The sequence below is a fragment of the Bufo gargarizans genome, chromosome 10, assembly GCF_014858855.1.
Source record: "Bufo gargarizans isolate SCDJY-AF-19 chromosome 10, ASM1485885v1, whole genome shotgun sequence".
NCBI lineage: Eukaryota > Metazoa > Chordata > Amphibia > Anura > Bufonidae > Bufo > Bufo gargarizans.
This window is the reverse complement of record NC_058089.1, coordinates 91,192,850-91,769,565: the sequence shown is the minus strand read 5'-3', so window position 1 is coordinate 91,769,565 and position 576,716 is coordinate 91,192,850. Positions and strand designations below refer to the sequence as shown.

The following is a 576,716-nucleotide window of genomic DNA, read 5'->3' as shown; positions in this document are numbered from 1 at the left end:
CGCGATGACGTCATCGCGCTGCCTGCACCGCCCTCTGATAGGCTGCTGGCCTAGTGCTGGCAGCCTATCAGAGGAACAGGGAGGGGACACACCTCTCCCTGCCCTGCCGCATTACAGACATTTGTATCGCCGTCCCAAGGACGGCGATACAGATGAGATGACTTTGGAGATGAGTGAGCGCTTCCACAATGGAAGCGCAGCGCTCATCTCCTGCTGTGCCCTGCTGGCGCCCCCCTTCTGACAGCGCCCCGGGCGGCTGCCCGGCCCGCCCGCCCCAAGAAACGGCCCTGTGGGTGAGATATACACTCTCTCCACTTCTTTCCCGTACACATTATCACAGTATGTTCACACATGGCAGATTTTTTGCAGAAATGTCTACAACTTTCCTATTACTCTTAGGGCTCATGCACACAACCGTATGTATTTTGCGGTCCGCAAAAAAAACGGATCCGCAAAAAATACGGTTGACGTCTGTGTGCATTCCGTATTTTGCGGAACTGAACAGCCGGCCTCTAATAGAACAGTCTTATCCTTGTCCTTATCCTTGTCCGTTGTTGCAAAATGAAAATACGGACATACGGAAACTGAAACCAAATCACTAAAGTGTGAACTAGGCCTTAATGGGACACCTATACACACGCAGCGTATCAGCCCCATTCAGATGCTTGAAATTTCCAGTCAGAAACATTTCTGTAATAAATCTTTTGCATGTTTCGTATTTGCTTTCTTTGTTTTTCTTTGCAGCAAATTTCAACAAACTTGTCAATTGTCACAAAAATTCCAACAAATCTGGTACTAAGAACAATAAAACATGACAATGAGCTTTAACCCTTTCCTTGGGGATGCAGGAATAGATTTTAGTTCAGGGAATTAGAGGTAGGGACCCCAAAGTGGGAAATTATATTTAGATAGTGTTAGATAAAGTTAAATCGCAGAGTCGAGAGACTTGAGGGGCGACCTGCTATACCGCCCTGACAAGTTCAATTCGAATACATATCGAAACACGCAACGCAATATACAATAAAAAGAAGATAGATCCCGAACCCTGATCTCCATGAGGAATTTTAAGTTAGTTCCCAAGATTCATATGTTTTTTAAGAAGTGAATAATAAAGATATAAGTTTTAAAACTACTAGTCAGAGAGGCTGCAAAAGACACGCTAAGGTCTTAGGACCATTATACTTGATAGTATATTAACCGTTTCCTGACACTGCGATTTTGCGTTTTCGTTTTTTCACTCCCAGCCTTCCCAGAGCCATAACAGGAGCTCCGTACAGTATTAGAATGTATTGGCTCCGATGAGCTGAAGATATTGCTTGGAACCGAACCCGAGTTCGGGAAAAGTTTTTTTACAGTAAATATTAATTTATGAAGTTATTGCGCAAAGTTTCGCGAGACTTCGCGAAGCAATAACTTCGGCTCATCGGAGCCAATACATTCTAATACTGTACTGAGCTCCTGCTCCGTTCAGTATTACAACGACGTTTTATGCAAATCATGCGCTCATTCCTAAACGGAACACCATACAACGCCTAAGTACAGACGACATAAACAACAAAGAGGCCACAGCACTTGCCCAGGTATCACAGCCTTTTTGAAACAGTTGAGGTGCCAAACATTGGACCCCCCCAACCAATCTGATAGCCTATATTTATTAGTTAACTGATTCTACTTCACTCACATACAGAATATACCATAGTTTTCCTAAGGAAGTTTCCATTTACATCAATATTCTTGGAAAACGGCTTTTACGCTTTTAAGAAATTCAATAGCTAAAACCAACTGTACGACAATAAATTGTGATATATCGCCATCTAGTGGTCACACTAAATATTGTCAAGAGGAACATTTTGTTCTGAAAATATGAATCTGGCAAGTACATTAAATCTAATATTACTTATTATGCCATTTCCAGATTACAGACTTACATAATTGACTTGCTTATTTTTCCAAAGCAAATAGGAAATAGACACCAGCAATGTGATTGCTTGCTATGGGCATTTACAGAAGTTTTTATACAGCTGTTTTATAAAGCTTCCTTATTTTACATTCATCCTTGCTTGCAAGGGCCACTTTTTACTTTGTACTACTTTGTCCAGGCTCGGACTGGCCCACAGGGGTACAGGGGAATCCCCCGGTGGGCCCCTGACCAAGGTGGGCCCCTAGTCTCCCCCCTCTGCACAAGTGGCACATAACACATTAGATTTACTGTACTACATATATATATTCAATGTACAGCACCTCAACCAGCCTATGTTCATATAAAAAAACTTGTTAAATTATTTATTATATTTGACTGGACTGTACTGTACGGTGGGACCTCAAAATAAATTTTACTGGTGGGCCCTAGGTTCCCCAGTCCGACACTGACTTTGTCTATGACCTTAATATTGATGGACTATATGGGACATCAATATCTGATTGGTGTAGTGTCCTCTTGCCAGCCTGTCCATTGTTTGCCAGATACTGTTCCATACATTTTGAATAGGTTTTAATTTCATTAATTCTATTTAAAGGGATTGGCTTTTTTCACACATTAATGGCATATCACTAGGATGTCAGATAGGTGCAAGTCTCACCTCAGGGACCCACTGTTATCTACAGAATGGGGCACTCAAAGTGAAGGAGTGTGTCGAGCATGTGCAGCATGCTCTGCATTAATCTCTATGGAAGATCCGAACAGGCTTTGTGATAAACCTAAAATGTGCAATAATTCTTTGGGCGGCTATGGGCAGCTACCTGAACTGTCTACTTAGCGCCTCTGTCAGTGTAGTGCCCTGGAGCAGGAATACATTGAGGTCTGAACATTTGTGGACATTTGCCCTACACAAGGTCATCAACTGCTTACTTGCATTGACTTATACTGTTTAGTGCTGTGTTACTGCATTACATATATATATATATATATATATATATATATCCTACTCATTTGCACTGCATTTGCACAGCACTGTGGAAAGGGTGGATGAACACTGAGAGACTTTTGGGACTTTCTGGCTAATGATAAGAAGCTGGTAATTTTCCACAGCTGAGGTTTAAAAAAGGGCATCTTTTGAAGGGGAGAAGCTAGACTTGTTTGCTACCAAAACCATACAGACTGACCTTTTGAATGCTATGTTACTATGTCTGAAAAACAGTTTTTTTCTCTGCAAGAGCTGATGTGTCATTGCCATTGAGTATCATTGAAGCTCTAATGCTCTATGAGAGACGGAAAGTTTAACATTGTATTTGTTTGTGCTGAGTTTCTCAATTCCACCCCTCCCACTAGAAGGTTCTAGTTCAGCTAGAAACGGTATATAAGGAGAGCAGTCAGAACCCTTAGTGTTCTGCAGTTAGGGAACAGTGCTTAGATGAGGAGACTCTGCCAGACTGCTTGAGTGACCAGAAGAAGACGCTGAGATGGGGATCCTCTGCCACAGACACTGGGCTACCATGCTTTAGCCAGGGTACCAGCCTTCTGAGAGAGGTGCAGCTAGCTCAGGCTTTTCCTCAGCATTAAACCCTTCTGCCAGGGAGGAGACTGGAGAAGCCAGCCCTAAGCCTCGTCTGTATTGTTTTGCATCTGAATTCCTTCAGTAAAGAAGCACCCTGGTTACTGCAGACCCTAACTCTATGGGCTTATTTCCCATTGGGCTAATCCACATCTTACCATTCCTTCCAGAGAGCAGCAACACATGGTGACACCTCAATAGTGTCTGGGGGACCCAGCATAGCATTGGGGTCACCCCAAACCTGGCCACTGTTTCAGAAAGCCACTGATGCAGCCACCCACTCTGCACACTTACAACATGATGAGAAACCTGGCTGAGATGGTATTCAGCTGGGCAGCAACTCTACCCCAGATCCTAGCTGTGCCCAGGGCAAAGCCCCAGTTTACCCCTGGCAAACAGGGCCAGCCTAATGTTGTATGTTTGCTTGTGCGGTACCATAAAGGGGTATTCCCATCTCAGACATTAATGGTATATCACTAGAACTGCCACCAATGGTACTACAATAGAGGGAGGGAGGGGGGGGGGCGGGGGGGGGGCGCACACTGCCACCAATGCTACTACAATAGAGGGAGGGAGGGGGGGAGGGGGGGTCGCACACTGCCACCAATGCTATTACAATAGAGGGAGGGAGGGGGGGCGGGGGGTCACACACTGCCACCAATGCTATTACAATAGAGGGAGGGAGGGGGCCACTGGCCACCAATGAGTTAAAAACAGGGGGGGTCTGCCCCCTGCTGCCTGGCAGCACCTGCCAGGCAGCAGGGGGCAGTCATGTACACAGTTTTTTAGTATATTCTAACCTGAAGCGTCCCCATCACCATGGGAACGCCTCTGTGTTAGAATATACTGTCGGATCTGAGTTTCACGATGTAGCTCATATCCGACAGTATATTCTAACATAGAGGCGTTCCCATGGTGATGGGGACGCTTCAAGTAATGTTCGGGTGTCCACTTGTGAGCTCCGTTTGAAGGGGCTCACAAGCGGCCCCGAACGCTTCCGTCCAGCCCTAATGCAATCTGAGTGGACGCGGATCCGCTCAGACTGCATCAGTCTGGCACCGTTTGTCCTCCGCTCCGCTCAGCAGGCGGACACCTGAACGCTGCTTGCAGCGTTCGGGTGTCCGCCTGGCCGTGCGGAGGCAAGCGGATCCGTCCAGACTTACAATGTAAGTCAATGGGGACGGATCCGTTTGAAGATGACACACTGTGGCTCAATTTTCAAACGGATCCGTCCCCCATTGACTTTCAATGTAAAGTCTGGACGGATCCGTCTGAGGCTACTTTCACACTTAGAAATGTTTTAACAATATAATGCAGACGGATCTGTACTGAACGGAGCCACCGTCTGCATTATATGAACGCAAGTGTGAAAGTAAAGGGACTCCTGACTTTACATTGAAAGTCAATGGGGGACGGATCCGTTTGCAATTGCACCATATTGTGTCAACGTCAAACGGATCCGTCCCCATTGACTTGCATTGTAATTCAGGACGGATCCGTTTGGCTCCGCACGGCCAGGCGGAACACCAAAACGACTTTTTTTTCATGTCCGTGGATCCTCCAAAAATCAAGGAAGACCCACGGACGAAAAAACGGTCACGGATCACGGACCTACGGACCCCGTTTTTGCGGACCGTGAAAAAATACTGTCGTGTGCATGAGGCCTAAGTCTGAGATGGAAATACCCCTTTAAGTTACATTGTTTTGTCATTTTTTAATGAAGATTTAAATAAAATAGTCTTTTTTATGGGCATTTCCAGTGCCTTGGATTGTCTGCATGCTGATTGTATTTTGCAGTTGGTGGACGGCCGTCCCAAACACAGAGCAGTAAGGGTGATGCAGGAGACTCCAGCTGCGTATCCCATATGGTGTACTGTCATGTAGTGTACAGACACTCATACTATATGCAGCAGGCCACAGGGGAGAGCGGGGAGGATAAGAGTGGTGGTATGTATAATAGGCATAGTAGTTATAGTAGCAATAATAGGGGTAGCAGTTATGGTAGCAGTTTGTTCCCTTATGCACCATTTGTTCCCTTCAGGACACTCCCTGGCCTTGGGGTTCTCCTGCCCGGTGTTAGGTGGGGTGCCCTTAGCAGAGACGAGTTTTGAGGTGCAAGGCAGGGTTCCCTGAATTGTGAGGCAATTATGAGGCTGATTTAACAGGAAATAAGTGTTTTTACTAGCAATGAGAATTCCAATACAGTATTCGCAGCAGTTGTTCAGTTTTTATCACGCGGGTGCAATGCTATTTAATGCGTTTTGCACGCGCGTGATAAAAAACTGAAGGTTTACAAGCAACATCTCTTAGCAACCATCCGTGAAAAACTTGCTTGCGGATGCTATGCGATTTTCACGCAGCCCCATTCACTTCTATGGGTCCAGCATTGCATGAAAAATGCAGAATATAGAACATGCTGCGATTTTCACGCAACAAACAAGTGATACGTTAAAAACAACACTCATGCACACAGACCCATTGAAATGAATGGGTCCGGATTCAGTGCGGGCACAATGCGTTGGCATTATGCATTGCACCCGCGCGGAATACTTGCTCGTCTGCAAGGGGCCTAAATGTAGTTAAGGGTTCATGCACACAAACGTAATTTCTTTCCGTTTCCATTCCGTTTTTTTACAGGTCCGTATGCGGAACCATTCACTTCAATGGGTCCACAAAAAAACGTACATGACACTGTGTGCATTCCGTGTTCGTATGTCCACATGTCCGCATATCAGTTCCGCAAAAAAATTGTTCTATTCTTGATTGTTTTGCGGACAAGGACAGGCATTGTTACAACGGATCCGCAAAAAAAAATGGATGCAATACGTATGTCACTCGGATTTCATCCTTTTTTTGTGGATCCGTGTTTTGCAGACGGCAAAATGAATACAGTCATGCAGGGCTCCAGATGGCGACCAAAATGGTCGCCAATGCGACTTAGAATTTACAAATGGCGACAAGACTTTTTAGTCTTGTCGCCATTTGCGACTAGACCCGCCGCCGCAGCTCTGCAGTTGAATACAGCGGCGGGGCACAGGAGCTGATAGTTCTCTGCCCCGCCGCCAATGTTCTTCTTAGCAGCGCAGTGGAGGAGTCTCTCCCTCCCCCCTGTGCTGCTGCCGCCGCCAATGAGAAGAGAGGGAGAAGGAGGAGGGGAGGGGCTGTGGCCACTGCGCCACCAATGAAGATAACTGACCTGTTAATACAAATACATGAGGCGGGTGCCGGAATCAAATAGCCGGCACCCGACCTCTATGACAGGGAGCTGCGATCAGCGGCAGTTAACCCTTTAGGTAGGTGCGGTATCTGAGGGGTTAACTGCAGTGGATCGCAGCTCCCTGTCATAGGGAGCTGTATTTGTATTAACAGGTCAGTTATCTTCATTAGTGGTGCAGTGTGCCCCCCCAGTATAATAAACATTGGTGGCGCAGTGCGCCCCCCAATCACCCCAGTATAATAAACATTGGTGGCGCAGTGTGCCCCACAATATAATAAACATTGGTGGCGCAGTGCCAATAAGGGTTAAAAAAATAAATAATCATTAACTCACCTCCTCCAATTGATCGCGTAGCTGCCGGTCTCCGGTTCTTTCTTCAGGACCTGTCAAAGGACCTGTGGTGACATCACTGAGCTCATCACATGGTCCATTACCATGGTGATGGATCATGTGATGTACCATGTGATGTACCATGTGATGAGCTCACTCCGGTCATCACATGGGCCATCACATGATCCATCACCAAAGTAAAAGATCATGTGACGGACCATGTGATGACCGGAGTGACATCACCACAGGTCCTTTTCCTGCACACAGCAAAAAAGAAGACAGAAGAGAAGCTGGGCTGCGCGATCAAGTGGATTAAGGTGAGTTTAATTATTTTTATTTTTTTTAACCCCTCCAGTGCTATTTTACTATGCATTCTGTATTCAGAATTCTATTATTTTCCCTTATAACCATGTTATAAGGGAAAATAATATAGATCGTGTCCCCATCCCGTTCATCTCCTAGCAACCGTGCGTGAAAATCGCACCGTATCCGCACTTGCTTGGGGATGCTTGCGATTTTCACGCAAACCCATTCACTTCTATGGGGCCTGCGTTGCGTGAAAAATGCAGAATATAGAACATGCTGCGATTTTCACGCAACGCACAAGTAATGCGTGAAAATCAACGCTCATGTGCACAGCCTCATAGAAATGAATGGGTCAGGATTCAGTGCGGGTGCAATGCGTTCAACTCACGCATCGCATCCGCGCAGAATACTCGCCCGTGTGAAAGGGGCCTAAGGGTTTGATTTGCTTAGGACAAGATGTATTTTTAATGGCATCATTTTGGGGTACAACTAATGTATTATATATAGGGATGAGCGGGTTTGAATTCGGTGTTTGGGTGGTGAAGGAATTCCGTTATGGATTCCGTTACAATGGAATATAACGGAATTCGAAGATGGACTTCAAAACGGAAGCCTTTAAGAGGCATTCTGTTTTCATCCATCATAATAGAAGTCTATGGCTATGTATAACTGATTTGTCTGGTTTTCGTTATGCAGGATTTTCTTTTCTGTCCTGCATAATGGAAACCAAATGGATCCGTTATGATTCCCATAGACTTCTATAATGACGGATCAAAACGGAAGGCCTCTTAAAGGCTTCCGTTTTGCAGTCAGTCTACGAATTCCGTTATAATAGAATCTATAACGGAATTCCTACATCACCCAAACATTGAACCTGTAAAGTTCGGGTTCGCTAATCCCTAAATATATAACTTATATAATACATTTTTAGGAGTGACATGACTTTATTCTATGGGTCAGTATGATTATGCCAATACTAAATTTATATCATTTTTGTGTTTTTCTACTTTTGCACAATATATTTAAAAAAAAAAAAAAAAAATATATATATATATATATATATATATATATATTGCGTCACTGTACTCAAAGACCTATAAGTTTGTGAAGGTTCTTATCCATCCAAGCAATGGTATAACAGTAGTAATAAGTCAAAGGGACTGGACGTGTATTTTTTTAATGTTTTGCTAGTCATCAGACTGGCTTTCTCAATTAGACTAACTTGTACAACAAATCTCTGGCAACAAATACTTCATGCTTCAGTCAGCCTAATCTGCTTATCATAATTAACACAAGGGTATAGACTTCATGAAGGTAAGATGTTTATTTAATTTGCATGAGTAAAGCTATAATGTCTGATTTAACTGCCTTTAGAATGGTATTGTAAGTGACAATACCTGTTGCACCCCTCCGCCTGTATGCAAAGGGGATACAACATTTAGTGTCCGCCACTTCCAATGGCTTTATACAAACACCAGAGTTTAAAACTGCAGAATGAAACAAGCATATAACTACCTTTGGTCATGGCTGGTTCCTATCTCATGATTGGTAGAAGACTCTTGATTCTGCTGACAGTTCCTCCAAGGTGTAGCGGGTCGTTGGAGTGTAACGTTGCGGGCTAGATCCAGCGAAACACACCATTGTATAGTCTTAATCACTGTGTTAGTAGGTGGTAAGTCCAAGGAATGTAACAGAGCACACTCAGGCCAGTAGCATGAACCTTGTTTATAACAAAAAGTATATCATCTCCAAGTCTTCCAGTCTTCTCGGCCTTTTGGCTAAGATTAATTGTTCTGGTGTCCTGGTGGTTCAGAGCCACCTCCATGATATAGAACAGAGAACCACATGGTCGTCCCTAAGGTGTACCGCTTGGGACCAATGAACACAATGCTAGGTGACCAAGGGACAGCCAGATCAAAGCCAGGGGCCGAGATGTGTTTGGAAGCCTGAGGTGCAGAAGTACCCCAGGAGTAGTGACTGGGAATGGGATCCCACTGAGTTATGTCAAATTTGCACACACTTTACACATTTCTAATGCACACAACACTATTCTTTGCCCGGCTTTCCGGCCTGGCGTAAAGAAGAGCAATTTTTATCATTTCGGCCAAATTTCCGGGCTGTAATCAGCACACATTCACTATTAATTTTTTTTGTTTCACTGTGTGTTCACTCTACACGTTTGTTTTGTCACTAAGATCGTCAGGTTGCGGGGCCCTTATGGGTTACCCTTTCCTGTGGTCTAGGGGGGAAAGTGTGGCCATATATGTTGATTGATAACTAGTTTATGGGGTATTACTATCTGTCTTGAAAGTAGAGAAATTCAAACTTAGAAAATTGGGAATGTTTCCAAATATTCTGTACATTTTGAATTTTTTTTATAAATAAAGTAAAGAATTATTGACCCAAATTTACCGCTAACATGAAGTACAATGTGTCACCAGAAAACCTTCGCAGAATCGGTTAGGTAAGTGAAACCATTCCAAAGTTATTACCACATAAAGTGATACATGTCAGATTTGCAAAAAAAGGCCTGGGCAAAAAGGTGAAAACTGGCCTGGGGTAGAAGAGGTTAACTGAAGATCTCAGGAATGTAGACAACATTAACACCAGAGACCTTGTTCTCACTTTGTAAGTGGGCGCATACTGTATGTATTTCCCTATCCTTAATTAATTAGACCCATTTTATTATAACCCAATGAGGCAAACTGCAAGATTATTCCCCTTGTAATGTTAACTGTATTTCTTTTTTTCCATCTTGCTATGTAAATAATGAGCAGCTTTAACTTTTACTAACCTGCATAACATCAGGGCGTAGCGTCACGTTCACCTCTATTTCACCTCGCCTTCTAGTAATTTATAATCATTTAAAAAGAGAGGTAACAGGAATCATTAGGATAACATTGAGTCAGCACGTAGGCACCGGACTGTTTTCCAGCCATTACAACGTCTAATTGGCCTCTCCAGAACCTTAGCACAATCCTTTGTTTGTATTAATAAGCCATAGGGGCCAACAAAAAACATATTCAGAACATTTCTTTCTTTTTTATAATTTTTTGGAAAGGCTTGTATAAATTTTACTTGAAGGAAATTCAACAAGCAAAAGAAATATATCGTAACAAAGGATTAAAGTGGGCTGATATAGGTTTTGTAATGCAGACAGTCTGTACCCTACACCATCTCCATCTCCTCAGTGAGTACGGCCACTGGAACACTCACCTGTCCCACTGCTCTAGTCCCATGGTGGTCCACCATCCCTCTGCTTTCTTCTGGTGGGCTCATCCACTGAGTAACGCCGCACTGTCCACTCCATGCAGGCTGAGACCTGCCTTTTGCCTGCCTCAATCTCTCTCTGGCTGTAGGTGGTGGCACTCTCGTTATCTCTGGCTCTAAAAGGGCCAGTGTGCACACACCTAAATCTTCTCTAGCCTATGGCTGGCCATCACAAGGTGGTTAAGGCACCTTCCCTTGTAGGGGTTGCCTGAGCAATAGGTTCTGGTTCTCTAGTTTCCTGCAAAGGTGTGATACTTGTCTTGTTTCGCTCACCAGTGTAATGACTTTTGTCTGACTCCAGATTTGACCCTTCATTCCCTGACCTGACCTTTGCTTGATCTCCATACTGACCCTGAGATGTCTGCCCTGACCATTGGACTGACTATGGATTGAATGAACTCTGCCTTCCCTGATTTTGGCTTGTCCCTGACTATGGTTTTGCCTGACCCATCAGTGTATTACACTGATGTCTCTTCACCCCCATGGGTTAGCAATGTGCGGGACAGAGACATCTCCAAGAGGTAGCAGTATAGTAGTTCCCCTGCAGCAGAGTCCAGATCTCCGTGTAGGGTTTAAAGGTTGGGCCACTTAGATAATGCCTTTAGAAACTGCCCAAAGCCAAATAATTTTAGTAAACACATAGGATCCACATCCACTTCATAGCAGTAATCCTGTTATTATTGATGTCAACATGGAAATACAAGGTGGAATTTTTTGTAATATTCATATTCATAGAAACCATTTTTTTAGCTGTTTTTAATTTCGGCAGTACTCTGCCATTGAAAATTTAATACTAAATAGATTCATTCTGTTGAAGTAAACACAACTGATAAGATCCCCTAAATATACATAGAGGCCATTGTCAGTTTACTGCTGCTGTGAGGAGAAGATGAGGTCTGCAAGATAATCCTCATTATTAATAGTAGATTCAAAATTTGGATAACAGTATGACAGCTCAGTATTGTTCTCTTGATAGGCCTATATAAAGATGGGCCACAGAAGAGCACTGCACTTATCAGTGTAATGTGTGATGCTCTAATTGAATCACTCATCCCCTTCCCTCTCTGGTCAGAGTGAATGGTCTAATTGAAAAAGTCAAGCGAGGCTGTCTGGAAAAAAAGGAGAAAGTTAAAGAGCCAGGACAGGAAAAAGAATACATTAAGTGACTTTAAAAAATGATATCTAGAAAACCATCCACCCTTTTTTGCTAAATAAATACATAGAATATTCACACACAGTGTTAATAAATGATAACATTTTTGATGATGGTGTCTCCCAGCGCGATCATGTGGTGATGTCATCACTGATGACATCACCAGATGATCATGCTGGGAGCGTGGTGACATTATCACGCTCAGTGCAGGTCCTTCGGCTTGGATTTCCTTTTAAAAAAAATTCCGTTCTTTATAAGACAACTCCAACCACCATTTAAGGAAAAATTATTTGTTCACACGAAGCGCAAGGAAATTCTGCTTTGTTTAGAATCAAATGTTTTCCTGAAATTCTGACCAAATTCCACATTGGATTCTTCGCTTCTCTCAACACTAATGACTATATCTTCATTTTGCTCTGTCATTTTGTGACAAATTAAAAAAATAATAATCTGGAAGAAGGAATCATATTAATATTAGTAATATGTCTATAGATAATATACTGATATAAACAAATGTGTGGCCTATACTGTAAAATGATAACTGTAACGACAGTACAATGACAGACACGATTATTTTTCATGTGTCCTTTTTCTCATAGGTTATATATAGAGATGAGCGAATCGAATGAGACGAAGTGGAATTCGATCCGAATTTTCGTAAAAATTCGATTAGCAACGAATGCGAATTTCCTCGCGCTTCGTGGTAACGAATCACAATTGTTCCTAAAATGGAGGCTACAATGGCGGCTACACGGGTGAGGACATGGGGCAAGGAACTCTGGGAAGGCGGGCTGACCCATAATGACATGCATGCAGCCAATTAGCAGCCAGCCAGCCATGTGATGTCACAACCCTATAAATACGGCGGCCCTCTTAGAGTCAGACATTTTCAAGCGTTCTGAGTGCAGGGACAGATGTGAAAAGCAACTGGAAAAACCTCATTGTGAAAAAAAATATGATTTTTTTTTTATAAGTGCAGGGAAAGGATAGAGAGGAATCATTTCTCAGGGAGAGACGTCAGAAAGTGCTAGGAACAGTGCCAGAAAAGCGATTTACAAGTGCAGAGAAAGATTTCTTGGGGTGCAAGTGCTATGTTGAAAAGCCTTTAGTGGCTTATATCTTTTCAAACAAGAAAAATATATACGCAGTTCACTTCTGTAGTTATGTGTTGAAAGCGTACAGAAAGAAAATAATATACACACTTCACTGGTGCACTTATTTGTGGCAAAAGCGTTTAGGGGACTATTTCATTATAAAAAGAAAAAAAATATACGCACTTCACTGGTGCAGTTATTTGTGGCAAAAGCGTTTAGTACCCTATTTCAGTACAGAAAGAAAAAAAAAAGATGCACTTCACTGGTGCACTTATTTGTGGCAAAAGCGTTCAGTGGCCTATTTCAGTACAGAAAGAAAAATATATACGCACTTCACTGGTGCATTTATTTGTACTGAAAGCGTTTACTGGCCTATTTCAGTACAAAAAGAAAAATATATTCTCAGTTCACTTCTGCAGTTATATGTCTTGAAAGCGTACAGAAAGAAAAAAATATACACACTTCACTGTTGCACTTATTTGTGGCAAAAGCGTTTAGCGGCCTATTTCAGTACAAAAACTAAAATATATATGCACTTCACTCGTGCATTTATTTCAGCTAAAAGGGTTTACTGGCCTATTTCAGTATAAAAAGAGAAATATATTCTCAGTTCACGTCGGCAGCTGTTATATGTCTTGAAAGCATTTAGTGGCCTATTTCAGTACAAATCCAGCACCCCAGGAATACCACTACCCACCCTACAGATAATATGACCACTGATGAAGGACCATCGTGACCGAAACGTCTGGTCAGAAATATTCTGTCATTTATTTATATATACCACGGGCAAATGGATGATGCAGAAAATATAAAATAAAACCATATTTGAATTGCAAAAACTTTCAACCTGAGTGCCTCAATATTTCATTACTATTTCAGTACAAAAAGAAAAATATATACACATCTGACTTCTGCAGTTAAATGTGGTGAAAGCGTTCAGTGTCCTATTTCAGTACAAAAAGGAAAAAAATGTACGCACTTCACTGGTGCATTTATTTCTGCTAAAAGCGTTTACTGGCCTATTTTACTGGCCTACAAAAAGAAAAATATATACTCATTTTACTTATGCAGTTATTATTATTTCAGTACAAAAACAAAATATATTCAGCGTTCACTTTTGCAGTTATATGTGGTAAAACCTTTAGTGACGTATTTTGGTCGAAAAACAAAATATATTCAGCGTTCAGCGCTGCAGTAACATTTGTGGTAAAATCATTATTGAGCTATTTTGGTTGAAAAACTAATTTTATTCAGCGTTCAGCGCTGCAGTTATATGTAGTAAAATCTTTATTGGCGTATTTCGGTCGAAAAACTAAATTTATTCAGCGGTCAGAACTCCGGTTATATGTGGCAAAATCTTTATTGACGTATCTTGATGAGTTTCGCGACTCCTCCGGCCTCAAAGCTATCTTGATGCTTTGTCTTCTCATTGTCTGTAGCTACTAGAGGCCCGTTCCTGCCAGGCAGGTTCTCCCAGAAGAATCTGGGTCAATGAGCAGCAGATACCGCACTTGCATCAATCTTGACAGGATTCGTCTCCAGGTGGAGAGAAATTGTTTTTCAAATGCTTTCTCCATTGTAACCACGTTGTTGAATAAACTGAAGACTGGCGGATTCTCTCCTGTCTTAGGCAACACTTAATCTTTATTATTAAAGTTATTAACTATTGAATATTAAATTGAACCAAAACTTGATTAAAATTATAAGAAAGTAAACTCGCCAATATATTATCCAAATCTTCAAGGGAAATTCACGGACGATCAATTTGCCAACCCTTTCGTGCCGGAGAACGTGTATTATTAAATCGTGTTTTAAGCAACACTTTATAAAGTTGAGAAATTTTAACCTTCTATTCTGTCCCATATTCCCTATAAATGAATAGACGAAGCGACCACTCTGTGGCCTCCTAATGCTGCTGCCACCTCCACACTATGTCACCTTGCCACTCTGTGGCCTCCTGATGCTGCCACCACACTCGGTCATTGTGCCACCCTGTGGCCTCCTCCTGATGCTGCTACCGCCGCCACCTCTACGATATGTCATTGTGCCACCCTGTGGCCTCCTCCCGATGCTGCTGCCGCCGCCACCTCCTCGCTATGTCATTGTGCCACCCAGTGGCATCCTCCTGATGCTGTTGCCGCAGCCACCTCCACACTCTGTCTTTGTGCCACTCGGTGGCCTTCTCCTGATACTGCTGCTGCCGCCACCTCCAGACTCTGTCATTGTGCCACTTGGTGGCCTCCTCATGCTGCTGCCACCTCCACACTGTCATTGTGCCACTCTGTGGTCTCCTCATGCTGCCACCACCTCCAGACTCTGTCATTGTGCCACTATGTGGCCACCTGTTGCTGCTGCAACCTCTAGACCCTATCTTTGGGCCACTCTGTAGTCTCCTCATGCTGTTCCCACCCTCCCCACTTCATGACTGGGCATTATTTTGCCTTTCGGCCTGGCTGACATCATCATTTGTTTGACCCTTCTTCTGATCTGTCAGAAGGAAGAAAAAATGAGATGCGCAACAGATCCTGAGTAGTAGCTGTAAGGCCTGTATGGTCCCATCAGAATTGGCTTATGATTTGGTAGCCAAAAGCAGGAGTGGGTACAAAATACAGGACATGCAAATATTTCATTCACGTGTCATCTGTTTTAGATCCACTCCTGTTTTTTTGGGCATTAGCAATACTGATGGATTATTGAGCAAATTCTGACTGCTCCACATACAGAATCCGTTTTTTGTGGGTTATTGTTCTGACGGATCAGAGGAAGGGCAAATTAATCTGTGACGTCAACACAAACTTACTGCAGACTAGTGTTGGGTGCGAATATTCGAATCGCGAATATTGGCACTTTGAGAATTCGCAAATATTTAGTATATAGTGATATATATTTGTAATTTCGAATATTCTAGATTTTTTTTCATCAGTAACCTCCTTTCTTGCTTGTGGGCCAAAGAGAAGGTTGTAATGTCTTTGTCTGAGCTTAGCAACATCCCTAGCAACCAATAGGAAAGTTGCCCCTTACTATATAAGAACCTCCCCAGCAGCCCTTTGTCACGGAATGTGTACAGGTAACAAGGCAAAACAACATGCATAAATGACTCGCTGGATCCAAAAGCTAAGGAACGAAAGGGAGACCCCTGTAGAAGACCTGGCACTTTCCCTGGCTGCTCAGCCTATGCATAGATCCGAATGGTGGAGGTATGCATATCCACGAACCTTGACTATAAAGCCCTGAGCACCCTACAATAGTGAGGGGACACGACCACCGGCTCCCTACACCAGACACGGAGGGAGTCAGGGTCACCTGGGATCCAGCAAACAGCAAATAACAGATAACAGTTTAACACTTAACTTTGTGGAGGAGAGGAGAACCAGATGGGCATGCACACATACTCCAGGAAGAAATATAAGCCGCCCAGAAAAGCCTTCTGGGGAAGAATTTAAAGGGAAGCAATTAGTCCAACACATGACAGCTGAGAGAGACTAACGAGAGGAGGAGCTGAATACCACAACACAGAAACTCAAGGGGGAGGTTCTGAAAGGCCTCTGTCAGAGCTTCTCAGCTGTCTGGTTGTGACAGTACCCCTCCCTCTACGAGTGGACTCCGGACACTCAGAACCCACCTTCTCAGGATGGGACCTATGGAAAGCCCTGATGAGACGAGAGGCTTTAATGTCCGTCACTGGGACCCACATCCTCTCCTCAGGACCATACCCCTCCCAGTGAACAAGGTACTGAAGAGAACCGCGGACAAGACGAGAATCCACAATCCCAGAGACCTGAAATTCAAGATTCCCATCAACCATAATCGGAGGAGGAGGCAAAGGCGAGGGTACAATGGGTTGAACATAAGGTTTCAATAAGGACTTATGAAAAACATTATGGATCTTCCAAGTCTGAGGAAGATCAAGACGGTATGCAACAGGATTGATGACAGACAGGATTTTGTAAGGCCCAATAAACCTAGGACCCAACTTCCAGGAGGGAACCTTCAATTTGATATTCTTGGTAGACAACCACACCAGATCACCAACATTCAGGTCCGGACCAAGCACACGTCTCTTATCAGCCACACGCTTATATCTCTCACTCATGCTCTTTAGATTATCTTGAATCTTTTGCCAAATAGATGACAAAGACGAGGAGAATCTGTCCTCATCAGGTAAACCAGAAGACCCCTCTCCCGAGAAAGTCCCAAACTGTGGATGAAACCCATATGCACCAAAAAATGGTGACTTATCAGAGGACTCCTGACGACGGTTATTTAAAGCAAACTCAGCAAGGGACAAAAAAGAACACCAATCCTCTTGATTCTCCGCCACAAAACAACGCAGATATGTCTCCAGATTCTGATTGACGCGCTCTGTCTGGCCATTCGACTGCGGGTGGAAAGCAGAAGAGAATGACAACCGAACCCCCAAGCGAGAACAGAAAGCCTTCCAGAATCTGGAAACAAACTGCGTGCCCCTATCAGAGACTATGTCTGAAGGAATACCGTGCAATTTGACAATGTGATCAACAAATGCCTGCGCCAGCGTCTTAGCATTGGGCAAACCAGGAAAAGGGATGAAATGCACCATTTTGCTAAAACGGTCCACCACCACCAGAATCACAGTCTTCCCCGAGGAACGAGGCAGGTCCGTTATGAAGTCCATGGACAGATGTGTCCAAGGACGGGAAGGAATGGGTAAGGGAAGGAGAGGACCTGATGGCCGTGAATGAGGGACTTTGGCACGAGCGCAAGTCTCGCAGGCTGCCACAAAACCCTCAACCGACTTACGAAGCGCAGGCCACCAGAATCTCCGAGCGATGAGATCCAGTGTGGCTCTTACCCCCGGGTGCCCAGCAAGGACCGTATCGTGGTGTTCTTTAAAAATCTTGTGTCTTAAAGCGAGAGGCACAAACAACCTCCCAGGAGGACAAAGATCAGGAGCCTCTGACTGGGCTGCCTGCACCTCTGCCTCCAATTCAGGAAAAAGAGCAGAGACCACCACACCTTCAGCCAAAATGGGACCCGGGTCTTCAAAATTCCCGCCTCCCGGAAAACAACGTGACAGGGCATCTGCCTTCACATTCTTAACTCCAGGGCGGAACGTGACAACAAAATTAAACCTAGAAAAGAACAACGACCATCTGGCCTGTCTCGGGTTCAGACGCTTGGCTGACTCCAAGTAGGCCAGATTTTTATGGTCAGTAAATACGGTAATAGGGTGTCTGGCTCCCTCTAGCCAATGGCGCCATTCCTCAAAAGCCAACTTGATGGCCAACAATTCCCTATCTCCCACATCGTAATTTCTCTCTGCGGAGGAGAGTTTTCTTGAGAAAAAGGCACACGGTCGCCAATTGGCAGGAGAGGAACCCTGAGACAAGACCGCCCCCACACCCACCTCAGAAGCATCAACCTCAACTATGAAGGGTAACGAAACATCAGGTTGCACCAAGATGGGAGCGGAAGCAAAACTCTCCTTGATATCAGAAAAAGCCTTACGCGCCTCTACTGACCAAGAAGAAAAATCTACCCCCTTTCTGGTCATATCAGTGAGTGGTTTAACAATAGAAGAATAATTCAAAATGAACTTCCTGTAATAATTGGCAAAGCCCAAAAAACGCATCAGCGCCTTTTGATTCTCAGGAAGCTCCCACTCAAGCACAGCGCGGACCTTCTCGGGGTCCATGCGAAAACCAGAAGCGGAGAGAAGAAACCCCAGAAATTGAATTTCTGGAACCGCAAACACACATTTTTCCAGTTTCGCATATAATTTATTCTCCCGCAGAATGAGCAAGACCTGACGTAAATGTTCCTTATGAGTTTTGAAATCGGGAGAAAAAATCAAAATGTCATCCAAATACACCAATACAAATTTTCCCATCAAATGATAAAAAATGCTGTTCACGAAATGCTGAAAAACGGCTGGGGCATTCATCAAACCAAAAGGCATAACCAAGTTTTCAAAATGGCCCTCAGGGGTATTGAAGGCCGTCTTCCATTCGTCCCCTTCTCTGACCCTGACCAGGTTGTATGCCCCTCTTAAATCTAATTTGGAAAAGACTTTAGCCCCAACAACCTGGTTAAATAAGTCCGGGATCAGAGGAAGCGGATAAGGGTCACGAATAGTGATACTGTTCAGCTCCCTGAAATCCAGACAAGGTCTTAAAGAACCATCTTTTTTCTTAACAAAGAAAAAACCAGCGGCAACAGGTGACTTCGAGGGTCGTATGTGTCCCTTTCTCAGACTCTCAGAGATATAAGCACGCATAGCGATCCTCTCAGGTTGGGAAAGATTGTATAAACGAGATTTAGGCAGCTTGGCGTCTGGGATGAGATTAATAGGGCAATCGTACTCCCTGTGCGGGGGCAAATCCTGAACTCCACTCTCAGAGAAGACATCCGAAAATTCAGAGAGAAAAGATGGTATAGTCTTAGTAGCAACCTCAGAAACAGATGTCGTGAGGCAATTCTCTCTGCAAAAGTCACTCCAACCATTTATTTGCTTCGCTTGCCAATCAATGGTGGGGTTATGCTTAGTGAGCCAGGGCAGCCCCAACACCAGAGGGGTGGGCAAACCGCTAAGGACGAAACATGACACATCCTCAACATGAGCATCACTCACAATTAAACGGATATTGTGAACTATGCCCTTTAATGATTTCTGAGAAAGTGGAGCGGAATCGATAGCAAAAACCGGAATATCCTTTCTCAAAGCGCACACCTGGAAACCATGAGTTATCGCAAATTGATTATCAATGAGATTGACCGCTGCTCCACTATCCACAAAAATCTCACAAAAAATGTTCTTGCTCTCTAGCGCCACCCTAGCCGGCAGGACAAAACGGGAACTACAAGCAAACGGAAAACCTTCAATTTCCGCCTCAACCCTGCCAATAGTAACAGACGGAACATTTTTCAAAGATTTTTTCCTCTTTGTTTCTTTATTATACCCAGAGAACTGCCTGAATCTCCTAGAGGGACAAATATTTGCCAAATGATTAATACCTCCACAACAAAAACAAACCGTCCCATGCGGGCTGAATCTTCTATTGTCAGAAGCAATCAACCCCAGCTGCATGGGCTCCTGCTCAGAAGGGGCTGACAGCGACTGAGACCCCTGCGCACAGAATGGGACCGCTGCACAGTCCTGGGACCGAGTATGACAGGAAGGAGAGATCTCTCCTCTCTCTCTAAGACGCCTGTCAATACGAACGGCCTGAGACATAGCAGAGTCCAAAGAAATAGGCCTTTCATGAAAGGCAAATGCATCTTTCAATCCCTCTGAAAGACCATGGCAAAATTGACTTCGGAGTGCAGCATCATTCCAACCAGTATCAGCTGCCCATCTCCGAAATTCTGAGCAGTATATTTCTGCGGATTGTTTACCCTGGCATAAGAGACGTAGTCTAGACTCCGCCAGAGCAATACGATCCGGATCATCATATATCTGACCCAGGGCTAAAAAGAATTCATCCACTGAACGGAGAGGCCGTGCCCCCTCCGGCAGCGAAAAGGCCCAGGACTGAGCGTTACCTCTGAGCAGCGATATAATGATCCCCACCCTCCGTTCCTCATCTCCAGAGGAAAGGGGAAGAAGGCGAAAATGGAGTTTGCAAGCCTCTCTAAAACGCACAAAATTCTCACTACCCCCGGAGAACGTATCCGGGAGCGAGATCTTAGGCTCAGAACAAGCTCCATGAACGCAAGCTGAACCGGTCACTTGAAGCTGAGAAAAAGTCTTACGGAGGTCAGCTACCTCCAATGAAAGACCCTGGAAGCGTTCAGCCAAAAGTGAAACCGGATCCATGCTTAAGACGGTTTTGGCGGCTTATAATGTCACGGAATGTGTACAGGTAACAAGGCAAAACAACATGCATAAATGACTCGCTGGATCCAAAAGCTAAGGAACGAAAGGGAGACCCCTGTAGAAGACCTGGCACTTTCCCTGGCTGCTCAGCCTATGCATAGATCCGAATGGTGGAGGTATGCATATCCACGTAACCTTGACTATAAAGCCCTGAGCACCCTACAATAGTGAGGGGACACGACCACCGGCTCCCTACACCAGACACGGAGGGAGTCAGGGTCACCTGGGATCCAGCAAACAGCAAATAACAGATAACAGTTTAACACTTAACTTTGTGGAGGAGAGGAGAACCAGATGGGCATGCACACATACTCCAGGAAGAAATATAAGCCGCCCAGAAAAGCCTTCTGGGGAAGAATTTAAAGGGAAGCAATTAGTCCAACACATGACAGCTGAGAGAGACTAACGAGAGGAGGAGCTGAATACCACAACACAGAAACTCAAGGGGGAGGTTCTGAAAGGCCTCTGTCAGAGCTTCTCAGCTGTCTGGTTGTGACACCCTTGTATGCAGTATTTTGCAGATCTGAGAGAGACAGCAGTGTTATTGCTGCGCTTTCTGCTTTCTTGTGTCATTACATTAGTTAGATACTTAGCTTATATATATAATACAGATAGTTAGTGGGAGATAGTCAGTGTAGGTTAGATAGTGATATAGTGTAGCTGATAGGTTCTGCTGTCCATACATACATACAGAGTGCTGTGATGTCACAAGTTCACAACAATACTTAGTGCACCAATCACTAATAATTAGTCTGACCTGTTAAAGTGACCTGTGAAGTTGCATGTTTTGCGCCAAAATATTTGCATCATTAGTACCGATTTCGCAATCGCGAATATATTGGAGAACTCTATCTGCATATAAAGCTATTGTAATGTTCTGCCGTGCCAACCATTTTCTCCAGTCTCAGGAAACTTCGAGCAGCTTGAAAAATGTAGCTATAGTGACCCACGCCTGTATTTTGTGCGCATTACGCGAATATTACATTGCCGATTTTTTGTGATCAAGAAAATAATCTTGAATTCGCGAATATATGAAGAATATTCTACCAAATATTCGTAAAATATCACAAATTCGAATATTGCCCCTGCCGCTCATCACCACTGCTTACACCCTCTCCCCTCTGTCAGGGGGGCTCTACTTGTATACGGGTTTAATAGAATAGGTTCTGTAGACATCCATGTAGAATCAGCTGGCCACGGTGTAAAAGGAGTGCACTTCTTCTTGGCGCTAACATTGGCTCTCAGCAGCCAGGAAATAGACTTTTTTTTATGTAATTCGCTGCAAATATATTCAGATCTAACCAAATTTTTCCAGAAAAATTGGGCGAACCGGCAAATCGAATTTTTGAAAAATTCGCTCATCTCTAGTTATATACAGTAACATACATATAATGAGGTGTGTGCCTACACGCTGACAGTGTCAACGTTGAATTGTCTATTTATTCTATACATTTCCAGGAGAGATAACAGAACAGCAGAGAATACACTCTGTGGAGAATACACGTATTCCCTAAAACGGACATATCAGGAGTCATCTTTAAAGCTAATTTTGAAAAAAAAGGACCTCCCTATCCAACTATTTGCATAGACACATATACGTGGTTCACCTGATTAAAACGCTGTTTTTGTTTAGTTGATCCGAGGCTACTTCATGAGTTAAGACACTTTTTCTTAATATGCAAATTAGACCTTTGGTGCAATGAGGGCATTACAATTGCTCTTGTTGCATCCAAATTCCACTCCTTTTTGTGTCCTTCCCCTCCATGGCTGCTTTGATTGACAGGGCCAGGCAGTGAGAGTGTTGCTGGCCACAGAAAAAAGTGGAGATTGTGTGCAAGAGGTACAATGGTGATGCCCTCATTGCACCAAAGACCTAATTTACATATTAAGAAAAAGTGTCATAACTCAGGACTGGAGCCTCGGATCAACAAAATTAAAACAGGTGAACCACAGCTACCGTATGTGTCTATGCAAACAGTTTGCCAGGAGGTCGCTGGAGACAGATTCCGGGAGTGAAAATGATTATTTTCCTACTAAACTACCAGTTACTTGGATTTGCTATCTTTTATTAATCTGAAATTCAAGAGTTGATAAGCTAAATGCAATAAGGTAACACAGGGAGTTGTTCTTTACCTCTTAATAATCTACTTTATTGCCATCGAATTCAGTCGGAGCCAAATGCATTCTGCTTCAAAAATAACTCCTAATCACTTTGCTAAATATTTGCAGTAACAAAAAAGAGATGAAATCCTTTAGTCTGGATTAGATCCCAGGGTTGGAAGTGGAGTTTGCCAGTACACCTGCCGTGCCGGGGACCTAATTAAGAAGGTACAGTAAACAAATTCAAAATGTCTTGAAAGCAGATGCAGACTTCTATTTACCAGACTATTTCTTGTGAGATAGTGTGCCTGAATCTGTAATTGGAAAGGATGGTTTACTCCCCAACTCAAAATAAGCATCAGTGTTTGCAAATGATTTAGAAGGGACTTAAAGCGTCAGCTGGCTTCATATGATGCTTCCCGAGCGAATGAAACTCTAATTATATTCAGAGGGAATAATGGAATTAAAATGCTACACATACTGATGATTCACATTCCAGGTTATGTCACAAATGGTTCATTACGCTAAGCATGTGTCTGCCGTAGCCTTTGATATCGGTTAGCACACAGCCCATTATAATGACATTCTATAAAGCTTTATTTCGTTTTATGCTTCTATTTCTTTAAGGAGCGTAGAACGGATTTCATGCATAAACAGGCTTTTCTTCACACATGGCAAATATTCCATTTGCTGTCCTAGCCCTGTATCTGAATACCTAAAGGCCTCATGCACACAAACGTATTTTTATTCCGTGTGCGCTCCGTTTTTTTTTACGGACCGAATACGGAACCATTCATTTCAATGGGTCCGCAAAAAAAAAACACATTTCCGTATGTCCGTATTTCCGTTCGGCCAAAAAATAGAACATGTCCTATTATTGTCCGCATTACGGACAAGGATAGGACTGTTCTATTAGGGGCCAGCTGTTCCGTACCGCTAAATACGGAATGCACACGGATGTCATCCGTATTTTTTGCGGATCTGTTTTTTGCGGACCGCAAAATACAATGGGTCGTGTGCAAGAGGCCTAAGAAAGAGCGGCTTGTTGGTGTGTAGCACATGAACTGCCCTTTGCTATTTCCCTACACATATGATTTCCTGATTTTTTTTGTCTGCTAGTTTCAAATAACTCCCATTTTTTCAAGACAGACCCCTTTCAGTATGCCGATTACCACAGATCAGATGCAGAAACTACCAATCAGCTGACATGCAAGTGCCGGAAACCATACATTTCTACCAGGCAACCATGTATTGGGTCAAATGGAAAGTCAGAGACAGAGAAATTCCTGTCCCTTCACCTGCTATACCGCTTTTGGCAACTTTCTGCATTATATTATTTTACATCGGGTGGTTTTATGGGTTAATAATAGTATTCCTATCATACTCCTGGTGGTCTAGAGTGATTTAGCAGTTAAAGGGGTTGTCCCACGAAAAATATTCAACAGTTTTCAAACCAGCACTTGGATCTGAATACTTTTGTAATTGCCTGTAATTTAAAACTTAACAAAGCCACTGAGTTATTCAAAAAAATGCATCTGTATAGCGCCACCTGCTGTTTTTTTTCTTATTTCTTTGTCCTGCTTACGTCTGATTTTAATTTTTTACATAAGTCATGGGATAACCCCTTTAATACTTCATATCTAAAGGTCCCTTTACACTGATAGATTTAGCAGCTGATTGTTGAGAAGTAAGCGTTCCTTCCTGACAATTGCCTGCCTGTCATTGAAGGAGACTACTCCATTTAGGCCCCTTTCACACGGGCGAGTATTCCGTGCAGATACTATGCATGAGTTGAACGCATTGCACCTGCACTGAATCCCGACCCATTCTTTTCTATGGGGCTGTTCACTTGAGCGGTGATTTTCTCATCTGTCAGTCTTCCGTGCTGTGTGCAGGAACAGGACCTGTGGTGACGTCACTCCGGTCATCACATGATCTTTTACCATGGTGATGTGATGATCTTTTACCATGGTCATGTGATGACCGGAGTGACGTCACCACAGGTCCTGTTCCTGCACACAGCAAAGAAAGAAGCCAGAAGAAATGCCGGCTGCGCGATCAAGTGGATTAAGGTGAGTTAAATATTTTTTTTATATTTTTTTAACCCCTCCAGCGCTATTGTACTATGCACTCTGTATTCAGAATGCTATTATTTTCCCTTATAAACCATGTTATAAGGGAAAATAATACAATCTACAGAACACCGATCCCAAGCCCGAACTTCTGTGAAGAAGTTCGGGTTTGGGTACCAAACATGCCGATTTTTCTAACGCGAGTGCAAAACGCATTACAATTTTTTCCCGCAACGCCAATCTGAAAGAGGCCTTACCCAACCATAGTGTTGGGAGCAGTGATCACTAATGCCATCGCTCGTCCCCATACAGAATAATTGTTTGCCGGCAGCAGAGAGCTGTTTAGATGGCTCAGTCTGCTGCCGGCAAACAATGATTTAGGTCAGTGGTCCCCAACCTTTTTTGCACCAAGGACCAGTTTCATGCAAGACAATTTTCCCAGGGACCAGGTGTGGGGGGGGGGGTCTGGGGCGGGGCTTAGGGGTGTGTGGCTGACTGATTCACGCGCATAACAAAACACAAGGTGCATATTAAAATATATAACACTATATAACGACTATATAAACTGACTAGGGTCTCTGCTGCACTGGTCTCTGCTGCACTGTACCGTATTTTTCGCCCTATAAGATGCACCTAGGTTTTAGAGGAGAACAACAAGAAAAAATATTTTTCATTACACCTCAGGTCAGACCAGCGATCAGACCCCCAATGTTAATCAGACCACCAATGGCTCAGATCAACCCCCAAACCTTTAGTTATCCATCAGCCCCCCATGTCAGCCATCAGGCCCCCATGTCAGCCATCAGCCCCCCATGTCAGCCATATGTCAGCCCTCGCCCTTATGTCAGCCATCAGCCCTCCCATGTCAGCCATCAGCCCCCCATGTCAGCCATCAGCCCCCCATATCAGCCATATGTCAGCCCTTATGTCAGCCCTCAGCCCTTATATCAGTCATCAGCCTCTTATGTCAACCATAAGCCCCTTATGTCAGCCATAAGCCCCTTATGTCAGCCATCAGCCCCTGATGTCAGCCATAAGCCCCTCATGTCAGCCCTACGCCCTTATGTCAGCCATAAGCCCCTTATGTCAGCCATAAGCCCCCCATGTCAGCCATAGGCCCCCCATGTCAGCCCCAGGCCAGCCATCAGCCCCCAGTGCAAATAAAAAAAAACAAAAAAAACACTTACCTCTCCTGCTCCTGGTCACAATCGCGATCCTCTTCATTCTGCTGTCGGCTGTGTATCACGGCGCACAGTGTGAGGTTACAGAGTGACCTCATGCTGTGCGCAGCCCTGCACAGCCGATAGCCAAGCCGAGGACCAGGAAGCAGTGAAAACAGATCCTTTACTGCTTCCTGGTCCTTCTGTACTAATGAAGCGCTTCCATAATGGAAGCACTTTATTAGTACCACGTTAAAGACTGCCCTGATCGCCGCGGCCCGGCAAACCATGTTCCAGGGCCCGGTCCTGGCCCTCGGACCAGTGGTTGGGGACCGCTGATTTAGGTGACTGCTCAAACGATCATATTACCCGATGAATAAGTGTTTCGCTCGTTCATCGGTTAATCAGTGCCACCTTTACACCAGCAGATAATTGCTAACGAGTGTTTGTACAAACGGTTATTAGCGATTATCTGGTCAATGCTTTGGCATTGTAAAGGGGCCTTAAGGTGATGAAGGGGTTCATATCAATTTCCATTATACAATACGCTCTACTGTGGCTATGTGCTAATGTCTTATACATCTGAAGGGGGAAAGTGGTTTAGGGGTTAACACTGAATATTAATACAATGATATCATTTAAGTATGGTTGTTATATATAGAGTGGTGATCTAGGACAGGAATGCATATCTATAATTCATTTTATATAGTCTATCAGGCCAGAATCATTTATATCCAGTTCACACTACTATCCAGTTAAAGGGAATCTGCCATCAGCAGTTTAACGCAAACCATAGTCTTGGAAGCATTGGTCAAAAGACACTGGTTTAAGATACTGTATGTACGTTTTATATAGTCTTAGCTCCAGAAGTCAGGCAAAGAGGTAGGGAAGGGTGTAGCCTGAAAGGTTTATTTGTTTTTGAGAAGCAGAAGGAAGCTTGGCTTGATAACCAGTCAATGAGATTGGTGATCTATTTAAATCCTGCTCTGGACTGCATTTTGCCAGTTATTGCACATGCTACTTGGTTTCTAAGTGTCTGTTAGCTCTCTCTGCTTGTAGTCAATATTCTTGTGTGTCTGACTTAGCTTGTTTACCTGACTTCTCTTTGTCTTCTGCTTGTCTGCTACTATGTTTGTCCTCGGTCTGTTTTTAGGGACAATTCTCCCTTCTTGAGTTTTTTGTACCTTTTGTTTCTCTTGCTATTGACATGGCTTGTTTCTGACATTGCTATTGGATAGTAGTTTAGCTTTGATGTTTGACCGCTGTGTTTCTGACCCTAGCTACGCACTACTGCAGTGGCTGGGTTTGGGGTTTGTCCCTCGAACACCATTGAGGTGTTACCACATGTTGCTGCTCTCCAGAAGGGATGGTAAGGCGTGGTGCTCCCCAAGTCCAGACAGTCGGGGTATGCAGTAACCAGTGCGCTTCTTTACTGGAGGAATTCAGGTGCAAAACAATACAGGCAAGCTTCTCCAGTCTTCTCCCTGGCAAACAAAGAGTTTGATGCTGAGAAAAGGTATGAGCTAGTTGTGAAAGTATAGAACCGAAAAAAGAAGAGAAAGGCCTCCCTATAATACCGTAAATAAGGGCAAACGGAGAACCAATCATATAAACCTATAAATGCTGCTATAAAAACAACCATAGAATGCCCAGTAGAAATATAAATACTTTATTAGATCATCAATTGATCACAAAAATTCATAAAATATTTTACACAGAATTGCTATGGAGAATAATCAGCAAAACAGTCTGGATACAGTAGTCCCCCCCCCCGTCGGTGCCTCAAACACCCGCCAAACAGATGGAATACATGTCAGTGTAAAATGCAGTGAGGTGATTCACCAGTAGAAAGTATCAATGAATTGCCGCTACAAGTGTCTGTGATGTTCAACTCACTGCACAACCCAGCGGAAGATTAATGTATGAGAAAATGCAGCCCAAAAATAGTAATACAATGGAGCGCAGAGTCACATAACATCCACCAAAAACATCCAGATGGAATATGCCCATATACAATAAATCAAAAATAACAGGCTGCAAGATCAAACTGCTACACAGAAATGTCCACTGGGGACGTGAACATACCCACAGACATTATGAAGGGTTAAGGCACCGAACACAGGGCAGGAAAGAACCCCGACGCGCGTTTCGCCTCAGCTTCGTCAGGAGGTTAATGTGAGTGTGGCCATGGCTCCCCCTTTATACCCCTCATGCAGCTACACCTATAGTTAATATAATTCAGCTGATACCTATTAATCGAGCGCTTGTGCCCGATGATGCACGCCGAGGACATCATGAAGACGCCGCATTCATCAGGAGGAGGGGTGGAACGCAAACGTGCGTTTCAGCCCGCCTCCCAAGGAAACGTAGCGGCGTCCCCACGTGACCTGGCGCGCAGCGCATCCTGGCCAAGCGCTATATCAGCCTATACGGCAAACCTGCCAAACAGCTCCGAAAGAACCAGAGCCCATCCAAATATATGGCGAATAATCCTAGCCCTTAATGGGATTTGCATGAGGTATATAAAGTCCGGAAAAACCACAAGACCGCTGAATACACATGGCTCATGATAGGGATAAAAAAGGGGGAGAGAATAAAGGTGGGGAAAGAATAAAGGAGAAGAAAAACAGGAATAAATCAACAGAAGATAAACAAAAAATCTGCACTGTACGGTAGTATAAACATGATTCCACAATTTCATAATTTCATACAGATATTCATGAATTTCACACCATAAATTAGTACATAGGGGATAGCATGATTTTATATAGATTGAAACCCATGATATTATAAAAGCGGGTACACAAGAATTTAACAAATTTATACTCCGGAAATAACATGATTTCATATGAATTAAATCCCATAGTTTTTAACAATAAATTTACATATCCATGACACCATGATTCCATATATAATTACAACAATTTATAATAACCAAATTTTATGTGCATGATTATGTAATGTAATATTTAATATATATTTCCTCTAAGACATAGTATATGTATATCAATTATGCATATGTACAGAAAAGAACAATATTTTTCATATTTCTATGATGCAAATAAAAAAGAGGATATCAACATAAAGAAACATCATGATCTTTTTATTTATTTTTGTGTGGTTGGTGCCATGATTATCTGATAAGGAATCTGCTATGATATATGGGCTATATTATTGGATAATGGATCTGTATGGATTATAATCAAAACATAATATTGTTTTAGGACCTTATGTATATCATTGGGTGATGTTGTGCCCGATTAGGCTGGTATAACCATGATTGATGGTACCCAGCTGGTTTTGGACACACCCTCACCCTTTAGTATGAATTATCAACTCTATGTATATTTATGATTATGAATTTTGGAATTTTTATTTATTTAGTCAATATTCTTTACACAGGTTAGGTCACTGGCGGGTGTAATATAGTCCGTACTGGAAGATGTTATTGACCAGTACGGTCTTCCTGTATAAGTTCACAATTTTGGTCTTAGGATAACTGATTATGTATATGTTGAGTGCTGCTGGGGTGTGACGATGGGCCTGACTGCACTGGACCCACTAGGCTTAGGTGGGCCCAGTGGCACTCGGGTCCATCGATCATCCCCCGCAGTACCTCACATTAATTATGAATTTTTTTCCCCTTCCTAATGGTTGTGGGATCTTTTTATGATATGGGATGAATTGAATGGGTCACTGTCTCCTACTTTGAAAATATTTAAGCGGGAGTATAATTTCACAGGGTCTATGCAGATTTCTTTTGAATGGGCTAGATAGGATGGGACCTCTATTGGTTAGGGCCTATACTTATATAATTATCGTTGCACGGGTTACTTGCATTTATTCTTGATAATATTGGCAAGAACATAATACCACTATTTGTTTTTTGAAAAATATTGTTCTTTTCTGTACATATACATAATTGATATACATATACTATGTCTTAGAGGAAATATATATTAAATATTACATTACATAATCATGCACATAAAATTTGGTTATTATAAATTGTTGTAATTATATATGGAATCATGGTGTCATGGATATGTAAATTTATTGTTAAAAACTATGGGATTTAATTCATATAAAATCATGTTATTTCCGGCGTATAAATTTGTTAAATTCTTGTGTACCCGCTTTTATAATATCATGGGTTTCAATCTATATAAAATCATGCTATCCCCTATGTACTAATTTATGGTGTGAAATTCATGAATATCTGTATGAAATTATGAAATTGTGGAATCATGTTTATACTACCGTACAGTGCAGATTTTTTGTTTATCTTCTGTTGATTTATTCCTGTTTTTCTTCTCCTTTATTCTTTCCCCACCTTTATTCTCTCCCCCTTTTTTATCCCTATCATGAGCCATGTGTATTCAGCGGTCTTGTGGTTTTTCCGGACTTTATATACCTCATGCAAATCCCATTAAGGGCTAGGATTATTCGCCATATATTTGGATGGGCTCTGGTACTTTCGGAGCCGTTTGGCAGGTTTGCCGTATAGGCTGATATAGCGCTTGGCCAGGATGCGCTGCGTGCCGGGTCACGTGGGGACGCCGCTACGTTTCCTTGGGAGGCGGGCTGGAACGCACGTTTGCGTTCCACCCCTCCTCCTGATGAATGCGGCGTCTTCATGATGTCCTCGGCGTGCATCATCTGGCACAAGCGCTCGATTAATAGGTATCAGCTGAATTATATTAACTATAGGTGTAGCTGCATGAGGGGTATAAAGGGGGAGCCATGGCCACACTCACATTAACCTCCTGATGAAGCTGAGGCGAAACGCGCGTCGGGGTTCTTTCCTGCCCTGTGTTCGGTGCCTTAACCCTTCATCATGTTAACCTACAACAAGGCAGCTCTGTCAATTAAGACAGCTATAATGACCACTTGCACCAATTCAGAGTAAACTAAAAACCAAACAAGTGGAGTATTGTATCAAAAAATATCATTTATTTATAAAATATAAAAGATGGAGAACAACGGGATGTTGTGATACAGTACACGGAGAAAGCACAGGGTAAGCACATTCAAAAAGAACACCATGGACCTGCACAATTTAATGTGCAGTAAGGTACGGTCAAAAAGATGGGATAAAAGCTGCGGCTCTGGGGACCCCAAAAGAAGTATCTGGTATGATGGTCACCCCAATAAGGGTATGGTACACGCGGCACCACAGATACTATTGGAACCCAGAGTCTCAGCTAGTATACCCTAGTAATGTGGGCATCACTGTCAGTCCAATAATATAATAAACAAGTAACAAAAGATACAATAAGTGGACGTCTGAGCGTATGGGACCTGGTGAGAACACATACAGAGGACCCCACAAAATCTAGCACATGCTAATGCGGACCGTACCTGAGGACATGGCGGCAGTTGAAGTGACAGACCCTGGGCGCGGGACCTCGACGCGCGTTTCACCTCACGGCTTCGTCAGGAGGTACTGTGCATAGTGTGAACAGGGTATATATAGGGGACATAATGGGGGTAGGACAATGGATGGAAATTACCTTGATTCGGCACATCTGTGGACCACACGAACGGGCGCGGGAGGCTCCATGATAGGCAGCGCCATCTTTCAGCGCGTCCACGTCTGCGCACCGCGCATGCGCGGCGACAAAAGCAGACGAGCCGGAGCGCATCGAGATGGCGTCACCCAGCGCATGCGCACCCCGCGACCCCCGTGGAACGCAGGTGAGCCGCAGTCCGTGTCTCAGCCAGAGACAGGAGAATAGGGCGTGATCACACAACTGCCGTGATACTACAGGTACACACTATCGTGACCTCACCAGGCCCCACACCCACAGTAGTTGTCATGTAAAAGGAAGACATCAGTAAGCCTGTGACATTAGAACAATATGTGATATTAGAATAATACGCAATAACCAAAACATAATCATAAGAATAACCATATGTGACGTGGCTGCCTGATGTGCACCGTAGTGACACATCATACAGCATCGTGCGCCCCCTCTTACGCCAACCTGTTCCTGGGGCTGTGGGAGAGAGAAATTGTCCAGGATACTCCGGGATACGATGCCGCACTCCTATGGTCTAGGTATATAGACGATGTATTTTTCCTCTGGCAAGATACCATTCCGGCCTTAGAGGAATTCTTGGCTCGTCTCAATCAGAATACACGGAATATCCGACTTACTTGGAAATACAGCCTTAGTAATGTCGAATTTCTGGACATAATGATCATTAAGGGATCTGACGGCTATTTATCCACCGATCTTTTCAGAAAGTCTACGGCCGTCAATGCCCTTCTCCACGCCTCCTCTGCTCACCACCCCAACACGATCCGGGCAATACCTACAGGGCAGTTCTTAAGAACTCGTAGGATCTGCTCCAACGAGAAACAGTTCGAACAACAAGCCGGCGTGCTGACACAACGATTCCTCGAAAGAGGGTATCAGTACAATACCATACAGCGGGGTTACGAACGAGCTAAAAAAACATCCAGAGACTCCCTGTTGGTGAGTAAAGTTCAGAAAAGGGATAATCGGGACACATGTGTGAGATTTATCACCCCTTTCAATACGAAATGGAGGTTTATTCAGAACATTCTGAAGAGACATTGGTCGGTCCTTCATACAGATGGTGACCTGGCAGTATGTCTTCCTACATATCCCCAGATCACGTGGAGGCGATCGCGTAATCTGCGCGATATCCTCACTAAGAGTCATTATGTTCCCTCACCTAGGGGGGGTATCTTTGGTAGTAAGGGTCCTAAGTGGGGATCTTTTTCTTGTGGATCGTGTGCCGCCTGTAGGTTTATGACTCGTTCTACCGCCTTCAGTGACTCCTCAGGCCGAAAAGACTTTAAGATCGTACACTACATAAATTGCAACAGTGTGGCTGTAATATATCTCATCACATGCCCATGCAATCTCTCTTATGTCGGCATGACTAAGAGAGCTTTGAAGACACGAGTTTTGGAACATGTCTGCAGGATTCGAGCAGCGGTGGGCACTCCAGAGAAGGACTGGGAGTCACTGCAGGCGGTTCCACGACATTTTCGCAGGTGTCACGGATCCGATCCAGGGGGGCTGACGGTGAGGGGTATCGACAGAATCCATCTTGGGTCCAGAGGCGGTAATATTAAAGTGGCTCTACTCCGCAGAGAGACCAGGTGGATTGTCAACCTCGATACCGTCACCCCATACGGCCTCAATGAATCCAACAGCTTTTCTTCCTTTCTATGAAATATGCGCGAATTTTATTACAGGGTATATAATATTATTTTTTAGGTTTTATTTTATTATACTGTATTTCTTATAATACTGTAATTTTTTTCTTTTTCTTTTTTGAGATCATTATTCATCTCTGTGTGTTATTGGTGACGATGGATGGAGTTACCCATCAGGACGATATAACCTCCATAGGAGAAGATGCTTGTGATATCTTCAAGCAATATATACACAGGATACTTACCATCTTCAATGGCGGGGGACCAATCGGGCTCCGCCAATATTATCTTTGTCGTGATGTCGTCCTCTGTAACTTCTTGTGGGGTCGCGGGGGCTCGGATTGGCCCTACTTATGGCTTCTTCGGCGCCTGTGGTGTCGGTCTGCCTGCCCCGGTTCCTCCACCACCATTGCCCACATTGCTCCTGGTGTTGTCCCCTGCCTTGGCGGCGGGAGGTGTCTCGGTTGACCCTGCCGGCAGCCTTTGCTGCCAGTGGTGCCACCCCGGTCACCCCTGTCCTGGTTTATGATCATTTGTGCCCCCTTGCGGTGTTCCTGCTGGGTGGTTGGTTGGGGGCGCCTTGGGTGACCCCCCTGGCTGCTTGCTGTTGCCCGGGGTGTCGCCCCACACGCCACCATCGCCTCTGCAGTGGGCCCACAGGATTTAGTCTTTTTATACAATTACTTTTCTGAGGAACATCAGTGGAGGCTTGTTTCTATTCGCATTGCCGCCTTACTGCACCCATCGTTGAGATCCACATACCCTTTATGCTTTTGTCTCCTGTTACTCGAGAGATTATACTGCTATGCATATCCGATGGGTACATTATGGTTTTATGGGTAATGTTGATTCATATGACTGGATTAGATCCACTTTGGATCCTGTATACTAATGATTTTATAAATACGACTGAGAGCATTATTTTATGCACGCAATGTTTTCATTGACATAATCTTCTTCCCCTTTTTTTCTTCTCTTTTTTTGATGCACAATATTATTATTTAATGTATGAGCACGGCACTATTATAATGTGATTCTACTGCTATGAATCTTCAGCACATTATATGTTTACTATTATTGTTATTATGTATCAATTATAGGGTCTCATCATAGTAGTCACTATTGTGACTCTACTTGTACGGACCCCTTATATGTCACCTCTTTTATTACTTTTGCTGTATGATGTGTCACTACGGTGCACATCAGGCAGCCACGTCACATATGGTTATTCTTATGATTATGTTTTGGTTATTGCGTATTATTCTAATATCACGTATTGTTCTAATGTCACAGGCTTACTGATGTCTTCCTTTTACATGACAACTACTGTGGGTGTGGGGCCTGGTGAGGTCACGATAGTGTGTACCTGTAGTATCACGGCAGTTGTGTGATCACGCCCTATTCTCCTGTCTCTGGCTGAGACACGGACTGCGGCTCACCTGCGTTCCACGGGGGTCGCGGGGTGCGCATGCGCTGGGTGACGCCATCTCGATGCGCTCCGGCTCGTCTGCTTTTGTCGCCGCGCATGCGCGGTGCGCAGACGTGGACGCGCTGAAAGATGGCGCTGCCTATCATGGAGCCTCCCGCGCCCGTTCGTGTGGTCCACAGATGTGCCGAATCAAGGTAATTTCCATCCATTGTCCTACCCCCATTATGTCCCCTATATATACCCTGTTCACACTATGCACAGTACCTCCTGACGAAGCCGTGAGGTGAAACGCGCGTCGAGGTCCCGCGCCCAGGGTCTGTCACTTCAACTGCCGCCATGTCCTCAGGTACGGTCCGCATTAGCATGTGCTAGATTTTGTGGGGTCCTCTGTATGTGTTCTCACCAGGTCCCATACGCTCAGACGTCCACTTATTGTATCTTTTGTTACTTGTTTATTATATTATTGGACTGACAGTGATGCCCACATTACTAGGGTATACTAGCTGAGACTCTGGGTTCCAATAGTATCTGTGGTGCCGCGTGTACCATACCCTTATTGGGGTGACCATCATACCAGATACTTCTTTTGGGGTCCCCAGAGCCGCAGCTTTTATCCCATCTTTTTGACCGTACCTTACTGCACATTAAATTGTGCAGGTCCATGGTGTTCTTTTTGAATGTGCTTACCCTGTGCTTTCTCCGTGTACTGTATCACAACATCCCGTTGTTCTCCATCTTTTATATTTTATAAATAAATGATATTTTTTGATACAATACTCCACTTGTTTGGTTTTTAGTTAACCCTTCATCATGTCTGTGGGTATGTTCACGTCCCCAGTGGACATTTCTGTGTAGCAGTTTGATCTTGCAGCCTGTTATTTTTGATTTATTGTATATGGGCATATTCCATCTGGATGTTTTTGGTGGATGTTATGTGACTCTGCGCTCCATTGTATTACTATTTTTGGGCTGCATTTTCTCATACATTAATCTTCCGCTGGGTTGTGCAGTGAGTTGAACATCACAGACACTTGTAGCGGCAATTCATTGATACTTTCTACTGGTGAATCACCTCACTGCATTTTACACTGACATGTATTCCATCTGTTTGGCGGGTGTTTGAGGCACCGACGGGGGGGGACTACTGTATCCAGACTGTTTTGCTGATTATTCTCCATAGCAATTCTGTGTAAAATATTTTATGAATTTTTGTGATCAATTGATGATCTAATAAAGTATTTATATTTCTACTGGGCATTCTATGGATGTTTTTATAGCAGCATTTATAGGTTTATATGATTGGTTCTCCGTTTGCCCTTATTTACGGTATTATAGGGAGGCCTTTTTCTTCTTTTTTCGGTTCTATGTTAATATATTGTCTGTTTTTACAGATAGTTCCTCCAAATATATGGACTTCAGAAAACGAGATAAGACCTGGGCAACACAACTCGGGTCCATCTTTGGAGAATCAGCGGCAGCTGGGGCAGAGTCCAGTAATATAAAGGATTTGAAACTCAAAATTAAAGATCTGTTAAAAAAACGGATCAAAGTCTGGTGGAATAAGGCCTCACTTGAGCAGTACCTCCAAAGAGAAATTATCCCGCGGGGTTTAAGATTACAGCTATTTCCTGCCTTTGAGGTGGAGGATCCATCTTTCGTAGGGAAGTGGGAGGACACATTAACTCGGTGTTCCCGCACCCTGATTGAGCTCCTGATTGGGGCAGATAGAAAAACATTGGAAGTGGTGGAGAAAGAAATTGATAGTTTACGGGAACAGATACAACGGGCGGTACCAGCTGAAGCCTGTGCATCATTTGATGGTGAATTGGAGGAAGATCTGGTGAGATGGGAAAAAGAAATCCAGGCCCTTAAAGTGAAAAAATTCCAGAGAGATCTGGTTGATTTTCAGAATAATAAGGTATATCGGTGGCACATGACAAGAAGCCGCACACGAAATTCATCACTCTCTTTATCCACAACTTCCACAAATAGTCAAGGATGTGGAGAGCATTTTTTAGAGGAGTGCCGGGGATCCAGCGAGGGAGGCGGCAAGGAAAATTGGACCTCCCGTCTAAGAACCCCATCTACAAAGCGAAAGACAAGGCAGAATTATGCCCTGGGGAAACGAGCAAAGAGATAGTAAAGGTAATAAATCTGTCAGATATTGTTCTCACACAGCCCCAGCTATCTGTCTTGCGGAGGGGTCTGACTTTTTCACCGACGGGAAAATTTGATTTTTTCCTGTCGGTGAAGGACTTGGAACTCTTCGCAAGAAAATTGTGTTTTAAAAAATACTTTAATAGGGGTGGGGATCATTCCGATCTCTCCCCTATTGAAATACAAACTTTAAATGATTTACAATCATTATTGGAGGAACAGGAATCTGATGTGTCCAAATTCCCCGTGCACCTGCACCGCCGATCGCAACATTGGCCCCCTACAGCCTCATGTCCAGCAGTTGATATATTTGTTAAATTAGTTAAACAAGATCTTGAAAAATTATGCGACAATAGATCGCATGATAATCTTAATAGAGAGTTACGGCTGGCTTTAAAGGAACTTAAAAATATGAAAAATATTATCATAAAACCTGCGGATAAGGGGGGAAATGTTGTGGTCTGGCCGGTGCAGATGTACGAGAAAGAGGCTTTTCGACAACTGGGGGATACATCTTGTTACCAGAAACTGGAATCTAATGCTATGACACAATATAAGAGTGAGCTGGATGGCATCTTGAGACATGCATATGAGATGGGCATTATAAGTATGAAAATGTGGGAAGGTTTGACCACCGATTTTCAGGTACTTCCCACATTTTATTTATTGCCAAAAGTACATAAGGACCCCAAAACACCTCCGGGCAGACCGATAGTGTCTGGGATTGGGAGCCTGTGTGAGACTGTCTGCCGCTTTGTGGATTTTTATTTACAAAAATGTGTAGAGACCCTACCCTCTTTCGTACGTGACACCACTGATGTCCTTCATAGACTCAGTGGTGTACATTTAGACAAAAATATGTTTCTGGTCACGTGCGACGTCGAGTCCCTGTATACTTCCATCTGTCACGACCACGGGCTGCGAGCGTCACGATTCTTTCTTAATACAACTAAACTAGACAGTGATCTGGTTGATTTAATCATGACGCTGTTGGAGTTTGCATTGAAACATAATGCCTTAACGTTTAGGGATCGCTATTTCCTACAGCTCCGGGGAACGGCGATGGGGGCGACTTGTGCGCCCTCATACGCAAATCTTTTCCTGGGGCTGTGGGAGAGGGAGATTGTCTTGAATTTGGAAGGTCATGATGCCGTAGTCTCGTGGTCAAGGTACATTGATGATGTGCTGTCCATTTGGCAGGGCTCGACGTCGCACTTGAGAAAGTTTATGGATGATCTTAACTCCAATGATCAGAACATAAAGTTAACGTGGGTTTATAGTGGCGAGCGTGTCGATTTTTTGGATCTTGCGATTACTGTGGAGAATGATGGCCTTTTGGGCTTTGATATACATCGGAAGCCCACGGCCACAAATTCATTATTGTTCTCCTCCTCCTCGCATCATCCACAAGTCGCTCGCGCTATACCCATTGGACAATTTTGTCGAGCCAGGAGAATTTGTTCTAGCGAAGTAAGCTTCGAGCGAGAGGCAGCGGATCTCTCTAGGAGACTTCGAGAGAGAGGGTATAGCCACAAAGTAATCAAAAAAGGCTATGATAGGGCCAAAAACTCCTCGCGGGATAGTTTACTCAAACAATCCTCACGCAAAAAAGAAAAAGAAAAAGATTTTGGCTTTCCTAGGTTTATTACCAACTTCAATGCCCAATGGAGACAAATGCAAGATATTCTCCATAAACACTGGCAGGTTCTTCGCACAGATAGAGACCTGAAAAAGGTCATCTCAGATAGGCCACTGGTTACTTGGAAGAGAGCTAAAAACTTGAGAGATATTGTGACCAGGAGCCACTATGTGGCCCCTACAAAGGGAGGGATATTTGGAGATAAGGGCCCACAGTGGGGTTTCTTCCCCTGCGGTGATTGTACAGCGTGTAAATATATGATTCGGTCAGACAAATTTAATAACACCATCAGGGAGAAGGAGTATAAAATTGTGCACCACATCTCCTGTAAAACGGAGGCGGTGATCTATCGTGCTGAGTGCCCCTGTGGCCTGGTCTATATAGGCATGACCACGAGGGCACTCAGGACGAGAGTCCTGGAACACATTCGTGACATCAAGGCTGCTGCCGAGATCATGGAGTGCGAGAAACTTAGAAAGTTGAAACCAGTGGCAAAACATTTTAGGGAGGTGCATGGCTGCAACCCCAGGGGTATTCTGTTTAAAGGGATAGACCGGGTACGTTTGGGGATTAGAGGGGGCAACATAAAACGCTGCCTCCTCCAAAAAGAGACTAAATGGATGGTTCTGCTCAACACAGTGACTCCTCATGGATTAAATGAGGCTTTGAGTTTCAAATCCTTTATTTAGGGTAGCGTTGTTACTGAATTTTTCAGTGATTTTAACTGTTTTTTATTCTATTTAGTTTTCGTGTGGTCATGGTACGAGGAGTGGAGGTGTTCGAGTAGAGGAGCAGTTCTCGCATGTGCCGGAAATTCTATGATGCAAATAAAAAAGAGGATATCAACATAAAGAAACATCATGATCTTTTTATTTATTTTTGTGTGGTTGGTGCCATGATTATCTGATAAGGAATCTGCTATGATATATGGGCTATATTATTGGATAATGGATCTGTATGGATTATAATCAAAACATAATATTGTTTTAGGACCTTATGTATATCATTGGGTGATGTTGTGCCCGATTAGGCTGGTATAACCATGATTGATGGTACCCAGCTGGTTTTGGACACACCCTCACCCTTTAGTATGAATTATCAACTCTATGTATATTTATGATTATGAATTTTGGAATTTTTATTTATTTAGTCAATATTCTTTACACAGGTTAGGTCACTGGCGGGTGTAATATAGTCCGTACTGGAAGATGTTATTGACCAGTACGGTCTTCCTGTATAAGTTCACAATTTTGGTCTTAGGATAACTGATTATGTATATGTTGAGTGCTGCTGGGGTGTGACGATGGGCCTGACTGCACTGGACCCACTAGGCTTAGGTGGGCCCAGTGGCACTCGGGTCCATCGATCATCCCCCGCAGTACCTCACATTAATTATGAATTTTTTTCCCCTTCCTAATGGTTGTGGGATCTTTTTATGATATGGGATGAATTGAATGGGTCACTGTCTCCTACTTTGAAAATATTTAAGCGGGAGTATAATTTCACAGGGTCTATGCAGATTTCTTTTGAATGGGCTAGATAGGATGGGACCTCTATTGGTTAGGGCCTATACTTATATAATTATCGTTGCACGGGTTACTTGCATTTATTCTTGATAATATTGGCAAGAACATAATACCACTATTTGTTTTTTGAAAAATATTGTTCTTTTCTGTACATATACATAATTGATATACATATACTATGTCTTAGAGGAAATATATATTAAATATTACATTACATAATCATGCACATAAAATTTGGTTATTATAAATTGTTGTAATTATATATGGAATCATGGTGTCATGGATATGTAAATTTATTGTTAAAAACTATGGGATTTAATTCATATAAAATCATGTTATTTCCGGCGTATAAATTTGTTAAATTCTTGTGTACCCGCTTTTATAATATCATGGGTTTCAATCTATATAAAATCATGCTATCCCCTATGTACTAATTTATGGTGTGAAATTCATGAATATCTGTATGAAATTATGAAATTGTGGAATCATGTTTATACTACCGTACAGTGCAGATTTTTTGTTTATCTTTTGTTGATTTATTCCTATTTTTCTTCTCCTTTATTCTTTCCCCACCTTTATTCTCTCCCCCTTTTTTATCCCTATCATGAGCCATGTGTATTCAGCGGTCTTGTGGTTTTTCCGGACTTTATATACCTCATGCAAATCCCATTAAGGGCTAGGATTATTCGCCATATATTTGGATGGGCTCTGGTACTTTCGGAGCCGTTTGGCAGGTTTGCCGTATAGGCTGATATAGCGCTTGGCCAGGATGCGCTGCGCGCCGGGTCACGTGGGGACGCTGCTACGTTTCCTTGGGAGGCGGGCTGGAACACACGTTTGCGTTCCACCCCTCCTCCTGATGAATGAGGCGTCTTCATGATGTCCTCGGCGTGCATCATCTGGCACAAGCGCTCGATTAATAGGTATCAGCTGAATTATATTAACTATAGGTGTAGCTGCATGAGGGGTATAAAGGGGGAGCCATGGCCACACTCACATTAACCTCCTGACGAAGCTGAGGCGAAACGCGCGTCGGGGTTCTTTCCTGCCCTGTGTTCGGTGCCTTAACCCTTCATCATGTCTGTGGGTATGTTCACGTCCCCAGTGGACATTTCTGTGTAGGAGTTTGATCTTGCAGCCTGTTATTTTTGATTTATTGTATATGGGCATATTCCATCTGGATGTTTTTGGTGGATGTTATGTGACTCTGCGCTCCATTGTATTACTATTTTTGGGCTGCATTTTCTCATACATTAATCTTCCGCTGGGTTGTGCAGTGAGTTGAACATCACAGACACTTGTAGCGGCAATTCATTGATACTTTCTACTGGTGAATCACCTCACTGCATTTTACACTGACATGTATTCCATCTGTTTGGCGGGTGTTTGAGGCACTGACGGGGGGGACTACTGTATCCAGACTGTTTTGCTGATTATTCTCCATAGCAATTCTGTGTAAAATATTTTATGAATTTTTGTGATCAATTGATGATCTAATAAAGTATTTATATTTCTACAGGGCATTCTATGGTTGTTTTTATAGCAGCATTTATAGGTTTATATAGTTGTGAAAGTAGCAGTGGAAAATTACCAGCTTCTCATTCAAAGTCCCAAAAGTTTCTCAGGATTCATTAACCCTTTCCACAGAGCCTCGAAAATACAGTGCAAAAGAACAGGATATATATCACAACACACAGTACATAGTATTAAACAGTGCAAGCTAACCCTGTCAAGTGAAATAAAGTAAGAAGTTTATAACTTTGCATAGGGGAGATAGGCAAATGTCCAGACTTCACAGTACCCCTGCTTCAGGGGCACTACACTACTACTTAACTTTTCTGCATTACCTGCCAGCAGCTAAATTGTGAATGCAATATAGGTTCACTCAGGGTGAAGAAGGCAATGATCTTACATCCTACAACTGGGAAGACTGCACTCTGCCTAGATGCCAGCTCTTCCGATGGGGTAGCCTGTGGGGAATCAGGCTCTGGACAAGAGGATAGGGGAGGGCAGAGGCCGACTGCGCTCTGCCCAGATGCCAGCTCTTTTGCTGGGATGGGGTCAGGCAATCCTACCCCCAGGACCTGGTTGTGGATCGGCTGTGGAGAGGAAGGATCGCTTACTTCCTCCTCCTGGCATTCCTGCGGAGTTGGTTGGGGGATCTGTACTGTCCATCCAGCATCCCTGTAGGTCTGGTGCAGAGACCGCAGTCCCATCTGCACCATTAGATTTAGGGGTGCTGTCCCCCTGTGGTTGGGGAGAGAGACCGGTTGTCTCCTCTCCCTGCAAGGTACACTGCCGCTGGGGAATGGAGACGCTGCTCTCCTCTCCCTGCAAAACATACTGCCGCTGAGGATCAGGACCGACTGTCCCTACTCCCTGAAACTCTGGCTGCCGTTGAGGAGTCAGACCGACTGTCTGGACTCCGGTTAATGCTGGCTGTAGTTGGGGATCTGGGCCGGCTGCCCAGCATCCCTGTAGTGCCGGTGGAGAGACTTCCCAGAACCAGTCGATAAAGTTCCTACTTTGGGAGCTGGTAGGGAAGCAGGGGGTATCGCCGCCCAGTCTTCCCAGTTGTAGAATGGCAGATATGGCTTTGCTTGTCGGGTAGGTTAGAGCTGAACGGAGCTGAGCAGGTGTTGGTAGGTCTGCTCCAGCTCCCTGTCATGGAAGGTGTACAGGAAACTAGAAGACACAAAATAAATATCCGACTGACTGGATCCAAAACTAAGGAACAAAAGGGAGAGCCCTGCATCAGACCTGGCACTCTCCCTGACTGCTCAGTCTATGCAAAAATCCCAATGGTAGATGATCGCATATCCTCGTACCTCGACTGTATAACACCTGAACACCCTATAATAGTGAGGGGACACGACCACCGGCTCCCTACACTTGATACGGAGGGAGTCAGGGTCACCTGGGATCCAGCAAGCAGAAAAACACAAATGAATGAACAAAACTTATCTGTAGAAGACTCAGAAGTAGGATCAGCATGCACACACTCCAGGAAGGAATATAAACCGCAAAGTGAAGCAGTCTGGGAAGGGATTTAAAGGGATGCAATCAGTGCAACTACATGACAGCTGAGAGAGGCTAACGAGATGAGAAAATGAAAGCAAAACACAAGGAAGCTCAAGGAGGAGGTTCTGAAAGGCATCTGTCAGAGCTTCTCAGATGTCACCTTGTTACCAGGTGCATCATGTCTTTGCTCACCTCCCATCCGTCATCATAAATATGCATGCCCATCCGGTAGTCGTAGATGTCCCAAAACCTGGACTCCTCCATGCTGCTGAGATCAATGTCCTCCTCCAAGGCCTCCCATAGTAATCCAGATCCATCATAATCCTTCCCTTCGGGTAAGTCGTGCTTGATCGTCCAGGGGGTATGTTGAATGACATGCCACCTTAGGGCCCGGTAAGCGTCCTCTAGCCAAAGCTCCTTACATACCAGGCTCTGGAGCTCTGTTACCCACTCATCCAGGGGCTGCTATCCCAAGAGACCCATCCGCATCACCATACGCTTCTGTAGCCGCTGCTCATAACTGGGGAGACTCTCACCTTGCCGCCGCTGGGCATTTTCCAGGGCATCATACCAGACTTCCTTTCTGTCTGCATCCCTGTAGTCCGCGGCTGCTTCCTCATCATCATCATGGAACGCTGTCCGAAGACTAGCCGATTCCATCCTGCTGTATCCAGGGGCGCTGTACGGGGACAAGCGTTGCCCTAAATTTAGTAAATCCACAAACGGTGTCTCCGAGATGCTTCTCCTCTCACTAGGATGCCATCCCACTGCTGCCACCACTGTAACAGATCTCCTGGCACCCGACTGGGTACCTCCATTGATGGATGCTCCTAGTGCTTCCCAAGGACTCCAAGCACTCTGCTCTACACCGTAACCACCACAGGAACAAGGAACAGGAACAGCTCTTACAAGAGCTAGGGGTTATTGCCAGGGGAGTATACAGCGTATAGCAATCCCCACACACTAGACGAGGCTCTATGTTGAATGTAAAACAGGAACTCACTTTATTGAAGAACAACTCAGTATATATACAGTTCAAGAAGTCCAACAACATAAATCAATCAACCATCAACAACATGCAAACAGACATCTTCACCCCCTCCATAATGAATGAATAGGGAGAGAGGAGACACCTGTGATGGGATTATCTCCTGAGTGTATCCTAGAGTGATCTACTCATCTAGGAGTCGGCTGATCCTAGAGTCAGCTATCTTAATACCATCACTAACACAATCAGTGGGAGTCTCAGTGCAGAATTAACCCTTTTTGTGTTGCTGAATTCACACCCTGCACTTTAAATGGGCAATAGGAAATATGTGGCATATAAATTTCATACATAAATCAGGGTTCATAGTTCCTTGTAACCCCAAAAGGTCTGAGGTGGTCTCCATAGTTCTGGGTCCATAGTCCGTAGGCCTTCAGGCTTCTCCAGCAGCCCCAGTGACGGTTCAGTCCGTCACACGTAACTTCCGTCAATGACGGACCCCTGCGCCTTCCTACAAAGCCTAGAAAAAACCTACATCTCTATATAGTGATGCTATAGCTTAGTGATGTAGTGGTTTACTATGAATGTAGTGATCTTAGTTTCAAATCCCAGAAGAGATATACATTTTATTTCAGTTATTTTTTCTGTTATGGCAATTAATGATGCGCATATTTTGGCGCAATCCGTGCAACTTCACATTTTAGCAGGTCTGACTACATATTACTGATTGGTGCACTAAGTAATGTTGTGAACTTGTGACATCACAGCACTATGTATGTATGTATGTATGGACAGCAGAATCTATCACACTACCTAACACCCTGCACTGAAACCTATCAGCTACACCATATCACGATCTAACCTACACTGACTATCTCCCACTAACTATCTGTATTATATATATAAGCTAACTATCTAATGTAATGACACAGGAAAGCACAGAGCACAGCAATGACACTGCGGACTCTCTCAGAACTGCAAAATACTGCAGAAAGTGGCTGCTGGGGAGGTTCTTATATCGTAAGGGGTAGGCAACTTTCCAATTGGTTGCTAGGGATGTTGCTAAGCTCAAACAAAGACATTGCAGCCTTCTCATTGGCCCACAAGCAAGAAGCAGGGAGGGATCATGGGTTAAAAATCTAGAATATTCACGCATACGAATATATAGCTCTATATTCTAAATGTTCGCAAATTCTCGAAATGGAGATATTCGCAATTAAAATGTGTGATTCAAATATTTTTGCCCAACACTGCTGACGAGGAGATCTAAGGGATAGGTACGAGACACCCAATAAACGCTACCTCCCCTGCCTGGATTGCTTGTAGGGTAATATATTTCAGACATCGTGGTCAGATCAGTTAAAGCAAACAAGGATAAATGCAATAAAATCAAGTAGAATAAAATTACTCACTTTACTGAGGAGGAGGTCTATGGGATAAACCCAAGACACCCAAATAGACACTACCTCCCCCGCCAAGATCGCTCGTAGTGTGACAGTAAAGAACACGGCAGTATCCAAGATGTACTTCAGGTGGTTTCCTTTAATAAAATCTCAGGTGGGCTCAACACGTTTTGGGGGCTTCAATATACCCTCTTCTTCTGGAGAAGTCAAGTATTTAATAGCAGAACAAAATGCTATAATACATTCACTTACCAATAGGCCTTATATATTTTGTTGCATGTGGTCACCTAAAACATGTGGTAGGGATAGAGGGAGGGGGATGGACATCATTTCCTGTGTAAACTGGAAGTTGTGCATTCCAGTGTGAAACGCATATCTAAACACTAGTTTTATTCAAATGAACATTGGTGGGATAGTTAAATACCATTGGTGGTGTTAGTGGATGCCTGGAGTGTACCTCAAACCCTGGAGGAGGGTGAGTGTTACAAAACTGTTAGTTACACTGTTACAAAACTGTTAATTACACTGTGTGCGGTCGGTCAGGACTTCAGGGACCCGTAACTCCCGAACCCTTGGACCGACGGAGCCGGATTTTGGATATGTTGTTCCCCTACACCAGGACTGTCTGAGGATACCGAATGTAAAGATGTACCCCCTGGTTTTGGGGTACATCCAGAACTTGGGTAACATTGTGTGTGGGTTGATTATGTTAAAGGCTTATCTGAGGGGAGGAGACGTGGGGGCTGTCCCAGACATGTAATTGTGTATTGTGGTAATCATGTAAATGTAGCCTTCCCAGGGCAGGATTGCATAAAAGAAGGCCCCGGGTCAATAAACATCAGTCTTGCTTAACCTTCAAATCGCAGCCTCGACTCGTTTGTGGAGGGGGGAAGGATTATCCTAGCTGAAAGATCGTTACCGGGATTACTCTACATTTACAGGATCCTTCTGGATACCGAGACGAAGCGGCTCCTCTCTCTCTCCCTAAGCAGAGATCCAGACTATCCAAGCGGTCCAGCTCCCAGCTAGCCGGGGAGTAACCGTAACATTTGGATGGCAGCGGTGGGATTGTCCTGGATTTCCTAGGAGAGGTACTGAACGGATGGAGAGCGCTTACGAAAAATTGAAACGTGCGACCCTGAAGGATTTACTCGAAAGCAGAGGGGGGAACGCCAGCAACCGTCCGAGAAGGGAACTGATCGCAGAACTAACCGAACTGGATCAGGGCTTCACGATGGCAGAAACCCCAACCACGAGTAGTGACGAAAAGACCAGGATTGTTCGGGAGAGGCTCTCTCTATACGGGCCGAACCCACCTATGGAACTGGTACAGCAGTTGATGGCAGAAGCGGACGAGGATATACGGAAGGCTCGAGCCCACGAACTCAGCCTAGTGACCGCACACCGCAATGCCGAAGCACCGCAGGTAATCGTTCCTGTCGGAAACGCAGGGAGGCCAAAGATACCCTATGCGGCTTTTAGACCCTTCCTAGAGAGCGAGACAGGAATCAATGAATATTTGGCGGACTTCGAGAGGCAATGTGCCCTGCACCAGATTCCCAACAGAGAGTGGCCCACGATATTGTCTGGAAAACTATCCGGGCGAGCTCTGGAAGCATTTCGGACTCTGGGCGCTGAGGAAGTGACACAGTATGCGCTGGTCAAAGAGACACTGTTGCGGCGGTACGCTGTAACTCCTGACACGTATCGCCGACAATTTCGTAGCACGAGAAAGAAGCCTAACGACACACATATGGAATGGGCGCACCGAATGCGGAGAGCGGCAAATCACTGGATGAGCGGAAGTAAAGCTGTGACTGGTGAGGAAATTTTACAATTATTTCTCTTAGAACATTTTTATAACGGCATGGAGCAGCAGGGGAAGGAATGGCTGCGAGACAGACGACCCTCTACCTTAGAAGAAGCAGCCAAATTGGCCGATGAACATTACGACTCCCGTCTACACGAACCCACGAACTACCGAGCCCCAGCACGGGTTGAACACAAAGATGTTTACCGCACGCCACCACGTACTGAATTCCGAGCCTCGGTGCCCGCGGGCCCCACACGGTACTCAGGACCACCGAGTAACAACTCTGATCACCCCAGACTGACCTGCTACCGATGCAAGCAACCAGGGCACCTCATGGCTAGCTGCCCCCTTAATGCACACCAGACCCCTCGGAATTATAATTACCCCCCTGGGTCATCTCGTCCTGCCCGGGTGCTCTGTGTTAACCAAGAAGCCCCTATGGAGGAATATTTGGGACCACTTCACGAAGCAGATCCGGTATATGCTGCTTCGGATAACCGCCAGCACCATCGGCAGAAGGTATGGCTCGAGGGCCGATCTACCGAGGGGTTAAGAGACACGGGGGCTACCATTACACTAGTCCAGAGCCATTTGGTGCCGGAGCACAAGCGATCAGGGCAGACTGTGGCCGTTAGAGTGGCGGGGGGGATGTGTACAAAATTCCGACCGCTAAAGTACATCTTGATTGGGGAGTGGGAAAGGGGTCCGTAAACGTGGGCATAATGGATAATTTACCTGCCGAAGTACTACTGGGCAACGATTTGGGCCCCATGACTTCTGCCTATGCTCCAGTGGACAACAACGAGGCAAACCCAGTGACTACCAGAGCCCAAGCCCGAACGGAGCAAGAACTATCACCGGTGCGGGAGACACAGGTAAGACCTACCCCGACCTCGACTGACCCGTTAGGTCCCATACCCTGGGACACCCCAGATGCTTTCGAGACAGAGTCTAAGACTGACCCGACATTACAAAAGTACCGGGAACGAGCAGAGACCGGAGGGAGCGGGTCAGATAACGAAACCTTTTTATGGGAAAAGGGAAAGCTGTATCGCTTGACGGAGAAAAGGGAGCAGCAGAGGCGACAGCTGGTAGTGCCCCACAAATACCGTCGAGAAATACTCAAGATAGGACATGACATTCCCTTGGCAGGCCACCTAGCTGTAACCCGCACACTACACCGTATTACTCACACATTCTTTTGGCCAGGGGTACACGCTGATGTTAGGACTTATTGTAAGACCTGCGATGTGTGCCAACGAGTAGGGAGGAGAGGCGATCACCCTAAAGCTCATTTAGTAAATATGCCCATTGTGGAGGAACCCTTCAGCAGGGTTGCTATTGACCTAGTGGGACCGCTGGCTACCCCTAGTCCCTCCGGTAAGCGCTACATTCTTACCGTAGTGGACTACGCTACCAGGTACCCGGAAGCTGTCGCCCTATCCAACATCCAAGCTGATACGGTAGCGAATGCGCTGGTGCAGGTGTTTTCCCGGGTAGGATTTCCGAAAGAAATCCTGTCCGACCGAGGCACCCAATTTACGGCCGAATTGACTCAGCAACTCTGGCAGGTTTGCAAAATTAAGTCCCTCCTGAGCTCTCCATACCACCCCCAGACAAACGGACTTTGTGAGAGGTTCAACGGGACCCTCAAACAAATGCTCAAAACATTTACTCAGGAATACCGAGACTGGGAGCGTTTTCTGCCACACCTCCTATTTGCTTATCGGGAGGTGCCCCAGGAAACAACCGGGTTTTCGCCCTTCGAGTTGCTCTACGGAAGAAAAGTACGGGGACCCCTAAACCTGATCCGGGAGCACTGGGAGGGAGAGATGGAGACTGACGGTGTCCCCATTGTGCCGTACGTGCTGGAACTCAGGGACCGAATGGAGCAATTAGCTAAATCAGTGCAGGCTAACCTCCAGTCGGCCCAGAGAAGACAGAAGGTGTGGTACGATCGGGGGGCCCGAAAGAGAATCTTTACCCTAGGACAAAAGGTGTTAGTGCTTAAGCCAGTTAAGACAGACAAATTACAGGCGTCCTGGCAGGGCCCCTATCAGATAGTGGAGAAAAGGGGAGACACCACCTACGTAATAGCTAGCTGCCATGACAGCAATCTTAGAAAGACATTCCATGTGAACATGCTCAAGGAATATCTTGAGCGGCCGGAGAACGTGACGGCCATATGCTGTCCCCCTCAGGAAGACCCCGACAGTCTACCCATTCCAGATCTGTTAGAAAAAAGTCCCCACGCAGATATAGTAGCTCAGGTCAAGATAGGGGACCGACTTAGCCCCACTGAAAGGGAGCAGCTTAACCAACTCCTGCAGTCCAAAAGCCCCACTTTCTCCCAGAAGCCAGGGTACACTACCTTAACCACCCACCAGGTAGATACCCCGGGACAAGCTCCTTTACGCCAGGCTTCTTACCGAATCCCCGAGGCAGTTAGGGCAGAGATGAAGAAGGAGATCGATGAGATGCTCCAACTCAAGGTAATTGAGCCCTCCGATAGTCCCTGGGCTTCTCCAGTGGTCCTGGTGCCCAAGAAAGATGGTACAACCCGGTTTTGCGTAGACTATCGGAGGCTCAATGAAAAGACAGTGACGGACGCTTACCCTATGCCCAGGGTAGACGAGCTACTCGATCGTATAGCCAGGGGAAATTATCTGACCACCATCGACCTCTGCAAGGGTTACTGGCAGATTCCCCTGGCCCAGGAGGCTGTCCCCAAGTCAGCATTCGTCACCCCGTTCGGCTTATATCATTTTAAGGTAATGCCGTTTGGGATGAAGAATGCCCCAGCTACATTCCAGCGCTTGGTTGATAGGCTCCTGGATGGCTTCCAGAGTTTTGCTTGCGCATACCTGGACGACATAGCGATCCACAGTGAGTCCTGGGGGGACCACTTAGCTCACGTAGGAATGGTTCTGGATCAGATCCGGACTGCGGGCCTGACTCTGAAGCCAGAAAAATGCCACTTTGGGATGGCCGAGGTACAGTACCTGGGTCACCGGGTGGGGTGTGGGAAACAGCGACCAGAGCCGGCCAAGATAGAAGCTGTTGCCAATTGGCCCACCCCCACCACTAAGACTCAGGTCCTAGCATTCCTGGGCACAGCAGGGTACTACAGACGGTTTGTACCAGACTACAGCACACTTGCCAAACCCCTGACTGACCTGACCAAGAAAAACTTACCTCGACAGGTCCTGTGGTCTCCCCACTGTGAAACGGCTTTCCAAGCTCTCAAACTTGCTCTTGTCAACGCTCCCGTCTTGGCGGCCCCAGCCCTTAACAAACGTTTTATCGTCCATACAGACGCTTCCATGTTCGGGCTGGGAGCTGTCCTCAGCCAAGTAGGCGAAGACGGAGGGGAGCACCCAGTTGTCTACATCAGCCGTAAGCTCCTGCCACGCGAAGTCAGCTATGCAGCGGTAGAAAAAGAGTGTTTGGCTTTGGTGTGGGCACTAAAGAAATTGACTCCCTATTTGTATGGACAAGAGTTCACTCTGGTTACTGACCATAACCCGTTGGTGTGGCTAAACCGGGTCTCGGGGGATAACGGCAGACTTTTACGTTGGAGTCTGTCATTACAACCCTTCAACTTCACCATTACCTACAGACCTGGGAAACAGAATGGCAACGCTGACGGGTTGTCCAGACAAACAGACCTCAGCCCAGCATAACCCGCGGTCTGGACAGCCTTAGTCTGCCCCGAAAAGGGGTCAGACAGTGTCTGCCAGAGTGTTCCACAAAAAGGGAGCACTGTTACAAAACTGTTAGTTACACTGTTACAAAACTGTTAATTACACTGTGTGCGGTCGGTCAGGACTTCAGGGACCCGTAACTCCCGAACCCTTGGACCGACGGAGCCGGATTTTGGATATGTTGTTCCCCTACACCAGGACTGTCTGAGGATACCGAATGTAAAGATGTACCCCCTGGTTTTGGGGTACATCCAGAACTTGGGTAACATTGTGTGTGGGTTGATTATGTTAAAGGCTTATCTGAGGGGAGGAGACGTGGGGGCTGTCCCAGACATGTAATTGTGTATTGTGGTAATCATGTAAATGTAGCCCTTCCCAGGGCAGGATTGCATAAAAGAAGGCCCCGGGTCAATAAACATCAGTCTTGCTTAACCTTCAAATCGCAGCCTCGACTCGTTTGTGGAGGGGGAAAGATTATCCTAGCTGAAAGATCGTTACCGGGATTACTCTACATTTACAGGATCCTTCTGGATACCGAGACGAAGCGGCTCCTCTCTCTCTCCCTAAGCAGAGATCCAGACTATCCAAGCGGTCCAGCTCCCAGCTAGCCGGGGAGTAACCGTAACAGTGAGGTTGAACGTGAATTGGCATGCGAGCGGGACGGACGGGTACTTCCAGTCCTGCCCGCAGTGGAACGCATCGGTGGAACGCAAGTCACTTCAGGTGTGGTGGAATGCAGGGAAGGAGACTGCGCTTCAAGCTCTGACCTTGTCCACTAGAAAGCATATATAGATTGTTTGCTTGTTGTATAAATAGAGGCACGTTCTTATCAAGGGAGATATAGGCAATGTGTATATATATATATATATATATATATATGTATATACACAGTACAGACCAAAAGTTTGGACACACCTTCTCATTCAAAGAGTTTTCTTTATTTTCATGACTATGAAAATTGTAGATTCACACTGAAGGCATCAAAACTATGAATTAACACATGTGGAATTATATACATAACAAAAAAGTGTGAAACAACTGAAAATATGTCATATTCTAGGTTCTTCAAAGTAGCCACCTTTTGCTTTGATTACTGCTTTGCACACTCTTGGCATTCTCTTGATGAGCTTCAAGAGGTAATCACCTGAAATGGTCTTCCAACAGTCTTGAAGGAGTTCCCAGAGATGCTTAGCACTTGTTGGCCCTTTTGCCTTCACTCTGCGGTCCAGCTCACCCCAAACCATCTCGATTGGGTTCAGGTCCGGTGACTGTGAAGGCCAGGTCATCTGGCGCAGCACCCCATCACTCTCCTTCATGGTCAAATAGCCCTTACACAGCCTGGAGGTGTGTTTGGGGTCATTGTCCTGCTGAAAAAAAAATGATGGTCCAACTAAACGCAAAAACCGGATAGAATAGCATGCTGCGGTAGCATGCTGGTTCAGTATGCCTTCAATTTTGAATAAATCCCCAACAGTGTCACCAGCAAAGCACCCCCACACCATCACACCTCCTCCTCCATACTTCACGGTGGGAACCAGGCATGTAGAGTCCATTCATTTACCTTTTCTGCGTCGCACAAAGACACGTGGTTAGAACCAAAGATCTCAAATTTGGACTCATCAGACTAAAGCACAGATTTCCACTGGTCTAATGTCCATTCCTTGTGTTCTTTAGCCCAAACAAGTCTCTTCTGCTTGTTGCCTGTCCTTAGCAGTGGTTTCCTAGCAGATATTCTACCATGAAGACCTGATTCACACAGTCTCCTCTTAACAGTTGTTCTAGAGATGTGTCTGCTGCTAGAACTCTGTGTGGCATTGACCTGGTCTCTAATCTGAGCTGCTTTTAACCTGCGATTTCTGAGGCTGGTGACTTGGATGAACTTATCCTCCGTAGCAGAGGTGACTCTTGGTCTTCCTTTCCTGGGGCGGTCCGCATGTGAGCCAGTTTCTTTGTAGCGCTTGATGGTTTTTGTGACTGCACTTGGGGACACTTTCAAAGTTTTCCCAATTTTTCGGACTGACTGACCTTCATTTCTTAAAGTAATGATGGCCACTCGTTTTTCTTTACTTAGCTGCTTTTTTCTTGCCATAATACAAATTATAACAGTCTATTCAGTAGGACTATCAGCTGTGTATACACCTGACTTCTCCACAACGCAACTGATGGTCCCAACCCCATTTATAAGGCAAGAAATCCAACTTATTAAACCTGACAGGGCACACCTGTGAAGTGAAAACCGTTTTAGGTGACTACCTATTGAAGCTCATCAAGAGAATGCCAAGAGTGTGCAAAGCAGTAATCAAAGCAAAAGGTGGCTACTTTGAAGAACCTCGAATATGACATATTTTCAGTTGTTTTACACTTTTTTGTTATGTATATAATTCCACATGTGTTAATTCATAGTTTTGATGCCTTCAGTGTTAATCTACAATTTTCATAGTCATGAAAATAAAGAAAACTCTTTGAATGAGAAGGTGTGTCCAAACTTTTGGTCTGTACTGTATATATGGCGTATTGGTGTACGTTGTTTATCAGTATACATTACCATTGACAGTCAGTCCATGGATAGACAGTGATAGGAAACAAATACAAAATAAGGGTCCATTCACATGTCCGTGTGTGTTTTGCGAATCCACGGATCCGCAAAACACGGACATTGGCGATGCGTGTTCCGCATTTTGCGGACCGCACATCGCCGGCACTTAATAGAAAATGCCTAATCTTGTCTGCAAATGCGGACAAGAATAGGATATGTTCTATATTTTTCAGGATCGGAATTGCGGACCCGGAAGTGCGGGTCCGCAATTCCGGATCCGGGCAGCACATCGTGCTGCCCCATAGAAATGAATGGGTCCGCAATTCTGTTCCGCAAAATGCGGAACGAAATTGCGGACGTGTGAATGGACCCTAAAATGCACTATTAGTATGGATGGATAATTAAATAAATAAATGGATGGAAGATGAAACAGTAAATACATAAATTAATGAATACGGCAATTTCAATAGATAAATACAATAAATGGATGTATTACTTAATAAAATAAAAAAATTAAAAATTAAATAAAAAATAGAAATACACTTAGGTGAATAGTTGGATGGGTGACCTTATTAAGGAGTGGATAGTGGATATATAAATATTATAATATATTATAAATATTGTAAAGAAGGCTGCTTGATATATACAGATGTACATAAACTGTATATTACATATAAAAAATATACATTATTGTTGTATAGTATATTAAAAATATACCATGATGTAATATATTAGAAGTACTGTATATTAGCATGATATATATTAAGAAATATACCGCTATTGTAAATATAAAGATAAATAATTCTATCTGAGAAATAAATAAATGTGATAGGGTAAACACAACTTTATTTATAAAATAGCCTAAAATGGCTTAAAAAATGGAGTGGTTGAATCTTTAAAAGTGCATTTGTGGGAATAAATAGATCAAATACTAGTGAAAAACTTAATAAAGATCCTTTGGATGAGCGTTAGTGGGGTCTATCCAGTAACTAATTTGATCATCTAGAATTATTAGGGGTCTGCGGGTTTAGTAGTTGGTATACTCTAGGGATTCGTTTAACCCAAAGAGGAGTAAAGTGTTTAAACGGAAGATCCAGTACATCTCTTTCCGGCATAGAAATTGGTACAATTGGGGGATCCACTCTAGCAGAGAAACTCGGAGAAGAGAAGGATTGCTATCATGATGGGTCGAAAAGTTTCATTTGATCTTAGACCTGTGCTCATTCATCCTCTCACGAAGAGTTTGGATGGTTCTCCCTAAATATAACAGATTGCATGGACATTGTAGAAGGTAGATTATGTTATTAGTCCCGCAATTTATATCGTGTTTCAGATAAAATGTTTCGTTGGATGATGGAATATTAATTTATTTTCTATTGTGAGTGATTATGTCGCAGCATTTGAACTTTTTGTTGTTGCATCTGTGCGCGCCTTTAATGACTGGATCTTTGAGTAATGGGTGTATGTCCCCTTTTTTGTCTTTTTCTTCGGAAGGGAAGGGGCTATCATATTTTTGAGGGTTTGCGCTCTTCTGTATGTAATGATTAGGAAGGGTGGTACATCTTTTTTCAGAATAGGGTCTTTTTTGAGGATCGCCCAATGTCTGTTTAATATCTAGAAAAACTTAGTCCAGCTCACCTTCCTGGTTGGATATATAATCCCGACTCCGGAGGCCCTAGGGGTGTGTCCCCGTAGCAGGCTGCAATAACTTTAGAAAGGAAGGTCTCGGAGGCAATAGAGATCCTCTAAAAGCTCTTCTTTATTATTCATAAATGAATAGCGGACGCAGCCACTTCGTACACAGCATAAACGTTGACGCGTTTCGGGTTGGTACCCTTAGTCGTAACGACTAAGGGTACCAACCCGAAACGCGTCAACGTTTATGCTGTGTACGAAGTGGCTGCGTCCGCTATTCATTTATGAATAATAAAGAAGAGCTTTTAGAGGATCTCTATTGCCTCCGAGACCTTCCTTTCTAAAGTTATTGCAGCCTGTTTAATATCTGTCAGATCAGTGTGTGTTTGGAATTGTATCTGGTTATTAGACTGTATTGGGAATTAGTGGAGGAATTTTGCTGTGGCTTTTTGTGATCTATGTCTTTGAGTTTAAGGGGCTCTTTCTGGTTGACTTTTTTAATTCTCTTGGTTGAATCGCTAATGAGATTTTTGGGGTAGCCCTTCTCCTCAAATCTGTGCCTCAGGGTCTCCAGCTGTTGTCTCATAGTATCATCATCTGAACAGTTCCTTCTTATTCGCTTAATCTGGCTATAGGTAATGTTTCTTTTCCATTTTAGGGGGTGACAACTTTTATAGTCCAGATAGCTATTCGCATCCACTTTTTTTAAATGGGTTTTAGTGGTAATTTTGTACGAAATTGTGGTGAGGTGGAAGTCCAGCAAAATGGCCTCTGTATGACTGTATTCGAGGGTGAACGATAGGCCCCAGTTATTGGAATTTTACTCTTTAATGAAAAGTCCAAGCTCCTCTACACTATCCTTCCAAATAAAAATGATATCATCGATGTATCTTCGATAGATTAAAATGTTGGGATGCAAGATAAGACCAAAAACATCTTCAAAAAGTCCCATAAAAATATTTGCATAAGATGGTGCAAATTTAGACCCCCATAGCAGTCCCTTTGGTTTGGATATAAAAAGACTTGTTAAAAGTAAAGTAATTATGATTTAAAATAAACTCTATGGCTTTAAGAATAAAATCTTTTTGGGATATCGGGCATATTTGGGTCGAGTTTAAGAAATTTCTTTATTGCCAAAAGACCCACATCGTGTCTGATGTTGCTGTAAAGGGATGCTACATCAAGAGTGACCCATATGTACCCTTCTTTCCAACTTATAGAGTCAAGGGTATTGATAGGATGGGTTGTGTCCTTAAGGTACGAAGGAGGCTTGACTACATATTTCTGGAGATAATAATCTACATAAACTGGAAGATTGGATGTTAGAGAGTTGATTCCTGATATTATTGGTCTACCCGGGGGGTTTTCTAGCGATTTGTGAATTTTTGGAAGAAAGTAAAAACGTGCTGTGGATGGATTGGATGTCATGAGAAATCTTTTTTCTTTTTTATCAATAATCCCTAGTTTGGAGCCGGACTCGATCAGTTCAGATAGTGATTTTTTTAAACTTGACATAGGGTCGTCTTTGAGGGTCCTATAGTATTCTTTATCTGCAAGAATTCTATGTGATTCTTCGATGTAATAATCATAGTCCATTATAACAATCCCTCCCCCTTTATCTGCATTTTTGATAACTATGTCACGATTATTTTTCAGGCTCTTTAGGGCTTTAATTTCACTGGAGCTCAGGTTGCTTGGAAGAGAGGGTAGGGGGGCTGTATGGTTAGCATTGGGTAGTGCGTTTTTTTGGTTGGCAACAGCCAAGGTTTTCAGGTCGTCCAACACCATATTGTAGAAACTTTGTAGGTGAGGCCCCTTGCTTTCTAATGGATAAAATTGTATTTATTTTTAAGATTGGAAGGTATTGGATCGGTGATTTGTAGTGGAGCTTTTAGAGATGTATCGGTAGGGGTTGGGGGTGGGTTTGGTTCTGGAATAGTGATATAACTTGCTTCTGTCAACTTAGGTTGTAAATGTTCTTTGATAGAAAAATGGCATCTTAGAGTGAGCTTGCAGATGTATTTATTAAGGTCAATAAATCAAACAGGTCTAGTTCACTTGTTGGGCAGAAGAATAGACCTCTACTTAATAGTTTTAACTCATTTGGTTTTAACTTGTGTTTAGAAAGGTTAAAACCTTGTCAAACAGTCCTTTTTTAGAGAGGTTGTCACCAACGGTGACACCGAATCATACACCACCTATCAGAAAAAACATTTCCACCATCCAGCTATTGAGTCCATTCCTCACTCCAGTGGGCTCTGGATATTTCTACTCCAGACTCAGTCCACTGCTTCCGCAGGTCCCCCAAGGTCTGGAATCGGTCCTTCTCCACAATCTTCCTCAGGGTCCGGTCACCTCTTCTCGTTGTGCAGCGTTTTCTGCCACACTTTTTCCTTCCCACAGACTTCCCACTGAGGTGCCTTGATACAGCACTCTGGGAACAGCCTATTTGTTCAGAAATTTCTTTCTGTGTCTTACCCTCTTGCTTGAGGGTGTCAATGATGGCCTTCTGGACAGCAGTCAGGTCGGCAGTCTTACCCATGATTGCGGTTTTGAGTAATGAACCAGGCTGGGAGTTTTTAAAAGCCTCAGGAATCTTTTGCAGGTGTTTAGAGTTATTTAGTTGATTCAGATGATTAGGTTAATAGCTCGTTTAGAGAACCTTTTCATGATATGCAAATTTTTTTAGATAGGAATTTTGGGTTTTCATGAGCTGTATGCCAAAATCATCAATATTAAAACAATAAAAGGCTTGAACTACTTCAGTTGTGTGTAATGAATCTAAAATATATGAAAGTCTAATGTTTATCAGTACATTACAGAAAATAATGAACTTTATCACAATATGCAAATTTTTTCAGAAGGACCTGTATATATATATTTTTATATATATATATATAATTTTTATATATATATATATATATATATATATATACAGTACAGACCACAGGTTTGGACACACCTCATTCAAAGAGTTCTCTTTATTTTCATGACTATGAAAATTGTAGATTCACACTGAAGGCATCAAAACTATGAATTAACACATGTGGAATTATATACATAACAAAAAAGTGTGAAACAACTGAAAATATGTCATATTCTAGGTTCTTCAAAGTAGCCACCTTTGCTTTGATTACTGCTTTGCACACTCTTGGCATTCTCTTGATGAGCTTCAAGAGGTAGTCACCTGAAATGGTTTTCACTTCACAGGTGTGCCCTGTCAGGTTTAATAAGTGGGATTTCTTGCCTTATAAATGGGGTTGGGACCATCAGTTGCGTTGTGGAGAAGTCAGGTAGATACACAGCTGATAGTCCTACGGAATAGAATTTGTATTATGGCAAGAAAAAAGCAGCTAATTAAAGAAAAACGAGTGGCCATCATTACTTTAAGAAATTAAGGTCAGTCAGTCCAAAAAATTGCGAAAACTTTGAAAGTGTCCCCAAGTGCAGTCACAAAAACCATCAAGCGCTACAAAGAAACTGGCTCACATGCGGACCGCCCCAGGAAAGGAAGACCAAGAGTCACCTCTGCTGCGGAGGATAAGTTCATCCGAGTCACCAGCCTCAGAAATCGCAGGTTAACAGCAGCTCAGATTAGAGACCAGGTCAATGCCGCACAGAGTATGGGCAGCAGACACATCTCTAGAACAACTGTTAAGAGGAGACTGTGTGAATCAGGCCTTCATGGTAGAATATCTGCTAGGAAACCACTGCTAAGGACAGGCAACAAGCAGAAGAGACTTGTTTGGGCTAAAGAACACAAGGAATGGACATTAGACCAGTGGAAATCTGTGCTTTGGTTTGATGAGTCCAAATTTGAGATCTTTGGTTCCAACCACCGCGTCTTTGTGCAACACAGAAAAGGTGAACGGATGGACTCTACATGCCTGGTTCCCACCGTGAAGCATGGAGGAGGAGGTGTGATGGTGTGGGGGTGCTTTGCTGGTGACACTGTTGGGGATTTTTTTTAAAATTGAAGGCATACTGAACCAGCATGGCTACCACAGCATCTTGCAGCGGCATGCTATTCTATCCGGTTTTTGCGTTTAGTTGGACCATCATTTATTTTTCAACAGGACAATGACCCCAAACACATCTCCAGTCTGTGTAAGGGCTATTTGACCATGAAGGAGAGTGATGGGGTGCTGCGCCAGATGACCTGGCCTCCACAGTCACCGGACCTGAACCCAATCGAGATGGTTTGGGGTGAGCTGGACCGCCGAGTGAAGACAAAAGGGCCAACAAGTGCTAAGCATCTCTGGGAACTCCTTCAAGACTGTTGGAAGACCATTTCAGGTGACTACCTCTTGAAGCTCATCAAGAGAATGCCAAGAGTGTGCAAAGCAGTAATCAAAGCAAAAGGTGGCTACTTTGAAGAACCTAGAATATGACATATTTTCAGTTGTTTCACACTTTTTTGTTATGTATATAGGTCCACATATGTTAATTCACAGTTTTGATGCCTTCAGTGTGAATCTACAATTTTCATAGTCATGAAAATAAAGAAAACTCTTTGAATGAGAAGGTGTGTCCAAACTTTTGGTCTGTACTGTATATTTATACAAAATGTAATAAATGGCAGCACCAACCTTAGAATATTGGAAATAGGGTACAAGCTCCAATGAGAATAGGATAATATCAGTAAAAAACAGAGCAGCACTCCAGTATGGTGAAAAAAAGAAAGCTGTTTATTCACCCAGTGGTGACGCGACGTTTCGGCTCCAACATGAAGCCTTTCTCAAGCTGCGGCTGCACCAATGATCGCGCTGCCGAGCAGCCGCGGCGTACCAGCAATTCAGTTGGGGCAGGTTCTTTACAAGGCAGTGGTCACCACATACTATACATATAAATAATACCACCATATACTATAAGATAAAAGACATCCTGAACAATCGGTCATATGTCAGGAGGGCAGCAAACCGCTGCTGAAGGCTGTAACTCGGGCTCCATGTAGGAGACAGGAGGTCCTGTACATTATAAGGACATGTAATACCGCACAGTACTGCGGAGTGGCGCCATTTAGTACATGCGCAGCAGTAATACAGGTGTCTTGTCAGTGACATGCCCATGCTGGTGGGTTGGATTGTCCATACTGTTGCGTATGCCACAGAACCATACGGCTCCTCGAACAGCACGTGGCAGGGCTCCCCCGGGAGACTGCTACTTGGTGTTTATGGTATTGCAAAAAAAAAAAAAATCGTTTTGTCAGGCCGTGCGCCGGACCGCAGCCAGGGGGCCATGCTTCTCCGCCATTCTACTGGGTGTATATGTATATTCAGGGGTTCGGCTTTCCTGCCTCTCACGCACCTCCATTGTTTACTTCACTGGTTTAGTTTCTCACGTCCGGTTCATGTATGTCTTCCACTAGTTTTTCTTGTCATGTCAGGCCACGGTATCCGCCAGGTACGTTCTGGCGCCTGCCCACCAACACGTTAACGTATTGTCTTACCTGTCATGTACATCCTCACGTCTCCTCTCTCCACGTCCAGGGTCCGATGCGTTCGGGCCTCGTTCTAGCACATTATATGCTCAGGCTGCATGTCTGCTTAACTAATTCTTCTCGTTATGTCATGCCACTGTACCCGCCAGGTACGCCCTGGCACCCGTCAACCAATCTGTAAATGGGCTTTTCACCCGTGTATCTCCATTACCAGCCTAGCTTGTCTGCTGTCATGTTTCATTCCTGTCTTCCCGTTAACGTTTCTTTGTTTGGTCTGATACGCTCGGGCCACGTTTGTTGTTTCGCCTGATATGCTCAGGGTGCATGTCTATTTCATCTAACTTGTTCTCGTACATCATGTGCTCTCTAGTCTTCTCCATCTTTATGTCCTTCTGTCCATCTTAGCCTGTCATATCACAGGTCTGTCTGGGCCTGGCGAAAAATTCACTCTGGTCTTTCTGATGTGTTTTTGGTTGCCTTGTTCTCTTGGGTCTTAGATCGCTTCCAACTCACCTTCATGTTTCGGGTTGGTTTCCGGGTCCTGCGGTACCCCAACTCGATTGGTATGCCCAGGCTCAATCCTAGCACGTGTCATCGTATTGTCCCCGCCAGGCACACCCTGGCTGGGATCCTACGTACCCAAAGCATGGTTTTTCTCGTCCAGGCATCCCCTCCTATCAATAGTTCATGTCGCTCGTTGTTCACTTCGTCTCTTTATGCTAGTCAGCCAACAATTACAGTCACTATGCTTGGTTCTGCATTAGCCCAGTTAGTGTTCTACATCCCAGCCAGGACCTGTTATAATGCTGTCCTTTCATTCCATAGCTAGAGGTCTACGGTCTTGTTTTATAGGTGTGAAAATTCCAAGAGTTGTTTTCGAAAAATTTAATTGCCATCCTTCTGGTAAGTACAGGTTCCTTCAGCGAAATACCTGACGCTCGGTTATCCATTTGCGGCAATATTTGCCATTTATTTCAGGTGATACTCCTTTTAGGCTCGATCAGTGTCGCTCTTCTAACTCCAGCCAACATGTCTCATGGCTCCGATATCGAGGACGCAGTTTTGACCATTAAATCTGTGGTATCCGGTAGAGCCAGCAACGCCTCCTACCGAAACTGGACAATCCCAAAGTTAATTTCAGAACTTAACAAACGGAGGATACGTCATTCAGCTTCAGCACGCAAGGCCGAATTATATCACCTACTGTTCCCCGAGCCATCCAGAGCACCACCAGAACAAGTGTTCATGTCCACCATTCAGTTATCCTTGACCCAACTCCATGCCACCATCAATAGACTGTCAAGTTCCATTTCTGACATTAATGCAAGGTTACAGGCGGTGGAAAGTAAGGATGCCTCACCCACCTCACCAGTAGCGTCTGGGTCTGCCCAGCTTCCTCCCAACCACCCTCCCCAGGTAGGGTTCCTGGGGCACCACAAATTGCGCCGTCCTTCTTCCTCCCTGAGAACATAAGGAAGGACATCTTAGCAGGCAAAGACGTCAATCTGGCGACTATTCTCATCTCCACTCACGATACGGTGGAAAATAGGACCATCGCATGCGGTGACGTACCGGTGGTTCTGAAATCCAGAGATACATGTCTAAACAAAAAACTCACTGTTCCAGAGTTCGTGCTAGCTTTTACCCTTTACAGGGACATAATCTGTTCAGCACAACCCAGTAGGAGGGAGGAGCTAGACATTTATTTATATAGAGTCACCAGAATTGGGGTACAAATACGGAGGATTACCATCGATCTTTTTCGGCAAAAGCTGCTGCTACACTCGCCCAGTTCCAGCACACCACAAACTGGGCGTCTCTCGATATGGAGCTATTCTGCAGGCACTTTTCTGGGCTTAAAGCCCCGAATTGCACTAACTGCCAGTCGGTACTGCACTCCTCCGATTGGTGCCCCAATTCAAGCACATCTTCCCAAGCAAAGCCGCAGCCTGGCCCCTCCAGCCTCCAAAAACCCGGCCCGCTGCTAGACAAATTGGGACGGCCTATCATATTGTTGGCTAAAAATCTGATTTGTAATAATTATAATCTCTCCTTTTGCAACTACAACAAATGCAAGGCGCTTCACATTTGTTCCGTCTGTTTCCATGCCAACCCAAAATCCACCTGTTCCCAACGCTCCGCAAAGAGTTGACTAGCCGACATCAACATTGATTTCCTAGTTGCTTGCCTTCAAGATTTCCACAATCCAGCATTCGTGCAGTTTCTCCAAACAGGCTTCAGCGAAGGTTTCCACACCGACCTGATCACTCTGCCCCAAGTTTCCTGGGAGGCCCCTAATTTAGTTTCAGCCATAGAAGAACCGGAATCAGTAGATTCTCTCCTGCAGACCGACTTTTTGGGACTTTGTACGAGCCACCTTTCAGCATTTATAGGGTCAGCCCCATCGGTCTGGTCTGTAAAAAAGCATCAAATAAAAAAATAATGATCTACGATTTATCGGCTCCTCATGCCTTGTATATCCCTAGTCCCCGACTCCCTGATCCCATCAGAAGAATATTCCATGCAGTATTCTTCTCTTGATAAGGCCATTCAATTGATTCTGCAATTAGGAGCAGGAGCATGGTTATCAAAAGCCGATATCTTGGACGCCTTCAAGTTGCTGCCAATCCACCCGCATCTTTGGAGATTTTAGGGCATCAAATGGAGGGACCTGTACTACTTTGCCACTCGCTTAACATTCGGGTCCAAAAGCAGCCCGTGGCTTTTCAACCAGTTCGCCCAGGCCCTCCATTGGATCCTCGTAAATGTTGGTAATTGTCCCAGGGTAATTCACTACCTGGAGGATTTTCTGTTAATAGAACAACCCAATCTCATACCAGACAGGCTTGAAAAGCTGCTCAACATTTTTGCGGAGCTGCACGTCCCAGTTGCCCCTGCTAAGTTCGAGGGTCCTTCCCCAACCCTCACCTTCTTGGGTATCTCCCTCGATACCACAAGAATGGAAGCCAGGCTTCCTGAGGATAAATTTATTAGGCTGAAGGAAGTCATTGCCAGTTACGTAGGGTCCCGGACAATTTCCAAGGTTCAATTACAGTCGCTACTGGGGACCCTCAATTTTGCCACTAGGATCATGCCACAGGGTCGTTCCTTCATGTCACGGCTACTTCAGTTGTTGCCCGCTGCCCCTGACCAGGATTCTCTCATCCATTTGGACCGAGAGGTCCTAGCTGATCTTGCCATGTTGAACGTCTTCCTGTCCAATTGGACGGCATCTCGCTATTTATTCCACAATGGAAAGAGACCTTCCCAACAATATAATCCGACGTGGCTGCATCCACCGGGTTTGGGGCCACATTTGGCAAACAATGGCTGGCGGGTCATTGGCCCCCCCAGATACGTTCAGATCCTCAAGCTGTTAGGTCCTCGCCCTTGCTAGAGATCTACCCCATTGTGGCTGCTGCCCAGGTCTGGGGCAGGCAATGGTCTAATCTGCCAGTCTGTTTCATCACCGACAATCAAGCTGTAGTAGATATTCTGGTCAAAGGCAGGTCAGGCTCACTCAGGGTCATGAGTTTTGTCCGCAAACTCACATGGCTAACCTTGCAGTATAATTTCCATATCTCCTGCACATACATTCAGGGTAGTAAAAACGTGGCGGCCGATGCACTGTCCCGACTAAAATACACCTTTTTCTTTCAGGTCATGCCAGGAGCCAAAAGAATCGGCATTGCCCCTCCAATCTTCCAATCTCTCACTCTGGATTAGACACATATACTTCGGCAGCCCAATCACTTATCCAAAAGTGACTATCGGCCAATTCAGTTAGAAATTATCAAGCGGGTTGGAAGGCATTCAAGGGATTCTCCCAGCTCCATTCTAGAGGGGGTACGGACAGGGTCACCTTCATCATGGCTTTTTTGGCCTATTGCCACAAGGACCTGCACTTAGCGTACAACACTATCAGGTTGTATCTGGTGGGGGTGCAGCATTTTTTCATGATAAAACACCCTAGCAGCAGCTCTGTTTTCTCTTTTCAGACTATTAAGGCAACCTTGCAGGGTATTCAAAAAAACTCTACAAAATCTGAGCCCACCAGGCAGCCCTTATACGGGGAATTGTTTAGGTTATTATGCTCCTCCCTAGACAGGAATTGTGACCAGTCACGACGTCACAATTCATCAAACATATCCGCAGCCTGGCGTTCGGGTCAGGCTACAACCTCAAACTGATCTCCGGCCACTCCTTCAGGAACGGGGCAGCATCCGCCGCCTCCAAGCAAGGGGTCCCGGCTCACATCATACGCAAGATGGGACGTTGGCGATCATCATGTTTTTCACAATACATTCCGCATCCCAAAGATGAAATTGCTAGAGCCTTTACTAGTTTGGTACTGTAAATAATTTCCCAATAAATGAGTTCCTACACGTTACTTCTGCCTCCTTTTTTTGGCACACCACTAGCCAACTTAGTTAGATCAGGTAGTTAGTGCTTGTAGGTTTCAGGTCCACGCCACCGGAGCCAGGACCACAAATCTAGCAGGCTGATTTCAGCCTGCATTTTTGGGAGGGGCGCAGGGCTTCTTAAACCCCTGCTGCCTCGTCCCAGGGTCCGCACGAACTTCCTGTGCCCCACCCCCCCTTCCCTCTTTCATACACAGCATCTCCAGGGTATGCCCCCTCTATTTGCCTACCCACGCTCATGGCTAAAGGCACACCACTAGCCAACTTAGTTAGGTCAGGTAGTTAGTGCTTGTACAGTTGTGGCCAAAAGTTTTGAGAATTAAATAAATATTGGAAATTGGAAAAGTTGCTGCTTAATTTTTTATAATAGCAATTTGAATGCATAGTCCTTCTTTGCCATGAAAATTAACTTAATCCCAAAAAAAAACTGCACTTCATTGCTGTCATTAAAGGACCTGCTGAGATATTTTCAGTAATCGGCTTGTTAACTCAGGTGAGAATGTTGACGAGCACAAGGCTGGAGATCATTATGCCAGGCTGATTGGGTTAAAATGGCAGACTTGACCTGTTAAAAGGAGGGTGATGCTTGAAATCATTGTTCTTCCATTGTTAACCATGGTGACCTGGAAAGAAACGTGTGCAGCCATCATTGCGTTGCATAAAAATGGCTTCACAGGCAAGGATATTGTGGCTACTAAGATTGCACCTCAATCAACAATTTATAGGATCATCAAGAACTTCAAGGAAAGAGGTTCAATTCTTGTTAATAAGGCTTCAGGGCGTCCAAGAAAGTCCAGCAAGCGCCAGGATCATCTCCTAAAGAGGATTCAGCTGCGGGATCGGAGTGCCACCAGTGCAGAGCTTGCTCAGGAATGGCAGCAAGCAGGTGTGAGCGCATCTGACGCACAGTGAGGCGAAGACTTTTGGAAGATGGCCTGGTGTCAAGAAGGACAGCAAAGAAGCCACTTCTCTCCAAAAAAAACCATCAGGGACAGATTATCTTCTGCAGAAAATATGGTGAATGGACTGCTGAGGACTGGGGCAAAGTCATATTCTCCGATGAAGCCTCTTTCCGATTGTTTAGGGCATCAATAAAAAGGCTTGTCCGGAGAAGAAAAGGTGAGCGCTACCATCAGTCCTGTGTCATGCCAACAGTAAAGCATCCTGAGACCATTCATGTGTGGGGTTGCTTCTCATCCAAGGGAGTGGGCTCACTCACAATTTTGCCCAAAAACACAGCCATGAATAAAGAATGGTACCAAAACACCCTACAACAGCAACTTCTTCCAACAATCCAACAACAGTTTGGTGAAGAACAATGCATCTTCCAGCTCGATGGAGCACCGTGCCATAAGGCAAAAGTGATAACTAAGTGGCTCGGGGACCAAAACGTTGACATTTTGGGTCCATGGCCTGGAAACTCCTCAGATCTTAATCCCATTGAGAACTTGTGGTCAATCCTCAAGAGGCAGGTGGACAAACAAAAACCCACTAATTCTGACAAACTCCAAGAAGTGATTATGAAAGAATGGGTTGCTATCAGTCAGGAATTGGCCCAGAAGTTGATTGAGAGCATGCCCAGTCGAATTGCAGAGGTTCTGAAAAAGAAGGGCCAACACTGCAAAATACTGACTCTTTGCATAAATGTCATGTAATTGTCGATAAAAGCCTTTGAAACGTATGAAGTGCGTGTAATTATATTTCACTACATCACAGAAACAACTGAGACAAAGATCTAAAAGCAGTTTAGCAGCAAACTTTGTGAAAAACTTTTGGACACGACTGTAGGTTTCAGGTCCACGCCACCGGAGCCAGGACCACAAATCTAATATACGTGCAGAGAGCCAGGTCTAGTGCATACAGTTATCCATCTTCAAAATTTAGTAGAACCAATGTCTGAAATGTCATCAAAAAATATTTTTTTTTTTCCTTTTAGATTTGCTATAATAAAGAAGGAAACATTATAAGCCATCAATTCAACTGTCTCTGAATAACTGACCATATCATTTTCCCTTGATATTGTTAATTACCTAATAGTAATCATTTTCAATAGGGTTCCATCATTCATCCTTTGATAGGAAATTCTATGATGGAATTGAACAACATTGAGCCATAAGAAAAAATTTGCCAGAATTGTTATTACATGGGGAATGCATGAAGCTATTAAAACAGGCATTTCAGGAGTGCTGACAGGTCCTCTTTAAACCTAATACTTTTGTCTAGAAAAGCTACTCCAGTTTACCTACTCCAGCCTCCTACTGGAGTGAGATAGCGACTTTGTTTGCAACTTTTAAGAAAAGTCTCAATGACAAAATTGGAGTGAAACTCATTAACACAGCTAACCACACCCACTTTCCCACCCTGGGACGATAAATCAAGGCCATAGCATTCTTGTGCCCAAAGGAAAACATGAAATTAAACAGATATACGAAAGAATACAGGGTCAACGTCCCAGTACACCACCAGCAAACTTGAAATCTGCTACCTATCTTCCTTCACCACTCTGGTGAGTAGATCTATGACTACCCCTAGGTGTTCACCAGAGCCAGCACCAAAGCTGATTGGATTTGGCTGCTAGGGACCTATAATATGTCTATAGAAAATGACAGCATAAAACAGGTGCAAACTCATAGGTAGCAGACTTATCAGATGCTAGCAGCAGAGTAAAGAGATGTCAAAACAGCTGACAAGGTGTTAAATTAGAAACAAGTTGAGAAGTCAAAGCCAGTGGAACAAGCCTGATCGGTAGACAAGAGTTAATCCAGAGACAAGCCAAAGTCAACACACAGGAAGGTCTAACTGAAATAAAGCAGGGTACACACAGAACTAACAGGATCCAGGACTAAAATCATAGGCAAAACAAAAAGGCACAATACTTACATTTCCAGCCTGGTTTCTGGGATTGGACACTGAGTCAGAAACTTGAGTCCAGGCCCAGGATAAGTTGATCAGCCATGGCTTCGCTGGTCAGCATAGTAACCCTCCTAGAACAGACATGACTGGATAAACTCCTGACACCCTCCTTTTACAAATTAGAAAGGATTTTATCCAATAGATGGAGGATGTCTTCACTCTTCAACTAAATGACCATAAGAGTGTGGTGATAGTGAAGATCAGCTTATCCAAGAAGCAGCCACCTTTGGCCTTGTTCATTCTCCTGGATGTTCACACCTAAAATGGCACAATACCCAAATATTTTTACTCCAGCTTTGGCTAATGTTTACTTTGATAACTTGCTCCCCTTGATAACATTGGACTTTTAAAAAACAGTCCAGCTATTTCTGTTCAAGTAACAATCCCTACCAATAATGGACAATTTTAATGGCAGTAATCTGAGAAGTTCAGTGCAGAATACCATACATCTAGGTAGCTTGTGTGATCTTGATAAGGAATATCAGTCATAACCATATGCATCTTAAAGGGGCTTTCAGGGCCCCGCCAAAATTTGACAAAAGGATGAAAAGCTACATCTGTGGTAGTTGGGCGCATCATTCTCTGACATCTCAGTGATTAGCAGCAGAAATCAATTGAGGTAGTCAGTGACGGTGCAGCACTGGAAACAAAGTCCGCTGGGGTGGCAGCATGGGAACGGTGAGGGAATGAGCAAGTGAGTAAGGCTAATTTTATATTGCAGAGCATCTCCAGCATTCTGCAAAATTGTTGGCAGTCACAAAATCCCCTTTAACGTAAATTTATCACCTTCCCCAAGTGCTATTAGACTGTCAAATGGGCATACATAACGGAAAGAACTGCAGTCCTCTCAATGTATTCCAGGTAATGTTTGTAGGCACACATTGGGGAACAGGGGCAGGTATGGGCATACAAATTACTGATGTGGAATCAGTGGGAGCAGTACTTTTTATGTAGTACTGCATAAAGGCTGTGCTTATTTGTACAATCATAACTGGGAAGGAACAGTTATGTTTCAGCTTCCCTAAATTCTCTTTCAGCCATATTATTCCCTGTTTCAGTTGCACAGCTAGATGTATTTCACTCAGAAGCAGGGGGTATCTCCTTTCTGCCAGTACTACATGCAGTGACATCACTTCCCTTACTTCCCACTATATTTGTTTTCTTCTAGGGAGCTCAGAAAGCTGATAAGGAGGAATAAATCACACTTACAGAAAGCCAGGCGTCTCCTGTGAATTCAAAAGGAGTGTAGGAGCAGTTGTTTTATGAGGCTCACTATCTCAGCTAGCTCTCATTCGCCCCCATCTCCTCTCAGCCATTTTCTGAGTCTCTGTTACCAGGGACGGATGTTGCCTGATAACAGGCAGAGGACTGCAACTTAGGTGGAAGTGAGCCCCCTAGTGGCCATGACTTTACAGCTTTGTTCAGGTGGATGCAGGCCGATTTTTTAAATGAAGTGATTTAGAAATTTGCTAGTTACACAATTCTCTATTAAATGAAATGGAATTGTGTGAAAGTACAGTGGCTCTTTAAGACTAAAATATAACCAGTAACCTCCCTATCCCACTTGCATAGACACATAGCTGTGTTTCACCAGATTAAAATGTTGCTTTTGTTTTGTTGAGTTGGAGCTCCGTTCCTGATTTCTGATACTTTTTCTTAATATGCAAATAGGCCTTTAGTGCAATGAGGGCATCACCATTGCTCCACTCCTTTCTGTGACTACCCCCTCAGCAGCGAAGGAACGGCTGGCCACAGAAAGGAGTGGAGCTTGGATGCAATAAGAGGAATGGTGACACCTTCATTGAACTAAAGTCCTAATTTGCATCATAACTCGGGAAAAGCAAGTGAACCACAGCTATGTGTCCATGCAAACAGTTTGATAAGGGATCGCTGGAGACAGATTACTTTTCACTCCTTCCCAAACTAAATTTACGTCGGCGGTCAGGAATTTAAAAATAACCTTGTGTTTCTGCTGTTTTAAACAGCAGGTAACCAGTACTAATGTATGTGATCAACGACAACGTCTATCGCATACATTTAACTCTTTAGATGCCGCAGTCAAACGTGACCGCGGCATCTGGGAGGTTAAAAACCGGGAGCACACGCTTTCGGCTGTGCATCAGCTCCCCCTAGAGAGGATCAGGGGTGCCAGAGTGTGCAGCAGCATCTGTCCTCCTGAGTGACAAGAGGCTGCTGCACATTAGTTCCTATGAAGAGCATAAAAAGTGTAAAAAAAAGAAGAGAAGTACAGATCGCCCCACAAAAAATAAGCCCTCAGACAGCTCCATACACATAAAAATAAAAAAGTTTATGGGGGGGTCAGAATATGGTGATGAGAATATGTTATTTTTTTCCAACGTTTTTTTTTTTTCAGTATTAAAACGCAAGAAAAACTATACATATGTGGTATCACTGTAATCTTACTAACCCAGAGAACGAAAGTAACAGGTCCGTTTACAGCATAGGAAACATTGGAAAAAAAAATAACATAAAACTGTAGCGGAATTGTTTTTTTTTTTTTTTTTTTTCATTTTCAATAATTTATTCATTATTTTTATTCATTATATTTATTTCATCATTTCAATAATTTCACCTCATTCTCAATGTTATTCCCCCTACATTGTATGCAACCGTAAGTGGTGCCATTAGAACTTGTCCCTCAAAAAAACAAGCTCTTCTATGGCTGTGAATGGAAAAATAAAAAAGTTATGGCTTCGGGAAGGCTTGGAGTAAAATATGAAAATGAAAAAAATAAATAAATGAAAATCGCCTGGTCATGTAGGGGTTAAACTAATGTTATAAGGATATATATACTGAACTGAGTATGCCTTATTGTATTTAAGTAACTTAAGATATAACGTATATCTTGACTTAAATACAATAAGGCATACTCAGTTCAGTATATATATAATTAGAGACCATTGAGATAATCCATTAGTAGGTCCATCAACTCTAGAGCTTTACTAAAAACGTATGGTATAATGTTATAAGGAGTGGAAATTTTCAGAAGACCCTTTGGGGGGCCCCCCCCCTTTCCCCCCTTTGCATTCCACAATGATATAGAGGTGGCAGCAATATAGCACGCCCGTGCAAGCAGCGCAGCACAAATATTCATTATAACCTAGGGCTAGTCTCCAGCCCGGCTGTGATATACATGGGAAATATGAAGACGTTGATTAGCCGAATTACTAATACTTCCACAGACTAGAAGAAAATGAGCCCTTCGTGTGCCCATACAATCCTGTAATTAAAGCCCTTTTAATTATTCCATATCACAAGCCTTAGCCCTATTTGGAAAGCTTCCTTTTATACCTCCCCTCCTTCGGTGCCTTGGTTGGAATAGGCATAAAACAAGTGTCTGATAAGCTGACAGGCTCCCACCCGGTCGTTAATCCAGCCAAGCAATATTCATAAATTCAATTTGGAAACAGGCGGAATTCTTTTCTTTTATTGGTTTCTATGTTATTAAATGAGACTGTTCCCCACTAATACACTTCGACTCCTAAACTGCCACTCCGAGCTGTTCCTCAAATCAAATAACATGCCCCTTTAACTGATGCCTGGGACCAATAACTGCCACCCCGTGATACATCTCCTCTCTACTGTCACAAATATTAAAGCCAGCAATAATGCTGATAATGTGTCATAACTAAGTTGATTTCTAAATAACTCAGATCCGTCATCCTCGATGTGGAAGAAGAAATTCAGGTTTAACGCCTGAAGCAATTGTGTTAACTCAGCTCTACGTTATTATTGGCAAGCGACAGAGTGAGCTGGAATTTCAGGTTATTGTCTGGCGAAATGACTATCCAAAAAAGACTTTATACGGAAGAATGTGTTAGTGTTATTAATTATTGTCTGTAACGGTAACACTGTTATAATAATGACACATCCATTGTTCTGTGCCCGCACACCCAGCACCATTTGTATTCTGTCTTGGATTATTCCCACTCCTTCCATTACGAAGACTTTCCCATTTCTACATTAGAATTTTTACCATATGGTTAATATTGTTTATGTGGCATTTATATCCACATTTAAAGGGGCGGTGTAAGAGTCAGGAAAAGGGAAGGAGTCGTCTGCAATTACCGTGTGTTCACTTAATGGTCTCTATTCTAGTCTGTATTTCTATTTAATTAACCCTTTAATGGGCAGTTGTCTGTTATTCCCTTTCTTTGCTGTTTTCGTAAATTTGCAAACCATGACTTCATACCCACTGAAGGTTGTATAGAGGCTCCTAGGGTGCCAGAAGAGCTCAATTTAGCACCATATTAGGCACCGTATGTCAAACATATCATCATCCCCTAGGAGCGGATATGCTTCCATCTATGCATTAGACCAGGCATCCTCAAACTGCGGCCCTCCAGCTGTTGCAAAACTACAACTCCCAGTAAGCCCGAACAGCCTACAGGTATTAGCCTACCTACCGCAAGGCATTATGAAAGTTATAGTTTTACAACAGCTGGAGGGCCACAGTTTGAGGATGCCTGTATTAGACAGTAAAATGGAAAGAGAAATTACCTGCTTTCCGACACCGGCTTCCCATTCCTTCTCCAGGCCTGGGATGCTCCAGTTTGACATCGCTGCAGCCAATCACTGGCCACAGCAGAGACCGAATCCCCTTGCGTCCATTTTTCATGATGCAGTCGGCCACCACCGTGACCGGTAATTGGCAGCGATGATGTCAAACTGGATGTTGGGACCCCCAGACGAAGCAGTTGGTGAAACGCGCATTGAGTGTGTTGGGTGAGCCTTGCCGTTGTACTGTGATTTAGGGGTCTTCAACTTTTGTACTGCTTGAGACACCTGGGCACTAGTACTATAGCCAGCGATTGGCAGTGATGATGTCAAACCGGATGTTGGCGAAACGAGTGTTGAGTGTGGTGGATGAGTCTTGCTGTAGTACTGTGATGTAGGGGTCTTCAACTTTTGTACTTATTGAGACTCCTAAACCCGGACTATACTTCTACTGGTTATTTTATTTTTATGTCTTGTATTATGCATGCAGGCTCACCCCTTGTTTTTTTTATCTGTATTTAACGTGTCTTTTCTACCTTTTAAGATAAAATCTCAAAAAAGATGGTTGTTTTACTGTGGTATTTTGAGTTGAGCGCCTTGTTCTTTTTGTGGATATCAAAGGAGCACAGTGGAGCATTACAGAGGAGAAGGAGCGGGGAGCCGGGAAACAGGCAAGTAATCTTTCCTTTACAGATCCGGCCAAGTAGGGGTCACAACCCATTTAAAAGTGTTCTCTGGACTACAGATATTGATTACCTATCCTCAAAATGACACCCAGCACCCCATCAATCAGTTGTTGCGGGCTGCTGCAGTACCAGATGCTGACGGTGTAGGGAGCAGAAGCAGAAGGCTCCTTACATTGTATAGTTTCCAGCACCAGCGTACTGAAAATCAGCTCCCATTCATGTGAATGGAAGCTGAGCTGCAGTACCCTAACACGGCCACTACACAGTGTTTGGCGCTGTCTGCCTCCAGTTAAAGGGCTTCTGTCACCCCACAAAAGTCTTTTTTTTTTTTTTTTGGATAGTTACATTCCTTATAGCGCGATATAGGAGAATATAATGTTGTCATTTACTTTCATGCGGCCGTTTCTTTAAAAAACGAAGTTTTATAATATGTAAATCCGGTCTCTACCAGCAAGTAGGGCGTCTACTTGCTGGTAGCCGCAGCAGAAAACCGCCCCCTCGCCGTGTTGATTGACAGGGCCAGCCGTGATCTCCTCCTCCGGCCGGCCCTGTCAGTATTTCAAAAATCGCGCGCCTCTGTTCATTCGGCGCAGGCGCTCTGAGATGAGGAGGCTCGTCTCCTCAGAACTCCCTCAGTGCGCCTGCGCCGATGACGTCTTCTCTTTCGGTGATGTCATCGGCGCAAGCGCACTGAGGGAGTTCTGAGGAGACGAGCCTCCTCATCTCAGAGCGCCTGCGCCGAATGAACAGAGGCGCGCGATTTTTGAAATACTGACAGGGCCGGCCGGAGGAGGAGATCACGGCTGGCCCTGTCAATCAACACGGCGAGGGGGCGGTTTTCTGCTGCGGCTACCAGCAAGTAGACGCCCTACTTGCTGGTAGAGACCGGATTTACATATTATAAAACTTCGTTTTTTAAAGAAACGGCCGCATGAAAGTAAATGACAACATTATATTCTCCTATATCGCGCTATAAGGAATGTAACTATCCAAAAAAAAAAAAAAGACTTTTGTGGGGTGACAGAAGCCCTTTAAGTACACTGTTTGGTTTCTGGGGACCAGGCAGCCTGAAACAGCTAACCGGTGGGGGTGCCAGCAGGTAGACCTTGACTGATCGGATATTGATGACCTATTCTGAAGATTGGTTCCCAATATGTGTAGCCCAGAGAACCCCTTTAAGAAATTTAAGGCATATAAAGGAACATTAGTACCTACTGGAACCCTATTTTTGCTGCAAAAAATGATGTGTATATAAGGCCTAATATAGTGACTAATAATTGCAAATGACCCATTTTGCGGACGTGTGAATGGACCTTAAGGGTTAGTCTTAGGAATTGGGTTGTTGGGAGCAGTGCCCCCTCCTATGATAACGATCTCCGGATGTCATATGGATTTCTTAGTGACAGTGATGAATGGGCTGATCTATCCACACTCTTCTAAGTAATTAGTTTAGCTTTGAATGCCATTCCGTAAGTCACGCTCAACGTAAACTTTTCTCCATCTGTAAGCTGACTTTTTATAAGCGCGTGTGCTTTTCTACATTGAAAACTTCAATTACCATTTTAACATGTTGATACGTTGTAACATATAACAGAAACACGGGAAGTCCAAGAGTTTTGCAGTCAATCTATTCAACGTTGAACCATTTTTCTATGTACATCCTGATTATTCTCAACTAACAAAATAATGAAACTTATGGAGTATGCCAGAAAAGGTAAGAGAAAACGATTTTCAGAATGCCATTGCTATAGTTGAACAGCAGGTGGCGCCAAGAACTCATGAAAAACATATTCTTAAAGCCTTCCATTGTTTGACTAATTTTACTGGGTTAACATCCCTTTAAATTCTCCAAGTAAGATCTTGCTGTTTAGTGCAGATCACATATCTTTCATTCAATTACTTTTGCTCTGACCTGACTTCAAAGCTTATAAAATCCGCCATTATTACAGAGCAAGTAGCGCTACTTAGACGGGGACGTGTATCTATATAGCTCTATATGTCAGACTATTCATCATGATGATCACTCGTGTCAGTTACATGAGACAAGGGATGACTGAGAACACAAAGACCCAAAATCAGCTTTCCTAAAGTGCAATATATGTAAAAGTTTTGTACCAGAATGAACATGTGGAATTTTCAGCCAAAGGGATGTAGAGTGGGTGGACACTGTGGATATTTTTAAGAAATGTCTTGATTTTTTTTTTTCAACCGGAAAAGAGCCAAAATGACAACCACAGCATCTAAATATAGGGCTAGTTTGACCAGAGGGAAACCAACCTTATTTACAGAGCAATCCAGAGTTTACTTTTACCCATTTACAAGAGTGTGGTGGGCGCATTTGTCGGCTTATGCTTGTAATTTATGTAACGGTGGAAAAGTACCAACAATTGTAACACTGTCGTACGTGTTAAAGGGATATGCCAAAATAGATGTTCTGAGTTTTCCTTCGAAAACTGAAAACAAATAAAAATAAATTTGAACCTATTAGATGCCACAGTCAATAGCAACCACAGTATCTAAGGGGTTTCAGAGGGAAGGGGTTCCCCTCTGTCAGGCATCGGTGCCCTGCGAATGAGATTGTGGTGTGCCAATGTCTGTACACGGGATCCAGGGTTCCAATAAATGTCCCCCAGGTCTGCTCTGTGCATATTGCCTGTCCGTATTATGCTGACAGCATAATACACTGTACTACATGAGTAGTACAGTGTATTACGGAAGCAACCAAAGGATCACAAGTCAAAATTTCCTTGTGTGACGAACACATGGTTAAATAAAAGAAATAAAGCTTTATTTTTTTTTTTAAATCTCCAAGTTAAAAAAAAACACACCTTTTTTTGGTTGAAAAAATGCTTTTCAATGGAAAAAATCAAATAAGATCCCATCTACATATTTTGTAATGCCCCATCCACAGCAACCTGAACTGTGCAATTAAGGTTACTTTTGCATCTGCAAGGTTTATTTCTGTTCCTCTGCTCCGTTATACAGTAGGAGCAGAAGAGCGAAAATAACGGGAAACCGATTTCCGTGCATAACTTGAAGGGGTTGTCCCACAAAAAATATTCTACAGTTTTCAAACCAGCTCCTGGATCTGAATACTTTTGCAATTCCATGTAATTAAAAATTTTGTATTCAATAAAATGTATCTGTATAGCGCCATCTGCTGTTTGTTTTTTATCTTATTTTTTTGTCCTGCTTACGGAGATGGACAATTAAAATGAACACAGTCGTCTGGCAAAAATAAAGCCCTCACACAGCTCTGTAAAAATAAAAAAAGTTATGGGTCCCGGGATGCAGTGATGCAAAAACATTTAAAAAAAAAACAACTAGATTTTTATTGTACAAAGGTAGTAAGGCTTAACCCCTTAGTGACCAAGCCTGTTTGGTCCTTTATGACCAAACGTTTTCTTCCTTTTTTCATGGTCTCGTTCCAAGAGCTATAACTTTTTTATTTTTTCGTCTATATAGCTTTATGAGGGCTTGTTTTTTACGGGACAAGTTGTAGTTTTTAATGGCACCATTTTGGAGTACACATAACTTTCTGATTAACTTTTATTAACTCTTTCTGGGAGGGAGATGGGGAAAAATAGCAATACTGCCACTGCGTTTTTACATTATAAATTTGACGGCGTTCATTTTTCGGTACAAATTAACATAATATTTTTATTCTCTGGGTCAGTACGATTACAGTGATACTAAATACTTATAATTTTTTTAAGTTTTACTACTTTTTTTTCCAATAAAACCCCTTTTATTAACCAAAAAAATGATTTTGCATTGCCACTTCACAAGACCTATAACTTTTTTTTTTTCTATTTCTATGGAGTTGTGAGGGCTTAATTTTTGAGGGACAACTTGTATTTTTCATTGGTATAATTTTGAAGTAAATGCCGCTTTTTGATCGCTTGTTATTATGTTTTTTTCAGTGGAAACTAAGAATAAATTAGAAATTCTGTCTTTTTTTTTTTTTTTACGGCGTTCACCATAGGGGATAATTTATGTAATATTTATGTAGTCCGGGTCGTTACGGACACGGCAATACTAAACATATAGGGGGTATTTTCTTTTTGCAATTTTTTTCATTGAAAAGCGTATTTTCAGTGGAAAAAAAAGCATATTTTTTATTTTATGGAATTTTTTTATTTAATAAAAGTGTATTTTTTTCTATTTTTTTTACTACTTAAAAGTCCCACAAGGGTACTATAATATACAGTATTTTGATTGCTTTTAAAATGTAATGCATTATCTCTATAATGCATTACATTTCAATAGCAATGCTATTCAAAGATTGACCAGCAGGCTGCGCCAGAGAGGCTCGGGGCCCTGATCTGAAGCGAGGTAAGCTTCACAACACATCAGCACCCCGCAATCGCATTTTCGGGGTGCTGATGGGAGACAGAGGGAGTCCGCTCCCTCTGTCACCACTTTACATGCAGCAGGCGCCATTGCGCCTGGCATGTAAAGGGTTAAACAGCCCGGATAGGCACTTCTGCCGGTTCGGGCTGTTAGAGCAGGGCCCCGGCTCTCATGTGAGAGCCGAGTCCGCGCTCCCAGCTGCACGGGGGAGTCGTGCAGCGCTTAGACTGGGCCGCCGTAAAAACGCGGCTGCCCAGCCTAAGGCCCCTTAGTGACCGCCGTAAAAACACGTATGGGTGGTCACTAAGGGGTTAAAAAACAGCTATATGTATTTGGTATCACTGTAATTGTGCTGACCCAGTAAAATTGTCATGTTACTTATGAAGCAAAGTGAACATCTAAAAATGTACTATGTAAAAAGTCCATAGTGGTATTGATGGGGTTGTTTTCCATCCCTCCCCAGAAAGCGTTAATAAGAGTTAAAGCATATGTGACGGCATGATTCAATAGTGGAAACACTGGTAGTAGTGCTGCCTGTAAGGGCATACCCTAGACAACTTGTCTGTGCACTTTAAATGCACATGTATAATATAGTGGCATATACAGGCATGCCAATGCATTATAGTTAAAAATAAAAAGGTCAAAATGTAGTGGCACAAAAAATAAATGAAATAACCACAAGACAGAAAATAAACAAAGTGTTTGGTGGCACACTTACAGTCATGTGAAAAAATTAGGACACCCTTTGAAAGCATGTGGTTTTTTGTAACATTTTTAATAAAAGGTTATTTCATCTCCGTTTCAACAATACAGAGAGATTAAAGTAATCCGACTAAACAAAGAAAACTGAAGAAAAGTCTTTTCAAGATCTTCTGTAAATGTCATTCTACAAAAATGCCTATTCTAACTGAGGAAAAAGATAGGACACCCTTGCCCCTAATAGCGAGTGTTACCTCCTTTGGCTGAAATAACTGCAGTGAGACGGTTCTTGTAGCCATCTACCAGTCTTCGACATCGGTCTGAGGAAATTTTACCCCACTCCTCAATGCAGAACTTTTTCAGCTGTGAGATGTTTGAGGGGTTTCTTGCACGTACAGCCCTTTTCAAGTCACCCCACAGCATCTCAATGGGATTCAAATCTGGACTTTGACTTGGCCATTCCAGGACTCTCCATTTCTTCTTTTTCAGCCAATCTTTGGTTGATTTACTAGTATGTTTTGGGTCATTGTCATGTTGCATGGTCCAGTTCCGCTTCAGCTTTAATTTTCTAACTGATGGTCTCACATGTTCTTCAAGCACCTTCTGATACACAGTAGAATTCATCGTGGATTCTATGATGGTGAGCTGACCAGGTCCTGCTGCAGCAAAGCAGCCCCAAACCATGACACTTCCACCTCCATGCTTCACAGTTGGTATGAGGTTCTTTTCTTGGAATGCTGTGTTTGGTTTACGCCAAACATGTCCTCTGCTGTTGTGTCCAAATAATTCAATTTTGGACTCATCTGTCCAAAGAACATTATTCCAGAAGTCCTGGTCTTTGTCAACTTTATCTCTGGCAAATGTCAGTCTGGCCTCGATGTTTCTCTTGGAAAGCAAAGGTTTCCTCCTTGCACACCTCCCATGCAAGTTAAACTTGTACAGTCTCTTTCTGATTGTAGAGGCATGTACTTCTACATCAACAGTAGCCAGAGCCTGCTGTAGTTCTCGAGATGACACTTTAGGGTTTTTGGAGACCTCTTTTAGCATCTTGCGGTCTGCTCTTGGGGTGAACTTGCTGGGGCGACCAGTCCTGGGCATGTTGGCAGTTGTTTTGAAAGCCCTCCACTTGTAGACTATCTTCCGGACAGTGGAATGGCTGATTTCAAAATCTTTTGAGATCTTTTTAAATCCCTTCCCAGACTCATAGGCTGCTACAATCTTTTTTCTGAAGTCCTCTGACAGCTCTTTTGCTCTCACCATGGTGCTCACTCTCACTTCAACAGTCAGGAGCACACCAAACTAAATGTCTGAGGTTTAAATAGGGCAAGCCTTATTCAACATGCAGAGTAACGATCTACTAATTATGTGCACCTGGTGTGATATACCTGTGTGAGATCTGAGCCAATTTAAGAGGGAATACATGTGAGGGTGTCCTATCTTTTTCCTCAGTTAGAATAGGCATTTTTGTAGAATGACATTTACAGAAGATCTTGAAAAGACTTTTCTTCAGTTTTCTTTGTTTAGTTGGATTACTTTAATCTCTCTGTATTGTTGAAACGGAGATGAAATAACCTTTTATTAAAAATGTTACAAAAAACCACATGCTTTCAAAGGGTGTCCTAATTTTTTCACATGACTGTATCTGGCACTTACTAAATCTAAGTAATCATCTGATTCTTACCATTGTTTCCGCTCTGGTGCAACATAAGCCCTGGGCTGTTACCTAAACTTGCTCCTCCATCTTTCTCCCACTGCCGTCCTTTGTCTACAAACATCACCACCTTTTTGTGCTGTAACTGACAACTGGGTGTTACCATTCCCCTTGTCAAAAATAATTGCCCCTACACACTGACAGTGTCCAATCATCGCTGACAGACTATACAGAGACTCTTCTTTTTGACAAGGGGAAGGGTAATACCCAGTTGTCAATTAGGCAAAGGCCACATGGAGACTTTTTCTATACTTTTTGTAGAATACATGTATTTACTAAAACGGACATGCAAGAAGATCTGACAGGTCCTCTATAAATTCAGTGACTCAGAAGTAACGTCTTTTCTTATTGTAGATGTTTTCTATTTCCCCTTCTTCTTCATCAGGCCCAGACCACCATGACAACAAATAAACACTACTTTTCACCACCACCTTTCTCAGCATATTACCTTAAACTCCTTGGTGCCCACACAATTTAGGCTTTACCCTCAGTGGATGACCAGTCTGGATGCCTAGAGTGTTTGGACTCCCAGGTGGCTAATCACTTTGTCACCAAACATGGTGGTGATTTATCTCTTTTGAGATTCCTAGGCATTGATGTTGTCCCATCACCCGTAAGAGGGGATGATAGCAAAAAATTGATCGGAAGGAAAGAATCACAATGGATCTTCAGGTTACATACCCTCAAGCCCAATAGTCACATTTCTTTCTGTTGTTTTATTGACTACAGGGTACACATTCCATTGCTTCTATGTAGGCTTCATATGAGCTCTTAGGGGCACCTCCTGGTCGTCGTTCTGATGTCCCCTACCCCCTTTCTTGTTCCATTCTGGGCGTCTGGCTACCTATATTTTTCATTTATTATTTTTGATCTCTGTGATGCACAGAAATGTATATCCTGAATAACCTCTTTGTGGGTATTGTTCGTATACAGAGATCAGTCTCTGCTCATGGTCATTATCTACTTGTATTTTGATATGTTTTTGGAGGGACATTTGTTGCCAATGACCTGAACAAGCGGCATTGGGGGAATTTAAGTAATCTAGCAAAATCCAATGCACCCCTGATGGCATAGGGAGACACTACACTGGTCGTGCTGTTTAATAGTGGTGGCTGATAGGAATTGTCCTTAGTGTCGCCTTGGATGCCAGCTGACATCGGTGGCAAGGCTTCCTTAGATTCTATACAGCCACTTATTTGGAATCTGTTAGGGGAACCACTTATCCTGCCCGATCTGCAGAAAAAGTGGTTCCCCTAACAGATTCCAAATAAGTGGCTGTATAGAATCTAAGGAAGCCTTGCCACCGATACGAGCTGGCATCCAAGGCGACACTAAGGACAATTACTTCATCACAAAGTGCATTTCTTTGTAAGTAGTGGGTACAATGACAGGGAGCGACAATTGCGCTCCCTGTCATTGTACCCCTCAGATTCCACGTTCATCGCTGGTCGCGGCATCTGATGGCAATAATACAGTGTAAAATAAAAAATTAATAAAATCATACTTACCACATCCATTTGATGGCAAAGAGCCGGCTGTTGCCATCTTGATTGAGGATCTAGCGCAAAATCTTGTGCGGGCTATGATGATGTGATACGTCACCGCGCAGGTGATTTTGTGCAAGATCTTAATCAAGATGGAGGCGGTCAACTCTTCGGGCTCAAATGAATGAGGTAAGTATGATTTTATTTTATTTTTATTTACCGCCATTTAGGCAAAATCGATTCCCTACCACAATGCATGAGGAAAGTTGGCTTCGCGGTGAATAGAATATTCCCTGAAATTCATTAATCTCTGCAAAGGCTAGAGTGGCAGTGGATACTTTTGGATACAGTTTTATTGTCTTAGGGATGCTGCTAAAGAAATATGATACATATGCAGCTCCCTATTGGTACTGTATCTATTTAGTGATCCCCTCCCTGCTGGTGGACCAGTGTATTTTATTAATCTAGAATTTCATTTTCACAATTTGGGCTTTTAATGCATAGCAATGAAGTATTGAGTTTTTATCCATACTCACCTCCACCTTTCAGTGAATAGTGTATTTTCCTCAGGTGGAGTAACTGAATTGGGATCAGTGAATTTTTTTTTCTCCCAGGTGGTTTAGGTTGTATGAGGTGGTCACTCAACGAGAAAAATGGTGGTGAAAGTGGCATTTGTCTGGACTCTAGGAGTTGTCTTTTTAAAGGGGTTATATGGTGTATTCTGTGTGTTAGAGTAAGGTTTAGGGTGAAGGTTGTTGTAGGGGTGGTGGCAATGGCAATTTTGTGTACTCTTATTTTTAGACTTTTAGCATAATAACAAACTTTTTAATGGGAGAAGGAATGTTTTTGTATGTTCTCTTTTTTATATATTTTAACTTTTGCTTAACTTTTTCCCATTTTTTTTGTCTCACTAGAGAACGTAGCCATGTAATAGCTTGACACTGATATAAAACACTAATATGTCTGTCAGGGCCAAATAGGACTGGACAGATGGCAGACCTGTTGCCTTTTATTAAGCTTCCAGCTGCCATGGAAAGCTAAACCCATCAGCACCCTGTGGGGGCACCAGTGGGGTGACAGAGGGAGCCCTTTCTCTCTGTTCAACTGCTAAAGGCCATGACATCTAAGGTGTTAAGTGGCTTTACCCATCACCGCGCCATACATGTACAGTAGTTTGCATTAACAACATCCTGCCCATTCCATATATATATATATATATATACGCTCAGGATGAGAAGGTTTTGACAGTATGCATTAAGCTCCCTCTAGTGGTTGCTGCTGGCAGCCTAAATATTTTCATTCATCTTTATGTCTATGGAGGGCATTTGGAGTTCTGTTTCAAAAAATCTTAAAACTATATATTAAAAAAGCTATATAGCTCAAACTTTGCTCTTATTATACAAATGCTGCTTCAATATTTATGATGGGGTTAGGGGAGATGGCAGCTGAATGATTGGCCAACAGTTATCTCATGTACAATCAATAATCATATTAAAGGAGTTTCCCAAGACTTTTATACTGATGACGAATCCTCTGAATAGGACATCAGTATCTGATCGTAGGGGGTCTGACTCCTGGTGGGGGTCTGACACCCCTGCCGATTAGCTGTTCGAGAAAGCACCGTCGCTCGCAGTAGCGCCACGGCCTTCTGGCAGCTTAGACTAGGTCATGTGACGTCACGTTCAATGGTCACATGGCCTAGGTGCAACTACGTCCCTTTAAGGTGAATGCAATACCAAGCAAAGCCACTATACAATGTACAGCGCTGCGAATGATGAGATAAGGCGATGGCGCTACGGCAAGTGCCAGTGCCTCCTCAAATAGTAGATTAGCGGGGGTCTCAGGTGTCGGACCCCCACCTATCAGATACTGATGACCTATCCTTTAATAGTAATAATTATAATTATTATTACTATTAGTAGTAGTTGTACATTCAGTCCTAAAAGAAGTGAGAAGACCTGGTTCAATATGACTGTTCTGATCTGATTCTCGCAATTTTCCATGATGCAGTCATTATCATAGCAAATCAGTTCCTTCTGTTAGTGATGACTTGTGTATAGGGTGGCCTGTTTACACAGTACTAGTAAACTATACTTATCACACATGGCTGTGGCAAACCATTAATCATGGCGCTGAAGTTGTTGGTTCAGATTAAGTTAGGTCAGATCCTGCACTCAGTCAGAGCCCAATATAATATTAGCAGCGACAGAGGCCAAGAAGATGCTCCCAGAGCTGTCCTTATTGGCTACAAGCGCATATCTCTGAGCTCGTGGCGACACGACGTCTGCACATGTTTGTGGTTTCGTCTTGTTTCCAGAAGGGCAAACTCTCTGGGAGGGCCATGATTTCCAAACATATGTGAGTACAGCTGCTTGTCAATGTGTCCCATTGTTGGATGAAGATCTAATAAGATAGCAAAAGCTGCAATAAATAGTGTGCACCACTAATATTCTCATAATCCTTTATGCTATATAGCACTGGTCAGCTGGAAATTATCTACGGTCCATGGTTTTACAGTCTGAACTTCCAAAAAATGTTCACCCTTGGGCCATTGGTGTTATTAGGAAGTGCACCCGTTTCTAGCAGGGACCTACATACTGTAGATATCATAGGGCCCAACAGAAAAATTTGTATTGGCTCGCATGTGAGATTTCTGACAAATATTTTCATTTTTTTTAAAATAAAAACCCCAAAAATATATATATTCATTTTTGTGGAAGAAGCTTTTAATAATAAAAAAAAGTCCCACTTTCACCCACTTTCCATGACGTCTGTCAGAAAAATTGAGAAAGGAGCTTAAGATGGCGTTCCTTTGGAGCACCATATCCTCAATGTAGTTACATCAGACTAGTGGCCTAATTAAATTGCTAACTCTCCCCCCATACTGCTCCTTTCTGCTAAACAGAATGCGATAACACTAGGCGGAGCTCAGTGTATGGGAACTGATACAGTTACCATTGACCTGAATGGAAACTGTAAAAAAAAAAAATTGCACTGAGCTCCTCCTACAGGGGGCTACAGAAAAATGTTGTGCATTCATGTTGGGGAGCAGAGAAAGGAGTTCACACCCCCTCACCGTGGGGCTCATAGCAGTGGTATGGTCTACCTTCATGGTAAGTATGCCACTGAGTTTTGGGTATTATAGATATGTTCTTGAAGACATCTCTAGGCATAATATCCGTTCACATGAATTCGTACCAAACATTCATTAAACTGGATTATGTGACATGATGTCAGCTAATTCCATGACATTTGGTATAATGCCTCTTGGGATTGACCTATCAATCTGTCTTTGGAAAACCCATGTTGCACTTTCATGCAGAGGCCAGGGCCACAAGGAGACTTTTTGTGGCAGTGCTGCTTGATTTTAACTATTGGGTGACTGCTGTAGACCACAAGATTGCATACAACTTATTGGACAGAGTTATTGCTTAAGTTAAAAGTTTGTGTGTAGCCTAAGCCTCATAGCCTTGATGGTATCTAGAAGTAAAAAAACATAGGAGCAAAACAGAGGCTTAACTGATTATAATAGTAACCATCACCAATCCGTGATATTTATGATAGCAGTGAATGTGCTGCTCACCTTCATAATTTCCAGTCAATAGATTCGCAGTCTCACTTGTTGTAGAATAAATGCTTCTTTTTATTGTCACATAAGTACAAGTTGTGACACGTTTCGATTCAAGAATGAACCTTCCTTAGACTTCTGAGGAAGGTCCATTCTTGAACGGAAATGCATCACAAATTGTACAATAAAAAGAAGCATTTATTCTACAATGAGTGCAGGTCCTCGATAATTTCCAGTGATCCTTTAAAGGGCAATGTGTCTACATACATGAAAGAAAAAAGGGGGGCACCTTGTAAAAAATAAAATCATACAACAGTATGCAAAAGATATGACTATGCCAATTACCATAGTCACTGTATGTTAGCTATAGTATTACCACATTATCTTTTAATACTTCGAGAGAACTGGAAAATTTCCCAAATCTGGTTGAATATTAAATATTAGTCTTCCATAATAAGTGGAGTCCCCATCCCCATGCCAATGAGCAGAATAAAGGGGAGCGACACAGCCATTTCACTGCAGTGACATCCCTATGAGATTGGTAGTGTTCGGTACTGCAGCTCAACCACGCTTATCCCCCCATTCATTGGAACAAAGCATGGGCACACTCTTATGGACTTCCCTGTGATGGTTCTGCAGTGAAGGAGCCAAAACACTCTCTTACTCTATCACTTTGCTAATTGGTAGGGTCCCTGGGGGTGATACCTTCTTCACGGTGACTCATGAAGTCTACAAATGTCATGGGTCTGAAGAAGGAGCATTCAAAGGAGAAAAACAATGGTTTTCAAAATGCAGGAACAATATCTGATACTATAAAGCATAAAGGCCCCTATACACATTGATTTATCGTTGGCCGAACCCTCCAAGAATGGCCAGTTCAGCCGACAGAATAATGTGTGTATGGAGCTCCCAACTCAGCAGATGATGTTTTAGAGAGAAAAATCGGACGAAGTGAATATTTTCACCTGATCTATTTGTTCTCCCGGGTGATAAGCCACCACCAGAAGTGTCTGTCAGTGAGAGTAATATTTGGTTATTATACTCGTCTAACTTTACCGCAGAGCACTTATTGTTGTATCGAATTCTCCGATATGCCGTGCCTCTTGATGTTGACAACATGAAGTTATGTAAGACCCTTAATTCAGTGCAAGATGTCTTCCCTCCGCGTGGAGTGTTCTCCAAGCTGTGTGTCCTATAAGGTTTGTGGTAAATTAAGCTGAATGTAAACAAATGTAATAGTTCTATATTTGAGTTACAGAAATAACAACATCAGTTATTAATTAAATAGTACTGTACAGAGTGAACGCTTGATGAATGAAGACGTGGGAGAACCACAGAATGTCCAACAAAAAGCAATGCCAAACCAAAGCTAGCAAAAACTTTATGATTTATGATGAATGTTAAAGAAATTTGTGATTTAATTATAGGTTTAATTCTTCAGTGGATAGAAAAAGTCTACACATCATTATCGAAATTGCAGGTGTTTGTGATTTAGAGCCCGACAACATGATAAATCATGTCAGACTCGCTTCTGCCTGACCTTCTAGCTTTACAGAAAAAAATATACATATCATTTTTGGAAAAAAATCATAGAAATAAAAATCTAGTTGGTACAGATCTGCTAAACGATTAACTAATATTATCGCTACTTTCTGGATCAGCAATGTCAAAAAACACAAAGCATAGGCCCATATATAAAGCTTTTGGTGGCCTCACTGACACTTTTTTCAATTTCTATTCCTTCCTCGCACTTTTGGTGCCATCTTTTCTTCATCTATTCTTCTTATATATCTTTCTCTTGATTGGTGCGTACAGTAATAACATCTTGTAGATGTCTTGTAAGCGGTTTGACAACAGAGTGAGATGCAACCGAGAATCCTTGAAGTAGATTCTGAAGAAGCATATGATGAGTATTTGCAAATCAAGCAAACTCCCAGTAACGATAACAAAAAACCACCAGAACATGTGCCGTAAGTTACACAATATCTTAAAAGTGCGTTTAGTTGATAAAAAATAATCAACCTACATGGCACGTGTGTTCTCTCGAATATGAGTGACCTATTGATTTCTGCAGACTTTTTATCTTCACTACAGCCCTTCCAGGATCTTTCACACAGTGATTTCAGAGTTTGAATGTTGATTGTCTCATTGAGGTGTAGCAATTCAAAGTAAATCATATTGTGAATGGCAGAAGAAAGGGGGCATAGCCAAGCCTGTCCCAGGACACTGAGGGTCCAAGCCGCACCAAGATTTTTAATACAATACATTTTTCTGCTTCTGAATTAACAGCTATGAACAGGAAAATGTAACCAGGTAACAACACATGAGGATTCAGGAGTCTGGTAAGTTTCCAATTTTATAGAGGCATTTTGTATATATATGAAAAGGGACTATTTCAAACCATAAAGGGATACTTCTGTGAGAAAGGGGTATTTTTATTTTTTTTTAAGAGAAAAAAAATATATAAATTTGGCTCTTTTTCTTTTCGGCAATTAAAAATTAAATACAAATATTGTTCTTCTGTACCAGTTAGTACAAAGTGATAAAATGTCTATATAGATTGCGATCCCATTGTTATTTTACTGCTGCTGCAAGAGAAGGATGCTATCTGCTGGTATAATAGTAGATGTAGAATTAGTTTAACAGTATCTAATGATAGACTGCATCCACAGAGGTAGATGTCACCATTTTGCTAGTGATTTTTGATGTTCTTGGTTGGTGTATTGTGACTATAAAATAGTAGTCCCAGTATCACAGAGTGTTTGCCTTCAAGATGCTTGATCGTTTGTCTCGCTTTACGCCTCTTCTATCCGTCCTTCCATAAAAAAGACCATTTTTCTCATTAACCATAGTTGTCATTACTAATAAAAAATAACTGCTACTTCATTTAGAATTTTGAAGCCTCATGGCTACAACTTAGCATCAGACACATGCATTTGTAATCCTTCTCAAAGAAAAACAGGATGCAGATTTGGAGTTGTCTTGTTTATATTTGTGACATTGAAGAACAGGAAAAAAACAGCACTGAGATCCACTGGCATAAGTAGCCGCAGCTTGTTAACCACAGTGCACATGTGGGCCAGCCAGCAAGGGAAATGATACGTCTCTTTTTCACTATTTAAATGCTAAACATAAAAATAATTTGTATGAAATCTAAATTAAAGACTTTGAGTGTAAAAAAGGAAAAGTATTTCCAGTTTTACTTTGGATTCTAACAATGGATTTGACTTTTCAAAGTCTTTTGAATTCCTTAACGTCATTTCTATTTTTAAACTAGGTTACAACACATTTCTAACTGTTTTCAGTGCACTAAATGTTTTATCTTTCTAGAAACGTAACAGCCACCTCAATGATTTACCCAAAACTTTCCAAAATGATTTACTATATATGAAATGGGTTGACCGTTTTTATACTATTTATTTCTGGAAACATAACAGTTTTTTTTTATACAAACCGGATTCCAAAAAAGTTGGGACACTATACAAATCGTGAATAAAAACTGAATGCAATGATGTGGAGGTGCCAACTTCTAATATTTTATTCAGAATAGAACATAAATCACGGAACAAAAGTTTAAACTGAGAAAATGTACCATTTTAAGGGCAAAATATGTTGAATCAGAATTTCATGGTGTCAACAAATCCCCAAAAAGTTGGGACAAGGCCATTTTCACCACTGTGTGGCATCCTTCTTCTTACAACACTCAACAGACGTCTGGGGACCGAGGAGACCAGTTTCTCAAGTTTAGAAATAGGAATGCTCTCCCATTCTTGTCTAATACAGGCCTCTAACTGTTCAATCGTCTTGGGCCTTCTTTGTTGCACCTTCCTCTTTATGATGCGCCAAATGTTCTCTATAGGTGAAAGATCTGGACTGCAGACTGGCCATTTCAGTACCCGGATCCTTCTCCTACGCAGCCATGATGTTGTGATTGATGCAGAATGTGGTCTGGCATTATCTTGTTGAAAAATGCAGGGTCTTCCCTGAAAGAGATGACGTCTGGATGGGAGCATATCTTGTTCTAGAACCTGAATATATTTTTCTGCATTGATGGTGCCTTTCCAGACATGCAAGCTGCCCATGCCACACCCACTCATGCAACCCCATACCATCAGAGATGCAGGCTTCTGAACTGAGCGTTGATAACAACTTTAGTTGTCCTTGTCCTCTTTGGTCCGGATGACATGGCGTCCCAGATTTCCAAAAAGAACTTCCAATCGTGACTCGTCTGACCACAGAACAGTCTTCCATTTTGCCACACTCCATTTTAAATGATCCCTGGCCCAGTGAAAACGCCTGAGCTTGTGGATCTTGCTTAGAAATGGCTTCTTCTTTGCACTGTAGAGTTTCAGCTGGCAACGGCGGATGGCACGGTGGATTGTGTTCACTGACAATGGTTTCTGGAAGCATTCCTGAGCCCATTCTGTGATTTCCTTTACAGTAGCATTCCTGTTTGTGGTGCAGTGTCGTTTAAGGGCCCGGAGATCACGGGCATCCAGTATGGTTTTACGGCCTTGACCCTTACGCACAGAGATTGTTCCAGATTCTCTGAATCTTCGGATGATGTTATGCACAGTTGATGATGATAGATGCAAAGTCTTTGCAATTTTTCGCTGGGTAACACCTTTCTGATATTGCTCCACTATCTTTCTGCGCAACATTGTGGGAATTGGTGATCCTCTACCCATCTTGGCTTCTGAGAGACACTGCCACTCTGAGAAGCTCTTTTTATCAGTTGCCAATTGACCTAATTAGTGTTAATTGGTCTTCCAGCTCTTCGTTATGCTCAAATTTACTTTTTCCAGGCTCTTATTGCTACTTGTCCCAACTTTTTTGGGATTTGTTGACACGGTGAAAATTTGAATCAATGTATTTTTCCTTTAAAATGATACATTTACTCGGATTAAACGTTTGATCTGTCATCTACGTTCTATTACAAATAAAATATTGACATTTGCCATCTCCACATCATTGCATTCAGTTTTTATTCACAATTTGTTTAGTGTCCCAACTTTTTTGGAATCCGGTTTGTATATATACAGATGCATCTCAATAAATAAAAAAAATAACATTGAAAAGTTACTTTATTTCAGTAATTCAACTTAAAAAGTGAAACTCATATTATCTGCATTACTCACAAAAAGTTAGCGATATTTGGTTTGTGGGTGAAATTTCAGGTGGAACCTAAAATGCACTCTAACCTCTACAGGTGAACTTAATGTGACCTTCTCTAAACTTTTGAATGCACATGTCCAACTTTTCAATGTTCCAGTACTTTTTGCACAACTTGCTGTTCTCTAACACGGAACTTAACAGCAAAATTCACAACAGGTGTTTGATCCATGAATCGCCCAATATATTTCCTGGTTCAATTAGAATTGGTATTAAAACATTCCTCCTCATCATGCTGTTCATATTTTGACACCATGACGACAACTAACAATTGATCAACCCTACCTCGCCATTGCAAGGCTTCAAGCAGGATGTTCTCAGACTTTGGTTTGTCCAAAGAGCTTAGAGTGTCACAAATGTCATCAACAGGTTGCAACAGAGATACAGAGAGACTGGAAGAGTCACAGAAAGGCATACAAGTGGACATCCTTTGTCCACATCCCACACTGATGACCGCTTCATTGTGAACTATGCCCTGTAGAACCAGATGATGAATGCCACACAACTACAGGCACATTTAAGGGAGGTGAGAGGCATCTAAGTGTCACGTCAGATCAATCGAAACTGTTTACATCTGCATGGTCTGCATGCTAGATTAGTGTTCCTCAACTCCAGTCCTCAGGGCCCACCCGCCGGTCACGATTTGAGAATATCCCACAGAATAAATACCTATAGTAAATCCTGATGCACTGACATTAATTATATCACCTGCTCAATACTAAGGAAATCCTGAAAACATGACCGGCAGGTGGGCCCTGAGGACTGGAGTTGAGGAACACTGTGCTAGATGACCTGCAAGAGTACCTGACCACAGGCGTCATCGTCTTGCATGGGCCAGAGAGCATCCATGCTGGATGAGGGACCAGTCAGCCTCAGTGCCATGATGAAAGTCCATTCCTGAGCAGAAATAATGGCCACCAACAATGTTGGAGACAACAAGGAGAACGCTATGCATCAGTCACTGTTGTCACCAGATGAGCCTTTGGTGGTGATGGTGCTATGGTGTGGGTAGGTGTGTCTAGTAAACACAGAACTGCCCTACACTTTGTGAATGGTATGCATCATTAGGGAATGGCTGCTGGAGACTGGAGTACCTCAAATGGAGTGTCCTGCACTTTTTCCTGACCTGAAACCCATTAGTAACCTATTGGATCAGCTGAGTCGCCATGTAGAGGCTTGTAACTCTGTACCCAGAAGTGGCTTACCTGGGCTAAGGAGAAAAAGGACTGGACTATTGCTCAGTAGTCCAAAGTTCTCTTTTTAGATGAAGTAAATTTTGCATTTGGAAATCAAGGTCCCAGAGTCTGGAGGAAGAGTGGAGACACAATCCAAGTTGCTTGAAGTCCAGGTTGAAGTTTCCACAGTCAGTGATGGTTTGGGGAGCCAAGTCCAAAGTCAGCGCAGCAGTCTACCAGGAAAATTTAAAGTACTTCATGCTTTCCTCTGCTGTCAAGCTTTATGGAGATGCTGAATTCATTTTCCAGCTGGACTTGGTATCTGCCACACTGTCAAAAGTACCAGTAACTGGTTTAATAACCATGATATCATAAGAACGCCCATTAGTGATTATCTGGCGATGCAAAGGTGCCGCCGATTACCCGATGACCGGGCGAAAAGCTAATTCGCTGGGTAATTAGATAGTTTGTGCAGGCACCTAAATTGTTTTTTGCCGGCAACAGATCGTGCTGTCTTTACAGCCTATGCTGCTAGGAAACTAGTCTGTATGGGAACAAGGGATGGCATTAGCGATCCCTCCTCCCTTTACTGTGGAGAAGATCGGTGCATGGAAATGCACCGGTCTCCTCCACTGACGAGCAAGAGATTACTGGGAAGGTAATTTTCCTTTCTGACATTCACCTGCTAAATTGTCCCACCTAAAGGGACCTTGACCTGATGAACTAATGAATGAGCTGAGGCATATTCATTAGGTGAAAGCATTGTGGATTCAGGTACCAAAATGATTGTTTCTCAGCAGCATTTTGTACTATGGAAACAGTGAACTGCTGCCCAGAAACAATGAATCTGTATGGAAACGATCAATCACAGTATTACTTGTCCCTATACAGAGGACATGATTGCGATGGAGATGATACAGAGGAGATGATTGCTGCATGTAAATCTAGCTTTCACTTGCTCTGAAGAGCAGGCAATAGCTTTACAAATCTGATGTAACAGATTAAAAGAAATGAGTCATCAGAAAATGACCTATTGTTAAAATCATGTTTTTATGTTAAATATATATATATTTTAATTTTTGTTGATTTTTTCCATTTTTTCCATATCAGTATATTTTTTAAAAGTGTATGTAGTCCTACAATGTTCACACTGGCCACTAGGCCTAATAATAGGTCATGATTTCTTGTCCTGTACAGGTAACTTTTCAGTAGTCATTATCATCACAGGCAAAATTACAATGACAAGTATCACTTCTGTATAGAGAACACAGGATCCACCAATCATAATAGGTGATTTCACAGCGTATCTACTCCCTCCTGACCTCTGCAAAGGCAGAGCGTGCTTCCAAAATTTTCCCACAGAAGTCAATGGGTTCCCTCCAGTCTATTGTCTCTATAGCCCATGTGGAACAGGAGATACAACTAGACAGCTGATTGGCAAGGGCGCTGGGGCTTGGACTCCCAAAGATCAGATATTAATGACCTAACCTTAAAGGGGTTATCCAACCTCTATAATTTCCCCCCTAATGCCCGGTCCCCTCATATAGGTTATACTTACCCCGCTACCTGGGGCCTCCATCGCTTCTGATGCCCACACGGCTGCCGCTGAATCGTGGGTGACGCTAGGGAGGCTCGTCCCTGTCGCAGCCTGCAATTGGCTGCCCCCCTTCCCCCGTATGTTTTCATCCGCACAATGGGGATGTGCAGCGGCAGCCGTGCGGGGATGAGGAGCGACGCAGGTGCCATAGAGGGGGGTAAGAATAACCTATATGAGGGGCCCAGGCATTAGGGGGGACTTAAGAGATAGATAACCCCTTTAAGTCCCTAACAATACCCTTAAGAGATGAGAATCCTAGACAGAAGAATGCCTTCTATTAATCCGTCACTTTCATTAGAAAAAAAACCTTCAGTGTACAGAGTGCTTTAAAATATGCCGCTGCGAAGTATAATTTTCCTTCAAAGCAGATTTCTCCGTTATTTCATGGGTGAGCCAATGTTAATGTCATAATGGTAAACGTGCCCCGTAATTAAAACATGTCTAATCTCTGCAATGTATTCTATGTGTAGTGGATGCTCCTCATTGGCATATGTATCTGAGCAATCTATCAGCATATCAAAACTGTTAATCAAGTGCCCGATTCGTTTTACCGGGGTTGACTTAATTTGTGATAAGCGCCATATAAGAGCATTTAGGCTGATGGCAGCATGGCCTTTTTTTCCACTGTGTGAATAACTGAAATTCATACACGCTATTCATCCTTAAAGCAACTTGCTGTCACTACTGAACTGTAATGAATTCCATCTTTATGCCATTAGTCGGCTTTGGATGTTCACAAACACGAGCAAAGAACTCATTTTCCACTGCTTAAATCGCACAATGAGGCAAGCTACTAATTCTCTAAATGAAATGGTTTGTGGCCACTCAAGCAGAGATTTAATATATCATGGCAAATTAGGTTGATTTTAATAAATGACTTATCTCCCTGAATACTTTACATATGCTTATGAGTGAATACAAATGCATGAAAAACCTGCTTCGTTTTCAGGAGAGATTATAACAGGAACGGGAAAAAAAAATAGGGGAAATTGAAAAATGTGTAAAGAAATCGCTGTGGATGTAACAAGGGTGTAGAATGAAAAATGTTTTGTGCCATACTCTGTTCACATTCTTAAAGGGGTTTTCTGATCATTTTTAACTGATGACCTATCCTTTGGATAGGGCATCAGTAGGGTTGGGCGAATCAAAGTATCCGAAGTGGACTTCGATCCGACGTTCAGGGAAAATTCGATTCGCCAAGAAGCCGAATTTTCTCATGCTTCGTGGTAACTAATCAATTTTCCCTGAAATGGCATAACATATTCACCTCATCAATTTCAGCACGAAGAGGCCACCACGGCCATCTTGACGAAATCTCGCACGCGGTTATGTATGACATGGCCATGCCAGCCAGCGTGATGATGTCATCAAGCACCTTGCGAGGATCTTCAATCAAGATGGCCACCGCGGCCTCTTCACGCTCAAATGGATGAGGTGAGCATTATTTTTTTAAAACTGATTAACCCCTGCAAGTCCTCATTTTTAACTTCGATGAACGTGGCATCTGCGGGAGTTCAATGGTGGGGACGGCGCAATCCCTGTTCCCCTTCATTGCACTTGCCATTTATAAAGTAGCTTCGTGACAAAGTCATCAGTCATCACTAGTCATCAGAATCTAATCTGTGAGGATCCGAAAACCGGGACCCCCAACGATCAGCTGTTTGAGAAGGCAGCGGTAATCCTTCTCACGGCTTAGCCTAGGCCATGTGACGTCACGTCCAATGGTCACGTGGCCTAGGGGCAGCTCAGTTCTATTGAAGTAAATGGAGTTGAGCTGCGATACCAAGCACAGCCACTATACAATACATTCTGCGCCATTTTTTCTATATTTCATATGGTGTTCCCCCCTTGTTTCGTAATGTTTTTCATGCCGTCCACACAGAGGTCCTGTCTATAGAATGGCCGCTGATGGAGGTTCATATGACCAGGCAAAAATAACTCCAGATGCATGACTCAGTCTCCTCCATTCACTGCACTTGTTGGGAGTTTAGCGCCAGTGTAGTGTGTTTGGAGGAGGCTGAGTGATGTATCTGGTCACATGACCCTCCATGAGCAGCCATCTTATGGACAGGACCTCTATATGGACAGATTTGCCTAACAAGGGGTCATACCTTATAAAAAATAGCAAACAGCACAGAATATCAACAAAGGCTATATTGGTAGGTGCCATATAGCCACCTTACATACACATTGGTCAACAGTAGCCACAAAGTGCCCAAACCCTTTAAGCTTAATAAAGTACAAATACAATCCAAAACACATTACGACTTGGAGTGCCAATCCTTAGATTAAGCCTGTTATAAAGCACCCAACGTATATCTAAAATAGGGAAGTAGCAAAAGATCTCATACATTTTCCTTTTCTAAACAGACATGACTATGCAGATTAATTTTATTACATATTGGAGCTATTTTTTTCAATTACAGCTTGAAAACCACTAAACACTTCTAGGGGCAGATTGGCTAAGACTGGTGTTTCATATAAAAAGAGTACGGTTAATGGCTCACTCAGCCGACCCACGTATGGACCAGCACAACCCCTCAGCACTCCCAATGCTGATGAAGGAATTGGAATAGGTAAAAATGAATCGATGGGGGGCACTCGTTATTTGGCAATCATATGGGCTGTTATATATAAAAAAAAATATTTATTATTGGATATAAAAACAATTAGTTACTAAATATATATACATAAAAACATAAAAAACGTAAAGGAGCGTATATTATAGGGATTGGCTTACAGCTGCATACACCTCTATATATTTAGATGTTTCTTGATGTATCGGTAGATATGAAAGTGAATACAGACGAGGTTGTCTGAACATGCACCCAGTCTTGGTAACTGGATCCTTAATGTCCCATATATAGGAAACTGAGAGAAAAAAACCCTCTAAACCATATAGATGGGTGTGTTGATTTCCTGTGTATTAAGCCCATAAGAATACATATAAAATGAAAAAAAAACGCACATGCGGTAGCGGTCGGTTTTTTCAATGCTTTTTTGTTAAAAAACTTTAAATATGTCAAAAATTGGATTGGCAATCTAGAGAAACCGTAATGTGTTTTTGTTGAAAAAACTAGAAAGAATTCCCAAGTCATACATCTCCATCTATCGATATACTTTCAAGTCAAGTCAGTTCCCTGCATTCCCTCAAAATTCACTATATTACTTAAAACATCGAACAGAAAAGTGAGTAAACTAGAATACGAGTCAGAATTGAAAAAAAAAATACATTATAGTATTTAGCCCATAAGGATACATAAAAAAAAAACAAAAAAAAAAAAAAACGCACATGCGGCAGCTGTGCGTTTTCAATGCGTTTTTGTTAAAAAACTTAAAATATGTCAAAAATTGGATTGGCAATCTGGAGAAACCGTATCAGACTTAAAAAAATAATAAAAATCATATCAGACTTCAAAAGAGAGTTTAATGGGATATATATATATGTATAATTGTTTGGTTTCTCGATACTCATGTTGACTATTGCACAAAAAAAAAAACAGGGAGATCTATAGTATCAGGGATCAATTCTATTTCCTCAAATTTATCTCGGTATATCGACAAATTATTGCAACCGGTCGTGAGAACCATACCTTCATACATTAAGGACACTACTGATATAATCAGTATATTAGAACAAATAAACTACAAGGAAGAGTGGATTTTACCAGTCTTAGGGCTCATGCACACAACCGTATGTATTTTGCAATCCACAAAAAAAAAAAACAGATCCGCAAAAAATATGGATGACATCTGTGTACATTCGGTATTTTGCGGAACAGTACTATCCTTGTCTGTAATGCGGACAATAATAGAACATGTTCTATTTTTTTGTGGAAAGGAAATACGGAAATGTAATGCACACGGAGTACTTTCCGTATTTTTTTTATGGACCTATTGAAATGAATGGTTCCGCTTACGGTCTGCAAAAAAAATTGAATGGACACGGAAAGAAAATACGTTCGTGTGCATGAGCATGAGTCAAATTTATTTAAAGGGGTTGTCCCGGGGAGAATGTATTGCATTTTCCAAATCAGCATCTAAATACCTTCGTAATTGAATGTAAACTAAAAATATATTAAGAGACAGATTAGTCCAATGAAATAGTTCATGCTTCTATGGAGCATACTGATTATGGACTTATAAAGTGCCCAGTAGGCTCCTCAGCTCTCTAGTGGTGGTTGCAGGAAACAGATCCAAAAACAGTCCTGACCTCTCATGAAATTTCAAAAAGTGAGCTAAATGTCATAACATTATCAAGAATAAACTAACTAGGCATTGAAGGATTTTTTTTCAAACTAAACAGACCCCAATATATCATGTTACTGAGTCACTACATATGACTGCTATGGCCAGTGGTTGTTTCCCATAGTAACCGGGCACTATGACATCTCTGCTGTGCAATTTCCAGAGCCAGAGCTAGGCTTTCTTTCACATGGGGAAAAGGATTAGTTCACTGTCTTCACCCTTTATCTAACTACCCTGGCCCAGGCATAATGGCTTGTTGGCAGACTTGCTGCATAGAAATGTCTGAATAAATTATGGATGCAAATGTAAACATCTAATATATAGTATAAACAGTATACCGAAAGCTTCCTAGCTCCCCCTAGTGGTGACAAACCTTTGATTTAAATCTTTTGGCATCTTCTTAACCTGGGTATCTCCTGGTATGTTTTAAAATATGTCATTTGCAATATCTGTAAAGAATAAATCAAGGCAACTGGACGTACTGTAGATTTCTTGAAAACGTTTCACTCGTTCTTCCAACGAGCTTTCTCAATTCTGAGTGACTGTACAAGAATTCTCTGGGAATAAATATATAACTGAATCAACATCTGGTAATTATACCCAGCATTGGGTCAAAGGTGTTGATACCATTATCCTAATTGGAGTCAGTAGGTGATAAAGACTTCCCAGAAAAAGGTGTCAAGACAGCATTGTATGTGGCAGACAATAGATGTCTAACCCCCCCGCCTCTATTCAGGCTTGGCTTCTCCATTTTTACGTAGATGGCCTCCTTCATGCCTCGTTTGTACCAATCGACCTCCTTATCCAAAACACGTACTTGACTGTCTTCAAAGGTGTGACCTGTTCCTTTTAGATGTAAGTACACGGCTGAAGAGACAGAGGGGATATGATAGAAACTTTTAAATACATAAAGGGAATCAACTCGGTAACGGAGGAGAGCATATTTAAAAGAAGAAAAACTACCACAAGAGGACATAGTTTTAAATTAGAGGGGCAAAGGTTTAAAAGTAATATCGGGAAGTATTACTTTACTGAGAGAGTAGTGGATGCATGGAATAGCCTTCCTGCAGAAGTGGTAGCTGCAAATACAGTGAAGGAGTTTAAGCATGCATGGGATAGGCATAAGGCTATCCTTCATATAAGATAGGGCCAGGGACTATTCATAGGATTCAGATATATTGGGCAGACTAGATGGGCCAAATGGTTCTTATCTGCCGACACATTCTATGTTTCTATGAATCTTGAAAGGTTTTGGCTCTTCTATGCTGAGCCATACACTGATGTAGTTGTTGTTTTGTTTCACCGATACACAGTTCGGAGCATTCCTCATTGCCTGGACTGCGTACACAATGTTGTCCATCTTGTGTTTAGGCGTTGGGTCTTTGGGGTGAACCAGTTGTTGCCTCAGTGTGTTGCTGGGTTTAAAGCAAACAGGAATGTGATGTTTATTAAAAATCCTTTTGAGTTTCTCAGACACCCCAGCTACATATGGGATAACCATATTCTTGCGTCTGTCATGCTTCTCGCTCTCACTGGTATTTGCCAGTGCTTATTATATTTGCAATGCTTATTATAATATTGATAGTGCTTATTTTTTGTATCTACTTGAACATCAGAATCTGGTCTACTATTGGGACAATTTGCTTCCTTCCTAGTCTCATAGCTCCTACTAGATAGATAACTAATAGCTCTGAGATTAGCCACTGACAAAGCTCACAGGATAGCCCTCGTCCTCATGTTAATTTGCATTAAGCCTGAGGCAAAATGCTACGAAGCACTAGAAGCAAGACTCCATTTGTAAATTACTTTCATATACATACAAATTATGTTAATAACTAATTAGGCTTTTACACTGACTAGCCTATTCATGTTTGTGTGTTCAGCTCTGCATGTCACATATTAAGTACAACTAAGCATCATAAACAGCTTAGTGTATCTTTGCCATATTTCCAGTGCTGTATTATTCCCACGACGTAAGATCTCATTCACACACACTTTTTCATCCAGCATGTAAAAATACATTCAGAGAGTTTTACATATTTATTTATTTTTTACAATTTTTTGGTTATGTTTTTAACTACTTTGACATTTAGTACAAGTTTTTTTTTTTGAAATGCTATAGCAGCAACCTCCGACACACCAACTGTTGTGAGAATACATCTCCATTCACTTCTATGGGAGTTCTGAGAACAGCTGAGAAAGTGTGCATGCTGGGAGTTGTAGTTTCACAGCTGGAGTGCATAAGGTTGCTGACCTCTGTCCTATAAAAAAAAAATCTATGGAAAAAGACCCATACCCAGAATATGCCTTTTGGAAGAAAAAAAATCCCAAAATGCAGTGAAAACACAAAATCAAAATGATGTGTATGTAGACCTTTTTATTTATTTATTTATAGATAATTTCATAAAAAGGCTTATAAGAAAACAATAATTGAAAATAATTGAATAATAAAATGTGTAAACTATTGGGGTCATTTATACTAGTGGAATTGGAAAAGTGGATAAGCCGAGTACAGATATTTCTTCCTTCATTTCCCAAGAGCCTTCTGAAAAATTTGAACTGGAATCTGAATGGTTGCCATAAGCACTAACACTCTGCACTAGTTTGGATACACAAGCAGCAAGCAAAAAGGTGCCAAATTTACATTGTGAACAAGGTTGAAAGTTCCCTGTACAAAATAGAGTATTGTTGCCTGAGCCCACCATTTTTGGCAGGGTAAGCCAACAAACTATTGCATATGGGGAGCTTCCATCCCTTTCCTGGCTTGCTTCACATTCCCTAGTTCCACAATCTCTGCCAAGCATGAATGTGTATGAGGGGCTTGGGAGAGATAGCTGTCGGTTGAACGAGGTGAGACCAACAGCTATTGAACATGCATGGGCACCTTAACCACCTCCGGACCGCCTAACGGCATCACTGCGCAGAGTCACGCATATACGCGTCATCTCGCGAGACGCGAGATGACGCGCTATGCCGGCCTGCGCATGCGCAGTTCGGGACGGCATTTCGTCAGGGAGTAAATCGTCATCAGCTTGCCAGCCAATGATCGCGGCTGGCAAGCTGATGATTTTTTAAAAATCCAATCAGAGAGCCGAATAACAGATCATATTTGTAAATATGATCTGTTATATGGCTGCCTGCTCCTCTGCTGGTTCTTTTCGTCGGTTGGATCCAGCAGAGGAGCAGGCTTCACAGTGAGTACACCAAACACTACACTATAGCCCCTGATCACCCCCCTGAACCCCAATTAACCCTTTGATCACCCCTTTGATCGCCCCTGTCAATCACTAGTGAAAGGAAAAAAGTGATCAGTGCAAACTGTCACTTTTTTTTTCCACTGGTATTGACCGTTAGGTTTTAGGTATAGTTTAGGCCCCTTGGTTAGGTAGTTTAGGGATCGGTTAGCGCCCAGCCCACCGCACCGCAGTCCGTTATTCGCTGATTAGCGTATCGCTAATCAGCATTTGTACTTTTATAGTATCTGGAAGTGATCAAAACTGATCACGGTCAGATCTATAATTGTATTAGTGTCACTTTAGTTCTCCCTCCACCCAAAACGCAGTGTTTGCCCGATCAGGCCTGATCGTTCGCCCACACGTGCGTTCGCCCACACCCGCCCCACCGCAGTGACAAAAAAAAATTTTTTTTTGATCGCTGCACATTCACTTTACACGCACTGCGGCGATAAAAAAATCAGTTTTGATATTTTTTATCAACCGCAGCGGCCTCCGGTACTTCGCTAGCCTCCCCTTTGTAAGACAGGCTTGCTTTTTTTCTTGGGTAGTCTCAGGGAATACCCCTAAATTTAGTTGCCCACATGTCAAACAGGGGGTATTCTTCTGAAGAGGCCTACAGGCTTCTGACCCAGTCGGATGAGGAGTGGGAACCCTCATCTGATGAATCCAGCGGGTCAGAATACGAACCTGTAGAAAGCAGTGGCTCTCTGACCCAAAGTTCAGACGAGGAGGCTGAGGTCCCTGATAGCACCAGGCGTACCCGGCCCCGTGTCGCTACACCACAGGTTGCGCAGGATCCGCTTCAAGAGCAGCAGAGTGGGGCTGGTGCTGTCGGATTACGTGGTGAGGCATACACCAGCAGCCCAGCCCTTCCTGGACCTAGTACCAGCACTGCCGTACAACCTGGTGAAGTAGCGAGCACCAGAAGGGCAGTTGAAGCTGGTACGGTGGCACGAGCAGTAGTGACCCCGTCGCAGCCACCGCAAAGACGTGCCCGTAGAGTCCCTAGAATCCCAGAGGTGCTGGCAAACCCTGATTGGCAGTCCCCAACTTCAGCCGCACCTGTAGTTTTCCCTTTCACCGCCCAGTCTGGAGTTCGGGTTGAGACAGCTCAGATCGGTTCGGCCCTGGGATTTTTTGAGCTGTTCTTGACTGCGGAGCTCTTAGACATAGTTGTGGCCGAAACAAACCGGTATGCCACACAATTTATAACCGCTAACCCGGGAAGCTTTTATGCCCAGCCTTTCCGGTGGAAACCAGTCCAAGTTTCCGAAATTAAAACTTTTCTGGGCCTCCTCCTCAACATGGGTCTAACTAAAAAGCATGAATTGCGGTCATATTGGTCCACGAACCCGATTCATCACATGCCCATGTTCTCTGCTGCTATGTTCAGGACACGATTTGAGACCATCCTGCGTTTCCTGCACTTTAGTGATAACAGCACCTCCCGTCCCAGAGGCCACCCTGCTTTTGACCGGCTCCACAAAATTCGGCCCCTCATAGACCATTTCAACCTGAAATTTGCAGATTTGTATACCCCAGAGCAAAACATCTGCGTAGACGAGTCCCTGATACATTTTACCGGGCGCCTTGGCTTCAAACAATACATCCCAAGCAAGCGCGCCCGGTATGGGGTCAAATTGTATAAGCTCTGTGAAAGGGCCACAGGCTATACCCACAAATTTCGGATCTATGAGGGAAAAGATCAGACCCTGGAGCCGGTCGGTTGCCCTGACTACCTGGGGAGCAGTGGGAAGACAGTTTGGGACTTGGTGTCACCCTTATTCGGCAAGGGGTACCATCTTTATGTGGACAATTTTTACACAAGTGTGGCCCTCTTTAGGCATTTGTTTCTAGAATGGATTGGCGCCTGTGGTACTGCGCGAACTAGTCGCGCGGGCTTCCCCCAACGGCTCGTTACCACCCGTCTTCCAAGGGGGCAGAGGGCCGCACTGTGTAACGAAGAACTGCTCGCGGTGAAATGGAGAGACAAGCGTGACGTTTACATGCTCTCCTCCATTCACACAGACACGACAATACAAATTGAGCGAGCAACCCGTGTTATTGAAAAGCCCCTCTCAGTCCACGACTATAACCTTCACATGGGAGGGGTGGACTTCAATGACCAGATGTTGTCTCCGTATTTAGTTTCCCGCAGAACCAGACGCTGGTATAAGAAGGTGTCTGTATATTTAATTCAATTGGCTCTGTATAATAGTTTTGTTCTCTACAGTAAGGCTGGGAGAACTGGATCCTTCCTCAAATTTCAGGAAGAGATCATCGAGAACCTCCTGTACCCAGGAGGTTCCGTGGCCCCATCCACCAGTGTAGTTAGCCGTCTACACGAGCGACATTTCCCCAATGTCGTTCCTGGTACCTCAACCCAACAGTCACCCCGAAAAAGATGTTGTGTCTGTAGCAGGAGTGGAATAAGGCGTGACACCCGCTATTTCTGTCCTGACTACCCTGCCCTATGCTTTGGAGAGTGTTTCCTGGAGTACCACTCACAGGTACACTATTAGCATAGGGATCATCTCACCAGGACAGGCACACAGGGCTATTAGGGCCCATTCACTCACAGCTGCTGCAAACGTCTCCTTTCACATGGGACAAAGTGCATAACGCACTTCGCCACATCTTTGGGCGATTTGCGCTTTGCACATTGACCCATGGGGAAGGAGAGGTTTGTTCTATAAAGGTAAAAAAAAAACAAAAAAAAAAAAAAAACACCAGTAAGCAAAAAGGTTAATGTTCAGTTAAAAAAGTTAAAGTTTACATGTTCTGTTGCAAAGTTAATAAAATTATTGCGTTGCGGCCTGGTTTTTTCTTTTTTTTTCTTTTTTTACCTTCCAGGTGGACCAACCGATCGATTAGCTGCAGCACTGATGTGCATTCTGACAGAAGCATTGCGCTGCTGTCAGATTACACGCAAGTCAGTGTATGCGGCGCTGCAAGACGAGATTTCTACTCTGCAGTAACAGATACGTTTGCCAAGGCATACGAGCTGAGGAGGAGGCGGCGTTCCTATGCTTTGGCAAACACTTTGTATATATACAAATAAAATAAAAAATCCCGGCAATGATTTATTCATCCACATCGATTGATGTGAATGGAGAAATCTGGTTTGCCAGGGCATACGAGCTAAGTGGGTATGGATGTAGGGCGGAGCTCATATGTCCTGGCAGACGCCTTTCCCCTCCTTTTTTTTTTTTGGCAGAGATTTTTTCATCCACATTGATCGATGCGAATGAAGAAATCTGTGCCGTTCATTTTTTTCTTTCAGCCCAGAGGCTGAACGGAAAAAAAAATCTCATTACCTGTATGCTCAATATAAGGAGAATAGCAGAAACTCCTAATGCTGGCCATACATGTAATGATTGTGGAGACCCTCAAATGCCAAGGCAGTACAAACACCCCACAAAAGACCCCATTTTGGAAAGAAGACACCCCAAGGTATTCGCTGAGGGGCATATTGAGTCCATGAAAGATTTAAATTTTTGTCCTAAGGTAGCGGAAAGTGAGACTTTGTGAGAAAAAACAAAAAAAAAAAAAACAATTTCCGCTAACTTATGCGAAAAAAAAAAATTTCTATGAACTTGCCAGGCCCCTCATTGGATACCTTGGGGTGTCTTCTTTCCAAAGTGGGGTCACATGTGGGGTATTTATACTGCCCTGGCTTTTTAGGGGCCCTAAAGCGTGAGAAGAAGTCTGGGATCCAAATGTCAAAAAATGCCCTCCTAAAAGGAATTTGGGCCCCTTTGCGCATCTAGGCTGCAAAAAAGTGTCACACATCTGGTATCGCCGTACTCAGGAGAAGTTGGGGAATGTGTTTTGGGGTGTCATTTTACATATACTTATGCTGGGTGAGATAAACATCTTGATCAAATGCCAACTTTGTATAAAAAAATTGGAAAAGTTGTCTTTTGCCAGGATATTTCTCTCACCCAGCATGGGTATATGTAAAATGACACCCCAAAACACATTCCCCAACTTCTACTGAGTACGGCGATACCAGATGTGTCACACTTTTTTGCAGCCAAGGTGGGCAAAGGGGCACATATTCCAAAGTGCACCTTTCGGATTTCGCAGGCCATTTTTTACACATTTTGATTGCAAAGTACTTCTCACACATTTGGGCCCCTAAATTGCCAGGGCAGTATAACTACGTCACAAGTGACCCCATTTTGGAAAGAAGACACCCCAAGGTATTCCGTGAGGGGCATGGCGAGTTCCTAGAATTTTTTATTTTTTGTCGCAAGTTAGTGGAATATGAGACTTTGTAAGGAAAAAAGAGAAAGAAAAATAAAAAAATCATCATTTTCCGCTAACTTGTGACAAAAATAAATAAAATTCTAGGAACTCGCAGTGCCCCTCACGGAATACCTTGGGGTGTCTTCTTTCCAAAATAGGGTCACTTGTGGCGTAGTTATACTGCCCTGGCAATTTAGGGGCCCAAATGTGTGAGAAGTACCTTGCAATCAAAATGTGTAAAAAATGGCCTGCGAAATCCGAAAGGTGCACTTTGGAATATGTGCCCCTTTGCCCACCTTGGCAGCAAAAAAGTGTGACACATCTGGTATCGCCGTACTCAGGAGAAGTTGGGGAATGTGTTTTGGGGTGTCATTTTACATATACCCATGCTGGGTGAAAAAAATATCTTGGTCAAATGCCAACTTTGTATAAAAAAAAATGGGAAAAGTTGTCTTTTGCCAAGATATTTCTCTCACCCAGCATGGGTATATGTAAAATGACACCCCAAAACACATTCCCCAACTTCTCCTGAGTACGGCGATACCAGATGTGTGACACTTTTTTGATGCCAAGGTGGGCAAAGGGGCACATATTCCAAAGTGCACCTTTCGGATTTCGCAGGCCATTTTTTACACATTTTGATTGCAAAGTACTTCTCACACATTTGGGCCCCTAAATTGCCAGGGCAGTATAACTACGCCACAAGTGACCCCATTTTGGAAAGAAGACACCCCAAGGTATTCCGTGAGGGGCATGGCGAGTTCCTAGAATTTTTTATTTTTTGTCGCAAGTTAGTGGAATATGAGACTTTGTAAGGAAAAAAGAGAAAAAAAAATAAAAAATCATCATTTTCCGCTAACTTGTGACAAAAAATAAAAAGTTCTATGAACTCACTATGCCCATCAGCGAATACCTTCGGGTGTCTACTTTCCGAAATGGGGTCATTTGTGGGGTTTTTCTACTGTTTGGGCATTGTAGAACCTCAGGAATCATGACAGGTGCTCAGAAAGTCAGAGCTGCTTCAAAAAGCGGAAATTCACATTTTTGTACCATAGTTTGTAAACGCTATAACTTTTACCCAAACCATTTTTTTTTTGCCCAAACATTTTTTTTTTATCAAAGACATGTAGAACAATAAATTCGGCCAAAAATTTAGATATGGATGTCGTTTTTTTTGCAAAATTTTACAGCTGAAAGTGAAAAACATGAACAGTGCAGAAATGTTAAAGGTAAGGATGAACGAACTGGCTCTACCGGTTCTGAATTCGGTCCGAACTTTCAAAAAGTTCAGATTCAGTCTAACCCAAATTTTTGGTGATGCGTTTCGAACGAATGAACAAGAAGTGCGAGCACCTAGTACATAAATGTGTGTTTCTCAACAATATATATGTCGTCTAAGTGGTACTCTTTCTCATTATGCGTTGAGCGTTGTCTAGACTACAATAGTTGTCACGTGCATCAACTGTCTCCATAATAGAAATAGTACCCACCCAGAGGTTCCCCCTAAGGCCTTGCAACTAGAATTTTTTTTTCTCATCTGCTTTTCTGTGATTAAGGGCCATTGTCCTGAAAGAACTAGTTGCAGATGAGAGGCTGACTTAGTTATTTTTCTAGCTTTGCTACATAAGCCTGTTTAAAGGGCAGGAAAGCAGCTCTGTCAATCCGATGTGTGAAAATAATGCAGAGATCATAGCTGCTGTGTTCTCCTGTTTACCTACTTGCTGTGAAGCACCAAGTAAGTATAATTTTAGCTGCTGGTGTCTCACTTCAATGGGATGGCTCCGCTCCTTCCTACTCACCTGAGAATACATAATCCGTATAACATTCTTCAGCAGCATTTCAGTATTTTGGATCAACTTCAGACAAAGACATCTCCAAAGTAAACTTCAACTGAAAGTGATATAGCAACATCCTTCAGCAGCATTTCACTATTTTGGATCAACTTCAGACAAAGACATCTCCAAAGTAACCTTCAACTGAAAGGGAGTACAAAGCTTACACCTCTCTCAATAAAACATGCAAGCTAGTTCTCTTTCTAGAAGGACAAGAGAATCAGAATGTCTCAAGAGAGACTTGTCCTACTTGGTTGACTTGCCTTGTGGGGGTACTCTTTAGGGTTCTCTTTATCATTAGGAAGACAAAAAAATATGCATGAGTATTGTATGCCAGACAACACTACTCGGTGTCTGTATCCTATTATTTAGCTATATTTCTGTTATTTTTTAAAAGACACCTTTCTATTCATTTTTTTTTCATGTATTTAGAGCATGCTGGGCGATTTACTTCTTTATCTTCCACTATGCATTTTATCTTTTAATATTTGCAATTATTGTCTTGTGTTGCAGCCTGTGACTGCACTGACTTATTTTTGTGGGTTACTGGTTATAAGTGTTGTGCCTATCATAGCACTGATTTTTGTGTGTGGTTTACACAGTTTGTGTTTATAAATATTTTTAATTGTCTGCTTGATTATAGATTTTGTATTATAAAGTGTATTATTTTGATACCTATTAAGGAGTGCTTTTGTTTTATACCTGCACCCATCTCCCTTGTTTTTTCATTCTACTCAGGGACTTCGTTTGGGGAGGTGGGAAGCACCCTAAGTGATACTAGTTGTGCTGGTCCATTGTCTTGCTTATATCACTAGGATATGCCATCAAAGTCAGATAGGTGCATGTCCCAGAGATGGGATCTGCACTTATCAGCAAGACGGGCATTCCAAAGTGAAAGAGAGTGCACTGCACATACACGGCCACCTGCTATGGGACTACCGGAAATAGTCAAGCCAGCATTCCACTATTTTCTGAACTCCTACAGCGGTGAATGTAGGTTGGACGCACTTGTGAAGTGCATTCTCTTTCACTTCGGCATGCCTGTTCTGGATGTAGGTGTGTGTCCCAAAGGTTATATCTGTACCTATCTGACTTTGATGGCATATCCTAGTGTTATGTCATCAAGGTCCGAGATGGAAATACTCCTTCAAGTATGAAATGGGAGTAAACAAGTCCAAAGCTCAAAATGTTTGGTATCTCTACCCAAGGGGTACATCCTATGTCTCCAGGGGATATTTCCATGGCCACCTACTGTGCAGCACAGTGTATGACTTTGATGTAATTTATCTGATTAGGGGCAATTGGCCTAGAAAGATCAAGAAACACTGCTAAAAGCATAATCCTATACTTCCATATATCCCATACAAAAAATTTAACATTGCAAAAAGTTGCAGTTGACAGAGCTGGAAAAAGAGCTGATGCAGTATCATTCCAAAGGTATTGTCTGGTCCTTTTTGCTCATATATCCTTAAAGGGGTTATTTCACTTCAGCAAATGGCATTTATCATGTAGAGAAAGTTAATACAAGGCACTTACTAATGTATTGTGATTGTCCATATTGCTTCCTTTGATGGCTTGATTCATTTTACATCACATTATACACTGCTTGTTTCCATTGTTATGACCACTCTGCAATCCAGCAGCGGTGGACGTGCTTTGCAACAAATCTGCCATGTGAATATACCCTTACATACAGTCCCGTGGTGACAACCAACTTGTAAACCAGGAGGCCAAGCGCCATTTACCATGTGCAATGTTCACATCTGAGTTTAGACATGATAGCGAGCAGACTAAACAATGACACATTATATGGGCCAATTCACGTCTGATTTTTCATCCGTCTGTGCAGAGAGGTTCGCATCACTACTTTGGCCAAATTCTTGAGCTAGACTTGCGTATTCAAAAATAACAAAAAAACTGTCCTAAATGTAACTGAAAAATCCTAACATTACTCATATTAATACACCTTGTGAAAGTAAAAAACTATGCAACTTTATAAGTATAAACATTACATAAAATCACAAGAAATGTAATATTTGACACACCCATGTAAACACTAGAGGGCGCCATCATCGGTAAGTATGTGTAAAATAACAGCTAGGAGCCGGAGCACATCTAACAATAAAGCGAGCCTGAATACAATTCAAATAACTGATGTATACACACCGGACTACAGTAGGAAATACATACACATATATGCAAAATTGCACATACAGATCAAGTTAGGAACACCCACCTCCCAATGCCATTTCGCCCAGAGGCTTCTTCCAGGGGTATTATACAGAGGTAATTCAGGGAAGAAGCCTCTGGGCCCTCTAGTGCTTATGTGAGTGTGTGTACAATATTACATTTTTTATGATTTTATCTAATATTTATACTAATAAAGATGCATTTTTTTATACTTTCACAAGGTGTATTGATATGTGTTATCTTAGGACTTTTCACTTGCCCATTCAAGACAACAGGTCTGTGAAAAAAAGGACCACACACAGATGCCAAAACATGGTATAAACCTAACGTAATAAAGGGAAAGGTGAAGTGCCGTATTGATGGTTCGGATCCAACATCCATATTGCAGCATAGCTAACTTGTAGACATGTACAGTGGATATAAAAAGTCTACACATCTCTGTTAAAATGTCAGGTTTCTGTGATGTAAAAAAATGAGACAAAGATAAATCATTTTAGAACTTTTTCCACCTTTAATGTGACCTATAAACTGTACCACTCAATAGAAAAACAAACTGAAATCCTTTAGGTAGAGGGAAGAAAACAAAAAATAAATAATGTGGTTGCTTAAGTGTGCAATAACTGGGGATGTAGCTGTGTTCAGAATTAAGCAATCACATTCAAAATCATGTTAAATAGGAGTCAGCATACACCTGCCATCATTTAAGTGCCTCTGATTAACCCCAAATAAAGTTCAGCTGCTCTAGTTGGTCTTTCCTGAAATTTTCTTAGTCGCATCCCACAGCAAAAGCCATGGTCCACAGAGAGCTTCCAAAACAAAACATCAGAGGGATCTCATTGTTATAAGCCTATAAGGTATCAGTCAGGAGAAGGGTACAAAAGAAATTCCAATGCATTAGATATACCATGGAACACAGTGAAGGCAGTCATCATCAAGTGGAGAAAATATGGCACAACAGTGACATTACCAAGAACTGGACGTCCCTCCAAAATTGATTAAAAGATGAGAAGAAAACTGGTCTGGGAGGCGACCAAGAGGCCTACAGCAACATTAAAGGAGCTGCAGGAATATCTGGCAAGTACTGGCTGTGTGGTACATGTGACAACAATCTCCCGTACAGTGATGGACAGTTCGCAGTGTTCGCCGACGAACACATGCGACCTGCCATCTTTATTCCCAAGCCCGGCGATGCAGAGGTAAGTTCTTACCTGTGCCTGCACCGCTCTGAAACACATGCGGTCACCGGAAGCAGGCAGTTCCGAGAACAGCCTTCCTCGGGCTGTTCTCGGAACTGCCTGCTCCTGGTGACCGCATGTGTTTCAGAGCGGCTCGCGGCGCAGGCACAGGTAAGGACTTACCTCTGCATCGCCGGGCTTGGGAATAAAGATGGCAGATCGCATGTGTTCGTCGGCGAACACTGCGAACTGGCCATCACTGCTCCTGTATGTCTGGGCTATAGGGTAGAGTGGCAAGAAGAAAGCCTTTTCTTAAGACCCCAAAAAAAACATCCAAGCTAGGCTACATTTTGTAAAAACACATCTAAGGTCTCCCAAAAGCATGTGGGAAAAGGTGTTATGGTCTGATGAAACCAAGGTTGAACTTTTTGGCCATAATTCCAAAAGATATGTTTGGCCCAAAAACAACACTGCACATCACCAAAAGAACACCATACCCACAGTGAAGCATGGTGGTGGCAGCATCATGCCAAGGGGCTGTTTGTCTTCAGCTGGAACTGGGGCCTTAGTTAAGCTAAAGGGAATTATGAACAGTTCCAAATACCAGGCAATATTGGCACAAGACCTTCAGGCTTCTGCTAGAAAGCTGAACATGAAGAGGAACTTCATCTTTCAGCATGACAACGACCCCAAGCATACATCCAAATCAACAAAGCAATGGCTTCACCAGAAGAAGATTAAAGTTTTGGAATGGCCCAGCCAGAGCCCAGACCTGAATCCGATTGAAAATCTGTGGGGTGATCTGAAGAGGGCTGTGCACAGGAGATGCCCTCGCAATCTGACAGATTTGGAGTGTTTTTGCAAAGAAGAGTGGGCAAATCTTGCCAAGTCAAAATGTGCCATGCTGATAGACTCATACCCCAAAAAGACTGAGCGCTGTAATAAAATCAAAAGGTGCTTCAACAAAGTATTAGTTTAAGGGTCCATTGACACGTCTGTGTGTGTTTTGCGGATCCACAAAAGACAGACATCGCCGGCATTCTCATAGAAAATGCCCTTTCTTGTCCGCAATTGCGGATAAGAATAGGACATGTTCTATTTTTTTCGGGATCGGAATTGCGGACCCGGAAGTGTGGATCCGCAATTCCGGATCCGGGCAGCACATCGTGCCGCCCCATAAAAAATGAATGGGTCCACAATTCCGTTCCGCAAAATGCGGAATGAAAATTGCGGTAGTGTAAATGGACCCTAAGGGTGTGCACTTATGCAACCATATTATTTTATTTTTTCTTCCCGCTACCTAAAAGATTTCAGTTTGTTTTTCAATTGAGTTGTACAGTTTATAGGTCACATTAAAGGTGGAAAAAGTTCTGAAATGATTTATCTTTGTCTCATTTTTTTGCATCACAGAAACCTGACATTTTAACAGAGATGTGTAGACTTTTTATATCCACTGTACATGTCTACAAGTTAGCTATGCTGCAATATGGATGTTGGATACGAACCATCAATAAGGCACTTCACCTTTCCCTTTATTACGTTAGGTTTATACCATGTTTTGGCATCTGTGTGTGGTCCTTTTTTTCACAGACCAGTTGTCTTGAATGGTAGACAGGATTAGCGGAAGCAGTACAGAGGCAACAAGTTCTTTGGATCAAACAGTGTTTTATTCACACTTTAGGCAAGTGACAAAACAAGCAGTCATATTTTAAAAAAAGTCACCTTGCGGTGTTGGTGGTAATTCACACTATGCGGCAATTCTGCCTCAAAGAGTCCTTGCTGATAGCAGCACCAACCTGTTTTTACGCCAAACAGGTAGCAAGCCTTTATCCAGACACAAGGCTCCCAGATCCTAACACAGAGACTCGACTTCTGAGCCCAGCTGCCTATTTAAGGACAGCCAGGTGCTGCCAAAACCCGGATCGGCATTTAAAATCCAGTCCGGTATTTGACCTCACCTGGCTGTAAATCAGCCCAGCAGCAAATGCTGGGAGGAAAATACCTGTTTTTGAACACCAAACCTCTCACTGTGTTACACCATATAAACGAGCAATAATGAGGTTAGGTAAAGTTGGAAACCTGCATGAATCTAAATCATGCTACAATTCATAAAATACATTAAAAAAAAACACTCAGCATTTATTTAGTAGAAAATTTAGATATTTTAATCATAAATATGCAAATTAAGGGAACTGGTATATACTGTATATAAAATCTGTACATACATCATAATATAATGATATCAAAGGGAAACCATAAACCAATGCAAATAAAAAAAATTCCCTTGATTTTTTTTTTTCCCTTTTGCAGACAGTTCAAACCTATATTGTTCTGCCAGGTAAAATAGCGTGAAAATGTATAGTTTTCGACATAACACCAAATGTTAGCATTTTCGCACACATTCTTGCAATAAAAACATTTGCCAAGTATTTCATGCAGAGAACCTCTTTTAGCAACTGTTAAATATTTATGTGACTTTGCGCTTGATTGAAAACAACAAGAATGTGATTATTAAAGTGAAAAACGTGGGTTTGGGTAAGCGATATGCGGCCTGGGTTTCTCTATTAAATTCACTTTATCATCAACATATTAAAAGCCGTTTTTTAGGATCAAAACTGGAACAAATCTGGAGGAAGCAACCAAGTTCTGCAATCCCTTTTTCCATACATAGCTGTCTTTTTAATCCCGAATCAATGAGCGAAGCGCCTCTGCGGCTTCCACCGTCACGGTCATCTTACCAATTATCTTCTCTCCAGACACTGAATCATAAACTGGATCAGGAAAAGAAAAAAAAAACATATATATTTAGTTAACAAAACCACAATCTCACTGGAGGCTCTTAAGGCACATGAGGCTAGTTATCCATAATGGACCATCATACGAAAACCACTGTGTCATCCAAACATGCATTATCGATGATTACGCCGATTATCAATAATAAAAAAGTGACTTGTATAATGTACCCCTCATAGCTAGGCATGTTCTCCTCTACCTGCTGTTATGGATTACATCATGGAACACTTTCCAAATAAGCGGTGTGATGTCCGCTTGTTTATTGTGTAGATATGAAAGACAGATGGGTTGGGAGAGCATGAAAAGTGCTTTGTGCCTTTACTATATATACACAAGGAGATTCATTTGAAAGAGGCCCTGAATATTCTGTTGTACCTCCCGTTAGGATAAAGCAATCTGAACCAAAAAATAATAATATGCTACATACCTTGACATGCAATGCTGGAAGTGATCCATCAGACTCATTTTGACGCAGAACTCCATGTTCCTGAACATATTGGCATATTGGAATTGCATCAATATCACGTCTGATTGCTTTCCTTCAAATCTTCCATTTTCCTTCGAGCATACCTCACTAGAAGTCTGGTGGGGTCAGATCCGGCAACTGTGATGGCCAAAGCGCCTTTAAATTACCCTGTTGCCTTAAAAAGGTCAATTTCTGCCATGCTTCCTGCCTACAGTATGTGTGACAAGTCTCAAGTGGAGGTTAAGCATGGCGACTGCTGTCCGGCGCCTACCTCATCGCCCGACTTGTTCAAAGCTCCATATACCGAGGAGCACATTGGACATTATTTCGTTCAGATTGATTCACCTTAGCGAGAGTTATTACAAAATATTCAGGGCCTCTTTCGAGTAAATCTCTGTAGTATATGTATCTACACATATCATATACTATAACAAGTGACCTATGCGCCCTAAGCATTTTACTTAGGCCTCCTTTGCACTTTAGTTCAAGCCATGAATTTCAAGAATTTTTGGTGACTTTTGCTTCTGGTGTTTCTCGAGTTCAATCGAGACACCCATGGGAAAATAAGGCAGAAAATAAAGCCAAACACGAAGCATGGTGGGGTTTGGGGGGGGGGGGGAATTCAAAAATAGACACCAAAATTCCTCAATAGCCATATTTTGAAATAAACATTCATAGGTGATCTTGGTGAATGCTCCATGTCAGGCAGTTTAGAAGCAAGCAGGCATTAACCTACAGAAATAAGCATTTGCTTGTTAAGTCTGTTTAACCCGCTGAACTACAGTGCTGCTATACAGCTCCATAATCAGTCGGGAAAGGAATCCGCTGAAACTGAGCACAGGGGTTGTCAAACTCAATTTCAGAAGCCAGCAGAAGATTAAACTTAAACTGATGAGAAAGTTGGGAAGAGAAGCTTAGGCAAACATTAAAGCATTTTTATCTTCAAGTGGAAAGCAAATTACTTCCACATGTCCTAAGCTCTGGTTACTATTGCACCACAGCTAGTCAGCTTCGCTTGGATGTTGCCTACATTAAAATCTGATTGCTTTTTTTTTGTATATTATTAAGATTTTAACCTGGGATGGTCAGGTGGAGATATGCAGAAGACACCTACTTTCAAGGTCTCTGTTGAGGACATCTTGACCAGTCTGTAATATATCCCTCAGGCTGACACTACTAAAGCCTATGTCGTCACACTCCAGGTCCTGCTCATCTTCAGGCGGGTCACTAACCACCGTGAATTTAATGCTGAAAGACAGAGAGCAAGAATCATAGATACAGACAATAAAGCAGATTATGTAAAAAATGTACCTTGGCAAATGGAAGGTTGTTTTACATCCAACGAATCAAGTACATATTTGGACGTAGGCCACTTTAACGTAGTGAAAAATGTTCACCATTATAGGTCATTTCAGATGCACACAGGAACAGAAGCCCAGAAGAGTTTGGCAGGTTTTGATGCCATGTTCCGAGATATTGAGTAATCGGGGTGTATTTTTTTTGCCAAATCTCTTTTGTGGACCTCCAAGGGTAACAGAAGAAAGACAGTGAAAACTGCAGGCAGGCATACACAAGTACGGAAAATCTCCCAAAGAACATTGATATGAGAGCTCTGTGCGTCATGGATTTTTTGAAACCTCTCTGTTGGTGGACAAGGTTGGTGATCGCCCCAATATCTTCTACCCATTTTATGCTTGAAACAACTATTTTAGTTTTTAGAATATTTTCTGAACTTTAACTTTTTCCTTTACTATTACTATATTTTCAACTATTTATTGACACAAAGTATATACTGTAGGCCTCCAAAAACACTCAGAAGACAAAAAGGAAGCTTTGAATGGAGGTCTCAGTGGAGGTATTGCTACTAAGTCTTTGCGATGCCCTACGAAAACCAAGCCTGTGACTGCTCCCTTCTGAACTCAGGTTTGGGATGCTGCCAAAAAAATGTTTCTCGTTTTGTACTCCCGACTCCTAAGCGGGACCACATGGCATTTTTGTATGTAATGTCGCATCCAAGCAGAATACTCAATTACTATACATCGTGTATGTTCTACTGGCACTATGAATGGGCACTTAGCAGGTGATCAAATAAAGAGATAATCGACCTACAGCACTCATTAAAAATTCCAAAAACACATTCTAAAAAACTTTAGCACCCTCTGCAGTTGATGTTTACGAACATACTATGATTAAAGATAATACCTCTACTGTCGGAAACGCATAAGCATCCACTGCAAATACCTGTTGCCTATTCAGGAACCCTCTTTGTACCTCCATAAGGATACTGAAGTCCTGGAACCTTTGCAGTTAATTGACCTCCATTTTTCTTTTTGCACACCTGGACTTTGGAGGTGATGACAAACTCTCAAGTTCCATCTTGAAGTCGACTGTAGGCAAATTATCCACACAAACTATTTGATGCTCTGTACCGACTGCTGTAAAGATATGTTAACCCCTTAAAGACCAGGCCTATTTTCATTTTTAAATAAATAAACAAGACGTCTGATGGCTGCTGGACCCCGGTTGCAGGGGAGACTAAGTCTGGAGACATGCCCCGTAGCGCCGATAATTCGTGCCGGCAGCCAAGTACTCACGCATGCGCAGTACGAGACCTGACTTGGTGAGCGCTGTGAACAAAGTTCTTTGACAGGCGCAGTGGGACGAATCGAGCCTTAGGACGGACGTCTAGTAACTAAGTATTGGCACACGCTCAGACGCAGCATCTGGAAGCGGAGGCGCCGGAGACCAAGTCAGATAACATGAGCAGTGAGACGGATCAAGGGCAAGCAAGTTCTACGTTTACCAGACATGCGCAGCGCAGCATGATGACATAGTGCAGCGCACACCAATTAAAAGGTAAAGTTGGAGTGGGCGTTGACATTAGCCGGAACGCAGCCTATCAACCGTCGGGAGGCGGATGAAAGTAATCGCATAGGCCGGCCTACAATCAATGACATCACAAACAGAAGTGATATAATCCAGCCGAGTTAGAACACGCTCACACTCTGCCCTAACCCCTGAAGACGCCGGAGCACGGCGAAACATGTCGGGGGGCAGCGTGAATCTTAAGTTTTAACTCAGTAGAGTCACTCAGCCAACACATATAGGAATGATCATAACGTTGTGCTTGTATCAATACTGGCAGCGCGCAGCCAGTCAAGCAACAATGGTTTACTCCAGATAGGCCATTTGAGGCAGGAGCCTATATATGGTAATACAGATACAGGAGGCGGGTGCTGGCGGCAGAAACACATAGCCGGCACCCGGCCTCTATGACAGGGAGCTGCGATCAGTGGAAGTTAACCCCTCAGGTGCCAGCTATGACAGGTGCTTGTATCTGTATTACACATTAATTATCATTGGTGGCACAGTGGCCACAGCCCCTCCCCTCCTCCGCCCCTCTATCCTCTCATTGGTGGCAGCAGCGGCACAGGGGGGAGGGAGGGACTGCTTCCTTCTCCCCTGTGCTGCTGAGGGAACATGGGGCGCGATGAGAGCAGCTCGCTCCATGTTCTCTGATACTAGGCTGTGCAGACCGGTACAAAAGTATTGATTGGGTATCGATATTTCGATACCCGGTGCAACCCTACTCAACAGCGCTCATTTTTAGGCCTAAAGAAAATTACACAATGATGAAAGGTGGAAAATTATGGCAACAGCATGCTGCTATTGCTGCTACCAGACTCTGGAAATTGAAGAGTGATGTGAAAGTGCTGTTTTATTACCAGGGGTGGAATTGGTGTGCATATTTATCTAAGAAAATTTGATTTTTTGTGCTTGCCTGCAAAATCCTTTTCTCACTGAGTTCACTGGGAGACACAGAAAACCATGGGATATAGCTGGTGCCACTAGGAGGCGACATTAAGCTGAAGAGTGTTAGCTCCTCCTCTCAGCTATATCCCTCCTGCAGACACTAAGCTAATCAGTTTGTACGAAAGCAGTAGGAACAGCCAGGAGAAGCCAACAGAAACCAATAGTAAGAAACAGAGCAGGAGATGGGTCAGAACCAAGAACAGGTGGGACCCATAAGGAAGAGCCAGCAATGTACTTACTGGGTCGGTGCTGTGTCCCCCAATAAACTCAGCGAGAAAAGGATTTTACAGGTAAGCACAAAAAATCCTATTCTCTTGCTCGTATCACTAGGAAGACCATGGGACGTTCTGAAGCTATACCATGGGGGAGGGCAAAAGACCAGACAATTCTAAAGCTGGCCATGAGGTCCCGCAAGGAAATGCGGGAGAAGGATGCACAGGAAACCCTGAATTGGACAGGAAGAGCATGTACCAGGAAGGCCAGCCAGAGAGCGTAGAAGACACAGTGTCCTAGGCTGGGCAGAAAGAGGAAAGCCCAGATAAAGGTTTTTCGTATTTGCCATTTCGTTTCACTCCCTGCCATTCCGGGGCGATAACTTTTCTATTTTTCTGTTCACATTGCCAAATGAGTGCTGTTTTTTTTACAAGTTGCACTAATTCCACCATTTAATATTGCATACGATATAGTAGGGAGGTGGATTTTATTTTCCAAATATGGTGAAATTGGAAAAAAAAACGCAATTATGCAACAGTTTTATGAGTTTTGCTTTTATGACATTCCCTATATTGTAAAACTGACCTGTTACTTTTATTCTCCGGGTCAGTACGATTACAACCAAACCACATATGTATAGTTTTTCTTGCGTATTAGGCTACTTTCACACTAGCGTTTGATCGGATCCGTTCTGAACGGATCCGATCATAATAATGCAGACGGAGGCTCCGTTCAGGACGGATCCGTCTGCATTATTTTAGCATATTAACAGCTAAGTGTGAAAATAGCCTCGTACGGATCCGTCCAGACTTTCAATGTAAAGTCAATGGGGGACGGATCCGCCTGAAGATTGAGCCATAGTGTGTCATCTTCAAACGGATCCGTCCCCATTGACTTACATTGTAAGTCTGGGCGGATCCGCACGGATCCGCACGCCTCCGCACGGCCAGGCGGACACCCGAACGCTGCAAGCAGCGTTCAGCTGTCCGCCTGTCCGTGCGGAGGCGAGCGGAGCGGAGGCTGAACGCCGCCAGACTGATGCAGTCTGAGCGGATCCGCTCCATTCAGACTGCATCAGGGCTGGACGGCTGCGTTCGGGTCCGCTCGTGAGCTCCTTCAAACGGAGCTCACGAGCGGACAGCCGAACGCTAGTGTGAAAGTAGCCTAAATACTGAAAAAAAATGTTAACCTTGAAAAAAAAATTTTTTTTTCTTTTCATCCCCATATTCTGAACCCTATAACTTTTTTATAGCTACAGCGAGGAACAGAAGTATTTGAACACCCTGCGATTTTGCAAGTTCTCCCACTGAAATTCACATTGTAGGTGCATTCCCACTCTGAGAGACAGAATAAAAATAAAAAATTCAGGAAATCACATTGTATGATTTTTAAAGAATGTATTTTTCTTGCACTGCTGAACATAAGTATATGAGCACATAATAACACCTGAGAAACAGCAAGAATTCTGGCTCTAAAAGACCTCTTACTGTGCCTTTAAAAAGTCCACCTCTACTCCACTCATTAATGTTACTTAGGCTACTTTCACACTAGCGTTGTTTAAATCCGGCGTTCAATTCCGACACCGGAACTGCCCGCCGGACCTGGAAAAACGGATTACATTTGAATCCTAATCAGGATTTTGATCACAATGAAAAAAAATGCATTGGAAAAAACGGATCCGCCATTTATGGACTTTAACTTTTTTTTCAAATTTTTCGGGTTTAACATGCAAAAGCCGGGTCCGGTTTGACGGAACACACGGCGCCGGATCCGGCGTTAATGCAAGTCAATGAGAAAAAGGCCAGATCCGGCCTTCAGTCAAAGTGTTCAGGATTTTTGGCCGGAGGTGAAAATACAACATGCTACGGTTTTCTGAAAAGCCTGATCAGTCAAAAAGACTGAACTGAAGACATCCCGATGCATCCTGAACGGATTACTCTCCATTCAGAATGCATGGGGATAAAACGGATTAGTTATTTTCCGGATTTGAGCCCCTAGGACGGAACTCAGCGGCGGAAAAGAAAAACGCTAGTGTGAAAGTACCCTAAGTAGCACCTGTCTGAGCTCTTTAAAGACCCCTGTCCACCCCACAGTCAGTCAGATGCCAACTACTACCATGGGCAAGACCGAAGAGCTGTCAAAAGACATCAGAGACAAAATTGTGGACCTCCACAAGGCTGGATAGGGCTACGGGGCAACTGCCAAGCAGCTTGGTGAAAATAGATCAACTGTTGGAGCAATTGTTAGAAAAGGAAAGAGGCTAAAGACGACTGTCAGTCTCCCTGGGACTCCATGCAAGATCTCACCTCGTGGTGTATCACTGATGATAAGAAAGGTGAGGAATCAGCCCAGAACTACAAAGGAGGAGCTGGTCAATGAAATGAAGAGAGCTGGTACCACAATTTCAAAGGTCACTGTCGGTAGAACACTATGCAGTCATTGCAAATCATGCATTGCACGGAAGGTTCCCCTGCTCAAGTCATCACATGTTCAGGCCCGTCTGAAGTTTGCCAATGACCATCTGGATGATCCAGAAGAGGCATAGGAGAACGTCATGTAGTCAGATGAGACCAAAGTAGAACTTTTTGGTCGAAACTTCACTCGTCGTGTTTGGAGAAGAAAGAAGGATGAGTTGCATCCCAATAACACCATCCCTACTGTGAAGCATGGGGGTGGTAACATCATGCTTTGGGGGTGCTTTTCTACGAAGGGGACAGGACGACTGCACTGTATTAAGGAGAGGATGAATGGGGCCATTTATTGTGAGATTTTAAGAAACAACCTCCTTCCCTCAGTCAGAGCATTGAAGATGGGTCGTCGCTGGGTCTTCCAACATGACAACGACCTGAAGCACACAGCCAGGATAACCAAGGAGTGGCTCCGTAAGAAGCATATCAAGGTTCTGGAGTGGCCTAGGCAGTCTCCAGACCTAAATCCAGTAGAACATCTTTGGAGGGAGCTGAAACTCTGTGTTGCTCAGCAACAGCCCCGAAACCTGACAGATTTAAAGGAGATCTGTGTGTAGGAGTGGGCCAAAATCCCTGATAGTGTGTGCAAACCTGGTCAAGAACTACAGGAAACGTTTGACCTCTGTAATTGCAAACAAAGGCTTCTGTACCAAATATTAACACTGATTTTCTCAGGTGTTTAAATACTTATGTTCAGCAGTGCAAGACAAATACATTCTTTAAAAATCATACAATGTGATTTCCTGATAATGTTTTATTTTATTCTGTCTCTCAGAGTTGGAATGCACCTACAGTGTGAATTTCAGACCCCTCCATGATTTCTAAGTGGGAGAACTTGCAAAATCGCAGGGTGTTCAAATACTTCTGTTCCTTACTGTATTTGTACGGAGCTGTGTGAGGGCCCATTTTTTGAGGGGCAATCTGTACTTTTCATCAATACCATTTTGGGGTGTGTGCGACTTTTTGTGGAAAGTGAAGCTTTTGTGGAAGTGAAGCTACCAAAAAACGGCGAATCTGCAATTTTTTTTCGATTCGCTGTTTGCCATATGGGATAAATATTTTTATATTTTAATAGTACGGACGTTTTTGCACCCAGCAATGCCCATTATCTGTATTTTTTTTTTTATTGTTAATGGATTTAATATTTTTATTTTGAGGAAAGGGGGAGGAATTTTTTTGTTTTTAAATACTTTTTTTTTTCCCACTTCCAAAAGGGAACTATAACAAGTAATCATTAGATTGCTTTTCTTATGCACTCCAATGCACTAGCTCCATAGGGACTAATGTGCGTCAGATTCTGTTCATTCAGGAGGACAGAAGCTGCCGCACACTGCATCCAGCTCCCCCAGCGTGTGCTTCAAGGTTTTTGCTTACTGACCATGGCATCTGAAGAATTAAAAGTCCACAGTCGGTGTTATTGCCAGTCGTGGACATTAGTCCCTGTTTAAAACAGCAGGCACCCGCATGGCTATGGCGCTCGCTCCTCTCACGAGTGGCAGCCATCTTTAAAGTCCTGGCTAGCGCAAAACAGAATAAAATTCTGACATTGATGACCTATCCTCAGACATCCTCCGACACCTGGGATCCCCATGGATCAGTTGTTTGGGGAGGCTGTGGAACTCTGGTGAGCGTCACAGCCTCCTTGTAGCTTACCAAGCACAGTACCATCCATTGGATAGTGGCTGTGCTTGGTATCGCAGCTCAGCCCTATTCACTTGAATTTTGCACCTAGGCCACATGACCGAAGAACTTGACATCATTGGCCTAGGAAGAGGCTGCGGGTCTCACCAGAGCATCACGGTCTCTTCTACCCCCATTGATCAATATCAAAAAAAGCCCCTTTAATGTTGCCGCCATTTTACTTCAAGTTGGAGAGACCTATCCGATCCTCTTTTTTTTTTATATTTCTTTTCCTGAAAAACTTTGCACCTTTTTTTTTGAAACAATGTAACTGCTATAATTAGGCGCATTCCAAAAACCTATAAAAACCATACAAATGTTTCACGCAGTTGAAAAGCATTCTACATAGTTCCCTAACAGTAAACTATTTTACTCAATGAAGGGGTTATTACCGTCCCAAAATCATAAAAGAAAGTGTTATTTATTTATTTATTTGATAAAGTGATTAATAGAGAATCTGTCCCACAAACCCTTCCGTGACCTGACTCTGGATCAAAACTAACCACAGTAAAACGCTGCTTCCTCTGTAAAATGTGGAAAACACACACCCTTGGTAGCTTATGAAATTTAAGAAGGGCTTTTAAGACTGAGAAAGATGTATGTGTTCTTTAAGCTGTATTTAAACATCCAGACTTCATGGCCAAGCTTTATTCCTCCGTTAAAATGCTTAATTGCAGGGCAATGCACAAAATGCTTTGAGTCTGTGGTTTGTGTAACAGTCAAACTCCATTTTGGGCTGGCTCTGGGATCAGAATGCAAGACATGGTGGATTTTTGATGTTACTTGGCAGCACCGATCAAACTATAATCTGCTTGTAAAGATAACTGGTTTAAGGTTCTGGATAAACCTCATTTGATTATATTAAAAGTGGATCTTGGCTTCTTCTGAGTGCAGCAACATAAAAGATCTACTCCGAGAAAATGCTCTAACTTCTGTTGCATTTGGATAAATCCTGACACGGTTTTCTGCGACTCTGATCTTTGGCGGTGTGTCACAGCCATAGTGTAGCACTGCATGCACCCAGGGGTGGACTAGCCATAGACCCTACAGGGACATTTCCCGGTGGCCCCTCTCAGGTATATAATGATCTGATGCTCTCAACAATAATTAATGTAGAAGAATCAGGTTCTTATGCACTTGGCTGGCGGCCAAAGTTCCTTCCGAAATTCAACTGCATCGCCATCCTTAGGACAGTTAAACACTGCGACGAGGGTGGTGGCATTTTGTGCTGCAGTGTGGTATTTGGTTCTGCAGGGGTGTTTTTTTATGCTGCACTACAGTATTCCTGGCCCTGCTTACTTGTTCTGTCAATATGGACTTGCCTACAACATGGGGCCACTTTTAGGTTTCCACGGCCATTTTAAGTTGCATCACAACTAATAAAAGTGACTGGGGTTGCATCACGAACCGCAAATTGGTATTACTGTCGTATCAACCTGAGGGTCACAACATGCGAAAAACAATATTACTACATGCATGTTCACTTTCAAACAGCCATGGATCAACTGTTATCAGTGGTGGCTAGGGATGAGCGAATTGACTTCGGATGAAATATTCGAAGTCGATTCGCATAAAACTTCGTTCTAATACCGTACGGATCAGGAGCTTCGTACAGTATTAGAATGTATTGGCTACGATGGGCCGAAGTTATTGCTTCTTGAAGTCTCGCGAGACTTCACGCAATAACTTCATAAATTAATTTGTACTGTAAAAAAACATTTCCCGAACTCAGGTTCGGTTCCAAACGGTACCTTGGAACTGAACCCAAGTTCCGGAAATGTTTTTTTATAGTACAAATTAATTTATGAAGTTAAAGCGCAAAGTCTCGCGAGACTTCGCGAAGCAATAACTTCGGCTCATCAGAGCCAATACATTCTAATACTGTACAGAGCTCCTGCTATGTACAGTAATAGAACGCAGTTTTATGTGAATGGTGTGCACGACCAAGAAAGGGAAGCCATGCTTTCACTCTACAGGGGACCAGTAGTAGTGGGGATGGGACCCTCAGTGCTGGAACAGAGCACCATTGAACAGGTGAGTGGCTTCCTATTTTTATTTTAGACTAGGCTTAATTGATTTTAGCTTGGGGGGTTGGAGAACACCTTTAAAGGGCTTCTGTCAACCCCCCCCCCCCCCCCCCAAAACTCATTTTTCATTTTTGAGCATATTAAAATCCTTATTCGACGACTATTCCCTATATAGGGCTCTTACCTTGTTTTGTGGCTTCGTTTCAATAAAAATCGAGCATTTAAAATTTGCAAATGACTTCACTACCAGCAAGTAGGGCGTCTACTTGCTGGTAGCCGCCGCATCCTCCTTTTAAAAAAACGCCTCCCTCAGCAGGTTGATTGACAGGGCCAGCGAGCGCTCTCCTCCTTCGGCTGATCCTGTCAGCATTTCAAATCCCGCGCCTGCGCCTTACGTGTCTTCATTCGGCGCAGGCGCTCTGAGAGAAGGGCGCTCGCTTCCTCAGCACTCCCTCAGTGCGCCTGCGCCGATAATGTCACCTCTAAACCCGAAAGAGAAGACGTCATCGGCGCAGGCGCACTGAGGAAGTGCTAAGGAAGCGAGCGCCCTTCTCTCAGAGCGCCTGCGCCGAATGAAGACACATAAGGCGCAGGCGCGGGATTTGAATTGCAGACAGGGCCAGCCGGAGGAGGAGAGCGCTCGCTGGCCCTGTCAATCAACTGGAGGAAGGGGTGTTTTTTTTAAAGGAGGATGCGGCAGCTACCAGCAAGTAGACGCCCTACTTGCTGGTAGTGAAGTCATTTGCAAATTTTAAAAGCTCGATTTTTAATGAAACAAAGCCACAGAACAAGGTAAGAGCCCTATATAGGGAATAGTCGTCCAATAAGGATTTTATTATGCCCAAAAATGAAAAATGAGTTTTGGGGGGTGACAGAAGCCCTTTAAATGGGCATAGGCTTCAGTAGAGAGCAGCCCATGTTCAAGAGTGGCGACAATTCTGAGGAGAAAAAATCTCCTGGTGGGAGAGTAAGCAGGTAGAGGGGACAGCTATGTACTGTGGCCTCAGACATAGAACAGTTCCCTCTCCCACATTCAGGGGGAGTTGAATTACTAGAGGTGCAATTTAAGTAACTTTACAGTATGTAGCAATATAATAGGCTGATACCTTGCACTGCTGGAATTAGGATCCTGTAGTACAGATTTTATTGAGTCCCGATTTTCTTTATTACTTGACTTATCCAGATGAATCACTGTAGGATTATAAAACAAAAACGTTTAACACACAGACTTATACGAGACACCTTAAAAGTCAGAGCTTCAGTTTAAACTATGGGTAATAAAGATACTTTATATGGATTATTTTAAAAAGAAAAAAAATATTCAAGCTTTCACTATCCACTAAAATAGACAATAGGTGGATGTTTCTGTTTTCTGTAACCCACTTGTCAGCTTTACCTTATAGACTGGGGCAAGATGAGCAGAGTCATCTCATTTTCATTAGTGGGCAAATTATTAACTGGTTTATTTTTGCTGGAAGTCTAGATAAGGAAGATAAGGAAACGGTCTATACACACAAGATAATGCTCTGTATGTATCTCCCCTGTCATCTTCTGGTCTCAAGGGAAGGGGGATTCTGCTATGCCACTTTCTGTAGAGCAGAATATACATTTATTTCCACTGCCACAAAACATACAGACACCCATAAGAAAATATGTTAAAGAAGTATGTGTCTCCAATATGGCAGCTGGCAGGAAAGTTAAAAATGCAAACACATTATTTCTCTCCTATAGACTTAAATCTAATTAATGAAACAAGCACTAAATACATGAGACATTCCCATTAAAATACACACAACATTCTACTAAGTTCAAATGCCTTGCATTATGCTTACCAAGTATATACTGCTTCTAAGTATGGCAGCATGGCAGTTCCTATTATAAACCAGGGGCGGATTGGCCATAGACCCTACCAAAGAAGGCCAGCTTTTGGGGCAGTATATTGTGCTACACTATATTATTTGGTTCTCCTGGGATACTATTTTGCACTATGATATTGTTGACCCCACATACTTGTGTTGCCCCGCCTTCTGTTAATTTGGACCTGCCACTTTCATTTTTTTTTTTTCCAGGGCCACTTTAAGTTCCCAGTCCGCCCATAGCACAGGCAACACACGTCACACACTGCTTTCACAATACATTACCGCTGGAGTAATTGTAGTGGATCTTCTTCCCATTCGTGGGTTTTGGGAGGGAAACCGGGGTCTCTTCAGCTGGCAGATTGCACACTTTATATTCCACAAACAATCTCTTTATGGTTTCATTCTGTGCAGCTTCTGAATTGACATCCAAACCCAAGGATATGATCTCAATGTGGATTCTCTCTGACAACTATTAAGAGAAAAAAGAAGAAAAAAAGAAAAATGTCAAATCTCCACCTATATTTTATGTCTGAATATGCAAGAGTAAAGAATTTAATTTACTAAAATGATAACTGCTTTTATCTGTGGTCTATGTTCCATTACCTTCAGGTACAGTAGTTGAATACGTAGCTAAACCTCTATACCTGGATACTGGATCTGTCCAGAAACTCTGCACTCACCGAAAAAAACATGTCAACTATGAGGCATGAAAGTTGTGAAGAGCTGCAGAGAGAGTCTCCTGCTGAATGTATCTTCTAGTAAGTATACTTGTGTTTGTACTGCCCGTTACATAGTTGATACGGTTGAAAAAAGACATAAGTCCATCAAGTCCTTTCTATGGACTGGTGCCCAGAACTGAACTGTATATTCCAGATGAGGCCGCACCAACGCTTTGTAAAGTGGTAGTATTACATCCCTACCCCGCGAGTCCAAGCCTCGTTTAATGCATGATAATATCCTGGTGGCCTTAGAATCAGCTGATTGACATTGTATTCTGTAATTTAATCTACCATCCACAAGGACACCCAAATCCTTCTCTATAAGTGACTCTCCCAGTGTTACATCACCTAGGACATATGAAGCACAGAGATTATTACTGCCAAGATACAGAACTTTACATTTGTCCACATTGAACCTCATTTGCCAAGTCGATGCCCAATCACTCAGAGTGTTCAAGTCAGCTTGTAGTATATGGACATCTTCCAAAGACTGTATAGTTCTACATAGCTTAGTGTCATCTGCAAAACTAGAAATGGTGCTATTAATCCCGTCCTCGATATCATTAATAAATAAATTAAATAATAGAGGGCCCAGCACTGAACCTTGGGGTGCACCACTTATAACCCGGGACCATTCTGAATAGGAATCATTGACCACAACTCTCTGGACACGGTCCTTCAGCCAGTTTTCAATCCAATTACAAACTATACTTTCCAAGCCTATAGGTCTATAGTTACCTGTTAAGAACCTTGATTCTTTTTTGAATATGGGCACCACATTTTCCTTGTGTCAATCACTGGGAACTGTACCAGTACCTAGAGAATCTTTAAAAATTATAAACAGGAGCACAGCAATGACTCAACTGAGCTCTTTGAGAACTCTTGGGTGTAATCCATCTGTACCCGGAGCCTTGTTTACATTTACCCTATTTAACTTATCCTGAACCATATCTACAGTTTGCCAATTGAGTATATTACTGGATGCACTAACAGCCCCAGCACCACAGATATCGGCTCCTTTCTCTTCTTTTGTATATACAGAGCTAAAAAAAACATTTAGTAACTCTGCCTTTTCCTTATCTTCAGTGACTACCCCCCCTTTACCATTATTTAGGGGACCTACCTGCTCGGACTTGTTTATATATTTAAAGAATTTATGGGAATTTGTTTTGCTCTCTTTTGCCACCTGCTGTTCGTTTTCTATTTTTGCTAATTTTATCTCCTTTTTACAGATTTTATTAAACCCTTTGTAATCTTTAAACGTTACAGCTGACCCCTCAGATTTGTATTTTTAAATGCCCTTTTTTTTGTCTTTTATTGCCCTTTTTACAGTAGCTATAGGCCATGGGCAATTACTCAATGTAGATTTAAAGCTCTCCCATTTATCCTCAGTATTATTATGTGACAGTAGCTGCTCCCAGTCTATTCCCTGAAACGCTGCCCTCAACCTAGGGAAATTAGCCTTTTTAAAATTCAGAGTTTGATTAGAGAGTGAGAGTTTTAATGGTTGAAATAATGTAATTTTTTCCCTTAATTTTGATCTCTTGAGATCACTTGTCTTTCCTCCTGTCCTGTCTGCTAATGACTAGCTGATGCCTGTTTGTTGCACGAAATGATAACTTTTTGGTCATCATAAAAAATTCTTGCTGATTGGTGTTGAGTGAAGCTAAGCATTCGAAGCAGAGTTAGGACCGAAGTTTTGGAAAACTTTGACTTGCAACGAAGCCGAATTTCCTCGCACTTTGTAGTTACGTATCAGGTTTTCCCAAAGTGAAAGTAAGAAGCCTGGGAACGCAAGATCACCCATAATCCGGTGCAGCCAGCTAATCCTCAGCCATCCACTGTGACGTCACAGTCCTATAAAAGCCTCGTTCCGCATGGTCTCCTCCATTGTCCTGTGAGCTGAGCATAGGAAGAGGCAAAGGCTAATGCGCTAGGAAAAGTGTTGCTGCAATAATCCAGTGGCCATGTTTGATCCATCCACCATGTTCTTCCATCCTGTCTTAACCTTTATCATTTTAAAAGCAAAATAGAACTAGGTTCATAGTAGGGAGGGATCCTGGACCTTATGGAGGGATTCACATGAGATTATGGTCATCCCTGTTGTGGATCCCTAATTTGTATTGCTCTGAGGAAGGTTTTCCCGCCTCACTGCTGTGTGCCACGTCTGGTACCATCACATAGGAGGATAGGAGCTGCTGCATACACGCTCCGACGGGGAAGGGGGGTTGGGGGGTGTAGCACACCTGGATGACCCAGGCATCTCAAGGGTTAAAAGTCTGCAACCGGTATTACGGCAGGTCGCAGACATTAGTGCTGGGTGTCTGCTCTTTCCAAGTGGGAAGAATATGATTCGGCAGAGTGGCCTGGGTATATCTGATTTATAGCGATTCGTGATGAATTAAATCATAACAAATTGAATTTCTTGGCGAACTTTGGTGAAGCTGCCAAATTAAATTTTTCAAAACTTCGCTCATCTCTATTGCCGATCGTGCAGTTGCTGCATGTTTACATTGCCCAATCACTGGCTGCATTTGCAAGGGATGACAATTTTTTAATGCGATAATCTTCCCCATGTAAAAGGTCCTTTAGAGAAGACCTTTATTTGTCACTGTAAATTCACACAACAAAATTAGGTTTTTTTAGCCCACAGAGATAGCCAAAGACAATCCCCATATACAAAATCCATATGCATATGAGCCTGTAGGAGCAATGGAGGTGTTGCTGTTACACCTAGAGGTTCAGCAGTCCCGCCAACTGCCATACCCCCTACACTTTGATTGACTTTAGGACCAGGTGTGATCACGTTTACACTGCCTGGCCCTGTCAATCAAATTGCAGAGGGTGCGGCAGTTGCAGAGAGAGCAGAGCCTCTAGGTGTAATGGCAACACCACCATTGCTCCTAGAGGCTCATTTGCATATATTAAAACATAATTATTCTCAGCAATATGGGCCCAAATGAACACAGATGCCTTCAGCTGCCAAGCGCACATGTAACAGGTCAGCCAGTGTCATAGGTACAAATCTGCTGACAGATGCCCTTTAAATGCAGTAATAACATCAATGACACCACAATACTATAGGCATAAATCATGTGCAATATAACAGCACATCCACATCACTGCTTAAGTGCATCTGTGCACTAATCATATACATGTCACAATTCAATAGACAAGCCAAGACTGCAAGCCAGTACTCCCGCCGATGGAAAAAAAATATTTCTCAATCTATTGGCATGTGTTTTAGGAACCCTATAGGGGAGATTTATTAAAAGTGCTGTAACGGAAAACTGGATTAGTTGCCCATAGCAACCAATCAGATCCCACCTTTCATTTTTCAGAGCTCCTTTGGAAAATGAAAGTTGCTGTGGGCAACTAAACCAGTTTTCCTTTACACCCGTTTTGATGAATCTCCCTCTATATCTTTTTCCTGATGGTTAGGCCTCATGCACACGGCCGTTTTGGCGGCTCGGATGCGGACCCATTCACTTCAATGGGGCTGCAAAAGATGCGGACAGCACTCAGTGTGCTGTCCGCATCCGTTGCTCCGTTCCGCAGCCCCGCTAAAAAAAATATAACATGTCCTATTCTTGTCCACGCTTTGCGGACAAGAATAGGCATTTATATCGAAGGCTGTCCGTGCCGTTCCGCAAATTGCGGAACGCGCACGGACACCACCCGTGTTTTGCGGACCGCAAAACACACCACGGTCGTGTGCATGCGGCCTAAAAATTTGAAAAAGTTGTGACCTGGATGAGTTAAATCCCTAAACATGTATTCCCTATCCACAGCAAAGGAGATAAGTGACTGATTGGCGGGAGTCCACCACCGGAGCCCCCCTGATCAAGAGTGTTATTCAAGCATGCTGCCAGAAACAGCAGTGCACGTGACCACCGCTCCAGTGAAAAGGGGGAAGGCAGGACCCCCATTATCGTGATCTCATGGGCTGTATCGGTCAGACCCCTACCGATCAGTCACTTATATACCATACTGTGGATATGGGATGTGTTTCTCATAGGACAACCCCTTTAAAACTCACATCAGTGCTTAAAGGAGCTGTCCCCTGAAGGACATTAACTACTTCAGGATAGGTGCTAATGTCGTGATCATGGGGGGCCCCAATACTCGGACCTTCATGACCTCACACTCCAAAGTCTATGGGGCTGATGCCTGGCAGTCTCCGTTGGCCAAACAGACCATGAATGGACAGGGTGCATAGGAGACCACCGCTGCATTCAAACTCCTGCTCACTAAGGTTGTGTAGTGAGGAGAAACTTGGCATCCTTGTCCTGGTGAATGGTGGACTTGCTGGCCACATAGGAGATAACTGTCTTTTGTGAGGAAATCCCTTTAACTGGAAGTGGCACTGTGCAGGCGATCTTGGATTTGTAGATATTTTACAGCACAATACCTACATTTTTTTTATGCTGATTGTTCTAGACAGATGCACAAAATCTGGCAAGCAAGACCTCATGAAATGGAACAGATCTGATTTATGGCAGCTCATGTGGAAGCAGATGATTTCTTCCCGACATCCAAACTGGGTTAATTGATTATCCAATACATTTGTGTATGAATAATCTTCTCCTTAACTATTTGTCACTTTTAAAGCGGAGGCAAACCTTGAGTCTTATGAATATTGTCTTCCAAAGTATCTAATATATAGAATTTCAAGCGAATTTCATGAATGTTTTAGTAGAATTATGTTCAGCTCAGGCATAAAATGTGGATGAAAGTTGCAGCGCCTTCCTCACTGCTGTCCTCAGCCCGAGGTAATATACAGAGATGGTATGGCTGGATCTGAGCGTAGGATCATTTATTTGCAGGGAATATCAGGTTACACAAGAAGCTCGAAAAATTACAGAGCAAATGGATATGCTGTCAAGGGTACTTTTTTGTGGGTTTATAGTTTTAAACACAGAAGCCTTTCCTGGTGTGTAATGAGCAGAGGGCTGCCAAGGACCTTTCAAAGATCCACACTAAAAATGTAAATAACAGAGGACCTTGAGCACCGAGTGAAATACTATTCAAATAAATTCTCCAATTGAGAAAATATATAAATGAAGCTGAGGTACGTGGAATACCACAAACTTTGGGGGGAAAAAAATAATAAGAAGAAGAATGCATGGACCCCCTTCTATGATCCACAGCACTGGTCCTGATCTGATGGACCCAGCCTGTCCATAGGATGACCATTCATTTGAACCATAGGTTATCTCATTTCCAACTGCTGCAAGGTAAATGTATAGCTGGCCAGTAATAACCACTGATGACTGGTCGTTTCAGAAGCCGGCTTAAATTTTCTGGAGGGGCTGTCAAGATGGTTTTTGTAGGTCTTGCTGGGATGTATCCCATTGAGAACGTGCTCCCACCCACAGAGTTTTGGAGAACTGCTTCCTAATCTACTGTTTAGTGTTGAGCGGACTTGTCAAGTTCGGCGTACAAGGTTCGGGTTATCTAAGAATTCTGTTATAGATTCCGCTACCACGGACCATCTGTGGTAGGGGAATCCATAACGGAATTCTTAGATAACCCGAACCTGAACCTTGTACGCCGAACTTGAAAACACTTGAAAGTTCGCTCATCCCTACTCCTGTTTACTATGTGTAAGAATCTGTGACACAAAATTATGTATTATGGATCTGTGCAACACACCATAAGAATGTTATTTGCAATATATAGCAATTTTTAACTAGTTTTTTTGCTTAAGGTTTTTTTTCCGGGTGTTTAATATTGATGACCTATTCTCAGGATCGGCTGTCCTTGGTATTGAAGCTCGGACCCATTCACTTGAATGGGGCTGAGCTGTGCCTAGGTCATGTGACCAATGAACTTGAAATCACATGGCCTAGGAAGAGGCTGTGGCCTCTTCAAACAGCTCATCAACAGGGGTGCCTGGGGTTGGACCCCCCCACCACCAATCTGATATGGATGACCTATCCTGAGGATAGGCCATCAATATTAAACTCCCGGACAACCCCTTTAAAAAGTCTTTGCTTCTTTTAGTCCTTGAGTATAGATCCCGGAGGATCAGGCAAGAAACACACCAAACTCAATCAGAGAGAGAAAATGCACACACCATAGACTGCACGATCCTGGGAAAGTGAAGAAACCCTTCCACTACCCTACAGCAACCGGGAGTCAGGCATTAACCCTTCCACTACCCTAGCACCAGTACCTGGTTCTTATAGCCCATCATATCTAGCCGCCCATATCCATAATTAACAGAAGCCCATCTTTTCTTAGCATGCACCCCACCCAAGAACATCATAAAAGGTGGCAGTAGGATTTACGGTCTTTTAAAGTAAAATGGACTCGCGTTACTGCTTTGTAAACATTCCTAACCGGCGCTGATATTTTACAGCAGAAGAAAAACATCCGCGCAGGAAATTTAATTAAAAGTGAGCTGATATTTAATAAAAATGAACGGCTCCGAATCAAACTTGTTTGCCTCGTATACAAACCTGCTGGTGACAGTTTGCAGATTTGGACTATTACAATAGAAGGCGGCTTTGAGATGATTTATTTGGAAATGTTTTTATTATATGGACTAAGACGGAGGAGCCATTTAAAACGACAATTTTCACAGCTGTCAGGCTGACTGAATATTTGATGTGTGCAGGCTTCTCCTCTCCTATAAATGAGACATTTCCTTTCATCTTGTACCCTAACACGCGTTACCTAAACCCCCCAAATCTGAATATTTCAATAAGGTTCTTTCATTATTCACTAGGTTCATGGAAATTTTACTAGGGCAACCACATTTTTCTGTCGTTATGCATACAGGTACAAGCCTTCAGCTGGCAATATTACCGCGATTAGCATAGTTTGATGAAATATTTAAAAGGTTTTCTTTTTTTATTTATTATTTTATTACTCTAAAACCTAATAAATCAAATGACTGCCAAATGCCATTAAGGTGACACTCTGACTGCAATGTGCTTTTCATATTCAAATTTGAAAACAGGGCTGATGAAAGAGCGTGCGGATCTCCCCGGCTGCTGCCTGCGCACAAACATTATATGTATATATGAGAGGGGGGGAGGGGGTGTTCCTATTAAATATAGGCTAACGCAAATGAGGAGCAAGCATGTGCATTGGTGTGTGTTCATACAATGTTTGTGTTAATATCATAATTGCAAATATTTCTGATTAAATCACTGCTTTTTTCATCAAAATATTTGTATTATAATAATTAGAGATGAGCGAATTTCAGGTTATGAAATTCATTCACGCTTCGTTTAGTGGTAAAAGCAGAATTGCGTTATGGATTCCGTTACCACAGACCATAACACAATTCTCTGATGGAATACATAACGGAAACGGGACGGATCAGTTTTGCAGCCCATAGACTTCTATTATGATGGAATGAATAACGGAATGCCTCTAAAGGCATCATAGAATTGTGTTATGGTCCGTGGTAACTGAATCAATAACGCAATTCACCTTTTACCACCAAACAAAGTGTTAACGAATTTCATAACCTGAAATACGCTCATCTCTAATAATAATAACAAATGTAATATTAACTAATGCACAGCGGCGGTTTACGAACAAGGAGGGTCCCCTCCTGATCTCATTCAATCAACCAGTTTACCCTTTTTCTCGAGTCTTCATTCCAACCGTATGCCAGTTCTAACCACGCGCCTCTTTGGAGGTTTTGGACTACTCACATCATTAGGAAGCCAATTTTTACCAGACTTCCGTTATGGCAGTGCTCTAAACAGCAGCAACACCCAATTATACCCCTTCTTCTAAAGAGCCTTGTACAATAAGGGTTAAAGAGGACGTGTCCCCTCTCCTGAACTGTCAGTTTAAGAAACTACTTGCATTTCTCATGTAATAATAATTCTGGATCATCTGCTCATAGGACTATGTTGTGCAATTTGCAATGAAAGCCAGAAGAGTGTTATCAATTAGGGTGCGTCCCTGCACAGTCTGATAGTATCCAAACAAAGCCAGACCCCCCCAACTGGTAACATCCATCTGGACCTTCATCTCAGGGAGTAGATTATTTACCACATATAAGTACAGTATATACTATAAATCAGCTACTCCCTGTCTCTTCTCAATAGCTAGTGCTGACTGCATGGTCGACCCGGCATTTGATTAGTTATTCAGTGTGCCGGGGTACAGGAATTAATCACCGTCAGCGCTGACCATGCTGATCAGTGTCAATATAGCAGGAGGGCTGAGCAAATACATTTTTATATATATATATATCACAGATGTTAATTTCTAGAAATATATAGGAGGCAGCAGGGAGGGAAAAAGAATTAACCCTAGCCATCTTCACAGTGAGATGCCTTAATAACTCTCATTTAGACAGCACTGCTAAGGGACATTTCAGGGCAAGTTATTAAAAAACATACATGTTTTCTAAATAAAGTGCATTAGAAAAATGTTCCCTATTACTGTCCCACATCAAAAGAAAAAATAAATGGCAGTTATGCTTTAAGTGCAATACTATCTTTTTAAAGATTTTAGCTTTATTTGACTGAGCAGGAATTTTACTTTTTATTTACTCAACAAATTCCATAGTGGTGTATGGAGACTGCCATCAGTTCCCACCTGAAACACACACACACACTGGGGCCAGTTTTGCAGGTCATTTATGCCATTTATCAGTATGTTTTTGGATGCTGGGAGGAAGTTGGGAAACCTAGAGGAAAACCCACACAGACGGAGGGAAACATACCGATTCCAACCCAAGGGATCAGCGCTAACCAAAGAGCCACCGTGCTAGCACCATTTCTCTTATGCCTTATAAAAAGGTTAGATACAGAAAACCATCCACCCATTTTTATTTATAAAAAATTACATTGAATACTTACATATAGGCTGTTAATATGTGATAAAATGAGGTGTTTCTTTAAATCTATCAGTACTAAATCAGTAACACTGTGAAAATAGATAGAATTCAAGGGCGAAAATGAAATAAATAAAAAGGCCACTTTACTGCCGCGGTTCAACCGCTATTACAGGTATCAGCCCTGTAGCCCTAGTCTAATGTTACCATTTTAAGAAGTTTTCCAGTAAAAAGTTGTTGTTTTTTTAACAAGTTCTTGCAGCATGGCCCCTGAAACAGGAGATTCATACTTACCTGCTCCACGCTGCCTCCGATCTCTCCATCTTCCGGTCCACGCACTGCTTACATACGGTTTGCTGTGGGCATGCTCACACTGGCTTCAGCGGTAATGTGGCCACTGAAGCCTGTCGATGGCTTGAGCGGTACATGTGACCATGCCCATAGCCAGCTGGATGTAAACGGTGGTGGGATTGGAAGAGTGGAGAGGAGGCAGCACGGAGGACTGGGGCAGACTGGAACATTTTTTATGGGAAAACTCCTTTAAAATCTTGTCTCTACTATTGGTTAAAGGGGTTATCCAAGAAATGTTAATAATAACCTATCCTTAGGTCTTCTAGCAACTGATCAGCAGGGATCCTGGGCGTTGGACCCCCCGGCGATCTGATAATGATGGACTATCCTGAGGATAGGCCATCAATATTATTTCCATGGTAACCCCTTTAAGTATATACTTTTCAGTATTAATCTTACATAATGTCCCTCTGTAGCTGGTCACCGCATTATAACATAGTAGACTGCACATTGTCCATGTATATTCTAAATTCATTAACTCATTGGTTTAGGGCTCATGCACATGGCTGTTGTTGCCCGGTGCCCGTATTGCAGCCCGCAAGCAGCGGGTCCGCAATATACAGGAACCGGCTGTTTTGTGTACCACATCATGAATGCGGACTCATTCAAGTGAATCCGGAACGGGAGTACGGGACCCCAAGGAAGCACTACGGTGCAGACAGATCACGGGTCTATCATGTGTCTGCACCGTAGTGCTTCCTTGGGGTTCCGTGCCTCCGTCCGTCTGCGCCAGCCTAATGGATGGTCCCCAATGCATGGAACGAACGGCACACGTTTCGTGTGCATGAGCCCTTACCCTGTATGTATTAAGTCGTATTGTTTAAATTACCTTTAGAATTAGACAGATCAGTAGATTTAGAGTCACATGTCGCATATTAAATATAATACACTAACATTTGCATGCCTAAAAAATCTCACCGGTATATAGTTTCCATCGGTGCTTCAAGGTAATTCTAATTCTTGCTACATGCAGAGCAAATGAAATACACTCACATATCCAATGAACTGCAGTGAGGAGTACAATGCATTCCCCCCAAACTCCCAAGCGTCAGATAAATGTCATTATTCTGAGAGTTACATATATCTGGTATAATTAGAGTGAAAAACGCTGCTTTATCTTGATGAATTTTTCCTCTCCAGTATTTTAAAAGACTCATAAATATTTAAAACAGTTCAAGTATTTCAAAATTTAATGATGCTGAGAAGGCTTGTTATGGCAAGGCAGAATTATAGGAGTATTTTATGAACAAAATGGTTTTAAATCAACCTGACAAACTCAACTGGGACCCTGATGTCCCTTTCGAAATGAATTTGTCAAGTGTTTAAAGAAGCGAGGATCTGAATGGAATTTCCTACTTTAGAAGCCTCCACTCAAGATAGATTAGAAGTGATCATGGATATAATACAATTAGAGGAGCCTCTTTTATATAAAACGTGGCGCACAAATTCCTGCCCTGTGGATCTCTGCACATTTCTCTCCAGTGTCTAAAATCGAACACGTGTTGGAGTCCCCAGCTCCAGAACCCCTCTGTGTAAATGCATTAAATGGACAGCCATTTTCCCTGTGGTCGCTGTAGTGGAAACGTGTGACTAACCGCCGCTCGCCTCGCCGATAACAGCTGATCACCAGGGGGTAGAGGAGCCAAACCAGATTCTTTTTAGAAATAGGCTGTCTTCAGGATAATAATGCCCGACTGACCAGTATTACAATACCTTGCTTCCTTAACCAACTCACTACCGCTGTACAACTATATACGTCAGCGGTAGGGTGTTTAAATATGACGCCGATCAAAGACATTTAAGCCATTGGATGCTGTGGTCAAATGCGACCACGGCATCTGAGAGCTAAAAAACCTGCGTTACGGACAAGGATAGGACAGTTCTATTACGTTCCGTTCTGCAAACAGTATGCTTCATTACTGGTTTTGGTTCACAATAACTGATGGAAATAACTGAAGTGTGAACTCGGCCTTACTGTTGTCTCTTCAATCACATATGCTGGAAGTTTGCTGAAAGGATCTACCACTGTTTCACCAAACGAATATTATTTTTAATTGCTTTCGATCTTCCGGTAAGGCAGCGCGGTTACTAGTACCTATGCAAAGTTATCCCTCTCACGTTGGTGCTGTTCTCAGTGGATGGTTGTTTTCTCTGCTGTTTGCACTCAGAGCTTCTCACCTCTTAGATGGTCAGAGCTTGCTTATGGCAATTGAGATGAAAAGAGATAGCAGGGCGCTATGTAGTGTGAGGACCATCAACAATCAAATCACCCAAAGATCAGCGGGGCTTACCGAATAGGTTTGTGCATAAACCGGCACAACGCTGCTGACAGCATGCAAGTCTGAGTAGGTCCAGACGCCACCCAGGTGCACCTCCACTCCGCGGAAAAGGAAGTTCCGGTGTAAAGGTAAGTAAAAAAAATATATAAAAAAAAAGGAGATTCCAGAGCGCATCTAAAAGCTGACTAATTTATTTAAAATACATAAAACAAAGAACCAAGAACAGTGCCACGCAGCTTCCTCTTCTCTTCCTCAGGGTGCCTTTGGGTGCTAGGCGACTTTTCTCCCCGCTGTGACGATCTCCGACACACAGTCTCCTGTCGCAGCGTGATCTTGTGAGAACTGGGGCCTCTCCCGAAACCGCTCTGTACTGTAGCCTCCGACAGGGGCAGCGTCTTATTCAGACTGGAGTGATATGCCGCTGCAGAGAAGAGCCCAACCTCTGCAGAGAGGAGCCCAACCAGAGAGGTGTCTTCTCCAGAGAGGTGTCTTCTCTGTGGCGGTGTCTCACTCCGGTCTGAATCGGACGCTGCCCCAGTCAGATGCTATCGTACTGTATCAGCAGGCTGTGTGATGGAGAACATTCCCTAGCAAACAAGAAGAGAAGTGACTAGCCATATCTGTGTGGCTAGTCACTTCAGATTGACATGTGTGGTGCCAGAAATCTTGGAGGACGTTACTGCAGAATGGAGGCGAAGGGGTCGTATTCTTAAGTACAAATATGCCAAGCTCAGGGAAGCATGGCCAACTAGAATATATCAATACCGTATCTAACTTTTTGGGATTGGTGACAGGTCCTCTTTCACATGCATTAACACCTCTTTGGACTGCATCTTGAGAGTTGCCATGAACAGCTACCAAATCCAACACTTTTAAGCAACTCCAAACCTTTTATCTCCTTAATTTGGCATAAAATAATGGGAGAACAGGCCAGACCATGACACTGCTAATTAGTCAAACGTCCAATTACTTTTGAATGAGCGAAAGTGAAAGAGGTATGTCAAAAAATGGCCTCCCCAGCTGATTACTGCAGCGCTGGTCCCAGTTGAAGTGAATAGGAGCAGTGCCGGAGTAACCAGCATCAACCACTACACAGAGCTGTGTAATTCCGGTTCCGGAGCTACTCCCGAACAGATGATCGGAAGGGGTGCTGGTCTGATATTGATGACCTAATGTAGGAATAGTTCACTGTTAAATCTGGAGGAACCTATTTAAGTAAAAAAAAGTTGCAATTTCCAGCTCACCATAGACGAGGATGCACGGAACAAGACCGGACCAGTCTTCTATGTAACATACGGAAGAAATGAGTCCCAGCATTCAGAGCTTCAAAAGGTTACTTCATAAAAAGGAATATGATTAAGAATTGACCAGTTCGAAACATGTTAACCAACTACGGTGAGGTGTATACTGGATGTATTCCTTTTTATGAATCCGAATAAAGACGAAGGAACCTATTTAAGGTCTACATTTCAATCACATATCGATGCCCTTGCGTCAAATCCAATGTGGTGGTGTACAGAGGCTAAATTATAAACATTGGGATACTGACCAAACACTTTGAGACCCACTTGAATATATGTAAGACATAATAGGTATCGTAATTAGCATATGGCCCTTTAAAATGTCCAGAGCAATGGATTTGTATATGTCCTAGGAGTAGAAGCTCCTTACTCAAAAGGGACACAAGCTTCATAATTAAATTAACTTTCCTGTGACAGATTCTTTTGAGATATTATTGCTCTATATGTAAATTTTTTTATTTTTTTCCTGGAATCCTTTAGAAAGACGGCATTGTATTTCAGCACGTATGGCGAATACTGTAGGGCAGAAGAGATCAATACAAAGTTTACAAACCAGCAGATTACATGATTACATTTAGCGTCGCTAGAGAAGGGAATTACAATGTTTTAGAGTCTGGAAATACAATTATTGCCAGTTGGGAATATTCTTCTAATCAGGACATTATGCATTCATTCTTTAGTATTCAAATGTATGAAAAATTCATAAACCATTGTCTAACACAGAGCACTCAGCAGCTACCCCCCTGTTCTTGCCTGTAATTAACATGCCTCCGAGGTTTTTGCGGATGTGGGAGTAAAGGGTAGAGGAGTCATTATCCTGGGAACTCTTTACATGCTCAGTATACTTCTCAAAATGATTTTGTGATGGAGGGTATTGTAATTGCCGTGCCATTCACTTGTACAGGTTCTGTTCCACTAAACATTAAATCACCGGCAGAAAGATGCCCTACTTCATAAGTGTCACAGCAGGAAATAAAAGCACACATGACAGTGAAATCAGGGTTAATCTGAGGTTATTTATACATGTTCTGCTGCATCTTGTTTGCATATGGCCTGAAGTAATCGAGGAACTTCCAAGATTTCTTTTGTTATTTGGTTATTATGGAAGCTCCTCAAGAAGATTGTCCTTCCTGTGCTCAGGCTTCACCTTCTCCTCTGAACATCATTTTACTAGTGAAGGCTATGCTCTCCCTGCATTTTCTTAACGCCTCTTGAAAATTACATTTATAGCACATGAGAAGAGAAAAAGAAACTTTGCAATATATCTTATTAGAACAAAATGCCTCCTTTTCCACTTATCAGACTCCTCCCGCCGCTTCCTCAACTGTTTACATAATCTAAATTCAATGACCAACCCTGTCCCATACAGAAGGCAGATTATAAGCTCAATGAGATCTCAGGTTACATGCTGGCCATTGAAATCTATGCAGAGGACATTCACCAGCCAGCCCTGGGTAGATTTTGGGGCACAAATCCTGTTTAAAATGTAGACAGGGTAAATTTAGGCAGACAGTCTACAGATGCGCCAAATTTATTACAGTAGGAATAAATCAGGATACACTTTAGGCTACTTTCACACTTGCGTTCGGGGCTCCGCTTGTGAGTTCCGTTTGAAGGCTCTCACAAGCGGCCCCGAACGGATCCGTCCAGCCCTAATGCATTCTGAGTGGATACGGATCCGCTCAGAATGCATCAGTATGGCTCCGTCTGTCCTCCGCTCCGCTCAGCAGGCGGACACCCGAACGCTGCTTGCAGCGTTCGGGTGTCCGCCTGGCCGTGCGGAGGCAAACGGATCCGTCCAGACTTACAATGTAAGTCAATGGGGACGGATCCGTTTGAAGTTGACACAATATGGCTCAATTTTCAAACTGATCCGTCCCCCATTGACTTTCAATGTAAAGTCAAAACGGATCCGTTTGCACTATCATGAACAAAAAAAAAAAAAAAAACATTTTTTTTTTTTTTTTTTTTGTTCATGGTAATGCAAACGGATCCGTTCTGAACGGATCTAAGCGTTTGCATTATAGGAGCGGATCCGTCTGTGCAGACACCAGACGGATCCGTTCCGAACGCAAGTGTGAAAGTAGCCTAAGGCGCAAAATACACCAGCCAGGACACTCGCATGAAGAGTAGAAATCCTCTTCTTTATTCAGTTTTTTCTTTTTATGTCAATAAAATAACAAAACAACGCCTTTCGGGGGTACTAAAGCCCCCTTCATCAGGTTAAAAAGACTCAATGCTCTTTTAACCTGATGAAGGGGGCTTTTATTGAGATAAAAAGAAAAAACTCAATAATGAAGAAGATTTTTACTCTTCTCGCGAGTGTCCTGGCTGGTGTATTTTGCGCCTTAAGTGTATCCTGATTTATTCCTACTAGATTGGGCATCCTCTCCGGAACCTTTAGATACCACGGCAGCACTAACCGACAAGTGGACGCACGTGTTCGCACGAATTTACTAAACCCACAGTAGAGTTGTGCCTATTGTAAGGTGAGCCTCCATTTTTAAGTTCTATCAACCAGTCATACTTAACTGGAACATACTGCCCTATGGTGCGCTTTCTTTATGTTTTTCTAGCCAAATGTATTACAGTGGCTCATGTTATATTACAACATCCGGTGCATGGCTAGACACTTTTGTCTAACTTTACACCAACTACTGGTTAGCTTAGTTTGCTCCAAAATTTTGTGCCACACTTTTCGTGGTGCACGTTGTTGCTTTTTTGCCACAATCTCTTTCCACTAAGCCATGCCCCCTTCTAAAGCTAGAAAAGTGCCACAGGCAAGCGCGACCCAGTGAGTTGTTGCTTTTGGTGCATTTGCTTCATAGAAAGCTCTAAAAGTTGACCATAAGAGCTGTATACCCAATATGCTAGGATATTTAGCAAAGCTGCTTCATTTGACTTGGATTTTCGTAGCATCCATGCTTGGTAACATTCTGAAACCCCCACCATTTTTTTCGGACACATTCCTAGGTGTCTTAAAAAACAACGCAGAAGCTTTAAGAATATGCCATTGGTCCAAATAAAAGTTGATTAGTTGGCTGTGCAGAGGACAGAAGATATAAATTAAAGACTCTACTTCTGAGCAGGTTCCTCTGCTTAACGCATGGGAGGATCTTAGTTACTTGATCTCCATTTTGTCATTTAGGTAAAGCCCATTACATAAATGTAAATGCATATCAATAAGGATAACTTTTTATGTGAAATTTGTAGTATGCTGGCAATCTTTAAACTGCACTTAAAGGTACTTACAGTGGCATGCAAAAGTTTGGGCACCCCTAGACAAAATTACATTGAAAAACTGTGGATACACCTCAAAAGAGCAGTGCGTGCAAGACGGCCCAGGAATCTCACAGAACTGGAAGACTTTTGCAAGGAAGCATGGAGAAAAATCCCTCAAACAAGAACTGGCAGACTCTTGGCTGGCTACAAAAACCGCTTACAAGCTGTGATACTTGCCAAAGGGGATCTACTAAGTGCTAACCATGCAGGGTGCCCAAACTTTTGCTTTGGCCCTTTTCCTTTTTTTGTAAATTTGAAAATGTAAAAGATGAAAAAAAAAAAATAGTTTTTACTTAAAATACAAAGGGAATATGTCATCTTTAACCTTATGGCTTTTGGAGACCATTTCATCTTCAACTTGCCTAATTGTTCACAGTAACAGTAGTTTTGATCAGGGGTGCCCAAACTTTTGCATACTACTATATTACTCAGAATAGTCCAAACAGTAATTCTCGTATTCTACTAACATACTCCATACTTATTACTTAAAGTTCTTAACATGATGTTCCTGTTCATCTCTTGACTTCTATATCTCTTGGTCTATAAAGATTTATTTAAGTTTACACAGTAAACAAGAAAAAAACTGACTAATTTCAGACTTCACGGGTGGTCTAGGGTACTGAAGAGGTCTACACCTCCTTATATAATGGTCTAGAGCATGGATGTCAAACTCATGGCCCTCCAGATGTTGCAAAACTACAACTCCCATCATTCCCTGATAGCTGTAGTATGCCCAGGCATGATGGGAGTTGTAGTTTTGCAACAGCTGGAGGGCCACGAGTTTGACATCCCTGGTCTAGAGTAATGGATAGGTCATTTCAGTTTTATTGGTAGTCTAGGGTAGTGGAGAGGTTCACGCCCTTTTACGTAATGGTCGAGAGTAACAAAGGGGTATCTCTAGCTTTCCTGGTGGTCTAGGCTAGTGGAGGGACTAATATCAGAAGTCTAGTGATTTACTCACCTCTTGAGGTTGTAGCAGCTGTGCTCTACCCTGCTTCTCTGACATGAAGTTTCATGTGACTTGTACATCTTATTCAGCTTCCTCTTCCGGACTCACAGAGAGCATTATGTGACTGTTAGGGCTGTTTCACACGAGCGGAAGCCGTGCATGGCATCCGCTCCGTGAAAGAGTGCCAAGACCCGATGCAGACTGCAGAGGCACGGAGCATTAACATGACTGATAATGCTCCGTGCCTCTCTGTGACCTCTTTACTACGAAATCATGGTGACAACTTTATCTCACCATGATTTCGTAGTAACGAAATCACAGAGAGGCACGGAGCATCATCAGTCATGTTAATGCTCCGTGCCTCTGCAGTCTGCATCGGGTCTTGGCACTCTTTCACGGAGCGGATGCCACGCACGGCATCCGCTCGTGTGAAACAGCCCTTTTAGTTAACTGCCACTTAATTCTCTCTATGATTGGGCAGAGCACGTAACACTCTGTCCAATCATTAAGGAAACACAAACGCCTTTCTGAGAAAAGGTGCATCTTACAGTTAATCGGAATTGATTATTAGCTACAAATTGAGCTTTCTACAGGACTGCAAATCACCAATTTACCTTAATCACCTACACGGGTATTCTTACATTTTTATTAGGCTTGTTTCACATTTGCGATATACATTTCTGGCAGGGGAGCAGCCTGCCAGAGATGTCTGGATCCGGCACTGCCGGATGTTAACTGAAATCCGCCGGCCCCATTCACTATAATGAGGACCAGCTGGATGAGAACCGCTGCCCGCAGCATTATTTGTCTGGCCACTTCTCGGCATATTTGCCGGGTTGAGGCTGGATTGTCGTCGGTCCTCATTATAGTAAATGGGGCTGGACAGCGATGCGTTTGCTTTCGGCAATGCTGGGATGCAGACAGATCAGGCTGTTCTTATTGCTGCACAGCACGCTGTCTCACATGGTGCCCTAGACCTGTATCCTGCTCCCAGGTTATCCATGTAACTGTAGCATCAAATACACGTGAACTGGCCACACATTTTACCGTATCAATTTTCTTATCATCCAAAAAGGCTGAAAAGGACATACTTCTAACAACCGCTGCGCCCATTCATCTTCAATTGCAAGTAAAACTTTTTCTCCTAACTGGACCTGGATTTCCATCCACTCAGCATTGGACTGTGAAGACGCTCTACCCAAATAATATTTGAAGACACAAAACCAAACTTACTGGTTTCACTTCCTGCGCTACTGGGATGATGCAGTCATCACTGTCACTTTCTGTAGATTCGTTTCCATCTGTTGTTTGTCGTCCATCATGATCTTTAAATGGAAATATATTGAAAAAATATAGACTAAAACAACAGCAAAATAGAAAAAAAAAAGCTTCTAATTTAAATGTTACATTGTATTTAAGCATAACATAACAATTATCATATTCAGGTGTCCACATACTTTTGGCCATGTAGAGCAGGTCATATACGTAAACCTGGATGAAGCTTACCACTTTAGGCTACTTTCACACTCGCGTTTTGGCTTTCCGTTTGTGAGTTCCGTTGAGGGCTCTCACAAGCGGTCCAAAACGGATCAGTTTTGCCTTAATGCATTCTGAATGGAAAAGGATCCGCACAGAATGCATCAGTTTGCCTCTGATCAGTCACCATTCTGCTCTGGAGGCGGACACCAAAACGCTCTGTTTTCTATGACACAATAGATAGAAAACGGATCCGTCCCCCATTGACTTTCAATGGTGTTCAAGACGGATCCGACATGGCTATAGAAGACATAATACAACCGGATCCGTTTATGACGGATGCATGCGGTTGCATTATTGTAACGGAAGCGTTTTTGCAGATCCATGACGGATCCGTAAAAAACGCTAGTGTGAAAGTAGCCTTACAAAAACTGAATTTAATTACTGCTCATAGTTAGAGATATCTGGAAATGAGCACCATAGTACAAAGGAACTATGGGGGTCATTTACTAATATGAAAGACACCTAAATTAGGCGTATTTCAGGCAACGATGGCGGTGCAACGGTTATTTGCGCCACTATCTGTGACTTTTACCCGATCACGCCGGGTGTAAAATTGTGGGCGAAGAAGTGGACGGGCCTGTCTCATTCATCATTTTCTACGCCTGTTCTTAGGCGTAGAAAATGATCTAAATGTAAAACAGCTCGGAAGCTGTCTTACATTTAGAATTGGCGCCGGCGCCTCTTCATAGCTTGGGCGGATCCACCGCCAGCTATGGGCCTTTATTAAAACGCTGGTCTTAATAAATGTTAGGGATCGACCGATTATCGGATTTACCGATATTATCGGCCGATATTCAGGATTTTGACCGCTATCGGCATTTATTTTGCCGATATTCCGATAGCGTATGGGGAACACAGATCGCGCTGCTGACAGCGCTCTCCGTGTTCCCTCAGCAGCAGCACAGGGGAGAAGGAGCAGTGTCTCCTCCCCCTGTGCTGCTGCTGCCAATGAGAGGGCAGGGGACAAGAGGAGGGGAGGAGCTATGGCCACTGCGCCACCAATGAAGCTTAATCTCACATTTATTCATATACAGGAGGCGGGAGCTGCAGGATCACACAGCCGGCTCCCGACCTCTATGAGCGTTAGCTGCGATCTGCGGTAGTTAACTCCTCAGGTGCCGCGGATCGCAGCTACTGCTCATAGAGGTCGGGAGCCGGCTATGTGATCCTGCAGCCAGCTCCCGCCTCCTGTATATGAATGAATTAGAGATTAAGCTTCATTGGTGGCGCAGTGCGCCCCCCCAAGGCCCCCAGTATCAGACATTGGTGGCGCAGTGCGCCCCCCCTCCCCCCCCCAGTATTAAGCATTGGTGGCGCAGTGCTCCTCCCCCCCAAGCCCCCCCAGTATTAAGCATTGGTGGCGCAGTGCGCCCCCCCTCCCACCAGTATTAACCAGTGGTGGCGCATAGGGCCCCCCCACCCCAGTCGCAGTGCGCCCCCCCCCCCCCCCACAGGATACCCTCTCCCCTGCTCCTCCGATCGGAGCCCCAGCAGTGTAATGCTGGGGCTCCGATCGGTTACCATGGCAGCCAGGACGCTATTGAAGCCCTGGCTGCCATAGTAAGCTCCATGCTGCTGTGTGCACAAAGCACAGAGCAGCAGGGACAGTGTGAGCTCCTATTCATCCTGATAGATCTCTATCAGGGTGAATAGGACAAGGGTTCTAGTCCCTAAGGGGGCTAAAAGTTAGTTTAAAAAAAAAAGTTACAAAAATAAAAAACACCAAAATATTAAATATAAATGAAAAAGAAAGATTTACAAAAAAAAATACACATTAACAATAAACATTAATTTTCAGCAGATTTGTGGGAATTTTTTTTTTTTTTCATATATGAAAATTCCCAGAATATCGGTATAAATTATCGGCTATCGGCCTGAAAGTTCACAAATTATCGGTATCGGCCCTAAAAAATCAATATCGGTCGATCCCTAATAAATGTGCCCCTATATACATTTATTACATACCTTCTGCCTCTAAATCTGTTACTTCATCTTCTGACGTGTCAAAACGTTCAGCTTCGTACTTGTCGTCTGAAGATGGAGACCTCTTTTCCTTCTCATCCACAGTTTTGTTCAGCCGCTCTCCACTAAACCCTTTGTCAGCAAATGTGTCGTGTTTTGTCTATGGACATACAGTATAACGTAATGTTTAAGCGGCACCTTTTTTTCCAGTTCACAAAAATAACATTAAAGTAGGTACACTACAAGGAAAATCTTAGCTTCTATAAGACGTGTTACCTCTCCAGATCTGTTTTAGAAACTACTTGCATTTGTGCCCTTTCTTTATTATTCCTGCTAGAAATGATTAATGAATTACTAGAAGTTTGCAATGAAGGTCCAGCTGGGTGTTACCAATTGGGAGTTTGTCTCTGCTTAGTCTAACATTGGCAGCACTGGTTGGATAGTGTCAGATAATGCAGAGACACCCCCTTTCCCCTACCCAAATGGTTACACCCATCTGGATATTCATTGCAAACTACTAGCAATTCATTTGAAACTTCTAGAAGGAATAATAACGTTATGGCACAACATTGAGTCATAAAAAGAGATGCTCCAGCATTGCTATGACATGAGGAATCCAAGTAGTTACTAAAATAGACATGTCGAGGGGTTACGGGTCCTCTTCAATGTGTATCTGTTGTTAGTGATTCACTAAAAGGGCATCTGTCAGCAGATCTGTACCTATGACACTGACTGACCTGTTACATGTGCGCTTGGCAGCTGAAGACATCTGTGTTGGTCCCATGTTCATAAGTGCCCGCATTGCTGAGAAAAATGATGTTTTAATATATGCAAATGAGCCTCTTGGAGCAACGGGGGTGTGGCCATTACACCTAGAGGCTCAGCTCTCTCTGCAACTGCCGCACCCTCTGCACTTTGATTGACAGCATCATGCCTGGCCCTGTCACTCAGTGGAGAGGACACAGCTGTTGCAGAGAGAGCAGATCCTCTAGGTGTAATGGTAACGCCCCCGTTGCTCCTAGAGGCTCGTTTGCATACACTGAAATATCATTTTTCTCAGCAATGTGGGCACATATGAAAATGGGACCAACACAGATGTCTTCAGCTGCCAAGTGCACATGTAACAGGTCAGCCGGTGTCATAGGTACAAATCTGCTGACAAATGCCCTTTAACAGGAGACGCCTTGATATTTCGCGGCCCTGCACTTCATCAGCGCTCTACTATGTATGAAATGTTTAACACAACAATACATAAAGCTGTTGTAAGTTTTTATGCTATTAATAATCAATCTGCTAGTTAGACACTTGAATTACACAGTGAGAACCAACAGAAATAAAGAAACCGAGTGAAAAGTAAACTGCCTCTGGAAGGTTCACCGACAGGTTGTCCCAAGATGAACGGACTAGTCATATTCTTGACAAGTGGAAAAGAAAGAGCGCATGAAGCCGAGCAGCATTACTGCTGTTTGACAATCGTCACGCTGAAGAAAACTAATGGGTACATTTCCCTGTAAAGAGTAATGGCTGAAGGGTTAGGACACAGATGTAGTTTATCAGGTGGTAGCTTTTTCAACAAAGCGACATTATGAACTATTTCTTCACTAAGTTTCCAAAAAATGGATTTTCATGTACAAAAACAATGCAATCAATGACTTGGTTCACCGACATAAAATGAGAATACAAAGGACACGCATTAATACAAAGAACAAACCAGGAACTAATAAAAAACATCATCATGTATAAATGTGGCTTTACGCGTTTCAATAATGCATACAAGTCAACTAATGAAAGTTGTCTCAAGGTGTAAGGCGTGATTGCATTTTCTACCATCTAAAGCAGGGATGCCCAGCCTGCGGCCCTTCAGCTGTTGCGAAACTACAACTCCCAGCATGCCTGGACAGCCTACAGCTATTAGGGGATGTTTGGAGTTGTAGTTTTGTAACGGCCAGAGGGCCCTGATCTAAAGGAATCAAGTACTTACACGTTGAGGTGATTGTCATTAGTCAAATCGTATGCAGAACTTTAGGTATGCTAAAAATATGGTCACTGGTCCGGCAATTATAGGGGTTTTCTGACTCTAACCGATGATCTGTCGTCTCGATAGTATCTGATTGGTGAGGGTCCAACACTCGGGATTGAGAAGACACCAGAGCTCTTGTAAGCATCGTTGCCTTTTTGCAGCTACCAAGCAAAGCGCCGTACATTGTATAGCGGCTGTGCTTGGTATCGCAACTAAGCTCCATTCACTTGAGTAGAAATAATTTGCGACTAGGCCATGTGACCGATGAACGTGACGTCACTGGCCTAGGGAAAGCCTGTCGGTGCCTTCTCAAGCAGCTGATCGGCAGGGGTCCCGCATGTCCCCACCAGAAGATAAGTAATCAGTTAAAAAGTGTTGGAAAATCCCTTAAAACTACCCATCCACATATTGGTGCCCGGCCTATGTAGCACATGACTACTATTACAAACTCATCACAATTGCGAAGAATCACCAAATGTAAGCACATAATTAAATTCTTTCAAGACCAGTAGGGATAGTTGAGGGAGAAATAAATCGCCAAATCGTATGCATTATCAAAGCGTGTAAAAAAGGCAACTTAAAGCTCCCTTCACACGTCCGTATAATGGGTCCGCATCCGTTCCGCAGAACGGGTGCGGACCCATTCATTCTCTAAGGGGACGGAATGGATGCGGACAGCACACTATGTGCTCTCCGCATTTCCAGAGCGCGCCCCCGATCTTCCGGGCCGCGGCTCCGGAAAAAAATAGAACATGTCCTATTCTTGTCCTCAGTTGCAGACAAGAATAGGCAGTTCTATGGGGGTGCCGGCCGGGTGGATCCGCAATACACCACGGACATGTGAATGGACCCTAAGTTGGGATAGAAGAACAACTAAGATATAGGAAGCTTAGTAAAAGGAAAATAGCCTCATCAGGGCAGACTCCATTAAAGGGTTTTTCCGGGAGCTCCATATCAGTGGCCTATCCTCAGGACAGGTTATCAATATCCGATCCGTAGGGGTCAGACACCCAACACCTGTACCAGTCATCTGTTTGAAGAGGCTGCGCCTAGGTCGGCACCATCACATTCAGTGGTCACTAGACATATTTGCTGCTCAGTCTCAATCAAGTGAATGTGGCGGGATAGCAATACCAAACACAGCCACTGCACAATGTATGCAGCTGTAATTGGCGTGCACCAAAGCCTCTTTAATCAGTTGATCTGCGGGGATGCTGGGAGTTGGACTCCTCCCACCAATCAGACATTGATGACCTATCCTGAGGAAAAACCCTTTACTATAGGACATCGTAAAGACTTTCTGAGAAAAAACAAGCCAGCAGGGTCCCCAAAATTTCTATTGGGGCGATGCAAGAATAGTATAAATGACGAGTTTGCCTTTTTACTACAAGCACCGGCTGCACAATTCCTCTTAAATGGACACTTCCATCAGAAAGGGCTATTTTTTTTCAAAACTCAATATTCATAGCCAAATATTCTTTATAAATTGTTTTCCGTTTTTCTTTTCCACTGCGGCAAGGGCCGTTCCGCTGGGTCCTCCATCCCTGTATGTCTTCACTGCCTGGCCCAGTCAGTCAAAGTGGTGAGGACAAGGCAGGGAATGGAAAGGAGAGGAGACTCAGCAGTGCCATCTTGGCACCCAGGGGCTAATTAGCATAAAATAAAAACTATGATTTCTACACAAATGGGGCCACATAATGAAATAGGATCAAGACCATCACAAAGTACTAATGAGCGTGCATCCATCATGATGTATCAGGTGACAGATTCCCATTAAATACAAACTAAAACAGGCACAGAAAATGATGGCTTGTCTGCCCGGCCACTTCCCTGCCCACGCCAAGTCCACTTTTTCAAGCCTGGCGTGAGCGGGGGAAAAGTGGCAGATTCTGCCGCACCATGCAATGCGACAGAATCTGCGGCAGATATACACCACAAAAGTGGCGTATATGTGGTTATAAATGCCCCCCATACTTTTTTTTTTTTTTAAAACAGGGTAGTTCAAGCAGCATGAAGCTCCTCGCAGGTTTCTGGTGACAGACTCTCATCATGGTAACTGAGATATAACAAATCTGTCTGCCTACTTACCGGGGGAGTTTGTGTAATGGTGACGTGACTGTCTATGTGATATCCATATGGCACTTTATGGCGAATTACACTGAAATGCTTTCATACACTGCTTTGTATTGCTTAATAAAGCCAGAGGGGACATGAGTTAGTTTCCATGAGATTGTGAGGCTGAGGTCTGCTAGGGTAATGCGTCCAGTTTCCTCTAGGAACCTACAAAAGACTGGTCTGGAAATCGCCTGCACATCCACTTTTATAAAATCCTCTACATGAATCAGAAACACCATGTGATATTCAATAAGATCTGGTCACCCGGACTGTACAACTCGTCACGTACCTGGCTTCATGGTCCATTAAAATTCAGATGTTGACACTTCTGACCCTTTGTACTTACAGACTATTCTTCTGATAACACACTCTGCTTCTGCACATACATGTATATTCTCCAGGCAACGGTTTATAATAGATTGTGAGTGACCCGATTAGAGCTTTGATCTTTATTGTATTATTACAAAACTAAATAACTGCCGTGGTAGCAATTCTTTTTTATCATTAATGAAAATACATTAGTCATACCTCAGAAATGTTTAGGACTGTTACTGGATTTTTATTCATCCTTGTCTTTTCGTCCTCAACAGTACGATCAACGGGATTCTGAAATTACACAAAAATTATGCAATGCACTTAAAGGTAATATATTGTCAGAAAATGACCAATAAACAGGTAGTGCCATAATAGTATGGGGCTGGCAGGAGTCCCCAGATGTTCATTGGCGTACAGTGCCTGTGCCATCACTGGGGCAATACACAGCCGGGGGCTCCTGCTGCCAATAGCCAAAAAGCTTTTTATGTACCCCTAAATTGTGCCACTGAGAAAGACAACTCATCCCGCCAAAAAAAAGGCATCATACATCAACTGAATTATTAAAAAGTGATGTACCTTTGTATGTGATGAAGAAAAAGGAAAGAAACAATATTATTTCCTAAGGCCTAAATAGGCCTGGTATTTAAAAGGTTAAAGTTGGAGCACCGAGGGGCGCGCTCTAGCGCTAGGAGTACCACTACAGCTACATCATCGGCGCTTGTACACTATGTATATGCACTATTGGCAAGGGCCAGCACGGCAGTTTAACCTGAATACCAATATAACATATCTTCCATGTACTTATCATTTAGCTATAATATCCTGCCTACATTCAGTGCGCTGCCTGTGACGTTCCTAGTGCGAACCGCGCTGATAAATGACAGGAAGTCTAAGGCATATTGGCACACCATAGACTTTTTTCAGGGTGCGGGTGCCCACAGAGAGGGCTCGGAGTGCAGCCTCTGACACCCGTGCCATAGGTTTGCCACCACTTCTCCAGAGGAAAGAAGGTTTCTACACAAACATAGAAGAGGATTCTTTACTGTAAGAGCAGTGAGACTATGATGGTGATGGTTAACTCACTAAAACAGTTCAAGATTCAGGGAGTTATTCTGGATGCCATATTGGAGTCGGGAAGGATTTGTTTTAACCCAAGATGAGAAAAATTGGCTTCTAGATCAAGAGTTTTTTTTTGCCTTCTTCTGGATCAGCTTTGCAGGCTAATAGGCTGAACTGGAGGGACATGTATCTTTTTTCAGCCTTACACACTATGATACTATGGTGGCCGCCAGACTGGACTCTGTTCTTGACATAGGAGAATGTGGATGTCACGGAAGGTGAGGGAAGGAAAGCAAACCAAACACATCTAACAGGTAACAAAACACCAGGCTAGGCCCCACAGCTAATGAACAGGGAAAGGTCACCACCTGACAATCCCTAAGCCTTTCCCTGACTGCTAACAACATGAACAAATCCCAATGGTAGAAGTGTTCATGCACAGGAACCTAAGCCCTGCTGCAACTGACACAAACCCTCAGCTAGGGAGCAGGGGATAAGACAACCGGTTCCTTCTACAAGATGAAGGAATCACTGTCTTCCTAAGGCCTAGCCAAGAAATACAACAAAAAGGGAAGAAAGGAGGACTTAACTCAAGATGGACTGGGAGCAGGAGATCCACCAAGCACCAGCAGAGAACTTCAGAAGAAACTATAAACCGCAAGGGCTATAGTGGGAGGCGGACATAAATAGCATCACTAACTAACTGATGAGCAGAACCTGTGAGGAGGTGGGATCCTGCCGAACACCACAACAAAGCAATCTGTCAAATAGGCACACGTGCCGCAAGTCTGACAGATCTTCTCAGGTCACTTACAGGGCAGGGCATGACAGTGGATATGCCATAAATGTCCAAGACAGAAATATCCCTTTAAATAAATGCACAACAATATCTGCTTTCTGCTTGGGTAGTTAAGTATAGGAGTATATAAGAACCTTATGCAAATGACTATTTGGATCTACACAAGGTCTTCAGGACAACACTAGACCTGCTGAAAATCAAAACAGGAAGACTACATTAGGCTCGTCCCCATGACATTATTTACATACCAATAATAATGGGGAAAAAAAATAACAAAAGGGGTGCTATTCACCAAACCGATCCCCTCTTGCTCCCATGCCAACATTTCACTGGTCCCCCTCCACATTTCTTGTTTGCTGGGCTCCAGAACCGATGTGCCATATTGACTACAGCAGTCACATACAGTATTTTGTCAATCACTGTACTGCTGTCTGCTGCAACAAGTAATTGGCTGCAGTGGTTACATGACCTGTAAACACACCGCATCAACGGGTGAAACACTGGCACGGGAGTAGTCGGGGAGTGGTATGGTATTACTCCTTTTGTTTTATATCATCGTAAGCGGTTTGTAAAAAATCTCCTGGGGTTGGTAAACACCTCTGAGGGGTTAACAATAGATGTTCTTACCAGGGTTTCCATGGCTTCAGTGAAAGAGACTTTCTTGTCTGCTGCAGATTTCGGTGTCCTTGGCTTCGGCATTGGTGCCTGCAACACACACAATAATAAAAATTTCACTACTCATCAAACAAATTCAACAGGTAAGGCATTATTCACACATACGTGGACCACGGTCCACGAAAACCCGTCCTGCAGAGTGCATGAGCGCACAGCGTCATTGGTTGCTATGAAGCCGTGCACTTCGTGCCGCTGCCGCTAGTGTTGTCTTCAGGACAACACTAGACCTGCTGAAAATCAGGTCCCCATGACATTATTTACATACCAATAATAATGGTATAAAATAACACAAGGGGTCCTACTGGCCAAACCGATCCCCTCTTGCTCCCATGCCAACATTTCACTGGTCGCACACCACATTTCTTGTTTGCTGGGCTCCAGAACCGATGTGCCATATTGACTACAGCAGTCACATACTGTATTTTTAATAAAGAATAATGGCTGTGATTTGCATATAGTTTAACTATTTAATATCACAATCCACTAAAAGATACACCTATAAAAACTAAACACATGATTCCAAAGAGACATAATTCAAAAATACATGATTTAAAAAACACAATTCATCTCATCTGTTTCATGAACCAAGTCCCTTTAAATGCGGAGCTCACGCATATAATTCAGTATTAAAAAATGTATATATGAAAAAAATTTGATGTAAAACAGTTTCCTTGTTAATTCCTTCACTCCGGACGTGTGATTAATATTTTTAGTTGTTATTTCATTATGTAGTTACATCCACACAGTTCGCTAGGTTAGTTGTTAGTTTGTGATACTTTTCGTCACTCTGTAATGACTTGAACCACGCAATGCCCAATATCAGATGGCTCACTTATCGCGCACATGTATAGCCATGATGTGAAGTTTTTTACTCACAGTTAGTTTGCCCGACACATGCTGTGGCTGTTACTCACGTAATTGTAGTAAATTGTTATACTTTCGCCCGGTCTTAAATCGCAATGTCTTCAGCTGTATCGCTCTTCACTGAGCGTCTTTTCGCGCATGCACATCAAAATTTCAGGGACGCCAAGTATGTTGTCCGGTATTGCGCTGTGTTCTGGATAAGTAATAGTTCACACTGTCCGAAGCAAAGCTGCCACCAGACGCGTTTCAGAACTAGTAGTTCCTCAGTGGTGAAAGAGGCAATAGATGGCTGTCAGGACCGAACAGCCCACTTTTAAACTATTTTAGATACAAGTTAATTTCCGGCCTGGATCATACTAAATTCACTTTAATTTGTTTACAAGATATTAATGCGTGCTGTTAGAACATAGATTGTCTATATCAATATTCGTATAAAATAAAAATAGTAATTATAATTATGTTAATATATATTAATCACATGAATGGATATCATCCCCTTTCATCATAAACGCATATACCCATGAGCGACAATGTGAACAGGGACCAACACTTCTCACACCGTTTAATGGCGCATTATGTGTCTATATAAATATATATATATCGTAGTAATCACACCCTTAACGTCTCTGGGTGTATGCGTGTTTTTTTAATTATTATATCTGAGACATCTTCTAATTCATAAATTATTCAATTATATGGGGGGGGGGAGGGGGTTCACATCGGGCATTAATAGAATTCATTGATGTGATCAATAATAAATCGGTTTAATCTGATATTTACCCCCAACATAAATTCCAAAATGGTGGAATTTTTAGATCTAAAAATAGAAATATGAGATAAGTCGTTTGTTTGTAGTACATATAAAAAAGAAGTAGCTAAAAACAGTTTCATTCTGAATACAAGCTGCCATCTACCAAGATAGCTATTAAATGTCCCAAAAGGTCAATTTCGACATCTAAAAAGAAACTGCACTCAAATACAGCAGTTTGAAAAAGAAGCAGAGATGTTGAAAACCCAATTTGTAGAAAAATTATATCCATCTGAGTTATTAGATAAATCATTGGATTCAGTGAGAAATATGGACAAAAAATCGTTTTTTGAACAAAAACTAATGGAAAATAAGCAGACTGTGGCAGATTCTTGTAAGATTGTATTACTGTTTAATACAAATTACAAGAAAGTGGCTAGAATCACTCAAAAGCACTGGCATCTTTTGAAAGAAGATTAAATATTGGGACCCATAATTCCCCGAATAGTATATAGTCGAGCACCTAATTTGGGTCTACAAATAGCACCCACCATTAGGAACAAAAAAAGGAGGATAACTGTAGGGAACAGAAGGTTTCTACAGGTGTGGCCTGTGTCAAAATTGCAAACAGACCAGTTTCCAGAGAAAAACAACAGTAGTAGAATCGACAACAAATCAATTCAAATGGGATATAAAGGAAACTCTAACATGCAATAGTAAATCGGTTATTTATTTAATAGAGTGCACGTGCCGAAAACAATATGTAGGACGAACAAAGAGGATTCTCAAAACAAGGATTAGCGAACATAATAATATTAAGAAGGGATATGAGAAGCCTACATTATGAAATCATTTTAGGGCACATCGTGAGAGTAAACCCAGGGGTATGACATGTGTTGCACTAGAATCTGTGAGAGAGGATTGGAGAGGTGGTGATTTTATCTCTCGGATGTCTAGATGTGAATAAAAGAAGATTTATGAGTTTGGATCCTTGATGCCGAGGGGGCTCAATGCAGAATTGGAAATCTTTTATTTTTTTTTAACTCGTTTTATTGAAAAAAGAGTAACAAGGCACTTCAGTGGTACAATTGCATAGAGGATACCAAAACATAGTACAGATCTGATCACACGGAAAGACAGTGATTATACATACACAATTAATCAAATGAAGAGAGGGTACAGCATTTCAGGGCTTACACAGCAGAGATACCATAGATCGAGTAAGGCAAAACAGAAAAAGAGAAAATAAATTTTCTTAAAATCGATCCTATCCAGGTCCAACAGAGACTGCAGACCTCATTGAGGTTGTTAAGTGTGAGTCACACCACAAACCCCACACTTTCTGGAACTTATCTGGACACTTTCTATTAACAAATATCACTTTCTCAAAGGGAATCACCTGGTTAACCAACCTTTTCCATATCCCCAAAGTCGGGAAATCATCCGCCATCCATTTGAGGGCAATAACCTTACGGGCCAAGAACAGGGATTCACTCAAGAATATTTTGTTATAATGAGTCCAGCCATCATTGTCTAGGATACCCAACAGACACACCTTGGGGCATAGCGGAACGGGACCTAGGCCCAAAGATGAAAGCACTCCCAATACTGCCTGCCAATATGACTTAATGTGAATGCAGTCCCACATCATATGCCAGAAATCCGCGTTAGTATGAGAGCATCTCAAACAGTTGGAATGGGGAAGTCTCCCCATCCTATGCAATCTAGTGGGGGTCAAGTAGCTGCGGTGTAACATAAATAACTGGATAAACCTATTATTGATTGAGGGAGACACCCTAGTTACCGCCTCTAACGCCTCCGACCAATCCTCCGCCGAGAGAAGCGGGATATTCCCCTTCCACCGCGCCTCAGCGAGTATAGGTTGCGCGGACATGTGATTCTCTAGGAGATGGGTGTAAAGCACAGATACTACGCCCCGGGGTCCCTGAGACTTAATAACTCCTATGAGGGGGTAAGAAGAGATGGCCCTGTTTCTATCTCTAAATTGTTCTTGCAGAGCATGCCTAATCTGCAGATATTTAAAGAATTGGGTGCGTGCCAAACCATATTGCTCCTGGATTTGGGAGAATGAACGTAGGACGCCTCCACTGTACAAATCCCGCAAAGCTATAACACCGGCATCTGCCAAAGCATGCGTACCCACAATCCCTTGCAGATGGGGAAATAAAGAGTTATCCCACAAAGGTATGGTGTCGGCCCAGTCTTGATACTGCCTCAATTTAGCATCCCTCCAGACTTGTTGTGCCAACCTGTGTATCGGTAATAATCGTCTCGACAAGGAGCTAGCCTTCTCCAGCACTGGCCACAAGCTAGATATGTCCAGGTGCTGCTGCAGGTAATAATCCATATTTTGCAAGGGCTTCCCATTGACCCACCCGGCCAAGAACTTTAGCTGTCCTGCTAAAAAGTACAAATGGAAGTTCGGCAGCGACGCCCCCCCCTGTGCCCTGGGCCTCTGTAATGTATTCAAGGCGAGTTTGTGCCTGGCTCTGCCCCATAGGAACAGAGTCATTGAGGAATGGAGCCGGTCCAATAGATTCCGTGGTATAGGGGTGCACGCATGTCCCAAAATATACAGCCCTTTAGGCAACAAGACCATTTTGATCAGATTGATCCTACCCATAACAGACAGCGGGAGGGTTTTCCACACCTTGAACTTCTCAGTGAGTATGGTCTCCAGGGGGGCAACATTCCTGAAGTAAGAGTCACCTGGCACTCTGGTAATGATAATCCCTAGATATTTAAAGTGGTCCACTACCCTAAGGTTATGATGAACTGCAGGCCAATCGGAGCGCCATAAAGGCATCAGGGCAGACTTAGCCCAATTAATGTGCAACCCAGAGAAATGGCTGAATTGCTCTATAATCGTGATCGCTCGAGGTAAGGAGGTATCCATATCACTCATATACAGTATAAGGTCGTCTGCATACAGACCCACTCTGTCCTCTCTCCCTCCCAAACCAACCCCCCTGAATGTTGAGTCAAGGCGGATACGCAAGGCCAGGTGTTCAATGGCAATTGCAAATAAAAGGGGAGAGAGAGGACAACCCTGCCTCGTACCCCTCTGCAGTGGGAAGCAAGGGGAGGCCGTGCCATTGACCAAAATACTAGCTCTCGGATTATTGTATAATATCCGAATCCATTGTAAGAACTTAGGACCGAAGCCAAATCTCCCCAACACCCTCAGCAGGTACGGCCACTCCAGCGAATCGAAGGCCTTGGCTGTGTCTAGCGAGGCCATCGCCCATTGTCTCCCCTGGCAGGCTCCAATTTGGGCTATGATTTGCGCTCTGCGGATGTTGCTAGAAGTGGACCTCCCGGGTATGAATCCGGTCTGATCGCAGTGGATTATGCTAGATACCACTTTGTTCAACCTATTGGCCAAGATCTTTGTCAGAATTTTGTAATCCAGATTCAGCAAAGATATCGGCCGATAGGAAGCACAGTCCGTCGGCTCCTTATCCGGTTTGAGAATCACTACTATGGATGCTTCATATAGAGAGTCCGGAAGTGTACCAAGACGCCACGCTTCCTTTAACATCTCTTTCAGTTGAGGACCAAGGATGTCAACATACCTGGAGTATACCTCCAGAGGCAGCCCGTCAGGGCCAGGAGACTTCCCATTTGCCAAACCAGCAATTGCGGCTTGAATCTCCTCCAGAGTTATGTCCTCCTCCAGTAGGTTGCTGTCTTCCATTGAGAGTGACGGACAAGATATCTCATCCAGGTAATGCTCAAGTTCGGTCTCAGAGTAAGACACTCGTGATTGATATAACTCACGATAGAAGTCAGCAAAACACGCCACTATGTCTGTCACAGAGTCTTTGATCACCCCATCCAGCGCCTGAATACGTAAAACCGGTGGCGCAGAGGTGTTTCTATGCACTATCTGAGCCATAAGTCTTCCCGCCTTATCTCCTACCTCAAAGGCCTGCTGCTTATAAAAAAAATAGCCTACGGTTACTCTTTTCATGCAGATGGACTAAGTACATCCTGCCTTTCAACAGCCAATCCTGCCTATGTGTCTCCGAAGGGTCTGACAGGAACCTAGCTTCAGCTTCCCTAACGCAAGCATTGAGGGAGTCCTCTTGTTTCCTAGTATCCCTCTTGATAAATGAAATCGATGATTTAAGACATCCCCTCAAATATGCCTTCATTGTTTCCCATAGAAGGAGGGCATTCGTCTCAGCATCATGCACTCCCAGGAAAACCTGCAATTGGTACGGTATCCTATCCTATTCCTTCAATAGGGTCAACCAAAATGGGTGAATTCTCATTTTCAAACGAGAGGTCATTCCCTGTGCAACATTAAACTGCGCAATCAGGAGCGCATGATCAGACACATTTTGAGGGCCATAAAAAACGTCAGACAACTCCAAGTAAGCATCAGGGGAACCGAACATGTAGTCTATTCTGGACAAAGCTCCCTGGGAAGGAGTAAAACAGGAGTATTCTAGCAGGTCTGGATGTTTCTCCCTCCATAAGTCCAGCCAGCCCACCTCTCCAGCCCAAGCCGCCAGCAAAGTAGGGGGGCCACGAGCCGGGGAAGCATGAAAGCGGTCCTTCCGTGAATCCATGACCATATTAATGTCCCCCACACACAAAAGTTTTGCATGCGGAAATTGAGCTGCAAACAGGAGTGCAGTCTGTAGAATGGTTAGGTCAGCTGGAGGGGGAAAGTAAACGCTCAGGATCACAAACGGAGCGCCATTTACATGCGCATAAGCAAACACATATCTACCCTCCGCGTCGCTCACAGTTGTGTGTAGCTCCCATCTAACAGAACGGTTGATTAATAAAGACACGCCCCTGGAGTGAGAGGTACCATAGGAATGATATGCACATTGAACCCACGGTTTCCGCAGTCTAGCGTCAGTATCAGGTGTCAAGTGGGTCTCCTGAAGACTAAGTATGTGAGGAGCATAACGACGGACATGTGTAAAAACAGACAACCTCTTACCCGCATCCCCAAGCCCTCGCACATTCCAAGACATTAAATTCAAGGCGGCCATAGCATCCGCACATCACATATCAACACGGATCCACACTCCTGCTGCAAAGTCGAATGGTCTCCTCCCACCACTTCACCAATCGCATCCTCTCTCCTAATTGTACTAAATGGTGTACCACTGAATGCCCAAACTAAGTATGCAAACATAAGGCAAAACATGACATGCCAAAAACAAATAATGCAGTAACATACATTTCGCCCAGAATGGGTAATTTTTTTCCCCGTGGCAGCAAAGTCAGGGACCCGCATAGTACAAGGTGGTAATAAACCATGCAGGTATCTGACCAGCCCCCATAATATTGTATAGCATAATAACATATGACGAGTGACATAACAGGCAAAAGCAAAACTCACTCCGGGGTGGGTGTCACGAGCGCTGTAAAGTCCAGGACTAGAACATGTCCACAAAACGTAAGTATCCACACACCACCCTCAGAGAGCAACAAGATCCGCTGATAAAGTCCCAGTACAGGAAAAAAAAAAGCGGGAAAAAAGGTAAAGGTATCACAGCCATACTGCAACTCAAGATGGCGCCACTCTGCGCGATTTCCTTGCGACCCAATCATCCGCTTCCCTAGGGTCAGTAAAGAAAAGCGATTTCTCCCCATCCACCACTCTCAGCCTGGCTGGGTACGCCATGGAGTAAGGTAAGTTCATGTCCCGCAGTCTCCTCTTGACAGCGACAAAGGTCGCACGCCTTTTCTGAAGCTCCGCAGAGAAATCTGGAAACAAGGACACTTTGGTGTTCTCATACAGGATGGTCTGCTTCTTCCTCGCTTGCGTAAGGATAAGGTCACGATCCTTCCAATTCAGCATACGTGCCAACATCGGTCTAGGTGGAGCTCCAGGTGGCGGTGGGCGAGCTGGAACCCTATGGGCCCTCTCCACTGCGTACGCCATGGAGAAGGCAGCCTCCGGAAAGGTAGATTTAAACCAGGCTTCTAGGAAAGTGGCAGGATCAGGCCCTTCCGAGCGCTCCGGCAGGCCCAAAATGCGCACATTATTCCTCCTGGCCCGGTTCTCCAGGTCGTCACACTTTTGCCTCCACAAGGAGACCGAATCTTCCAGGGCATGAATGTTGGCTGGCATGGGGCGGGTGAGATCCTCCAAGTCAGAGATCCTCTCCTCCGCTCCCTTCACTCGCTCCCTGAGCTGCTGGACATCTTGTCTAAGGAGGCCCACATCCACACGCACCTCGTCAATCTTGGTGGTGAGGGAGGTCTGACATGCCATAATCGCTGACAACAGCTGTTCATGGGCCTCCTTCGGCGAGAGCTCTGGAGTATCATGCTCCTCATCAATCGCCTGCTGTGCCGCCTGGCCGCGAGTATGTTGAGTGCGGGGCGTACTGGACGTTGCGGCGCCATGCTGGGAGTCTTGGCGTGCATATTCTTTCAGCCGGTCAGCCGCCGCTTGAGCTTTGCTGGGACTCATAATGAGATTCTGCAGGGTCTCTGTGGGGTCTCGTAGTGTCACCCGACAAGTCTGTGAGTATGTAGACCGTATCAATGCTCAGGATTAGTCAGGATGCTTAGCGGGAGCCGGAGCTCAGATCAGATGCGACCGCTCATGTCGGCAGTTAGCCACGCCCCCCCTGGAAATCTTTTTTAATACTGAATTACCGTATATGCGTGAGCTCCGCATTTAAAGGGACTTGGTTCATGAAACAGATGAGATGAATTGTGTTTTTTAAGTCTTGTATTTTTGAATTACGTCTCTTTGGAATCATGTGTTTAGTTTTTATAGGTGTATCTTTTAATGGATTGTGATATTAAATAGTGAAGCTATATGCAAATCACTGTGAGACAGCCATTATTGTTTACTATTACTATTTCGGGTTATACTGAGAGGTCAGTAGGCTGGGCTCCAGAAGGACCGGTGAGCTCCCTCTACAATATTAATATTTGTATTGTCACATACTGTATTTTGTCAATCACTGTATTGCTGTCTGCTGTAACAAGTAATTGGCTGCAGTGGTTACATGACCTGTAAACACACCACATCAACGGGTGAAGCACTGGCACGGGAGTGGTCAGGGACTGGTATGGTATTACTCCTTTTGTTCTATATCATCGTAAGCGGTTTGTAAAAAACCTCCTGGGGTTGGTAAACACCTCTGAGGGGTTAACAATAGATGTTCTTACCAGGGTTTCCATGGCTTCAGTGAAAGAGACTTTCTTGTCTGCTGCAGATTCTCGTGCCCTTGGCTTCGGCATTGGTGCCTGCAACACACACAATAATAAAAATGTCACTACTCATCAAATTCAAGAAGTAAGGCCTCATTCACACATACGTGGACCACGGTCCATGAAAACCCAACCTGCTTAGTGCATGGCATCATTAGTTGCTATGACGCCATGCACTTCGCGCCGCCGCTGTAATTACTGTACAGCGGCAGCAGGAAGCGCACAGCGTCATAGCAACCAATGACGCTGTGCGCTCGTGCACTCAGCAGGACGGACCGTGGTCCACGTATGTCTGATTGAGGCCTAAATGAACCAGCAGAGAACTGGGTCATTTCTGAAAACGTAAATCTACTAATGACACAAGCCAGGTTATTGAAACAAAGGTGTAGCACCACCAATGTCATAAAGCAGAAGTCAAGATTATCCCAGCTGTGTCAGTGGTTCACACTTTGAAGGCACAAGGCCATGGAGCAGGGCTAGATAAATAGGGGTCACAATGGACATTAAATCGTTGGCCCAGAAGGCAGGGCAACAGAACTAGGCGGGGTCAACAATACCGTAACGCAGAACAAAATACCGTAACAATAACAAAGACAGGTGCACTCTGTGGTCTTACTAACCCTCATACTGATGTAGAATTGAGAGATTAGCCAATATATCCTACTTGGAGGACATGGCTGAGCCCGAGCACCGCGCCAAGACTCAGAGCTCTCTCCTTCCTCCCATTGTATGCATGTTCACAAGCTTCAGGTTACTGGGAGATTGCTGTGAGTCGGACCTTGCGCTCCTGTAATTCGCCCACTGGTTCCTGGTATTGCCCATACGGCACTGGTAGGTTTAGTGTTAGGTCTCAAGCTACTTGAGAAACCTTGGCGCGGTGCTCGGGCTCAGACATGTCCTCCAAGTAGGATATGTTGGCTAATCTCTTGATTTTACACCAGTACGAGGGTTAGTAAGACAGCAGAGTGCACCTGTCTTTGTTATCGTTATATTATTTTTACTGTTTATCACATCCACACATTTCCTATTCTGTGTAGGATGTCTGTTGTGGTACTTGTGATCCGCTGCAGGCTTCCTCCATTGTATGCATTTTTGCTTGGGATTGCCATTAGCAGCGGACCACAAGTGCAGGATCTGTGCCCCCCCCCCCCCCCCCCCCCCGGTATAGATGCACCACTGCCTTTATTTCCATCTACAGGCAACATTCTGGTGCACATGTGAGGCCCGGGCTATATCAGCCAGTCTTGGGTGGGGCTCAGAGCTCTCTCCCTCCTGCCATTGTAAGCATGGCTGCATGCTGGAGGTAACTGGGAGTTTGCTGTGTTTTAGAAATTGCACTACTGTAATTTGCCCACTGGCTCCTGGTATTGCCCATACGGCACAGGTAGATTTAGTGTTAGGTCCCGAGATACTTGAGAAACCTTGGCGCGGTGCTCGGGCTCAGACATGTCCTCCAAGTAGGATATGTAGGCTATTCTCTCAATTTTACACCAGTATGAGGGTTAGTAAGGCCGCAGAGTGCACCTGTCTTTGTTATTGTTATATTATTTTTACTGTTCATCACATCCATACATTTGCTATCCTGTGTAGGATGTTCATTGTGGTACTAGTGGTCCGCTGCGGGCATCCTCCATTGTATGCATTTTTGCTGGGGATTGCCATTAGCAGCGGACCACAAGTGCAGAATCTGCGCCCCCCCCCCCCCCCCCGTATAGATGCACTACTGCATATGGGGTTGAGCACTTCCTGCTTTTTAAGACCACGCCAATCTGTAGTTTGTAGAAAATACCGCCCCAGCAGAACCAGATACCAAAATGCAGCATAAAATACTATCTACATTAATTAATGCAGAGAGCATCTGATCTTTATTATCTGGCTGATGGCCAAGAGGAGGGCTTGGATGGCCCTTTGGGCATCGGCCCACTGGGAGATTTCCCTGTAGGGTCTTTGGCCAGTCCGCCCATGGAGAGGGCGACTGAGGGAGGAGGGGGGTGTTGTCACTAATGATGGGTCTTCTCTGACTACCACCCAAGTTGATGGTGGCACTAATCACAATTTCTAGGGTACATTCACACTGGGTGGTAATTGTGCGACAGAAAGACTGCCCCCACAGATAAATCATATCTTTGTAACCTTGATAAAATACATATAAATTCACACATGGTTTTGCCATGGTACAGCTCTACTGCCCTGTGTCTCTGTAGATATTAACTATTAGAGGGGAAGGGGGTTTATTTTTTGGTTAATGGATGGGCAAAATCTCAAGTGGCCTGCAAGGTCAAGGCCTACATATCCCTGGATGCAATGTGGTCCCAGCCTTATCACTGGCTCCTAACTTTTGGAGATGCCTCCTATGCTTGGGCTTAGAGTTGTCCACGTCTAGGTTGATCCATTCAATCTGGAGAATGTGGGGATCATAGCTTATGGACTGCCTTGATGTATCGGAAGGTATATTTTATCACAAGATGCATTTTATTTTATTTTTATTTTATTGCAAAAAGCCCCTGAGCTACTCATGGTGAATATCTTCAGTTCAGGCACGTGATGGACACAATACACGGATGTGCCTGCGTATGAAGTATAATAAGAAGCATCTGGTTTCTGGGTAGAAGTGATTTTCTTTATCAGACTGTTCAAACTATTTCGGGTGTGACTGCCATTGCCACATAAAAATGTGTTGGTTTACAAATATTTTGGAAGTGAGAGTTGTCACAGTCAGCACAATGTGTGGGACACATGTGATCGGCTCCTCAGACCAGGTTTTTATGAGTTCCTTTTGTAAACACTAACCGTTTAAACCCACGTTCACTGCATCGTAGAGCCATATGTACCATTCTTAAAGGGGCTATTTAGTTTAAACAAACTCATTTTCAAACACCCATTTAGGGAAATCTACGTTAATAGTGTGGGGGTAGGGGTTCTCTACTTCGGATCCTCATCTTTTGGGAAAGGTCTATAAAGAGTGTCTCAAATGTGTCACCAAAAATGTTATCTGCCAGTTAAAATCAGATAGCGGCATATATGTTTTTGTTTTCTGATTGCAGATTTATTTATTCTATTTCCCAAACATGATTATGGGGGTGACCTCCTTGCTTGATCTGTTCTTAACAGCATTTAGAAAGCATTAAAAAATAGCTTTAAGGCAGCCCCATGGGCCATAGACACAATGGACAGGAGGGGACCTCAGTGACTTTTAGGGAGAGTTTTCTGGGCATGCTCTGTGACCTGGGCAGAGGTCATTGTACAAGGAAAGAATAGATGAGCTTTGACAATCACCTATTCTGAATGGTGAATCATGTCTTATCTATAAGCAGAGGTTATAACATTACAGGCAGGATTAGAGTGACAGATAAGCAGATAACTTCAGTAAAGTGACCTGTACAGACCTCGGAGTGGCGCCTATTATTAGGCTTAGTGGCCTGTGTAAAAACTGCAGGATTTTATGTTTTTTTTTGTTTAATTATGGATATTGACATGGAAAATTCAAAATAACATCATCAAAAATTCTTTAAAAATATGCTAAAAACAGGATTTAAACAATAGGTTAGGCTCCATTCACACGTCCGCAAGTGTTGTCCGCATCCGTTCCGCAATTGTGCGGAACGGGTGGGGACCCATTCATTCTCTATGGGGACTGAATGGATGCGGAGAGCACACTATGTGCTCTCTGCATCCGCATTTCCGAAGCGCTGCCCCGATCTTCAGGTCCGCAGCTCCGGAAAAAAATAGAGCATGTCCTATTCTTGTCCGCAATTGCGGACAAGAATAGGCATTTCTATGGGGGCGCCGTCCGGGTGTATTACTGATCCGCAATGCACTACGGACGTGTGAATGGACCCTTAATGTCTGATGACACAATATTTAATATCCACTGTGGACGCGCTGCAGGACAATTAAACACTTATTTCCACCTTTCCCTTGGTTTAAAACCACTCGCTTGGTGTCCCAGGACGGGAACACTTCGCGATCTGCTTATTGTCAAGGAGCCCTTCTAATAAATAGACATTGTCCAAAACAGAGAACCCTTTTAAGATGGTCTACATGATTAATCTCTCCATTTCAGTTTCAGACACACTTGTATCAGCCAGTGTCTAATTGTTTTCACTCAAATGGATAAAAAAAAAAATATAAAAACATTTTGTCATCCTCAGTTTCCTGCTTTTTGTAACTTGTGAGAAGTGTTAAACCTCTTCCACATATCTTGTGCTAGGCCCATGTTTTACAGATTGGATTTTACACTGATGAGAACAGAAGATTAAGGGGGATCAAAATTCTAATTTTGACTAGATTTAATGATTAAATTATTGGATACTAAGTAGCATTTCATTAACTACACTTTGCATATGCAGGGTTTGATACAAACTAAAAACGCATTCCGATAAATGTCTACATGAGGAATATATGGTTTCATCTATCTTTACGGTTACTTATCGCATTTGGTGTATGCAGTACAAAGTGTTAAAGGGACTGATTTGGGGAACCACTTTACAGATGGCAGGTACCCAGAAAGCTCCTTGATCAGATTTTATTACTGAAGGAGCCATTCCGCAGGTAAAGCATTAATTAGCACCCACAGAAAACAATGGCCTGTCTTGTATTGGTGGCCTATCCTTAGACTAGGCTAGGAACATCAGATCAGTGGAGAGCCTACCCCACCGCTCAACTGACCGAAGGGGATGCAGTGCTCACTGGAGAGCCACAGCCGCTTGTGGGAGTGCCAAGAGCCAGACACTCACCAATCTAATAGACCACCAGTTCTGCAGCCCTGGATAACCCCTTTAAGTGGGGAGTGTCATGCCTTTGTCCGCTCCATATGCCATTTGGAAAAAAACAGACAACCTCTTTAAAGGGGTTTTCCCAAGTTAAAAAATAGTCAAGGCAGGAAATGCGGTAAAAAAAGAAAAAAGTTATACTACCAGTATTAATGTCAAAGTATCTGGACTTGAAGACATTTCATCATCTGACTGGCTTTTATTAAACACTACTTGTACTAGAAATCTCCAGCATTAAATACTGGTGCTTTAGCCATCATAATTTGTGTATAATAATCACTGCGAGGTGAGGAATTCAAGGAGGTGAGATGTTGATTGCAATTTGCCTGACTGTGCATTAGGTGTGATTGAACTGCCTCTGGAGGTGTTAGAATGACCTTGTAAGTGGCAGACTATAGAAGCACAGAAGAGCCAACACCTGCAGTCAGAGCTGTGCACCTCCATCTTAAAGGGAGTCTGTCACCACATTTGGACATTATAGACCGCTTACATAGCGCTGTAGCATAACTGCAGATGATTCAAATGGTACCTTTGTTGTGTTCTTGTGAAGTTTACCTGAGGCAAAAACGGACTTTTATTTGTATGTAAATGAGGGCTCACAAGTGCCCAGGGGCGGCGTTCACTTTGTTGGAGCCCAGGCTGTTCTGCCTCTTTTGCTTATATCCCCGCCCCAGCTTCTGCCTCTGCCCGCCCTTCTCTTTCCTTGCGTCCTCCTTCTCTCCCAGCGAGATCCTGTGCCTGCGCTCTCTCTCGATGGGCCGGGGCATGCGTACTGCGATGCCCATTGTGGGCACGGCTTAACTGTAGCTTCTGCGCATGTGCCGGCCAATGGCGCAAAACCAGCGGCAAGGAGGCGGACCAGAGGCGCAGTAGCTACAGTGATGCCGTGCCCACAATGGGCATCGCAGTGCGCATGCCCTGGCCCAGTGAGGGAGAGCGCAGGCGCGGGATCTCGCTGGGAGAGAAGGGCGGGCAGAGGTTGGGGCGGGGATATGAGCAAAAGAGGCAGAGCAGCCTGGGCTCCAACAAAGTGAACGCCGCCCCTGGGCACTTGCGAGCCCTCATTTACGTACGAATAAAAGTCAGTTTTTGCCTCTGGTGAACTTCACAAGAACCATTTGAATCATCTACAGTAATGCTACAGCGCTATGTAAGCGGTCTATAATGTCAAAATGTGGTGACAGACTCCCTTTAAGGACAAAGGACACTCGTTTGATGACAGTGAGGTTTGTATCTTAGACTGGATTAGCAGAGCAGGGAAAGAAGCTACTTGTGTCAAACTGGAGAAAGCTAATTTGAACAGAGGTGGTGGGGTGCGACATCTACTGTCTGCCACTTACAATCTCCCAAATTAAAGCTCAACTTCATTGCACTTACTGAGCAATCCGACAGTAGGTATTCTGAAATAACTAGCCACCACTTGGCACTGTGTCTGTTGGCTACTTTTACATGTAAAAGGGGTTTTCTCATGTGAAACAATGGGGCATATCGCATTGGCACATGCGCAGCTGCTTTCCATTCATTTCTATGGGGCAACCGAAAATAGGCGAGTGCTGGCTCGGCTATTTCCGTCGGGCCCAAATAAGTGATGGCCGTGCATGTGCGGTGCGCTCCCATTCACTTCTATGGGGAGACCAGAGTCCTCCAGCCACCACTTTACAGGGCTCCTACAATGGGGTTATATCCTATCGCTATGCTCCCATTGTCTCAGATGAAACAACCCCTTGAAGGATTTCATGAGGATTAGGTTCTCTTGCATAAGATGAAAGCAAACATTAATTTTGTAAGACACTGCACTTAGAATCACTGTCGTAACTTATTCCACTAAAAGTCATTTATTCATAATTATACTCAAGTATACAAACCGCACTTACAGCAGGAACAGGCTCTAAGGTTTTCCGCTTTGGGGCCTGCACGTCTTCATCTTTCAGTAAGCGCACAGGTACTGCTATTTCCTTTGGCAGCTCATCCACCAATGGTCCTGTCAGAACGGTTTCACTTGGTGGCAGGTATGTGGATTTCCACTTCAAAGTAACCTTAATCGTTCCTCTTTCATTCCCCTTAATATCTGTAAGCTGAAAAGTACCTTTAAGAAAAATAAAAGCCAAGAAGAGAAGATTATATGCCATCTATTCTTCAAGTCTCTCATCAAAGGATATTATTACAATTGATCAATTCATAGGGACTTGTCGCTCAGAAGGTAGAAAACTTTAAGGGCTCATTCACACAACCGTATAAATGGGTCCCATTCATTTCAATGGGGCCACAAAAGATGCGGACCTCACACAGCGTGCTGTCCGCATCTGTAAATCTGTTCCGCAGATCCGCAAAAAAGATGGAGCATGTCCTATTCTTGTCCGCAATAGGCATTTTCTATCATAGAGGTGGCCATGTGTGGTCTTGCAAACTGCGGAACGCATACGGGCCGGTATCTGTGTTTATTGGAATGCATTGGCTGTATGAGTAATACAGTGAGTATTACTCAATCAGCTTCCGGCCTGTGAGATCCAGGGGGCTGGATCTGACAGGCTCGTCACAGGAAGGCATCGCGCTGCCTTCCATGCCATCGGGTCCCCTCTACAGCCCCACGGGGACCCGATGGCACCGCCGCCCGCACCAGGTAAAAGCTGCAAACCTCAGGTCTGAATTGACCTGCGGTTTGCGGCGATCGCCGACGCGGGGGGCGGGGTCATTTAGCCCAGCGCCTTTAGCCAAGGTGATCGGAAATAGACAGGACGTACTGGTACGCCCTATGTCCTAAACAGGTTAAGAGAGCCTTGTTACACCAGGCCCGATGCCTTGTAGGGCTAGCTCAGCTGAATGCAACGATACCTTTTAGAGATCGGTTGCTTCATTCTAGAGAAAAAGTACTTTTCATCTATATGCAAATGAGCAGATGAGTGCCCTAAGGGCGGGGCCAATCCACTCTGTGCACCCTTGCTTCCTTAGCCAGCCCCTCCTTCTCCATCTTGATTGAGAGGGCAGGGTTCCTACATAGTCATCTCACCTGACCCTGTCGATCAGGATGGAAGGGCCCGATATTAAAGGGATATTCTGTTAAAGGGGTAGTCTAGGAATTAAATACTAAGGATCTGCTATATAATTATCCTACAAACACATTGGTCAACAGTAATAAGAAGGCGGGCAACCCCTTTAAGAGTGAATTTCTTGGTGACACACTCCCTTTACTTTCTATGCAACTCCAAGACAAAGGAAGTCAGGCTTTACATAGTTTCCACTGAAAGCCATGGCTTTTATAAAAGCACATACATGCATGGTATGTCGGAGTCGGAGACGGAGACACTCTTTACAGCCGCTTTGAACTGTGCTTTATAGTTGAGAGATGGGCGGGTGTAGAGGCTGGTAGGTAGGCTTTTTTTTTTTTTTTTGTTATTGTATTAGCACTGTAATATTAATGCTTTGGATGGATGTCAATTTGATAAATAAAGGAAATAAAAAAAAAAAAAGATGAGAGTCCTGAATGGGGAACTCTCCTCTAATAATCCAGAAAATTCAAAAAATGTGTGCAGGAAAACATTTTAAGTACAAGTATAAGTCCTACCTGAGACGCATTTATCATGAGCAAGCGGGATGAGGGGAACCCTGGCTTTACCATGGTAGGCACTGCTCATTTCTTCATCATCGAATACATACAAAACAAGGGAATCGGACTTCAGATATCGGTCCAAATCAGCAGTCATTGGTACCGGAAAGCACTTGTGATCTTCGAATTGAGGATTGTTGCTGCTTGTAATGATAGGAGTGTAGTGGTCACTGAAGTGAAAAAATGTGTAGGCAACATAAGGGCTGGGTTGCTGTAAACTGGTCCCGGGCTGTAAATTGCTGCAGCTATTTATGGTAATAAACAGCTCATTGACATTGTCTTCTTTCAGGCCAAGGGTCTCTGCTTTTCTCACCTCTAACGCCTATAGGGACAAAAATAACAAAAAGTTCCAATTATAGTGATAAATAAATTAGTAATTTAGTAATGAATACTGCAGTATGGCGGCTGGTAAAGTACTGGAGGGGGTGTATGTCTCACCCAGAATACCTAGATGGGTGATGTAAAAGAATCCAGGAAAGGTGGGTGGTTTCAGCAAAGTGTAGTTTGCAGAAGCACCTTAATGGTCCTGGAATTTTTATGGACTGGCAAGTAGGTGTTGGTAGTGGGACGTGCCATGCCCTCCACACTCCAGTACAACACTGGAGTGTGCTGGGCTCATTACTGTGGGGATAAATTCAGGGCTAAAATGATCATTCAGGGTCAGACGCCTAGAAGCCGCATGACCTGTTGGCTGTGTAAAGCCTAATCTCCCGTGTTATGCTGAGAGCATAGGTGAGAAAAACTGTATCAAAAAACAATAAAAATTACTGTTGGAAAAAATGGGTGAGAAAAACTCACTGTTAAGTTAGTTCCCAGATGGGCAAGGACTTTTGCTTTGTTGTTTACGTTCAATTTATGTGCCTGTATACCATCGCCGACCCCCGATAATACACATACTACAGTATAACATACAGAAAAGACAAAAACAACTAGAGCATCATTTGTTTTCATTGATTACCAGATCCAGTTCTGCTTAAAGGGAATGTATGATCTTTTATTTTCTGACTAGATTATTCTATTTTCTATACATCATTATGGATTTACCTTGAATTAGATGCTGTTAACAGCATTCAATGATTTGTTTTACAGAACCCAAATACGAACTTGCAGACTGGAGATGATTTATTGACTTCTATGGGAGAATGTTATGGGCATGCCCTGGGACCAGTGCGAAGGTGACTGTGCAGGGAAGAAGAGGAGATGAGCTGTGTCCATCACTTAGGGCTATTTCAGACGAGCGTGTCCAGTGTGGAAATCACTCTCCGTATGATTCTCCATTCTGGACACTGCTCTTTTCTCTGGAGCGCACGGCATTTTACTGATTTATAATGCTGTGTGCCTCTGCATGGCCTTACTTCTACAGCTTTATGTCACTATGATTTTGTAGCAGTAAGGTCATGCAGAGGCACACAGCATTATAAATCAGTATAATGCCGTGCGTTCCAGTGTAAAGAGCAGTGTCCACAGCGGAGAATCCTGCTCACAGACGGAGAGTGATTTCCGCACTGGACACGCTTGTCTGAAACAGCCCTTATTGCAAATCGTGGTTCCTGTATTATATATATATATATATATATATATATATATATATATATATATAAAAATCCAGAAAAAGGACGGCACTCCGGTCTTGAAAGGTGAAAGCTTGAGAAAGGCTCAGTATTGGAGCCGAAACGTTGTACCGCAAGGTTGATTAAAACCACTTTCACCTTTCAAGACCGGAGTGCCGTCCTTTTTCTGGATTCATTGATTGGGGTAAGAAGTCGATTCCCCTGGAACGTGCACCCTATTTTTCCCTCATTGCAGTCAGTGCCGCCATTTTTCGCATTTATATATATATATATATATATATATATATATATATATAGGTTATAGGTATTATGTCATTGTCATTGTCATCCTACCTGTTATGATAAGGAGATGACTACTGAGTAGCGATCTCTACAGAATAGAAATTGTCAGCCTATTATGAGGCTTCAGTGGCCAGGGTAAAAACCACACAATTTGAGATATTATTTTTTTTATATTGTAGGAAGGCGCAAGGGTCCGTCATTGACGGAAGGTATGTGTCATCGAGATTCCTGGCCTCGGTGAGGTAAGAGTCGGTAATTTCATGCGTCAGCGGCAGCTAGTTCTGGCTGACATGGTTTTGCTATTTAGTATGGCTGTAAAGCCGATCCGGGCCGGCTCTTACTGGAAGCAGCCAAAGTGCAGGGTGGGTGGCTGCTCCCCACGTTCCAGGCCGGGTCTTGGTTTGGGCTATAAAACACAGGCAGCACTGTCAGGTGGTAGAAATTTACTCCTCTTTGACAGTGACGCTCTGGCAGTCTCTGTGTTGGGACCTGGTAGTTTCCGCCTGGGTAAAGGCCTGCTATCTTATTGGCGTGAGAGCAGGTGGTTTCTGCTATGTCCAAGGACTTCTGCATTGCTGCATGGTGTGAACAAACACTAGACTCAAGGTGACTGTTTTCCTTGAAACTGATATGTTTGTGTTGCTTATCCTTATGTGTGAATAAACACTGAACTGTTTAAGTTAAGACGTTGTCGTTGCCTCTATACTGCGTCCGCAAGCCTGTCTACCAGAGCAAATCCCCACAATATATAATGACGTGATTTAAAAAATAGACCATTTTCTGATGCCACATTCTATTTAAACAGATTGTCCCATCATACGGCCCCACTAGGGCATATGAATGGCAGCGATGAAAGAAGTAAGGAAAGAGTAATTACTTGATTATTCTGAAGTGGTTCCTTAAGGTTTGATGTAATATAGCCAAGGGCCTTCGCACGTTCTTTATAGAGTCGAACAGCTTGCTCCATGGGAACATTTAGCCTAATCCAATACTCCACTGTACCGTAATTATTAATGTCATTGTCAGCTCCTAAAATACAAAAGGAAAGCATTCAAAGCTCAAGTTCAGCTGGTTTCCAACGTTCAAGCTACATATATCTGCAGTTCTTACCAACCAGCACAGCGCTGGAATATATCCTCCCAGTCTTCTCCAGAATATCATGGAATCTCAGCTGACATACAGCAACTGTCCTATAATCAGTGCCAATTGCCATGTGGACCTCCAACCTTACACTGTTCTTTTGCAAGTACTGTAGGAAAAAGTCATCAACTCGTACCAGATATTGAGAACCAAAGTCATAGGATGGTTGCAAACCACGCACAACGGGTGTGGTTTGGAGTTCAAAGTCATAAAAAGCATATGTGCAGAAGGTAGCAGGTTCCTGGTCTCCGAAGCTGTTGCCAGCTGCTGGAGAGAAAACTGCCTTGGATATATGGATCTCAAGAAGATTTTCACCCCTTTGTAAGTGCAATGATTCATCAAATTCTTCCACGTCATCATCTGGTGTTACGTCTGGTGTAAACTTGTATTGCTTTGTGCCATATGCAATGTCCTTCAGCTGGGCTGAAAATCAGATAAAGTTCAACGCAAATCAGTAAAATCCTAAATGCAATACATGTACGCTATGAAGAAAGATTCAGAAATGCTGTCAATCACTATGAAGAGGAGTAACAGAACTCAAGACTACATGATGTACATCAAAAGTTCCTCTCTGCCATTCAATGAGGGTTTGCAATCCAATAATTGAGAAACGCTGCTTGCCTGGAATGCCCAACACCAACTTTACCCCTGCATAAGAACCTCAGGAAAGGTCATCAATATCAGATTGGCGAGGGTCTGACTCCCGACACCCCCGCTGATCAGCTGTTAGAAGAGAACGCAGCGCTCGTACAAGCGCTGTGTTCTCCTCACTGTTTAGCTGCTCACCGTAGACATTGCAGCGGCGAGCAGGCGTAATTACAGCTCCTCCATGCCATTCACTTGAATGTGAAGGAGCAGTTGTAGTTACACTCCTTCCCGTTCAAGTGAATGATATGGAGGAGCTGTAATTACACTGTTCGCCACTGCAATGTCTACGGTAAGCAGGTAAACAGTGAAGAGAATGCAGCGTTCACAGGAGTACTGCATTCTCTTTAAACAGACGTCGGCGGGGTTGCTGGGAGTCAGACCCCCGCCGATCTGGTATTGATAACCTATCCTAAGGATAGGTCATCATTATTGGAAACTGCACAACCCCTTTAAGCTTTTGTTGCAATAAGACTACATTGTCCTGTTATTCTGGAATGATGCATCACTGGTGACCTACTTGCTGGGTGCACACATATCACATATCATGTTAACACTACCTTTAGAATAAGGAGGGATTTAAAGGTGCTGTTATTAGAAAATCTTGGCAGGTTTCTTGCAGAAATGGCGTCACACTGTACTACAGGTTGTGTCTGGTATTGCATTTTAGCCCCATACATTGCAAAAGAACTGCAATATTTCCAGACACCGTCCAAGCACATGTGTGGGGCTGTTTGTGCAGCAGATACCTTTTTTTTAACTCCTGGACAACCCCTATCATGACCCCCCCCCCCCCCCCAAAATGACCCTCCTCCCCCCCCCCCAAAAAAAAAATGCCTCGTACAATATTCTTACCTGCTCCCCGGGACCCCCGTCGCTCTGGATCCCTGCACGGCCGCCGCTGCATATCTGCGTTGCTCGGATCAAAGCATCCGGCGACGGGGGACAGCAGCCAATAGCAGGCCGCGATGGTGACGAGCCTCCCTTGAGTCACCCACGATCCTAGGGAGGCTGGTCCCCGTCGAAGTTACAGCGGTGGCCGTGCAGGTATCCGGAGCGATGCGGGTCTCGGGGAGCAGGTAAGTATATTGTATATGAGGGGCCCAGGCATTGGAGGAGGGGGGGGGGGTCATTATAGGGCTTTTAAGGTTACCATAGAAGGAGTTTCTTTTTTGGTTCCTATCTCACTGGATATGTACATCTGCCTTTAAAGAGTAAACTTGGTTTAAAAAAATTCAGTGACATTTTTTGATTGGTGGGGAGCCGATCGCTGGAATAAAGGGCAAGAAGCACTGTGTCCCTTTAGACTCTCATCTGCTTTTACCACCTCTCCTGACAGATGGAGAATTGACTGCTTACAGGCTATGAACACTTTCTATCAGCCCATGCACCACTCTGTTAACTTAAGAGGGTATTGCCCTCAGCCAGGCACTTCTACTGCTTTGTTTCAGAAATCACATCTTCTGAAGCAACGTTAAAGGGGTTGGCCCATCTCGCTAGGATATGCCACCAATGTCCAATAGGTGAGGGCCCCACCTCTGTGACCCTCACCTATCTCTAGAACGGGGCCACCAAAGTGAAAGAGTGTGCACCAGCACACAAGTGTGGCCATCCTCCATTCGCTTCTATGGGAACGCACTTGCTTGGTTCTTTTCGGAACGCCCACAGTTGCGCTCTCCTTCGCTTTTCCCTGTTCTAGGGATGCTATAGGAGGTGCGGGTCTCAGAGGTGGGACCTGCGCCCATAATTTGGCATATCCTAGCAATAAGTCACTATAGCGAGAGCTGAGCCGACCTCTTTAAGCAATAATTTCTACCTTCTAGTTTGCGTATCCGTGCTGCTCTGACATCAAGGAGGTGAGCATACTGCTCCAACTTTACTTCATAATCTTGACGTATGTCCTCCAACTTCTGCGTCACTGCTTCTACTTCAACCTAATCATAAAAGAGAACATAGAAGGTCACGAACACTTGTACAACACTACTCAATAGTCGACTAACATTGAAAAAGTATATGTGAGCCGTCTCCTCCCCCCCCCCCCCCCCCCCCCCCCCGCTCGAAGGGGGAGCTGTGAAATTTCTTACATTGGGGAGGACCGAATTTGGAAATCTTACTGTAAAGAAAATAAAGTTGAAGGCTCCAACAATGTTAACATAGGACATGGCCCAGGGTTTGATTACCTGATAATCCTTGTTGATTTTATGTTGCATTATCAACATGTTTCTGGTCTTCTCCAACTCCTGGATGGTCTCGGCATGGTTCGCCTGTAAGTTTCTTAATGATTTTTCAAGGTCTTTATTGACATCATCCTCCACCTTTTCCAAAAACATTAGATCTCCATTCCTTTGCTGCTTGCGTGCCTGCAGAAGACAGTGTTGTTAATGAATGTATATCATTAAATCTAAATCTGTGGTGTCCTGCTCATTTTCTGACATGTAGGGGGTTAAAGGACCTTAGAGAACCGACCCGAGATTCTGGAAAATGTAGCACTTAATAATACCCAAAGCGGCAAAGATGGTGATGATTAACAAATCCCTTTTTAATGCCAAGTAATTATGACTTTATTATGAGCATTTTTTGGCCTGCGCTATTGGTCCAGTCTGTTTGTAATTGTTATAGTGCCAGATTTAGGTCTGAGCCACATGCATCATAAGGTTTTTTTCAAGCCACAACCAATTATGTAGACAAACTGCACATGCCGATTACAAGGAGTTCCATGGCTGATGAGCAAAGCTCGGCAGGAGACACAGAACCTGCATACCACAGACATCACAAAGATATGGAACAGATACTGCAATTGTGAGTCACACGGTAGAGTTTTTGTGAGGTCTTCCCCCTATGTGGTACCATATATGAACGTGAACACCTAAAATCAAAGATCAAGCAAATAACGTGTTCTCAAACATCTGTAGGAATGCATTTCTTTGAAGCACTAATTCTAGAGCCATCTGACGAGATCAGACAGAGATTTACAATGCGGATTCCGTGCCGCAGTCCACATGATAGCCAATGATCATGCACCTTTAATGCATGTGACTGGGGTTCTTGTAACCCTGTCAACATACAGCAGATTTTTGTCCACGCCGTGGGTAACATGAAATCAGTGAGAATAAGCAGCATGCTACTCATTCTAATGGATTCCACACACACACATAAAGATGGCATGTTAGCCCGACTGGATGGGGTTGATCTGCATGCAGATATGCAGCACACCAAAGGGCATATCTGCGGCAGAGATCCACAGGTCTGCCTCGTATCTCTGCTGCGGTAGTAAATCAATCCATATAACATATGCAGCGTGGCAGGTGCAGACATTTCTGATGTATTATGTGGCTTAATGGTAAGTACTGTTGACTTGCAGCAATTTTGTCCTGGGTTTGAAGCCAATCAAGGTCAACATCTACAAGGAGCATGCATGCTTTCCCAGTGTTTGTGGGGCTTTCTTCCAGATACTCTGGTTTTCTGCACTATATGTTATATACCACTATCCGCCAGTGCCAAGGTGCTTTGCTTTGGATACCCTGTGGCTCCATCTTATTGTTACTGTACAGGAACCTTAAGAAGTTCTTATTTTCTAGAAGGTTCTTCTCTGTTTCCATGATGTGTTTTTGATTGTAATATAATAAAGACTCATTTTATCGGTGTTTCTTTGACGGGGTATTGCCCTCACTGCCCCCAGCCCTTCATGGCCGGTGGCTGGGGTTACAGAAACAGTCGTGCTAGCTTTCTTAGAAGTGACTGGGAGCTACAGAAACCATGTAGCAGAGCGGGCTATGCTATTTCCGCCACTGGAAGTCGAAACGGCATACTGTGTTATGCTATTTCCATAGCTCCTAATTATTTCTATGGGAGATAAGGAAACAGCGTAGCACGGTCAGCTCAGATTTTTCCTTGGCCACTGCATAGGACAGATATTTTGATGCTGAGATGGGAATACCCCTTTAACCATCTTTTATTTTTATTTTTATTATGAGCTTTGGAACCAATGGCTAGGTAATTTCCAACAAACTTGCAGTCTCAAATTACAAAACTTTCAAATCGACCAGAAACAACTGTATTGTGAGGGACATCTGTACTAAGAAAATATGAATAACACTTCCTAGGATTTAGGGAAATGTGAGACTAAGTAGAGCTAGTTCTGCAAGAAAACCAAAATGTCCAAGACCTACATTATCGAAGGAGATGCAGACACGTTGAGTAAAATGGAAATAGTGGCCTTTGTACAATGCATTCAGAACGTCTTCAGACTCTTTCACTTGTCTACACACCCTTTCGTTTTGTTATGTTGTGGCCTTGCGCTAAAATAAAAATAAAAAGTTTTCCCCCATCATTCTGCACTCCATACCCCATAATAATGACACAGTGAATAAATAATTTTAGAAATGTAGCAAATTTATTAAAAAAAGTAAAAAGAAAGAAACAAAAATTTTTCATGGATATAAGTATTCAGACTCTTTGCCATGACTTTACAAATTTAGCTCTGGGGGCCTCCCATCAGAGCAAAACCAAGCCATGAGGAGGAAAGAACTGCCTGTAGAGCCCAGAGACAGGATTGTGTGAAGGCACAGATCTGGAGAAGGGTACAAAAAATTTCTACTGCACTGAAAGTTCCCAAGAGCACAGAGGCCTCCATAATTCTTAAATGGAAGAAGCTTGGAACAACCAGGACTGCATCCTTTTAGGACTGGCTGTCCTACCAAACAAAGTAATCTAGGGAAAAGGTCGTTAGTAAGAGAGATGACCAAGTGCCCAATGGTCACTCGGGCTGAGCTCCAAAGATCTTTTGTGCATATGGGAGAAACTTCAAGAAGGTCAACCATCACTACAGCATTCCTCCAATGTGGGCTTAATGGCAGAGTGGTCAGAAGAAAGCCTCTTCTCAGTGAAAAACACATGAATGTTTGCAAACGACACCGAATGGACTCTCAGACTGTGAGAAACAATATTCTCTGGTCTGATTAAACCAGGATTGAACTTTCTGGCATTCATTCTAAGCATCATGACTGGAGGAAACCAGGTACTGCTTATCACCTGCTCAATACCATCCCTACAGTGAAGTACGGTGGTGGCAGCATCATGCTGTGGGGCTGTTTTTCAGCGACTGGGACAGGGAGACTGGTCAGGGTTGAAGGAAAGCTGAATGGAGCCAAGTACAGAGATATTCCTAATGAAAACCTCGGATTGGGCTGAAGGTTTACCTTCCAACGAGACAATGACCCTAAGCACACAGCCAAAGACAACTCTGTGAATGCCCTTCAGTGGCCCAGCCAGGACCCTAACTTCAACCCTATTGAACATCTCTGGAGAAACCTGAAAATGGCTGCCCACCGACGATCCCCATCCAACCTGACAGAGCTTAAGAGGACCTGCAGAGAAGAATGGCAGTAAATCCCCAAATCTAGGTGTGCAAACCTTTACATACTCAATAAGACTGAAGGCTGTAATCACTGCCAAAGGGTCTTCAACTAAGTCCTGAAGGGTCGGAATACTTATGTCAACGCAAGATTTTAGTTTTTATTTTTCAATAAATTAGCAAAGATTTCCAACATTCTGTTTTCACTTTGTCATTATGAGGGATTGAGTGCAGAATGATGGGGAAAAATTAGATTTTTTTTTTTTTTATATTAGCACAAAGCCGCAACATGACAAAATGTGAAAAAGTGAAAGGGTCTGAAGATGTTCCAAATGCACTGGAACTGGAAGCACTCTGTGTCGTTAATCTACTTTTGATGTAATGATGAAAAATGCAAGTCATCTAAGCGTGTGAATGTGAGCGGACTTTACAGATGCTGCTTTGTAGAGGTTCACATACATGTAAGGGATGGAGATACCTTTATAAGCATCAAGGCTTCGCTGAGTTCGGTCACGTCGACATCGCTCTCCTGTGAGTGGAAACAGAGAGAGAAAAAGCTGAGCAGAAGAGCAGAAGTAACTCAGATGTACATCTCCATCCACAAACAAGTCATAATGTCGGATGCGAGGCGATCTAAATAATAAAAACAGCTCATCTGTGCAGACACCGCAATCTTAATGTTACAGTTTGAATTTAACACAGCCTTTTCGGTTTTGTATTGTAGCGTAGATTCTCAGCAATGGCTCTGGGCTGTTTTCACACATCTGATGTATGCAGGTAACAGGGGGATGTTGTTCTATACGCGTTATCCTTACAGGCTTGAAACATGAAATGAATGTAGTCCTTGCTGTTAATCTGAAGCTATTTGTGCTTCGGTGCTCGCTGCTTGTTGAGAAAATGTAGCCAACAGAGACAGTGGCGTCGTAGTCATGATCCCATCACACATGTTTTATGCATCCGCATGGATCTTTACGATAGCAGAAATTGGACAAAAATAGGAAGCTACAATCAGCAGCCACTTGTAGGTTTCGTCTTGTAGCTGGATTATTGGTCCTAATATGTTAGTACTGTAAGGGACGCCTCTAATGGTACTCCAGAGCAGTTTTTTACTAGTGCAGTATGACACACGTTCACATGGCAAAACTTGTTTTGGTGTGTATAGCACCCATTTTAAAGGCTATGTACACCTTTGGAGGCAATTGTATTTAAAATATTGAGCTATTCTGTCACAAAGGGTCAACTGCTTTTCTAACTGTGTGACTGGTACTTTGTGCCTTCATCTAATAAATAATCTCTAAACTATTGTGACACAGTGAGAGGTTTGGTCTGGAAAAACCAGCCAGGTGAGGTCAAATACCGGACCGGATTTTAAATGCTGGTCCAGGTTTTGGCAGCACCTGGCTGTCCTTAAATAGGCAGCTGGGCTCAGAAGCGAGGTCTCTGTGTTGGGATCGGGGAGCCTTGTGTCTGGATGAAGGTTTGCTACCTGTTTGGCGTAAAAACAGGCTAGTGCTGCTATCAGCAAGGACTCTGAGGCAGAATTGCAGCATGGTGTGAATTACCACCAACACCGCAAGGTGACTTTTTGTTTGAATAATTTGCCTAAAGTGTGAATAAAACACTGAACTGTTTGATCCAAAGAACTTGTTGCCTCTACACTGCGTCCGCTAATCCTGTCTACTAGAGCGAGTTCCCACACAACTAATAAACACTTATTTAAGCCACATTCTTGTCAGTAAGATAAGAACTGAGCTATAATGAGTGTTTATAATGTCAGAGATCAGAGATAAGGAGCCTGTCAGCTCCCCAAATGACGGAAAAGACTGAAAATCCACAGGCAGCTAGTAGAGCATCTCAGCTATGTACACAAAAAGGACTCCATATTTTTTAATAAAGACCAATTGCAAAAATCTTTTTTAGGTGTACGTAGCCTTTAAGTGCCACAATAAACCTCAAAACAGTTTGAAAAGAGCTTCCCATTGCTTACAGTATATAGTTATAGCTATAGTTCACAAAGAACATATTTTTAGATGTCTGTTTTCAAAAACACTTCAAGAAGTCGCCTGTTCTTTCTCTGAAGTGTTTTAGAAGTAATTTTTTTCCAAGATACACTCCGAATCTGCTTGTTCTTTTTTTTTTGGTATTTATTTTGCAGGCATTGACGCAGCTGAAAATGCTCCGGAAAAAAAAAAGGGAAAAAAAGCTCCATATTTTTTAACTTAAAAAAATGCTAAATTAAATACCCTTATTAAAATGTAACCTTTATTAAATACTTCTAAAATAAATCATAACCACATAAATACCACTATAGATTCTATAATGATTTTGGCACTTGTAATACTTAATACGGGTTAGGCTACTTTCACACTTGCGTTCAGAGCGGATCCGTCTGCATTATATTGTAAAAAAAATTCTAAGTGTGAAAGTAGCCTGAACAGATCCATCCAGACTTTTACATTGAAAGTCAATGGGGGACGGATCCGTTTGAAGATTGAGCCATATTGTGTCATCTTCAAACGGATCCGCCCCTATTGACTTACATTGTAAGTCTGGACGGATCCGCTTGCCTCCGCACGGCCAGGCGGACATCCGATCGCTGCAAGCAGCGTTCAGGTGTCCGCCTGCTGAGCGAAGCGGAGGCTGAACGCTGCCAGACTGATGCATTCTGAGCGGATCCGCATCCACTCAGAATGCATTAGTGCTGGACGGATGCGTTCGGGGCCGCTTGTGAGAGCCTTCAAACGGAGCTCACAAGCGGACACCCGAACGCTAGTGTGAAAGTAGCCTTATTTAGACAAGGTAAAGTCAAGGTGTAGCTAGAACACAAGATATGTCTAGCCCTTCTTTACTCACGGCTGTACCCAATTGAGATTTTCACCGCCAGATAGAACATAATACGTATAGATTCGATCATTTCCATGGGGTTTTCATGCTTTATAGAGGTTCTTACAGAGAGGTGGCATCTATTGTGAAGTCAGGTACACTATCCCTGCATGTCCCTTCACTACCACTACCTATAAGCGGAGCACCCGCCCCGAAAGCCGCGACCCCACTTCTTGGTGACTAAGCCCTCAATATAACCCTATTAGTTGTGCCCAACTTCCACTGGTTGGATCCCCAAGTGTCTCGACGCGTTTCTTCAGTGCCCAGGATATACTGGTTCTTCAAAGGACCTTCAATGAACTAGGCTATGCAGATAATACTGTGCTAGAGTATCTGCAGACTACTGATTCACCCTTCTCAGTGAATCCGTCAGGGAGCGGCTCTGATGCCTCGATGTGCAGCTCTTTTCTGTACTTTCTTAAAAAGTCAAGCTCTCATTATAGCTAAATTCCTATCATTATAGCTGAGCTCCCAGGAGTTCAGAGATTAAAGGCTACAGATCAGGCTGTCAGAGCAACTCCTGTAAAGGAGGAAGCAACAGTCTGCAGATGCACTGAAAGTAAAAGCTGTAGAGTAAAAACTGTGTGGGGATGAATGATCACTACTGCGATTGTTCATCCACATACAGATTCATTGTTTGTTGGCAGCACACTCCTCTTTACACAGGGTGATGTGCTGCCAACAAACAAGGATTTAATTTGCCACGTAAACAATCGGATCGCCGGACAAGTGAGCATTTAGATTGAGCTGGGGAGTAGTGACTTTTTTTTGCTAGTTTATAAAATTTACATGGCTTTATTTTTTTCCACAAACTGACAACCTTTTTAAGTTTAAAGGGTCTAATTTGGCGTTTGTCCCGGAAAAGTTCTCATGCATCAATATATGCTATTTTTGTATCAAAAATTGTAGTCTATAATACATTTCTATGTAGCTGCTCGTTTTTTGTTTATTTTTTAATACACCTGAAGTCATAGCAACCGAATGGGACCATCCATGACAGGAGGCAGAGATCTTTAAGTAAAGGTTGGACAACACCTTTAACAAGTGATGGCCTATCCTCAGGACAGACAATTACTAGGTGATCAGCAGGGGACCGAGCAGCACTGTAGTATCCAGCTCCCTCCACTACAAGGTTGATGGTGCCGTGTAGTTCTGGAGCTACACCCAAAGAGCTGATCAGTGGGTGTGTCAGACCCCCAAACCGGTCAGCTAGTGATGGCCTATCCTGAGGTCAGACCATCACTTCTGGACAATTAGGAGATGGTACTAAAATAAAACTTTACAGAATTACCGGTATTGATCTGGATATTCAGGGACGGGGGAGTAGACATGTAGACTTTCCCCTTCCACAACCAATGAGCAGGAGTTTCCATCATTAAATTACCTTTGTGAAAAACTTCAGCTTGTTCTGAAATTCATCAAGCTGATGCTTCTGTTCTAGACAACGCAGCTGGAGTTTTCTGTTTTCTTCATCAAGTTTCTCAGCTTGTTCTTAAATAGGAAACAGCATGAGAGTATCGAGTTACCGTCTTTACACTGCTATTGAAATGTAATTAAAATGACAAGCTTCGCATAAACTAACTTGATTTTACTAATTTCATAAAACGAGGGTGACACATTTGCTACGGCATTAGGGTAAGACGACAAGACTGCCTCTACCTGTCAAAGACGTCGACTCCAAAGAAGCTGTAATGTAATATGAAAAAGTGCCAGGGAAATAAAAAGCGATCACAAGTCTGACAGTGACTGCATTAGAAGAGTCCTCATAGTGATGCAAGCGCTCAATGTAAAGTCACATTTCTGAGTGCTTCTGTGACTTCTGTTACTAACTGCAGTTCCTATGTTATTATACTATCGCCATTTGTATAGCACCACCATATTCCGTGAGGCTGCAATGTACCGCAAAAGGGCTCAATACATACATTTGTAAATACAATATGCAAACAGACTAGATACATCGATGGGGGAGATTTATTAAAGGGGTTACTGTTGACCAAGGTGTTTGTAAGATGATTATATGGCACTTACTAATGTAGCCTTTTATGAAATTCTGCACCATTTTCTAATTTTCATAAGGTATGCTTATTGGTTGTTTGCTAGGTCTTTTGTGATGTCGACACAAAGATCTTGTCCATAATATGGCCGCTGATGGAGGGTCATGTGACCAGGCAAATTACCTCCATGTGATGTCTCATCTAGTGATGAACGAAGCAAGCTTCATTCATAACTTCGGATTAATACATCCGTCTCGGTACAGTATTAGAATGTAGAACTTGAAACCGAACTCGGGTTCGGTTCCAAGATACCAGTCGGAACCGAACCTCGAAGAAGCGCAGAAACAACTAAAGTGGCCATTGCCTGCTTATCCACATGGGGATGTCAGTTCAGGGAGAGCACTGCTGCAGCCGGACACTTCCTCTGCCACTCAGGGGAATGTCAGCTCCAGTAAGCAGGTGACCAGGAGAGCAGGGCAGGCCAGACAGGTGCTGGTAGTGGGATACTCAATTATAGATAGGGCGATCTGTAACAAAGACCGGGATCGTGGAACGGTGTGTTGTCTTCCTGGCGCTCGAGTTCAACACATCGTGGATCAGGTTGACAGATTACTGGGCGGGGCTGGAGAAGATCCAGCGGTCATGGTCCATATCGGAACCAATGACAAAGTTAAATGGAGCATCCTTAAAAATGATTTTAGGGATTTAGGTCAAAAGCTTAGGGCAAGGACCTCAAAGGTAGTGTTTTCCGAAATATTGCCTATACCACGAGCCACACAAGAAAGGCAGCAGGAGATTAGGGAGGTTAACAAGTGGCTCAAAAATGGTGTAGGAAGGAGGGGTTTGGGTTCCTGGAGAACTGGGCCGACTTCTCTGTCAGCTACAGGCTCTATCGTAGGGATGGGATGCACCTCAATGGGGAAGGGGCAGCTGTGTTAGGGGAGAAGATGGCTAGAAGGTTGGAGGAGTGTTTAAACTAGGGACTGGGGGGAGGATAATTACATTATAGGAGGGGAAGATATATTGCAGATAGAGACTGAGCGCCAGGTAGTGGGACTGGGGGAGGAATGGATGGAGGGACTAGAACAGTTCAGAAGGAAAGGTGTAGGGTAAAAAATATACATAAACCTCCTAATTGTATGTATACTAATGCCAGAAGCCTGACTAATAAAACTGGGGAACTGGAATTAGTGATGTGTGAGGAGGACTATGACATAGTGGGAATAACTGAGACATGGCTGGATGATAGCTATGACTGGGCGGTTAATGTACAGGGTTACAGTCTGTTTAGAAAGAATCGCCAAAACCGGAGAGGGGGAGGGGTTTGCCTTTATGTAAAGTCCTGTCTAAAGCCCCCAGTCCGAGAAGATATAAGTGACGGACATGAACATGTGGAGTCACTGTGGGTAGAAATACATGGAGGGAAAAATAATAATAAAATACTAATAGGAGTTTATTATAAACCACCTAATATACCAGAGTCCACAGAAAATCTACTACTAAATGATATAGACGAGGCGGCAAATCATAATGAGGTGGCTATTATGGGGGACTTCAACTACCCAGATATAGACTGGGAAACTGAAACTTGTATATCTCATAAGGGAAACAGGTTCTTGGCAATAACCAAAGACAATTACCTTTCCCAACTGGTTCAGGACCCGACTAGAGGGACGGCCATACTGGACTTAGTATTAACCAATAGGCCCGACAGAACAACAGACGTGCAGGTTGGGGGACACCTGGGAAATAGTGACCATAAAGTAATAACCTTCCAATTGCCATTGAAAAGAGTGTTTCTTCAGGGAGGAACAAAAATACCAAACTTCAAAAAAGCTAAATTTAGCCAACTAAGAGAGGCCATAGACCTAACTAACTGGGACAAAGTCCTCAAAAATAAAAATACAGCCTTAAAATTGGATATTTTTAAAAGCTTCCTAAAATCTAATTGTGAGAGGTACATACCTTATAGAAATAAAAGGTTAAGGAACAAAAAGAAACCAATGTGGATAAATAGAACAGTAAATAAAGCAAAAAAATGACAAAAATAAAGCAGTTAAATCACTAAAACAGGAGGGTAGTGAGGAAGCACTGAAAAACTTTAAGGAAAAAAATAAATATGTAAACAACAAATAAAAGCCGCCAAACTAGAGACTGAGGGATTAATTGCCAAAGAGAGCAAAACTAACTCTAAAATGTTCTTCAATTATATAAATGGTAAAAAGTATAAATCTGAAGGTGTCGGCCCTTTACAGAGCAATGAGGAGGGAGTTGCAGAGAGAGATGAGGAGAAAGCAAAGCTGTTAAATATTTTTTTTCTCCAATGTATTCACTGAGGAAAATAAACTGTCAGATGAAATGCAGAATGTAAAAGTAAATTCCCCATTAAAAGTGCCCTGTCTGACCCAGAAAGAAGTACAACAGCGACTTAAAAATATTAAAATAGACAAAATCGCCAGAACCAGATGGCATACACCCCTGTATCTTAAGAGAATTAAGTAATGTCATAGCCAGACCCTTATTTCAGATATTTAAGAACTCTATACTGACAGGGAGTGTTCCACAGGATTAAACGCATAGCAAATGTGGTGCCAATATTCAAAAAGGGTCCGAAAACAGAGCCCAGAAACTATAGGCCGGTAAGTTTAACATCCGTTGTGGGTAAACTGTTTTAAGGTTTTCTGAGATGCTATGTTAGAGCAGCTCAACGGAAATAAGCAAATAACGCCATATCAGCATGGCTTCATGAGGGATCGGTCATGTCAAACTAATTTATTCAGTTTCTATGAGGAGGTAAGTTCTAGACTTGACAGCAGCGAATCAATGGATGTCGTGTATCTGGACTTCTCCAAAGCATTTGACACTGTACCACATAAAAGGTCAGTATTTAAAATGAGAATGCTCGGACTGGGAGAAAACGTCTGTATGTAAGTAACTGGCTCAGTGATAGAAAACAGAGGGTGGTTATTAATGGTACACACTCAGATTGGGTCACTGTCACTAGTGGGTGTCCTCAAAGGTCAGTACTGAGCCCTAGCCTTCAATATATTTATTAATGATCTTGTAGAAGGCTTGCACAGTAAAATATAAATTTTTTCAGATGACACTAAACTGTGTAAAGTAATTGACACGGAAGAGGACAGTATACTACTGCAGATGGATCTGGAGAGATTGGAGGCTTGGGAAGATAAGTGGCAGATGAGGTTTAACACTGACAAATGTAAGGTTATGCACATGGAAAGGAATAATGCAAGTCACCCGTACATACTAAATGGTAAAACACTCGGTAACACTGACATGGGAAAGGACCTAGGAATTTTGATGAACAGCAAACTAAGCTGTAGAAACCAGTGTCAGGCAGCTGCTGCCAAGACCAATAAGATAATGGGCTGCATCAAAAGGGGCATAGATTCCCGTGATGAGAACATAGTCCTACCACTTTACAAATCACTGGTCAGACCACACATGGAGTACTGTGTACAGTTCTGGGCTCCTGTAAACAAGGCAGACATAGCAGAGCTGGAGAGGGTTCAGAGGAGGGCAACTAAAGTAGTTACGGGAATAAGGGAATTACAGTACCCTGAAAGATTATCAAAATTGGGGTTATTTACTTTAGAAAAAAGATGACTGAGGGGAGATCTAATTACTATGTATAAATATATCAGGGGTCAGTACAGAGATCTATCCCATCATCTGTTTATCCCCAGGACTGTGACTGACGAGGGGACATCCTCTGCGTCTGGAGGAAAGAAGGTTTGTACACAAACATAGAAGAGGATTCTTTACGGTAAGAGCAGTGAGACTATGGAACTCTCTGCCTGAGGAGGTGGCGATGGTGAGTACAATAAAGGAATTCAAGAGGGGCCTGGATGTATTTCTGGAGCGTAATAATATTACAGGCTATAGCTACTAGAGAGGGGTCGTTGATCCAGGGAGTTATTCTGAGTGCCTGAATGGAGTCGGGAAGGATTTTTTTTTCCCCTTAAGTAGGGAAAATTGCCTTCTACCTTACATTTTTTTTTTTACCTTCATCTGGATCAACTTGCAGGATAACAGGCCAAACTGGATGGACAGATGTCTTTTTCGGCCTTATATACTATGTTACTATGATAAATGCCATTTGCTGAAGTAAGACAATTCCTTTAATTTTCACACCAATGACTTAGAATGGCTTATAGCTTCCAAAGTACATACATTTCTTTTTCACATTTAGAACCAATCTAAAGTGATCTTACCTTGTTGGCAGTGCAGTCCAATGTATAATCACCATGTTATGCAGCAGAAGGTGCTGAGCAAATTGCTATCCATATTTGTGAATGGCAGTAATTTAGTAATTTAAACGTCTATGTATCATAAGCTTAAGCGTCTGGTGGGAGGTCTAACTCAAAGCCCACCCACTGGACTCCTATGCCCAGAATAAGCAAGAATTTAAATGAATAAATGACTACTTTTAATGAGCCTAAAACCTACTGCCCGCAGACTGAACTGCATTTTCAACATGGTGGGTTCCCCATTACAATTTCACAGCTTTGGAAGTGAACTGCAATGTATCAGATCATTTTCTTCAAACGGGACAGATGTCAGAATTTTCAGTAAAGAAATAACTTGCTGATAAGAGGACATTTTTATGTACTGCATACCTCGCTCTCTTCTCATTCTATCAAGAATCTCATTTTTATCCGCAAGGTCGGATCTAAGGGCGGCCTCCAGCTGGGCAATCTGAAGTTTCAGCTGCTGTTCCCTCATCTTCCGTTGTTGTTCTTGACTGTTGCTAACTTCAAAGGCGCTGAGGTAAAAAAAAAGGCACATAGTGGGGTAAGTCAATACAATTTGAACTCAAGCACAAAAAAAATAAATCTGGCCACAAACCCAAAGTGGGAAAAAAATCCAATAACCGTTAACCAGGACAGGAAAAGGCTCTGTACAAAAACTCACAGTCCAATCTTTCTGTCCCCTTCAATAATATATATCCAGCCTTTTAACCAAAGCTTCAACTGTCCTTGTACTTCGGGAAAACTTTAGAAATGTCATAGTGACATATCAAAAGTTTAGATCTGTGGGCATCCAAGGGAGTCCCCCCGCCAATTGCAAGAACGAGGAGAGAGAAGTGCTCACATATTGTGCTCTCTCTCCTCTCTGCAAGAAAGTCCATAGGCACATCTATTCTGTCTCCAGCAGCGAGGAGAGACTGCACAATATGCAAGCTCTTCTCTCTACTCGTTCTAGCGATTGGCAGGAATCTCAGCGATAGGACACTCACCGATCAAAACTTTTGACATGTTGTTATGGCATATGAAAAATTTTACACCACTCTCAGTCGACCATTACCAACGGCAGACAACTCACATTGTTACCAAATGCCAGCCCCACACACTCACTTAACCTCCATTCATCCAGACTAAAAGTAAGACCATCAAATTCTGGCTATTAATCCTGCAAAGTTGATCCAGAAGAAGGAAACAACCACCATGAGTTGGAAGCCAACTTTCCTCATCTTAGGGAGAAAAAAATCCTTCCCGACTCCATTCAGGCAATGAGAAAACTCCCTGGATCAACGATCTCTCTCTAGTAGCTATAGCCTGTAATATTATTACACTCCAGAAATACATCCAGGCCCCTCTTGAATTCCTTTATTGTACTCACCATCACCCCCTCCTCAGGCAGAGAGTTCCATAGTCTCACTGCTCTTACCGTAAAGAATCCTCCTCTATGTTTCCTCCAGACGCCGAGGATGTCCCCTGGTCACAGTTTTGGGTATAAATCGATGATGGGAGAGATCTCTGTACTGACCCCTGATATATCTATACATAGTTATTAGATCTCCCCTCAGCCATATCTTTTCTAAATGAAATATGGGTCCTGTATTTCCCTTTTTCGCTCATGTTAAATAAATGCTCTTAAAAACATTACATAACGCAAATGATGTCAATGAGGACACATTGGGGGAGATTTAGCAAAAGTTGTGTAGAGGAAAACTGACCTAGTTGCCCCTAGCAACCAATCAGATTGATCATTTTATTTTTCAAAGGAGCTCTGAAAAAAGTTAAAGGTATTATCTGATTGGTTGCTAGGGGCAACTAAGTCTATTTTCCTTTGCACCCGTTTTGATAAATCTCCTCCATGGTCTTAAAATCAGCAGTCATCACAGCACAGTAAATGGGCATTAATAGACAGCCGGTGACACCTGATCCTTTACTAGTGCGATAAATATGTTTTACATTAATCTTCGCTACGATGACAACATCAGAAAAAAGTTAAGAAAAAAAAAAAAAAGAGTAAAGTAAGAACGAGTAGAAATCTATAGGAGCAGGGCTGGCTGCCTTACAAAATAGTGCTTGGAACGGAGAGGGTAGTGGCACAGAGATCACTTGTCCTAATGTTTAAGGAATTAGGAAAACATATTCTGTTATGCTGCTTCTTAAACCAAAGGCGCCTTGCATAGCCTGCGGTTGGAAAAGATGAAAGGCTCTGTGGGATGAGCATGGGAATGGCCTTAATTTAGAGTCCCAACTATGTTGAGTGAAAAAAATAAAATTGGCACAGGTTGTGCTTTTTGTGGGACTGCAGTAGGAAATTAGATGTATAATGCATGAGAATCCAAATTCCAGTCGCTGACATAACCACAGACCCTTAAACTATGCAAGAGGGGCTTCAATCGCCACCCAGCTTTGACCAGAAACCGGTGCTAGGCCGAAGGGCACTGAAGTGATGGGTTAGTGGGGGAGAAATAAAAAGAGAGAAAGCACTAGAAAATGTCAAAAGAGGACGATTGTTAAAATGTACAGCTGCAGCACTCCCTAACCTGATTAGGGAGCATTCACATCACCGTTTAGCTTTCCGTTCTTCTGATCCATCAGAAGAAGAGTGAGAGAGAAAAACAAAACTGGATCCTGCTGCATCAGTCATCCGTTTGAACCATTTCAGTCTGAGATCCGTGTTTTTATCCCCATCTAAAAAACGGATCTTAGACGGAAATGACTCAAACGGATGACTGATGCAAGTTTTTTTTTTTACAGCACCCTGTTTTTTTTTCTCTCTCTCTCTCTCTTCGGCCTCATGCACACGACCATTGTTTTGGTCCCCTTCCGAGCTGCAGTATTTGCGTCTCGGATGCGGACCCATTCAATTCAATAGGGCTGCAAAAGAGGCGGAGAGCACTCCGTGTGCTTTCCGCATCCGTTGCTCCGTGAAAAAAATATAGCATGTCCTATTCTTGTACGTTTTGCGGACAAGAATAGGCAGTTATATTAACGTCTGTCTGCGCTGTTCCACAAATTGCGGAACGCACACGGACGCCATCCGTGTTTTGCGGATCTGCAATTTGCGGACCGCAAAACACACAACGGTCGTGTGCATGAGGCCTTCTTCTGACAGATCAGAAGAGCGGGAAGCTAAACAGTGATGTAAATGCACCCTTAAATACACAAGTGCAGCAAACTTTACATTTAAAGGCTTTGTACACCTTCGGGGCTATTTTTATTTTATGATTGTATTTTACTTATTTTGGGCTAAAAATAATTTTTTCAGTCTTTATTAAAAATATTCAGCTGTTCTGTCACAAAGGGTTAACTCTTTGTCTAGCTGTGTGAATAGTACATTAACTTTGCACTGGTCACCTAGTAACCCTCATCTCTAATTTACTAAAAGGTCATAAACACTTATTCAAAGGGATTCTGTCACCAGGATTTTGCCTATAGAGCTGCGGACATGCGCTGCTAGATCGCCGCTAGCACATCCGCAATACACAGTCCCCATAGGTGAGAGTGCTTTTATAGTGTCAAAAAAACGATTTTATGTATATGTAAATGAGGCAAGTAAGGAGCCCAAGGGGCTGTTACTAATGTTTCTGGATCCCAGCCACGCCCACTGGGAAGGAGCCCAGCACCGCCCCACATCCTCCGAATCCCCTCCTTGCTCCCCGATGTGTGCGTGAGTACGCCGCATGTCAGTGCCGGCATAGTGTTTCTACCCTGTGCTGGCATCAGCCTTAGGGAACGAACTGCGCATGCGCTAGATGCGAGATTACAGGCGCTCTAACTTTGTGACTTTGCGGAGCAAGGAGGAGATCCGGAGGATGCGGGCAGTGCTGGGCTCCTTCACAGTGGGCGTGGCTGGGCTCCAGAAACGTTAGTAACAGCCCATTGGGCTCCTTACTTGCCTCATTTACATATATATATATAAAATCTTTTTTTTTACACAATAAAAGCACTCACAGCTATGGGGAATGTATATTGCGGACGTGCTAGCGGCGATCCAGCAGTGCATGTCCGCAGCTCTATAGGCAAAATCCAGGTGACAGAATCCCTTTAAGGCCTCATGCACACGACAGTTTTTTTTCACGGTCCGCAAAAACGGGGTCCGTGGGTCCGTGATCCGTGACCGTTTTTTCGTCCGTGGGTCTTCCTTGATTTTTGGAGGATCCACGGACATGAAAAAAAAAAGTCGTTTTGGTGTCCGCCTGGCCGTGCGGAGCCAAACGGATTACAATGCAAGTCAATGGGGACGGATCCGTTTGATGTTGACACAATATGGTGCCATTTCAAACGGATCCGTCCCCATTGACTTTCAATGTAAAGTCTGGAGTTCTTTTATACCATCGGATTGGAGTTTTCTCCAATCCGATGGTATATTTTAACTTGAAGCGTCCCCATCACCATGGGAACGCCTCTATGTTAGAATATACTGTCGGATATGAGCTACTTCGTGAACCTCAGATCCGACAGTATATTCTAACACAGAGGCGTTCCCATGGTGATGGGGACGCTTCAGGTTAGAATACACTACAAACTTTGTACAAGACTGCCCCCTGCTGCCTGGCAGCACCCGATCTCTTACAGGGGGATATGATAGCACAATTAACCCCTTCAGGTGCGGCACCTAAAGGGGTTAATTGTACTATCATATTCCCCTGTAAGAGATCAGGGCTGCCAGGCAGCAGGGGGCAGACCCCCCCCCCCCCTCCCCAGTTTGAATATTGTTGGTGGCACAGTGTGCGCCCCCCATCGGGCCCCCCCTTCCTCCCTCTAATGTTAGAAATCGTTGGTGGCACAGTGTGCGCCCACCATCGCCCCCCCTCCCTCCCTCTATTGTATTAAATCGTTGGTGGCACAGTGTGCGCCCACCATCGCCCCCCCCTCCCTCTATTGTATTAAATCGTTGGTGGCACAGTGTGCGCCCACCATCGCCCCCCCCCTCCCTCCCTCCCTCTATTGTAATAAATCGTTGGTGGCACAGTGTGCGCCCACCATCGCCCCCCCCTCCCTCTATTGTATTAAATCGTTGGTGGCACAGTGTGCGCCCACCATCGCCCCCCCCTCCCTCCCTCTATTGTATTAAATCGTTGGTGGCACAGTGTGCCAACCACCATCGGCCCCCCCCTCCCTCTATAGCAGTAACAACATTGGTGGCAGTGTGCGGTCTCCCATTCCCCCCCCCCCCCATCATTGATGGCAGCGGAGTTCCGATCTGAGTCCCAGTTTAATCGCTGGGGCTCCGATCGGTAACCATGGCAACCAGGACGCTACTGCAGTCCTGGTTGCCATGGTTACTTAGCAATAGTACAACAGTAGAAGATTCATACTTACCTGCTTGCTGCTGCGATGTCTGTGAACGGCCGGGAGCTCCTCCTACTGGTAAGTGAAAGGTCTGTGCGGCGCATTGCTAAAGAACTGTCACTTACCAGTAGGAGGAGCTCCCGGCCGTTCACAGACATCGCAGCAGCAAGCAGGTAAGTATGAATCTTATACTATTGTACTATTGCTAAGTAACCATGGCAACCAGGACTGCAGTAGCTTCTTGGTTGCCATGGTTACCGATCGGAGCCCCAGCGATTAAACTGGGACTCCGATCGGAACTCCGCTGCCACCAATGATGGGGGGGGGGGGGTGGGAGGCCGCACACTGCCACCAATGTTGTTACTGCTATAGAGGGAGGGGGGGCCGATGGTGGTTGGCACACTGTGCCACCAACGATTTATTACAATAGAGGGAGGGAGGGGGGGCGATGGTGGGGGCACACTGTGCCACCAACGATTTATTACAATAGAGGGAGGGAGGGGGGGCGATGGTGGGCGCACACTGTGCCACCAACGATATTCAAACTGGGGAGGGGAGGGGGGGTCTGCCCCCTGCTGCCTGGCAGCCCTGATCTCTTACAGGGGAATATGATAGTACAATTAACCCCTTTAGGTGCCGCACCTGAAGGGGTTAATTGTGCTATCATATCCCCCTGTAAGAGATCGGGTGCTGCCAGGCAGCAGGGGGCAGTCTTGTACAAAGTTTGCAGTGTATTCTAACTAGAAGCGTCCCCATCACCATGGGAACGCTTCTGTGTTAGAATATACTGTCGGAAATGAGTTTTCACGAAGTGAAAACTTAGATCAGAAAAAGCTTTTATGCAGACGGATCTTCGGATCCGTCTGTATGAAAGCAACCTACGGCCACGGATCACGGACACGGATGCCAATCTTGTGTGCATCAGTGTTCTTTCACGGACCCATTGACTTGAATGGGTCCGTTAACCGTTGTCCGTCAAAAAAATAGGACAGGTCATATTTTTTTGACGGACAGGATACACGGATCACGGCCTCGGCTGCAAAACGGTGCATTTTCCGATTTTTCCACGGACCCATTGAAAGTCAATGGGTCCGCGGAAAAAAAAACGGAAAACGGCACAACGGCCACGGATGCACACAACGGTCGTGTGCATGAGGCCTAAGCCGCATACTTATCAGTAAGATAAGAACTGAGCTATAATGAGTGTTTAGGAAGTCAGAGATAAGGAGCCGTCAGCTGAGCTGCCTGATGGAACAGAGTGAAAACAGACAGCATGCTACTAGAGAATCTAAATCATGGGTGTCAAACATGCGGCCCGCAATGAATATCTTTGCGGCCCGGCAAGTATTTCTGAACATGAGCGCGCTGCTATCGGCGCGCTCATGTTCTCTCAGCAGCACGGGGAGAAGGAAGTTGTCCTCCCTCCCCCTGTGCTGCTGCCGCTGCCACCAATGAGAAGAGAGGGGGGGGAGGAGGGGCGGGCGCACTGCACCACCAATGAGAATAGAGGGGGGGAGGAGGGGCGGGCGCACTGCGCCACCAATGAGAATAAAGGGGGGGGGGGGGGGCGCACTGCGCCACCAATGATTGGACTATTTCCACACAGAGCGGCGCCCAGCACTCACCATTAGTCCTGGGCGCCGCTCCGTTCGCCCGCAGTGCCCCATTACTGTCTCCTCTCCTGCTCCACATGCTGCTTACTATCGGAGCGATGGGAGGAGACATCAGCTTCACTAGTGGGCGTTCCTTCTCCCTGCGCTGCGATTGGACAGCGCTACAGCCAGGAAGAAGGAACGCCCACTAGTGAAGCTGATGTCTCCTCCCATCGCTCCGATAGTAATCAGCAGCATGTGGAGCAGGAGAGGAGACAGTAATGGAGCACTGCAGGAGAACGGAGCGGCGCCCAGGACTAATGGTGAGTGCTGAGACATCGCTGGGCGCCGCTCTGTGTGGCCTGATAGTGAAAGAAGTTTAACACAATACAGGAGGCGGGTGCCGGCAGTAGAATCGCATTGCCGGCACCCTGCCCCTGACAGGGAGCTGCGATCAGAGGCAGTTAACCCCTTAGGTGCCGCACCTGAGGGGTTAACTGCTGATCTGCCAGTACCCGCCTCCTGTATAAAGGGGTAATTTATCATTGGTGGTGCAGTGTGCCCCCCCCTCAACCCCCCCATCCCATTAAAATCATTGGTGGCACAGTGCGCCAGCCCCTCTCAACCCCCCCAGTATTGAAATCATTGGTGGCAGTGGCCACAGGGACCTCTCCCCTCCCCCTCATTGGTGGTGCAGTGGCAGCTTCTGATCGGAGCCCCAGCTGTGTAAGCCTGGGGCTCCGATCGGTTACCATGGCAGCCAGGACGCTACAGAAGCCCTGGTTGCCATGGTAACATCCCTGATGCTGTGTGCACAAGGCACAGAGCAGCAGGGACAGTGTGAAGTCCTATTCACCCTGATAGAGCTGAATAGGACAGGGGATGAAAGATCCCAGGTTCTCGCCCCTAAGGCTACTTTCACACTTGCGTTCAGATCGGATCCGTCTGAGACGGATCCGCTCATATAATGCAGACGGTGGATCCGTTCAGAACGGATCCGTCTGCATTATATTGTAAAAAAAATTCTAACTGTGAAAGTAGCCTGAACGGATCCGTCCAGACTTTTACATTGAAAGTCAATGGGGGACGGATCCGTTTGAAGATTGAGCCATATTGTGTCATCTTCAAACGGATCCGTCCCCATTGACTTCCATTGTAAGTCTGGACGGATCCGCACGCCTCCGCACGGCCAGGCGTTTTTTTTTTTTGCGGCCCACATAAACTAAAATTTTGTTTTTTTGGCCCATGTTAGCCTTTGAGTTTGACATGCTTGATCTAAATGCTGTACAGAGAAAGGGGCTCCACATTTTTCATAAAGACCAATAAGAAAAATATTTTTAGCGCAAAAGGAGTACAATACAATAACAAAATTGCTCCTAAAGGTGTACATAGCCGTTAAGCCCTCATGGACACGACCCTATGAATTCTGCACTCTGCAAAATACGGATACCATCCATGTGCCTTCTGCATTCTTTTGTGGACCCATAGACTTCAATGGGTCTGTAGACCGTATTCAGCAGATAAGAATAGGACATGTTCTATAATTTGTGGAATGCACCTATGGATGGCTACAAATGGATTCTATTAGGGGGAGGGGGTTTGGGACAAAAATGGACCTTAAACATATCAGTAAATCCACCAAGAAATGACAAGAGAAAAAAACTGCCTAAAGCCTCATTAACACCTCCGTGTTCCACGTATGTGTGCTATACGCATTCTCCACGGACAGCACACGTACCCATTCATCTTAATGTTTGTATTCACACATCAGTGTTTTACCACTGTCCGTGGGTCTGTGGTTTTAGCACGGATGCATGCTCTATTTTGTCCGTGTTCACGGACCCATCACGCCCGTTATAGTCTATGGGTCCGTGAAAACCATGGATGCAACACGGATGCCATCATGGATCATTAAGAAGAGATGCTTTGAAAATTATTTTTCAGCTGTGCAGTGTCAGTGAAACACGGATGACACACGGACAGCAAAAAACGTACACACGGATACACACACTTCACTTTTCACGGATTTAAGCACGGACACAGGTGTGTAAATGAGGCTTAATACAGGCAGGATTTTAGTGTTTATATAAATATATATACACACACACACACACACACACACACACACACACACACACACACACACACACACATTACACTTAATATTATATATAGATTATATATATCATTATTATTTTTTTCCAAATCTCAAATAGCGGAGAATATTCCCCAGGCAGGATTACATTGCGCATTTGATATTCCAGGCACTCAGGCGGTAGGTTCATTAAAGAGTATTTTTATCCTGTCTACAATATCTGTCTGGGCAGAAATGACTCAGAAAGTCCATACTGCACAATGCGCCATTTGCCTCTGACAACTAGGATTAAAGAAGAAAAAACCTAAATGTGCAGAGAACCCAGCTGAGTAAAAAGGAATACCCAGAGCTTGTCTAGAGCAATGGAAATCCCCTTCTTCTTTCTACCTAATCGAAAACCTCCGGCCAATAAGAAGAAAATTAATTCAGAATGGGCTCAGCTCAAGCAGAAAATGCAATTTTCAGAACACAAAAGAGATATAGCGCCTAATAAAGAATAATGATTTAATAAGATTTTGCGGCACTTTATGGTCAGAGGCCCGGCTCTGAGTGCAGCCAGTTTACCAACTAGTTAACTCTTTGACTATCCAAAAGCCACAACATACAACTGCCCTAACGACACCGCGTGAAATACAACAATCTGTAAATACGGTGTCTATACAAAGCACTAAACCCTCTTAGAAGAACGTAAAATGTATGACGCTTGTAATGTAAAAATCACTTGTAATGTAAAAAAGTCTACAAATTAATAAAGGGGTTGTCCAGGGGGGCTATCCTCGGGATAGCTGATCGGTCAGGGTACAATGTCCCGCTGACAGAGGTGGACAGAACTTGTCACTGCAGTGTTACTCCCATTGACTTCGATGGGAGCAGGGCCATAGTAACAAGCTCCCCCCATTATACAGCTGACAGAGCTTTGTAGTCCTGGTGCCAGATCTGCACCCGAACAGCTAATCAGTGGGGATGCAGAGCGCTGGACCCCACGATCAGCTAGGGATGGCCTATCCTGAGGACCATTAAAAGCTGGACAACTCCTTTAAGCACAAAATAACTGAAACTATAACTATTCCCTCTGTAAAGGCACCTGTGACAGTTACATCCATATATCTGCATACATGCATCCGTTTTGCACACGCAACACCGGGTATCTGGTGGGGCACGCCCCAGATTTTTGGCCGGTGCTCCAAGCCACTTTCACTGTCAACTGTACCTCTATCCTCAGGGTGCAGATAGAATACTACATCTACTAGCTCCATGCTCCAGAATTCAATCTCAACGGCCTGCAGCCTTTCAGACGTGAGATGAATTAGAAAGGTGGTCTCACAGATACCGGCCGTGTGCGTTCAGCATTTTGCGGAACGCACACGGCCAGCCCTATGATAGACATGCCTATTCTTGTCCGCAATGGCGGACAAGAATAGGACCTGCTCTATCTTTTATGCAAGGCCGCGGTACGGAAGTACGGATGCGAACAGCACATGGTGTGTGTTGTCCCATTGCGGTTTTGCGGAACGGATGCGGACATATAAATACGGTCGTCTGAATTAACCCTTTGTGTGAACATGCACTGGAATACCCAGCTGTACATAGGTCGTGCTATAAGAGTACTGAATCTACACTGAAAATCAGGTATTCCTGTTATAACAAGTTATCCTGTGGATAACTATCATATCCGAGCGGAAGGGCCCCCAACTATCACGAGATGGGGGGCCCCGTACCTTGTGGAGCCCCCTGAAATTGATGGTGCGGCTAGAAGGAAAAGTGCGCCTCTACTCCAGCGGCGACACGCTTTTCCGACCAGCCACTCGGTCCATTTCAGTGGGCTCCACTGGGTACAGGGCCCTCGTTCTTGTGATCGGTGGGGGGCCCAGCGGTAGGCTGCCCACCAATCTAAGGCCTCTTTCACACAACAGTTTTTTTTTTTCCGTTTTGCGTGCCGTTTTTTGCGGTCCGTATACGGAACCATTCATTTCAATGGTTCCGCAAAAAAAATTGAATGTGTTCCCTATGCATTCCGTTTCGGTATTTCCGTTCCGTTGAAAGATAGAACATGTCCTATATTTGGCCGCAAATCACGTTCCGTGGCTCCATTAAAGTCTATGGGTCCGCAAAAAAACGGAATGCATACGGAAATGCATCCGTATGTCTTCCGTATCCGTTCCGTTTTTGGCGGAACCATCTATTAAAAATGTTATGCCCAGCCCAATTTTTTATATGAAATTACTGTATACTGTATTTGCCATACGGAAAAACGGAACGGAACAACGGAACCACAACGGAAGCAAAAAACGGAACAACGGATCCGTGAAAAACGGACCGCAAAACACTGAAATGGACATACTGTCGTGTGAAAGAGGCCTAACAGTTATGCTATATCCTGTGGGTAAGGGATAACTTGTTATAACTGGAATACCCTTTTAGCACAGGAGAAATATAAAATCCACGACAAGTTTCATACCTGTTGAACAGTTTGTCAGAGTTTTGCTTCAAGAGATCCCGTTCCTTCTCCAAGTCACTGATTCGATCAAGAAGCTAAGAGAGAAAATAAGGATATTCTACACAAAGTAACAAAAACACAAGCAGGAGGTAGGCTTGCATCTGAAAAAAGTTTCTATAGAAGTAATTTAGAGGCACAGCAAAGATGGAGCCCCACAGACAAGAACAAAGTGGTCCTCCAATACAGTGCTGAGCAGAAGCGCCTGGTGCTTGTTTCCCCCCTTCTGTCACCTTTGGCTTAAAGGGGTTGTAAAGTATTAGAAAAACATGGCTGCTTTCTTCCGGAAAACCTGTCCACGGGCTGTGTGTGGTATAGAAGCTCAGCATCGCTCATTTCAATGCAGCTGCAATACCATACACAACCCATGGACAGAAGTGGCGCTGTTTCTGGAAGAAATGAGACATGTATCTCTAATCCTGTACCAACCCTTTAACACCGCAGATTCAGTAAACAGGATGGGACCCTTTCTCCAGTGATTGGGCAGACTAGAGGGGCCAAATGGTTCTTATCTGCCCAGACATTCTATGTTTCTATGACCCCATAAAAGTGGCATGGGCTGCTTATATGGCACTCTTGCCCGTTGCATTCTGACATGGGGACACCAGGCGTTACTACAACCCTTTAACACAGGGTCTGCCTGATGACTAAAAATGCTGCTAAAGGGGTCGATCGGGTCGTCGCCAAAAATAACACAGAGGACTGAGCCGGAAGCACAGCTCCATCCACTGTGTAGTGGCCATGCCCGGTTACTGCAACTTCAGCTCTAATTTATTTTAATAGGAACTGAGCTGCAGTAACCTGACATGGCCACTACACAGTGGATGGCGCTGTGCTTCCGGCTCAGTCCTCTGTGTTATATCCGGGGCTCAGTCCTCTGTGTTATATCCGGGGCTCAGTCCTCTGTGTTATATCCGGGGCTCAGTCCTCTGTGTTATATCCGGGGCTCAGTCCTCTGTGTTATATCCGGGGCTCAGTCCTCTGTGTTATATCCGGGGCTCAGTCCTCTGTGTTATATCCGGGGCTCAGTCCTCTGTGTTATATCCGGGGCTCAGTCCTCTGTGTTATATCCGGGGCTCAGTCCTCTGTGTTATATCCGGGGCTCAGTCCTCTGTGTTATATCCGGGGCTCAGTCCTCTGTGTTATATCCGGGGCTCAGTCCTCTGTGTTATATCCGGGGCTCAGTCCTCTGTGTTATATCCGGGGCTCAGTCCTCTGTGTTATATCCGGGGCTCAGTCCTCTGTGTTATATCCGGGGCTCAGTCCTCTGTGTTATATCCGGGGCTCAGTCCTCTGTGTTATATCCGGGGCTCAGTCCTCTGTGTTATATCCGGGGCTCAGTCCTCTGTGTTATATCCGGGGCTCAGTCCTCTGTGTTATATCCGGGGCTCAGTCCTCTGTGTTATATCCGGGGCTCAGTCCTCTGTGTTATATCCGGGGCTCAGTCCTCTGTGTTATATCCGGGGCTCAGTCCTCTGTGTTATATCCGGGGCTCAGTCCTCTGTGTTATATCCGGGGCTCAGTCCTCTGTGTTATATCCGGGGCTCAGTCCTCTGTGTTATATCCGGGGCTCAGTCCTCTGTGTTATATCCGGGGCTCAGTCCTCTGTGTTATATCCGGGGCTCAGTCCTCTGTGTTATATCCGGCGCAGTGACTGCTGAAAGCAGCTGATCGGTGGGGGTTCGAGACATTGGACCCACAGCGATCTGATAGTGAAGACTTACCCTAAAGATAAGTCATCAATATTCAGAACCTGGTTAAACCCCTTTCAAGCAACTTCAGTTATAATTCCTGAAACTGTCTTTAGCCGATGACTGAGTCACTTTTAAATCAGATTGGAAAAACATGGCTGCTTTGCTCCAGAAACAGCACCACTCTTGCCACTGGTGAGGTCTGATCTGAGCACTATCGGGGTTCTGATCTGAACGCTGATGGAGGTCTGATCTGAGGTTTCATATGGGGGTGGGTCTGATCTTATGTCTTTTATGGGGGTCAAATCTGAAGTCTGATGTGGGGGTCTAATTTGGGGGTTTGTTCTGAGGTGTGATGAAAAAAAATTTTTTTCTTATTTTCCTAAGGTGCGTCTTATAAAGTGAAAAAATACGGCATGTGTTCCAGTAAATAATTCATATTAAATTACCATTATATACAATCAACCAGATTAATTGACATTCATATGAATTACTGAAAACACGTGGCAAGCCAACAACAGTAACCGCTTCACATATAAAAGGCTGAATAGAAGTCGAATAAAATAAACTAAAAAAAAAACTAAAACCCTCTAATGACAGTGTTGACAGGAGATGAGAATGTGAAAACCTCTGCCACAGTTGAATCAACTCATCTGTTTTAATGCAAAATTTCAATTACAAGCTCTTTAAAACATGCCAAAGAGAACCACTGGCAGAGAAAAAAGACTGGCTTAGCTTCTAGACAGAACAAAGATGTCTTCTTTTATATGATTTCATTTCACTGAACTGTGACACGCACTGAAATGCAGAGTGGCTGAATTATTAAATGGATATGGCATGCATAATCCTGATTTCCTTGTCTAGCTCAAGAAATGTGCTGTAACTAAACCTCGCTAAGTGAAGAGAAAAAAAAAATCTGCATTAAAAGAATCTGAAAAAAGAAAAAGGATAGAACAAAAATGTATAATGTGGGACAGAATTAGGTCACACTGTGTCATTTTTCTAAGAGATAATTTAAAGGGGTATTCCAATCATATCACTCTATAGCATATCGCTAAGGCTACTTTCACACTGGATCCGGTAGGGTTCAGCAAAAACGCTTCCGTTACTGATAATACAACCGCATGCATCCGTTATGAACGGATCCGGTTGTATTATCTGTAACATTGCCAAGTCAAAGTTTATTGTGGCAGATAAAACGGATCCCTTCCCATTGACTTGCATTGGAGGTCATACCGGATCCGTCTTGCTCCGCATCCCAGGACGGAAAGCAAACTACAACATGTTGCGGTTTGCTCTCCGGTATGAGAACGCAGCTAAACAGAACGGAATGCATTTTGGAGCACTCCTTTCTGTTCAGTTCAGTTTTGTCCCCATTGACAATGAATGGGGACAAAACTGAAGCGTTTTTTTCCGGTATTGAGCCCCCTATGACGGAGCTCAATACCGGAAAACTAAAACGTTGGTGTGAAAGTAGCCTAATATATGCCATAACATTCTGCCTAGAGGGGGTTTAATCCAGGAGGGCGGAAGTGATAATCCAGCTCCGATCAGCTGCTCATTTTGCCTGTAGCATCCAACCAGGAGACCACTACAGATGTCACTATCATAAGTAGTGTGAATATGAAGTTTTATTCTGTCGGATTCTGCACCTGCAAGTGCATTTCAGGAAATGCTTTACTGTGAAGCGCTCTCTGCATTGAGCTGTGTCTTAGCCCCTCCCTGCTTCAGAGGGGATTTAAAGAAGGGGTTCTGCCGTTGAAAATATTTTTCAAACCATTACCTGGATGCTTTTGTAATTGCATGAAATTAAACATTTAATATAGCCACAGAGCTATTCAATAAAATGTATCTGTATAGCGCCACCCGCTGTTTCTTCTTTTTCTTATTTCTTGTCCACTTTATTGAGGTGGTCACACGCGCTCAGTTTAAATCTTAAACTGTCACCAGCCATATCTTCTGTAAGAAGCTGTGACAGTTACATGAGAGAGCTGTAGCAGAAAGGAAATGCCCCCTGAAAAAGGATGTGCCCCCTGAGCTTCCAGCTTAAAATAAATAGAAGACCAATTGGAGCAATGAATGTGGAGATCTCTGGATCCATATGAGGTCCAGGGCTGGTTCTAGCTGTGTTAGAAAAAGATTGTCATGTACTATATGATGTCTGATTCTTGTTTTTACATCAATGATGGCATAACCCCTTTAATGCAGAAGGCACTTCCTGGGCACTTGCAGATGCAGAATCTGGCAGAATAAAACCTCTTATTCACACTATTCCTGATAATGAAAGCTCCACAATAGAAATCTTGTACTGTTCTCCCCAGCACCCAACTGGTTTTCCCAGCAGTTTACCATGCTCAAAACTGCTGACTGTTTGGAAATCAAAAATGCATACTTTGTGGGGCCATATATCAATTGATACAAACCTCTTCAATCCTTCGCTGGGAGAAGGTGTTAGACTGCACTTGCTTCTCCAGGTGAAAGTTCTTCAGGCGCTCTTCTTTTAGCTGGCCATTAAGGCTTTCTACTTCACTCACAAATGCTTCTTGACTCGCTTTCATGGCTTTTAAATTCTAGAGGAGAAAGTTTGAACGTACAGCAATGAGATTTATACCTACAGGAATAAGTGGGCAAAACGAGGTCAAATGTTCTCACAGATACATGGAAGAAGCACTAACGAAAGGTAAAGTCTGGGATCTTGAATCACCAATGACTTCAAAAATAATACTAACCTTTAGGGGACGGCCCCAGAGTCAGATTTCTACATGCAGTTTTGGAAGCCAAAATCAGGACTGAATCATAAATGAAGAGAAAGCATAAAGGCCAGCTAGGACTTCTTTTTTTTTTATTCAATTCTGATTTTGGCTCTCGAAACTGCATGCAGAAAGCAGACCGCTCGGTCAATGGCATATCGCTAGGATATGCCATCAATGTCAAAAAGGTGCAAATCCCTCCTCTGGCAGAGAATGGGGCCCCCGAAGCAAAGGAGTGCTCAGTTATTTAGCGGTGAATGGAGAGCACACTGGGCAAGCGTGGCCATCTCTGCGTTCACTGCTGTGAGAATGCTGGAGATAGCCAAGCCAGAACTCCCACAGCGGTGAAAGTGGGTGGCGGATGGCTGCCCTCTGTTCACTTCTGGGGTCCCATTCTGGAGATAGGAGGGACCCACACCAACCTGCCATATCTTGATCAGACTTGTTTACAGAACTGTATGGTCGCCATTTAAGATCCAAACGGTTTCACCATGTTAATGAGAAGGATAATTTCTGCCTCCACCAGAGATCAATGAAGAGCAGGACACGAGAACACTGGCCAATGACAGCCCTGCGATACAACGGGATAGTTGAGGATATGAGCCCAAGGCAAAGGAATTATACACTGGCCAATGGCTACGGGAAAGCAGTATTGTAAATGAACCACTTTGGAGAAAATCAATACGCGATGCTTGAAAGGGGCGCCTAAGCCTTTGGCACGCTTTTAAAAACAGTCTCTCCATTTACTTGAACGGCTTTAAAAAGACTCTCATAAACATGAAAAGGAGGAACGACTATCTCATTTTCCACACTTCTGGACAAGGCTACAGATATGAAAGATCTAATGAATAAAGGCCTCTCCGTGAACCGAGCCCTGCACAGAGCACTGAGAATGCAAATCCAGCTGCAAAGATCAAAAGTAGGATGCATAAATATTAATAGCCCAAAAAGAATGGGTAGAAAATATTTCTGGCTTCTTTTATTTGTAGATGCTACAAAAAGGTAATAAATGAACATAAGGGTCATGTAAGTGTAACTGTGGGACATGGCTGCATGATATTATCAGTACAATGGGGAGTAAATGGGAATATCTCCACAAACAGATAATCCTTCATCAATCAGGCGACCTGAAGACATCCTTTAAAGGGGTTATCCAACATTAACACAGACCTGCCAGAGTGGCCATCCTGCGGTGGAGATGAAACTTACCTAGTCCGCGCCGCTGGGTTCAGTGTCTGTCGCTCCCGGGTCGGCTCCTGCTCTCCCTGCGGTGCTGAAAACAATATCCGATGACACATGACCGCTGCAGCCAATCACAGGCTGTAGTGGTGATCTGCCCCCCTTGCATCTCGACAACTGAACACCTGTGATTGGCTGCAGCGGTCATGTGTCCCCAGCGGTCATGCAGCGGTCATGTGTTTTCCAGAGTTGCAGGGAGAGGAGACGGCCTGGGAGCGACAGACCCCGAACCAAGTGGTGGGGACCAGGTAAGTATGATCTCAACCATGGGTCGGCCACCTTAAAAGATCTTTATTAGTCTAGGATAACCCCTTTGAAATCAGGCTGATTTGGATGAATAAAGTTCCCCACACACATTTAAAAGCAGTTGATGAACGCTCATTCAGCCAGCAGTTCTCTCTCCCAATTCCCCCATACACATACATGTGTGGCCAATCACCAGCAGGTTCGGCCGACAATACACTAATATGCATAGGACTAAGCCTTAACACTTAAAGGTTATGTACAACTTCAGGGGATTTTTTTTTTTTTTTAGGATTGCATTTAACTCATTTTGGGCTGAAAATAATTTTTTCAATTGGTCTTTATTAAAAATATTCAGCCATTCTGTCGCAAAGGTTTAACTGTTTCTCTAGCTGTGTGAATCGTGTCATCTAATAAACCTCATCTCTAAATTACTAAAAGGTCATAAACACATTTAAGCCACATTCATATCAGTAAGATAAGAATTGAGCCATACTGTGCATTTAGGAGATTAGGAGCTGTCAGCTGAGCTGCCTGACTGAACACAGTAAAAACACAGAGCTTGCTACTAGAGAATCTCAAGTCTGTACAGAGAAAGGGGATCCAAATTTTTAATAAAGACAAATTGAAAAAATGATGTTTTAGCTCAAAATGAGCACAATGCAACAAATAAAAAAAAGGTGTAAAAAGGTAAAAAAAAAAAAAAAAAAGGTGTACATAGTAAAGGATGCAGCCTAGTTTGCAGTGATTTTTCTAGTTTTTTCATCTGTACATCCCTAAAGCCATTATTTAAAATAAAAAAAATCATATTCTCATCAGTAGGACAGTAAGCATATAAATAATCAAATCTGTCATGGACATGGGGTGATCACACAAAAGCTTAGAACGATACAAGTCCCAGCTCTGATGACTCTACTGTAACTAAACAGACTAAGCGCCTGCACTGTATGTCCACCACATCAAAAGGTCAGATGTTTATCCACTGAAAGGCCTTATGCACATGACCGTGGTTTGTTTTGCGGTCCGCAAACCGCGGATCCTCAAAACACGGACGGCGTCCGTGCGCGTTCTGCAATTTGTGGAACGGCATGGACAACCTTCAATATACATGCCTATTCTTGTCCGCAAGGCGCAGACAAGAATAGGACATGTTATATTTTTTTAGCGGGGCCACGGAACGGAGCAATGGATGCGGACAGCACACGGAGTGCTGTCCGCATCTTTTGCGGCCCCATTGAAGTGAATGGGTCCGCATCCGAGACGCCAAAACGGCGGCTCGGATCTGGACTAAAACAACAGCTGTGTGCATGAGGCCAAAGTGGAATGACAGTAAGGAGAGATCTTGAAAACTGGGACTAACTGATACAAAAATTATACTAGAAAAGTGTATACGTTTTTATTTCAAAAGGAATAATTTAGCTGAAACAATAAAACTAGTTAAGTTAGGGCTAGCGGACAACTTGTGGCCATGCAACATTAAATAGGTTGTCCCATTACAAACACTTTTCCCTATGAATACAATAGGGGATAAGTGACTCATCGGTGGGGATCTGAAAGCTGTTGCCCCCATCGATCATGAGAAGGGGTCGATCTATTGAGCTCGAAGGGAGTACAAGTGCTCGGCTGTCTCCGGAAGTTCTATAGAGTCGAATAGAACCACAGCAGAACCATCAGTCAGCCGCACCAGTCAGATACCCACTGATTAGACATGGATCAGTGTTTGTAATGGGACAAACCCTTAGGCCTCTTTCACACGGGCGTCGCGTGTGAGGGCCGAATAGGATGCGGGTGCGTTGCGGGAAAATGCGCGATTTTAATAAGTTTTGCACGCGCGTGAGAATAATCGCCATGTTTGGTACCCAGACCCGAACCCGGACTTCATCACAGAAGTTCAGGTTTGGGATCGGTGTTGTGTAAATTTTATTATTTTGCCTTATACCATGGTTATAAGGGAAAATAATACCATTCTTAATACAGAATGCTTAGTAAAATGTCAATTGAGGGGTTAAAAATAATAAACAAATTTAACTCATCCCATCCACTTGGTCGCGTAGTGGATCTCCTCTTCTTTCTTCAGGACCTGGCAAAATGACCTTTAATGACGTCACTGCGCTCATCACATGATCCATCACCATGGTGATGGACCATGTGATGTGTGCAGTGATGTCACCAAAGGTCCTTTTCTCCCAGGTCATCAAAGAAGAAGAAAGAAGAGAAGCCGTGCTGCGCAAACAAGTGGATGAGGTGAGTTTAATTATTATTATTTTTTTAACCCCTCCATCCCTAATTTACACAACACCGATCCCAAACCCGAACTTCTGTGAAGAAGTCCGGGTTCGGGTACCAAACATAGCATTTTTTCTCACGCGCGTGCAAAACGCATGAAAATGTTTTGCACTCGCAAGGAAAAATTTTGCATTTTCCCGCAATGCACCCGCATCCTATCCGGCCCTCACACGCGACGCCCGTGTGAAAGTGGCCTTAAAGGGAACCTCCCAAAACCATCCCAAGCCGCCAGCAGCACCTGCGTGTAGCCAGCAGTGTGTTTCTGATGATGCCTTTCTTCCTGAAGGCAGATGCAGCAAAAGTACTGAAAACGTTGACTTCAAGCATGTGTGGAGAAGCGCGCCGGGCAGGGGGTAAAACTAAGTTTTCAGTACTTTTGCTGCATCTGCCTTCAGGAAGAAAGGCATAATCAGAAACACATTGCTGGCTACACGCAGGTACTGCTGGCGGCTTGGGATGGTTTTGGAAGGTGACAGGTTCCCTTTAAATGGCATCTGTCATCACATTATGTAGACAAAGTTAATAGAAAGCACTTACTAATGTATTGTGATTGTCCATATTGCTATCCTTTGCTGGCTTTATTCATTTTTCCATCACATTATACTCTGCTTGTTTCCATGGTTACTATCACCCTGCAATCCATTAGTGGTGGTCGTGCTTGCACACTGTAGGAAAAAGCGCTAACCTATGTGCGCTCCCACAGTCCCCGCCACCAAATAGGCTGGTGCTTTTTCCTATAATGTACAAGCTCGACCGCCACTGATGGATTGCAGGGTGGTCGAAACAAGCCGTGTATAATGTGATGGAAAAATGAATCCAGCCAGCCAAGGAGGCAATATGGATAAACACAATACATTAGTAAGTGCCCGTATTAACTTTGTCTACATGATAAATGGCATTTGCTGAAGTGTGACAAGCCCTTTAAATGAACGTGATTGGTAGCTCTCAGCCTATAAAGTTTATCATTCCAAGAGAGACTTACGTCTTGGAGCAGATGGAACTTGCTCTCCAGCTCGGTGAAAGCCCTGCTCTTGTCTGCTAGCTGTTTCTGGAGTTTAATCGTAAGGACATTCTCTTTGATTGTTGTCCTGTATTCGAAAAAAAACACAAACACGATCACATAGGTGAACGATGCAGCACATCAAAAAAAGATAACCAGACAGAAAACGACAGCGGAGGAGGAAAGGTAGCACTTATTTCATCAAGGTAATGAGCTCTCATTTGCTAATGTCATGTATACTGTAATCTCTTGCAGAAGCGCCTGCCAGATTGTCTGCGGATTGATCTGTGATTACTGTACTTGGGTATACCAACGCTATACACATGCCAACCGAAACGCGTCTGAAAAAATTGATGAAAAGATGGAAGACTGAGAAGAAGAGTCTACATTTCAGGGAAAAAATGACAGATATATTAGTATATTAGTGACACCTCATAGTACTAGAGCAGGGATCAGCAACCTTCGGCACTCCAGCTGCTGAGGAACTACAACTCCCAACATGCACACTTAAGGTCCCTGTTACACGGGACGATGTACAAGCAGATTGTCGGTAAGGAAATGTTCCTTCCAGACATAAATGCTGATCTCTAGTGGAGGAGACCAATGCATTTACGTGCAGCGATCTCCTCCAGGGTATGGGGAGGAGTGATCGCTAACGCCATCGCTCTTCTCCATACATCATCCCATGAACGGGAATAAATTACTGAATGAGAAGTACTCTAAAATGGTACTGATAAAAATAACTCATCCAGCAAACGTCAACCAATAAATAAAAAGGTCACGGGTCTTGGAAAGTGACAACACCAAAAAATAAAATCAAAAAATTTGTAATACTAAAATGCAAAAGTACTAAAATGATTGAATTATTTTTTTTTTAATCCCATACGCTCTACTTATATGGTATCGCTGCATTCAAACTGACCTGTAGAATAAAGTTAATCTGCAATTTTTACAGCACAACGAATAGCAGGAAAAAAAAGACAATGGTGCCACAGAAAATTAAAACTACTCCAATAAAAGCAATGTCTTCATACAGCTCCACAGAAAGTTATGGCTCTTAGAATTTGAAGATGAAAAAACAAAAACAGTTGGTCCTTAAGGGGTTAACTACTTGTGGAATGTTGGATACAGATATAAATAAATCCGCACTACTAGCCCATACCGCAGCCTCTGGTGATGGGAAACTACCGGATATTTCCTCTATATAGTAGAAAAGTCCATGATGGTAAAAGGAGCACAATTTTTTTTTTAAGGGTAACTCATATATATATTTTTAATAGAATTAGATTAGTCGGACTACGTTTACCTTAGTTCCCTAGTTAATACTTTCATATAGGTATTGAATTACCTAGTAATTGCAGCATGTTTTTTCCTCCCCCAGGAATTTTAGTGATGCGGCTAAGGGCTTGTGCACACAAACGCTTTTTTGCGGAACCATTCATTTCAACGGTTCAGCAAAAAAAAAAAGAATGTACTCCGTATGCATTGTATTTCTGTTCCGTTCAAAGATAGAACATGTCCTATTATTGCCCGCAAATCACGTTCCGTGGCTCCATTCAAGTCAATGGGTCAGCAAAAAAATAAAATAAAGAAATGGAACACATACTGAATGTACTCCGTATGTCTTCCGTATCCGTTTCGTTTTTGCGGAACAGTCTATTAAAAATCTTATGCCCAGCCCAATTTTTTCTATGTAATTTCTGCATACGCCATACAGAAAACAAAGCGGAAAAACGAAATGTAACCGGAAACACTTCTGAAATAAAAAAACTGAAAAACGGATCTGTTAAAGACAGCCCACGAATCACTGAAAAAGCCATACGGTCGTGTGAACAAGCCCTAAAACAGCGTTTCTAGGTGTCCTCTGTCTCTATCTTCTATATACAGAAGACTGAGGACGTTGTCGTGGGAAGTCCCGAACGCTGAGTGCGCGCTCCCGTCGGCCGGGGATAGTGCTGATATTCGTGATAAAATATTGTGATTAGAATATTCGCAAAAAAAAATAAATTGCTATTAGAATGTTAGCGATCAACTACTCAGGAGGAAGAGGACGTGTGTCACGGTGCAGTTCACCGTGATGTGTGTTGCCGTGCAGGCTGGCTGCATACGCTCTTGTGTACTGGCTGCAGGCTGAAATCCTGTGCAGGTTGGTTGCTAGGGGCTGCGTGCTGGCTGCGGTATCTAGTGTGAACCTGCCCGTGTACATGTGTACCCCTTTGACTTTATCTGTATTCTGGTTCAGTGTTCCTAGTTGCAAAGGGCAATGCCCAGTTCTGTATCCGTGTATGCTGGTTGCCAGAGGCAACGTCCGGTTCTGTTCCTACCCTGTATGTTTGTTTCATGTCTCCTCCAGAAGGGGGTTCCTGGCTTCCCTGGGGGGGAAATTGCTAACCTGTGTGTACCTCTGGTTCTGTTTGTTTGTCCCGCTGGAGGTTTAACTAGCCTGTTCCTGGCAGGTAGGGGCCAAGCATTCCTGGACATTCCTGGAGGTGCGACCAGTGAGCCCTCGGCCCAGTCATCCCCACCATTCATGGCTCTGTGAAGTACGGGGCTCATTGGCTCCGCCCTCCGGGTTTGTGGTGGTCGGCCGGTGCACTTGGTTCTGTGGTATCGTTAACACTTCTGCTTACTTGCTTTTCTGTCATGTCTGTTCTGTTTGCCTGTGACCTGCTCGTAGTACGTCCCAGTGGTCTGCCTCGGACCCCTGGCACGTGACAGCATGTTTAAAGGGGTTCTGCACTTTCATTTAACTGATGATCTATCCTCTGGATAGATCATCAGCTTCTGATAGGTGGAGGTCCGACACCCGGGATCCCCGCCGATCAACTGTTTGAGAAGGCAGCGGCGCTTCTCTATGGGACTGGCAGAAATAGCCGAGCGCTCTACTTACCTATCTCCAGCAGTCTCCTAGAGAATGAATGGGTGCATGCTTGGCCTGCTACTTCATCAGGACGGGAACATGGGACCCCTGTTCTCACGATGAGTGGGGGACCCCACACTTTGACCCCCAGATCAGTTAGTCATCCCCTATCCTATGGCTAAGGGATAACTTTCATACTAGACACAAAAAAAAAAAAAAAAAAATCATCATCTGTAAACCTTCAGCTTTAAGAAACTGGGAAATGTCTACCTTTGTACATCTAGTTCAGTACATGAGGAGCAACACATAAAGAGCTAACAGATGCCGTCTCCCAAAACCTTCACACATCAGACACAAGACGTCACATACCACAACTCAACACCCTGCTTCTCTTCCCAAGATAAAAAGCTCTGGAGATTGAGTTGCAGGTTAGTGACTGATGAACTCACTGCTCACATCGGGGATGGGGGGGGGGGGGAGGCATCTTTCTATGTTAGGATGGGGTCAATCCAAACTAAAGCATGACTGGATGTCCTGTGGCCATACTGCCAAAGCTCAGCCTGGAGCACTTTTATCCCAAAAAACAAAGGCATTTAACCCTTTCAATAGCATGTACAAATAAAACCTAAATGGCAAAATAATCATCATAATTCTACTCCTGGAAAACACCATTAAAAAATGGACCAAATCCTGGAAAGCCATTTAAAAAGGATTTGCCCCTTTATATTTATAATTTGTTTAAATTAGATAAAATACCATTTACTAATCTGAAGAGAAGGGCACCTGATTCTGGCAGCTCCATGGACCCAGGAGAGAGAGTTTCCTGTGTTGGCCCATGACTTAGGCCTCTTGCACACAAACGTTGTGACTCCGTTCTGTGCATTGGGGACTGCAATTTGCGGTCCCCAATGCACGGGCAACGTCCCGGACGGATCGAGACCCATTCAACTTGAATGGGTCCATGATCCATCCACACCGCAAAAAAATAGAACAAGTTCTATTTTTTGCGGTGCGGAGGCACGGACAGAAACACTACGGAAGCACTCCGTAATGCTTCCGTGGGGTTACGATCCGTGCTTACGTTCCGCATCTCCATGATTGCGGACCCATTCAAGTGAATGGGTCCGTATCCGTGATGCGGAGTGCACACGGACCAGGGCCACAATACGGCCACGGGCACACAAGATTCCTGTGCAAGAGGCCTTATACTGTCATGGCTGATGCACTGACAAAGAGGGGGAGGCTTAGCTATGGAAATAAGTCAACAAAAATACAGAAAAGTACTTAAGGGTAGCCTGCATGCAATGGAGATGATGCTCACTCTGTAATCCAATCCATGGAAGAAGTAAAGCGGCACCAGGATCCAATCTATAATTTCTTTATTAAGGCCAAAGTTATTTAAAGGGGTATTCTGGTAGGTATTTCCACAGGGATAACTATCAGATCGTGGGGGTCCTACTGCTGGGACGACCAACGATCAAGAGAACGTGCGCCCCATTCCCTCTGCAGGCCCCTTGCAGGGGGTATGATCTGAGGTGAGTCGCACATGCGCGCAACCACTCCATTCATTTATATGGGAGTTCCGGAGATAGCCTAGTACAGCGCCCATAGAAACGGGTGGCCAAGCACATGTTCAACCGGACCCTCCAGTCATTTTAGGGGAGCAGCAGGGGGCACCCGTTCTCTGTGATGGCTAACCTCCGGAACTCCAGCTGTGGTAAAACTACGACTCTCACGATGTACACTTGCTTGGCTGTTCTCAGAACTCAACAAAATCGAATTGAGCATGCTGGGAGTCGTAGTTTCTCCACAGCTGGTGGTTAGCCATCACTAAACTAGACGAAAGGTGATATGGGATGAGCTCAATCAGGGGAAGTTTCAGGCAAAGTAGTATTTTTAAAAGGAGTTATCGTTATTGAAGACAGTTTATTTTTCAGGTGACGCGTTTCGGGCCGAACTGGCCCCTGCATCAGGCCAAAAAACATCATCTTCACGTTTCTGATCCAGTTTGGCCCCAAAATGCATCACCTGAAAAAAAAAAAAAAAAAACTGTCTTCAATAAAGAGAACGCCTTTTAAAAATACTACTTTGCCTGGAACTTCACCTAATTGCGCCATGTATCATCACATATCACCTTTCATATAGCTATCCTGTGGCTAGGGGATAATGTCGAACTACCGGAATATCCCTTTACAGGAAGCAAGGTTTCGACCAGTTGGTAAAGACTCGACTGCAATTGAATGGTTTGTCAGCAGTTTTAAATCCAGCACATGTATCTGATTACTTTTGTAAGGCCTCATGCACACGACCGTTGTTGTGTTCCGTTCCGCAAAATGGGGTTCCGTTGTTCCGTGATCCATGTCCGTTTTTGTTTCCGTGTGTCTTCCTTTATTTTTGGAGGATCACCAGACATGAAGGAAAGTAAAAAAAAATCAAAGTCAAGTTTGCCATGCAAATGATAGGAAAAACACGGACGGGGATGACAATCTTGTGTGCCTCCGTGTTTTTTCACGCACCCATTGACTTGAATAGGCCCGTGAACAGTTTTCCGTGAAAAAAAATAGGACAGGTTATATTTTTTTGACAGACTGGAACCACGGATCACAGACGCGGATGAGAAACGGTGCATTAGCCGAGTTTTGTACGGACCTATTGAAAGTCAATGGGTCCGCAGAAAATCACGAAAAACGGAACAACGGACACGGAATGAAACAACGGTCGTGTGCATGAGGCCTAATTGCGTATAATTCAAAATTTAGTATAGTGGATGAGTTATTCAAAAAAATGTAGCTGTATAGCGCCACCTGCTGTTTGTTTTTCTTATTTCTCTCCCCACCTTGCTGAGGGAGGTGGACGCACATGCTCAGTTCATCCTTTAGCTTCCTCCCGAACTGTGATAGGGAAATACAGTATCTACAGCAGAAAGAACATTCCCCCCTTAGCTGCATCAGAAAGGACACACGCTTCCCTGAGCCGCCAGCCTGAAGAGAGTCTAGCAGAACAATTGGAGCAGTGAATGTGGAGCTCTCTGGATCCATGTGAGGTACAGGGCTGGTTCTAGCTTTGTTAGAAAGAGATTGTCATGTGCTGTATGATGTCTGATTTTCATTTTTTTACATTACTCATGGGATAACCCCTTTAAGGATTGAAATTTTGCTGCTTCTATCTGTATATAACGATGGCCTTATGAAATAACTAGCAGGTTATGTAGGGCATAGTGCAGGGATGTAATATTGCTTACTAGTTTGCCTGGGCACTGCTCCGTTCGCCCGCTGTGCCCCTGTTCACTTTTCCTGCCTGGTATGATAATAAATATCATCGGTACAGGGAGGAGGAGACGGTCCTGTTTCTCAATGGGCGCCTCCTTCTCCCTGGCTGTAGCGCGGTCCAATCACAGCGGAGAGCGTGACAGCCTGGGAGAAGGAGACGCCCATTGAGAAACAGGGCAGTCTCCTCCTCCCTGTACCAATGATTCTCATTAGCATACCAGGCAGGAAAAGTGAACAGGGGCACAGCGGGCGAACAGAGCGGTGCCCAGGCAAACTAGTAAGCAATATTACATCCCTGCACTATGCCCTACATACCTGCTAGTTATTTCATAATGTCTGGACCCATGAAAGGTCCTCATTAATAAAGAAGAAATTATAGATTGGATGCTGGTGCCGCTTTACTTCTATGGATTGAAATGAGCCAGTTAGCTGGCTCTACACAAGCTGGAAGTGGAGCTGCTGGGACCAGGACACCTTGGTCAATACAAGCACATTAATAGGTGGTCACTCTTCTATTTTAAAAACAGATATAAACAGAATTTTAAAGGGAAAGTGTCAACAGAAAATGACCTATGGTTTAAAGCCTATGTACACCATCGGGGGTAATTATTATTATTTTTTTTATCTTTATTTTATTTTATTGGTCTTTATTAAAGATATTCAGCAGCTTTGTCATAAAGGGTTAACTTCTGCCAAGCTGTACTTTCACTTTGTGCCAGTCATCTAATATCTCTTATCTCTAAATTACTAATAGCTCAAAAATACTTAATGTGGATTAAGATGGGCTGACGAGCAGCAGATTGTCAGGAAGGAAGCGCGCAGCGATCACCTCCACAGTGTGAGGACGAGTGGTTGCTTATGTGATCGTTCATCCTCATACAGCTACTTTGTTTCTGGGCAGCAGATCAATGTTTAGATAGCACAATCTGCTGCCCAGAAAAAATAATTTAGGTGCTTTCATGAACGACAGTTTCGCCAGATGAACGAGCATTTAGCTCATTCATTGGGTGATTTGCTGCACCTTTAGATGGGCAAACTGTTGGGAGAACAAGCATTTGCAGGAACGTTCGTTTCTGATTATCTGCCTATCTAAATCCAATGATATTTAAGCCACGTTCTTATCAGTAAGGCTGGGTTCAGACCTGAGCGTTCTGAAACGAGCGCTCTGTATGCGCGATTGTACGGGCGTTTACAATCGCGCATACAGAGACAGGCGTGCGCACATTGTCGCGCGTTCCCGAATATCTATGTGCGGGAACGCGCGACAAACGCCCAAAAAAAAGCTCAAGCACTTGTTTGAGCGTCGGGCGTTTTACAGCGCGATCGTACGCGCTGTAAAACGCCCAGGTGAGAACCATTCCCATAGGGAATCATTGGTTCTTGCCTGTTGTGCGTTTTACAGCGCGTAGGAACGCGCTGTAAAACGCTCAGGTGTGAACCCAGCCTAAGATAAGAGTTGAGCTATATAATAAGTGTTTATAAAATCCAGAGATTAGGAGCTGTCAGCTGAGCTGCCTGACTGAACACAGTAAAAACACAGAGCTTGCTACTAGAGAATCTCAAGGCTGTACAGAGAAAGAGGCTCAACATTTTTAATAAAGACCAATTGAAAAAAAATATTTCACTCAAAATAAATGTCACAGGGAAATATCAAAAGTTTAGACAGGTGGGGGTCTGAGCGCCGAGATCCCCACCTGTCCCTACAACAAGGGGAGAGAAGCACTCACTTAGAGCACTCTCTCATTTTAATGCAGAACAGGAAGAGAGACGGACCTAATAGAAAGTCTATGGGCCCAGCTTGCTCCCGTCTCATGTAGTGAGGAGAGAGTGTGTGGGCTAGCAGGCACTTCTCTCCCTTCATTCTAGTGACAGTTGGGGGTCTTAGAGCTCATACCCTCACCAATCTAAACTTTTAATATGTTCCTGTTACATTTCAAAAGTTTACTGAACGTATAGTGCCCCTTTGAACTTTAATATTTTTGGTAAAGTTATTTTTAATTTTCTAAGTTTGCAATGACAATTAGACCTAATAATACCGTAGTTGTCACTTGTTGGACTGTACAGATCACTTTTCTGCAGTCGTCTGATTATCATTACAGACAGGATTAGAATGGCAAATATCGCCTGTATATAGATAACACAGAATTCACCATTCACAATAGATGATATCACAGCTTATCTACTCCCTCTTGACCTCTGCACAGGTCAGAAAGCTCTCCCATAGAAGTCAATGAGTCCCCTCCAGTTATCTGTGTTTATGGCCTATGCTGGCTGCTGTAAAGCACATCTCAAAATGCTGTTAACAACAGTTCAGGCAAGATGTCCAGCCCATAATCATGTTCACTATCTTATTTTTAAAAATAGATACATATATAGGTGACACATTCCCTTTAAAGGGGTTGGCCCATCTCATACATCGGGGGGTTATTCCTAGGATATGCCCCCTAATGTCTAATAGGTGATACCTCTGAAACCCACACCTACCTCTAGAACAGAGCCCACAAAGTGAAGGGGAGAGGACTGTGCATGTGCAGGTCACCCTCCATTCATTTGTATAGAACTGCCGAAAATAGCTGAGCCATGGATCGGCTTTTTACGTCAGCCCCATAGAAGTGAATGGAGCAGCGATAGCGCAGCACTTGGATATTTTTGGCAGTCCCATTCAAATGAATGGAAGATGGCCACACATGCATAGTCCGCTCTCCTTCACTTTACGGGCTCCATTTTAGTGACAGGTGTGGGTCCCCTTTAATGCTTTACGACACTGCTGCACAATATACTGCGCCTCGTTCCCCCCGAAATGTACAGCCCTTCTTCGTGGTGTTAGGACCTTGTCATTATGGCAATGCGGTCTGAAGTCTAAAAAACAGGTGAACGGATAATACAAGAAGACTACTACATGATCACCGGTGTCTATGAGGGGTCTAGAAGAAGGGGAAAGATAACAGAAACACGCCGGCCCCAGTCCTACACAGTACGTGTTCACCCGATGGAACATGTATGTATCTTTGTGGGTGGCAAAGCATCGTTAACGTAAAGCAGGCAGAAGTCCCAGAAGAGATTTCATGGATAATAAACGACATTTTGAGAAATCTTTGATAACCTTTCAATGTAACACAGGCTGGTTTTTTTCTTGCACTCCTCGACACTTGTGCGCATATTGGATACATTGTCACAAGGCAATCTTGAAACCAGAAAACCAAACTACAAAGCCCCAACATCTGTAATCCAGCTGAAGACCTGAAATGCTTATTTTTATTCGAAGAAAAATCAAAGCTCGATGTGTTTTGGCACCGCCGGCCTCATTGTCCTTACAGAGAAGATAAACAAGCTCGTATGACTGGGTTAAATCCCAAAAAGACGGAAAAAAAAGTGCCCTAATGTTGAAATAACAGACGCCTTGAACACGATATACCCATAAATTATGACTGTGATGAGAAGAAGCGGCGCTGCGGCCCTATGTATCTTATACCAAGGATTGCTTAATACTCAATATCGTGAGCTGCTCGTCAAAGACGGCTGCTGATGACTTCAGAAAGACGTGTCCTTCTTCTCTGGATGTCTGCCCTCCCACGCTCCTGTGCGTTTTGGAGGTTTCAGAGTACATACCAATACATCGCTTTGTACTTGACCTTTGTAGATAAAACTTTTTATCCATTTTTGACTAGTCCGTATCCGTTATTGGTAACATGTATACCTATTCGTTTTGGACAGGTCATGTGCTACAAACCCCCCCTCAAACACAAGTGATTGCACCTCCTTGATTAAACAAAACATTTCCTTCAATTAAATTATGTAGACAGTATTCCAATTTATTATAACCCTCTGTACCACTATTCAATAAGTAAATGCTTTTAAAGGGGTTGTGCCATCTCATACATTGGTGGCATATTGTTAGGATATGCCACCAATGTCAGATAGAAATTCCAGACGTAGAACCTGCACATATCTCTAGAATAGGGCCCCCAAATTGAAAGAAAGCACACCTCACATGTGCGGCCTCCCTCGATTCACTTCTATAGAAGTCCTGGAAAGTGTCAGAAGGTATATTATTGGGAGATCAGAAGTTTGGGGGGGAAAAAATTGACTTAACACGGTACATAAAGAGTTTACTTAAGGCCTCATGCACACGACCGTTGTGTGCATCCGTGTCCGTTGTGCCGTTTTCCGTTTTTTTTCGCGGACCCATTGACTTTCAATGGGTCCGTGGAAAAATCGGAAAATGCACCGTTTTGCAGCCGAGGCCGTGATCCGTGTATCCTGTCCGTCAAAAAAATATGACCTGTCCTATTTTTTTGACGGACAACGGTTCACGGACCCATTCAAGTCAATGGGTCCGTGAAAGAACACGGATGCACACAAGATTGGCATCCGTGTCCGTGATCCGTGGCCGTAGGTTACTTTCATACAGACGGATCCGAAGATCCGTCTGCATAAAAGCTTTTTCTGATCTAAGTTTTCACTTCGTGAAAACTCATATCCGACAGTATATTCTAACACAGAAGCGTTCCCATGGTGATGGGGACGCTTCTAGTTAGAATACACTACAAACTTTGTACAAGACTGCCCCCTGCTGCCTGCAGCACCCGATCTCTTACAGGGGGATATGATAGCACAATTAACCCCTTCAGGTGCGGCACCTAAAGGGGTTAATTGTACTATCATATTCCCCTGTAAGAGATCAGGGCTGCCAGGCAGCAGGGGGCAGACCCCCCCCCCTCCCCAGTTTGAATATCGTTGGTGGCACAGTGTGCGCCCCCCATCGGGCCCCCCCTTCCTCCCTCTAATGTTAGAAATCGTTGGTGGCACAGTGTGCGCCCACCATCGCCCCCCCTCCCTCCCTCTAATGTTAGAAATCGTTGGTGGCACAGTGTGCGCCCACCATCGGCCCCCCTCCCTCCCTCTAATGTTAGAAATCGTTGGTGGCACAGTGTGCGCCCACCATCGGCCCCCCTCCCTCTATAGCAGTAACAACATTGGTGGCAGTGTGCGGCCTCCCATCCCCCCCCCCCCCCCCCCATCATTGGTGGCAGCGGAGTTCCGATCGGAGTCCCAGTTTAATCGCTGGGGCTCCGATCGGTAACCATGGCAACCAGGAAGCTACTGCAGCCCTGGTTGCCATGGTTACTTAGCAATAGTACAACAGTAGAAGATTCATACTTACCTGCTTGCTGCTGCGATGTCTGTGAACGGCCGGGAGCTCCTCCTACTGGTAAGTGACAGTTCTTTAGCAATGCGCCGCACAGACCTTTCACTTACCAGTAGGTGGAGCTCCCGGCCGGACACAGACATCGCAGCAGCCAGCAGGTAACTATGAGTCTTCTACTGCAGTAGAGTCCTGGTTGCCATGGTTACCGATCGGAGCCCCAGCGATTAAACTGGGACTCCGATCGGAACTCCGCTGCCACCAATGATGGGGGGGGGGGGGGGAGAATGGGAGGCCGCACACTGCCACCAATGTTGTTACTGCTATAGAGGGAGGGGGGGGCCGATGGTGGGCGCACACTGTGCCACCAACGATATTCAAACTGGGGAGGGGGGGTCTGCCGCCTGCTGCCTGGCAGCCCTGATCTCTTACAGGGGAATATGATAGTACAATTAACCCCTTTAGGTGCCGCACCTGAAGGGGTTAATTGTGCTATCATATCCCCCTGTAAGAGATCGGGTGCTGCCAGGCGGCAGTCTTGTACAAAGTTTGTAATGTATTCTAACTAGAAGCGTCCCCATCACCATGGGAACGCCTCTGTGTTAGAATATACTGTCGGATCTGAGTTTCACGAAGTAGCTCATATCCGACAGTATATTCTAACATAGAGGCGTTCCCATGGTGATGGGGACGCTTCAAGTTAAAATATACCATCGGATTGGAGAAAACTCCAATCCGATGGTATAAAAGAACTCCAGACTTTACATTGAAAGTCAATGGGGACGGATCCGTTTGAAATGGCACCATATTGTGTCAACATCAAACGGATCCGTCCCCATTGACTTGCATTGTAATTCAGGACGGATTCGTTTGGCTCCGCACGGCCAGGCGGACACCAAAATGACTTTTTTTTTAATGTCCGTGGATCCTCCAAAAATCAAGGAAGACCCACGGACGAAACAACGGTCACGGATCACGGACCTACGGACCCCGTTTTTGCGGACCGCGAAAATAAACTGTCGTGTGCATGAGGCCTAACTATGATAAAAGATATACATACACAAAGACATACAAAGATTAGTGCTGGTCGAGCACCCAAGTGCTTGGGTGCTCGAGTAGAACACTTTGGGATGCTCGGGTCCTCAATGGAGGTCAATGGGAGAACCCGAGCAATAAATCAGACACCCCCTGCTCTAAAGAGGGGAGGGTGTCTGGTTCACATGAAAAGGTCAGAAATTCATGGAAACACCACCAAAATGGTTTGGGAGCAGCATAGGGGAGGATGTCTGGATGCATTTTGGACTTCCAGGTCGCTGCTGGGAACGATGTTGTTCGAGTAGTACACCACTTTTACAGACTGACAATAATACGCACAAAACCGAAGATAAAATACATTTTAGAGGAAAAATTGTTAGGAAACATTCTTACTTGTATATAAAGTGCAAGTGCTGCCAAAACTTACAAGGAAGAGCCACTCCGATACAACCTGTATATCACATAAAGGAGGGCCTCATTCACATTATGGTACAATTGTTCAGGTAGTGGGACTCCTACACTCATAGCCTTTGCACTAAGTAATCGGGTGTCACGGCTGAGGATGGGGAAAACCCTCAGCCGTGCGATGCCTGATGTTGTTGTGGCTACTCGGCCATGAGAACAGGATAGGGAGCAGGTCACCTCCTACAGCGTCCCTAACCTGACCCTAACTCCTACCTGCATGGGCCGACCTTGATGGTAGGAGGACCCATGCGCAGGAACTTCGGAGCCCTGACTTACCCTCCGCAGATCCCTGAGCTAGGAGCTGGGCAAGACGACCTACTCCTCCAAGGTACGGAGGAGCAGGAGTCTCAATGGCCAAGCTGTTGGGAAAAGGGGAACACAAACAGCTTTACGGGAATGGCAGGCGAACAAGAAGTTCCACCAACCTGCCACAGCCTTGCTGACTGGATCCCTGAGCAAATAGGAATCCAGAACCGTAAACTGCACCAAATCAGATAGGAAGGTCCCAACAGAACATAACATACCACATCACACACAGCAAGACATAAACATAAGGACAATATCTTTATGACCACAGGGGTGGCTCTCACTGGCAGGTAATATGCACAGGAGGCTGCTCCAGCCAAGCATGACTGAAGCACCCTACTGAGCCATGCCAAACACCAAGGCTATATAGGCCAAGAAGCCACACCCCACAGTCGGACACACCCAGTGACATCACACACACACTGGGAAGGGAGTTATCCCTTCCAGCACCACAGAAGGGAAACACACATAAAGGGGAAGTGACCAAACTAAGATCACACTGTGGCTGTTACCGCAGGCAACGACATGGGTGGCAGCCGTCCTGGGAGACAGCCCGAAGGCCGGGACACTGCCACCACATGTACAACATACCAAACGTTGCCACGGGCAGCCACAGTGAAAGGAAGATGTGCATCCACACACGCACACAACTCCCAGGGAACCGCACACATAGCTGTTGTCCGCGGCAACCGCACTTGAGGCAAACGACAACATGCCTCAAGCTGCGGTTGAAACAACTACCCAAACCGCGGGCAACTGTATGCGGCTCCCAAGGAGTCACGGCCATAACCGTGACATCGGGCTGCCAAAAATTACAAAGAACCGGCACTACAATACACCCTTTATTACACATAAAGGAGGGCATCATACACCCTTGAAAAATTATGATTGATGGCCTGCTGGTGACCCTCTAAAACATTAGGAGCAAGGGCAGCCTAATAAGCATTTTGATATGATGGAGGAGGAGGACGAGAAAAGGGAGATTGAACCATATGCCCTTTTTAGTGGTGGAAGGGGTGCATGGGAATACACTATAAAAGCCACATTTAGAGTGCCTTTATGTTCAGCCGCTTTCCTCTGGTGGAGTAGAGAAGTCCGGGGCAATCCAGGCCTTGTTCATTTTTATAAGAGTCAACTGGTCAGCATTTTCAGTTGACAGTCGGAAGCGTTTATCAGTTATTATGCCCCCAGCAGCACTAAATACACGCTCTGACAAAACGCTGGCAGCGGTGCACGGGAAAGGCAGCCTAACAAAGTCAGCCATGTGTGCCAGAGTCCCAACAGACAAGACTTCGCTGACCTCATCAGGAGGATGACTCTCAATCTCCTCATCCTCTTCTACCCATCCACGCTGAACAGAGGGAAAAAAAAAACAACTTCCATGGGTACTACCCTCTGTAGCGTAGGCAATCGTCTCCTGCTCCTCCTCATCATCATCCAATTCACGCTGAGAAGACAAACTGAGGGTGGTCTGGCTATCACCCTGTGTACTTGGGTATTGTCTTCCCCCAATTTCACCTTTTCCACATGCAAAGCGTCCGCCTTAATTCTGAGCAGCGAGCGTTTGAGTAGACACAGAAGTGGGATGCTCACCATCTGTGTTGAATCCTCAAAGTTGCATAAAACCTCAAAGAGGTCAGACATCAATGCTCACTCGTCGCTTGTGAAGAGCGGAAGCTGACTGGAAAGGCGACAACCATATTGCAGCTGGTATTCCACTACTGCCCTCTGCTGCTTACAAAGCCTGGCCAACATGTGGAACGTGGAGTTCCAGAACGTGCTCACGTCGCACAACAGTCGGTGAGCTGGCAATTGCAAGCGCTGCTGCAGCGTTGCCAGAACAGCGGAAGCTGTCGATGGCTTGCGGAAATGGGCACACATGCGGCACACCTTCGTTAGTAGCTCAGGCAAATTGGGAAACCACTGAACCACTAGGTTGAACACGTGGGCTAGGCATGGTATGTGTCAGCTTGCCAGACTCCAATGCCGCCACCAAGTTACGGTCATTATCAGACACAACCAGGTTGTAGGTTGAGTGGCGGGAGCCACAGCTCAGTCTGGTCCCTTATCCCCTGCCACAGCTCTGCGGCGGTGTGCTTTCCCACTGCAGTGCTACACTGCTTCCAGCTACTGACTGATGTCTGACTGGTGCTGCAAGATGATAATTCAGAGGTGGAAGTGGAGGTGGAGAAAGAGGGGTTGGCATACACTAACGTAGGTGGTGGCGGAAACTTTGATGGAAGTAGAGCCCGCAATCCTTGGCGTCCATAGCACCTGTGCCATCCAGGGGTACGACTTGCTCCCGGCCTCCACAACTTTCACCTAGTGTGCCGTCAGGGAAATGTAGTATCCCCGGCCAAAAGCACTTGTCCATGTGTCAGTCGTTAAGAGGACCTTCCCAATAACTGGGTTGGTCAGGGCACGGGTGATGTTACGGGACACATGCTGGTGTAAGGCTGGGACTGCATATCGTGAAAAATATTGGCGGCTGGGGACAGAGTAACGCAGGACAGCCACCGCCATCCACAAGCCTAAATGGCAACATTTCCAGGGTCAGCAATTTAGAAAGGTGCACATTTAGTGCTATGGCCTGTGGGTGGGTGGCTGGGTATTCTCGCTTTCGTTCAAAGGCCTGGGGTATAGACATCTGTACGCTGCGCTGGGACACAGAAGTGGATGTGCTAGCTGATGGTGCTTGCGAAGGTCCAGGAGCATGGCGGGAGGCATGCGTCTTGGACAGGGGGATTGGCTAGCACTTAACACTGGGGAAGATGAGGCAGTGGTGTGACCTGCACACACGGATTGTGGACCCAGGCGTTCGGCCCACATATTAGGGTGCTTTGATGCCATGTGGTGGTTTATTCTGGTGGTGGTGAGGTTGCTAGTGTTCACGCCCCTGCTCATTTTGGTATGGCACAGGTTGCAAATGACTTCTTTTATCGTCCGCACTTTCCTCAAAAAAGCACCAGACAGCAGAACACCTACCCCTTGGCATAGGAGACTGCTGCAAGGGGGTGCTCCGGGGAACAGTTGTGCGCCTGTTTGGTGTGGCACGCCTTCTCCCTTTTGCTACCCCACTGCCTCTTCCAGCCTGTTGCAGTGCTGCGAATCCCTACCCCTCTGTACTGCTGTCCTCACTCGGCTTGCCACCTTCCCAGGGTGGGTCAGTGACTTCATCGTCCACTTCTTCACTCTGGGTATCCTCCTGACTTGTTGACCTAACAACCACAGTTATTGACAACTGTGTCTCATCCTCATCATCAACCTCTTGAAACACTAATTGCCGTTCCTCACCGTCATCTTTTTGTGACTGTGGATGCTCAAAAGGTTGGGAATCAGGGCACAAGATCTCCTCATGTTCCTCTTCAAGCGGCCTTGGCGAGAGGGCCAAATCAAGGAATGGCACTGAAAAGAGCTCCTCGGAATATCAGAGTGTGGGATCACTTGTTTGCCAAGACTCTCCATGGTGGAAGGAAGGAGGATCAGGGTGAGGATTCTGTTGACCAGACTCTTGGCTACTGAGACTGGACTTGGAGGAAGACAGGGTGGTGCTTAACCGACTGGAAGCCTTATCTGCTGCAATCCAACCGACCACCTGGTCACACTGGTCTGACTTCGAGAGTAGTGTCCTGCGCCGCCCTGCAAACTGGGACATGAAGCTAGGTATCATGGATGAGTGTGTTTCTTGTGCTCTGGCAGCAGGCACAGATTCACCAAGCCCAGGGCCATGGGCCTCTGCATGCACCATCAGCAGCATGGCCACTTCCCCGTCCCTTACTGCTCGCCTTGTGCATATTAAATGGTATATATGCTTGCAAGTATATCACACGTACAGTATCGCAGGTTTTGTAAGTGTATGCACAAATAGAGTACACAGAATGTAACAGATATTTTTAGGATGCGCAAACATTAAACAGGAGATGTAGCACAGATAATGTTGCTGTCCGCAGTGTCTATGAAAAAAGTACACTGAATGTCACAGATAATTTTATTATGCGCAAATGTTATACATAAGGTATAGCGCAAGTAATGTCGCTGTCACTACCGTCTAATAAAAAATTACGCTGAATGAATGTCACTGATATTAAGGATGAGCAAACGTTACACAGGAGGTATAGTGCAAGTAATGCTGCTGTAACCAGCGGCTAATAAAAAATGACACTAAATTAATGTCACTGATATTTCGGATACGCAAAGGTTATTCAGGAAATGTAGCGGACACAGTCTACAGAAAAAGTACACTGGATGTCACAGATATATTTAGGCTGCACACACGTTACACAGGAGATGTAATAATTATATTGCTGCCAGATACAATAGTGCTTAAAAGGACTTTTGGGTCTCTAACAAGTTTTTTCTATAAAAATATTAGTATTTCACTCCCTACACTGTCTGTCCCTTCCTATGCTCAGCTCTCCCTGACTAAGACTCAGCCGAACACGTGTCATCGGGTGCTATATAGCACCCGATGACGTGTTCCGGCCAGCCAATCACTGTAATGCCAGTAGCCAGCTGTGTAGCAGCCAATAAACGTGCAGGGAGGAGACTCAAGCATCACGCTCGAGCACACGCGGTATTCGGGCGAACACCGCGATGTGCGAGCATAGCGATGCTCGAGCTGAACTGGTGTTTGGCTGAGCATGCTTGCCCAACACTAACAATGATAAAGATGAGTAACAGTCGCTGAGAGTCGTGCGGACAAATGGGCTGACGCCCATTGGATACAAATGGAGGTAATGGTAGCAAAACATCTTACCCTAATGATGTCTACAATGGAGCTGAGCTTTCTGTTTTCAAAACTAAGTGGGTCATTTATTAAGACCCGCGTTTTAGACGCCATTCTTAATAAGGGCCTGTGCTGGCGGTGGATCCGCCAAAGTTATGTAGAGGTGCCGGCCTCTACATAATTTCGGCAGATCCACCGCTGCTTCTAAATCTACGCCAGCTCCCTTGCTGGTGTAGACTTCGACCATTTTCTACACCTAAAAATGTAGGCGTACAAAATGATGAATGAGACGGGCCTGCCAGAACCTTTACGCCGCAATCTGCACCAGAAATACGCCTAAAATGGATGTATTTCTGTTAGGAAAAAAAAAACTAAGTGTTTTCTACTCTCCTGGCCCCTCCTAGCCCCACATAAAGGTTAGTACGCATGTACAGTTACCTCATTCTGCAGACATGCGGCCAGTTATAGACATCACTAAGCAGGTACATGAAGTTAAAGGGGAAGAACCAAATAAAAACCTTGCTTTACTGATGTGATAACCCTTTTAAAGGCATTTTACTATTGAAGACCTTAAGGACTTTTTTTTTTATAGATGTTGGCATTCCACAGGTCGGGGCCTAGCAACTGCCGGCATTCCCGTTGTTGTGAAACTACAATTCCCATCATGCTCCATTCACTTCTATGGCTGCTCTGATAACACAGGTGAGCATGCTGGGAAGTGTAATTTCACAATAGCTGGAGGGCCACAGGTTGCTAACCCCTGTCACAGGTTAACCACAGATGGCCATACCCATTAAAGGGAACCTGTTACCAGCTTTTTGCTGCCCTATCTGGAGCAGCATAAACTGGTAACAGATGCTCTGAACCAAATTTGGGCTCACTTACTCGAAATTACACAGTTGTTTTGCTAAAAATCTATAACGCATAGCTCCATTGCGAGCCAAGCATTAGAAAATGGTTAATATAGGGCAGGCACTCAAGAATCCTTATATTCATGAGCTCCCTTTGCAAACTGTTGTAATTCCTACACCGATCACCGGATTTGTATGTAAATTCCCTCAAATTTAGTCTGACAGTCTGCAGTTAAAGCACATCTTGTTAGTTTCATTTCAAATCCATTGTGGTGGTGTATAGAGCCAAAAATGTTAGAATTGTGTTGATGTCCCAATATTTATGGACCTGACTGTACATTCCCAAATACCTTTCATTGGTTATAATGGCTCGTTTTGTCTAGAGAGCAATCATTGGGAGAAATAAAATGGCGGCCGTCCTATTAGTACACAGAAAACCTGTCCTAATGACACAGGAGGACAAGTTACCTCACAACACTGAGCTAAAGAGCTGCCTCATCCTCCTCTCTGCTCTGCTTGTCAGGGATTATGGGTCTGAATATATTTTAATAGGATCTTCAATTGAATCTCTGTAGGAATAGACTTCTTGAGGAGACAAGAAGTAGAGGAGGTATAGATAATGAGCAGCAGCACTTGTGTGCAGTCTCCATTACCACAGACTGTCCTGTCCATCCTATCTGTACTTCAGTTCTCCTCGTGAACTCCATTCCTAGAGATTTAGCTGAAAATCTTATTATCGTATTAAGGATCATAATGCCTGACAAGCAGAGCAGAGAGGAGGAGCTCTTTAGCTCAGCGTTGTGAAGTAACTTATCCTCCTGTGTGATTAGGACAGGTTTTGTGTGTACTAATAGGACGGCGGCCATTTTATTTCCCCTGATGATTTCTCCCTAGACAAAACGAGCCATTATAACTAATGAAAGGTATTTGGGAATATATTTATAATAAATTAATATTTAAGAGTTTTCATTTTCTTAATTCTTGGAGAACCCCATTAATATAACAGAATTATAAAAATAGGATTTTTGTACTTACTGTAAGATCCTTTTCTCCTTCAAATAATTGGGGGACACAGCACCATGGGTATATGCCCAGCTACCACTAGGAGGCGACACTAGATATATAAAAGGTTGGCTCTGCCCAGGTGGGCTATACCCTCTCCACAGCCACTAGGCTAATCAGTTTGTACCAATAGCAGTAGGAGAGAGAAACAAAAGCGAAGAACCAACATGTCCTGGACCGGGAAGCAAAAGTCAACAGCAGCCCGGTGACAGGAAAATAAGTGAAAACAAAGGGTGGGATCTGTGTCCCCCAATGAATTGAACGAGAAAGAAATTTTACAGTAAGTACAAAAATCCAATTTTCTCGTTAATGTCATTGGCGGACGGTGGGAAGGAAATGCAAAAAGTTGGATGCGCAGGTGCTAGAGAACCCTGTGACCCAACCAGGAGAGGCCATAGCATGAAATGGTTCCAAAGAAAAAAATATAGGAGACCGTCAGGATCCCAAGGACAAGTGCCTGGGAAAAGAGCCCAAGAAGGAACAAGGGGAAACTGGCTCCTCTCAAAGTAGGATAGGGAGAAAGGCAGATGTCCTGCGCAAGAACCAAGAGTTGAACAAGTGCGCACTAAAGAGCCCGAGGAAGAATCTGGAAGAACCAGGGCTCCTCCTGAAAAAACAGGAGAGTAGCACAGCGACATCTGTATGTAACAACCTAGCACTCTGCATATGGAAGGATGCTCCAGGAGGAGAATCCATAAGAGGACAGACCCAACAAGAAAATTAGACTATGAGGGTACCTGGGAGGAGAGAAAATGCCTGGAAAAAGGGTAGAGCAGTCCTTAATCCAGTAGAAAACTTCCTGGAAACAAGCTAAAAGACCCTGTGGACCTCCCCTCGGCAAAAAGGCACTTCTATAAGGCGTGGAAGCAAAGGAACCCGACCAGAAAGAGGACCCAGCAAGGAAAAAACTCTAACATGGCCTGTCTGTGGCCAACCTCCTGTAATGGCCAGGGTAGAGAGGAAACTATGGGAAGAGAGCAAGCCTCCTTCCACAGCAAGGCAGGTGGGCAAAGAGAAACCCCCTATGAGAAGGTGGAAACCCCATCCTGCTAAAGGAGCAGCCAACCCCTGGGGGAGGAGGGGGTCCTAGGTAATGGTCAGGGGAAGGGAACGTAAAGACCTGCTTCCCATAAAAATAAAAAAGTCTAGGATCGAGCCTCCGAAAAACTAACAAAATATCGCTGTGAAATGTAAGACCAGAGATATCCCTGTCCACATGAAGTCTCAGGAAAAAGGGAAACAGTAGCAGGCCCTGCTAATACAAGCGGAGAAACACGTCTGAGAGATATTGGAGTAGAAGGGAGAGGACTCCAAACAGCCTAAGGAGGAACAGTTCTCAAAATGCGAGAAAGCTCCATCCCAAAAGTGACGAATATGATCCAAATTGCAAACCGTAGCATTAAACTCCAGATACCAGGTACTTGACCTGGTGAGATGGGAAGAGCCTATGGGGACCCGGGAGGCAAAAGAACCAAACCGGGCCCAAAGAAGCAGCTGTCATATACAGAAATGCCACTAGAAGATTCCCCAGAGGGAACCGGCCAGCTAGATGGTCAAAGAATCATTGGGGCAGGGACTCCATACAAGATTACCCAGACAGAGACTCAGGTAGGGTCCACAGAACTGGACCACATGAGGACAATAATAGCTAGATTATCAAGGAAAAAATGAAATGTATCCACCCATAGGGAAACAAACATGGAAGAACTACGGGACCATATCCGATACCAGGGCAAGCAGCGGAAAATCCAACTCACCAAGTAGGTGTATGGCGCTCACTAGTCCTGTCACAGCCATAGCGAGGACGTCCAGCAATGACCTGAAAACTGCAGTAGTAGTACTTGCGTTGTTTTTACTGCATGGCCTACAGTCAAAACAACGCAAGTACTCCATCATGAAATGAGGTAACGCGACTGCCACCATGGCCTGTTGGATACAGCGCCTTGAGATAGTACAAGTACACCGCCGAGCACGACGGTAATGAGGTGCCAGATGCATACTAGAACCCGAAAAGGGTGATGAATACAGCGTCTGAGGACGGTACCATCACTCAGCATGAAGAGGGGCCCCATGATTGCCCAGCACACATTAGAGCCAGGAAAATACACCCAGCAATGCAGGAGCCATATGGGCCACAGATTGTCCCAATAGGGCACAGCACTTGTGATTGCATGGTGCACACGATAATAGCTACAGCATCTGGAAATGGCATAGGTAACTGTGCTTGATAAAGGAGTAGTATGACTGCGTGATGCACACTAGAACCCGACATGTGTAATGGCGAGTAAAATGGCTGTGTAATGCAGACTAAAAACCAGACAGGTGTAAAGGTTACAGCATCTGGAGATGGTACAGGTACTCTACCCAATAAGAGAGTAATACGTTGTGTAATGCAGACTAAAAACCAGACAGGTGTAAAGGCTACAGCATCTGGAGAGGGTACAGGTACTCTACCCAATAAGAGAGTAATACGTTGTGTAGTGCAGACTAAAAAACAGACTGATGGAATGGCTATAGCGTCTGGAGATGGTACAGGTACTCTACCTAGTAAGAGAGTAATACGCTGTGTAGTGCAGACAAAAAACTAGACAGGAGTAATGGCTACAGCATCTGGAGATGGTACAGGTACTCCACTGGAGAAGGAAGCAAGGTGGCTGCATGGAGCACACTAGAGCCAGACAGGTGCCATGGCTACAGCGACTGAACATGGCATGTATACTTCGCCTGTGGTGCACACTAGGACCAAACAGGTGTAATGGCTACCACCTCTGGAGATGATACAGGTACTTCACCTAATAAAGGAGTATTATGATAAACCAGGGCTCCCCCAGTAATAGGTTGCGTGGTGCACGCTAGCCCCAGGATGGTGTATTGGATAAAGCATCTGCAGAAGTAATACGGTGGCCTGGAACACTCTCCGACTAGGAGAGTGTGTTGAATATAGCCCCTGGAATAGAGAAATTACTCCAGCTGAAAAGGAGATACCTTGGAACGAGCAAAGTCTGCCGGATACAGCATTTGGCAGTGGTACGAGTACCCCCCTGTGAACGGGAAGGCGTATGTACATGGGACACCACATAGGTGTGCTGGCGTGCTAAACACGGAGACTGGTAAAGCACTGCGTACTGGAGAGGTGGCAAGCTGACTTACCTGTGTCGATAATATCCTGTGCAGCCAGGGAAGTGCCATCTGAAAATCCACTAAAGGGGATACCAACCCTGGAGAGAAGAGGTTCCTCAGTACACATTTGTCTTTGGCCACCCAGAGAGATTCTGTATGGTGGAAGACAGTCTGATGCTCTGATCCAAGTCAGAATCGGTACAGAGGTGTCCCCCGAGGCGGCGGAATATGCGGCAGGGGAGACTACGTCACCAGCCTCAGACCTGTCCTGGGGGTGACCCGAGGATGCCGAGGAGGAGCGGGACATAGTTGTGACAATGAGGTCTTTTGCAGGACCTGGTGTCTGAATGTAAGCGTGCCCCGTCCGCGGATAAGTCCCTGGGAGGGGCAGAGGCGACCGCAATTTGGGCAGGCAAGCGGTCCAGCGACTCCACCATGGATTGGGAGAGTCGGACAAGGTTCCCTATGGCTTGGGACAGGGAAGAGGCCCATTCAGGAGGGACCAACACAGAAGGGGTGGTTAGGAAGACATGAAGGGCCTGGGAGCAAGGTACTGCACAGAAACAGGGAAGGCTGACCACATGGCAACTTTTTATTGCAACAGGCGGCTGTCCTACTGGACCCCAGGTGCCGTGTCCCCGCGGTTGCCGGGAGAAGACGCGGCCTAGGCGAGAAAGAAGACGGGGCATCGATTAATGAGGTGCACTATCGGCGGACCGGAACCGAGGGAGACCGGGGGCCCTCCGGAACAAAAAAAAACAGATGAGGGGGGCTCCTGAGGAGGAGCGACGCTCGGGGAGGGGAAAATGGGCCAAAAGGAGCACCAGGGGGCCGGGGAAGATGCAGCCTAGTCCCGGCAGAAGCCGGGGACTAAAGTAGAGGGAAAGGCCGGAGAGGCATGGGTGGCCAGGGAGGTGAAGGATACCCAAGGGAGGGAAGAAAAAGTGTTAGGAGGCACCTAACCAGGCCCCCAAATAAAATGAGTAACATCCCCTGGCCAGAAAAGGGGGGTTAACCCGGGGGACCCCTTGGGGCAGGGATGCAGGGGGTAATACTTACCGTCCGGCGTCTTCAGGTGCCGCAGGGTCACCCCTTCGGCAAACTCAACACTTATGTGGGATTGCTGGCATGCCACTGAGGATGCAGTAATGGGGGACTGGGTGACTGACGTAGGTAATTCAAGTACGCGCCCGCAGGGGGTGCAACTAAAGTGGTAATCCAGGATGGAGCCCCATCCTGCAGCAGGCAGAGACCTGCAGAAGAAAGGAAAAAAAGAATAAAATAAAAATGAAAAGCAGCAAGACCTGCAAAAAACAGAGCAGGTCATGTCTGCCTCCTATGGACACTAGACTAAAACTGATTAGCCTAGTGGCTGTGGAGAGGGTATAGCCCACCTGGGCAGAGCCAACCTTTTTGAAATCTAGTGTCGCCTCCTAGTGGTAGCTGGGCATATACCCATGGTGCTGTGTCCCCCAATGACATTAACGAGAAAAACGCAGAGTGTGACAGCGGAGGTAACAAGAGGTGTAAAATAACTGATTTGCCCCCATGTATTCCTAATTTATGACGTGTGTGACACATTCCCTACCTAAGACTTATCTGAACTTCTCCTCCTGCTTTTTACAATTCGGATTAGGAATTCCTTTTTTCCCTATTAGTCCACATAATCCTTTTGAAGACTTGTGTTCCATGAGCATCTGGACAAAGAAAAAGGTTCAAGCCATTGAAAACTGGGCAAGCTTAAAAAGGTAATATTCTATAAATGGTTTTACTAGCGACCAATAAAATATGTTTAAAGCGCTTTTATGACTTGCACAGCATATGAATTAATATACTTTCCTCTCACCTATTATTTCCTATTCTTGCAGCTTTTTCTGGTTCTTTACGTTTTCAGAAAAGAGCATGTTTATAAGCTTTCTATTTTAATAATAATTTTGGATCAAAGACTGAAAAGATACACATGCTACTTGTAACTCCGGATTCTTTACTAATGATGCATTATGTAGAACACATGCAAGAAACACAGCGCAGCGTTCCTGTAAAGGGTCACAAAACATGAAGAATAAAAAAAAAATAAGAAACTTGGTCCAACATCAAAGCCTGGAGAGCTAAGGGGCATGTTGTTGCCAAAACGTACTGGCCAATTATACATCCTAAGCACGTGGGACGCAGCGATCAAAAATGGAGTTTTTTCTTCTAACAATAAAGTAGTTTAGTTTCTACTTTGAACTTCTCTACAAAATGAAAGTATAGATTTTATTCCCTGTTTCATGTGTGCTGGCTTTCGAGTGAGAAACTTATCTAAACCCTTAGTCCTCTGCCAACACACCATAATACATTAACTCATAACATGGGGTAAGACAGGCCTATCTTTGGAGACATTAAAGGTGATCCTAAAAGATGATCTGGAAAGGTCCTGAGCAGCACTTCTATCAAACGACAGAAACCGTGTAAAAGCTGGCTTACATGGACAAATGGAGCAGGCCTCGTCAGTGGAGGAGACAGCTGCATTTACATGCAACAATCCTGTCCACTGCAAGGGGACGAGCAATCGCTAATGCCATCGCTCGTCCCCATACACGGTCATTGTTTCTGAGCAGCAGAGTGCTGTTTAGACCGCAAGATTTCGGTGTCTGCATGAAAGATTGTTTCACTCGACGAAAGAGCGTTACGCTTGTTTGGGTGATAGCCGGCACCGTTACATGTGCAGGTTATCGGAAAACGAGCATTTGTAGGAACGTTCGTCCCCGATAATTGGTTGGTGCAAAAGGGCCTTCATTCCTACCTCTTTTGCCCATCCATTGCATCTCTGCTCCAATTTCTTCAAATCCAAACTATGCTGGAAGCTTGGACAGGAAGACTTGAGAAACACCACGGTAGCATTCCGTAGTGCTTCCAGTGTTCCGTTCCGTGACTCCGTTCCGCATCTCGGGAATTATGGACCCAATGCGGGCCGCAATACGGACACGGCCGTGTGCACGAGGCCTTAGTGGGAGATTTATCAGACTGGTGTAAAGTAGAACTGGCTTAGTTGACCATAGCTACCAATCAGATTCCACCTTCCATTTTCCAAAGGAGCTTTGAAAAATGAAAGGTGGAATCTGGTTGCTATGGCCAACTAAGTCAGTTCTACTTTAACCCCTTAGTGTTAGGCTGGAGGATAACTTTCAAAGGGTACCATCATTATAGATTACAGCATATGGCTGGGATTTGCCTTGATCAAGGAGGGTAGTAATTTGTCAGAAGGAAACTGAGGTACATTCAGGCTTGTCTCCTGCACAAAGGTGCTCATGGCCACGGCACTCAGTCCCAATCACTTTCAGTTAAATGTAGAAAGTTGAAACTAATAGTCAGATATATACCCTGTTGTCTTCAACACCCCAGCAGTACTATGTTTGACGTGCAAGATTAGCATATGCGCCAGGAAAGCTTAAAGACTCATATATCCCTATTCAAAGAAGTGTCCGTAAATGTTTTCTTACTGTATAGAAAAGTGCAGTCAACTGTGCTCGTCTCTGCACAGCCATCCCACAAAAAACATAGCACATCATTTTTTTTTTTAAACACATGGATGGACGCCTACATTTTTCTATACGTCAGCACTAGAGATGAGCGAATTTATGAAAAGTTCGATTTGGCTGATTCGCCTAATTTTACAAAAACATTTGCTTCGTGATGAATAACTTCGTCAAAGTGGATTTTTTTAAAGTAAGTAGCGGGTGCAATGACAGGGAGCTGCGATAGCTTCTGTACCCCTCAGAAGCCGCGTTCATACATGATCGCGGTATCAGAGTGTAAAAACTGTGTGAAATTAACTATGATAAAAATAATAATAACTTACCGCTTCCATTTGCTCGCAACGGGCTGGGCGCCGCCATCTTGCTTGAAGATCTCGAGCAAAATCTCGCACGGCGCGAGATTACGTCATCACGCCGGCTGGCGTGGTGACGTCATACGTCACCATGAACTGGATTTCGGCCGAGATCTTCAATCAAGATGGAGGGCTGGCGGCCCATCGCAAACAAATGGAGGAGGCAAGTATGATTTTTTTTGTTTTTTACACAATTTCAGTTTAAATCGATTCGCTAACACGAAGCACGAGGAAATTCTGCTTCTTGGCGAATCAAATTTATCCTGTAATTCAGATCGAATTCAACTTTGTGGGATTCTATTCGCTCATCTCTAGTCAGCACCATCTACCGGATGTACATCTGACAGAAGGCATAAACACAAAGCCAATAGTGGCTAAGGATAGTTTCACATGAGCATGTTGGGTCGGGAAACACGCTCATGTGATGGCTGCACTTCCCGGACCACCCACTGCTCCTCTGATCCGAACTCACAGCATCATCTCGACTTATGATGCTGCGAGTTCCTGTCTGAGCATGGGTCTACTGTATTGTCCTCACTGCATTCTGTGAGTACAGCTCAGTAAACCTGTAGTCAGGCAGGAATGCACAGCATCCTAATTCATTATGTTAAAGGGGTTGTCCCATGAAAAATATTCAACAGTATTCAAACCAGCACCTGGATATGAATACTTTTGTAATTGCATGTGATTAAATATTTAGCATAGGCATATTCAATAAAATGTATTTGTATAGCGCCACCTGCTGTTTTTTATTTTTCTTACTTCTTAGTCCAGCTTACTGAGAAGGCCGCACATGCTCAGTTTTATCTTTCAACTATCTCCTGAGCTGTGATAGGGAGAGCATGGACACGCCTCCTGAGCTGTGATAGGGAGAGCATGGACACGCCTCCTGAGCTGTGATAGGGAGAGCATGGACACGCCTCCTGAGCTGTGATAGGGAGAGCATGGACACGCCTCCTGAGCTGTGATAGGGAGAGCATGGACACGCCTCCTGAGCTGTGATAGGGAGAGCATGGACACGCCTCCTGAGCTGCCAGCTTGATATAAATCTAGCAGAACAATGAATGTGGAGATCTCTGGATCCATGTGAGGTACTATATGATGTCTGATTTTCATTTTTTACATTAGTCATGGGATAAGCCCATTAAAGAGGACCTTTCATGGGTCCAGACATTATGAAATAAGAAGAGGGTTGTGTAGGGCATAGTCCATGGATGTGAGATCGCTTACTAGCTTATCTGTCCAGCGCTCCGTTCCCCCCTTTAACTTTTCCTGCCTGGTATGGAAATGAATATCATCGCTACAGCCAGGGAGAAGGAGATGCCCATTGAGAAACAGAGCGGTCTCCTCCTCCCTGTACCAATGATATTAATTTCCATACCAGGCGGGAAAAGTAAAAGGGGGGCACAGTGGGGGAACAGAGCACTGGACAGATATGCTAGTAACTGATCTTACATGCCTGCACTATGCCCTACACAACCCCTTACTTATTTCATAATGTCTGGACCCATAAAAGGTCCTCATTAACGAGAGTTTGGTCAGAGGAAGAGTCTTCGGTCCAGGAAATGCACCCATCCTGTACTGAACACGCTCTTGTGAAACTGGCCATAGTAGTAACAACTGATTTTAATAGTGGCACAACAAGTGTGACCACTGATGTCTCTGTGATAACACTGAACCATGAGAAGATCGGGAGGTTTTCACAAGCGGATAGAGATGCAATGCAGCTACAGGCATCTTCTGAGACATTTTTGTCTTACTGATTTAGATGTATACGGGGCTAAAAAAAAAAAAAATTATTGACATAGGCTTTTATTAAAAATGTTGCAACATTTGGCTTCTGTAGCTTCTATTTTTCACAGAACGCACCAGATGTTGTGTGATAAACTGGCTGAACTGGTCACCTGATGTCTCCAGTACCTCTCTCCTCTTCTGAACAACCTTCTAAGCTGATTTGCTTCCAAGTCAAGTTGAACTGTGAAACATAAAAGGTGCAGAAGACAAACTGTGCAAAATCTGTAATAAAAGCTTATTACAAAAATGAAAGGAATGCTGGGAGTTATGAGCCTGCAGAACGTACAAACTGAAAACATGAACATTCCCTTTAAATAGAGTATATCACACCTTTGACCACTTGTTTGCTGCTCTCTAAGTTGTAGGAAAGTTTCTTCATAGTCCTTTTCCTTCCTTTGCAGTTCATCCCTGAGAATCTCCGCTGAGTGCTCCAATTCCTCTATCTGACTCCGCTGTGACTCCACCACATTTTCACTGCAGAATATATATGGAATATGAGAATAGAAAACACATAGAATATACAGGTTCATGAGAATGAAAGGAAATTAAACTGTGCATGGCAGCTACACAGATTCTGGCTGATATGAAATCTGAAAATGATACGCAAGAATGGTAACTATAACCTTGAAGAAAGCGGCAGCAAATTTGGAATCTTTGTTTTAAGGTGAAAGTACAACCATACCTAGTGTTTGTTCACTTTTATGTAAAAATTACCCCAAATTCCTCATGGATTGATTTCTTGATACATACAGTTGCAAGAAGAAGTATGTGAACCCTTTGGAATGATATGGATTTCTGCACAAATTGGTCATAAAATGTGATCTGATCTTCATCTAAGTCACAACAATAGACAATCACAGTCTGCTTAAACTAATAACACACAAAGAAATAAATGTTATCATGTTTTTATCGAACACGCCATGTAAACATTCACAGTGCAGGTGGAAAAAGTATGTGAACCCCTAGACTAATGACATCTCCAAGAGCTAATTGGAGTGAGGTGTCAGCCAACTGGAGTCCAATCAATGAGATGAGATTGGAGGTGTTGGTTACAGCTTCCCTGCCCTATAAAAAATAAAAATAAAAAAAAATAAAAAAAAACACACACCAGTTCTGGGTTTGCTTTTCACAAGAAGCATTGCCTGATGTGAATGATGCCTCGCACAATAGAGCTCTCAGAAGACCTACGATTAAGAAATGTTGACTTGCATAAAGCTGGAAAGGGTTATAAAAGTATCTCCAAAAGCCTTGCTGTTCATTAGTCCACAGTAAGACAAATTGTCTATAAATGGAGAAAGTTCAGCACTGCTGCTACTCTCCCTAGGAGTGGCCGTCCTGTAAAGATGAGCAGAGCACAGGGCAGACTGCTCAATGAGGTGAAGAAGAATCCTAGAGTGTCAGCTAAAGACTTACAAAAGTCTCTGGCATCTGCTAACATCCCTGTTAGCGAATCTACGATACGTAAAACACTAAACAAGAATGGATTTCATGGTAGGGTACCACAGCCACTGCTGTCCAAAAAAAACCATTGCTGCACGTTTACAGTTTGCACAAGAGCACCTGGATGTTCCACAGCAGTACTGGCAAAATATTCTGTGGACAGATGAAACCAAAGTTGAGTTGTTTGGAAGAAACACCCAACACTATGTGTGGAGAAAAAGAGGCACAGCACACCAACATCAAAACCTCATCCCAACTGTGAGGTATGGTGGTGGGAGCATCATGGGTTGGGGCTGCTTTGCTGCGTCAGGGCCTGGACGGATTGCTATCATCGAAGGAAAAATGAATTCCCAAGTTTATCAAGACATTTTGCAGGAGAACTTAAAGCCATCTGTCCACCAGCTGAAGCTCAACAGAAGATGGGTTTTGCAACAGGACAACAACCCAAAGCATAGAAGTAAATCAACAACAGAATGGCTTAAACAGAAGAAAATACGCCTTCTGGAGTGGCCCAGTCAGAGTCCTGACGTCAACCCGATTGAGATGCTGTGGCATGACCTCAAGAAAACGATTCACACCAGACATCCCAAGAATATTGCTGAACTGAAACAGTTCTGTAAAGAGGAATAGTCAAGAATTACTCCTGACTGTTGTGCACGTCTGATCTGCAACTACAGGAAACGTTTGGTTGAAGTTATTGCTGCCAAAGGAGGTTCAACCAGTTATTAAATCCAAGGGTTCACATACTTTTTCCACCTGCACTGTGAATGTTTACATGGTGTGTTCAATACAAACATAGTAACATTTAATTCTTTGTGTGTTATAAGTTTAAGCAGACTGTGATTGTCTATTGTTGTGACTTAGATTAAGATCAGATCACATTTTATGACCAATTTGTGCAGAAATCACATACTTTTTCTTGCAACTGTATTTATGATGGTTGAAGCTTTTTTTTTTATATGATAGAGAGCTATAGATCCCTTACATAGGCCTAGATCAAAAAGATGGCAGCCTGTAGCTATCAATAAGAGGAGCTGAGGAGCGACTGGTATATAATAAAGAGTTCCTGTTGTTTTTAAGAACAAGCTTTTCTGCGTACATGTGGAATAGCACTACTTCTGTCCGTTATATAATTTAATTTTCCCTGAGCTAGTGGGTGGAGACCATCTGCTATGATGTCTCCCATACACAGCACACATAGAGGAGATCATACTCACTATCTCTCTATATTACAACCTAAGAAGCAGCCGTAGTATGGAAGTCATTATACAGCAGTACAGAGCAGTGTAGTTGTGAACCCAGCACTTGGGTGAGATAAAACACTCTGGCCAGTTTCATACATCTAGATTATCATTAGGTCACCTGTAAAAACCTTCGGAAAACCCCTTCAAATTTGACATGACTAATATTACGAATATTACAAGTAACATCTGTGTGTTTACTGACTTTGAGGGCAGGGACACGGGCAGCGGCAGCCACAAATCACGCCCGCATGTGAGTGTTTTGTTTTAAAACGGATAGCTAACCCCATAATGACTTTATTTTGTCTGTCAGTATGATTACAGTGGTACCAAACTTCTTACTTAAAAAAAAAAAGTTTGTTGCCATAGTGTGGAATGGGATCACCTTGTGGCCACGCGGTTTTGTGGATAAGACTTGGTATACATTGGGCATTCATTTGTTGTTTGTTAGACAACACTTTAGGTTTATACGGTTGTTTTCCCGTTTGCCCTATACTATGGCATTATAGTGAGGCCTCTCTCTTGTTTTGGTAGTAGCCAAGTTGGACACCGCACCCACTGCATGTCAGTGTCTTTTTTTTATCTCCGGCCTCTACATGTGTCTCTACCGTAAGGCAGTGTCTTTATAAGCATTTTAATGCAGCCATAATTGGACAATACAAAGCACGTTAAAGGAACATACAGATTTCTTATCTCTGCTTTGGCTTCTTCAAGCAAACTGTGCCCATATCTTGGAAGTGGTGCTTGAGTAGATCTTGGGGTAAAATCAGAATTCTGCAAACGCATTCCTAAAAAAAGAAGTAATGTAAAATTTTACTATTAAAATGCATCTTTATTTACACTTATTAATGCTCCAAAAGGGACTTTTTATGTGTGAATGCAATGAGGATAGATCATCAATAAAAAAAATTAAAAAAAAAATGCAGAACCCCTTTAAAAAAGTGGAAGTGTCTGAAGACTTTCAGAATACATTTTTAGAGAAAAGACTTCGCTTGAACCGCCAAATTACGGAACTTAGGAGTGATAGACTGATTTTTAACCACATGCATCACAAAAACTGCTGACAATTTTTAGATCAATTTAAAAAATAATTTTTGGCCCAGAACAAAGTAAAATGCAATCATACATTTTTTTCTCTGAGGGTGTCCATAGATTTTAAATGGTGCTGCGTTTCCAAGTGCCCTTGGATTAGCTAGTACTGCTCACGTGAGCAGTACTGTTCAATCCAAGAGGAGGACCAGACAGCAGGAAGTGACTTGGACTACCAATGCATTGTATGTATATCAGGTGATCTGAGAAGTGGTGCACCCATCTTGGATGACAGAAGAGAAGCCCGAGAATCGGCTGATCTGAAGTGGAAAAGATGAAAGAGATCATTGTGTTAGTTTTCTTTTCACTTCCCCAGTTCACGAGAATTATTTTTTTTTTCTTTAACTGGAGGGTCACTTTAAGAATCGAAGGTTACCATTTAACTAGTCAACAGTGTGACACTACCATTACTGACTGGATAGTGTCAGACTATATAGAAACATGTCTCCCTGGCACACGGAGTAGTGATACGGAAGTGGATATGGATTCGCCATGCCTACTTTAGTTGTCATGGGGCTACTCCTAAGGGCATTATTCTGGCAGCCCCCCTGGTCTTCGTTCTTTTACCCCTATAAAGTTATCTGGACTCTGTTCCTACTTACTGGACTGTCTCCGCTCAGGGGTTGGTGACCCACAGGGTCAAGAGACACTATATTAGCATTATACAATATGGTATTAAGTCCATTGCCAACTCTGGAGCAACCTCAGTTCAGAGGCTGCTGACCCATGAGGGCCAAGGGACACCATATTTGTATTATTCCATATGGTCAGGGACAGTAACAGGTGCTCTCTGAGGGAAAGTTCTAGCAACTGGTCTACTTCAAATGTGAGTACATAAAAACTGGATTACACTTAAGCCTCATGCACACATCCGTGGAACACGGACCGTGTGATACCGGCCTGGATTTCTTCTGAGTGCAGGAGCGCACGGACGTGTGCATGAGGCTTTACCGGTAATTTTATTTTCATGAATCCTCCACGACGGCATACCATGAGAGATGACCCTCCTTCAACCAAGTAGGGACAGGAAGTTTAAAAGTAGGCCCTCCTCCATCTCACCTTCAGTGTCTTTCTGGACCGAAGCCTAGAGAGCCTTATCATTGACCCCACAACCAAACTAATCTATAAATACCTATTCTAGTTCATAGGTGAACAAGCATGTATAATATCATACCTACTATAAAAAATATATTATATATATATATATATATATATATATATATATATATATAGAAAAAGGGCAACAGGAGCCGCACTGCGTAAAATAATATCAGCGGAGTGCAAGCGGCTGTGAAGGCGGTCCCCCTCCAAAGCATATAACAAAAAGAAATTCCGCAGCACTTCCAAAGCGTAAAATGAAAAAATAGTACTTTATTTACCAGACAGCTGTCTGGTAAATAAAGTACTATTTTTTCATTTTACGCTTTGGAAGTGCTGCGGAATTTCTTTTTGTTATATATATATATATATATATATATATATATATATATATATATATACACACACACACACACACACACACACAGTACAGACCAAAAGTTTGGACACACCTTCTCATTCAAAGAGTTTTCTTTATTTTCATGACTATGAAGGCATCAAAACTATGAATTAACACATGTGGAATTATATACATAACAAACAAGTGTGAAACAACTGAGAATATGTCATATTCTAGGTTCTTCAAAGTAGCCACCTTTTGTTTGATTACTGCTTTCGACACTCTTGGCATTCTCTTGATGAGCTTCAAGAGGTAGTCCCCTGAAATGGTCTTCCAACAGTCTTGAAGGAGTTTCCAGAGATGCTTAGCACTTGTCGGCCCTTTTGCCTTGACTCTGCGGTCCAGCTCACCCCAAACCATCTCGATTGGGCTCAGCTCCGGTGACTATGGAGGCCAGGTCATCTGGCGCAGCACCCCATCACTCTCCTTCATGGTCAAATAGCCCTTACTTTCAAAGTTTTCCCAATTTTTCGGCTGACTGACTTTCATTTCTTAAAGTAATGATTGCCACTCATTTTTCTTTACTTAGCTGCTTTTTTCTTGCCATAATACAAATTCTAACAGTCTATTCAGTAGGACTATCAGCTGTATATCCACCTGACTTCTCCACAACGCAACTGATGGTCCCAACCCCATCTATAAGGCAAGAAATCCCACTTATTAAACCTGACAGGTCACACCTGTGAAGTGAAAACCATTTCAGGGGACTACCTCTTGAAGCTCATCAAGAGAATGTCAAGAGTGTGGAAAGCAGTAAATCAAAGCAAAAGGTGGCTACTTTGAAGAACCTAGAATATGACATATTTTCAGTTGTTTCACACTTGTTTGTTATGTATATAATTCCACATGTGTTAATTCATAGTTTTGATGCCTTCAGTGTGAATCTACAATTTTCATAGTCATGAAAATAAAGAAAACTCTTTGAATGAGAAGGTGTGTCCAAACTTTTGGTCTGTACTGTGTATATACAGTCATGTGAAAAAATTAGGACACCCTTTGAAAGCATGTGGTTTTTTGTAACATTTTTAATAAAAGGTTATTTCATCTCCGTTTCAACAATACAGAGAGATTAAAGTAATCCGACTAAACAAAGAAAACTGAAGAAAAGTCTTTTCAAGATCTTCTGTAAATGTCATTCTACAAAAATGCCTATTCTAACTGAGGAAAAAGATAGGACACCCTTGCCCCTAATAGCGAGTGTTACCTCCTTTGGCTGAAATAACTGCAGTGAGACGGTTCTTGTAGCCATCTACCAGTCTTCGACATCGGTCTGAGGAAATTTTACCCCACTCCTCAATGCAGAACTTTTTCAGCTGTGAGATGTTTGAGGGGTTTCTTGCACGTACAGCCCTTTTCAAGTCACCCCACAGCATCTCAATGGGATTCAAATCTGGACTTTGACTTGGCCATTCCAGGACTCTCCATTTCTTCTTTTTCAGCCAATCTTTGGTTGATTTACTAGTATGTTTTGGGTCATTGTCATGTTGCATGGTCCAGTTCCGCTTCAGCTTTAATTTTCTAACTGATGGTCTCACATGTTCTTCAAGCACCTTCTGATACACAGTAGAATTCATCGTGGATTCTATGATGGTGAGCTGACCAGGTCCTGCTGCAGCAAAGCAGCCCCAAACCATGACACTTCCACCTCCATGCTTCACAGTTGGTATGAGGTTCTTTTCTTGGAATGCTGTGTTTGGTTTACGCCAAACATGTCCTCTGCTGTTGTGTCCAAATAATTCAATTTTGGACTCATCTGTCCAAAGAACATTATTCCAGAAGTCCTGGTCTTTGTCAACTTTATCTCTGGCAAATGTCAGTCTGGCCTCGATGTTTCTCTTGGAAAGCAAAGGTTTCCTCCTTGCACACCTCCCATGCAAGTTAAACTTGTACAGTCTCTTTCTGATTGTAGAGGCATGTACTTCTACATCAACAGTAGCCAGAGCCTGCTGTAGTTCTCGAGATGACACTTTAGGGTTTTTGGAGACCTCTTTTAGCATCTTGCGGTCTGCTCTTGGGGTGAACTTGCTGGGGCGACCAGTCCTGGGCATGTTGGCAGTTGTTTTGAAAGCCCTCCACTTGTAGACTATCTTCCGGACAGTGGAATGGCTGATTTCAAAATCTTTTGAGATCTTTTTAAATCCCTTCCCAGACTCATAGGCTGCTACAATCTTTTTTCTGAAGTCCTCTGACAGCTCTTTTGCTCTCACCATGGTGCTCACTCTCACTTCAACAGTCAGGAGCACACCAAACTAAATGTCTGAGGTTTAAATAGGGCAAGCCTCATTCAACATGCAGAGTAACGATCTACTAATTATGTGCACCTGGTGTGATATACCTGTGTGAGATCTGAGCCAATTTAAGAGGGAATACATGTGAGGGTGTCCTATCTTTTTCCTCAGTTAGAATAGGCATTTTTGTAGAATGACATTTACAGAAGATCTTGAAAAGACTTTTCTTCAGTTTTCTTTGTTTAGTTGGATTACTTTAATCTCTCTGTATTGTTGAAACGGAGATGAAATAACCTTTTATTAAAAATGTTACAAAAAACCACATGCTTTCAAAGGGTGTCCTAATTTTTTCACATGACTGTATATATATATATATATATATATATATATATATATATATATATATATATATATATATACACACACACACGGCCAAAAAAGTTTTGAGAATGACACAAATATTAGTTTTCACAAAGTTTGCTGCTAAACTGCTTTTAGATCTTTGTTTCAGTTGTCTCTGTGATGTAGTGAAATATAATTACACGCACTTCATACGTTTCAAAGGCTTTTATCGACAATTACATGACATTTATGCAAAGAGTCAGTATTTGCAGTGTTGGCCCTTCTTTTTCAGGACCTCTGCAATTCAACGGCATGCTCTCAATCAACTTCTGGGCCAATTCCTGACTGATAGCAACCCATTCTTTCATAATCACTTCTTGGAGTTTGTCAGAATTAGTGGGTTTTTGTTTGTCCACCCGCCTCTTGAGGATTGATCACAAGTTCTCAATGGGATTAAGATCTGGGGAGTGTCCAGGCCATGGGCCCAAAATGTCAACGTTTTGGTCCCCGAGCCACTTAGTTATCACTTTTGCCTTATGGCACGGTGCTTCATCGTGCTGGACAATGCATTGTTCTTCACCAAACTGTTGTTGGATTGTTGGAAGAAGTTGCTGTTGGAGGGTGTTTTGGTGCCATTCTTTATTCATGGCTGTGTTTTTGGGCAAAATTGTGAGTGAGCCCACTCCCTTGGATGAGAAGCAACCCCACACATGAATGGTCTCAGGATGCTTTACTGTTGGCATGACACAGGACTGATGGTAGCGCTCACCTTTTCTTCTCCGGACAAGCCTTTTTCCTGATGCCCCAAACAATCGGAAAGAGGCTTCATTGGAGGATATGACTTTGCCCCAGTCCTCAGCAGTCCATTCACCATATTTTCTGCAGAAGATCAATCAGTTCCTGATGTTTTTTTTGGAGAGAAGTGGCTTCTTTGCTGCCCTTCTTGACACCAGGCCATCTTCCAAAAGTCTTTGCCTCACTGTAAGTGCAGATGCGCTCACACCTGCCTGCTGCCATTCCTGAGCAAGCTCTGCACTGGTGGCACTCCGATCCCGCAGCTGAATCCTCTTTAGGAGACGATCCTGGCGCTTGCTGGACTTTCTTGGACACCCTGGAGCCTTCTTAACAAGAATTGAACCTCTTTCCTTGAAGTTCTTGATGATCCTATAAATTGTTGATTGAGGTGCAATCTTAGTAGCCACAATATTCTTGCCTGTGAAGCCATTTTTATGCAACGAAATGATGGCTTCACGCGTTTCTTTCCAGGTCACCATGGTTAACAATGGAAGAACAATGATTTCAAGCATCACCCTCCTTTTAACAGGTCAAGTCTGCCATTTTAACCCAATCAGCCTGACATAATGATCTCCAGCCTTGTGCTCGTCAACATTCTCACCTGAGTTAACAAGACGATTGCTGAAATGATCTCAGCAGGTCCTTTAATGACAGCAATGAAATCCAGGGGAAAGTTTTTTTGGGGATTAAGTTAATTTTCATGGCAAAGAAGGACTATGCAATTCATCTGATCACTCTTCATAACATTCTGGAGTATATGCAAATTTCTATTATAAAAACTTAAGCAGCAACTTTTCCAATATTTATGTAATTCTCAAAACTTTTGGCCACGACTGTACACACACACACACACACACACACACACACACACATACACATTTTGAGGATGTGTGGAGGATTCATGAAAAGGAAATTACCGGTAATTGTAATCCAGTTTTTCCATTTCATCCTTCATGATGGCATACCATGAGACGTAACAGATAAAGTAAACTAGGAAGGGGCAATAGCCGGCAGCACTTTTCGGCCGAAGGCTAAATCCTGCCCGGAACTAACATCTAACCTGTAGTGAAAGAATACAAAATTGTGGAGTGCTCACCGATGTAGAACCTGATCAGCTAGACCACCTAGCATATAAAATCAGAAAGATAAACTCAATGACCGATCCCTTGTAAAATTTCACTATTTATTATATACATATGCTACTTATTAAACTATATGACACCATATAGCCCTATAAGAAAAAAGACATCCAATACATATAGATAGAAATGAATAAAATAATAAAAATGAACTTTCACATAAAATCTCAGTCCCTCTATTTTGTTACAGTGCGGAGCTCTCGCCCTGTTCAATACGATCAATGTTCCATAGTGTTATTCTGTGCTCAGGTATGGAGCTTGCTGTTTTTAGTTTTTTTTTTGCTTTCTTCCCTCCACCTAAAAGATTTCAGTTTGTTTTTCTATTGAGTTGTACAGTTTATAGGTCACATTAAAAAGGTGGAAAAAGTTCTGAAATAATTTATCTTTGTCTCATCACAGAAATCTGACATTTTAATAGGGGGGTGTGGACTTGTTATATCCACTGTATATGTATGGATGTATGTTACAAACAAATGACACATCAAGTTTGCGGTAAGACTCCAACATTTTTATTATACTTAAGCTGGATACCTAATGTTTGCATCTTGATACAAATCTAAAAAGCTGTTTGTAAAAACTTTGGGGAACCAGAGATATCAATTAAAAACAGCAAGCCCCATACCTGAGCGCGGAATAACGCTATGGAACATTGATCGTATTGAACAGTGCGAGAGCTCCGCACTAACAGAATAGGAGGACTGAGATTTTATGTGAAAGTGCATCTTTATTCTTTTATTCATTTTTATCTGTATGTATTGGCTGCCTTTCTTATGGGGCTATATGCTGTCATATAGTTTAATATCTACCCTGTAGTGTTCGAAAAAGGTATGCAGAGACGCCAAAGTGGCTGCTCTTCAAATTTGTTCAACCAAAGCATCAGCTTTTTCGGCCCATGAAGCTGCCACTGATCTGGTAGAGTGAGCTTTGAGGAAACCTGGTGGATCTTTCCCCAAAGTTTTGTATGCCTCAGACATAGCGGATTTTACTCATCTGGAAATAGACCCTTCAGTAGCTTTTTTTACCTTTATTGTTACCCTGGAACTGGATAAAAAGGACATTTTTATCCAGACTTTCTAATGGACCTGTAGATTCTAAGTACTGAAGTACTGCCCGTCTCACATCAAGAGAGGATCTAGGATTCTCACAAAAAGAGGGAATGAAGATTCTCCTCCTTTCTATGGAATTTGGACACCACTTTTGGAAGAAAGGAGGTATCCAAGCGGAATACTATTTTGTGAGGGAAAACCCTGCAAAATGGCTTGATCATTTTTAAAGCTTGGATTTCACCAACTCTAAGGGCTGAGAAGAAAAATAGCCTTGAGGTATACCAAAGAGAGGTCTTAGAAAGAGGTTCAAACAGGCATTCTGTGAGGCCTGACAGAACTAGATTTAGGTCCCATGGGGGGCACTATAGCTCTTAGAGGAGCAGACAGACTTCGTCCCACACTGAGAAACCTGATTATCCATGGATGGTCAGCTATTTTGAAATCGAACACTGAGCTTAAGGCTGCGATATGGACTCTCAAAGTGTTGGGACGAAGGCCTTTGCTAAACCCAGCCTGAAGGAACCCCAAAACTATCTGGATGGAAAAAGACTGGGATAACAGACTCTAAACACCAGGAAAAAAAATTGCTTCCAACCTTTAGAGTAAATTTTCGGAGACCTGCTAGCAGCCATTATGTTTATCACAGAATCTGAAAGAGCTTTAGATTTCAGAGTTAACCTCCAGGTTCAAAGCAGCAAGGTGTAAGCTTTTCACATACGGATGAAAACTGGACCCTGGTCCAGAAGATCGTTTCTCCAAGGGAGAACCCAGGGGCTGCTCTCTGACATGATTTTTAGTAACGAAAACCAGGCCTTTTTTGGCCGCAGGGGAGCAATCAAGATCACCCGGGCCTTTTCCACGAGAATTTTTCTCAACACCCTAGGATTTAGCAGCAGGGGAGGAAACGCATAACCTAGGGAGAAGTTCCTTGTCTGCGAGAGGGCATCCACTCCCACATTCCCATCTCTTGGGTCTAGGGAAAAGAATCTCTGAAGTTTTGTGTTTAGATGGTTCGCAAACAGATCTATCTGAGAAAATCCCTATTTCAAGCAGATCTGACGGAACACTTTCTGGTGTAAGCTCCATTCTCCTGACAGTAACTGAATCCTGCCAAGAAAATCCACTTTTGAGTTTAAATGCCCCTTTAGATGAACCGTTAGTGCTGTAGATCTAGCGGTCATTCTGGCCGCCTCAGCAGTGGCATCCGATATAAAATCAACAGCTTTAATGAGTAACGGAAAAGAGTCTTTAAGAGAATCAAAAGGGGGTATTATCCTTCAAAAGTTGGCACAACCATTTTTTTAAAGACCTGGCTACCAAAGTAGCAGCCAGATTTGGTTCAAACAATGCCGCCGCTGCATCCCAGGATCTTTTAAGGCATGCGTCCACCTTTTTATCCATGGGATCCTTCAGTGAACCCATATCCTCAAAGGGAAGTGCATTAGAGCTTTTAACTAGCTTTGTAAGGGAGACGTCCACTTTAGGGCGTTTAGAAGAGCATACTGCACATTTCCTTATTTTAGCAGTTGTCTTAGACTTATGAGCACTATTTCTATATGGTTCTACACGCACACATGGAGAGATAGAGGGGGAAAAAAAGGATAGATATGCTGAAAAACACATTTTTCCATATACATAATGAATAGTGCATATCCCCTTTAAAGACTCACAGCAGAAGGGCCCACGGGGGTCTCCATGGCTTCAGCTCCCAGATCAGTCATCCTCACACTTGCAGTGAGCTGAAATGATGCCAGAACATATACCCCTGATACTTACAGACCTCAGTTCAGCTGGGCTTCCTTCCAGTCTGGCACGCTTTTTTCAAATCTTTTATCTCCGCCCACATGTCACGCACAAAGCGTGGCCGCACGCCGGGAACCGCTGCAGGTTGCATTCACGTGGACTTCTCCCTGGCACTTTCCCTGTGGATCCCTGCCAAAGCCACCTTCACGTCTCAACTGGAGAGACTCGCCTGCAGGAAGGAGAGAACAGACGCTGGGCCGGAAGCACCGCTCCCGCAGCACCAGGCACCCTAGCTAGGGGTTGGGGCTGCTGTCTGCCTCCATGCAGGTGGGCAGATCTTCTTCCTTTCTTCACCTCCACCCAGCACTGCCCCCTGAGTGGTCCCATAGCAAATGCCATGAGAGATGGCCTCTTCCCACCTGGAGGGACAGGAAGACACTGAAGGTGAGATGGAGGAGGGCCTACTTTTGAACTTCCTGTCCCTACCTGGTTGGAGGAGGGTCATCTCTCATGGTATGCCGTCGTGGAGGATGAAATGGAAAAATGGATTTAAAAAACCTGATTTATCAAACTAGTTTTGTCTTCACTTTTCTGTCATTTTATTTGTAAGACAATTTTACCAATAGTTTGTAATAGGAAAATTTTTATTTTTTGCACCTGTTAAGTCAGTTTCAGAAATGTAGCCATTTTTGGTTGGTTTCAAAGGAGCATGTTGGTTTTTGGCCTTATTTACCATTGGGACATTTGGAAAAATCCCTCATCTGCTCTCCACTCCCAACTTGCTGTAGTTGTGGAAGGTGAAAATTAGTCAGAATGTGGTAGAATGTGCTAAGATATGCCACCAATGATAGTTGCGGGTCCCAGAGGTGGGACCCACACTTATCTCTAGAACAGAGCTCGCAAAGTGAAGGAGACCCGACTGCACATGTCCGGCCACCGCTCCATTCACTTTTATGTTTGAGCCAGGGTTTACTGGATGATACTGTGGTGCCTCAGTGGGTCAGTCTGAAATGGGGTATAAATAGGCCTCTCTTCACAGATGCCATGCGCAGTCCGCTCCCTTTCACTTTGCGGGCTCCATTCTAGAGATAGGTGCGGGTACCACCTCATGGAAAACCAGACAATCAGACATTGGTGGCATATCCTAGCTATATGCCCCCAGTGAGTGAGAAGACACAACCCCTTTAAGGTGCACAAACACAGAACACATAGGGGCACATTTATTAAGACCAGCGTTTTAGCTGATCTTAATTAGCCCCTGCAATGGCGGTGGATCTCTGAAGTTATGTAGAGGTGCCGGCCTCTACATAACTTTGGTGTATCCACCACTGATTCTAAATGTAAGCCAGCTTCCTTGCTATCACACATTTAAACTATTTTCTATGCCTAAATCGGGCATACAAAATGATGAATAAGACTGGCCTGCCCCCTTCCCTGCCACCTTTTTTAGACCTGGCATAAGCGATGAAGAACATGGTGTGCGATAGAATCTGCGCCAGATATACACCACAAAAGTAGCATATATCTGTTTACAAATGACCCCCATAGTTCATACCTTTGCGGACGTTTTCTTGCATGAGAACATTCTCGTTGACTTTTTTCAGGCCAGAGTTTATACGGGACTGGATGTAATTGTACGGGGTGTGTCGGTGTCCCTGGGTCTGAAGCTGCTGCTTTGCAGCTATTAGGCGGTTCTGTAAGCTCTCGTTCTGCTTCTCAAGCTCCCGGACCTTCTCCTGCAGCTGCTCAATCATTTCCTCCAGCTCCACATCCCTCCCAGACCGTCTCACGACTCCAGACCCTTGCACGACTTTCTTTTTGTCTTGCACAAGTCGTATAAGCTTTGTGGCCATTCTAAGGGAATTGAAATGATAAACCTTAAACTCATACCCACCGTCTGACATGTTACCTGTATCTTGCATCAATCCTAAAACTATACATAACCAGACTGCAACATAACCACACATAGACAATATCATAAACCACAAGACTATAACATAACTACACATAGACAATAGTATAACCACGCAGACTATAACATAACCACGCAGACTATAACATAACCACGCATAGACAATAGTATAGCAACACAGACTATAACATAACCACGCAGACTATAACATAACCACACATAGCAAACACTATAACCATACATTTGATTTAAAGGAGTTTCTGTTCTTTTAGGCCCCATTCACACGACCGTAGTAACGCCATGCCAGAGTTGCAGACCGCAAACCACGGGCACTGGACTTCAAAGTGTCTGTGATCCACAATTTGCGGTGAAAGATAAGACATGTTTTACCTTTTGCAGCGTGGAGGCACAGACTCGGAAGCCCGCGGGCATCGTTGCACTAATATTGATGACCTGTTCTCTGAGGACCAAAAGTGGCTGGAAATGGAGCAGCGGTGGGACTGTGGACAGGTGAGTTTTTATTGGGGGGAGGGGGGATTACTTCCTTTGAGCCAATAAACCTTGAAGTCGTCTTCTGTCCCCCTGAATAAAATTAAACTAACTCACCTGTCTGTAGTCCTGCTGATTCTCCGTTCCTGGCCACTTCAGATCCATGCAAGACCAGAAACGGCTTGGTGCCATGACCGCTGCGGCCAATCACAGGCCTCAGCGTCCACAGTGACTGGAAATCTATGTTACAGGAATGATGCTCAGTTCAAGCCCCTGAGGCCTGAGATTGGCTGCAGCAGTCACAGAACCGAGCAGCTTCCTGGCCCTCTGAGAAATGGAAGAGGCCTGGAGTGGGACTGTGGACGGGTGAGTTGATTTTTAACGCTAAGTGGGATAGGGGTTAGTCGTGAATTTGGTTAGACATTTGTTAAGAAGAAAGAAGAGCTGGAGAACAAGCTGGCTGATGGATTTCACTGTGAATGGTTTTCTGCAGCTTCTAAGTACTGTGAAACCAAATCAAAGTTTAAGTTTATTTTCAGAAGCCAGTTTGCTAAAAACCTATTAGAAAAATGTCTTTTAGCCTAAAATACATTGAAATCAATAAAAAAAATAGCTCCAAAGGCAGGTCCACAAAAGGCATTTCATAAGATCAATCCGGATCAACATTTGCGACAGTCGCCCCACCCTGGTCAGTAGGTGCTGTAAAGTGAGGACCTCCCCCAGGAGATGTACGAGGCAGTGTTTTACAATGCCTCTATGCACCACAGGGTTAGGCAGATGACTAATGTGCAGCACGCTCCTGGCATCTCCACCGATGGAATCCCCTACCTCCTGACAGGCCGGTGGTTTATTTGCTTTACAATAGCTTGTCGAGTATAGGTAAGCATTTGACATTTTGCGGCTATATTTGAGAACTGCTACAGTCGGCATATGTAACGAGTACCACTCCTTTTCTCCAATTAACACAAAGATGAAAAGGAATGTGAAAGTCAGCAAACTGGGAGTATATGGTCGAAGCCTCCAGTACAGAGCGAAATAATACTTTGCAGATTTTGATAGAACTATTACTGCCTGTGAACGGACCCTTTGAAGATAATTGAAACCACTGGGTAGCAATCTGCTTTATAGCACTGACAAATAACAGTTTCCTAAGGCTTATCATTTAAGTGTGGTAAAATCGAGAAGGAAAAAAAAAAACTCCATATTTAGTCCATATGTAGCAGCCCTTTCATTGTGACTACATGCCTAGCCTTGCATGACAAGCTGCGTGTTACTGGACGGAGCTGCGTTATATGGACACAAAGGGCTCGCTCTATTATTTCAGACTGGCTTGAGGACCGCAGAGAACTTGCTCGTAAACGGGAGTGTTAGAAGGATTTGGGGTATTTCCACCTTTTGTGTGAAGTGTAAACGGAGATTAAGGCGAAATGAGGAACACATTTCATGTGGTCTCCAAACTAATAAATGCGGCACGGCCTCTCCTGCAGCAAAAAGGAGCGGGGTATTCTACGTCTAGGAGTAGCGCACCCACGTATCCAACTGTTATATGATGTGCTAGACAAGATAAGGAAGACACTAAAAAAAGATTAAGGGGTCAGGGATTGACTAAGAACGGTGTTTTTTATACTAAGCCGTGCTGAAAGAAGATACAATTTTATTAAAGGAGTACTCCGGAACTTAAAGGGGGTGCGCCACGAAGGAGATAATACATATTTCAAACTAGCGCCTGGATGTGAATGCTTTTGTAATATAGTATAGCCACTGAACTACGCATATGTAGTGCCATCTGTTGTTTTTCCTTATTTCTTGTTCACCCTCACTGAGGTGGTCGCACATGCTCAGTTTAAACCTTCAACTGCCAACAGCCATATGTCCTGTTAGAAGCTGTGTTCCAGGGAAAGATCTACAGCAAAAAGGACATGCCTCCTGAGGTGTGATAGGGAGAAAGCTGAAGAATAGGAGGATGAGCCCCTGAGGTGTGATTGGAGGAGAAAGCTGAAGAATAGGAGGATGAGCCCCTGAGGTGTGATAGGGAGAAAGCTGAAGAATAGGAGGATGAGCCCCTGTGGTGTGATAGGAGGAGAAAGCTGAAGAATAGGAGGATGAGCCCCTGAGGTGTGATAGGAGGAGAAAGCTGAAGAATAGGAGGATGAGCCCCTGTGGTGTGATAGGAGGAGAAAGCTGAAGAATAGGAGGATGAGCCCCTGAGGTGTGATAGGGAGAAAGCTGAAGAATAGGAGGATGAGCCCCTGAGGTGTGATAGGGAGAAAGCTGAAGAATAGGAGGATGAGCCCCTGAGGTGTGATAGGAGGAGAAAGCTGAAGAATAGGAGGATGAGCCCCTGTGGTGTGATAGGAGGAGAAAGCTGAAGAATAGGAGGATGAGCCCCTGAGGTGTGATAGGAGGAGAAAGCTGCAGAATAGGAGGATGAGCCCCTGAGGTGTGATAGGAGGAGAAAGCTGCAGAATAGGAGGATGAGCCCCTGAGGTGTGATAGGAGGAGAAAGCTGCAGAATAGGAGGATGAGCCCCTGAGGTGTGATAGGAGGAGAAAGCTGAAGAATAGGACGATGAGCCCCTAAGGTGTGATAGGAGGAGAAAGCTGAAGAATAGGAGGATGAGCCCCTGTGGTGTGATAGGAGGAGAAAGCTGAAGAATAGGAGGATGAGCCCCTGAAGTGTGATAGGGAGAAAGCTGAAGAATAGGAGGATGAGCCCCTGTGGTGTGATAGGAGGAGAAAGCTGAAGAATAGGACGATGAGCCCCTAAGGTGCGATAGGAGGAGAAAGCTGAAGAATAGGAGAAGGAGCCCCTGTGGTGTGATAGGAGGAGAAAGCTGAAGAAAAGGGGAATGAGCCCCTGTGGTGTGATAGGGAGAAAGCTGAAGAACGGGAGGATAAGCCCCTGAGGTGTGATAGGGAGAAAGCTGAAGAATAGGAGGATGAGCCCCTGAGGTGTGATAGGGAGAAAGCTGAAGAATAGGAGGATGAGCCCCTGAGGTGTGATAGGGAGAAAGCTGAAGAACAGGAGGATGAGCCCCTGAGGTGTGATAGGGAGAAAGCTGAAGAATAGGAGGATGAGCCCCTGAGGTGTGATAGGGAGAAAGCTGAAGAACGGGAGGATAAGCCCCTGGGGTGTGATAGGAGGAGAAAGCTGAAGAACGGGAGGATAAGCCCCTGAGGTGTGATAGGAGGAGAAAGCTGAAGAATAGGAGGATGAGCCCCTGAGGTGTGATAGGGAGAAAGCTGAAGAATAGGAGGATGAGCCCCTGAGGTGTGATAGGGAAAGAACTGCAACATAAATACATAGCCCCCTGAGAAATGACCCCCCTCACGCTGTCAGCCTGAAGAGAATCTAGCAGAGCAATGAATGGGGAGATCTCTGGATCCATGTGCTGCCTCTATACCGCCATGACCAACTCAACCCGCACCTACTGTGTCCTTCTCCCATACCATGTAGATTGTAAGCCTCACGGGCAGGGCCCTCTCTCCTTCTGTACCAGTTTGTAACTCATCTTGTTTATGATTAGTACAATTGTCTGTTATGTATGTGCACCGCTTATCATATGTACAGCGCTATGGAATGAATGGCGCTTAAATAATAATAATAATAATAATGTGAGGTACCGGGCTGGTTCTAGCTTTGTTAGAAAGAGATTGTCATGTGCTGTATGCTGCCTGATTTTCTGTTTTTACATTAATCATGGCATAACCCCATTTAAGTACTGATGACCTACCCTTAGGACAGGCCATCAATATCCAAATGGCGGGAGTACAACTCTTAACATCCCTGCTGCTCAGCTGTTTGTAGGAGCTTTGTTGCCGGAATCATGCACCGAAACTATACAATTTAATCCAGTACTGCTGCATTCAAGTGAATCCGAGCAGCAATGTGGTAACCAGGCATGGCTACTACGTGGCGGACGGAGCGGTGTAGTTCTGGTGCCTGACTCCAGTAGCAGTTCCGACAAACAGCTGATTGGCGGGGATCCCCATCGATCTGAAATTGATAGCCCATCCTAAGGCATGTTGCAATTTGTGCCTTATGCCCCCTACAGCTCCAGTGCACAGCCTATAAATGACCCCCCTTATTCATCTGGGCTGACAGACAGCATGAACGTGACCCCACTGGTAATCTGATATGACCCATAAAGGGGCTATGGTAGGTGGACTATGTGACTGATACTAATGAGAAAAATGGTGCATTTCATGGGAGAAGCTGGAGCCTGGGCCAGAGACGTGCAACAGAAATCATGTCTTTGCAGAATCTAAGAGAGGATTAAAAAAAAAAAAAAAAAAAAAAAAAAAAAAAAAAAAGGATTTGGGATACTTACAGGGATTGTTTAATGAAAGACAGCCCCTTTCAGAGTGCAGCTGAAGGGACCATCAGCTTTAAGCACCTACAGCTGCAATGAGCTAGACATTTCCATCGCAGCGGTCACTGCAGAAGAAACTTAGTATTAGGCCTCTTTCACACGGGCGAGATTTCCGCGCGGGTGCAATGCGTGAGGTGAACGCATTGCACCCGCACTGAATCCGGACCCATTCATTTCTATGGGGCTGTGCACATGAGCAGTGATTTTCACGCATCACTTTTGCGTTACGTGAAAATTGCAACATGTTCTATATTGTGCGTTTTTTCACGCAACGCAGGCCCCATAGAAGTGAATGGGACTGCGTGAAAATCGCAATCGTCTGGGTACCACATTCAGTTTTTTATCACGCGGGTGCAAAACACATTGCACCCTCGCGATAAAAACTGAACAACGGAACGCAATCGCAGTCAAAACTGATTGCGATTGGGTACCTACTCGCGCGGGTTTGCCGCAACGCATCCGGACACGCTTGTGCTGCAGCCGGACCTCCATTATAGTGTATGGGGCCGAAGCGGACTTCCGGCTGCACACATGCACTGGCGGCAACATGGATACGGCATGCTGCTCACCTGCTGGAACAGCCTGCCAGTAATGTGAAAGTAGCCTAAAAAAACGGATCTCAGGCGAAAATGGCTCAAACAGATGACAACTGATGCAACAGGATCCGTTTTTTTACAGGATCCTGTTTTTTTTCTCTCTTTCTTCTTCTGAAGGATCAGAACGGAAAGCTAAACGGTGATGTGAATGCTCCCTTACTTTTTTTTTTTTTATAGAATTCTAAGTGGTTAAAAAAAATAAAAAATATTAATGGCTGGACAATCCCTGCAAATTAATTGCTGCAAAAATCTGTTATTAAGTCAGCTATGTATTACTTTCTGCAATTTTCCAGAAGGACACTAGAGTTGTGGTCATTAACAAAAAAACTCTAATAAACCTGCTCACCTCTTTATTTTATCCTCTTGCTTGTGTGCATGTTGTTTAAGCAACAGGTTCTCATCGTGAATGCGCAAATATCTATCTTCCAGCTCTTGCCTGGAAATGCGTGCAACGGCTTGTCTTGCCTTTGCGCTCTGGGGAGAAACGGCATCTAAAAAATATATAAAAAGAACAATGTATAATAAGAATATCCTAAGTTGTAACAGTAAAAACTAATACACTTGCCTCATTGCAGGCAGTAAATATACTAGCAGAAGGACCCGGATTTGCACAGGTATATTTCATCTATTTCATCTAATGTTTGCGTGTGTCGTTAAAAGATGGACAGTATCCCCTCTAACAGTGACATTTACAGTACTCCCCACCCCTTTAACACTGACCCGCCTTCTTAAAATGGGACCTTCACAGCAGCCTGCCCCTTTAACATTGAGTTCCACAGCACCCCACCCCCTTGACAGTGACCTCCACAGGGGCTCGACCCCTTAACAGTGACCTCTACAAAACCCGCCCCTTAACGCTGACCATAGGTTACAGACCCCTTAACTGTGAACTCCACCATTCCCGGCCATCTCAGAGACCTCCACAGCGACTGTCCCTTTAACAGTGACTGCCACAGTACCCCGCTCCCTTAACAGTGACCTCACAGTATTCCGCTGCCCCTTTAATAACATCCACATGCCCTGCCCTTTAACACTGACCTCCATAGCGGACCATCCCCTTAACTGTGACCTCCACCGTTCCCTGCCCCCTAAGTAGAGACCTCCACAGTACCCCATCTCCTTAACAGTAATTTCCACAACACCCCGTCCCTTTAACAGTGGCCTCTACAGCAATCTGCCCCTTAACACTGACCTCCATAGCGGACCATCCCCTTAACTGTAACCTTCACAGCACTCCGCTCCCTTAACAGCGTCATCCACAGCGCCCTGCCCCTTTAAAGATGACAGCAGTGAAGAAAAAAGACTGGGTTATTATGGAAACCTGGTGCAAAACTGTGTGTATGTGGAGACTAAGGGCCTGCGAGCTTCTATTGGATGATAAGGGTCATGTGACAGTGTATGGCAGTTGGGATATGAGGAGAAAGGCCTGCAGGCCTCTATTGGCTAATGTAGGTCATGTGACGGTGCCATATTTGCATTTTTTAGGAATATCTCAGGAACGGTACATGCTAGAAGAGCTGAGACCCGGTCTAAACCTTCCGGATGTAGCTGTGTGCCAAATTTCGTGATTGTAAATACGATGGTGTGGATTCCTTTAGCGGACATACATACATACACTCAGATATATATATATTATAGTATATTAATTACCTATGCTGGGTGACAATTTAGGTAGTGGGGAATAGCAGGAGAAAGAGAGGCGCAAGATATAGTCATTGCCCAAATGATTGCCCTAATGTAAAATGGCGGAATAGGCAGGTGACGTGGCGCGGGTGACTGTTGCAGCACGCTCGCGTGCACATGATGCGCGTGGTGTGTGCTGACGCAGCTGACCGGACGTCACGACGCTGGGTCTCCACCTGCGGGTGACGTACAGCGGTTATGTACCGTTTCACAAGGGGGGAAGGACTGACACATGCACACTAAGGAGGAATAGACGCGGAGTAGCGGCGTGCCTCCATAGAAATCAAGACGCCATCTCCTTCTATCCCATAAATCCCCAGGAAGGTATTATAGATTTTAGGAGATTTTTTATTGCACTATGCACTTTATTATATGCACTTTTATACACCAATTATGATTATGAATAATCACTATTGATATGGAAGCTACAAACCAGATTCCCAAAAAGTTGGGACACTAAACAAATTGTGAATAAAAACTGAATGCAATGATGTGGAGATGGCAAATGTCAATATTTTATCTGTAATAGAACGTAGATGACAGAACAAACGTTTAATCCGAGTAAATGTATATTTTTAAAGGAAAAATACGTTGATTCAAATTTTCACGGTGTCAACAAATCCCCAAAAAGTTGGGATAAGTAGCAATAAGAGGCTGGAAAAAGTAAATTTGAGCATAACGAAGAGCTGGAAGACCAATTAACACTAATTAGGTCAATTGGCAACATGATTGGGTATAAAAAGAGCTTCTCAGAGTGGCAGTGTCTCTCAGAAGCCAAGATGGGTAGAGGATCACCAATTCCCACAATGTTGCGCAGAAAGATAGTGGAGCAATATCAGAAAGGTGTTACCCAGCGAAACATTGCAAAGACTTTGCATCTATCATCATCATCAACTGTGCATAACATCATCCGAAGATTCAGAGAATCTGGAACAATCTCTGTGCGTAAGGGTCAAGGCCGTAAAACCATACTGGATGCCCGTGATCTCCGGGCCCTTAAACGACACTGCACCACAAACAGGAATGCTACTGTAAAGGAAATCACAGAATGGGCTCAGGAATGCTTCCAGAAACCATTGTCAGTGAACACAATCCACCGTGCCATCCGCCGTTGCCAGCTGAAACTCTACAGGGCAAAGAAGAAGACATTTCTAAGCAAGATCCACAAGCTCAGGCGTTTTCACTGGGCCAGGGATCATTTAAAATGGAGTGTGGCAAAATGGAAGACTGTTCTGTGGTCAGACGAGTCACGATTCGAAGTTCTTTTTGGAAATCTGGGACGTCATGTCATCCGGACCAAAGAGGACAAGGACAACCCAAGTTGTTATCAACGCTCAGTTCAGAAGCCTGCATCTCTGATGGTATGGGGTTGCATGAGTGCGTGTGGCATGGGCAGCTTGCATGTCTGGAAAGGCACCATCAATGCAGAGAAATATATTCAGGTTCTAGAACAACATCTGCTCCCATCCAGACGTCATCTCTTTCAGGGAAGACCCTGCATTTTCCAACAAGATAATGCCAGACCACATTCTGCATCAATCACAACATCATGGCTGCGTAGGAGAAGGATCCGGGTACTGAAATGGCCAGTCTGCAGTCCAGATCTTTCACCTATAGAGAACATTTGGCGCATCATAAAGAGGAAGGTGCAACAAAGAAAGCCTAAGACGATTGAACAGTTAGAGGCCTGTATTAGACAAGAATGGGAGAACATTCCTATTTCTAAACTTGAGAAACTGGTCTCCTCGGTCCCCAGACGTCTGTTGAGTGTTGTAAGAAGAAGGGGAGATGCCACACAGTGGTGAAAATGGCCTTGTCCCAACTTTTTGGGGATTTGTTGACACCATGAAATTCTGATTCAACATATTTTTCCCTTAAAATGGTACATTTTCTCAGTTTAAACTTTTGTTCCGTGATTTATGTTCTATTCTGAATAAAATATTAGAAGTTGGCACCTCCACATCATTGCATTCAGTTTTTATTCACGATTTGTATAGTGTCCCAACCTTTTTGGAATCCGGTTTGTATTAGGACACATATTGATCCGCTTGTATTCATGTTAGCATGTGGTGTTAATGAATGAATTGTAACATGTCCTGGAAGGGGAGTGCACTGTTTTTGTATTGGTTGATTAAATAATTGGTAACAATTTGATGATGTATTTATACATGCACTTTATTTTCACCTGACTTGAGAAAGGTTCTGTGAGAGAACCAAAACATTGTCAAAATTCGACATGTGTGAATAAAGGACACATTTTCTATATTTTAAGGAGTGCTGCGGACTTTCTTTGTTATTATAGTATATTATATATAAAACAACCAGGCTGAACCTATTGATTTTGGAGCTCCCCTGACTGCAGATGTCAGGAAAGAAGAATCGGGCATGGTAGATTATAAAGTACTCGATCCTTTGTTTCCACAGGAGATGAGGAGCTGCCAGAGCTGTCCTGAAGAAGCTTTTACCCCTCGCCCAAAGGAAGACACGTGTCCAATCGTCAAAAAATGGAGGAATGGCTATTGTCAGTGTATGGGCGGAGAGAGACTTAAAGGGATTGTCTAGACTACAGATATTGATTACCCACCCCTAGCAGTCTACTTTGTACAGTGTAATTGTCACGAACGTACCAAAACATATGGATGTCACCGTGACAGTGAGTGGCAGGAGATCTTTGAGACTGGCAACTCGTGGTTTGATTTGACATGTTTACCTTGTGGATCAATAGACGTCTGTGTTGTTTCTGGCACTGGCCATAACCTTAACCTCCAGGTGTTGCTTTTGTGGTCATTTAGCTTTCCCTATTTATAGTTGTCTTTCCCACAATGCTGTGCGGTTTATAGCTTCAGTTGGACCTGTGGGTAGCTGGCGTTTGGATCTCGGCTGAGTTCCTGGTGCTGCCATAGCTTCTTGGAAGTTAATTGTTACATTTCACTTTTGTATTTTATTTTGGCTTTCCTGTGTGTTGCATTCCTTGTTGTTTTGTATCAGGCCTCAGGGAGACTCCTGTTCATCCTTCCTTTTGGAGGAACAGTTTGCCTCATTCCTGTAGATAGTACCAGGGTCCTTTAGGGTTAGATAGGACCTTAGGTATTCCTGTGTAGGAACTGACCTACCTCTGGGGTCTGTTCATACTGGTAGTCAGTCCGGGCTTTGGTTAGGGTTTTCACTTGGAGGTGTCCATCTTCCTTCCCTAGTTTTCAGGCCTTATTTCCTTTCCCCTTTCCCTCCTAGGTTCGGTGTGGGGTTTCCCTCCCACATTAGAGCGTGACAGTAATTACAGCTCTTCATCCCATTCCGCTGAATGGGAGAGGAAGCTATATTTACACTGTACATGAAGAGGATGAAGCTGGACCCCATCAAACAGCTGATTGGTGGGGGTCCCGAACTCCCTATCCTGAGGATGGGTCTTCAATATCTGGCAGACATTGGGGTCACATGAATAACACTTCAGCTTGCCAAAGGCAAATGTTGGGGTGAAAATCCATTTGTCCCTTTAAAAAAATAAAATAATAATATGTTGCTTCTAAAAATAATAAAAACTAGATTTATTCCAATACCTGAAATGCTTGGACCGAAATCCCTCACAGGGAGATCTGCTGCCGTTTCATCTGCGGGGGTGGCCATCGTGAAGCTGGAGGGTGAGAAAGGAAGAGCACAGCTTAGTAGACATGAAGATGTATTATACACAACAGTGATGATTCCAGAACAATTCCCCCTGGACTTAGTGGGGTCATTTACGAACAGATATACGCCACTTTTGTGGCACAGATTCTGTCGCACGTCATCTTGCAGTGGATCCGCCTCTCCATAACTCAGGCGGATCCACCGCCATATATAGGTTTAAAACGCCGGTCTTAATAAATGTGCCCCTTAGTCTTTAAAGCAGCGCAGTCGGGTGCAGCAGGTGCAGTGAACAATGCCTTTTCAGAAGTGGAACCTTGGAGGAGAGTTGATAATGGGGAGTCCAGCAGCCGGGGCCCCCATAATAATCAGCTGCTGGGAGGACTGGACATCACAGCGCTGTGCTTCCTGTCCCATTCAATGTGCTAGGTCCAGCGCTGGAGGCTGCAGGGTACAGCTGATCGTGGGGGTGCAGGGTGTAGGACTTTCACCAATCAGATATTAAAGGGATTCTCCAGGCTTTTAATATTGATGACCTATCCCTCAGAATAGGTCATCAATATCCCATTGGCGGGGGTCAGCTGTAGGAAGGGAAGGTGGGCGCAGTGCTCGCGTGCCATCTCCCTTCTCTCTTCCTGCTCGACATAATAGCAACGAGTAGGAAGAGAGAAGGGTTACGGCATGGCGCGCGCCTTCCCTTTAAACAGCTGATCGGCTGGGGCGCCGGGTGTCGGAACCGCGCCGATCTGATATCGATGAACTATCCTGAGGATACGTCATCAGTATCAGAAGCCTGGAAAATCCCTTTAAATTAAAGAGAGTTGTAAGCGCCGCGGTCTTCTCTCAGCTTAGCCGAAGCCATGAGATGTCACGTTTATCGGTCACAAGGCCTAGGGGCAGCTCCTCCCCTACAGAAGTGAATGGGCCTGGGCTGCAATACCAAGCACAGCCACTATATAATGGACGGCGCTGTGCTTGATATACTGCAAAAAGGCTGCAGCGCTTTCTCAAACAGCTGATCGGCGGGAGTCTCAGGGGTCGGACCCCCCAGAGAGGATAGGTAATCTATTAAAAAGTCTTGTAAAAACCCTTAAAAAAAAACAAGAAATTAAAAAGCCCTTATAAGTGGCTAAGGACATATCCCCTCCTTAAAGGACTTGTCCACTGTGGAAAAAGTAGTTTAATTAAAAATAGGTCATCTGTGTGGGTACCTGAGCCCCCCTACAATACCGCCAAAGAGGGAAGCATGTAATGCTGGGTGGGCTTCTTGCTCCGGCATATACACGGGGATGTGAGACCCCCTCTATGATGTTCATATGTCATAACAGGGTTCTTGTGGTGAGGTGATGCCAAGTTACAGCCAATTGATTTCAGGCAGGGCTGCCTTATGTCCTCCAGAGCTGCTGCTCCTCCCTCTGGATCATAGATTCTGGATTATATCCATTACTACACTTCTAGAGATTATCAGTCTGACAGGAAATGATCATATAGAGCAGTAATCACTATACTAGGGGTTGTAACACTACAACTCCCAGCATGCACTCACAATCAAAGGCTGGGGGTTGTAATATAGTAATCAATTGAGAGCCAGACACCTAATTCAATCACAATGACTCCTTCTCCACCATCTCTAGTGGCGCGTCCACAGACACAGGCCATAATGAAGAGCTGCTCACAGAGAAACTTGGGGCAACAACCCCAAATAGTGGGCTGTAAATATCCACTGCCTTAAAGGGGGACGAGACTCACGTTTCTGTACAGCCGTCCTAGAACTATTTCTCTGGTTTCCCTCAGGCCGTTTGCTTGCACCCAGCGTCCATCCCCCGGCTCCCCAGCAACAGTTGCTACAGCCAATTTACGAGAGCGAACGCCGCTTCCGGTCGGAAGTTTACTCGGTCTGTGACTGGGAGCGCTGCTGGCGGCGCGGTGCATGCCGGGATTGTAGTTTCTTCAGGGTGAGGGCGCTGCGGAGGAGCCGCGCGAGTGAACTACGCGACCCACAATGCCCTGCGAGGAGGAGGCGGGAGGAAGGTTTGAAGGCAAGCGGAGGATGAAGCGCAGTGCAGCGAGTGACAGGGAGAAGGAAGACAAGGTGTGTGGGGTCCTTATGGACTCGCCGTACTGCTGAGCTCTCACTGAAAGTGAAGGAATTGTGGTGGAGATTTATTAAAACTGGCATGAAGTAGGACTGGCTCAGCTGCCCACAGCAACCAATCAGATTTCACCTTTCATTTTCCAAAGGAGCGCTAAAAAAATTAAAGGTAGAATCCGATTGGTTGCTACGGGCAACTAAGCCAGTTTTCCTTTACACCAGCTTTGATAAATCTCATGTCTGTGTCTAATATATATATATAACCGTCTTACGTGGGACACCTGACAGTTGAACATCATGGTCTTGGTCTCCTCCCACATTTGAGAAAATTAATATTTTATAATATGCAAATTAGTTCCCAGGAGCAAGGAGGGCGGTGCTGTTGCACCTTGTTTCTCCCATTGACTCTGCTCACCGCCCTCCATGCATCATCCCTACCACTGACTGACAGGACCAGGACCCTGAAGTCTTGCGGGAGCTCCTTTGGTGCACACGCTGCAGGCGGGGGCACGTTACCATCAGTGCAGTGACAGGAACCTAGCTGAACAGATGCCATTGACTCTAATAGGATCCGCTCTGTTTCCGTTTTGGGAGAATGTGTGTTTTTTTTTTTTTAGTGCTATTTTTGACGAACTCTGGCGGACGCCCCCCAACACAGAGATGAGCGTGCCCTGAGTATGAATCATTGGGTCATGCACGCTACAGGGAATAACTGAAAACCAAGGCTAGTTTCACACTGCCGACATAGCCTACCGGCAGGCTGTTCCAGCACAGAATGCCTGGAATCGGACGGACGGCGAGTTTCAGCCAGATGGCATTCTGGCAGTGACTGGATTATCCTTCTGGATCTGTAACAGTGTGAAACTAGCCTTACAGGGGTCGTCCCATCTCAACATCTATGGCGTATGGATAGGATATGCCACAAGCGCGGCCGCCTCTCCTTCCACAGCTATAGGACTGCCGGAAATAGTCGGGCCCAGCGCTTGTTTATCTTCGGAACTAGAGTTTTCCCAATACCAGAATATTGATTAGATTTTGATGCCAAGAAAAGTACTGCAATACTTAATACCAACAAATAAATAACCCGTCATATACCTCCTCACATAATGGGCAACGTGGGGTTAATGTGAGGTACTTGATGGGGTTATTTACTGTTAGGCCCCATTCACACAACCGTAGTTTTGGTCTTCACCTGATCCGCATTTTTTGCAGGTCGGATGCAGACCCATTCATTTCAATGGGGCCGCAAAAATTGCAGACAGCACAGCTCGCGCTGCCCGCATCCGTATGTCCGTTCTGCAGTCCCGCAAAAAAGATACTTGCGGACAATAGGCAGAACAAAGAGGATGCAACACGGATGTCATCCATATTTTTGCAGACCGCAAAATACACATGGTCGTGTGAATGCACCCGTATGAGGCACAGGGAGGTCCAAACTGATAGAACCACATGCCTCATTAAGGCCTCATGCACACGACCGTTGTTTTATTCCGTGTCCGTTGTGCCGTTTTTCGTGATTTTCTGCGGACCCATTGACTTTAAATGGGTCTGTTGAAAACTCGGCTAATGCACCGTTTGCCGTCTGTGATCCGCGGTTCCAGTCCGTAAAAAAAAATATAACCTGTCCTATTATTTTCGTGGAAAACTGTTCTCGGACCCATTCAAGTCAATGGGACCGCTAAAAAACGTGGAGGCACACAAGATTGTCGTCCACGTCCGTTTTTTTTTTTTCCTATCATTTGCATGGCAAACCTATCTTAGACTTTTTTTTACTTTTCATTATGTCTGGTGGTCCTCCAAAAAAGACACACAGAAACAAAAATGGATCACGGAACAACGGAACCCATTTTGCGGAACGGAACACAACAACGGTCGTGTGCATGAGGCCTTATAGTAAATAACCCCATCACGTACCTCCTCATATAATGGGCAGCATGGGGTTAATGTGAGGTACATGATGGGGTCACTTACTAATAACGTGAAGCACATGGAAGTCCACACTGGTAAACCCACGTGCCTCACATTAATAGGAACGGTGACCCCATTGTGTACCTCATATCATGGGCAACATTGGGTTAATGGGTGAGGTACATGATGGTGTCATTTACTATTAATATGAGGCACATGGAGGTTCAAGATTAATAACACTGTGTGTCTCACAATAGTGACCCCATCATGCACCTCCTCCCATAATGGGCAGCATGGCAGCACTTACTAATAATGTGAGGCACATGGAGGTCCGCACTGGTAAAACCACGTGCCTCAAAATAGAAAGTAACCCCATCATGTACCTCACACATTAACATGTATGTTGTCCACCATGTAAGGAGGTAGTTGGCGGGGTTACTAATACTATTATTGTGAGGCACGTGGTTTTACCAGTGTGGACCTCCATGTGCCTCACATTATTAGTAAGTTATCCCATCAAGTATCTCACATTAACCCCATGCTGCCCATTATGGGAGGAAGAACATGATGGGGTCACTATTCTTGTGAGACACATGGTGTTATTAATTTTGAACTTCCATGTGCCTCAAAATAAGTCAATGACACCATCATGTACCTCACCCATTAACCCCATGTTGCTGTCACGATCAGAGTGTGTGTGTGTATGGGGGGGGGGGGGGAAATCCACAATGAACACAGGAGGGAAGGGGAACAGTAACTGGGCCTGGAAACTAGGGAAGGAACAGGTCACCTCCTAGACAACCCTAATCCAGGCCCTAACTATCAATATGAATAGATAGACCCTGAAGGTAGGAATATTCATATGCAGGATACCTAGGCCCTGATCTCCCTATAAAGCCCTGGAATAAGTATAGGACCAGAGACAACCTATTTCTCCCCAGATGGACGAATGGAAGTCTCTGTCTCAGGCCCAGATACAACAACAGGGAATATAACAAATACAAACAAACGCGACATTTAACTTCTGTAGCGATGGAAGAACAGGAACACCAGAAAGGATCTCACACCAGCTTAGCCAAACCCAAATGAAGCTATCAACTGCATAGTCGGTGGGGTAGGACTATAAAGGGTTAAAGTGATGACCACTGAGCAACAGCTGAGAAAGGGGAAGTGGTCATTAACCCTATCAACACTGAATCAAGAGAAATCAAGGAAGCTGTTAGATTCCTCCACGCTCCGCCAATCTCCTTGATTTCCTGACATCAGTCACCTGAGGGACCGTGACAGTTGCCCATTATATGAGGTACATGAAGGGGTCACTGTTCCTATTAATGTGAGGCACGTGGAGGTACTACAGTAATAAGATCAGGTGCCTCACATTGACCTGCAGCAGTGTCTCCATGAAGCATATACCTGTCACCTGCAGCAGGATCCTCCTAGATGTTGTAGGATAAAGGACCTGTGAGGGTATCATTGCTATGTGACCAGTAAGAAGTGGATGTTACTGGTCACATGGTGATGATGTCATCACAGGTCCTTTATGCTATGAGCATCCAGCACGGCCAGCAGTGTGGACCGCGGTGATGGTATCTCTCCCCTGCTCTCCTGTTCCTCTTCCCTCCCTGACACTCAGGCCCCTCAGTTGATTCATTGGTGGCAGTGGCCGGGTCACAGAGGGGAGGGACGCTATCCCCCTTCTCCATTGTGCGGCCGCTGATGAGAACATGGCTTTGCTCGCGCCATGTTCTCTGATAGGTACTTATGGTAAGCTGTGCAATAGCGCATCTTAGTATCTAAAAAATGCCAATTCCAGTATTGAACTAAACCGGGTATCAAAGTTTTAAGACGTCAATACCCGGTGTGACCCTATTCACATCTCCGGTACCGATGAATGGGGGCTGGTCATGCATGCATGGTTGCTCTCCCTTCACTTCAGGGGCTCTGGAGATAGGAGTGGGTCCTAGAGGCGGGACACACACTTATTTGTGGCATATGCTAGTGATATAAATGTTGAGATGGGACACCACCTTTACCGGGACTGGTAGCTGGTGCAGATCCCACGGCTTTGTGGCACATGTGGATCCTGGTCCAAGCAATTTATAGAACCTGCACCACTCGTGATGTGACCACCCAGAGTCACTGGACCACAGAGTCACTGGTAGCCATTATGATGTCACCGCATGCACTGGCGCCCTACAAGGTCTACGTCCCTGACAATCCGTGGTCCTGAAGTAGTCACATATGGAGCACTGTCCCCACGAGAGTGTAGAGACAGTCAGAATCAGTCTTTGTCATTTGCATTTGGTTCAGTGGTTTTGCTCCTTATGCTTCCGTCAGGGGGGGCGTTCACACCGGCATAGGAGGTTCAGCCGCAGATATCGCAGAAAACCACGTCCCGCGCTGCCTTGTCCGATAACAATGGACTCCGTATTGGAAATCCCACAGACCCAGTTATCGGTCGGTGGAGTCTGTCGGGGCATCATTACTGGTCCGTCATCGGTTCAGTCAGTTTTGGTGTTCTGCTGAACAATGATGATTAGCGAAAGCATGACGCCAATGTGAACAAGCCCTTAAAGGGGTTTTCCCATGGTTGATGTAAAAAAACATCATATAGTACATGCCAATGCCTTTCGAACAAAGCTAGAACCAGCCCTGTACCTCGCATGGATCCAGAGATCTCCACATTCACTGCTCCAATTGCTCTGCTAGATTATCTTCAGCCGGGCAGCTCGGGGGCATGTCCTTTCTGATGCAGCTCTCTCCCTGTATCTGCTACAGCTTCTAACAGAACATATGGCAGTTGAAAATTTAAACTGAGCATGTGCGACCAGCTTAGTGAGATGGACAAGAAATAAGGCAAAGAACAAACAGCAGGTGGCGCTATACCGATACATTTTATTGTATAGCAGACTGGTTATACTACATTTTTAATTACCGTACATGTAATTACTTAAGTATTCAGATCCAGGTGCTGGTTTGAAAACGATAGAATATGTTTCCTGACACAACTCTTTTAAAGGGGTTGTCTGGGTTCAGAGTTGAACCCGGACATATCCCCGTTTTCATCCAGGCAGCCTGCCTGATATGAGCATCGGAGCCTTTTTTTTGGAGATCGGGTGACATATTGGGCTCTCCATGGGTAAAGCTAGGCAGAGGCTTCCGCCTAGCAGTGAGGCCCGGTGATGTCACTGGCACTAATGGGCATGCTGTAGTGCTGCCCTAGACTGTAAAACTGCTTGGGCAGCACTAAAGCCCGCCCATCAGTGCCGGGAACACTGCTAGGAAAAAGCCTCCGCCTAGCAGTGTAAAAATGTAAACAGACCGCGCCTGCCCTGCGAGATAGAGGGCATATTCAGGGAGACGATCGGAGCATAAAATGCTCCAATGCTTATATTAGGGGGGCTGCCTGGGTGAAAACGGGGATGTGTCAGGGTTCAGCTCTGAATCTGAACAACCCCTTTAACAGAGCAGGACAGAAGAGGGCACATGTTATGTACTAAGATCTATGTCGCCTGCTGACGCGCCCCCCTCTGCTGCTCTTGTCTCAATAACAGGGTCATAAATATACACTAATAATACCGCTGCTTTAATGCATCTGTGCGGCAGATTTTGGTCACCTTTACCCTCATCTCATCAGGGCTGTTACCTGGAGGCTACCATTTCTCTCCACAGTAATTATTCGGTGTGATTTGGAGCGGTGAGGGGACGCACTTCATATGTGCGGGAGCTTGTTCCATTGAAACGAGGTATTGATCTGCGCCCCCGTGTCATTTCTCCTTGGCTTGCTGTCAATAACATTTTGAGATCACGTAGTCCTGAGGTTGACCTCGACTTTTATATACTTGTTATTCCTTGTCTGCTAAATGATCTTATTTCTGGGCTGGGGCTGCAGTAAACGATTATTTTAGAAATGGAGTATTCTGTCGATTTTATTTTTACGAGTGATCGAGTAATCTAATAGGAAAAAATTAATTAATAGACTGTTTACCTTTATAAAAACTCATCAGACCCCCTGCCATCAGTCCGCAACACCCTTTGTTCCCCCCTGTGCGATCAGCCCAAGTGCATCAGTTCCCCCCAGTGCCATCGGCTCCGTTCCCCCAGTGCCACCAACTGCCCGCAAGTGCCACCAGCTTGCCCCCCCGTGCCACCATCTCCCCCCTCCCCAGCAACAGTACTTGCCTTTCCTGTAGGGTCGCCGCTCCACAGCTCCTCCATCTTCTTCTCTGCGCGCTGACGTCACACAGCGTCGGGTCATAGTGCGCGCTTACGTGCACTATGACATGACGATGAGTCAGGAAGAAAGTGCAGCGCGGTGCGGGCCGGCTGGTGACCACGGAGCGGTAAGTAATAGCAAGCGCTTCACTCCCGCTCTGTGGTCACATGACACAAACAAGTCCACGATGCAAACAATTCAACCCTATTTTGGGCTTGTTCGGTGACTTACCGATGTTTAGAGATTCTGATCTCCTTTGCATTTTGTAATAGTTTAGGTTTCTAGAAGTATGATGTCACCCTTTTTTTATTTTTTATGTTTCTGCTTAGCATGTATGCCTGGAAAGCTCCTGACACGCACCCTAAACGTGCCCGTAGACAGGGGCCAAGAGTCTCCATTCGTCCTCTGTCTGGTCGGTATGTCAGTATAAGTATATATACATAATACGCTATTCCATACAACTGTCTCAGTCATCAGTTATATGGAAACGTCATATCCAATAAAGGAGTCATGTAAATAATGAAAATCGGACATCATATAGAACATGGCAATATCTTTTCACGCTAGAAGCAGCCCTGTACCTGACAGCACCTGGAGATCTCCCCATTCCTTGCTGCGGTTGCCCTCAGCTGGGCAGCCCAGGGGGTGGGGGGTGGTGGGTGCTGTTCCCATTGGCGCAGGTCTCTCCCTATCACAGCTCAGGGAACATGTCCTTTTTCAAGGGACGTGTCATTTCTGCTGCAAGTCTCTCCCTATCACAGTTCAGGACTCGTGCTCTTTCTCAGGGGACATGTCCTTTCTGCAGCAGCTCTCCCTCTGTAAAGGCTCATTCAGACGACCGTGTGCGTTCTGCAGTCCGCAAATTGCGGATTCGCAAAACACATATACTGGCCATGTGTGCGGCCAGCCCTGTGATAGAAATTACTATTCTTGTCCGCAACTGCTGTCAAGAATAGGACATTCCCTATCTTTTCGAAACAGAAGTACCGATGCAGGCAACACACGGTGTGCTGTCCGCATCTTTTGCGGCCCATTGAAATGAATGGGTCCCAATCCGCTTAGCAAAATTGCAGAACGGATCTGGATTCATAGATACAGTCATGTGAATGAGCCTTAACTGTCACAGCTTCTATCAGTAGATATAGCTGGCGGCAGTGATGGAAGTGGGCATGTGCGACCACCTGTTGATGCAAAATAAAAATCTATGTGCAATTTTGTGATAATTTTACTGCCCTAAATAAAAAATGTGGTGTTCTTTTGTCAAACAATCCTACTATTTGGTGTATACATAGCTTGGTGTATACACTATTTGGTGTATACAGCTCCTCTATGTTGTCAAACAAGCCATGGCCCACATTTACGAGTTACTTCACCTAGACCAGGGATCAGCACGCTTAGCTGTTTTCAGAACTCCCATAGAGGTGAATGGAGCTTGGTGGGAGTTGTAGTTTAGGTGCCGAAGGTTGCCGACCACTGACCTAGACAGTCGTAAAGTGTGCCATAATTTCAACCAATTTGGTGCAAACAGGCACATATAGTTTTTGAGAGCTGCTCTACATTTAGATCACTGGGGGGCGTGGCTTACTGGAAAGGGGTGTGGGTTCAGAAGAAAGGGCGTGACCTACTCTGCACATTGTGCCACAATTCTGGTGTAAAATTCAGTTTCGAACTAAGCCAACCAATAGCTGGTATACTGTCAGAGAAAAGTGTCTGTCCCTGCACCACATTTATCATCCAGATGCTTCACAGCGTGAAGTCACAGAGCGCGCAGGCGTCCTCGTGCTGTGCGCAGTCACAGCACAGCGAGCAGGTGAGGAAGACCAGGAAGTGGGGAGTACAGAGCCAGGTAGGGCTGCAGTAAACAAATCTTTTTGTAATCGAGTATTCTATCGATTATATTTCTCGATTCATCGAGTAATCTAATAAGAAAAAGCTACTTAAAATAACGTACGTAATTAGGTATGTATAAAGTTATTGGTTTGAAGGGGTTAATAACTTTATACATGCCTAATGCCAAGGTGCTTCCATTAACCCCTCCAAACCAATAACTTTATACATGCCCATTGGGTTTGGAGGGGTTAATGGAAGCACCTTGGCATTAGGCATGTATAAAGTTATTGGTTTGAAGAGGTTAATGAAAGCACCTTGGAGGTGCCTTCATTAACCCCTCTCTAAACCAATAACTTTATACATGCCAAGGTGGTGCTTGCAGCCTCCATTAACCACTCTCTCTCCATCTGCCTCCCCCCAGCCTCTGATCTGCTTGCCCCCAGCCTCTGATCTGCCTCCCCCCCCCCAGCCTCTGATCTGCCTCCCCCCCAGCCTCTGATCTGCCTCCCCCCCCAGCCTCTGATCTGCCTCCCCCCCCCAGCCTCTGATCTGCCCCCCCCCAGCCTCTGATCTGCCTCCCCCCCCCAGCCTCTTATCTGCCTCCCCCCCCAGCCTCTGATCTGCCTCCCCCCCCCAGCCTCTGATCTGCCTCCCCCCCCCAGCCTCTTATCTGCCTCCCCCCCAGCCTCTGATCTGCCTCCCCCCCCCAGCCTCTGATCTGCCTCCCCCCCCAGCCTCTGATCTGCCCCCCCCCCCAGCCTCTGATCTGCCTCCCCCCCAGCCTCTGATCTGCCTCCCCCCCAGCCTCTGATCTGCCTCCCCCCCAGCCTCTGATCTGCCTCCCCCCAGCCTCTGATCTGCCTCCCCCCCAGCCTCTGATCTGCCTCCCCCCCCAGCCTCTGATCTGCCTCCCCCCCCAGCCTCTGATCTGCCTCCCCCCCCAGCCTCTGATCTGCCTCCCCCCCCAGCCTCTGATCTGCCTCCCCCCCCAGCCTCTGATCTGCCTCCCCCCAGCCTCTGATCTGCCTGCCCCCCTTCCCCCAGCCTCTGATCTGCCTGCCCCCTCTGGTAACGCAACACCCCCCCTCCCCCTCCCTCCCCAGTATTAATCATTGGTGGCAGTGGCCACAGGGTCCCCCTCCTCCCCCCCCCATCATTGGTTGCAGTGTCAGTTACGATCAGAGCCCCAGCAGTGTAATGCTGGGGCTCCGATCGGTTACCATGGCAGCCAGGACGCTACTGAAGTCCTGGCTGCCATGGTATGTTAGTGAGCAGAGAGCAGCGCATTATACTCACGTGCGCTGTGGCCGGCGGTCGCTCCTTCTTCTGTCTGTGCGGCGGATTGCTAATGCTTACAGCATTAGCAATGCGCCGCACAGACCTATGAGAAGGAGCGACCGCCGGCCACAGCGCACGTGAGTATAATGCGCTGCTCTCTGCTCACTAACATACCATGGCAGCCAGGACTTCAGTAGCGTCCTGGCTGCCATGGTAACCGATCGGAGCCCCAGCATTACACTGCTGGGGCTCTGATCGTAACTGACACTGCCACCAATGATGGGGGGGAGGAGGGGGACCCTGTGGGATATGGCCGGCACAGTCATTGGTAGCGCAGTGGCCACAGTCCCTCCCCTCCTCCTCCTACTCTGTCCTCATTGGTCTTCAGCGGCAGCCGCGCACAGTGGGGAGGGACTCCCTCCTCCTCCTCAGCTGTGCCGGCTCAGTCCTGCCTCTCTGGCCTCCGGAGGACACGGAAGCGGTGAGTGAGACGCTTAATTTCACTCCCGCTCCGTGATCACGTGATCTAAACGATTCCTCGATGCAGGGAAACTGCATCGATGAATTTTTTGACTCGATTTAATCGAGTTATTCGAATAATCGTTTCAGCCCTAGAGCCAGGGGAGCGCTGCATTGACCACTTCCTGGTCCTCCGGTACTAAGAACACCATAATGGAAGCGCTCATTAGTATTTGTGCCCTATAAGATGCCCTGACATTTTCAGTGCGTCTTAAAGGATGAAAAATATTATATATATATATATATATATATATATATATATATATATATATGTAGAGAATCGGACAGCACTCCAAGACTTGAAAAAAGTAGAAATCTTTATTCACCCATGTGAAAAATAATTGCAACGTTTCAGCTCACAATCAAGCCTTTCTCAAGCTTGAGAAAGGCTCGATTGTGAGCTGAAACGTTGCAATTATTTTTCACATGGGTGAATAAAGATTTCTACTTTTTTCAAGTCTTGGAGTGCTGTCCGATTCTCTACATATATAAGAAGGTGAAAGCTCATTCCTTTGGACATAGCACCTGAGCCAACAGACTGGTGCCGCCAAATCTCTTTTTCTGCTATAGCTATATATATATATATATATATATATATATATATATATATATATTTTTTTTTATTATAAATATGTATATATATGTGTGTGTGTGTGTATATATATGTATATATATATATATATATATATATATATATATATATAAAATTTTTAAATAAAAAAAATATTTGATTTATTTATAACTTTCTTTCCTGTCTATATGATGACTCCCTTTAATAGATGTGATCTGGTCTTGACATGGGTCATGGCTTCATTATAGAAGACATGACTCTGAGCCACCTCAGGGCAGACAAATCTCATCTATTCTCCTCTAACACTATATAAGGTTTACCCTCTGGTTAAGGGTAAATGACTCATCTGCTGAACAAGGGAGAGGAGCTGCCCTAGGCACATTCATTGACTGCCGGCTGCAGCAGCACACGCTCCGGTTAGGAGGCTTGTATGTTACCGTGTAAGGAGGACATGACTTTTTTCGCTCCTGGACAGAAAGTAAAGTCATCTCTTGGAGATAACAGGGGATTAAGTCATTGCAAGGTTGTGCTGTCACCTACGAATCAATAGCTTGGTAAAATGGGAATCAAAGACTTTGAAGCATGTAAAATCCTTTCCGCCTTTCTGTATTAAAGGGGTTTCTTGGTTCCTTTATATTGGTCCTCAGATTTGAAACCACTCGAGAGCCTCAGGTTGAAGATCACTGTTGTAATGCATGCTTGCTACTCTTAACGGGATTGTCCAGGTTAATAGGGTTTTCCAGTGTGTATAATGTATAGCCTATCGATAGAATATGTCATAAATGTCTGATAGATGCGGGTTCTACCTCGCGCTCCGATCTCCCAATTTTGAATTGAACAGGGCTGAGCCGCGCCCAGGCCCCCGGACCTACAGTCGGGACGTCACTGGCCTGCGAGAAGTTCCCAGCGCCTTAAACAGCTGATCAATGGAGGTCTCGGTTGTTGGACCCCCCCCAATCAGATGCTGATGTTCTGTCCAAAGGATAGCTCATCAGTAAGAAAAAGGCGGACAACCCCTTAAGTAAATACTTCCCCAGCAACGGTAAATGACCCTAACGGTGCCAGACAAACCCTGTGGACAATCTTCTGGCTTTCCATTAAGGAGTCCTTGGTTTTACTGGACAACACAGTACTGCATGCAGGACTACTTAGTCCAAAATTTTTGGTGGAATCTGTGAGGTAGTCCCCTAATGGAGCCTCTGACACAGATGTGACCTTAAAGGGGTTTTTCAGGATTTTCATATTGATGGGCTATCCTCAGGATCATCGCGGGGTCCTACACCCCACACCACCGCCAGTCAGAGTAGCTCTGGGGTCGGGACTACCCAACTCGGTCCATTGTGCAGTGGACGGAGCTGGTTACTGCAGTGCTTCTCCCATTGAAGTGAATCTGAGCCGCATTTCCCAGCACAACGGACTGAGCTGGGTAGTGTCGGTCTTGACTTCCGATGCCGGAGCTACTGCAGAACATCTTATTGGCAGGGTACATACACACGGGACAGACATTTCTCTGTTTTTACCTGCAGATTTGCACAGAGAATTTTTCTGCACTGAACATTTTCAGTGCGTCTTATAGGACAAAAATATTATATTATATATATAATATATATATCTATAATATTTTGTGTGAATTGCAGCAGGGTGGAATCCATGGTGAATCTGCAGAAAAATCCACATGTAACGTGTAGATTTTGCTGCAAATTTCTGGTAGAAAATCCCGTTGTGTGCATCCAGCCTTAGCGTGTTGTTTCTTAAGTTATAAGGAGTGACTTTTGCAGTGGATCGTTCATATGCTGTGAGTTATTAGTCTCTTTTCTTCCTACAGAGACATGGTCCTGTTCTCAGATCTCCACCCGTCACCCCGTCTCTCTGTGAATAATTTGTGGAGCGGATGGATGGGTAAAGCAGATAATAGACACGACTGCGGCGTGACAAAAGAAGCGCCGCTGTAGTGTGATCCGTATACTGGATGTATACTTCTCCCGCTTGTGACAGCATCGTTATCCGTTTTAAGTTACTGTACTTGAAAGCAGTAACCAGCGCGTTCTGTGAGCGGCGGGGAGTAAAACATCCTCGCCAGTTTTGGCTTCCAAGCAAAATAAGTTGAATTGAGTGAAGGCGCTGTCAGAGATTCAGTGCGAGCGCTGTTGTCAGATGCACTAGGACTGAGCGCAGTAATAAGCCGCTGCTCCTGATCTGTCCAGACATCTGACATGCTCCTCTGTCTCTTCTCAGTCTGCTGTCTTCCTGAGCATCGTGACATACAAGGAATTGGATCAAATATCCCGGTGACACGCAGTCGCATGCGCCATCTAATAACAGAATCTTATAGAAGTCTTAACTTGAAGTAATGACATCGCGTAGCAGAAGAGATGAATTATTCAGCCCCCGTCACTCGCTTTCAGTGGAGTAGCCGCGATCCAAAAAACACACAATCAGTAGGAAAATAAATTGATTCGATTGAGTCGGCAAATGCCGAATGTTTCAAGCGGCTGTCTGGTCAGGTAGCATTCGTTTGTAACAATGCACTTGATGTGTGATGCATGGTTATCAGCACCGTGCAATAGAGAACAGCGCATTGCGGGGACGGTGTAATGCCGCTAGACTCAGTACGCTGCGCAGCGGCAACGAGTCGCGTAATGGATGCTGCTGTTTGTAAGGGAAGCCTTCGGAAACATGGACGGAGCGTCTACAAATTTGTCCACTTATCACGGGTTAGATTCTGCAACCTGGCACCTTCTATACTCCTTTTCTTGCCGTATTCATCTTACAAATACCCTATTAGGGGGTACTGAAAGATAGAATGTGGGTTTACTCATTCAGGACCTACATTGGTTATTTGGGGCCAAAAACGCCTGCAAAGACCATCTTTTTCTGTGGTGGAGAAAACATGTCCCTACATTGTCACTGTATGATACCTGTTATCTCCTGTAGGTTTGCTTTTGGGAAACGGAATACTTGCTGCTGCCTGTGGTGGTGGTTACAAAGACCAGGCTTCATCTAGTGGGATGCAGCAAAATTATTTAGAGGTGCGCGCCGCTTAGGTAGAAAACTGACTTGCGTAGTGATAAATGTGTAGGCCATGCTCAATTTTTTAAAAAGAGGTGAGCAGAAAAGGGCACAAAGTTTTTTGGTTCCACAATTCGGGCGCGGGGGGGCTTGATAAATCTCCCCCAATGCCTGCACGTGTTCATTCACTTCTTGCCACTTCACAAAGTAGAGTGAACACACAGAGCTTTTTACGAAGCTTGCACCTTTCAGTAAATTTGGTGCAATTCACTCGAACAATGTATTTTTTCTTTCCTTTTGGCTTGTCTTAAAGTGGTTTTCTAGGATTTTCATATTGATGGCTTATCTTCAGGATAGGTCATCACTATGAGGTCAGTGGGGGTCCGACTCCCATTACCTCCGCCGATCAGCTGTTTTAAAGGGTTTGTTTTATCTCAGACAAGGGGGTTATATCGCTAGGATATGCCCCTATTGTCTGATAGGTGTGGGACCCACACCTATATCGAGAACGGAGCTCCGAGTGCTGGCTCGCCTATTTCCGTCGGGCCCATAGAAGTGAGGGGGAGCCGTGGCTGGTCATGTGCGGTGTGCTCCCATTCGGTTCTATGGGGAGAACGCTTGATGGTGGCCGGACCGGAGTCCTCCAGCCACCACTTTGCGGGGCTCCTTTCCTGATATAGGTGTGGGTCCCAGCGAATGCCCCCCTTGTCTGAGATGAGACAACCCCTTTTAGGAAGCCACGATGTTTACCAGAGGTCCAGTGACTGATGGACCACCACTGCCTCTTTGTATAGCACATTGGTGGGAGTACCAGGAGTTGGACCCCCACCATGTAAATCCATGGCCATCAGTAGAAAAATCACAGAGAAATCCCTGAAAATAAATCTGCCCCTCTCAGCTGGAGATTAGCAGCAGTGTATACATTGCTGACATAGATGTTTGATCATTGGGTTCCCAAATACTGAAAGTCCCACCGACTCAAAAACGGTGCCCTGTGCTCGCCCACTTGTCTCCATATCACCTGTACTTTGTAATGGAGAGTGCATGTGTATAAGTCACCAACTCCCTGCCCTAAAAGTGGGACATGAACTATTATTTTTATGTAAGTTCATGCAAAACATAACAACCTTTTTTTTTTTTTTTTTTTTTTTTTCTTCCATGTGGGGTTTTGCCAAATTAGAGTAGGGACCTAGAGTAGAGGCCACCTTGATGTGGTGAGTGGTCCTATGCGATTCGATTAAAACATAGACAAAGTGCCTTTTTTGCACTTAATACATTATGTTGAGTAGACATTGCTGTTGGTTACTTATTATGGCGCCCCCTGCTGTCCCCCCTTGGAATGTCCAACTGAAAAGTCTGGGTCCTGAAATAGCATAAATTACTCCAAAAATGTTCCATAGTTGGTCACCCCTGGCCTAAACATTACATCAAGCCCACCTTACAGTATAACTGAGAGTCTAAACATTACATAGATGCCTAGTGAACCGAAAACAGGTCCACAGGTTAACCTTTCAGAGTCGCCCATGCTGAGTGGTACAGGGCGGGATAGAAAGAAGAAAAAATGCGGAATCTGCCGCCGATCGCTATCTGGTTCGTAACTGGTGGGCAGATTTATGATATATACTGGGACAGTGGGTCTTCAACGTCTATCACTTGCAGTAATAATTGTGGAGCATCTTTTCTTAGAACCTATTCCTCTGTTATTTCACCTGGAAATGCAGTGCCTAAATTAACAACTGGGTGACACCATACTTGTAAGGTGAATGGTAACGCCCAGTTGTTAATTTCTTTATACATTTCCAGGAGGATGCAAGTATTTACTAAAGCAGACAAGTCAGGAGAGCTGACCCCTCCTTGTATACTGGGTACGTATAGCGGGTATAAAGGTGTCCAGGCTGTATTACCAGGCTATGTTCACACACGGGCAGGTGTTGTCTCTGTAAGATGAAACCCCATGGCAGCAGTGATTTCTGGAGCAGCTCTGGTGAGGGGAGCACACAGCCCACCAGTGATGTCTTCATGTAATGCTGAGAAGACCTCTAGGTGTCCTTACAATACTGCGCAACTCCTCGCCTCCTGCATTTACCTATTTGTCCTTTCTGCTTCCCCGTCAGGAAGTTTGTTTAATTGGGCAAAGGGCGGCAGCTAATGTATTCGTTTCCACTCGGAGAGGCGTTTAAGGCTGGGGCGACATGCCCTTCTCACAGCCACAGGCCTGTTAATGGAGCTGATTTGATGTAATAATTAGCAGGAAGCTGCCACTAACTGCGGTGCTTACCAACACCAGAGGTGGAGAGGATCGTGACTAACCTCACATTCTGCCAGAAATAAAGCAGGGCCAAGGGGCACAAGACAGCGACTTGCCTAACCGCTGTCTAATGCATCCTCCGGTCACAGGGGGCAGCACATCTGCCTGCAGGACCAGAGACCGACATCGAAAGAACCCAGCGTCTTCTATCTCTCTACATCATATCTGTCTGTCAGTTCACTCTCTTTCTCTCTCTCTTTCTCTTTCTCTTTCTCTCTCTCTCTCTCTCTCTCTCTCTCTCTGTCTCTGTCTCTGTCTCTGTCTCTCTGTCTGTCTCTCTCTCTCTTTCTCTTTCTCTCTGTCTCTCTCTCTCTGTCTGTCTCTCTCTCTGTCTGTCTCTCTCTCTGTCTCTCTCTCTCTCTGTCTCTGTCTCTTCTTCTCTCTCTCTCTGTTCTCTCTCTCTCTCTTCTCTTGCTCTCTCTTTTCTCTCTCTCTCTCTCTCTTGTCTCTCTCTTTCTCTCTCTCTGTCTCTCTCTCTCTTCCTCTCCCTCTCTTTCTGTCTCTTTCTCTTTCTTTTTCTTATTCTTTCTTATGCTCTTTCTCTGTCTCTCTCTTATTTTAGTTTTTTTTTCCTTTCTCTTTCCACCTTTCTCTGTCTTTATACCTCTTTTTTTCTCTCTTTTTACCTTTTCCTCTTTTTCATTCTCAGAATTTTTCTCTTTCTTACTTTCTCGCTTTTACTCTTTTCTTTCTCTTTCTTTCTTTCTTTCTCTTTCTACCCCTTTCTTTCCCTCTGTCTTTCTGCTTATCTCTCTTTATCGGTTTATCTTTTTCATTTTTTTTTTTCTCTCACTCTTTCTCTCTCTTCCTCGTCCTTTCGTTCATTTCAAATCATTTGGAACAGCACTTCAGTTACTAGCTCCGTCCACTACGTAATGGTTGATGGAAACAGTAAAGCCCCCATTATAGTCAATGGGGTCTGTTGGGTGGCGTCGATGTTGTCAATAGGGATGGTTTCAAGTTCGGCGTTCAGGTTATCTAAGAATTCCATTATGGATTCCGCTACCACGGACCATAAATCAAGGAAAGCATGGAAAAGCACCAGACATGTGAGCCTCACCTAATGTAATACCTCCCTTAATAGTTTCATAGTAAAATGGCCCGTGGGCCACTATGTATGGCTTCACCCTTAGTAGGTCAAGGTGTGTAAATTTTGTTCCTGATAACAGCGGATCATTATGGGTTCCAACAGTTGGAGCTGCTTAGGAAAGGTCATGATGGCACAGCTCCTTTAATGAGGTTATCCCATTATTAATGTAAAAAATTAAAATCAGACATCATATAGCACATGACAATCTCCAAGAACCAGCCCTGTACCTCACATGAAGCCAGAGATCTCCCCATTCATTACTCTGATGGATGTGCTAGATTTATATCAAGCTGTCAGCTCAGGGTGTTGTGTCCTTTCTCTGCAGCTCTCTCCCTATCACAGCTCAGGGGGTGTGTCCTTTCTGCTGCAGCTCTCTCCCTATCACAGCTCAGGGGGTGTGTCCTTTCTGCTGCAGCTCTCTCCCTATCACAGCTCAGGGGGTGTGTCCTTCCTGCTGCAGCTCTCTCCCTATCACATCTCAGGGGCCAGTTGAAGTATGGAGCTGAGCATGTGCGTCCACCTCAGTGAAGTGGACAGAGAAGTAAGAAAAATAAACAGCAGGGGGCGCTATACATATACATTTTATTGAATATCTATTACATGCAAGTAAAAAAGTATTCAGATCCAGGTGCTGGTTTAAATACTGCAGAATATTATTCGTGGCACAACCTTTTAAATGGCTCTGCTGAGCAGAACGGCTGCCCCGCTTCTTAGATTTCAATATATTGTAGTTTTCACAATGCACACTTTCCTTCTACATATGGGGTCTACGTGAAGTCTCAAATCCAGTGCAGGGAATTCATAAAGCGCCTGGGAAATCATTGAAAAATTTTGATATTTTGAATAGGCTTGGAATGGCCTAAGGAGATTACAGTATTTAAATATCAGCAACCGTAAGCATTAAACCCACCAGAGATAAATGTTATGGATTAGAAAGATAAGAATTTTTTATTTATTTAGAAGAGTATTTTTTTATTTATATTGAAGACGGTAAAGCGCGCTTCAGGCAGGAAATAAAGAAGAGCCACATTTCATTCCCTGACAGATGCGTGACTTAACACTTCCACCATCACACAGGGTCACTGCACCTGAGAGCACATTACTTCTCCTCAGAGTCCAAGAGGTTAAATGTTCTTGCGCTTAAATGGCCTCAGTGAGATCTGCTAATTACTCTGTGCATATGCATGATGGTGTGGGAACAGCCGAGCTGAGTTGTTTATTACAGAGAGGCAGCCTGGTGTGAACACTTGGATGAGTTTGGTAATGGATGACCAAAGTTTATCTGAGCACCTGAGTTAAATATCTCCTCCGTAATAATTCTTGTTGACCATTTTTATAGGTTTACTGTCTAATAGCTATCCCTTTCAAAGTATATTTTAAGAGGATTTAGGGTACCTCCTAGATTTTCAAAGGGATTATCCAGTAACTAATGTAAATTAATATCAGATATCATATAGTACACAGCAATACCTTTCTAACAAAGCTAGAACCAGCCCTGTACCTCACATGGATCCAGAGATCTCTCCATTCATTGCTCTGCTAGATTTATATTAAAGGGAACCTGTCACCGGGATTTTGTGTATAGAGCTGAGGACATGGGTTGCTAGATGGCCGCTAGCACATCCGCAATATCCAGTCCCCATAGCTCTGTGTGCTTTTATTGTGTAAAAAAAAAACGATTTGATACATATGCAAATGAACCTGAGATGAGTCCTGTATTTGAGAGGAGTCAGGGACAGGACTCATCTCAGGTTAATTGCATATGTATCAAATTTTTTTTTTACACAATAAAAGCACACAGAGCTAAGGGGACTGGGTATTGTGGATGTGCTAGCGGCCATCTAGCAGCCCATGTCCTCGGCTCTATACCCAAAATCCTGGTGACAGGTTCCCTTTAAGCTGACAGCTCAAGGGGAGTGTCTTTTCTACTGCAGCTCAGGAGGCGTGTCCATGTTCTCCCTATCACAGCTCAGAAGGCGTGTCCATGCTCTCCTTATCAGCACAGGAGGCGTGTCCATGCTCTCCCTATCACAGCTCAGGAGGCAGTTGAAGGATGAAACTGAGCATGTGCGGCCATCTTAGCGAGCAGAACAAAGAAATAATAAAAACTAGAAAACAGCAGGTGGCGCTATACAGATAAATTTTATTGAATAACTCAGTGGCTATACTACATTTTTAATTACAAAAGTGTAATTACATTTAATGACATGCAATTATAAAAAGTATTCAGATCCAGGTGCTGGTTTTTCGTGGGACACCCCCTTTTTGTTTCATTTTTACATACGCCTGGAGTTGTTGATTCAATTACCAATTTGGCACAGGGGATATGGTGTACTGAAAAAATAAATGAAAAGTTGAATATCAAGATTAGGCCCCATGTAGGGCTGCAGCAAATTATTATTTTAGTAATCGAGTATTCTACCGATTTATTTTTACGAATAATCGAGTAATCTAATAAGAAAAATGAATTAATAGACTGTTTTGCTTTATAAAAACTCATCAGACCCCCTGCCATTAGTCCCCAACACCCTTCGTTCCCCCCTGTGCGATCAGCCCAAGTGCATCAGTTCCCACCCCAGTGCCTTTAGCTCTCTCTCCCACCCCAGTGCCTTTAGCTCTCTCTCCCACCCCAGTGCCTTTAGCTCTCTCCCACCCCAGTGCCTTTAGCTCTCTCTCCACCCCAGTGCCTTTAGCTCTCTCTCCCACCCCAGTGCCTTTAGCTCTCTCTCCCACCCCAGTGCCTTTAGCTCTCTCTCCCACCCCAGTGCCTTTAGCTCTCTCTCCCCACCCGTGCCTTTAGCTCTCTCTCCCACCCCAGTGCCTTTAGCTCTCTCTCCACCCAGTGCCTTTAGCTCTCTCTCCCACCCAGTGCCTTTAGCTCTCTCTCCCACCCCAGTGCCTTTAGCTCTCTCTCCCACCCCAGTGCCTTTAGCTCTCTCCCCCACCCCAGTGCCTTTATCTCTCTCCCACCCCAGTGCCTTTAGCTCTCTCTCCCACCCCAGTGCCTTTAGCTCTCTCTCCCAACCCCAGTGCCTTTAGCTCTCTGTCCACCCCAGTGCCTTTAGCTCTCTGTCCCACCCCAGTGCCTTTAGCTCTCTCTCCCACCCCAGTGCCTTTAGCTCTCTCTCCCACCCCAGTGCCTTTAGCTCTCTCTCCCACCCAGTGCCTTTAGCTCTCTCTCCCCACCCCAGTGCCTTTAGCTCTCTCCCCCACCCCAGTGCCTTTAGCTCTCTCCCCCACCCCAGTGCCTTTAGCTCTCTCCCCCACCCCAGTGCCTTTAGCTCTCTCCCCCACCCCAGTGCCTTTAGCTCTCTCTCTCCCACCCCAGTGCCTTTAGCTCTCTCTCCCAACCCCAGTGCCTTTAGCTCTCTCTCCCACCCCAGTGCCTTTAGCTCTCTCTCCCACCCCAGTGCCTTTAGCTCTCTCTCCCACCCCAGTGCCTTTAGCTCTCTCTCCCACCCCAGTGCCTTTAGCTCTCTCTCCCACCCCAGTGCCTTTAGCTCTCTCCCCCACCCCAGTGCCTTTAGCTCTCTCCCCCACCCCAGTGCCTTTAGCTCTCTCCCCCACCCCAGTGCCTTTAGCTCTCTCCCCCCCACCCCAGTGCCTTTAGCTCTCTCCCCCACCCCAGTGCCTTTAGCTCTCTCCCCCACCCCAGTGCCTTTAGCTCTCTCCCCCACCCCAGTGCCTTTAGCTCTCTCTCTCCACCCCAGTGCCTTTAGCTCTCTCTCTCCCACCCCAGTGCCTTTAGCTCTCTCTCTCCCACCCCAGTGCCTTTAGCTCTCTCTCTCCCACCCCAGTGCCTTTAGCTCTCTCTCCCACCCCAGTGCCTTTAGCTCTCTCTCCCACCCCAGTGCCTTAGCTCTCTCTCCCACCCCAGTGCCTTTAGCTCTCTCTCCCACCCCAGTGCCTTTAGCTCTCTCTCCCACCCCAGTGCCTTTAGCTCTCTCTCCCACCCCAGTGCCTTTAGCTCTCTCTCCCACCCCAGTGCCTTTAGCTCTCTCTCCCACCCCAGTGCCTTTAGCTCTCTCTCCCACCCCAGTGCCTTTAGCTCTCTCTCCCACCCAGTGCCTTTAGCTCTCTCTCCCACCCCAGTGCCTTTAGCTCTCTCTCCCACCCAGTGCCTTTAGCTCTCTCTCCCACCCCAGTGCCTTTAGCTCTCTCCCCCACCCCAGTGCCTTTAGCTCTCTCCCCCACCCCAGTGCCTTAGCTCTCTCCCCCACCCCAGTGCCTTTAGCTCTCTCCCCCACCCAGTGCCTTTAGCTCTCTCTCTCCCACCCCAGTGCCTTTAGCTCTCTCTCTCCCACCCAGTGCCTTTAGCTCTCTCTCTCCCACCCCAGTGCCTTTAGCTCTCTCTCTCCCACCCCAGTGCCTTTAGCTCTCTCTCTCCCACCCCAGTGCCTTTAGCTCTCTCACCCACCCCAGTGCCTTTAGCTCTCTCCCCCACCCCAGTGCCTTTAGCTCTCTCCCCCACCCCAGTGCCTTTAGCTCTCTCCCCCACCCCAGTGCCTTTAGCTCTCTCTCCCACCCCAGTGCCTTTAGCTCTCTCTCTCCCACCCCAGTGCCTTTAGCTCTCTCTCTCTCCCACCCCAGTGCCTTTAGCTCTCTCTCTCTCCCACCCCAGTGCCTTTAGCTCTCTCTCTCTCCCACCCCAGTGCCTTTAGCTCTCTCTCTCTCCCACCCCAGTGCCTTTAGCTCTCTCTCTCCCACCCCAGTGCCTTTAGCTCTCTCTCTCTCCCACCCCAGTGCCTTTAGCTCTCTCTCTCCCACCCCAGTGCCTTTAGCTCTCTCCCCCACCCCAGTGCCTCCATGCCATCCATTGCCATGTCCCCCAGTGCCATCAGATCAGCCCCTCTATGCCATGTCCCCCAGCGCCATCAGCCCCTCCATGCCATTGCCATCAATGTCTCCCAGTGCCATCAGCCCCTTCAAATCACAGGTGCCCCCTTCAACCCCCCCACTAATTTTATACTTACCTTTATGGCAGTGCGCTGACATGGAGTCCGCAGGAGGCGGACCAGCTTCTTCTTCCCAGCATGCATTGGTGGAACCTGATGTCGCACACAGCGTCAGCCAGCGTGCTGCCGATGTGTGCATGCAAGGCCCTGGTTAGTGCAACTTGGTGCTGACAGGAGTCTACGGAGTGGTGAGTGAGAGGGTTCACTTCACTCACGCTCTGTGGTCACGCGATTTAAACGAATCTACCTTGAGGATTTTTTTGCTTCAATTACATTGAGTAATCTTTGCAGCCCTAGCCCCATGCACACGACCGTATCCGTTTTGCAGTCCGTGTTGCTTCTGTATTTTTTCCCTGGAACCATTGACTTCAGTAGCTCTGCAGCCCGCATTTTGAGAACAGATATCTGGCATGTTCTGTCTTTTTGCTGAAGAGACATACGGATTAGAAAAGCACACAGATCGTCCGTGGGCTTTCCTCATCCGTATGTCCATTCCACAAAAATATAGAACATGTCCACAAAATGCAGATCACTTACCTACTGAAAACAATGGGTCCGCAAATAAAATGTGGTCCGCATCTGTATTTTGCGGATCCAAGAATTTCAAGTCGCAAAACGGATATGGTCGTGTGCATGGTGCCTTTAGGTTGCCTGGGTTCAGAGTATTGATGGCCAAATATCAGGATACCGTTAAGTTGCTTAAAGGGGCCACTGCGATTGTGTGAGTGCTGCGGCTACTTCATTGGTTACTGTGGTCCCTACTGTGGTGTGCTACCTGCTTGCCCGGTGGTGAAGGGTATCTCAACTTCATACCATTCAGGTGAAATGGACAAAGCTGCAATGCACTGCACCTCTACTACAAAGTAGACACTGTGCCAGGTAGACTAAGGGCTCATGCACACGACAGTATGGCCCGCAAACAGAAGGTCCGCAATACACGGGCATCGGCCTTGTGCACTCCGTGCTGCAGATACAGAGCCATTGACTTGAATGGGTCCGCGATCTGCGAGATAAGACCTAAGATAGGATTTCACCTATGTTTTGTGGAGCGGACACATGGATCGGAAGCCCACGGAATTACTACAAGCGCTTCCGTGGCCTTCTGATGCATGCCTCTGCACCCCAAAAAGATAGAACATGTTGTATCTTTGGCTGTATGTTGTGGATCTTGGACCCATTCAGGTCAATGGGTCCTCACCGCAATGCGGCGTACACATGGGCACTGAGTCAGTACGGTTGTGTGCCTGAACCCTAGGTGAGGAACATCAGTATCTCTAACCTCTTCAAAGAGCGGATCGCAGGGTGCTGAGAGTCAGACCACCATGGATCTGATATTGATGGCCGGCCATCCAAATTCGGAACCTAGAAAACCCCATTCAGAAGGAACAATTAACTTTTAGGCTTATTTATAGATGTTTAAAAGGCCTGCCATTTTATCAAAGCCAAAACTAATCCCAGAAGTGTTGGGGTATGTGTACACACGTGGGATATGTTATAGGCAAAACTGATATGGACTTGTCAAAGAATCTACAGCAGGAGGCTGCCCTGCTAAACCACATACACTTTTCAGCTTTTGGCATAAAAGTGAATAATATGCATAGTTTGCAAATTTTTGTCAATTTTTGCCCAGATTGCAAGTCAATGAAGCCAAAAAGCCGCCGCAAAGCTGTTGATAAATTCCTCCTGTAGTACCAACTGCTCTGTTATGCAGAAGAAGCCCAAGAACCTTTCTTTATATGAAGTTTCATAATGTTATGGATACATTTGATTTATTTCTCATTCCTAATAGGTCAGATTATTAGATCTTATGATTGTTTTTCATTAACTTAACATTAACTTTTTTTAAAGAGACGAAAACTTCTTCAGCAACTTGGTGATGTGCCTCTAGAATTTCTCTCTTCAAAGGATAATGGCTTCCATCAGTTGGTATGTATAACCTGTGGCTATGTCATGAATGTCTCAGATGGGACTATCCCTTTAAAAATCAGTGTTGCATCACCACAAACTAACAGTGTAAGGAACAGGAGGTCCTATACACTGTGTAATGTCTGGCATCGGCAGCCCAAAACAGCTGATCTTCGGGGTGCCTGTAGCCCGGAGAACCACTTTAGATATAGTACTCACAGGAGCACAGTACAACAGAGCCGCGGTAAGGGGATGCAACTGACACACGGCCTATGTTTCCTGGACCTAGTACGGTCATGTGAATAAGCCCGTACATATGTGAACAGAATCTAATATATTAAACGGTTTTCAAGTTACTATTTTTGCCCCACTGAATCTCTTTTAACCACTTGTTTTAAAAGTACTTAACTGTTCTGTGGAGCTGGGCTCTGGCAGAAGTGGAAGGAAGGGGGCTGCTTTAGCTGCTGATACAGTCCTGATCAAAAGTTTAAGACCACTTGAAAAATGGCAAAAAATCATATTTAGCATGGCTGGATCTTAACAAGGTTCCAAGTAGAGCTTCAACATGTAACAATAAGAAATGGGAGTGAGACCCCAAAAATTTGAGCATTCAATTTAATGAAAACTACAAATAAACTGAAACAGGCTGTTTTTCAGCAGATCAAAAGTTTAGGACCACACCTCCAAACCCCCCCCCCCCCCCCCCCAAAACATAAACTCAGTAATGAGTAGCTCCGCCGTTATTGTTTATCACTTCAAAATTAGTTTCGGCATGCTTGATGCAAGCGTTTCCATGAGGTGAGTGGGAACATTTATCCAAGTGGTGAAGACGGCTGCACGAAGGCCATCTACTGTCTGGAACTGTTGTCCATTTTTGTAAACTTCCCTTGCCATCCATCCCCAAAGGTTCTCAATTGGATTTAGATCAGGGGAACACGCAGGATGGGCCAAATGAGTGATGTTATTCTCCTGGAAGAAGTCCCTTGTCCTGCGGGCATTGTGTACTGTAGCGTTGTCCTGTTGAAAAACCCAGTCGTTGCCACACAGACGAGGGCCCTCAGTCATGAGGAATGCTCTCTGCAACATCTGGACATAGCCAGCGGCCGTTTCACGCCCCTGCACTTCCTGAAGCTCCATTGTTCCACTGAAGGAAAAAGCACCCCAGACCATTATGGCGCCCCCTTCACTGTGGCGCGTAGAAAACATCTCAGGTGGGATCTGCTTGTCATGCCAGTAACGTTGGAAACCATCAGGACCATCAAGGTAAAAAAAAAATCTCACCAGAGAATAAAAGTTTCTTCCACCTTTGAATGTCCCATGTTTAGTGCTCTCTTGCAAAGTCCAAACGAGCAGTTCTGTGGCGTTCAAGGAGACGAGGTCTTTGAAGACGTTGTTTTTGTTTTTGAATCAATTCAGTCTCAGATGCCGTCTGATGGTTATGGGGCTGCAGTCAGCACTAGTAAGGGCCTTAATTTGGGTCGAGGATCGTCCAACGTCTTGACGGACAGCCAATTGGTGCTGATAACATTTTTTTGGGTCTTCCACTTGACTTTTTTGTTCCATAACCCTCAGGATCATTTTAAGAATTTAAGCAATTTCAAATGACTGTCTTACTGCGTCCCACCTCAGCAGCGATGGCGCGCTGTGAGAGACCCTGCTTATGCAGTTCAACAACCCAACCACGTTCAAAAAGGGAGAGTTTTTTTTCCTTTGTCATCACAACGTGTGACTACCTGACAGAAAATGACAATGAATCTACATCTTTGCACAGATTTGGCCTTTTAAAAGCATGTGGTCCTAAACTTTAGATTTAGAAACAGCCTGTTTCAGTTTATTCGTCGTTTTCATTAAATTGAATGCTCAAAAAATGTTTTGTCTCACTCCCATTTCTTCTTGTTGCATGTTGAAGCTCTACTTGGAACCTTGTTAAGATCCAGCCATGCTAAATATCGGTAGCAGCTAGAAATATGGCTTTCATACAGACACCAAAATGACAGCATTAACCCAAGATAAACAGGAGATATCACTGTTCGAAATTGAGTTGGTAATAATCTTGGGTAAAACCTGCTTTTACTTTCACTGTCAGTTGCATTCACTGGATCCCAGTTTCTAACATTGATATCTTCCCATGTACTAAAGGTAATGACGTTATTCTGGTATTGTTTGAAAGCTTGGAATGCCAAACAATTCAAAGCCCATATCTCTAGCTGCTACTAAACCAAAAATATCAGCAGCTAGCGCAACCGTCTCCCTTCAGTCTGGAGGAGGAGGGGAGCAGTTGCAGAGCTGACAGGCTGCAGGAGGAAAGGAAAAATATTAAAAATATATAGAAATATGACATCATCATCAGTATTCTTTTAATTTCCTCTACAAGATAAATGCCACTTGCTGAAGCGACTCAACCCCTTTAAGGCTAAAATTAATTGTGTCACTAAGGGGTTACAAATGCAATTGTGCCCCCTGAGTTGTGCGACAATAAGATTTAGTGCAGAAACGCGTTAAAAATTTACAATAAAAAAGGGACATTTTTGGGAGGCTTTTTACAATTTTAACCAAGTTAACAGGGAGCCAGGTATCTAGATTCAGTGTGAGGGGCCCAGCATATGGGGGAGCATTTGTTATCTCAGATAACCCCTTTGAACAGTCTGACACTATCCAGTCAGTGCTGACAGTGCCAGGGACATACCCCTTTGACACAGGGAATGGTAACATCCAGTTTATCAATTCATTTATACATTTCTAGGAGGAGGAATAAAGGAACATTACAATGCAAACATACAGGAGAGGTGACAGGTCCTCCTTGAAACTCCAGCCTTGCTAAATGCGCTGTGTCATTGTACATATCTTCAGGCTAAGCCAATATATTGTTCTTCCAGTGGAGCACGCAATATGCCAAGCTGGTTATCCAGGAAGCCGACCGGACTCCCGTAGAGTTACATCAGGCCGTCCAGAAGGCGTTTCTGACGTTGCTCTACCATGGTTGCTTGTTTCAAGACCTTGTGCAGCTGAAAGGTAAAGACCTTCTGACAGCCGTGTCCCGGATTCTCATCGGCGAGCCAGGCTGCACCTACAAATATCTGAACACGAGGCTGTTTGCCGTGCCGTGGTCAGAAGATGCTCTCAATATCGGCTACAGCACAGAAGACATTTCCAATGCCTGCAAAGCCTTTTACACCTTAAACAAATTTCTACATCTTCAGACAACACGTGAATTAAGCAAACTGGTAAGAAGCAAGCACCTGGCAGATCACCCCGGTGACCTACAGGAGCAGATGTCCTCACATGGAGACTTTGGCCAAGAGGAAGCGAGATGTTTTAATGTGACTTTGATAAATTACATGAACCCACAAGCCATGACCTACCTGAGAGAGGAACCGTATTTTGGCATGGGGAAGATGGCGGTGAGCTGGCACCATGACGAGAACCTTGTAGAGGGATCTACGGTTGCTGTGTACAATTACAGTTACAAAGGTCAGAAGCATTTTTATTGTTTTGGTATTTAAAGGAGTTTTCCAAGAGTTGTGTATTTTTTTTTTTGTTTTTTTTTTATGACCTTTTTTCCGGATAGGTCATCAGTATCTAATCGGTGAGGGTCCAAGCCCGGTCAGCTGTTTGAGAAGGCACCGACGCAGGCAGTACCGTGGTGGCTTTCTCCAGCTTTGCTTAGGCCACGTGATGTCACGCTCATTGTCGCATGGCCTAGGCGCAGCTCAGCCCGATTGCAGTGAACAGGCTTGAGCTGCGATACCAAGCACAGCCACCATACAATGTACAGTGCTGTGCTTGGTGAGCAGAAAGAAGGCAGCGGAACTACTGCGAGCGCTGGTGCCTTCTCAAACAGCTGATCGTCAGGGGTCCCGGGTGTCAGAGCCCCCACTGGCCAGATACCAATGACCTATCCATAGATCATCGGCCATATATCCCCAGGATCAACGATAGGTACAGATTCTAGGGGTTGGAACCACATCTGTCAGACACTTGCAGCATATCAGGTGGATATGCCATAAATGTCTACGGTGGGAATACCCCCTTAAGGTTATAATTAGTGAGGTGGATGGTAAAAGCAGTGGTACACTACTCTGCCCAATGAGGTGGATGGTAAAACAGATGGTCCACAGCTCTGTCCACTGTATCGTGGTCATGCCTTGTTTTGATATTGGTGGCCTATCTTCAGGATAGGTCATCAGTATCAGATTGATGGTGGTCAGACTCCCGGCTCACCTGCTGATCAGCTGTTTAAAGAGACGGTGGTGTTCTGGTGAGCGCCTTGGCTTATTCCTAGGCCAATGGTGACACATTCATCAGTCACCTACCTGGCCTAGGCGCAGCTCAGCCCCAGTCAAGTTTGAGTCTCCTCAGACAGCTGCTTGGTAGAGATGCCGGGTGTTGGACCCCTGCAGATCTAATATTAATGACCTGTCCTGAGGGTAGGTCATCAGTATCGATCTCCCAGAAAAGCTCTTTAATTGTCAACTGGCGCCCATTTAGTGCTTTTGGCTCTAAAGTCAGTAAAGAGCCCCCCCCAGATTTTTCATTGTGATCAAAGAGGTGCGCACCCTCTAAGTCAAGTACATCAATGCCCAGATCTCGCGTTCCTTTTTGTTTCAATACTTTGGGCTATTTACACTATTTTAATTGTCTGCCAAAGATGTGTGAGAACTTATCAGGACAAAGTGCAACCCTCTCCGCTCAGGACTAGAATATGTTCGTAATTCAAGACCTTACTGGGTAAACTAATGACCTGTAGGGAGTCCTCCTAACTACTGATCTACATCTAGTTCAGGTGTAAACAATGTTCTAAACTTAAGACAGCAAGGAAGCTATCTCTCCTTTAGAATCGACGGTGGATGTGCTGACGTTATGTAGAGGCCAGCGCCTCTAACTTCAGTGATCCAGCGCAGGGGCTTAAGACCCGCATCTAAAACGCCAGTCTTGGGCTACTTTCACATCAGCGTTTTTACTGCATCCGGCAGGGTTCAGCAAAAACGCTTCCGTCACTGATAATACAACCGTCCGCCTCCGTTATGAAGGTATCTGGTTGTATTAGGCTAGTTTCACACTAGCGTTCGGCTGTCCGCTCGTGAGCTCCGTTTGAAGGGGCTCACGAGCGGACCCGAACGCTTCCGTCCAGCCCTGATGCAGTCTGAATGGATGCGGATCCGCTCAGACTGCATCAGTCTGGCGGCGTTCAGCCTCCGCTCAGCAGGCGGACACCTGAACGCTGCTTGCAGCGTTCAGGTGTCCGCCTGGCCGTGCGGAGGCGTGCGGTTGCGTCCAGACTTACAATGTAAGTCAATGGGGACGGATCCGTTTGAAGATGCCACAATATGGCTCAATCTTCAAGCGAATCCGTCCCCCATTGACTTTCAATGTAAAAGTCTGGACGGATCCGCTCAGGCTAATTTCACACTTAGCTTTTTTTTGCCAATATAATGCAGACGGATCCGTTCTGAACGGAGCCACCGTCTGCATTATTATGATCGGATCCGTTCAGAACGGATCCAATCGAACGCTAGTGTGAAAGTAGCCTTATCTGTAACATTGCCAAGACGGATCCGTCATGAACTCCATTGAAAGTCAATGAGGGACTGATCTGTTTTCTATTGTGCCAGAGAAAACTGATCCATCCCCATTGACTTGCATTGGGGTCATGCCGGATCTTGCTCCGCATCCCAGGATGGAAAGCAAACTACAACATGTTGCGGTTTGCTCTCCTGTATGGGATCGCGACTAAACGGAACGGAATGCAATTTGGAGGATTCCCCATGATGGAACTCCATACCGGAAAACTAAAACGCTAGTGTGAAAGTAGCCTTAATAAATGCGCCCCTTTATTACTATTTTCTAGATGATTTCCAATTGCTTTTTAAATACCATCTGATACAGTCATGTGACCTGTTTTTTTAAGGTGTTTTCCAGTGGAATATTTTTTTTTTCTTGTAACAAGAGTTGAATGGGTTAAAATAATCAATACTCGCTCTCATCGATCGCCAGCTGCTGCTGTTCGGACAGTGCTTCAGTCCCTGCTGCTCTCCATTTCCATTGGTGACCCACCTCAGCCAGTGATTGGGCAGTCCAAGCTATTTCATGTGTGTCAAGCCTGGGCCGAAGAAGTGGTGGGTGGCGTGGTCTGGAGCAGTGGTAGAACAGCGGTTGCGGAGGATTGGGGAGTATTGATTTTTATTTTTTATTTAAGGGTACTTTCACACTTGCATTGTTGGATTCCAGCAGGCAGTTCTGTCGCCGGAACCGGCAATCTGTATGCAAACTGATATGCAAAACCGGATCTGTTTTTCCGGAACACTTGGGGCTGGATCTGGCATTCCGGTAAGTGTTCCGGAATTTTGGACGGAGAAAATACCACAGCATGCTGCCGTATTTTCTCCGTCCAAAAACCGTACAGTGACTGAACTGAAGACATCCTGATGGATCCTGAACGGATTGCTCTCCATTCAGAATGCATGGGGATAAAACTGATCAATTCTTTTCCAGTATTGAGCCCCTAGGACGGAACTCAATGCCAGAAAAGAATAACGCTAGTGTGAAAGTACCCTAACACATTCCATTAAAAAAATGTATAATTACTCTGGAAAACCCATTTAAAGGGGTATTGTTGATGATGGCCTATCTTGAAGACAGGCCATCAATATTAAAATCCTGGAATATCCCTTTAAATGTAGTCTGCCACCCACTTTTCACAATTTATACTACCAGCAATGGGCAACAGGACATGTAACCACCATTGCCAACATACCTGTATACTACCAGGGTGTAAAGCATATCCCCTAAGGATTACCATCTGAAAGGCGCATAAGCAGAGCTAACTGGGATCTGTGTGTGTAATAACCTGGATACAGTAATATTATATCAGATAGGATCAGTAAGATCACTGCTTCTCTCTGTGTGATCGCCCCACCATTTTTTATGGAACTATTAGATGTATCACAGTCCAATGAGCAGACGTTTGCCTGAAAGGTTTTTGTTTTGGGGGGGGGGGCGGCAGAGTATAAGTGTAAGTACCCCATTTCCTCTGTGAAATTCAAAAAACACTGCAGTCTGTATCCCTTACTAACATACTACTTGTTAGCAGTAAGGAGAACTGAATGCTTATATGAATTCAGGATCAGACTACACAGGGATTGTTTGTAGTCTGTTACCATGGAAACATGCATAGGAGCCGCAGACTCAAAATAATAGGCGAGATTCCTAATTAAGAGCACGACTAAATGGCGACATTTCATATAATGTATTTCAATGGTTTCTCAATGCGACAGTCGCAAAAAAAATCCAACTTGGATGGATTTTTGCAAATGTTGCAGCATCTCGCATTGCAACACCATTGAAATACACTAAATAAAATGTCACGTGACGTATGTCGCCACGTAGCCGCACCCTAAAACTATCTGCCAAACTGCCGAAAACCATGACAATGGGGTCCACTGCTGACAAGATCTTGGTGTGCTGACTGCCCCCCTTTTTCTTTGCATCACTATACATCAGTCACGTGGCCTAGTTGCAGCGCAGCCCCATTCAAGTCAGTGGGGCTGAGCTGCAATACCTAGCACTGCCACTATACAATGTACGGCGCTGTCCTTGGAAAGCTGCTGGGAGCGGCTCCCTGTAACAGCAGGTCGGAGGGGATGCCGAGACTTGAACCCCCGCCGATCTGATAATGATCACCTATCCTGAAGAGAAGTCCTCATTATCTTTTCCAGGATAACACCCTTAAAGAACTTGAGAACAACTTTAACTCATCCTCTAGATGTGGCTCCAGTTGTCTTATCATGGTGGCCTACACTATTTCTATTTTTGTTACTTTTTGTCTTTTGTTTCAGATGATGCCATGGAAACCTTTGAAGAAGAAGCTGTGGATGCATCAAAGTGGCGTGTGGGTCTCAAGATCGCTTGGGACATAGAGACTCCAGGTCTTGCGTTGCCATTAAATCCAGGAGATTCATATTTTATGCTTGGTAATGTAAAGCATATTGGGGTATTATTAGCTCTTCGTATATTTTCTTTGCATTGCCTTCTCTTCCAATCTCTTATTTTCTGGTCCTAATACTCTAGTAAGCTTTACCCAGGTCACTTATATCAGAGATTAGTGACAAAAAGATACGAGCCCCAATGGTTGCTAATGAAGAGTCAGAGGACCCGTACACGGGAGAGAGAACCTCTGCCGTCAGCGACACAACACCTGGAGGTTTCCCTCATTACGTCCACTGATTTGCCTTCCTGTTTACGCTGCTGTGAGTGCGCTTCAGTATCAGGTTTTCTTTACATCTGCAAACCTTAAGGCGAGACACAACATACAGATTACGAGGCAGATGCCCTACAAAGCTACATGCTATCCCCTAGCTAATAACTTTTCATATTGTATAGTTCTCCGTGCCTGTAGGAATAGCTTTAGCCTGAAATAAATACCGTATCGATGGGTCTCTGTTTACCAGGACTATCCCCCCGGTAGGTATGAACCTTTTATAGGCACTAGTGCTGCCTTTTCTCTTACTTTTCTTTTATTCACGCTTATTCTGATTTATAAAACTCCCTAATAACCTCCTGATCTATTCCGAGGGGCCCATAAACCCGCCCTCAACTTATAAATTGCTTCCTTGCATTGATATTCAATAGGTTCTCTCCAGTATTAGCCTGCCGGTGTGAGCTCAGGACTCGGCAATATGTTCGGCTTATCCTCTCTGATGCCGGCGTTAACTCTTTGGGCACAAGGGCGTTTCACTTTGCTTTATCATGTAAAGGGCAGTAAATCTCTACCCATCACCAAAACCTACCACCAGATACTAGTGTAGATTCTGTAACGCTTTATCCTCTATTATTCCCATACATAGTGGCGATGTCAGAAAGGTTTGTCGGCTTCTGCAGCGCTGCCCGCTATGGCTGTTTGTCCTTTTCTTTTCCACTGGCCTCCCTCTCTCTCTTCATCTGTTCCTTGCATTGTATAATAATATGGTCTATGTTTTTATTCACTTATTTTTTTTGTTTTCTTTTTTTTTTTATCTAGAAAAAAATATATATATATATTTTTATGTTTTTAAAATTAAAGCTTAATTTAAATATCTTAAATTGAAAGCAATTAATATCTTGAAAAAAAAGGAGGATGGCTCTGGTCTTCTGACATGTCTGGTTTGGAAAATACTTTCTTTCCCCGCATAAAAAACAAACAATTGTGGAGCATGTGTTCTTGTAAAGCCTCGTTCACATGTCAGTGTTTGGTCAGTGATTTCCATCAGGATTGTGACTCAAAACCAGGATTGGAGCCTCCACAGACATCAGGTATAATAGAAAGATCTGCCCCTGTTCTGTGTTTAGAGCCGCACCTGGTTTTGGTTCAGAATCACTGATGGAAATCACTGAACAAACACTGACGTGTGAATGAGGCTTTACTCTGCACTGTGCTGGTCCCATCGTATTCCTCTGGAATATTTATCAATAAATTGACACCTGGGTGTTACCATTGGGTTTTCAAAGAGGTGTTTTTTTTTACCCATTTTGGGCTAAACATAATTTTTTTAATTGGTCTTTATTAAAAAATGTCAATAGCTTTTGTCCTACAGGGCTTAGTTTTAGCCTATCTGTAGAATATCTTACTTTTAGTTTTTACACTGAGCCGCCAGGTTTCCTGCGCTGACGACTGGATGTATAGCCTCATCTCTGATATCCTGACAGCTCATAAACACTCATTATAGTTAAATCCCTTTCAAAATGATAATCAAATGGCCTTAATCGGTGTTTATGAGCTGTCAGAGATGAGGGCAGGATCCTGTGAAACTGAAACTCAAGGGTCTGTTAGACGGCCAGATTGTCTGTCCGATAATTGCTAATGAGCAATCGTAGTAACGCCATGTTAGCGATCATCTGGCACTTTAATACTGCCTCCGATTGCCCGATAAATGAAGTATGCTGAAAGATTTGGATTTTCCGGCAGAAGATCGTGCTGTGTAATCACGATCTGCTGCCGACACACTGCTGTCCTGCATGGGGACGAGCGATGACATAGCGATCACTCCTCTCCATGCTGCGGAGGAGATCGCTGCATGTAATAGCAGCGGTGTCCTCTGCTACGGTAGCTATCTGGCGGCTGAGCCGACAATCGGTTGCCGCATCAGGGTGTATAATACAGCCTTAAGATATTCTGCAAATAAGCTAAAACTTAACCCTGTAGGATGAAAACTGTTTAAACTTTGTAATAAAGACCAGTTGAATAAAAAAAGATTTTTAAGCCAAAATTAGTAAAATGCAAACGTAAACAAATTTTTTTTTTATCCCTAAAGGTGTTTTGTTTTTTCCAGCGGTTGTTCACCTTTTTATTTCTCTGTACGCTGCTCATATGACATTATTAGAGAACCTGCCCCAATGACTTCATCGGGGAAGTCACACCCCCTCGTCTCAGTATCTTTACCGACTGTACAGTGCTCCCTCCCGGAAAATGGCTGCCAGTGACCAGAGCTGTGCAACATCGACCTCCACTGAATAACACTGCGCACTGCACAAGAAACTAGTGCATGCACAATGCTCAGGGCTATTTAATGGAAGTTTATGATGGACGGGTCGCGTGCTCCTCCATTAGTGGTCATGTTCCTGACGGTAGCACCGTACAGTCAGGGAGGAGACTGCACTGAATCAAGGGAGCAGGACTTCTGAAAGGCTGTGAACACCTACGGGGGCAATTGGACACCAGGGCACATTCCCTTATAACATCCTGTGTATAAGGGGTTTATAGTGCAGTTCACATCAACCTTTCACACTAGCGGTAAAATCATCCAGCAGGCCATGCCGGCAGAGCCTGCTGGAGTTTATGGTATCCAGAAAAAGTGCCGGAGCACCACCAGGCCCCATTGACTATAATGAGACCCGACGGGGATCTGGCCTGTTTGCGGCATTAGTACACTGGTTTTTGTCCGGCCGAATCCCAGCACTAATTCTGGAAACAGACTGGACCCCGCCAGGTTCCATTATAGTCAATAGGCCCTGGTGGTGCTCCGGCCCTTTTGCTGGATTTGATGGATTCCAGCATGCTCTGCTGGATGGTGATGTGATCTGCACTATAAACCCCTTATCCGCGGTGCTTCCGACTCTTTCCGGTTATCCCAGAGACAATGGACTCCAGCAGGCTGTTCCTCTGCTGAATCAGCCTGCCGGATGATTTTAATGCTAGTGTGAAACAAGCCTTAGAAAAATTGTGATAAGATAGTCTACTCCTCCAAAGGGGGTATCGAGGATTAGAAAGAAAGGGTCTTTTTTCTTCAGAAATAGCGCCACTTTTGTCCATAGGACAGGTCTAGTATTGCAGCTGAGCCAAATACACTTGGGGATGAGCTGCGATACCAGGCACAACTAATGGACAAGAGTAACACTATTTCTGAAAAAAATAATATAAGTATCGAAAACTGTTTTAACTTATTTTAAGCATAATTAGTTCAAACGAGATATTTTTGAATTGCGCTGTTTTTTGATTTTGCAGAGGGAAGGTAACTGAGCACAGCATGGCCATGTGTCAGCGCGACAATGTTTTCTTATTACATTTCTTTAGCATACGGAAAAATCCTTTTATTAAAGCAGCAGACCTTTACGTCCGAATATCCTTATTAATCTCCCGTGCGCCTTCTTTATAGCATTCGACAGGATTCCTTCAGCTATTAATATGATATTAAATTTACAGGGAGGGGAGCTGTGAAATTGTAGCGCTGTCCCTTATAAAATAATGATCCAATTTCCTGACTTCTCTGACGGCGTTAACTCTTTGATTTATACGGCGGCCGCGGAGAGCGCTCCTGATCGGGCGCTGAGATCTGGTTTGCCAGGTGATTGACAGGCGGGTTGCCAGGGAAACGCGTTTCATCTAGCGCTCGGCATTTAAACCAACTCACAAACATTCGGCCTGCGGCCACTCATTTTAAGACGGCTTCTCCTATTTTGTCCCCGTGTCAAAAGTCACTTTGCAGGAATAAATAACGCCCTGCAGCCGTTCTCAGAGAGCCTTGTATATGCAGGGAGATAGATTGGTTCTCTCCAGCAAATAAAGTAAAGATAAATTGGCGCACAGTTTCACCTCTTTACCCTCACTTGGCCCTTGGACTGATTTCAGTCACTAAAGAGAGCGCTGAAGGGAGCGTGTACACAGCCTTTCCAAAGCGATGATTTTCAGCTGGGAGATCGTTTGTCTGCGAATAGTTACAACAGAAGCTGATGGCAGTAATAAAATAACATACGAGACACCTTCATCTCCAGTGCTGCGTCACACTGCCAGGCGGCCATGTCTGCTGATTGTCACAAAGCCGTGGGCTGAGATCAGTCACTCCGCTACAGGCGGCGACTGATTAAAGAGGATCTGTCTGCTCTCCTGACGTGTCTCCGTTAGTAAATACTGCTCGTAGAACTCTTAGATAGGACGTTCCTCTGTTCCTCCTCCCGGAAATATAGTAATAAATTGGCTGTGGCATCTGAGGGTGTACACAAAGGGAAAGGGACTCATGTCAGTGAATTGAACTGGATCTGTAGCATAGCATGCCGATGGGTTGTTACAGCAAAAAAAGAAAAAAAACTAAAGCACTGGCAGACAGTAATACATTGGAATACGGAGGACATGGAAATTAATGTCCCCTAAACACAGCACGATTTTTTGCAAGTCCCCCAGAATGATAAAAGTTAAATGTAATGTTATGTATGTGCCAAAATGTTACCATAAAAAAAATAACTCATTACTCGAGTTCAAATGTCCTTAAAGGGGTTCTCCGGGAATTAAGAAAATATGTCAATATTGCTTCATTATAAATATATCCCCAAATACCTTTCATTGGTTATAATGGCTCGTTATGTCTGGGGAGCAATGATTAGAAGAAACAGAATGGCGGCCGTCCTATTAGGACACACAAAACCTGCCCTAATCACACAGCAGGACAAGTTACTTCACAACACTGAGGTAAAGAGCTGCCTCATCCTCCTCTCCTGCTCTGCTCTGCCTGTCAGGGATTATGATCCCTGATTTTCTATTGAATTTTAAAGAGAAAATGAGCTTCGAAAATCCACAGCAGATTGTGTTTTGCACAGCAGAACAGAGACGCTCAGTAGACAAGGTGGAACTCCATTGGAATACATGCAGAAATATTTCTGATGCAGATGCTTTCCGCCACATGTGCACCCTTTTGTGACCGTGAAGCCACTTACCTGTTGTCATATCAAGCGCCAAGATGTGAGTCTGTTCTTGGTTTGTCTTACTAGACGTCTATGATTGATTTCCATGTTGTGCTCTCCTATTGATCTTCCTACAGATAACCTGAACACCACCCATCAGCACTGTGTGCTCGTCGGCTCTCAGCCCCGCTTCAGCTCCACGCACAGAGTAGCTGAGGTATGAAGTCTCCATTATACCGTTCTGTGTGATATACCTTAAAGGGGTTGTGTCACTTCAGCAAATGGCTTATATCATGTATAGAAAGTTAAAGGGGTTGTCTGGGTTCTGAGCTGAAACCAGACATATCCCTAGCGTCACCCCTCCCTAGCCGTTTTACAAGCCAGGGCAGCGCTAAAGCCCGCCCATCAATGCTGGTGACGTCGCCGAGCTCACCGCTAGGCGGAAACCTCCACCTAGCTTACCCTATGGAGAGCCCCATATGTCTCTGGATCTCCATATAATGCCTTTGCCTGCGCGATTCAGCGCAGGGCAAAGGAGAGCATCAGAGCATGAAATGCTCCAATGCTCATATTATAGGGGCCGGAGGGGTGAAGATGGGGATATGTCTGAGTTCAGCTCTGAACCCTGACAACCTCTTTAATACAAGGTGCCTACTAATGTATTGTGATTGTCCATATTGCCTCCTTTGCTGGCTGGACTCATTTTTCCATCACATTATACACTTCTTGTTTCCATGGTTACGACCACCCTGCAATCCTGCATCGGTGGCCACACTTGCACACAATAGGAAAAAGCACCAGCCTATGTACAGTCCCGCGGTCCGGGCCACCAGAGAGGCCAGCACTTTTTCCTATAGTGTGCAAGCACGGCCACCGCTGCTGGACAGCAGGGTGGTCGTAACCATGGAAACGAGCAGTGTATAATGTGATGGAAAAACAAATCCAGCCAGCAAAGGAGGCAATATAAACAATCACAATACATTAGTAAGTGCTTTGAATTAACTTTCTCTACGTGATAAATGCCACTTGCTGAGACATCCCTTTTTTAAAGGGGTTTTCTGAGAATACTGTCCATAGGGTTGGTTGTGAGCGATGTGACCTCACATCCTCAGTAGCTCTAGTGCTGAAAATATCTTTATATCCTAAAAGGTATTAGTGTTATGCGTGCAGCTTCTTCTCTAGTGCATCACTGGTCAGTGCAGTCATGGAAAGAATACAAGGATGGAGGAGACCACTTCCATTAGTTTTGTGCCCGAGACCCTCTACTATACAAAATTACAACGGTTTATGCTTGTTATTTTTAAAAGCTGTAAATGACAAAGATTCTTCAGATGGTCTCTATATAACTTTCAGTCCGTTTTTTAAAAATTACTTAGAAATGTCCGATCTATCCTTTCTTTGTAACTTGAATAGTTTGGATGAGAACTCACAAGTTCTTCATTAATGCTGAATAGCAGTTGTCACTTTTTGCAGATATGCAGCGATGGACTCCCCTGTCACCTTCTCACTATATAACCAGGAGGGTTTGTCATTCAGGAGACTTAAAGTTTGCTAATAACCCCCGAGGGAGCTATAATGGCGGTCATATTGCAGCTCTTTGAATGGAACTAGCGCTTAGATTAGCTACCCAATGTTCTCTTCTGGCACGTCTTTATGCCACATCAGAAGACCAGATTTGAGTAGATTTCCCCTTTAAGCTGGGCACAGATATTGGAAAGCTGCCACCCCTATAATTGCTTGAACGGTATCTTTCATCCTTGAATTCTCCATGAGTCTGTATGTTTGTCTTAAGGGCTTGTCTGGCACCAGTCATCTCTTGGAGAATCAGCGTAGTAGTGCCGGTAAGAATACACCCTGTGGACGCCATAGTCACTAGATGATTGTCATATACTATCAAAATTAGTGGGTTGCACTGACAAAATCTGATGCAGCCGTTGGCGCCATGTAATACTCGGTTCCCCCTGCAGCGATAGTCAAGTCTCTGCAGCTCCCGTTGGCAAAACCTTCTATTTTCCACATGTCTTTGGAGCCTAGATTGAGAAAGTTCATTTAAAGGGAGTCTGTCAGCAATTTTGACCCTGATAAACTGCTGACAGCACTAAGAAGGGACCGCAGAGAGCAGCACAGTAAAGGATGACCTCCAGGGGGAGCAGAACCTGGCAGAATAAAATGTCCTATTCACAATACTGATAAAAGCTCAACAGTATCTCCCTAGCCCCAACTTAGTGCTGTCAGCAGTTTAGCCTGATCAAAATTGCGGACAGACTCCCTTTAAGAGAGTTACAGAGGCCATTCCTGCAAACAGGCCTCTACTTCTCGTATAATACATTATATGGTAGCACTGTAGGCTGCCTGACGCTACTAATTTGTGATTTAAAAAAATAAAAATAAAAATGTGGTTATATTCTTACAGTGTTCCTCCGGTACGTTCAGTTATATCCAGACAAGATGTGAAAAAGCTCTTGAGAACCTTTGTGTGCTCCCTGATTCTGGCAAGACAAAGTTACAGTCTCTAGAGGTGGAGATTTTACAGCAAGCAGAAGAGATCCACAACGAGGTAGGGGTGGCATCATTTAAAGGGCATCTGTCAGCAGATTTGTACCTATGACAGTGGCTGACCTGTTACATGTGCACTTGGCAGCTGAAGGCATCTGTGTTGGTCCCATGTTCATATGTGTTCACATTACTGAGAATGTTTTAATATATGCAAATGAGCCTCTAGGAGCAACGGGGGAGTTGCCATTACACCTAGAGGCTCTGCTCTCTTCAACTGTCATTCCCTCTTCACTTTAATTGACAGCACCAGGCTGTGGAAACATTGTAATGCCTGGCCCTGTCATTCAAAGTGCAGAGGGCCCAGCAGTTGTAAAGAGAGAATAGCCTCCAGGTGCAACGACAACGCCCCAGTTGCTCCTAGAGGCTCATTTGCATATATTAAAACCTAATTTTTCTCAGCAATGCGGGCACATATGAACATGGGACCAGCACAGATGCCTTTAGCTGCCAAGTGCACATGTAACAGGTCAGCCAGTGTCATAGGGACAGATCTGCTGACAGATGCCCTTTAAGGGATTGTCCGGGTTTGTGATGGGTTAGGTTATCATTTTCAGATCAGTGGAGGTCCAACTTCTGGCACCCCTTTCAATTAGCCCTTTGAAGGGCTTCGAGTGCCACGTCCACGTCAAAGTTTGCCTGCACACTGTCCACATTGTAGCAGCGGTACAAGGAAACAATTTCATATTGACGTATACTGAGGATAGGTCATCAATCCGGATGAGCGACTCGACTTCAGGTGAAACATCTGAAGTCGATTCCCATAAAACTCTGTTCTAATACTGTACGGAGCAGGAGTTCCGTACAGTATTAGAATGTATTGGCTCCGATGAGCTGACGTTATTGCTTCGCAAAGTCTCGCGAGACTCCGGGTAATAACTTCATAAATTAATTTGTACTGTAAAAAACATTTCTCATACAACTGGTACCTTGGAACTGAACCCGAGAACGGGAAATTGTTTTTTACAGTACAAATTAATTTATGTAGTTATTGCCCGTAGTCTCGCGAGACTTCGCGAAGCAATAATTTCGGCTCATCGGAGCCAATTCATTCTAATACTGTACAGAGCTCCTACTCCGTACAGTATTAGAACAGAGTTTTATGCGAATCGACTTCGGATTTTTCATGCGAAGTCGATTCGCTCATCCCTAGTCATCAACCTCATGAAACTGGAACAGCCCTTTAAGTTATGAGGTTTGGTTGTTGTATCTGGTTAGTGTGACAACAGGCAAATGCTAAGAGTCAAGGTTCCTGCACACGGGTGCAGGTCAAAGTGCAGAAGATCGCATGAATTTCTGTGCGATTTGCTTTTCTGTACCCAAGCTGTACCAAAAACCGCAGTTTCTAACAGCGGTTTTGGGAGGGTATTTGATGCGGTTTGAAAACAGATTTCACCCTTCATTAAATGGTGAAATCCGCAGCTAAAATTGCAAACATAATTAGCAGGCTGCGGAGTTCTAAATCCACGCGGCAGGTCTATTTCCACACAGAAAAGCTCTGCAAAGTGTACATGACCTTTGTTTAATCTCATACACTTTACTGGTACTCTACTAGGCTGTGGTTTTCCCACAGGTATCTGTGCAGGTACCCTTATTCTTACCAGTCTTACACTGCTGTGAGGTGTTGTCTTCCTTTCCTGCAATGTCCGTGTCCCAGAAGTATTATAGTAGGTACTGTATGTGAGACATCCAGGAGCAACGGGGCACTATTATGGTAGTCATACATGTGAATGTTGCATTTTATGCATCTAGCTGTATTAATAATCCCCGTGGGGTGGTTTCCCATGAGATGTCCTCCATGTTGTGCGGCACGACTATCTCACTATAGTAAATGTTTCTATGGTACCAGAGATAAAGAGCTTAGGACTAGTGTTGAGCGAACTTGTGTTTTAAGTTCGGCGTCTAAAGTTCAGGGTTCGGGTTATCGAAGAATCGCGTTATGGATTCCGCTACCACGGACCATAACTTGGTCCGGGGTAGCGGAATCCATAACGCGATTCTTCGATAACCTGATCCCGAACTTTAGACGCCGAACTTAAAACACAAGTTCACTCAACACTACTTAGGACATATTCACACTTGGAGGAGATCATAAAACTGCAAATGTCTTAGTATCCACTGTGCCCAAAAAATATATATTTTCATTATATATATATATATATATATATATATATATATATATATATATATAACTTGTACTCCCTCTAAGGGCTCATGCACACAATTTCACAAAACACAGATTCCGGCCATGTGCAGGCCACTTTTTTTTTTTTTTTTACTCTAGAAATGTCCCTACCTTTGTCTGCAAAGTGGACAAGACTAAGGCTTGTTCTATGTTTTTTGCAGGGCTCTATCATGGACATACAGATGCGGACAGCCCACGGTTTGTTGTCTGCATCTTTTGACACAAATCGGTCCGCATCTGACCTGCAGAAAATGCAAACTGGATGTGGGCCGAAACTACGGCCATGTTTATATGAGGCCTTAGAGTGTCACTTAAGTGTAACTGACTAAAGAAGCTGCCTCTGTCTTTCCAGGTAGAATTTGACTGGCTCCGTCAATTCTGGTTTCAAGGAACACGCTACTCTAGATGCAGCGACTATTGGTTGTTGGCGATGGCCAAGCTGGAAGAACAATGGAGGCAAATGGAAACCATGGTGAGATTCAAAAATACGAGTCCGGCTCTTTTTATCGTTTGGATACACATTGTGTATGCTCTTTACACGGCATATTACAGATCTGTTTTCATAGGCTGATATCGGGGCTCCCATTCCTAGTGCAAGGGGTTATCCAAGTTCTATAATGCCCCCCATATGTCCGGGCTCCGCACAGAGGTTGTACTTGCCTCGCTGCCTGGTCGCTTCTTATACTGGTACGGCTGTCTGGCATCGGAGGGTTAGCCAATAGCAGGCTGCAATGGGAACAAACCTCCCTGGCATCGCGGGTGATGCTAGGGAGGCTGGTTACCATCGCAGTCTGCTATTGGCTGACCCCCTCCGACGCCGGATGTTTTCATCCGCACAACGGGGAGATGCAGCTGCGGCCATGCCAGTATGAGAAGCGACGCGGGTGCCAGGGAGCAAGGTAAGTACAACCTCTGTGAGGGGCCCGGGCATATGGGGGGGGAGGGCATTATAGAACTTTAATAACTCCTTTAGCTTATAGCATACAGAGAAAGTTCTCTGTTGGATTCCATAGGGATATCTCCTTACAGAGGCTGTACGGCAGCAAACGGGGCATATGTGTCCTTGCTAAGGAGCTGCACATGACTCTGCCACGTGCATGAGGCCTTCCCGAGCCGTCCGCCCATGGAGTTGCTATGTGCTTATTATGTCCAGCTGAAGCAAAGTATTTGCTATTGCTGTGCAAATATTATCTTAGTGACATAATATATTTTCTACGATTCTCTGGGCTACAATCACTTTCTGTACAGCGTGCCCAAATGAGGAAGTTCCCCCGTTTCAGCGTGTCATTCTTCAAATGAAATTTGTCACTGGGTTCATATAGCTTTGTGGCCAAGTCAGAAGATGCTTCTAATTTATACGTCCCCGCCGCTGACTCTTCACACGTCTATCCCTGTTAATTAAAGTTTGGCGGGGAGATGGATGTGGTGATTAATGAAGCTTAGCTTTCTTATTAGTTTGGAGGGGAGGGAGCCTGCATATACTGTTGTATTAATAGTTTTTTTTTTTTATTTGCACAATTTATTTTATGCACCGTTTTTATGGGTTCGGTAAATGAGACGTATTGTAAGTAATTAAGGTAAGCGTTCTATTACTTATTAGGCGCTTGTTTTTTTTTTTGTTTTTTAATGGTATCTTTATCTTTTGGATTTACATAGAATGCAATATGGCTGACCCAATTCATTTTATTAATTTTAACCTGCACCATTCTGTGTTCCAAGAATTTTTTGGTGGTATTTAAAATGCCAAGGATAACACTGTGGGCTTTTGCATAGAAGAGAGTGAGTCTCTCAGAGAAAAATAAATATTCTTACCGTCCTAAACATTTCTCACAAGTTAAGAATCTGCACTGTCTGGGAGTACACTAGAGAAGAAGCTAAGCCGGACAAGCACTGCTTCTGTTCATGGATTGAAAGTGACATCACCATAGTATATTTGCAATATTTTTTCTCTGTGTTTAGATAAGGACTCGTGCACACGAATTTGTGCCGGCCATTCCATGCATTGGGGACAGTCATTTGGGGTCCCTATTGCACGGGCACTATCCGTGCGGTGTCCGCAGACTGATCCAGAGCCATTCAACTTGAATGGGTCTGTGATCCGTCCACGCTGCAAAAAATAATAGAACAGGTTCTATTTTTTTGCGCTGCCGAGGCATGGAGAGAAATCCCACGGAAGCACTCGCGTGAATGGGTCTGCATCCGCGATGCGGTGTGCACACGGCCGCCGCCCACATATTGCGGACCCACTGTTTTCAGGCCACAATACGGGCACGACCGGGCAACGGCGTGTACATGAGCCCTAATACTGAGCAGATATGCAAATGTGAAGCCATTTTTTCAGATGTGTATACTGTTTGCAGTTCCTCCCTGAGGGGTGCAGGGGGCGATAAAGCATTTTCCGCCCCCAGACAGAGCAAGTAAATCACGCAAGCTATAGTCACTATGGGCTTACATTCACTATCATAGATTCCTAGTATTATTTATTAGCATTCAGGAGAACATTGCTTCAAAAAAAAATATAAAAAAAATACACAGGGACTAAATAAGACGCTTTTAAAGTATTATTTTTTTTTTTATTAGTTAAGAGCTACTAGATCAGCAAACCCCCTGACCAATTTCTTTTTGTAGCCTAAGTATTGTCGAAAATGAAATATTTCTATTGCAGGTGAAGATTAAAAGGTGATTAAAACCGACAAAGTGGAAAACATGGTGTAGTCTGTTCATTAACTTGTCACTCTTGGCAACCATTGTGCCAGTGCATAAATGATCTGCTCCTTTGTCTGTAAGATGCCAGTGACCTGCGAGAGCTGTAAACCATTAGCTCCTTCATCCATGTAAACTCTGGAGGGGTTGGGATTTTCTTTTCCCTTTTTACTGCCTTCCACTGCCCCAAAAAGGGGATCAGGGGGACACTAGAGATGCAGTGTAATCGCAGAGAGTTTACTCTATATCATCTATACTTTTAAAGGGGCTGAAACTGGTCCACTGGGACCTCCACCAATCCCGAGAACTGGAGTCCCGTTTCCCCAGTCTGATGGAGCGGCAGGTCCTGCATGGCATCCTTCCACTCCTATTCTTTCTCTATGGGACATATGGAGTACAGCACTCGCCTATTTCCAAATATCCCGTAGAGGATAAATAGACAAACGCTCAGCACTCTGTGGATAGGGGATTACTTCAAAACTTTGCACAACCCCTTTAATAGCAATTCTGTTACTAATATACGTTATTAGTTTTTAGTAAATACTATAATGCTGGACCAACCCTATTTCCGTGTAACAGGGGTTGTCAGAGACTGATTAAAATTTACATGGTGGCTGGAGAGGGTTTAGGCTACATTCACCAGCCGTGTGCGTCCTGCACTTTCCACAGGCCCCATCCACAAAACGTACTAGAATAGGACACGTTCTATGATTTGCGGCACAGCCGCACGGATGTGGACAGTGCACAGATGACATCCGCGTGCGGTTCGTATTTTTTACAGGTGAATGGGTCCATGTGCGATCTGCAAAAAAATGCGGATCAGACGCAGAACGAAATGACAGTCATGTGAATGAGGCCTTAAAGGGAATGTGAAAGAATTTCTGGTGACGTTATTTTTAATTTTCCATGTCGCCATTCCATCAACCATTCACAATAGGTGATATCCCAGCTTATCTTCTCCCTCCTGACCTGCGAACAGGTCAAGTCAATGAAGCCCCCCCCCTGATCATTGCTGTAAAGCATATCTTAAAATCCTTTTAGAAACAGCTCAAGATGTCCGCCCCGATAATAATATTTAGGAGATAGAATAGAAAATAAAAACTGATTAGAAAAACAGGATGTGTGTTGTTATCTGGTTTTATGTGGCAGAATAAAAATGTAGGTGATACATTTAAAAAAAAAATTAAAATAAAATTATATACTTTTTCAGGCCGCAGCCTGGAAATGTAGCAGTGCATGCACAGTCCTTGCACAGAACCTCTGCGCTTCCACTGCTATCCAGTGGGGAATAGTCAGGAAGCTGGCAGAGGGCACATCCTGATCAGCGGGGGCAGCCCCTGGCTGCTTAAGAACTTTTACATTTTTTTAATTTTTTTTAATGAATGAATAATCAATTTGCTCATCTAGTTCTGGACCGCCCCCTAAAAGGGACTGTCCAGTCACTTAAAATAATTTTACAAAACTGCGGAGAATGACTTAAAATAATAAAAGAAGTAATGCTCCTCAATTTCCCGCCGCTCCCGTTTCTGCTGCCTCCCAGGCCCAGCACATGGTCACTGTCGAAGCAGAAGCCCATCACTGGCCGCAGCGGCGACCCGATACAACCAGTGATTGGCTGAGTGATCACATATCCTTGTCAGAAGTCTTGAGGCTGACATGGTACTGAGGAGCAGGGAGCGTCAGAGGATTGCTAAGTTGAGTATTACAACTTATATCGTTTTAAAGCATTCTTGGAGGTTTACCATTTTAAAGGGGTATTCCGGTTGTTACAAGTTATCCCCTATCCACACGATAGGGGATAACTATTAGATCAGCGGGGGTCCTGCCGCAGGCACCCATACCGATCACGAGAACGGGCAGCCCCCCTGAAAAGAACGGTGCGGCCGGTCGCACATGCGTTCATTTCTAGAGATTTACGGAGATAGCAGAGTACAGCGCTGCAGGGGGGTACGTGGCCCCAGTTCTCGTGATCGGTGGGAGGTCTCAGAGATCTACTAGTTATCTCCTATCCTGTCATCAACCAGAATACCCCTTTAAATGACAGGACATACCATTTACATCTACCGTGTATGAACAGTTTTCTGACCTTGTCCTTAGTTTGGATTTTAGATATGTAGGAGTGTGTCCAATATATATATATAATTCCCAGTCCCCTCTCTTCTGTTTATTCGTCTGTTGAAATCTTTGATGGGTGAATGTCCAGCAGAGGGCGACCTTACCCTGCTGTATATAATTATATAGGCATTCTTTCCATCCAGGTCCAGCGCTGCATTAAAATGTAACATTAACTGCAGGGAATTATCTCTGTTGCTTTCAATTGGATTGTATAACACAGAAAATCAATTGTGGGTTAACAAATTCAATATCAATAGAACATAAAGCAACACTGCTTTTACCGAGCGCTCCTGCTTACAAAGTGGTCAGCTCAGGGGCCGGGGCGTCTCTTCATCTCCGTAGCAATGGCTTGAAATAACTTGACCTCCAGCCCTATCTTTTGATTCCAAAAAGACCTTTTATATGGGATAAAGTGAGGGTTAATTATAATTGAAGAATAAGATGGAATATTTATTGTGCATCTGGAGAGCTCCGGCGGACTTTATTAATTAAAGAACCATCGCAGGTTAAAAGGGAAAGCGCTTGTTGAGAATTAAACAGTATCACACATTACAAATGCTTCTGAGAAGTGGAAATAAATCAGCCGCGGCCACAGACTACTATCATATGATCTGGTCCTGTTTACTTTCCATCTGCCGTCAGCAGCCCCCCCAGCAGCATGATGTCAGTGTATAGGAGGGGGGTAATGGGAGTATAATCCTAAATATATAAGGCTATAATGTATATTAGAGCTAGAGCTGCTGGATCCCAGTGTATGGGGGAAAATGGCACAGAGGGGGTCAGTCTTGATTCCCCCTGCGCAGCCGTAAGAAGGCGCAGGGATCTCATAGATTTGTCTTATCCTCCGACACGCCATGCCTCCTAGCCGTCGTAGATTTCTGTCTTTATTCACGCCAAATAAGGATAAATTTGGCGGACCCGCTGCAACACCCCCTCGCCAAGCCCAGATTTCTCGCCACTTCTAATAATGGCGGGCGACAATATTTACCACTTTAAAACGCCATTCTTGTTGCGTAAATAGCTTAATAAGGGTCCCCCAGCCTTTACATACCTTTCCCAATAAATGGATGTTACATCTGGATATTTGGACCAGCATTACGAACTTAAGATCCTCACCATGTCATCTTGTCTGTGGATTTTCGCCCCTGGATTTCGCCCGTTTAAATGTAGCGGGGGGGAATTCTGCAGCGGTTTTACAGCAGAAACTGTATCTAATCCAAACTGGAGCAGAACTGCAGCAAAATCAGATTATTTTCTGATGCTTGAGGACATATCATTGAGTCCACGTATTCTTTCCACTATTATAATGGCACCATATAGGCGTACAGTTTAGGTGCGATTGTAACCACAAGGCTAAGACTACTTTCAAATGGCCTCAATATGGGTACATGTTAATCCATATTACTTTCACAGTGCACAGACCTACTGGGATTTTGGTGAACTGAACCATAGGATGCTTTTTGTGATTCAGGTTTGGTTCAGTTAAAGGGCACCTCTGTCAGCAGATCTGTACCTATGACACCTGGCTGACCTGTTACATGTGCGCTTGGCAGCTGAAGGCATCTGTGTTGGTCCCATGTTCATATGTGTCCACATTGCTGAGAAAAAGGATGTTTTAATATATGCAAATGAGCCTCTTGGAGCAACGGGGGCGTTACCATTACACCTAGAGGCTCTGCTCTCTCTGCAACTGCCGCACCTTCTTCACTTGATTGACAGGGCCAGGTGTGATGATGTCGTCACTGTGTGGTCCTGTCGAGGTGCAGAGGGCGCAGCCGTTGCAGAGAGAGCAGAGCCTCTAGGTGTAATGGCAACGCCCCCAGTTGCTCCTTAGAGCCTCATTTGCATATAATAAAACATCATTTTTCTCAGCAATGCAGGCACATATGAACATGGGACCAACACAGATGTCTTCAGATGCCAAGTGCACATGTAACAGGTCAGCCAGTGTCATAGGCACAAATCTGCTGACAGAGGCCTAAATTTGCAATCTTAAGCCAATGTTGCAATGAACTAAGAATTACCCAGTAGTCTTGTCATATGTATGAAAATCAGCTTTGCAATGACTGCGATCAAAAGAGCCATTACCAAATCTTTCTGTTATGTTGCGGTCATGGGCACTGTACTTCTTACAAACTTTGCATAAATCAATAGTACACACAAATATTTTAAAAAAACTTTGTAAGGCTACTTTCACACTAGCGTTTTAGTTTTCCGGTATTGAGATCCGTCATAGGGGCTCAATACTGGAAAAAAGTTTTGTCCCCATTCATTGTCAGTGGGGACAAAACTGAACTGAACAGAACGGACAACATGCTGTAGTTTGCTTTCCGTCCTGGGATGCGGAGCAAGATCCGGCATGATCCCCCAATGCAAGTCAATGGGGGCAGATCCGTTTTCTCTTACACAATCTGACAGAAACTGATCCGTCCTCCATTGACTTTCAATGGAGTTCATGACGGATCCGTCTTGAGCATGTTACAGATAATACAACCGGATCCATTCATAACGGTTGTATTATCAGTAACAGAAGCGTTTTTGCTGAACCCTGCCGGATCCAGTAAAAACGCTGGTCTGAAAGTAGCCTAATATATATTATTAGAGAGCGATTCTCCGCTCCTTTTCCTTTCCCTGCCTCCTGAACTAATCATTCATCCTCAAAATACAGCTGAAATCTGCCTTGAGAGAAGAGACAAACTATAAGCTCAGTGTTTGCCCATAGAAGTTCTTAGAGAGAGGATGGAGGCGGTGGAGGCTTCTGGAGGATGACAGGCCCAGAAACGCACTGCTGCTGTAGATGTCTGCCTCATCCCAGTGCTATGTTTTAAACCCCTGTCCAAAGAGTTGGGAATGTTTCTGATTGATTGGGGGCCAGCCGATGACCCTCTCCCCTTAAGGTTTCTATACCATGTGGGCTGTGGTCACTGCAGATCTTTTAGCACTTGCTCTTCAGCAAGTGACATCATCCCGTTATCTGACATCATCGGGGTATGGCTTCCACAGGTGAGGTTCAAGGTTTTGCAGGTGATGCTCCAATGCTTAAGTCCATGTTTTGTACCACTTTCTTTAGAAATCTTGTTCAGTGCCTTGCAAAAGTATTCACCCCCTTGACGTTTTTCGTATTTTGGTGCCTCACAACCTGGAATTAACATGGATTGTTTAAGGATTTTCATAATAAAATTTACAGACCATGCCCACAACTTTGAAGATGTTTGTTGTTGTTTTTTTATTGTGAAGCAAACAACAAATAGGACAAAATAACAGAAAAGGTCAATGTGCATAACTATTCACCCCCCCCTAAAGTCAATACTTTGTAGAGCCATCTTTTGTGGCAATGGCTGCTCAAAGTCACTTTGGATAAGTCTCTATGAGCTTGCCACATCTTGGGATTGTTGCCCATTCCTCCTTGCAAAACTTCTCCAGCTCCTTCAGGTTGGATGGTTTGCGCTTGTGAACAGCAATCTTTAAGTCTGACCACAGATTTTCTATTGGATTGAGATCTGGGCTGTGACTAGGCCATTCCAACACATTTAGGCTCCTTTCACACGTCCGCAATGTGTTTTGCGGATACACGGAGCCACGGATCCGCAAAACACGGAAAGCGGCAATGTGCGTTCCGCATTTTGCGGACCGCACATTGCCGGCACTAATAGAATATGCCTGTTCTTGTCCGCAATTGCGGACAAGAATAGGACATGTTCTATTTTTTTGCGGAAACGGAAGCACAGATGCGGAAGTGCGGATCCGCAAATGTGGATGCGGACAGCACATTCCGGCCCCATTTAAAATGAATGGGTCTGCACCCGTTCCGCAAAATTGCGGAACGGATGCAGATCCATTTTGCGGACGTGTGAATGGACCCTTACATGTTTCCCCTTAAATCACTCAAGTGTTGCTTTAGCAGTGTGTTTGGGGTCATTGTCCTGCTGGAAGGTGAACCTCCGTCCTAGCCTCAGATCACGCACAGAATGGGACAGGTTTTGCCCAAGAATCCCTGTATTTAGTACCATCCATCTTTCCCTCAACTCTGACCAGTTTCCCAGTCCCATCCCACCAGCATGATGCTGCCACCACCATGTTTCACTGTGGCAATGGTGTTCTTTGGGTGATGTGATGTGTTGGGTTTGCGCCAGACATAGCGTTTTCTTCGATGGCCGAAAAGTTAAATTTTAGTCTCGTCAAACCAGAGCACCTTCCTCCATACATTTTGGGAGTCTCCAACATGCCTTTTCGCAAACTCACAACGTGCCTTTTTGTTTTTAGCTGAAAGTAATGGCTTTCTTCTGGCCAGTCTGCCATAAAGCCCAACTCTATGGAGCGTACGGCTTATTGTCGTCCTATGTACAGATACTCCAGTCTCTGCTGTGGAACTCTGCAGCTCCTCCAGGGTTACCTTAGGTCTCTGTGCTGCCTCTCTGATTAATGCCCTCCTTGTCCGGTCTGTGAGTTTTGGTGGGCGGCCGACTCTTGGCAGGTTTGCTGTTATGCCATGTTCTATCCATTTGGTTATGATAGATTTGATGGTGCTCCTGGGGATCATCAAAGATTTGGATATATATATATTTTTTAATAACCTAACCCTGACTTCTCAACAACATTGTCCCTTACTTGTTTGGAGAGTTCCTTGGTCTTCATGGCAGTGTTTGGTTAGTGATGACTCTTGCTTAGGTGTTGCAGCCTTTGGGGCCTTTCAAAAAAAGGTGTGTATATGCAATGACAGATCATGTGACACTTAGATTGCACACAGGTGGACATCATGTGACTAATTATCTGACTTCTGAAGGTAATTGGTTGCACCAGAGCTTTTTATGGGCTTCCCAACAAAGGGGGTGAATACATACGCACAGGCCAATTTTCTGTTTTCTATTTTTAAACAATAGTTTTATTTATATATTTTTCTCATTTCACTTCACCAACTTAGACTATCGTGTTCTGATCCATCACATAAAATTCAGATTAACAAAACATTGAACTTAAGGCTGTAATGTAACAAAACACGAAAAAAAGGCAAGGGGGGTGAGTACTTTTGCAAGGCACCGTGTGTGTGTGTGTGATTATCCTGCAGCTTTAGTCAAGGGATGAGTGCTTTGTTTTTCTTTATGTGGGATATGACTCTCATTGCTCAATATATGGCTAATGTGTCACTAGCTTGTATTAAGAAACCTACAATTTTATCTCGGGTCTTATGGTCACAGAAAAGTACATGCAGTAATTCTATAGAGCTAGGGATAGATATTATTATTATTATTATTATTATTATTATTAATAGACACCCTTGCCCCCACCCAAACTACCCAATATATATTATGTGGTGGTTTGGTCCATACTGTTAAGTATATTACGATGCAGTAGGTGCTCTGGCATCTGTATGGCGCCATCTTCTCCCTTAAGCTACTTTCACATTTGCTTCAGGGAACTCTGGCTCTACCAGAACAACGAGTTGGAGTTCTCCAGATCCTGCCTTGCCGTATAGTACCGCCTTCCTGCCAGACAATATTGACTTTAATAGGGTCCAGCAGAGATCCGGCCGCTAAGAATCGGCAGGACAAAAACCGCTACACACAGCAATTTTTGTCAGGCCGACTCCCGGCCAAAGGCGTGAAAGAAGCCTTAGACGCTTCTAGGGAAGAGCACATCAATAACAGAATGATATGGGCAGGCCACAATATTACTTCATATAAAATCTGTGAAAAAGATGCATCATAACCCTGCATGGAATTGGAGACAGAAGGAGGTACAGTATGAACCTATGCGTTTCAAGACTGATCCATACAAGGGCAGCATTGTGCTGATTTAGTCTTTATTGTAAATGTAGTTGCCCTTTTGTCTATTACTGGTAAATATTTATTAAGAACGTCTCGGAAGCCCCTTTATATTTCAGCCATCTTTCTGCCCTAGATATTATAGATACTTTTATCAGCCTGCTTATTTCTTCTCTGTCTGTCCCTGGAGGTAAGATTTTGCCAGAAGTCCCCCTTGTAATGTAAATGTTAAACCTTTTCATTTAAAAGACATTCTGATAAAAAAAAATATATTATTTTTAATTTCCGCCAATGTGTTCCACCACTACATAAAAAAAAAACTGAGATTACCACTACCAATCCAAAAGAATAAAATAAAAACCTATTAAAATGTATGTATTTTGTTTTAAAAAGTCCATGATTTGTGGGCCTTTCGGGGCTTTAGATCAAGATAAAGTAAATTCAAAGACTGCTCATTTAAAAGGCATGATTCAACCATGGGCTTCTGGGTAAGAGATGCAGATGAAAAGCTTATATCTCCAGTGATGTGAAGCACTTTTGTGCCGTCTGATTTTTTTTTTTTTTTCGACGCAGACAAAGCACAATTTAGTCTGCCATGGACAAACGACACTTTATTTTACGTAAATGTGTTTTTTTTAGGAATGGCTGTTTACCATTGTTGTATGGATCCATCACTATATGTGGCATAAATTCAGAACGCGGTGGGAACAATATTAAATATCACTGTCAAAGTATCAAAAGACATGCTGTGATTTTTGGCTTCAGTCTACGATCGGAGAGACATGATTTCTTCCATTCAAATGCAAGCCAAACATTTGTTGACTACTTGGACTAGGCTCCATTTATACCTACGGTAGTGTGAACAGAACCTTAAAGAGTTACTGTACTTTCACACAATTTCATTTAATAGAGAATGGTGCAACTAGCAAATTTCTAGATCACTTCATCTAAGTTGCAGTCCACTGTCTGTTGATGGGCAAGATCAGTCCCTGGTAACCGAGACTCAGAAGATAGCTGAGAGGAAGTGGGGACGAGCTTCTGAACATCACAGGAGCCTCCTGCCTCTATGAAACCTTAATTTACCCCCCCCCCCCTCATTATCAGCTCTCTGAGCTCTCTAGAAGAATTCAAACCTAGTGGGAAGTAAGGTCACACCCCCTGCTTGTAAGAGAAATGCATCTAGCTGTGTAGCTGAAACGGGGAATAATATGGCTAAAAGAGACTTTAGGGAAGCCCAAACATAATCGCTTCTTCACAGTTAGTTTTGTACAAAGAAACGCAGCCATTATGCAAACTTCTTTTGAAAACTCAAGTACGCTTTAAAGATACTATGTTAACATGTACTTCACAAAGTTTTTAGATCCTCATGGTCAAAACCTTTTTAAAAGGTTCTATGTTCAGCCGTCTGTGCCGCAGAACTCTCCTTCTTACTAATTTATTAACAGGATGTGCTATTATTGTCTGCCATATTCAGTACGGCTTATTGTCGTCCTATGTACAGATACTCCAGTCTCTGCTGTGGAACTCTGCAGCTCCTCCAGGGTTAACTTAGGTCTCTGTGCTGCTTCTCGTATTAATGCCCTCCTTGCCCGGTCCGTGAGTTTTGGTGGGCGGCCGACTCTTGGCAGGTTTGCTGTTGTGCCATGTTCTATCCATTTGGTTGTAGCCTGGCCATTGGTCACTGTGTCTTCAAGCCTGCTAGCTCGCTTTCTCACTATATTTATTGGTCTATCTGTATACTCCTGCAGCTGGCATATTAAAGGTAGCCAAACGCTGTAGACCAGAGACTTCCAACTCATGGCACTAGAGCTGTTGCAAAACTACAACTCCCAGCATGCCCTGATAGCTGTAGAATGGCATGGTGGGAATTGTACTTTTGCAACAGCTGAAGGGCCACAAGTTGGACATTCCTGCTGTACACTATAGTCAGCGAAACCTGTTAATATTGGCTGGACCAGCCAGTTATCTAATGTAGTGGCGCCTGTGCAGTCGCTGCTCCGAAGCAGAGCTTCTACCCTTGCCCGGCGCAGGCAGGAAATGATCAGGGCCGGATGAAATTCTAGCCCTGTCACTCGTACAGCAAGTGGGCACCTCTTCGCCTGCAGGGACAGCACCCACTGGTGAAGAAGTACAGTTGATGCAATGAATTGACTTGTCAGCACATGGACACATTTTTGGCACATGAACCTGGTGCAGAATTTATGATACTCCAAATTTGCAAAAGTCCATGCGCCAGACTGATTTACCGGTATATTCTTAGGCTACTTTCACACTGGCGGCAGCAGGGTCTGGCAGGCGGTTCTGTGCTAACGCTAGCCACCATGCTGCCGGAAGTCCGCTTCGGCCCCATTCACTATAATGGGGGCAGGCAGGAGGTCCAGCCACAGCACTGCAAACATGCCGAGAGGCGGCCGGACAAAGACTACAACATGCAGCGTTTTTTTGTCCGGCCTCCTCTCGGCTTGTTTGCCGTGCTGCGGCCGGACCTCTGGCCCACCCCCATTATAGTGAATGGGGCCGGTGCGTATTTCCGGTGACACGGTGGGCTAGCGTTAGCACCGATCCGGCAGGCTGTTCCCCCTCCCTAACAGGACCCTGCTGCTGCAAGTGTGAGAGTAGCCTTAGATAGTGCAGGGTGTGACACTATTAGTAAACCTGCACTACTGTGTGTGTATATGTATGTATGTATGTGTGTGTGTGTGTGTGTGTGTGTGTGTGTATATATATATATTACATTTTTTATATATTCTTTTTTCCCTGTATCTTTAACACTATGGAGTTGGTTGAAGGCTGTGAAACATGAGTTATCTTGCTGTGCTGGATCTCTTTGATCTCTTTGTTTCTCAAGAGACTTTCACATTTACCATGAACATTACCAGACACTTTGTAAAATATATAGTGTGTTTTTTGAAAATAATAAATGCATGGGAATATAGTGTACAGGGCATCAATAATTCCTTTATATTAGGACTGGGGAGTTATTGGCCCTCTGCAACCCTTTGTGACATTTTTGTAGCCTTCTCTGTGTTTGAGGAAACTTCCATCTGCTGGTACTTTTCCGGTCTTAGATATTTATCTACCAGTACAGCCAGACCTGGGCTCTTATTATCTTAAAGACACCTGTGTTTGTAACAGAAGAACCCTTTCTAACCTATTATCAATGGGATTTCCTAAAACCATATAATGTACAGTTCATGATGGTCCTTGCATTAAAGAGGCTTTTCATTTTTTTATTTTTATTTGAAGAAGCATTCTAGGTATTTTTTAACTAGGCAAGATTAAAAATCCTAGAAAGAAAAATTACAGAATGAAAACTTTCTGATTTATGGTTACATTCAAGGGAACCTGTCACCTGGATTTTGTGGCCACTAGCACATCTGCAATACCCAGTCCCCATAGCTCTGTGTGCTTTTATTGTGTAAAAAAAAAACGATTTGATACATATGCAAATTAACCTGAGATGAGTCCTGTCCCTGAGATGAGTCCACCGTGAAGGAGCCCAGCACCGCCCCGCATCCTCAGAATCTCCTCCTTGCTCCCCGACGTCAGAAAGCTAGAGCGCTGGAATTTTCGCGATGCGCGAACTAGTGCATGCGCAGTTCCTTCCCTGAGGCTGATGCCAGCACAGAGAAGGAACACTATGACGACACTGCGCATGCGCTAGATCGCGCATCGCGAGATTGTTGCGCTCTAGCTTTCTGACGTCGGCGAGCAAGGAGGAGATTCTGAGGATGCGGGGCGGTGCTGGGCTCCTTCACGCTGGACTCATCTCAGGGACAGGGCTCATCTCATGTTAATTTCCATATGTATTCAAATCTTTTTTTTTACACAATAAAAGCACACAGAGCTATGGGGACTGGGTATTGCGGATGTGCTAGCAGCGATCTAGCAACCCATGTCCTCAGCTCTATACACAAAATCCTGGTGACAGGTTCCCTTTCACTTATTCAGGATATCCACACTGTTTGTCAACCCTACAACCTCCAATGAAGCTCATCCATACATCGTAATGCTTTAATGTAGGATATAGGGGTCTAAACAGCAATACAGAACCAGATTGGTGAATTTGAGAAATGGCAATCCCAAAATATCATTCCAGTAACTGCCATTATTTGTATGCTCATCTCCATATTTACACATTATTGAGACTGCATCGTGTCTGCAGAGCCATAGGCAATGGATGATACAATCCTATCATTATATTTGCAGCCGTCTGGTGTATTTTGTGTGATGAGCTGTGTTGTATTTGCATTAAAAATCTCTTTTAAAGGGGTGTTCCGATCGGGAACATTGATGGCATATGCCAGGCATGGCCAACCTGCGGCTCTCCAGCTGTTAAAAAACTACAACTCCCACCATGCCCTGCTGTAGGCTAATAGCTATAGGCAGTCTGGGCATGCTGGGAGTTGTAGTTTTGCAACAGCTGGAGAGCCTCAGGTTGGCCATCCCTGGCATATGCCATTCATGTCAGATAGGTGTTGGTCCCACCTCCTGCACCCGCTCCTATCTCCAGCACAGGCATCCTGACGTGAACAGAGAGCAGCCGTGCATGCACAGCCGTCCTCCATTCACAACTATGGGAGTTTCGAAAATAGACAAGCGCTGGCTTGGCTATTTCCGGCAGTCCCATAGCAGTGAATGGAGAGGTGGCTGCGCTTGCGGGGTGCGCTCTCCATTAACCGCTATGGGACTGGTGGAAATAGCATTGAATGGAGAGCATGCTGCCCATGCAAAGTGTGCTCTCCTTCACTTCAGGGGCCCTGTTCTGTAGATAGGTGCGGGTCCCAGAAATAGGACCTGCACCTATCTGACATTGATGGCACATGACTAGAACATGCCACCAATGTCCCAGATTGGCCAACACCTTTAAGAACTGAAGTCAACATTTCATTCCTGGTTCTCATCAGACTGTGCAACAGTTTCTACATGGATTTGGCTGTTGAAATCTGTTATGTGGAGCAGGGTTCCCCATCTCCAATCCTCAGGGCCCGCTTGCCGGGCAGGATTTAGGGGTATCCCACAGAATGAATACCTGTGGTAAATCCTGATGGATGGACACTAATTATATCAGCTGCCCAATACTAAGGAAATCCTGAAAACATGACCGGCAGGTGGGCCCTGAGGATGGGAGTTGAGGACCACTGATGTGGAGGACATAAAGTAAGATTCTCAATGGTCATGTACCGTACACAGTATACCAGAAAATAATATGGGACCAATTTTACTTGGTGTCCAAAAATGCAACTCTTTCTGACTTTGGAAGACAATGTAGATGTAACATTGTCTCGTCTTGTTCAAAGAGGCGCTACTGCCAGTCAGCAGATAGATTCAGTAATACAAGCATTCTGCCAATGACTGGTTAGGTCTCACAGTCCATGGTCCTCTTCACAGATGGCCCTGTCTGTGACATCATAAGCTGATTTGCGTTTGGCCCAAAAAGACCAATGTAAATTGAAAATGTTGTAACCTGCGACCATCATAACCTAAAGGGTCACTGTCAAGGGCCTTACCTGTTTACAGTCAAGAACACGTTACGGGTAGAAAAAGGTCTATAAAGTATTTTCCTTAATTTCTTTGAAAGGTGAGCAGACTTTTCGTATCCACTGAATACCCCCACCATCTCTGCACCCATGTAACAGGTGCAGAAAGGGTTAATAACTTCTGGCTATCCCATTGCTTCCAGATGTGTGTTCAAGTACTTAAGTTAACTTCATTAGTTCCCTGTTAACACCATCCTGTTAATCATTATGCTGCAAAGCTCTAGGGCTTACATCCAGAATGATTTTGCAAGCTTATGGACATTGCACCTGACACGTAAACGTAAAGGGGAGTCTGTCACCAGGGAATTCACTGCTAAACTACGCCTAATGCCTTGTAGGGCCGGCTCCTCTAAATGTAAGGATGCCTTTCACTTAGCGATCTGTTGCTTCATTCTGGAGAAAAAGTACTTTTAATGAGGTTATCCAAGACTATAACAGACCTCCCGGAGTGGACGATCCATGGTGATGATCATACTTACCTAGTCCCCACTGCTGTGTTCAGTCTCCATCGCTCCACGGCCAGCTCTTCATCATCCCGTTTGCGCTGGAGAGGGGGCGCACATGACCTGCTCCCCTTGTGTCACCTGTGTATGTTTACCACTGCTGGTCTGCTCCTCTGGGAGGTATGTTATACCCCCATAATCCTTATGCAATTTCATGCTCCGATGCTCCCCCTTGCCCTGCTCTGAATGGTGCGGATGGTTTACATTCTCACTGCTAGGCAGAGGCTTCCACCTAGCAGTGATCCCAGTGATGTCACCGGCACTAATGGGCTGTCTATAGCGCTGCCCTAGACTTCTTTTTACAGACTAGGGCAGTGCTAAAGACCACCCATTAGTGCAACTGACGTCACAGAGATCACTGCTAGGCAGAAATTTTTGCCTAGCATACCCATAGTGAGACCCAGTATGTAACCGGATCCAAAATATTAAGCCCTTGCCCCGCGTGATTCAGCGCAGGGCATGAGGGAGAATCATAGCATGAAATGAGGGCAGGTCTGAACCCTGACAGCTCTTTTAAGTGAAAGGTGTCATTACATTCAGCTGAGCTAGCTCTACAAGGCATTGTGCCTGGTTTAGCAGTACATTTCCATTTAACAGACTCCCATTAAAGAATTTCTCCCATGAAAAATATTCTAGATTTTTCAAGCCTCCAATCTTAATCTGAATACTTTTGTAATGGCTTGTAATTATAAATGTAGTATAGCAACTGAGTTATACCATGAAATCTATCTGTATAGCACCACCTGCTGTTTGTTCTTTTTCTGATCTCTCTGTCCACCTCACTAAGGTGGTCGCACATCCACCAGCTGCAGAAGATAGGGCACGACCCATGAGCTGTCAGCTTGAAATTAATCTAGCAGAGCAATGTATGGGGGATCTCTGGATCGATGTGAGGTACAGGGCTGGTTCTAGCTTTGTTAGAAAGAGCTTTTCATGTACTGTTTGATGTCTGGTTTTCATTTTTTTACACTAAAGGGGTTCTGCACTTTGTTTAAACTGATGATCTATCCTTTGGATAGATCAGCAGCATCTGATCGGCATCTGAGTCCGACACCCGGGACCCACACCGATCAGCTGCTTGAGAAGGCAGCGGCCTTCTCACTGTTTACCGCAGGCCCAGTGATGTTGCGACTAGTATCACTGGCCTGGGTGCGGCTATGCTCCGTTCTCTTGAATGGACCTTAGCTCCGCCCAGGCCCGTTGATACAAGTCGTGACGTCACTCGGCCAGCGGTAAACAGTGAGAAGGCCGCGGCGCTGCTGCCTTATCAAACAGCTGATCGGCGGGGGTCCTGGGTGTCGGACCCCCGCCGATCAGATGCTGATCTATCCAAAGGATAGATCATCAGTTTAAACAAAGTGCAGAACCCCTTTAATCATGACATAACCCCTTTAAGACATAGTAGTGTAGCCATTGTCTAGATGAATGAAACTCAATGGAAATAATCTAGACATCCAACAGCATGCATTAAAGGGGAGGAGGCCGCAACGCTCTGGAGAGTGCCTCCACACAGCTCACCATGCACAGTGCCGTACATTATATAGTGGTTTTGCTTGGTATTGCAGCTCGGGCTTGTTCACTTGAATGGGAAGAGCTGCACCTAGGTCATGTGACCAATGAACCATGTGACCAACATCACTGGCGTAAGAAGAGACCGCATCGCTCACTGGTGGCATTTTCAAACAGCTGACTGGCGGGAGTAGCTCGAGTTGTAATCCCAGTGATCAGATGTTGAAGACCTATCCTGAAACTAGGCCATCAGTATCAACATCCCGGACAAGCCCTTTAAGTTAGCTTGGGATGATCCATACAAATCTGGAAATTTACAGAATGTTGAAAACATTGTTTTTTTTAGCCGGAAATGTTTTTTAAATGTCTGATTGGAAACTCTCATTAGAAAGCTGTCCACGAGTTGGCCGTCCAAAATCACATCATCTGGTCGGTTTTGTTGTTTGCATTGACCAAAATACAGACAGTTGACTAAGCTCAGATCACAGGAGCCCTGCAAAGTTAGTTTAGACCATTCTGACAAGTATCAAGGAAACAACTGGAAACAATGAAGCTGTGTCAATAGTTACTTTATTTCCACAATTTGCCAAGTTATATTTGTTAACCAGTGAAGCTTTGGTGTTGTTTTACTGGAAGTTTAAGGCCGGCTGTGTTTGACAAATTTTACTTGTGTTCTATAAAATTAGCATCGTACACTTTGTAGCAGTTTCCTATCACATGAATGTGAATTAAGACATAGAATTAGTACATTTATCTTGACATTTCCTTTTTGTAGGACTTGTTAGGGCATATTAATGTCATGGAGGGGGTCCACTGTTTACAACCCCCATCTGTGGTCCATAGTGGAGAGCTACTAATAAGAAGAGACTCTTTTTTTCTCGGGTATCCTGCCATATGATTGGCCGCTTGTAATACTAAATTCCCCCTGTAGTTGCCGCTGGCTGTATCCCCCCTACAAAATTGTCCATTTACCAGGGACCCAGACGCTTGGTTCAGGCTTCCGGTTCCCATCTGTCAACATCTGCCTGGACAGATCATTTGCACTCATGTTTGTTGGACACATCACCATCCCCCTTGATCCACAGGTGCCATGCGTCCAGATGACATCAGACGCACTTCAATCATCCTGCCGACATCTTCACGTTCTTGCTGCCCTGTTCTCTGACCCTGGTGACACTTCAAATAGAGGCCAATTATTAAAACAACAGATCTGTCAACAGCAGTTTGTTTTTGTTTTTTTACATTTTGAATGTAGAAAATATATCTTTTTTGTACTGGTAGTAAGAGATAAAAGATGTTCTCTACATTATAGATCTGTTACAAAGTGGAGTTCTACTTTAAATGGTCACTAACTTTATACAACTTTGCATAAATCAATAGTACAGGCAACCACAAGAAACTTTTTAATATGTCTTCTCGGTGAGAATGTCTACTTCTCAAGTTATCAGCTGTTTATCTCCCACCCACCTCCAATTTATTTTCACTTTGAAATATGCCTTTTCCCCGTCTAAGATAGATATAAAGGAGGTTTATATTACACATGTCAATGCAAGTCTTTGTAAAGGGGAGAGGAGTGAGCAGGAGCTGAGGAGACTTACCAAGACAGACTGCACAGCTACATAAGGTTTTAGCTCAGCTCAAGTACTCCATTCACAACCATACATGCCAGTACTTCTCTGTAATATCCTCCGTTATCCTGGGGCTACTTCTGAGTGACTGTGAAACAGTTGGGAAGTAGATTCTCCTCTATTTTCTGTGTGCAGTAGATGGCAGCTGGTCTCCAACAAGATGCTCACTATGTACAGAGGAAAACTGCTAAAAATAACAAATACAAGTCATATAATGGCCAGAAGTTTTTCTTCATGTACACACACTGTACTATTAATTTAATGCAAGGTTTGGTGAAAGCTCAGTGACATGTTAAGTAATGTATGTTTTTGTTTTACTTTTCTGTAATGGCTACAGATTGATAGAATACATCGAACTGGGTAATATACTGTTCTATGGTAGTGACCTTGTAGACCAGAGTCGGCTCATCCATGTAGATTGAAAACATCTAGCTCAGGGATGAGCAACCTTTGGCAATCCAGCTGTTATGAAACTACAATTCCCATCATGCTCCATTCCTATGAGAGTTCTGACATGAGCAGAGGAAGTAAGCATGCTGGGAGTTGTAGTTTAACATTAGCTGGAGTGCCAGAGGTTGCCTACCCCTGATCTAGCACATAGATTTCTCTGGATGTAAAGCCGCAAACAAATGCCTCCCTCCTCAGACTGCCATTCCAAATAATTGATCAATGAAATATAAGTTCAAACCAATGGAATGCAAATACAAGCCGAGCAATTAAAATTTGGTCTAATAGAAAGCAAAATCCAAACCAAATAAGTTTGTATTTATCACCATTTCATCCGGCATTTATCTGACCATGTCACCAATTTGCTGCAGTCAAGCTGAGTTTTGCAACATGATTGTGTGATCATCAAATAATTTGCATTCCATCTACGAGCTCATTAATCAAATATTACAAGCATTGTTGTGATATTCGATATGCAAGCTACGTGGTGTATTCTGAGCAGCCGTCTTCTCTAGACCTGCCATCTGCCGTCTTGAACCCATGTGTGGGTAAACTCATTTAGTTTGTTGTCTTTGGACTCTGACTGTCATCTCAGTTTTTCATGTCAGGCGTCTCACTTTATGAATTTCTCCACACCTAACGAAACAAAAATCCTCTGTTATTGGTGCAATATCACCTGGATCAGGACTGGTTGCACAACAGATAAATTGCATTAAATGGCTATAATAGACAAGTGCCCCCTATATAATGTTGAAGGTCATTCATTCTGACAACAGCCGTTACTAGTCTATGAATTGAAGCAGGTAATACTTTAGTGGGAAGGAAAATAGTTGTAACACAGTGGTAGATTTTTTTTTTTTTTCCCGTAGTTTTCGTTTCTTCTACAGTTTTCAAACCAGCATCTGGATCCGAATACTTTTATAATTGCATGTAATAAAAAAAAATTGGTATAGCCACTGAGTTATTCAATAAAATGTGGCAGAGAGGACAAGTCCCCTGAGCTGTGATAGGGAGAGAGCTGCAGCAGAAAGGACATTCCCCCTGTGCTGTGATAGGGAGAGAGCTGCAGCAGAAAAGACAGGCCCCCGGAGCTGTGATAGGGAGAGAGCTGCAGCAGAAAAGACAGGCCCCTGAGCTGTGATGGTGAGAGCTGCAGCAGAAAAGACAGGCCCCTGAGCTGTGATGGAGAGAGCTGCAGCAGAAAAGACAGGCCCCTGAGCTGTGATAGGGAAAGGGCTGCAGCAGAAAAGACACGCCCCCTGAGCTGTGATAGGGAAAGGGCTGCAGCAGAAAAGACAGGCCCCTGAGCTGTGATAGTGAGAGCTGCAGCAGAAAAGACACGCCCCCTGAGCTGTGATAGGGAAAGGGCTGCAGCAGAAAAGACAGGCCCCCTGAGCTGTGATAGGGAAAGGGCTGCAGCAGAAAATATACGCCCCCTGAGCTGCCAGCTTGAAATAAACCTAAAAGAACAATTGCAGCAATAAATGGGGAGATCTCTGGATCCATGTGAGGTACAGGGCCGATTCTAGCTTTGTTAGGAAGAGATTTTCATGTACTATATGATATTTTAATTTTACTTTTTTTCATTTTTTTTTTTTTTTTACAATAATCATGGAGCTACCCCTTTTAAATAGTTATTTCAGCATTTAGCGCAAATCACTGTGAGAAAATTACCCAGCGATCGTCTCCATTCATGATTTTCAGGTGGGGGTGTATTACAAGATTGTGGCTACAGCCAAGAGTACCACTAATTAATGGGCTACACCTCTACTTGCAGTGGGTTTCAAGTTGCAAATACCGGTTGTAGCCTGGCAGCCGGCAGTATCCGGGGCTCGGTCACACATGTAATAGCACCCTTAGAAAATTTCTCCAATCATGTAAGAAATGTATGGCCACTGCCCCACATGTAACATTTAAACAGTAATTGACCTGAAAAAAGGTAAAAAAAATATAAAACAAATCATAATTGTTAAAAATCATCTCGTCCAGTTGCACTGTTGACCGTTATTACTCGGGCATCAGGTGACCGTCAGGGGTTTCAGTTGGTGTACAATGATCTGCGATGATCTTGTGATAGGAAATCCCCCCTGCATCATATAGTAGCTCTGCAGGCGGATGGAACCTGTGCTGTGAATGCAACGGCAACACCCTCAGTGTACCAAAAGCCTAATTTGCATCCATGTGGCCACTCCACAAATTATAGAACATGTCCTGTTCTTGTCGGAATAACCATTTCTAATGATTGGTATGAGAAAATTGTGAATTGCTCTCGGACAGTAGCCATATTTTGTGGATCAGCAGTTTGCAGTCCGCAAAAATGCCTACTGTACTGCATGAGGTTTTAGGAATAAGTCCACATGTAGCAGACTTTGTGCGGTACAGATTTCTCTGTAAATCCACAAATCCATAGATTTCATTGCATTGCCTGAGTAAAATCCATTGTGAAAATACGAGGCTTTTCACCAAAAATCCACATCAATTCCACCACATCTAAAGACCCTTTTACATGGGTTAAGGATCGGGGCATTTATTGGGTCCATCTATGTACAAATGCTCATTCCCAATAATTGTACTGTGTGACGGTGATGCTGATCACCCAACGAACCAGCAAATGCGCATTAGTTCAGTGGTTGCATTTTTCTTGCAGCCCCTAAAGTCATTGTTTGTGGGCAGCACCCCCTGTGGAAAAAGGGATGCACGACCGAACCGCGCAGTTGTGACAAGGACTAACTCATGGACTCCAATTAACTAACTTAGTCGGCCTTCATTGTTAAAGATAATCTGTCACCACGTACCTTGAAATGAATGCAGCTGACATTTGAGATGCGCTTGTCAGCTGAATCCAACCACATTTGTCCCTTGTTGATTGGTGGTCTCAATCCAGAGATGTAAGCGATTTTATATAATTAGGCTTTTGCTACACTGAGGGTGTTGCAGTTGCACCCGAAGCTCCAGTTAGTTTCTGTGCCTGCCTCGCACCTGGCCCTAGCTGCGTTTGTGCCCCTTTGATCTGCGCACGCGCTGTACAGTACTCGTCGGATGGATGTATTCGCAGCACAGGTTCCATCCGCCTGCCGAGCTGCAGTACTATACGGTGCAGGGGGGATTTGGGAGCGGCACAAACTGCCTGAAACTCCAGGTGCAATGACAACCCCCTCATTACACCAAGGAGCTAATATAAAATTGCTTAGATCTCTGGACTGAGGTCACCAATCAAATGAGGTTTAATTCAGTTGACGGACCCAGACCAAAAACAACACTGATAATAAATAAAGGACCCCAAAAGAAAGGCCCAAACAGATACACCATAAGAGAGAAATAAAATAAATAGGCCGGGAGGCAAGAACCTCTCCCTATTCACCCTAACTCCCCTTAAACAACACCCTGCGTCCACTATCATGCCTATCGGCCGGTGGAATGAGTGAGTGACTCCATCATGAGCCTGGTTTATATCTATATTCTAGTCATAAGTGACTCCTGTCTATTGTATTAGTTGTGTAGTTATTTGTGTGTGATGACCTATATACCCTTTCTTAGGGAATCGTTTTCCCTCATACCCTTTTGGCCTCCTGATCAACCTGGTTGGGGGAAACTCGTCAAGGCAGTTTAGTGTTTGTTCCGTGCATAGCGGGGCACTTTAGTTTTATGCTTTGCATAACGTAAGGACATCTAGGGTTCATCAGGGGTAGGTTGTTCCACCATCTGGGTGTTACTCCATGTTCAGTGGTAGTTAGGGTGGGTGGCAACAGTTTCTTCCCTCCTCCCCTCAGGTCAATATCCTACCCCATCTCCTATTTATTGTATGTCTGTCTTAGGGCTCAAGCACACAAACGGATTTTCTTTACAGGTCTGTTCTCGGGTTTTTGGCGGATGGTATGCAGAACCATTCACTTCAATGGGTCCACAAAAGCAACGGAAATGACTGTTTGCATTCTGTTTCCGTATGTCCGCTTGGCCGTTCCGCAAAAAAGTAGTGCATGTCCTATTATTGTCCGCAAATCGCGGTCCGTGGCTCCATTCAAGTCAATGGGTCCACAAAAAATACGGAATGCATACTGAACACATTTGCGGATCCATGCCCACGTGTTTACTGTTTGCAAACATTACAGTACTGATAATTTCCGTTTGCGATCCACCAAAAACGGATCGCATATGGAAACCATACGGATATGTTTATGGCATAACTGAACGGATGCAGCCACAAAACAGAAAACAAAACAAAAAAAACTCAGATACAGAACAAGGGGACTGCAAAACTTCAACAGTCGTGTGCATGAGCCCTTATGGTGTCTTTTGTTTGGGCCTTTCTTTCATGGCCCTATATTTATTTGGCTTTGGTCAGGGTGTGACTTCCTTTTTATTTGTTATCTAATAAAAGTTTAGTTTTATATTCCACGTTTGCTGTGATTTGTTCTATTCAAAGGCTATGTGGACTTTTGTTTCCGTTTAATGTATATATTCTCAGTGAACAGTGTGGTCGTATCCTGGCTCTGTATGTGGATGATGAGCATTCGTACCCATGGAAATGCAGCTATACTGGAGCAAAAAGGGCCCTAAGAACCTTTCTTGCCAAACAGATATCCATACCGTGGGGACGATGGCTCATTGGCTGCTCATTTGGCACTAACTTGGGGTCCATTCACACATCCGCAATTTCGTTCTGCATTTTGCGGAACGGAATTGCGGACCCATTCATTCCTATGGGGCAACACAGAATTGCGGACCCGCACTTCCTGGTCCGCAATTCTGTTCCCGAAAAAAATAGAACATGTCCTATTCTTGTCTGCAATTGCGGACAAGAATAAGCATATTCTATAGTGCCGGTAATGTGCGGTCCGCAAAATCCGGAACGCACATTGCCGCTGTCCGTGTTTTGCGGATCTGCGGCTCCGTGGATCCGCAAAACACGTCGTGTGAATGGACTCTTACAGTGGATAAAATCATTTTTGCAAAACTGAGAACCGGAAGTGCAGCCATATTAGATCGCCTCATTGTCTGTGTACGCCGTATTGTAACCCTATTTATTCACTTTATAATGAGAGCACAGATTGTGTGGGTGGCATTTTATGCAGAACTATCCTTGTGACACTTCCGCTTGACAAAATCCTACCTAGCCTTCTAATGTTTTATGACAAAGCTGCTTGGAGGTATTAGCAATTTTTGCTAACAAGTGAATGCATATCTTGTTTTTTTTTTTATCAAGATTAAAGACACGTATAGTTATGATCTAGCCCTGGATTATTTATAATATATATATATATATATATATATATATATATATATATATATATATAAATTTTCAAGTTGATTATAATACTGGGTTCAGAAATAACGGACACAAACTAAAAAAAAAAAGGAACAAATGAACTTGCACAAAGACAAACAGAAGCCGAGTCTCTCCTAGGAAATGCTCCTCAGCCTAGGCAGCCCCTTTTTTGCACATCAAAGCCCGACGACTGCAAGTATTAAAACATGTTTTTAATCTTCCGTTCTGATGAGCAGGACGTTCACAGTGGTATTTATTATAAGATCCCGCTGGTCATGCCTCTTTCCTTTTGTCCTGTTTATATGGCACTTCCCATGCACTGCTATAGGAAGTATCACTTTCACAAAGCACGCTGCTTCTGTCCATTCGTTTGGGGGCCTACTCCTGAAAAACCCATATGGCAGAGACAATCTGATCCTTTCTTGTGCTTGGGTGCTGACGTAGCTTCTGACTTGCCCCTTGCTTAAATCAAAGAGTTTGTAACTGGACAGGAAGAAAAAAAATTATATAGAAAATGAATGTAGTACTCGTGTATTCCATATTTTTCCTGACCTTAACCCTTCTCCCATTTTTTTTTATATAACTCTCCTTCTCCATCCACAATCCTAATGCACAGATCAGGTATCTAATGGATATTCCCTGTAAAAGCCCCTTTATCAACTGTAAATATTTTATAGAAGCCCCATGCCCATGTTTTCCCCAAAACTTTATTTTAATCCCTTTTTTTTTTTTTTTGTACTTTAAGTCTAGGGGTCCAAGGGGATGAGCATAAGTTCTTGCCCAAAAAAATTATATACAGTATCAGACCAAAAGTTTGGACACACCTTATTCAAAGAGTTTTCTTTATTTTTATGACTATGAAAATTGTAGATTCACACTGAAGGCATCAAAACTAGGAATTAACACATGTGGAATTATATACATAACAAAAAAGTGTGAAACAACTGAAAATATGTCATATTCTAGGTTCTTCAAAGTAGCCACCTTTTGCTTTGATTACTGCTTTGCACACTCTTGGCATTCTCTTGATGAGCTTCAAGAGGTAGTCACCTGAAATGGTTTTCACTTCACAGGTGTGCCCTGTCAGGTTTAATAAGTGGGATTTCTTGCCTTATAAATGGGGTTGGGACCATCAGTTGCGTTGTGGAGAAGTCAGGTGGATATACAGCTGATAGTCCTACCGAATAGACTATTAAAATTTGTATTATGGCAAGAAAAAAAGCAGCTAAGTAAAGAAAAACGAGTGGTCATCATTACTTTAAGAAATGAAGGTCAGTCAGTCCGATAAATTGGGAAAACTTTGAAAGTGTCCCCAAGTGCAGTCACAAAAACCATCAAGCGCTACAAAGAAACTGGCTCACATGCGGACCGCCCCAGGAAAGGAAGACCAAGAGTCACCTCTGCTGCGGAGGATAAGTTTATCCAAGTCACCAGCCTCAGAAATCGCAGGTTAACAGCAGCTCAGATTAGAGACCAGGTCAATGCCACACAGAGTTCTAGCAGCAGACACATCTCTAGAACAACTGTTAAGAGGAGACTGTGTGAACCAGGCCTTCATGGTAGAATATCTGCTAGGAAACCACTGATAAGGACAGGCAACAAGCAGAAGAGACTGACCCCAAACACACCTCCAGGCTGTGTAAGGGCTATTTGACCATGAAGGAGAGTGATGGGGTGCTGCACCAGATGACCTGGCCTCCACAGTCACCGAACCTGAACCCAATCGAGATGGTTTGGGGTGAGCTGGACCGGAGAGTCAAGGCAAAAGGGCCAACAAGTGCTAAGCATCTCTGGGAACTCCTTCAGGACTGTTGGAAGACCATTTCAGGTGACTACCTCTTGAAGCTCATCAAGAGAATGCCAAGAGTGTGCAAAGCAGTAATCAAAGCAAAAGGTGGCTACTTTGAAGAACCTAGAATATGACATATTTCCAGTTGTTTCACACTTTTTTGTTATGTATATAATTCCACATGTGTTAATTCCTAGTTTTGATGCCTTCAGTGTGAATCTACAATTTTCATAGTCATGAAAATAAACTCTTTGAATGAGAAGGTGTGTCCAAACTTTTGGTCTGTACTGTATATATATGTAGATAGAGAGAGACGGCAGCACTAGTGAATGTGAACTCATGGGTGCAATCCCTCCAGGCTGTTTATTTCAGATTATGTCTACTGGAAACAAGCAACGCGTCATCAGGATCATCTTGAGGGAATAACGTCTACTATTTTTCCAATTTTCCTTTCATTTTTATACTTTTAAGCGCCTTTATAACTCTGGTCAATGAAGATATGGACACTTACGAACGATGTGGGCTATTTCCATGATGGTTATATTTTGAATAATTGCCATTGTATACAATAAGAGTACTAGGTCATATTTTGGGCGCAACAACTAAGTCTTATGTTTTAAATTTCAATTTGCCATGATAATGTTTACTGGCCCCACATTAGTTAATGTAGCCAACTACGACATAGATATGTTGCAGTATGGCCGCATCATCATAGGGGGCGCATCGTGGTCACTGACAATGACTGGGTGGCCCCTAGGAGCCATGTTGAGCATAGTGGCGCGTATTATACCATATCACATATCAAACTTTGGGTTTTGTTACCCTGTGGTTCGATGTATTACTTTATTACTCTAATATGACGCCGATTACTACATTAGCCAATACCTGTTCTGTGTTCCTTATTCCTGCTCTATGGGACGATTGGCCGGAGTGTGGGCAGTGAGAGCGTATGTTCTCTGTGTTACGTCAATATGCCACGTGACTGACACCGGGTCACATTACATGTGACGTCACGGGATGTAAGTAATGTGATTGTGACTCTTACATTACAGCTATCCTATACCTTATGCGCAGCCTCCGACCCCTCGCACTTACAACTGAGGACTACTTGTGCAGTGTCACTTGATGTATGCTATTTAATTATTTACGAGACCTATATATGGTCCTGTAAGTTACTCTACACCTTCACAGGTGTTCCCTTTGTTTTAATTCACGACACATGGTCACTTATTGTTGCAATTGTATATATTAACATGGTGATATAATGATCACACTTTTATTACATGGATACACATGTTTATACCTAAATGGTTTATGTATCTAGCAAATATTTGCTGATTTGACACTATGAATATTCCTGTCACATGCACGAGTTTGATTATTTTGGAGATGACTAGATGAGTATCCTTTGATTGGTATGTAACATCTTATTTAACTCCTCCTATTTTTGTCACATGTTACACTGCTGAGAAAGGCCTCATTGTGTTGTGCTGAAACGGTGCAAGTGGGGGGAATAAACGGTCCACCACTTTCACTGATTTGGAGTGCTGCCTCATTCTATAACATTGTGTGTGTATGTGTGTATGTATATATATATATATATATATATATATATATATATATATATATATACACACACAAAAAGTAGCAGCACACTACTAAATGCACTAGGAATGTGTGAACAGGGTCAAATACATGACTCCAATACTTACTATTAAGCAGGGAAGAAGCTCTTAGCGCATATAATTGATCAAATATATGTCGGGCCCATCTACCAGACGTCAAGGTGGCTTCTAATCAGATGGGACCTACTCTAACACGGATTTATCACTCATGCCCACGTAGAACAATAAGTGCAAGCTGTCAGGGAAATCTCATTTATGGCAGAAGTTGCAGTTGCACCCAGATTCTGAAGTCCAAGAGATCTCACAGCCACAACAGAGGAGAACTCTGCTATAAGGGACCTGTTACACGTCTAAAATAAAATTAGTTGAGTGCAAAAGGCAGAAAGGCGCCTAATTATTCATATAAACAGCTTAAAAAAAATCTTTGTTTTTCTGAAAACTTTTCTCAAAGGACTAGTCCACAATAGAGGTGTATCACGTATTTACAGGATAGGTGATAAATGTCTAATCACTAGGGGTGCCACTGCTGGGACCCCATCAAATCCCTAAAAAGGGATCCCTAGCCTTCCGTTCCTCATCATTGCGTGACCACAGTGAAGAGGAGTTTCAGTGAAGCAGTGGTCCAGCTTGTCCAATGGCTCTCCATTCATAGTCTATGGGACGGACTGAGAAAGCCAAATACGACTTTTAGCTGTGTCTTTCAGGCCTGTAGACATTGAATGAGTGGCAGGGTGTATACTTGTCCATCACTCCATTCATAGTCTTTTTTGTATTGTTGTCCTGTAGTGTGATGGATCGGAGGGTATGGGTAGGTGATATGGTAAATGTTCATTGTGCTAAAATAAAATAAAAATAAAATAAAAATGATATGCATATTCCCATCGTCTACTTTCATGCTGTATAAAATTACTGGAATAACAGAGCCAAAAAGGGGATCATCGCCTATCTTACATGTTTGGCATATTCTACGGATATGCCATAAACGTCTGAAATGGGAATATTTACTCATTCCTGGCACTCTTTTATTGATTTTATTAATTTATCTAATGGTAAACCCTAAAGAATAAGGGGTTCATTTGCCATCCAGAAATACGCCTATATTAGTCGCAGTCTTTTCCCCGCTCATTCCAGATCTAAAAAAGGATGGCGGCTGGGAAGGGGACGGGTCGGTAGGCCTGTCTCATTTACCATTTTCTACGATTTTTTAGATGTAGAAAATTGGTCTAAATGTAAGACAGCTCGGAAGCTGGATATGCCAAAGTTAGGTAGAGGCCGATGGCTCTGTATAACTTCCGCAGATCCACTTCCAGCTAAATTGGCTATTAAGACTTCTAAAACGCTGGTCATAATAAATGACCTCCTAAGTGCTTTATTTGTCCTAAATATATATATTATGTTTTTTTAAATGAAACCTTTAGAAGACCTAAACCCTACACAATATGGTACGTATAGAAACTACAACTTGTCTTGTAGACCTCATCGTTACATGTTAAAGGGGTTTTCTCTGTGTTTAATATTGATGAGCTATCCTCAAGATAAGTCATTAATATCAGATCACTAGGGATCTGCCGATCAGCTCTTTGAGGAGGCCACCGCACAGTTGATCAAGCACCGCACCATCCATTGTATAACACCCGTGGTTGGTATTGGAGCTTAGTCCCATTTATTTGAATGGGACTAGGCCATGTGACCAATGAACGTGACATCACTGGCCTAGGAAGAGGCCACAGCACTCACCATAGTACCGCAGCCTCTTTAAACGGCTGAACAGCGGGGGTGCCTGCAGATACTGATGATCTGTCCTGAGGATAAGCCATTGATTATCAAAACTTCGGACAACCTCTTAAAAAGGTTATTAGTTTCTGGATTCCAAGATGAAAGATGAGTGTAAATAAATGATCCTGAAGCACAAAAATGGTATAGAAATTAATGGGATATCCTCAATTACTTACAAAAAAAATATTTAATTCTAATCTAGCATCTTGTATTCCAGAAATTCAGAGAATAGATATCAAGCACAGGACTATGAGAGTGTCTGACAGAGAGAGAGAGACCAAGAACATTGTGTGACCAGACATCACCATTTATAAAGCTAATATCATTGCCCCAGCATTTGTTAAGTCACCTAACATATTCAATATGTTCAGCCTTTTCCCCACTATTGGACTGTGGCTATAACCATAATATAAATGCATGTAAAGAATGAAGGGTCAAGAAATCTACTTCAGTCTACAAACCACTGGTGTGGCTCTTTGTCTGTGTTATAATGGTGTCAAGAGGATGATATATCTACTAACAGCTGGTCATAATGTTTTCAGGACTCCTTTTGCATTGATTCCTAATAGTGATGGTTTCCAGGACATAAACAAGGTCATAAACTGCTAACACAAAGTGGAACGTTTCTCAAAAAAAAATAAAAAAATATGTGAATGGGACCAGAAATGTTCCAACTCCCAACACGCAAAAGTGCAACCACTTCTTGAGGTCAGGAGGAACCTCCAACAGCTGTTCAACAAGCGCTCGGCATTGTCCTTAATTGTCTGTGCTCTTTTGGAACAGCAGTAATTCTTGTTTATATTGTCAAGAACTTTTCCGCGCTAGACAAGTACAGCAGCCATAGAGGTCACATGCCTAACCCCTACACATGGTTACAATGCAAATGGCCTCCCATTGTTTTCCTTAATGTGCACTCAGATACAATGAAAAGAAGCCGCGCGGGCAACAAGCTTCAGCAGGCCCAGATATCTCATTGTCTCATAGGCACAAAAAAGGCATAGTAGTTCGTTTTCATTCCATCTATTTGTAGTGTCTTTGATTCAGTTCAACCCTCTTAAAATGCTCGTATTCCTCCAGCATCCATTTTTCTCTCAGTGGCTGCTCTTTTGATCGCCTTCACTAATTTTTTTTTGTAGCATTTCACATTGAATATTTGCAGATGCAAATGTATGCATTAAAGGGGTTCTTCAAGGTTTATTTTTGAACACTACTGGGGTCCTGTAAAAAATAATAAGTAAACTTGCACTTAAAGGGGTTTTCCAGGACATCTGATCGGTGGGGGTCCAACACCCGCCAGAGTCTGAGAAGGCACGGGTTTTCTCACAGCTTTTCCTAGGCCAGTGACGACACATTCATTGGTCACGCGATCTAGGCGCAGCTCATCCCCCTAGAAGTGACTATGGCTGAGCTGCGATGCCAAGAACATCCTCTATACAATATACGGCGCTGTGATGCTGAGCAAGAAGGCGGCCTCAACACTCGCAGGAGCGCTGGTGCCCTCTCAAACAGCTGATCGGCAGGGGTCCCGGGTGTCAGACCCTCACCGAAACAGATACTGATGACCTATCCAGAGGATACTTCATCAGTATTAAAATCTTGGAAAACATGGGCTCAATTGCATTGTTAAGCAATAGATAATATAGGCATAAATGGATGTTAGATAGGTAAATTAATAGATTATTATTTAGGTACATAGATAAGTATTGGAAAGATAGATTAGATACATAGATCAGACGGATGAGATAGATGGATGGATAGATAGGAGATAGATAAAGATGGATGGATAGATAGATCGGTAGGTAGATAGATAGATAGATAGATAGGAGATAGATAAAGATGAGATAGATAGATAAGAGATAGATAAAGATGGATGGATAGATAGATCGGTAGGTAGATAGATAGATAGATGGATAGATAGATAGGAGATAGATAAAGATGAGATAGATAGATAGATAGGAGATAGATAAAGATGAGATAGATAGGAGATAGATAAAGATGAGATAGATAGATAGATAGATAGGAGACAAAGATGAGATAGATAGCTAGATAGATAGGAGATAAAGATGAGATGGATGGATGGATAGATTGATTGGTAGATAGATAGATAGGAGATAGATAAAGATGAGAGATAGATAGGAGATAGATAAAGATGAGATAGATAGATAGATAGGAGATAAAGATGAGAGAGATAGATAGATAGATAGATAGATAGGAGATAAAGATGAGATAGATAGATAGGAGATAGATAAAGATGAGATAGATAGATAGATAGATAGGAGATAGATAAAGATGAGATAGATAGATAGGAGATAGATAAAGATGAGATAGATAGATAGATAGATAGGAGATAAAGATGAGAGAGATAGATAGATAGATAGATAGATAGATAGATAGGAGATAGATAAAGATGAGATAGATAGATAGATAGGAGATAAAGATGAGATAGATAGATAGATAGATAGGAGATAAAGATGAGATGGATGGATCTGGATCAGACAGATATGAAATAGGTACATTTGAGATAGATGAAATAGATGGATACATCAGATAGATGTGAGATAGATTAGATATGGGGATAACTCAGGAGGTTCAGACAGATTATTTTATTTAATGTATGACCCCACCAATTTTAGTTGAACTTTTTGAATACTTGGTGGATAATTGTGCATTATTATTGTAGACATACATTTTTGTTGTTTTGTTCCAGTAAACACTGGGCGAGTAGAAGAGTAAACGGTGATTTCCCACTGAAGCCTCGTATCTCAATGTGGTTAATAACACTTATCCTAACTAACTATTATGCTTTTTTTTTTTTTCTAACTAATTAAGAAGCACAAATGCTGTGAACCATAATTGTATCCACTAACTCAGCCGCCTCCATCAATAGTCATTTCCCACTGATGCATGGGATACCATGTCAGCTCTTCAGAATTTAAGTGTCTGCTACAAAGTTGTGTTCAGACCCGACCTAAACATGGACAAGGGCAAGAGGGATCCACAAAAGAATGAATAACAAAGAGCACTTTCTGCTCCACTTCTTGTTCAGAAAACATATGTTCACCCAAGCAGGCAGCCGCTGGGATAAAGACAGGCTGTAGGGCAGCAAACAAAAGCTACGTTCTCTCCTCGCCTTCACTGTGTTTCCAAACATATTCACAGCCCGAGCACCATCCTGTCATCTGGCTTCTCTTGCTAGCCGATTTATCTTCCATTTTCCCACTCCAGCCTTTCCCCCTTCCCTATTTTTTAGTTTCACTTCATATAACTCAGTCCGTAAGACGTGACTGCTCCAGAATGCCTGGTGTTAAGGGTCCTGGAGAAGGGGGGTTACACGATAGATTACTTGTGGTAAAAGGTTAACCTTGCACTCACCCGCAGACTTTAAGATGCCAAGTAAGTTCACTGTTTTACTCCACATGGCTCCAACACTCACTTTTCTGGCGTTGTAACCTTGCACCACAGACACGTCCTAACAAATTACCCTCCAATGGAATTATTGATCGTTTGGACTTGACACAATACCAGTCTGCGGAAAAAGAAACGTTAAGCGTTATGTGTGAAAAACCCCTTAAATGTGCCATAACGGTTGAATATTAACATAGAAGTACTCTTGGCGAGATCAAAATCACAGGCCATGCATCTACAAAGTTTGCGTATGTAGAAGTGTATAGTTGTGTTTGCGGTCCGTATCTCGCTGTTGCTTCTACTAAACATATCCCCTAATCCTTGCTGTCTGCAGTTGCACAGCTGCTTCTTAAATGCTGCCCTGCTCTCTCACTTTGTGCCTGAGCCTTAGGCCTCTTTCACACGGGCGCCATGGATTTGGGCCGGATAAGATGCGGGTGCGTCGCGAGAAAATGCACAATTTTTCCACGCAAGTGCAAAACCTTTTAATGCGTTTTGCACACACGTGAGAAAATCTGCATGTTTGGGTTAGGTGTTGTGTAGATTGTATTATTTTCCCTTATAACATGCTTATAAGGGAAAATAATAGCATTGTTAATACAGAATGCTTAGTAAAATAGGGCTGAAGGGGTTCAATAAAAAAAAATTTTTTTTAAAAATTATTTAACTCGCCTTAATCCACTTGTTCGCGCAGCCCGGCTTCTCTTCTTTCTTCAGAACCTAGGTAAAGGACCTTTGATGACATCACTGTGCTCATCACATGGTCCATCACCATGGTGATGGATCATGTGATGAGCGCAGTGACGTCACCACAGGTCCTTTTCCTCCTGCACAGCAAAGATGAAGATGAAGCCGGGCTGTGCGAACCAGTGGATTAAGGCGAGTTAAATTATTATTCTTTTTTAACCCCTCCAGCCCTATTTTACTTTGCATTCTGTATTAAGAATGCCATTATTTTCCCTTATAACCATGGTTTAAGGGAAAATAATAATGATCGGGTCCCCATCCCGATCGTCTCCTAGCAACCATGTGTAAAAATTGCACCACATCCGCACTTGCTTGCGGATGCTTGCGATTTTCACACAGCCCCATTCACTTCTATGGGGCCTGCGTTGCGTAAAAAGAAAAGACAAAATGGAGCATGCTGCGATTTTCACGCAACGCACAAGTGATGCATGAAAATCACAGCTCATGTGCACAGCCCTATAGAAATGAATGGGTCCGGATTCAGTGCAGGTGCAATGCGTTCACCTCACACATTGCACCCGTGCGGGAAAACTTGCCCGTGTGAAAGGGGCCTTAGGTTTCTTAGTCTCTAGTAACCAGCTAAGTTGTGTTTCTCTGTCTGACTACTTGTGTCCCAAACTCCTGCTTTACTACCAACTCTGACTTATAGCCTCCTGCCCTGACCTTAGCCTGTTCTCGGATTCTCATACTGCCGCCAGCCCCGATTTTGGACGTGTCAGTCATATATGCTAGTACTCCGCCTGCCTGACCTTGGCCTGTCTCCTGACTATGTATATTGTGTGACTCCCTTGGTGCCTTGCACCTTTGTCTTTGATCCCTATGGATCGGCTGCCAACTACATTAGGACTATTCCAGAAGGTGGCTTCCTGGTTGATTGCCTGCAACAAAGTCCAGATCTAGAGGCAGACTGGCCATGAACTCTACTGTGGGCCGATGTCCAGGGGGCCACCCTAGCACTCTTCACGTCCGCTGGCCAGGTACATAATAATCTGATGCTAGGAGTATCAAGTACTTATTACTTGGTCGACAGTCGCAAGTGCCCTCCTGAATTCAACTTTGTATGGCCAACCTCAGGATGGTGAAAGGCAGTATTTTCTGCTGCACTGTGGTGTTTGGTCTTGCTGGGGCTGTATTTTATGCTGCAGTGCACTACAGTATTGCTAACCCTGCCTACTTCTGTTGTAACTTATGTTGGCCCTGCCTACTTGTGTTGCGCCACCTTCTGTCAGTTTCGACTTGCCTACAATATGGTCCTTTTCCAGGGCCACTTTAAGTTCCCAGTCCGCCTCTGTCCAGATCCCTGTATAGGGGATAAAAGATAAATGCCAGGGGACCACCAGGATGACAACCTTAGGTTTAGCCCAAATCCAAACTGGTTAGTTGGCGCAGTGGGTCATTAGGTTTTGTATAACTCGTTAATTAATATTCCTTTTCAAATTTAGTGGTTTGCAAAGTACTAAAAGTTATATCCAGTAAGGCAAAAAGATCTAAGGCAGAAGACCAACAGTATGACAACATACCAGCCAAAAGTTGATAGTTATGGTTGAATAGTACAGAAAATTGTACTTGAAGAGTTTCAAGCTGAATGGAAGATGCCCCATACAATTCCAGTTATTTGACTGGCTGAAAAGCTTGGGCTATGTATGGGCCCAGTGAGAATCACAACTAGTATCAATGGCCTGGGCAGGGCTAAGCTCTGTTCACTTGAATGAAGCTTAGCCCCGCCCAGGCCATTGATACTAGTCGTGACGTCACTGGGCCTGCAGTAAACAGCGAGAAGGACGTGGCACTACTGCCAGCGCTGCTGCCTCCTCAAACAGCTGATTGGCAGGGGTCCTGGGTGTCAGACCCCCGCCAATCAGATGCTGATGATCTATCCAGAGGATAGATCATCAGTAAAAAAAATAAACTGCAGAACCCCTTTAAGGAGCATCCTACCTTGTGCATGTTTGAGTTACTCCTTGGGTTCCTAATTCCCAGGAAAACCACCAGGAAGACTGCATTTAAAGGTGTATTCCGAATTGCTAACACATCCCTAGTATATGCCGTTACTACAGGAGAATTCCCATATAGGCCATTCAGGCTAAGATCTGAATACCCATCAGATACGGTGGCCAGGGTCGTGGAAACAGCAGTGTGTGCTGTGCTGCACTGTTTCTCTAAATCCCATAGAAGTGAATGGGCGCTACCATAAAGAAACCACGCAGCACAGCCCACTCTTCTGTTTCCTCTGCCATGATCACCTCTGGCCACCATTTATGGTAGGTATTCCAGTCTCAGCCAAGAACAGCTGAGATGGGAATACCCATTTAAACTGTATTGAGACCTCTTTTGTTCCCACTAACAAAGGCACAGAAGCCAGTTCAGTTTTGCCGTTCATGGCGGTGCTCACGTTCACGGTTCAGCCGCTGTGCAGTAGACACAATAGCTGTGTTATGGAGATGGAAGTGGTGTTATAGTTCCCTGCACAGCGGGTAGGACAGGAGCACAGACACACTGGTACTCCACCCCATAGTAGTCTCTCACTTGTAAGACTTTTGTATTCTCAATGCTCCAGTTCTTAAGGCCCCTTTAGATGAGTAGATAATACAGGTAGTTTAAAAAATTTGCAAAATCAAGAGAAAGTGATCAGTTTATCGATCCAGCAGTGTAAAAGCATTGAACAAGCGAACGAAAAGGGATAATCGTTTAAAGCAATAATCATTTAGTTTGTCATTCTTCTGAACACGGATGTAGACACCTAAATCAGCATTTGTAGTCCACAGGTGTAGACGATCAGGGGGCAGACTGGGAAATTAAAGTGGCCCTGGAAAAAAAATATATAATAAGTGACCCCAATGTTGTAGGTGGGTCCAAATTTACAGAAGATGGGGCAACACAAGTAGAGAAGGCCAATAGAAGTTGGTAGAGTTCAGCAGAAAATACCTCCCCAGAAGCTTATCCCTATGTGGTGGCCATTAATAGCCGCTACAATCTGTCCACTGCCTCCCCTAATTGTCTTTAATTAGGATATGGAGCAGGGGGCATAGAAGGTGAGATACAGTCACAGCACCAAGCCAACCTTCACCTACCTTTAGCGTGCTGCCTGGACTTCCTCTAATAATGACCCCTGTAGTGCCCACAGTAGTATGTACCCGGCCAGCAGCAGTGAGGGTGGTTCTGGTGGCCATATTGGCATCGGCCTACTGGAATTCCCTGTAATGCCTGTGGTCAGTCCACCCCTGTAGACAGAAAAATAAAAATGGTTTGCACGCCACGTTTGTGACTAGGTCCCGGTGCTCAATGATAGGGTAATCCCCAGAAAATAATATTATAAAGTATCACGGCACTCGGAGTGGAATTTAATTGCTTTTAGGTTTTTATTCTGGACCGAAACGTTGGCCATGTCAGCATAAGGGTCCATTCATACGTCCGTATGTGTTTTGCGGACCCGCAGAACACGGACACCGGCAATGTGCGTCCCGCATTTTGCAGACTGCACATCGCCGGCACTCTCATAGAAAACGCCTTTTCTTGTCCGCAATTGCAGACAAGAATAGGACATGTTCTATTCACTCGCCAAACATGGAACACCACAGTCCTCCAGCAAACAAACATCTTGAATACAAGGGTCTCCAGTTTTACTATTGTGTAGGTAAGAATATTTCTTGTGTCTTATCTTCTCACGAGTGTGGATTCCTTGCCTCTACATAACTGCAGACAATTGTTAATGTGAATTGTGGAACAAAGGGTATTTACTCACCTTTGTAACACACCGTTTTCACACCTTCAAGGGTATAGCAATCCCCTTTTTTTACCCAAACACCATCCACACAGTCAGTTATCTTTTAGTGTAAATGCAACTGTTTGCTCACAAATATAGGGACCTCTAAAACTTAACTTTTAATATAAATCGATTTAAAATAAGTCAAAATATTCAAAAAATGTACTTATTTTAGAGGTCCCTATTTTTGTAAGCTGTTGTATCCCACATAGGGTCAGTCACGGCATGGCACATTCATTTAGCCGGGTTTTAATTTGCGTTTATTTTTTATTTAAATGCAACTGTTAACCCGACAAACTATCTATTACACGATCACACTCGTGTACATTGACATGATACTCTGCTCATCTGAAAGGGCTGTCGTTTGAATGTTAACAACTCGTTCGTTGCTTCATCAAGTCAATTATCTGCTCATGTTAAGGGGTCTATAGGGGACGGTCACACAATTAGGTTTCTTGATGCAAAACCAGGAGTGAATAGAAAAACAAAGAAGAGTAGGTCGTATCTGTCCTTTAGGCCTCTTGCACACGAATGTTTATCTTTTTTCCGTTCCGTTTTTTTGCGAATGGAAGGTACGCCGTATGGCTTCCGTTTCCGTATTTCATTTCCGTTCAAAGATAGAACATGTCCTATTATTGTCCGCATAACGGACAAGGATAGTACTGTTCTATCAGGGGCCAGCTGTTACATTCCTGATTTTGGCTTCCAAAACCGCATGCAGCTGAGTCGCTCCTGATGCACGCACGGCTGCTGATGCTGAATCTCCCCGTCAAGCGGATTAAAACATCCGTTGAAGGGGGGGGGGTAGCCAATAGCAGGCCGCGACAGGAACGAGCCTCCCTAGCGTCACCCAGGTTGCTAGGGAGGTTCGTCCCTGTCGCGGCCTGCTATTGGCTGCCTCCCCTGTGTCCGGATGTTTTGATCCGTGCGCCGGGGAAATGCAGCGATGGTCATGTGGGCATCAGGAGCGATGCCGGTGCTGAGGAGCTAGGTAAGTATAACCTGTATGAGGTGCCTGGGCATTTTGAGGGGCATTATAGGGGTTGGGTAACCCCTTTAATTGTCCAGTAGTCTGATCATTGACCACTAGTATTATTACATTTAATTATCTCTGAAACTGTGGTCACTCTTTTCTATAGAGTACTAGTACCAGACTATGGTATCATTTCACTGCATCTTCAGTCTCTTTCTCATTGGGTATGTAGAGGAGAACAGAGAAATGAGACGCCATGTTTAAAGGGGTTTTCCAAGATTTTAATACTGATAGGTGGGGGTTAGACACCCGGGACCCCCGCTGATCAGCTGTTCGGGAAGGCAGCGGCGCTTGCAGGATCGGTGCAGGTCCCATGTGTCGGACCACCACCAATCAGATACAGATGACCTATCTTCTTTTGAAGAGGAACTGCTCTGCACAGGACGTGCCATAAATGCCTGAGAGATGTAGGTTCCCCTGTGCAGCAAGCATGCCCACTTCTCTACTGAAATGTATGGAGAATGTGGTGGCTGAGAACCGCAATTAGGGGTCATTGGTCACCCATTCTACCAATAGGCACCTATGTCATATCCAGGTCATATGCCCCTTTAAATTATTGACAGCAGTGAGTTCTGAGGAGCATGTATTTCCTATATTTTGTTTTAATTTTAATAAATCACATGGAGAATGTTTAATTTTAATATAGTTATATGCCAATACATTAGATATGTATACTAATGGGAAATAAGTCAAACCGCCTGTGGGTCCTTTATTAGACCCTGGCCTGTTTGTCTATGCAAGGTATGGGCCTTGGTCGTGGCTCCCCTCACTCTCAACCTTTGTTGCAATCAGTGTTGATCTCAGCATTGAAAGGGTTAGGCCCCTTACATAAGAGTGACTTTTCCATTATAAACACCCATTAAAGCTCAGTTCTTACTGATAAGAATGTGGGTTAATTAAGTGTTTATGACCTCTTAGTTTAGAGATAAGGTTTATTAGATGACTGGTGTTCTGCCAGATTTATATACCTGGCAGAATGCTATACCCGGAAGTGACGCAGCAGCACCGGAATCAGCTGGAGGAGGGTGTGTGTGGATCTGCGCAAGCGCAGATCCACTGGATTCGTTAAAATAATTGCACCGCCACAGGAGAAGCACCTACTTCATTTGCATGTACTCAGCTCTGCTATGTGGTGAGGCTGAACTGCTCCAGAGGATGTGTCTGCACGTGCGCACTCAGGGGTAGGGAGATCTGATGGAACATTTTGCACTGAAAAATCTACCTCCCCCTGAATGCGCACTAGTGGGCCCTGAGTGTGCACATGCGGTCAGGGGCGTACATACAGGGGTCGCAGTTGCGACCGGGCCCGGCACTCCAGGGGGCCCGGCCGCCTGTGGACCCCTGGCCCCGCCCTGCAGTAGTGCTGTGCCTGCCTGTTTAACCCGGGCGGCCGACCCGGGGCCCGCCGCCCAGTGTTGCGTTTCTGCGCTGCAGTCAGTACCAGGCCAGCCCTACCCTCCTTGAGTCTCCACCCCCTGATTCTCCTCCCCGTGCGGGTGCGGCAAGCCTCTTCATTTCCTGTTACCAGACATGACGCCGAGACGCAGCAGGGAGAAGGCACTTTCGGGAGAGCGCGAAGAAGCCGGTGCCGGTGCCGGTCCGGAAGTTAAGATGAGATTAGATTTGTAAAAAAAAAAAAAAAAGGTCTTCCTAATTGCTCACCACATTTATGAGTGAGTGAGTTCAGAGTAGGGTCTGTATTATATAGACTAATAGCTCAGAATTGCACCAATATCCATTTACTATTACTGCCAAAACATGTTGGGTGTAGTAGTTTCAGCCCAACTGGGCAGTCAGAGGTTGCAGGCTACAGAAATATAGCAGAGTTAGGCTACTTTCACACCTGCGTTAGGTGCGGATCCGTCTAGTATCTGCACAGACGGATCCGCACCTATAATGCAAATGCTTGTATCCGTACAGAACGGATCCGTTTGGCTGCAAGCAGCGTTTTGGTGTCCGCCTCCAGAGCGGAACGGAGGCAAACTGATGCATTCTGAGCGGATCCTTATCCATTCAGAATGCATTGGGGCTAAACTGATCTGTTTTGCACTGTTTGTGAGAGCCCTGAAACGGATCTCACAAGCGGACCCAGAAACGCCAGTCAAGCAGCCAAGCGGATCCGTTCTGAACGGATACAAGCATTTGCATTATAGGTGCGGATCCGTCTGTGCAGATTCGTTTTGGTGTCCGCCTGGCGATGCAGAGCCAAACGGATCCATCCTGACTTACAATGTAAGTCAATGGGGACGGATCTGTTTTCACTGACACAATATGGTGCAATTGAAAACGGATCTGCCTCCCATTGACTTTTAGTGTAAGTCAAAACGGATCCGTTTGCATTATCATTTTTTTTTTTTTTTCGTGGTAATGCAAACGGATCCGTTCAGAACGGATACAAGCGTTTGCATTATAGGTGCGGATCCGTCTGTGCAGATGCCAGACGGATCCGCACCTAACGCAGGTGTGAAAGTAGCCTAACTCTGCTGCTGGTGGAGGGAGGTTGGGGGGGGGGCCGCGAGAAGGAGAAGGGGGGGGCCGGCGACGGGGAGGGGGGCCCCCATGATTCAGTTTTGCACCGGGGCCCCATGGATTGTGTGTACGCCACTGCGCGCGGTGTATGGTTTTGTGCATGCAAATGAATTCTACCCGCTGCGGTACAATCATTTTTACAAATCCAGTGGATCTGCGCTTGCGCAGATCCACACACACCCTCCTCCAGCTGATTCCGGTGCGGCCGCGTCACTTCCAGGTATAGCATTCTTCCAAGGTACAGGAATCTGGCAGAACACCGGCACAAAGTGAAAGTACCAGTCACACAGTTAGAAAAATAGTTAACCCTTTGTGACTGAACAGCTCAATATTTTTTATATAGACCAATTGAAAATAAGATTTTTAGCCAAAAATAAGTTAAATGCAATCATTAAAAAATTGACTCCAAAAGGTGTACATGGTCTTTATGTTTAACATATTTTTAAACCACTTCTTGGTTTGTACATATCACTTTACTGCAGTTAACTCTTTCTAATCCTGCCTGTAATGATATCACCTCTGTGTATAGATAAGACAGGATCCACCATTCACAATAGGTGATTGCCACATCTTATCTATTCTTTCCTTGTACAATGACCTCTGCCCAGGTGACAGAGCATGCCTAGGAAACTGACCATTGTGTCAGAGGACCATGGGGCTGCCATAAAGCAGTTTTTTTTTAAATTCTTTGTAAATGCTGTTAAGAACAGCTCAGGCAGGATGGCGGCCCTATAATCATGTTCTGTAAATAAAATTTTAAAAAATCTGCAATCAGAAAATAAAAACGGATTGGAAAAAGGATATGTGCTGCTATCTGATTTTAACTGGCAGATAAAAAATTTGGTGACACATTTCCTTTAAGTATTAATTTTATATATTTTTTTAGCAAATTATATGTATACAATTTTACTTTTAATGGTTTTTAAGCATACACACGTATAAGTATGCTTTTTATTTATTTATTCATTTTTTTTATTTTTTTTTATAGTAAAGGTAGAGTTGGAATGGATCCCAGAATGTGGAGAGGGATGATGTTTTCATTTGAGGAAGCAAGCTAAAACCTTGTTTAAAACATAATAGGTGAGCCTAGCCTTAGAGAGGACCTGTCACCTCTCCTCACATGTCCTTTTTATTAGCTACATGCATTCCCCGTGTAATAACAATTCTGGAGCATCTCTTCTTATCACTCTATGTTGTGCTGTTCACCTGTTATTCCTACAGGAATTTCATAAATAAATTGCCAGCAGTTTGCATTGAGGGTCCAACTGAGTGTTACCAGTGAGGTGGGTGACCATGCGCAGTCTGGCAGTTGCACAGTAACACCCATTTGACCTTTTATAGGAAACTGTCAATTCATACAAAAAATTCTAGTAGAAAGGGATAGCACAACATACAGGGAGAAGCTGTTATATAGTATATAGGGACAGTTATACTATAGGGGGGAATGTATCATTAGGGGAATATGTGAAGTCAGTTTTGCTTCAGTCTGCGTTGGTGTAGTTTGATAAATTTGTCTTCTCCTTAAAACTAACACTTTTCTCTAGAAAAGCTACTCCAGTTTTCCTGCTTGACTCTTCTACTGAAGTGAGAATACAACTTAAAAAAAATAAAATAAGTCCAAGTGATAATCTTGGAGTGAAACTCATTAACATAGCTAACCATGCCCTCTTTCCCACCCATATTTCAGAACTGGAGTGTCATGGACTTTCCCGCGACAGGTGGCAGGAAATCGGTGAGACTGGCAACACGTGGTTTGATCTGACATGTTTTCTGTTTGGATCAAATGACGTCTGTGTTGTTTCTGGTGCTTGCCACTCCTTCTTTCCCCAGGTGTGGCTATTAGGGTCATTTAGCCTTCTCTATTTATAGTTGTTTCTCCCACAATTCTGTGCGGTTTATAGCTTCTGTTTGGACCTTTGGATAGATTGTGGTTGGATCTCTGCTGAGTTCCTGGTGCTTCCATTGCTCCTTTTGAAGTTAAGTCTTTCCTTTCCCTTTTGTATTTTGTTTGGGTTCTGTGTGTTGCATTTCCCTATTGTTTGTATTAAGCCTGAAGGAGACTCCTGTTCATCCTTCCTTTTAGAGGAACAGGTAGTCTCGTCCCTGCCATTAGTACCAGGGTCCTATAGGGCTTGATAGGTCTCTAGGTATTCCTGCATATGAACTCGCCTACCTTTTGGGGTCTGTTCATACTGGTAGTCAGTCAGGATTTTGGTTAGGCCCCTTTCACACAAGCGAGTATTCCGTGCAGGTGCTATGTGTGATGCGAGAGCATTGCGACCACACGGAATCCGGACTCATTCATTTAAATGGGGCTGTGTACATGTGCTTTAGTTTTCACGCATCACTTGTGCGTTGCGTAAAAATCGCAGCATGTTCTATATTCTATACTTTCCCCTATAGAAGTGAATGGGGCTGCGTGAAAATCGCATCCGCAAGCAAGTGCGGATGCGATGTGATTTTCACGGATGGTTGCTAAGATATGTTGTTTGTAAACATTCAGTTTTTTTATCAGGCACGTGAAAAAATGCAGTAAATCGCATTGCACCCGCGCGATAAAAACTGAACGCGATCGCAAACAAAACTGAATGACTTTGTTTGCGAAATAGCGCAGTTTTCACTGAACCCATCCGCAACGCATCCGGACCTAATCCGGACATGCTCGTCTGCAAGGGGCCTTATGGTTTTCACTAGGAGGTGTCCATTTTCCTTCCCTAGTTCTCAGGCCTGATTCCCTGTTCCCCCCTTCCCTCCTATGCTCAATGTGGTGTTTCCCTCCCACACTGAAGCGTGACATGGAGTGAGTGATGTGAAAATCCAAAAAGTCACAAAATGTTTGTGCAAGTGATAATAAAAAGCCGCAAAGGCCCCAGTTTGTGACTTTTTGAAGCCAGCATTCTTGAGTGAAGTCATGATAAATCGGGCCTATATATATGGTATGTAACTGTCCTTGTATATTGTAGAACAGCTTCTCCTGATCTATGTAATAGCAGCGATATATATAGTCAGTTCTAGAAATATATATGCGGGCGCAACCAGTCAGGTTTTCCTTAGTAATGCTTACTTGTAGAGCACGTTTATTTTTTTATTTTTTTTAAACAAATGTACAAATTCACTTAGAGAAGCACTCCCACAAAAATGTTACTCTCTGACCTGCCAAAAGGTACATGATGTAAACCGTAGTAAATGTAATCTTCCTACTAGTTACTGTATTTGTGAGTTATAACCTCCCATCTGATCCTCAGCTGTGTCATGTGACTAATACTCTGACTTTCCAAATAACACCTCTTATATTTGGACAGAAAGCCAATTTCTCTATGTATTCTTATGAGAGCTCTCAATGTCGGTCTCATAGGAATGACTAGAGAAGTAACTGACTTCCTGTCCTGTATCAGTTGGATCAGGGTTGGCCACATGACACAGCTGAGGATCAGAAGGGAGGTTATAACTCCCAAATATAGTCACTGGTGAGAACATTACATTGACTACAGGTTACATCATGTACCTTTCTAACAGTTCAGAGAACAAAACTTTTGTGGGAGTGCTACTTTAATAAAGTATATAAGAAAAACTTTCCTTGTCACTTCCCCTACACATTACAAAAAAAAATGCTACACATTCACCCTGTACAATGGATGTGTTAATGCAGCGCTCTATAGATGCGTTACCATTTGGAGACATAGACAGTTATCTGATAGTAGTCGTAGCTGACACTTTTCCATCCCAGAGCTCACTTTTTTTCAGTACACAATTTTCGTAGCACTTTTCAGTGCCCGATAATGGCCTTTACTGTGGTGCAGGATCAGTAGGTTCACCAGAGGTGGGGCTAGAGAAGGAGGCCATGGAGATAAGGCTTGTTTCGATACATGTCATTGATACATTTACAAAAGGCACCTATGCTCACGATACGGTTCATACAACTTGTTTTTCGCAAATAGTCAAGGGGAATGAAGTCCCAATTTCCTATCGGGCCCAAAAAAAAAAGGCACTTGTTTTAGCAATCCGCTGCTAATGTACTGTACGTGAAAGATTTAAGACTTGCTGGAAAGATTTGCTTCTGTTTTATTAGGGCTGCCATTGAGAAAGCAAGAGCAGAACTTGAGAGAGGTGCTTCGAGATTTCTTAATGGGCTGTCAGGGGCAAGACACCCGGTCTAGGTTTCGCCAGCACTCTTCCTGTGCATTAAAAGCAACAGGGGCCAAGCAGCGCTTACAGAAGTATGAATTACTTGATGCCTTCTCTGTTCCATATGGTCAGCCGTGTCTCAAACAATTAATCACTTACAGAATCCTTGCATTGGATTTAAGGTTTCAGCTGTACCTGTGCCAGTGGGGGCAGCCGAAGGGAGGGGAGACTGCGTAAGCATAAAATAGCAAGTTTAATAACACCGGGCGCCAAAGTCTAAGCAGCTGGCTTCTATAAACAGCACTTCTCATCCCCGCCTCACCTTTACAATGCTATTATTTCATGGGATACTTACTATGGGAAATAGGAGAATATTTATAGGCTTGCGTGGAGAAATATCTATCATGATTTACGCTTGCATAGTTTTATGCTCTGTAAATACATTAATGGGGCACTAATCCGGATTTTAGTAGACAAAATGCCCACTTTTCAGGACTCTGAAAATATTAGTTTTAGGTCGTTTGTACTTTGAAAGTAACGTGGACACGCGATCCCTTTATATAATATGTAGATGTTTACACGGATCTGTGGGGCTATAAAAGTAATTAAAAGCGATGTGTGTCCTGTAATGGTAGAACTTCAGACTGTCTTTTATTTATTATTTTTTAATAAGGGTTTTTTATTTCAGTTTTTATATCATATTTTGTGTTTTAACAGTCTTTATTTTAACTCACTAATGACTGCTGCATAGTTGTTGTTTTTTTTGTTTTGTTTTTTACAGCGGACATTTTAAGTGACCCCCCCAGTTCAAGATAAAAAAATAACATTTACTAGGGAGCACTTACATGGTAATCTCCTTTCATCTTTTAGCTGTCAATTCTCAGCCTCCTATTCTACCATTCAAGATGGCTGCACTACTTCTCAGATTACTTGACGCACACTGGGCATCGGTAGCCCAAGACGCTTCCTACTTGTCCAGCCCTCCTCTTGGATTGGTCAGCGCTATTCAGTGTTCAAAGGCAGCAGGACGTGTCTTGGGCTCACAATTGCATAGTGTGCATTATGTAGTCTAAGAAGTGGTGCGGCCATCTTGGATGGCAGAAGAAGAGCCTGGGAATTCACGGACCTGCAGCTAAAAAGATAAAAATGAGATCACCATGTAAGTGTTCTATTTGTTCCCCAGTTAAGATGATTTATTTTTCTTGACCGGAGAGTCAAACTACAGATTGATGTGGTATTAAAAAGCAGGAAGTGCTCAACCCCATATGCAGTAGCGCATCTATACCAGGGGGGCAGATCCTGCACTTGTGGTCTGCTGCTAATGGCAATCCCCATCAAAAATGCATACAATGGAGGATGCCCGCAGCTGACCACAAGTACCACAATGGACATCCTACACAGGATAGCAAATGTGTGGATGTGATGAACAGTAAAAATAATATAATAAAAACAAAGGCAGGTGCACTCTGCAGTCTTACTAACCCTCGTACTGGTGTAAAATTGAGAGATTAGCCAACATATCCTACTTGGAGGACATGTCTGAGCCCGAGCACCGCGCCAGTTATTGTTATATTATTGTGACCGGAGAGTAACTTTAAGGGACTAGTTTGGATGCACCACCTTTTTACAACAGTGTTTCAGATTAAGATTGCAAGCCCAGTGCCGAGGCTGTAAGGAACTACGTCAGGCCCTGTTCGAAGCCCAATAACTTTGATATCCAATCATTTTAACCCTGCAACTGCGGCATCTGAGATATTTGATAGAGGGTGGGTGGTCTCCCAGTCTGCCTACAAGCTTTACTATGGCAGCAGCAGGTCTACTAAAAGCCCTAAGATCTGCCATTAACATCTGCCTATTAAGCCATGCCACGAGGCCGCCTTTCAGTACAGGCAATACTGCTCTGAAGTTCTGTGCATTTCAAATAAAATGTTTGTAGAAGCAGTTCAAGAACTGCTGCTTCAAATTCCACATGACGACAAAAAAAGCGCTATAAACGTTTTTGTTTTCAAAGTAAAATCAATCATTTCAATGTATTTTAATATAGTTTACCTTAAAACAAAAACATTTTAATGCCACCACAATCACAATGATCTGTAGGAATAAAGGGGGTCATTAATTAAGACCGGTGTTTTAGACTCCGGTCTTAATAACCCCCTATATCTGGCTGTGGATCCTCCGATGTTATGAAGAAGCGACAGCCTCTACATAACTTCCGCTCATCCAGCACCAGTCTGAATGGAAGCCGGCTTCCTAGCTGTCTTACATTCAGACCATTTTCTACTCCTAAACCAGGCATAGAAAATGATGAATGAGACGGGCCTGCCGGACCATGCCACGCCCACTTTTTTAGACCTGGCATGAGCAGGGGAAAAGTCACAGATTGCGGCGCAAGTAATCGTTGCGATTACTTGCACTGCAGTCTGCGCCAGAATGACCTCCAAAGTTTTTACACAATACTCAGCAGAATTTTTATTTTATTTTTTTCCATGCCTCATGAAAATATTTTTTTATGGTAATAAATAAATTACTGTATATTTACCCCAAAATAATACCACTAACCACTCCAACCTGTTCTACAAAAAACAAGCCCACATTTGGCTTTGTATAAATAAATAAAAACGTTATGACTTAAAACCTGTTTGTATTGTGCAAAAGTAACAAAGCGTAAAACCCTATACTTATTTAGTATTACCATATTTGTTACTGACCCCTAGAATAAAGTTAAGGCTACTTTAACCCTTGCGTTTGGTGCAGATCCGTCTTGAAAGTCAATGGAGGACGGACCCGTTTTTGAGATTGTGTTTGGCTCGGTTTCGTCAGACTGACACCAAAGCTTTTTGGTGTCCGCCTCCAAAGCGGAATGGAGACGGAACGGAGGCAAACTGATGCATTCTGAGCGGATCCTTTTCCATTCAGAATGCATTAGGGCAAAACTGATCCGTTTTGGACCGCTTGTGAGAGCCCTGAACGGATCTCACAAACGGAAAGCCAAAACACCAGTGTGAAAGTAGCCTAACCTGTTATTTTTACTCTATGGTAAACAATGAAAAAAAGCAAGAAAGAAAATCGCCAGTTTTCTGAAAGTGGGCGTGTTTTCTTATGTAAATAAATCTCTAGACAGAATTACTATTGCGACAATTTAGAAAAGTCTCAAAAAATTGCTCAAGTTCACTCCAGTGAGGAACATGCTTATCTTATGTGACTTTTTCGTAAAGACGTGCGACTTTTGTAAAGCCACTTACTGAAGGATAAACTGCTACCGTCAAACCACATTTATCACAGTATTAAAAGATCATTAATAAATCTGACTTAGCCAAAAGTGACTTTGGACATATGTAATAGTGATGTAAGATGTAAGTGTAATGATGAATCTGGCCTATAGTGTTATCCTAGTGCAGAACCTGAAGAGATAGTCTGTGACTCGGAGTCATGCACTGCACTCCTATATCCTTCACTGGACAGAACAGAGTATCATTTGCTTCTGAAATATTCCTTTAATGGTCCCATAGTTCCCAGAAGCAGTATAAGGACAAACTCACACTCAGACCATGCTCTTTGGACAGTGAAAAATCATTGCTAGAGGAGTAAAGATTCCAATTCTATATTGTTTCAAAAATTATGCTACAAAAATAGAAATCAATATACAAAATTCCCCCAAATTTGGACCCAATAGAAAGACTTAATTTGATCTTTTAGTTTAAAAGATTGAGTTACGGCTTTTTCCTTTGCTCCTTTCTCAAGTCATTGGGTGGGTCGGTTCAAAAGTTAAAATCTTTTATTTGTGAGTTATTATATATGACATTTTGAAATAATAATTGAAAAAAAATACATATATATATATATTAAGGCTACACAACTAATGTCCTTTTTATCAAGAAAATACAATCCTTTGGTACGCATCCTGTTGACCTTTGATTCTGCCCTGTTAACCTTGTCTTTAAACATCAGGTCACCAGGGCAAGTCCATCTCATTCAGGAAACAATCGAAAGAAAGTGTTGGCATTGTACAAACATTGGAAATAGCACACATGCCCTTATAACGCTGAGGCCTGATAAGGCTATGGAGAGCACAACTTAGAGAAGTGTTTGTTATCCACTCTGTTGACCTCTAGCCCCTGACTGTAAAATACCTCCATTAGCTCAAGATAGTAGGTGAAGGCTTCAGTCAACCCTTAGGGGAAGCATCGGTCAGAGAACTAGTACCTGTCATCAGGGCTCATAACATTTCCTATAATAGGTTCCTGAAGTAATGTGTGCTCTCCTTTAACTGCCGCCACATTCTGTTTGTGCACCAGCTACCTTTGTATGGACCCATTTACTTTGTAGGTTTTTCCATTTTTTACTTTGTCTGTCTACCTGTTCTTGAACACCAGAAGTTTTAAGTCATCTGAAAAATACTTGTCCGATAGTCATCAGCAGCATATAAAGGGGTATCCCCCTTTCTATTTTCAGCTTAGTATAAATTTATAAAAAAATAAATGTACCCTAACCTAGACCCCAAACACAGTACAACCTCTCCACTAAAAAGGGGCCTCATACAACTGTGTCTGAGTAAAAATGAAAAGTTATGATGGGGAGGGTACAGGCTAGATAGGCCAACTGGAGAACAGGTGAATCCACCGGTGGGCCCTCAGTCCCCCACCACCTGCACGAGTGGCACCTGGCACATAGACTGACTGTACTACATACAGATAGGCAGTGGACAGCATCTCAACCAGCCAATGGGTCCTTATAAAAGCTGGGTTAATATTATGTAACGGACTACCCAGTTTATTATTATAGATGTATCGGGTGGATGAGATAACTTCTAGGTGTAGACACAGGCCAGCTAGTTTCCCAGGCACCCACCTTCACAACATCCATGTAGGGCCCCCCATTATTAATCGTCTTGCAAGGTTTTGATATCTGCCACTGTCTGGGCATATTTTCCTAGCCCACATAGCTAAGACAGTCCTAGCAGAATACTAAAAGGGTCTCCAGGACAGAATAGTCTGAGGAACAGGCTACGCAACGGGCTGCTGCTGAAGAAAATGTGTTTGCCACAGTTTTAGGGATCTGCTAATGGGGGTCAGTTAATATTTGTAGGTAGCTGTACAGTAGATCCCCAGAATGTATGTTACTGTTTGGCCCCAGGCACCCCAGCCTGACAACATCGGGATAGGAGAAGGCAAGTACAAATCATTCATTGCATCTTCAAAGGCCAAACTGGAAGTATCCTGGAGGGGTTGTGCAGCCAGTACATATTGATATCCCTTCCTCAGGATAGGAAAGGTCATCAATATTTGATTGTGAGGGTCCGAATCCCGGTATCCCCGCCGATCAGCTGTTTGAAGAGGAGGCGCACGCCTCCTCCTCTTCAAACAGCTGAACAGAGGTGGTGCCAGGAGTCGGACCACCACCAATCAGACATTGATGGCCTATCCTGAGGATAAGTAATCAATTCGTACTTGCTGCACAACCCCTTTAAAAGGGTTTTCCGAGACTTAACTACTGATGACCTGTACTCTACATAGGTCATTAGTATTTGATCGTGGGGGTCCGACACCTGGGACCCCTGCCATTCAGCTGTTTGAGAAGCTGGTGAGCGCCACTGCCTTCACCATGCTCACCAAGCACAGCGCGGTGCATTGTATAGCAGCTGTGCTTGGTATGTCCTAGACCATGTGACCAATGAATCTGTCGTCACTCGGCCAAGGAAAAGCGGTGAGAAGGAGGGGGCGCTACTGTGAGCGCCTCTGCCTTAAACAGCTGATCAGCGGGGGTCCCGGGTGTCGGACCCCCCCGATCAGATACTGATGACCTATCCAGAGGACAGGTCATCAGTATTTACATTTTGGAAAACCCCTTTAAGTCTTCAGCTCACTGCCTTGTAGAATGGATTGACATTGCTCAACCCGTACATTTTCTATCATTTACTGCCATAGTAAAGCAAAATTAAATTGTGAGTTACTCAGTTCTGATTTAGTGCTACTTTAGCTATTGATCAGCTGTTCTAGAGGGTTCCTCGGGGCAAGTATAGGGGAAAACTACATTTCCTTAGAAACTACCCCGATGATGTACAATGACCAAGGAAAGAGTGATGACCAAGGGTAGAGGGATTGTATAAAGATCACAGGAAGTAAATGCCACCGGGTAATTGTTGTCACGTATTGTGCCTAACAGCAGCTGAGACGTATGTTCCTGCGTTTTCTTCTGTAACTCATTTCATCCATTTTGACATATGTCTGGCGCATTATCTCACAGTCGACCGCAGAGGAACACTGAGATCATCCAAAGGATGCCTCTTAAAGATGAAATATTGGCCGATTTAACCAGTATCACTAATCATAAAATGACTTTATATTACCCAATATATTAAAACTTCATATAGTATATTATTTTTGTGTGCCGCTGACAAAATCTGTAGCCGTTATTGATTGCGCGTACACAGCTAGCTCTTTTACTGACAGATTATGTCGTTTTTCTGGCAGTAATAGCTCAATATTCTTTTAGTTGTTTCTGGGATTTAATTCAAGCGCATGCATCTTCTACCTGTATTCAGACTTCTGTTTATAAGGAAACTCGAAAGGGCTGATGTTACTCATTTTCTCATAGAAAACAATATATTCTTGAAAATGTCTGAACTGTTTTTTCTTTGACTCAGAAAGAATGTTAAACCCTTTACACTGACCCAGTTCGCCGGTAACTTTATTGAGTGTCTTGTTATAAAGAAAACCTGTCACCACACAATGCAGTGTAATCTGTAGGCAGTATTTTATAGAGCAGGAGGAGCTGAGCAGATTGATATGTAGTTTTTTGGGGGAAAGGATTCAGTAAAATGTGTAATTTACACATTTAAATCTCCGCTTTTTCTGACTTCAGCTGTACATGGGGGAGGTTTTATCAGTAATCGTTCCTAGTGTAAGTATGTATACAAAGACACCTGTCAGTTTTGCACAGGACTGTATTACCACTAACTTATAGTATTCCCCGTGTAATTGTGCATACAGAGATAACTGTACACGGGGTGGTCTTAAGTTTAGAAAAGGCTGAGATATAAATTATACATTTTACTGAGTCTCTCCCCACAAAAATATGTATCAATCTGCTCAGTTTGTCCTGCTGTATATCATCTTGCATGCAGATTGCACTGTATTTCATGGTGGCAGGCCTTTTTTTTTTTTTTTTTTTTTTAAAGGGTTGGTGCCTATAGAGACAATTCACCAATTTTTACCCTATTGGGGGAATTCATCACGCCTTGCACCCTAGACTTCTGGTTTCAGAAAGTCGCAAACTAAGGATTTGCGACTCATTGGGGTCACTTTTTGCAAAATTTTGAATTTTTTACACCATTCACTCCACTTTTGGAAAATGAAAATGGGTGTGGTTTTCTATGTTGCCATTGATTTTGATTTTGATGGGCCTTCAGTGTCAGATTGGCACGGATCCAAGATCCCTGCCGATCAGGATCAGTTGTTTCATTGCAGCTCCGGCGCTAGAAGTCCGTGCCGAATCTACACATCTCCGCCCATTGTGTAGTGGACAGAGATGGTGACTGTAGAGCTGCTCCAATTCACGTGGGAGTGGATGGAGCTGTGTATGTCTTCGGCAAAGCTCATCCAGTGCTGTATCCTCATCTAACTACACGCCGCATCTTCTATTCACTTGAATGGGATGAACAGCTGTAATTACGCCGCCCCCCACCACACTATAGATGGCGTGCAGTTTAATATTGAGGATGACACAGCGATCAAACAAGTGACGCAAAAGATGCGGATACCACACCATGCTCTGTCCGTATCCGCGCATTCATTCCACAGCCCCACAAAAAAGATAGCACATGTCCTATACTTATCTGTTTTGCGGACAAGGATGGGACATTTCTGCAGAATTTCAAAAATAAATGGTGGCATTCACTCAGCTGGGATCCCTGTTTTGCGGATCCGCGACTTGTTAATGATCCCTAATAGTCTATCATGTTTTTCAATTAAGTCCCGTTAATCGCAGCTGCCATAAAGCACACCCTACAGATACTACAAGAAAGGTGCATGTGTCTCCATTATTGTTGCTAGAGGGAATTTTCTAAATTTTAAAAATATTTACTGTAGCTACAAAATCTAAAAAGTACAACCACATTATATCTCTTCTACAGGTTTACATCTTATTACTGAAATTGAATACCTGAAACAATCCCTTTAAGGCTGCCAGTAGATGATGTGGCCCCGGCAGCGGGATCTCCACCTGTACTTGCCAGGCCGCGCTTGTACAGGCTGTTGAGCATGCGGATACCGCTCCTGAGGCCGCATTGTGTACGTGCAGCCTAATGCAGATAATTGGAAACCAATATTATATTACTCACTGGCCCTCCTTATAATTATTACAAAAAAAATTATAGTATGGGCTTTTGAGAAATGAGATGCAGTATTAAATATTCAAATCATTAGCTTTTTTATGTATAAGATTCTTATGTTATTACTATTATGTTTTCATCTTATGATATCCAAGATTATATTTTATAAAAAAAAAAGGGTATTCTTCTCAAGTAACTTGGGTTACAAATGAGTTAAGCCATACTATTTTATGGCTTATTTTATGTGATGCATATATTGACTGAAGTCCAAATATATGGTGGCCATTTTCGGTCATCATTCCCCATATTGATTAACTGGCAAACATGCAATAGTAATAATGAAAATATATTGATTTACTGTCCTCATTTGCCTATGAGCTTTTTATTAATTTTACGTGTTTCCCCCTCGTTCCCCCTTTATTTAATTGCTTCCCAGACCAGCCTACTGCTAGAAGAGCTTGAAAGAGACTACAGGAGCTGGGAGGACAAGTACAAAATACTGCATCGTATCCTGCCGTTACTAGTAGAGCGTCAAGACCTGCGGCTGGCGTGGAGGAAGAGGTGAGCCTGAGACTGAAGAAATGCACTGAAATCTATATGATCACATTATAAATGAGCTTCTATATTTCAGGCTTTTGTGAAATTTACAATTGAAAATGGTATCATTTATTATAATATTTGAATTGATAACAATCAGAATGATTTCATAATAACCCTTTAGGGTTAGAGGGAGCTTGGAAGTCTTCACATCAGCAGAATACAGTACGTACGTAATTTCTGGAAGCCTGTATTCTGTAAATGAACTGCCGACCAGAGTCAGTAGCTTAATAAAACTCTTAGGGCTCATGTACAGTGATCGGCCCGGGAAACATGGCGTTTGCCGTATCTCCCGGGCCGACCTCGGCCCACTGAGCCGAACTGACTGCATCATAGTAATTTATGATACAGTCAGTCTTTGCAGGGCTATTGCAGTTTACTATATAATCCGTGTGAATACACTGCAATATCTGCCGATCACATACGAACTGACTATATTGTAAAACTCTATGATACAGTCGCAGTAGATGTGGCTGAAACACAGACCGATCACGTGCATGGGTCATTACAGCCTTGCAGGGTTCTCCGTGCGACAGATACTTATGGGCTATCCTCAGGATAGGTCATCAATATCAGATCGGTGGAGGTCTGACACCCGGCACCTCTACTAATCAGCTGTTTCAGGCTGTCACATCGCTGGAAAGTTTACGGTGTATGAAGGTGGAGGCAGACAGCTCCGTACACTATATAGTGACGATGCCGGGTAACTCAGCTGCTCTCCCTTTCAAGTGAATGGGAGCTGCGCTTCAGTACGCTAGCGCATGAAGCTACCCATTCTACAAAGCTTTCTGCTTCTGTCCGTACAGTGCTAGCTGATCATGGGGGTGCAGGACCTTCATCGATCTAATATTGATGACCTATCCTAAGGGTAGGCCATCAATTTCTGAAGCCCAGAGAACCCCTTTAACATCATATTTGTTCAGCCAATGACAGTCATAGAAGAAAGGAGGCTTCATTGCAAAAAAAAAAAACGTATTGCCAGCTTTTGCCTACAGGACAGAAGGGTCTAGTGTTTGCTTCCCTCTGTACACCCTTTCCCATGACTCTTGATCCAATCCCCATCTCCATGCTTGCCAACAGTTCACTTGAGGTTCTTGTCACCCAGGAACCAGAAATAAGCCCCCGCTCACCAGGGGCCCCGTAGCATCCTCATGGTCTGCCTCTATGGCATCATTGGCATGTACACCTTTGGATCCAGCTTACTGAAGGCTGCTGCAATAATAGACTAGTCCAAGTATCCTCAAGTCAAAGGCTCACTTTAAATATATGAAGACATAATAATTAAAAAATAAACTGTATTATTATACTGAACGAGGACACAATCGAGGACAAATAGAACGGACCAGCCTACATTTGTGTATTACATCAGTCTAATAGCCGCCCATGAATGTTCATGAAATGGACTAATGACACATCCTGAATGGATGCACATCTATCTCTGTCGCCATTATCTCGTTAAAATGAGTACTGTTCATTAGAAGGGTTCGCGTTCCTGTTTATCTTAGCATCTCGACATCCTCATAAGTGCAGATTATTCCCAGCAAGAGAGTCTGTTTGAATTATCCATCAGAAATGGAAGCTATGGCATTGCAAGAGATAAGAAGGTAAATGGTTAGAACCCATTCACACAGCGGGACATACAAAGTGTGAGGTGCAGCCGTTTCTGCATTTCCACATACATGCAAGTACTGGCGATCATGTGGGCACCGCATGATCACCAACAGGAAGGAGGCTACAATTGACAGTCGTATCCCGACATTACCGCCTTCATAATGCAAATTGATGATCGCCACTATTTCATTCTGTGAGTGAAGCATCTTTGAGCATCACTGTGATCTTCTAAAGCTTTGTTCACTTCTGAGCAAAAATAGAAAAACCAAATGTAAGTCAAAGACCGGTCCGTCACATGATGGACTTTAACGACACTCAGCGGACCCCACTGACTCCATCGTAGGATCTGCATCACGGTGAAGCCTTATACAGGGAGATGGGTTGTTATATTTCACTACATTAAAGTTAAAAATGAACCCTCTAATGGAAATAAAAAATAAAAAAAAAAGAGTTTCGGAAATTTTGACATTTATGGCATATTCACGGTATAAGCCTTAAATGTCTGATAGATTCGGTTCCCACGACTTTCTCTGCTGTTTTCAGAACTCCTGTAGAAGATAATGGAGGAAGCCACAAGTGTGGCCACCTCTCCATTCACAGTGGCCATGGAACAGGGGCAACGGGACCTTTGCCCTGGAGATAGGTGTGGATCCAAAAGGTAGAGTGTCCTAAATAAATGTCTAAGACAGATAACCACCTCCAATAATTATAACAAAAATACATTAAATAGCGTTCTATTTAAAGCGACTCTCCAGGAACTGTGGAAGGAACAGAACACTTACCTGCTGCCTTCATTTTCATCTTTTTAACTGCAGATTTGTAAATTCCCATGCTCCTTTTCTGCCATCCAAGATGGCCGCTCTGCTTCCCAGACTAACTGATGCGTACTGTGATTTTGGTAGTCCAAGACTCCCCACTGCCCTCTAATTGGTCAGCAGTGCTCATGTGATCAGTGCTGGCCAAACCAAGTGCAGGGCTGGAAAGGCAGGAAGTGTCTTGGACTACGCATGTCCAGTGTGTATCAAGTAGTCTGAGAGGTGGTCTTGACCATCATGGATGACCAAAGAGGAGCCCGAGAATCGATTGATCTAAAGATGAAAAGGCGGGCACCAGGTAAGACTTCTGTTTGTTCCCCAGTAAATGTGAGGGCGGCTTTAATATATAAATGTTCTTCTAATAGAAAATGAATGACAAATTGATTCAAACGTATGCGTTTTCTCACATTTGCACAGTAAATGTTTGGATAAAAAAAAACTAAAACGTGTCTATGACATAGATAGCGGGTGTAGGTAATGGCACTTGGACATGCAGATGTGGATTCTCGTGCAGATAAACCTCAGTATTGGCAAAGTGTATGAGATTAGACAAATCCCATGTACACATTGTACTATTGAAAATGCGCCAGTTTTTTGCTTTGTATTACATTTACTAGCTTTTTTCGCCAAGGAGGCGTGGCAGGTGGCCTAACTGTATATGAACTGTATTTCTTCCTTGTACACTGATATGATGGTGGAGCACAACTTGAATATTTGCCCAGGTCGGTCAGATCTTGTGGCATGGCCGCCTGTGACTTGCAGGTAAGTGTTTCTGAGGTCATGAGACAACGTTTTCTGAAGTTGAAGTAACTGCAGGATGTTCTGTAGTCAGAATACACATAGAGGCCGATGCTGGGATCCTGCACAAAGGATGTAACGTCACATCGTCACCCTTAGCTACTTGGATAAATAGAGTGAAGCGGACTCGTTAAAAGAAGCAGAACCTTAATGCCTCTTCTCCGTCCATATGATCTCTCTGGATGACACCTTAAAAGGGTGTAATTTATTTTATTTCTGCGCTTACCTTAGACAATGCATATTTTAGTCCCCAGTACCTTTTTGTTTGTACTGCATCCTAAGGATAGCATCACTAGCCGATCGGCGGGAGTCCAGCACACTGCATCCCCGCTGATCAGCCATTCGTTTAAGGCTACTTTCACACTGGCGTTTTGGTTTTCCTTTTGTGAGATCCGTCATGGGGTGTCACAATGGAAAAGGATCCGCTCAGAATGCATCCGTTTTCTATGACACAATCTGGCACAATAGAAAAGGGATCCGTCCTCCATTGACTTTCAATGGTGTTCAAGACGGATCCGTCTTGGCTATGTTAAAGATAATACAAACGGATCCGTTCTGAACGGATGCAGACGGTGGTATTATCTGAACGGATCAGTCTGTGCAGATCCATGACGGATCCGCACCAAACGCGAGTGTGAAAGTAGCCTTAGCTACACCGATCAGCTATATTGCTATACTTACCTCTTCCTCCGGTTCCATTCTCTGCACTGCGTGTCCAGTCCTCCTGCCGCTGCTTATATACAGACTGCAGCAATGATGTGCTGTCCTCAGCAGTCTGCCAGTGAGGAGGTTTATTGGAAGCAGCAGTCAGAGGTTGTCTAGGAGTTCAGTATTGGTGGCCTATCCTCAGGATAGGTCATAGCTATCTGATCAGTGGGGGTCTGACACCCAGCATCACTGGCAATAAGCTGTTTGAAGAAACCGCAGTGCTCCTGTGAGGGACACGCCCTCCTTAGGTCATCACGTTCATCAGTCACATGGCCTGTTTGCAGCCCGAACCATTCAAATTAATGGCCTAAGCTGCAGTACCAAGTACAGCCACTATACAATGTACGGCGCTCTGCTTAGTAAGGCTACTTTCACACTAGCGTTCGATCGGATCCGTTCTGAACGGATCCGATCATATTAATGCAGACGGAGGCTCCGTTCAGAACGGATCCGTCTGCATTATATTGGCAAAAAAAAAGCTAAGTGTGAAATTAGCCTGGGACGGATCCGTCCAGACTTTTACATTGAAAGTCAATGGGGGGCGGATCCGCTTGAAGATTGAGCCATATTGTGGCATCTTCAAACGGATCCGTCCCCATTGACTTACATTGTAAGTCTGGACGGATCCGCACGGCCAGGCGGACACCCGAACGCTGCAAGCAGCGTTCAGGTGTCCGCCTGCTGAGCGGAGCGGAGGCTGAACGCCGCCAGACTGATGCAGTCTGAGCGGATCCGCATCCATTCAGACTGCATCAGGGCTGGACGGAAGCGTTCGGGTCCGCTCGTGAGCCCCTTCAAACGGAGCTCACGAGCGGACAGCAGAACGCTAGTGTGAAAGTAGCCTAAGCTGTGCTGCAGCACTCACCAGGCCACCACTGCTTCTTCAAACAGTTGATCATGGGGATACCAGGTGCCCGATCCCCACCAATCAGATATTAATGTTCTATCCTGAGGACAGGCCATCAATATCAAACTCCTGCAAAAACCCTTTAAGCAAGATCTGTCTATAGATTTAGTGCTCCATTAACCTTTTGCCCTGAAATGTGCTTTGGTTTTCATTTTTGTCTACATGTTTGTTCCTAAAATGATCATGTAGTAAATACCATGTTGTCTTGTGCATGTATCAGTCCTGCTAATTTATTTTTGTATTTGAAGTCACTTATTTATTTATTTTCTCCCCTTTTGCTGTAATGAAAATACATTTTCAGGAATGATACGAGATAAAGCTAAAGCTGTAATCTTTACTATCAGGATTTTTACTTAGTACCAGTACTGTTGTAACGTATACCGGTATCATAGCGCTTGCTCTATGTTAACCCATTCAGCCACTGTGACGGGTACGACGCAGTAGCTGAAGTAATGGAATATGGAGGCGGCTGCTGCAGTAAGCCTGCTCCATACCCGGCGGGTGCTGGCTGTATATTGGGACAAGGGTTCAAAAGATCCCAGGTTCTAGCCCCTATGGGGGTTAAAAGTTGTTATTATAGAGAGTTCAGAGAAGAGCTACTAAACTAGTACATGGATTGCAGGATAAAACTTAAAGGACCTTAACATGTATAGGAGTTTAAGCATGCATGGGATAGGCATAAGGCCATCCTTCATATAAGATAGGGCCAGGGGCTTTCCATAGTATTCAGTATATTGGGCAGACTAGATGGGCCAAATGATTCTTATCTGCCGACACATTCCATGTTTCTATAAAAGTTTTTTAAAAAAAATATATATATTAAATTACCCCCTTTCCCAATTTTACATATAAAAACATATAAACAATAAAAAAATAGGTATTGCCACATAAAAAAAATTAACTAGAACTATTAAAATATTTAAACACTTTTTTTTTTTTTTTTATGGTATTTCAGTGATAATGTTGAAAAATTCCTGGGGGCCAGTGCTGCGCTCCCAGGCATAATCAGGTTGCAGGCACTTCCTGTACATTTTGCACGTGATCCTACTAGCCTGGTTACAGACAACGATTTACATGGGTTGTTCCTGCGCATGCCCTGGGCACTGACTGCTCATAGTGCCCAATACTGCCTGACTGCACAGGCACAACCCACGTACATTGCGAGTTGTAAGTTACTTTAACATCTGCAGCACTGCAATCCAGCCGCCAGTTCCAGCAGAGAACTGAGATCTGCCCGATTCTCTGCATATTTGCCGGATTGCAGCTGTGTCTCTGCCGGACCCTATTATAGTTAATGGAGTCTGCAAGCATTCCGGTTGCGTCCAGTAGCACCAAATCCAGAGAATTACGGCAGGGAACCGCCTGCAAAAATCCGTGCCACAGATTTGAAAGTAACCATAATTGGGCTAGGATCTAGGATCGCATTCTGAATGTACAGCATGTGATGCAGGAAGTGCCCGCAATTTAATTACACCAGGCAGCGCAGCGCTGACCCGGTACAAATGTTTTCAATATTATCACTGAATCACAAGGGGGTACCGTTAAAAAAAAAAAAAAAAAAAAAAAAGTTTATAACCCCTTTAACATTTGTCCCATAGACTTTATATTGAATCCTACTAGGATCTATGATATGTAATACCAATATGGGTGACACATAAAAGTAATTGTAATGTAATTCTCAGATTTTGTGGATTTTTTTTTCTGATTTAGTTGATTTTATAGGTGCAAAATTAGGTATGTATTGTGGGGATTCGCTCTGGTAGACAGTACAAGCGGACACACTATATAGAGGCAGTTTGTAACTCAAAAACGTCAGTGTTTTATTCACACTTATGGCAACAAAACAGTACGACAGTCCATTTGCAGTTTTGGTGTTCGTTCACACCTAGACAGTTCATACAGCAAAAAACAGTCACCCTTTTATCCTGGATGTTAATCCACACCCGGTCGGCATAGCACAGGACAGAGCAGTCCTCCCGGATTCAGGCCTCCAGCCTGGCACAAGGCTCAGATTCCAATGTCAGAGAGAGATCATCACCACCACCTGACACTGCTGGCTGGTTTTTACAGGCCTCTCAAAACCCGACCTGGAACGTGGGGAGTAGTCACCCACCTAGCACTTTGGCTACTCCTAGTAAGAGCCGTCCCGGATCAGCTATTACAGCTATACTTAATAGCAAGGCGTCAAACAGCACCTCAGTGACACATACCCTCTGTCAACTACGGCTCCTTGCGCCTTCCTACAGTATCTTAAATCTGACCAATTTCTGTCCAATCAGACCAATAGTTTGTGTGTATAACAAAAGATCTGTGTGTGTATAAACGGCCATCTGACCAATGATTGGTCAGAAAATCTATCAGATAATCACTTGGTGTAAATGTCCCCTTATACTCCATTGCTTTTCCCCTTTTGCCATACCTTTGGACAGATCTTGAAGGTATCCACGTGTTGACTGCTTGGCTCGCTCAACCATCCTATTTGACAAAGATGTTTTCTTAGTCCCAGTGTATTGAAAACACAAGAACTCGATGAAAGAATGATAAGTGGGTAAAGAGTTTTTAGCAGACAAGAGAGATTAGGTGCTCTGGACAGGTTTAGCCAAGAACAAAGCAGATTGAGAGAAGATAAGTGTTTAAGAATGTTTAAAGGGGGGGTACATAGAGTCAACACACGGATCGGATGTGTACAACTCAGTGTTTTTGTATAGCCTTAGGCTTACATGGGTAGACTCAAGAGTATGGTGTGGTATTTGTCATCCTTTCAAGTAGTAAACCTATGGCTAAGGTTATGAGTATAGTCACTTGGTCATCTTTATATCTTAACAACTATTCAAATCAAATGCGGATATTTTAACAAAACACTCCGGGTGGTGGTGTATTACCCATAGGAACAAAGTATCATCCATCTGAAATGCAGCGACTGATCCTTGTCTTCTCCAATGGCTGACATCAGGGCGTCACAGGGCAACCACCATACAGAGTTGGTGTAGTTGAATAAATATTTTCTGTTGTAAATGGATCAACTTTAAAGGGGTTGTCAAACATAATATCGTTTTTTAAATACCCCCCTGAGTGGGCCTGTCGAAGGAAGTCTTAGGCACTTTCACACTTGCGGCAGGACGGATCCGACAGGCTGTTCACCCTGTCGGATCCGTCCTTCCGCTATTTCGCCGTGCCGCCGGACCACCGCTCCGTCCCCATTGACTATAATGGGGGCGGAGCTTCGGCGCACCACGGCGAAAGGCCGCCGGACTGAAAGTCCTGCATGTCCGACTTTTTAGTCTGGCGGCCTCTCACTGCGAACTGCCGTACTGCGCCAGAGCTCCGCCCCTGTCCCCATTATAGTCAAAGGAAATGAAGCGGCGGCACAGCAAAACAGCGGAAGGACGGATCCGACAGGGTGAACAGCCTGTCGGATCCGTCCTGCCGCAAGTGTGAAAGTAGCCTAAGACTTCCTTCGACAGGCCCAACTCTGTATGGTGGTTGCCCTGTGACGCCCTGATGTCAGCCATTGGAGAAGACAAGGATCAGTCGCTGCATTTCCGATGGATGATACGGATCCGTCCTGCCGCAAGTGTGAAAGTACCTTTACTTATCTGCTCCCCGAAGCTTTGTTCTGACTCCTTGGGTCCACCGATGTCTTCAACTACACCTCAGTCTCTGCATGTAAACCTCCATCTTTCTTATAAAGGAAGCTTTGGGAAGGGCTTTCCTGAGTGCTGACCCGACGATCCCTAGAACAAGGAGAGAGAAGCGCTCGCATAGCGTGCTCTCTCTTCTCATTGCAGGAGATGTAAGCGAGATGGGCCCTTAGACTTTCTAATGAGTCCGTAGAGCGCGCTATGCAAGTGTTTCTCTTTCCTCATTCTTGCAATCGGTGGGGGGTCTCAGCACTAAGTCCCCCACCGAGCAGAACTTTTGGTATGGAATATTATATTTTTTCTGAAAACACAGTGACCCTTTAAGTGTGCCAGCAAATGTGATGGGTGTGGGGAAATTTCCTTCGTATTACTCATTAGAGCCAAATGTCTACTACTTCTATTTGACACGGCTGTGTGCACAGAGCCTTGGAAATGTCCTTATGGGGCATTTACATGACCGTATTTTCGGCCCGCATTCGATCTACAGTTTTTGCGGATCAGATGCGGACCCTTTCATTTCAATAGGTCCGCAAAAGATGCATTCACCACATCATGTCCGTTAAGTTGCCCCACAAAAAAATAGAACATGTATTATTCTCGTCCATTTTGCGGACAAGAATAGGCATTTCTAACAAAGAGCGGGATGTGCTTATCTGCAAAATGCAGACCGCAAAACTGATACGATCACGTGAACCCCCCCTTATAAACACAAGTCAGGAGTGCGTCTACAAGAGGATGGAAAATTTGTCCCAAATTTGCTAATTGACCATTTGTACTACAGTCTCCTAGATGCGACCACTTTGTCTCTCCTAGTCAGTCAGCTGAGAGGGGTACTCCTTTTAGAGGGTGCACACACCATATCTTTTTTTTTTTGTTAATGCCCCTGTAGTAAATTAACGGAATCTCTGTTGTATTCATATTGAATTTGAAAACCATAATAAAACAGGTAGAATACTAGCGCCATGGAGAAAGAGCTCAGGATATGTGGTCTCTCATCAGACGTTTATCTGCATCATGGATGATGATAGACAGACCTGCTCCTTTTATGACCTTCAACCTCTCTGTTGCCATCTGACTTTGCCACCTTCGCCTGACCCCTGGTGACACTTCCAATCTTTCACCTGGGCTTTTATGTAATTTGCAATGCTTTCAGTAAGCCTAATTCAGCATCAACACTCAAAATTGCTGGAGCCTCCATTGTCTTGTGTCTGACTCCAAGCTCTTTAAATGGCATGTGAATAAACTAGCTAGTATTTACACTTTAGGTTTTGATACTTTAGGTATTGTAACCAGCACTAACCAGGTGGTGCCCTCATACCATGTATTAGGCTTGTGCAACTTTCTATATGTCACCTTTTAACATATAGAAAAAGCTCAAGATTTCAAAATTCTTATCTAAAAATCACAGAATCCCAATATTTCATTGCATGTAATTAAACATTTAGAATAGCCACTGGTATCATATGCAACAATATGGTATTGCTGGCCCTGCCTTCCATCAGTTTGGACTCAACTACAAAACAGGGCCACTTTTAGTATTTTTTACAGGTCCACTTTAATTCCCAGTCCGCCCCCTGCTCTAGCCTGAGAGCCCCAAGAAAATAGAAGAATACTAGAGGGCACTCTGTCGTCTTTGAAGTCGTTGAAAAGGTTTATTCAGTAAGAAAGATGCTGGTCTTTCTAATATACCTTATTTCTGTGTAGGTATTGTCTAGCAATCACTGATGCTGCCTGGTAGGGTTGATCATGCTGATTGAAACTATACCTTTCTTTTGTCTGTATGTTAAACAGCTGCAGAGATGTCTGCATTTCCAGAGCTTACTATATTGAGAACTAGCAGAAGGACCCGGCTTCGTGCAGGTTTATTTCATCGATTGCATTTAATGTTTGTGTGTGTCGTTAAAAGATATCCCCCATAATAGTGACCTCTACAGTACCCCGCCCCTCTAACAGTGAACTCCACAGCCCCCCCACCCCTTAACACTGACCCCCCCCCTACAGTGCCCCTCCACTTTAAAATGGGACCTCCACAGCAGCCCATCCCCTTAACTTTGACCTTCACAGCAGCATGCCCCTTTAACAGTGAGCTTCACAGCACCCCACTCCCTTGACAGTGACCTCCTCAGGGCCCGCCCCCTTAACAGTGACCTCCACAGTACCCTGCTGCCTTAACAGTGACTTCACAGTACCCTGCTGCCTTAACAGTGACCTCACAGTACCCTGCTGCCTTAACAGTGACCTCACAGTACCCTGCTGCCTTAACAGTGACCTCACAGTACCCTGCTGCCTTAACAGTGACCTCACAGTACCCTGCTGCCTTAACAGTGACCTCACAGTACCCTGCTGCCTTAACAGTGACCTCCACAGTACCCTGCTGCCTTAACAGTGACCTCCACAGTATCCCCGCTGCCTTAACAGTGACCTCACAGTACCCTGCTGCCTTAACAGTGACCACACAGTACCCTGCTGCCTTAACAGTGACCTCACAGTACCCTGCTGCCTTAACAGTGACCTCACAGTACCCTGCTGCCTTAACAGTGACCTCACAGTACCCTGCTGCCTTAACAGTGACCTCACAGTACCCTGCTGCCTTAACAGTGACCTCACAGTACCCCCGCTGCCTTAACAGTGACCTCACAGTACCCCCGCTGCCTTAACAGTGACCCCACAGTACCCCCGCTGCCTTAACAGTGACCTCACAGTACCCTGCTGCCTTAACAGTGACCTCCAAGTACCCCGCTGCCTTAACAGTGACCTCACAGTACCCTGCTGCCTTAACGGTGACCTCACAGTACCCTGCTGCCTTAACGGTGACCTCACAGTACCCTGCTGCCTTAACAGTGACCTCCACAGTACCCCGCTGCCTTAACAGTGACCTCACAGTACCCCGCTGCCTTAACAGTGACCTCACAGTACCCTGCTGCCTTAACAGTGACCTCCAAGTACCCCGCTGCCTTAACAGTGACCTCACAGTACCCCGCTGCCTTAAGTGACCTCACAGTACCCTGCTGCCTTAACAGTGACCTCACAGTACCCCGCTGCCTTAACAGTGACCTCCTCAGGGCCCGCCACCTTAACAGTGACCTCCACAGTACACCGCCGCCTTAACATTGACCTCCTCAGGGCCCACCCCCTTAACAGTGACCTCCACAGTACCCCGCTGCCTTAACAGTGACCTCCACAGCGCCCTGTCCCTTTAATGCTAAGGCTACAAGACGACATGTGTTGCGCAACATTTTGTCTCAACAATTTTTATAATAGGCTACAGTGTCGCACTGCGACATGTGACATACTGCGACACGACAGTGGCAAAAAATCCATCCAAGATGGATTTTTCTGCGACTGTCGCATCATGTCACATGTCGCAGTGTGACACCATAGACTATCATTATAGAAATTGTCAGTCGAGATTGGTGCGACATCAATGTCGCAGTGTAGTTGTGCCCTATGTGTAGTGCGACTTATTGTCATCGTGTAGCCCTAGCCTAAAGCTGACCTACAGCAGTGAAGAAAAATGGCTGGGTTGTTATGAAAACCTGGAGTAAAACTGTGTGTATGTGGAGACTAAGGGCCTGCGAGCCTCTATTGGCTGATAAGGGACATGTCACCGTGTGTATGGCAGTGTGGAGATTTCTTTCCAGGTAGCAAGGTATGTGTATACCAAGTTTTGTTGAAATCGATGGTTTCTTTTTTGAGTGATCACGGAACATACATACACACACATATATACGTCCTTCTTTATATATATAGATAGATAGATAGATAGAGATATATATAGATAGATAGATAGAGATTTGAACCTGGGACTTCTGCATCCAATGCTGACCACTTACCTCTCGGCTACAGCCTTATCATATTGAGAAGAGTGGTTTTCCATACTTAGAAATCTAATATATATCTATATATATATATATATATATATATATACACACAGTCAGGTCCATAAATATTGGGACATGGACACAATTCAAAAAATTTGGGCTCTATACACCACTATGAATTTGAAATTAAACAAACAATATGTGCTTTAATTTGAGGGTATTTACATCCAAATCAGGTGAACGGTGTAGGAATTACAACAGTTTGTATATGTGCCTCCTACTTGTTAAGGGACCAAAAGTAATGGGACAATTGGCTTATCAATGTCACCACCAGATCTTTGAGAAGTTCTGATAGACGTTCTTCAGTACCTCCTGCATGATCTTCTTTTGTTTTGCTTTCGTTTTGACATCTCTCCTCCCTCTCCCTCTCATCTATTAGCAGTGATTGCCTCCCTATATATCTCCTCCCCATACTGCCTCACCTTGCGGTTTATATTACATCTTGGATTGTGTTCTCTGCTAGACGTTGCTACAGCTGGGTTTTCAGATAAGTCTATTTCTGTATTTGTTGTTTTCCTGTTGGCTTGGTTCTAGGTGACCCTGACTCCCTCTGTATTAAGTGCAGGGAGCTGGTGGTCGTGTCCCCTCACTATCATAGGGTTTGCAGGTGTCATTCAGTCTAGGTACATGGACATGCAACCTTCTATCACTGAGATCTTTGCATGGGCTGAGAAGACAGGGAGAGCTTCAGGGCTTTAATAGGGGTCACCCTTTTGTTCCTTAGTTTTGGATCAAGCCAGTCGGATCCTTATTTGTAACTTCTTGTTTTCTGTTACACCATCCGTGACACTCAGCTGTTCCATGGCCAGGTGTGTGTTATTCCCTCATTATCCCAATTACAGTGAGCAGATAAAAGGTCCAGAGTTAATTTCAAGTGTGCTATTTGCATTTGGAATCTGTTACTGTCAACTCTCAAGATGAGATCCAAAGAGCTGTCACTATCAGTGAAGCAAGCCATCATTAGGCTGAAAAAACACAACAAACCCATCAGAGAGATAGCAAAAACATTAGACGTGGCCAAAACAACTGTTTGGAACATTCTTAAAAAGAAGGAACACATCGGTGAGCTCAACAACACCAAAAGTCCCGGAACACCACGGAAAACAGCTGTGGTGGAAGACCGAAGAATTATTTCCCTGATGAAAAAAAACACCCTTCACAACAGTTGGCCAGATCAAGAACACTCTCCAGGAGGTAGGTGTATGTGTGTCAAAGTCAACAATCGAGAGAAGACTTCACCAGAGGGAATACAGAGGGTTCACCACAAGATGTAAACCATTGGTGAGCCTCAAAAACAGCAAAGCCAGATTAAGGTTTGCCAAACGACACCTAAAAAAAGCCTTCACAGTTCTGGAACAACATCCTATGGACAGATGAGACCAAGATCAACTTGTACCAGAGTGATGGGAAGAGAAGAGTATGAAGAAGGAAAGGAACTGTTCATGATCCTAAGCATACCACCTCATCAGTGAAGCATGGTGGTGGTAGTGTCATGGCTTTGGCATGTATGGCTGCCGATGCAACTGGTTCTCTTGTATTTATTGATGATGTGACTGCTGACAAAAAAAGCAGGATGAATTCTGAAGTGTTTCGGGCAATATTATCTGCTCATATTCAGCCAAATACTTCAGAACTCATTGGACGGCACTTAATGGTGCAGATGGACAATGATCCAAAGCATACTGCAAAAGCAACCGAGGAGTTTAAGGGAAAGAAGTGGAATGTTATGCAATGGCCAAGTCAATCACCTGACCTGAACCTGATTGAGCATGCATTTCACTTGCTGAAGACAAAACTGAAGGGAAAATACCCCAAGAACAAGCAGGAACTGAAGACAGTTGCAGTAGAGGCCTGGCAGAGCATCACCAGGGATGAAACCCAACGTCTGGTGATGTCTATGCGTTCCAGACTTCAGGCTGTAATTGACTGCAAAGGATTTGCAACCAAGTATTAAAAAGTGAATGTTTGATTTATGATTATTATTCTGTCCCATTACTTTTGGTCCCTTGACAGGTGGGAGGCACATATGCAAACTCTTGTAATTCCTGCACCGTTTACCTGATTTGGATGTAAATACCCTCAAAATAAAGCTGACAGACTGCAGTTAAAGCACATCTTGTTCGTTTCATTTCAAATTCATTGTGGTGGTGTATAGAGCCCAAAATTTTAGAATTGTGTCGGTGTCCCAATATTTATGGACCTGACTGTATGTATGTATATATACAGTACAGACCAAAAGTTTGGACACCCCTTCTCATTCAAAGATTTTTCTTTATTTTCATGACTATGAAAATTGTAGATTCACACTGAAGGCATCAAAACTATGAATTAACACATGTGGAATTATATACATAACAAAAAAGTGTGAAACAACTGAAAATATGTCATATTCTAGGTTCTTCAAAGTAGCCACCTTTTGCTTTGATTACTGCTTTGCACACTCTTGGCATTCTCTTGATGAGCTTCAAGAGGTAGTCACCTAAAATGGTCTTCCAACAGTCTTGAAGGAGTTCCCAGAGATGCTTAGCACTTGTTGGCCCTTTTGCCTTCACTCTGCGGTCGAGCTCACCCCAAACCATCTTGATTGGGTTCAGGTCCGGTGACTGTGGAGGCCAGGTCATCTGGTGCAGCACCCCATCACTCTCCTTCATGGTCAAATAGCCCTTACACAGACTGGAGGTGTGTTTGGGGTCATTGTCCTGTTGAAAAATAAATGATGGTCCAACTAAACGCAAACCGGATGGAATAGCATGCCGCTGCAAGATGCTGTGGTAGTCATGCTGGTTCAGTATGCCTTTAATTTTGAATAAATCCCCAACAGTGTCACCAGCAAAGCACCCCCACACCATCACACCTCCTCCTCCATGCTTCACGGTGGGAACCAGGCATGTAGAGTCCATCCGTTCACCTTTTCTGTGTCGCACAAAGACACAGTGGTTGGAACCAAAGATCTCAAATTTGGACTCATCAGACCAAAGCACAGATTTCCACTGGTCTAATGTCCATTCCTTGTGTTCTTTAGCCCAAACAAGTCTCTTCTGCTTGTTGCCTGTCCTTAGCAGTGGTTTCCTAGCAGATATTCTACCATGAAGGCCTGATTCACACAGTCTCCTCTTAACAGTTGTTCTAGAGATGTGTCTGCTGCTAGAACTCTGTGTGGCATTGACCTGGTCTCTAATCTGAGCTGCTGTTAACCTGCGATTTCTGAGGCTGGTGACTCGGATGAACTTATCCTCCGCAGCAGAGGTGACTCTTGGTCTTCCTTTCCTGGGGCGGTCCGCATGTGAGCCAGTTTCTTTGTAGCGCTTGATGGTTTTTGTGACTGCACTTGGGGACACTTTCAAAGTTTTCCCAATTTTTCGGACTGACTGACCTTCATTTCTTAAAGTAATGATGGCCACTCGTTTTTCTTTACTTAGCTGCTTTTTTCTTGCCATAATACAAATTCTAACAGTCTATTCAGTAGGTCTATCAGCTGTGTATCCACCTGACTTCTCCACAACACAACTGATGGTCCCAACCCCATTTATAAGTCAAGAAATCCCACTTATTAAACCTGACAGGGCACACCTGTGAAGTGAAAACCATTTCAGGTGACTACCTCTTGAAGCTCATCAAGAGAATGCCAAGAGTGTGCAAAGCAGTAATCAAAGCAAAAGGTGGCTACTTTGGAGAACCTAGAATATGACGTATTTTCAGTTGTTTCACACTTTTTTGTTATGTATATAATTCCACATGTGTTAATTCATAGTTTTGATGCCTTCAGTGTGAATCTACAATTTTCATAGTCATGAAAATAAAAAAAACTCTTTGAATGAGGTGTTTCCAAACTTTTGGTCTGTAATGTGTGTGTGTGTGTGTGTGTGTGTGTGTGTGTGTGTATATATATATATATATATATATATATATATATATACACACACACACACACATACACGTAGATAGATGGATATAGATAGATTTCTAGCCATGTCATTCAAGGGGAGAGGGGAGTGTGCAGAACACAGGGGGGTGTTACAAGAGCAATGCCCCAAGGATTGTGCCCCACCCTCTGGTGCTAGGAGACAGTGAGGTTGGTTTGTGGCTGCTGGGTCCCGTTGCCTGCTAGAGCGGTTTGGGGGCACGACGGTCCCGCACAGTGCCGCGCCAAAGTTAGAGTAGGTCCCCACTTGAAGAGGCAGCCTTGTCGTGGTAAGTGGGCCTATGCTCTTTGATCAAACTGTATACTAATGCCTCCTAATAGTGCATAGCAATTTATTGATAATGGTGCTGTATAGCCATGTTTTATCATGCTTAAATTTTAAACAGTTATTATATCAAAAGCATAGTAATGAGGATATGCGATCCTGATTCTCTCTCCCATATTGAATGCTTTTTATTTATTACTTATACCATTACTGTCTGGCACAATATTTATCAGTTACCACTCCTGTCCCATGCTAGATGGCATGTTTGTGTGGGTGTATGTCTGCTTGTATGTATGTTTTAAAAGGGCACCTGTCACATTGAATAAAGTGTCTGAGCCGAAAGCAGCATATTATAGAGCAGGAAGAGCTGAGAAGATTGAGATATAGTTTTATTGGGAAATATTCAGTAAAATGTGTAATTTATACATTTATGTCTGTGCACATTCTGGCTTTTGGAGTCAAGGAGGCGGTCTTATTAGTGATTGGCAGCTGTCTGTATACACAGTCATAGAGGGAAGGTTGTCGATCACTGATAGGACCGACTCCTGGACTTCAAAGCCCAGAATGAGCAGGAATTTACATAAATAATTTACAAGTTTTACTGAATCTTTTCCCATAAAACTATATCTCCTCCTGCTCTATAACGGGCTGCCTGCGGATTATGTCGCATTTTCCTGGTGACAGGTTCCCTTTAATATCTAATATATTCAATTAATAAAGATGTACTGGTATTTTTACAATATGTTTTGTGGTGTTATAGTTCATGACCTCATTGTTTGTAGTTATGCCCCATATTGTATCAGTTCACTGGTCATTAAGGAGTTAAAGGTGAAGTAATTTCTTTCCTTTAATACCGTTTTTAAAACTTTCTGACAACTCCCTTAAGCTTTATTTGGATAAAACTAGAAAATGCCTTTAACCCCTTAAAGAGGCAAGAACTTAACCCTTACCCAAAGCATAAGGGGATAAGTGTTTGATCAGCGGGGGTGCGACTACTGGGAGCAGTTCCCCCATTTGAATTGAGTAACACACACGCATGCATGTCCACCGCTCCATTCAACTCTGAGGCTGCTTGAAATAAGCAAATGGAGCAGTGGCAACTCCATACAAATTAGGGAACACAATAAAATGATCAGTGGGGCCCCAGTGGTTGGAGCCCCTGCTGATCTGAAACGTATCCCCTATCCTGTGGATAGTAAAGTAACAGTCACCGAGAGTCTTCAATAAATGGGCGGGCTCCAACATGGCCCTCGGCCGGCGCCCATTTGATACAAATAGAGGTGATGGTAGCAAGACATCTTAGGCCGAATGCACGCGGCCGAGAGCGGTCCGTGGTATGCCGGGCTGGATTCCTGTTCAGAGCAGGAGCGCACGGCGTCATTGGTTGCTATGGCGCCGTGCACTCCTGCTCTGAACAGGAATCCAGCCCGGCATACCACGGACCGCTCTTGGCCGAGGAACACGGCCGTGTGCATTCAGCCTTTACCCTGATTATATCATCAGTGGAGCTGAGCTCTCTGTTCCAAAGATGAGTGTTCTCTACTCTCCTGGCCCCTCCTAGCCCCACCTAAAGGTTAGGCTACTTTAACACCTGCGTTTAGGTGCGGATCCGTCTGGTATCTGCACAGACGGATCCGCACCTATAATGCAAACGCTGGTATCCGTTCAGAACGGATCCGTCCTGACTTACATTGAAAGTCAATGGGGGACAGATCCGTTTACAATTGCACCATATTGTGTCCATGTAAACGGATACGTCACCATTGACTCCGCATCGCCAGGTTGACACCAAAACGCTGCAAGCAGCATTTTGGTGTCCGCCTTCATTCAGAGCGGAATGGAGGCGAAACGGAGCCAAACTGATGCATTCTGGACGGATCCTTATTTATTCAGAATGTATTAGAATGCAAACTGATTCGTTTTGGACTGCTTGTGAGAGCCCTGAAACGGATCTCACAGGCGGACCCAGAAACGGCAGTGTGAAAGTAGCCTTAGTATGCATGTACAGTTACCTCATCCTGTAAAAATGCAGGCTGGTATAGACATCACTAAATAACTTCATTAAAGGGAGTCTGTCACCACATTTCAGCATATTAGACCGATCAAATAGGGTTATATGATCCACCCAGAACTTAAAAACGGTACCTTTGTTGTAGAAAACGGACTTTTCTTTTTGCCGAAAATGAACTTATAAGATTATGTTCTGAGCCCTCTCAAGTGCCCAGGGCGGTCTCTCAATCCTCGGAGCCCCAGGCAGCACCTCCTCAACGGCTCATAACCCCGCCCTCCGTGCGCCTCTGCCCGCCCGTTTACTCCCCTCCCCTGTCCTTCTCCACTGTGGCTGTGCGGTCCAAATCGTAGCGGGCCCATGCGCAGTAGGTATTGCGATGCCCTGCCAGGAGCGGGCATCGCATTGAGCATGCGCCCGCTACGATTTGGACCGCACAGCCACAGTGGAGAAGGACAGGGGAGGGGAGTAAACGGGCGGGCAGAGGCGCACGGAGGGCGGGGTTATGAGCCGTTGAGGAGGTGCTGCCTGGGGCTCCGAGGATTGAGAGACCGCCCTGGGCACTTGAGAGGGCTCAGAACATAATCTTATAAGTTCAATTTCGGCAAAAAGAAAAGTCAGTTTTCTACAACAAAGGTACCGTTTTTAAGTTCTGGGTGGATCATATAACCCTATTTGATCGGTCTAATATGCTGAAATGTGGTGACAGACTCCCTTTAAGTTAAAGAGGAACAACCAAATAAAAACCTCACTTTACAAGTGTCAAGCCTCTTATCATTAGGGCCCACAGGAATTTCTAAAAGAGAAGGCTTACAATATCAGATCGGGAGAATCCAACTCCCAACACCTCCACTGATCAGATAATTGGGGGGGCCGCAGTGCTCACTGTCCCCTTCACCATTTACTGGGCACTTAGTCTGTATATATTGTAATTGTAATGACTGTACCTCAAGTTTTAATATTAATTGGTTCTGGAACGTCCATTGTATGACAAAACTATTGTAACTCGAGTCTATCCATAACTCTATGGAAAACTAGTAATTGGTTCAAAGCCCCAAAATGTCATACTAGAAAATAATAAAAATAAGCAGATAACTGAGATAGGTAAGGAAAGTCCGCACATATTACCGTCAGGAATAGACACTGGAAGCTTCTTTGGGTTGCTGTATAGTACACAGTGTACCAGAAAAATATAAGGGAGCCGTCATCAACTGACCAAAAAAGCAGCTCATTCTGGCACTGATAGAGGGCAGTAGAGGACATGTAGTGCCGCACTGTACTGAGAGGGTAGATACTAGACACCAATGCAATGGTTTTATCAGAAAAATGGCCAAATTGGTTGGATCTGCTTCTGAGCTGTTCTTTGTTGAGTCTTATTTCAACTTACGATGGTCCAGGAAAGACCTTTGTATGTTGCAAATATTGTATCCTGGGGCCATTGTATATTGAGGGAGCACTGCACTTGGTCCTGTAGTTCTCTGCAACTCAGTATTATTCAGGTGGCACAGGCGCTACAAGACAGATAAGTGATGGCGCCGGTGTTCTGCCACTTTTCTATACCCGGAGAAAAGTCTATACCAGGAAGTGATGTAGCTGCACCGGAAGTCACGTGGACGCGTTGGAATCAGCTGGAGGAGGGAGGTGTGCGCGCTATAGTATAGTAATCTGGCAGAACGCCGCGAGCCCGTAATCTACATTAATTTGTACGCTCGCCACACATCGGGCTCGGCCTCACTGCGCTCGGCATTTGCTAAAACTAACTCTATGCCGCCATTGATGGTAAAGAAAGAGATGGATAGTAAAGAAATGGAGGGCTGGGAAAATGCAGGGGCATTCTGCCAGATCAACATACTGTAGCCGAATGCGCTTGCGCAGCGCGCACACCCCCTCCTCCAGCTGATTCCAGCGCGTCCACGTGACTTCCGGTGCAGCTACATCACTTCCGGGTATAGACTTTTCTCCGGGTATAGAAAAGTGGCAGAACACTGGGAGTCAGACCCTTTAAACGTCTGGGAAAAACCCCTTTAGGCCAACTTCACATGTTGCGAATTACGTGCAGTTTTTGCGTGTGGATTCCTGAGTGGAATAACTGCAGCATAGTCCAGTACCAGCAAATCTCATGTACGCTTTGTAGATTTTTTCTGTGCGGAAATTGACCTGCCATGGGGATTTCACAGTTTTCCAATGATAGGTGAGCTCTGCGGCAAAACCGCATCAAATCCGCATCAAAAACTGCTGTTAGAAATGGTAGATTTTGGTGCGGATATGCTGCAGAAACGCACTGAAATCTGTGCAGATTATTTGCACGTTGACCTGCACTCATGTGAAGGTACCCTTAAAGAACTTTTGACACTGAAATGGTTACAGCCACTTGTGTTAGGGTCCATTCACATGGGTCAATGCACAGGACAATGATTAGGAAAGAACAGTTCATTCCGGATCATTGCCTGCCCGTTCAGCTGTATTCACATGCAGCAGTCATTCCCTCTGATATAGGGATGAACGATCGCTACTGTGATCATTCATTCTAATGCAGAATTGTTGTTTGTTGACAGCACATCTTTCTTTACTCGGGAGGTTTTGCTGATTACAAACAATGCTGCATAAAAGACACCTTTACACAAGGGCATTCGTGCGAGTGTTTGTCCCTGATAATTGTCCTAATCCTCGGCCTGTGTAAAAGGGACCTTACACAGGGCTCCTGTCATGCTAAGCCTTTGTCACAAGTTTATGCGCTATGCTTTCTGATTTGGAGGTGTACATGCTGTAGATGTTGTATTACCCTTGTACCGTTCTTTATGTTGGGCATCATCCTTCTTTGAATAAGGTCAAGTTCTGTTTAATCTCTGTCCTTAGGTGTTCACTCTAAGAGATTGCACCTTCAGTAATCATGTGTAGGGTCTCTTGTGGCACATTCTCCACTCTGTGTCCTTTTAGCGGTAATTCCCCGGTGAATGGATTAAGAACATATGTATAATTACATTGATGCCTTAGTCCCTGAATTCTCTGCGGGCAATCTTCTTAATTTTACTGACATTAAGCTTCATCTGTATCAGCAATGCTCCCAGGAGAGGGACTAAAGATTTCTAGTTTACTAAGGTAATCCTCACCGAAGCCTTATGCTGCATTTCTGTTTGATCATTTTTATTTTTTATTTTTATTACACAGGATCGACACCTTTGGGCCTAAGCTACATACTTGTGCTTTCTAATGGATCTACAGTGGTGCTCATGATCCTGTTTCATAGGCCGTATTCCAACTTTAAGCACAGCGCCAGGTCTCCTATGCAGTATAATTAAGGTGTTGGCCAGGAAATGTTACCAAGCATTCTATATCATTTTCTTGTACTTCTTTATTACAAGTTTTTGGGCCGTTTTAACGGTTATTGAAGCCATTCCCCCCACTCAGCCAGCTTCCTGTGAGGTGTAGATGGCACTCCTCTCCATAAGATGGCGACAGATGGAGGAGCATGTGACCGAAACCTCGTCATACCTCTTGCATTGGAACACCACTTGTGTCTCATGGGAGGAGACGTTTTGGTCACATGCCCGTCCATCTGTAGCCATGTTATGAATGGGGGTGCTGTCCAAACTGGGGTGGCTTCCAGGAACTTAAAGTGGCCCTGGAAAAAATACTAAAAGTGGCCCCGTTTTGTAGTCGAGTCCAAATTGATGGAAGGCAGGGCCAATACAAGTAGGCGGGATCCAGCAATATCATATTGCTGCACATTATACCACCCCAACGGAGCCAAATACTATAGTCCATCACAAAATACTGCCGCCAGCAGCACAAAATACAACTCAAAAAACTTCCACTGGCAGGCCGTGAGGAGGATTCAGGCGGCCCCCTGGGCATCAGCCCACCGGGAAATTTCCCTGTAAGGTCTATGGCCAATCAGCCCCTGGTGGCTTCAGTAACCATCAGAACAGCCCAGAACTTGTACTGAAGATACTTATGTTATTGACATATAATGCCTGGTAATATTTCCCTAGTATAAAGTTGATAAACTGGTCAACTTCTTTAAAGACTGGCTTCTGCACAGAATGGTTTTCATTTGTAAGAGCCATGACATTATTTCTGGTGCTATAGCTGTATGAAGTCTTGCTTTTTGGTGGGATTAATTGTATTTTAGAAATACGAATTCTATGCCACCACCATTAGGGGGTGCTAAGGAGTCTATTCATTCTATAAACAGTACTCATTAAGCTCCTTGTCTCCCTCTAGTGGTGACTGCAGACCACCAGCATGTTAGATTTTTAATGTATATCTATGCAGTGAATTTGGAGCTCTGTGTATTAAGATATTATTTGGCACAGAATTTTGAACTTATTTAGTTAAAAAAAAAAGTTTATGGAAATTCACTAGAAGTTAGGTTTTTGGAAGGGAGATGATTGTTGGTTATGGTTTTCTTTGGTTTCAGGGAAAGGTCATTTGTAAACCATCAGTAGACGGTGACATCTGATGTGTAATTAGCTTTCAAGTGCCGTCCGTCGCTTCTGACGCACCATGCTTACTAACAATTCTGCCGTTCCTCCTTTATTTTCCAGCTTTCAACATCAATTACTCCACATGCCCCTGCCTCCCTCCCGGTGTTAATTATAACCCTACAAGCCAGTTACAGTTAATTTTACAGCCTAGCATATTGTCTCTCCAAGGCACCCAAGCGGCTCATAAATTATCTTTGAAAGTAAAAAGTAATTCGGGGAGCTGGTTACGAAAATTCAATCTATCTCGCTTAGGTGGTGCAGCTGCTGCTGTCAACCACATAGCACTGGGGAGAAAAAAAAATTGGGCTCGGTTTCGATTGTTGGGGGGGAACAGTCCGTTCGATTGGTGCCAGTGTCCACGATAACCGACGAAGCGAACAGATGAGTCTCAAGCAACCCGACCATGACTCTTTTAGGCTTCGGCTACACAGAGACATGTGTCGCAGAAAAGTCGCGCAGCGTTATGACATGTCTCTTGACGCCACATATTACGAAGCATGTTATCATAGAAGGGAGTTTTTTAGGAGTGTGATAAATTACAAAAAAATAATACTGTAAAAAACACAATGGGCCATATGTCCTATTTTTTCCGTATTTAAAGGCAATGCTACGAGCATCTGTTTTCTAGCTGGCATCTGACAGTGGTGCAGCAATAAGGCGCCCAGTGGTTGGCCAGTTAAGTGGTAGCTGGAGCAGGTGAGCTTCTTCAGGGCTGTCTCCATGCATTACCTTCCAAGAGACTGCTCTGTATTTTTTGCTGCGTTTCTGTACAAGCAAACAGCTGTGCTGGATTTTTTGCTGCTATACATCATGAGAATGTCCCGCTCATAATAGCCAAGCAAATGATGCGGATGCAAACCTTTGTCTCCCCGAGCCAGCAGCGCGGTGATGTATTTGCTGTAGCCACATTGAGAATGAATGCCGGGGCAATCTGTCTTTATCAGCGACAAATACATCTTATCTGAGGTGCTCTGCTCTGTGTCAACTCTGAGTATATTACAGCTTCTTCTTGGCAGCAGGAAGAATAATCTATGGGGGTAGTCACCGGGCTGCTTTTCTAGGTGAAGGACATGGTTTAAACCTTTTTATGTTATCATAAATAATACTCGGCTGAGCACGATGAGAAAAATAGAAAAACATTTTGTTTTAGAAAAAGATGAACGTATGATATCAGAAGACTATGCTGTCATGTGTTTGGGCGGACAGTTACATCATGGGGTTATGAATGTCCTGCACAATCTCTCTACATGTGATAGGACCATTATTTCTGTACAAATCTATATAGTTTTACTGACTTACTATGACTTTTGTTGTTTTATATCTTTATTCTATTGATTTATATAGTGAATACATATTCAACAGCGCTGTGTATAGTTTGTCGTTGGTCCCTGTCACCATTGGGCTTCACAATCAAATATTCAAATTAATCTTGAATGGATGGGTTTTAACTATGGGCGTGTTGTACCTGTTTAAAAAAATTATCGTACCTGCTCGTACTTCTGGTTCCCTTCACTGGTTTTCAGGACAGATGGGGTCACATGGCAATGACTGGCCTCAGAGGTGTCCCCACCGCTGGGTCATTTGCCGCTTGGAGACACATCAACGCTGAGGCACATCACTGCTGTGCAGGTGACCCCATCCATCCGGTAGTAACAGGCCAGAGTTTGGAACATTGCAGAACGCACCTCATGGAGCCGGAACAAGGTAGCGAGGAGCAAGCGAGTATGTTTTTTTTTTTTTCAACAGGTACACCACACTGCTGGCCCAATCTGGACAACCGCATTATGTTACATGTACAGCCCTGGGAGGATCTTTAAAGATGGTGCCTGCTCACGAGCCCAACGGGTGCCATCGCCGCTGGGTGCCTGTTGTGGTCAAACGTGACCACTGCAAAAACAAAACATGAGCTTGCGCTCCCAGGCCTGCAGTTGCTCCTCCTAGTGGGGATTGGGGACGCCGGATGCAGTGTGCGCAGCCTCGGTGCTCTTGAATGATCTGAGGCTGTCGTGGATATGTTCTTATGGAGACCCTGCCTGTGGCTGTATAGGAACATAGAGAAATTTTCATATCCAATGTTAGTGCACTTTTAAAAAGTGTAAAAAATAAATAAATAAAAAAATTGTAATCAAGTACCCTTTCCCAAAAAATAAGCAATAAAAAATAAACTTCATGGGCAACCCTGCATGCAAATATGCCCCTACTAGGGGAAGCAATAGACATTCTCGGTCTGCTCCTGCACTAAACACTTTCAACGCAAGCACAGTAGAAGACAAAAGGGCCATCTTGGAATGACTATGGACATTGGAACTTATTTATATCACTCCCCATGGGCACTAGGATAGCAGCTCCATGTGGCCTAGAGTATGGCGGGAGGTGACTTACCACTTTCTTATACTATTACACGCTAGTGTATGGCATTACTATATCTTGCTTCTATTCTCCAGTCATTTGAGCTTTTTGCTAAATGTAGTGGTAACGGATAGCCAATATTTTTCCAAGATTGTGAACTGTACAAACTCTCCAAAGCACAAATTGTACAAATTCCCCAAAGACTTCACAGGCCAAACAAACTGAAGGAAGTTGTTTTCATAACTAGGATTGCATGGTACATATTTTACTCCGCCAAAGCCAGGATTGGATCCAGAACAGGAAGTATAATATTCTCCTGTCCAAAATCCATTTCTGCTCTTGGCATAAAAAAATAATTTGTAATGGCTGTCCTTCTGAGGGGCCTCCCAACCATAAGTTGATCATTGTTGGTGGTCTGCTGCTCGGCTCCCCATGATCAGCCATTATTGCTGGGCATTTCAGCAGTTTCACTTAAAGCAGCCCTACATATTCAATAACTGTCGACAGCTATCTCTCCCGACTCCGCTATATACATCCACATTCGACTCGGTTCAATGGAGATGGGAGGGAAAGCCACTGCCAGACACCTCTGACAATGGCTCATCTCCCAGGAGAACAAAAGGATATAATAAAAGAATATTAACGTCACCCGATCCGTCTCTTCCCCACATCATCTACAGGGAGAGTCAAGAGCTCCACACACATTAGACTGTTCGCCGAATCTATCTTTCTCCACAGGTACCGCTGACAATACACTAACCAGTATGATGGCCTTAAAGGGTCACTGTACTTTCGCACAATTTCATTTATTTTAATAAAGAATGGTGTAACTGGCACATTTCTAAATCCCTTTATTTAAAAAATATGCCTGCATCCACCTGAAAAAAAAAAAAGCTTTAAAGTCATGGCCATTAGGGGTCTCACTTCCACCTAAGTTACAGTCCAGTGGCTCTTGTCAGACAAGATTCATACCTGGTAACAGAGACACAGAGGATGGCTGAGAACAGTGTGTTTAGGGGGGGGGGGGGGGGGTAGAGCTAGCTGAGATCCTGAGCCTGATAAAAAAGACTGCTTCTGATCATCATTGGAGCACACTGTGTGTCTGTAAGCGTGATTTATCCCTCCTTATCTGTTCTGTGAGCTCCAGAGCAGAAAACGAACATAGTGAGGAGTAAGGTATAGGACATCACAGCAATACTGTGCTGGCAGAAAGGAGACCCCCTGCTTGTGAGAGAAATTCATCTAGCTGTGCAGCTGAAACACAGAATATTATGGATGAAAAAACATTAGGTGAAGCCATAACAGAACTGTTCCTTCACAATTATTATTGTACAAAGACGAACAGCCATTATGTAAACTTTTATTGAAAGCTCAGATACGCTCTTTGCAGTGATTCTTCACTTTGACTAACAGAGGGATGGTCATGAGAGAGGGACCTCCCCTAGTATATCCTAATAGGGCAGATAGAAGCAGGCTGTCTAACGCAGACAACGTCTTGAAGTAAAAATGTGTCTGGGTGATGCAGAAGTTATAACCATTGCTTTATTTTATCGGGGGGCCACCTTGTCTAGTCTGAGGGTCACTTTTTTAGACTTTTCCACTCCCAAGGGCCACATAAATGTAATAACAACAGTATATGGGCGCTTTCACATGAGCACTATTGTTTCCATTGTTCTGTTCCAGTATATAAGTACAGGATTCGACACATACCGGTAACTGCCAGGAACGGAGCTTAAAAGACCCCATTGACTATAATGGGATCCATTAGGTTTTCATTCTTTTTGAACTTTTTTTTTTTTAGTGGGGAGATTTTTCTCCGCTTTTTGAGGGACTCTGTGATGAAGGCCCTGAACGGAGCCTTTATTGTAGATGTGAACCATATATTTCTGATGGGGGTACAGGGCTCAACAGAAAGAATGGAGTCCCTTGCTCCCCTATTCAACACTCAACAGTGATATCTTCTGGAATGAGGATACAGATATATGTGTCCCAATGGTTGGGAGCTGCGCAGAACGACATGGTGGGATGCATGTGGCCCCCAGGATGTAGGTTTTACATCTATTCCTTACATCTTATCCTAGACCACAGAATCCTTGCAATGTATTTTTTAGATTATTCGTAGATAACACTGATCCATACTTTGACCTTTTGCTTTATACACAGCTTTACAGTACCTTTTCCACCTTGTATGGAATCTGTTGTAGTGGATCTATTTGCGGAGGGTCTCTACATTCTACGTATTTCACATACACGCTGACCTTTTCTCACTGGGGTTTTTTTTTCTCTGCCTCAGTCATCAGGAAATGTCTCTCTCTTCTTGGCTTTAGCCAGGGTGGCATTTCTGACAGACGCACAAACAGATGCCCGCCTTGTTGCTAATGACAGGTGATTAGAGGTAGTGAGGGTGCCAAGGTAATTAAACCGCCCTCTGACAGTAACATTTGGCGCCTGGTGTTTTCCAACACTGAGAAAGAATAGGAACGATTGTAGCGTACTCGAGTCCCTTGAAAGGCTCCGAGGATACAGTAATCGCTCCGGAATTAGTAGGTACACAGGGAAATACAGTTTGTACTTCACTTCTTAATAGGTTTATTAAGCAAACAAAAATTGTGTTTGGCTTTTTCCTTGATGTATTTTTATGTAAAGCGGGCACAGTCTTATGACACTTCCATGTTCACGGAATCGCCTTATGTTGGAGGTTGCCTTCACAAAATATTACATTGGAATGTCTGCTAATGTTGCCATGCACACAAATTAAATCGTAGCAAAAATGTTGATAAATCCTGTATTGACTCACGTAGGAAATTTAAAAAATAATAATTTAATGTAATAATATGTTAAAGGGGTTGTCTGGTTTCAGTAGGAGGCCAGCGATTGGCTGCAGCGGTTGTTGTCGGCATGGCGTCACCACTGCAGCCAGGTAACCAGATCCTGGCTCGGAGAACCAGAGCAGTGGCATAGGATATACCAGGTAAGTAACGATCACTTTTTAAAAAAATTGTAGATGGATCCCCTGTGTCATCCTGTTTCCTCCAGAAACTAGACAACCCCTTTAAGGACCTAAGCTAAAGCAGCAGCATTGAAAGACCTAGAATGGAAGTGCAGAGAATGAGGTTAACACCGAGCCTACGGTATAGTTAGAAGTAACTGTCGTGGTGCAGTTCTTGCAAAAACACTGGCAAAGCCACAACCTGGAGTGGTCACAGCGAAAAAAAAAAAGACATGGCCAGTATATTGGAATATACCCTTAGGGGCTAGGAATTGTTTATCGTTAGTATCTGTTCTTTATAAGCATGCCGTTTTACCACTGTTACCAGCTGATGAGTTTTCAACAAATGAAACCATTATCACTGGATGGTGTTAACCTGTTGAAAACACATTAAGCTACTTTCACACCAGAGTTTTTGCTGGATCCGGCGCGGTTCAGCATAAACGCTTCCGTTACTGATAAAACAACAATCTGCATCCGTTATGAATGGATCTAAGCATCAAAACAGAGGCTGGATAGGTCATCAGTATCTAATCGATGGGGGTCCAACACCCGGGACGCCCACTGATCAGCTGTTTGAGAAGGCGTTAGCACCGTGGCCTTTTCCAGCTTTCCCTAGGACATGTGACGTCACAATCATTGGTCACATAACCTAGGCACAGCTCAGCCCCATAGAAGTGTATGGGGCTGAGCTGCGATACTGAGCACCGGTGCCTTCTCAAGCAGCCGATCGACGAGGGTCCCGGTGTTGAACTCCCACCTATCAGATACTGATGACCTATCCATAGTTTCTAACAGAAGTTTTTGGCAGTGAAGGTTTAACCTGAACGTGTGTGACCACCACAGTGAGGTGGACGAGAAGTAAGGAAAAGAGCAAACAGCAGGTGGCGCTATGCAGGTAGATTTTATTGAATAGCTTAGCGGCTATACACAATTTTTGATTACAGAAGTATTCGGATCCAAGAACTGGTTTGAAAAATGTAGAATATGTTCCGTGGGACAACCCCTTTAATTGGGTGTTTCTGCTGCACACATCAGTCCATAAAATCAAGCACACAGCCATATAATCTCCATCGACAAACATTACTAATGGTATGTGCTGTCCTGTCATAGGATGCCACCTCTGTTAAAAGTCAGTTTGTGAGATTTCTCCAGTGCTGGATCTGTTATTACCAAGTGGCAGTGTATAGGAGCAATAACTCCAGCAATCCTTTCCAGAAGAGGCTGATGTAACCACAAATATTAATTTCCATGATTTTGGGATGTCCAATAAAAAGGATGGTCAGGTATCCATATAATTTTGACTATATTAGTGTATCTTTACAGCAGTCAGAGTTCAGTTATTTTGATGGTCAGAAAGTAAAAAAAAAAAAGGTGTTTGGTCCATACTCCAGAACGCTGTATACTTAGCGGTCGTTCTGTGTTTTGCGGCATAGACCCATTCAAGCCACAGTATAAGGAGTTGCCTCCCCTTCCCGTATTCGTCGATCTGTCAGGAGTCGCCTGTCGCAGGTTGCTGGCACTCTGACTTAAATGAACAGCCAAGTCAGCCCCCTCAATTACGACATTACCACAAAGGCTATAGGTGGGTGGTGAAAAGTACAGCGAAACGAAAAGGATGCTCCACTGAAAGACTAGGGCTAATGTCACACAAGCAAGCCCTCCGTCCGGATGTGATGTGTGAATCCTGACCCATTCATTTCAATGGGTCTGTGCACATGTACATTTTTCACACATCATCTTTGCGTTCAAGAAAAATCGCAGCATGTTCTATTTTGTGCGTTTTCCACGCAACCCTGGCCCCATAGAAGTGAAGTGAGAAACTGAAGGCATCCGGATGCAATGCGGTTTTTCTTCACGTATGTGAAAAATGCATGCAATCCGGATACAATCTGTACGGAAAGAACGGAAACACTGAACTTGTGTACAAAACCATCAGTTTTTCTCTGAGCAGACCCGGACTCATTCCGTATCGCTCGTGTGAAACCGGCCTGAGACCCGGTATGCAATAATAACACATGAGGATGATTGAGATGGTTTATAAGTTGTTGTTTTTTCTGTATTATTAAAAGATGAACATTTACTTTGAGGACTCAAGGATTAAAGGGATATTCCCATCACAGACAATGGGGGCATATCATTAGGATATGCCCCCATTGTCTGATAGGTGCGGGTCCCACCTCTGGGACCCACACCTACAATGAGAACGGAGTGGGGAGAGCTGTGGCTGGAGGACCCCAGATCTCCCGGGGTCCGGTCACCACCAAGCACTGCTCCCATAGAAGTGAACTCTGGACCTTTTATCTGCTCACTGTAATTGGTATAATGAGGGAATAACACACACCCGGCCATGGAACAGCTGAGAAGCCAATTGTCCCATTACTTTTGGTTCTTTAACAAGTGGGAGGCACATATGCAAACTGTTGTAATTCCTACACCATTCACCTGATTTGGATGTAAATACCCTCAAATTAACGCTGACAGTCTGCAGTTAAAGCACATCTTTGTTTCATTTCAAATCCATTGTGGTGGTGTATAGAGCCAAAAATGTTAGAATTGTGTCGATGTCCCAATATTTATGGACCTGACTGTATAATATATTATATGTAAATATATTATGGCTAAAACATCAGTAGTAGTTTCCCACATATTATGCATTCATATACACTCACCTAAAGAATTATTAGGAACACCATACTAATACGGTGTTGGACCCCCTTTTGCCTTCAGAACTGCCTTAATTCTATGTTGCATTGATTCAACAAGGTGCTGATAGCATTCTTTAGAAATGTTGGCCCATATTGATAGGATAGCATCTTGCAGTTGATGGAGATTTGAGGGCTGCACATCCAGGGCACGAAGCTCCCGTTCCACCACATCCCTAAGATGCTCTATTGGGTTGAGATCTGGTGACTGTGGGGCCATTTTAGTACAGTGAACTCATTGTCATGTTCAAGAAACCAATTTGAAATGATTCGAGCTTTGTGGCATGGTGCATTATCCTGCTGGAAGTAGCCCTCAGAGGATGGGTACATGGTGGTCATGAAGGGATGGACATGGTCAGAAACAATGCTCAGGTAGCCTGTGGCATTTAAACGATGGCCAATTGGCACTAAGGGTCCTAAAGTGTGCCCAGAAAACATCCCCCACACCATTACACCACCACCAGCCTGCACAGTGGTAACAAGGCATGATGGATACATGTTCTCATTCTGTTTACGACAAATTCGGACTCTACCATTTGAATGTCTCAACAGAAATCGAGACTCATCAGACCAGGCAACATTTTTCCAGTCTTCAACAGTCCAATTTTGGTGAGCTCGTGCAAATTGTAGCCTCTTTTTCCTATTTGTAGTGGAGATGAGTGGTACCCGGTGGGGTCTTCTGCTGTTGTAGCCCACCTTTCTTTCCCATTCTGACATTCAGTTTGGAGTTCAGGAGATTGTCTTGACCAGGACCACAACCCTACATGTATTGAAGCAACTGCCATGTGATTTGGTTGACTAGATAATCGCATTAATGAGAAATAGAACAGGTGTTCCTAATAATTCTTTAGGTGAGTGTATATCAGAAGTATGAATTTATATATATATATATATATATATATAATGTGTGTGTGTGTGTGTGTGTATATATATAAGAAACAGAAAAATGGCAGCATTGACTGGTGTAAATACATGGGTGTGCGTCCAATGGGAATAGGCACTTACCCACAATATAAAAAGGAAAAATGGACAGCACTCCAATGTTTCAAGGATAAAGTAAAAAAACTTTTATTCACCCATGTGGTAAAACGCTTCGGCTCAACAATAGAGCCTTTCTCAAGCAAAGAACCAAAGCACACTGAATGAAATATATACCCCAGACACAATCTAGTGCATGATTTCGTCATCTCATCATATTGTTGAGCTGAAACGTCGTCAATCATGCACTAGATTGTGTCTGGGGTATATATTTCATTCAGTGTGCTTTGGTTCTTTGCTTGAGAAAGGCTCTATTGTTGAGCCGAAGCGTTTTACCACATGGGTGAATAAAAGTTTTTTTACTTTATCCTTGAAACATTGGAGTGCTGTCCATTTTTCCTATATATACAGTACAGACCAAATGTTTGGACACACCTCATTTAAAGAGTTTTCTTTATTTTCATGACTATGAAAATTGTAGATTCACACTGAAGGCATCAAAACTATGAATTAACACATGTGGAATTATATACATAACAAAAAAGTGTAAAACAACTGAAAATGTCATATTCTAGGTTCTTCAAAGTAGCCACCTTTTGTTTTGATTACTGCTTTGCACACTCTTGGCATTCTCTTGATGAGCTTCAAGAAGTAGTCACCTGAAATGGTCTTCCAACAGTCTTGAAGGCCCTTTTGCCTTCACTCTGCGGTCCAGCTCACCCCAAACCATCTCGATTGGGTTCAGGTCTGGTGACTGTGGAGGCCAGGTCATCTGGCACAGCACCCCATCACTCTCCTTCATGGTCAAATAGCCCTTACACAGACTGGAGGTGTGTTTGGGGTCATTGTCCTGTTGAAAAATAAATGATGGTCCAATTAAACGCAAACTGGATGGAATAGCATGCCGCTGCAAGATGCTGTGGTAGCCATTCTGGTTCAGTATGCCTTCAATTTTGAATAAATCCCCAACAGTGTCACCAGCAAAGCACCATCACACCTTCTCCTCCATGCTTCACGGTGGGAACCAGGCATGTAGAGTCCATCCGTTCATTTTTTCTGCATCGCACAAAGACACGGTGGTTGGAACCAAAGATCTCAAATTTGGACTCATCAGACCAAAGCACAGATTTCCACTGGTCTAATGTCCATTCCTTGTGTTCTTTAGCCCAAACAAGTCTCTTCTGCTTGTTGCCTGTCCTTAGCAGTGGTTTCCTAGCAGATATTCTACCATGAAGACCTGATTCACACAGTCTCCTCTTAACAGTTGTTCTAGAGTTGTCAGTGTATTGTTAAATACACTGACTCGAGCATCGCGCTCGAGCACACGTGATGTTCGCCCAAACTCTGCGATGTGCCGAGCATCGCATAGCGATACTGATTTGCAATGCCGCTCCATTCAGAGAGGGGGCTTGGGTGCCATCTGTTTCTCAGGATTTCTTGGGGTCCCAGCAGTTGGACCTCCAATGATCTGACATTTTTCACCTATTGTACTTTTTGGTTTGGTAAACCCTTTGAAGGTCCACTTTAGATTTGATACTTTGGGTATAATGAATGGCAGTTATCATCTGTGGTAATCTGGTTAGAATTGATTTTTTTAAAATATTTTTCTTATTTCGTTATTTTGGTTAAATGATGGATCCTTGGTGGCTCCACAATACACTGTAATTTTCTTATCTGGCCTTCTAGGTATAGTTCATCGCCTTGTACTAATGCAGATCAGTCACTTCTCTTCTGCATTGTTTCCTTTTAATTAAAACTATCAGATTGTGATGCGGCTGTTGGATCAGCCGTGGATAATGGCTGTCAGATTATGTTACACTGTATATTACTGGGCTACTCTATTGAAATGTGCTGATTGCATTGCTGTCAACTGCAGAAATTTGTTCAGACCCAGACTGAAGCTTAACCTCTCTTTTGGCTTCTGGCAAGAGCTTTAGAAATACATCCTACTTAAGCTTGCCCAGACTTTTGAAAGTGGTTGACTAGAGACAGTAGACTGCACTCCATGACACACTAACGACTTGTAGCCGGATTGCGTCTCATACAAAACATATAAAGATTGGAAAAAAGTTATATGTTATGCATCCCTGAACCATGCAAAAGGGTATGCATCCTATAAGTATGAAGTCAGTGGAGCCGCCAGACCATGCCCTTAAAGGGTTATTACCATGTTAGCCGATCACGCGGCAGAGTTATGGAAATTGCCTAGCGGGTTGTGCTGCACCGTTTCTGTGACTCCCATAGAAGAGAATGGGAGTGACGATGTTGCCGTAACTCTGCCCGCACCTGGCCGCCACTTGCAAGGGTTAGGCTAGTTTTACACTAGGTAAGTAAATATTGTGAACTGGCAGAGAGCAATATATGTATAAACACAGTTAATTTTATTTCATAAAAAATAGCCCAAAAATGTATACCTGCAATGACATTACTATATCTTATCAATGGTATCTTCTGTCAGTGGGAATAAAAATATATAAGTACTCTTTAATGATAAACATACATTGTATGAAAGTGAATGTGTTCATAGGTGACTTGATATAATCAGATGGAGTCCTCCAGCCATAATCCAGTAGTTGATTTCACCAAATCTATTGTGCCAGTACTAGTACTGTGAGCGCATCAGTAGTCTGTAAATCCAAAGCAGTTCTAATGAAAGCCGCCAGGTATTGTGCCTGTTGTGGCGTCCCACGTGGCAATACTGCTGGTACCAGTCACCTATTAACACATTAACTTTCATCCAAGTAAACTACCGTAACTGTGATTCAAACCGTCACATACAAGCAATTGAAATTGCCACATAGCAACAATATTACTATTACTATATTGTGGGCAACAAAGTTGTGACATTTTCTCATATGGTGGTAACACTGACAACATAGGGATAATGCATCTATTATCAGCAGCCATTTATTAGCCGCTACCAGAGACTTTTTAGTATTTACTCCCTTTTTATATTTTTTATTATTTATTCTTTATAATGTTATTTACAATGTAATACACAGTATTGCATATATTATATATCTTTTTACCGTTATAGAGTACTTATATTTTTATTCCCACTGACAGAAGATACCATTGATAAGATATAGTAATGTCATTGCATGTATATATTTTGGGCTATTTTTTATTAAATAAAATTAACAGTGTTTATACATATATTGCTCTCTGCCTGGTGCTAGCTGTAGAGTGCCGGTTCACAATATTTACTTACCTAGTGAGAATTAGCTCTGATTGGGTGAATCAGGTGAACCTAAGCACCTATTTATACTAGAATAGCTAGCCACCATCATTTACACTTCTTCTAGTTTTACACTAGCTCTATTAGTTACGGCAGGCTGCTCCAGCACAGGACAGCCTGCCGGAGCTCTTTGCGTCCAGCACTGCCGGATGTTACCACAATGCATAGTTTTTGGTCTTGCCGAATCCCAGCATATTTGCCAGGTAGCGTCCAGATCTCAGCCTGACTCCATTAGGTAATGGGGCCGCCGGACAATGCCGGATGCATAGATCCTTTCGAAAACACCCTGCCGGAGCTAATTACGTTAATATGAAAGAAGCCTTACTCCAATCTCAGCCATGAAAGGTGGAGATGGAAAAAGGACCACGGTCTAGTTTGGTGCTTAATGGTGCTGCAATCTTCTTTGGTTTTCATATCTGCATTTTGAAAGTAAGGTTTTTTTTATTTTTTTTTAAACTAGTATTTCCTTCAACATAGCCAACATATGAGGGCTTTTTCCCCCAGGGAAGCTGTATGTATCAATGGCACCATTTTGGGGTATATAGATTGTATTGTTTATCATTTTGTGGAAGGAGGATGATGGGAAAATGTTGCCATTGTGTGTTTTAATGGGGTTCTCTGTGGGATATATATTACACAATGGGTTTTTCTACGTTTGCACAATAATCTCCCAAAGGAAAGAAAACCATTTTTATTTGTCATGTCCCAAGGCTTGTTAAAAAAAAAATATATGTATATTTATTTTTTACTTTATTTTTATGGAAAAAAGTGAATTAAGCTCTTCCTGCCAGAGTCAAGACAGAAAGGGGTTAATTCACAGACTGCAGTTAATTTTACTCTCACATCAAGAAGAACACTCCCCTGCCAGCTTTTACACTTTACACTGCTATGGACCCTTGTAGCACCCTGCTACAATGATGCCATGCAGAGAGACCACGTTGCCTGGTCTCAGAGATCCTTACTGTGACCACAACTGTCTAATGACAGCGCAGTCACAGCGATCTGCAGTACCATGGGGCGCCAGCTGATCACTATTTAACCCGATGCTTTTATACTTCAGATTACAGTTAAAGGGGTTGTCCAGGTTCAGAGCTGAACCCCGACATATCCCCATTTTCACCCCGGCAGCCCCCCTAACTTGAGCATTGGAGCAGTTCATGCTCCGATGCTCTCCTTTGCCCTGTTCTAAATCGCGCAGGGCAAAAGCATTTTGTGGCGTTCTGGTGATGTACCAGGTTCTCTATGGGGCTGCCAGGTGGAGGCTTCCGTCCAGCAGTGAGCCCGGTGATGTCACCGGCACTGATGGGCGGGCTTTAGCGGCGCTGCCCTAGCCTGTAAAACTGCTAGGGCAGTGCTAAAGCCCGCCCATCAGAGATGGTGACTTATTGTAAATAAAAGAGCCCTTGCTCCGATGCTAACATCAGGGGGGGCTGCCTGGGTGAAATTATGGGTATGTCCGGGTTCAGCTCTGAACCCGGAAAACCCCTTTAAGACCCTAATGCCATGATGTATAAAGTTGTGCGGCACTAGACAAAAGATTAAAGAAACTGTGTGCACCGTGTGGGTTAAGCCCAATTTCCTGCCCTAGAACGCCTCCAATATTGGCTGGAAATGTGTCTTTTTCATATAAATTAGAATAATAAACAATACATAATGAATGATTAGATAATATGTAATAAATCAATAAATAATACTTGATAACATTATGTTACTCCGTGCTCATCATTTGTGATCCTTTTGCGAACCCTGGAGGTTCTACTGAGCTTAGCTTGCATGAGTCCTTATGTTGATCTCAATTTGGTTTAGCTGAACTGCAGGTCTCTATTATCTGCAGCTGTAATATAGACTCTAAAACGCGTTAGTATTATGGCTAGCTCGAACTGGCCTACTGAGGATTGCAACATTTGGGTTGCAATCCTTTACTTTGGATCTGTATAGTACTGTATTCTCCGTCTAGAAATGGGTTTACTTTTTTATCATGCTGAGGGTCTAAAAAGTTTATGGGATTTTTGTGTTGAAGCTTGTACATGTGCCAGGACCTGCTCCAATTTTAATGTTACAAAAGAACAGTTAGTAAAAAAAAAAAAAAGCCCCACTCTTCTCACATACTAATATTCCTACCTGAGCTCGTGCTCCTGTGTTTCTATACAGTAGCCGAGTACGTCTGCTGACTAAGTTAAAACCCTAACAAGCTTTTTGACCTTTGGGTCGCCAGTTCTTCTCTCGCCCCCTCCTTCTCCTCCCATTGCCACTGTTCTCAGCATCCCATGCTACTCAGTTACAATTGAATACACAAAAGAATTTGATCTTTCATCAGACTGGCCACATTCCCCTTCTTTGGCCTAATAATGTGTCGTAACTGGATATATTACTTCTACGCAGCAGTGCAGTGCGAAAGAAAGAAGCAGAGCTGATTATTAACCCATTAACTTTTTTCTTCTGCCTGGATATACTGGGTTCTATACAGATGTCCGAATTCTTTCTTGTCTATTTGGTAAGACTGTGGATTCCTATCTTTATCTATATGACATCGCGATCTCTTGTAGCACATTAGACGGTTCAATATTGGCATCAATGTATGCCTCCTGTTGTGGAATTTTCCACGTCCGCTTGGGTATAAAGAGGTTAACTGGACTTAGACATTATCTCTTTGGTGCCATGAGTGATGGGCACACCTTTCCCATAGTTCCCTCCAGTGTAATATAACATTAAGAATTTCTCCTTAATAACGGACATTGGATACGAACATCAGAAACGTTGACCAAAAGGGACAGACTCAATTACCAACGGCAGGAGGCCGGGGGCTCCCTCAGATCCAACCAAATGGACCAATTGTGTTCCCAGTTGACCTCTTGACATGGAAAGAAAAAAAATGGCTGATTAATTCTCTTCCCCCTGTAACTCCCTCCCGCCTCACCACCTCGATAAACTTGTTTAGATTTCCCAGCCTGCAAAGAATGTTAAGTGAGGCGTGTTTCAAAGAAGGGGGAGAAAGAGAAGGGAAATATGATCGCAAAACAATGATGTCCTGGTCCCCCTGCAGACACAAAGCAGAAAGATGTCATTCAATCTGTAGCGACAGTGTGCAGAATCCAATATAAGATAAATGATTTCTCCCTACACTTCACCTTTCTGCCATAGTGCTTCTCCTACTCACCTGCAGCCAGCCTGACGCCAGGCTAAATGAGCAATCCTGCAATCAAAAGTATCTTCTTTTTTTCCCCCCTTAGTCTCAAATTCAACTTTTCCACTCATTTCTAGTTCATTGCCTGCAGTCCGTAAGATACATTTCTGCAGACCCGGCTAATTAAACTGTCTATGTCTACCCTTGCTCAGAAATCAGTAACAAGACCAGTAGACATTCCAGTGATTGAAATGCTGCAGTCACTCCTAGCTCATATCAAAGAGAAAACAATACGAAATGATCTCTCTTCTCCTGAATATTGGTCGAAGGGAAGACCCGGATCGGCGGCAAAGAAAGTAAAGTTGAAGAAGAGAATTGTATTCTTGTCAAGTGGGCTTGTCCACTTAAGGAGTCAATATTGTAGTCTGTGTTTCAAGGACATAAAATGAGAAGTTTTAATTTCTTCTGCTTTGTCAAGTTGATCCCCTTTGCCTTCTTTCATGTTGGTCTACAAGAGTCCCGGATGCTATGTAGTAGATATCTCCTCACGTGAAAGACGCCTATGCTCACTTTTTTGTTGACATGGCCCATGCCTACCCATAGTTTTTATGTAAAACTTCATTAGAACAAGTAGTATGGAAATAAAAGAACACAAGACCTTTTGTAAAGATGGACAAACAAGTTTCCCGATCATAATAAGTGCCTGAACCTTTCCACCAAAGTCACGGTAGAAGACGGAACAAAAACAGGTAGCTGAACCCCGAATGCATTTGGCATTTTGAGATCTTGAGATCAGCTTAGAACTGCTTTCTGACAGGCCTGTTCCCTCAATACATAAGTTACCACTAGGCTACCTGGTGCATAATTATCAGCCCACCAATTATCAACCTGCTAGACAGTAGGGATGTGACTCACTTGATTACGAAGTTATAATTTATTTACTCACTAGATATCAGAGATGATATTAAGCCAGTAGAAATCAGAAACGGTAAAGTCATCTCAAAGAGAAAATGTATGGCCATTTGTCCAGTACACGAGGCTCCTAGGGTTGGAACCATCATTAAATTGAGGGTCTTTCGAACCCCATTTAGTTAAAGACGCTTGGTGGAGAAGTTTCTGTAAATACCATAATAAGTAACGCAAACCTTCCTTTTCTGTAGGCCAGCTTTTGCTGTTAAACAGGGGTCACAGGTTCCCCATTCTCTACAAGACCCAACCTTTTTATATTCTATGAATATGTCATAAATACACACATTGACAAAAAAATCAAATAAAGCACCTACATAGAAATGTTGGATTGCTGCAAGACACGGCGTGCAATTATGTATCATGCAGATATGTAAATGATTACAGGTCTGGTCGGATTAGACACTGGGTCTTGTGAGAGTAAAAGTGCTTCCCCGCTGCCCTATAAAAAGGCTGACAGAGGCTATCTTTGGGTAGTATTCGTCTTGCTGATAGATCGCTAACTGCTAGACCTGCCTCTACAGTGCACTTAAAGACATTTTTCTCAGTTGACAGACTTTGAGAGGGGACGCATTACTGGACTGACACAAGCACGACAGTCGTTTTAAAGATTTGCCTACCCTGTAGGCAATTCTGACCTAGCCGTTAGGTGTTGTGAGCGGTGGTTACATGAGGGCACTCGCACAAGGCAGACAGGCTCTGAACTGCCCAAATCAGGGGCGGACTGGCCATAGAGCCTACAGGGACATTTCCCGGTGGGCTGACCCGAGCACTCCTCACAGCCGCCGGCTGAGTACATAGTGACCTGATGCTCTAAGCATTAATTAATGCTAGGATCATCAGGTACTTATGCACCTGACCAACGGCAGCAAGTGCGCTCCTGAACTCAACTGTATTACCATCCTCAGGATGGGGATACAATTGAATACTGTGGCGAAGGTGGCAGGATTTTGTGCTGCACTGTGTTATTTAGTTCTGCTGGGCCGGTGTTTTGTGCTGCACTATGGTAATGCAGACCCTGCCTACTTGCGTTGTCCCTCCTTCTATCAACTTGGACAAGGACAACATGGGGCCACTTTTAGTTTTTTTTTTTCCTAGGGCTACTTTAAGTTCCCAGTCCGCCCATGGCCCAGATAGAAAACCAGTAGAGAGGATAATTTAATCCACTGACAAGCATGTGTAGCTCACACAGTTTGGTTGTCCATCATCTAGACACAGGTGGCACCTTCTTTACATACCCTTGTCATTGCCCAGTCCTTTTCCAGGCGCCTTGCAGAAGGAAATTTGGTGTCATTGTAATGTTATTGATAGCCAGCCACCGTGACCTTCGTTTGCAGTGGTGTCATGAACGAGAAACCTGGACTCCTACTGACTGGAAACGTATCGTCTTTCACAACAAATCCAGGTACTGTTTGAGATCCCACAACGGGTTTCAGTATGTAGGCCTTATAGTGAGCTCTTCAGTACTGCCTTTACTGTGGAGAGACACACTGCCCCAACTGCTGGTGGGGATCTGGGGAGCCATCACATACGTCAGTCGGTCTTCCCCTAGTAGTGATATGAGGGACACTAACAGCTCAGTGATATGTGCAGGACATCCTGGTTCCACCTGGCATTTTTCAGCAGGATAATGCTCGCCCACACACAGCAAGGGTTTCCCAACAATGTGTCCTCCAGATTGCATGTCCTTGGCCTGCCCGCCAATCATGCATTTATGAGACCAGCTGGAACTCCATCTTCGGAAACCTATGAGTGTACAGGATCTACAGGCCAAGCTGTATCTATGGGCAAATGTGCTGCAGGATACCATACAGAAGCTGTATGTCCCCATTCCCAACCATATCTCATCTTGTATCCAGGCTAGAGGCAGTATCTCATCTTGTGTCCAGGCTAGAGGCCATATCATCTTGTGTCCAGGCCAGAGGCCGTATCTCATCTTGTGTCCAGGTTAGAGGCCGTATCTCATCTTATATCCAGGCTAGAGGCCGTATCTCATCTTGTATCTAGGTTAGAGGCTGTATCTCATCTTGTGTCCAGGCTAGAGGCCGTATCTCATCTTGTGTCTAGGCTAGAGGCCATATCTCATCTTGTATCCAGGTTAGAGGCCATATCTTATTTTGTGTCCAGGCTAGAGGCCATATTTCATCTTGTATCCAGGCTAGAGGCCGTATCTCATCTTGTGTCAAGGTTAGAGGCCGTATCTCATCTTGTGTCCAGGTTAGAGGCCGTATCTCATCTTGTGTCCAGGCTAGAGGCCATATCTCATCTTGTGTCCAGGTTAGAGGCCGTATCTCATCTTGTATTCAGGCTAGAGGCCGTATCTCATCTTGTATCCAGGCTAGAGGCCGTATCTCATCTTGTATCCAGGCTAGAGGCCGTATCTCATCTTGTGTCTAGGCTAGAGGCCATATCTCATCTTGTATCCAGGTTAGAGGCCATATCTTATTTTGTGTCCAGGCTAGAGGCCATATTTCATCTTGTATCCAGGCTAGAGGCCGTATCTCATCTTGTGTCAAGGTTAGAGGCCGTATCTCATCTTGTGTCCAGGTTAGAGGCCGTATCTCATCTTGTGTCCAGGCTAGAGGCCATATCTCATCTTGTGTCCAGGTTAGAGGCCGTATCTCATCTTGTATTCAGGCTAGAGGCCGTATCTCATCTTGTATCCAGGCTAGAGGCCGTATCTCATCTTGTATCCAGGCTAGAGGCCGTATCTCATCTTGTGTCCAGGCTAGAGGCCGTATCTCATTTTGTGTCCAGGTTAGAGGCTGTATCTCATCTTGTATCCGAGTTAGAGGCCGCATCTCATCTTGTGTCCAGGCTAGAGGCCGCATCTCATCTTGTGTCCAGGCTAGAGGCCATATCTCATCTTGTGTCCAGGCTAGAGGCCATATCTCATCTTGTGTCCAGGCTAGAGGCCATATCTCATCTTGTGTCCAGGCTAGAAGTTTCATTCCATTCCAGCAACTCCTGCTTGGTACATTATTTATTTTTGTCAATAAGTGTATCTTTGTCAGAATATCTTATTGTTACTGGACACCATGAATGTTCTTATTTCTCATTGCTCAGTGTCATAAATGATTAAAGAGCACCTGTTAGCAGTATGAACACTATTAAACCAGGCATACTGTCTGCTAGGGTTGATCCTGTGATGTTCCGAAGAGAAAATAGATGTGTTATGCAAATGAGGGCTTCCGTGCACAGAGGGGTGGGGCCTAGCCTCTCAGTGCACCTCAGCTCTCCAGCGTTGGCCACTACCCCTCAGTGAACTGAAGCCATAATTTGCATAAAGAATAAAAGTCTCTTTCTCGGAAACCTCACAACCAATTTTTACAAGAATGGTAATATTTTTTTGATCCCTTTTTGGTGGCATTTCTCATCTTCTCTGTCTTCTGATCTGTTAAGTTTTGGCCGCTATTTTAAACGATATGCGTGGGATGAATCAAAAAAGTTTTGTAATTGGCAAATTTCAAATTTTTAGGGAGATTTGTAATGAATTCATGCAGAATTGATTCACTCGTCTCTGCTGATAACGTTTTACAGCACAGCTCGTACAAAATGTCTTATGCATGTGTCTTGCAGCCACGCGATGCAGGCGGCACTATTTATTTTTAGCATACACGTTATATGTGTAACACATTGATTAGTGAACAATGTGCCTGTAACTGCTAATTGCTCCAAGCTTGTCACAAGGTTTCCAGTATAATACGACTCAGGGAGGATCATCAAGTCCACTCTGCTGTGTAATGGGGCTAGCGTGTTATCTATGGCAGAGAGTTAAAGGGGTTATCCAGGAATTGATAATGATGAGCTATCGTCACATTGGCAGGGGTCCGAGTCCCAGCACTCCTGCCGATCCACTGTTTCAGGGAGCCGCCGCACTCACCGGAGCTCTGCAGACTCCCGGCAGCTTTCCAAGCACAGCGCCGTGCATCGTATAGTGGCAGTTCTTGGTACTGCAGCTCAGCTCCATTGACTTGAATGGGGTGAGCTGCCACTACGCCATGTGACCGATGTACAGTGATGTCACTGGCCTAGGAAGAGCCTCTTCTAACAGCTGGCCAGCGTTGGTCCTGGGTGTCAGACCACTGCCAATCTGAAATTGATGACCTATTCACGGATAACCCCTTAAGGGCTCATTCAGACAACCCCAGTGTTTTGCGGATCTGCAAAACATGGATACCGGCCATGTGCTTCCCACATTTTGCAGACCGCACATGGCCAGCACTGTGATACAAATGCCTATTCTTGATTGTGGACAAGAATAAGACATGCTCTATCTTTTTTTTACGGGGCCACGGAATGGAACAATGTATGCGGACAGCACATGGTGTGCTGTCCGCATCTTACGCGGCCCCATTGAAATGAGCCCTTACCTGCAGGACCAGTAAATTGGATGGCTGCCAAGTCAATAAAACATGATTGCCCTAAAGGGGTTGGCCACTGTATCTTTAACTAGGACATCAAGGCAGTTAGTGATCCACTGTTATTACACTGTCAGCACCCAGTGGTTTGCATTGCCTAATTCTTGTTTACAGCATTCAGCAGTCCTCTGGTCCCAAAATGGCAAGTAACAGAGGGTCCCATCCATCCGCTGCCTCCATTGACTAACACTGCACATGGAACTAGAAACTAGTGCATAGCCATAGGATAGGTCATCTCAGTATCAGGTTGGTGGTGGTCTGACACCCAGCACCCCCACTGATCAGCTGTTACCTGCAGCAAGTAAACTGTGCGGCTCGATCACAGTTTACTTCCTGGAACAGGTGCTGCAGGTAACGGCTGATTGTTAGGGTGGCTGACCCCTGCCGATCTGATATCGATGATCGATTCAATCAATAGGTAATCAATGCCCCAGAAAAGCCAGAACGGACGGACATACAGGTGCGGACAACACACAATGTGCTGTCTACATCTTTTGAGGCCCTGTTCACATGAAAAAATGCATATTAGAGGCGGACCAAAGACCGTATTTTTAAATGGTCACTGCGTCTTATAGGGCGAATACTAATGAACGCTTCCAATATGGAAATGCTCATTAGTACTGGGAAGCGGTGAATGCAGCGATCCCAGGCTCTGCACTCACCGCTTCCTGGTCCTCTGCCTTTGGCTGTGCTGTGGCTGCGCTCGTCGGCTCACAGCACAGTCGATACAGGAAGTAGAAGAGCACTGGAGGTGAGGAGCGGCGGCATTTGCTCTGAGTCCGGGGCTGATCTGCGCCATGGGGGTCTGATTGGGGGTCATTCACATTGGGGTCTAAGCTGAGGTCTGATTGTGGGTCTTATTGGGGTCTTATTAACATTGGGGGTCTGATCTGAGATATGATTGAGGGTCTTATTAACATTGGGGGTCTGATTGGGGCTGTGAGCTGAGGTCTGATTAACATGGGGGTCTGATCTGAGGTCTGATTGGGGGTCATTCACATTGGGTCTAAGCTGAGGTCTGATTGTGGGTCTGATGTGAGGTCTTATTGGGGTCTTATTAACATTAGGGGTCTGATCTGAGATCTTATTAAAATTGGAGGTCTGATCTGAGGTCTGATTGAGGGTCTTATTAACATTGGGGGTCTGATTGGGGCTGTGAGCTGAGGTCTGATTAACATGTGGGTCTGATTGCTGGTCTGATCTTAGGTCTAATGAAAAATATTTTTTTCTTATTGTCCTCCTCTAAAACCTAGGTGCGTCTTATAGGGTGAAAAATATGGTTATGCAGTCGTTTGAATTTCCCCTTCTTGTCTGAAAAATTGTAGATTTTTTTATTTTTTTTTGCAGGGCCGTAGGACTGACATACGGATGCAGACAGCACTCTGCTGTCCGCATGTTTTGCAGACAGATTGTAGGCGGACCGAACATACGGTCATATAAATGCCCCCTTATAGCTCTCTGCAAGCTGCCATAGCATCTGTTTCTCGGGATTATTATCATTTAGTTACGTGATTTTTTATGCATATACTATATCTTGATAAGACCATCACAGGATTAAGAGAAGGGCTGTACAGAAATCTGCTAATTTAATAAGTGTTTGCATTGGACGGGTGTCTCGTGCGGTGGGAGCACAGCGGCGTCGCGTTTCATGTATCAAACTTAATGGGAATAAAATCTGTGACACATAACGTGAGCTTTCTAACTAACTGCGTGGTTTCTGAACTTTCGCCCTGCCCTAATTACCTGCCCTGTTATTATTACATCTAATAAATTGCAGAATACCGCAACTGGTTTCTAACCTCTCCTTCTGATTTATTGGCGCTGGGAGGATCCTGACTTCATTTAACAAAGTATCATTATTATTATTATTTTGCAAACCGCTGTCAGGGAAAAACTAACGACATCAGAGGACGGTTATTAAGCCACAAATATGTCAATTTAATAGCGAGTTATCATTAGAGATATTACTAATTCAGTTCCTTACAGGTTTAAGATTTCATAAAAGCAACAATCTGACAGGACGGAATGTGCACAGAAATGTGGATTTTAAAGTAACTTTCTTCCGAAACAGACCCTGCCCGCTTAACATTAAAGGGGGTTATCCCATGATTAATGTAAAAAACGAAAATCATACATATTCTAGTACATGAAAACCTCTTTCTAACAAAGCTAGAACCAGCCCTGCACCTCACATGGATCCAGAGATCTCCCCATTCATTGCTCTAATTGTTCTGCTAGATTTATTTCAAGCTGGCAACTCAGTGGGCGTGTCCTTTCTCAGGGGTGTGGCAACTCAGTGGGCGTGTCCTTTCTCAGGGGTGTGTCCTTTCTCAGGGGTGTGTCCTTTCTCAGGGGTGTGTCCTTTCTCAGGGGTGTGCCCTTTCTGCTGCAGCTGGTGGCATTTGAAGGATGGCAGTGAGCATGTGCTTGCATCTCAGTGAGCAGGACAGAGAAATTAGGAAAAAAGCTAACAGATTTAATGAAATAACATATAGCTATACTAACTTTTTAATTACATTCAGGTCCAAGTGCTGGTTTGAAAATTTGTAGAATATTATTGATGGGGCAACCCCTTTAAGGCTTCCTGCATACGGGTGTCTTGCAAAAATTCCGCACCGAATATTCATGCAGATTTCTTTGCGTTTCCACACCAAAAACCGCATGGTTTACTTGTGGTTTTTGGGGCAGATTTGATGCAGTTTCGCCGCAGATCTCTCAAAAGAATTGACGTGCTGCAGATTTCAAAATCCGCACGGAACGGAAAAGCAAAGTGTACTTTGTTGCATGTACTGTAGTACGCTGCGTTTTTTCTGCGCGAGAATCCGCACGTAATTCGCAGCGTGTGCAGGTAGCCTGAAGGTATGTTCAGACAGGTCCCTTTTCGACCTCGTATAGCCATAGCAAGAGCCTGCTTGTGGTTTAGCTCCATTCTCATGAGATATTGTCAGTCGAAAGCTCATTTACTGACAGCTTTCTCACCCGATCCTCCCATACACATGCACGCTCGGCTTAGCATTGTGTTGTGAATGGGAAAGTGGAGAAAGTCACCTTTGGGATCATCTTAGCTCCCTGAAATGCAACATTCCCAACCCCTCTTTTTCCTGACATCTGCTGTAGAATGTCAGGAGGCCTCCTTAAACATTAGATAGTCGGCCCATCTGGCAGATATCCCTGGACTTGGCTGACATACATTTAAGGCTACTTTCACACTAGCGTTTTTTGCGGATGTCATGGATCTGCAAAAACGCTTCCGTTACAATAATACAACCGCATGCATCCGTCATGAACGGATCCGGTTGTATTATGTCTTCTATAACCAAGACGGATCCGTCATGAACGCCATTGAAAGTCAACGGGGACGGATCTGTTTTTGTAGTGTGTCATCAGAGAAAACTGATCCGTCCCCATTGACTTACATTGTGTGTCAGGATCTGTCTCGCTCCGCACCACGTGGCGGACAGAAAAACGCTGCAGGCAGGCGGCATGTGATAGGCTACGCAGAAGTAAACAGGGACTGGTGCAGTGGTGGATAAAGCAGGTGCATCTTGGTTAATTTATTATTTTAATGCTTTCTCCATCACAACAAAAAATTTATTTACTGGACAACCACTTTAAAAGGGGCTTTCCAGGACTGAAATATTGCAGGCCTAATTTGTAGGGTTCAGCTGATCAGCTAAGTCCAGGGGACACTGTGTCAAGTGCTGGGACTCAGCCGTAGCAGGTACAGCCACAACCACATGTACGGTGCTATGTCTGAATGAGAAGTGATAGGGTACAGCACTCACTGGAGCTGCAGAGCCCCTTACTTCAGCTGACTCACGGTAGTGCCCAAGGGTCTGGCGGCCACTGGTTACATATTGATGACTTATCCTAAGACCATCAATATTACTGTCCTGGAAAAGCCTTTAAAGGTTTGTCCAGTTATGATAAATTATCCCCTATCCATAGGGTAGTGAATAAGTGTCTGATTAACCATACTCCCTGTTTGAATGGAGCGGCAGTCATGCATGCACGTTGCTAGTCCATTAGGCGCTATGGGTTGATGGACATAGCTAAGCGCTTGTATTCGGCTATCTCCATCAGTCCTATAGCGTTGAATCTAGCGGTGGATAGGCATGCATGTCTGCTATGCTATTCGAATGGTTATTACTTGCCCCTGTTCTCGTGGTTGGTAAGGGGCCGACCGTTATCGCCTATCCTGTGGATGGAGGTTAAGATGGGACGCGTTTGGGAACATACAATGTCCCTGGAAAACACTAAAAGTGACCCCATGTCGTAAGTGGTCCAAGTTGACAAGAGGTAAGGCCAATTCAAGTAGATGGGGTCAACGAATCCAATAGTGCAGCACACAGTACCACCCCAGCAGAAGCAAGTACCACAGTGGGGGCTCAGATGGCACCCTGGACTTCGGCCCAAAAGATAGATTTCCTGAAGGGTCTATGGCCAGTCCGCCCCTGGACATCCCCTTTTAAAGGATACCCTTAGGCCTCATGCACACGACAGTTTATTTTCACGGTCCGCAAAAACGGGGTCCGTAGGTCCGTGATCCGTGACCGTTTTTTCGTCCATGGGTCTTCCTTGATTTTTGGAGGATCCACGGCGTTTTGGTGACCGCCTGGCCATGCGGAGCCAAACGGATCCGTCCTGAATTACAATGCAAGTCAATGGGGACGGATCCGTTTGACGTTGACACGATATGGTGCCATTTCAAACGGATCCGTCCCCATTGACTTTCAATGTAAAGTCTGGAGTTCTTTTATACCATCGGATTGGAGTTTTCTCCAATCCGATGGTATATTTTAACTTGAAGCGTCCCCATCACCATGGGAACGCCTCTATGTTAGAATATACTGTCGGATATGAGCTACATCGTGAAACTCCGATCCGACAGTATATTCTAACACAGAGGCGTTCCCATGGTGATGGGGACGCTTCAGGTTAGAATATACTGAAAAACTGTGTACATGACTACCCCCTGCTGCCTGGCAGCACCCGATCTCTTACAGGGGGCCGTGATCAGCACAATTAACTCCTCAGGTGCCGCACCTGAAGGGGTTAATTGTACTATCATATCCCCCTGTAAGAGATCAGGGCTGCCAGGCAGCAGGGGGCAGACCCCCCCCCCCAGTTTGAATATCATTGGTGGCCAGTGCGGCCCCCCCCCTCCCTCCCTCTATTGTAATAAATCGTTGGTGGCACAGTGTGCGCCCACCATCGCCCCCCCCTCCCTCCCTCTATTGTAATAAATCGTTGGTGGCACAGTGTGCGCCCACCATCGCGCCCCTCCCTCCCTCTATTGTAATAAATCGTTGGTGGCACAGTGTGCGCCCACCATCGGCCCCCCCTCCCTCTATAGCAGTAACAACATTGGTGGCAGTGTGCGGCCTCCCATCTCCCCCCCCCGATCATTGGTGGCAGCGTAGTTTCGATCAGAGTCCCAGTTTAATCGCTGGGGCTCCGATCGGTAACCATGGCAACCAGGAAGCTACTGCAGCCCTGGTTGCCATGGTTACTTAGCAATAGTACAATAGTAGAAGATTCATACTTACCTGCTTGCTGCTGCGATGTCTGTGACCGGCCAGGAGCTCCTCCTACTGGTAAGTGACAGTTCTTTAGCAATGCGCCGCACAGACCTGTCACTTACCAGTAGGTGGAGCTCCCGGCCGGACACGAACATCGCAGCAGCAAGCAGGTAACTATGAATCTTCTACTATTGTACTATTGCTAAGTAACCATGGCAACCAGGACTGCAGTAGCGTCCTGGTTGCCATGGTTACCGATCGGAGCCCCAGCGATTAAACTGGGACTCCGATCGGAACTCCGCTGCCACCAATGATCGGGGGGGGGGGGGGCGCACACTGGCCACCAATGTTGTTACTGCTATAGAGGGAGGGGGGGCCGATGGGGGGCGCACACTGTGCCACCAACGATTTATTACAATAGAGGGAGGGGGGGGCGATGGTGGGCACACACTGTGCCACCAACGATTTATTACAAGGGAGGGAGGGGGGGCGATGGTGGGCGCACACTGTGCCACCAACGATTTATTACAATAGAGGGAGGGAGGGGGGGGCGATGGTGGGCGCACACTGTGCCACCAACGATTTATTACAATAGAGGGAGGGAGGTGGGGGCCGCACTGGCCACCAATGTTATTAAAACTGGGGAGGGGGGGGTCTGCCCCCTGCTGCCTGGCAGCCCTGAGCTCTTACAGGGGGATATGATAGTACAATTAACCCCTTCAGGTGCCGCACCTGAAGGGGTTAATTGTGCTGATCACGGCCCCCTGTAAGAGATCGGGTGCTGCCAGGGGGCAGTCATGTACACAGTTTGTACTGTATTCTAACTAGAAGCGTCCCCATCACCATGGGAACGCTTCTGTGTTAGAATATACTGTCGGATATGAGTTTTCACGAAGTGAAAACTTAGATCTGAAAAAGCTTTTATGCAGACGGATCTTCGGATCCGTCTGTATGAAAGCAACCTACGGCCACGGATCACGGACATGGATGCCAATCTTGTGTGCATCCGTGTTCTTTCACGGACCCATTGACTTGAATGGGTCCGTGAACCGTTGTCCGTCCAAAAAATAGGACAGGTCATATTTTTGGGACCGACAGGATACACGGATCACGGCCTCGGCTGCAAAACGGTGCATTTTCCGATTTTTCCACGGACCCATTGAAAGTCAATGGGTCCGCAAAAAAAAACGGAAAACGGCACAACGGCCACGGATGCACACAACGGTCGTGTGCATGAGGCCTAACTCTGTAATGACCATTCAGGTGGCTGTGGTGCAGTATTCGACAAGTCTACTGTCTTATAAATTACATAAGGATTCCTGCCTTGGCATAGAGCAAGAAAGATGGCAGAAATTGTTTGTTTATTCCTGTGAAGAAATCAATGGTTAAGAAAATGTTAAAATATAACGTAATATACTTCTGAGGGAGGAATAAGCCTTTCTTACCCTTTGGAAATCTGATGCTTTGCATATCTTTTTATTTATTGAGCCGGGAAACAAGTCTGAATACAAGGTAGGAATCTATTTCACATGATTGTCTTTTCTGTTTCATAGTTTGGAGGACTTCTCCAAACTCAATAAAAAGCCAGCTAATAAATCACATTGTATGGACAGCAGTCTATTCCTGTAATGTGATTTATTTTCTGCATAACAACTCCTTTCTACACGTAGATGTCCTCTTTGAATGAATTACTGGCTTTCTAAATTGTTGCTGAAGGCTAGAAAATAGGCTCTTGTTACCCTCCGAAGCTACAAATTGTGATGAAATTGTGGCTTCTCTGTTCTGTAATTAGCTTTTAATGTTCCATGTAAAGATTTCTGATTTATGTATGTCCTCCGACAGGTTTGTCAACATTTTGAAGATGATTCTAAAATGCCAGTGTAAAAAAAAAAAACAACTGCTGTCCAGGTTTTAAAGAGTTGGTCTTGTGCACGTGGCGTTGGCATGAACACCTTGGAGGGGTCGGTTGTGTATGGTATACGCCGGCAGAAAGGCTGACTTGCTAATGTGCTGGTCATACACCTGCTGGGCTCTGATACACTACCAAGCTGTGCTCCAGAGTGAGCAGATCAGGCCGAGAATTGGTTTTCAACCTCTGAAAGTAGACAGCGGGGTACATTTACTAAGGTTACTTTCACACTAGCGTTTTTCTTTTCCGGCATTGAGTTCCGTTCTAGGAAAGAACTGATCAGTTTTATCTTAATGCATTCTGAATGGAGAGCGATCCGTTCAGGATGCATCAGAATGTCTTCAGTTCGGTCTTTTTGACTGTTCAGGATGGAGATAATACCGCAGCATGCTACGGTTTTATCTCTGGCCAAAAATCCAGAACACTTGCCGGAATGCGGGCAATTTAAAATACTGTAATGCCGGATACAACCTTCCAGTCTGATGACACCGAAGAGACCGATCCGGCAGGATCCTGATCAGTCTTACAAATGCCATCAGTTTGCATACGTTTGGATGGATCCAGCAGGCAGTTCTGGCGACGGAACTGCCTGCCGGATTCCTCTGCCGCAAGTGTGTGAAAGTACCCTAAGGGATTTGCAACTTTTTTAGTACAGAAAAAAATAGCAAGTCCCTTTTTTAACCACTTCAGCCCCGCTAGGTGAAACCCCCTTCATGACCAGAGCACTTTTTACACTTCGGCACTACACTCCTTTCACCGTTTATCGCTCGGTCATGCAACTTACCACCCAAATGAATTTTACCTCCTTTTCTTCTCACTAATAGAGCTTTCATTTGGTGGTATTTTATTGCTGCTGACATTTTTACTTTTTTTGTTATTAATCAAAATGTAACGATTTTTTTGCAAAAAAATGACATTTTTCACTTTCAGCTGTAAAATTTTGCAAAAAAAATGACATTCATATATAAATTTTTCGCCAAATTTATTGTTCTACATGTCTTTGATAAAAAAAAAATGTTTGGGCAAAAAAAAAATGGTTTGGGTAAAAGTTATAGCATTTACAAACTATGGTACAAAAATGTGAATTTCCGCTTTTTGAAACAGCTCTGACTTTCTGAGCACCTGTCATGATTCCTGAGGTTCTACAATGCCCAAACAGTAGAAAACCCCCACAAATGACCCCATTTCGGAAAGAAGACACCCTAAGGTATTCGCTGATGGGCATAGTGAGTTCATAGAACTTTTTATTTTTTGTCACAAGTTAGCGGAAAATGATGATGATTTTATTTATTTTATTTTTTCTTACAAAGTCTCATATTCCACTAACTTGCGACAAAAAAAAAAAAATTCTAGGAACTCACCATGCCCCTCACAGAATACCTTGGGGTGTCTTCTTTCCAAAATGGGGTCACTTGTGGGGTAGTTATACTGCCCTGGCAATTTAGGGGCCCAAATGTGTGAGAAGAACTTTGCAATCAGAATGTGTAAAAAATGACCGGTGAAATCCAAAAGGTGCACTTTGGAATATGTGCCCCTTTGCCCACCTTGGCAGCAAAAAAGTGTGACACATCTGGTATCGCCGTACTCAGGAGAAGTTGGGCAATGTGTTTTGGGGTGTCATTTTACATATACCCATGCTGGGTGAGAAAAATATCTTGGTCAAATGCCAACTTTGTATAAAAAAATGGGAAAAGTTGTCTTTTGCCAAGATATTTCTCTCACCCAGCATGGGTATATGTAAAATGACCCCCCAAAACACATTGCCCAACTTCTCCTGAGTACGGCGATACCACATGTGTGACACTTTTTTGCAGCCTAGATGCGCAAAGGGGCCCAAATTCCTTTTAGGAGGGCATTTTTAGACATTTGGATCCCAGACTTCTCACACTTCCGGGCCCCTAAAAAGCCAGGGCAGTATAAATACCCCACATGTGACCCCACTTTGGAAAGAAGACACCCCAAGGTATTCAATGAGGGGCATGGCGAGTTCCTAGAATTTTTTTTTTTTTGCATAAGTTAGCGGATATTGATTTATTTTTGTTTTTTTCTCACAAAGTCTCACTTTCCGCTAACTTAGGACAAAAATTTCAATCTTTCATGGACTCAATATGCCCCTCACGGAATACCTTGGGGTGTCTTCTTTCCGAAATGGGGTCACATGTGGGGTATTTATACTGCCCTGGCTTTTTAGGGGCCCGGAAGTGTGAGAAGTCTGGGATCCAAATGTCTAAAAATGCCCTCCTAAAAGGAATTTGGGCCCCTTTGCGCATCTAGGCTGCAAAAAAGTGTCACACATGTGGTATCGCCGTACTCAGGAGAAGTTGGGCAATGTGTTTTGGGGGGTCATTTTACATATACCCATGCTGGGTGAGAGAAATATCTTGGCAAAAGACAACTTTTCCCATTTTTTTATACAAAGTTGGCATTTGACCAAGATATTTATCTCACCCAGCATGGGTATATGTAAAATGACACCCCAAAACACATTGCCCAACTTCTCCTGAGTACGGCGATACCACATGTGTGACACTTTTTTGCAGCCTAGATGCGCAAAGGGGCCCAAATTCCTTTTAGGAGGGCATTTTTAGACATTTGGATCCCAGACTTCTCACACTTCCGGGCCCCTAAAAAGCCAGGGCAGTATAAATACCCCACATGTGACCCCACTTTGGAAAGAAGACACCCCAAGGTATTCAATGAGGGGCATGGCGAGTTCCTAGAATTTTTTTTTTTTTGCATAAGTTAGCGGATATTGATTTATTTTTGTTTTTTTCTCACAAAGTCTCACTTTCCGCTAACTTAGGACAAAAATTTCAATCTTTCATGGACTCAATATGCCCCTCACGGAATACCTTGGGGTGTCTTCTTTCCGAAATGGGGTCACATGTGGGGTATTTATACTGCCCTGGCTTTTTAGGGGCCCTAAAGCGTGAGAAGAAGTCTGGAATATAAATGTCTAAAAATGTTTACGCATTTGGATTCCGTGAGGGGTATGGTGAGTTCATGTGAGATTTTATTTTTTGACACAAGTTAGTGGAATGTGAGACTTTGTAAGAAAAAACAAAAACAAAAAATTTCCACTAACTTGTGCCAAAAAAAATGTCTGAATGGAGCCTTACAGGGGGGTGATCAATGACAGGGGGGTGATCAATGACAGGGGGGTGATCACCCATATAGACTCCCTGATCACCCCCCTGTCATTGATCACCCCCCTGTAAGGCTCCATTCAGACGTCCGTATAATTTTTACGGATCCATGGATCGGATCCGCAAAACACATGCGGACGTCTGAATGGAGCCTTACAGGGGGGTTATCAATGACAGGGGGTGATCAGGGTGATCACCCCCCTGTCACTGATCACCCCCCCTGTAAGGCTCCATTCAGACATCCGCATGATTTTTTACGGATCCATGGATACATGGATCGGATCCACAAAACACATGCGGACGTCTGAATGGAGCCTTACAGGGGGGTTATCAATGACAGGGGGTGATCAGGGTGATCACCCCCCTGTCACTGATCACCCCCCCTGTAAGGCTCCATTCAGACATCCGCATGATTTTTACGGATCCATGGATACATGGATCGGATCCACAAAACACATGCGGACGTCTGAATGGAGCCTTACAGGGGGGTTATCAATGACAGGGGGTGATCAGGGTGATCACCCCCCTGTCACTGATCACCCCCCCTGTAAGGCTCCATTCAGACATCCGCATGATTTTTTACAGATCCATGGATACATGGATCGGATCCACAAAACACATGCGGACGTCTGAATGGAGCCTTACAGGGGGGTTATCAATGACAGGGGGTGATCAGGGTGATCACCCCCCTGTCACTGATCACCCCCCCTGTAAGACTCCATTCAGACATCCGCATGATTTTTACGGATCCATGGATACATGGATCGGATCCACAAAACACATGCGGACGTCTGAATGGAGCCTTACAGGGGGGTTATCAATGACGGGGTGATCAGGGTGATCACCCCCCTGTCACTGATCACCCCCCCTGTAAGGCTCCATTCAGACATCCGCATGATTTTTTACGGATCCATGGATACATGGATCGGATCCACAAAACACATGCGGACGTCTGAATGGAGCCTTACAGGGGGGTTATCAATGACAGGGGGGTGATCAGGGAGTGTATATGGGTGATCACCCGCCTGTCATTGATCACCCCCTGTAAGGCTCCATTCAGACGTCCGCATGTGTTTTGCGGATCCGATCCATGTATCCATGGATCCGTAAAAATCATGCGGACTTCTGAATGGAGCCTTACAGGGGGGTGATCAATGACAGGGGGGTGATCAATGACAGGGGGTGATCAGGGAGTGTATATGGGTGATCACCCGCCTGTCATTGATCACCCCCCTGTAAGGCTCCATTCAGACGTCCGCATGATTTTTACGGATCCATGGATACATGGATCGGATCCACAAAACACATGCGGACGTCTGAATGGAGCCTTACAGGGGGGTGATCAATGACAGGGGGGTGATCAGGGAGTGTATATGGGTGATCACCCGCCTGTCATTGATCACCCCCTGTAAGGCTCCATTCAGATGTCCGCATGTGTTTTGCGGATCCGATCCATGTATCCATGGATCCGTAAAAATCATGCGGACGTCTGAATGGAGCCTTACAGGGGGGTGATCAATGACAGGGGGTGATCAGGGAGTGTATATGGGTGATCACCCTCGTGTCATTGATCACCCCCCTGGTAAGGCTCCATTCAGACGTCCGTATGCTTTTTGCGGATCCGATCCATGTATCCGTGGATCCGTAAAAATCATACGGACGTCTGAACGGAGCCTGACAGGGGGGTGATCAATGACAGGGCGGTGATCAATGACAGGGGGGTGATCAGGGAGTTTATATGGGGTGATCATGGGTGATCAGGGGTTTATAAGGGGTTAATAAGTGACGGGGGGGGGGGTGTAGTGTAGTGTGGTGTTTGGTGCGACTGTACTGAGCTACCTGAGTCCTCTGGTGGTCGATCCTAACAAAAGGGACCACCAGAGGACCAGGTAGGAGGTATATTAGACGCTGTTATGAAAACAGCGTCTAATATACCTGTTAGGGGTTAAAAAATTCGGATCTCCAGCCTGCCAGCGAGCGATCGCCGCTGGCAGGCTGGAGATCCACTCGCTTACCTTCCGTTCCTGTGAGCGCGCGCGCCTGTGTGCGCGCGTTCACAGGAAATCTCGGCTCTCGCGGGAGGATGCGTATATGCGTCCACCCAGAAGAGCAGGACCGCCGGCAGGACGCAATCCTGCGTACGGCGGTCCTGAGGTGGTTAATGGGCATGCAACAATATGTAATCATGAGGACAGTTTTTGACAGTTTGGCAAGATGGGGGTGGAGCAGGGGAGTGTTTGGGGCAAATTTACTAATTTTATGCCTCCAAAACAGGCCCTGAAAGTAAAGGAGAGCACACTGTGCAAGTGCGGCCTCCCTCTACTCATATTTATGGGAGTTCTGAAAATAGCCAAGACTTCTGCTATTTCCGGCAGTCCCATGCAGGTGAATGGAGATGTGGCCGTGCATGCGCTGTCTGCTCTCCATTCACTTTTATTGGACTTCCGAAAATAGCCGAAAACACTTACTCTGCTATTTTCAGAACTCACATAAAATGAAATGGCCAGCGCGCTCTTGTTCACTTTGGTGCGGGTCCTAGATGTGGGACCCACGCCTATCTGGTCTCTGAGAGGCAGAAAAATAGTAAGCAGAATATGTTTAAGCACAATCCTTTATTTGTACTTCTAACTTTTTGTTACCAACCCCCCCCCCCCCCCCCCATTTCTGCCATGGAACCATAGCAGACTTGCTCTTCTTGCAGTTACAAGGTGGGACTTATTTTTTCACCATGCACGTCATATCACAGCGCTTACCTCCACTATTACACTGCACAGAGCATGCAATAAAAGAGCCAAAATCGGCCATGCAACCACAGGCGTCGGAACCCCGCTTTCTGTTCAGTCACACAGTCGTGCTCGATCTGGAAAGCACAGTCTGTGTGTCGGCCACATCTACCAGACCAACTGCAGCTCCCCTGATCCGAATTGACTGCAACTGTGTTTTATAATACAGTCAGTTCCTATCTGATCACAGGTCTATTGTACTGTACTGACATGATGTCGACATATCACCAAGCATGAAAAAAGTACACAGCTTTCATGCATGCAGTACATGATTGGGGTTCCAAATCAAAGAATCCTTGGACTTTAGAAGATTAAAGTCCCATATTTTTTGCTTTATAAGGCACCAAAAGTGGGGGAAAATGGAAGTGTGTCTTATAAAGGGAATACTAGTTAGCTCTACCATTATAGAAGTGCTCACTAACATGCAAGAGGCGTGAGGAGTGTATCGCTGCCTGTACTCACCGCCATGGTCTTCCTCTTGGTGCAGCGCTGGGTCACAGTGCAGTGCGAGACAGAGAAGACCAGGGAGTGGTGACTGCAGGCGAGACCCCTCCGGTCCTGCAGAGTGGGGATGGAGCAGAAGAGGTAAGTTAATTTATCTATTTTATCTCTGATATGGGGGTCTGATCTGAGGTGTAATATGAAGTTTGGGGGTCTGTTCTGTGATCTGATGAAAAATATTTTTTTTCTTATTTTCCTCCTCTAAAACGATGATATGTTTTATCATCAGGTGTGCCTTATAAAGTGAAAAACACAGTATATTAGTACTCTAGAATTTAAAAAAATGAATACTTATTAAATTGTTGCCTTTGTAACCTCCGTAATATTTCCAATATTCATAAGATACTGTGGTCAGCCCATAAAGAAAATGTATATTGTGCAGACTTTTTACCTTTCTCTGTGATATTTCCTTCTGCATTTGTCACATAGAACGTAGCTGGGAAGCTCTCAGTGTGCTCATTAGCCAAATGAACATATGACACTATTATATGCCATTGCATTAAGGGCCATGCTGTTCATCTGTAATTGCAATAGGCCAACCAGCATGACTTCTGCATTGGCCTTTCCTATTGCCCACAAATCCCCTGCAGCGTCCAGGGATCGTGGTGGACCTTTCTGGTCATCACCAGTCAATACCTTTCATCCTTTCAGGACCTCATTATTGACATCTCTCATTTGGCTGAAGGGGGGTGTTTCGGATTTTGGGGTTGCCACAGTTCAGCAGTGCGGTAACTGCCTTAATTTTTATTATAGGTGAGGGATACATTTATTTTACATGTTTTACTGCTATTTTAACTCGTCAGTATGCCCTAAACTTATATTTGCAAATATTGGTAAATTTATACTAATACTTGTATGATTTTGCACAACTGCAGCATTTTGCAGCCAAAAAAAAAGGAGGTGCCCAGTTACTAGCTGCACATGTGCTAGGAACAGCATATCCATGCAGCTAGTAATGAACATTAATAAACTATCGTCCCCGTGGTCCAATAACTTAAGACAAATAATTCATATTTACATGCAGGTCTGCTTGCCAGTGCTGCGCTGCGAAAAGGGCCTCCGACTGGAGGTTCCATCTGTCAGCAGCCTCTCTCCATTTATACAGCGCATGCGCTAGTTCTCCCAGTCCGTCCCCGGTGTAACTTGAGGCCGCTGATAGACAGAACCGACCATCAGCGGCCATTTTTGGAGTGCAAGCAGGTGAGCGTACCTGCAAGTAAACTTGAATATAACATTGGTGCCGATTATAGTTTAACAATGCTTTTTACTCGCTGCATGTATGTGCCGTTCCCAGCAAGTGTGCAGCTAGTAATTGATACTGGCACAACCATACCAAAACCCATGTCAAATTTCAAATGTGTCCCTCCCAATGTGGTTTTAACGCTCTCAACTGCACTCGTATATCCTATTGATTGTAGGATCAAGATTATATGTCAATACAGTTGTCCCATACCACATACAGATAGGGGGTTCAGTACTGGAAAGTATTTAAAGGGAATCTGTCACCATGAAACTGTGAATTAATATGCAAGCAGCATGTTATAGAGCAGGAGAAGCTGAGCCGATTGATATATAGCTTTGTAGGAAAAGATTCAGTATTACCTGTATCTCATTCATTTACATTCCTGCTTATATTGAGCTTTGAAGTCCAGGAGGAGGTCCTATCAGTGATTGACAGCTATATCTGTATACACAGTCATAGAGGGAAGGCTGTCAATCACTGATAGGACCGTCTCCTGGACTTCAAAGTTCAATATAAGCAGGAATTTAAATGAATGAGATACAGGTTATACTGAATCATTTCCTTCAAAACTATGGGGGTCATTTATTAAACAGAAATACGGCTAATCCAGGCGTATTTCTGGTGCAGATTGTAGCGCAAAGGTCCTTCTGCAAATTCTCCCTGCTCACAGCAGGTCTAAAAAAGTGGGCATGGCGGAGGAGGGAATGGGCCAGCATAGAAAATTGTCTAGTGTTTTAGGTGTAGAAAATTATCTAAATGTAAGACCGCTACGAAGCTGTCTTACGTTTAGTATTGGCAGAGGATCCACTGAAGTTATGCCAGTGCCTCTTCATAACTCCAGCGGATCCACCGCCAGGTATAGGGGTTATAAAACGCTAGTCTTAATAAATGTGTCCCTAAGGCCCCATGCCCACGGCCGTGTTTCACAGCCGTGTGCGGGCCGTGGAACCGCGGCCTGGATCCCTCCTGAGAGCAGGAGCGCACGGCGTCACTGGTTGCTATGACGCCGTGCGCTCCCTGCTGCCGCCGCAATACAGTAATACACTGGTATGATCTATACCAGTGTATTACTGTACTGTGCCGGCAGCAGGGAGCGCACGGCGTCATAGCAACCAGTGACGCCGTGCGCTCCTGCTCTCAGGAGGGATCCAGGCCGCGGTTCCACGGCCCGCACACGGCTGTGAAACACGGCCGTGGGCATGGGGCCTAAATATCAGTTTGCTTCTTGTCTGTAATACCATGTTCAACATGACAGGTTCCCTTTAAATCAGGCATGCTCAACCTGCGGCCCTCCAGCTGTTGCAAAACTACAACTCCCAGCATGCCCGAACAGCCTACAGCACCTAACCTACAGCAGGGCATTGTGGGAGTTGTAGTTTTACAACAGCTGGAGGGCTGCAGGTTGAGCATGCCTGCTTTCAATGAACAATCCGATATGGCTAAGGCTACTTTCACACTTGCGTTCAGAGCGGATCCGTCTGGTGTCTGCACAGACGGATCCGCTCCTATAATGCAGACGATGGGATCCGTTCAGAACGGATCCGTCTGCATTATATTTTAGAAAAAATTCTAAGTGTGAAAGTTGCTCAGACGGATCCGTCCAGACTTTACGTTGAAAGTCAATGGGGGGCGGATCAGTTTGAAATTGAGCCATATTGTGTCAACTTCAAACGGATCCGTCCCCATTGACTTACATTGTAAGTCTGGACGGATCTGTTTGCCTCCGCACGGCCAGGCAGACACCCGAACGCTGCAGCGTTCGGGTGCTGAGCGGAGCGGAGGACAGACGGTGCCAGACTGATGCATTCTGAGCGGATCCGCATCCACTCAGAATGCATTGGGGCCGTACGGATCCGTTCAGGGCCACTTGTGAGAGCCTTCAAACGGAACTCACAAGCGGAGCCCCAAAACGCTAATGTGAAAGTAGCCTTATATAGCAGGGGCATGATGGGCGCAGTGTTTCCATGAATTTCGCTGTATTTATCATGTATTATGTAACACAAGTGCTGAACTATAATCTGTTTCCAAAAAGTCTCCGAACCTGAAAACCGAGCAATTAAGGTTTCATCATGAAATGGAGCTTATGTTTCACCCGGATGCCCTGTTTTAGTCCTGGTCCTGTGACAGCCTGTTTTATTCCCGTCCTTTTACCCCCCGCTGTAAACTATTTGTTTGTTTGCTTATCGAGTCTGAATCATTTTGCTCTGGTCCACGTCTCGCTTTTCTTTCTTAGTTTCTCTCCCGGCTATTCTGCAGCATATTCTCCAAATCTCCAGACCCCTTCGGCAACACAAGGATTCTAAAAACTCTCACTAGATCATTTAATCTCACCTCTCTCCTTTACTTGTCCCATGATCCCATCTTAACACAAAACCTCTTCTTTTTCTTTTTTTTCCCAGTTTGTCTACAGACCAGATTGCTCGCTTTTGGCAGGGCCTGCAGGTCAGCTGGGATGTAATTAAGACTCTAAGAACAGGCTGTCTTCACCACGGGAAACCCATGTTAAATGTAGCTGGGATTTAGGCCTGTCAGTTTGGCCAGAGCTCAGGACTGGAAGCCGGGGGGCAGCACCACTTCCTTTTCATATATAATCCCATTACACACAGCGCATTGCACTTGGCAACATTTGCACATTACCTAGTGACTCAAGCTTACAAGACACTGCTGCTCAATTAGCATATGTTACATGTATATTTTAGAGATATTTTAAGACGGTCTCAAATTTCCAAAGTAAATTATGCATGTCCGACAGCAGCAGCAGCAGCAGCAGCAGCGTGGTCCTGCCCCGCCGTCAACTCCCACAACTTTTTGTCCAGGCTTCGGGTTTTACATTAAAAAGGCAGAGAAACTAAACGAAATAAAAACAGTTTTAATTTTTAACAGTTTGGCCCAACCCAGCGAGGCGTCTGCTGACAGCTGTCAGTGGCATTTGAATAATTGGATTAATTTAGCAGAGGGCGAGCAGAGCAGAGATGATCCTACCAGCACCGACGTATACATATCATTTACAGCCATCTCTCGATTTCACGTAAGGGTTGGAATTCAACTGATCGGATATAAATATATATATATATATTTTTCATATCCTCCTTAAGGGAAGTTGCATTAAGATGTATATCTCGTTTTTTTCAAGCGTGTCCTACTTTATATTGGCGAAAAAGCAAACATTGTTACAAACAGAAGCAACGCTTGGAATTGCAGACTTGTCGAAAAATATAATAGCTGTTGTGATGTCCACAAACAAACTGTGTCTGCTCGAATACAAAAAGATCAGATAGTTTACATTCTAGTTTCACCTGCTGAAGTCATCATTTTATCCACCATGTAAGAACTCATCACTTTCCCCCGACCCCACAGGGCAGCTCTGTAAGACATGTATTGTGAAACCGGTACTCGGCTTGTCACTTAACTTGATACATGACCCTATCTGCCATGTTCCAAGCTTTTTTGGGCCAGTGCCTGTGATACATACTAACAGTATTGCCACCTACACACCTGTCCTTTAGTTATTTGGTTTACTGAGTTAATCCTGAACCTTCTGTGGACAAATCGATGATCAGACACAGGGCAGGGGATGTGTCTGATCGGTGGGCATCCAACCAATATGGCAACCACCGATCACAAGAGTGGGGGGCGTTGTCTCGTGTTTGAATGGAGTGGTGGTCACTCGTGCTCTATGTGGCTGCTGGAGATAGCCAAGCGCTCATGGTCCGCTGTCCCCCGCAGTCCATTATAGTTGAATGGAGCTCTGGACATGCATGCGGAAACACAGGCTTCTGTTCTTGTAATTGGCGGGCCCCCTTTCAGTGGTACTCTCACCAATCAGACACAAACGTAAAGTAATGCCATCTAGGCCACAGTTATCATGTTGCTGCATATAGACTGAATGGAATAAGAGTAGGGACAACAGAGCAAGAGAAGAGCTTGGGCATTCTGGTTACAAGTTAACAGCAATACTCAGTGTCAAGCAGCGGCTACACAAGCAAATATGATTTTAAGATGTATATAAAAAGAGATAAAACCCTATAATCCCAATGTAATATTACCCCTCTATAAGTCTCTTGTGAGGCTACATAGGATTCAGTTTTGACCTTCACATGCTTTAAAGGATATTGGAGAGCTAGAAAGGGTTCAGAGAAGGTCGACCAGATTGTGAATGGGATGGGAGCTCTCTCTTATAAAGAGAGACTAGAAAAAACAGGCTTGTTCTGGTTGAAAAAAATATGCGTGGCCAATAAAAAGAACTGAAAAATTTGTTATGATTTCTCTGGATCTTACAAAGGACCAGGGGACATTCATTTTGTGTGGGGGAAGGAAGACCTGGACATTATTGTGCAACCCCGATTCCCAAAAAGTTGGGATGCTGTGTAAAATGTAAATAGACTCATATTTTATTCACAATAGATCATAGAACACATCATATATTGAAACATTTTACCATTTCTTAAAAAAAAAAAATAACTAACTTAGAACTCGATGGCTGCAGCGCATCTCAAAAAAGTTGGAACGGGTCAACAAAAGGCTCGAAAAGTAAGTGGTATTAATAAAAAGTCATATGATGGTATAAAAAGAGCATGTTAGAGAGGCAGAGTCTCTGAAAAGCAAAGATGGGCAAAGGTTTACCAATCTGCAAAAAACTGTGTCTAAAAATTCTGGAACAACTTCAGAGAAATGTTCCACAGCATAAAATTGTGAACCCTTTGAATATTCTGCCATCTACATTACATAATATTATAAGATTTAGAGAATCTGGAGAAATTCACATGCACAAGGGACAAGGCTGACGGTCATGATTCTGTACTGGAAATCACTGCATGGGCTCAGGAACACTTCCATAAATCATTGTCTGTGAACAAAGTTTGTCGTGGAATCCACGAATGCAAGTTGAAGCTTTATCACACAAAGAAAAAGCCATATGTCAACAGGCTGCCGTCTTCTCTGGGTCAAAGCTCATTTAAAATGGACTGAGGCAAAATAGAAAACTGTTCTGTGGTCAGATTAATCAAAATTAGAAATTCTTTTAGGAAGCCATGGACACAGTGTCCTGCGGACCTCGGCAGAGAGAGACTATCCAGCTTGTTATTGGTGCACAATGCAAAAACCTACATCTCTGATGCTATGAGGCCGTATTAGTGCCTATGGTGTGGGCAATTTTCACATCTGGAAAGGCACTATGAATGCTGAACAGTATATAGAGATTTTAGAGCAACATACGCTCTCATCCAGACAATGCTAAACCACATACTGCATCTATCGCAATAGCATGGCTTCGGAAACAAAGAATCTGTGTGCTGAATTGGCCTGCCTGCAGTCCAGACCTTTTACCATAATAAAAGCAAAATACTGTATTTATTATCCATGTTTCAAGGCCTGTCATGTTCCAAGGCCTGTTTAAAAGGTCGACCATTGACTTATAGGATAGCTACCTTACAAATGGTGGCATTAGAGACAGAGCTTGTAAGATCTCATTTGCATACCACCTTCCTAGATTTCCAGACAAGCGTTGCCTTGCCTTTGAGACTCCTTGTGCCGATTAGGTGCACTTCTGTCACGCTTCAGTGTGGGAGGGAAACACCACACTGAGCATAGGAGGGAAAGGGGGTGAACAGGGAATCAGGCCTGAGAACTAGGGAGGGAAAATGGACACCTCCTAGTGAAAACCCTAACCAGAATCCTGACTTACTACCAGTATGAACAGACCCCAAAGGTAGGTGAGTTCATACTCAGGAATACCTAGAGACCTATCAAGCCCTATAGGACCCTGGTACTAATGGCAGGGACGAAGCTACCTGTTCCTCCAAAAGGAAGGACGAACAGGAGTCTCCTTCAGGCCTAATGCAAACAATAGGGAAATGCAACACACAGAACCCAAACAAAATACAAAAGGGAAAGGAAAGACTTAACTTCAAAGGAGCAATGGAAGCACCAGGAACTCAGCCAAGATCCAACCACAATTTATCCAAAGGTCCAAACATAAGCTATAAACTGCATAGCATTGTGGGAGAAGCAACTATAAATAGAGAAGGTTAAATGACCCGAATAGCCACACCTGGGGAAAGAAGGAGTGGCAACCACCAGAAACAACACAGACGGCATTTGATCCAAACGGAAAACATGTCAGATCAAACCACGTGTTGCCAGTCTCACCGATCTCCTGCCACCTGTCGCGGGAACGCCCGTGACAACTCCATAAGGAGATGTAGTATCCCCCAAATCCTGCCGTAAAGTTCTAAATGAATTAGCAGCAAAAGTACTGAAAACGTTGTTTTATCCCCTGCCCGGCGCGCTTCTCCACACATGCTTGAAGTCACGGGGGCAGCGGCCTCCTTGCTTCAGGTCACGGTAACCATGCCCCCTTTCCTGCCCTTTCGCTGTGACTGACAGCGCTTATGCACAAGAGTTCGGCAAAGGCAGCCGAACTGCCGGCTATCAGTCACAGCGAAGAGGCATGGAAGGGGGCATGGTTACCGTGACTTGAAGCAAGGAGGCCGCTGTCCCCGTGACTTCAAGCATGTGTGGAGAAGCGCGCCGGGCAGGGGATAAAACAACGTTTTCAGTACTTTTGCTGCATCTGCCTTCAGGAAGAAAGCCGTCATCAGAAACACATTGCTGGCTTGTGTACACGCAGGTACTGCTGGCAGCTTGGGATGGTTTTGGGAGGTGACAGGTTCCCTTTAACATCTGATATATGTTCTATGATCTATTGTAAATAAAATATGAGATTTGCAAATCACTGCATTCTGTTTTTATTTACATTTTACACAGCACCCCAACTTTTTTGAATTGGGGTTGTAGGAAAGGATTAGAGTAGTCAGTCTGTGAAATGCCCTACCCTTAAGAGGTAGTAATGGCAGATGCTATGTCAGCATTTAAAAAAAGGGTCAGATGCTTATCTAATGGCAAACGTCATTGAGTGTTATAATTATCCTAATGATAAATTATAAATATTGCTCAAGAAAGGTTGACCTTAATGAGCCTATGTATTTTTGCAACCTATGTAACTAGTGTGGGAAATCAATTATGTTGCTAATTCATATTGTTGCAGCTAGAGAAAGGCATATGTAGTTTATGAATGAGAAACACATACTTAGCCAATTCTTTGCATTGAACCTTGCAGAAGTGTATCAGTGCTATTAAAGGGGTCCCATGAATAATGTAAAAAATTAAAATCATACATAATCTAGTACATGACAACCTCTTTCTAACAAAGCTATAACCAGCCCTGTACCTCTAACCTCACATGGATCCAGAGATCTCTCCATTCATTACTCCAGTAGTTCGGCTAGATTTAGTTCAGGCTGGCAGCTTAGGGGGGTGTCCTTTCTCAGAGAGTGTGTTCTGTCTGCTGAAGCTGGTGGCAGTTGAAGAATGGAACTGTGCATGTGCTTTAGGACTGCAACGATTAATCGATTATATTCGATAACTGGATTCGTTGTCGACGAATCCAGTTATCGAATAATCGCCGATTCGTTGCTATGCGGGCGGGCGGGCGGTCGCTGCATCTTTATTTTACCTTTTTACAATGACGCTCCTGTAACAGCCAGGCAGAGCGGACGGCGGCGTAACGTCACTCACTCACGTGACACGCCTGCTCCGCCTCCTTCATTCATGAGGTGGGCGGAGCAGGTGCGTCACGTGAGTGAGTGACGTTACGCCGCCGTCCGCTCTGCCTGGCTGTTACAGGAGCGTCATTGTAAAAAGGTAAAATAAAGATGCAGACGTGATTAGTCCGACTTATAAGCATCGGGGCCGGGGCTGTTATGGGGAGGGGGGAGGATCTGTCTATAGCACTGCTATGGGAAGGGGGATCTGTGCACTGTTATGAGGAAAGGGATCTGTGCACTGTTATGCCCATAACAGTGCACATATCCCCCTCTCCATAACAGCGCCACCCACAGATCCCCCTCTCCATAACAGCGCCACCCACAGATCTTCCTCTCCATAACTGCGCCACCCACAGATCCCTCTCCATAACAGCGCCATCCACAGATCCCCCTCTCCATAACTGCGCCATCCACAGATCCCCCTCTCCATAACTGCGCCATCAACAGATCCCCCTCTCCATAACTGCGCCGCCCACAGATCCCCCTCTCCATAACTGCGCCACCCACAGATCCCCCTCTCCATAACTGCGCCGCCCACAGATCCCCCTCTCCATAACTGCGCCGCCCACAGATCCCCCTCTCCATAACTGCGCCGCCCACAGATCCCCCTCTCCATAACTGCGCCACCCACAGATCCCTCTCCATAACAGCGCCATCCACAGATCCCCCTCTCCATAACTGCGCCATCCACAGATCCCCCTCTCCATAACTGCGCCATCCACAGATCCCCCTCTCCATAACTGCGCCGCCCACAGATCCCCCTCTCCATAACTGTGCCGCCCACAGATCCCCCTCTCCATAACTGCGCCGCCCACAGATCCCCCTCTCCATAACTATGCCACCCACAGATCCCCCTCTCCATAACTACGCCATCCACAGATCCCTCTCCATAACTGCGCTGTCCACAGATCCCCCATAATAGTGTCGTCCACAGATCCCCCATAATAGTGTCGTCCACAGATCCCCCATAATAGTGTCGTCCACAATTTGTTTTAATATGGCCTTTGAACATATTTTTTCAAGTAAGATCATATAAACCTCTCTGTTTTGTAATTTTGTCGTTTTTGCCGATTAATCGATTAATCGTAGAAATTAATCGGCAACTAATCGATTATTCAAATAATCGTTAGCTGCAGCCCTAATGTGCTTTCATCTCAGTCGGACAGAAAAATTAGAAAAAAAGCAAACAGCAGGTGGCGCTATACAGATAGATTTTCTCAAATAATTCAGTAGCTATAATACATTTTTAATTACATGTAATTACAAAAGTATTCAGGTGCTGGTTTGGAAACACCTTTTAATGTTTTTATTTATTTATTTTAGAAAAAGTGCCATTTATCTCCTTATTTGAGATCTTTCAGCATCTTTTGCTGATGTTGAAACATTGGTTCTCCTCTCCCATAATTCCAGTAGTACTGCAAGCCCTTATTGTTTCTGAAGTTGTTCAAATTAAAACAAATATTTCGGCTAGCCTAGATTTTTCGCTTTATAAGATGTATTTTTTCCGCCCAAACTGGGGAGGAAATGGCTGTGCGTCTTATAAAGCGAATACTAGTCAGCGCTTCCAGTAGGTGCAGGGAGTGAAGCGCTACCTGTACTCATCCTTGGAGCCGCGCAGAACTGTCCTGACTGCATACAGCGTCAGGATGTAGTACACACTATGACCTGATGCATCACACAGTCAGGTGAAAGTGCGGCGTGGGCCAGAGAAGACAAGGGAACGCTTCCTGCTGCAGAGACCACCGGACCTCGAGAGTAGCAGTGGAGCAGGAGAGGTAAGTGAATTTTTTTTTTTTTTAAGCTCTGATCTAAGGTCTGATACAGGGGCCTGGCATAGAAGTTTGATGGAGGTCTGATATGGTGGTCTGATCTGAGTTCCTGATATGGAGGTCTGATGTGTTCCTGATATGGGGTCTGATATGAGGATCTGATATGGGGGTCTGATATGAGGATCCGATATGGGCGCCTGATCTGAGTTTCTGATATGCGGGTCTGATCTGAGTTCCTGATATGGGGGTCTGATATGAGGATCTGATTTGGGGGTCTGATCTGAGTTCCTGATATGGGGGTCTGATTTGAGTTCCTGATATGGGGGTCTGATCTGAGTTCCTGATATGGGGGTCTGATTTGAGTTCCTGATATGGGGGTTTGATCCAAGTTCCTGATATGGGGGTTTGATCCAAGTTCCTGATATGGGGGTTTGATCCGAGTTCCTGATATGGGGGTCTGATATGGGGGTCTGATCTGAGTTTCTGATATGCGGGTTCTGATCTGAGTTCCTGATATGGGGGTCTGATATGAGGATCTGATATGGGGGTCTGATCTGAGTTCCTGATATGGGGGTCTGATCTGAGTTCCTGTAATGGGGGTCTGATCTGAGCATCTGATGAAAAATATATTTTTTCTTATTTTTCTCCTCTAAAACCTGGGGTACGTCTTATCATCAGGTGCATCTTATAAGGCGAACAATACGATAATTGAAAACCTAGTAAGCTTATTTTTTTGACAATCATTTTCAAACGTTTCTAGTTGTGTTTAGCTTGCCAAAAAAAGCGAGTGCAAAATGTGTTTGGAAAAAATTGGGTCGGTAAACTGCAGTTTATACTAACTAATATATGTATACATATGTTAAGCAGCCATTTTTAACCTTCTGTTTCCAATAGTTCAGAGTTTCTCATGCATCTAAGTAAAAGTAGAATGTTCTTAAGCAGTTACAATCTGTATGAAATGTAGATATCCAACTGTAAAATTGTTTGAATATGTTTAAAAATATTGTGTTTGTGGTTTTCTTTCCCAGCAAGGAGGGCTGCTTTGCATTATATAGGTAATGAAGCTCATCTAAAATTAGAATAGAAAACTGTTCTTGGCTACACTTCAATACCGTTCTCTGAAACCTTCGTAAATCTGCAACATCGTTTTTTTAATTTTTTTTCAGTGGGTCACTCATAAAACCCCATGGGTCCTTATACCATCTGTCCCCATATTAGTAGACTCTTCTTTCTTCAAAACCTGATGTTCTTGTCCCCAAGATAAATGTTCTTAATTAAAGAACTTCATTTGTCCTCAAGTTCTGTGGTTAGAAAAAAAATGTCAACATCATTTTGGCGTATATTTGCATTCCCTGTAAAATGTTTTACAATCAGTATTTAGTGTAATCCAGTTGTCAAAATCATAAGTACATATGGTCATATCTATTTAAAATGCAATTTCATGCAAAAAAAATCCACAACACGATTCATTTTTCCAGTTCCACTAGATCTTAGGTATAGTCTATTAATGTGGATCTAGAGAACTCTTAAGATATCCACATTGCAAGACCACAAGTATGATCATGCTTCCAATGAAGTAGACCTTGAGGTCTACTTTTCTTGAAGCATTTTGGGGTCATTTACTACGTGATATACGCCAGTTTCTGCAGCTTTCCCCTGCTTATGGCAGGGCTAAAAAAGAGGGGGACAGGCCGGTTTTAGGCATAGAAAATGGTCTAAAATTAAGCCAGCAAGGATGATGTCTTACATTTAGAAGTTAAGACCGTTATGTAGAGGCAACCGGATCCACTGCCAACGCAAGGGGTTAAGACCGGCGTCTAAAATGCTGGTCTTAATAAATGACCCCTTTTATGTTTGGATTAAAGCCTTTTTATGACCCTCGTAGTCATATTTTTTTTAAAGGCTGTGGACTCCTTTTGGGAATTTTTTTTTTTTATAGCATTTTACTCAAATGGGGCTAAAAAAAATAATTTTTTGAGTTGGTCTTTTTTTTTAAAGATTTTCAACAGTTTTTCTTCTACAGTTTCCCAGGAATTAATATTGATGATCTATCCTCAGGATAAGTCATGATTATCAGATCAGGGTCGATCAGCTGTTAGAAAAGGCTGGGCGCTCCTTGAGTTTTTGGGATAAGCTAAACCGACAAATAGGCGGTACAAACTAGACGCTCTAAACAGATGCACCAGATTTATTAACCGCTAATGATAAATGTACTTTATGTGTATAAGTCGTATAAATGATAGCAAAAAACAAGATACACAAAAAATGCTAAGAAAATTGCATTTGCAGATTATTATAATTTTTATTACAGCATCAGGATTTGCAGGAAGGCAGAAATACACTGCATCCTCTAGGCCCAAATCATCTGTGTCCCTAAAGGATAATCTGTTGACCTGATTGGGACAGTCAGCTTTGTAAAGAAAGACTCTGTTTAAAACATGACCAGCACCATCCTTTGAGGTGTCCCAAGATTTCAGGGTCTAGAGAAGTAAGATTGCCGAGAGTGAGAATTTTGTGTAACCCCTGGGAAGCATTGCCTTATTTTTTTTTATTTTTTTTTGTTCTATTTCAACTAGATCAATTATCTTCCCTTGTTGTGTCATCTGCTGGAGAACAAGTGCTAAGCTTTTCAATGGCTTCCATGTTTATAGTACCCCGACTAGAGGTCACTTCAAAACATATGGCGAGGCCCTGAGATTTATTCAGATGTAGGTTACGGACCCCTTTTCTTGTGGTCTACTGCAAATCAATATCTTTTGAATAGATTTGCTGTCCCTAACTTGTGAAAGGAATCCCGATTGTCTCCGAGAACAAAAGACCTAGCCGGCCATTGTTTTGTGCAGCGGGCCCCATGCAAAATGGTTACATATTAGTCAGGATTTTTCTTCAACAATATTCCCCTTCAGTCCCGCGGATGGCGGTGACATTAGAGAATCTTATCCTACAGTCACCGCTCAGATATTTCCCCACTCCGAGGACTGCTTGTCCAGCTGCTTTCTTTCTTTTGATGGGTTATTAAGTTAACTTGTTTGTATGTTATGCTAGCTTTTTTACTTAAGTAGTTACTTAGCAATTTAAATGAAAATGTAATGAGGTTACATCTGTTTTACATGCCCATAATGCCATGCAGATGGGGAGGACGATTAAAGACAGATTTTGTTTCTGGCAAAACATTTTTGTTTAGTCACACACTCAGATGTATACCTGTATGTGCTAGTGACGGCACAACTGTGAGCCGCCATCCCGACGCGCGTCTGGTAGTCGCATGCGTACCTGTGCCTATGATATAAGAGTGAAATCAGTGCAACAAAAAGTTAGCATTTCTACTTGATTATTGCTCACCTCAACGTATATTGGGGTTTCTGACTCCATGATTTAGGGGGACTCTAACTTTACTATTCCTATAGGAATAGCTCGTGTACAATCCTGCCCATAGATACAGATGAGGAGGGTCACTGCAAAATCAAATCATAACCATGACTCCTTGTGCACGCGGCTATATTATGGCTGTAATAGGGCTCCCTTTCAGATTTATGGCTCCTGATTTCATACATAGGCTTTTTCTATGGAGCTTTTCTTCCTTCATGCACTGCTGTACAGGCTCCATATACATAGGGCCCCGAATGTTACTGATCTTGGCCCCTACTATAATCAGAGATGTCCCACCTTATTGATTGTTTATTTGGGACAACGCCGTTTGTAAATTCGAGACAAATAGGCCCCCGCCTGGGAACATCCCCAAATTGTCCAATTTATGGGTGGGGCTAAAGTATTCCCCAACCATTTTTGGCCCGGGACAGCCCAAATTTGCAGGAACTGTTTTTAAAAATTGGGGACCGTCCCTGCAAATTCAGGGCTGTTCTTTATAGGGCATCTGTCATCATTATCAACCCTATTAAACTAGGCATACCAATGCAGAGAAATTTTTATTGGTAGTTATATGTAAATGAAGTGCTCAGAGCACTGAGGGGCTAGCCAAGCCTCTCGGAGCACCGCCTCACCCTTTTTCTACTCTCTTTCCCAGTGAGACTGACAGGGCCAGACATTCTCACTACTCCAGTGCCTAGACCTGAAATATTGCGCGTGCGCCGGCGCTGTGAAGATCTCTTGCCATCTGCACATGTGCAAGATTTAATGGCCATGCAATGGAGCAGTGAGGATGTCCGGCCCTGACAATCTCTCCGGTAACATGCATCTTTAGCGCAGCCATGTGAATCTTCAGTAAACCATTTTGTGTTAGGCTTTGATCACGTCACATTACAGCCTTCTGAAGGTTTTTCTGACATAGGCCTTGTGGTATGAACAGAGCCATACTTTCCCTTTAGGTGTCAACCAAGTAATAGCTGACCATACAGTGCTGAGAAATGGCGCTGAAAGTGTAATAATTTGTTATAATTATTACTATTCTTCTTTATTAGAATCGCCATAACTGCTGACCGATCAGATAATATTGGCAATTTAAGAAAAAAGTTGATACATAAAAAATAAAAAAGTTATCTCATATATATATAATCTGTATAGGTGCCTATATACAATGCTTTGTCATCCTGCATCTTGTTAATACATTAGGTTTAACAAGGGCCAGGCCACTCTTAATCCTGTTTCACCGCATGCTTTCCAATAGCTTTCTTTTCTAAATATGCAAGTACAAACAGCTTTTACACATTTCTCTACCTAGAAAGCAGCCCGGGGCCCTCGCCAGATACTTTTAACATATGAAAATTGAGCTGCTTTGAACTTGTATGTTTTTGATAAGTGCTCAGAAAGCTTCCTGCAGGATCACCTGTGGGCCTTTCTCTCGAAATCCTCCTGCCTTTGATTGAGTGCCAGCTCAGAACTAATCCGGCCCCAGAATCCTGCCTCTGCTGAGGGCAAATCGTGTCATTCACTTAACCCTTTCATTGCTAATCGTTCCAACATTAGTTTAGTTTATTTTGACTTTTTTCTTTTTTTTTTTTAAGTGCATTTATTGTATTTATTATTTACCTATACAGGATAAATAGGTAAATTAAAGATTTTATGTTTACAAACAATAATTTGTGTGAGTGGATGGATAGATAAATAGGTATTAGATAGATAGATAAATAGGTATTAGATACATATTTAGGCAATGTTTATAACATAGATAGACAAATAGTTATTAGATAGATATTTAGATAATGTTTATAACATGGAGAGAGACATACTGATAGGGAACTTAGATTGTGAGCCCCAATAGGGACAGTGTGATGCGAATGTCTGTAAAGTGCTGCGGAATATAGTAGCGCTATATATAAGTGCATTAAATAATAGATTGAGATTTTGATTGATTTCCAGGTCTTTTATATTGATGGCTCGTCCTCAGGATAGAACAGCAATAACTGATTTGTGGGGGACTGACTCCTGGCACCCCCGTTGATCAGCTGTTTGAAGAGACTGCAGCACTCCTGTGAGCTGTGCGGTCTCTTTCAGTGACCTCAAATTCAATTGGTCACAAAGCTTAATTCAGTCCTATTCAAGTGATGGGCCCGGGCAGCATTACCAAGAACAGCCAGTATACAATGTACGATGCGTGGTAAGGAGTGCTTCTACCTCGGGGTGCTAGGTGTGGCCTATCCTGATATCAAACACCTGGAAAACTCATTTTAAAGAATATAAGTTACCCACATACTCCTGATTGCAGAGAAAATGAATACATGGTGCAACTCCAGTAGTTTCTCTCCTCCAGGGCATCGTGCACCAAAAAACAGAAGGTTACACAGAAAAAAACAGAAGATGTCCATACCCCAAGGTGACGAGTCACAAACCAGTTTTATGTTTAATGCTGCATGAAATGAGAGCTGTATTTATTAATATGAGAAGGATAGTGTAACTTTGTTGCATTCAAAATTACTCCTTATTGTGTCTTATAGCAAATACATTTAACCCCTTCCTGATATCTACCGTACATGTAGATGGCCCAGGAGCTAAACAGTCACCATAGACACAGAGTGCCTGCTGTTTTACACAGCAGATACTTTGTCGCAGAGTTCGTGATCACGACAATGATCACAGCACCTGAGCGGTCAATTACTGTGATCTCTGAATTCCCGGTGACTGAACAGTGATGAGATTGCGGGAGCCATCCGAGGCCTGCCATAACGAAGTTCCTATCAAGCCCTGCCTGTGGCAGGGCTTGATAGGACTGTAGTAATTCTCCCATAGATTGCAGTGTTAAACCTTTGCAGTCTGTGGTACAAATAATAAGAAAATGGCATGTCCTTAGGGGGACTAAAAATAAATGTAAGTTAGTGAAAAAAGTAAAAAAAAAAAAATAGAAAAATTCAAATCACACGCCTTTTCCAATTTAATGAATGAAAATAAATATACAAAACAAATAAAGTGGAAATATAATTAAACAGTGGATATAAAAAGTCTACACACCCCTGTTAAAATGTCAGGTTTCTGTGCTGTAAAAAAATGAGACAAAAATAAATCATTTCAGAACTTTTTCCACCTTTAATGTGACCTATAAACTGTACAACTCAATTGAAAAAGAAACTAAAGTCTTTTAGGTAGAGGGAAGAAAAAATATAAAAATGAAATAATATGGTTGCATAAGTGTGCACACCCTTAAACTAATACTTCGTTGAAGCACCTTTTGATTTTATTACAGCACTCAGTCTTTTTTTTGGGTATGAGTCTATCAGCATGGCACATTTTGACTTGGCAAGATTTGCCCACTCTTCTTTGCAAAAACACTCCAAATCTGTCAGATTGCGAGGGCACCCCACAGATTTTCAATCGGATTCAGGTCTGGGCTCTGGCTGGGCCACTCCAAAACTTTTATCTTCTTCTGGTGAAGCCATTCCTTTGTTGATTTGGATGTATGCTTTGGGTCGTTGTCCTGCTGAAAGATGAAGTTCCTCTTCATGTTCAGCTTTCTAGCAGAAGCCTGAAGGTTTTGTGCCAATATTGACTGGTATTTGGAACTGTTCATAATTCTCTCTAGCTTAACTAAGGCTCCAGTTTCAGCTGTAGAAAAACGGCCCCAAAGCATAATGCTGCCACCACCATGCTTCACTCTGGGTATGGTGTTCTTTTGGTGATGTACAGTGTTGTTTTGCGCCAAATATATCTTTTGGAATTATGGCCAAAAAGTTCAACCTTGGTTTCATCAGACCATAACACCTTTTGCCACATGCTTTTGGGAGACTTCAGATGTGTTTTTGCAAAATGTAGCCTGGCTTGGATGTTTTTCTTCGTAAGAAAAGGCTTTCGTCTTGCCACTCTACCCCATAGCCCAGACATATGAAGAATACGGGAGATTGTTGTCACATGTACCAAACAGCCAGTACTTGCCAGATAATCCTGCAGCTCCTTTAATGTTGCTGTAGACCTCTTGGTCGCCTCCCAGACCAGTTTTCTTCTCGTCTTTTCATCAATTTTGGAGGGACGTCCAGTTCTTGGTAATGTCACTGTTGTGCCATATTTTCTCCACTTGATGATGACTGTCTTCACTGTGTTCCATGGTATATCCAATGCTTTGGATATTCTTTCATACCCTTCTCCTGACTGATACCTTTTAACAATGAGATCCCTCTGATGCTTTGGAAGCTCTCTGTGGACCGTGGCTTTTGCTGTGGGATGCGACTAAGAAAATTTCAGGAAAGACCAACTAGAGCAGCTGAACTTTATTTGGGTTAATCAGAGGCACTTATTTGGGTTAATCAGAGGCATTTAACATGATTGTGAATGTGATTGCTTAATTCTGAACACAGCTACATCCCCAGTAGCCCCCATATTATTATTATTTTTTTTTTCTTTCTTCCCTCCACCTAAAAGATTTCAGTTTGTTTTTCAATTGAGTGGCACAGTTTATAGGTCACATTAAAGGTGGAAAAAGTTCTGAAATGATTTATCTTTGTCTCATTTTTTACATCACAGAAACCTGACATTTTAACAGGGGTGTGTAGACTTTTTATATCCACTGCATATGTTAACGTATATTTTTTTTTACAATTGAGTTCTGTGGTGAACGGATGCCACTGTATGGCATCAGCCTGAGGCATCCATTCATTTTTGTATATGTTAAACGAATTGCAAAAACATTATGTGAACCCACCCTAAATAGCACATAACCACTGAGGCCAGTGATTGGCTGTAGCAGTCATACGAACGACAAATGTGTCTTCATCACTGTAAGGCCAGCAAAGACCAGAGCAGCAACGCTGGAGTGGTGGGATATTTAAATGGTGTGAGTAATGTTTTGTTTTGTTTTTTCTTTATTTTAAGTTTTTTTAAAATCCAGAAAAAAAAACAAAGCTTGCAATAAAATATAGCAGATACTTAAAGAGGACCTTTCACCACTCCTGACATGTCTGTTTTAATAGCTTTATACATTCCCCATGTAATACCAATTCTGGAGCCTCTATTCTTATGTCTGTATGTTGTGCTGTTCCTTTATTATTTCTACTAGAAGTTATGAATGAATTGAATTGCTATTAGCCTTCAGTACGGGTACAGAGGGGAGGTTACCATTTGGGGGTGTGTCCCTGCACAGTCTGACTCTATCCAATCAGTGTTGTCATTGTCAGACTGTGCAGGTACACCCCCCCCCCCCCAAACTGGTTACCTCCCCTCTGTACCTTTATTGAAGGTGAATAGCAATTCATTCATAACTTCTAATAGAAATAATAAAGGAATGGCACAACATAGAGCCATAAGAACAGATGCTCCAGAATTGTTATTACATGGGGAACGCATGGAGCTATTAAAACAGACATGTCAGGAGCGGTGAAGGGTCCTCTTTAATCTCAAATTTTTAAAAAACGGCCAAGTCCTAGCAGCCAGTCTATAACAAGTTGTATTTATGATCACAGTATTAAGCATTTCTCAACTGAGTAATCGATGTTACCACGAGCCGAAAACCTCTGAGCCGAGAAAAAAAAATACCCCCTCCAGATGAGCAGACAAGGTTGTGGAAAATTGTTTTATTGTAAGTACAAAAGTGCTAATAATTGCCTCACAGCACTATTCACGCAGGTAAATTCAGAGAGATCTTTTCTAAGTCAATTAATTTCCGGCGCTGGGGACGTCTCCCCGAGGAGCCCACAGAAAGTGCTGCGGTTAAGCTTAAGACAGTTCAGCATTTTCAGATGAAATAGAGTTGAGATTTCCTGCAGCTCGCAGCGAGCGGCTAGAGGTCAGAGCTTAGCTGTCCTATTTAGATGTTATATATTCTTTTAGCTTGGAGTCAGTCCAGGAGTTTATCATTTCATTTGGCTCCTTTTTTTTTTTTTTCTCTTCTTTTAGATAAATTTTATTAGACCGGTAAATCTCCGAGAGCATTAACATAGAGATGTAGGAGGATCCCTTTTAATTTTTTATCCTGCGAACACTCGTGTTTTTACTTGTCTAATTTTTACTCGCTGCACTTTATCCGTTAAGAGTCAACGTTGAAAATGTTGCCTATTCTTTCTGGACCAATGAACATATTGCATAGATTATTGCTATAATTTAATGTGAAGTCTCGTATTATTTATTGCCCTGGTTCAGAATTATTAAATACCGCACAAAAAGCTACTTTCCATTTGAACTCTTCCAGTGTATGAGTTTAGTATTTCAGGGTTTATTAAATTACATGGAGTTTTAAGAACTTTTTAGGTCAGGCCTACGACAGCCATGGATTGTAGGAGTCTGGCCATGAAACATAATGGCTGCCCCATCCTAGAACTCAATGCTGTCATGTGGCTGGGACACGCTCCCGATTCTTTCAGTATGTTGCTATGGTTATTAAGTTGGATGGAACCGGAGACCAATCCCCATCCCGTCGCACGTTGAATGCAACTTAGGGGGAGATTTCAGTGTTTTCTGCACTGGTCTTGATATCTTCTGCGCTGCCGGAGGATGCACGTAATTTATGATGAGGCGCTGCCATAAATTTCTGGCTTTATTTGCTCCAGAAAACTGGCATACATCAAGCTAAATTTTTCACACCCTTTTCCTACCCTTGCCACGCTTCCTTTTGGAAAATGGCGAGTGTGGCATAAAAGAGGCACTTATGACTTTTTTATTTATTTATTTTAAGTTGCATTTAAAAAGTCCCAAACACGTAGCTTTCAACTTTTTAAAGTCACTTTTCTGGCACAGGGAAAATGAAAAATTTCCCCCTCGAAGTGTCTTGATTTGACTTGTAGTGCCGAGTGGTTACTGATGGCAACTCATGACTCTTTCCTTTCATTGGGTCTCAGGGAAAAGTGTCATGGTATAAATATACATACATGGGGGACATTTACGGAGATCTGCATTTCATCCTCCTGTGAACAAAGTCAGCTTGCATAAGTGGCGCACATCTCGGGAAGTCCATGCACCAGAAACGGAAATCTAAAGCAGCTCTGAGTTGGCTTAGATATAGTATAACTTATTCCACTTTTCTATTGTAAGTAATCTGATATCTGTCAGGCTGCATAGGTCCTCCGCTGCCCACCCTTTACCCACTTTTTAGACAAGTAGCAAGCATAGTGTAACGTTTTTATTCCCCCTAGTTCAGGTTACCATGATCTACACTGGGCCAAAGTAATGGTGCCTTAGGATGCAGTTTATTAGGAGACCATGCAGTTGGCTTAAAGAAACAGGCAATAAAGACATGTCATGGTGGGCAAGTAGAGCCAATCGGCAAGCTTTTCACTGGTGAAGAGAGTGCACCGATTAGCTGACTTTTTTTTATTGAAGGGGATTTGCTGGAGTTCAGCAGGATAGGTCATCAGTATCTGATAAGTGGGGGTCTAACTCCTGGCACTCCGCTAATCAGCTGTTTGTGGAGGACATGACTTCCTCACAACATACCAAGCAAAGTGCTGCACATTGTATTGTGGCTGTGCATGGTATTGCAGCCCAGGCCCATTCACTTGAATTGGACTGAGTAGGAAGGAAGGAATCCTCAGATACAAGTGGACATCTTCTATTTCCCATATACTAGTTGTATGCATTTATTGTGTTTGCCACAGAACATTTATAGGAATATATATTAGTTTCAAGTGCAAAGCCTAACTGATACAAAAATAATTAGAATAATTCAGTAGCTCTTTATCACGTGTCTTAAGCTGCCCAGACCATTTATAGCAGTGTTCCTCAACTCCAGGCCTCAGGGCTCACCTACCGGTCATGATTTGAGAATATCCCACAGAATAAATAACTGTGGTAAGTCCAGATGCTTGGACACAAATTATTTCGCCTGCTTAACACTAAGGAAATCCTGAAAACATGACCGGCAGGTGGGCCCTGAGGACTGGAGTTAAAGGGTTGTCCCATGAAAAATATTCTACAGTTTTCAAACTATCACCTGAATCTGAATACTTTTGTAATTGCATGTAATTAAAAATTCTGCATAGCCACAGAGTTATTCAATAAACTGTATCTGTATAGCGCCACCTGCTCTTAGTTTTTTCCTTATTTCTTTGACCTACTCACTGAGAAGGCCGCACATGCTCAGTTTCATTCTTCAACTGCCTCCTGAGCCGTGATGGGGAGAGCATGGACACGCCTCCTGAGTTGTGATAGGGAGAGCATGGACACGCCCCCTTAGCTGCAGCAGATTAGACGCTCCTCTTGAGCTGTCAGCTTGTTATAAATCTAGCAGAGCAATGAATGGGGAGATCTCTGGATCCATGTGAGGTACAGGGCTGGTTCTAGCTTTGTTAGAAATAGGTTTTCATGTACTATATGATGTCTGATTTAAATGTTTTACATTAGTCATGGGATAATCCCTTTAAGGAACCCTGCTCTATAGGACACCTCTGTGGCATGTACTCCATTTCAGGGCAGGAGATGAACTTATATAGTTGTCTAGGCATGACAGACCATACTACTGAATGTTTGTGGCTTGACAAATGACAAATTAGTCCAGCTGTTTTATATATATATTTAAAGTAGTAGCACACCATAGGACAGTATATTAAGACTGTTAAACTAGTGTGACCAGAGCGCAATAGCTTTTGCGTTCACCTTTGTTAGTTGTACCAAAGACACAACCACTTAGCAAGCAATCCAGTAGTCGTTGTGATCTCTCTTTTAAAGGTCAGGAATACAGCATTGAGTATGCAAGTAAAAAGACTTTTTCCAGGGCCGCACGCTCAGTAAAACATATCAAGTAGGACGTGTTCTTGTGTCTCTTTCTTTACATGTCTCTGTACAGTCAGTAACACATTTCAGGGCCTGTGTTACCAGCTGTGGATGTGTATCCACTGGCACAGTGCTGAGAGCATTATCCTGGCAGTACCCTTTAAACCCCAGGGATCTGGCCTTTAGTGCAGTGGAGCCACCAGGCTGCTACCTCTTGGAATAGACCAGGTGTGGTTAGCAGCTGACCCTCGGGGATCAGAGACACCGGTGCTGGACAACAAAGGAACAGGCAAGCATGTAGTCAATAACATGCCAAGGGCAGGCAGAGTTCGCGCAAATCCGTGGACCAATCCAAAGGTCAGGGCAGGCACAGGATCAGTGCAGTAAACAGGTCACGTATTCAGCAAAGGGATTAAAGCACATTTTACAGGCTCTAGCTAGCTAGACAGACCTAGCAAAGATCTGCAAAGACCTAGTTGACCAGGCAAGGAAGTGTGGTCAGTAGCACATATATATAGGAGAGTTGATTAGCTCACTAGTCAAGCAGTTAAGAAGAGAATCAGAAAGGACATTAACTTCTGCAGTGCCACATAAAAAGTCTCTCTAATACAGACACAGGAACCCTTGCATCCAGGCTGCGGCCTACAGAGTGGGACACAGGAGTTCGGTGGGGGGGGGGGGCAGAAGCTAGGTAAGTGATGCAATGGCCGTCCTGGATGTCATTGCGCCTGTGTGACAACTTGTATTCATGCAAAGCAGTGACAGTCCATGATTACTAAAAACTGTGCCAAAGAGGGTGATACCATCTGTGGATACAGGTAACCCCTCATGAACATAAAGCTGCATTCTATACAAGTCATTTGGATATGTTAAAACAATCACAGATACTTGACATGTACAGTAATAATAGAGGATAACAGCATACCCCTTATAACAAGCCAGTTCCACACGAGCCCAATGTGGGCGCATTTCTATATCTCTGTTATGGCTCCAAATCCCAACTTGGCTCTGATTACCCAAACTACCATCTTTATAATGACCTTTAATTTAGTTAGTGTGGATGATCAGCACCACCAGTGGTCTAGGAGTTGACATTGTTGTACTGGCACAGAAAGATACTCACATTACCGTGGTGTGAAATTGGCCTAAGGCCTCATGCACACGGCCATAATGTCTATCCTTTTGCTATCTGCAATTTTTGTGGATTGAACACTGACCCATTTATTTTAATAGGGTCATGCACATCCCCGTATTTTTTGCGGATCTGTGTGTCCGTTCCAAAAATTTTAGAAATTGTCCTATTCTAGTCCGCATTGCGGACAAGACTAAACCTTTCCAGTAATGGGAGTGAGGAAAATGCAGAGTGCATATGGAAAGTGTCCGTATTTTGTGGGCCACATCACAGACACAGCCATGTGCATGAGACATAAGTCAGAGGAATTAAGACATCGATCACTGCAGGTGCAACTGGATCAACATATTTTATGTTTTTATCTCTTTTTTAATTACAAGGGTCTCGGGTTATATTTACACATTACGTTCAAATCAATGTATCTGAAAGTTAGTCTGGATCCAACATACTGGGTTCTACACTTCCTTTTCTAATTTGAGCTACTTAAAATGTGTTCCCTAAAAGGAGGTTTTGTGGACTATTACTTGGATTTTTCAGTCCACTTGTTGGTTGCAGTCAGTTTTTTATGCATGTGAAATACAACTGAAGAATAACACTCAGCATCTCCTAGAAACCCACCCTCACATTGCATCCGGATACCTTCTGTTTTTCACGCAAGCCCCATTCACTTCTATGGAGCTATATCTGCTTAAAAAACACACAATATAGAACATGCTGCGATTTCCACTGAACACAGAGATGATGGGTGATAAACCATGCTCATGTACACAGACCCACTGAAATGAGCCCTAATTCAGCGCCTTAAATGGCTTCTGTCACCCCACTAAACTATATATTTTTTTTTTGAGGTACTTATAATCCCTATCCTGCGATATAGCTATACATTATGTTATTAAGCATTTTCTTCCTGTAGATATGTCAAAAAACGTACTTTTATAATATGCTAATTACCTGTCTACCAGCAAGTAGGGCGTCTACTTGCCGGTAGCAGCCGCAAAAAAAACGCCCCCTCCTCCAGTTGATTGACAGGGCCAGCAGCGATCTCCTCCTCCGGCCGGCCCTGTCAGCATTTCAAAAAACGTGCGCCTGTGTTGATTCGGCGCAGGCGCTCTGAGATAAGGAGGCTCGCCTCCTCAGCACTCCCTTAGTGCGCCTGCGCCGATGACGTCACCGAAAGAGAAGACGTCATCGGCGCAGGCGCACTGAGGGAGTGCTGAGGAGGTGAGCATCCTTATCTCAGAGCGCCTGCGCCGAATCAACACAGGCGCGCGATTTTTGAAATGCTGACAGGGCCAGCCGGAGGAGGAGATCGCTGCTGGCCCTGTCAATCAACTGGAGGAGGGGGCGGTTTTTTGCGGCTGCTACCGGCAAGTAGACGCCCTACTTGCTGGTAGACAGGTAATTAGCATATTATAAAACGAAAATGATTAATAACATAATGTATGGCTATATCGCAGGATAGGGATTATAAGTACCCCAAAAAAAATAAAAATTTGTTTAGTGGGGTGACCAAAGCCCTTTAATTCTCAGAATTGGTGGGAGTCCTAAAAGTCGAACCTTGACCAATGACGCATCCTAGCAATAGGACATCAATTTATCAGATGGGAATACCCCTTCAATAAACTCATGTCTAAAATAAAATGTAAAAATAATGTAAGTAATTTCTTGCACCATCCAATGCAAAGGACCACATAGACTGCAAAACTTCTCAAAGACCTTAGGACTTGAAGGGTTCTGTCTAAAACACATCTCTATCTCCTAATTCCAGGACATGTTCTTTAGAGTTTGTTTGAAGGGACATTTCACGTTCTCCTGACATCTTGAATTCAGACAGTCGGCCAGGGTCATTTGCATCGTCAGACAATTATTATAAGTAGCAAAGAGGTAAACGCTGACCTGTGCTTACTTGGAGACTGTCTTTTGGCATCGAAAGTAAAAGGAATCTGTCAACATGATTCTGGACTATTATATGCAGTAATACATGAGAAGTACGACACATAAAGAGTCCAGATTGCCATTTTTATTTCCCTACTGTTCCCTGTTCCTCTGCTGTCAGCATTTAAAGGTCTCCAGAACTACACTGTCTGGACTGCTGTGCTGACATAATGGAGAGGACTCCTGTGCGCATGCGCAGCAGTCCTGACAGCGTAGTTCTGGACACTGACAGCGGGGGGAATGGAGGGTTGTAGGAAAAGAAAAAAATGCAATCTGTGCTCCATTTCTAGTAACATAGTATATAAGGCCGAAAAAAGGTGAGGTAGAAGCCAATTTTCCCCACTTAAGGGGAAAACAATTCCTTCCTGACTCAAATCAGGCAATCAGAATAACTCCCTGGATCAACGACCCCTCTCTAGTAGCTATAGCCTGTAATATTATTACACTCCAGAAATACATCCAGGCCCCCGTTGAACTCTTTTATTGTACTCACCATCCCCACCTCCTCAGGCAGAGAGTTCCAGAGTCTCACTGCTCTTACCGTAAAGAATCCTCTTCTATGTTTGTGTACAAACTTTCTTTTCCTCAGACGCAGAGGATGTCCCCTCGTCACAGTCACGGTCCTGGGGATAAATAGATGATGGGAGAGATCTCTGTACTGACCACTGATATATTTATACATAGTTATTAGATCTCCCCTCAGTCATCTTTTTTCTAAAGTGAATAACCCTAATTTTGATTATCTTTCAGGGTACTGTAGTCCCCCCAGTCCAGTTATTACTTTAGTTGCCCTCCTATGTACCCTTTCCAGCTCTGCTATGTCTGCCTTGTTTACAGGAGCCCAGAACTGTACACAGTACTCCATGTGTGGTCTGACCAGTGATTTGTAAAGTGGTAGGACTATGTTCTCATCACGGGCATCTATGTCCCTTTTGATGCAACCCATTATCTTATTGGCCTTGGCAGCAGCTGCCTGACACTGGTTTTTACAGCTTAGTTTGCCGTTCACTAAAATTCCTAGGTCCTTTTCCATGTCAGTATTATCCAGTGTTTTACCATTTAGTATGTACGGGTGACTTGCGTTATTCCTTCCCATGTGCATAACCTTACATTGGTCAGTGTTAAACCTCATCTGCCACTTATCTGCCCAAGCCTCCTATCTCTCCAGATCCCTCTGTAGCAGTATACTGTCCTCTTCCGTGTTAAAGGGGTATTCCCATCTTAATGATCACTGTTAAATCTGTTAATGATTTGACAGTGATCATTTTTCAAAATACATTTTATTACCCAATTCCCACCCTTTTTGAGAAAATAAGTCCCCTCTTACCTGATGTTGTCTTTCGTCTCCCCTGGTTACTGCCACCTCTCCTGTCGAATCCCACCGCGCTTGTGCAGAAGACTGAAGATTCTCTCCCGGCCGGGCCGCGCAATGTCCTGAACGCGCACGCGCCATGATGACTTCTTCCTGGCCAGTATAGTACAGAGCCGCGAATGTGCACGCCGGCTCTGTACTATACAGGACAGGAATAAGTCACCATGGTGTGTGCGCGTTCAGGACATTGCCCAGCCAGGAGAAAAACTTCAGTCTTCTGCGAAAGCGCGGCCCGGGAGAAGACATCACTGGGAGAAGACGTCACTCAAGCCCAGCCAAATCCAGGAAGTGGACGTCGCGCTGGAGGAAGGCAAGTATTAAATCAGAAGATGAGAATACCCCTTTAATTACTTTACACAGTTTAGTGTCATCTTCAAGAATTAATATTTTACTGTGCCAGCCTTCTACAAGATCATTAATAAATATATTGAAGAGAATGGGGCCTAATACTGACCCCTGAGGTACTCCCCTAGTGACAGTGACCCAATCTGAGTGTGTACCACTAATAACCACCCTCTGTTTTCTATCACTGAGCCTCATCGCTCTCTGCAACTTCCCCCTCATTACTCTGTAAAGGGCCGACACCTTCAGATTTATACTTTTTTCCATTTACATAATTGTAGAATATTTTATTGTTAGTTTTGCTCTCTTTGGGAATTAATCTCTCGGTCTCTAGTTTGGCTGCTTTTTTTTTCTTGTTCCTTAACCTTTTATTCCCATAAGGTATGTACCTCTCACAAGAAGATTTTTAAAGGTTATTGCCAAGGACCTGTTTCCTTTGAGATATACAGGTTTCAGTTTCCCAGTCTATATCTGGGTAATCATTCTTATTTGCCGCCTCGTCTATCTCGTTTAGTAGCAGATTTTCTGCCTCCATGTTTTTCTACCCACAGTGACGCCACATGTTCATGTCCCTCTCTTATATCTTCTCAGAATGTGGGCTTTAGACAGGACATTACATAAAGGCAGAACCCCTCCCCCTCTCCGGTTTTGGCGATCCTACTACTCATGTATTACTGTTGTGCTGCCGCCGGAATTCCACCTCCGCCCCTATTATAGTGAATGGGGAAGAAGTGGCAGTCCGGGGGCATACGTGAACTAGCGGCAGGACGGATCCGACGGGCTGTTCACCCGCCGGAACAGCCTGCCGGAGTCCCCTGCTGCTAGTGTGAAACTAGCCTTAAGCGAAAAAAAATAAAAAAAAGGAGACATATTAGGTATCGCCGCATCCGTAACGACCTGCTCTATAAAAATATCACATGACCTACCCCCACAGGTGAAAAATAAAATAAATCAAAACAAATAAAAACTGTGCCAAAACAACTAAGTTTATGGTCCCCTTGCCCCGTAAAGTGTAATAATGAATGATCAAAAAATCATATGTACCGAAAAATGGTACCAATAAAAATGTCAACTCTTCCTGCAGAAAACGAGTCCTTGCACATGATGATCGACAGAAAAATTTAAAAAATATGGCGTTCAGAAAATGGAGACACAAAACATAATTATTTTTTTCAAAAATGCATTATTATGTAAAACTGAAACAAAGAAAGTAAACATATTTGATATCATCGCATCCGTAACAACCTGATCTATAAAATTAGAACATGGTCTACCCTGTCAGATGAACATTGTAAAAAACAAAAAATGAAAACTGCCAGAACAGCCATTTTCAGTTACCTTGCCTCACAAAAAACATAATATAGAGCAATCAAAAATCATATGTACCCCAAAATAATACAAATAAAACTGTCACCTTATCCTGTAGTTTCCAAAATGGGGTCACTTTTTGGGAGTTTCTACTGTAGGGGTGCATCTGTGGGGCTTCAAATAGTACAGGGTGTCTAAAAACCAGTCCACCAAAATCTGCCTTCCAAAAACCATATGGCGCTTCTTCTTTTCTTCTGCGCCCTGTCGTATGCCCTTACAGCAGTTTACGACCACATATGGAGTGTTTCTGTGAACTGCTGAATCGGGGTAATAGATATTGAGTTTTGTTTGGCTGTTAACCCTTGATGTGTTACAGGAAAAAAAAATTTGCAAAAAGGTGAAATTTAGAAAGTTCATCTTAATTTTCCTTTAATTCTTGTGGAACACCCTAAAGGGTTAACAAAGTTTCTAAAATCAGTTTTGAATAACTTGAGGGGTTTAGTTTCTAAAATGGGGTCATTTATGGGTGGTTTATACTATGTAAGCCTCACAAAGTGACTTCAGACCTGAACTGGTCCTTTAAAAAAGTGGGTTTTGGAAATTTTCTTAACAATTTTAAGAATTGCTACTAAAATTCTAAGCCTTCGAACATCCTAAAAAAATTAAATGAATAAGTGATGCCAATATTAAGTAGACATATAGGGAATGTTAAAGGGATTCTGTCACCTCCCCTAAGGCAAAAAACGATTTAAAAGCAGCCATGCAGCACAGCTTACCTGGATTAGGCTGTGCTGTTCTATCTTGAAATCCGTCCAGCAGTTACTTCAAAAAACGAGTTTGATCCATAAGGAAATGCGTCCTGAAGGTGCCCAGAGGGGCGTTTTTTTCTTCTGAGAGAGCCCAGTACCGCCCCTCTTTCAGTGCCCAGCCCGCCTTCCTAGTACTTTCTAACCGCCGCCCCCAGCCTGCCACAGCCTCCCCTCCCTCTCCTCCCCCTCCCTTTTTTTTTCTGCCTGCCACAGTGATGACGGCCAGCGATTTCTTTCCCCACCCTCCCTTCAGGAAAGAAATAATTATTTGTTGGGGCGAATTAGGTATTATTATATTAAGTAAAGGCAGGCAGACTGGAGAAAGCGCAGGGTGCAGCAGCCGATCGGCAATCCTCTGCGCTTCCTACAAGACTGACTGAGGGAAGAGCGAGCATCGGACGTCACTGGGCTCGGCGCATGCCCAGTGACGAAGTTGAAGCTGCCGCCCTCAGTCTCCTGATGATCGCACAGGCGCAGCCCTCAGTGGGTATTGCGCCTGTGCGAGACTTCGTTCGCCGTGAGGGAGGGGGAGGAGAGGGAGGGGAGGCTGTGGCAGGCTGGGGGCGGCGGTTAGAAAGTACTAGGAAGGCGGGCTGGGCACTGAAAGAGGGGCGGTCCTGGGCTCACTCAGAAGAAAAAAACGCCCCTCTGGGCACCTTCAGGACGCATTTCCTTATGGATCAAACTCGTTTTTTGAAGTAACTGCTGGACGGATTTCAAGATAGAACAGCACAGCCTAATCCAGGTAAGCTGTGCTGCATGGCTGCTTTTAAATCGTTTTTTGCCTTAGGGGAGGTGACAGAATCCCTTTAAGTAAATATTTTATGAGGTATCATTTTCCTTTTTTAAAAGCAGAGAAATGAAAATTTTGAAAAATGCGTGTTTTTCCAAATTTTTGGTAAATTTGGGATTTTTTCATAAATAAAGGTGAAATATATTGACTCAAATTTATGGCTGTCATGAAGTACAATGTGTCATAAGAAAACATTCTCAGAATGGTTTGGATAAGTAAAAGTGTTCCAAAGTTATTACCACATAAAGTAACGCATATCAAATTAGCAAAAAATGACCTTAGCAGAAGGGGCGAAAACTGACCCAGGGTAGAAAGGGTTAAAGGCTGGAAATTAAATACAGTAAACGTGTCCACTGAGATATATTTTTTTTTTTTTTAAGAATTTAAAGTGTTCCAAATACAAATCGGCTTCTCATACAACAGTGGACTAATACTTACTGATGTTCCAGGAGCAAATCCTATTAGTAAACTCTCTGGATTACAATGTTAAGTAGTGGTTTGATGCTGACGAGTTCACTGGTAAGCAGTGGAGAATACTGCATGCTTTGAAGTGCTACATCAAGCAGTCAAGGGAGAAAAGAAACCCAAATTCCAGGCGTTAAAAAAACATTTTTAGCACGCGATTTTTTAATATATCTGTTTAAGGCTCTGTTCACATTTCTGTCAGAGGCTCCTTTGATGGGGAAAAATAGAGCCGCATGCCGAGTCATTCTTTTCCTGAGTCATAAAGGGAAACCCAAAGAAGCCATTATAAGTCAGTGGAGTCCTTCAGGTGCTGTTACTGTAAAGCAGAAAAACTGAAAATGAATCAGAAGTGTGAACAAAGCCTAAAACATGCATATGTCTTTAAAGGGAGTCTGTCACCTAATCTGAGCGTTTTAGACCGCTCAGATCAGGTTATACACTGTTTGGCCCCCATTACAATGGTACCTCTCTTGTCTGTGTCCCTCGCCGAGATCGCGAAAAATACACTTTATAAACGTATGCAAATGAGCTTCAGCAAGTACCCAGAGGCTGCGTTACTACCACATCGCCCCTCAGCGATGTGCCCAGAAAACCACACCTCCACGGTTGGCCCACATAAAGGGCAGAGGAACCGCTAGTCAGAGGACCATAAGCTCAAGGGGGTTAGAATAAATATTGGGCACTAAGCTGGTAAGCAGCATTTCACAGTAGGGTCAGCACATTGTGGCCGTGCACTCAGTGGCATGGTGTGTCCCTTACATCACTGCCAACAGGCACAATGCTTATGGACCGAAACAGGTTGTGTCGGGATGGTTTTGAAGATCAGAACAATATAGCACTTTCTAGTATAAGATCAAGGTTCTGAGTGGGGTTCTTTATGAATAAATTTTAGGGAGTGATGCACCCATGTTGCCTCTTTTATCCACGCGGCACCTACAACAGTCATCTACCATTCAACCGCTTCAGGCTTAGTGGGGATCAGAGCAGAAGGGCATTTAAATAGTAGTTTTTCTTTTTTAACCCAGCCTCCCATAATGCCTTAAAAAAAATTTGGAAAACCCCTTTAGACTCCGGTTTAAAAAAATCTTATGCACAAACCTGATCGCACCTCAGGAGACAGAGATGCTCTTCATATCTACTCCCTGCTCTGGCTAATTAATGGTGGTGCCGAGTGAGTGACTCCCCACTCTTTAGTCAGATTGGCAGAGGTCCTGGGCATGCGCAGTGGAGCTCCGGAAGCAGAAGAGGGCCTGCTCCTCTTTTTACTGAGCATGCAAGGGTGCATTTCTAAGATTTGAAGCTACCATGGGTTATCTAAACTCAACTTTAGGGCCATCTATCAAGCAGATGCATGTGTTTAGGAACCAATCTAGCTGACACTCCACGGGAGCAGCACCACCCCTTGACTCTTCAGCTAAATTTTGTATACAGGGATTTGCATACAGAGTGTTCCAAGAAGAAACCTCTTTGATGATGCAACGCAGCCGCAAAGTATAAGCAAAGGGACATGCTAGAAACTTAATCCCTTAAAGTACAAGGCACTGGTTCAGGGACGTAAAATATCCTAACAGGGTTCCTTTAAGCCCCTATTGATTCCAGTGCAGATACTGCATTGTCACTCAATCAAAACCTGCTTAACCAGTGTAAATGGCTTTAACATAAGTCTAAATTAATGTTGCTATCCATTACAGTATCCTTTCATGACCACCTTGTAAATGAAGGAAGAGTAGATGTTTACCTGTGCAGCAACAAAGAATTAGGATTTTTCACAGTTCCCTTTTTTCCGATTGTTTAAAGGGTTAACAGCGCTTTCATATTTTTGTGAAGGTAACCATAGATATAGATCTACTTTTTATTTACCTTTGTTAAGCCTGTCTCAGCTTAGAAATTGCCCCGGAGTGATAGACTAATCTGATACTGGAGTTTGACCTGCCAACAGAACAGTCTCCTGGGCGGATTGCTATGACAATTTTTACTAGGAGGATCGTGATGTGACCAAAAAGTGGGAAAATAGGCCACTTCTGTTGGAGTTTCTGTTTCGTTTTTTTTAATGAACTACAGACCATCGGTCTGATGATTGCAGCTTGTGGCCAGAATTTGAGTATTGTTTACCTACTTAGTTCTTTAGGCATGATAGAATAGTCATCATATCTTGTATTCCTCAGAGGTGTGAGGTGAAGATAAGCTGGCCATACACTGGGTAGCCATCAACCAAACTCTTGTTCGACTGACAGCTGTCCCTCCCTTACATATGCTTGCTCGGCTGAGGGTGTATATGTAATGAATGGGAGAGGGGAGAACAACTTATCTCCCTGCTGACAAAAAGGATCAAACTGTTGAATCCTACATGCCTGATCCTCATCTTCCCTAACATCGGCTATCGGGAGAGAGTTGGGAGGCTGCCATACAAATTAGATATTTTTCATGGATTTCATCTGCTGTACCAGACAATTTTGTTTCTTGAAGTCAGCAGCCTTGTGTGTTTGATTCTCTAGAACCCCTTTAAAGGGCATCTGTCGGCAGATTTGTACCTATGACACTGGCTGACCTGTTACATGTGCGCTTGGCAGCTGAAGGCATCTGTGTTGGTCCCATGTTCATATGTGCCCTAGCCTGGGAGTGGTGGGACATCAGGCCTGAATAATTTAATAAATTTTATGCTTGAAAACTGGCATAAAAAAAAGGAGTGAAAACTACAAATTTATGACAAGGCCTCCATCTTGTTGTCCTAAATTAGGCTAGTTTCACACTAGCGTTAAAACTATCCGGCAGCCTGTCCTGGGGTTCATTGTATCCAGCAAAGCCATACCCCTTTGACCATCATTGGACCCGGTGGACATCCGGCCTGTTTCCGGCACTAATGCTAGAAACCAGTTGGATCACCACCAGGTCCCATCAGGGTCAGTGGCCTCCGGCGGTAAAAGGCAGTATGCAGCTATACCGGATACAATGAACTCGGGCAGAGTTCTGCCGGGACAGCCTAGCGAATAGTTTTAACACTAGTTTAAAACTACCATTAGGCAATTTTTCAGCCTGCACAGGGGGAATCAAAGACTGGCATAAAGCTGGTCTTTGATAAATGCTTTAAGCGTGTCTGAGCGTCTATGGTGGTATCACTGGAAGTTCTTCTTTTATACTTTTGTTATTCTTTTTATAATCCAATCCTGATTTTTCCAAACAAATTGTCTGAAGGCATCTTCAAGTTTAGACATTTTTAACATGATCTGACAACTTACACTTTGTGGTCTATCGATGATGTCTACCCACATTGACTAATGCGTTTACTTTTCTACTTACATATGTACGTGTCCCATCTGTTCTTCAGCATTTAATTAAAACACTTCACATGATGTCTACTTACCTTACACTTATGCGTCCAGTGTAAATACCTCTGACTGTTGTGTCTTCAGCAGCTTAACGATATCTTCACTTTGATATTTAGTTAAGCTTGTCACAAGCCTACTGTAATGTTGACTGTTACTTTCCTAGTGGACCATACCAAGTCCGTTCTGTCCATTTATGCTAACTACATAGGTTCATTAAAGGGATTGGCCCATCTGCGACATTAATGGCATATCGCTAGGTAGGTTTGGGTCTCACGTCGAGGACCCACTGCTATCTACAGAACAGGGCCTCCAAAGAGAGCAGAAGTGCATGTGTGGCCCCTCTCCGTTCACCGTTATGTGAGTTCCAAAAATAGCCGCTTGTCGGCTCAGCTGTGTCTGGCAGTCCCATATCGGTGAATGAAGGGGTCGCCCTACTTGAGTGGCGCACTCTTCCTTCACCACTATGGCACTTCTGAAAACACCTAAGTGTGCTTGCTTGGCTATTTTCCGAACTCCCACAGCGAGGATTGGGAAGCATGCTGCACAGTGTGCTGTCCGCTTCAGGGCCCTGTTCTGGAGATCGGAGCGGATCCTATAGATGGGACCAGCACCTATCTGACATTGATAGTTTATCCTAGCGATTCATTGATGTCTACCCACACTGACTAAAGTGTTTGCCTTTTTACTTACATATGTACGTGTCCCATCGGTCCTTCAGCATTTAATTAAAACACTTCACATGATGTCTACTTACCTTACACTTATGCGTCCAGTGTAAATACCTCTGACTGTTGTGTCTTCAGCAGCTTAACGATATCTTCCCTTTGATATTTGGTTAAGCTTGTCACAAGCCTACTATAATGTTACATGTGGCCTAACAAGCATTGCTGTGTATGTTGGCTGTTAGAAACCTGGCTTACTTTCTAGTGGGCTATACCAACTCTGTTATAACTATTGTTTTCATAAATAGATTCATTTACCCCTTAGTGACCTGTTTTGGGCCTTACTGATAAAGCTTTTTTTCATAATTTTTTTATTTAAGTTTTTTTCATTGTCACCTTCGAAGAGCTATAACTTTTTTTTTTTTTGTCTATGTAGCCCTATGAGGGTTTTTTTTTTTCCCAGGACAGTTTGTAGTTTTCAGTGGTGCCATTTTGGAATTAATTAACCTTTATGAGCTCTTTCTGGGAGACTTTATTGTCTGGGTAAGTACAATCGCATCAATACCAAATACAGATTTGTTTTTAGATTTTACAACTTTTGCGCAATAAACACTTTTTTTTTTGAGAAAAAATTGTTTTTGTATCGCAGTGTCCTAAGACCTATAACTTTTTTATTTTTCTTTCTACGGAGCTACGTGAAGCCTTGATTTTTTGCGGGACAACTTGTAGTTTCCATCGGTATCATTTTGGGGTACATAACACTTTTTGCAGCAATTCTGGCGATTATTATTATTTTTTTCTATAGCATTTACCAAATTACAGTACATCATAATTACCTAGTGCGGGTTTTTATGGACATGGTGATATCAAATATGTGGCGATTTTTTTTTTGTTGCAATTTTTTCAATGTAATAAATTTTTTTTTTACTTGGAACTATATAAGGGATTATATTAGGCAATCTTTTGATACATTGCACTACTCCCGTAATGCATTGTACTGTAATTTAATGTCAGTGCTATACTGACATTCACCAGCAGGCTGCGTCAGAGAGGTATAGCCTGCTTGGACACCCTATAAGCATGTCTGGGGCCTTCACTAGGCCACGGCCTGCATGCACACACATTCGCACTCCGCAATCTTATTTGTGGCATACCAAAGGTGTATAGGACGCACTCCAAGAAATATATTTTTGCCAAATAATATTAATGCACAAGCAGTATTCTAGCCATGTAATTTTTTCAACCTAGCTCAGCTGCTTCCAAACATTTTTAATCCTTTCATTATGAGCAGCTGTGTCACGTGGTCCCATTTAGACTGCTATTCCAGAGCTTGCTCTCCTGTGTAGTCATTAGGTCAGTCCTCGCTGCTGAAGATATAGGGGCACATTTATTAAGTCCAACGTGTGAGGGTACTTTCACACTAGCGTTTTTCTTTTCCGGTATTGAGTTCCGTCCTAGGGGCTCAATACCAGAAAAAAACTGATCAGTTTTATCCTAATGCATATTTTTCTCTCCGGCCAAAAATCCTGGACACTTGCCGGAATGCCGGCATTAATTTCCATTGAAATGTATTAGTGCGCAGACCTTTAAATCTGTGAAAAAAATTAATACCGGATCCGTTTTTCCGTATGACGCCGGAGATATGGATCCGGTATTTCAATGCATTTGTCAGACGGATTCGGATCCATCTGACAAATGCCACCCGTTTGCGTCTAAATTTCCGGATGTGTAAAAGTACCCTTAGACGCCAGTCTTAGTAACCCCTATACCCAGGGCCGGTCTTAGACGAAATGTGGCCCTGGGCAAAATCAAAAGAGGAGCCCCACATCTTGTAATAATGTGCTAAAAGCACAGTCCGACATCCGACACCTCCGTCGATCAGCAGTTTGAAGAGACGGCGCATGCTGTTCACTGCTGCTGTCCCATAGACATACAGCAGCAGAGCAGGAAGAGAGAAGGGAGACTGCACATTCGCACGGCGTCTCCTCAAACAGCTGATCGTCGGCAGTGCCGGACGTCAGACCCCCGCCGATCTAATATTGATGACCTATCCTAAGGATAGGTCATCAATATGAAAAAACCCGAACAACCTCTTGAAGCTACCCCCAATACTGTGCCTGCCCATGTTCACAAACACTATCCAGGCATGCTCAACCTGCGGCCCTCCAGCTGTTGCAAAACTACAACTCCCGTCATTCCCGGACAGCTACAGCTATCAGCCTACAGAAGGGCATGGTGGGAGTTGTAGTTTTCCAACAGCTGGAGGGCCACAGGTTGAGCATCCCTACAGTACTCTAGTAGTAATAATATAACCATAATATAACCAGTGGCTCTAATGTCCCCTTGTAGTGCCCCCACTAGTTCCAATATATAATGCTTCCCCCCATAGTGACAATATATAATGTTCCACCGTAGTGCCAGTATGTATATAATGCTCCTCCATTCCTCCCCAGTAGTACCAAATATATATAATGATCTCCTTAGTTAGTATAATAAAAAATAAAAGCTGCCTCCCTCCCGTACCCCCGCCGCTGTCTGCGATGCAGACCACAGTTTTATCTGTGGCTTGTGTTGCTGCGTCCTGATGCATGCGGTTCCAATGACAGGTCTCACGTGATGCTGAACAGGTCTCGGACATTCAGCTGAACAGCAGCACTGAAGCAGGGGGCCCCTTAGATAATGGGGGCCCTGAGCAATTGCCCAGTTTGCCACCCCCTAACGCCGACCCTGCCTATACATGGCGGTGGATCCGCCGGAGTTATGTAGAGGTGAAGGCCTCTTCATAACTTCGGCGGCGGATCCACCGCCACTTTTAAATGTAAGACCGCTTCCTTGCTGTCTCACATTTAGGCCACTCACCTAAAACAGGTCCCCTTCCCTACCCACTTTTTTTTTTTAGACCTGGTGTGAGCAGGGAAAAGTCACAGAACCTTTGCGCTGCAATCTGCGCTAGAAATACGCCTAATTTAGGTGTATTTCTGTTTAATAAATGATCCCCATAATATCTGACTTACTGAAGGGACCAGGAGTTCAGTATTATTATAGGTGAGTCCCAACAATAATTATCTGCAGAGTTATAAAACTCCAATGAATCACACTGGGCCTCATTTATTAAAACTATCTATCACGAAACCTGTTTTAGTTGCCCATAGCAACCAATCGGAGCTCACCTTTCAAGTGTTCTGAAAAAATGAAATGTGAGCTCTGGCTGCTATGGGCGACTAAGACCATTTTCCTGTTTGACAGTTTTAATAAATGAGGCCCACTGTCTACACCAGGCATCCTCAAACTGCGGCCCTCCAGTTGTTGTAAAACTACAACTCCCACAATGCCCTGCTGTAGGCTAAAACCTGTAGGCTGTTCAGGCATGCTGGGAGTTGCAGTTTTGCAACAGCTGGAGGGCCGCAGTTTGAGGATGCCTGGTCTACACTATGTGTGTGTGCTGTGGGCAGAATCCCCAGTGTATACGGTATCTATGATCTCCCCTGCACTCTGCTTGTAAAAGTTGACGGGAAACAACTTCTCGATCACAAGAAGAGAGCAGTGTGATGCAGCGTTGCACCCAAACATTTTTAACCTTTCATTATGAGCAGTTGTGTTATGTGATTTGACTACTGTTGCAGAGCTTGCTCTCATGTGTAGACAGGAGGTCAAGCTTTCCTGTATGACCTTCTGTGAACTACCGGATTATATAAGTATCTATCAAATCCCTACTAGCAGCTTTCAGACACTTATCTGTCCCCACCAAGCTCCAATATCCTTGCTTTTCTAGATGTGCCTCGATGTATAGACCGCTGCTGGGTATATATTGTCTGCCTTATCTAAGAGACCAGGAATACAGTGATATAATAAGTGAGTCCCAAAAATCTACAGAATTATAAAATTACACTGTCTGTACTATCTGTGTGAGCTGTGTGCAGAATCTCCAGTGTATTTCTATGATATGCAGCATCACCGTGTTCTTCCCTACCTCCTACTAGTCAGAGCTGGAGAGAAACCTGTCAATCACAAGCAGGGAGCAAGACAGAGCAGTGTGATGTTGCATCACATAGGATACACTGAGACACTGCAGTGTGAGGCTACTTTCACACTCGCGTTTGGTGCAGATCCGTCATGGATCTGCACAAACGCATCCGTTCAAATAATACAACTGCATGCATCCATTCAGAATGGATCCGTTTGTGTTATCTTTAACAGAGCCAAAACGGATCCGTCTTGAACACCATTGAAAGCCAATGGGGGACGGATCCGTTTTCTATTGTGCCAAATTGTGTCAGTAAAAACGGATGCGTCCCCATTGACTTACATTGTGTGCCGGAACGGATCCGTTTGGCTCAGTTTCGTCAGACGGACACCAAAACGCTTCAAGCAGCGTTTTGGTGTCCTCCTCCAAAGTGGAATGGAGGCGGAACGGAGCCAAACTGATGCATTCTGAGCGGATCCTTATCCATTCAGAATGCATTAAGGGCAAAACTCATCCGTTTTGAGAGCCCTGAACGGGTCTCACAAGCGGAAACCAAAATGCCAGTGTGAAAGTAGCCTTAGTTGGGGACAAAAGTTCTTTGTCACTGATCTGTCACTTGCTGCCCTTACATAGGACTCAGAGCAGGGCAAGTGCAGTGTGATGTGACTCTGGGAAATGGTGAATGCATTAGGGGGAAGAAGGAGCCCAGATGGTGGACGCAGCCAGGTAGAAGAGTGGTGAGTATTACATATTATGTCATTTTAGCACATTAAGGCCTCATGCACACGACAGTGTTTTTTCACTGTCAGTGATTTGGCTTCAGTGGTCCGTGTCCGATTTTGCTTCAGTTGTGTTTCCTTGAGTCTTCCTTTTTTTTTTTGGCTGACGGGAAAAAAAAGGAAGGTTAATGAAAAGTGTAATTTAATTGCACCAAGGTCTTGTAGAAAAAAAACGGACGCGGACACGGATGACATACCAGTTGTGCATCCGTTTTTTGGGACGGACCCATTGACTTGAATGGGTCCGTCCTCCATTTTCCACTGACAAGAATAGGACAGGTTATATTTTTTTTACGGACTGGAATCACGGACGCGGAGAAAAAACTGAGGACTATCAGTTTTTTTTCACAGCTCCATAGAAATGAATGGGACCTCCGCTAAACTGTGAAAAATGACGGAACGGACGCGGATGCACACAACGGTCGTGTGCATGAGGCCTAAGGGTCCATTCACACGTCCGCAAAATGGGTCCCCATCCGTTCCGCAATTTTACGGAACAGGTGCATTTGCGGATCCGCACTTCCGTCCCGCAGAAAATAGAACATGTCCTATTCTTGTCCGCAATTGCGGACAAGAAAGGCATTTTCTATGAGAGTGCCGGCGATGTGCGGTCCGCAAAATGCGGAATGCACATTGCCGGTGTCCGTGTTTTGCGGATTCGCAAAACACATACGGACGTGTGAATGGACCCTACTGTTTCTGGGAGAGATTTAATTGCCCTTCATCAACCTCTCTAGAAATATGTCCATGGCAGAAATGTGGAGCTCTGACCGTAATAAACATATATTAAGAAATTCATCAACACAGAACGAGTAACTTGAAAATTACATTAAGAGGTGGAAATCTACTGTAAAGGATCATAAAAAGGTGATTTACTTTAACCTATTTACTCCTAAAAGGGGTGTTTGCATATTATAAAGTGGTGTCATACTTCAGGGACCACATGAAGGAGACGCAACGATAAATAACTAAGTTTTTCCTGCACAGTTGTTCCCAGCTACCCGCCTGTGCAGGGAACTGCAGCTGGTCCCTTTCACTTGCATGGGACTGCTCTGCTGTGAAACAGTGAAGAGGCTGTCAGGAGATGTCAGACCCTCACGGATCATAAAGTGATGGCATATACTAGCGATATACCACAGCGTTATAATCTGGGGATATTTCTTTTTCTGTATACTTTTTATACAATTAATACGCTTCTGATATAACAGCTCAAACAATGAATTCTTTATTTAGTTCCTGATATTTATGTAGTGCTAATATAGTTTGGGGCTTTACATAGAATTTGACGTTCTCCCCATGTAGATCAAAATCCAATTTCCCATTTTTGACTCGCCAGGGTCTGGATTTTAGAATTTTGGATACTAGTTTTAATATATATTTTTTTGAATAGGGTGGAAACAAAACTGATGATCTAGACTAGAGGATTCTGAATCAAACAAACAGACTTATATGGACTGCTTCTCTGGACTGCTTTTAGATTAGTCCCACACAAGCCAGAGGTGGAACCTGCAGCTTCCATATCAAGTGGAGTCAGTCAGCAAGACCATATTTGCTTAAAAGGGGGTTTCTGCTACTTAGATATTGATGACCCATCCTCAGAATAGGTCATCAATATCAGATTGTTGGAGGTCCAACACCTGACACAACCACCAACCAGCTTCGGGAAGCCACAGGAAACTATACAGTGGAATGAAGGCTCCATTCACTGTGTAGTTTCTGCCACCAGCGTACTGCAGGTCAGCTTCCAATCACTTGAATGGGAGCTGAGCTTCCCTTCCCCGGGCATGGCCACTACACAGTGAAAGGGAACCTTGTGTTTCTGGCTCTGTCCACTGTATAGTTTCTGACACAGACTGCTGCCCCAAACAGCTGATTGTTGAAAGTGTAGGGTGTCAGACCCCCATCAATGGGATATTGATGACCTATCTTGAGGATAGGTCATCAGCAGGGGCGTAGCTATAGAGGGTGCAGAGGTAGCAGTCGCTACCGGGCCCAGGAGCCTGAGGGGCCCAAAGACCCTTGCGGTGCATAAAAAGACACTGGTATTATAGAAAGTGCATGCTGGTCAAGTTACACCTCTGGCTGGAGGGAAGAGGTAAGGTCAAAAATTTGTTTTGGGGAGGGGGGTTAGTGTGCTGTTTCAATTTTTGCCTCAGGCAGCAGAAACGCTATGTGCTTCCCTACCTCTGGCCACAAAGCACTGAGGGAAGGGGGGCCCAAGCTGAACTCTTTAGCTACGCCCCTGGTCATCAGTATTGAAGTATGGGAAATCCCAGTGGTTTTACAAGTGTCTTTTGCTGATGACCTATCCAGTATCTGATTGGTGGGAGTCTGACATCCGAGACCCCTGCCGCTCAGCTGTTTGAGAAGGTATCTGCACTCTCAGCACCACAGCCTTCTCTCAGCTCACCAAGCACAGCGCCGTACATTATATAGTGGCTGTATTTGGTATCACAGCTCAGTCCCTTCCACTTCTATGGGGCTGAGCTGCGCCTAGGCCATGTGACTGATGAACGTCACGTCACACGGCTTAGGAAAAGCTGAAGAAGGCTGTGTTGCTACTGCAAGCCCTATTGCATTATCAAACAGCAGATCGGTGGGGCTCCTGGGTGTCAGACCCCCACTGATCAGATACTGATGACCTATCCAGAGAATAGGTCATCAGGAAGAAAATAAACTGTTGAAAAAAAAAAAAGATTCTCTTGCTCATTCTTAGTATTTGCGTAGACTAACTTTTTCATAGAACTATCTACCCTTAAAAACCAAGTCCAATTGATTACTGGTGGAGATATCTTCTCATTTTCTACAGCGGCTGAGTAATGACTGCTGCCTTCACACACAGATATTTTCAAGTCCTAGTTCTTTCCATCCTATTAGAGCTCATTAGTAGCAGATATGGATTCCTTCTTCTGTTAGGTTAGATTTAGAGTTCTTAGGCACAGCTTCTCGGGGGAATCTCAGGTTCTTAGAGCTAGATTACATAATAATTACATACATCTAAGGAAAGTATGTATAAAGTCTCCGTTTGGCAGGGCCGATTAAATTAAACCATATCCACAAAGTGCCTCTTCTATTGATTTGGGATTGGAAGTTGAATTAGGATGGCCGTTTAAACATCTTTGCGGATTCCCCATAGTAATAACAAGTCCACTTCCTGCTTTATTAGTGAGGCCCTAACCAAGGTCAAAGTGTGATGTGATGAGGCCTCACTCCAAACTCAATTACGGCAAGGTGACTTGTTATCACCATACTCCAATCTTAAAGTAACTGAAGCAGCATTTTGTCCATAAATACCTTGTCCAGATCTCTCTCTTTTTTTTTCTCTAGACCATTTTATTTTTGCTGGCTGCATAGCAAACCAATCCATATAGATCTTTTCAGTAATCGTATATTGATTTTTTTTGGGAGTATAACTCCATTTGGAGCATTTAATCCTGAGAGCCAGAGAAGGCCATCAGAGAGCTAGAAATACCACTGACCCATTGGGGAGGTTTATGATTTATTACTCAAGGTAAAGCTAGGGTTGTCACAGAAGAATTAACATCTTCAGTGCTAAGGGAATGAACAACTTGTTCAAAGACTTTACTAATTCCTGTCTGAACATCCTTTCTGTTCTTGTTAATGGAGAACACAATTCTGCAGCAGTTATAGGGCTTGTCCATCAGGATAAATGTCATATAAGGGGCAGAATGGGTTTGATAAAAAATTTACATTACTCACCGAATCCACCACCACTCCAACTCTTGGTGTGTCCCCGTTTCCAGGTCCCGGCTCGACCTGCAGTAAATACCTGGAGATGAAGCACTGGTTGAATGCGATCACCGCTGTGACCACCATTCTGCCACTTCCTGAGTAGCATGCTGCGATTAGCAGGTGGAGACCAGCAGGGACCTGGTGGTGAATCAGTGAGGTCATCGTATATTTTTTACCTCTTGTATAAAAAATGTCATTCTGTAGGACAACCCCTTTGAAGAGGACCTTTCACCAGAATTAAACTTCTAAAGTAACTATACAGGCATGTAGAGCGGCGCCCAGGGACCCCCCCTGCACTTCCTGTTATACCTGGGCGCCGCTCCGTTCTCCCGTAATTGCCTCCGGTATCTTTACAGTTAGGCTCCACCCAGGGGAACCTGCCGTCGGCTCATTCTCCCATGCTGTAGCGCTGTGATTGGCCAGCGCTGCAGCATGGGAGAAGGAGGCGCCGGCAGGTTCCCCTGGGTGGAGCCTAACTGTAAAGGTACCGGAGGCAATTACGGGAGAACGGAGCGGCGCCCAGGTATAACAGTAAGTGCAGGGGGGTCCCTGGGCGCCGCTCTACATGCCTGTATAGTTACTTTAGAAGTTTAATTCTGGTGAAAGGTCCTCTTTAAGTAGTAATGGGGGATTTGAATGGAACCATGAAAGAAATCCAAATCAACTCTCATTGAGAGCAGTAGTCATTGTAAGGGGTTGCTATCAGTAAAGATTGCATACTCCATACAATAGTCTAGGTTCCTTATTATGTTATATGTTACATTAGGCGTCTCATGGCCAATAATATATAATACTGCGTACATTTACCTTTTCTGAAGCTTTTTAAGTATCTTTTCATGCTGCAGTCACTTTTCTCTGTAAGAGTCAGCTTACTTGTCTGCCTGTGTCTAACCCTTTACAGCTTGTAATCTGAAGGCCCTTTTTACATGGGCCAGTTATCACATATGACTCTTAACCCTGGGTTCACACCTGAGCGTTTCTCAAACGCGCGTTTTACGCGCGTTTTTGTCGCGCGTTCTTATGCGCGTTTTTTGTAATAGTAAACGCGCGTTTGACGCGCGTTTGTGTCATTGACTGCAGTGTCCTATGGCCACAAACGCGCGTCAAAACGCCCCAAAGAAGCTCAAGTACTTGTTTGAGCGTCGGGCGTTTTACAGCGCGTTCGTACGCGCTGTAAAACGCCCAGGTGTGAACCATTCCCATAGGGAAGCATTGGATTTCATGTCTTGAGCGTTTTACAGCGCGTTTGAACGCGCTGTAAAACGCTCAGGTGTGAACCCAGGGTAATTCAGCAGCATCCCATCAATCAGTCAACAGGATAATCTAGTCCTATGCAGCTGCAAAAATAGCCGTTTAAAAGCAGCACATCTCCACATTTATAGGCCAACTGTATGGGGCACGAACAATTGCACATCATTCACATACCCCCGGTTGCATTGGCTCGTTAGATCGTCAGTCGGCACGTGTGAAGGTACGGTCGCACGGTAATATTTTGGAAGCCAAAATCAGGGGTGACTCAAAAACAGAGCGAAAGCATAAAAGACAGATATGACTTCTCCTCTTTTTTTTTTATTCAATCCTGGTTTGGGCTTTCAAAACTGCATAAAAAAACGTGAACGTGTGGCCTCACCCTTTTGGCCCTGCATCAGACCATGTAAAAAGAACCTAACATTCAATCTCATAATATCAGGTGGTGCAGAAAAACCAACCTTATTCCAGCATTTTAATATTGGTGACTTATTCTCAGGATAGGCCATCAATTTATGATCGGTGAAGGTCCAACATCCCACATCATCACCAATCAGCTGTTTGAGAGTAGCTCAGGTGCCAGAACTACACAGCTCCATCCATTTTGCAGAGGGCAGAGCTGGTTACTACCCCATTACTCCCATTCACTTCAGTGTTGTGTTACCAGCTCAGTCCACTATACAATGGACAGAGCTATGTAGTTGAGGTGCCGACGTCAGAGCTACTTTGAAACTGATAGGAGGGGTTGTCAGTCTAATATTGATGGCCTGTCCTCAAGACAAGCCCTCAATATTAAAGTCCTGGAATGTCCCTTTAACACTTTACATGTCCTTAAGATGCTAGTATATTGATGACCTAGGAAAAAAAAAATGTCCAGCTCACCAATAGCTTTCCTCTGATAAGTGCACGGAACGACCCAAGTCCTTGTATATCCACAGGAAAAAACTGAAATCCAGCACTGATGTAGATCTGTAGGTCTGGTCTTTATTTTCACCAATATGAAACATCCAGTGGCACCTTCTCCCACTCACACTCATTAATGTTTCACATTGGGGAAAATAAAGACCAGACCTAAAGATCTACATCAGTGCTGTATTTTAGTTTTTTCGTGTGTGTATATTGATGACCCATCCTCAGAATAATAATTAATATCAGATCAGCAGTGGTCCGACTCTTGGCACCCCCACGATCAGCTCGTGCAAGCGCTACGTCCTCTTCAGTAATTACCTGTGGACCGTCTAGTTTGTAGCTGTGGTGCAATGTATCTGTGCCATTAAACAGTGGAGAGGATGGCTCTTCAAACAGCTGATCGGCGTGGGTGCTGGGAGTCGGACCCCCACCGATCTGATACTGATGACCTATCTTGAGGATAGGCCATCAATATCTTCACACTGCACAAACCCTTTAACATTTACTAACCATAATGCAATGTTCCTGACATTTGAACAGTATGATAATGCATGTTCCAGCTGAATTTATTAGTTGTCAGAGTAAAAAAATAAAAATTTCTGAGAGGAAGAAAGGACAAAACCTGGCGGGACGAAAATATATGTGGTGGACATGTTTCTGCCCCATGAGTTTGGGGTTACTACCTGTTTAATTTTTACATTGCTCAGTGCAGTATTAAAGTAGGTTATGTCCTTATTTTCTAGGCATCCCAATTAGTTATATTAACATCTGCGTAATTTATGTAGATGGATTGAGGTGCTTATGACATAAATTTGTAACGTTCATAACTTACACATGTGACTTTTCAGAATGGCACTTCTAAGTAAATATACCTGTAAACATGTTATTGTACTCGGTGTTCCTTTGCATACTTATCTGTCAGCAACACCTTTGTAATCTTGTCATCTTTCCATAGTCTCACTAATCAAGATCTGACTTTGATGTTTTTCATAGAGTAGACAGATACTATAATTCCTCGCTACTGTTGGCTGACAGTGGCTGCGGGCACTTTTCTGACTCGTCTTTGAGAAGCCCGCCTCAAGGCTTACACTGTTCTAATGAGCCCGTCCCCTTATTTGTCTTCTTCCCCCCCAACAAGCATAGCTGTATAATAAGTGATGTCAGTTGAAAGACTACACCCTGTTAGGTAAACTCAATCCCTAGCTCACCTTTCATAGGTTTTGATACTAGAGTACTAGTTTGGTCATCACCGCTGTTACAGGCTAGGAGGACCGTCAGCTATTTTTTGGCTAAGAGTCATTTGGCCTGTATTATAGTTTTATTAGTATTGCTCTATTACATTTTTGACCTACTCGGGAGAGCTTTAGAAGACTTTATTCTAGAAAAGCGTGACCACTATATCTCTATTAGAATAAAATAAGAGCAATTCGACATCGTAATAACATTTACATTTAGACTGGTCTGGTTAAAGGGTCAATTTTCTGCAGAAGAAAAGGTGATAACTATTTTTTTTGTATTAAATTGAATCTCGAGGCAAGAGAAAAAGGAATCCGATTTTGCCAGTAGATGAACCGTCAGAACATACTTGGCTGGGGTCATGTAATACAAAGGTCTCAGGGTTGATTCTTGTATGCATCCTCGGGTTCAGCACCTGCGTAGAGTGGTGTTAAGAACCACCATTCCCCTGTATAATGAACCAGTCCATGCAATTGTTGCGTCTCATGAAGAGTAATCAAGGATAACTGAGCCCTGAGGTCGTCTTAGAATTGAATTGTAGGTCTGTAATGTTTTGTTGGTTTGGAGATTATCTTATCTCCTGACATAACCAGAATGTTCGGTGTTTTTCTTTGTCCAGATATTCATTTTATAGGCACAGGGTGTAACCCATTTTATTATGTCTAGTAATAGAAAATCAGTTTATCTGCTAAAATGTAGTGCAAAAAAATTAAAAAGCAAAATAAAAACTTGCCATTGGGTGGAGTTAGTAGTGATTTATGAGGTTATAAATTATATCCTAGCTCTATGAACTTTCTATTTGAGGCTTCTAGGGACTATTTATCTAGAAAAGGGTGCCTATACACATTAAAGAAAAGTCAGCAATACCTACTGATTTTAGCAGGATCGGCTAATGATCTGAGGTTCAACTCAGGACTTTTAGGGATTTCAGTGTGTCCTATACTTTGATCCCACAGCAGATAAGCCATTACCAAAGGCATCTGGCAGGGGCTTGCTGTCATCTCCCAATGAAAAAAAACACAGAGCCCACCTATATTTGTCTTCATTGACCCATTGACTTCTATCATGGTTGTGTATGTGATTTTTGGTGGTTGTCCTCTAACTTGTCTGGACATTTATCTACAGGATATGCTATACATTTATGGTAGATGTGAGCCTTACCTCTGGAACCCTTATTTGTGTACATAAAGGGGATCTACCCATGTCCCACTTGGGAGATGGTCACAGGCTGACCATGTATATGTGGATTGGGGGGTGGTGGGGATGAGTTCAACCAAACTGAGAGCCACGGCTTGTTTGCAGCTCTCTGCTCTGGTTCAAAGAAGGTTGTCCCAAGCTGGGAAACCCCCTGATGACGTACATATTTCCTTAAAGAGCACATGGGAAGGAGTTGTCTTCACGAGAAAATCCATTTAACAACAATGTCGCCTGTATTCTATTTTTGTGCTACAAAGTGCATGACGACCACTGAAAAGTTGAGATTCCCTTGGGATGTTCTGCCCTGTTATTCTACTGCTACGTGTTTTCATTAATAGGAGTATTAAGGAATTGTAGTTTATGGAGTTACACAATGTTTTTTTCCAAAGTATCTATAAAAGGAAAAGCTGAAGCTCCGTTGAAGGAGAAAACTGAAAGTTGGCTACTCAGTTGTTAATTAGTTTGGGACTTAGCCAAAGAGCTTATAAAGTGTGTTTATGTTGTCTTCAGTCACTTTGATTACATGAAAGTGCTCCGAAATGGAGACCCGAGCCAAGTCTACAAAATACGGCAGCCATTTTCTCTGTCATGAATAAGCCAACTGTCTCTTGAGGATGAAAAATCCCAAATCATACCGAGAGTAAACAAACACCTCGTTCTACGGTTACACGTTGAATACACCATTATCTTGATCTTATTTCTCAACCTATCAACTTCCAGACGTACAAATTCACTTGGTCATTTCAGTCAAACATCAAAGCCATTAGGAACTTGCTGACAAATCAAGAATCTAATCAAGGAGAACAAACGCTAGTATAGCTCGGAGCTGAAAGGGAGATGAGAACAGAGACGAGATAAAGCAAATACGCAGCTAAGTGTTACAAATTACTGCTCCCTCCTCCTCGCGCGGTACATAGATCTGACTCCATACTGTGCATTCTTTTGGGGGGTAATTTAAAGTGTACCTTGCAGCTGTGTTTCTGTTTTGCAAGCAGAAATGAGAAGTTTTCATTATGTATTGACATATTTTTCTTGTTAAGTAGTGTTTAAAGATATGCTTACAAGATGTACCGATAGTGGCCTTTTCAGACATAGTGATTCTAAACCGTGTGTTAAAAATCTCTGTCTGTCTTCATGGCAGAGTGATGGATGATGCGTGTCCTACTAAGATATGCTCTACAGGACTTTCTGAACTTTATATCATCACATAGTAACTCAGTTTGGCCAAGAAAATCTGAGAAAAATACAAATTCAAGTGAAGCTCGAAATTATGTAACTTGTTTTCAGAATTAGTAAAATGGAGCTAATGGGGTCAATGTAACCTACAAAGGCTTTTAGACCTTGCTCTTTGGTCCTTCAGAAAAGCTTCCAAACTGTTCTGTACAATTGATTCTTGCCACCAAAGGAAATATCAAAATGGCTGCATATGGTACTGAGCTGTTCTGATATCACTTCCTGCTCTGATGCTATTGGCAGAAATTGTACCTCACAGATTTCCTGTTCTGCCCCCCTCCCCCGGCATGCATTCTGCACAAAATTCTAGTCATTCTGAGAGCTCTCTGCTCCATTTTAGAGGCTTTTGTGTATTTGGACCAGAAAATGGGGAGAATTATCTGGAAAATGTACCTATGAGGGAAAGCTCTCAGTAGTGACAGTATTATGTGCTGTACATGCAAGAGCTAAAAGGAGAAGAAGCAACCAGAGTGAAAGAGTGAATGGACCTAATATGTAAATGATTCCTGTAGCTCCATTTCACTAATCACAAAAATTTGTCTCACTTTAAAGGGGTTTTTCCGGTTTAAATTAATCATTTATGAAGCTAGCTGTCATTTTCTTTTCCCTTTTATTGCTCCTATCTCCCATTCTGGTCTATGGTCACATGACCGTGTCCACACAGCTCTTTCTTATTTCCTGTGATATTATGTCCATGGGCGGGGCAGTGATAGGGGAGTGTCTGTGTAACTAGCTGGGTGGGAGGAGCTATAAACTCGCTGTTCGTTGTTAAGGGCAGTGCTGGAGCTGAGACAGAGGAAGGAGAAGTGCATCATGGGTTTGGTTGGATACAGCAACAGGAAGTGCTACCTACAGGATGGAAACAAACCAGAGGAATTGGTTTACATGGTGTGGAGAGGAGAGATGGTCAGGAAAGTCTATATTGAAAAATAGTATGGAGAAAATGTCCATGAGAGAAGAAACTATTTGAGCATATGTGTTAAAAACATAGTAATCCCATAAAACCCCTTTAAAGAGGATAAGTGTCTGATTGGCAGGGGTCCGGCTGTTGGGGTCCCCACCTATCATGATAGTTGGGGCTTTGTGTTCCATGTTTAATGAAGCAGCAGTCACACTCTTTTGGGACGGCCAGAGATGGCAGAGTACAATCACTCTGCAATAGGGGAACACAGGCCACCGTTCTCGTGGTCAGTGGGATAGTCGATAAGTGTATTAATGGATCGGGCCATTTAAGTGCACTACAAGTGGAGCTTCATTGTGAAGTGCTCTCTGCATTTAGCTGATTCAATCCATTCCCCTCTTCTCTGAATAGAGCTGTAGTGATCTCCTGGTTGGTGGCTACAGCGGTCACCCAGAGTGGAGGAGACAGGCTGTGAAGCCACTCAATACAGCGAGCATTTCACAGTGAAGCTCCGCCTCCAGTGCACTTGAAGGATGAATTCATATTCACACAAACCCTGATGAGAAAAGCTCCACAAAAGTTATATTTGTACTGCTCTCCCCCAACCACTAGCTAGTGCTATCAGCAGTTGAGCATGGTCTAAACTGCTGACAGATTCCCTTTAATAAAAATGACCCTCCATTTCACAGTAACAATTTTAGTGTATATGCAGGACATACCTGGGGCCCTTATTTTTAAAATAAGGTTTTCTGAGATTTTAATACTGAGGACCTACCCTCAGGATAGGTCATCAGTATCTGATCGGTGGGAGACCCGGGGCCCTCGCTGATCAGCTGTTTGAGAAGGCACCGGCACTCCTGTGAGTACCGCGGCCTTCTCGTACATTGTATCGCGGCTGTGCTTGGTATCGCGCTCAGCTCCATTCACTTGAATGTGGCTGTGCTGCTGCTAGGCCACGGGACCGATGAACGTGTCATAACTGGCCTAGGAAAAGCTTAAAGGAGGCCAGTGCCTTCTCAAACAGCTGATCGGTGGGGGCCCCAGGGGATAGATCATCAGTATTAAAATCTCAGAAAACCCCTTTAATGTTTCTTCTGCATTTTGTCTAATTTCCCGATCCCTTTTCAAGCATGTTAAATGGCAGCCAGATACTTAGGGGTGCCCTGTGCACCGTGGGGCAGGTACCTATAGGAGAAGGTAGAGGATAGACACAGCATTGATGTCATCAGTGCTAATCCATGCGAGTGCAGAGGATAGTCCCAAAGTAAAACTGCATCGGATAGTCTAAGATGCTGCTGGCCATTTTTTGGCTTGAAGAAGAGTCTGGGAATGAAACGAACCGCTGCAAAATCACTGAAAAGAGTGCACCAGGTATTATTAACCATACATTCTGCATGTATAGTGACTATAGTGCATGTCTAATTTTACTGTGAACCGGAGGATCCATGAAATAAAAAGTATTCTTTATGATTTTTTTTTAGCAGTTCCTTAGGGTTTTCAAGATCTCTGCTTGCACTCATTCATTGTGAATAAAAGTGTGCGGGTAATGGGCGCACAAGGGCAAAGCTCGTTACAGTATAGTCATCTGCTCTGTGTCCTCAGGACCAGGACGGATTTCAATTTATTTGGAGAAGGTTCCCATTGAAGTGCAGCAATCAGAGATCTTGAAAACAATGTGGAATTAATACAGAAAATGTTATTGAAAAATAATGTTTTATTCTGCCATAAATACCTGTAGATGTGTTATATTAGTGCGATGTATTACCCATTAACATGTAGATGAGTAATTCCTCATGTGATCTCTAGCAGGGACGACAACGTATTTACTATAGGGTGCTGTGCAGCCAGATGTTTGTGATGTGAGGCAGTGCACATTATAAGATCTTTTTTAATATTATATGGTATAACATAAAATGGCAACTCCTTTTCTTATGCAAAAATGTGTGAGAACGAGGGGTTCCTGGCCTGGTTGCAATGTCTACCATAGGCTGGTGCCTACTCAGCCTACCCGTTTAAACCACCCAATAAACACAGTCATCATATCCAGTATGTCACTGATTTCTGTTAGATCCCACTCCTGTGGATGGTTCCTGTGTCATATTATTGGTAGCTTTGCACTCGCACATCGGTTGCTTTTTTCTATGTTGGACGCCAAAGGCTTTGTTCACACGAGTGTGAAATGTTTCCTTTCTTTGTGCACCTGCACTGTCTGCGGCTTCATTAACTGAACTGCACATGCATGGCAAAATGAAACAATGTCTATAAACAAGTTCAATGAATAAAAAAAAAGAGCAAATAAGAAGACAAGTTTTTATTAAATAAGTAAAAAAGCATAAAAACAAAACAAAAAAATCTATGTATGTTAAACCCTATGGGCCTAATTGCCAAACTGCGTGTTTAAGACTTTTTAAACTCCACTTGTGCCACTTTCTTTGCCGCCTTTGCCACTTTCTTGAATAGGAGGCATGACACGGGAGTGGGCTGGGCTGCCAGGCCTTGCACATTTATCATCTTTTACAAGCGGGTATAGATGCACTGACTGCCAGATGCTCCACCTAATGTGTGAGGAGGTATACACCTCTTCATAAATTAGGCGTAACCTGCGGCAGAGCACAGGCATATCACAGACAAGCATACAATGCCGCTCTATGACAAATCTATGTTAGGTACCTTTAAATAATTACATTAAAGTATATATCTTTAAACATAAAGGCTTCACATCAATGTCAACATCAAAAGGTTATAACTTATAGATGGCAATGAGGTTAAAACCTAAAAATATACTGCATCCCGAAGGTCAAAATTGGCTGTGTCCTTAAAAGGTTAAAAAGGTTGTCTGGTTTATAGATACTGATGACCTATCCTTAAGGTAGGTCATCAATGTCATAGGGTGCGTAACACCTAGCATACCCACTGGTCAGCTGTTTACAACAGCTTCCATCTCCTTGCTCTCTCCTTCCTCTCTTCCATCTCCCGGAACCCGCTCCAAACACCAGATTGGCGGGAGTGTCAGACGCCCAACAATCTGTCACTGATGACCTATTCTAAGGATAGGTCATCAACATCTGTAACCTGGAAAAACCCTTTAAAGGGGTTGCCTAGTTTTTCCATATTGATGATCTATCCTCCTCTTCTCAGAGATCTTTTCTCTTGCTTGCATAGCGTATGAAGGCATTGGGTGCATACATATACACTTTTTGTTGGTATAAAGGGCTATTATCGACACCTTTGGTGTCTTTTCTTTTATCAATTTAGATGCATTTTGACCCTAAAAACTTTATTCTAATAGGTTTTTTCGAAAAAGTTTTGCTTCACTCGGCTTCTGCAGCTTCTGTATTTCACAGTACATAGCAGCTGCAGAATGCCATCCTGTGGTAAGGCCATCAGACTGGTTGTCTGATGGTGGCTCATTCTCCAGCTCCTGAACAATCCTGAACCAATCTGACGGATTTCACTATGAACAGCATTTGGCAGAAAATGCAGAAGACAAATGAACCAAATGTTTGTAATAATTTTCTATTCCACAATATATTTTAAGCCCAATATACATCTAAATAAGGGCTGTCCGTTCTTTTTTTTTTTTTAGATATTTTTTTTGTGTCCTGTATGCAGAACCATTCACTTCAATGGGGCCGCAAAAAAACAGAAATTAGTCTGTGTCCGCATGTTCGTTCTGCAAAAAAATAAATAAAACATGTCCTATTTTTGTCTGCATTACAGACAAGGATAGGACTGTTCTATTATGGGCCGGCCATTCCGTTCTGCAAGATGCGGAACGCACACAGCCAGTATCCGTGTTTTGCGGATCCGCAATCAGCAGACCGCAAAACAACAACATTCATGTGCCTGAAGTATAGCATTTTTTCTAAAGGTGTCCATAGCCTTTAAGGGTACCTTCACACTTGCGGCAGAAGCTTCTGTCAAGCAGTTCCGTCGCCGGAACTGCCTGCCGGATCCGGCAATCTGGATGCAATCTGATGGCATTTGTCAGACGGATCCGGATGCAGATCCGTCTGACAAATGTATTGAAATACCGGATCCGTCTCTCCGATGTCATCTGTAAAAACGGATCCGGTATAACTTTTTTTTGCATTTTTAAAGGTCTGCGCATGCGCAGACCGGAAAGCTGGATCCATTTTGCGGGAACACTTAATGCCAGTTCCGGCACTAATGCCCTTCAGTGTAAATTAGTGCCTTATCCGGCATTCCGGCAAGTGTTCAGTATTTTTGGCCGGAGAGAAAACCGCAGCATGCTGCGGTATTTTCTCCGTCCAAAAAACGTAAGAGGGACTGAACTGATGCATCCTGAACGGATTGCTCTCCATTCAGAATGCATTAGGATAAAACTGATCAGTTCTTTCCGGTATAGGGCCCCTGTGACGGAACTCAATACCGGAAAAGAAAAACGCTAGTGTGAAAGTAACCTAAAATTGACACCATGTAACGACAGACTGGCCTTCCATCTCTGCCAGTTCTTACCCGCTGTGGTGACTCCCATTTGTTTTGCATGCTAAGCAAACAAAATAGACGGATTCAGATGTTTCATTGGACACGGTGCAGGGAAACAGGTGGCACCAAAATGACTGTACAATCAGTGCATTTCTAACGCCAAGCGGCACAGATTCAAGACAAGTGAAATACATCCAGAAAGTGGCTGGAGTAACAGCGCAGGAGGTTCGGGTCTCTCTGCAGCTATGTACGTTTTCTGAAAACTGCCCGCTCATCATAAATACATATATATATATATATATACCGGGGAAAGGGGGGGAACCTGCACCGCCTGTGGAAAGACGGATAGTTTGGCATCTTTCGTCCCCCTCTTTTAATTACTCCTGACACCGTGGAGAAACATCTCATATAAATCTGTAATGTGCTCTGATGAGAAACTACACGGTTGGAAGACCATGTAATCTCTCCCCAATTAATTAAAGTTCACAGAGTGTTTTCAGCAGCCAGATGCCACTGTCTGGCTGCAATAACACTGCTGTCAAGAGTAAAAAATTAAGATCCAAGGCACAAGAAAGGCAGTTAAAAAAAGAAACCAGATGCCAGGTTATTTCTGATGGTGTTCCATGCATCGCTGTGCACAGGCAGGAGTGGTTAACGCGTTTCCTTCCCCGCATCACGAGGAACATTCAGGGCCATACCCCACCATAGATTATACCGGCATCACTTTGCCCAAGACAACCTTATTGATGATATTGGCACTTGACTTCATAGTACCTTCTACACTGTCTGTCCGTCTGTCTCATATCTATATTCATCTATTATCTGTCTGTCTGTCTCTCTCTTAAATCTATCAATTGTTCTAATATATATATATAATCTCAAATCTGTCCTATATTGATCTCATATCTACATTACATATATATATTTCTCTCTCAAATTATCTATCTATCTATCTATCTATCTACTTGCCTATCTATCTATCCACTCATCTGTCTATGGATCATCTATCTCTCTCCATCATCTATTTTCTCAAATCTGTGTGTCTCATAACAATCTCATATCTATCTCATATCTACAGTATCTATCTATCTATCTACAGTTGCAAGAAAAAGTATGTGAACCCTTTGGAATGATATGGGTTTCTGCACAAATTGGTCATAAAAGGTGATCTGATCTTCATCTAAGTCACAACAATAGACAATCACAGTCTGCTTAAACTAATAACACACAAAGAATTAAATGTTACCATGTTTTTATTGAACACACCATGTAAACATTCACAGTGCAGGTGGAAAAAGTATGTGAACCCCTAGACTAATGACATCTCCAAGAGCTAATTGGAGTGAGGTGTCAGCCAACTGGAGTCCAATCAATGAGATGAGATTGGAGGTGTTGGTTACAGCTGTCCTGCCCTATAAAAAACACACACCAGTTCTGGGTTTGCTTTTCACAAGAAGCATTGCCTGATGTGAATGATGCCTTGCACAAAAGAGCTCTCAGAAGACTTACGATTAAGAATTGTTGACTTGCATAAAGTTGGAAAGGGTTATAAAAGTATCTCCAAAAGCCTTGCTGTTCATCAGTCCACAGTAAGACAAATTGTCTATAAATGGAGAAAGTTCAGCACTGCTGCTACTCTCCCTAGAAGTGGCCGTTCTGTAAAGATGACTGCAAGAGCACAGCACAGACTGCTCAATGAGGTGAAGAAGAATCCTAGAGTGTCAGCTAAAGACTTACATAAGTCTCTGGCATATGTTTTTACATCCCTGTTAGCGAATCTATGATACGTAAAACACTAAATAAGAATGGATTTCATGAGAGGATACCACAGAGGAAGCCACTGCTGTCCAAAAAAAACATTGCTGCACGTTTACAGTTTGCACAAGAGCACCTGGATGTTCCACAGCAGTACTGGCAAAATATTCTGTGGACAGATGAAACCAAACTTGTTTGGAAGAAACACACAACACGATGTGTGGAGAAAAAGAGGCAGAGCACGCCAATATCAAAACCTCATCCCAACTGTGAAGTATGGTGGTGGGGGCATCATGGTTTGGGGCTGCTTTGCTGCGTCAGGGCCAGGACGGATTGCTATCATCGAAGGAAAAATGAATTCCCAAGTTTATCAAGACATTTTGCAGGAGAACTTAAGGCCATCTGTTCACCAGCTAAAGCTCAACAGAAGATGGGTGTTGCAACAGGACAACAACCCAAAGCATAGAAGTAAATCAACAACAGAATGGCTTAAACAGAAGAAAATACGCCTTCTGGAGTGGCCCAGTCAGAGTCCTGACCTCAACCTGATTGAGATGCTGTGGCATGACCTCAAGAAAGCGATTCACACCAGACATCCCAAGAATATTGCTGAACTGAAACAGTTCTGTAAAGAGGAATGGTCAAGAATTACTCCTGACCGTTGTGCACGTCTGATCTGCAACTACAGGAAACGTTTGGTTGAAGTTATTGCTGCCAAAGGAGGTTCAACCAGTTATTAAATCCAAGGGTTCACATACTTTTTCCACCTGCACTGTGAATGTTTACATGGTGTGTTCAATAAAAACATGGTAACATTTAATTCTTTGTGTGTTATTGGTTTAAGCAGACTGTGATTGTCTATTGTTGTGACTTAGATGAAGATCAGATCACATTTTATGAGCAATTTGTGCAGAAATCCATATCATTCCAAAGTGTTCACATACTTTTTCTTGCAACTGTCACCTATTTCCTACATAAAAACCATCCAGTAGGCTGTTATGGCAGAGGAACATCCTGCCGGAGTTCATGTTTCTATCACTTATCTGTTTTCATTCTATTTATCTGTTCTCGTATTTATTTCTCCTGCTAGCCAATGGAATACAGTAATGATGTGCGACGGTTTTGGTGTTATGGTGCAAGATTTACTAGGAGAGCCAGTATAATAATGAACCAGAATGGTTACCTCTCTTTTTTTTTTTTCTTTAGCATCGTGCCACCCCTTAATATACTGTACATGGACCTGGAATTCCTTTATTTTATGGACTGTCCGGCCTTGTTTCCAGATCTCCACCTGCTGTGCACGAGTAATGACTATGAGAGCAGTAATTATGCTTTATAAACCAGAAACCTTCTCACCCTAAAATTATCCCTGAATAATATTTTGCAGTGGAGGCTTCTTTGATGAATATGAACTTTCACGATGGCTAGGATATTTGCCATTTAGGGCTTGTTTCACCCCAGCAAATGGCATTGATCATGTAGAGAAATTTAATACAAGGCATCAACTAATGTATTGTGAGTGTCCATATTGCCTCCTTTGCTGGCTTCATTCATTTTTCCATCACATTACACAATGCTCGTTTCCAGGGGTTACGACCACCCTGCAATCCAGCAGAGGTGGTTGTGCTTGCACACCATAGAAAATAGGCTTATGCACACTCCTGCGGTCCCATACACCAGAGAGGTCGGTGCCTTTTCTTGTAGTGTGCAAGCACGACCACTGCAGATGGATTGCAGGGTGGTCGTAACCCCTGGATACAATCAGTGTATAAATGAATTGCCTGTATCTTAAAACACTTTGACACAGTCAGTTCTGGTCAGGGGAGCACAATTGACCCGGGAGATCTGGCCGACACATGGTCCGTTTTACCCTACTGCATGCAAAAATGGTTTTACTCAATCACCAGCCTGTGTGGAGGCGGCATAAACTGCAGCATTTTCTTAAAATCACTATTGAGCGGCTCGGGTGGGTCCTGAGCACTGGAGTCCACGTAATGCAATTCACAAGCTTAGGAGCCCTCATATTCATGAGCTCCTGGTCCTTCCCGGACACCCAGTTCTCCCATACGGATTGGCAGCTTCTTCCTGTATACTCTGTAGGAAGAGAGCGGTCAGTCAGTCCAATAAAAGTGGCTGAGCCTTTCTTTTCAGTCAGGGCCTCTGTCACCAGTTAGGCTACTCTTAAAGGGGTTGTCCAGGATTGGGGACATTGTTGCAATAGTACTATAGTGACATACATATTACATACATGCATGTCCTACCCTTGACACATATTTCTGAAGCCTAGTTTTCATATATGAAATTATTAGCCGGAAGTGATTGTTTTCTTAGATTCAGTGACGTACCGGGTTCCTTGCAGGTGATCGCAGCCTCTTCTTCCGGCTGCTCGGGGAGCCCGGTGACATCACACGCAGGCTAAGTAATTATGTAGAGTGGAAGGAGGGGCGGTAACTATACATAGCGACATAGCGCTAGGCCAGGCCCCCCTTCCCCCACTACGGTGACGTCACCGGTCATGCACCTTTCTATGAGGGGGGCAGATAGATGGAGGAGTGAACAATGTGCAGGAGACTGAATATGTATGAGGGGAGTGGGTGCAGGGACGAAATGTTGGACTGAAACCGGGAGATGCCGCGCTGTGCTGGGACCCACAGTGCAGTGCGGCAGGAAGTCATCACACAGATAAACAACTATGTCAACAATCTGTTGGGGACCATAGGAGCCATGCAGCAGTGTAAAAACTACCTAAATACATCTGGGAAACCTTGACTCGGCTAGTAATAGTGAGTAAGCTGTTTAAAAAAAATCATTTTGATCCCGGACAACTCCTTTAAGACAGCAACAGACTGTCTTATTTTACATCAAAAGTAAAATGGCCCCCTGTCGTCCAGACTCGGTTGTACAATGGAGAGCATGAATATAGTAAGTAAGGAACAGAGCAGGTCATGTAGATGTTCTCCATCACTATTTATGATGTAAACTCCCCCTTAAAGCCAGGGTAAAAGCTATTTCTTCCAAATCCTTCATAAGCATGCACACTTGGAAATAAGTCTGAAAGAAGCTTAACTCCAGTGGGAGGAAAAGGTCGGGCATATTAAAATCTAACATGTCTGATCCCTTTTTTCCCCAGAGAGTTTAGGAGAACCCCATACACACAGAAAATGGATGCCCATTCCCATAAAAAAAAAAAATTGTTGAAGATTTAGAATTAAAGGGATTATCCGATATCTAAAATATACCCCCCCAATGCCCTGGCCCCTTGTATGGATTATACTTACCTGCTCCCCAGCACCCACCCTGCTGCGGATCCCTGCACGGCCACCGCTGCATCTCCCCATCGCTCGGATCAAAACATCCGGCGACGGGGGGAGCAGCCAAAAGCAGGCCGCAAGGCTGGTTGCTCCCCTTGTCACTGGATATTTTGATCCGAGCGACGGGAAGATCCAAGGGTCCCAGGCATTGGGGGGGATATTTTAGATATCGGATAACCTCTTTAAGGGTTCGCAGCTCTAGTTATTGGGCATCTGTCAGTACATTTACACCTATGACCCTGGTTGACCTGTTACATGTGTGCTTGGCAGCTGAAGGCATCTGTGTTGGTCCCATGTTCGTATGTGCCCGCATTACTGAGAAACATGATGTTTTAATATGTGCAAACGAGCCTCTAGGAGCGATGGGGGGCTTTACTGTTACACCTAGAGGCTCGGCTCCCTCTGCAACTGCTGTGCCCTCTGTACTTTGATTGACAGGACCAGACAGTGAAAAAGTCATCTCACATGGCCCTGTCAATCAAAACAGAGAGGGCGTGCAGTGTCATAGAATGCAGAGCCTCAAGGTGTAACTGCAACGCCCCCATTGCACCTAGAGCCTCATTTGCATATATTAAAACTTCATTTTTCTCAGCAATGCGGGCACATATGAACATGGGACCAACACAGATGCCTTCAGCTGCCAAGCGACTCTGCAGCATTTACACTAGAGGTGGGACGAATCCAACTTTTTTCGAATCCGAATCCGAAAAGGTTCTCGAATATATTGAATCTTTCGAATCTCGAATCCTGTACATAAGAATTATTGGGATCTGTGGATGACACTGTAATGGAGGCATCTGTGGATGACACTGTAATGGAGGCATCTGTGGATGACACTGTGATGGAGGCATCTGTGGATGACACTGTAATGGAGGCATCTGTGGATGACACTGTGATGGAGGCATCTGTGGATGACACTGTAATGGAGGCATCTGTGGATGACACTGTTATGGAGGGGGGATCTGTGAATGACACTGTTATGAAGGGGGATCTGTGGATGACACTGTCATGGAGGGGGATCTGTGGATGACACTGTTATTGTTATGGGGGCGATCTGTGGATGACACTGTTATTGTTATGGGGGCGATCTGTGGATGACACATATTGTATATAGCATCTTATGCTATATGTGTCATCCACAGATCCACCCCATGACGGTGTCATCCACAGATCCCCCACCACCATAACAGTGTCATTCACAGAACCCACCCCATAACAGTGTCATCCACAGATCCCCCACCCTATAACAGTGTCATGAACAGATAGCCCCCCCCCACCACCACCATAACAGTGTCATCCACAGATCCCACCCCATAAGTGTCATCCACAGATCACCCTCTCTATAACAGTGTCATGCACAGATCCCCCCCACCATAACAGTGTCATGCACAGATCCCCCCCCACCATAACAGTGTCATGCACAGATCCCCCCCACCATAACAGTGTCATGCACAGATCCCCCCCACCATAACAGTGTCATGCACAGATCCCCCCCACCATAACAGTGTCATGCACAGATCCCCACCACCATAACAGTGTCATGCACAGATCCCCCCCCCCCACCATAACAGTGTCATCCACAGATCCACCTCCCTATAACAGTGTCATCCACAGATCCACCTCCCTATAACAGTGTCATCCACAGATCCCTCTCCCCGCCGCTCACAGGAGTGTACATTTGACAGTCACATTTCTAAACTGTAATCTATATCCTGCAGTAACTTTAACTTTAAATAAGCGGCTGCTCATCTCTTGTAGTACCTTACACCACTCCTCAGCTAGCTTCGGTAACAGGGCCAGGCTACAGCCTACAGGCAGTGCGTGGGCGGCGCTCACAGTGCCTGCGCCACCTAGTGGGAGTTAAAGTTACTGCAGAACCAGGTCAGAGGATATCGATTACAGTTTAGAAGAAATGTACACTCCTGTGAGCGGTCAAAATGAATGGGGACACATTTCAGTTGGGCGGGGGTACATGGGGGGGCACAGCGTGAAGTGGGGGAGGGGCTGGCCCCCCCTTGGCGACGCCACTGGGAAAATAGCAGGCGTCTCGGGAGGCGCGGGGACATGACGTCGTGTAGGGATTTGTCGGATTTGAATTTCGTAAATTACGTCGGGATTAGAGTCCACAAATCCCACGAATCCAGCAAAATTCGAGGGATTCGACGGATTCGTCGTCCCACCTCTAATTTACACTATGATTTCCACAATACAGTCAGCACCATTTGATGCAGATTTTGCTGCTGCAGAATTCTGCCAGATCTGGAAAACCGCCACATGTGGATATACCGCTACAGTGTTCTCTGTACAGCAGTGCTGCTGACCTGCTGGAATCACTGCCACATGCAGATGAATGGAGCTTTTTTAGCAGTTCACTGTATAGCGGGTAACCAGGGGCGGCGCTATGCAGGGGAAAAGACACAGGAACCTCACCCTCTTCATTCTCAGGAACGCCTGCTGCAGAATCCTGCCAGATCTAGAAAAATCGCCACATGTGGATATACCGCTGCCGTGTTCTCCATGCAGCAATGCAACATACCTAGCAACACATGCAGCATATCCTAGCAATAGGCTGTAAGATCAGAAGGAAATATCCTTTTCTGCATTGTATTTGGGCCTAATTCATGGCATAAAATAGTCTTCTAGCAGCAGAAGAAATGCAGTTATGAGTCTGACTGGTGTTTTATGCCTCGAAGATGTAGTTCTCACTTCTCTGTGTCACTGGCACGGGATGCGGTTATGTGTCTACCTTGTCCAATGTAGTGTATTAGCTCTATAAATAATCCTGCACGATCCCCGTCTCCTTTGTTCTATAGACAATCTTTGGCATTCTGTTATTTGTTGTAATTATCCTGTTTCCCCACTGATAGACGTGATTAAGTCTATTTAGGGCCGTGTAATGGGTTTTCTGGCTGGCTGAGTACAGGCTAATAAGAACTCCCTGCGTGTCTTTGCTGACAGCTGCCACGAATCCTCTGTATATGTTTCTGTAGCATCTTCTTACCACTTTTTTGTATGGTACATCGTACGCTGGCTCCTTATGGCATGCTACACCGCCATAATTGTGGGTCAATCTAGTCCTATAGATACTAGAAGTGGATGCGACTTGCTAGAGGCCATTTTGTAGCAGCCAATGCAAGTGAACTGTTCAGTTAAGGCATATTTTAAAAGGGTTGCGCACCTTCGGAGCGGTAGGGGGTGTTTGACAAACTCCTCACCCCCCCTGCGCTCTCCCTTGGTCAGACCTGCGAAGGGAAGCTTACTTACCTGCTTCCCAGTCCTGGCTCACCACTTCTTTTCCCTGCCTAGGATGCTCCACTGCACTCCAAGGATGTAAACTTCCGCTTTGACACCGCTGCAGGCAATAGCTGGCTGCAGTGGCGACCTGCTCCCCTTGCATCATGTGACCATTTGTCATGACGCATTGGGGCACAGGTCACCACTGCAGCAAGAGGTTGGTAGCAGCGGTGCCAAAACGGAAGTTTAGACCACTGGTAGCACAGTCGAGGTCGGGGGGGGGTGGGGAGAAAGAGTGGGAAGCAAGTAAGTATGCTTCCCTTCACAGGTCTGACCAAGAGGGGGGTTTGCCAGAACCCTCCCAAAGGTGCACATGCTCTTTAAGTATTTGGCCCCTTGAATGCAAAACCCAATTAATGCAGTTAATAACCTCAGACACATGGCTTATTTTCAGACACATGGCTAGTACAGAATCCAGGTACATCATCCTAACTATTCAATTATTGCAGTTGCTAAACTTCCAAGGTTATTCACGTAAACTGGCAATACAATGCAGATTTTGGCTGGCTGAAAAAGTCGAGTTAGACCATTTTCTGTCACCCCTTAGTCTCCATTTTGGAACAGGATTGAGCTTGACAGCTGCCATCCAATGACCGATATTGGTTGAAATGTTGATCCGTGTGTTGGATTTTATAGTCCTTGGAAAGTTATCCATGCCAAATGGCAGATCTGCATCCCATCAATAAAAGTACGAAACAGATCACAGCGGAATTCGATTGCGGTTTTCTTTAACTTGTGATGTCATCCAAAATTATAACTTTCACAGACCAACCAGGGACAAAAATTTGTTCACAAAATGGCCATCTGAAATCTGTAATATGTGGCTAGCTTTAGCCTCACAGCAATATGTTACAATTCTGGCTATGATCAAAGAGATTATCCATAAATACAAATTTTAAAGGGGTTTTCTGAGACTTTTCTACTGGTTGTGGGGGTTAGACGCCCAGGACCCCTACCTATCAGTTGTTTGAGAAGGCATCGGCACTTATCGCGCAGCATTCTCACAGCTTAGATTAGGCATGTATGTGACATTGCGTGCATCGGTCACGTGGCCTAGGAGTGGCTCAGCCCTATTCATGTGAATGGACCTGAGCTGCAATACCAAGCACAGCCACTATACAATGTACGGCGCTGTGCTTGGTCAGCTGAGAGAAGGCCACGGTGCTACTATGAGGGCCAGTGCCTTCTCCAACACCTGATCGGCGGGGGTCCCAGGTGTCAGACAATCAGATACTGATGACCTATCCATAAGTCATCGGTATGAAAGTCTCTGGAAAACCCTATAACTATCGTTAAAACTAACCATATGCATAATTAAGCCATAACATATGTGCAGGATATCCCTCCCGCATCCACCAATGTCAAATCAAGTCTGCTTTCTTTTGTCCCCTGCAAGATTTGGGTAGATTGGTGCACCAAGATCCAGCCACTGGACTACTTTTACAACATGTCCCTTCACTACAGTAACCCGAAGAGAACCACCACTTCTGAATAGGTTATTGGTAGGCATATCACTTTATTAAAACACGTCCCCCTGTGACTTGATGCTTGGTGTCTGGATAGGATCCACAGAGTCCCCCAGAATAAGAGCTGCTCTTTGTAGTAAATAGGATCCAGACAGGGGGCACCCTATTTTTTAACTCCATTTGATTAAGGCCTCATGCACATGGCCGTTGTTTTGGTCCGCATCCGAGCCGCAGTTTTGGCGGCTCGGATGCGGACCCATTCACTTCAATGGGGTCACGGACAGCACTCCGTGTGCTGTCCGCATCCGTTGCTTCGTTCCGTTGTCCGCCAAAAAAAATATAACCTGTCCTATGATTGTCCGCGTTTTGCAGACAAGAATAGCCAGTTATATTAATGGCTGTCCGTGCCGTTCCGCAAATTGCGGAACGCACACGAATGCCATCCGCGGTTTGCGGACCGCAAAACACACAACGGTTGTGTGGTTTGCGGACCGCAAAACACACAGCGGTTGTGTGCATGAGGCCTAATGAGTATATAAAGAGAGGCTTTTAACAGAGAATTTATTTGAGTTTCCAAAATCAGTTTTTGTAGATCACTAAATAGTACCCCTGGGATCGGTGACAAATGCTAGATCGGATGGGGTCTAAAGGCATTGGTATTGGAGGAAATGGTTAACTTCTCCTTGATGTGGTGAGGAGGGGAATGGTGGACCAGGGTTGCCCATTCTAGGGAAATGCTAATGAGCTCACGTAAGCTGGGTTTTTTGCCATGTATATTGGGATCAGTATAGAAGGTGCTGGATGGTTTGGTGGACTCTAAACTAGGGCGAATCTTCTGTGGGTCAAGATAATTCCGCACCAAGAGTATTATGTACATGTTAAAATCATAAATGGAAGGCACAACGTTCAAATAACATCTATTCCTGCCTTCTAATATTCTCTAATGAAAAATGGGAGCTTTTACGACTCCTTTGTGCCTGGATAACCTTGAACACCGGACGGTTTAGAGATTGGTGGAGGTCCCAGCAATAGGACCTCCTCCGTTCCAAGTGTAGGCTGCAATACCCTTTTACACCCAAAGTCCTGACCTCCTTGGTAGCATAACTATTGGTGAGATGGGCATAAAGAAATAATAGATCTTAAAACTATGTACTGTATGTATGGCCATTTCTAATCTTTACGAATTGTCACCTTTTGGAAGTAAGATGTCTCTTTAAAAAGCCTCGCCTGAACAATAAGCAATTATAGGTTATGCTGACTTTTGCTGCAAAAAGAGCTAATATGACAAATGTTCATAGACTGCAAACATGGGGATACGGACAGGCAGAATGAGGCTAATGACCCAGAACTGCCTGCATGTGCAGGTTCCTGCAGCCAAGTCTGTCTGATTCCGTTCCATGAGGTCCATCCCTGAGCTGCGTGTTCTGTGCCGGCCGTCTCTTGGCTCTTTGCGAGATAATTTGTTTTGATGTCAGAAATATCCTCGTCACCTGCAACGTATTTGTCCTCCACTGTGTTAGTAGCACCAGCTCTTTTCTCACTGTCAGCCAGCCTGGCGGCAGTGTTGACAGTTGTAAAGTTAATTACAAGTGCTAACGAGCATCAGGGATTGGAAGGACACGGCATTTTGAGCTTTTAAGAGCATAATTAGGCTATTTTCTTTGTTTGTTTGTTTGTCTTCGCGTGCTGCCTCGGTGCACACACAAGCGCACTGTTTGTATACACGACGAGAACATTCTGCGGAGCTTAGAAGCAATTAGTTGTTTTTCTTATTATTTTTATTAGGGAAGTTAATTGTAACGATTTATATTTTTTTTATTGCATTTGTTGGACCCTGTTAAGATTACTGTCATGGCTTCTGTTTAGAAGCATTGTGATTTAACCATTTTTTCAGCTGCTTGAAATGGATACCATTTAGAGTTGGGCTACATATGCGTTTTGGCATTACGGTTTTGAGATCCGGTAGAGGATCTCAAAATCGGGCCAAAATGGTTCCGTTTTGTCCCAATGCATTCTGAATGGAAAGAGATCCGTTCAGGATGCCTTCCATTCCGTCAGCATTCCGTTTTGTGACCGGACGCAAAACCGTCATCGAAAAGGAAGAAACCGGATCCGTCACAAAAACTATGTAAGTCAATGGTGACCAGTTTTTTTAGGATCCTAAAAATACAGATCCGTCACCCATTGACTTTCAGTATATTTAGTGACGGATCTGGTTTGTTCGGTTTCACACAACTGCATCCTAACGGAACGGATGCATACCGATGTGTAGACAAAACGGAACCGATTTGGTCAGGTTTTGAGATCCTCTGCTGGATCTCAAAACCTGAAACCAAAGCGCAGGTGTGAAGGTAGCCCTAGTTTGGGTTCAGGTATTTTTTGATGGAAAAAAATATCTGTAGAGGGCACTATTCATGGAGGGGAGTATGAATGAAATCCGTCTAATGTTCTTACTAAGGCCTCATGCACATGACCGTATGTATTTTGCAATTCACAAATTGTGGATCTGCAAAATACAGATGCCGTCCGTGTTGCATCCACATTTTTTGTGGGTTCATTGACTCCAATGCGTCCATGGTAAGTATTTTACATCCAAGTATAGGACATGTTCTATCTGTTTGCGTTACGGACATACGGATGCGGAAAGCACACATATCACCCGTGTGCTTTTTGCATCCAGATGTCTGTTTTGCATAAAGATAGAATATGTCCACAAAATACGGTCTGAAAAAAAGAAATACTGATGGCATACAGACCAGAACCGTGGTTTGCGGACCACAAAACGATCGTGCGCATGATGCCTAACAAAAATCTCTCTATTATTTTGTATTGTGGCACTCATTATACAATGGGTGTTGTAGCCGATCTCTGTTTATCGAGGACTATTGCATCAAGAACTCTCTACATTACACATGTTCAGGATCTTATGCGAATTTCGGCTCAGGTTCTGCAGCAACATTCACACGTATCCCATTTTCTACGAATGTGAATGGGGTTTCCGCAATCCCATTCACATGCGGTGGAAAGATCCCATGTGGACTTTGTTTGGAAAAGTCCTTAGAGTATAAGTTGAAAGCTACTTACTCTTGTGGGTTCTTCATGGAAAAGTTGGCGAATTAGCTCTATGGATGGGGCTAATCCTCATGCGGATCCACGCTACATCAAAATTCAGATGAATTGGTTTCTGTAGTAAATACTTGTGGAAATTGGACATAAATTTGCACTTAGGAGACACGAGCGATACATTCTTAATATACTGTGCTCATATTACATTTTGATGACATTTAGTTTTATGACATGTAACAAGTAGGAACGTGGGTTGAAAGGACAGCAATAAAATGCCCTTGTTCTCTATCTAAAAGGGGTTTTCCCATCTCACACAATGGGAGCATATCACTAGGCTATGCCCTCATTCTTACCGTTGCAGGTCTATACCGCGAACAGAGCCCTGAAAGTGTTGGAGGACACACTGTGCATGCACACCCATTTCTATGAGGTCGCTGAAAATATAGCGGAGCGCTGACTTGGCTATTTCCATCGGACCCATAGAAATAAATGGGAGCAGTGGCCGCGCATGCACGGTGCTCTCCTATTCACTTCAATGGGTAGAGCGCTTCGTGGTGGCCGGATCCAGGGAAACCTGGGGTCCTCCAGCCACCACTTTCCCCACTCTGTTCTGGATATAGGTGCAGGTCCCAGCAGTGGGACCCGCAAATATCTGACAATGGGGGCATATCCTAGCAATATGCCCTCATTGTCTCAGATGGGAATACCCCTTTAAGGTTTCTTTACATGGGGCTATTATTGGAAACAAACTTTCGTATGAACGTTTGTTCCCGATGATTGCCCTGTGTAAAGGTGTCTCCGATCACCCATAGAATGAGAAAACGCTTTTTCATCAGGTGAAATCATTCTTTATGCTGAAGCAAACATACACTACATGCAGCAACACGCTGCTCCGAGCACAAAGACACACGCAGACACTGGAAACATGGATAAATCTGCATTGGATTACTGCTATGCTTACTATATGAAAATTAGAAGCTCTTTGCGCACATTTTTTATAAAAATTGTGTTGCGACCATCTACCGACGACAAGGTGGCTTCAAAGATGGGACCTACACTATCAGACTTGCCTCTCCTGGGCCTAAGCCTATAAAATACAGGGCAATGTAGAATCCAGCTAGATTATACTCTGATGAGTAGCCTTTGGCAGATGGGCATTTAGTGCAGGGTCCAGATGGAGGCAGCCACTTCCCCAATTGTTTTTTGCATTTATCATTGTTTATGCGGACACATAAATCATCATTCTGTGCCGCCAAGAAAGAATGAATACTTTGGGGACGAGTTTTTGCAGTAGCGACCACTCATCCCCATCCAGTGGAGGCAATTGCTGCATGTGAAATGTATCTCTCACCTCCTCTGGTGAGCAGGCAATTATGGGGAAAAAATGGTTCCTTCCCAATAATTGCCTGCTCAGTCAGCGCAGTGTAAATGCACCATTAGCTACTAAAAGTCCCAATTACAAGTGCATACTCAGAAAGATGTGGGGCTCCCTTTTTATGGTGCTCAGCTTTTGAATCTGCATTTTGTCAGTCTTGGTGATAATCATACTTGATTATAGCCGCATAATTACAGAATGTTCTTCTGTATGCTTGACTCTCTGCCATGCACCACAATAAGCCAAGATGAAATGTTTTTCTGGAAATGCTCCTCTTTGGTCTAGATCTGTTATAAATATGATGCCACTTGCTCTTAGTGTCCAGAAGTAAATTTATGGACCTTGACTTCATCCAGATTCAGTACAAATCTAAACAGAATCTTGAAGCCAAGTAAATATCATATTCATCATAATTAGGGAACGGATCCAATATGGAGACTATGCAGTGCTCTAGTGTATTGAAGACAAAAACGTTCATATTTCGATGGATTAGAAAAGTTTTTGTTAACTAGCATTAAAGCTGAAAGTTTTTTATTTTTATTTAACTGTATAGAAATTGTTAATGCCCTAAATGTTTGGACCTTGGGTCATGCTTATTCCCAGTATTGTACAAATTGCTCACTTAAGTGGACATACAGGCCTTTAAAAGCATAGTCATCAGGTACAGTGCCTAGAAAAAGATCTTATTAACAGGTATATATATATATATATATTGTGAGACAGTGACAGGTCTCACTCAGGTTAGAGGCAAGGAAGGGGTGGATAGTTCGGTCCACACCCCTGTTCCACCACAGGTGAGAGAAGCTGGAGGTAATCAGCCTAGCACAAAGCACCTCCCAGAGTGTCAGAAAGGGGGGAGTGTGGTACCTGTGGAGAGAGGCCTGGAGGCTCTGTCTGTGTGGTCTCAGCTGGGCAAGGCTGAGGGACCACAAGGCTGTGAGATAGCCTGGAGTTGGGGGACACAGCGACGCCTGGGAGGGTCGCAGGGCCATAGTCAGGCAGACTACTGAGCCCCAATCCCCCACAAGAAATACTGAACTGGAGACAGTGGGCGTACTGTGCTCTGTACAGCCAGGAGGCTGTGGGACATTGGCTGGCAAAAGCTGCATGAGTTCACAGGGTGTGAACTGGGCCCTAGGTGAGTCAGGAAACTTTATGTTTAGTTAGAGCCTGGACGGGCGAGTGTTTATTATTTTGTCATTTTATTGTTGCTGGTGTTGAACAATAAATACACTGTTTGGACATGAAACTTCGTGTCCTAAAGGCGTATCTGTGAGAATGACCCCCGGAGAAGGGCTAACCCCCCACAATATATATATATATATATATATATATATATATATACACACTTTGATAGGACCTAATAGACATTGAAGGGGTTGTCCAGAATTTATATGTTTTATGATTCCAGCTCCATGGGCCCCAGGCCGTCTTCACTGCACTTCGATCCCTGCATGTAAACTTCCAGCACAGATGGGATCCTGTGCACCACTGCAGCCAGGAAGTGGCCTCAGCAGTGTGGTGCCCCCAAGCAATACGTTACAACATGCAGCATGAGGACACGTCACTGCTGAGGCCAGTCATTGGCTGCAGCAGTGCACATGACCCTGTTCATGTGGAAGTTTACGTGTGGGGACCAAGGTGCAATAAAAACAGAACCAAGCGGTGGGGAGCAGGTAAGCATGCTTCCTATCACCGGACAAGGGAAGGGAGTTGTGTTAAAAAAAAAAAAAATCTCAATCCTGGACAACACTAGACTTGCAGTAAGGGTCCATTCACATGTCCGCAACTGTTTTGCAGTACGCAAATTGCCGATCCGTAAAACATGGACACATTTTGCGGACCGCACATGGCCGGCACTATAATAGTGTCATTGGCTGCTTGAATAGGACATGTTCTATTTTTTTGTGGGGCCGTGGAACGGAAGTGCGGATGTGGACAGCACACTGTGTGCTGTCTGCATCATTTGCGGCTACATTGAAAATTGCGGTATGGATGCGGACCCATTTTGCGGACCTGTGAATGGACTCTAAGTGACATAATACAACAGAATTGTGTTGTATTATACACTGCCTGTCCCAAAAAAAGGTTGTTAGCTTTGATTACGGCATGCATTCACTGTGCCATTGTTTCGATAAGCTTCTGCAATGTCACAAGATTTATTTCCATCCAGTGTTGCATTCATTTTTTACCAAGATCTTGCATTGATGATGGCAGGGTCTGACCGCTGCACAAAGCCTTCTCCAGCACATCCCCAAAATTCTCAATGGGGTTAAGGTCTGGACTCTGTGGTGGCCAATCCATGTGTGACAATGATGTCTCATGCTCCCTGAACCACTGTTTCACAATTTGAGCCCGATAAATCCTGGCATTGTTATCTTGGAATATGAACAATTTGAGAAAAAAAGGAAATGGATCGCACATCCACTGCAAATGCTATGATCTCATCCCTGCAGAAGACAGCACTAAATAGCGCATGTGTACCACCTCCATGCTACACGCTAAATGAGGCATTAGTGTACATTTTGATCAAAAGGCATAAGCCCACTCACCGCGTCAAGGTCGCCTCAATGAGTGGGTCCTAACCTAAAATTGGCGCGGCGCTGCACGGCGACCACCAGCGCTGTGGCGCCATCCTGGCCGGCGGCGGGACCCAGTGGCCAAACAGCACCCCTGCTGTCTGACCATGCCAGACCCAGCTCTGGGCCCCACCGACCAGCCAGAAAAACAGCACAGTGGCCCCCGCGCAGCACCGCACCATGTGAACAGTTGTCTAAGCTCACCTGCTCTGAAGCTCACAGGAACTCCAACTGAGAGCATGATAGGCTAATTTAACCCTTACTACAGAATACTGGGCTAATTAAAATCACCTGGCTATTGGAAGGAGTGCTGATCCAGGGACAGAAACTCTATGTAATGAACAATTTGAGAAAAAAAGGAAATGGATCGCACATCCACTGCAAATGCTATGATCTCATCCCTGCATTTCTGCAGGAGACAGCACTAAATAGCGCATGTGTACCACCTCCATGCTACACGCTAAATGAGGCATTAGTGTACATTTTGATCAAAAGGCATAAGCCCACTCACCGCGTCAAGGTCGCCTCAATGAGTGGGCCCTAACCTAAAATTGGCGCGGCGACCACCAGCGCTGTGGCGCCATCCCGGCCGGCGGTGGGACCCAGTGGCCAAACAGCACCCCTGCTGTCTGAACATGCCAGACCCAGCTCTGGGCCCCACCGACCAGCCAGAAAAACAGCACAGTGGCCCCCGCGCAGCACCGCACCATGTGAACAGTTGTCTAAGCTCACCTGCTCTGAAGCTCACAGGAACTCCAACTGAGAGCATGATAGGCTAATTTTAATTAGCCCAGTACCCTGTAGTAAGGGTTAAATTAGCCTATCATGCTCTCAGTTGGAGTTCCTGTGAGCTTCAGAGCAGGTGAGCTTAGACAACTGTTCACATGGTGCGGTGCTGCACGGGGGCCACTGTGCTGCTTTTCTGGCTGGTTGGTAGGGCCCAGAGCTGGGTCTGGCATGGTCAGACAGCAGGGGTGCTGTTTGGCCACTGGGTCCCGCCGCCGGTATGGCGCCACAGCGCTGGTGGTCGCCGTGCAGCGCCGCGCCAATTTTAGGTTAGGACCCACTCATTGAGGCGACCTTGACGCGGTGAGTGGGCTTATGCCTTTTGATCAAAATGTACACTAATGCCTCATTTAGCGTGTAGCATGGAGGTGGTACACATGCGCTATTTAGTGCTGTCTCCTGCAGAAATGCAGGGATGAGATCATAGCATTTGCAGTGGATGTGCGATCCATTTCCTTTTTTTCTCAAATTGGTCATCTTGGAATATGCCATGCCATCAGGGAAGAACAAATCCATTGAAGGAATAACCTGGTCATTCAGTATGTTCAGGTAGTCAGCTGATCTCATTCTTGGAGCACATACTGTTGCTGAACCTAGACCTGACCAACTGCAGCGACCCCAGATCATAGCACTGCCCCCACAGGCTTGTACAGTAGCCACTAGGCATGATGGGTGCATCACTTCATCTGCCTCTCTTCTTACCCTGATGCGCCCATCACTCTGGAACAGGGTAAATCTTGACTCATCAGACCACATGACCTTCTTCCCTTGCTCCGGAGCCCAATCTTTATGCTCCTTAGCAAATTGAAGCCTTTTTTCTGATTTGCCTCACTGATTAGTGGTTTTCTTACGGCTACACAGCTGTTCAGTCCCAATCCCTTGAGTTCCCTTCGCATTGTGCGTGTGGAAATGCTCTTACTTTCACTATTAAACATAGCCCTGAGTTCTACTGTTGTTTTTCTTCAATTTGATTTCACCAAACGTTTAAGTGATTGCCGATCACGATCATTCACGATTTTTTTCCCGCCACATTTCTTATGTGAATATGATGGGTCCCCACTATCCTTCCAGTTTTTAATAATGCTTTGGACAGTTATAAACCCAATATTTGTCGTTTCTGCAATCTCCTCAGATGTTTTCTCTGCTTCATGCATGCCAATGATTTGACCCTTCTCAAACATAACATCTTTTCCACGACCACGAGATGTGTCTTTCGACATAGTTTTTTAAGAAATGAGAAGCAACTCATTGCACCAGTTGGGGCTAAATAACTTGTTGCCAGCTGAAAGATAATCGCCCATGCAGTAATTATCCAAAAGGAGGCCCATAACTATTTGCTTAGTTAAATCCAGTTTGCGACTTTTCTTTGGACAGGCAGTGTATAAAAGAAAAAAGTTTGGAAAAAGAGAAAAAAATTATTAAAGGGCTTCTGTCACCCCATTAAACCGTTTTTTTTTTTCTTTCTTTACTAATAATCCCTACACTGCGATCTCATCATGCATAAGCTAATTAATGATTTTCGTTCAGTAGAATTTGTTAAAAATCGATTTTTGAAATATGTAAATTACCTTGCTACCAGCAAGTAGGGCGGCTACTTGCTGGTAGCAGCCGCGTCCTCCGATGGTAATGACGCCCCCTCTGCTTGTTGATTGACAGATCCCGTCCGCTGGCCCTTTCTCTGCTGGCCCTGCCTGTTTTGATTCAATATCTGGCGCCTGCGCCGCGGCCGTACCTCTCTTCAATCTGCGCAGGCGCACTGAGAGGCGGCCACCTGCTCGGCCGCTCCATCCTCAATGCGCCTGCGCCGATGACGTCACATCTACACCCGACGCAGGCGCATTGAGGATGGAGCGGCCGAGCGAGTTGCCGCCTCTCAGTGCGCCTGCGCAGATTGAAGAGAGGTACGGCGCAGGCGCCAGATATTGAATCAAAACAGGCAGGGCCAGCAGAGAAAGGGCCAGCGGACGGGATCTGTCAATCAACAAGCAGAGGGGGCGTCATTACCATCGGAGGACGCGGCTGCTACCAGCAAGTAGCCGCCCTACTTGCTGGTAGCAAGGTAATTTACATATTTCAAAAATCGATTTTTAACAAATTCTACTGAACGAAAATCATTAATTAGCTTATGCATGATGAGATCGCAGTGTAGGGATTATTAGTAAAGAAAAAAAAAAACGGTTTAATGGGGTGACAGAAGCCCTTTAAAGCCATAAATCACCATTTTCACTTACAAACACCTTTATTTACATAAAAACAAAAAACTATACATAATTGGTGTCACCACTTTCATACCAAAAATATTTTATAGAAAAGTTATATAATACATTAGATGTACCCCAAAATAGTGACAATTAAAAATACAACTCATCTCATGTTGATAGAAAAGTAAAAAAAGTTATGTTTTTTTAATGCAGAAAAGAAAAAGTAATAATTGTCTTGTCCTTAAGACGTGTTAAAGTATGTTGTTGTTTTTTTCATTTGCTTGAAATAAGCGATACCCACCTCCACTGATCCCCCACCGCTCCCCATCTACTTTGGTGTTTCTTATGCCAAAAACAAAAAACCTGGACAACCGCTCTAACAAGCTCATTATTATATTTTAACAAGATAGAAAATGTATACTTTCTGTCCGTTTTCAGCTAAAGTGATGGACAGTGGCGTGTTTATATTGTATCGGTAGCTCCATCATAATGACAGTAATACTGCTTATACATCAATGTGACACACACTTCCCATCGCATCTAGGCAGATAAGTAACTCTGATTGATGCCAGACAACCTCCAAGCAGAAATTCACATTAAGGGCAATTGCATCATGTTCCAAACACAATATGCTATGCATTATAAATTGTATTTTTTTTTACTTCTTAATAATTTTTTTGTTTTTTGTTCTTCCGCAAAGGAAGCAGGACTTACGAGTTTAATCACTTTTCATGACAAATTTGCCAGTTTTGAAAGTACTTGGCCACAGTCAACATCCATTGCACATGTAGTTTTACCGATCAGATGATAATTGGCATTTCGATCATTTCTTCTCTCAAATGGGAATTGCAGGTATTCTCGTAGCCCCATACTTGTTCGTTCTCTTGGGCAAGCACCTTGGCTCGATCTCTATACCTATAGGCATCATCCATATTATCCAGTGCCATATATTAATTTGATTCATACAAATTCACTGATGTTTATCAGACTATTGAAAATGATGAAATACCCCATATATTGAGACCTGCTGGACCTTGATCATGGCAGTAATTTATGGTGGAGTGAAAAGAATTTGTAAGACAAAGGTGGCTGTACAGTCTGGAGAGCGGCGAATGAAAAATAAAAAAAGGTTATTGTTTTTTAAATGTAGAAATGGGGATATTAATAGACAGTAAACTCAACTAATGCAACTAGTGCTAGGCAGCTGCTGCCAAGGAAAATAAAATCCTGGACTGCGCTGCAATAAATAGAAGTTAAAGAGGTTGGCGCATAAAGATAACCACTGTCCATATGCCTCATTAGGGCATATGAACTTCGCAGAGTGGGATCCCCAGCTCAGGACGCCCTTTATGGTTCAGCTGAATGGCTGCCATGAGATGTTACACCATGAGAAGTCAATACCGGCGGCCTGTTGTGTGTACTCCAGTGGAATATGTAACCTGGACTATTTGAGCATTTTTCCATGTGGATAGTCACAAAACCCAATATTTTTTAAATACATTCCTTTTAGATATTTGCTTGCATCTGACAAATCCATATTGAGCAGAATCCAGAAATAGCGCCACTCTTATCCACGGGCTTTGGTTTTGCAGTTCAGCCCCATTAACTTGAATCAGGAATGGTTGCAGGACCAGTCACAACCCATGGACTGGTGTAGGGCTGTTTGTTGAAAAAGTAGACTAGACATGAGCGAATTTCTTGAAATTCGTTTTAGGTCGGATTAGCTTAATTTTTTTTTTTTAAGTTTGGTTCTGGTACAAATCAATTTTACCCAAATCAAATATGCTCCAATTGCCCTGAAATTAGTATATAACACTCTCTGGTCTCCTAGGACTTTTAGAAAGACTCTAGGACCAGAGGGAAAGAAAGAGGATCACTGGCCAGGCCTACAATACTCCACACACGAAACTCAGAATAGCATTCTCCTCTCTCTCTAATTCGCCTGAAACAAATCACATTAAATTTGTGTTCATTACAATATGAACTTTTTGGGAAATTCGGGACAAATTCCAAAGCAGTAGAATCGATTTGCTGATCCTTAAATTAGACCTTTTTTTTTCTACAAGCCCTTTAAATCTTAGGCTACTTTTACAGTAGTGTTTTTGGTGAATCCGTCATGGATCAGCAAAAACGATTCCGTTCTGATAATACAACCGCCTGCATCCGTTATGAACGGATCCGGTTGTATTATCTTTAACATAGCCAAGACGGATCCGTCATGAACTCCATTGAAAGTCAATGGGGGGCGGATCCGTTTTCTATTGTGTCAAAGAAAACTGATCTGTCTCCATTGACTTGCATTGTGTGTCCGCGATGGGGACACAGCCAGACAGAACAGAATGCATTCTGGTGGATTCCGTTCAGTTCTGCCCCCATATACAATGAATAGGGACAAAACGGAAGTGTTTTCCCCCGCTATTGAGATCCTATGACGGATCTCAATAGAGGCAAGGGAAAGCGCAAGTGTGAAATCAGCCTTACCTGAGTAAAAATAAATAAAAAATAAGTTTACATAATGGCTGTGCTTCTTTGTACAATCAAAACTGAGAAAGAATCGGTCTTTTTTTAAACTTCCCGAATTGTTTTTAAACCATATTCCCTGTTTCAGCTGCACAGCTAGATGCATTTCTCTTACAAGCAAGGGGCTTCTCCCTTCTGTGGAATCTGTCAGCACTGTACTGCTGTGACATCCTTTCCCTTACTTCCTGCTATGTTTGTTTTTAAGTCTGGAGCTCACAGAACAGATAAAAAAAAACATACTTACAGGCACCCAGGACGCTCCTTTGATCTTCATAAGCAGTGTAAAAGCAGTTATTTTATCAGACATAGAATCTCAGCTAGCCCTGACACACCCCCCCCCCCCCCCCCCCCCCACTTGCTCTCTCCGGTCTTCTGTGTCTCTCTACCAGGGACGGATCTTGTCGGGCAACAGGCAGTAGACTGGAACTTAGGTGGAAGCGAGCCCCCTAGTGGCCATGACTTTACAGCTGTTTTTCAGGGTGGATGCAGGCATATATTTTAAATGAAGTGACTTAGAAATTTGCTAGTTACACCATTCTTTATTAAATGAAATGAAATTGTGTGAAAGTACAGCGACTCTTTAAAGTAGACCCTTTTTATTCTACAAGCCCTTTAAATCAGCAGTTGCGTTTTAAGATTATTTATTTCTTTTGGAAGATACGTGATATTTTTATAACTTTACAGTCGCAAACGCTTTCATTCCACACGAGTTACGTCCAAGTCTGTCCTCCGGGCATCTGCACATTTTAGATACTTATGAAATGGAGCAAGAACAGACTCAAGCCATTCTTAAATCGTCAACAATTAAAGCTTTTCACTCTCATTTGTATCAAGAGATGGCAGACAGACGCACATAAAAAGACAGCACGTGTAGCAGGGAAGGCGAGTTAACCACTCATTTGACATATTGGATGTTGCTGCATCAGTGCAGCATGTGTGGAAAGACCTCTGGACGTTTATTGGGTTAAATAGCCAGCTGCACAATAGTGTGCTATTGCTAGAGCCGCCAGCGCTACCATAAATTTTATGTGTTTGAAATTAACAGCCAGTCCCTATCACTTTGCACAGATGCCCACAGACATAAGTAAGGTTCTCCAGCAGAGTTAAATATCCCTAGTAGCTATTTGAGTGCAGTGTCCTATGTATTAATATGTACATGGACCTGTGGAATGTTGTTGTTTTTTTGTTTTGTTTTTTTACATTTAACTCTTTCAGGACCTTGCGATTTTTCGTCTTTGTGTTTTTTTTATTTATTTTTTTTTACTCCCTGCCTTCCCGGAGACATGACTTTTTTATTTTTCTCATAGCCGTATGACAGCTTTTTTTTATTTTTTTTATTTTTGCAGGACAAGTTGTACTTTTTAATGACACCATTTATTATACTATAAAATGTAGTGGGAAGCTGGAAAGAAATTCCAAATAGGCGTGTAATTAGAAAAAAAAAAAAACACAACACCATTCCGCCACAGTTTTATTTTTACAGCATTCCCTATGAGGTAAAGCTGACCTGTGCTCTTCATTCTCAGTACAGTTACAACGATACGACATTTTTTATAGCTTTTCATGTGTTTTTTCTTTTCATTGCCATATTTTGACCCCCATAACAATTTTTATAGTTATGTCTACAGATTTGTGTGATGATCTGTAGTTGTTATATGATACCATATAAGTGTGTGTGTTTCTGATCATTTTTTGTTTAATTTTTTGGGGAGGTGAAGTAACTATTTTGATATTTTTTTCTTTATTTTTTCTTTCTGTTAAGCCATTCCTCATGTGGGAATAATATTTTTATACTTTAAAAGTATGGGCAATGCCCTTGATGTTAAATTTTTTTAAATATTTATTTTTTTATTCTAGGGAAAGGGGCGATTTTTATTAATTCCCCAAAGGATCTTCATGAGATATGATCAACAGGTCTATTGAGTTTCTATTATATCTGGTTATTGTATGACCTGTATTTTGCCTGTATTCACCCATTTTCCCCTCTGCAGGCTCTATTTAATTGTCAGGTTTCCCTGAGCTCAGCTCCAGGAGAGTAGGAACTAGCGGCTATGATGTCTTCCATACACAGCACACTGAGAAGAGGAAATTCCGCTCTCACCCTGAGAAGCAGCAGCAGCATGAAGGACTTTTTACTGCAGTAATGAGCAGTGCAGTTGTGAATTCTGCAATGGGGTGAGGTTGGAAACTTACTAGAGCAGCACCAACATCTCTGTTGGGCCAATCTGCTTGCGGAAAGCTGGTATTTTCAATTCCAAATCCAAGAGTCACCTTCAGATTTCTGCCACTGGTTCTGTTGGATTTCCACACGGCACATTTGTCTCTTTTGTATCGTGCACATAACTGTATTACAGCACTTTACGACTCCCGACTTAGGACGGGTTCACCTCTGTTCCAGTCACTGTAGCCGGCATAGACAAAACTACGTGCAGCATTTTATTTTTTTTGTCGGATCCCTGCCAGATCCCATTATAGTCATCCGCCCGTGCACGGGGAGTTTACAATGCAGATGTGAATATTTGAACACAGCCTTAAATGGATCAATTTTACAACTCTTATACAAATATAAGGGTCCTCTGTATGTCTCTGATTTGATTTTAAAAGGCATTAAATGAGTTGTCTGGCTGGTAGTATGTTTAAAAAGGATCAAAATGGATAAAAAAAATAAAATAAAGGATACCTCACCGATTCCACTTTCCAGGTCCCCACTGGTCCCTTTTGACACAAAGGAAATAACCGTTCAGCCAATCACTGATTGAGGTAGCTCATCATTGCATCCGGTGATTGGCTGACTGCTCACTTCCTGTGTTTCGAGAGAGACCAGCGGAGACCCAGAACGAGCTGGAGTGGCTGGGATCAGTTGACTTTTTTAATGTCATTCCAACATGCAGAGAAAAACCCTTTAATGTCAGCTTTTTCTATTAAGTAGCAATTTCTATACGTCAAAGCTTCTGCCGTTTCCTTTTTTGGGTCCAATTTGGTAGCATCTTGGTGCCGAGAGCCAGTGCCATAGTCCTACCAACATCATACTGCCAGGTAGCAAATGTATGTATATATTATCTGTATGTTATATGTTTGTGTGCGTTTGCTCTTCGTGCCTCATTTTTGCCCTGATACTGTACATTGCCTCTACCATGTCTTGCTCCTGGCAGATCATGCTAGATTTGGGTTGTTTCTAATTGTGAATTTTAAGACTAGCAGTAGATATAAAGAAAGAGCAAAGGCTGCAGAAAATACAAGTATAGAAATAGTGCATTTCCGTGAAAGGGTTAGCAGATACAGGAATTTGCGATTTGTCGTGTTAGGGTTGCATTATTTTAATATACTTCTGCTGCTTTAAGCTCGTTATAAATTACCTTAGTGTTCATATTAAATAGTGATTGATTGTTTTGGACCAGTTTACTAGTTGAGCAGCATGCTTCTATTGACCTGCTCCTCTCCTCCATGGGCACAGATGCCGCCGTAACTCATGCTATTGATCCGAGCAGCATTGATCACATGCTTTTGGTGACCCAGGGAGCAGCAGCACATGTAAGCACTGATTTCTCCTACCCTCTCCCCGGGCAATAAACCATTGAGATGTGTGTGTGTCAGGCGGTGTACCCTTATTAACCCCTTGACTTTATTGCCGGAAGGATGTGGCAGCAGGAGGACTGTGAAGGAGACTTGTACGCAAGAAGTTAAAGTAGTTAATGGCATTCTGTCAGTATGTGCATCAGAATCCATGAAGATTCCCTCATTTAGTTTAGGCCTGTGAAAGGGATGTGTAACCGTAAAGGCCTGTCACCATGTGTATTGTTTTCCTATGTCTCCCTAGCAGAAGGTATCACGTTGCATAACCTAATTCCAAGCAGTCTATAAAAATGATACCATTTTCATCTGTGTGAATTGCGTCTATGAGATGTAATCATTCGTAAACTGAAATCATTTTTAAAGTGTAATTAAAGTTTTGTCCCATGAAAAATATTCTACAGTTTTCAAACCAGCACCAGAATCTGAATACTTTTGTAATTGCATGTTATTAAAAATTAAGCATAGCCACTGAGTTATTCATTACGATTTATCTGTACAGCGCCACCTGCTCTTTGCTTTTTTCTTATTTCTTTGTCCTGCTCACTGAGAAGGCCGCACATGCTCAGTTTCATCCTTCAACTGCCTCCTGAGCTGTGATAGGAAGAGCATGGACACGCCTCCTGAGCTGTGATAGGAAGAGCATGGACACGCCCCCATAGCTACAGCAGAAAAGACACTCCCCTTGAGCTGTCAACTTGATATAAATCTAGCAGAGCAATGAATGGGGAGATCTCTGGACCCATGTGAGGTACAGGGCTGGTTCTAGCTTTGTTAGAAAGAGATTGTCATGTGCTGTATGCTGCCTGATTTTTCATGTTTTACATTAGTCATGGGATAACCCCTTTTAAAGTAAAAGTTAACCATATATGAGGTACTATATGGAAAAGAGATGAATATACTGCAATACACTGATAAGCTTAATGGTCGTAACTGCTTTCTAGGCATGAGCAAATAAATTTTGATGAATGACAAAAGTTCTTCACCTATGAAAGGCTGTCCCCACAAGTGAAGAAGCAGCCACCTACCTATTGATTAACAGGACTAGACAATCTGACATCCGTGCCGCTGCTCCGTGTAGGTGCAGAGGCTCTGCTTCGGGAGCAGCAATTGTTCATGTGCTGCTACCCAGAAGTTCAGCAGCGCATGTGCGGTTGCGGAAGGGATGGCCCGCTCTTTCAATCTACAAGTACCACTAGTCCTACGCTCTATTATCCGAATGTTCCCTCTCATAAAGAGTGATTCCAATAATCAGTTTCCTATTACTTCATATAAAATATGTTCAACAAAGCAGATCTATGCTTTCAAGATCAGATTGTGGTTGAGATCTTTATCAATGTTGGGGACACCGTGCAACAATGATTTTGCTACTGAGAGAAAAACATGTGATTTATAGTAAAATGAGTGCGCGGATTCCAAATATGAACTCGGAATTTGCCTGACACGTGTAGATTTTAAGTTATACATGCAAAGCCTATTCAGTTAGAATATTAATGCATTATATTGGAAATATTCCAATGAACCTGTCCGGACACACTCAGGCTGATGTCAGCAGTAAGTATATAAGGCAAGCTAAGGGTACTTTCCTACTTGCGGCAGAGAGATCCGGCAAGCAGTTCCGTCGCCGGAACTGCCTGCCGGATCAGGCAAAACGTATGCCAACTGATGGCATTAGTAAGACTGATCAGGATCCTTATCGAAAAATGCATTGAAATGCCGGATCCATCTTTCCGGCATTCATTCAAATCTTCAGTTTTTTTCGCCGGAGATAAAACCGTAGCAGGCTACGGTTTTATCTTTTGCCTGATCAGTCTAAAACGACTGAACTGAAGACATCCTGATGCAAACTGAACGGATTACTCTCCATTCAGAATGCATGGGGATGTGCCTGATCAGTTCTTTTCCGGTATTGAGGCCCTGTGACGGAACTCTATGCCGGAAAAGAAAAACGCAAGTGTGAAAGTACCCTTAAGGCTAGTTTCACACTTGCGGCAGGACGGATCCGACAGGCTGTTCACCATGTTGGATCCGTCCTGCGGCTATTTCGCCATGCCCGCGGACCGCCGCTCCGTCCCCATTGACTATAATGGGGACGGGGGCGGAGCTCCGGCGGTGCACGGAGAAAGCCGCCGGACTAAAAAGCCTGACATGCAATAATTTTAGTCCGGCGGCCTTTCTCCATGCACCGCCGTGCTGCGCCGGAGCTCCGCCCCCGTCCCCATTATAGTCAATGGAGACGGAGCGGCGGCACGGCGAAATAGCCGCAGGACGGATCCGACATGGTGAACAGCCTGTCGGATCCGTCCTGCCGCAAGTGTGAAAGTACCCTCACAGATCTTGATAAAGTGATCTGTTATAGTGCTATCAGTTTTGAAACTTAAGATGGATAAACGCAAATGTGGTAACGATCCAGACAATTTCTGCTACATATGTGGCAAATACACTACTTATGATCAGCGCAAGAATTTGACAAAGCGAGTGCATCTTGCTTTCAAGTATTACTTTGACTGTAAAATTGGAGATCAAGATGAAAGCTGGGCACCTCATGTTTGTTACACTGTGTGTTACTCTGGGCTAACGCAGTGGTTGAATGGTAAAAGGAAAGGAATGGCTTTTGCAGTGACTATGGTTTGGCGTGAGCAGAAAAATCACCAGACTGTTACTTTTGCATGCCTAAAATCACCGGATATTCAAAGAGAAACAAGTCTCAAATTGTGTATCCTGACTGTGAGTCTGCTCTTAAACCAGCACCACATGATGTAGAGAATCCAGTGCCTGCCCCTCCCACAGCAGGAACTGCAATTGAAACAGACGGTTCTGATCCTGATGAAGAAGAAGATGTTGATTGTCGCAATGTATTTCCTGGTCCAGAACAACTGGAGGGTCAGCCGCACTTGCTGAGCCAATCGGATTTAGATGATCTGGTAAGAGATCTGTCATTATCTAAAGAAAAGTCAGAACTGCTAGCTTCCAGGCTTCGGGAATGGAATTTGCTACAACGAGGCACCACAACTTCACACTTTCGTCCTCGACACACCAAGTTAGCTGCATACTATGCAATGGAAAGCGATGTCTGTTTCTGTACTGATGTAAATGGCCTTATGATGGACTTAGATGGTATACATGTTCCAGATGAATGGAGGCTTTTCATAGACTCTAGCAAAACAAGTTTGAAAGCTGTCTTGTTGCACAATGGTAACAAAAAACCATGTGTTCAATTGGCTCATGCGGTTGGAATGAAAGAGACCCATGCTTCTATGGAGTTAATTTTGAAAATGATCAAATACTCATGTATGAACATAAATGGAAAATTTGTGCTGACCTGAAAGTGGTAGCACTTCTGCTTGGACTACAGTTAGGGTACACAAAGCATATGTGTTTCTTGTGCCTATGGAACAGTCGTGATGACAAAAATCATTACAAAATGAGACAGTGGCCTCTCAGAGTCGAGCACACAGTTGGTCAGTACAATGTACAACACAAAGCACTGGTCGATCCACATCAAGTTTATCTTCCACCACTTCACATTAAACTTGGCTTAATAAATTTTTTTGTAATTGCACTTGATTGTGATGGAAATGGTTTCCAGTATTTGAAGGAGAAGTTTAGCACACTCAAAACTGATGCTAAAATAAAGGCCAGAATTTTTATTGGCCCCAAAATCAAACTAATGCATGATGACATATTCAGAACAAAACTCAACCCTCTGGAACTTGCACCTGTTGATGCATTTGTGCTAGTTGTGCAGAACTTCCTTGGGAACAGACGGGCTGCAAACTATGCTGAATTAGTAGACAACTTGCTTACAGCATATGAACAACCTGGCTGCCGAATGTCATTGAAATTGCATTTCTTACATTCCCATCTTGACTTTTTCCCACCCAATTTGGGACACGTAAGTGACAAACTTGGAGAGCGGTTCCATAAAGATATTTCTACAATGGAGAACAGGTATCAAGGCCGCTGGAATCCTAACATGAAGGGGGACTACTGCTGGTTTTTGCAACGGGAAAATATTACCGTTCACAAACGCAAAAGCAGATGCCTGAAGCACTTTTAACAGTACTAGGCCTTGTTCACGTAAGACTTTTAAACTGAAAAACAAGACTTTTTGAAATTTTGTATTTTCATACACTGTTTACTACGCAAACTTTGATGTAGATCAGGTAATTGTTGGAGTAAAACTCGTTCTGTTCGAAATTATTCAATGCTTTCCAAGTGTTTAATTCATTTAGCATAGCAAAAGTTTGTGACATGTTACAACATTTCTTACTTCGGATTTGTAATCCGCACACTCGATTTAGTATAGGAGAAATGGTTTTTGCCCAGTAGCAGATGAAAAGTTTTTAGTTTTTTTTTGCATGGTGTTATGAGCCAAAACTCTTAACAAAGTGTCTCCCACTCTGGTGGACCTGGATTTTCCATGTATTACGTGGATGGCTATTCATTTGAACGACCGCCATAAAATACTTCCTTTTACCAGCAGTGCTCAGGGAAGGTCTGCCTGGTCCATCAGAAGCCAAAGGTTGCTTAAACTGAATTCATAGACCTGAGTTGATTATTAAGCTGTGCTAATTTGTCCAGGGGGTTTAATTACAGTTTGTCCAGCCTATGCAAGGCCACGTGACAGCAGTCATTGAAATTGCATTTCTTACATTCCCATCTTGACTTTTTCCCACCCAATTTGGGACACGTAAGTGACAAACTTGGAGAGCGGTTCCATAAAAATATTTCTACAATGGAGAACAGGTATCAAGGCCGCTGGAATCCCAACATGATGGGGGACTACTGCTGGTTTTTGCAACGGGAAAATATTACCGTTCACAAACGCAAAAGCAGATGCCTGAAGCACTTCTAACAGTACTGGGCCTTGTTCAAGTAAGACTTTTAAACTGAAAAACAAGACTTTTTGAAATTTTGTTATTCTATTATATTTTCATACACTGTTTACTACGCAAACTTTGATGTAGATCAGGTAATTGTTGGAGTAAAACTCGTTCTGTTCGAAATTATTCAATGCTTTCCAAGTGCTTAATTCATTTAGCATAGCAAAAGTTTGTGACATGTTACAACATTTCTTACTTCGGATTTGTAAACCGCACACTCGATTTAGTATAGGACAAATGGTTTTTGCCCAGTAGCAGATGAAAAGGTTTTTTTTTTTTTTTTTGCATGGTGTTATGAGCCAAAACTCTTAACAAAGTGTCTCCCACTCTGGTGGACCTGGATTTTCCATGTATTACGTGGATGGCTATTCATTTGAACGACCGCCATAAAATACTTCCTTTTACCAGCAGTGCTCAGGGAAGGTCTGCCTGGTCCATCAGAAGCCAAAGGTTGCTTAAACTGAATTCATGGACCTGAGTTGATTATTAAGCTGTGCTAATTTGTCCAAGGGGTTTAATTACAGTTTGTCCAGCCTATGCAAGGCCACGTGACAGCAGACATTCTTTTCCCACTAGTCTTTCCACCCATCAGTCAAGGGCCGCTTGGGGATACATCACCACTGAGGCCCCTGAATTGCTGCAGCAGTGTACATGACCATGAGCGGGACGTCACACTTCCAGTACACCAGGGATCAAAAGAGAGGCATTTATTTTCTTTTGTTGGACTAGCCCTCATTAAAGGAGTTGACCCATTAAGAAAACGTATACACTATCCACATAATAAGGGATAAGTGTCTGATCGGTTGAGGTTGACCACTGAGGACAGCTGATTGTGAGAACGGGGGCATGTGTTCCCCTTTTGAATGGAGTAGCAGACACGCATTTCTATCTGCCGCTCCATTGAACTCTGTAGGGCTGTCAGAGGTAGTGGATCCTGTTTATAGGGGATAAGTTGTCAACCCCTTTAATAGTTTCAGACAACCCCTGTATGGACATTGCCAAATTTTTTTCTATTTTATTTTATTTTACTTTTTAACTTGTCCATTCACATTCCATACACTTTTTCATTTCAGGGCTTGGTTTTTGCAAGACAGGTGGCTACTTCTAAAAATAATAGAAAACTTGTTTTGTGGGGCATACCTTTCTTATATTTTCATCTGTGGAGCTGTGTGAAGCTTTTTTGTGGGGCAAGCTATAGATGTTTTTGCTATAATTTTTGGGGTACACGTGACTTACTGGTAAGTTTTTATTCAATTTTGTTTCAGGGGTGAGGTGAACAAAAAACCTCGATTCGGGCATCTTGATTTTTTTTCTTTATTGCAGCAGTCACTGTGCTATAGTGACAAATGAAAAGTTAAATACTTTTATATGTTACTAGTTAGATATTTTGAGACCCAGCAATACGAATTATCTTTGTTTCTTATTTTTATTGTATTTTATTTTTTATTTTTATATCTAAAATTGGGAAAGAAAGTGCTAAGAGTTGTGAATACTTTTTAATTTTTTTTTAGATTGAGATTGAGACATGAGATTGTTCAATGGCTAATACCATAGAGTGCAATACTTTGATGCTTGTGTTGTCTTCCTTGTAATCCCTGCTACAGGCCAGACTTTAAAGAGAGATTATTATAGCAGGCTCGGGACCCGTTATAAGGCCCCAAGCTGTCATGTTAAGCGTTTGTTACTTCACAATTCTGCCATGGGCGGGCCAGTCCAAGGTCACAGCGAGCCCCTCTACTGATACTGACTCCTCAAGTGCCATGTTCACTATTTACCACAGTATCTGACTGGTTAAATGACCAGGATGGGAGATATCGTTGATCACTGTCACTCCAGACAGGTGTCAGTTGTATTACACAGGCAACACCTGCTATCTATGGAGAGGGCTCAGCTCCATGCTACCTTTATGCTGTAAATATACAGCAGATGTCGCCAAGGAGGTTAAAGGAAGTCGGCAATGTGGAGGTGCCCTAATGGCACCATAGGAGTATATTCACATACAGCAGATTCATTGCAGAAATTTCAGAGACTGACAAAAACCTCTTCATATTGTTGTAGAAATATTAATAGTTGTAATCAGCTCGCATCAAAGCTTGTGTAAGGAAAAAGGTAAATCCCTATTCCCTTAGCCGCAGTCAGAGACAGAACCAGTTGTTACCATCTTGCTTGAAATTCTGAGCAACTCCTCCTCTCCCTCCTCAACCTGTTCCATTTAATTACTCACAAAAGGTGTAAAAGGGGCTAGCCCAAGACAAGGATACAGGAAGTGATAACATACAGGAAGTTATGACATATCAAAGGACAGGGAGGGGCAATCAATGTGGCTCGCCAGACAATGCACACACCCCATCCCTGTATAAGGAAGGATGAGTCATGTCCATTGTCTGGCCAGCCAGGTGGCCGCTCACCCCCCATCACTGTCAGCATGGACCTCATTCAATACTGCTCAAAAGTGATCAGTATCTAATAAAGATCATTCTACTGGTTCTTATAGGTTTGAGATTATCTGCGAGACATTGCTACGGCTATTGTCAGTATACGGTACGAGTATACCGACAAGGCAGATATGCATGTCTTAAAAGCAGATGTGTATCCAGAAAGGGATAGCGAAGCCGCAGCAGAGGTATAATGTGTATCTCTTGTTATGCAGACTTCACTTCTCTAATGTGTATAGACATTTGAAGTGAAGAAGCCCAGTTCTTGCACTTAGTGCTCACAAACCGGCAAACGCCCCCCTACACACTGAGAACACGTCTCCAAGCCCATGAGAAGGTTTTCATACTGACTGTTTTACCACTGGTCCCGATTCAGCCAAAGTACCCTCTGCTAGAGCGTTCTTTGGCTAAATCCGTCACAGGGAGACAGATGACAATCTATAAAAACACACACACATCCTAAAATAAAATGTCTGCATAATAAAATTTCCACAACAATATGAATAAGGTTGTTTCTATGACATGTGCATGGATTTCTGTAAACTCCATTGAGATGACTGGGAAAGTCCCAGAAGTGGCTGCAACAAATCTACCGCGTGTGAATATACCCTCAGGTACCCAAAAATATTTTTTTTAAGTCTAAATTCTAAAACTTTCAAACAGAGAAAACTTTTATAAACTAGAATGATTTGTCATAATTTAAAAATAGAAGACGACGACCAAAATATCAAATGGCGGCTCTGATAACTGTACTGCGACTATAGCAAACTGTGCAACCTTGTGTCCATCACATGACCAGGACCAATTTTAGTGCTCTGGTAAGCAATAACAATAACTATTCAATGGCAGCAAGCAGAGATTGATAGAAAATACATGTACTATATGACAGGTACTGATTCGTTTTGTCATCTAATGAGCTTTCATTTCTTTTATACCTCTTCTTCCCTCAATTTTCATTAGACATTTGGTAATTTTTTATGTCTTTTAACCCCTTGTCCTGTGCCTCGCCACATAAAGTACCTATCGGTTTCCGATTAGTGAGGGCTGTTATGTTTGCTCTGACATTAGACGGATGCCTCTTTAAAGTGCTGCCTTGTGCAGAAGCTTTGAGAGAATCTTTAATATTGACTTAACATATTTGTGCAGAGAAGTCACGGAGGGATTGCTCACAATTAATTGCATCCATCAGCCGGAGTGTTCATTAATTATTCCAACTTTCCCTCTCGCTGTTTGATATGGGCATTGCCAGACCAGCTCCTTCTGTTTCTGCTTTTTCAGTGACTGGTTAAGAATAGAATTACAATCATATCCCTTTTCCCTATTGGCATATGCCTGCGCGGCACACTGAAAGCTGCAAGTGCTGGAGGATAGTTTATAGAATATCATGAGTGGCTGACAGTGCCGGATCCAGAGATACGTTCATCTCGTGTCATGTTTCATTTATCACACAAAGAACCCTTCGAGATGATGATCTAGATCAGTTGTTCCTAAGCCAAGTACCACTGCATAAATAAATTACACTGAAGTACCCTCAAGGCTATAATCATATACTTTGCTGTATAGGAAAAGCACAGCATGAGCACAAGGGGTTAGGTAGACCACCTAGACACATTGCATATAACCCCTAGAGTCCTAGATTCTAGACATTCTAGATGATACATGGCCATAAGAGGCAAAGCTGCGCCCCCTGCTGTTTATCCTTCTGGTCCACCTTCTGCATTCAGTGGTGGACTAGCATGCTCAGTAGCTTCAATGCTCCCCTACTCTCAGTGCTGGTGTAGTGATTTAATAGTGAAGAGGCTCAGACTCCTTTTAATCATTCAATCGCAACTTCTAAATTCTTAGAAATATATAGCTATATCTCTTTCTAGACAGCAGAGAAGAACATTTTAAAGGCCTTACATACCATATGTATCTCTGGAGCTATTAGTGAGGGACTATTTTCTGTGTAGGACTCTACAATGCATCCTGGGAGATGATAGTGCTTGATGAGCTGCTGCTCACGCACTAAAAGGAAAGAAAGTCCTCCAAACATGTGAGTAAAAAATTGTAAAATGGTTTTAAATTTGTTTAGCTTCATTGAATTGATCTAAACCACGAGCAGGCTCCCGCTGCAGCTTTGTGAGGAATCCACTTGGTAACCCTGCCATTCTTGTCTGAAACCCATTCCCAAAATCCTCCGTCCAAACATACCCTAACATTATCTGTCTTTGCTGGCTTCGTGTTGGACTCTCTTAATATAGAACACTGCGTATCACCATGTAGAATAAACTGCGAAGAAACCTTAGAAAGTAAGCAACTGAAAACGTTTGTGGAGTTTTGTTTCTGTAATGAGAATTGTTAGTATGGTGGACTTGTCAGGGGAGTTTGGGATGAGGCCATAGTTATGTTCTAGGTACCTCTAGGGAACATATGAGTCAGGCCTTCAGTATAAACACATTTTCCTAGTGCTAAATGATTCATCTCCGCCAATTGGTTTGTGGCTGAAATTCCATAATTATGATTTACTTTCCACACATCCTGTATTTGAAATATTATATCCTATGGGTTAATGGAATCTCATTGTCTCACGTATAGCGGTACGGAGATCTCTAATCAACCGTGTAAATGTGAGAGAACTTCCCAATATAGGTTTCAGCTCCTTCACCACCACCCCCCCCTACACACAACTGTCGATACATTGAAGTCGTAGTTTGTATTTGTGAGTGTTTTCTTAATTAAGACCTCCTAAGAAAGCCTTTTGTATTGATTCATTCCATTATCCCATTGATTAAGTGCCCTGGCTGCGAGGCCTTTTCTCTTTATCGGGAAGCAGAAGCGTGCAGTCGTTAACCACAGATGTGAGCAGTAAGTAACATATCAGCTCCTGCCAAGCTGGCTGGCGTTTTAATGAGGTTCTGGCATCAGTTCCATGCATGGCGCTCCCCCCCCGCTGCTGCTTTAGCCATGCATCTAAACAGATATCTATTTTTCAGGAATCAGGAATGTTCTGACCTACTTAATACAAGGGGTGGAATCTCTTACCTCCACCTGGCAATGGCAATTTCTCTGTTTATACCCAACCTGCTCATAAATACTTATGGCAACAGTCTGACTTCATGCATTGCACGAAGATGAGAAATTCTTGCGTCTCGTTGGAAGAGTGTAACACGAAGAAAGCTTGTTGTTTGGATTTCTCACATGACGCGGCTATTAGACAGGCTTACCGGTTCTGGTTTGTGGAGCACTTCAATATATTGACACAAGGAATTACAGCATCAAATCAAGTCCCTTATCATCAGCCTAACAAACCATCCGCTTTAGATCAGATGCCCTTGCACGATACCAAACAGGTTACTTGGAAGTGAGATGCATACACAAAGGAGCTTTCCGTTCTCCCCAGCCCTGGTGCATAATGATGGATGACTCAGTGAGGGGCTCCGGAACTTCACAGGAGTTAAAGCTCTATTTCTACAAGCCTGATACAGTATGTCTTTGTCGGGATATGTAAATGTCGGAAAATGCCACATCGTGAGTTTACTGTACATATCTAAATCAACTCAAAATCTAAGAAATAAAGTAAATAAGCACTCAAGTGTCTAAGATCTTTCAGAAAATACCTATGTGTTAACAGATAATTAAAGGAGTTGTCCAGTGGTATTAAAGGGTAACTGTCACATTTTTATTTTATTTGCTAGTTTATTAGAGCTAGGCATGTATACCTGAGTTAGGCTACTTTCACACTCGCATTTTGTGCGGATCCGTCATGGACTGATCTGTTCAGATAATACAACCGTCGGCATCCGTTCTGAACTGATCCGTTTGTATTATCTTTAACATAGCCAAGACAGATCCGTCTTGAACACCATTGAAAGTCAATAGAGGGCGGATCCGTTTTTTCTATTGTGCCAGATTGTGTCAGTGAAAACCGTCCCCATTGACTTACATTGTGTGCCAGGACGGATCTGTTTGGGTCAGTTTCATCAGACGGACACCAAAACGCTGCAAGCAGCGTTTTGGTGTCCATCTCCAAAGCGGTATGGTGACTGAACTGATGCAAACTAATGCATTCTGAGCGGATCCTTTTCCATTCAGAATGCATTAGTATGCAAACTGATTTGTTTTGGACCGCTTGTGAGAGCCCTGAACGGATCTCACAAACGGAAAGCCAAAACGCGAGTGTGAAAGTAGACTTAATCTGTCAATGATTGTCAAAAGATCTGTAATTACCTTATAAAAACAGCTTTCATTAATGTCCTCTGTCCCTTTCCACTGCTCCCTTGAAAGACCGTTGCTAGGGCTTTTCTGTCTTCCTTTTAGTATAAACAGAAGACAGAGGGGCGGTCCTCCACACTGCATGCTGCATTAGGCTTCAGAGTGAGGAGGCGTGTCTCTCAGTAATCCAATCTGATTGGCTGGCAGGATGCTGCTGGCTACAGCAAGTGTGTATGTGAAGTGAGAGAAGGCAGTTTTGGCCTCAGAGAACTGGCAGAGGAGCCATCTTGAGAAGGTCCTCATATTGTAAATGTTTATACAGCCGTAACTAAGGGAAAAACTCAAGGAAAACAGTGGTATGTAAATAATTTAAAGATTGTTTTATGCATAATGCTGCTGCAGCAGTAATATATGCTAAAATTGTTTTTTTTTTATGAAAACATGACAGTTACCCTTTAATTTTTGCATGTGGTAAAAATAAAAAAGAAGCCATATTCATTGATCCCCCTTTGCAGTTCCAACTCTTCTTCGTTCCCCAGTGCTTTCCATTTCCTGATTCTGATTCGACAGGAAGGAAGTGACAGGAAAGGCCTACTCAGCCAATCACTGGCAAAAGTAGTAAGCAGGCCTGGCGTTGCCGGCGTGTCTGGGACCGGAACAGCGGGTGGATCTGTTAGGTGAATATGGCTTCTTTTATATTTTACCACCTGTGTGCCATCTGTTAAAAAATAATAATACTGGTAGACAGCCATTTAATTAGATTTATAAAATCAAAATGAGGCAATACTTCTGGTGTTGTCTTCTAACACTACCATTTATCCCCTTATCCCATTGACAAAGGTTTGCTTACTTGTTCCCTGATATTTTAGAGCATGGAGGAAGGCTGCTTTCTGAGGGTCACACTACCTATGGAAAACAGGATGTCTTACCAGCCTAGAAGGTCTTCTCATAAGTCAGGAGGCTCTGACTATGGTTGTTAGTAGAATGATTTGGCTGTTCGGAGAATCCACAGAAGCACTTGACACAGGGGTGGATTGGCCATAGACCTTACAGGGAAAGTTCCCCGTGGGCCGATGCCCAGGGGGCCTCCTGAGCCCTCCTCACAGCCAGCCAGTGAAAGTTTTTGGAGATGTGTTTTGTGCTGCTGGCAGTATTTTGTGATGGACTGTGGTATTTGGCTCTGTTGGGGTGGTATAATGTGCCACAATATGGTATCGCTGGCCTTGCCTTCCATCTTTTTGGACACAACTACAAAAGGGGGCCATTTTTAGCACTTTTTCCAGGGCCATTTTACGTTCCCTGTCCGTCCCCGACTTGATAAGAAGCTTCCCTTTCCTCACAGCATTTTCAGAGCCCATGTCCACCACCCAAAAAACCATAACCTCTAGAAAATCCAGACAAGGTATCACCCAGAAACCCTTAAAATTATGCAACTGCCCAACCCAAAACACAGTATTTTCCTAATCGCTACTTTTTACTAACCTCTGTCTGAGCGTTGCATGATCTTAGGTGATCATACCTCCATATACTATACTCTAGTCGTTACTTCATCACTATATTAGTGAATTTTTTTGCTAAATATTATGACTGATTGTTCCATCTTTGGCTGATTTATTGTTTTATAGCATAGGCATGTTATATGGTAGCCCATCGTAGTTGTATTCTGGCCAGGATGAGTATGTGTGGATTAGAACATGCAAAGTGCACATTCTTAAACTGTCCAATCAGAGCTGCTAGTGTCAGATTGTACAGAGACACAGCCCTTTGACAAGGGTCAGCTGTCATTTTATTCAGAAATAACAGAAGATAGCCGCAAAGCAGAGTTTTAAGAAAATATGCTCCAGAATCCCAACAGGTGTGCGGTCCTCTTAAAAAAAAAAAAGTTGAGTCTTATAAAGGAATTAGCAATGTCTGAAACCAAGGCAACAGTAAAAAAGACTCCGTCTAGTGTCGGCAACAGGAGCAGTTGATAAATATCAGCATATAATGTAAAGTAACAGGTTTCATTTATTCAAAATGGCTGCACTTACATTGCCTCATCCTCAAATAGTAATCCAATGCTACTAATGCCAGCTATGGAAATGACGGCATACGTTACATGCTAAGATTTTTTTTGTGCTTCTTTAAGACTCCTGTTGGCTTCATAGTGAGGAGCTTCACAGATTTGAGACTTCACTGTAAATATCAATGGGCCCTTTGAGGATGGGGACTATCTTCAATCAACCATCTCTAGTCTAAAGCTACCTCTAGACCATTCCGCTATATACATGCATACTGTGTTCAGCTCATCACAGATGTGTTGTCAGTGGGAAGAGGGGAGTAAGTTACTGCTCAACAATCCTGGAGCCAGGCTATCTCCCCAGGGAACAAAAGGATCAGGCATTTATTGACATTTGTTGAAACAAGGATCCCAACCCCGCCTCTTTATTTGCTCCCAGTACCTCCCCTTGCATCTTCCAGTCCACTCCCTTCTCTGTGACGTCACTATTGTCATTTAGCTCCCTCCACCAGGTCAGCTTCTGCCGCCGGTCGCTGAGGCAGACCCTGATGTGATGGGCGGAGTTGAAAGATGAGAGAAGTGACGGGAGCGGACTGGGAACAAATGAAGAGGCAGGCTTGCGCTCCTTGAACCATTGGTGACGCCCTGCTGGTTACTTTTTTGGTGTTCAGAAAGATGGATAACACGGACAAAGGTATAGTTTTGGCATTGGTTGAAGGTGTTTTCCGAGGTTTTTTTTATACTGATGTCATCAGTATGTGATCAGTGAGGGGCTGACACCTGGGAACCCTGCCGTTCAGTCCTGGGTGTCAGACTCCACCGATCAGATACTGTAAGTGAATGGGGTCGATCAGGTGCCAGTGTTATCTGGTAAAGGCTCCAGCGGTGCCATTCAGCGGTGCCAGCGGTGCGGTTCCATTCGGAACAGAAACTATGATGCCAGTATGAACATGACCGTATCTGTATTTGCAAAATGCAAATTTTTTTTCTCCTTCTCCTATAAATAGAAATGGCTGTTCTTGTCCACAGTATGGACAGGAGTAGGACATCTTCTATAATTTCAGGAATGGCCGGGCAGATGCACAAAAAATATGGATGTGAGCATGGCCTCATAGAAATGAATGGGTCCATGTGCACATATGCCTATAGCACACGGATGACAAATATGGTCATGTGCATGAAGCCGGATCGGGCCCAGATGGCATTTTTTTCCAGAAAGTGTAACTTCAACATCAATATGATGAAGACAGTTAGAGTAGTTTAAGCCATCAAACTACCCGAGTCTTCCTTTGGAAAACTTCACGCGCTATATCGTCTGCCTTATTATTAATGGCTCCCTGTTAGAGTTCGGCATCGTGCTGTACATGGGTTAATACACCGCCAAGGATTGCCAAGAGAGGCAGACAGAAATAGAGCAAAGGAATGTGAACAATAATTACTTTGTCTATCTAATTACCAGCAACAAACAAGACACGCAGGGAAAACAACAAACTTCTTGACAGCATCAATCCCACGACACCAACTGCTTATTACATTTTGTCTAAGGAATGGAGCGTGCCATGCTTTTGATTATTGCAACTGTGCCACCGATCAACTGAGCAATTAACGGAGCTGACAATTGGAGAGAGCTTATTTAAAGAGTACGAACCCACAGAGAGAGGATTGTTTTATTTCTGAGCATTTGCGTCCCTCTGCACTTCACACCGTGTAAACTTCGTCTCTCAACTGTCTCTCCGCTCCGGATCCAGTGCAGCGCTTCATCAAAAGGATCATTCATTCCGCCACTTATTTCTCACTTTCTTTTTTTAAATTTTCTGTAAGATCTTACAATCCTTCCTGGTTTTGAAGAAGATAGTATTTTGACATTTTGTTTTTGCTTTTTTCTTCTGGCCAGATGTGCAGTGTTTGTGAATGAAAATGTATCTTTGGCTCTGTTCACACTTCATTGGAGCCTTCTGTCGAAGATATATTCCAGAAGAATTTCCTAAGATAAAATTGTATGAAACATGCCACTGAACAGATATAAAGAGATATAAGTTATCCATAAGGACGTATAGTTTAAAAAACTAAAAATCATTTATTTATTTTTTTATTAATTTTTACTGTATACTAGAGAGGCTTTTCAGATTTGGTTTGCTTCAGGTTCGCTGAATTTTTCAAACATTTTGTTGCAGAGAGAGAGCTTTTTCTGGGCAACAACCCTTTAACAGAACTAAGCAAAGAAACTTTGGTTGGCTGCCTGAGAGGCCTTGGTTGGGGTACGGTTTCTTTTTTTGAAGGGTGCTGAGTATGTATGAGTAGTATTGTAAACCAGTCAACACTCCTCTGGGTTTCTTGGAAAAATATATATGAAAATTAGCACATCTTACATCTGCTGGCATCAGATTGGCTTAGCAAACCTCATTCAAATATCTTTCCCCGAAACCCAGAGAGGCATTGATTGGCCTACAATACTCTGCACATGTACTACGCATACTAGGCGCTCTCTGTAATGAGGATGAGTATCTCCCCGACAACACATAACTAATTCAGGTTAGTTAGAATCCAAATTTTTTGAGAAATTTTGTACAAATCAGGTTCATTCAGAATCAGTGCGCTCACCCTAATGTATTGCTCTGCATGCAAATATGTAGTGTATACAGTAAAAAAGTTATTTGGGCCCAGCCTATGTCATGAGGACACTTTTGGTATATGATCTGTAAAGTCCTTTGAGCTTTCCTACTTGTGTGTAGTTCACAAAGTGTTTAGCAGTACTGCATAGACATGTATTGTTTGTGTGTATATTTTTTTGGGGCCCAAGTGTCTTGAAAGACCCTTCCACAGTGCCGTCACACCTTGCTGGTCTGTTGCTGTGACATCTGAAAATTCTTGCTGTGTGCTCAGTTGTAAGACCCAAACCAGGGCACCCAGAGACATCTGCGGTTCTCTGCTATACCACTATATGCCCCTGATTTCACTGTGGCATTCCCGAGTGGTTCCCATAGGAGAGAATTACGCTATATGGAGCATGGTAAAATGGCGCATGGAGACTATTTGTGCACACAAGGCCTTAGGGAGCAATGTTGATATAAATGGCAATTAGACTTGGAGATGGGCTGGAATAGATCCCACATTAGACCTCCATGATGTACTATCAGAACATATTTGAGTGCTCTAAGAGTGATATTTATTGCTCCTCTACATGCTTTAATCTAAAATGAAATCTGTCACCAAGAAATTAGCTATTAAACTCGACAGAGAAAAAGTACTTTCAATCCATATGCGAATGAGGAGCTAAGGGCACTAAGGACTCTGCACGCTTGCTCCTCCTCTGTCCTCCGCTTGGTCCTTGTTTGACAGGGCCAGGTTTCTTCGTAATAATCTAGCATGTCTATCATGAAAAAGTGGGAGGGGCTGGCAGAGGAAGGAGGAGGAACAAGGGTGCACAGAGTGGCGTGGGCCCGCCTTTGGTGCACTTAAATACTCATTTGGATTACATATGGGTTTAAAAGCACTTTTTTTTCTCCAAAATGAGGCAGTGGATCACTAAGGGACAGGTACATTCATCTGAGCTAGCCCCACAAGACAGTGTGCCTGGTTTATCAGTGAATTTTCTGCAGACAGAATGCCTTTAATTAAAGTATAAATGTGTGACAAGGGGGTCAAAATCCAAGACTGAGGATTTTAATTCAGAAATTTAGTTTTATTGCATGTACTATTAGATTGCCTGTGCAGTCCCTTCTTTGGGAAGGCTGGTAAGATTTCGGCACTCTATTCTCCTGTCTATTGGAATTATCTTGACAAGAATGGAGAACAATCAAGTTGCTTTTTGGAGCGTTAAATGCAGCAGGATGAAATTTGTCGTAGAATCTCTTTTGGGGGTCTCCAGGTGTGTGTCAGGCAGAGGGGAAAGGATCCCTGCAGGTAACTCTCAAATCTCCATGTCGCTGCTAGCTACATGAAGACTCCATTTGTATCCCACTGAGTCTTGTTCTGCTCAACATTTGTCTGAGATTTATACCAGGCCAGTAACATGCAGGAAAGTCAAGATGGCAAAGAGAAATGACCTGATTCTCTCTAGTAAGCACCTAAGGGACTCTAGCCAAAGCTCTCTACTTCCTGGGGTCACTTTTTCCAGAGCAGACCTCCATTGTGGCAGAAGCAAGTTAGGTGGAAGGAGCATCTCTGGGCCTCTTGGGTCTCTAGTAGTATCACGGTCAAAGGTAATGTATAGTGAAGTGGCTTTTTTTTTTTTTTTACCCAGTCTTCTCAGGGGCAATGGCAATGCTTTTAGACAGAGCTGTTGTCAATGGTATTGATTAGCTGATCTGATAAGCTGACGGGGTCCCTGATGTGTTAAATGTCCTCCTGCCAATGACTTGTAAGTGTTCAAGGAGCGTGCATGGCTGCTCCCCATGGACAGCAGTAATGCAGTCCTGACTATGATCAAATTGCACCATGCATGCCAATTCCCATTAAGCATTACGGCTTCATTATTAACCCCTTGTTGTATAATGCTTGCATCTGCATTTTATGGTCATTGTTCCTTAGGTCTCATATTTACTTTTTATATTCTGAATGTTGCTTTGTATTTTTTTTTTTTTTTTTATCTACGTGGTTAATATTATGCTATTGAGGCTGAACTTCACAGACTGTTCCTTATCTTACAGAGTCATCTCAATCGATTAATAACTCAAGAAATCACTTACAGTATTACATAATTTTTAACTGAAACCTAAGGTTAATCTGACAAATAGTTTTCTTTAGCTGTATGAATACTTGCTTTTTCATGATACTTAAAGAGGTTCTCCAGTTTAATAATGATATTTTTTTATTTGCCCAGAGTACCCCAAACAGTGCATATCTTTGCCCCATATACCAGTTTTTCATGCCTGTGTTTTCTCCGTCCTGTTTTCGGCAGCTTCCTATTGGGTTTTCTAACCAAACCTTTCAAGCTTTGCTCTATAATGTTTCTCGGGGCTCACTCCACCTTCCACGCTGCCCCCTACACCTCCTCTCTCGATGTCAGATTAGCAGAGCAAGGCACATAAGACCTTACAGAGCAAAGCATGCTGGGATTGGAATAGGAACTCCGCAGGAAACTGATGAAAATAGGAACTTCTGCATGTAAACATCCAGGGTGAAAGGATGCAGAAAACAGGGGACGGAAAGTGCTAACATGAAATACAGGTCTGTGGGGCAAAGCTATGCACTGTCTGAGGTACTCTGGGCAGATAAAGTACATTTTCGTTATAAGGAGAACCCCATTAATAATGCTATTTACCATATTTTTTGCTTCATAACTTGCACCAGACTATGAGACTCACCTAGGATATAGAAGAGGAAAATAAGACCTCAGATCAGACCCCCAAGCTCCATCAGACCTCAGAACAGACCCCCATCCCTCTTAGACCTCAGATCAGAGTCCCAAAATAAATAAATTGACTTACCTCTCCTGCTTTTGGACTGAGCAGATTTTCACTGCTCCCTGATCTGCTGCCGACCTAGCGCTGCACTATGTCCTGATGCTATATCCAGTCAGGACACGTGCAGCGGAGCACCCGGAAGCAGACCAGGGAGCAGTGAGTACAGCCATTGCAGTGCTATGCTCGCCTCTCTCCGCATCTCCTGCCTTCCATAAGCAGTTATTCACATTCACACCATAAGACGCCCTTCCATGTCCCCCATCAGCACCCCCTCCCCCGATTTTGGTGGGGAAAAGTGCGTCTTATAGTCAGAAAAATATGGTAATTTGCATTATTCATTGAGGAAGAGTAGATGTTACAGCACTTGTGTAACACATCTAAATACATTGAAGTCGTTAGCATGGTTCTTGGCAATGGAACCAACACTGCCAGCCTGTTGTTCCTATATCCTGTGCTCACTATAGTAGACGTAATGTAATGAATTGGTGGTCACAGGAAATAGAAGTCTACTGGTTGCTTGGTAACCAGATTAAATATATGATGAAACAAGATTCAGAAAAGGGGAAGGGGCTTAATATAGATCAAGAATAAAAACAACCATCACTCCTGGAAAAATATTGTGAAAAGTTTGTTGTCATGGCAGTAGCTTAGTGTTAAAGCCCTTTCGACCAGGGTCAGGACAGGTTTTCCTGGTATCCAAGGGAGGGGTTTTAGAACGCACCCCACCCTCAGTCTCAGATTACAGTAGGTGCTTGTTGCATCCAATTGGTTGTATGTCCAGTGTGTGTGCATTTTCAGTAGGGAGGGAGGAAAAAGCCACTGACACCTGGCAAGTGAAATCAACATGCCCTATCCATCTGTCCCCTGACATCAGCTGTAGTGGGAAAGCGCCCAATAAACATTAGATTGTATGTGTATCCTACCGAAAACGGTGGTTCAGCCTACAAGTATAATGTGTACAGGGCTTTGAGAAAGTCTGTTTTCTTTGTAATTTTTAATCCATATATTGAGCCCTGCCATTTAAGGGATTGTCCCATGAAAAATATTCTATATTTTTCAAACCAGCATCTGGATCTGAATACTTTTGTAATTGCATGTAATAAAAATTTTTGGGGGTCATTTATTAAACAGAAATACGCCTATATTAGCCATATTGCTGGTAAAGGTCCTTTGCGCTGCAATCTGTGACTTTTTCTCGCTCATGACAGGTCTAAAAAAGTGGACATGGCGGGGAAGGGCTGACAGGCCCGTCTCATTTACCATTTTCTACACCTGTTTTAGACATTGAAAATGGTGTAAATGTAAGGTTGTCTTACATTTAGGACAGGAGGTGGATACACAGAAGTTATGTACATAACTGTGGCGGATCCACCGCTAGTGCAGGGCTTTATGAAGACCGGCGTCTAAAACTCCGGTCTTAATAAATGTGCCCCTTAGTATAGCCACCTGTTTGTTCTTTTTCTTATTCCTCCGTCCACCTCACTGAGTTGGTCGCATGCGCTCAGTTTAAATCGTCAACTGTCAACAGTCACATCTTCTGTTAGAAATGGTGGCAGCTACAGGGAAAAAGTTCTAACAGAAAGGACACAGCCCCTGAGCTGCCAGCCTGGTATAAATCTATAGCTATGAGCTATATTTTGAATATGTAGACATTATGGGGGTTATTTATAAATATGTCTATATTAGACGTATTTTGGGGCGCAGATTGCGGCGCAACGATTCTTTCCTCTGCAGTCTGCAACTTTTCCCCACTCACTCCAGGTCTAAAAAAAAGTAGCCGTAGGAAAGAAGGGGACGGGCGCGTCAGGTCTGTCTCATTCATTATTTTCTACACTGACACCGAATGACCCCCTTTATATTTGATATCCATTACCCCAGTGGATTTTTTTTTTTTATACCTTATTGGATAGGATGTTAATAAAAGTTATGGATCTTTTTGGAAGAAGTTTCTTGTGTTCTTGTGTCTCGAAATGTAGTTGTTATTTGCTTCCAGGAGTATCTTGTGTTGCATTCCTTGGAAACAATACCTAAAATAGCAAGATTCTTAGTTCCAGAGTTGTAGCCACAGTCAGTAGGTCAATAGACCGCCTCATATATAGAGGTATATGTTCATTATCGGATTTTACTAAAGGTCTCCGCTTTGAGACCACATGAAAGTGCAGGGCAACTCAGCAGAACAAATGAGACAGCATGCTCCGAAGAAACGTTTGTTTGTATTGTTCAGCCGTGAAAATAAAGGACGCTTTGTATCTAGCCTACTGGCAAAGGTACTTTAGCCTGCTTTGAAACCGTATATCCTATTGTAAGGCACAGCCTTGTGCGGAGGACAGCAGAGGAACCTTATATGCTGCTTTTGAACCTAAATCACTATGGGAGGACCATTTTATAGGATTGACACATAGAACTAACACATTTCTTCACCGTGCTCAGGTGTCCAGGTTTCAGGTGACTACCATCTGACCAAGGTCAATGGTCAGCCACATGGAGCTAATCAGCTGTTAGACTCTGTGCTCTTATGAAAAGAGGGGCATAAAAAAAGTTCACTTTGTATAGCTTGCAGCAAGAGAATATATTGGTGGGGAGTTGTATACAAGGCTACTTACAAAATGTCAATTCATTCATTTTTACCTTAAATAGGTGAGGAGGTTATAATGCTTTTCATAAATCCTGTATGACATTCTAAGGGCATGTTTTCATCTGCGTTGGAGATTTCTTTAAAAATAGCAGAGAGAAAAATCTTGCATCCAAAACTTTTTTTCCTGTCAGTTATGTGGCGAATCCAGCACTTATGCTCCTGTAATGGAGCAGGAAATAACTATCTCTGATGTGAAAGATCCATAAGATCCAGAAATGTCACTGCCATGCTAGTCATGAACAAGGAATCTTAGGATGAGAAGAACGGTGACATCTGCCAGAGGTTGTGGCTTTGCGCCACAATCTGCAACTTTTCCCCATTCATGCCAGGTTGAAGTGTGTGTGGGGGGGGGAACAGGCCGTAAGGCCCGTCTCATTTACTATTTTCTACCCTGTTTTAGGTGTAGAAAATGGTCTAAATGGAAGTCAGCTAGGAAGCGGTCTTACATTTAGAAGCGGCGGTGGATACACAACTTCGGATCCACCGCCAGCACAGACTGGTGTCTAAAACGCTGATCTTAATAAATGTCCCCCATAGTCCTGCCACTTTACAAATCACTAGTCAACTACACATAGAGTATTGTGGACAACTCTGGTCTCTGAGGCCGATGGAGATCTGATCTGAGGCTGATGGGGGTTTGATCTGAGGCTGATGGGGGTTTGATCTGAGGCTGATGGGGGTTGGGGGGGGGCGATCTTAGGCTGATGAAGGTTGGGGGGTCTGATCTGTGGTCTGATGTAGAATGGGTGTCTAATGTGGGGGTCTGAGGGGGATTGGGGGTTTGATCTGAGGTCTGATGGAAAAAAAAATATCTTATTTTCCTACTCAAAATCCTGGGCGCGTCTTATAGTCAGAAAAATACAGTACTTCTCTCCAGGGTCAGCCTTTGGAGAGGGATCCTTTTTAGTGCATTTTCTGTGTTTACCATTCCATATGAAGTGTATAGATTTTTTATTTATTTACAAGGGTTTTGTGGGATTATTATTATACCGGGGACCCCCGCCGATGAGCCGTTTGAGAAGGCTCCAGCGATTGTAGTAGCACCTTTGCCTTCTCTCAGCTCACCAAGCAAGGCGCCGATTGATTAGACTCCATTTTATTCACTGACGGGTGAGGGCATCACTGGGTATCATAGTTATTTAGGCAACAATTGTCAACTATTAGGTCTGTATAGGTTCAGCTCATGGATGTTTCATTACCATTGACAAACTCTGTTTGCTGTCAGCGAATAAGTAAAATTACTTTAATGCAAAAATTAAACTGAAACCTGGATACCCAATGTTGTATCTGTGATTGCAATCTATGGGAAGAGCTCTTCTAAAGCCGCCCCTTTCTCATTGAATAGTTGTTTCCCAGAATTTTTGTTTACAGATTCATCTGCATTATGATCAGCAGAACATTAAAATGTAACCTTTTCTGTCACGGGTATCACTTCGCAAAAAATAAAAAGATTGGAATGAGTTATATAGTCCCTTCTATGGCACCCAGAAAGACGTCATCAGAATACTTGGCATTTTGCAGATCAATGCTCAGAGCATTACAGTAAAATCTATTGATTAAAGCAGGAGGTATAATGTTGGTCATTTAGAATGGGGAGTGAGGCAATGCTGGGGAATAATTTATCCTCTGACTTCACATTAACCTTTTATTGACTCTCTTGCAGGCTTATAATTAACACTCACTTTAGCTAAAGTAGTTTTTTTCCCCCCTAATAATATGACCAGGGGCTGGGGATGTGGATGACGTCCCGTAGAGTCTGTGGAGCAGCACACTGTTTGGACAGTTATTAAGCTGTGTTCTTTGGATTTGCTGAAAATTTCGGCATGGTGATATTTATTTCTAGAAAATGCAATGGCATATTATACAGCAAGACGATGCTGGGTATTTCAGCAGTATTAGGCCTCTTTCACACGGGCGTTGCGGGAAAATGTGCGGGTGCGTTGCGGGAACACCCGCGATTTTTCCGCGCGAGTGCAAAACATTGTAATGCGTTTTACACTCGCGTGAGAAAAATCGCGCATGTTTGGTACCCAAACCCGAACTTCTTCACAGAAGTTCGGGCTTGGGATCAGTGTTCTGTAGATTGTATTATTTTCCCTTATAACATGGTTATAAGGGAAAATAATAGCATTCTGAATACATGCATAGTAAAATAGCGCTGGAGGGGTTAAAAATAATTTTTAATTTTTTTTAACTCACCTTAGTCCACTTACTCGCGTAGCCCGGCATCTCCTTCTGTCTTCATCTTAGCTTTGTGTAGCAACAGGACCTGTGGTGACGTCACTCCGGTCATCACATGATCCATCACCATGGTAAAAGATCATGTGATGACTGTGACGTCACCAAAGGTCCTTGTTGCTATACAGAGCTAAGATCAAGACAGAAGGAGATGCCGGGCTACGCGAGCAAGTGGACTAAGGTGAGTTCAATTATTATTTATTTATTTATTAACCCCTCCAGCGCTATTGTACTATGCATTCTGTATTCAGAATGCTATTAGTTTCCCTTATAACCATGCTATAAGGGAAAATAATAATGATCGGGTCTCCATCCCGATCGTCTCCTAGCAACCGTGCGTGAAAATCGCACCGCATCCGCACTTGCTTGCGGATGCTTGCGATTTTCACGCAACCCTATTCACTTCTATGGGGCCTGCGTTACGTGAAAAACGCAGAATATAGAGCATGCTGCGATTTTCACGCAACGCACAAGTGATGCGTTCAACTCACGCATCGCATCCGCGCGGAATACTCGCCCGTGTGAAAGGGGCCTTAATCTCATGAATGGTATACAGGATTACAAAAACATGTCTGCTTTCTTCCAGAAGCACTACTACATGTTTCCACAGGTTGGGTTAGGTATTGCAGCTAGCTCCACTGTAAGGCCCAATTCAGACGGCCATATTTTCCATCCGTACACGCAACGGACAAAACACGGACCTATTAAAGTCAATGGTGCAACCATAGGTCTGTGCAGAGACACTAAGGCTACTTTGACATATGCACTAAAGGTATCCGGCAGAGGAACAGCCTGTTGGAATTCACCATATCCAGCATAGCCAGATAGGGCCATGCACTGCACGACCCCATTGACTATAATGGAATTTGACCAGTTTCCGGCATGAGCGCCAGATTTTGGCCTGACCAAAACCAGTACATGCATTGTTTTGTTTTTTTTATGGGCAGACCTCGGCACTCATCCTGGAAATAGGACTGATCACCGCTAGATCCCATTAGAGGCTCCGATAGTGAGCAGCTAGATCCACTGAATTACGGTAGGCTGTACCTCTGCCTAATGTGAAACTAGCCTAACCATGCTCAATTTTTTTCTGTCTGAAACTCATCCATTCAAGGGTGCAAAAAAATGGGTGCAGGCTGACAACATGGACCCTCTACATGAATTGATATGTAGCCGTTTTTTGTGGAGAGAAATCAGGGCTAAATATGGCTGCCTTTTAAAAAGGATTTATCTCATGAGACAACTGCTTTATTTTTTTTTCCTAATATCCTCTTGTTTTTGTTTTTTGTCATTGTCATATTCTTTGGTAGTTTCCGAGGTCTTGAAAAAAAAAGTTAAAACATAAAATACATTTGAAAGTTGTGGAACTTTTCATTATACAATAAAAAGGCCTTATCTACATACAAATTAATATTTTGTAAAATGTAAATTATGCCATTGGTTTTTGAGAATCGTTGACAACTCGTATGATACTTCCTGTTTTTTAAAAATGGCCGCCGTAGCCAAGTCAAAAGAGAGACCAATATCTCGTAAAAATAAACCGGAATGACCACATTTTGGTGATCCTATAACTTTTATTTTGCTAATATGTGGCCAATATTACATTTTTGGGTGGAAATCCACTTCAAATTGAACTCTATTGGTGATTGGATGAGCCCATTTCAAGTCCAACTAGGAGCATGTTACCATCTTGGATGTGGATTTGGATTGTTGGCACATTACATTTGTCATCTGACCATTACCGGTAATACAATGACTAGCTCGGTGTTATATAAACTCATGTCAGTGTGATCTTCGAGGCTGCTGACTAGTCGTTGTGTTGATGGTCCAGATCCACTCCAAAGGATGCTTCATTTTCTCTCTCGACCAAGAGCCGTATGGCAAAATCTACTTTGTGACTTTAATGGGCTTCACTTATGATAGCTGCTGGACCCTGGCAAATCATAACAAAAAATGCATGTGGTTTTGGCCCTGTGGACAAGCAGACTGTGAATGCACCCTCACAGAGCGGCAGTTCCAAATGATCCCCGTTTCTCTTAGTGCATGACCAGGAGGCAAACTGATTTTAATAGTGTGTGAGTCTACCATTGTGATACAATGGAACAGTCCTGGTAATGATGCTCATGTCGAGCCCTGGTATCTGTGTAATGTGGTTCAGAACCTGTTTTAATGAGAATAAACAGAATTGATGATGATGATGTTGCAATATCGAATGCTTCATTAATAATTAAATGACTGGTTTTTGTTGTGTGTTCTGCTAAAAAAGGGCCCAGGAGATTGCAATGTTGTGGCTGAAATAACATCTGGTCAGCATTGTACATTGTCAATCATTTATTACGTGCCACAGTTAGCTTCTTATTAGTGATTATGGAAACATTAGGTCAACATGTATTAACGGTTGTTTAAAAGAAGTGAATGCAAATGAAGACAGCGTTGTTGCTCTTAGCAATCCAAGTACGGTACATGTGTCATTTTTGCAAATTATATAGGCAAATAAAATAGACCTTGCCCACAGTTGGCCAAAAGTTTTCTTTGACCATCTCATTTCACGTAAAACTGGAAAAATTATTGGTTTGAGGGAGTATGCAGGTTATTTAGGGAGGGGTGAGCAGCCACCTGACATGTGCAACATGGTTGTATTGTGGAAAAACCACAAGATCGGCCAAAAAAATAGCCAATACTGTTTTCCACCTTGATGTTCTTGCAAATGCCATACCTCCTGCATTGTATGCACAGGCACAGTGGCTCGTCCATATGAGCAGCTGTGCCTGTAACTTCTTTTGCCACATGCAGTTGAATGGGAAAAGTTGCCGGTACAGTCATGCCTGTGCTTATATATACGAGGACACTGTGCTCCTGCAAGTCCCCTTACTTTGCTGAGTGATATATGGCAGAAGACAAAAGTCGCTGATAGGGTTAGTATGTCACAGACTTGTTCCTCACTGCTGTTTGAGTTGTGCTAAGCTGAGCACAATTCCAGTGAAGGCAAAAAGCAAGGAAATCAGTAGGTTGGTGCAGCTTAGACTATCAGGAACCCTGGTGGCAGGAGCCAGTGTGGTGCGTCAAGACTGTGGATATTGGCAAGACTGGTGTAGTCGAGCCGCTGGTTGACAGTGAATGGCGCAGTACACAAGCAGACGTGAATATATGATGATTGTGGTTTTATTTTAGGTTCAAGACAACGCGTTTCAGAGTACGGAGCACCCCATTATCAAGTTTGTAAGAGATGTTGCTGTGTATATGGCGCGAATGCCAGTGAGTGCAGCAGCTACGAAGCGCGACCCGGCCCTTCTGCAAAGACATGTGCAGCGTTCAGGCTCTTAGGCAGTTGAAACGTTTAAACTGCCTATGAGCCTGAACGCTGCATGTGTCTTTGCAGCAGAGCCAGGTCGCACTTCCTAGCGGCTTCACTCACTGGCGTTCACGCCATATACACAGCTACGTCTGTTACACAGACTTGATAAAGGTATCCTCCGTAATCTGAAACGCGTTGTCTTGAACCTAAAATAAAACTGCAAGCATCATATATTCACATCTGGTTGTGTACTGCGCCATTCACTGTCAACCATCAGCTCGACTACACCAGTCTTACTTTGCTGAGTGTCAGGGATCCCCGATGTAATGTTTCTATTGTTCAAGTTAATCTGAAATGAAAAATGTTGCTTTAGTCATAAAGGGGTTTTGCCACTAACAACATATCCCGTATCCAACACTTATGTGCCCCCCTCACTCCTTTCTCATTTGGGACTCCCGGTTCCCCATTTTCATGAATTGCTGGTAGTCGCAGTGGTAGGAACCCAAGCAATAAGACACTTCTCCCATAACCCGTGAATAAGGGATGTGTTGTTAGTGTAAAACCCCCTTTAATTATAAAATGCTTACTGTTCTGTATATACAGCTTTCGTGGAGAACTATAAGTCTCCATGGTGATAGACCACAAACAAACTGCATTGGGATGCTTCCTTCAATGTGTCCGTTCCTGGTTGCTACCCCCTCAAACACTATGTTAAATAAAGGACTAGACTAGAATTGAGCTTGACTGCAGGATCAGACTATACAGCTTATTTGTAGTCTGTTACCATGGATACCTATAGTTTTCCGTAAGAGCCATAGGCACAAAACTGCAGAAGACTTACATTCAATAAAATAAGAAGCAAAATCTTATATATAAAGCTAAGTGTGTATGTATGTCCGCTAAAGGAATCTGCACCGTCGCATTTACAATCACGAAATTTGGCACACAGGTACATCAGGTGTTCGGGAATGTTTTAGACCAGGTCTCAGCTCTCTAGGACGTACCGTTCCTGAGATATTCCCCCAAAAAATGCATTAGCCAATAGAAGCTTGGTCACATGACCCTTATCAGCCAATAGAAGCTTGCAGGCCGTTAGCCTCCACATACACAGTTTTACTCCAGGTTTCCATAACAACCCCGCCCCAAGGTCCCGCCAATCCTTATCCGGTTAGGCCATGCCCCCTCGCACTCCGCAGCTGACGGGGATTGAAAAAAATCAAGGTAAAAATCTACTTCTGTCAGCTGCAGGGGTGAGAGGGACGGTGACTTTCTTCCTACAGCTCACACTCAGACAGCACAGTGCAGAGTGAGCTGTTCAAAAGGACAACTTGTGTCTGTCCAGGCCCTGCGCCGGACGGAGGACAGGGAGTCTGAAAGCCGGACTGGCCACCCTAGGGGCAGGCTGCTATGGAGGTCACGATTAAGGGGATGGTCCGGTATGGAGGTCAGTGTTAAGGGGCTGATTGATGTAAAGGCCACTGTTAAGGGGCCGGGGGGTTGTGCAAGTCACGGTCAAGGGGGTGGTGTGGTGTGAAACTCACTGTTAAAGAGGAAGGCTGCTGTAAAGGTCAAAGTTAAGGGGGTGGGCTGCTGTGGAGGTCCAATTTTAAGGGACGGGGCACTGTGGGAGGGGGGGTCAGTGTTAAGGAGTGAGGGGCTCTGGAGGTCACTGTTAAGGGGGTGGGGTGCTGTAGATGTCACTGTTATAGTGGGATAGTGTTGATATCTTTTAACGACACAGACAAACATTAAAAAAAATAGATTAAATATACCCGAGCGAAGCCGGGCCCTTCAGCTGGTAAATAATAATGGTTGCATAAGTAGACCCTTTCTTTGAATAGCATTGTAAAAAGTGCGCTGGATAGTGCTAGCCTTGAGCTGTACAAATCTTACATTGTAAGCTTTATTTTATGCCGGGACCTATGTAAATAAATGCACTGTTTATACCATATAACGCAATATACTATGTCAGCACAGTATAAATGATCATAAAAAAAAAAATACTCAATTAAAGATGAGTAAATTCTGTATGCAGAATAAGGCCTCATGCACACTAACGTATTTTCTTTCTGGGTTTTTTTGCGCATCGTATGCGGAACCATTCATTTCAATGGGTCCGCCAAAAAAACTGAAGTTATTCCGTGTGCATTCCGTTTCCATATGTCCGTATTCCTGTGCCCCCAAAAAATAGAACACGTCCTATTATTGTCTGTATTACGGATAAGGATAGTACTGTTCTATTAGGGGCCCGCTGTTCCGTTCCGCAAAATGCGCAATGCACACGCACGTCATCCGTATTTTTTACAGATCCGTTTTTTGCAGACCGCAAAATACATACGGTCGTGTGCATGAGGCCTAAGTAGAATAAAGGTCACAGTCTCAATTGTGAAAATATGGTGTTTTTATATCTGAAATACTTTTTGTGCCCATAGTTTGGCATTCAATTCATAAAAAGTGAACAGTCCATCAAATGCCTGACTGGCAGTGAAGATGTTAAGAATGGCTCATTCTCCACAAATCTCTTTACCCATCAGAGTCTCTTAATACAAGTATCAGAGTATTCATGCCAGAAGGCCCATTGCTGGTTACCCACTGCCTGTCCCTTTAATCCGCTTGTTTTAAATAACTAATGAGAAACATTTAAACTCATTACTCTTTCTGCGGGGGCCTTCAGGTCGGCTAATCTTATTATTTATGAAGTGATGTGCTCTGTGATAGTACTTAGTGCATGTTAACAGATGCTATTATCTCAAGCTGAATCGTGAACGCAGCAGATATATGAGAATGTTATACGGTGATTCCACTGCAGGCGTGTTATGTACGACGGTGAGAGTGTAGAAGACCACAAGGAGACCATAAAGAACACCATGACACTGGCTCAGGAGGTGCCAGAAGTCATGTTATGAGTCCATTTATAAATCTCAGGGGGAAGACACCATTAGGACCAATTCATTTTTTACATTAAATTAAGGAACCAAAAGGTTCTAATGTATGCTTGTAATGTAGAACATATTTTACATCACATGACTAATGAGGCCTGACGAGATAATGATCAAGACATCTCTGATTGGAAGAAGAGAACAAAGTTCACAAACTGTTCCCATATTGGAAAAAATCCTGAATCCCATTGTGTCCAGAGAAGATATTAAACTGGATCACACAGTTCATCTATAGGGTGTTCTTCGCCCATAAACAGATGTGTCCACCCTTACACTCCCGAGAATTTAGTTAAGGGCTACAATTTCTCAGTAAAGGAATTTAATACATTATTATGGCATACTCACAAAACACTTAACAGGCTGCAATTCACATCATAACCACTGGGCGTCCACATATAGACACATATAGCTATAGCATAAACAACTCCAAACTGAGTATCTCACTCATTTTGAGATATGTCAAGCCAAGAGAAAAGGTAAGGAGGGACACATCTGTATTTGGTTAGAGTCTGGGTACTCTACTGGACAAATGATTTAAGAGTGTGTTGGTTCTGATGAACTTAGTTGAAAGCCAAGGCAAAAAGTTTAGCCAGCAGCTGCCAGTACCAACAGGAATACAGTAATTGTATAGGTGGGTAAAAATTGAGCGTTCGGGTGGGATGCTAGAGGAAGAACCTAGAGAGGATCAGAACAAGGAGATATGGTAGCCAAGAACACAGTGTAATAGGGCACAATCTGGGATTGGTAGGTGGCATTGCACTTAGCAGTGGCAGTGTCGGAAGCTGCAGATGATGCCAGTCCATCATGTTTTGACTAGTAGGTTTACTGCTGTTGTGTCATCTTCCCTGTCTATTAGTTTGTTCAGGGCAACTGCTATGCAACAGCCGATGCATTAGTGTGGGTCAACTGATCACTGGTTAAAGCTAGTTTCGTTTGGGAAGCAGTTCCTGATTGGATAGCCTTTCTTAAAGTATTTGTGGTCTCTGATGTGAAAATGCCAGCAAATTCTTGCATATATTATCTATTTCCTTGTTTAGTTACTCTTTGCTTTTAGTTTGGTTCTTGTGATTATCCTTGTCCAGGTGTTGATTCTTTATCTTGGTCGGTGCCCTTGCTGTTTGAATTTGCATTGATTCCAGTTCAGCTTTGCTCAGTTTGGGTTTTTAGGTCTCTGGATCCTAGCACCCTCCATCTGTTGTGTTAGGGTCAGTATTTTAAAGTGGGGTCTTAATAGGGGGATATTTAGGGCCATTGAGAGTCAGTGGTATAGTGACAAGAATGGATACATGGAAAGATTCAGGGAGAGTTAGTTAGGATTAGCTGTTTTCTGTTTGTTCACCTTTAGTTATCTTCATCTGTCTTCTTCATTACCTGGCTGTCATGATCATCTGTCTGCTTCATTAACTGACTGACCTCTCCTTTATCCGTTTGTACCATTGTCTGTTTACCATCATCATTCGGTTCCTGTCATCTAATGACTTTATTCTTCTGCATATCTGTTACCTGCCAGTTTTGATATGTGTTTCATAATATAATTCTTGCTACCATCCAGTTATTATACAGTTTGGCTCTACTGTAATCCTTGTGGGTATTGGAGTACTTGGAGACACTAGTTCCTGGGAAAGGCAAACACTATAGGCAAAGTTGCAATTGTGTTAACAACTGGCGTCTATACACGTGCCAAGGTAACTTTATTACAGATGCAGTTAAAGGGGTTGTCCAGGTTCAGAGCTGAACCCGGACATAACCTGTTCTTTGTTCCTTTAGCATGTATGAGTGGAGCATCAGAGCATTTCTTGCTCCGATGCTCCCCTTTCCCCTGCATCGGGCAGGGCGCGGTCTGTCTTGTTTACTTCCTGACTATTCTAGACAGAGACTTCCCTCTAGCAGTGTTCCCGGTGACATCATCGGCACTAATGGGCAGTCTTATAGCGCTGCCCAAGGCTGTTTTAGAGCCTAGGGTAGGGCTATAGACCACCCATTAGTACCGGTGACATCCCCGGGATCACTGCTAGGCGGAGGTCTCTGTTTAGAATAGTCAGGAAGTAAACAAGACAGACCGTGCCCTGCGTGATGCACTCATACATGCTAAATGAGTGAAGAAGAGGTCCCCTTTAAAATCAAGTTTTTGTTTGACGTACTGATTTACAGATTAGGTAGTAATAGTAGCGTTAGGCCTATTTCATATGGCAGTGTTTAGTCAGTGATTTCCATCAGTGATTGTGAGCAAAAACCAGGAGTGGGTTTTACACAGAATTAAGGTATACTGGAAACATATCAACTTGTTTTTGACCCAATCCTGGTTTTGGCTTACAATCAGTGATGGAAATGACTGGCCAAGCAGTGATGTGGGAATTAGGTCTTAATATTAGATATCAGTAATTTCACTCTCTTTTAAAAGAGTTGTGCCACAAAAAAAAATTCTACATTATTTAAACCAGCACCTGAATCTGAATTCTGTAATTGCATGCACTTAAAAAGTTTACCCTAGTCAGTGAGCTAGTCAATAAAATGTATCTGCTGTTTGTTATTTTCCTTATTTCTTGTCCACCTCACTGAGGTGGTCGCACATGCTCATTTAAAATCTTCAGTTGTCACCAGCCATATCTTCTGTTAGCAGCTGTGGCAGTTACAGGGAAAGAGAAAGGATATGTCCACTGAGCTACCAGCCTGAAATAAATGTAGAAGAACTATTGGAACAATGAATGTGGAGATCTCCTGTTCCATGTGAGGTACAGGGCTGGTTCTAGCTTGTTAGACATAGATTGTCCTGTTCTATATGATGTACGATTTTCATGTTTTACATCAATCACGGCATAACCCCTTTAATGGGGAAATGAATACTGGTAACTAGGGGCTACTGATCACCATGGCAGCTCTTTTTTTAAAGGGACTGTCTGTAAAGAACATATCTGGAGAATGTCTAAAATTTGAATGTTGGCATCAGCAGTATTTGTCGAAAAAGCAGCTCGGCTTTTCAAACAGCTATAGGTTGTTTAATCCCTTGAAGATATAATCTCATGGTGACAACATGTCGTGAAATTTATGGCACAAAGAGGTCATGACGAAGATGCCGGGATATATAATGGTCCAAGATATACTGAGAATGTACTACAACATAGTAGTTTAGGAGTATGACATTGTAGAAGCAACCGGAGTACTTCCCAGTAGTAATACGGTAGATAATGGTATAATCATCTGTTTTACTGACGGGTCCCTCTAGCACTGTTATAACGTAAGACTTTTTCTTTCGGAGGCTTATATACCTATTTACATAGAGATTAATTCTGCTTTTAGATGTTTATTTTATTCTAATGTGGAGAAGCTTGTCCAGAGGAAATTGTCATGTTCTCTTTGAAGTTCATTTAAGGATTTTTTTAAGGCTGAATGACTAAATTTGATGGCCTATAATATTGAAATATTTTGAAGCTTTTAAATGTTGATTCTACTCACATTGCTGTAGTACCTTGTGAATATCTGAAAGGGGTTGTATAGTTAAAAAATATATAAAACTCATTTCCTTTAGGGAATTCTGAGTTATGTTGCGGACATTCATCCATTACCTATATCACAGAGTAGCTACAAAGTGCACCTCCATTGTCGGACTGAGATGCCTAGGGCCCACCAATAAAATGACTTCTGGTGGCCCACTCGTACAGCTACATGCAAATATTATCTGACCCCAATTCAGAAATCCCTAAGATTGGAACACACATTTATCTTCAGTAGTAGCCCACTACCTAGACTGTGCCTCGGACTTTCCTGTTCTAGAAGTCATCTCAGTTACCCAGTGCATCTATAATAATAAACTGGGTAGCATGTTAAATGATATGCCCTATATTCTATATGATCGCCTAGGCTGGATGCTGTACTCTGAATATCTGCATGTAGTGCAGTCATTGTACTGTGCCATGTGCCACTTGTGCAGGGTGTGTGGGAGGACTGGGGGCTGAGGAAGACATTTGCAGTGTGTGAACCTAGCCTTAGAGTATTGTACGTTAACACACAGAAGATTTGTTGCAGACATTTCAGTGACTGTTCCATTCATCTGAATGAAACTTGCAGAAATCAATGGGGGGAATTTCTCATAGACTGGTGTTGTATGCCAGTCTATGATATCACCTGTGCTGCGCCCAATTTTTGACGAGGCACATGCCTGGTCATAAATTAGGCGCATCCCCCGCCGTTCCGTGCACCTAAACTGAAATACCTGGCATATATTTCAAAATGGTCTTTCTCTTGCCACGCCCCTTCTCGAAAAAGTGACGGGGGCGGCGCAGAGGCATTTAAAAAAAATTGCATATGTGAGGTTTACAACTTGTTTTAAATGAAAATGGAGTGGGGGGAATGTTAAAGCGGTTGGCCTATCTCACACATTGGTGGCATATCATTAGGATATGCCATATCATTATGTATTAGGATATGCCACCAGTGTCCTGTAGGTGAGGGTCCCACCACACGAACGGAGCATACAAAGTGAAGGAGAGCAGACTGCGCATGCGCAACCTCCCTTCTTTTCTATGGGAGTGCCGAAAATAGCCGAGAGCTGGCTCGGTTATTTCTGTCAGCCCCATAGAAGTGAACGGAGCGGTGCCTGTGCTTGCACGTTGCGCTTCCCATTCATTACTATGGGAGCATGTGCCACTCGGCTATTTTCATCAGTCCCATAGAAATGAATGAAAGGCAGCAGCGCATGCGCAGTCCATTCTCTTTCACTTTGCCGGCTCCGTTTTGGAGAGAGATGCAGGTTCCACCTCTGGGACCCCCACCTATCAGATGTTGGTGGCATATCCTAGCGATATGCCATCAATATGCGAGATAGGTCAGCCCCTTCAAATTCCCTCAATGTGTTGGCCTCCAAAGCAAACCCTTTTTGAAAGGTGTGGGACTGTTTTTCGCTCAAATCTGCAGCATGTGGATATGCCCTAAGCAAACCATTTGCCACAATATTACCTATGTTATTAGAGTAAAAATTTTCATCAGGGAGTTACTTATTCGGGCTCCCTAAGAACTAGTACGGCCTTGCCAACACTGAGCCGGTATAAGCTCCTACAAAGACATCAGATGTTACAGCAACTGGGCCGCAAGCCAGTGAAGAAGGATGGGAATGGGAAGAAAATGAGAACCCGTTCTATTACACTAATTGCTTGTCACTATTTCTATTAAAGCAATAATATTAATACCACTACTTCTCGGATGCCATTGCTTATCCATGTGCTCTCTATGGGTGGCCCTTTTATGGATAAAATCAAACAATGTAAAAAAAGATATTGCTTGGGGTCAAGTATCTGCGCTAGCTTTACCAGTGCTTTTATTACATTCTAATTGTCATATTGAAAACAAACATTGAATTTAATGCAATTCCTTAAAATGATTCAATAGACACCCAAGTGCGCACTGACTCTTCAGCATGGAAATCAAGTTGACGGAGAAGAATACTTGTGAACTTAGATATACTTGGTTCATGACTTCATCAGGAAGTCACGGGCATAGCTATGGGATGACTGGTGAGGCTTGTGCCTTGGGTTTTGGGCGCCAGTGAGGGGCCGCTCAGGGTGAGTTCACATCACCTTTATTGATTTCCATTGTTCTGTTTCGTTTGAGGAGCAGAACAAAGAAAGTAACAAAAGTGTCGGAAACGGCACATAACTGTCAGGAACGGAGCCAAACAGATCCCTTTTGCTAAAATTGGGTCTATTCAGGATCCCGCTTTTTTATAAAAGAAAAAAGTCTTTAATGCAGGACCTATCTCTCCACTGTTTTTAATGGGATCCGCGACTGAGGCTTTGAGCGGAGCCTCCAATCCAGATGTGAACAAGCCCCATTTAGATACAAGGCTAGAGCCACATACCAAATCTACGTTCTGGATGATGGGGTATCCTAGCTGAAACACTATCTAACAAAATACTATATTTCCTAATCACCCGTATGTAGCAGGACTAGAACTGCCTTGTTATCTATAGGAATAAAATCTAGAAATTGAAAGATCTGTAATATCTACCATCAGGGGAATTATTTTGTACAAATGACAAGGTCATAACATCCGTGTGTTTTATGTATTGGAAACTGCTGATGGCCCGGCCACAATGCTTTAATGGCTTCACTGTCAGTTTTGACCAAAGTCAAGAGGTCAGAGTTAAAGGCTTCCAAGCAGAAAATCTGCTACCATTAACCCCCTATGGGAACCACATGACTTGCTGCACTCTCGTGTAATAGGAAGAGTCACAGTGTGCCACAGCTGCTTTCAAGTGTGTGACAGTGCCTTGTAGTCAGTGTCATAATGGGTATTTTCGAACTAATAGAAAGATTAAAAGCAGATCTTGCTCTTCATTTTTCTGTTAGGAACTATATGTTCAAGCAATTTCCTAATCATTCTCCGGGTTCCTCGATCATATGGAGTGGATTTGTGTAATGGGAGAGCAGCTGCATGAAAATAAAATTCTCTGCAGCCGCTCTTCTTGATGATGTTATTAGAATATAGTCCATGGACTTCTCCACACAGCATCATGAGAGCACCCCTCCCCTTTCTGATAGGCCAACCAGGAATAGTTTTTTAGGGAAAAAGAGTTCTCCATAACTACTCTCCGTATTACTCAACACTCTTATGAAACTTGATGCAGATGGAAGAGTTCAGTGTGATATCCTGTGACAAAAGCCATTGAAAAAGTCAATTAAAAGTTTCTTGCCATGCTTTGCTTTACTTAGCCACCTTAAGATGTTAATTACGACATCTGGATTTGATTCTAAAATAGATCCTTTGCAGCTCTACAACTTAAAGGGGTTGTCTCGTGGTGGCATATCGCTAGAATATGCCACCAATGTCAGATAGTTTATAGGTCCCTCCATTCATTTCTTTGGGACTGCCGAAAATAGCTGAGCGCTGGCTCGGTTATTTCTGGTAGTCTCATAGAAGTGAATAAAGCGGTGGTAGTGCTTGCGCTCTTTTATGGGACTTCCGAAAATGATAAAGGGCGCTTGCTCTGCCATTTTCGAAACTCCCATAGAAATAAATGGAGAGCACTCTGCGCATGCGCAATGCGCTGTCTTTCACTTTTAGGGGTCCATTCTGGAGCTAGGTGCAGGTCCTAGAGGTGACATTGGTGGCATATCCTAGCCAGATATCCCAACAGGATTTTGCTTTCTTTCTGCATCCAATAGTCATGCCTTAAAGAGGACCTTTCACTTGTATAAACTATGTGAAGTGAGTCTGCTGCCATATAGAGCGGCGCCCGGGGATCTCACTGCACTTACTATTATCCCCGGGCGCCGCTCCGTTCTCCCGTTATAGGCTCCGGTACCTTTGCTCCTTAAGTTATAGTAGGCGGGTCTTCCCTTGTCCTGTGGGCGTCTCCTTCTCCTAGGCTGCAGCGCTGGCCAATCGCAGCGCACAGCTCACAGCCTGGGAGGTTTTTTTCTCCCAGGCTGTGAGCTGTGCGCTGCGATTGGCCAGCGCTGCAGCCTAGGAGAAGGAGACGCCCACAGGACAAGGGAAGACCCGCCTACTATAACTTAAGGAGCAAAGGTACCGGAGCCTATAACGGGAGAACGGAGCGGCGCCCGGGGATAATAGTAAGTGCAGTGAGATCCCTGGGCGCCGCTCTATATGGCAGCATACTCAGTTCACATAGTTTATACAAGTGAAAGGTCCTCTAAAGTTATTTTTTGCAATCATTAGAATATGTTATGTGTTTATATTTTGTGAAGGACCTGAATTTTCAGAACATTGATAAAGTTTGGATGGTCTTTGTAGATATGATGTTAAGCTTGACCTTGTGTGTTTTCTTCAAGGTGCAGATGCAGTTTGGCAAAGTCTTTACCGATGGACCAGAGGCCTCGCTGCCACCCTTATTGGGAAGAGGATGACTTCTCCATGCCTCTGCCTTTTGATCTCAGTAGAATTTTGACAAAATTGGAAAATTTTATGGAGAAAGACTAAGAAGCTGCTTCAGTGACAACCCATGGAAGTGAACTTCTGCATTTGCTTCTCAGACAGACACACAGCCAGCCTGTCTACTACTAAGCTGTCTACTACTAAGAATAATGTGTAGTGCATTGTAAGAAAAAGAAATGTGTGGAACATTCAAACATTTTTTAGAAGGTCCTTGTATGTATTACCACCATCTGGGGTGTCGTTCATGTACGCTGTGAGAAAAAGACTCAGAAAAATCATCTATAGAAGACTAACTTGTACAGAAAATCATGTGTTCTACCAAAAAGGGCATTAGGAGACCATACTGAAGTCTAAGTTTTATACATTTTAGATCATTTGTGACTCCTAGCACATAAATACTTGGAGAATATACAATATAAATATGCAGTATATGTAGTATAATACCTTGTTCAACACTAAGTTAGATTTTATGATGATATTATTCTCAAATATGAAGATGTCATAATTATTTTTAAATGGGTAGTCCACCACTAAATTGATGGCCCTTTTCTTAAGATATTTGATCTGCGGGAGGCCCCTCCGATCATCAGAATGAAAGTTCAACAGCCCCAGGGTCATCTATACATACAACTATGCCAGATACCACAGCTCAGCCTCATTCAGATTGTACCTCCACCAATCAATTGTCAACTTTATGGATAGTCCAATAATATTTGGTGCCGGAATACCCCTTTAGGCTCCATTCAGACGTCCATAAAATGGGTCCGCATCTGTTTTGCAATTAAGCGGAACGGGTGCCGACCCATTCATTCTCTATGGGGCCGGAGGAGATGCGGACAGCACACAGTGTGCTGTCCGCATCCGCATTTCCGGAGCGTGGCTCGATCTTCCGGTCCGTAGCTCCGCAAGAAAATAGAGCATGTCCTATTCTTGTCCGCAATTGCGGACAAGAATAGACATTTCTATGGGGGTGCCGGCTAAGTGTATTGCGGATCCGCAGTGCACTACGGACGTCTGAATGGAGCCTTCATTTCTTTGAAGAGCATTTCAATAACAAAACACCACACCCTGAACAGAAAAGCTGACAAAGAGCTATTACACATGAGTGTATTACCCAAAGTACAGCACCCATAGACGTCTATGGTGCCTTCTTGTACCTTCTTTTACTGCTGATTTTAAACAAATGGAAAAAAAATGTGTGCCATTCTCCATTTAAAGGGACACTTCCATCGGAATGTTTTTTAACTCAATATTCATAAAATAATTTTTTTTGATTCTCTGTCTTTTTATTTTTGTCACCAGTATGATGCCATTAAAATTTAACATGAAATGTTGTCCTTGTATAGCAGTCACCACAAATAGTAAGACCTTTATATAGCTAGGTAATCCATTGCTGTAAGGGGAAGATGTTCATCTTCAATGTAATCCTCATGATAATAGTAGGTGCAGAATTGGGATTACGGTATGACAGCTCTATAGTTCTCCGCCATAGGTAAAGAGGCCGACAGTAGGGCATTGCGTTGATGAGTGTCCTGCGCTCTGGTCAGAGTGAATGGTCTGACAAACTCAAGCAAGTCTGTTTCTGGTGACAAAGAGGAAGTTGAAGATCCAAGACCGATAGTGTACATGAAGTGACTTAAAAAAATGATATCCTGAAAACAATATACCCATTTTTTTATTAACGCCTTCAGGACCCTGCCATTATTCATATTAAGGACCAGGCCATTTTTTGCAAATCGGACATGTCACTTTATGTGGTGATAACTTTAAAACGCTTTTACTTATCCAGGCCATTCTGAGATTGTTTTCTCGTCACATATTGTACTCCATGACCGTGGTAAATTTGAGTCAAAATATTTCATTTTTATTTATAAAAAAAATACAGAATGTACCAAAAATTTGGAATAATTAGCAATTTAAAAAATTTATATTTCTCTGCTTTTAAAACAGATAGTCTACTTCATGTTTGGATTATTTTGTAAATGACATTTTCTTTTTTTGGGACGTTAGAAGGTTTAGAAGCCAATCCTAATTTTTTTATTTCCAAAACCCAATTTTTAAGGACCAGTTCAGGTCTGAAGTCACTTTGTGGGGCTTACAAATAAGAAACCACCCATAAAGAAACTACACCCCTCAAGGTATCCAAAACTGATTTTACAAACTTTGTTCCACAAGAATTAAAGGAAAATGTAGATGACATTTCAGAATTTCTCTTTTTTTTTTTTTTGCAGATTTTCCATTTTAATAATTTTTTTCCAGTAACAAAGCAAGGCAACAGCCAAACAAAACTCAATATTTATTACCCTGATTCTGTAGTTTACAGAAACACCCCATATGTGGTCGTAAACTCATGTACAGGCACACTACAGAGCTCAGAAGGAAAGGAGAGCCATGTGGTTTTTAGAGGGCAGATTTCACTGGGATAATTTTAAGTTGCCATGTCACATTTGAAGACCCCCTGATGCACCCCCAGAGTAGAATCTCCCAAAAAGTGATCCCATTTTGGAAACTACGGGATAAGGTGGCAGTTTTGTTGGTAGTATTTTAGAGTACATTTGATTTTTGGTTGCTCTATATTACACTTTTTGTTAGGTAAGGTAACAAAAAATAGCTGTTTTAGCACAGTTTTATTTTTTTGTTTTTTACAGTGTTCATCTGACAGGTTAGATCTTGTGCCATTTTTATAGAGCAGGTAGTTACGGACGTGACAATACCAAATATGCCTTTTTTTGTGAGTTGTTCAGTTTCACATAATAAAGCATTTTTTTTTTTTTTTTTTTGTGTCTCCATATTCTGAAAGCCATCGTTTTTGTTTTTTTGGGGCGACTGTCTTATGTAGGGGCTTAATTTTCCCTATGAGATGACTGTTTGACTGGTACTATTTTAGGGTGCATATGACTTTTTGATCGCTTGGTATTACACTTTTTGTGTTGTAAGGTGACAAAAAAATAGCTTTTTTGATTTTTTTTTTTTTTACCTGAAGGGTTAGGTCATGTGATATTTTTATACAGCAGGTCATTACGGACGTGGCAATACCTAATATGTCTACTTGTTTTTATTTATTTAAGTTTTACACGATAAAAGCATTTTTGAAACAAAAATAAATCATGTTTTAGTGTCTCCATATTCTGAGAGCCGTAGTTTTATTTTTTGCCCGATTGTTTTATGTAGGGGCTCATTTTTTGAGCAATGAGGTGACGGTTTGATTGGTACTATTTTGGGGCATACGCCTTTTTGATCGCTTGGTGTTGCACTTTTAGTGATGTAAGGTGACAAAAAAATGATTGTTTTAGCACAGTTTTTATTTTATTTTTTTTCTACTGCGTTCAGGTGAGGGGGTGAATCGTGATATTTTCATAGAGCCGGTCGTTACGAACGCAGCAATACCCAATATGTCTGGTTTTATTTTGGGAAATGTAATTTTTTTTTTTTTTACTTGAAACTTAATTTTTTAATTATGAAAAACACTTTTGTTTACTTTTTTTTAACTTTTTTTTTTGTCCCACTCTCAGACTTCAACTTCTGGAGTATGATCCCCTCTTCAATGTATTACAATACATCCTGTATTGTAATATATTGCATGTCAGCTTGAATGCTGACGGCCTGCCTGTGAGACCCGCCCGATCAGCCAGCCATACGTGTACGGCGCTGTTCCTTAACTGACGCCCACCAGCGCCGTATATGTACGACCCCCCGTACTTAAGGGGTTATAAAATACATACACTGTTTACATAAAGGCTAATAATATGTGATAAAAAAAAATAATTGGGATGGTGCAGCGTTATTTTTTTCCGGCCAATTCCTGGTATATTTGCCAGATCTCTGCCTGATTCCATTTTAGTCAATGAGGCTGGCGGGCATTGCGGTAATATCTGGCTTTGCAGGATCCAGAGAGCTTCAGGAGGCTCTTACGGCAGGGAGAGATCTATAACGCAGATGTGAAAGAAGCCTAACTGTTCCACACCCAGAAACAGCTCCACACCTGTCCATGGGCTGTATCTGGTATTGCAGCTTTTCCCTATTCAAGCGAATGGAACTGCCATGAGCTCATGAACAGACGTGCCTCTGTTTCTGGAAAAACAGCAGAGTCTTTGTTCTACCCTTGGACATCCCCCTTAAATTTATTTCTGGACAGAAGACTCGCTTTCATATCAAAGTGAACAACATATGACATAATTGTTAAACCGAAAATAGATTTTTAGTCATAGGTTCTAAACAGTGCCAAGCCTCAGGGCTCCCTACAGCCCATTCAAATGAATGTGCCTTCAGGCTTAGCAGTGTTCTGACATCTCGTAAAAAAAAGTGAGGATACAGCAAAGCCATTAGGTAATGCATGCCTTTAGCTCATAGTGTGATCCCTGGAGCATCTCTGTCACTGAAGGGTTGAAGGTGATGTGCACTGCCACACAGACACTCGATAAATCTATCAAAAATATGTTGTTTGTGGGGGAATAAACTATATATTCCTGTTGTTCTTGGAATATAGCAGTTTTAATGATTCAGAATTTAGAGGTTTATCTCTGGAGAAGACACAAGAACTATCAGGTCCCGAAGTACTGTCACTAAGTGGCTTGAAAATGCTAAGAAATGCCAGTTTTTTATTTAATATTCTACAGTTTTCAAACCAGCTCCTGGATCTGAATACTTTTGTAATTGCATGTCATTAAAAATGTATTATAGCTACTGAGTTATTCAATTAACTCTCTGTATCGCCACCTGCTGTTTGCTCTTTTTCTAATTTCTTTGTCCTGCTTACTGAGATGGCCGCACATGCTCAGTACCATCCTTCAAATGCCACCACCTGCAGCAGAAAGGACATGCCACTTGAGCTGCCAGCTTGAAATAAATCTAGCAATGAATGGGGAGATCTCTCGCTTTATGTGAGGTACAGGGCTGGTTCTAGCTTTGTTAGAAAGAGGTTGTCATGTACTCTACTATGCAGTGGCGGACTGGCTGTAGACCCTGCAGGGACATTTCCCGGTGGGCCAATACCTAGGGGGCCAGCCGAGCCTTCGTCATGGCTGTCAGCTGGATACATAATGATCTGATGCTCTCAGCATTAACTAATGCTGGGAACATCAAGTACTTATGCACCTGCGGGCAGGTGCCCTACTAAACTCAACTACATCACATCCTCAGGACGATGATAGTTAAATACTGTGGTGAGGGTGGCAGTGTTTTGTGCTGCACTGTGGTATTTGGTTCTGCTGGGGCGGTATTTTATTTTCAACTATGGTATTGTAGGCCCCGCCTACTTCTGTTGTTCCGGCCTACTAGTGCTGACAGTCAATTTGGACTTGCCTACAACATGGGGCCACTTTTAGTTTTTTCCAGGGTCACTTTAAGTTCCCAGTCCACCCCTGAGACTATATATGATTTTTATTTTTTACATTAATTATAGGTTAAGCCATTTAACCACCTCCCGACCGCCGTACGCGTATATGCGTCCGGGAGGTGGTTGCTTTATTCCTCCTGGACGCATATACGCGTCTTCTCGCGAGACGCGAGATTTCCTGTGAACGCGCGCGCACAGGCGCGCGCGCTCACAGGAACAGAAGGTAAGCGAGTGGATCTCCAGCCTGCCAGCGGCGATCGTTCGCTGGCAGGCTGGAGATCCGAATTTTTTAACCCCTAACAGGTATATTAGACGCTGTTTTCATAACAGCGTCTAATATACCTCCTACCTGGTCCTCTGGTGGTCCCTTTTGTTAGGATCGACCACCAGAGGACTCAGGTAGGTCAGTACAGTCCCACCAAACACTACACTACACTACACCCCCCCCCCCCCCCCGTCACTTATTAACCCCTTATAAACCCCTGATCACCCCATATAAACTCCCTGATCACCCCCCTGTCATTGATCACCGCCCTGTCAGGCTCCATTCAGACGTCCGCATGATTTTTACGGATCCGATCCATGTATCCATGGATCCGTAAAAATCATGCGGACGTCTGAATGGAGCCTTACAGGGGGGTGATCAATGACAGGCGGGTGATCACCCATATACACTCCCTGATCACCCCCTGTCATTGATCACCGCCCTGTCAGGCTCCATTCAGACGTCCGCATGATTTTTACGGATCCGATCCATGTATCCATGGATCCGTAAAAATCATGCGGACGTCTGAATGGAGCCTTACAGGGGGGTGATCAATGACAGGCGGGTGATCACCCATATACACTCCCTGATCACCCCCCTGTCATTGATCACCCCCTGTCATTGATCACCCCCCTGTCATTGATCACCCCCCTGTCATTGATCACCCCCCTGTCATTGATCACCCCCCTGTCAGGCTCCATTCAGACGTCCGCATGATTTTTACGGATCCGATCCATGGATCCGTAAAAATCATGCGGACGTCTGAATGGAGCCTTACAGGGGGGGTGATCAGTGACAGGGGGGTGATCACCCTGATTACCCTGATCACCCCCTGTCATTGATAACCCCCCTGTAAGGCTCCATTCAGACGTCCGCATGCGTTCTGTGGATCCGATCCATGTATCCATGGATCCGTAAAAAATCATGCGGACGTCTGAATGGAGCCTTACAGGGGGGGTGATCAGTGACAGGGGGGTGATCACCCTGATTACCCTGATCACCCCCTGTCATTGATAACCCCCCTGTAAGGCTCCATTCAGACGTCCGCATGCGTTCTGTGGATCCGATCCATGTATCCATGGATCCGTAAAAAATCATGCGGATGTCTGAATGGAGCCTTACAGGGGGGGTGATCAGTGACAGGGGGGTGATCACCCTGATTACCCTGATCACCCCCTGTCATTGATAACCCCCCTGTAAGGCTCCATTCAGACGTCCGCATGCGTTCTGTGGATCCGATCCATGTATCCATGGATCCGTAAAAAATCATGCGGATGTCTGAATGGAGCCTTACAGGGGGGGTGATCAGTGACAGGGGGGTGATCACCCTGATTACCCTGATCACCCCCTGTCATTGATAACCCCCCTGTAAGGCTCCATTCAGACGTCCGCATGCGTTCTGTGGATCCGATCCATGTATCCATGGATCCGTAAAAAATCATGCGGATGTCTGAATGGAGCCTTACAGGGGGGGTGATCAGTGACAGGGGGGTGATCACCCTGATTACCCTGATCACCCCCTGTCATTGATAACCCCCCTGTAAGGCTCCATTCAGACGTCCGCATGCGTTCTGTGGATCCGATCCATGTATCCATGGATCCGTAAAAAATCATGCGGATGTCTGAATGGAGCCTTACAGGGGGGGTGATCAGTGACAGGGGGGTGATCACCCTGATTACCCTGATCACCCCCTGTCATTGATAACCCCCCTGTAAGGCTCCATTCAGACGTCCGCATGCGTTCTGTGGATCCGATCCATGGATCCGTAAAAAATCATGCGGATGTCTGAATGGAGCCTTACAGGGGGGGTGATCAGTGACAGGGGGGTGATCACCCTGATTACCCTGATCACCCCCTGTCATTGATAACCCCCCTGTAAGGCTCCATTCAGACGTCCGCATGCGTTCTGTGGATCCGATCCATGTATCCATGGATCCGTAAAAAATCATGCGGATGTCTAAATGGAGCCTTACAGGGGGGGTGATCAGTGACAGGGGGGTGATCACCCTGATTACCCTGATCACCCCCTGTCATTGATAACCCCCCTGTAAGGCTCCATTCAGACGTCCGCATGCGTTCTGTGGATCCGATCCATGTATCCATGGATCCGTAAAAAATCATGCGGACGTCTGAATGGAGCCTTACAGGGGGGGTGATCAATGACAGGGGGGTGATCAGGGAGTCTATATGGGTGATCACCCCCCTGTCATTGATCACCCCCCTGTCATTGATCACTCCCCCCCTGGTAAGGCTCCATTCAGCCATTTTTTTTGGCACAAGTTAGCGGACATTTTTTGTTTGTTTTTGTTTTTTCTTACAAAGTCTCATATTCCACTAACTTGTGTCAAAAAATAAAATCTCCCATGAACTCACCATACCCCTCACGGAATCCAAATGCGTAAACATTTTTAGACATTTATATTCCAGACTTCTCACGCTTTAGGGCCCCTAAAAAGCCAGGGCAGTATAAATACCCCACATGTGACCCCATTTCGGAAAGAAGACACCCCAAGGTATTCCGTGAGGGGCATATTGAGTCCATGAAAGATTGAAATTTTTGTCCTAAGTTAGCGGAAAGTGAGACTTTGTGAGAAAAAAAACAAAAAAAATCAATATCCGCTAACTTATGCAAAAAAAAAAAAAATTCTAGGAACTCGCCATGCCCCTCATTGAATACCTTGGGGTGTCTTCTTTCCAAAGTGGGGTCACATGTGGGGTATTTATACTGCCCTGGCTTTTTAGGGGCCCGAAAGTGTGAGAAGTAGTCTGGGATCCAAATGTCTAAAAATGCCCTCCTAAAAGGAATTTGGGACCCCTTTGCGCATCTAGGCTGCAAAAAAGTGTCACACATGTGGTATCGCCGTACTCAGGAGAAGTTGGGGAATGTGTTTTGGGGTGTCATTTTACATATACCCATGCTGGGTGAGAAAAATATCTTGGTCAAATGCCTAACTTTGTATAAAAAAATGGGAAAAGTTGTCTTTTGCCAAGATATTTCTCTCACCCAGCATGGGTATATGTAAAATGACCCCCCAAAACACATTGCCCAACTTCTCCTGAGTACGGCGATACCAGATGTGTCACACTTTTTTGCAGCCAAGGTGGGCAAAGGGGCACCTTTTCGGATTTCGCAGGCCATTTTTTACACATTTTGATTTCAAGGTACTTCTTACACATTTGGGCCCCTAAATTGCCAGGGCAGTATAACTACGCCACAAGTGACCCCATTTTGGAAAGAAGACACCCCAAGGTATTCCGTGGGGGGCACGGCGAGTTCCTAGAATTTTTTATTTTTTGTCACAATTTAGCGGAAAATGATGATTTTTCTTTTTTTTTCTTTTTTCCTTACAAAGTCTCATATTCCACTAACTTGCGACAAAAAATAAAAAATTCTAGGAACTCGCCATGCCCCTCACGGAATACCTTGGGGTGTCTTCTTTCCAAAATGGGGTCACTTGTCAGGTAGTTATACTGCCCTGGCAATTTAGGGGCCCAAATGTGTGAGAAGAACTTTGCAATCAAAATGTGTAAAAAATGCCCTGCAAAATCCGAAAGGTGCACTTTGGAATATGTGCCCCTTTGCCCACCTTGGCAGCAAAAAAGTGTGACACATCTGGTATCGCCGTACTCAGGAGAAGTTGGGCAATGTGTTTTGGGGTGTCATTTTACATATACCCATGCTGGGTGAGAAAAATATCTTGGTCAAATGCCAACTTTGTATAAAAAAATTGGAAAAGTTGTCTTTTGCCAAGATATTTCTCTCACCCAGCATGGGTATATGTAAAATGACAGCCCAAAACACATTCCCCAACTTCTCCTGAGTACGGCGATACCAGATGTGTGACACTTTTTTGATGCCAAGGTGGGCAAAGGGGCACATATTCCAAAGTGCACCTTTCGGATTTCACCGGTCATTTTTTACAGATTTTGATTGACAAAGTACTTCTCACACATTTGGGCCCCTAAATTGCCAGGGCAGTATAACTACGCCACAAGTGACCCCATTTTGGAAAGAAGACACCCCAAGGTATTCCGTGAGGGGCATGGCGAGTTCCTAGAATTTTTTATTTTTTGTCGCAAGTTAGTGGAATATGAGACTTTGTAAGGAAAAAAGAGAAAAAAAAAAAAATCATCATTTTCCGCTAACTTGTGACAAAAAATAAAAAATTCTAGGAACTCGCAGTGCCCCTCACGGAATACCTTAGGGTGTCTTCTTTCCAAAATGGGGTCACTTGTGGCGTAGTTATACTGCCCTGGCAATTTAGGGGCCCAAATGTGTGAGAAGAACTTTGCAATCAAAATGTGTAAAAAATGCCCTGCAAAATCCGAAAGGTGCACTTTGGAATATGTGTCCCCTTTGCCCACCTTGGCAGCAAAAAAGTGTGACACATCTGGTATCGCCGTACTCAGGAGAAGTTGGGGAATGTGTTTTGGGGTGTCATTTTACATATACCCATGCTGGGTGAGAAAAATATCTTGGTCAAATGCCAACTTTGTATAAAAAAATGGGAAAAGTTGTCTTTTGCCAAGATATTTCTCTCACCCAGCATGGGTATATGTAAAATGACACCCCAAAACACATTCCCCAACTTCTCCTGAGTACGGCGATACCACATGTGTGACACTTTTTTGCTGCCAAGGTGGGCAAAGGGGCGCATATTCCAAAGTGCACCTTTCGGATTTCACCGGTCATTTCTTACACATTTTGATTGCAAAGTTCTTCTCACACATTTGGGCCCCTAAATTGCCAGGGCAGTATAACTACCCCACAAGTGACCCCATTTTGGAAAGAAGACACCCCAAGGTATTCTGTGAGGGGCATGGTGAGTTCCTAGAATTTTTTATTTTTTGTCGCAAGTTAGTGGAATATGAGACTTTGTAAGAAAAATAAATAAATAAAAAAATCATCATCATTTTCCGCTAACTTGTGACAAAAAATAAAAAGTTCTATGAACTCACTATGCCCATCAGCGAATACCTTAGGGTGTCTACTTTCCGAAATGGGGTCATTTGTGGGGTTTTTCTACTGTTTGGGCATTGTAGAACCTCAGGAAACATGACATGTGCTCAGAAAATCAGAGCCGTTTCAAAAAGCGGAAATTCACATTTTTGTACCATAGTTTGTAAATGCTATAACTTTTACCCAAACCATTTTTTTTTTGCCCAAACATTTTTTTTTAATCAAAGACATGTAGAACTATAAATTTTGTGAAAAATTTATATATGGATGTCGTTTTTTTTGCAAAATTTCACAGCTGAAAGTGAAAAATGTCATTTTTTTGCAAAAAAATCGTTACATTTTGATTAATAACAAAAAAAGTAAAAATGTCAGCAGCAATAAAATACCACCAAATGAAAGCTCTATTAGTGAGAAGAAAAGGAGGTAAAATTCATTTGGGTGGTAAGTTGCATGACCGAGCGATAAACGGTGAAAGTAGTGTAGTGCAGAAGTGTAAAAAGTGGCCTGGTCATGAAGGGGGTTTCACCTAGCGGGGCTCAAGTGGTTAAAGGAGATAATTTGAAAGAAAAATACTTGGAATTGAAATCTAATTTTTCAGTGAGGAAACCCCCACTCTGCATGTTATTCAGAATCAGATATACAGGTATAATTGTTAATAAAAGCCTGAACTTGAACTTTGAAATTTGAGTTCAGTTTTAAAGGTAACCTGTCATCTGGATTTTGTGTATAGAGTTGAGGACATGGGCTGCTAGATGGCCGCTAGCACATCCGCAATACCCAGTCCCCATAGCTCTGTGTGCTTTTGTTGTGTAAAAAAAACGATTTGATACATATGCAAATTAACCTGAGATGAGTCCTGTCCCTGACTCATCTCACATACAGGACTCATCTCAGGGTAATTTGCATATGTTTCAAATCAGTTTTTTTACACAATAAAAGCACACAGAGCTATGGGGACTGGATATTGCGGATGTGCTAGCGGCCATCTAGCAACCCATGTCCTCAGCTCTTTACCCAAAATCCAGGTGACAGGTTCCCTTTAAGGCTTTTGGGTAGTATCTAGGATGGCAGGAGCTATATGGCGGCGGTCAGATTGTGACAGACTTGAAATTTGCAAAAAATGTTTGCCCTATTTTTGTACATAATTGTGTTTGATATCCCATACTCAGCATAGTGCTATAGATATTCATTACTTGCATTTTGAGACAGTTGTCATTGTTAACAAAACAAAAGGATAATTTTTTTTTTTTACTACTCTATGACCACGTCTGAGAAGACCTTAAAGGGGTTGTCTGCAGGGTCATCAGTATCAGATTGGCTGACTGCAGGTACCGCCGACGATAAGGTGTTTGAAGAGGAGGCGAAGGTTGCCTTCTCGGCTCTGTTTACCTGCTTGCCGCAGCAATGGCAGTGGTGAGCAGGTGTAACTACAAGTATGACGTCCCCATTTACTTCTATGGGACGGCTCTGTAGTGTTCAGACATACAAGCACATTTTTTCACATTTGTTTTCTTTAAATCCGTATTTATAAAAAATTGCCAAAATTGCAGTTTACATAATACAGTTGAAACCAGAAGTTTACATACACTATATAAAAATACACACATGCATGTTTTTCTCAATATCTGACATAAAATCAGAATAAACCTTTCCTGTTTTTAGTCAATTAGGATTACCATATTTATTATTATTTGCCAAATTCCAGAATAATGAGAGAGAGAATGTTTTAAGGCATTTTTATTACTTTCTGCAATGTCAAAAGTTTACATACACTAAGAATACTATGCCTTTAAAGAGTTTCTACCACCAGAAAAAATGTTATGTAGCTGACTGACATTAGCAATCCGCTAATGTCAGCACTACATAACAGTATGTTTCTAACATTTGTCCCTGCAGCCGTTTTTGTAAAATAAGCACTTTTATCATATGCAAATGAGCCTTTAGGTGCTATGTGGGCGTAAAATCAGCACCTAGAGGCTCTGTCTACTCACGCCTTATCCCGCCCAGGTCCCCTGTTCTGCCCGCCCCGCTCCTCTTGATTGATGCCACGGTCCACCGCATCGTTGACGAAATCCCGCACCTGCGCCGTTCACTTCTGTATTTGGCACAGGCGCAGTGAGTGAATGATGCGCTCCTGGTTCCGGATTCCTCACTGTGCCTGCGCCGACTACGTCACAGTGAGGAAGCCGGCACCAGGAGAGCGGCCTTCACTCACTGCGCCGAAGTGAACGGCACAGGCGCGGGATTTCGTCAACGATGCGGAGGACCGGGGTGGGCTGAACAGGGGACCTGGGCGGGATAAAGCGTGAGTAGACGGAGCCTCTAGGTGCTGATTTTACGCCCACATAGCACCTAAAGGCTCATTAGCATATTATAAAAGTGCTTATTTTACAAATACGGCTGCAGGGACAAATGTTAGAAACATACTGTTATGTAGTGCTGACATTAGCGCATCGCTAATGTCAGTCAGCTACATAACAGTAATTCTGATGGTAGAAACCCTTTAACCAATTCTGGACTGCCTGTATAATGATGTCATCTGTTTGTAAGCTTCTGTTAGGTTTGTTGGCAAGACATCAGCCAGGAAGTTAAAGCTTGGGCTGATATGGGTCTTCCAAATGGACAATGACCCGAAGCAAAAAAAATGACCCGAAACAAAAAAAAACTAAAATAATGTGTTGCATAAGTGTTCACACCCTCTTATAACTGGTTACAAAGTGGCTTAAGGATAACAAAGTTTTGGAGTGGCCATCACAAAGCCCTGATCTCAATCCTATTGAAAATTTATGGGCAAAGCTGAAAAGGCAGGTGCGAGCAAGGCGACCAACAAACATGGCTCAGTTACACCAGTTTTGTCAGGAGGAATGGGCCCAAATTCCAACAACTATTGTGAGAAGCTTGTGGACGGATTTCCAAAACGTTTAACCCAAGTCATACAGTTTAAGGGAAATGGTACCAAATATTAACCACCTCCCGACCGCCTAACGCACCGATGCGTCCGGGAGGTGGTTGATTTATTCCTCCTGGACGCATCGGCGCGTCATCTCGCGAGACGCGAGATTTCCTGTGAACGCGCGCACACAGGCGCGCGCGCTCACAGGAACGGAAGGTAAGCGAGTGGATCTCCAGCCTGCCAGCGGCGATCGTTCGCTGGCAGGCTGGAGATGTGATTTTTTTTTAACCCCTAACAGGTATATTAGACGCTGTTTTGATAACAGCGTCTAATATACCTGCTACCTGGTCCTCTGGTGGTCCCTTTTGTTAGGATCGACCACCAGAGGACACAGGTAGCTGTGTAAAGTCGCACCAAACACCACACTACACTACACCCCCCCCCCCCCGTCACTTATTAACCCCTTATGAACCCCTGATCACCCCATATAAACTCCCTGATCACCCCCCTGTCATTGATCACCCCCCTGTCATTGATCACCCCCCTGTCAGGCTCCGTTCAGACGTCCGTATGATTTTTACGGATACATGGATCGGAATCATGCGGACGTCTGAATGGAGCCTTACAGGGGGGTGATCAATGACAGAGGGGTGATCACCCATATACACTCCCTGATCACCCCCTGTCATTGATCACCCCCCTGTAAGGCTCCATTCAGACATCCGCATGTGTTTTGCGGATCCGATCCATGGATCCGTAAAAATCATGCGGACGTCTGAATGGAGCCTTACAGGGGGTGATCAATGACAGAGGGGTGATCACCCATATACACTCCCTGATCACCCCCTGTCATTGATCACCCCCCTGTAAGGCTCCATTCAGACATCCGCATGTGTTTTGCGGATCCGATCCATGTATCCATGGATCCGTAAAAATCATGCGGACGTCTGAATGGAGCCTTACAGGGGGTGATCAATGACAGAGGGGTGATCACCCATATACACTCCCTGATCACCCCCTGTCATTGATCACCCCCTGTAAGGCTCCATTCAGACATCTGCATGTGTTTTGCGGATCCGATCCATGTATCCATGGATCCGTAAAAATCATGCGGACGTCTGAATGGAGCCTTACAGGGGGTGATCAATGACAGGGGGTGATCAGCGAGTGTATATGGGTGATCACCCCCCTGTCATTGATCACCCCCCTGTCATTGATCACCCCCCTGTAAGGCTCCATTCAGACATCCGCATGTGTTTTGCGGATCCGATCCATGGATCCGTAAAAATCATGCGGACGTCTGAATGGAGCCTTACAGGGGGGGTGATCAGTGAAAGGGGGGTGATCACCCCCTGTCATTGATCACCCCCCTGTAAGGCTCCATTCAGACGTCTGCATGTGTTTTGCGGATCCGATCCATGGATCCGTAAAAATCATGCGGACGTCTGAATGGAACCTTACAGGGGGTGATCAATGACAGAGGGGTGATCACCCATATACACTCCCTGATCACCCCCTGTCATTGATCACCCCCCTGTAAGGCTCCATTCAGACGTCCGCATGTGTTTTGCGGATCCGATCCATGGATCCGTAAAAATAATACGGACGTCTGAATGGAGCCTTACCAGGGGGGTGATCAATGACAGGGGGGTGATCAGGGAGTCTATATGGGTGATCACCCCCCTGTCATTGATCACCCCCCCCCCCCCCCCCTGTAAGGCTCCATTCAGACATTTTTTTGGCCCAAGTTAGCGGAAATTTTTTGTGTTTTTGTTTTTTCTTACTAAGTCTCATATTCCACTAACTTGTGTCAAAAAATAAAATCTCACATGAACTCGCCATACCCCTCACGGAATCCAAATGCGTAAACATTTTTAGACATTTATATTCCAGACTTCTTCTCACGCTTTAGGGCCCCTAAAAAGCCAGGGCAGTATAAATACCCCACATGTGACCCCATTTCGGAAAGAAGACACCCCAAGGTATTCCATGAGGGGCATATTGAGTCCATGAAAGATTGAAATTTTTGTCCTAAGTTAGCGGAAAGTGAGACTTTGTGAGAAAAAAACAAAAAAAATCAATTTCCGCTAACTTATGCAAAAAAAAATAAAAATTCTATGAACTCGCCAGGCCCCTCATTGAATACCTTGGGGTGTCTTCTTTCCAAAGTGGGGTCACATGTGGGGTATTTATACTGCCCTGGCTTTTTAGGGGCCCGAAAGTGTGAGAAGAAGTCTGGGATCCAAATGTCTAAAAATGCCCTCCTAAAAGGAATTTGGGCACCTTTGCGCATCTAGGCTGCAAAAAAGTGTGACACATCTGGTATCGCCGTACTCAGGAGAAGTTGGGCAATGTGTTTTGGGGTGTCATTTTACATATACCCATGCTGGGCGAGAAAAATATCTTGGTCAAATGCCAACTTTGTATAAATAAATTGGAAAAGTTGTCTTTTGCCAAGATATTTTTCTCACCCAGCATGGGTATATGTAAAATGACACCCCAAAACACATTCCCCAACTTCTCCTGAGTACGGCGATACCAGATGTGTGACACTTTTTTGCAGCCAAGGTGGGCAAAGGGGCACATATTCCAAAGAGCACCTTTCGGATTTCGCAGGCCATTTTTTACAGATTTTGATTGCAAGGTACTTCTTACACATTTGGGCCCCTAAATTGCCAGGGCAGTATAACTACGCCACAAGTGACCCCATTTTGGAAAGAAGACACCCCAAGGTATTCTGTGAGGGGCACGGCGAGTTCCTAGAATTTTTTATTTTTTGTCACAAGTTAGCGGAAAATGATGATTTTTCTTTTTTTTTCTTTTTTCCTTACAAAGTCTCATATTCCACTAACTTGCGACAAAAAAAACAAAATTCTAGGAACTCGCCATGCCCCTCACGGAATACCTTGGGGTGTCTTCTTTCCAAAATGGGGTCACTTGTGGCGTAGTTATACTGCCCTGGCAATTTAGGGGCCCAAATGTGTGAGAAGAACTTTGCAATCAAAATGTGTAAAAAATGGCCTGCGAAATCCGAAAGGTGCACTTTGGAATATGTGCCCCTTTGCCCACCTTGGCTGCAAAAAAGTGTCACACATCTGGTATCGCCGTACTCAGGAGAAGTTGGGGAATGTATTTTGGGGTGTCATTTTACATATACCCATGCTGGGTGAGAAAAATATCTTGGTCAAATGCCAACTTTGTATAAAAAAATGGGAAAAGTTGTCTTTTGCCAAGATATTTCTCTCACCCAGCATGGTTATATGTAAAATGACACCCCAAAACACATTCCCCAACTTCTCCTGAGTACGGCGATACCAGATGTGTCACACTTTTTTGCAGCCTAGGTGGGCAAAGGGGCACATATTCCAAAGTGCACCTTTCGGATTTCACCGGTCATTTTTTACACATTTTGATTGCAAAGTTCTTCTCACACATTTGGGCCCCTAAGTTGCCAGGGCAGTATAACTACCCCACAAGTGACCCCATTTTGGAAAGAAGACACCCCAAGGTATTCCGTGAGGGGCACGGCGAGTTCCTAGAATTTTTTATTTTTTGTCACAAGTTAGCGGAAAATGATGATTTTTCTTTTTTTTTCTTTTTTCCTTACAAAGTCTCATATTCCACTAACTTGCGACAAAAAAAAACAAAATTCTAGGAACTCGCCATGCCCCTCACGGAATACCTTGGGGTGTCTTCTTTCCAAAATGGGGTCACTTGTGGCGTAGTTATACTGCCCTGGCAATTTAGGGGCCCAAATGTGTGAGAAGAACTTTGCAATCAAAATGTGTAAAAAATGGCCTGCGAAATCCGAAAGGTGCACTTTGGAATATGTGCCCCTTTGCCCACCTTGGCTGCAAAAAAGTGTCACACATCTGGTATCGCCGTACTCAGGAGAAGTTGGGGAATGTATTTTGGGGTGTCATTTTACATATACCCATGCTGGGTGAGAAAAATATCTTGGTCAAATGCCAACTTTGTATAAAAAAATGGGAAAAGTTGTCTTTTGCCAAGATATTTCTCTCACCCAGCATGGTTATATGTAAAATGACACCCCAAAACACATTCCCCAACTTCTCCTGAGTACGGCGATACCAGATGTGTCACACTTTTTTGCAGCCTAGGTGGGCAAAGGGGCACATATTCCAAAGTGCACCTTTCGGATTTCACCGGTCATTTTTTACACATTTTGATTGCAAAGTTCTTCTCACACATTTGGGCCCCTAAGTTGCCAGGGCAGTATAACTACCCCACAAGTGACCCCATTTTGGAAAGAAGACACCCCAAGGTATTCCGTGAGGGGCATGGCGAGTTCCTAGAATTTTTTATTTTTTGTCGCAAGTTAGTGGAATATGAGACTTTGTAAGAAAAAAAAAAAAAATCATCATCATTTTCCGCTAACTTGTGACAAAAAATAAAAAGTTCTATGAACTCACTATGCCCATCAGCGAATACCTTAGGGTGTCTACTTTCCGAAATGGGGTCATTTGTGGGGTTTTTCTACTGTTTGGGCATTGTAGAACCTCAGGAAACATGACAGGTGCTCAGAAAGTCAGAGCTGCTTCAAAAAGCGGAAATTCACATTTTTGTACCATAGTTTGTAAACGCTATAACTTTTACCCAAACCATTTTTTTTTTTTGCCCAAACATTTTTTTTTTATCAAAGACATGTAGAACTATAAAGTTAGCGAAAAATTTATATATGGATGTCGTTTTGTTTGCAAAATTTTACAGCTGAAAGTGAAAAATGTCATTTTTTTGCAAAAAAAAAAATCGTTACATTTCGATTAATAACAAAAAAAGTAAAAATGTCAGCAGCAATGAAATACCACCAAATGAAAGCTCTATTAGTGAGAAGAAAAGGAGGTAAAATTCATTTGGGTGGTAAGTTGCATGACCGAGCGATAAACGGTGAAAGTAGTGTAGTGCAGAAGTGTAAAAAGTGCTCTGGTCATGAAGGGGGTTTCAGCTAGCGGGGCTGAAGTGGTTAATGAAATGTACAGTGGATATAAAAAGTCTACACACCCCTGTTAAAATGTCAGGTTTCTGTGATGTAAAAAATGAGACAAAGATAAATCATTTCAGAACTTTTTCCACCTTTAAAGGGATTCTGTCATGACATTTTAGGTCTATAACCTAAACATATGGCCAGGTCCGTACTAATAACCTGAATCCGAAACTGTCCTTATTAAATCTGCCTGTGGCTCTATTAGCACATAAAACTGTTTTTATTAACCTGTTATTCACCTACCTAAAGTGCCCAAGGGGACGTCGCTTCATACAGGGTGCCCAGCTGCACCCATCTCCGTCTGGTGCCCAGCGCCGCCTTCCCAGTTGAAATTGCCGCCTTCCTCACCTCAGCCCCGCCTCCGCAATCGTCCGGTCCCTCAGGTTATGCCTAGTGCGCACGCGCGGAATCTGGCAGAGGGACCGGACGATGGCGGGGCTGAGGTGAGGAATTCAACTGGGAAGGCGGCACTGGGGACCAGATGGAGATGGGTGCAGCTGGGCACACTGTATGAAGCGACGTCCCCTTGGGCACCTTAGGTAGGTGAATAACGGGTTATAAAAAACAGTTTTATGTGCTAATAGAGCCACAGGCAGTTTCGGATTCAGGTTATTAGTACGGACCTGGCCATATGTTTAGGTTATAGGCCTAAATTGTCATGACAGAATCCCTTTATTGCGACCTATAAACTGTACCACTCAATTGAAAAACAAACTGAAATCTTTTAGGTGGAGGGAAGAAAACAAAACAAAAAATAAAATAATGTGGTTGCATAAGTGTTTACACCCTCTTATAACTGGGGATGTAGCTGTGTTCAGAATTAAGCAATCACATTCAAAATCATGTTAAATAGGAGTCAGCATACACCTGCCATCATTTAAAGTTCCTCTGATTAACCCCAAATAAAGTTCAGCTGCTCTAGTTGGTCTTTCCTGAAATTTTCTTAGTCGCATCCTACAGCAAAAGCCATGGTCCACAGAGAGCTTCCAAAGCATCAGAGGGATCTCATTGTTAAAAGGTATCAGTCAGGAGAAGGGTACAAAAGAATCTCCAAGGCATTAGATATACCATGGAACACAGTGAAGACAGTCACCAACAAGTGGAGAAAATATGGCACAACAGTGACATCACCAAGAACTGGACGTCCCTCCAAAATTGATGAAAAGACGAGAAGAAAACTGGTCTGGAAGGCTACCAAGAGGCCTACAGCAACATTAAAGGAGCTGCAGGAATATCTGGCAAGTACTGGCTGTGTGGTACATGTGACAACAATCTCCTGTATTCTTCATATGTCTGGGCTATGGGGTAGAGTGGCAAGACCAAAGCCTTTTCTTATAAAGAAAAACATCCAAGCCAGGCTACATTTTGCAAAAACACATTTGAAGTCTCCCAAAAGCATGTGGCAAAAGGTGTTATGGTCTGATGAAACCAAGGTTGAACTTTTTGTCCATAATTCCAAAAGATATGTTTGGCCCAAAAACAACGCTGTACATCACCAAAAGAACACCATACCCAGAGTGAAGCATGGTGGTGGCAGCATCATGCCAAGGGGCTGTTGTTTAGCTGGAAATGGGGCCTTAGTTAAGCTAGAGGGAATTATGAACAGTTCCAAATACCAGTCAATATTAGCACAAAGCCTTCAGGCTTCTGCTAGAAAGCTGAACATGAAGAGGAACTTCATCTTTCAGCATGACAACGACCCAAAGCATACATCCAAATCAACAAAGGAATGGCTTCACCAGAAGAAGATTAAAGTTTTGGAATGGCTCAGCCAGAGCCCAGACCTGAATCCGATTGAAAATCTGTGGGGTGATCTAAAGAGGGCTGTGCACAGGAGATGCCCTCGCAATCTGACAGATTTGGAGTGTTTTTGCAAAGAAGAGTGGGCAAATCTTGCCAAGTCAAAATGTGCCATGCTGATCGACTCATACCCCAAAAAGACTGAGCGCTGTAATAAAATCAAAAGGTGCTTCAAAAAGTATAAGTTTAAGGGTGTGCACACTTATGCAACCATATTATTTTATTTTTTTTCTTTCCTCTACCTAAAAGATTTCAGTTTGTTTTTCAATTGAGTGGTACAGTTTATTGGTCACATTAAAGGTGGAAAAAGTTCTGAAATTATTTATCTTTGTCTCATTTTTTTACATCACAGAAACCTGACATTTTAACAGGGGTGTGTAGACTTTGTATATCCACTGTATGTAAACTTTTGACTTTGCAGAAAGTAATAAAAATGCCTCATAACATTCCCTCTCTCTCATTATTCTGGCATTATGGTAATCCTAATTGACCAAAAACAGGAAAGGTTTATTCTGATTTCATGTCAGATATTGAGAAAAACATACATATGTGTCTTTTTAAACAGTGTATGTAAACTTCTGGTTTCACCTGTATATACAATTGAGAAATATTATATTTATATGAAAAATACAAAATTACCCCACGCTGTCCCAAACAACTGCCGAGAGTAAAGCTATTTCTTTGCTCCAATTGCTCAGCTACATTATCTTCAGCCTTGCAGCTCAAGGATGTGTCCTTTCTGCTGCATCTCTCTTCCTGTAACTGCCACAGCTTCAAACAAAACATATGGCTGGTAGTAGTTGAAGATTTAAACTGAGCATGTGCGACCAGCACAGTGAGATGGACAAAAAATAAAGAACAGAACAAACAGGTGGCTCACTGGCTATACAAAATTTTTAATTACATGCAATTGCAAAAGTATTCAGATCCATGTGCTGGTTTGAAAAATACAGACTATGAGAGACATTTATGAACACCGACGATTTACGCGCTGGTCTTCGTCCCTTCTGCGCTGGCAGTTCATCCGCCTAAGTTATGTAGATTTAGTCAATTTTGTACACCTAAAACAGGCGAAGAAAATGATATGACGGGCCTGCCAGCCCATCCTTTTCCCCGCCCATGCCACGTCCCCTTTTTTAGATCTGGCGTGTGTGGCGGAAAAGGGGAAAAAGTCACTTGCGGTGCAAATAACCTTTGCGCCGCAATCTGTGACAGATATACGCCTAAAAGTGGAGTATATCTGTTCGTATATGACCGCCTATGTTTTGTGACAGAACCCCTATAACTTTTTTAAAATTGCATCACCCTGCCAACTAAACGTTTCCAGTCATTAAAACCAGGAATTTTTTTTGACATCCATTTTTGTAGAAGACGATCCCAAAAAAAGTAGTTGAATAAAATTATCATTTGCTCTATTTCTCACTCTACCAGCATTTAGATCACCCAGAAGGAAAAACAAGGCGATTGAAATGTACACATATTAGTCTAGATCAGTGATGGTGAACCTTTTAGAGACCGAGTGCCCAAACTGCAACCAAATACCCACTTATTTATCGCAAAGTGCCAACACGGCAATTTAACCTGAATACCAATATAGTATATCCTCCATGTACTTTATCATTTAGCTATAATAGCTTAATAGCCTACATACAGTGCGCTGCCTGTGCTGTTGATAGTGCGTCCTGTGCTGATGAATGGCAGGAAAAGTCTAAAGCATATTGGTACGCCATAGACTTTTTCCAAGGCGCGGGTGCCCACAGAGAGGGCTCTGAGTGCCGCCTCTGGCACCGGTGGCATAGGTTCGCCATCACTGGTCTAGATCATCTAATCAGTATAGATATGCTCAATGTCGACCTCAAGAGGAGGCTTAGAAATGCTCCCCCACGCATGCCCTTGATTACCTGCACCATTGCTTGAACCCCTACATTTTCTTGGCCAGAAGAATCCTTTTTTTTTTTACACTGTAATAATTGGTTGCAAAATGTAAAGGAAACCATAGGTCACAAAGAAAATTATTAAGAGCAGGTCGTTTTTCCCTAAATCCAATAGGCTGTGAGCGTGGATGCTAGTGGACACTGTAATGAAGCAATGAATTATGCATACTTTATACATGGCTGGATCTATAAGACTGACCTAGGAATAATAATCATTTATCCACATATCCATGTAAGCAGTTTCTGCCACTCCAATTAACAAAGAGCCGCTCATATTCCATGCTCCTTTACTCCAGAGCAACATTTGTTACTGAGTTTTCCTTTAAAGCGAACCTTTCACCAGGATTTCACTTAATAAACCATTGCCAGTACCTTATAGATTATCCTCATTGTGTTTCAATGCATTCTTGTGCCGCTTTCCTGGGATGGATATTCATGAAAAAAACGACTTATAAAGTCCTCGTCTCCAGCTCCTGAAGTCACGCTAGAAGTCAAGGGGGTAGCCCTTCCCTCACTCCGGGCTGTCACTCCCCTGCACTAACCCCGCCTCTAAGTAGTATAACTGACACCCGGCTCAGTCGCCGGGACCGCGCTTGTACAGGCGGTGCATGCGCCGTCGGACTGGAGCGCGATCCTGTAACTGAATCGCGCATGCGCCGTCCCCGATGCCTGCCTGTCTTCTCTTCCTCACGCGCGATTCAGTTACAGGATCGCGCTCGAGTCCGACGGTGCATGCACCGCCTGTACAAGCGCGGTCCCAGCGACTGAGCCGGGTGTCAGTTACACTACTTAGAGGCGGGGTTAGGGCAGGGGAGGTACAGCCCGGAGTGAGGGAAGGGCTTCCCCCTTGACTTCTAGCGTGACTTCAGGAGCTGGAGACGAGGACTTTATAAGTCATTTTTTTCATGAATATCCATCCCAGGAAAGCGGCACAAGAATGCATTGAAACACAATGAGGATAATCTATAAGGTACTGGCAATAGTTTATTAAGTGAAATCCTGGTGAAAGGTTCGCTTTAAGGAAAATGAATTGAACTTTGTCTCCCAGCATTCTCCACCACCTTAATTAACAAATGCCAACTCTCATCTTTGTTACTCGGAAGAGTACAATGCTTCTTGTATTGTACCAAGGCCTAGCAGTGCTGACACCATGAGTCATCCTAGTTTGCTCTGTTTGGCACCTATTTTTTGTTAGCAAGATTCCAAAGTATGAGACAAATGTAAATGGGCAGATCTGAGATTCTCACACAATAGAAAAGTGATTTACATGAGGACCAATTACAGTCTGTCAACCCATATTTTAGGTTGCTCCTAAATCCAGCTCTAATTTAACTCTCATCATGACATAAGTAATAGGATTCCCAGAAATTTGGAATTTCATCCAGTGAATGAGTTACAAGTGTCCTACATCTCTCATGTTAGGGTAGGTTCACATATGCATTGTGAGCAGACTACCAGAGTTTACCTTATCCAGCATAGCCGGATATTGCCATATCCCCATTGACTACAATAGGATCTGCCAGCTTTACAGTAGAAATGCTGACTTTCGGATGGACTAATGCCACTGCATGCAGCAGAATTTACCCGGCCAAAAGCCAGCATTTATGCTGGGAACCGGCCAGATCCACGAGGGCTTAGATTCATCAAGGGAAGGGGAAAGGAGACAATATGTGAGGGTCGAAACTGATCAGATGGTAGTGCAGTGGCTGAAGGATTATTGTAGGCTTTCCTGAAGACATCAGTTTTTTTTTTTTTTGTTGCTTCTTGAAAACGAGAGTCTGATCTACCAGGTTAGATAGTTTCAGAGTATTAAGGGATGCATGTGAAGAATCTTGCAGAGCGGAGCAAAAGCAGAGAAAAGAAGGTGGTCCCTTTGAATTCAGAAGAAAAAAAGCAGTCTGATTTGAAGTTGTTTGGGAGTAGCACCTATACAATCAGTCAATAAACACCAGTTTTTGAGCGTTTGTGTGTTTGATTTCTAGTGTGTGTTTGTATTATGTGTGTGACTTAAGATTGAGACATTTTAGATTCAGGGACTTTAGGAGGGGACTGCAGTAAGTCAGTTTCTTTTCATTGCACTGTATTATTGTATTTTTTAAATAAATTTTTTCTTGTGTAATCCCCTTTAGTATGTGTTCCATTATTGAGAATGCAGTCCAGTGCACATCTTGTGAAATAAATCTAGTCCTAGAACCGCAGCTTCAGGGTGCATATCTTTGTTCAAAATGTAAGCAAATCGCCCGTTTGGAACCGCACATCCTGTATCTAAACGAACGAATGTCGCCACTGAGAAGAGTTGACAATTTGGCAAAGAGTTTTGTGCCGAGCAGGCAGTCTATGGGGTAGATGCGGGGAAGGGTGGTAGTATGGCGGATTAGGTACTGAGGTATCTAGCTGGGTAACAGTAAGCGGGGAAGAGTGCAAGGGACGCTAGCCCTGATCTGGCACACCCCAATGTCAGTTCAGGGAGAGCACTGCTGCAGCAAGACACTTCCTCTGCCAGTCAGGGGAATGTCAGCTCCAGTATGCAGGAGAGCAGGAGAGCAGGGCAGGCCAGACAGGTGCTGGTAGTGGGAGACTCAATTATAAGGGGTACAGGTAGGGCGATCTGTCACAAAGACTATGATCATCGAATGGTGTGTTGTCTTCCTGGTGCTCAAGTTTGTCATATCGCAGATCGAGTTGATAGATTACTGGGAGGGGCTGGTGAAGATCCAGTGGTCATGTTCCACATTGGAACCAATGACAAAGTTATGGGTAGGTGGAGCGTTCTTGAAAATTATTTTAGGGATTTAGGTCACAGGCTCAGGGCAAGTGTTTTCCAAAATACTACCTGTACCACAAGCCATAGCAGAAAGGTAGCAGGAGATTAGGGAGGTTATCAAGTGGCTCAGCAACTGGTGCAGGAAGGAGGGGTTTGGGTTCCTGGAGAACTGGGCCAACTTCTCTGTCGGCTACAGGCTATCGCAGGGATGGGCTGTACCTCAGTGGGGAAGGTGCAGCTGTTTTGGGGGAGAAGATGGCTAGAAGGTTGGAGGAGTGTTTAAACTAGGGACTGGGGGGGGGGGTAGTTACATTATAGGAGGGGAAGATAGTGCAGATAAAGACCTGGGTAAGATAATGAAACTGGGGGAGGAAAGGTGTAGGGTAAAAAATATACTAAATCCTCTTAGATGTATGTACACTGATGCCAGAAGCCTGACTAATAAAACTGGTGAACTGGAATTGGTGATGTGTGAGGAGGACTATGACATAGTGGGAATAACTGAGACATGGCTGAATGATAGCTATGACTGGGCGGTTAATGTACAGGGTTGCAGTCTGTTTAGAAAGGATTGACAAAATCGGAGAGGGGAAAGGATTTGTTTTTATGTAAAGTCCTGTTTAAAGCCCACAGTCCGTGAGGATATAAGTGAGGGACATGAATTTGTGGATTCACTGTGGGTAAAAAAAACATGGAGGCAAAAACAATAATAAAATACTGATAGGAGTTTGTTATAAGCCACTTAATATACCAGAGTCCACAGAAAATCTACTACTAAGGTAAATAGATGGGACTGCAAGTCATAAGGTTGTTATTATTAGGGACTTCAACTACCCAGATATAGACTGGGAAACTGAAAGCTGTACATCTCGTAAAGAAAACAGGTTCTTGGCAATAAAGACCTTTCCCAACTGGTTCAGGACCCGACTAGAACAGATGTGCAGGTTGGGGGACACCTGGGCAAGAGTGACAATAAAGTAATAAACTTCCAATTTTCATTCAAAAGAGTGTTTCTTGAGGGAGACACAATCAGAGCCAGTTTCCGCCCAGCAGTGTATTATTGTAAATAAAAAGCCCTTGCCCTGCACGATTCAGCGGAGGGCAAGGGAGTGCATCGGAGCATAACATACTTCGATGCTAACATCAGGGGGTCTGCCTGGATAAAGATCTGAACCCGGACAACCCCTTTAAAAGACTGATAAAAGCAGCTAAACTAAAGACAGAGAGATTCATTGCCAAAGAGAGTTATACTAGCCCTAAAATATCCTTCAATTATATAAATTGTAAAAAGTATAAATCTGAAGGTGTCCGCCCTTTACAGAGTGATGAGGGGGAGTTGCAGAGAGAGAAAGAAAAGCTATTAAATATTTTTTTTTCCTCCACTATATTCACTGAGGAAAATAAACTGTCATATGACATGCAGAATGTAAAAGTAAATTCCCCATTAAAGTGCCCTGTCTGACCCAGGAAGAAGTGCAGCGGCGTCCTAAAAAGATTAAATTAGAAAAATCTCTGGGACCAGATGGCATACACCCCGGTATCCTAATAAAATTAAGTAATTTCTTAGACCATTATTTCTCATATTTAAGGACTCTCTTGACAAGGAGCATTCCACAGGATTGGTGCTTGGCAAATGTGGTGCCAATATTCAAAAAGGGTCCAAAAACTGAGCCCGGAAACTATAAGCCAGTAAGTTTAACATCTGTCGTGGGTAAAAGATGTTATCTTGGAGTCAGAGGCGTAACTAAAGGTTTCATGGGCCCTGGTGTAAGAGTTCAGCTAGGTCCCCCCCCCCTTCTCTCAGTGCTTTGTGGCAAGGGGCAGGGGTGCACTTAGCCTTTCTGCTGCCTGAGGTAAAAAATTAAACGGCACCCATGCAAATTCTCAACCTAACCCATTCCCTCCAGCCCTACTATTAAAGAAATACTTGCAAAACAGTACATACATCACTATAAAACATACAGGGTAATACAGCACCACATACCTCTTACAGGGCCGTCTTTAATATTGATTGGACCTTGGGCAAAAATTTACTTGGGCCCCCTGGATCCCGCCTTCCCACACCTTAGCAGGCAATCACACCCTCCACCACAACACACACACACACAAAATCCACACATCTGGTAGAGTACAATCAATGACTGTAAATACTTCCAGTTCTGAAGACTCCAGCGGCTCAGGATCAGTGCTCTGGGCAGCTGGGCTCAGGCTGGCACCGCTCTGCAGGAAGGAGAACAGGGCTCGGCTCACCCTAGTGTTACAATGCACCCCAGCACCCCACAGTATGCAGTATAGCACCCTATAGTATAAAGCAACCCACAGTATGCAGTATAGCACCCTATAGTATACAGCACCCCACACTATACAGTACCCCACAGTATATAGTAGAGTAGTATAGCAGCCCACAGTATACAGCACCCCACAGTATACAGTAGAGCAGTATAGCACCTCACCGTATACAGCACCCCAAACTGTACACGATACAGCACCCCACACTATACAACCCCCACACTATACAGTACAGCAGTATAGCACTCCACAATATACAGCACCCACAGTATACAGCCCCCTACAGTATAGCAGTATAGCACTCCACAATATACAGCACCCACAGTATACAGCCCCCCACTGTATACAGTACAGCAGTATAGCACTCCACAATATACAGCACCCACAGTATACAGGCCCCCACACTATACAGCACCCCACTATACAGTAGTTTACAGTATATTAGCATAACAGCCCCTGTCACCTTTTTCTGATGTAATCTTCACAAATAAAGCTCCACAGTTAAGGCAAACTTCTACAGCAACACTCCTGGTAGAAAGGACCTTGATGACCTCATAGCTATGTGACCAGTAATATTGCTAGGTTACTGGTCACATGGTGATGATGTCATCTAAGATCCTAGAGAATCACAGCTCTCACAGTACGCTGCCTGGAGTGCTGGCAGGCATGGCAGCACCCCCTGTGTAGCTGACAGCCTGACACCCGGGGCAGTGGCTAGCCGGGCTCAAAAGGCAGCTGCCTTGGGCCCCCCAGGAGCAACTGGGCCCGGGGCAGCTGCCCCTTTTGCCCCTTGTTAAAGACGGCCCTAACCTCTTATATCCAGTGATGTCTCTTCTGAAGTAGATGTTCTCTTTTCCTCAATGAAACTAAGCCAGTAACACAGTATCAGCATGACTTCATGAGAGATCAGTCATGTTAAACTAATTTAATCAGTTTCTATGAGGAGAATTGGTGGACTACAGTACCCAGAAAGATTATCGAAATTAGGGTTATTTACTTTAGAAAAAAGATGACTGAGGAGCGATCTAATAACTATGTATAAATATATCAGGGGTCGGTACAGAGATATCTCCCATCATCTATACAGTTGCAAGAAAAAGTATGTGAACCCTTTGGAATGATATGGATTTCTGCACAAATTGGTCATAAAATGTGATCTGATCTTCATCTAAGTCACAACAATAGACAATCACAGTCTGCTTAAACCAATAACACACAAAGAATTAAATCTTACCATGTTTTTATTGAACACACCATGTAAACATTCACAGTGCAGGTGGAAAAAGTATGTGAACCCTTGGATTTAATAACTGGTTGAACCTCTTTTGGCAGCAATAACTTCAACCAAACGTTTCCTGTAGTTGCAGATCAGACGTGCACAACGGTCAGGAGTAATTCATGACCATTCCTCTTTACAGAACTGTTTCAGCAATATTCTTGGGATGTCTGGTGTGAATCGTTTTCTTGAGGTCATGCCACAGCATCTCAATCAGGTTGAGGTCAGGATTCTGACTGAGCCACTCCAGAAGGTGTATTTTCTTCTGTTTAAGCCATTCTGTTGTTGATTTACTTCTATGCTTTGGGTCATTGTCCTGTTGCAATACCCATCTTCTGTTGAGCTTCAGCTGGTGGACAGATGGCCTTAAGTTCTCCTGCAAAATGTTTTGATAAAATTGGAGATACATTTTTCCTTCGATGATAGCGATCTGTCCAGGCCCTGACACAGCAAAGCAGCCCCAAACCATGATGCCCCCACCACCATACTTTACAGTTGGGATGAGGTTTTGATGTTGGTGTGCTGTGCCTCTTTTTCTCCACACATAGTGTTGTGTGTTTCTTCCAAACAACTTAACTTTGGTTTTATCTGTTCACAGAATATTTTGCCAGTACTGCTGTGGAACATCCAGGTGCTTTTGTGCAAACTGTAAACGTGCAGCAATGGTTTTTTTTGGACAGCAGTGGCTTCCTCTGTGGTATCCTCCCATAAAATCCATTCTTGTTTAGTGTTTTACATATCGTAGATTCGCTAACAGGGATGTTAGCATATGCCAGAGACTTTTGTAAGTCTTTAGCTGACACTAGGATTCTTCTTCACCTCATTGAGCAGTCTGTGCTGTGCTCTTGCAGTCATATTTACAGGACGGTCACTCCTAGGGAGAGTAGCAGCAGTGCTGAACTTTCTCCATTTATAGACAATTTGTCTTACCGTGGACTGATGAACAGCAAGGCTTTTGGAGATACTTTTATAACCCTTTCCAGCTTTATGCAAGTCAACAATTCTTAATCATAGGTCTTCTGAGAGCTCTTTTGTGTGAGGCATCATTCACATCAGGCAATGCTTCTTGTGAAAAGCAAACCCAGAACTGGTGTGTGTTTTTTATAGGGCAGGGCAGCTGTAACCAACACCTCCAATCTCATCTCATTGATTAGCAATTAGCTCTTGGAGATGTCATTAGTCTAGGGGTTCACATACTTTTTCCACCTGCACTGTGAATGTTTACATGGTGTGTTCAATAAAAGCATAGTAACATTTAATTCTTTGTGTGTTATTAGTTTAAGCAGACTGTGATTGTCTATTGTTGTGACTTAGATGAAGATCAGATCACATTTTATGACCAATTTGTGCAGAAATCCATATCATTCCAAAGGGTTCACATACTTTTTCTTGCAACTGTATATACTCAGGACTGTGACGAGGGGACATCCTCTGCGTCTAGAGGAAAAAAGGTTTCTAAACAAACATAGAAGAGAATTATTTGCTGTAAGAGCAGTGAGACTATGGAACTCTCTGCCTGAGGAGGTGGTGATGGTGAATTCATTAAAAGAGTTCAAAAGGGGCCTGGATATATTTCTAGAGTGTAATAATTAGGGGTGAGAGAATTGTGCTTTGTATCCAAGATCTGAAGTCGATTCACTCCCCAACTTTGTTTTAATGCTGTACAGAGACCTGTCTCCATACAGCATTAAAATGTATGGGTTTTGTAGAAGTAAACTTCGATTCTACAACTTGAACTTCAGTACCATAGCTGACTTCGGATAGCTGTTTTAAAATGTTTTTAAAGTTGTGGAATCGAAGGCCAAAGTTCTTCACCAAAGTCTTGCGCAACTTTGAAGTTAACGAAGTTTGCCTCTGCAAAGCCCATGTATTTTAATGCTGTATGGAGACAGGTCTCTTTTCTGCAGAAGGGTCGTTGATCCAGGTAGGGTTGCACCGGGTATCGAATTATCGATACCCAATCGATAGCTTTTTACCGGTTATCGATTTGATAATGGGATTTGGCTTTTAACGATACTTGGCTGCGCTACTCAGCGCGCGCCATGTTCCCTCAGCAGCACGGCACATTCAAAACATTGGTGGTGCAGTGCGCCCCCCCCCCCCTTAGCATTATAATCATTGGTGTCAGAGGCCACAGAGTACCTTCCGCCCTCCTCATTGGTGGTGCAGTAGCAGTTGTGATCGGAGTCCCAGCAGTGTAATTGCGTGGCTCTGATCGGTTATCATAGCAGCCAGGATGCTACTGAAGCCTTGGCTACCATGGTAAGCTCCCTGCTGCTGTGTGCACAAAGCACAGGACAGCAGGGAGAGTGTGAATTCCTATTAACCCTAACAGATCTCTATTAGGGTAAATTAGACAAGGGATTAAAAGATCCCAGGTTCTAACTCCTAAGGGGGGAAATGGTTATTAAATAAAAAAGTTTAAAAATGATTATAATTAAGTACAAATCACCCCATTTCCCAATTTGACATATAAAATATATAAACAATTAATTAACAAACATATTACATATCGCCACGTCCGAAAAGTCAAAACTATTAAAATATAAAAAAAATCTTCTTTGCGGTGAACGCCGTATAAGGAAAAAAAAAATAATGCACGATTCGCCATTTTTTTATTCACCTTGTCCCCCCAAGAAATAGGATAGGACTGTTATGGGCCAGACATTCCATAAATTGCAGAATGCACGCATCTTTCTGGTGTTTTATATTTTTTTGTGTAGTATAGAATGGTATCGCAATACTTTTTTATGGTATCAAAATCGAATAAAAATGTTGGTATCGTGACCACCCTAGATCCAGGGAGTATTCTGGCTATCTGACTAGAGTCGAGAAGGAATTCTTTCCCCTCAAATAAGGAAAATTAGCTTTTACCTCATAGGGTTTTTTTTTTCTTCCTCTGGATCAACTTGCATGATAACAGGCTGAACTGGATGGACAGTTGTCTTTTTTCAGTCTTGCAAACTATGTCTTGGGTGGATCAGAGATGTTTGGGTACGTATTGGACAATTTGGAAGAGGTCATATATGTCACCAATGACAGGGTTTCCAAGGTGAATGTAGAGTACACCATGAATGCAAGCCATTCTCTCCATTCACTGCTATGGAACTTGCAAAAATAGATCAGTGAACGCATGCAGCTATTTTCGGAAGTCCCATAGCAGTAAATGGAGAGCCAGCCACGCATACGCCATGTGCTGTCTGTTTATTTTGGGGCCCGATACTGGTGATAAAGAAATGCTTTCCGGGACTGAATCACTACCAAAAATGTACTGCAAAACCTGAGCTACGTGTCTTCACCTCTATAAACTCCACTTGATCTTTCCCAAGAAACTCTTTCAATTAAAAATAACAATATTTCGTTTTAACAAAGCTTTTGAGGACATCAGAGTCAGATTTGGTCTTTTTGTCTGATGCTTGCTATAACTAATCTGGCGAAGGGTTGAGAGGAGAGGGTTTAAGACTCCTTTTTCCAATCACATTGAGGGGTTGTCACAAGTAATTATCAGAGCGGAGGTAAGAACAGGCTACAACCCAAACTAGGCAATTAATGCAATCCCTTTGGTTGCTCCACGTAACTCATTAGGTGAGCATTGACAATAAGTGCCTATGACTCTGGCTCCAAGTTGTGTCTCCAGTGTGCACCATTAAGACGGAAGCATGCAACTCGCATAGTATTAGTTTACCCTGAGCTTGCTGATCTTAAGAGCAAGGCTAACATTTTCATCCAATATTCATGGCATGATTGAATATATATATCTTGACAGTTAAAATAATCACTTGCCTGTGCCATCACCATAAAGAGCCATCAGATTAAAAGATATTAAATTCATTAACCCATTCAGTTCACATTACCAGCAATGTGGTCACTATTGACAAGCTAATGCTAGGAAAGTGCAGTGTGGGCCATGAAAAACAGAACCCTATTTCCCTTGTGTGGTTAGTACAGGATAATGGATAATGGCAAACTTACCGATTACAGATGTTGGCGGTAACTTCAACTAGCTGCTATTCAAGGGTGGGCATTCTTCTCATGTTGGGGAACACCTTCTGAAGCTCCACACGTTTCATATCCTGCATGGGAATTTCAGTTTGCTGGTACAGTTGGAGCACTGTTTGAGGATTAGTTTCATGAACCCTACCCTTCAGATAAGTTGCGCACCATTAGGTCTGGTGACTGTGAGGCCACAAACCCTTGCTCATCAGATGTTCTGTGAATGACACATGAACTCGGACCAGGGATGCATGCATAGTTATATCTGTATTATATCTGAAGAAGGGGCTATTGTATTCCCCGAAATACGAGGTATGTACAGTAGTTATCATCTCTATGGGAGTTCCGGAGACAGCTGAGTACAGTGCTCAACTGTTTCCATAACTCCTACATAGATGAATGGAGTGGCAGTTGGCATGCCCGACCAGCCGCTTTGTTTGTTTTGGGAGGCTCTGAGGGCTACAGGGCCCCGTTCAGAGGTAGGACCCCCACCGATCTAATAGTTATCCCCTATCCTGAGGATAAGGATATAACTTGTAACAACCACAATAACCCTTCAAGACCCACTTCACATATATTAGTTGTGTCCGGCCAGCTACTTAAGCCGGGAGCCTGACACAACTAATGTACTTGAACTTTACTTCAGTGCACAGATCTGGCATCAATCCACTGATAGTCCTGGACAGAAAAACTGAGCATGCAGTATTTTTCTGTCCAGCGCTATCTGGCATCAAAACTGATCCGCGGATCTAGCTTTAGTTCCCTTCCAGCATTTTCTACTTCACACCTGAGGATAAATTATCATTATTAGATTGGCGGGAGTCTGATTCCTGTCACTCTGACTGATCAGCTGTATCAGGTAACCACTGTGCTCCCTGGAGTTCTGGGGAGAGCAGGCAGCTCCTCAAGCACAGCACCATACATAGTACAGCAGCAGTTCTTGGTATTGCAGGTCAGCCCCATTTACTACAATGGGTCTGAGCTGAAACTAGGCCATGTGACCGATGTATGGTGATATCATATGGCCTAGGAAATGCCAGTCCTCTTCTAAGAATTGGTTGGCGGGGTTCCTGGGTGTCGGACCCCTGCCAATCTGATTTTGATGACTTACCCAGAGGATAGGTCATCTGGCATTTCCACTGGACCACATCTACATACTGCATTTCACTACAGTCCTTTTCACTGCTCAACAAGATGAGCACGCTCGCTGTTGGTCACTGTTATCAGCCAATCACTATTATACTTTTTCCAAATATATTGCTCTATGAAGCGCCCTGTGCTTGCCTTTTCTCTCTAGCATTGTGTCCATAGCATGGCAAGTCCCCCCATCTTGCTGACAGAAACAATACTCGAGCTTGAGATAAATTAACTGCATAGGATTGCTCAAAGATGTCCATGTACGCGGTTGGGTTCACATTTTCACCAAAGAATACTGGACCTACAATCCGCATACCCATAGCCACGCACCAAAAGCAAATTTTTGGATCATGAAGTGGCCTTTGGTGCAGCTCATATAAATTTACTTTATTTTGCAAATTAAATGGAACCAGGCTTCATCTTACATGATGTATTGCAATGGGTCCAAATGTCAATCTTCGATCATATCCAGTAGCCAATTCCAATAGGTCACATGCTTCTGTTTATCCCCCTCCTTTAACTCTTGCACAGCTGACACTTGGTTTGACTTCAGGTGAAGAGATTTCGGTACATGTTGACATGTTCTGCTGTAGTGTGCCTGCCTGGATAATTTTTGAATTATTTTCTCATATTTTTAACCCTGTGGTTGTCTATTTTTTGGCATATGCCATGGATCCTGTGTTCTACCGCAAACCATGCATACTGCTTTTTGCTGGACTAAAAAGGACTGGAAATTGACCAGTAATATAGTCCTGTGTTTTTTTGACTGTGCCTGTGTGTACATCGTCTTCCATTATAACAATTCTTTGCTAAATAGGATACGATATGTGGGACACACACGAACACAACACTACTAACCTCTGTGAAGAGCACCACTGACTGCCGGAGGACATGATGGGCCTCATTCATTTGTTCAGCCGCTGTGGTAAAATTAAAGCTGAGCTCTGAATGGTTATTATGGGCAACACAGTTTTACCGTAAGATGGTGTTGATGAATGAGACCCGATAAGGGTAATAAAAAAAATTGGGAGACTTTTCTAGCTTTTAAAACACCATAAAACTAATGCATTTAAAAAAAAAATAATTACGGTGTCATTTTTTTTGTCACATATTGCTATAGAGAAGTGTATGGGAAAATGTCCAAAAAAATGGCTCACCCAGAGCATGCTGTAATTTGAAACATAAAAAAAACAGTAAAGGGACCAAACAACATAATAAAACACACAACAAGAAAATGCAGTTTTTGTAGGTTATTATTTTTTTTCCTTTTTGTCCAACATGTAACATTTGATGCAGCCACCCTTAAAAAGTACAGTTTCCATTAAAACATTTTTTCTTCTAACGCATCTTGTTACAAGCAGTGGTTGTGGAATCACTGTGTCAATCAATTTGTTTGATTTGGACCAAAACCAAATAAGTTATTCTGGAAGTCCCCTGGTATTCACCCTTTAAGCCCCTATACAGGGAACTGGACTTCGCTGCAGGGCAGCCACCAAGATACTACCTCCTGGAGTAGTCCTTGTTAGTGTACAGCTGACCTGCAAAGCACCGAGGGATCAGGCAAAACTCATAGTCAGTAACAGGCAAGTAGAGTTTGAGCAAATCCAAGAAACTGTTCAAAGGTCAGGGCAGGAAGCACAGGGTCAGTATGTTGATCTGGCACGGGTCAGGTCAGCCAGCAGAGGGTCAGGTAAAAACAGATTAGTAAACCTATTCATCAGGCAGAGAATGATACAAACAGCACAGCATGAGAGGATGTCCACTTGTCATGGTATAAAAAGATCATTAGAATGATCTCTGTCCTGTCCATTTCTACACATGTTCATTGTAATTAGATCTTCTCTAAACCGTTATTTTCATCCAGACTATACAAACCTTTCAGTATCTTGATAAACTGGTCCTAATCCTAATTATGTCCCTGATTTGTTCTCTGGTTCTTCTGTGTTCACCTATGGTTGCAGTTAGAGATGAGCGAATCGAAGTTGACGAAGTGGAATGCGATCCGAATTTCTGTAAAAATTTGATTTGCACCAAATCCGAATTTCCTCACGCTTTGTGGTAACGAATCTAATTTTTTTCTAAAATGGCTGCTGCACGTGTGAGGACATGGAGCAAGGAACTCTGGAAACACGGCATCACCCAAAATGCCATGCATGCAGCCAATCAGCACCCTGTGTTTTGTCACAGCCCTATAAATAGCCACAGCCATCTTGGATTCTGCCATTTTCCAGTGTACTTAGTGCAGGGAGAGACGTCAGCAGGCGCTAGGGACAGTGCTAGGAAAGACTTCATTGTGCTAAAAAAAATTCCACAGCATGTATGTTGAACAGGGTTCATTCAGTAGGGGAGGTTACAGCCTGGGTAATAGGAACAATCCTATTACACCTTGCTGCACGGACTGGAGACACAAATTGCCATTATACATGTTTGATACAGCCATTAAGGTTATTACAAGGAAACATTTCTATGTCTTATTTGCCCTTGTGCAGTGAAGTTATATGTTCTAAAGCATTTTTTGTGCTTGTATTAGTGGGAAAAAAGGGCTTATTAGCCGTTGTGTGGTGAAGTGAGAAAATTACAGTCCTTTGTCGTGTATTAGTGGCACAAAAAACTTTTTTATTTGCCGTTCAGTGGTGCAGTTATATGTTCTAATGCCCATTTTGTCGTGTATTAGTGGCAAAAGAAAAATATATTTGCCGTTCAGCGGTGCAGTTATATGTTTTAAAGCCCTTTTTGTTGTGTATTAGTGGCAAAAGAAAAATATATTTGCCATTCAGCGGTGCAGTTATATGTTCTAAAGCCTTTTGTGGAGTGTATAAGTGGAAAAGAGAAAAATATATTTGCTGTTCAGCGGTGCATTTATATGTTCTAATGCCCTTTTTTGCATGTATTAGTGGCACAAAAAAGTATTTGCCGTTGTGTGGTGAAGTGAGAAAATTACAGCCCTTTATGGCGTGTATTAGTGGATAAAAAAAAGGGCTTGTTAGCCCTAGTTACAGACTTTTTTTGGGTGTTTCTGATCTCAGTATGTCAGGCAGAGAAGTGCCAGGCCCTGCACAGGGGAGTGGCAGAGGCCTAAATTTTTCTGGCGCAGGCAGAGGTCGCAGCGAGAGGCCTGAGCTCCAGGTGTCATCTAGCGGTCATATCTTGACCAGCAGCCCAGCGGTTCTTGAATGGTTAACTCTGTCATCTCTGTTTTGGATCCACTCCTGTTTTTTTGGGCATTAGCAATACTGATGGATTACTGACCAAATGCTGAACGAGTTAAGGCATATTCTCAACAGACAGGATATTTTTTTGGGGGGGGTTATTGTTCTAACGGATCAGAGGAAGGGCAAAATAATCAATGATGTCAACACAAACTTACTGCTGACACCCTCTCCACTCTGTCGGGGGCTCTACTTGTATAAACATTTAATAGAACAGGTTCTGTAGACATCTATGTGGAATCCACTGACGACGGTGTAAAAGGAGTGTGCTTCTTCTTGATGCTAACATCGACCTGTAAGGCTGAGCTCATAGTATTTTGGTCAGTTTTGGCCCTGTGACTGCCCAAATAAGTGAAGTGTGCAGTGATTCTAAGAGCGACGACTGTCATCTGCATGTCATACGGACTCACAGTATTATTTCACTACCACAACAGACTCCCTATGCGTGTTACTGTAAGGCACAGTGTTCTACACCACTATAAGGGCTCTCTGCAGCCAGGAAATAGACGTTTTTAACGCGATTCGCCGTGAATAAATTCAAGTCGAACCAAATTGTTTAAAAAAATTTGGTGAACCAGCCAAATCAAATTTTTAAGAAATTTGCTCATCTCTAGTTGCTGTCTTGGCTATATTGCAATGGCCCCACAGTCTGCACTGTTTTCAGCCCAGCTCTAGTCATACTTTTGACAATAGTCTTCAGTGCCACAGAGGTTGCTTTGCCTACTCCGCTATAGCTCGGGGTGTAGCTGCCACTCCAGGCACCCTGTAAATTCTATTAGCATAATGTCTACATCTAGAAACATTTTTATGTCCCATATTGCTATATAATTATAAATTAGTTTTTGTGGCTTAGACAATACTCTAGATGGGGCTAGGATATGCCGTAGTTTATTAATTAGAGGAATAGAACTACAAGGAAAGTCTAAACAGATTGTGTTTACACTGGAACAAAGGTCCCTTAGAGGAGACTTAATTAACAAGTACAAATATATTCAAGGTCAATACAAAGATTTGTCTAATGAATTTTTCATATCCTCATATGTACCAATTGACAGAGTCATCCTTTAGGGATGTATACAGAAGAGCGTTCTAAGACAGGACCTGAAGCAATTTCCTTCTTCTTTCACCTCTTTAAAGGGTTTCTACATGCAAAAGTCAGATATGTCTCTGCTCCTGAGCTGTCTGCAGTCACGTAATGTCATTCACTTAGGCTGCCATTGCTGTATGTTAGCTTTCAATTTGTTTTGTGGTTTCTCTGTTTCTCTGTAAAACACACCAGTATTAGTATTAAACCTGTGTGCAGTTGTGTCTCACCCAAAAATTCCTTAAAGTGTAACTGTGTAAAGTGTAAATATTCTATTTTAGCATATGTTACTGCTGCTGTATCTTCAGTTTCTTCACATATCACTGTTTTCTTTGTGTATTTCTTTAGTTACGGATGTTTTAACCCCTACAATATGAAGATCTTCTCAAGATGGCTCCTCTGCCAGTTCTCTGAGGTCACAACTGCCTTCCCTCACTTCACATACACACTTGCTGTAGCCAGCAGCTTCCTGCCAGCCAATCAGAGTGGATCACTGAGAGACACGCCTCATCACTCTGAAGCATAATGCAGCATGCAGTGTGGAGGACCGCCCCTCTGTCTTCTGTTTATACTAAAAGGAAGACAGAAAAGCCCTAGCAACGGTCTTTTAAGGGAGCAGTGGAAAGGGACAGAGGACATTAATGAAAGCTGTTATTATAAGGTAATTACAGATCTTTTGACAATCATTGACAGATTAAGTCTACTTTCACACTCGCGTTTTGGCTTTCCGTTTGTGAGATCCGTTCAGGGCTCTCACAAGCGGTCCAAAACAAATCAGTTTGCATACTAATGCATTCTGAATGGAAAAGGATCCGCTTAGAATGCATTAGTTTGCATCAGTTCAGTCACCAGTGCAGTGTGAAGGACCGCCCCCTCTGTCTTCTGTTTATACTAAAGGGAAGACAGAAAAGCTATAGCAACGGTCTTTTATGGGACCAGTCGAAAGGGACAGGGGACATTAATAAAAGCTGTTATAATAAG

The 576,716-nt window shown here is 43.7% G+C and overlaps 2 protein-coding genes across 4 annotated transcripts; one reads left to right on the top strand and one right to left on the bottom strand.

The window, feature by feature from the left end:
• Nucleotides 1-111,908: 111,908 nt before the first annotated feature.
• On the bottom strand, nt 111,909-264,890 carry RPGRIP1L (RPGRIP1 like). Its single transcript, XM_044270688.1, has 27 exons — nt 264,760-264,890; nt 262,947-263,020; nt 258,053-258,197; nt 251,893-252,191; nt 241,140-241,245; nt 238,107-238,250; nt 209,254-209,359; nt 204,177-204,323; nt 200,027-200,100; nt 188,968-189,113; nt 183,718-183,824; nt 179,929-179,979; nt 176,278-176,457; nt 175,914-176,031; nt 173,423-173,875; nt 173,190-173,341; nt 170,418-170,781; nt 168,730-168,941; nt 162,042-162,119; nt 153,206-153,283; nt 150,934-151,011; nt 146,274-146,430; nt 144,003-144,094; nt 125,362-125,548; nt 124,327-124,411; nt 114,134-114,267; nt 111,909-112,531 (listed from the first exon to the last, which is right to left on the bottom strand). Exons 2-27 carry the CDS (start codon nt 263,011-263,013, stop codon nt 112,440-112,442), a joined length of 3,852 nt encoding a protein of 1,283 aa, XP_044126623.1. The 5' UTR covers nt 263,014-263,020; nt 264,760-264,890; the 3' UTR covers nt 111,909-112,439.
• A 140-nt stretch (nt 264,891-265,030) lies between these two features.
• FTO (FTO alpha-ketoglutarate dependent dioxygenase) lies at nt 265,031-538,099 on the top strand. Of its 3 annotated transcripts, none has more exons than XM_044270300.1 (9): nt 265,031-265,102; nt 288,635-288,712; nt 291,568-292,162; nt 296,527-296,661; nt 301,975-302,054; nt 304,251-304,394; nt 306,928-307,047; nt 361,606-361,730; nt 537,688-538,099. In XM_044270300.1, the coding sequence occupies exons 1-9, from the start codon at nt 265,061-265,063 to the stop codon at nt 537,833-537,835; spliced, it is 1,467 nt and encodes a 488-aa protein (XP_044126235.1). In that variant the 5' UTR covers nt 265,031-265,060; the 3' UTR covers nt 537,836-538,099. The 3 variants fall into 3 exon arrangements, with proteins under 3 accessions (XP_044126235.1, XP_044126234.1, XP_044126233.1); XM_044270299.1 differs by lacking the exon at nt 265,031-265,102 and adding an exon at nt 281,719-281,790 and having other exon boundaries at nt 537,694-538,099; XM_044270298.1 differs by lacking the exon at nt 265,031-265,102 and adding an exon at nt 281,719-281,790.
• Nucleotides 538,100-576,716: the final 38,617 nt, after the last annotated feature.

Coding starts and splice junctions, on each gene's coding strand:
- RPGRIP1L (XM_044270688.1), bottom strand. CDS start 263,013: ATGGCCACCCCCGCAGATGAAACGGCAGCAGATCTCCCTGTGAGGGAT. Junction 125,549..144,002: donor TAGCGCAGGAAGTGAAACCA/GTAAGTTTGGTT, acceptor TTCTCTTAATAG/TTGTCAGAGAGAATCCACAT. Junction 114,268..124,326: donor CCTAATTCCAGCAGTGCAAG/GTATCAGCCTAT, acceptor TCTGTCTTTCAG/CATTAAATTCACGGTGGTTA.
- FTO (XM_044270298.1), top strand. CDS start 281,734: ATGGATTCCGCTACCACGGACCATAAATCAAGGAAAGCATGGAAAAGC. Junction 292,163..296,526: donor GTACAATTACAGTTACAAAG/GTCAGAAGCATT, acceptor CTTTTGTTTCAG/ATGATGCCATGGAAACCTTT. Junction 304,395..306,927: donor CAGAAGAGATCCACAACGAG/GTAGGGGTGGCA, acceptor CTGTCTTTCCAG/GTAGAATTTGACTGGCTCCG.